This window comes from Lissotriton vulgaris, chromosome 10 (assembly GCF_964263255.1).
Source record: "Lissotriton vulgaris chromosome 10, aLisVul1.2, whole genome shotgun sequence".
NCBI classification, from domain to species: Eukaryota; Metazoa; Chordata; class Amphibia; order Caudata; family Salamandridae; genus Lissotriton; species Lissotriton vulgaris.
In genome coordinates, this window is record NC_141698.1 from 1,142,606,764 (window position 1) to 1,143,183,479 (window position 576,716).

General features: G+C 45.0%; 1 protein-coding gene across 2 annotated transcripts; it reads right to left on the reverse strand.

Moving 5' to 3' along the window:
- Positions 1 to 60,886: 60,886 nt before the first annotated feature.
- Positions 60,887 to 458,097, reverse strand: LOC147689483 (vomeronasal type-2 receptor 26-like). Of its 2 annotated transcripts, none has more exons than XM_086940114.1 (4): positions 275,149 to 275,322; positions 241,911 to 242,138; positions 149,120 to 149,243; positions 60,887 to 63,800 (listed from the first exon to the last, which is right to left on the reverse strand). In XM_086940114.1, exons 2-4 carry the CDS (start codon positions 242,124 to 242,126, stop codon positions 62,893 to 62,895), a joined length of 1,248 nt encoding a protein of 415 aa, XP_086796240.1. In that variant the 5' UTR covers positions 242,127 to 242,138; positions 275,149 to 275,322; the 3' UTR covers positions 60,887 to 62,892. The 2 variants fall into 2 exon arrangements, with proteins under 2 accessions (XP_086796240.1, XP_086796241.1); XM_086940115.1 differs by lacking the exon at positions 275,149 to 275,322 and adding an exon at positions 457,933 to 458,097 and having other exon boundaries at positions 62,842 to 63,800.
- Positions 458,098 to 576,716: the final 118,619 nt, after the last annotated feature.

Consider the following 576,716-nt stretch of genomic DNA (forward strand, 5'->3'; position numbering starts at 1 on the left):
AGTCAAGTCATAAAATTTATATAGCGCACTACATACCCAGAGGGTCTCAAGGCGCTTAGGGAGGGGAGGAGGATTACTTGTCAAATATCCACGTTTTAAGTTGCTTTCTGAATGCTAGGTGGTTCTGGGTAAGGCGAAGGTAAGTGGGAAGTGAGTTCCATGTTTTAGCCGCCAGGTATGAGAAGGATCGACCTCCCATGGTGGTCTTGTTGATGCGAGGTACAGTGGCGAGGGCTTGGCTGGAGGATCGTAGTTGGCGGGGGGGGTGTAGAAGGACAGTCGTGAGTTGAGGCATTCTGGTCCGATTTCGTAGAGTGCCTTGTGTGCGTGGGTCAGAAGTCGGAAAGTGATCCTCTTATTGACGGGTAGCCAGTGGAGGTTTTTCAGGTGACTAGAGATGTGTTCGTTACGCGAGATGTCTAATATGATCCTGGCTGAGGCGTTTTGGATTCGTTGGAGTTTTTTCTGGAGTTTAGCGGTAGTACCTGCGTAGAGGGTGTTTCCGTAGTCCAGACGGCTCGTGACCAGAGCGTGGGTGACTGTTTTTCTGGTTTCGGTGGGGATCCAGCGAAATGTTTTTTTGAGCATGCGAAGGATGTTGAAGCAGGATGATGAGACGGCGTTGACTTGTCTGGTCATTGAGAGTGAGGAGTCCAGGATGACGCCCAGGTTCCGTGCGTGGTCCGTCGGGATGGGTGCTTTTCCAAGGGCTTCCGGCCACCAAGAGTCGTCCCATGCAGATGGGGATGTACCTAAGATGAGGACTTCTGTTTTATCTGAGTTCAGTTTCAGACGGCTGTGTTTCATCCATTCGGCAACTTCTTTCATTCCTTCGTGTAGGTTAGTTTTGGCGGTGCTAGGGTCATTGGTGAGTGAAAGGATCAGTTGAGTGTCATCCGCGTAGGAGATGATGTTGAGGTTGTGTTGGCGGGCGATGGCCGCGAGGGGGCTCATGTATACGTTGAAGAGGGTGGGACTGAGTGAGGATCCTTGTGGTACGCCACAGATGACTTCAGTGGCCTCGGACTTGAATGGTGGAAGGCGGACTCTCTGGGTTCTTCCGGTGAGGAACAAGGTGATCCATTCTAGTGCTTTTCCTTGGATTCCGATGTTTTTGAGGCGTTGTAAAAGGGTGCTGTGGCAGACTGTGTCGAAGGCTGCAGAGAGGTCGAGGAGGATGAGGGCGACTGTGTCTCCATTGTCCAGTAGAGTTCGAATGTCGTCTGTTGCTGCGATGAGGGCGGTCTCAGTGCTGTGTTTTGCTCGGAAGCCGGACTGTGAGGAGTCGAGGGATTTGTTGGCTTCGAGGAAAGTGGCGAGCTGGTTGTTGACAGCTTTCTCGATGACTTTGGCCGGGAAAGGAAGGAGCGAGATGGGGCGGTAATTTTTGAGTTCGGTGGGGTCCGCTGTGGGTTTTTTCAGAAGGGCGGTGAGTTCAGCGTGTTTCCAGCTTTCCGGGAAGGTGGCGGAGTTGAAGGAGCAGTTGATGACGTCTCGGAGGTGTGGTGCTATGATGGAGTCTGCTTTGTTGAAGATGTGGTGAGGACATGGGTCTGTGGGGGATCCTGAGTGGATGGAGTTCATCAGGTGGATGGTGTCCTCAGTGGAGATTGGGTTCCAGTCGTTAAGGGTGTTCAAGGGGGGTGAATGTTCAGCATATGGTTGGGTGGGTTGGTCTCCGGGTTGGTTGTTGAAGCTGTTGTGGATGTCTGCAATTTTGTTGTGGAAGAATAAAGCCAGGGAGTCGCAGAGGGCTTGAGAGGGGGTGATGTCGTTGGAGTTGGCCGAGGGATTGGTAAATTCCTTGACGATGTTGAAAAGTTCCTTGCTGTTGTGGGCGTTGTTGTCTAGTCGATTCTTGAATGCTGTTTTTTTGGCCTTTCGGATTAGTTGGTGGTGTATGCGGGTGGCGTTTTTGAAGGCGTCCTTGGTGCTTGTGGTTGGGTCTTTTTTCCAGGCCTTTTCAAGGGAGCGGCAGAGTTTCTTGGACTTCTTAAGATCATCGTTGAACCATGAGGCGTTCTTGTTGCCAGGTTTGCTTTGACGTATGACATCCTGGCTGAGAAGTGTTAGTACTGTCTTATTTAAAGTATAGCAGCCCTGGTGAGAAGTGTTGGTACTCTGATTTAAAGTATGAAAATGCACCATTTGTCCACTCTTGTGGCTAGGACCCCCCGAAACCCTTGGTAAGTTGTTCCGGCTTGCCGCCAAGCTCGCAATCTGCAGTGCAGTATGACAATTATTTTACGCCCTACCTTTTTCAAATGTCACTAGCTGCCCCCGCACCAAGGAGGTGGCAGTCCCTAGGGCTATGAACAGCCCAAGGAGGGGCTCCCTTGCACCCTTTACTATATTTTCATGATGCCCCCGCCACCTGCAAGAGTCAGTTTCCTTTGTGACCAAGGGAGCTGCTAACATGCAGCTTCCTAGATCCCAAAGTAATGCCTGTTTCCCTGCTTGCTTCATGGCGGGCGGGGAAACAGTCACATTCTCTTCTTTCTGCAAGTGAGAGCATTTTGTGCTTTTGTTTGCTGAAAGCTAAGCTGAGTTTGCTATAACATGGCGGGAGCTCAGCTCCCGCCATGCCATAGCAAACTGTAATGTCCAGGGGTCGGGCACCCTGGGACATTGCTGGTGCAAGACCAGGGTGGTGATGGTTCCCGGGGGCAGAAGTCTGCAACAAACTCCCTTCATTGTTGTGTTTTTGTGCCCTGGGTAGATCACGGTCCCTCAAACTGATGGGTTGGCTGAAATGCCTCCTCCACATTTTTAGGTCTCGCATAGGCAGCGCATGGTGCCTCTATGAGGCATGAAGTAGTCAGTATTAGTGGTGAAACTCCGCCCATTGCTTTTGCCTTTGGGTAAATCTGGCATTGCTGTTTTTATGTAGCTCATTGATTGGCTGGTGATCCGAAACGTCACTTCCGCTTTGCTGCCGTTTTGCAGGAAGCAGCACTGACCAACTACAGTTTAGTTCCGAAGCCTGGGGTTATCTACTCATTTAGGGACTACTGCCTTGTTGGCTTTAACGTAATGTTCAATGATTGTGTGCGAATCACTTCATTTGCCGCTGCTAATTCATAGTCTCTGCTGCACCTTTATTTACCATGACTTTCTTGGGGTTCATCCCCTGTGCCCCCGTCCGCCTCCCTTCACTTCCCTTCTCGCTGCTAACTGCTTCTCGAGCACGCCTGGCTTCGTACTAGTTTCCCCCCTCTTGAGAAGAGGGGAGTATATTTAACCTCGGGCGATTTCCCTTTGTTTCACTTGCGATGACTGCATTCGTCCTCTAGTTTATCATGTTTTCAGAGTGATGATGTTGACAGTAACTATAGTCGTGTAAATCAGCTTTCCCTCGTGTCATTTCTCTCTTGTCAAAGCTGGATGATTGCATCTCTAATGGCACCGCGGAACAAGGCGTTCCCGGCTGTTCTGAACACGCACACTTAAAGATCCGGCGCGGCTGCACTCATCCAACACGACCAACTTCTATTTGTTGAAAATGCAGTGGTTGGCTTAATGCGCCAAGGTTGGAACTACATTTTAACAGTCCCCAGGATACTGCGTTTTTCTTAGACTGCATATGCATATATATTATCACTTGCAAGTTAACCGGCTGGTAAAAACGCGCACTTACGTTCTATTGTCTGGCCACTGACCACAGAACTTCCGTCAAATGTACGCTGTTTTTATTGATCACTTAACGAGCCACTCTACGTTTTTTTTCTCCCAAATTATCCTCCTTTTTATATGACGCTGAAAGTGAATTTGATTCCAGCCGGAAGATCCGGAACATGTTATTCAGATGGCTTTGGCAGCATGAAAATGTCTCGATATTTGTTTGTAACTATTGGAAATTCAATCTTGGCAGCCGGCGCTCCCGAGTATTATACAGTAAATAAAGTGCACTCAACACAGTGGCATCTCGAATGCGGAAGCGATGTATCAACCTGATAAACGTCACGGGAACGAAGTTAAAGAAAACTGAACTCGCAAAAGTGTTTGGTGGAATTTCAACATTAGTTCCCCTTTCTTGTTAGAAAAAAAGCAGCCCTGAGATATATGGGAGCACCAGGTACGTGAGAGCCTTTTTGTGTTCTGCCATTTGCTACTTATTCTTTTTACAGATTGTAGCCCAGAGCTGCGGTGGACCCGGAGGTCATGCTGCAAAATTGCGATATGATGATTTTGTTTTTTAGGGCATCTGTTGTCTCGAGGCATCTCTGACTTTAAATTCAGCTGGCAGCCTCTGGGAAACACAGCATTCAATTTGGGCTCAAAGACAACAAGCATTTACAATGCAACAGTTTCGCCTTTGGAAAAGTTAGAGCTATTGGCATTGTAAATGACAACATTTGTATTTATGTGTTGGTTTTAAAAACAGATAAATAAATGGCATTGTAATTTACATTGCCAATAGCTTAATCTCTCGCAAATGTGAGACCTATTGTACCCTACGGACGAGCTCAGCAGACAGCAATTACTACCACACAAACACACACACCCAGAGCCACACACACACACCCAGAGCCAGCCACACACACCCAGAGCCACACACACACACACACACACACCCAGAGCCACACACACACACCCAGAGCCAGCCACACACACTCAGAGCCAGCCATACACACACACCCAGAGCCACACACACACACACACACACACACACACACACCCAGAGCCACACACACACACACGCCCAGAGCCACACACACACACACCCAGAGCCACACACACACACACACCCAGAGCCACACACACACATACACACGCACCCAGAGCCACACACACACACACACACACACCCACTCTCCCCGTGCGTAACAAAACAAGCCCCCACAGCTTCGTGGCACTCTACACTCTCTCTCTTGTATCAACCGGTGGTGCACTTTGGCCCTAGAGCCTACTGTTCAGTGAACCAAATAACTACCTTCTGTGGGCACAGGCCCAGTAACACATTGTCCACTGAGGCAAACACGTCTCTAACCCCTGTATGGTGGTGGTGGCACGTTCGTCACTGTCCTGTACCGATGACCATCCCTCACCCCATGAGACAGTGCCCACTGTCCTGGTTCGTCAGTGCCCGCTGCCCCTGTGTATACTCTCCGGGTATATGTTGCTCCCTGTAGCGCTGTACACACACTCGCCTCCCTCTTCCTAATACTCCAGTTTACCCCTGTCCCGGTATGTCACTTTAGTGAACTCTCTGCCCGAACTCATCTGACAGCGGCTCCTTACTATGGTGATGGTGGGGGCGTCTGTGTGGCTGTGCCCCCTGCTACTTCCCGTCCGTGCAGCCGCGGCCGGTCTCGATCCCTTCCATCCGGCTCCCACCAGAGTCCTGAGAGACGAGGGTGACGTCAGTGGCATGAAGCTCCATAGAGGGCGAGGCTAGGAAGCCCGGGAGCGCCGCTGAGGGTGGGGCCTGCAGACATCTGAGCACCCAGGGGGCAGGGCCTCCTGGAAAAGCGTTCATCGGGCGGCCTGCTTAGAATCACCTATATCAGTTTCTCATACACCACAATGACACATCGGTCACAGATGTTAGCCTTTTCATTGCCCTCACAACCTGCTCATCAAAGTAAACCCTCCACATTGCCACTAGTGATAGCTCTTGAAACCCTTACCACAGAGCAGGCATCCCCCCAAGGTATATCGGTGTGTAGCAGGCCAGCTCCACCGAGGCCGGGAAGTACAGACTACACGACCACACAATGCTCGACCTCTTTAACGAATGCCAGAGGAAGTCCCAATCGTGAGCCAGATGTGCAGCGGTGCCACATGCTACGAAATGAGAATTACATCAGGCTTGTAAGGTACGGGGGCACAGCTGTGGAATGGCAATGACAAAGCAATTTATTACGTTGTCCTTGCATAGTGCAGACAATGCCCTCTTTATTCACATGCCCCCGCCAAAGGAATACAGCCAAAAAGAGTGCCCATAATCTTGCCAACGACACTCTGCCAAGAACCCTCTCCACTGCCAAGGCTGGCTGAGAAATCCTGCAGACTGTCTGGGCTGACAGAGGGAGGTGGCCTCCAATGTGAGGCAAAGGACACGGAACAGGAGCCTGCAGGAGAACAGCTTCCCAGCTTCCCTCCTAATGAGGGAATCCACAAGTCCTGCCACCCACTAAAGAGGGCGAAGCACCGCGCTCAAGACGGGGACAGCTGCAGCGCAAGGCTTCAAGGAACACAAGGATGTAGCGCAACGACCCAAGCTGACGACTTTGGAACTGGGGAACCAGGTGCAAGTCTCGGCGTTAGCTCACCATCCTGTGATTCAGGGCAAATCAATTAATCTCACCGTGCCTACAAAAATTATATTTACATGTCCTAATACAACTAATACTCATGAAAAGCGCACGGTCTTCCGGTCGAGTTCACGCTATATATAAAAAAGAAATGTAAACACGAGAGCCGCCATTTTTTAGCTGTCCCACACACTTCCGAACATGAACACCATAGCACGAATACCATAGCATGAGCACCGTAAGTGACATCACGCCCATCTGACCACTCATTAACTCACAGGGTTGGGGGACGGACAGCGGGATACAACCATGCGGGACCAGGACGATCTTAGCAATGAGGAAAAGCATCCATGTTAAAAAAAACAAAGTACACGCCCACAGTGGCCCACGTCTTCATGACGGCAAAAAGGGGCGGGATGAGAAAAATTCTCCGGAACGCCCACGAATCTGCTCGGAGAATAACGGACAGATCTCTCTTCCAATGCCTAGCCTCCATTTATGGAGCTAGCCAATGGAAGAGACTGGCGGGACAAAGCTCCGTACTGCTAAACAAAAGATTTCGCCTGCACGAACACTGCTGCGCAGTGGACGCCAGGCGAAACCAAAAAAAGGAAATAAAATGGGGTTTCCCTGTACTCTAAGCGACATTTTGAAATACCTGGGGCCTCATTTATGAGGCTGTGCGTCACTTTTATGCCGCTGGTGCGTAACTTTTTGTGACGCACCAGCAGCGTAAAAAATGTGCCTTGTTGCACCATATTTACAAAGTGACGCATCTAGGTAGATGCGTCACTTTGTAAACCCCTGCGCTACATTAGACCTGCGCCAGGTATAATGTTTGCAGGGGGCGTTCTGACGCAAGAAAAGGTCATATAAGTGACACAGTGAAATCTATAAGATTTCACTGCGCCACATCTAGGACGCAAATGCGTCAATTTCTTACGTCTGCCTCACAGCAGGCGTAAGACTGATGCAGGCCCTTTCACATGTGGATTGCCCCATGTGAAAGGACACATTGCTGGAGTTGCTTCACTTTTGTGACACACTCCAGCAATGCGTGACTTTTGCACCATACAGATACATCAGAAATACTGACGTATCTGTAACTCCTTGCGCAATGATGCATCATAATGTAAATATGATGCATCATTGGTGTCGCAAGGAGGGCACAATGAAAATTGACGCCTCGCTGTTTTCACGCAGCGATGCGTCACTTTTCATAAATGAGGCACCTGCTGTTTTTTAAACACTGCCTGCCCGGTAAATACATTTGGACAATAATAAAGCAAAAGTTTTCATGACAAAAAAGAAATCATTATTTCCAACATGTTTGAAACAGAAAAAATGCGTCAAGACTTTTTCATTTGGCAGATCATATTCTGTCCCAGTCATTTCTTCAGCTAGGGACGGTAATACTACTGCCTTGGCAAAGGTTTCACCTCATTAGTACAACTTTTATTTCCTGAATGAATGCTGCAATAAACATGTGAAAACTGGACCCAGTTCAACATTTGTTTTAAAGTGTGTGCCTAACTTACATTGCACCAAGTTAGAAGCATTTAACTTGCTCTGCCTACACTATAAAAATGCACTAGGTGGCAGTAGTGAACAACGCTAATGCTTTAAAACAACACACGTGCTCCACCTGCTTTTCTGCCTTAAAATAATAATGTGCGTGTGTTTACCAAGGAGAGAGGGAGGGGAAGGATTACTTGAGGCATTGAGTTTAGACGACTCTCTAGCCCTCCTGAGAAGCCATGCTCAATACTGGTCAGTATGAGAAGTAACCAGCGATTCTAGCTGGGCTTTAATGGAACAGCAGCAATACTTGTTCATCGTAGTGCTATACATCACTAGGTCTAATGAAGAACTGCAATTCACTAACGTGAAGGCAATTTATGCGACCTAGAGTCAGAGACCGCACAAAGCACCAGACCCCAGCAGAAGACCATCAGATGTAGACGGAACTCAGGCTTTCTTCTTATGAAACCCTATACTCAAAACTGTCTTCAATATGGTTTACAAATCGGGGGTAGTGCCCCTTTGAGGAGAATAGCAGTAAGTATCGCCATATTTGAAAATGGTCAACGATCGCATCGAGAACCTACCACTCAATTTTATTGCTGGACATATTAGGAACATTTATGGGAAACTGTAATTTAATCACATTGAGGGCTGGGCTGAAACTGAAAAGATTCACGCCAGTATGCAGGCAGGCTTCGGAGGAGCAATGGGCACAGTCAAATTCAAGTTCAGATGTATTTATGGTAGCTAATTAAAACCATTCATTTAAACACCATAATAAAAACAAGTCAGGTCCCGGGCTGGCAGCCAATCGCAGCGTGGCCCGGGGAATGACGTCACGTGGGTGTCCCGGGCCGGCAGATTCGGGGGTGTATTTTTCGTGCTCTCCCCTTCCCATTGGCTGGAAGGTAAAATTCCAGCCAATGGGAAGAGGAGAGGGCGGGACTTAAAAAAAGACACGGAAACGGCCCCGAATCGCGTTCCGACGGGGAAATAGTGATTGACAGCCAATCTCTTTCAATGGCTAGCCTCCATTTATAGAGCTAGCCAATGGAAGACAGAGGCGTGACAAAGCCCCATACTGTAGGACATAAGATTTCGCCTGGGCGGAGCACTGCTTTGCAGTGCTACGACCAGACGAAACCTAAAAAGCCCCTTGTCTCGCTGTCCTAATAAGATATGCAGTTTGTCTTTTTGCCTAGTATGTGCAGTGTTGTGCTCGCTCCCTCTTTCTGAGTGGGGGTGAAATGCACGCTCCCTGTGAAAACTCTTCGCCTAGTATTACCACATCTCTAGTTTGACATATGGTTAACAAGCAGTGTATAAGCTCTACTGTTTATGCTATAGAATAAGATACTAGCTATCTCCTTTCATCGGCACGGGCAAGTTCTTAAGCCGAATGCGCCCTTCATTTTCCGCAGGCTGGCTCGAGTATGGATCCAGACTTGGCTCGCATTTTTTCAGTCAGCATATGATGTGCAAACTCTGGAATGATAGTTTACTACACAGAAAAGAAAGGCAAGAGATCAAGTATCAGCAAAAAGCAGCATCTGTCGGACCACTGATCAGCTGTCTGACTGCCGGCATCCCAAGGGCTGCACTTAACGTCCTTCTCTGCACGGTGTAACTGTGACAGGGTGGCCCGGCGCCGCCACTGTCCTGGGCCTGGCACCCCCTGAGCATCAGCTGGAGCTGTGCAGAGCTGAGTCAGGGCAAGTCTCACACTGCTGGTAGGTTCAGAGGGTACTATGTGTACCTTGGGGATTGAGAGAGGCAGCTCCGGTGACAGAGGTTTGTGGAGTGGCGCTTAGTGGGGGTGAGCATGTCTGTGTGTGCATAGCTAGCCCGAGGCATTTGTGGGCTGCTCGGTTGCAGGGCTGCAAGGCACAGGGGACCGCGAGGAACTGCCGATGCTGCAGGTTGAGCCCAGTTTCAAGAGAGTCTATTTTCCTCATTAATTTCACCGCCAGCCAGGCTCTATTACTTCTGTCCCCGCTCCTCCAACCCTTCACATTGTCCATTTTCTCTATGTGGCATCGCTGCTCCTGGGTAACCTCAAGGGCAGGGCTTTCACTTCGCAGTGACCATTGCTTATTTTAACAAGCATTTGCAATGTAATAGGTCTTGCATTTAGGCGACTTGTAAATGACAATGCCTTTTATTTATGTTTTAAAAACAAAAATAAAAGGCACTGTCATTTGCAAAGTCAATAGCTCAAACTTGCGTAAATGCGAGGCCTATTGCATTGGGTATGCGGGAGGTCCCTGCTGGCCCCTCCACATTCCTAATGTTAAGTGCCTGTGGAGGCAGTGTTCCCCCTGCATTATTTGTGATTCAAGTCCTGGGGAGATGGCAGTCACTGGGGTTGCCGGTGTGACCTACGGCCTCCCCCACATTATTTATTTTACCTCTGCCAGTCCCCGGGGCTTTGAACAGCCTGAAGATGGGGTCCCCTGTGCCCCCTCCTATATTTTCATTATGCCCCGGGACCTGAAGCACAAGCCCGCACTTCATTTTTTATTTTGAATTTTGACAGAAGTCATGGATCCAGCGTGACTCCCACTGATTTTTTTTAAAATTCTTGTTTGGGCCTGAAGGTTTCTGTGGGCCACCCCCTCCTCGCCCCAAGAGGCCTAGATGGGCAGGGTGTTTCTACCCTGCCCCATTTTTTTATTGTTTTTCTCTTCTGACTCGGTTCTACTAACTCACAAGATGGCTGCCAACACTTCCTGGCTCAAAGGGTTGGCAGCCAATCAGATCTCAGCACAGGATCGTGAGGGGTCGCAGATCCACAGCATCCCTATATATACAATTGGGATTTTTTATTTTTTATTTCTCAGAAAGTACTGATCAGATTTACACCAAATCACAAAAAGGCACTTGAACCAACATCTAGTTTCCTGACAAATTTGCTGTAATTCCGTTCAGCAGTTTGGGTTGTAGCTGTGTGTACAGGTCCTATGGGAATTAACATGGGAAAACAGACTTTTAAGCACCCCCATATTCTCAGCCCCACACAACATTTTAAATATCAGCAGAAGTGAGCTTTGTATTTGTTTTGAAATGTTTGTTAAATTTTATCATATGGCGCCAAGGTTATTGGCAAAACAATATACTTTTTTTACTGTGGAAACTAGGTCCCAACTATACCTACATACCTATATATTCACAAGAAAGTTTGCCCTCAGACGAAGGTGCACTCCCAAACAGATTCCAGTCATTTACTTGGAATGCAGCAAAGCCAGCAACATGCAGAGAATTCTTATTTTCAGAGGCCTAACGTGTTTCACACTTCCCGAATCCTTGCTCACAGGCCAACAGCGTGACAGTTCAGGTGATTATTGCGGGCACCTGCTCACCAAGTTCCACCCTGAAGTGGGCCTCTTGAGTATCACAACAAGTGGAGGCCGGTATAAGTAGTCCTGAGTGACTTTATATGTTGTCACATTAGGAACAACAGGTGCAGCAGATTTCCAGCAAACCCAGTAATGATACTTTGAATTTGCCCACTGGAGGGGGATGAACTGTGTTTTAATTTCATGTTTGGCTTCAGCAAACCCACTTGGGATAACATTAAGTGCGGGACTACCGTGCAATGTATTGTAAATGACTGGCGTTATACAAGGATTACAGAGTGCCATGTATTATAAGGGTTTGTTTCTTTCATACTATTTCTTCTGGACGGGTTTCTTCCATGTGCTGTAATGTCAGTCTCCACTAGGGGCCAGTATTGCACTGAGAAATGTAAAACACAGGGTGGAAAATTACTCTAGTTGAAACAGTTGGTACAAATGTGTGTAATGTGCTCAGGTGCGTTGTCAGTGCAGTGTTACGTATTTAGGGCCTCATTTACAAGCCCATTGTGCCACCGGTGCATCACTGTTTTTAATGCACAAGTGGCGCAATCGGCTTGCTTATATTCATAACGACACGTGAAGTCACCCTACGTGACTATTCATGGCCCTGTAAATGTGGACCTCTTTCTCGTATTACTCTGTGTGAAAGTGGCCTTCCATGGGCATTCTATGGGTGTTGCTTTGGGTGTTACCATGCAACATCCATGGAACAAGACCCATTACTTAATTTACAATATTTTGTAAAGCTGGGGATTCGTCAGAATCCTACGCCTCTCCAAGGGAAGTGTAGGAACGGTGCAACAAGGAAATAATATTTGTGTTTCTCTTTGTTTCTTTCCTCTTTGCATGCGTGCAGAAAGAGGAAAATGCGGTCAATTATTGTTTTTGTGTAAAAAGATGTCCATTCCAGCACAAAACGATAATCCCTGCAACGCAGGCTCCCTTGCAAAAGGACACAAGGGTGCCTGCACTGGTGCATGGCAGCCAATTGTGCTCCAGCGCAGGGGAAAGCACACATATGCGTCATATTGCTGTTAATATGATGCATCAATGTACTTTGTAAATTGTGCAGCTGGGTGCAGCAAAATGGCTTGCAGTGCCGTGCTGCATCATTCTCTTTTAAATGAAGCTGTTACTGGTAAATTAACGTCGCTGGGTTCTCTGACTGCTTTCCATGTGGCGCTTTGAAACACCATAGGTGATTTAGTGTCCTTTGGAATACCCTTCAGCACAACAAGACCAGAGGCTGTGACCTTTACCAGAAATTATTAACTTTACCATTCAAGTGCACCCACTGAAGTTACAATCTGGAGTACACCAATGATAATCCGAACTAGCAAACATTACATAATTGGTGCGGTGTTTAGCTGGTGGTATTTTTAGAATTTTTCTTTAGCAGGTGTTATTTTTAATGGGTGATATTTTTCTAACAGTGTTTAGTATTTATTCAAGCAATAGAATATTGCATTCCAGAACTTCTTGCTACAAGCCTTCTGATGTTCAAAGACCACATGGTTCCCTTAGTGCTTGATACCAGACCACAAGTGCGTGACAGAAGGAAAGGTACCCCCTCTAACCGTTAGCCCCCCAACAGCAATCGCCTGTTACATGTCTAAACTTTGTCCTTCTGAGCCTTAACAACAAAAAGTAAAGACTCGACTGCCTCTTAGTGTGAGAATGTGCCCTTTTTCTTGCATGGTATCTGTGAGAAGGTGGCCTGGTATATGATGCTCACTAGTTCTAGTGATCACCTTGTACCATGCCAAGCAACCCTTATGATGATTGGTTGTAAGTCAACCTTATAGACCAGTTATCCTAGTGGTAATGTGGACAAAGCAGTCTTAGGCTAAACTCTGAAAGGCATGTGAAGCCAGCTGCTTTACCATACACAACCCCCTTGAATTTGGTATGCCCCCACTTTTTGCTGGATTGCTGATGTTCATTGACTAAGTGTGCCCCGGGCTCCTGCTAATCAGGTACCCAGGGCCTATATTCCTTCCCTAAAATTGCATTGAAGCCTAAACGCAATTGGGATCTCTGACCACATGTCAGCTCCTGGTAAATGGTACCAGAGGTACCAGGGCACTGTGACCAGAGAAGGCCTCTAAGGGCTGCTGCACTCATTGTGCCACTCTTAAAGGTACTGCAACCTGTCACACACACACACTGCCTTTGCAGGCTGCGTGTCTTGGTACAGAACAAAGTGAAGAGACGACATGGCATACCTCTCTGTGTGCCATGCCCACAAACTACTGCCCTGGCATAAATCAGTCACCCCTCTGGTGAGGGTACAGGTGCATGAGCCCTGTACCCCTACAGTGCCCAAGTCCATTCTTCAGCATTGTAAGTGCAGTGCTGCCATCAAGAGTATATGGTGCTGGGAGGTTGTCATTACGAACCACACAACACCATAATTGCTACACTGAAGACTGCGAAGTTTGGTATCAAACTTCTCTGCACATTAGACCCACAGTCAAAGAGGTGTGCCCACCTCTGCCAACTCTACCCCTCAGGTGGGGGAGGCAAGGTGAAGCACGACTCTGAGTCCCCGCCATCTAGCGGATGGGGAGACCTAGCCGACCAGGGACAGGCTCCAGCCCTCCCCTCTGGTAAAATGGGGGTGTAACCACCCCTGGGAAGGGACCCATTGGTCCCTGCCCTTTATCTATCTGTAACGCCCTTAAATCTAGTATGTAGGGGCACCCTGAACCTTGCTTCCTCAGATCCAGAAAAGACAAGAAGAAAAGTAGAAGAAGGACATAACAGCCCTGCAGCCAGCTAACAAGAGGAAGACTCCCACTGACTTGGCCTCAGCCCCACAGGCCTGTCTCTCCTCAAACCTGCTGTTGTGAAATTCCGGTGTGTCCTGCAGCCAGCAACCTCAAAAACGCTGGTGTACTTTTCTGCATTCACTTCCAAAGATTGCTTCTCCAGTGAACACCGAATTTGTTCAACTGCACCCTCTGGCAGCAGCCGGAGACCTTGAATGCAGCCCACTCTGCACTCACTGAATCTGTCTGGAGCTTGAGTGGAAAAACACCACAAGGAGGTCACCCCAGTGATCCTGACCCAAGATCCGGCCACCTGTGACCTGCCTCAAGCCTCCAGCCGACGCCTGCAGCCTAAATCCAGAAGGACCCACTGACCGCAACCCGGAGCTGGTAAGAAGATTCTGCCCCAAAAGGCATCCTGCATCCGATGCCCCACAGCCCTGTGTGCCCAAACCGACGGTGCCTAACCAACCCTTAACTTCCCAACTTACCTCTTTAAGTGGTGGTCGCACCCAGAAGTCCTTTGTCTCCCTGCCTGCAGTGCTTTTACAAATCAGAGGTTCTCCATGGAAAACAAGAGGGCGCCCAAAGTCGAAATAACACTTGGCACCTGGCCGCCTCAGTGCTGCTAAGGATGCACCTTTTGTGCTACTTTTTTTCCCCATTTGCCCTGACCTAAACTCTAGGAACTTTGCTCCCACAACCCAGTGGCCTGCTTGCCAGCAGCCACCAACTGGAGGCCCCCTATCTCCCATCGGATATCATTGGGCCTCAATACTCTGCACCCGGCCACCCTAGTGCAGCTGAGGGTGTAACAGTACTGAATCTAGGTATCCAGCACTGAGTTAGAAAAGTAACGTAAAAAGTAACTTACCTGTTGTTAGAAAGGGGTTACCAATTCTACGGGGGGTAGCATGGAGCAGAGCGGGCAGGCCAAACTCCTGAGGACATGTGTGAAGCATCCACACAATACCCACAGACGACACACCAGGCACAGCACAAAAAGAAGCACGACGCCAGTTTGGATGAAAAAGAGTAACTTTTGTATTATCTCCAACCTGCAAAAGTAAGACACAGTAATCACAATGGGGCACCAACGGGCGCCAGGACAATGTACACCAAGGGGATTATATACAGGGGTAATCAGAGAAAGAATAACAAGGTAAGTCCATGGGTTTCAGGGCTGAAATAATAAGAGCGTTAGCAATTGACAAGAACCATCAGCAATATCAATGGGAGGGAAGGAAACACTAGGCAGGAAAGCCCATTATGCATAAACTTGTTAGGCCAGCAACACTGTGCGCATAAACCTGGTGTCAACAACATTAGCAACAGGCCTGAATCACACTAGGTGCAACAGCTTAGGTATAGTAGTGCACTTACACCAGTACCGGACATCAGCCGTGAGCCCAGGTCCCCTTCTGGGTAGTATCCTTAGGCGATAGTATCCTTAGGCAAAAACAACAATTGATGGACAGAATGCAAAACAATGACATACATTCACCCCAGTACAGAGATCTGGGCCTAAATCCATCGTTTTTTTGCACTCCACACCACCCCAGTTCAGACATGGCCATATGCAAATCAACCTTGACCCTGTGCCTCATGGGAACAGTCCAGCCCGAACTGCCAAGCCATGTCTTTCCTGGACCGGAATCAAGCATCCTAGGACCGGTTTCTGGCTATCAGCCGTCTCCAGCCAGGATAGCTTGACTCCTGTGGTGTGGAGAGCATGGGACTCACATCTGAGCATACCCATCCCACTCGGGGTGACAAATGCAAAAACAACAATTGATGGACAGAATGCAGAACAATGTCATACATTCACCCCAGTACATAGATCTGGGCCTAAATCCATCATTTTTTTGCACTCCACACCACCCCAGTTCAGACATGGCAACATCTTGGGCATAGCAGTGCACTTACACTAGTACCGGGCATCAGCCGTGAGCCCAGGTCCCCTTCTGGGTAGGCTAACACAGGGGACAGTATCCTTAGGCCCAAAACATCAGGCATGAACGCATTAGGTGGGCACCTATCAGGCCACTACATTAGGCGCGAAACCAGGAGTGGGCATAGGCCTCCGCACACTGCACTAGGCATAAAACCCGTAACAGGAATTATATCTACAATGGGGGGGATCATGCCCTACACAAAGACATTCGCTAAGGTTCACCTGCTTTATTCCAGCTGAATTGCATGGGGCATCCACAACACTTAAGTAGGCCCAACAACAGTTCACCCTTCAGGCTATTGCCCAGTTCCGGGGCCTTGGTTCCTTTTAGGCCATCCTTGACTCAGCAAGGGCCAACGGGGCCCAACAACAATTTCCAGTAGGGGCAGGGGTGTCCTGTACAATAATTCAGGGCCTGGGAAAGCCCTATCAGCCAAACACAGTTCCCGGGGGCGGGCACCGACCCTGTGCCGCAACACCCCCCCAACTCTGCCACATGCCCCACTCACCAGGATTCCTGCGGAGGGGCTCCAGCTCCTCGGGGGTCTCCTTTGCAGTAGGGGGGGCAGGCACCGACAATGTGCCTCGAGGCACCCCCTCCGTGTACTCCAGTCATCCTCGGGCTCTGCTGTTCCCACGGGGATCCCTCGACTCCACGAGGGCCCCGCAATACTACCTCTTGGTTCTTGGTCCTCTTTGGGTGGCTCTTTACTTCAATTCTGGCCCCTCTCGGGAGGGGGGGCTGGTCAGGGGAGGCCCGCCCAGCTCTGGCGCTCTTGCCTGGGCCTCCCTGCTGTCCCCGAGTAGCTCCGGGTCTTCCGGGACTCTTGACGGCCCGCAGCCAATGGGGCAGCAGTTCTGTGCAGGTGCGGCAACACCGCCCAATCAGGATGCGCCTACGGCGGGCGCGGCAGCCAATCCGTGTGCGACGGGCTGGGGGCGCGGCCGGTGAAGTCACCGGTGCCCCAGTCACCTGACGGTGGATCGGAGATTCCAAGGCCCAGCGCGGCCTTCTATAATCCCGCGGCGGCCCTCCCCAGGCTCCGGGGGCCGCAGCGGAGGCCGCAGACAGCAGCAGCACTTTTCCTTGACCTCACGCCGGGCCGAGGCGGTGATTCTGGACCACGGTACTCGATGGCAGGTACCGGGCCGCGGCTGGGATGTCGGGCCACTCTCTTTTTATGGGCAATACGGGGTGGGCACCCGTTACAGCTGTAACCTGGGGGGTAGGCTCCCGCTTCTTCACTCTCTCCTCGGGCGACACCCCAGGCGGCGGCGGTGATCTTGGGCAGTGAACACGCGGGGTAGGCACCCACAGCCGTCTTAAGCCCACAGTTCTTCCTGGCCCCACAGTGCTCAGCAGACACAGCGTATGAGGGGGCAAAAGCGCTTCCAGGCAGCACAGCACTGCTTCACCAAGGCCAACTCTGCAACAGGGTGCTTAGCAGGTACAGCGTTTCAAGATTATAGCACTTAGCAGGCAGCACTCATCCAGGGCCAGGCAGCGCTTCGCAGGCACAGCTCGTCACAGCACAGCACTTTGGCACCCAGCGTTTCTTCTAGGCCCAGCGCTTCCAGGCACCCAGTGAAAGGGGGGCGGACAGTCCCAGCAGCAAGCCCCAGGGTAACACTCCTCACCTCCTGGGGGGTCCAAGGTGCTCCTTCCCTTCTAGGCACTTTCAAATATGGCGCTCGTGTAGCGCAAGGTCCCCGCAGCTTCAGGGACCTAGGCTGGCCCTCCTTTCTTCTCCAGGGGCCAGGGGACGGAGCAGTAGGCACTACTGGGCCAGGTCAACAGTCAGTGGGAGTTTCATCAAAACAGGGCGGTAGGCTGACACCATCCTCCACTGCAGCGTGGCCCTCCTCCTGAACAGCAGCCTGAACTCCTGAAGTGGGGCTTCCACTAGCCCTGGGGACAGTAGGGGGGTCCTAGATGGGTGCAGGGTTCAGCACACAGGCCCAGGTGGCGGTATCCCCTGGCAGCAGGTCCCCTCACGTTCCTGTCCCAGCTCTGTCTCAGAACATGGTGGTACATCCCTCTTATTTATAACCCCCTCACCCCACCTACCAGACAGTGCCAGAAGCTTCAGGATTTTCTTGCAAACTGGTTCAAACTGGCTCAGGGGGAGGAGTAGAGCACCCTGGGTGCCAGGCTTTCCCTCCAAAAGCAGGGATGGCTGGGTACCTAACATCTAGACCGCTAACCTACTGCAGTCAGGTGGCACAACACATAGCCATGGCATCCATTTTAAGTACGACTTTTCACCAGGGAACATTTTCTTGATGAGGGATTGATAACTGCTCACTATTGCATTGCGTTAACACATTAACATGGCGTCTCACACCACACATGGCCTATACAGTAACCTTTACCATGGGGGAGACATCCCCAAATTAGGGGGGCTAAAAGCGAAACATTTTGGGAAAAAGGGGTCAAGTCTGACTCCTGTAATTTACTGAAAAAGACTATTCATTTCAATGTATTGTATTTGCTAAGTGTTGCAACCTACTGCATCCCCTGTAAATCAAACAAAGTACAAGTTCTATTGCATTTTCAAACTGTTATATATTCAGCAACTTATTACTGTAAAGTATTTAATGCTTACCTCTGCCAGGCTTGGGATTCTAAAAATTAAACAACAGTATATATTTTTATACAAAAACAATTGGCCTAGAGTTCATTTCTTGAGTGCGTGAATTCATTTTCTGACTGAGTGTGCACATCAAATGCTTAACACTGTCCTCTGATACTGAATTACTTCTCGACCACTCTACCACAAATAGAGAGTAAGGTTCTAACGTTAACCTCTGCATACCTCTGGGGTCACCAGGACTCTATACACACTATACCTCATTTTGGTGTAGTATATATCGAGCCAGTTTCCTACATTGGTGGATCTGCGTTGGGATACACTACTTGCATTTGTTGGACTACTTGGTTACCACCTGATCACATAACAGAACTCCTTAATTGCCTTAGAATTCAGATTTTATCAAATTGGCATTTTCCCAAACTGCTAAAAGTCTTGTTGGGGCCTTGCTTAAGTCCCTTTAGAATTTTAGGAAAGAAAAAGTCTCTGTAGTCAAAAGTAGAGGGGTTAGAAATTTTTTTGTCAGAATGTCTCAAAATAAGAACCCAGCTATTAGTGAAGATAACCATAATGACATAGAGAACATGGTTGAGGAGTTGGAACCGACCCCATACCTTCACTTGTCTTTCAAGGAAGTACTAAAATGGACATCTTCACTTAGTGTGATTCCAGTGGTTACAGCGGTATTCATTTACTATTAAAATATAGTATTTATTTAGTATGCATGAAGACTATGTAGTATGCCCACAAGCTGAAATATGCAAATGAGGGAATACTGGTTCTACTCAACTAGCCTTCAAATACATGATGAAGACTTCAATTGGTTGATAAAAGAAGGCTGTAGTACTGTAGAAGAATAGTCTTTGAAGTTTAGTAGTATTCTGTTAGGGTTAATTTCCAGCTCTTTCAAGAGCAAAATGAAGGCTGGTCTCATTGATTGTGACCACAGTTTGAAGACTAGTGGTATTCTTTGTGAGCAATATCTGAATACTAACGGCAATGATTGTGAAGAGGGTGGGTCGGGGAGGTGGCAGGGGGTGCGCGGGGGTGCATGCAGAGAGGGTGGCAGGGGGTGGTGCATTGGGGTCGCGCATGGGCGGGTTGCGGTGGGGGGGTCGCATGGGGGTCGTGTGGGGGGATCATTTTGGGGTTTGCGCAGGGGGTTGCATGGGAGGCTCACGTGGGGAGGGGTTGTGCGGGGAGGGGTTGCATAGGGGTCACAAGGGGGGGCCATGCGGGGGGTCACACAGTGGGGGGTTGTGCAGTGGGGGGTCATGCAGGGGGCCATACAGGGGGTCATGGGGGTTGCCCAGGGGGGTCACACGGGGGGTAATGTGGGAGGGTCACGCGGGGGTCATGTGGGGGATGTTGCTCGTGGGGGTCACGCGCGGGGTTTATGCAGGGGGTTGCGTGGGGGGTGTTGCACGGAAGGGTCATGCATATGGGGTCGTGTGGGGGGGTCACATGGTGGGTCACATGGGGGGTCAAATGGGGGGTCACGTGGTGGGGGTCACGTGGGTGGGTCACGTGGGGGGTTCAAGTTCGGGGGTTGCGCAGGGGGTTGCGAGGGAGGGTCATGTGAGGAAGGGTTGTGCGGGAGGGGTTGCATTGGGGTCACAAGGGGGGGTCATGCGGGGGGGTCATGCGGGGGGGTCACACAGTGGGGGGTGTGCAGTGGGGGGTCACGCAGGGGACCATACAGGGGGTCATGGGGGTTGCCCAGGGGGGTTACGCGGGGGGTCATGTGGGGGGGGTCACACGGGGGGTCAAGTGGGAGATGTTGCTCTTGGGGGTCGCGTGCGGTGGTTAGCAGGGGGTCGCGTGGGGGTTGTTGCACAGAAGGGTCGTGCATGTGGGGTCGTGTGGGGGTCACATGGGGGGGTCACATGATGGGTCACATGGGGGGTCACGTGGGGTGGTCACGTGGTGGGGGTCACATGGGGGGTCAAGTTCGGGGGTTGCGCAGGGGGCTGCACAGGAGGGTCATGTGGGGAAGGGTTGTGCGGGAGGGGTTGCATAGGGGTCACGAGGGGGGGTCATGCAGGGGGTCACACAGTGGGGGTTTGTGCAGTGGGGGGTCATGCAGGGGGCCATACAGGGAATCATGGGGGTTGCCCAGGGGGGTCACGTGGGGGGTCATGTGGGGGGGTCATGCGGGGGTCATGTGGGGGATGTTGCACATGGGGGTCGCGTGCGGTGGTTACGCAGGGGGTCGCGTGTGGGGTTTCGCATGGAAGAGTAGTGCATGTGGGGTCGCGTGGTGGGTCACATGGGGTGTCACATGGGGGGCCACGTGGTGGGGGTCACGTGGGGGGTCAAGCGGGGGGATATGCAGGGGGTCACATGGGGGTGTTGCGGGGGTGGGCATGCAGGGGAGGGGGTCACACAGGGATGTGGAAACCAGAGCCGTCCTAGTTGAAGGGGTCAGCTGGCCATAGTCCATCCTTGCAGTCCATCAGGTTGCTCCACCTTCCAGCTGGGTGTCACTCTCATGTCTTCTTAATAATCCTAGGATGCCACATCCTCCCTTCACACCTTTCCCAACCCATCTGCACAGCATTTTGGAACAATCCAAAATGGTAACTTTGAGTTGTCTCTGTTAAGAGTAAGCATGGGCGTAAAATCCGTTCCGCTCGCGGAATTTGCGGATTTTCGGCAAATTCGCAATCCGCAAACTCTCGCGAATTTGCCGAAAATTCGCAAATTCGCACGCAGCGGATTTTTTTGCTTTGGTGATACAATATTGCGGCGTGCGGCGTTCACTTACCGTCATTCAGCGTTTGCAGAGTTGATTTTCTTCATATTTTGCGTGTGTTGCGCCATTTTGGATCTTGCTGCGGGATCCCGCGGGAGTTTGGCGACCGCGATTATGTCATTGCGGCTTGCCACCTTGCACAGCACGCATCGCGAGAGCTCGCAATTGCAAACACGTAGATGCGGCGGGCAGCAACAATCTTGCATTCGCGAAATTGCTAAATTTGCAATTCTGCACAAGAAATCCACCAGCAAGCAGCATAAACCTTCTGAAAATGATGATTTTTCTCAGAATAACTCCTCAGGTTGACATTTGCCTGCACTTTTTTTTGCAAGGAGTCCATTTTGGGGGGGGGGAGGAAGGAAGCGCCCCACAGTCTCCAACTTCCTTTTCCTGTCCAGCAGGCTCCTCCCAGTGCTTTCTTCATGTGCTGGTCACTTTCATTTGGATCTTGACCTGGAAGGATTACTTTTTGTGGATGCTGCTGGATATTTGAATTTGAGGCCTTTTTGACTTTCTTTGGATCACTTTTGGATTAGAAATTTAACAAGTAAGTTTGTTTGGGGCATTACAGTTGCTGCAACTACAATTTTGGAATTTTCGATTTTTGGGCTGTTGATGGGGCCTTTTGCCCAGGGGTACTCAGTGGTGGATGGACTGAGTCTTTCTGTGGGGTCTCTTTAATGTAAACATTATGGAGGGCATGGATGGCATGGGATTGTGCTGATTTTTGTGTGTTTTTTGATTTTTTTTGCTGCTGTTGGAACCTTTTGCCCAGGGGTAGTGAGTGGTGCATGGACTGAGTCTTTCTGTGGGGTCTCTTTAATGTAAACATCATGGAGGGCATGGATGGCATTGGATTGTGGTGATTTTTGTGTGTTTTTCGATTTTTTGGGGTGTTGATGGGGACTGGCCAAGTGGGTGGGGGCCATTTTGAGTGCTGGTACAGGCAAGCCCTGGCCATGTGCTGGGGGGCAAGGGGCCATTTTGAATGCAGGCAGTGTTCTCAGGCCTGCACCCATTTTGCCTAGCTTTCATCCATTATGCCCAGGGGTAGTGAGTGGTGCATGGGCCTAGTCTTTCTGTGGGGTGTCTTGAATTTAAATATCATTGAGGGCATGGATGGCATGGGATTGTGCTGATTTTTGTGTGTTTTTCGATTTTTTTGGCTGCTGTTGGGGCCTTTTGCCCAGGGGTAGTGAGTGGTGCATGGACTGAGTCTTTCTGTGGGGTCTTTTTAATGTAAACATCATGGAGGGCATGGATGGCATTGGATTGTGGTGATTTTTGTGTGTTTTTCGATTTTTTGTGGTGTTGATGGGGACTGGCCATGTGGGTGGGGGCCATTTTGAGTGCTGGTACAGGCAGGCCCTGGCCATGTGCTGGTGGACAAGGGGCCATTTTGAATGCAGGCAGTGTTCTCAGGCCTGCACCCATTTTGCCTTGCTTTCATCCATTATGCCCAGGGGTGGTGAGTGGTGCATGGACTGAGTCTTTCTCTGGGGTCTCTTTAATGTAAACATCATGGAGGGCATGGATGGCATTGGATTATGGTGATTTTTGTGTGTTTTTCGATTTTTTGGGGTGTTGATGAGGACTGGCCAAGTGGGTGGGGGCCATTTTGAGTGCTGGTACAGGCAGGCCCTGGCCATGTGCTGGGGGGCAAGGGGCCGTTTTGAATGCAGGCTGTGTTCTCAGGCCTGCAACCATTTTGCCTAGCTTTCATCCATTATGCCCAGGGGTAGTGAGTGGTGCATGGGCCTAGTCTTTCTATGGGGTGTCTTGAATTTAATCATCATTGAGGGCATGGATGGCATGGGATTGTGCTGATTTTTGTGTGTTTTTCGATTTTTTTGGCTGCATAACTGATGTTCCTCTGTCTTCCATTGCTTTTAGGTACACAAGAGAACCACCAGTGCCAGGAAGAAGTCCTGCAGCGGTGTGGGCAGCATAACGTCACGCGACGTCACGTGTGGCCACAGACAAGACAACTCTGCAACTCGTGCAACTGCGGCCTGCTGTTCTGACATCTGAAGAAGATGGCCCCAAAAAAAGTTCCCCGTACTCCTCTAGCAAGAAAGTTGTCAGTAAGGAGCAGAAGAAGCAAGTGGCGCCACTTACCAAGGAGACTGGTGTGCCGACCGCCACATTTTTGGGGAAAAAAATAAGTACGCCTGAAGCAGCAGCGGGGTCTGCTGGGGACCAAGCTGCCGTGAGCAGCACCCCTGCTCCATTGGGCTCAGCGCCACCACCACCACGCCAACTTAAGTCCAAGCCCTTGAGTGCTTTAGAGGCCGCCAGTATAGTTGTTCAATCACCATCGACCAGTGCTGTTGGCTCATCGCAAGAAAGTAGCAGCAATGTCCCTCAATCAACACAGGTTGTTGTAACTCATCTGACGAGTGTTCAACAACCACAGCCGCAACAACAACCACATGTGCAAGTACAAGCCCAAGTACATGTGGAAGGAGAGGCAGCGCAAGGAGATACGCAAGCTAGGGGAGCATGGAGCGGCACAAGTGCCCACAATAGTTGTTCCTCCCAAAGTAGGGGCACATCAGGAAATCGACATTCAAGCCGAGGTATCATTGAGGAAGCCACTCCTCCTGATCATTCATTGTCTTCCACATCCCTAGCAAGGAAAAGATCAAGGCTGGTGTCTACATCTTCTTCAAGCCCCCTTCCTTCTGATGATATGGATCAAAATTGGGAACCACCACTGCCGTCTGAGAGTGAGGCACACCATGATCTGACAAAGGTAGCTAAGCGTAAAAGGAAGGTCCCCGGAAGTCTCGTACTTATGGAGTGTGATGATGACGCTGAACAAGAAGTGGCGTATAATCCTGCTGATGAAGACTCTCACGACGATGACGCAGTCATCATAAATGTCACTGCAGCCCCAGCGGGCATGCAGCAAACATACATTTTGACCTTAGCCCGAGAAGCTGCTGAGCGTGATGTTGACGACGAGGCAATGGGACCACCACAGTTAACTAGTACACCACCACCTACCGCTTCCATATTTTCTCGCCAGAAGAGACCTCCATCCACCTCGACCTCCATTTCCTCAATTAGTGGTGCTGCAAGTGCACAACGTAGTAAAGTTCGGCAACACACATCCCCCACTTCATCTGGCATTAGCATGACCAGTATCGCCTCCTCCACCCCCCACAGACATTTGAAGTTCGCAGTTTGGGACTTCTTTAGTGTTTGCACAACAAGGGAAAACATAGCCATTTGTAGAATTTGTAAGCTTGGAGTTAGTCGTGGTAAGCTTGGTATCAACTATGGTACCGGAGGCCAGAGAGGTCATCCTGAGAACCAGCACACTGTCAAATGGCATGCGCACCTAAAGGAGATCAAGGAAGCCGGAATTGCAAGTCAACAAACTGTATCCGTTGATGTTTCATCTGATGATGAAGAGGAGGAAGAAGCGTCAAACACTTCACTTACACCCAGTACCCCTGTCAGCAGCACACCCCCTGTGAGCCACACTAAGAGTGTGGGAGAGAGTGAGACAACAATGCGAAAAAGTTCATCATCACCGAGCGTAACTGGGTCGAAGAAGTCATCATCATCATCATCCCGTAAAATCATGGTCCAGCCCACCATTAGAAGCATGTTGTTTTCAGATGCGCCATTTGAACGCAACCACCCAATGACGCGTCTGTATAACACTAAGCTGGCTAAAATGCTAGCTCTGGACCTTCTCCCTTTTTCTTTTGTGGAAGGGGTTGGTTTTCTTGAATTAGTGGCAGCGCTCTGCCCTAAATGGAAGGTTCCTAGCCGGTTCTATTTTGCCAGAGTTGCGGTTCCAGCACTACATCAAGATGTTCTGGAGGTGATTGGGGCAGCTTTGCAGAAGGGTGCTGTTCACACTATACATCTGACAACAGACATGTGGACCAGTGGCGCAGGCACTGATTACATGTGCATCACTGCACACTGGGTCTCTTTTTCAGGAGTTACAGCAAAGCTAAGGGCAGGTGTTGTATTCCGCCCTCGCCATTCCACAGAGTCTGCGCTGCTTGTGGCCACCGAGACCATCAGGCAAGGAGTTGATGAGGGTCAAACTATGGCACTCATCTTACTTGACCTTAGTACCACCTTTGACACTGTAGCACATTCCATCTTGCTACAGTGTCTCAATAAAGGAGGAATCAACGGGGGGGCACTTAGATGGCTTCAATTCTTTTTGATGGAAAGAGGCTTCCAGGTCAGACAGGGTGAATGCTACTCTAAGACATTCTATCTCGACCATGGGGTTCCCCAGGGCTCTGCCCTTAGCCCCACCCTGTTTAACCTTTATGCATCTCCTGTCGCCAATATCGTGGAGAGATACGATATCCAACTTGTATCTTATGCTGACGACACGCAGCAGGCCATCTCCCTATCGCGGGCGCCCGGCATTGCAGCCGTCAACTTCAGTGCTTGCATGCAGGAGCTTGCCTCCTGGATGTCTAACAACTGCCTGAAGTTGAATGGCGCCAAGACTGAGGTGCTCGTGGTGGGGAGGAGACCATCTGTGTGGTCCTCTGCATGGTGGCCAGACTGCTTGGGCCCTACACCTAGGCCAGCTCAACAGGCCAAAAATCTGGGGGTCTTGTTTGACTCCGAACTATCATTGATGCCCCAGATCAATCGGGTAGTGGGAATGTGTTTTGGAGTACTCAAAACCCTGCGCAAGGTTCTTGATATGCTCCCTGTTGGAGACAGACAGACCCTCGTACATGCCTTGGTAACATCTAGACTGGATTATGCTAATCTCCTGTACCTGGGTAGCACGGTGAGCAATATCAACCGTCTCCAGGTGCTGCAGAATGCAGCAGCCAGACTGGTGCTAAGGCTCCCGCGACGTACCTCCTCTAAAGCAGCCTTAAAATCTTTACACTGGCTACCGATCTGTGACAGGATCAAATACAAAGCCCTCTGTGTATGCCAACGTATCTTAGGAGGCAAAGCACCCGCCCCTTTAAACAGCCTTATTACCCCCTACAGACCTGAGCGGTTGCTTAGATCCTCCGACACTGGCTTGGTCACAGTCCCCCAAATCCGTAGAGCCGTATGGGTGGAAGATCGTTCCGTTTTCTTGTTGCCAAGAATTGGAACGCACTGCCGATTGAACTACGCCTGGAACCCTCTGAGCCTAAATTCCGCAGAGCCCTCAAAACACATCTGTTCCGCCTAGCACTGCCCTAGTTCCTTTCCCCCTATTTTTCCTCCCTTACAAAAGCAATTTTAGCGCAGGGACACGCCGGTGAGCGTAACTAAGCGCTTTATAAAATTCCAAAATAAATAAATAAATAAATAAGGTGTTGACCCGGACAACGTTTTTAAAGCTGCTCGGAAACATGCAACACTAGCCATGTTTGGCATGGAGACAAGTCATACAGGAGAAAACATTTTGCAGGAGTTTAACACAAAGGTCTTTCAATGGCTGTCCCCAAGAAAACGCAAGATTGGTTATGTTTCCACGGATAATGGCGCCAATGTAGTTAAGGCCATGGATATGGGTAACTATTTCAGAGTGCCGTGTTGGGTGCACTGTATAAACCTGGTTGTTAAAAAATTCTTGAGTGAAGAAAGTCCTGTGTGCGAGTTACTGACCACCTGCCGAAGAATGTTTACACATTTCAGCCATTCTTTTAAGGCCCGGAAGCATCTGAGGGTCCTGCTACATCAACGTCGACTGCCAGTGAAAGCACTCATCCAGGAGGTGGCAACACGTTGGAACTCAACCTTTTACATGCTTGAGCGTCTGTATGAGCAGTGTGCGGTAGTTGATCAGTATTTCTTTACACACGGTACAGCTATGAAGGACCTGAGGATACATGTGGAGCAATGGAAGCTAGTTAAAAGCCTGACAGACATGCTTCGTCCTTTTGAGGTCTTCACGCGTGAAGTCAGCAGGGCGGACTGTAATTTGGGAAAAGCTATCCCATTGTTGCGCATGCTAGAGCACCAACTGAAGGCGGTGTCTTCTACGTTTCAAAAAGATGAAGAAAAGCAAGAAGCTTTTGATTTGGCGGAGAAATTATTAGAGCGCCTACTTTGCGATGAACGTCTTCAAAAGATCCACACAGAACAGCATTACATTTGTGCTACTATTCTTGATCCACGCTACAAAAAGGCACTGGCAGGCAGAGCATTCTTTCCTTTTGGTGACGCAGAAGTTTCAAAGTACAAACGTTGGCTAGCTCTGTCAGACATGAGGTTTGAAAGAGAACGGCAGGAAATTGAAGGAAAAGGCAGTACATCAACATCAGCAGGCCATCCGGAGTCAAAAGAATCCACTTCTGCACATGTGGCTGTGGCAGAAGTGAATGATTTTCCCTCTCAGCCATTAAAGACACCAGCAACCGGATCATCTGCACCAGACACAACAGTAACATTGTGTGAAGAAGAGGATTGGCTAACTCAGCTTGGGTTTGCTTCTCAAAAGGTCCCAGCAAAAATTAAACAAAGTGGAGGAACCGTGGAGAACTTGAGTCGATGGTGCAGGACTATCTGAATGACTCAACAGTGGTCTATGTTCATGATGACCTATTAGCGTATTGGCATGGGAAAAAAGAATTGTGGCCAGAGATCTCCAAACTGGCTATAAATTACTTGTCTTGCCCACTCGCAAGCGTGTCTTCTGAATGTGTTTTCAGTGCTGCTGGTGGCATTGTAACTTGCAAAAGGACCCGCCTCTCGCCCAAAAATGTGGAGAGGTTCACAATGATCAAGATGAATCAGCACCTCATACCACCAGATTACAAAGTACGAGAATGCACGCCAGAAGAAGACGAGAAGGACACCAACTTAGATGAGGGAATTTCTTCTCTGTTAGGTGACCTACTCCCGCCTGAATTCGCAGAGTATGAGGACAAACTCTTCTTCCCTGACACCGAGCCCTGAAAATGAGCCAATGAATCAATAACTTCCTTTTTCATCCTTATTCACTTTTATTCCTGTGTGTCTGTCTTTCTTTGTTTTGCAAAGTCTATATAAAAAAAACTTTAATCACCTAATCACAAAAACAAGCCCATCAGCAGAACTGTCTTCACTTATTTGCTTATTGATTTGAAGGTGCCGCAGTCTGCATTCCTCAGGTTCACAAGTTCACAAGAACATGCTCCTCTATCCGCCTCCTCAAGACTCCTATTTCCCTCAAAGCAGATGGCTGGATTACGCCCAATGAAGAAAGACTCTGCACTTGTGGGGGTGTTCTACTTCTTTGCAGGTGAGTTGACGGCTCTGGGGCCATTGCTGGGAAGGTCTAATACCGGATAAAAGTGGTTTGGAGAAAATCAGAGTTGAAAAAGTTTTTGCCTTTTTGCTCACTATCATGTTTTTTGGGGCCTGTTTGGGTGGTTTCCTGGTGTTTGGGGGTGGGTTTTGGAGTCTGGGAGCACTGCTGGCACAGTCTAATGTTGATTGCATTTGTTTTCTAGGACATCCATGGTGAAAAAGTGGAGTTATGACCTAGCTGCACAGAGCGTTTGCACAGAAGGCCGAAAAAAGTATGACATTTTCCATTTTTGCTTTTTGCCTGTTTGGGGGTGTATTGCTTTTTTGCGGGTGGGTTGGCCAGTCTTGGGGCACTGCTGGGAAGGTCTAATACCAGATAAAAGTGGTTTGGCGAAAATCAGACTTGAAAATGTTTTTGCCTTTTTGCTTACTATCATGTTTTCGTGGGCCTGTTTGGGGGGCTTCCTGGTGTTTGTGGGTGGGTTTTGGGGTCTTGGAGCAACGCTGGGTATGGATACTTTTGATTGCAAGTGGTTTGAAGAAAATCCATGATGGCAAAGGGGAGTTAGGGCCTAGCTGCAGAGCGTGCGCGGAGTGATTTTGGAAATTGGCCTGAAAATTACTAAGTCCCCATTTTTGTAGTTTTGCTTTTTGGCTGTTTGGGGGTCTTCTACTTGTTTTCACCTGGGTTGACGGCTCTGGGGCCATTGCTGGGAAGGTCTAATACCGGATAAAAGTGGTTTAGACAAAATCCATGAGGAAAAGGTTTTTGCATTTTCTGACATTTGGCTCAATTTAGCGATTTTGGGGGCCTGTTTGGGGGCTTCCTGGTGTTTGCGGGTGGGTTTCGGGGTCTGGGAGCACTGCTGGGTATGTATACTTTTGATTGCAAGAAGTTTGAAGCAAATCTATGGTGGCAAAGTGGAGTTAGGGCCTAGCTGCAGAGCGTGCGCGGAGTGATTCTGGAAATTTGCCTGAAAATTTCTAAGTACCCATTTTTGAAGTTTTGCTTTTTGGCTGTTTGGGGGTCTTCTACTAGTTTCCTCCTGGGTTGACGGCTCTGGGGCCATTGCTGGGAAGGTCTAATACCGGATAAAAGTGGTTTGGACAAAATCGGAGGCAAATTTTTTTTTGCGTTTTTGCTGACTTGCTTGTCTTTGAGGTGCTGTTTGGGGGGGTTCTGGGTGTTTGTGGGTGGGTTTTGGGATCTGGGAGCACTGCTGGCACAGTCTAATTTTGATTGCTTCTGTTTCTCAGGAAATCCATGGTGGAAAAGGGGAGTTAGGGCCTAGCTGCACAGCGTGTTTGGACAGAATTTAAAGACGGCCGAAAAATATTGTAAGTATGAGATTTTCCATTTTAGCTTTTTGCCTGTTTGGGGGTGTTGTGCTTTTTTGCGGGTGGGTTGGCGGGTCTTGGGGCATTGCTGGGAAGGTCTAATACCGGATCAAAGTGGTTTGGCGAAAATCAGACTTGAAAAGTTTTTGCCTCTTTGCTCAATATCATTTTTTCGTGGGTCTGTTTGGGGGGCTTCCTGGTGTTTGTGGGTGGGTTTCGGGGTCTTGGAGCAACGCTGGGTATGGATACTTTTGATTGCAAGTGGTTTGAAGAAAATCCATGATGGCAAAGGGGAGTTAGGGCCTAGCTGCAGAGCGTGCGCGGAGTGATTTTGGAAATTGGCCTGAAAATTACTAAGTCTCCATTTTTGTAGTTTTGCTTTTTGGCTGTTTGGTGGTCTTCCACTTGTTTTCACCTGGGTTGACGGCTCTGGGGCCATTGCTGGGAAGGTCTAATACCGGATAAAATTGGTTTAGACAAAATCCATGAGGAAAAGGTTTTTGCATTTTCTGACATTTCGCTCAATTTAGCGTTTTTGGGGGCCTGTTTGGGGGCTTCCTGGTGTTTGTGGGTGGGTTTCGGGGTCTGGGAGCACTGCTGGGTATGTATACTTTTGATTGCAAGAGGTTTAAAGCAAATCTATGGTGGCAAAGTGGAGTTAGGGCCTAGCTGCAGAGCGCGCGCGGAGTGATTCTGGAAATTTGCCTGAAAATTTCTAAGTGCCCATTTTTGAAGTTTTGCTTTTTGGCTGTTTGGGGGTCTTCTACTAGTTTCCTCCTGGGTTGACGGCTCTGGGGTCATTGCTGGGAAGGTCTAATACCGGATAAAAGTGGTTTGGACAAAATCGGAGGCAAATTTTTGTTTGCATTTTTGCTGACTTGCTTGTCTTTGAGGTGCTGTTTGGGGGGTTCTGGGTGTTTGTGGGTGGGTTTTGGGGTCTGGGAGCACTGCTGGCACAGTCTAATTTTGATTGCTTCTGTTTCACAGGAAATCCATGGTGGAAAAGGGGAGTTAGGGCCTAGCTGCACAGCGTGTTTGGACAGAATTGAAAGACGGCCGAAAAATATTGTAAGTATGAGATTTTCCATTTTAGCTTTTTGCCTGTTTGGGGGTGTTGTGCTTTTTTGCGGGTGGGTTGGCGGGTCTTGGGGCATTGCTGGAAGGTCTAATACCGGATAAAAGTGGTTTGGAGAAAATCCATGCTGAAAAGCCTTTTGGCACTTTTTGTAACTTAGGGTTCGTTAGGGTTAGCACTAGCAGCAGTATTCCATGTGTTTGGGGGTGTTCTAGATTTTTGCAACTGGGTTCTGGGGTCTTAGAGCACTTGTGGGAATGTGTAATTTTGGTTGCACATGATTTGAAGAAAATCCATGGTGGGAAAGGGGGGATTTGTCCTAGTTAAAGAAAGCGTTTGCCACTATTCTTAACTTAGGGCTTGTTAGGGTTAGCAGTATTGTATTGCATGTGTTTGGGTGGGAGGCTGTTTGTGGGGGGTTTGCGAGTCTTGGAGCTTCTGGGTATGGATACTTTTGCTTGCTTGCAAATGGTTTGAATACAATCCATGGTGGGTAAGGGGGGATTTGGGCCTACTTTACTTTCAAAGTACGTTTTGTCACCATTTTTCTACTAGGCCTCGTTTTTTAGATCTGATTGGGGGTCTTCTACTTTTTTGTGACTTGGTTTAGTAAGGGTCTGGGAGCACTGCTGGGAAGGTCTAATTTTGTTCTAAAACACAGTTTACAGTACACCTTGCTAGAGGGGAAAGATTCGGTAAATTAATTCGCCCACACTTATTTTATCCTTCAAAAGGAGACTCAGACAGAGTACGCACTTTCAAAATATTGTACTGTCTATTAGGAAACTCAAAGTATGACTTTTTGCACTACACAGCGTACATACCTTATATTTATTTGTCAGCGGTGTTCTAATATCACTTCCTGTTTTTCCATCAATAATTACAGGCCGGGTTTCAGTCTGTGCAATGGGAAAAAAAGGATGAAGTCAGGCTTCACATTAGCGAGCCGCAATTCAGCATCCGCCAGGCAGGCAGTGGACAGGGTGTCTTCTGGTCACCAACATTGATGGACGGAGCATCAGCTGGAATGGAGGAGTCCCACTAATAAGAGGAATGGTTTGATGCATGCAACTTACCAAATTCAACAGGACAACTACAACAACATACAGATACAGTATCCGTTCTTTTCTAATTATCTTTTAAGTAATGTTATTGCTGTGAACTTTTATGAGTGTGACTCTGCATTTCTTTGATCTTCTAAATTCATCCCTACAGCCATTCTATAGGTTTTACTTCTGCTATTTTTTAAACATAATTTAATGTAAGAAGTGTTTCTCTGAGTGCAGAGATAGGCAAGTGAAAACGCATAATTATTACTGCAGCCCTGTACTGTCGCATTCTTTCATTCACGGTTGTCGAAAGTACTACTTACTTTTCAGTAACCATGCATGCAGTAGCGCATGCACTTCCTTTATGTCACTTAAAAGATGTATGGTTAGCTTTGTACCCAAAGATTTCTTTATCTTCAATTATTGTTTGTCCATGCTGTGCTTTTTTTTTCTTCTCTCAACAAAACTTTCCCAAAATCCCCCATTCCCATCCATTTTCCAAACCCTAACCCTCTTCCCCCGGGCTGTGTGGTTTTGATTGATGTGTGACTAAATGACAGCAATAATTCCACACACTTGATGGGGAGGATAAGGTCATAGCAACAGGCTGGTGAAGGAATCCGAGGATATATTCTATTCTTACTCAGCTTTACACTCAGTCACTATTGGCAAATGAAAGCAGATTTTCATGTGCGCCATCAACTTGATTGGTCATCAAGATAGAACATCCTCCTCCTAGTCGTGGCAAATTATTACGCTGCTGTGTCCTTCACCTTCGGTACTATTTCTTGTAGTAGTAGCCAATGTCAAAGAAATTCAATGCAAGTACTAGTTATACTTTCAATACTTTACCATTTGTTAGGCTACATTGTGGCACTGTTCTAGTGTACTGTCACCTGCTATATTCTCTATCGTACCATTCTAATGCTACGGTAAGGACAAACAAGGTTTAGTTTCTTTTTTTTCAGATGCTGCAACTGCCACTGTCTAACACCACAAGTACCACCGTAATGATGACATTTCATCCACCCAGGATTGCCAACCTTAATCGCCATTTCGCGTGCAGCCAGCCCTGTGCCTAGCCCTATTTCCAAACACAAATTACAGGTAAGATAAGCGTTTGGGAGGAGCTACTATAATTGAGTATTAGGAGAGACGAGAGACTGACGGTCCTAGGACTATTGAATTCACTTACTCTGTGAGAGGCACATTACAAAAAATTTGGGCCATTAGTACTTACACAACTTGAATCAAGATGCCACTTAAGTTTCTGGACTGTTAAACCCTCACCCACCAGCCTCAAAAGCAGTAAAAAACACGTATGCTAAGATAAAGTTTAAAGTATATTTATATATCCCTAACATAAATAATCTCCCGCAAGACCCAACCCACCCCCCTCCCGAACCCCAACGAATGTCCCTGAAAACTAAGTTGAAAAAAATAGAAAACCCAAATCCCAATTCCCACACCCCAGAAGTCTTTAAAAAAGGGGCAAGGGACAGTCTTCTCCTACTGCTGGCTGCTGTTGACTTTTTGGGCCAGGTCGGCATGCTCCTTGCGGAGGGTCTCGAGCAGGGTTTTGGTGTTGAGGAGCTCCTGCTCGAGGTAGGAAACCCTCAGGGAAAGGCGGTGCATCCTTTTTTTGGTACTACTGTGGGGGGCAGCTGATTTCTTTGCTGCTCGGCGGTGGCGGGTGGCTGCGTTACCCCGGCTCCGTACCGCTGGAGACCTGCTGCTCTGACTGGCTGACCCAGGGAGCGCGGAGGAGGATGCAGGTGTCGCCGTCGATGTTGTTGACATACTAGTCTGCGTGTCTTCCTCCTCCTGGGCCACCAGCCGCCGATATTCGGCGACAGTGGCCTCCAGCCTCCGTTGCCGGGCCCTTTTAGCCAGCTCCTTACGTGTTGGTTTGGAAGGAGCATCTATATGAAGAAAGAAAGACATAGTCTGTAACCAATGCTCTTTAAGATTAACACAAAATGATTCAGCAGAAAGTTTTGTCACAGTAGAACTAGCAACTTGCAAGCGCAGTACATAACTATTGTGGCCAGTATCTATCTAACCTCCCACTTCTTCATCCTTGCTCTAACATTAGTGGGAGTTTAAGGAATCAATTCTACGAGCAATATGGACTCACTCCATTAGATTCGACTATGACAGTACACCAGTCTTATTCTTATTCTTCTCTCTTGTTTAGCAAAATTGGTACGTTAACTTCTGCAAGCCGTCATAATGCCAGCGCAGTCAACTTGCACCCGAGAAAAACAGACGCCCGCCATGATGAGTGAGACAGACTTGCGTTACTGTACCAGTCCAGTACATGCAGGTGGTGATGCTCTTACTTTTCTATTATGGGTGGCACTGAGAATACTCTGTTACAAGGGCTACTGCTTAATTAATTTAACTTTCACCCTACAGTGCCAATGAATACTAGAAAAGGAAAATGAAGAAGATAAATAATCTGATTATCTATCACTGCACATGGTATGTATTTGCTTACATATGGGATGACTTTAGGTGCTTTGCTTTTTATTGAGTGAGCAGTGATACATCCACACATGAATGACCGAGTTCTACTAAACTTATTAACAGAGGTAGTGAGTGGCCATCGTAATAGCCGTATATATGCTGTGCTTGCAATGCAAACTACTGCTACTATTCATGGTAGTATTCGGACAAAATTACAACTTCTTTTCCTTGCCTTTCCTACACTGGGACGGACGTGCGGGTGCGGTGTTACATGCTCTTCAAAGTAACACTTAGTTCATCCAGTGACCGTCTACTCTCTCTAGATACACATATGCTATCTAAGAGTCAGATAGTACCATGATCCAGGCATCCATCCATTCAAACTAAATGTCAATCATTCTTCTTCATGTCTCTCATCTGAAAAAACCTTAAATTTTTCTCACATGGAGCACACTATGCAGTCTGCAATCTCAATAAGTAAGGAATATAAGAGCTTACCACTGCCCGCCACTACCGTGGCAACCCGCACAGCAGTTTGGTCCGGACTTGCACCGCCTCCTCCCCAGAGTTTTCCTCCTCCACCTCCGCGCTGGGCCCAGAACCAGATGTTCCACCTACAAAGTACATTAAAGAATGTTAGATGTCATAGACATACACCACTCACTAGTATTTTGTCTAGGAATGAAGAAATGTGAATACAGAAACCAATCTAATAATTTGTGACTGTCTACTCTAAAGTAAAAATGTCCCTTTTTCCAGGGAAGGGTGTTGTCTTGCCGCACTTTTTGGCACAACTGGTGAATGCTTGCTTTTTCACTCGCACCATTTTTCTCATAACAGACAGAAGCTTCACTTCAAAGAACAAATCATCATCATCACCACTAGGACAGAGGGACCAACGATTTAGCACCAAAAAGAAAAATTAAAGTTCAAACCAGGTGAGGGCTCGGCTCGCCCACAATAAATGTGTGAAATAATTCACTATAAGCACTTTTCCATTTTTAATCAACCGTACTTTATGTTTTATGACAAGCTTGATTTGAATAAATATTTTTACTTTTAATAAAGCTTTAAAACTTAAATAGACTCTGTGGATTTTAGTCAAGAGTGAATGAGCAAAAGGTTTTGCAATTTGCAAGCATGAGTCCGTGCCTCTGACACTTCTGGACTCTGACTCCGTACTCTTGTCCTGCGTTGGATAATCATCATTGGGGATCAATCATCGATGAATTCGGGAGCTAAATGACTCTGCCACACTATCTAGTTAGTAAGGAGATTGGGGGTTCTTCAAAGACTGATATCACTGAGGTATGTGGAAAGTCTACCTGCGCCTATTATAATTGATAAACAATGCACTATTTAGTGTCCATAGTTCTGTCTGTGCAGATTTGTCCCTGCAACAGTAGTAGTATGGATTGTCCTCCTATCTAAACCAAAAGTAAAGTACTCGTATCTTATTCTTTCTTGGTGGTCATTCACCTTTTTATTGTTGGTAATTGTCAAAGAAGCATAAACATTTAGAAGACTTGAAAAGACATTATGGACAATCCCAGAGGACTGCACTCAGTGCATAGAGCTATTGCTGACTAGAATGGGAGTTTCGTTTCACACCTTTTGCCAAATGTGCAATCTTAGTTAGCTACACAGACAGACTAATAAGAATAATCTAGTAATACCACAGGGAGTCATAGTCGATGCAGGATAAGAATTTAGATACAGTCTACAAGAGGATCAAAGACGATTTAGAAAAAATCGAATGAGGAACGCTAGGAAAAAATAGGTACTCTATATTAAAATTAAAACTTACCGGGGCCAGCAAAGGAGCCCTCACCTGACCGATCCTGGCCTTGTTCAGCAGCAGCAGCAGCCTCCTCCAATGTCCTCTTGCCCCTGGGTGGAGCTGATGTACAACATGAAAGAAAGAAAGACCAGAAAACATGGATGATATTTGTCAACCAAATCAAACATTTCAAAAGAACAATAACAAAATATTTTGGCGACATAGCAAATAGACAACTATTCCACTGGATATATTGACCTATCTCATGTGGTCTACTACGATATTAGTATTGCTTGATTTGCGGACCGTCGACTTGGAAAGTTATGTAACTCATTAAACAAACTACTAAAAAGGTTCACCTAGGACTGGCAGGCAGCAGTCCGCAGCACGCGAAGTGACAGACAAAGTCCATCGTGATTGCAGATCAGCGACAACACTAAAAAGTTTCCTACTACATTAACCAGTCATTAAAATACTCAAACTATCAATCCACCACCACTATTTCTTCTTATTGCCAGGTGTACAAAGGAAGGACTGGACTTGGGTCTGTAGGGGCATATTTAGAAGCCCCTTGCGGCTCTTTAGCTGCATTGTTGCGTGACTTTTGTGACGCAGCGGCAGAACAAAAGAGGCGCCATGGTGCGGCATATATTAACAACGTGACGCATATGGGAAATGCATCATGTTGTAAAGCCCTGCGCCATCAGGGGGGCGTTTCGGCGCAAGGGAGGGAGTTCCTGCGCAGGAACGCATCCTAAAAGTGGCTGAGGGAAATCTACACAATTTCAATCAGTCACTTTTAGGACAATGATGCGTGACTCAAACCCTGGGCCTGCTTGAAGCAGACGTACGGCTTGCCGCAGCATTGGGGAGATAGGTCATCCCAGAGCATTGCTGGAGCTGCGCCATCGTTGCGACGCAACTCCAGCAATGCGCCGCCTTTACGGCACAGATGCGTAACGCTTCGGTGACGTTTTGGGCCCATGGTGCGCCGCATTGTATATACGGCGCACCATGGGTGGTGGTGGCGTGGCGCACAATTACTGGCGCATCCCTGCTACTTTGCAGGGATGCGCCGGTAATTAAAAATCTGACCCTTAGTGTCTAGCATTACGCAGCTCTTTAAACTACACTCATACATAATTTCTCAGGCCAATGAAATGAACACAAAATCGAAAACAAATAAGCATAGTAGGAACGCTACTGAGAAGGAGAGCAGTGCACCTGAAATGCACAGAAGATTTTGAAATATAATTTACCTACAATGTAATCAGCAGCATTATTGCTCTTGGTAAAAAACAAAAATTTGCAATATAATAACACAGACTAGTGAAGAAATAGCTACTACTACTCACCAAGCCCGGGGATCTCGAGGCCGAGTGATGTGCCAGAGGGTGGCATGGGTGAACCAGAGGGTGGCAGTGGTGAAACAGAGGGTGCTGTGATGATGAACCAGACGTAGAAACAACATAGTCGCGACCGTTGCGAGCCGACAAGTAAGTTCGCAAACTGGTACAAAACCCTGCGAACTGACAGAAACCCTTGCGAACACAAAAAAAAGAAAAAATCTGCATATTCGTGAGAGTTAGTGGATTTTGCGGATTGCGAATTCGTGAATACGCAAATTTGCGTACCGCAAATTCGCAAAATTCGCCCATACTTAGTTCAGAGCTCCCCTGGGACCTTCCACCCAGGTTGACAGAGCTGCTTTACCCTTTCCATTAAAACCTTAAGGTGAGTCCCTCCTGTGTTCCAGAGGGTCGGGCTTCTTCCTTTGTTTTGGTGAGCCTGGGCCAAGCCCAGGTGTGGTGTGACAAGCTAATTATCAGATGCCGATTTCTTCCCCACACCTTTTCTTTCCTAAGCACTGGGCCAAGAAATATTAAAACCCCTTTTGTGTGTGCAGACCTTTCATACCATTGTTGTGGACCAGAGAAATTAACTTGGCCCAGTAGGGGAGACAAAGATTTAGAATGTGATAATGAGCTGACAGAGAAATATGACAAATCCTGAAGGGCCATAAGGTGTGTTTGTGGGTAATTGAGAACAGTAAAATCAAACTCAGGTGCATGTTCTTCCCAAGATTGAGACCCTGTAGACCTAAGTGTAGCAAAACTGTACTTGCAGAGGGCAGATTTGGACCATAAAGTGTACACAGTGAAAACACCACCACCTTCAGTAAGCACTACACACCAACACTACGGGTGCCACTCACACTATAAGACCTACCCCATGTGGATTCCAACCCTGAAGAGTCCCTTCTTCGACAGGCTCTCTATGCACCGGTACTGTTGCTGCATATAAGAGTAGTCTCACACGAGCAGCCTGCACAGTGTGCACCAGTGTGTACTCACCTGTTCCCATGTAACCAGACCAGAGCCTCTGACACTAATTGTACAGCTGTGGCCTTACCTTAAATGGGGGACGCCGCCTGTTAACACACTGCGACCCCAGAAGAATGTTCCATGGTGTCGTAGAAGCGGGCCTGCCGCGCAACCTATGTATCAGCTTCCTTATTTTGTATTCAAGAAATGTTCTTTACCAGCTTTTAGAACTCGTATGTATGTGACTTTAAATGCATGAACCATAGCTTATAATTCTTGATATGCCGCCCTGTTTAATTTTACCTTACATAGTCTGGGTCCAACTGAAAAAATTATTAAATGCGTATTATGAAGAAAAAAAGATCTTAGCGTGAGTATAGCCATGTGGAATGAAATTCCTGTCAGGTTTTTCGCCACTGCCAGAGCTGAGAGGTTATGACCCCGCATCTTTGGGAAAAGAAAGCAAATATTAAAGAATGGAGTACACAAGTATATTAAGAGGTAATAAGCTAAGCTCCACGTGTCCCTCAAGTAATGAAGAGCAGATGCAAGCTGAGAACATCACTGTGTGTTTTCTGAACACAGACAAAACGTAGAGTGAATGACCTGATATGAGTGTTGCTATTTTTAAATGAGCCCCTGCTAGAGATGGAGAAATATGGCCAGGCTTAACATAGTGCTGCAGGTGAGGGAGAAGAAAAGAACACAATGCAGCAATATTGAAGAGAGTAAGAAAGAGTTCTAGGAGATAAAGACAGAAACTATGAAGTTATGGAAAGAAAGGAAAGAGTGACAAGAAGAGGTAGTTGCTTAATTTAAAAAAAAGTACAAATATCGATGACATTTTGTGTAACACCAAGATTGAGAAGAGTTAGTAAAGATGTGGGAAAGGGATCCTCTATTTCATCGTACAAACATAACACATTTTAAAGTGTGTATCACTGATCCAAACAGGAAACTGTGTACAATCTGTAATTATATACACCGTTAGAATAAAGATACAGGGGCATATTAGCAAGGGCACTATCACCGCTTTAGCTGGAATTTTGCCCGCTATAGCGGATATAGTTTTATCCCCCTATTAGCAAGCTGTCACTAACAGCAGTTAGTGGCAGCTTTTAGGCGCTAGCAACCAGTTTGGGGCCCACTTTGCATGTCAGCGATATTTATCGCTAATGACATGCAAAGTGGGCGTACCCAACCTGTAAGGGACTGAAAGCAGTCGCTAACATGGCTATTGCCTATTAGCAAAGCAGGCTTAGCGATTAAAAATGTTGCGCTAAGCGCTATTATCACCAGAACCTAATGCCTGCTCAGACCATGACTTAACCTGTATATCCAATGGAAGGTGGATATTCAGGTTAAGTCCCCATTAGCGTTAATGCCTGAATATCGCTGGATTTCCAGAGATATTCATGCATTGAGCCGCTATCGCCGGATATTTTATCGCATTGGAGATTAACGTTGCTAATAGCATGTTGTGTCTGCGCTAATATCCGGCAATAGACAGCGATAAAAAAAATGCACCTAGCGCATTTAGCAATAAAAATCGCTATTTGTTGCTAATATGCACCAGAGATTTACAATGCATGGAATGCATAGCCTAAATTTGCCACACTACAGTCAAATATCATCAAGATCTGGGTCCACTGTTCGCGCAGCCTCTACCCGGAAAGTGATATTTTGTCCCACACCATCTTATGGTGACCTCTCAGGTGAGGTTCTTGCGGGACAAATACCTGGTTACTTTATAATTCCAGACCCCCTTCGGGTGTTCTTTCCCCTTACAGCAAGAACAGAAGTGTCTGACTGCCAAGATGTAACTAAACTGTATCAGATGTGTTTGATGGGCTTGGGTATTATATTTTAACTTTAGAAACATTAGAAGCAGGTTGAAACTGGAATTCAAGGCCTTTCAGCATGTCGTACAGCCCGTGCCCTGAGTATCGCCAAATATTCCATCTCTCAAACGACAGTCTGTCTGTAAAATACCTTCTTAATGGCACCACCATAGGGACGAAACTCAACGTATGCAAAGCATGTCATTAGTCAGAGTATTGTCTCTCTTTTTTTTTATTTTATTTTTTTTAATTTTTATTGAGCAGGTTCGAGAAATACACAAATAAACACATTATTGCATTATGAGTATTAGAAAGCAAAAACTTTGCAAAATTCATAAGGTAAAATAAATATATAAAAATTGTGACAGGTATATAGCAGTCAATAACAAAAAGTAAAGTAAGAGAAAGAAAAAATGCAATCGTTTTTCAGTTCTTTAAGACCTTGGAGTGTTATAAGAATAAAGGTTGGTCTATTAGTCCCTCTGTTGTTCGTACCAACTGGCTACAGGTGACCAAATCAGTTCCCCATATGATCGAGATTTTTTTCCTCTGGTTTTATAGATGGCCACTTCTTGTTTATGTATTACTATAAGTCTATTAAGCCATCCCTGAAATGCTGGGGCCTCAGAGTCCTTCCACCTTGCTGCTAGGATAATTCTGTAGATAGCAGTGCATATGTAAGTTGTATAAGTTTCTGAGTTGCTGAGATCTAAAGAGCTATCATAGCCTAGCAGAAACAAAGTTGATGATGTTCTAATTTCATGGCCGAAAATCTCAGTCCAATATTTTGTAATGCTTTTCTTAATTTGTTCTAATTTGGGGCAATCAAAAAACATATGTATCAAATTTGCAGGACCAAGTGCGCATCTGGGGCATTTATCATGATCGATCTTACCCCAAGTAAATAGTTTGGAAGGTGTGTAATATAAGTTACATATAGTTTTATAGATTTGTGCTTTTAAGTTGCTTGCTAATATAACTTTGGAAGATAATTGCAAAGCCATATCTATGTCGACATTAGGATTGTTTAATTTATTGGCCCAGCTAGTTTCTATTTTTTCTAGGTCATCAGGGTGATTACTCAAGAAGATCTCATATAAATCACTTATTCTGGTTGATTGTTTTTGTGTGAGGTCTATGAGTGGTATAGGTTTTAAATCTATATTTGAGATGTGTTGTCTTAATGATGTGTAAATTTGGATAAATTTTAAGTAATAAGTGGGGTGGATCTGATATTTAATATACAATTCATCAAATGTTGTTCTGCCATTTGGATTTAAAAAGTCGCCGATGGTGATAAGGCCTAAGTTCTCCCAGCGTTTAGTTATATTGTCATTAAGGTATTAGGGTATTACTGAGCTGTGCCATAAAGGTGTATATTTTGTGTATTTAGGGATTAGAAGTGTTTTAGTAATTCTAGTCCAAATTTTGAAGGCGTCTGTAATAATTTTAAATTTAATCTTTTTAAAATAGGAAGGCTCAATTTGTCTTAGTAATAGTCCTCTAGCTGTACTTCCTAGTGTTAATTCATAAATAGATGGTATATATTGTGATAGTCTGTTATGGTCATAACGATTGGGTGTAGTCAAGAATGTCATTTGTTGTAGAATGGCTGCCCACAGATAGTTAGTTAAGTTTGGTATCGCTAGACCACCTCTGGAAATTGGTAATACTAGCTTAGGTAGAGCTCTTCTTATCTTCCCGTAATTCCAGATAAACGATGATATTGCTTGGTTTATCGTTTTCATAGAAGCATTATTAATTAGAAGGGGGATTGTTCAAAACAAATATAGTATCTTTGGGAATATTGTCATTTTTACATAGTTACTTCTGCCAATTATAGATAGATGAAGGTTATTAACTCTGAGTAGATCTATTTTTATTTTTGTAATTAGAGGGTTGTAATTTACGGCCACATGCATCAATTTTGCCGTTTGCAAATCCTTAATTGCGAAAATTAAGGAATCGCAATTAAGAATTCGCAAACGGCAATGCATCAAAATTTCACAAATATTTTTGCGATTTCTTATTTTTCCTTAATTGCGATTCTCAATTTGCGAATCGCAATTAAGGAATCCCATTCCCATTGATTCCTATGGGCCAAGAGGCCCATAGGAATCAATGGGAAGGCATTCACAATTTGCGATTTTCAATTTGCGAATCGCAAATTGAAAATGCAATTTCAAGGGTGCAGGGGGGGGCCATAGAACCCCTCACTGCACCCCTGAAATTAAACTTAAGTGCCATTTACACACACACATGTCCCAAGGACATGTGTGTGTGTAAAATGCAACTTTCAAAAATGCAATTTAGTGCATGTTTGAAAGTTTTCGGTAAATTAGCATGAAGTCCAACTTCATGCTAATTTACCTCTTCCAAATTGCGAATTCGCAATTTTGAAATGATCATGCATTGCATTTAAGAAATCTCAAATTGCAATTTCTTAAATGCAATCACAATTTTAGAAATCGCAACATAATTGCAATTTCTAAAATTGCGAAAAAAGCAGAAAAGCTTAATGCATCCCAAATCAATGAATTGCATTCGCAAACGGCGGAATTTTGCGATTCTCACCGTTTGCGAATGCAATTCAGTTTGATGCATGTGGGCATATGTGTATTAATATCATCGGTATTAGACGAGATATTCACTCCTAGATATTTTGCATTTTTAACTCTGAATTGGCTTATAAATGGTGTATTATCAGTGCATATAACCATCGTTTTATCTTGGTTTAAAGAGTATCCCGAGTAGAACCCGAATGATTTAGTGGTTTCTTCTATTTCGATTAAGGCCTCAGTAGGGCTAGTTGTTAGAACCGCAACGTCATCGGCGTAGGCAAGGACTTTAGTGTTTTATATGCCGGTTTTTATTGGTGTTATCGCTGGCGATGTTAATAGTTTGATAATTAAATGGTTAATATAGAGTGCGAATAACAGTGGAGAGCACGGACACCCTTGTCGCGTGCCTCTCTGGAGTTTTATATTTTCAGATTCGCAACCACCAGTCAGAATTCTTGCTTTTGGGTCTACATAAAGGGCTTTTATTGATTTTATGAATCCCGGGCCGATGTTATTGATGGCTAATATTTCCCAAAGAAACTGCCAGGAGACCCGGTCAAAAGCCTTTTCGGCATCCAACAAGATCAGCGACATCTGACCCCTCTCTATGTTCATGATGTCAAAGAGAGATATTACTCTACGTGTGTGGTCAGTGGTGCTTTTGCCTGGTATAAACCCGTGTTGCCAGGGAGACACTAGTTGTTCAATGATCTTACCAAGACGGTTAGCAACAATTTTGGCATATGTTTTAGAGTCTGAGTTGATCAGTGAAATCGGCCTATATGATGTTGTTAATTCGGGGAGTTTATCCTTTTTCTTAAATACAGCTATATTTGTTTGTTTCCACGATTCAGGGGGTTTCCCATGCCATTGAATCCCTAAGAAAAGATCATGCAGAAATGGAATTATTACTTTACCCAATATTTTATATAGATCTAGGGGTATCTTGTCTGGTCCTGCTGCTTTCCCTGCAGCTAATTCTGCTATTGCCAGCTCTACTTCTATTCTGGTGATTTCTTTGTCTAATTCTTTCTTTGTATCTCCATCGATGGTTTGTACCATGTTAGTCTCTCTAAGCCAGTTGACTAAGAACTCTTTGGTTTCATCAATCGATTGTTTGTCTTCATTCTGATATAGTTTTTGATAATAATCCTGAAAACAAATAGCTATTTCTTCCTGGGTGGTATATTTCTGGCCGCCGTAGTCAATGCTTTGTATGAAGTTACGAGATTGAATTTGCCGGGTTCTTAGAGCAAGATGTCTCCCTACATTTTCCCCTGTCTCATATATCTTATTTCGATTAGCTTGGAGAGTTTCTGCTGCTTTTTGAGTTAAATCATTATTTATCTCTGCCTTAAGGGGCAAGATGGCGGCGTCAGGCTAGACGCCGGTAGCAACCTCTGATCAGAGCAGCGGAGCATGCAGCTAATCTAAACTAAACCGCTGCGAGGAAGAAGAAAAATGAGGAGAGAATTTTGCTGACAACCCATACAGAGTACTACGCCGTTATAAAGAGATGCCGAGACTAGAGCAAATTATACAGCCCGCCAACCTAAGGGTCGTACCTTCTGACTGTTTGATCCCTGCGGTTCCTGCAAGGGCGTCACTCTCACTCCTCGCCTCGGCAATTGGATATGCAGTCCTGAGGTTGGTGATCAGTAACCGCCCATCTGCAAGCGATCAACGCTCCCTGTGGTGGTTGAGCTCCGCAAACTCCGGAAACTCCGTGACCAGTACGGACCTTGAAACGCCAGCAACTCTCACCAACACACAGAGCCTGCAGTGCGCTATGGCTCCGAAAAACGCAGCCGCGGTAGCATCAGCGGCAGCCAAGACGAGAGCGGCGCGTCAGGCTTTGCGAGATCAGGAAACAGGCAGTAAACGCGGTGCTACATGCAGCGAGTTACACGATACTGCAGCCGAGGCAGCAGCTTCAGTGGCGGAGAAAACACCGGCCCGGAGAGGAGCCACTTCTAACAAAACTCCCGCAGCGCCCCACTCTGCCAAAGCTATAGCGCAGGCTGCCCCAACAGTGATTACTATGTTTCAACGTGCCGCTAACCAGAAACAAGTGGCTAAAGAGGCACAACAAAGTAACCAGAAGAAACAGTCAATCATCTCCACGGAAGAAAATATAATGCCAACGGTGGAAGGGGGTAAAGAAAATAACACTACTGCACCGAAGCTGACAGAGTTAACTGGAGGTCCGAAAGTGCCAGTACCGCCTGAAGGACAAGAGACTGAGGCGGACTATATTCCTGAGAGACCTGACTCCATTACCACGGAGGTAAGCCAGGCAATTCTTCTTTATTCTGCTTCCCCAGTTAGACCAGATATGCTTAATCAGGGGGTTAGCGGTATTTCTACTGAAACAATTGTGAATACAGACCCCCTAGAGATGCAAGCGGGAAGCCCTAACAATACTGACATTATTGACATTATTGACACTAATGAGCCTGCCAATGAGCCTCCTGGGTTACTTAACACTCCCACCGCGATAAGCGGTAATAGTAACAGTAATAATGATTACACAGCTGTGCTCTCGCAACTACAATAGGGTATAATAAACTTCGTACAAATGACAAAAGCAATCAAATAGACAGAAGCAGATTCTTGAGTGTTTTTCTTGTCATAGCATGATGATGATTTAATGTGTCCAGACTTGAAGAACAGTCACAGTTAGCCGACACGTGTTTCGTCGTGCTCCAGTGAGTCAACACGACTCTTCAGGGCTTTAGACTCAACTCGGATCAAGTGAGTTGAGATTAGTCTGGTACTCGTGGTAGCGTTCACTGCGTGTTCATATCCTTAGATAAGCTAGTTAACTGGAATGGTTCATCAGGTCAAGTAAGGAGCAAGAGATTAATCTTGCTTCTATGTTTCGCCCAGTAGGGTAGGTGAGGATTTCCAGAATTAAAGCTTAATACGGGTGCATATTAGGCTGTACCGGGAGGGGATCCACCTGCTAAAATGTTCATGGAAACGGGTGCATTTTCACATTCACGGTACTCAGTAGTGCGGTATCCCTCCTCTGTTGTTTCCCGGTCGCCGTGTTTCGAAAAGCCCTGAAGAGTCGTGTTGACTCACCGGAGCATGACGAAACACGTGCCGGCTAACTGTGACTGTTCTTCAAGTCTGGACACATTAAATCATCTTCTTGCTATGACAAGAAAAACACTCAAGAAGAATCTGCTTCTGTCTATTTGATTGCTTTTGTCATTTGTACGAAGTTTATTATACCCTATTGTAGTTGCGAGAGCACAGCTGTGTAATTGTTGTTAAGTCATTGACTTTTTTAGGCGGTTAAGGGCTTTTTTCCGTCTGCTCTTCACGCACTACCCATCGACTCACTTACACCACACACTGTAACGTAGAATTTGAGGCAGAGCGCCCCTAGTATCTGAAATCTCCAAAAAACCCCTGTACAGCTGGCTTCAACAGTAATAATGATGTCAACCATATCTCTGAACTAAACTTGGAACCGAGCACGGAGATGCCGATAAACTCCTCGCCTCAGAGTGAGATACTTAGTCTAAATGCAGACTTACATTTTGACTTACAAATGTGGGCTAATAAAACACAAGTTACCGCTGAAGAGAAAGAGGTCATAGAGACTATAGAAGGCTTAAGATCTCATACAGGAACATCAAAAGCCAGCTCAGCGATAAATTATCACCCCATAGACGCCAATGAGGCGCTGGAAGCGGATAAAGATATAACAGACTTTTACTCTTTTTCGGAGGATATTAGCTGGTCTGGGGATACTGATGAACTTGATGAAGTTGATGAAGTGGAGAATGACACAGACTCCAATTTAAGCTCAGAGTCAGATCTCAACCCCCAAAAAGAACAACGCGATAGGAGGAGAACCATACTCAAAAAGAAAAAAGCAGGACATCATGGAGCCAATGAATTGTCATGGGACTATACCCCAACTGTTTTGACCTTGAATCAGAATCATATCCCTATCGCAAAACCTCAAATATCATCCTTAGACCAGAATCCAAACAGAGAGCAACCTGATCCATCGGGAGCCACATTAACACAAGTAATGGAAACAGTTCTGCAAGCCATAGCATCTCACCGGGAGGAGACCTCAAAAGATAGTCGCAAAGCCCGAGCAGGGCTACAAAAGGTTCAAGGCGTAGTTCGCAAACTCTCTAAGACAATGGGTGCATTCACAGAAAGATTAAATGACATGGAGGATCGGATTGTAGTAAATGAAACAGAGGCTGCTGCCACAAATGAGCGAGTCGAAGCAAACGAAGCACAGGTTCAAGATATTAGATGGAAGCTAGAAGACTATGAAAATAGACTTCGTAGAAATAACCTACGAGTGCTTGGGGTGCCAGAAAAAATGGAGGGAGAGGACTGACGTTATTATACAACTCTTTCGCGATACCCTTCCCGAACTTAACACCTGGGACTGGAACTATGAGGTACAGCGAGCCCATAGGGTTCCTATGTCTATAAAACCTACAGCGCCCACAGGCAAATATCCACGTGCAATCCTAGTATATTTTGGGAACTTTTTGCTTCGACAAGCTATTTCAGCAAAAGTCACGCCAGATAAACATCGCAGCAAGGATTCTATATCCTATTTTGTACGCCCTGACTTCTGTCATTGGACAGTTGAAAGGAGATGGCGACTCAGGCAACTCATCAAGCCATTTCAAGAAAAGAAGGCGGTAGTATATCTGAACAATCCAGCCAAGCTGAAAGTAATTCATAAGGGTCAAACAAAATTTTTCACATCTGAGATCAAGGCTAAAGAATACCTAGAGAGTCTATGAAAGATTCTTGAACAAATACTTACGCTCTACTAGCCACCGACGGGAGAGATTACTGGTTACTGGTTTATTTTCGTAACTTAGTGTAATGGATCTAAATAGCTACTTGTGAATTGGTTAAGATTTGCTATTCTATTCTATATTATTGTTTCTCTTCTCTTATGTCTATCTCTACTACATTCATTTTTTCATTTTTCTTTTTTCGCTACATTTTTTCTTTTTTTTTTGCTATACACCTAAGACTGCATGCTTCACTAGTTCTGATTGGAATATGCTAATCCATCATTATAGACTCTTATGGAGTCTTATTGCCTTTTTTGGGAGGTCAGGGGGGGGAAGGGGGGAGGGGACTGAGGAGGGTGTTGGGTGGAAACCAGGGTGAGCAGGGCAGGGGAGGAAAAAAGCAATGTAAAATGAGTACGCTCGAGATTACTAAAGGAATGTTGATAGATAACACATTATCATGCAAGGCCTACAAATACTGTTTAAACTACAAAACAACTAAATGGGGAAGCTAAACTTAGGATGCTGGAACGTGGCAGGTCTTAATGACAGAGGAAAGAGGGCCCAATTCTCCCAATCAATGGTCCACAGCTCCTGGGATATCATTTGTATACAGGAAACTCACATTCCCATAGGAGAGATAAGTCAGTTAAAAATACCAGGCTTTAATTTATTGGTCACAACAACACAAACCACGAAAACCAGAGGAGTTACAATTTTCGCAAGAACAAGATTAGGCACCCCAGTACGTAAAAAAGCTGATATCCATGGAAGATGGGGCATTGTTCAGTTAGATATGGGCATTACTATCTGCTCCATCTATGGCCCTAATCTTGATGACCCTGCGCTATATATCGAACTAGAATTAGAATTAGCATCATAGTCAGCCACTTTAATTCTCTGCGGAGACTTTAATTTAACATTCAATCAATCTCAATCCCATCAGAGCCAATACAATTACTATGGCCGGAAACCAAGAGTATTCAGGGCAGTATTAAACTTAATTCAGAGTTACAATCTTCAGGATATATGGTCTTTAAAAAATAGTAGAGATCCAGGATACACCTACTTTTCTTATCCTCATAAAAAATACGCACGCATAGATTATATATTTGCAACCATGGATATTGCCCTGAATGCTCTTATTTTCAAAGCCCCTAAGGCAATCTCCGATTATAACTCCATCTATATTACATTTGAAGTTCCTGGATACAACCGAGTTTATCCACAATGGACATTTGATCGAAAACTACTGGCCAATCAGGAATATATAGCGAATATTACACAATGGACCAAAGAATTTTTTGACATAAATCAATATAATGCATCACGTACTAGTGTATGGGATAGTTTTAAGGCTGCGTTAAGGGGTGAGACTGCCACCTTTGTTGCTAGCCGTAAAAAAGAGCGAGAAAAGATACATACTCAACTAATAAATAGATTAGTATATTTAGAACATACACACGCCAACCAACTACATCACGGCGAACAGGCTGATGACACCCTGAGAAAGATCTTAATACTTAAGGCAGAGATAAATAATGATTTAACTCAGAGTATTGTCTCTCTATGTTAGGATTTCCATCACTTACCTGGGCCTGTTCTGAAATAAGCAGTTTAGGATGGAGGAACCTCTCAAACCCGACGGAGGAAAAGATTGCACTGAAAGTGGTCCATGGGTTGTCTTCACAATGCTCTGTGCATAGGCTTGTAATCTTGTTTGTGAATCGCCCTCACCCTCTTGTTACGCTTGCTTCGCAGACCTAGTAATGCGCAGGTCACAAGGTGGCATTTGATCATATGTCCCTACTGTTCTATTTTTGAAATAGTCCTTGCAGGGCTGTTTATGCAAAGGCCTTGCAGGGCTGTTTATGCAAAGGCCTCGCAGGGCTGTTTATGCAAAGGCATCGCACAGCTGTTTATGCAAAGGCCTCTCAGTGCTGGTAATGAAAAGGCCTCGCAGGGCTGTTTATGCAAAGGCCTCTCAGTGCTGTTTATGCAAAGGCCTCTCAGTGCTGTTTTGGCAAAGGCCTCGCAGGGTTGTTTATGCAAAGGCATCGCACGGCTGTTTATGCAAAGGCCTCGCAGGGCTGTTAATGCAAAGGCCTCGCAGGGATGTTTATGCAAAGGCCCCTCTGTGCTGTTTATGCAAAGGCTTTGCAGGGCTGTTTATGCAAAGGCCTCTCAGTGCTGTTTCCAAAGGCCTTGCAGGGCTGTTTATGCAAAGGCCTCGCAGGGCTGTTTATGCAAAGGCCTCACACGGCTGTTTGTGCAAAGGCCTCGCAGTGCTGTTTATGCAAAGGCCTCGCAGGGCTGTTTATGCAAAGGCCTTTCAGGGCTGTTTATGCAAAGGCCTCTCAGTGCTGTTTATGCAAAGGCCTCGCAGGGCTGTTTATGCAAAGGCCTCGCAGGGCTGTTTATGCAAACGCCTCTCAGTGCTGTTTATGCAAAGGCCTCGCAGGGTTGTTTATGCAAAGGCCTCTCAGTGCTGTTTATGCAAAGGCCTCGCAGGGCTGTTTATGCAAAGGCCTCTCAGTGCTGTTTATGCAAAGGCCTCGCTGGGCTGTTTATGCAAAGGCCTCGCAGGGCTGTTAATGCAAAGGCCTCGCAGGGATGTTTATGCAAAGGCCCCTCTGTGCTGTTTATGCAAAGGCCTCGCAGGGCTGTTTATGCAAAGGCCTCTCAGTGCTGTTTATGCAAAGGCCTCGCAGGGTTGTTTATGCAAAGGCCTCGCAGGGCTGTTTATGCAAAGGCCTCGCACGGCTGTTTATGCAAAGGCCTCGCAGTGCTGTTAATGCAAAGGCCTCGCAGGGATGTTTATGCAAAGGCCCCTCTGTGCTGTTTATGCAAAGGCCTCGCAGGGCTGTTTATGCAAAGGCCTCTCAGTACTGTTTATGCAAAGGCCTCGCAGGGCTGTTTATGCAAAGGCCTCGCAGGGCTGTTTATGCAATTGTCTCGCACGGCTGTTTATGCAAAGGCCTCGCAGTGCTGTTTATGCAAAGGCCTCGCAGGGCTGTTTATGCAAAGGCCTTGCAGGGCTGTTTATGCAAAGGCCTCTCAGTGCTGTTTATGCAAAGGCCTCGCAGGGCTGTTTATGCAAAGGCCTCGCAGGGCTGTTTATGCAAAGGCCTCTCAGTGCTGTTTATGCAAAGGCCTCGCAGGGCTGTTTATGCAAAGGCCTCTCAGTGCTGTTTATGCAAAGGCCTCGCAGGGCTGTTTATGCAAAGGCCTCTCAGTGCTGTTTATGCAAAGGCCTCGCTGGGCTGTTTATGCAAAGGCCTCTCAGTGCTGTTTATGCAAAGGCCTCGCAGGGCTGTTTATGCAAAGGCCTCTCAGTGTTGTTTATGCAAAGGCCTCGCTAGGTTGTTTATGCAAAGGCCTCGCAGGGCTGTTTATGCAAAGGCCTCGCAGGGCTGTTTATGCAAAGGCCTCGCAGGGCTGTTTATGCAAAGGCCTCGTAGGGATGTTTATGCAAAGGCCCCTCTGTGCTGTTTATGCAAAGGCCTCACAGGGCTGTTTACGCAAAGGCCTCTCAGTGCTGTTTATTCAAAGGCCTCGCAGGGCTGTTTATGCAAAGGCCTCGCAGTGCTGTTTATGCAAAGGATGATGGCCGAGGGAGGCCAGGGATGGCGTTTCCGTATGAGAACAGCATTTTTTCCCATTCCTTTGACTCGAAATAGGAAAGATCTTTCTCAACTAGCTCTGCTTCTTCTGTGATTTCCTTAGGCGCAGGTTCTCTGATTGTGCGGTGTTCCTGTTGGGCCGAATCTGTTTCGCCATCTCCAAGAGGAATGTCAACTACTTCCTCCTTTGTATCCATTACACTAACCTTTTTAGGATGGATTGTAAATTTATCATTTTGACTGCACGAGATGCTGAAGCTGACCTCGTGAGGGAGATGGTACCAAACCTTCACAGAAGTTACAGACAACTAAGGACTTGAAGCAGGGTGTGTTCTTACCTCAGTGTTGTTCAAAATATAAATTTCAGCCCTGCCACATTCTCTAAACACCTTAAAAGCTCACCCCTCCAAAACTTGCTGGTTCACCCTCTATGCACATCCTGCTCGCGGACGACTTGCTACTAATGAGTCCAACCCCAGTAGACTTACAGCGCCTTTTAAACATAATTTTCTCTTACACACAGCAGAAGAAATTAAAAGTGAGCATCTCAGCAGTTGCTCGAGTGTGCAGATCAAGACGGCTACCTCCCGCTGAGCTGCAGCGTAGGTGCCCGGTATTGATGATTTGGTGTGGAAGGTAATGACTGCAGGTTATATTCAGAAAAATAATTACCTGCTCTTTTACGTATAACATTTCCTGAAAAATGTTAAATTGATAAGGCACATAGAATTCATTCCCATCGTAATGCCAGACAAGATAAGCCTCGTCAAATGATTTTCAAAGTTTAGCATCATCACCATTTAGTTTTGAAATGAAAGACTGCCAGAGACATTACTTCTTTAAAGGGTGGATAACATTTTTATTCATCAAGATTTTGCTAAGGAAACTGTCACCATTCTCAGGGATTTCACTGATCTTCAACCGAGAAATTCTAGTTATAAATATGGTTTATTTGATCTGTCCACTATGCAAATATGGAAAGATAGGACTTCTACGTTTTTTCAGCAAACAGATGATCTTTGTTGCTTCTTGGATCAACCTTCACAGTCCTCCAGGAAAACAAATGAGATGGATACCTGACCTTAGTGATATTTGAATATCTGTTTTGCTAGCCTTTTGATTAGAGTATTTTATAAGGGCATGCAAAGTAAGGTTATTCTTGGCATGCGTGTGTGCAATTCAAGAGGACTATCTATGTTACTATGTTATCTAATGTTTATTTTTTTGTGTCAGTTTGTGTCCTTCTTTTCTTCTCTTTATTGATGTTAGAGCTAATTTATTGTTTCAGTCAATCTTACTCGTCAATCTTTTTATCTATCTTTGTTCTTTTTTCATAATGTCTAGCATTAACGGTATTAATATTGTTTCATTTAATGTTAATGGTTTACTGCACCCTGTTAAACATACTGAGGTTTTACATTATTTAGCTAGGCATAAAGCAGATATATTTTTACTTCAAGAGACTCACGTAGATGATACAGTTTTTTTCTTACATGAATAAAAAATGGTTGGGTTCTATTATTTAATCTCTGGCTCTCATTAGGAAAAATGCGGTTGTGATTCTTTTTGTAAAAAAATAACATGTTCAGATTTTGCATAAACGTTCTGTTTCATTACAGCCAATAGTAAAATTGACACTAAGGATTTACACCTAATTAATGTATATGGTGCTACAAATGATGATTCTGATTTTTGGTCCAGATTTACTTCAGAAGTTCTAAAATTGGGTAATGATCCTCTGATTATTGGAGGGGATTTTAATCTTATTTCTGAACCATTACTGGATATAATCTCCAAAAAACAAATTCCGTCCTCCAAAAACTTTTTTAAATCTCAAATCCTTCTTTAAAACAACTTAAATGGTAGATGTTTACTTTTTTTTCGAATCTACATAATTCTTATTCTTGACTTGAATATTTTTAAATTTTTTGTAGTCTAATATCCTTAATTTTTAATCCCACTGTTCAGAATATAGATATTTGTGACCATGTACTATTATCATGCATTTTATCCATCAACATGGTCAAGGTCGTTGGTGCATGAATACCAATATTGTTCTTATTGGCTAAAATAAGCCAAAGTCTGCAATTGATGAATATTTTTCATTCAACCCTGAAGGTTCTACATCTATCACTAATCAATAGGATGCATTTAAACATATTTCAGAGGAGAAACTACTTCCATTATGGCACATGAAAATGAATTATTTAATACTAAAATTAAAGACTTGGATAAACAAATTAGCCAAATATGAACGTCTATATATTACCTCTAACAACATCAAATATAAGGTACAATTGCAGAAATGTCTTTATGAATTGAACTCTGTTTTAAGCAATAGAAAAGGCATACAAATCTCTAATAACAAAGGTAAATTTTGCTTTAGTGCCTATAGATCTGATAGAGCTCTTGCAAACTATCACTGTATAAAAAAAAGAAATAAGGCTATTCACCTTCAAATGGTTCATTTTATTTATCTCACAATTACATAATTAAGGAATGTATGCAATATTATTCAGATGTATATAACAAACCATCTTCTAATAATATAGTGCATATTGATAGTTTTTGGAAAGTTTATGGTTTACCTAAGATTTCGCAAGCAAATGCAACTAAATTGGATCTTCCTATTACTTTAGATGAAATATTTTCAGCAATTACATTTCTGAAGACAAACAAATCTCCAGGTCCAGATGGTATTTCAGCTGAATTTTATAAGGAATTTCCACCTCAGCTTTCATCGCATCTGCGTTCTTTGTTTTCTTAGTTTAGTAATACCGGGTCTACTTTGAGGTTGTTCACGGATGCGATAATTAAAGTCTTCTCGAAACCGGATAAAGACCCTTCGCTGGTTACAAATTATTGCCCTATTTCTTTAATAAATCAAGATTGTAAACTCTATGCAAAAATGATTGTACTAGATTAGCTATTGTACTTCCTCATATTATACATGTGGAAAAGTATGGCTTTCTGAAAAATAGACATTCAACAAATAATGCTAAATTATTACCTTATGCAATTGATGCTAGATCATTATTGCCGTTTCCAGCAGGAGCTCTAGCATTAGATTCGGAAAAGGCTTTTGATAAAATTCCTTAGCATTACCTTTTTTGCACCTTGTCTGCTTTCCATATTGTTTGTTCGTATGATTTCAGCTCTCTACTCTAGTCCGTCTGCCAAACTTTTTATTAATGGTCGACTCTCCCAACCATTTTTCCTCTTTAGAAAAACTAGGAAATGTTTGGCGTTATCTCCCTAAAGTTTTCTTCTTGCAGTTGAACCCCTATTAACTGCTATTTTAAATTGTATAGAAAATGGTCCTTCTTGTGTTTCTCATGGTGGGGAATATTGGATGCAATTAAAATGATTGTAGCTTCTTAACTTTTTTATCTTTTTTCAATGCTAGCTATTCAACTCCCTCTTAAATGTTATAAGACCTTTAACACATGTTTCTCTAAATTAATTTGGAAGAACAAATCTCCTGGGTTAATTTAAAAAAATTAAATTGTCTAAAAAATGGTGGGTTTAGTTTACCAGATTTACTTGTGTATAATAAAGCTTTTATGTTAAAACAATGTTTTTTATGGTTACAGCATTTATAAACCTAATAATTAATCTTAATGGCTTTGTTACAAAAAAAGATTTCATTTGCAACCGTCAGATATTGTTAAATATGAATTGCTCTGTAACTCTATTCTTGAATTATTCCATACTGACTTTCCTTCAATAGTTTCTTCTGATTTAGAAGTCTATTTTCAAACAATTGCATCTTCAACCCACATGGTGTCATTGTTATATAAAAAAATTAAAGAATTCTGATTGGGGTAATGTCAATTTTCTTCCTGCCTTTTGGAATGAAGAATTAGATTTGTCTTTATCTTTGGGTATATGGAGGAAGATTTGGTTGAATTGAATCGGGATGGAAGCATGTAACTTTATAATTCCTTTATACTTTTTAATTGTCTATGGACCCTATTAAAATTATATAATAGAACACTTTTAAATTCTCCACTGTTTGTTTATTCCCTCCTTGATCGTCACCTTCCCAGTCGGTTTTTAGACAGACTTCCTTTCGTCTCTCCTGTCGTCTCTTCCCGCAACCTCTATCTATTTAAGTCTCTCCTCTCTCAATGTATTGAGACTGAACTATTTTGTCTGATGCCCGATGGAGCTACCTGGTTTAGCTATAGGGGAGATGGGCAGTGGATTCCCTCCCTGGTCGTCACCTACCCAGTCGGTCTTTAGACAGACTTCATTTCGTCTATCCCTGTTATCTCTTCCCTTATCCTCCCTTTCTCACCTCCCCTGTCCCCTCTACTACTTTTCTCTCTCCTTTCTTCCTCTCCTAATGTATTCCCTATTTTTTGATGTATTATGAAATTGTTGATCTCTTTCTGTTACATTGTTAATTCTCATGTGAAGCGCTCTGATACCTTCGGGTCTAGCCAGCGCTATATAAAACTCTTTAAATAAATAAATAAATAAAGGTTCGTTAAGACATATTTTATATGAGTGTCATAGTGTTAAGAAGTTCTGAGATGAAGTTTGGTAGATAATTACTCATATATTGCATGTTATAGATACTTTATCATATACAATAGGTATTTATAAACCCTTTTCTCTCTGCACTCAAATGTCTCTGCTGAACAATGAACTTTTTGATTTCCTCATTTCCACAGCTTTAAAGTAAACTACTACTAATTGGAAAGATACCTTATTAATATCAGTTCATAGGTGATGGGATTGGATAATTTTTACTAGAAGTGGTGCTAATTTGACATGATCTGGTATCTTTCATAATACTCTGAATTATTAAAATGTTCAATCAATCAGGGAGGAAATTATAAGTGCGCTACTCACCCGTGAGTACTGTGAAAATCTATTGATGATTATTTGAATTTGAATTGTTAGTAAGTGTTGGTATAGTATAACTTTCTAAGGTTTGGCTTAACACTTAACTTAGTAGCTATATTAAGCTGCAGATATAGAATTATAATGTTGTCCTTTTCATTTATTTCACAGTGATATGATTTTTGTGTTATAGGTACTTTTAAAAAATATTCCTGATGTTTATTTATAAATTATAATGTTTATCTACTTACATATTGTTTTATTGGATTAACATGTGTACTTTTTCGCAATTCTTTTGGGTATGTTTTCTGTTATCAAAAACTGAATAAAAAATATTTTGAACACAGAAATGATCCTCTATAAAGCTAAAGTAGTAAATTTCACGATGAAATGTCGACCTCCAGGGGCCTAGTACAAGGCGGATCTATCCTTGAGTTCTGACCTCCCTTCACTGGCTGCCGGTCAGACAGAGAATCAAATTCAAGGCTCTCTGTCTGACATTCAAGATCCTGAAATTCTCGTCACCTCCTGCCCTGACGGGTCTTGTTTCCCGTATGTCCCCAGGCGGTCTCTCAGGTCGGAATCTCTTCATCTAGCGAGTACGCCTAGGTTTAGACGGAGTAGGATAGGAGGTCGCTCATTTCGAGTTATGGCGGCTGGATTATGGAATTCTCTTCCTGTCCATATCCGTGCCCTTAACAGCCTGACTCTCTTCAGACGTGCGATAAAAACTCATTTGTTCTCCTCTCTTTTCAGCGGCGATTTGTTGTGTTGTGGTACTTGATCAGGCGCCAGTACCCCCCTTCGCTGGGACAGCTGTGCGCTGAATAAAAGGTATTAACATAACATAACACCTCACATTATAAATATCTTGGAGGGATTTGATTCTGGAGGGTCCTCCATCCCACAGAGGGAGAGCATGGAGCTAAAGTCTGCCTCTTTAACATCAGGATTTTGGCAGCTCACAAATCCTTGATTGATCCAATCCTTGGTCCTCTGCAGAAGGTGACGGTAGCCAAACTTCTGTACACCTTAGCCATATGGATTCAAAATTGTGGGAGGAAAAAATGTTTTTTTTTTTAGATCTACTAACAGTTAGGACCTGCCGCTCAGTTGGTAAATTGCCTAACCACATCTCACTCGCCCAGGTGTGCCTTGAATGTGGCCTCAAAAAGCCTTCTTGAAAATCTGTCACTTCTTCCACCATGCTGATAACAACACTGTGACATCTCGGGTGATACATGCAGGAAATACATTCAGGCAACTCAAAAGAGGTGCTCTAAACGCTATAATATAATCTCGCCTTGAAAAAATCATATGGAACTTGAAAAGCTTGTCTAAATAATTCAAGAGCAATATCAATTCTAACACCAATGCACTTTCCTTCCAGGACAACAAAGCACTCTGGCCATGAAGCAGCATAACTGACAAGTTATTAACTCCTACAAAGTTTTAAAACCTCAGTCTTACTACAGCCAAGGATACCCTTTTCATTTGAAGTTGTCGTTCATGCAGATGGTTTTTGGTGACCAGTCCTCCTGGGATCACATGCCTGTGTGGTCCAGGACAAAATATGGGGACAAATGCAGGCTGTGGGGGGAAGTACAGAGCTGATTGTTCACCTGTTAACTGTTTGCCCGGTGTTACCAGCCTACAGGAAAAAAAACAATAAAGAGGTTCTTTTAACCAAGTCGGAGGTAGACCTTGTAGACAAGCACTCACACAGGCCCTGAAAATACCACTTTGAACATAAGGGTTGTTAAGTTTGCATATTCGTCTCTGATGACGGCAAAGGACCAGTTGGTGAGTGTAAACAATTACAGGTAAAAGAGACACAGGTAATTAAGCAGCTATCCCATTGGAAACACTGTCCCTACTTATATAATATGAAAAACTGTTGTTCTGAAAGCATTTATCATTTTTAGCATATACATTTTGGTGTAATGGTTTTCATTAACTATGCACTTTACTGATACATCTAAATCTGGGTAGAGAGGGTTCCTTTGCCAGGGATGATTTCACTTGTTTATGATCCATTCAGTGCCAGAAGAGAAGGGGAGAGATAGAGAGGGAAAAAGAGACGGAGCAAGCTAGAGTAAAAGAGAGACATAGAGAGAGGGAGAAGGAAAGAGAGCTAGAGATAGGGAGAGAAAAAAGAGAGGGAGAGAGATGAAGAGAGACAGAAAAGAAAAATAGAGAGAGAGAATAAAAAGATATGTGAAGAGAGAGAATGAAAAGAGGGATGGAGACAGAGGAGGAGAGAAAGTGCTACTCTCTTTTTTTTGTGTGGCTCTTGACATGATCAGTGCCACTGTTTCAATTACCGCTGGTGGTCGCCAGGTGGGGAGTGTGCTGGTCCACCCATTGTAAGTCTGCTTTGATTACAAAACTCAGTGACTTCTCATGTATAGTGCGTGTAATCAGTGCTGTGAGAAGGCTCTGCAGGATATGTCGCTTACAGGTCTTGGTGGAGTGTGGCATGTGGACAGCATTGTGCAGTGCTTACCAGGTTGCTCTTTGGACAGACCATGGTGTCTGAGCTGCAGTATAGTCAGCAGGTGCTGTGACAGTGAAACACAAGAATACACAATACCTGGGCAATAGTTGTTACACTCTGTCATCAGTTTTGATGTTCACCCTAATGCCTTCAGGAAAGAGCAGAGGAGGCTGTGATTTCAATGTCCTCGTGGGTCTACAGCATCATCAAGCAGTAACTGTGCTTCCCTAAGGCTGGCCAACTCAGCACCTCACTACGGGGGTTATTACGATGGCAGAAGTACAACCACCACCGGGCCGGCAGTGGCGGTCCTTCTGCCATCACACAGGACTTTCTTACCACCCAATTAGGATGGCGGTGGGTACCGCAGCAGACTCAAAGTCCGTCCGCCACTTCACCGCCAAAGGCAATCGGTCCGATTGCCTGGCAGAAGGTGCAGGATGGCTAAAATGGTGACGGTGCCTAGCAGGCACCGTCCACCAAATTAGGATGTGTGTTCAAAAATGCCTTTCCATGATGGCGGTGCCAACGTGGAAAGGCTGGTGGGGATTGTGTTTGGGGGCCCATTGCTGGACCCCTCTGTGTGGGGGGAGGGTGGTTGTGCACTGACCCCCTGCATTTTCCTGCACAGAGGGGCAGGCACCGCAGGGAAATGCACTACGTGGCATTTTCTCACTGTGAACGGTGCTGCAGCCAGCAGCACTGTCAGCAATGTTCAGGGCCCAGGATGTTTCCCCGTAATGGGGGGCACATCGTAATTAACTTAGCGGTACCACTGCCTTACCGGCACCTGGTCCCCAGCATGCACTGATGGCCGGCGGGCTGATGTCTGCCCGCCATCCTAATGAGTCCCTAAGACAGGCTTAGATGAAGGAGCTTCTATTGGGTTTATGAAGCACCACAGATGGTACCTCCTCACGGACAGCAGGGTCTCATGCTTTTGTAACATCATTGAACCTCAACTTCGAGATACAACCCATGCCATCCGCCTGCAACAATATGCAGTTAAGGTGGTCTCTAATGGACCTCATGTTTGAGAAAGTATTGACACCATCTTATCAGATAATCTAGGACTCAGCACCTGTGCAGTATCGGAGATGGTGTTAACCTCAAGAACATATGAGTCTATGTCCCCAACAGATGACAGTGTGGCAGCAAATAAATCAGCATTGTTTATCTTACCTTATCTTAACCAGAATTTATACAGCGCACGTTCACCCGGGGGTTTCATGGCGCTCACCAATAGGTCTGGAAACTGAACCCAGGGAAGAGAAATGGAGTACTAGGCCAGCGTCTGAACAAGCAGCCAAGTTTTAAGCTGCTGCCTGAACTGAAGGAGAGTGGTAGAGGAGCGGATCTCCAAAGTGAGGGAGTTCCACAGTTTAGTGGCAAGCGTGGAAAACCTGCGACCTCCCTTCCGTTGGAATTTAAAACCGGGGACATTCAGAAGAATCTGATAAGCGGACCACAGGTTGCGAGGAGGAGTGTACTTGGGCAAAAGTTCCTGGATGAACCTAGGACTGCGTGCTGGAAGAGCTTTAAACGTCATGCAGGCAGTTTTAAAAAGTGTACGCTGTGTAATAGGAAGCCAGTGAAGTTGCTTCAGCAGCGGTCTGGCAGATTGCCAGCGTGGGAGGCGATAGATAAGTCTGGCTGCTTGATTTTGGGCCAACTGGAGGCGTTTACTGAGAGCCACAGGGAGGCCCAGGTAGATGGCATTAGCATAATCTAAGTGTGATAATACCAGTGCCATAACAACCTGGGTCAAAGCGGACTGTGTAAGCATTCGGCTGATCTTTTTTATTTTCCGAATAAAAAAGCAGGATGACACCACTGCGTTAACCTGAGGCTTTAGTGAGAGCTCGTCATCAATAAGTACCCTTAGACTTTTGACCAATTTGGACGGAGTAGGGGGCCGACCAAGTTTGGAGGGCCAATAATGTGGCCCCCAGAGAAGTTTGCTTTCCCTGAAGAGGACCAGCTCCGTCTTTTCAGGATTCAATTTAAGATGGTTACTGTCCATCCAGTGATATATAAAGAGCATCTTGGACTGACATTGGCAAACAGTTTCTGGGGAGTCATCAATGGTGAAAGAGAGTTGCAGATCATCTGCATAATTAAAAGTAGTGACTTTGAAATGTTTTAATGAGTGCAACAAAGGAAGCAAATAAATATTAAACAAAATATGATTGAATAAACCTGCTACAAGGCTTTGAACCCATGAAGGTTTATCTAATAATAAAGTGTGATACAGAAGCCACATTTAATAGTTACTCAAAATGCATGGTACATCAATACAGGCAATTAGCATGAGGCTGAGTCAAATGCAGCAAAGAGAAGGACACGAAGGCACATCTCAGAGTAAACTACTCTACGTCATAATCAGTGCAAATCATGTTCCACTTACACACTTACTATCTCAAACCGTAAAGTCCACTGCAGGAGTACAGACAGTAGGAGCTTTGAAATGAAGTAAATTCTTCCTTCGGCATTCTCAAAGAACAGCATATCAACATATGATGCACATTTTTTCACATGTGATGAGAGAAGAAATGAAAACACACATCATGGCTGCTGTACAATTCAAGATGGAGTTTAGGCCTAGTTTGCACCTAGTTCTGACAAGTACAGCAAAATACAGTTTTGCCAAGTGCAGTGTATTTCTTTTAGCGCAGAAATATATTGTTAGGCACACATTTACTTAAATCACAATTATCGCTCTCAACAGTAAAGATTTGATCACTAGAACAACAAGCTGATAACAATAAGGATCACATGTTCGAGTCAGTAAAACTTTGCTGTGTACAATACAAAGCTAATTGTGTGTAAATTACCAACTGTGACAATACACCCGTACAACATGACACCTATTTTCTTTTTATACGTTGGGCTCTGGTGGATTTTCTACCACAAAACTGAGTGCAGAATATTGGCCTGCAAAAATATCAAGTCAGAACTGCATCTGCAGCTGTAAAGTCAAGGTAAGTACATTGGTAAGTCAAGATATCAGTGCTGCACTGCACTGTGTGATGGAGTAAGGGCATGAATGTGGTACACTTAACAATATATGGTGTATTCCTGTCATTTCTCTGCACTGGCACACAATGTCCTGGCTAGCACCAGTGCAGGCGCCCTTGCCCCATGGTGCGAGGGTGCCTGTGTGTTGAGCAGGGACTCTCCCTGCACAAAAACAATCCCCTGAGGAATGTTCCTCTTTCTGTGTGTGCTGCCGAGTACAGCACACAATAAAGATGAAGCAACAGGGGATACACAGATATTTCTCCTTGTTTCGCCTCACCTGGGACGGCATGGCCGCTCTGATGTATTCCCAGGTCTACTAGTATTAGTAAATCTGGGAATGCTTCGGAATCCATGGGGGGATACTTGGGAACAACCACTCATCCACCCCTGGAATCCCTTTCCCAGGGCAGAGTAATGCAACACATTGATTTGAGTTGCATCACTTTGAATTCATTGTGTCACTCGGGCCACGTAAGGTGGCCGTGCATGGCTTGATGAATCCTACCTATAATTTACATGGCCCTTGCACCCACTTGAGTGGCCCAAGGGTGATTCAAAACCCATATAAATCGCCCTTAATATTTTTACCTCCACATCAATGTGCCTTGATGATATATATGTTATCAAGATACTTAGGGGCTGATTAGGATGGCAGGGACACTGCCACCATAGGTTGTCCGTGGCAGTTATCCTGCCATGCTATGCAGCTTTTACGCCCGCCATATGTTGATGGCTGGCGGGGTGCAGACGGGTGGAAATCCCGACTGCCATGCATCCGACAGGCTCCTTGAGCCCACAGATGCGGTGGAGGCCGCCCAATCCCTAAAATGGTTGCGTTGCACACCAGGCACCGCCGTAAGGTTTAGGATGGTCCCACCCTGCCAGCCTTTCCTATGGCAGTTCACAGCCTGTAACAAGCCCCCCTACACCCCAGAGCCTTTTCTTTTGGTGTGGGGGGCACCTATGGTGCCCCCAAATAGATCCCTGTACCAAGTGACAGGTACTGCATGGTGCCTGTCATGTAGCACTGGGATGCGTTGCACATGAGTCTGTCCGCCATCAAAATTAGGCCCATAGAAGTGAAGTTAAGAATAGTAAATCTAAATACACACTTATACATGCCTAACTTGACGATATAGTGCTATCCAATGTTCTGCACTTGATATTGTTGTAGAACAATAATTTGTCACTCAATATTGTGAGATACAACTATCCCAGTCCTGTAGGTCTCAGAGGGTTCCTTGTCTCCCCATTAGATATTCTTTGGTGTTATGCTCATGCCTAAGGAGGATGATGTAGACTTTGGGGATGAAGATACAGCCCAGTAGTCCAGCGCTAGAAGTCAGGATGGCAAAGATCTCCACGGCCACCATGTACCTGCCCTTGGTGCTCAGGTACGCTGGGATGAAGGAGACCCAGACGCTGCAGAACACCAGCATGCTGAAGGTGATAAACTGGGCCTCGTTGAAAGTAGCCGGTAACTTTCTAGCTATGGAGGCGACAACAAAACTTAGAAGAGCTAAGAATCCCATATAACCAACCGCAGCGTAGAAGGCAACAGCAGAACCCTCGTTGCACTGTAAGATCATCTTCCCAGTTTCTGATCTGGTGTCAATGTCTGGGAATGGGGCAGAGCTGAGGAGCCACACAACACAGATCACCACCTCCCCCAGTGAGCAGAAGAGCACCAAAAAGCTGGAAACGCGTGGGTCCACCCACTTCCTCAGCTTGCTGCCCGGCTTTGTGGCGTTGAAGGCGATGATCACTGTGATAGTTTTGGCTAAAACTGAAGAAACAGCTATAGTGAAAATGATCCCAAAGGCAGTTTGCCGGAGGAGGCAGGAAGTCTTTGAAGGACGTCCAATGAACAGAAGACAGCAGAGGAAGGACAGCAGGAGGGAGACGAGGAGGATGTAGCTGAGATCTCTGTTATTGGCTTTAACCAGAGGTGTGTTCCGGTATTTAATGAAGACTGCCAGCACTCCAGCAGTAAAGAGGGAGAAGAAAGTTGTAATGGAGGATAAGGCAACTCCCAGCTGATCCTCATAGGCCAGGAACTCTATCACCCGTGGAATACAAGCATCTCTCTTCTGATTGGACCACTGATCTTCAGGGCATGCTAAGCAGTTCACCATATCTGCAGGAAAAGAAAATTGTTCAGTATTACAGAAGATGCTTTCAAGTTGGGAGAGATGAGTGGAATGTGACACATTATAGTTATTCAGACCTGTCCTATGGCTAGATGTGTACCTGTGTGCCGGTGTACTGTCTGAGGAACATGCACACTGGGCTTCGGAAAGCCATTACTAAAAATGGATATTGACCCGGCATCTCCATTGAGGTGTCCATAAGGACAGACATTGGCACAACTGCCAGCTTGCAGGAGTCACCATACTGCGCTTGAATGCCATCACAAACCTAGGAGTAGAATCAACATATTCTTGAAGTGATTGGCTGTAGGGTGTGGATACACTCACCGTGTCTACATACATGTATGTATTAGTCTTCAATGAGTCATGCACATGGGCAACAGGAAGATGCTGCTTTTCACAGAGGCATGTCCTCAGCCAATAAAAGAACATCCTTAGAGAAGGGATCATCTAGCAGCACCTGTAACGTAAGGGTCTGGACCCTGCTTGGAAAAAGCATCCTTATTGTATTTACCCTGGTGCTGCTGGGTTGGAAATGCAGCCCCTATTGTTACAATATAGGAATTTCTCAATGTTTTCATCTAATCTCCTGATCTTACATAAGCCTCATTAACTTCAAGACCTCTCCTCTGCAGTATGGACACAATCTTAAAATGTCCCCTCTCTCTGTTCTTGCATCCCAATACCTCCATTTCAGCTCTTTGTTCTCTAATTAAGGTTTCCACTGTCAAAATTTGAACTATAAATAGATAAATATCATACTTTAAACAACAAAACAGTATTTAATACTTTAGTCGCAGCCTTTTTTTCACGGCAGTGTGGCAGTTGCGCGGAGTGGGTGGGGCCGCGTCGGTCGTTGGACATTCGCAGCACCGGCAAGGTAGTGCTCCCGACGGTGAATCACCCAGAGCAACACCCATTTCACACCCCTTTCATGCAGATACCTACATAAAAGGGTACCATATTTACAAAGTGGCGTTAAGCCACAAAAAGTGACTTAACGCCACTTTATAGATCTGATGCAGGGCAATGCACCACTGGAACATTGGTAAAAGTGACGTTCCAGTAGCGCAATCCCCTTGTAAATATTCCCCATGGTTGCTTTATCAAATCAAATTTGAATCAATCCTATTATGCATTTCCCAGAATAAAGAGTGTTGCTTTTTTGAAGAAACAAATCTTATTCTAGAAGATTTAGAACCAATTCCTTGGATAATGTTTGAATGCCATAGTGCAGAAGATTGTGATTTGACACATGTTGTGTGCTAGAGCCTGTCCCTTAGACACACAGGTGGGATACTCTGTTCTAACTGGTGCACATGAAAGCTTTTCTTCAGAAGGGGTTGTTTAAGGCATTTTAGGGATGTCTTCTGCTAATTATTGTATGGTTTACTTAAGTAGCATGGACAAAATCACATGTTTAAACTAAAGAGGAAGGGTGCCAAATTCACAAAGTTTAACTTAGATCTGACGTTCAAGTTTAGATCTAAAGTCTATCTCTAGACCTGACATCAACGTTTAGACCTCAACTCTACGTTTAGACCTGAAGTCTAACTCTACATCTGAATTCTAACTTAAGACCTTAAGTCTGAGGCACATGTTTAAAATATTTTTGCATAGGGCAGCGCCACAAGCCTTCTGGCTGTGCTGCTCTACAGCAAAAGATAAGGGGAGGAATGCACCGTATCTACAAGATATAGCACATTCCTGTCCTTTCTGTCAGCGCTGGCACACAAGCTGCAGCCTCGCGCCAATGCATGCACCCTTTCACAAGGGTGTAAGGGAGTCTGTGTTGTTGGCATGATAATTTTTGAGCAGGAAGGGGCATCAAAGGGGACATTGTTCTCATTCTGTGTATGCTTCGGAATGCAGCACACATGGAAAGAGGGAAAAATGAGTAATAAACACATTTCTCCTTGTTACGTCTGCTTTGGGAAGGCATCAGCTTTGACACTGACCCAGATTTACGCTATGTTGTAAATCTGAGGCCGTGTCAAAGCCCATGGGTGTTGCGTGGGAACACCCACAATAACACCCATGGAACGTCCCTTTCAGGCAGAGTAAGGCATTGCCTTAATGCATATTTACAAAGCCATGAAAAGCCACACAGGGTGAACCATATCTAAAAATCGTCACTAACCCACTCCACAGACTCCTGCTAACAAAATTCAGGCTGGACTTAATTCATTACTCACTTGGCAACTTCCCTATGTGGTCAAAACCTGAAGATGGACCACCCTGTGATTGTGATCAGTTTTCAATCCAGGATACCCTCCATTTTATATTTTTTTGTGGTCTGTATACTACTGAGAGGGCAAAATATTTACTCCCTGTTCTAAAGGCTGCTGGATTCATCCAAGTAAGGCCAGCTTTAATTTTCCTCCAATCACTGGCAGACACTCATACCATCTTTAGCGTTGCATGTTACTTAACAGCTGCCTTCAGATCAAGGAAGAAAAGAATATCTGGGAAAGCTTTATTTTAATTTAATTTTAAATCTGGTCTTATCTCCGATTTTAATTATTGTAATTATGAGGATAAATGAGATTAACAATTCATGTTATAAATTAGCAATCAAATCCTTTGCTGTTTTTTAGAATTTGTATTGTATTGCATCTTGTCCTTTTATGATTTTAACAAAAATCGAATAAAGTGTATTTTGGCTGACTGACACACAGGGTGGCTTTGCTTTGCCTTGCAGCTATAGGCCGGCACTCTGCGCCTCCATAGTATCACAAAACTGACGCTCAGTAAAAGTGCCACCGGGGAATTGTAAATATGTCCCTGAGTTTAGATCTGAAGTCCATCTTTAGACCTGAAGTTTAATGCAGCCGGGCCACATATGCGAAGAGGTCTTTGATTGCCATTTAATATGTTCCTTAAATGACTTTCCAGTTACATGTCTGCAACTTAGGAGCTCTCATCTTTGATCTGTAAACTGAATGCCTGTGCCCTGAGTGTGCACGGTAAAGCGCTGTGCTGCAGAAAGTGAGATCTGCCCCTGAGTGTGCACAGTATCATACTGTGCTGCAGACACTAACATCTGTGCAATCAGTGTACAATGCACTGTACTGTTCTATGTTTGAGTGTCTACAGTAGTGTAGAGTACCACTTAAACTGAGATCTGTGGCCTGAGTGAGTAAGATATTCTACTGTACAGAAGAAAAAGAGGTATGAGCCCTGAGTGTGCAAGGTACAGTACCGTAATGCAGAACATTAGGTCCTTGCCCTGAGTGTGTGTGGTAGAAAAGGGGTACCGCCCTGAATATCCTGGGGGCAAAGAATTTGTACAGGTCGTACTCGCCCTCCTTCTGCCTTCTTCAAGCATGATGCTCCCATTTACATTCAGAGTAGGGCACACAAGGGGTCTAATTCATGAACTGCACTTTGTAGTACATATTGCAGGTCAAAATCCTTCAGTTCAAAATCTCCACCACCAGCTGTTGAATATTTTACATGCATGTCTTTCCTACTAAGGGCCCAATTACGATGCAGGCTGAAACAGCTCAGACCGTCGGTTGGAGCCCTTCAGACCTCATCATAATCGACTGGTTGGATTCCTTTCCAAACGACCCATGTTGATAGGGTCAGTCAGAAGGGAATCTGAATAGGATTTCCGAATGGCCTCATATGGGCACAGAGAGCCCGTTTGCCATTAGGGAGCCTTCAGTAATTCCTCGGCCGGCTCTTTCCGACTGAGGGATTACAATGGCCGATTCCCACAGCCTTTCTGTGCCGGCCACCTACGACTGACCCAAGACCACCACACATTCAGAAAACACCTCAAGACCTGGCTCTTTGAGCAGTAGCGGCACTCCCCCCTCCCCAGCGCCTTGAGACCCACACGGGTGAGTAGCGCGCTCTACAAGTGTATTGATTGATTGATTGAGTAGTTTAGGGAGGAGCAGGGAGGGGATTAGGATGAGGTAAGGAGAAGTTTATTAATGAACATGCTAATACCAGCAACGACCCACAAATAAATAGGACCATTTTTATTCACAAGTTACATGTCTAAGGTTACTACTGCCCTAAAGGTGACAAAATAGTAGCAAATGGGGTCATGGCTCAGATGGCAGTCAGGAAGGAGGCATTTTGAGGAGCTCTGTTCATGGCCTGGCCCATCATCATAGATATACCAGCCCCCCTCCACAATGTGCCCCCAGAGTGGCTGGCATCTGTAAGCACAGTAGAGGGGACCGCTGAAACGGGCAAAAGCTTGATCCAACAGAGCCAGGAGAGAGGCGAAGACAAAAGGTGGTGACCAATGGACAAAGTGTGGGGGCCGGCTGGGTGCCTTTGCCACTTAACCCCTTCGATGCTCATGGCGAGCTGAGCTCGTCATGCAGTACACTGCTCGTGTGCTCATGACGAGCTGAGCTCGTCATGAACAATGGTAGTAAATGAGAGGCAGCACAGAGGGGGAATTGCTGCAGCACTGATGGTGTTAAAGATCCCTGATTTGCTCTAGCGGGACAGTGGAGGCTGTGGGGGCCCTGAGATTGGGGCTCTGACTGATCAAACAGCACAATGACATCCAGGTGGCTTGAGGGCCTGTGGGACCCCGGATTTGATGCAGACCACAGGAGGCCATAGAAGGGACCAACTGGAGCACAGTAGACTCTGGGAGGTCAGGGAAGCCCCCTGTATTGCGACCGGCTGAAGAATGACCTCTAGAGAGGTTGAATAGAAACAAGGACCATAAAGAGGCACCTCTGAGCACTGTGAAGAGGCCGGCTCAGGTGGTGTCTACATGGGGGTACTGAAGTACCTGGGACTGCAGAGCAGCCCCCATGAAGTACACTTGTCCCTCTTGGCTGTGAGCAGGAGGTGTGATGCAAAAGAGGGGAGACACGGGGTATAACAAGAGCTGTAGTTGAGAATGACGCAGTGACGTGCTGTGGAACTAAGAGGTAGGTGGAGGGTGCTTGTGCCTAGGTGAGGGGCTGTGAGTTGACGTCCTGCTGGGCGTGCACTGTAAACATTGCAGCTACATGGTTGGCCCCAATGGGGGTCAAGTTGGGAGGCCCTGATGGGGGCAGAAGAAGACGGTGTTTGACCAGACATCAGACCTCACACTGCAACCCACCCTGAATGATGGATGACCAAGGGGTGCCCCCGAGACCTAGGGAGGATGTCCCTCCAAAGCCAAGGAATTTGTGTCCCATGTCAAACCCTCCTAGACTCCCGTACAGTAGGGATGGATGTAGCACACCAGAGAATGGACTAAAGAATCACACAGGCACTATCCAGCAATTAAGAACACAAAACTAGCCCCAGAAAACAGGACGAACACATTAGACTTGGATCTTGGTCTCCTGAGGACAGACAACAAGAAACTGGTGGAGAGAGTGGATGGAACAGAGCAAATCATGGGAGATATGGGGCCCTGTTTAGGGGTAGCGATGCAGAATTCCAGCCCCTACTACAAACAGTTGCCCAACTTTAGGAAAATGTCGAAGACGCAGAAGGGCGTTCGAGACAGAACAATGTGAGAATAGTGGGAGTCATAGAGTTAAAGAAGGAGCCATGCATGTTTCTGGAGGACTGGCTCCCCAGGGAGGTTCTCAAAGGCAAAGCAGCCAAAATACTGATGATTAAACAAGCCAAACTATCTCAACCAATAGTGGCGTTGCCGCACAACTTCCATGACAGGGACCATATCCTGCATTTGGCACGGACACACAGACCCTGGCAAATGGATGATGCCAAAGTGAATATTTATCCCAACTATGCCAATGCCATCCGCAAACAAAGAAATAATTCTGTGTGGTAAAGCAACACATCCACACAACCTTAAATACACGTTTTCCACGCGACTGCGGACGCCTGGGAGTGGGGTTGCTACCCCCTCCTGGATCAAGGCAAACAATCTACTAATCAAAAGTTCAGGAGGCAAAAACTGAGGCAGAGTAGACCTTGGGGGTCAGCGTTGGCTCCAATAAGATCCTAGGCAGAGGCGGAATGAGTCAAGGTGGTTGCAGACATCCAGAGCTTCAGATTTTGGGGGTCAAGCAACAAAAAGGCGGCCTTGATGAATGACTCAGAAGGGAATTAAAGCGACTATGGGGACAAATGAATGCTCAGGAGAAACTGACAGGCCAGTAGTCACTCCAATGACGGCGGGCACAATAATTTGAAGTTACAGATGGCTCGTACAGGCCGATGAGAGACTGTTGAGTGGCCTACGACTTATTCCAGATGCTGGGCTGCCTAGATAAGAAGAGTGACTACAGCAAGGGTGACAGGAAGGGTGACTACAGCCTACCCAGCACCATTATAGTTCTGGAGTTAGATTCCTGAGTGAAGACTTGTATTCATAAATGCAATGTTGTTATTGTTGTTGGTGGGGCTACAGATACCCCGGGCATTGGGGGCACAGGACATTTTGAAACCACAATGTGAGGCGCTTGGGAGGGGGTCATTCAGGGGATGGTTAATGGTACACTGAGATACCTACAAAATGGAAGAATATGGGCCCAAGTGAGACACTCTCGACAACGGTCACATATCGCCTAACAGACAAGAGTCTTCTGCTTAAGGTGTTATCCTGTAACATAAGTTGGCTGGGATGCAAATAGAAGTGGGTGTAACGTGGAAATATTTGACACAACTGAATCCAAATATTCTCCTCCAAGAGATGCATCTCACAGGAAATGCTAGTTGAATACTTCACCATGGCAGGACACCCCACTAGTACATGACAGATACTCACCAAGATCAAGAGGGGTAGACATTCTGGTTCACTGATCGCTACCCCTCAGGGTATCAAACACACGGACAGATAAGTTGGGATGCCAAGCAACAGTGAGTGGTCAGTGGACTGGGCTCTCCTTCACACTGGCCACTTGGTTTTTCCTGCTGGTTTACAAACAATTGGACTAGACAAAATGTGAATGTGACTAGCGGAAGTGGTGGACTAGGTCCTGCTGATTGAGATGACCTACATTTAATACATCATGGAGAAATAGATAGAATGACAAAATCAGCCGATCTACCAAGACCAAGACACAACCCACTCCTAGAGATATTACTAAAGACCATGGGATTGGTACACCTGTGCTGAGAGGAACATCAAGAAACCCACCAAGACACATATAACTCCAATTAGACTCCTTCTACTATTCCCTTGCCATTAAACACCAAGTAGGATGATTTGGGCACTCAGAGATACACTCACAGGGCATACCTAACCATTCACCACTGACAGTACTTCAGCAGAAAAGCATGAAGAGATCAAGGGAGGAGTGGAAATTGGACCCCTGGGACCAGCAGCCTGGTAGAATAGGAAACTCATGATGGAGACTAGCCCCTAATACTTCCAGAAGAACTGGTGAACAGCTGCCTCGTAGGTCACCCTGTGAGAGACATACAAGACAGTTTCAAGAGAAATCCTGTTTGCACACATTATGGGCAACCACAAAGAGAGAGATAAAGAGGTGGCAGCTCAAGAGGCACAGATGGCTCAGGGGGAGGGTCATGAAGGGTCAGCTAGAGAAAGAGAATAATGAATTGAGGCACCCGCTCTATCAAGAGGAAGTGAAAAGTTAAAGGGCAAAGAAAGGCAAACTGTATGCGAAGGAAAGCAGACATTTGGGGGATTCTGGGTCCAGTGCAGAGATCCTCGGTTTTTATAGCATGAGCCTTTGTGACACATTTGGAGATGCTTTATTACCAGGCTAGAGGGAGTTGACCAAAGGGCCCTTGCTGACTTTGTGGGAGAGGTGCTAGCGCCTACGTTAAGGGGAGATTTGAGTGATTCCCTGGAGGCAGACATCTCTGGTGAAGAGTTAGCTGAGGAAATCAGCCAAATGAAAATCAGAAAGACTCTGGGGCCAAACAGATTTCCCCCAGCATTGTTCAGGTTTGCAAAAATGCATCTAAGACGCCGACTCCAATTGATGTACAACAGAGCCCGGGGAGTGGACTTTGCTTAGGGGCATCCATAGAGCAGCACGCATACACAAACAGTGAGGGGTTATGCCTTTTATGGGCACCAGGCACAGTCTCCACAGATTGGTGGGCTGCCTGGTGCATTGCAATCATATTGCTGAGCTGAGGCTCTTCCTTTCTTTAGACACCAGGAAGGCGTTTGACTCTGTCAGGGCTTGTCATGGGTGAGGGTATTATACAAAGATCCATTGGCCAGGGTGAAACTAAATGATGGCTTTTCCAGAGAGTTGGGCAGGGGCACCAGACAGGGATGCCTATTCTCCCTCCTGTTGTTTGAGATGGCGATCAAACCATGTCATGCTGGTTTAAAAAAGATGTGCTAATACACAGGTTAGAGAGGGACACTGATTGGGAGGAGTTCATATCCCTATATTCAGATAATATCCTGCTTTATATCTCTGACCCAGATCCATTGGTTCAGAGGGTTTTTGAAATCCTTGAAGTTTTTGACTTGTTTTCATGGCTCTTCAATAACTGTAATAAATCAATTGCATTTATATTGTTTGGGAAGCTGATGGACACAGACTGGTGGAAATCCCTTGCTGGGAAGCCCTGGGGGTCAAGCACCTGGACATATTCATAGCATGAGATTGCATTTAATTCCTAGCAGAAAACGCAGAGAAAAAAATATAAAACAGCAGCTGACCATAGAAGGACGCTGCCTCCCTGCCCATGGATAAAGGAGCACTTTACACAACTATATATACCTTCCAGAGTTCCCGAAGGTCCTATAGAACACTCTGTTCCCTGTGCCCAAGGGCTTTTTTTAGATCAGCAAATGTAGTCCTGAGAGGTTGGTTCCCAAGAATAGGCTGTATGACATGGGCATGCATGGCTAAACCACATGTGCCTCTACTATGAGGCCCCAACAACTAATGCATCTAAACAACACATTTATTCAGCCTGCATGCCTTTACCATGCATGCCTTTACCACACATGCCTTTACCACACATTTTTGTGGTAAAGTCTTGACCGGTAAAGGGATGTGTGGTAAATATCACACTCTTACCACCATTCCCTGAGCCCTAAACACTACCCAACCCCCGTAAGCCCAGAACACTACCCAAACCCCGTAAGCCCAGAACACTACCCTGCATGAGCCCTAAACACTATCCTGACCCCAGGTCCTAAACACTACCCTGACATCCCCCTGAGCCCTAAAAACTACACAAACCCCCAATCCCTAAACACTACCTTATCCTGGGACCTAAACACTGCCCTGACTCCCCATGAGTGCTAAAATGACCCCGAAACTCCTGAAACTAAACACTACCCTGCCCCAATGAGCTTAAGACACTATCCAGACCCCCAGCCAAAAAACTATCCACACCGCCTGAGCCCTAAAACTATCCTTATCCCATAAAAAACTACCCCAGCCCCCCAAACCCAGACCCAGCTCCACTTACCTCAACGCGCCCTCTCCCGATCCTTCCAGCTCCTGGGCCTGTCCATCCCAGCATCTAGACCTTGCACTGCTGTAACCACATTTATGCATTGTTAAGGCATATGCTTGGTTAAGGCATGGATGGGTGAGCTTGCGGGGAAACTGCATGCGTGGCTCAGCCTGCATTGTTAAGGCTGATTCCCCCAAGCATAGCATAGGCATCCCTTATGAGGAATGTGTTAGATGGGGGCATAGCCCTCCTGTGGAGGGCTTCTTCTTAGGTACGGAACTATGCTTGGGGCTATAGAACATCAGTATGTCGGGAATGAGTAACCATACCGCCTCAGTGTCTATAAGCTTGAGTCTGACTAGATATAGTGCCTCACTTGCCCTCCTAAGCTTACCAGAGGAACAAGCAAATTGGCTTCCCAGAACTCAGCACTCTCGACCCTCTCAGGGATCACAGTAACAGGACACATATTTTCACTCTCTCACTCACACTTGTCCGCAATAAGATAAACAAGAGACACAAAAGTAATTTAGAATATTTATTTAAACTATTGTGCTCTGAAATGCAGTACTCGGGCCACAATTATAAAACAAATGCAAAGTAAAAATACTGTTAGGATGGACAATAAACTTTATACCATGAAAAGCCCTGTCATGTTATATAACAGAGTAACCTAAACCCCTACCCTTTTACAGAAGATAAATGATTATAAATCAAAGATCTCTAGTACCAGACCCCGTACCATAGCATACACAGATGAACATTCTGGTTCACTGACAGAATATTGATGAAAATAAAATTGCAGAAAAAAGGTAAGTACATAAATATTGAGAACAATATATCATTTACAATAATATAGTTGCATTATATATCGATTTTTAAATATATATTTGATTTAAAATATATTTTACCAAATATGACAAATAAACTTACTGTTAAAAATACATAACAAACTAATATTTAAAATAATAATATAATGAAAGAAAATGTAAATAATATATTATCAAAAATATATGTATACATATTTAAATACACCATAAACGTAAAATATTTAATAAGAAAACCAATTTAATAAAAATAAAAAGTAAACAAGACTTTTGTTTTACAATTTATTTATACATAATTTACAAAGAACAAATATTAACATTTTAAAATATTATTATCATAATAAATCAAACACATAATTATATAAATCAAAACACTGAGGAACTGTTACCGACATAGCCGGCGCTGACTTCTTAACGAGCCATGGTGTTCCCCTCTGCTCAGCCAATCACTAAGGGCGTAGCGGAGAATTAGGCGGGGAACTTGTATTTGAATGCGTTCTAGCACGGGAGTGGGCACTCTGAAAACTGTGCTGCTACCTTGCGGATAACATTTTTTATTCTTTTGTTTAAAAAAAACGCTGTGTCGCACCTTAATGTACGTTTTAAAACTGTGAATTTGAATTGAATCTCGAAACTGAGAAACTGTTACCAACATAGCCGGCGCTGACTCCTTAACGAGCCACGGTGTTCCCCTCTGCTCAGCCAATCACTAAGGGCGGGGCGGAGAATTAGGCGGGGAACTTGTATTTGAATTTCCAATGGTGCGGGAGTGCAGCGGACGCGCGCAGCGGGCACGCCGGGGGCGCGCCAAAGGCAACCCCGTCTGCACCCGTCCGAGCCAGCACAGGACTAGGGGCTAGTCACTCTGCCCGATTCCTCAATTTTACCTCAGAGGAACTTTGAGGGCTTCACCGGGCGTCGCTCCCACTAGACCCTGCCACTAAAATCTACCTGGACAGGAATAGGATCTATCAGCCACGCAATAGCTTTCCAGAAATTTCAACCAGTATGGAGCAGAAAGTTGATGCCATCTCTTCTAAGTCTGTAGCGCTTCGCGTACACTATTTAAATGCATGCTCCCTAGTTAAACATCAGTTAGAGGTATTCATGCTATTGGTAACTGATCGACCTGATATTTTGATTTTAACTGAAACCTGGTGACCCCTGATTCTACACCTGATATCCTGGCTGCACTAACTAATGATTATTATATTCTCCATGCAGACCGTCCATCTGGTAAATCGGGTTGGGGAGTAGCTGCAATTATTAAGCATGGGCGAATTTTGCGAATCTCGGGTTCGCGAATTTTGCGGATTTGCGAACTCGCAATCCGCAAAATCCGCGAATTCTAGCGAATTTGCGGATTTGTTTTTTTTTTGTGTTCGCAAGGATTTCTGCCAGTTCGCGGGGGTTTCGTACCAGTTCGCAATTGCGAACTTACATTTCGGCTCGCAACGGTCGCGATTATGTTGTTTCTACGTCTGGTTCATCATCACAGGTTCCCAGCACCCTCTGTTTCACCACTGCAACCCTCTGTTACATCAATGCCACCCTCTGGTTCATCATCACTGTAGATTATGGGGGGGAAAAGCAAGCACACCAGCCCTGCTTCAACTGACATGAATTAATTTGGGGTTAGTTTATTAATGTGTCACTGTTTTAAAATTCCAGTCTGGCACCTGCTTCATTATCTGTAATTTGCTTTCTGTTGCAGTGCATTTTTTTCCCCAGGACCTTTGTGGCCTACTTGTAGCTATTCTATGAGCCTGCTGTGAGGGTCAGAGCAGGGTCATACAATTGTTGCAACTAGCAACTGAATTCTGGAGGGGCCCCAGTCAGGAAGCACTACAGGGAATTGTTACTAATGATGAGTTTGAACTCTTGCACCTGCCGAGTGCTTTCAGTTTTGCAAAACACGTTTTACTGCAATTTCGCGAGATTTGCGGGGAGCGAACACTAGCAAGATCAAATTTGGAAGCCGCAAATTCGTGCGAATATGCAATTTGGTTTTTTGCGGCGTGTTAGTTGGCAAGGTTTTGTGCATTTTTGCGAGCCGCTCGTAGCGCAAGGCGCGAAGTTACCCTCGCGGTCGTTCAAGGGCGCGGCCATCTTGTTTGCCTGACGTATTTCCGTTTCCGGGCGCAAAGTGTAATCTGGCAAAGTCTGCGGCTTGTCAGTACAGTTTCGCGCGTGTTCGCAAGGATAATCTCGCGCAAACTTACCCGCGCGGTCGTGAACGGGCGCGGCCATCTTGTTTCTCATTTATTGCTATGGTTCTGGGCATGGTCTTTGTATCCTCTCTAAATCTCTGCCATCCTTTGCTTGTTTGAAGTTTTTTTTGATCTATTTTACTTATTATCTATCCCTCTATTTTTCTAGCCCTCTATTTTTGTGTTTACTGCTACGTTTGGTTAATTTTAAACTACTTTTTTAAACTCTTTTCTTTTCTTCTCTTCCCTATTCTATTTTCTTTATTCCTTTCCGCCCAGACCATGGTGAAGGGAGCCGGGAAGCATCCCGAGAAGGGGAAGGGTCCCGCACCCCGTGTCCGGCTCCCGTTCGGGCGTTTGAGGGGGGAGGAGGTCGTACCCAGGGAGATCTTTACCCCGGAGGAGGTGGGCCAATTCATTTTTTATGTTCAGCGCCGCCTCCCCAGGACCATCATGGGAGGCGGCAAGATCAGTGCCGGGTACGGGGCCCGGGAGCACCGGAAGCGGTGGGAGAAGGTGTGCCAGGCCATTTACCACCACTCTCGGGTCTGGCGCACCTACAACCAGGCCACCCACCGCTGGACGGATGTCCTGACCCGTGAGCGAGATCTGCTCGACCTCCTTGGCCTTGAGATCCCCGGGCTTGGTGAGTAGTAGTAGCTATTTCTTTACTACTATGTTTTCTCCTGCTGTGTTATTATATTGCAAATTTTTGTTTTTTACCAAGAGCAATAATGCTGCTCATTACATTGTAGGTAAATTATATTTCAAAATCTTCTGTGCATTTCCGGTACACTGCTCTCCTTCTTCTCAGTAGTGTTGCTACTATGCTTATTTGTTTTAGATTTTGTGTTCATTTCATTGGCCTGTGAAATTATGTATGAGTGTAGTTTAAAGAACTGCGTAATGCTACACACTAAGGTTCAGATTTTTAATTACCGGCGCATCCCTGCAAAGTAGCAGGGATGCGCCAGTAATTGTGCGTCACGCCACCATCACCCATGGTGCGCCGTATTTACAATGCGGCGCACCATGGGCCTAAAACGTCACCAAAGCGTTACGCATCTGTGCCGTAAAGGCGGCGCATTGCTGGAGTTGCGCGCAACGATGGTGCAGCTCCATCAATGCTCTGGGGTGCCCTATCTCCCCAATGCTGCGTCAAGCCGTACGTCTGCTTCAAGCAGGGTTTGAGTCACGCATCATTGTCCTCAAAGTGACTGATTGAAATCTTGTAGATTTCCCTCAGCCACTTTTTGGATGCGTTCCTGCGCAGGAACACCCTCCCTTGCGCCGGAACGCCCCCTATTGGCGCAGGGCTTTACAAAGTGATGCATCTCACATATGCGTCACGTTGGTAATATACGCCGCACCATTGCGCCTCTTTTGTGCTGCCGCTGCGTCACAAAAGTCACGCAACAATGGAGCAAAAGAGCCGCAAGGGGCTTCTAAATCAGCCCCTACAGACTCAAGTCCAGTCCTTCCTTTGTACACATGGCGATAAGAAGAAATAGTGGTGGTGGATTGATAGTTTGAGTATTTTAATGACTGGTTAATGTAGTAGGAAACTTTAGTGTTGTCGCTGATCTTCAATCACGATGGACTTTGGCTGTCACTTCGCGTGCTGCGGACTGCTGCCTGCCAATCCTAGGGAAACCTTTTTAGTACTTTGTTTAGTGAGTTACATAAGGTAATTTCCAATTCGACGGTCCGCAAATCAAGCAATACTAAAGTAATAACGTAGTCGACCACATGAGATTGGTCAATAATATATCTCGTGGAGTAGTTGTCTATTTGCTATTTCGCAAAAATATTTTGTTAGTTCTTTTGAAATGTTTGATTTGGTTGACAAATATCATCCATGTTTTCTGTTTTTCTTTCTTTCATGTTGTACATCAGCTTCCCCCAGGGGCAAGAGGAGGACACAGAAGGAGGAGGAGGGTGCTGTTGACGATGCAGGCCAGGACCGGGCAGGCGAGGGCTCCTTTGCTGGCCCCAGTAAGTTTTAATTTTAATATAGAGTACTTATTTTTTCCTAGCGTTCCTCATTCGATTTTTTCTAAATCGTCTTTGATCTTCTTGTAGACAGGATCTAAATTCTTATCCTGCCTCGACTATGACTCCGTGTGGTATTACTAGATTATTCTTATTAGTCTGTCTGTGTAGCTAACTAAGATTGCACATTTGGCATTTCCATTGGACTCCCATTCTAGTCAGCAATAGCTCTATGCACTGAGTGCAGTCCTCTGGGATTGTCCATAATGTCTTTTCAAGTATTCTAAATGTTTATGCTTTGACAATTGCCAACAATAAAAAGGTGAATGACCACCAAGAAAGAATAAGATACTACTTTACTTTTGGTTTGGATAGGAGGACAATCCATTGTACTACTGTTGCAGGGACAAATCGGCACAAACAGAACTATGGACACTAAATAATGCATTGCTTAGCTTATCAATTATAATAGGTGCTGTTAGACTTTCCACATACCTCAGTGATAACAGACTTTGTAGTTGAACCCCCAATCTCCTTACTGACTAGATAGTGTGGCAGAGTCATTTAGCTCCCAAAGTCACCGATGGCAGAGGCACGGACTCATGCTTGCAAAAATTCCAAAACCTTTAGCTCATCCACTCTAGTCTGGAGGACCAAAAACCACAGAGTCTATTTAAGTTTAAAAGCTTTATTAAAAGTAAACACATTTATTAAAATCAAGTTTGTCATAAAAGTAAACGTTTAACTGAAAATGGAAAAGTGCTTAGTGCTGAGCGATTAATTGGACACATTTCTTGCTGTCGAGCCGAGCGCTCACCTGGTTTGAACTTGATCCTGCTCGTGTTCTTAGAAGTCAAGTTTCTGTCTGTTAGGAGAAAAAGTGGTGCGTGTTAAAAATAAAAAGCAAGCATTCATCAGTTGTGCCAAAAAGTGCAGCAAGACAACAGCCTTCCCTGGAAAATGGGACTTTTTTACTTTAGAGTAGACAGTCATAAATTATTACATTGTATACTGTTTTTTTCACATTTCTTTCTTCCTCCTAGACCAAATATTATATAGTAGTGAGTGGTGTATTCTAACATTATTAAATGTACTTTGTAGGTGGAACATCTGGAGACGGGGCCAGCGCGGAGGTGGTGGCGGCATTGGACGAGGAGGACAACTCTGGGGAGGAGGCGGTGCAAGTGCCGGACAAGGACATGCCTATGAGGGTTCACACGGTGGTGGCGGGCAGAGGTAAGCTATACATTCCTTACTCATTGAGATTGAAGACTGCAGAGTGTGCTTTCTGCACGGGTGTATTACAAATAAACCAGGTAGTAGCCTCCTCTAAATGTACTTCAACTTAGCTGTGAAGTTTTTGGCGAGAAGAATCCCAATCTGATCTGAGGTGAACTTGATGGATGGGATGAACGAAAAGCGAAAGAAGGGTGTAAGTAAGTGTGGAAGGACGAGAAATGTAATGATGACTGGCAAAGAAGAATGATATGTGTTTGCTTGGTCCCCGAGGTGGCTGGGAAGGAAAGAATATGGTATGGTGCATGGCTGGGTGAATGATGAAGCAAGGATGGGTGGAAGGAGAACAGCCTGGGTGGGTGAGACAGAAACTGTATGTGTGCATATACTTTGAAAGGATGGATGCCTGGATCATTCATGGTACTATCTGACTCTTAGATAGCATATGTGTATCAAGGGAGAGTAGACGGTCACTGTATGAACTAAGTGTTACTTTGAAGAGCATGTAGCACCGCACCCGCACGTCCGTTCCAGTGTAGGAAAGGCAAGGAAAAGAAGTGGTAATGTTGTCCAAATACTACCATGAATAGTAGCAGTAGTTTGTATTGCAACTGCAAGCACAGCACATATCCGGTTATTACGGTGGACACTCCCTACCTCTCTTAATAACTTTAGTTTAGTAGTAGTACGTCATTCATGTGTGGGGGTATCACTGTTCACTCAATAATAAGCAAAGCACCTAAAGTCATCCCATATGTCATCAAATACATCCCATGTGAAGTGATAGATAATCAGATAATTTAGCTTCTTCATTTTCCTTTTCTAATACTCATTTGCACTGTAGGGTGAAAGCTAAATTAATTAAGCAGTAGCCCTTTTAACAGAGTATTCTCAGTGCCACCCGTAAAACAAAAGTAAGAGCTTCACCACCTGCATGTACTGGACCGGTACAGTAACGCAAGTCTGTCTCACTCACCATGGTGTGCATCTGTGTTTCTCGGGTGCAAGTTCACTGCGCTGGCATTATGCCGGCTTGCATAAGATAACGTACTAATTTTCCTAAACAAGAGAGAAGAAGAAGAATAAGACTGGTGTACTGTCATAGTCGACTGTAATGGAAGTCCATAGTGCTCGTAGAATTTGTTCCTTAAACTCCCACTAATGTTAGAGCAAGGATGAAGAAGTGGGAGGTTAGATAGATACTGTCCTCAATAGTTATGTACTGTGCTTTCAATTTGCTACTTGTACTGTGACAACTTTCTGCTCAATCATTTTGTGTTAATCTTAAGGAGCATTGGTTACAGACTATGTCTTTCTTTCTTCATGTAGTTGCTCCTTCCAAATCCAAGACACCATCAAGGAGGAAGGAGCTGGCTCGAATGGCCCGGCAACGGAGGCTGGATGCCACTGTCGCGGAATATCGGCGGCTGGTGGCCCTGGAGGAGGAGGAGTTGCAGTCTGGTACAACAACAACGTCCACTGGGACAGCTGCATCCTCCTCCGTGCTGGCTGCCAGCCAGCACAGTGCTCCAGCGGTACGGAGCCGGGCTACCAAAGCCAAACACCACCGCCGAGCAGCAAAGAAAGCAGCTGCCCCTCACAGGATTTGCAAGGCACACCGGCGCCGCCTATCCCTCAGACTGTCCTACCTGGAGCAGGAGGTCAATCAATCAATAAATCATAGGCATTTATATAGCGCTCTACTTACCCGGAGGGTCTCAAGGCGCTGGGGGGGGGGGGTGCTGCTACTACCCGAACAGCCAGGTCTTGAGCTTCTTCCTGAAGGCGAGGTGGTCTTGGGTCAGGCGCAGGTCGGTCGGGAGGGAGTTCCAGGTCTTGGCGGCCTGGTATGAGAAGGACCTTCCTCCTGTTGTCTTTCTTCGGATGCGGGGGACGGCGGCGAGGGCGTGACTGGCTGATCGGAGGTGTCGTTTGGGAGCGTAGAAGTTGATGCGGTTGTTGAGGTAGCTCCGGCCTTGATCGTGTAGAGCTTTGTGTCGCGATTGCAAGCAGCGCTACTACTATTGCGCGCCACTAACCTGAGAACTTCTTGATCAGCAGGAACGATGCGATGAATGTCCTTCTGACTTATCTGAACACCGCACCCAGGGGTGTCTCTGAGAACACCTCCTGAATGGGTATTTGCGAGATGCCGGGAGGATAAGGCACAGGGGGGCACACGGATCAATGGAAGGGTCCTCAGGGTCTGATACGGCAGAATCCGTAGTAAAGGGACGTACTGCAGCGTGGAGAAATAAAGGACAGGTATAAGTCCCGGTTCCACAAAAAGTACACTTCCTTCCCCGACCCCAATCTCTGGCACTTACCAAGGAACACTTCAGATGTTCTATAAAGGAAAAAACAATGTGTTCCTCCTTCCTCTGCGATTGGCCGGATTGGCCGGATGGGAGAAAGTTATTCGTCACTTTCTCGTAAGGGCAGAATCCTCTTAGTCTCGGCTTTACCCCTGGGATCGCGGAAAAGTATATTTGCTTCCTCAATAACAGCTTGAGAAACAAAGGGATATGTCTTTGCACACTCTACCAAGCTACACACTCAAACACTTGGTATACTGGTATACTGAATGCGCATCAGGATGCTAACAGGATCTCGAACAAACAAATAAACAGAGAGTAGAAGAACGATCCCGTTCTCCTAGGGTTATACTTGCAGTTGGTCGGAAGTTACTTCACTCCATTGACCACGCTGGCTTTTGATCAGAAAAAGGCTTGAACTAGGCTGGCCGCGCAGGCTCTTGATCGGCGATGAATTCCTGAGGCTGAACACGCAGGCTCTTGATCGGCGATGATGTCCTCTAGCGCACTCCGGCGGGGATCACCATCCGCCACAAACAACACCAAGAAAACAATTGTCAAGCGCCGATCTGTTTCCAAGGAGGAGTTATATAGGCTCCGCCTTCTTTCCTTTTCTCCAGAGCCGTTTGGCCTTCTGGGACATGTAGTTTAAAGGGATCCTTCGTACTTGTTTCCCTTTCCTACTTTCCTTCGCTGCGGCTGTGTAGGCGATCATGACAGAACCCCCTCTCGAGGACTGCCGACTCGGCGGTCGACCCGGTTTCCCAGGGAACTGCTCATGAAACGCGGCTACCAAAGCAGGGCAATGCAAATGATCCGCGGGTTCCCATGTTCTGTCCTCCGGACCATACCCTTTCCAATCAACCAGATACTGAATCCGGCCATGCAAAATACGAGAGTCCAGGACTTGTTGCACTTCGTATTCCTCCTGGCCATCCACCTCCAGAGCAGGGGGCCGTACAGGCAATCGCATGGTCAAGGGGCAAGGCCTGAGGAGGGACACATGGAAAACCGGATGTACGGACCAGGAAAGTGGAAGAGACAACCTCATGGCCACTGAGTTCACCACTTCACTGATGCTGTAAGGCCCCACAAACTTAGGTTTAAGTTTATTTACTCCTTTCAAATGAATGTTCTTTGTGGAGAGCCACACCTTGTCCCCCCCCTGATATGTCGGCTCCTCAGACCTCCTGCGGTCCGCAAATAGTTTATGAGCTGCTTGCGCTTTCTCCAAACAATGTCTTGCATCTATAAGGATGGCCCTCAGATGGGCATGATGCTCTTGAATGGAAGGAACCAAGGATTCCGCAGGCCAGTCGAACGGAAGCATGTTTGGATGGAAACCATACAGGCAGAAGAAGGGGGAACACCCCAGGGTGGTATGAACTGCATTGTTATATGCGAACTCCACCAACCACAAAAGGGTGGTCCAATCCGAAGCATTTTGCAGGGTGAAACAGCGGAGGTACTGTTCAAGCGTTTGGTTCAGCCGTTCAGTTTTTCCGTCCGTCTGCGGATGATAGCTAGACGACAGTCGGGCATCGATTTGCAAGATGGCACAGAGAGCCTTCCAGAAATGTGACGTAAACTGTGTGCCACGATCAGTTATAATCACGCTGGGCAAACCGTGAGCACGTACTATGTGTTGCAGAAATACTTTGGCCAATTCCAAAGAGGTAGGTAAACCCTGCAAAGCAATGAAATGCCCCATTTTCGTGAGATGATCTACGACCACCAGAACCACGGTTTGCTGAGCGCAGGGAGGCATCTCCACTATAAAATCCATGGATAAGGTGTGCCAAGGTTTTGGAGGAATGGGCAACGGACGGAGGAGACCCACTGGTTTGGTGTGAACTGATTTCCCCTGGGCACAAATAGCACATGTTTGCACGTACTCCTTCACGTCGGCTCGAACCTCTTTCCACCAGAAGGAACGTTCTACATTAGCCGTGGTCTTGAATATCCCCATATGTCCGCTGAATGCTGAGTCATGCGCCCACTTCAGGGCTTGTAGTTGCAACTGTTTCTGGGGGACATATAACGCATGGTAATGGTATGCCAAATCATTCTCCACATGTCGATGGTCTGGGTCTTCCTGAATCCAAGAAGCGATATCTTGATCAGAGATGGCTACTTTCAAATCCTCCAGAAAGTCCGCAGATGTTACTAGAGCGAGGGATGCACTGTGGTTGTCAGCTTCTTGAAGGATATAAGGGGGTTCTCCTAGTTCAACCGCATCCTCGACCCCCAAACGGGATAAGGCATCCGCCTTACCGTTGCGTGACCCTGGCCTGTATTTAATGACAAAATCATAATCGGAAAAAAACAAAGTCCATCGGAGCTGCCTCGGAGTCAAGGCCTTCGCCGTTTTGAGGAACAACAAGTTGCGATGATCAGTGATGATTTCCACCGTGTGACAGGCACCGAGGAGATAATGTCGCCACTCCTCGCAGGCTCTTTTGATCGCCAAGAGCTCTTTATCAGTGATAGTGTAATTGATCTCACAGGGTGTGAGTTTTCTCGAATAGTAGGCCACAGGGTGCAGCTGTCCGGTTTTGGGATGTCTTTGTGATAAGATGCCTCCGAGGGCTGACTGAGAGGCATCGGTCTCCAGGATATATGGCAGCTGAGGATCCGGGTGCCGGAGAATGGGGGCTTGCGTGAATCTGCATTTGAGGAGTTGAAATGCCTGTTCTGCTTCGGTTCCCCATACAAACGGGACATTTTTTCGCAGGAGGGATGTGATGGGATGTATAGTTTTGGAAAAGTCTTGGATAAAGCGCCGGTAGTAATTGGCAAAGCCAAGAAAGCTCTGGACTGCCTTAACGTTGTGTGGAGTCTTCCAGTTAAGGATTACCTCAACTTTGCTGGTGTCCATCCGAAACCCTTGGGCGTCGATGATATATCCCAAGAAGGCGACCTCCTGCACATGGAAAAGACACTTCTCCAACTTGGCGTAAAACGAATTTTGTTGTAACTTTCGTAGTACGGTCTTTACATGGACAACATGTTCCGCCATTGATGTTGAGTAAATCAGGATGTCATCTATGTATACCACACAGTATGTTTCCAGACATCCTCGCAGAACTTCGTCCATGAAGAATTGGAAGGCCGCAGGGGCGTTGCAGAGACCAAAGGGCATTACCCGGTATTCAAATAAACCAAATTTGGTTCGGAATGCCGTCTTCCATTCATCCCCCTTTTGTACGCGAACGAGGTGGTATGCTCCCCGGAGATCGAGTTTCGTGAAGTACTTCGCACCCTTCAACTGGTCCATCAAAACTGGGATGAGGGGAAGTGGATAACGGTTTTTGATCGTCACTTTGTTGATCGCACGGTAGTCAATGCAGGGTCTCAACTCTTCACAGTCCTTCTTGGCAATGAAAAACATGGGTGAAGAGGCAGGGGATGTAGAGTGGCGGATAAACCCTGTAGCTAGGTTGTCATCTATATATGATTTCAGATACTGGGTTTCCTTCTCCGTTAAGGCATATACCCTACTGCACGGGATATCGGCCCCCGGAACGAGGTCAACACGACAGTCATAGACCCGATGAGGTGGTAATTGGGCGGCCTTTTGTTTGTCGAACAAGGCCTTATACTCCTGGTATTCGGCGGGCAGCACCGTAACGCAACAGAACCTTTCGAATGTACAGGCGTTCGCCAGATAGGAGGCCCATGAGGGTACAGAGAGGGATGGTAAAGGTTTGTGGGTTCTGCAATGTTCCTTGCAAAAAGGAGAGGTCATGTTGACCGTACGAGCTGACCAACTGACAAAAGGATCATGTAGCGTAAGCCACGGCATTCCCAAGATGAGTCGGAACTGCGGGGCGTCTATCAGGTCGAACTGGATGTGTTCCCGATGATCCTCACCAAACTCCATCAATAAAGAAAGGGTGTTGTAAACCACCGGGCCTGAAGAAAGGATGGTTCCGTCGACTGCCTTAACAGTCTCTGGGCGTAGCTTTTTCTCGCACGGGATGCCCATCCTTAACGCGAAATCCTGGTCGATATAATTACCAGTGGCCCCGGAGTCGAGAAGGGCATCAACTTGTAAGGAATCGTTGGTCGCTATCCAGAGAGTCACACTTATATTTATATGGGCCACTGCGGGATGAAGGGTATTGGCTAGAACAGGGGAGATCATAGGGAACTGGTATCTCGAGTCGGAGACCTCCTTCGGACTCGAGATCTTCAGTTTTCCGACGGTTCGACTTCCTTCTGTGTCGCCTGAACTCGAGGAGGAGTAGAGCGTCCGGGAACATAGTTTCTGGCTCTGCATTCTTTGATGAAATGTCCTACCTTCCCACAATATAGGCACAGTTTCAGGCGTCGTCTTTTGTCCTTTTCTTCTGTAGTAAGAGGGCCTCGAACCCCCCCGATTTGCATGGGTTCAGCGTCATCAGACACCTTAGGTTTGTCTTCTCATCCGGATCTAGATCGAATGGGGGGATAGTAGAAACGGTTCTCTCCCCTTGGTTTTTCCCCTCTTCTTTCCAGTAGACGATGATCTAACTGAACCGTCAGATCTATGAATTCAGATACCATGGTAGGTAGTTGCACCACCTGAGCAAGAACATCCTTCAGCTCTCCTCGTAACCCTTGATAAAAAAGGGAAATCCGTTTTTCCGCTGGCCAATCAGTTTCCACCAGCAAGCGATTGAAGGTAGTGATATAGGTTAATAAATCCTGTGATCCTTGTTTGAGAGTCATGATTTCCCGGTCAAGGGTGAGCATATGGGATTTACGATCGAAGAGTTTCCTCAACTCAATACAAAAATCAGAGAAATTATGCAATACCGGGTCGTCTCGCTCCAATAAGGGAATTGTCCAACTCGAGGCATTCCCACCCATGTAGGACATCATGAATGCCGTTTTCACTGCTTCTTCCTGAAAGACTACAGGTTTACACAGGAAATGAAGCCGGCATTGGTTCAAAAAAGTTTCGAACTTGCGAGGATCTCCGAAAAACCTCTCCAGGGGGGCTAACGGAATCCCTTGGTTCTGGATCACCTGCACCGTTGGTAGTGCTTCCGGGACTACCGCGGGAGTAGATAAGGGCAAAAAGTACCCCCCGGGTCGGGAAGAAGAAGGCGGTGGTAACGTGGCCGGTTTGAGTATGGGCCTGACTACTGGCTCCTTCTGTGCCAGGTCAGACATATCTTTGCGCAGTTGGGCCACTTCTTGATATAATGCTTGGTTCTCGGCACGAAAGGTAATGACCTCCTGACGTAGTTCCGAGAAGCTCTCCAACAGTGAAGCGAGAGTAGCGTCGGCGTCCATCGTCCGGGCTGAACCGTATTCTTGGGCTTGACAATCTGTCGCGATTGCAAGCAGCGCTACTACTATTGCGCGCCACTAACCTGAGAACTTCTTGATCAGCAGGAACGATGCGATGAATGTCCTTCTGACTTATCTGAACACCGCACCCAGGGGTGTCTCTGAGAACACCTCCTGAATGGGTATTTGCGAGAAGCCGGGAGGATAAGGCGCAGGGGGGCACACGGATCAATGGAAGGGTCCTCAGGGTCTGATACGGCAGAATCCGTAGTAAAGGGACGTACTGCAGCGTGGAGAAATAAAGGACAGGTATAAGTCCCGGTTCCACAAAAAGTACACTTCCTTCCCCGACCCCAATCTCTGGGACTTACCAAGGAACACTTCAGATGTTCTATAAAGGAAAAAACAATGTGTTCCTCCTTCCTCTGCGATTGGCCGGATTGGCCGGATGGGAGAAAGTTATTCGTCACTTTCTCGTAAGGGCAGAATCCTCTTAGTCTCGGCTTTACCCCTGGGATCGCGGAAAAGTATATTTGCTTCCTCAATAACAGCTTGAGAAACAAAGGGATATGTCTTTGCACACTCTACCAAGCTACACACTCAAACACTTGGTATACTGGTATACTGAATGCGCATCAGGATGCTAACAGGATCTCGAACAAACAAATAAACAGAGAGTAGAAGAACGATCCCGTTCTCCTAGGGTTATACTTGCAGTTGGTCGGAAGTTACTTCACTCCATTGACCACGCTGGCTTTTGATCGGAAAAAGGCTTGAACTAGGCTGGCCGCGCAGGCTCTTGATCGGCGATGAATTCCTGAGGCTGAACACGCAGGCTCTTGATCGGCGATGATGTCCTCTAGCGCACTCCGGCGGGGATCACCATCCGCCACAAACAACACCAAGAAAACAATTGTCAAGCGCCGATCTGTTTCCAAGGAGGAGTTATATAGGCTCCGCCTTCTTTCCTTTTCTCCAGAGCCGTTTGGCCTTCTGGGACATGTAGTTTAAAGGGATCCTTCGTACTTGTTTCCCTTTCCTACTTTCCTTCGCTGCGGCTGTGTAGGCGATCATGACACTTTGTGTGCGTGGGTAAGGAGACGGAAGGTGATTCTCTTGTTGAGCGGGAGCCAGTGCAGGTCTCTTAGGTGTCCGGAGATGTGGCTGTGTCGTGGGATGTCGAGGATGAGTCTGGCTGAGGCGTTCTGGATCCGTTGGAGTCTCTTCTGGAGCTTGGCGGTGGTTCCAGCGTAGAGGGCGTTGCCATAGTCCAGTCGGCTGGTGACGAGTGCCTGGGTGACAGTCTTCCTGGTCTCGGTGGGGATCTACTGGAAGATCTTCCGTAGCATGCGCAGGGTGTTGAAGCATGACGAGGAGACGGCGTTGACTTGCTTGGTCATGGAGAGGGAGGAGTCCAGGATGAAGCCAAGGTTGCGTGCGTGGTCTGTCGGTTTGGGTGCGGTGCCCAGGGCGGGGGGCCACCAGGAGTCGTCCCAGGCGGAGGGCGAGGATCCCAGGATGAGGACTTCCGTCTTGTCAGAGTTCAGCTTCAGGCGGCTGGTCGACATCCACTCGGCTACCTCTTTCATTCCTTCGTGAAGGTTGGCTCTGGCGGCGGCGGGGTCGTTGGTCAGGGAGAGGATCAGCTGGGTATCGTCGGCGTAGGAGATGATGTTGAGGTTGTGTTGGCGTGCGATGGCCGCGAGGGGGCTCATGTAGACGTTGAAGAGGGTTGGGCTCAGCGAGGATCCTTGAGGGACGCCGCAGATGACTTCGGTGGCCTCTGACTTGTACGGTGGTAGACGGACTCTCTGTGTTCTTCCGTCGAGGAAGGAGATGATCCATTCCAGTTTCTTTTCCTGGATTCCGACGTTACTGAGGCGCTGCACTAGGGTGCGGTGGCAGACGGTGTTGAAGGCCGCGGAGAGGTCTAGTAGGATGAGGGCCGCTGTTTCTCCGTTGTCCATCAGGGTTCGGATGTCATCGGTGGCAGCGATGAGGGCGGTCTCAGTGCTGTGGTTGGCTCGGAAGCCAGACTGTGAGGGGTCGAGGGATCCGTTTGTCTCGAGGAAGGCGGCCAGTTGCTTGTTGACGGTCTTCTCGATGACTTTGGCTGGGAACGGGAGCAGCGAGATGGGGCGGTAATTCTTGAGTTTGGTGGGGTCCGCTGTTGGTTTCTTGAGTAGAGCGCTGAGTTCGGCATGCTTCCAGCTCTCAGGGAAGGTGGCGGTGGTGAAGGAGGTGTTGATGATGTCCCGCAGGTGGGGTGCGATGACGGCGTCGGCTTTGTTGAAGACGTGGTGAGGGCAGGGGTCGGTCGGAGATCCGGAGTGGATGGAGTTCATCATGCGGACGGTTTCTTCGGTGCAGATCGGGGTCCAGGCGTTAAGGGTGGTGGTGGGGGGCGGTGGTTCGGTCGAGTTGGATGTGGCGTTCGTCGGTTGGGTGTTGAAGCTGTTGTGTATGTCCGCGATCTTGTTGTGGAAGTAGGAGGCGAGGGAGTTGCAGAGTTCTTGCAATGGGGTGATGTCGTTGTTTCCGGCGTTGGGGTTGGAGAGCTCTTTCACGATGTTGAAGAGTTCCTTGCTGTTGTGTGCGTTGTTATCCAGCCGGTCCTTGAATGCAGTTTTCTTGGTGTCGCGGATCAGTTGGTGGTGCTTCCGGGTGGCAAGCTTGAGGGTGGTCATGTTGTCTGGTGTTGGCTCCCGTCTCCAGGCTTTCGCGAGGGCTCGGCAGTTCTTCTTGGAGCTCTTGAGTTCGTCGGTGAACCATGGGGCTTTCTTGCTGCCGGGTCTGCTGGGCGGGGTCCTCAGTGGGGCGAGTTCGTCCGCGCAGTTGTTGATCCACTTCGTGAGGTTGTCGGCGGCCTGGCTGGGGTTCGCTGAGCTGGCGGAAGGGTGCTGGCTCAGGGAAGCGGCGAGCTGGTCGGCTGTGATCTTGCTCCAGCTTCTGCGGGCGACCTGTTGCTGGGGGTGGTGGGTCGTCGTTCTTTTGAAGGTGAAGTGGACGCAGCTGTGGTCCGTCCAGTGGAGTCCTGTGGCGTGGCTGAAGGCGAAGTCTTTGCTGGATGAGAAGACGGCGTTGAGTGTGTGTCCGGCGAGGTGGGTGGGGGTGGTCACCAGTTGCTTGAGTCCGAGGTTGGCGAGGTTGTCGAGCAGGGTGGTGGTGTTGCGGTCGTTGTTGTTCTCCAGGTGGAAGTTGAGGTCCCCCAGGAGGATGTAGTCAGTGAAGGGGAGGGCATGCGGGCTGACGAAGTCGGCGATGTCCTCGCTGAATTGTGTGCGTGGTCCCGGGGGTCGGTAGATCAGGGTGCCTCTGAGGGTGGTCTTCGGGTCGGTGTGGATCTGGAAGTGTAGGTGGTCGGCGGTAGTCAGGATGTGGTCGGTGTAGGTCGTGATGCGGATGATGTCCCTGTGGATGATGGCGATGCCTCCTCCTATCTGGTTGGCGGTGCGGTCCCTCCGGGTGATCTTGTAGTCCTCTGGGATGGCGATGGCGATGTCGGACGCTGAAGAGGCGTTCATCCAGGTCTCGGTGAGGAAGGCAACGTCAGGAGCAGAGGTCCTGAACTATAAGAACTTGGTGGAGGGCCTCCGCTTTGAACATGCCACCCTCCGCAAGGAGCTTGATGCCCTGGCTGATAAATCCAACAGCACCCTGCCATAGTGTCCCTTGCCCCTTTTTTAGAGACTTTTGGGGGGTGGGAATTGGGAGTTGGGTTTTTTGGGGACTTTTGAAGGACAATAGTTGGGGTTAGGGAGGGTCTTGCGGGAGATTATTTTGTTAGGGCTATAAAAATATACTTTTTGAAACTTTATCTGACCATACCTGTTTTTTACTGCTTTTGAGTCAGGTGGGTGGGGGCTTAACAGTAAGTTTGTTTTCCTGAATAGTCCTAGAACTTTGGTAGTACTACCGTCAATCTCTCGTATCTCCTAATACTCCGTTATACTACCTCCAACCAAACGCCTATCTTACCTGTAATTTCTGTTTGCAAGTAGTGCTAGGCCCAGGGCTGGCTCCATGGGAAACAGCGAATAAGGTTGGCAATCCTGGGCGGATAAAATTTCCTCATAGGGGTGGTACTAGTGGTGTGACACAGTGGCAGTTGCATGCCTATGAAAAAAAAGAAAATGAAATCTGGTTTGTCCTCCTGAGCAATACAACGGTACAATAGAGAATATAGCAGGTGACAGAAGTACACTAGAACAGTGCCACATTGTAGCCTAACAAATGGTAAAGTATAACTACTAATTCGGTTGAAGTTCTTTGACATTAGCCAAGGGTCTTTGTCAAGCAGAGTAAGAATATATCCTCGGATTTCTCCACCAGCCTGTTGCTATCACCGTATCCTCCCCAGCAAGTGTGTGGATTTATTGCTGTAATTTAGTCACACATCAATCAAAACCACACAGCCCGGGGGAAGAGGGTTAGGGTTTGAAAAATGGATGGGTACGGGGGTTTTTGGGAAAGGTTTTGAGAGACAAGAAAAAATAGCACAGCATGGACAAACAATTGTGAACATAAACAAATCTTTGGGTACAAACCTATCCATCAATCTTTGAAAGTGCATGCACTACTGCATGCATGTCAGTGAAAAGTAAGTAGTACTTTCGACAACTGTGGAAGAAAGAATGCGACAGTACAGGGCGTGTGTGGAATTATTGATAACTATATTCAACATAAGGTCTCTGTTGCCAGATACCTGAGAGCCTTGCTGGTCACTATAAATCCATTCACAACACTCAATGGGGTTGATCTGGAAGGTATAGTAGATAGAAACGGAGAAATTGCTCTTTTTGTAGGTGTCCCCTCGCTCACCAGGGTTGCCCCTTGGTGACATGCTTAATCATTGGGGCCATCCCAGTCCTCTACGGGCTGGGGCGTGCTGCGACTTGCAAATTACGTAGGAGCACTTACAAATGACTATGTGTGGTGCAGATGTGATAGTGGAGTGGACTAAGTGATGTGTTAAGGGATCAATTTAGAAGCAGAGAGAGATCCAAGAAATGCAGTCACAGTCTTAGAAAAACACAATGGATACTGTATATGTATGTTGTTGTAGTTGTCCTGTTGAAATTGGTAAGTAAGTTGCATGCAGGAAAAAATCCTCTTATTAGCGGCACTCCTCCATTGCAGCTGACGCTTCGTCCATCGATGTTGGTCACCAGAAGACACCCTGTAAAAAAAGCACAGCATGGACAAACAATTGAACATAAACAAATCTTTGGGTACAAACCTATCCATCAATCTTTGAAAGTGCATGCACTACTGCATGCATGATTGTCAGTGAAAAGTAAGTAGTACTTTCGAAAACTGTGGAAGAAAGAATGCGACAGTACGGGGCGTGTGTGGAATTATTGATAACTATATTCAACATAAGGTCTCAGTTGCCAGATACCTGAGAGCCTTGCTGGTCACTATAAATCCATTCACAACACTCAATGGGGTTGGTCTGGAAGGTATAGTAGATAGAAACGGAGAAATTGCTCTTTTTGTAGGTGTCCCCTCACTCACCAGGGTTGCCCCTTGGTGACATGCTTCATCATTGGGGCCATCCCAGTCCTCTATGGGCTGGGGCGTGCTGCGACTTGCAAATTACGTAGGAGCACTTACAAATGACTATGTGTGGTGCAGATGTGATAGTGGAGTGGACTAAGTGATGTGTTAAGGGATCAATTTAGAAGCAGAGAGAGATCCAAGAAATGCAGTCACAGTCATAGAAAAACACAAAGGATACTGTATCTGTATGTTGTTGTAGTTGTCCTGTTGAATTTGGTAAGTAAGTTGCATGCAGAAAAAAATTCCTCTCATTAGCGGCACTCCTCCATTGCAGCTGATGCTTCGTCCATCAATGTTGGTGACCAGAAGACACCCTGTCCACTGCCTGCCTGATGCTGAATTGTGGCTCGCTAATGTGAAGCCTGACTCCATCCTTTTTTCCCCATTGCACAGACTGAAACCCGGCCTGTAACTATTCAACGAAAAACAGGAAGTGATATAATATTACAACACCACTGATAAATAAATATAAGGTATGTAGGCTGAGGAGTGCAAAAAGTCACACTTTGATTTTCCTAGTAGACAGTACAATATTTTTGAAAGTGCGTACTCTGTCTGAGTCACCTTTTGAAGGATAAATAAGTATGGGCAAATTAATGTAGCGGATCTTTCCCCTCAAGCTAGGTGTACTGTAAACTGTGTTTTAGAACAAAATTAGATCTTCCCAGCAGTGCTCCCACCCACACCCTTACTAAAGCCAGTCGCAAAAATGTAGAAAACCCCCAATCAAATCTCAAAAAATGAGGCCTAGCAAAAAACTGGTGACAAAACGTACTTTGAAAGTAAAAGTAGGCCCAAGTACCCCCTTACCCACCATGGATTGCATTCAAACCACTTGCAAGCAACCAAGCAAAAGTATCCATAGCCAGCATCGCTCCAAGACTCGAAAACCCCCCACCCAAACACATGCAATAGAAATACTGCTAACTCTAACGAACCCTAAGTTAAGAATAGTGGTAAAGGCTTTCTTTAACTATGCCAAATCCCCCCTTTCCCACCATGGATTTTCTTCAAATGGCTTGCAACCAAAATTACACATTCTCACAAGTGCTCTAAGACCCCAGAACTCAGTTGCAAAAATCTAGAACACCCCGAAACACATGCAATCCTGCTGCTAGGGCTAACCCTAACGAACCCTAAGTTACAAAAAGTGCCAAAAGGCTTTTCCGCGAGGATTTTGTCCCAACCACTTCTACCCGGTATTAGACCTTCCCAGGAATGGCCCAAGACCCGCCAACCCACCCGCCAAAAAGCATAAAACCCCCAAACAGGCCAAAAGCAACATCTCCTACTTACAATATTTCTCTGCCTTCGGTCCAAACGCGCTGCGTAGCTAGGCCATAGGTCCGGTTTGCCACCACGGATTTCCTGAAAAGCAAATGCAATCAAGATTAGAGTGTCCCAGCAGTGCTCCCAGACCCCGAAACTCACCCACAAACAGACGCAACCCCCCCTAAGAGCACCTCAAAGGCAAGCAAGTCATCAAAAACACAAAAAAATTTCCACCTGGGATTTGGTCCAAACCACTTTTATCCGGTATTAGAGCTTCCCAGCAATGGCCCCAGCGCCGTCAACCCAGGAGAAAACGAGTAGAAGACCCCCAAACAGCCAAAGAGCAAAAGTACAAAAATGGGGACTTTGTCATTTTTTTCCAAATTTCCCAAATCACTCCGCGCGCGCTCTGCAGCTAGGCCCTAACTCCCCTCTGCCACCATGGATTTGCTTCAAACCTCTTGCAAAGTAAAGTATTCGTTGCCAGCAGTGCTCCCAGACCCCGAAACCCACCCACAAACACCAGGAATCCCCCCAAACAGGCCCCCGAAAACGCTACATTGAGCAAAATGTCAGAAATAGCAACAAAAAAATCGGCGTGGATTTTGTCCCAACCACTTCTACCCGGTATTAGACCTTCCCAGGAATGGCCCAAGACCCGCCAACCCACCCGCCAAAAAGCATATCACTCCCAAACAGGCCAAAAGCAACATCTACTTACAATATTTCTCGGCCTTCGGTCCAAACGCACTGCGAAGCTAGGCCATAAGTCCGGTTTGCCACCACGGATTTCCTGAAAATCAAATGCAATCAAGATTAGAGTGTCCCAGCAGTGCTCACGGACCCCGAAACTCACCCACAAACAGAAGGAACCCCCCTAAGAGCACCTCAAAGGCAAGCAAGTCATCAAAAACACAAAAAAAATTCCGCCTGGGATTTGGTCCAAACCACTTTTATCCGGTATTAGAGCTTCCCAGGAATGGCCCCAGCGCCGTCAACCCAGGAGAAAACGAGTGGAAGACCCCCAAACAGCCAAAGAGCAAAAGTACAAAAATGGGGACTTTGTCATTTTTTTCCAAATTTCCCAAATCACTCCGCGCACGCTCTGCAGCTAGGCCCTAACACCCCTCTGCCACCATGGATTTGCTTCAAACCTCTTGCAAAGTAAAGTATCCATAGCCATCAGTGCTCCCAGACCCCGAAACCCACCCACAAACACCAGGAAGCCCCCCAAACAGGCCCCCGAAAATGCTACATTGAGCAAAATGTCAGAAATAGCAAAACAAAATCGGCGTGGATTTTTTTCCCAACCACTTCTACCCGGTATTAGACCTTCCCAGGAATGGACCAAGACCCGCCAACCCACCCGCCAAAAAGCATAACACCCCCAAACAGGCCAAAAGCAACATCTCCTACTTACAATATTTCTCGGCCTTCGGTCCAAACGCGCTGCGTAGCTAGGCCATAAGTCCGGTTTGCCACCACGGATTTCCTGAAAAGCAAGTGCAATCAAGATTATAGTGTCCCAGCAGTGCTCACAGACCCCGAAACTCACCCACAAACAGACGGAACCCCCCCTAAGAGCACCTCAAAGGCAAGCAAGTCATCAAAAACACAAAAAAAATTCCGCCTGGGATTTGGTCCAAACCACTTTTATCCGGTATTAGAGCTTCCCAGCAATGGCCCCAGCGCCGTCAACTCACCTGCAAAGAGGTAGAACAACACCCCCACAAGTGCTGAGTCTTTCTTCATTGGGTGTAAACCAGCCCTCTGCTTTGATGGAAATAGGAGTCTGGAGGAGGACGATAGAGGAGCATGTTCTTCTGAACTTGTGAACCTGAGGAATGCAGACTGCGGCACCTTCAAATCAATTAGCAAACAAGTGAAGACAGTTCTGCTGATGGGCTTGTTTTTGTGATTATCTGATTAAAGTTTGAATTATATTAACTGTGCACAACAAAGAAAGACAGACACACAGGAATAAAAGTGAATAAGGACGAAAAAGAAAGTTAGTGACTCGTTGTCTCATTTTCAGGGCTCCATATCACGGTCCGTGAATAAGAATACGGCTTCGTCATCATACTCTGCGAATTCAGGCAGGGTGAAGTCAGTGTTACCTGACAGAGTAGAAATTCCCTCATCTATGTTGCTGTTCACCTCGTCTTCATCCGGCGCGCTTTCTCGTACTCTGAAATCTGGTGGTATGAGGTGCTGATTCATCTTGATCATTGTTAACCTCTCCACATTTTTGGGCGAGAGGCGGCTCCGTTTGGAAGTTACAATGCCACCAGTAGCACTGAAAACACGTTCAGAAGACACGCTTGCAAGTGGGCAAGACAAGTAGTTTAAAGCCAGGCTGGTGAGCTGTGGCCACAATTCTTTTTTCCCATGCCAATACGCCAATGGGTCAGCATTAACATAGACCTCTGTTGAGTCATTCAGATAGTCCTTGACCATCGAATCAAGGTTCTCCTCCAAGGTTCCTCCTCTTTGCTTAGCTGTTGCTGTGACCTTTTGAGAACCAAACCCAAGCCGAGCTAGCCAATCCTCTTCAGCCTCCAATGTTACTGTTGCGTCTGGTGGTGCAGATGATCCGGTTGCCGGTCTCTTTAACGGCTGAGAAGTCACTTGTGCCACAGCCACAGGTGCAGAAGAGGATTGTTGTGACTGGGGATGGCCTGCTGCTGCTGATGTACTGCGTTCTCCTTCAATTTTCTGCCGTCCTCTTTCAAACCTCTTGGCTGAGGAGGCTATCCACCGTTTGTAACGTGTAACATCTTCATCAGCAAAAGGAAAGAATGCTTGGCCTACCAGCGCCTTTTTGTAGCGGTAATCCAGAATAGTAGCACAAATGTAATGCTGGTCTGAGTGGATCATTTTAAGACGTTGATCACCTTGTAGGTGCTCTAATAATTTCTCAGCCAGAACAAAAGAGTCTTGGTTTTTTGGATCTTTCTCAAACACAGAACACACCTCCTTCAGTTGGTGCTCCAGCATGTACAACAAAATAGCTTTTCCCAAATTACAGTCCTCCTTGCTGACTGCACGCGTGAAGAACTCAAAAGGACGAAGCATGCGTGTCAGGCTTTTAACTATGTTCCATTGCGCCGCACCCATCCTCAGGTCCTCCTTCTGAGCTGTACCCTGTGTTAAGAAATAGTGATCGAGTACCGTATACTGCTCATACAGACGCTCAAGCATGTAGAAGGTTGAGTTCCAACGTGTTACCACCTCCTGGATGAGTGCTTTCACTGGCATTTGACGTTGATATAGCAGGCTCCTCAGCTGCTTCTGGGCCTTAAAAGAATGGCTGAAATGGTTGCACATTTTTCGGCAGGTGTCCAATACTCTATACGCTGCACTGTCTTTATTACCCAAGAATTTTTGGACAACCAGGTTTATACAGTGCGCCAAACACGGCACTCTGAAATAGTCACCCTGCTTCATGGCCTTAACTATATTGGCGCCATTGTCCGTGGAAACATAACCAACCTGGCATTTTTTGGGGGACAGCCAGTTAAGGACCTTTGTGTTAAAGACATCCAAAATGTTTTCTGCTGTGTGACGTTTCTCCAAACCAAACATGGCTAGTGTTGCATGTTTCCGAGCAGCTTTAAAAACAATGTCCGGGTCAACACCTGTGTTTAGCTTTGCTTTAGCCCCTGAAAAAGAGACCCAGTGTGCAGTGATGCACATGTAATCAGCGCCTGCACCACTGGTCCACATGTCTGTTGTCAGATGTATAGTGTGAACAGCACTCTTCTGCAAAGCTGCCCCAATCACCTCCAGAACATCTTCATGTAGTACTGGAACCGCAACTCGGGCAAAATAGAACCAGCTAGGAACCTTCCATTTAGGGCAGAGCGCTGCCACTAATTCTAGAAAACCAACCCCTTCTACAAAAGAAAAAGGGAGAAGGTCCAGAGCTAGCATTTTAGCCAGCTTAGTTTTATACAGATGCGTCAGTGGGTGGTTGCGTTCATATTGCGCTTCTGTAAACAACATCTTTTTAATGTTGCCCTGGACCAAGGATTTACGGGATGATGATATCTTCGACCCAGTTATGCTCGCTGATGAACTTTTTCGCATTGGTGTCTCACTCTCTCCCACACTCTTAGTGTGGCTCACATGGGGTGTGCTGCTGACAGGGGTACTGGGTGTAAGTGAAGTGTTTGAATCGTCTTCTTCCTCCTCGTCATCATCAGATGAAAAATCAACGTTTTCATTACGTGCTATTCGGGCTTCCTTGATCGCATCTAGGTGCGCAAACCATTTGACAGTGTGCGTTCTCCTAAGATGACCTCTCTGGCCTCCGGTACCATAGTTGGTACCAAACTTACCACAACTAACTCGAAGCTTACAAATGCTACAAATTGCTACGTTTTCCTTTTTTGGGCAAACACTAAAGAAGTCCCAAACTGGAGACTTGAAATGTCTTTGGGGGCCGGAGGAGGTGGCGATACTGGTGGTGGTGGTCCTGCTGCTAATGCCAGATGAAGTGGAGGATGTGGATTGCCGAACTTTAGTACGTTTTGCATTTTCACCACCACTAATTGAGGTCGAGGTGGATGGAGGTCACTTCTTGCGAGGAAGAAATATGGAAGCGGTAGGTGTTGGTGTACTAGTTAACTCAACTCCAATGATTGTTGTCTTTCCATTGCCTCCTCATCGACATCATCATCACGATCAGCAGCTTCTCGGGATAGGGTCAACATGTCTCTTTGCTGCATGCCCGCAGGGGCTGCAGTGACCTTTATGATGACTGCCTCGTCATCGTGAGAGGCTTCATCAGCAGGAGTATCCGTCACTTCTTGTTGAGCCTCATCACACTCCATAGCTATGAGTTTTTCGACGAACTTCCTTTTACGCTTAGGTATCTTTGTCAGATCATGGTGTGCCTTACTCTCAGACTGCCGTGATGATGGTTCCCAATCTTCATCCAGAATGGGATCATCAGAAGGAGGTGGGCTTGAAGAAGATGTAGACACCCCCCTTGATCTTTTCCTTGCTAGGGATGTGGAAGACAATGAATGATCATCAGGAGGAGTGGCTTCCTCAAATGATACCTCGGTTTGATTGTCAATTTCCTGATGTGCCCCTACTTCGGGAGGAACAACTATTGTGGGCACTTGTGACCCTCCATGCACCTCTGCTTGCGCATCTCCTTGCGCTGCTTCTCCTTCCACATGTACTTGGGCTTGTACTACTTGCACATGTTGTTGTTGCGGCTGTGGTTGTTCAACACTTGTCAGATGAGTTACAACAACCTGTGTTGATTCAGGGACATTGCTGCTACTTTCTTGCGATGAGCCAACATCACTGGTCGATGGTGATTGAAGAAGTACACTGACGGCCTCTGAAGCAGTCAAGGGCTTTGACTTAAGTTGGCGTGGTGGTCGAGGCACTGAGCCCAATGGAGCGGGGGTGCTGCTCCCAGCTTGGTCCCCAGCAGATCCCGCTGCTGCTGCAGGCGTACTTTTTTTTTTACTCCCCAAAAATGCGGCGGCCGGCACACCAGCCTCCTTGGTAACTTGCTTCTTCTGCTCCTTACTAGCAACTTTCTTGCTAGAGGAGCTACGGAGAACTTTTTTTGGGGCCATCTTCTTCAGAGCAGGTCAGAACAGCAGGCCGCAGTTGCACGAGTTGCAGAGTTGTCTGAGGCCAGACGTGACGTCGCGTGACGTTATACTGCACACACACACCGCTGCACGACTTCTTCCTGGCACTGGTGGTTCTCTTGAGTCTTGTGCACCTAAAAACAATGGAAGACAGAGGAACATCAGTTCAGTTATACACCCAAAAAAAATAAAAAAAAAACAGAAAAATCAGCACAATCCCATGCCCTCCATGATGCTTAAATTCAAGACACCCCACAGAAAGACTAGGCACATGCAACACTCACTAGTCACTACCCCTGGTGAAAAGGCCACTACAACAGGCCAAAAAACGAAAATCACAGAAAAATCAGCACAATCCCATGCCATGATGTTTAAATTCAAGACAACCCATTCAGAGTTAGCGAGCACTCAGGCAGGGTGTTATCTTACTGCTAAATACTTTGTGAGAGGACATTTCAAAACCGATTTGCTGAATAGTTTGTTAGAGGACATTCAAAACCGTTTTTAATAGAATTAATTGAATAGAAAATTTTAAAATTGCATGTGTGTTAAATAATTGTATTTGTGTTTTAAAAATCACTAAATTGCACTCAGCACACCCGTCGCCTACACGCAATCACCCCAGCACACACACGCTCGATACCTGCCGATTTAGGGCAAGGCACCGAGCAGCAGGGAATTAGTGGTGGCCATTTTGGGGTGGGACAGAGCGGTGAGAGCGCTCTAGTCTCGGCGATAAAAGGAGCCCCCAGGCAGTGTCTTGCGAGTCAGCGAGCACTCAGGCAGGGTGTTATCTTACTGCTAAATACTTTGTGAGAGGACATTTCAAAACCGATTTGCTGAATACTTTGTTAGAGGACATTCAAAACCGTTTTTAATAGAATTAATTGAATAGAAAATTTTAAAATTGCATGTGTGTTAAATAATTGTATATGTGTTTTAAAAATCACTAAATTGCACTCAGCACACCCGTCGCCTACACGCAATCACCCCAGCACACACACGCTCGATACCTGCCGATTTAGGGCAAGGCCCCGAGCAGCAGGGAATTAGTGGTGGTCATTTGGGGCGGGACAGAGCGGTGAGAGCGCTCTAGTCTCGGCGATAAAAGGAAACAGTCCCTCTCCGCGTTAGCGGACGCGTTTCAGCAGACGCGCCTCGTCTCCGCCGGAGTCCAGCCAGAGTCAGCCCGTCTGTGCCAGTCCGGGCCAGGCCGGGACATAGGGCACGATTCTCTGTCCCTTCTATTTTCAGGTATGCTAACAGGTGCCCAACTCAGGGCGTTACGCCCCAATAGCCATGATACCTGCATAACCCTGAACCCGCTACTAGCTGGTGTACAAACATGCCCTGAATGTTCCCTTTCTTTGACTAACTATCAGCCCTATTCTGACACCCCTCAAGGTACTGTTTTTAAATCTTACCAGCAGAGAGAGAGTTCTAATAATTTCACATTCTACTTGATAAACTGTCGTTCACTACCACAACACAAATTAGATATTTTTCACCTCTTGATTGAAAAAAAGCCCATCGCCATATTTTTAACTGAGACGTGGCTTCATGACGGATCAGGTCCAGATGTTGCAACCGCCCTCCCCCCGAGCTATGCTATTGCAAGGAGGGATCAGGTAGGCCAAACAGGAGGGGGCATAACCATTATTTACAGCAGAGATTATGTGTGCAACTTTGAACCTGCAGATATCCCTAACTGCGAAGCGGCATCTTTCAAAATTACCCTCAGTCCAAATTTCACCTTCTCTGGCTTACTGATCTACCGACCGCCAGTAAATAATCCCTCTTGGTCAGATAATTTGGCAAACTTTATCCTACCCCAACATCTGAAAGCTCAAAACTTCACTGTACTTGGAGATTTGAATCTTCATTTAGAAGATGACAAAAACAAGACCTGCAAAAACTTAATAGACGATTTCATGGTTTTAGATATGACGCTACATAATAGGGGTCCAACTCACAAAGCGGGACACGTGTTAGACCCTATTATATCAAATATGAAAGAACTCTCATGGCTTAACACTACTCCTGTTCTCTGGTCAGACCATTTCCTATTAAGTTTCGCTATTTCACTTAAACCTACCAAATGTCCAGTTACGACTCCTTCAGAATCTTTTAGGAGAAACTGGAAATCTCTAAACATGGAGGACCTCAACAATGCTTTGAAGAAAGATCACCCATGTTTAGATGGAGATATGGATAGCATTGCAGAGTCTACACAAACATGGTTAACTGGTGCAGTTGATACTTGCCTGCCCCTAGCCCGTTGCAAAGGAAAAGTACATCGCCCTCCCGCCCCATGGTTCACAGAAGCTCTTAAGAAGGAAAAATCCACATGCAAGACTCTAGAGAGGCAGTGGCGTAAAAATTATGAACTTCAACAAAAAGAAGCTTATCGAAAGGCCAGAAATAGCTATCATTCAGCATGCATGAAAGCCAAAGCATGCTAAGTCACCACTACTATTAACATGGCCGTAAATAAATCCCAGACTCTCTTCAATACTGTAAAAGAGTTGGCTGGTGAGAATTCTAGAGCGGAACCAACCCCTCTCAATACCCAGCAATGCCAGGACTTGGCTTCTTTTTTCACTGACAAGATTGAGAACATTGTCTCTAATATAAAAAAGTACAGCATGATCACATACAAGCAAGACAACACCTCCCAAGTCCCCAGAGGAAACTGTCATCTTGAAGCCTGGCCTCCCATTAAACTGGATACACTGAAGGAATTATTAAAATCGATCAAATCGGGTTCCCCACGTGACCCTATTCCTATCAGTATCATAAGTAATTTAGAGGACTCCGCTTTGACTTCCATAGCAGAGATACTGAACGCCTCCATAGAGCAAGCCACAGTTCCTGCTCTATGGAAACATGCTATGGTCAGTCCTCTACTTAAAAAGCCGGCCGCAGACCCTATGACATTGGCCAATTATCGTCCAATTTCATTACTGCCTGCCTTTTCAAAAATTTTAGAGAGGCATATCCATAAGGCACTTTCAACCCATGTGGAAAATAACGAGCTCCTTCATTCGTCCCAATCTGGATTTAGGAGTGGTTATTCCACCGAGACGGCCCTGCTCGGGGTCACAGAAAAGATCAGGGAGCTTATGGATGATGGCCAAACGGTAGCATTGGTCTTGTTGGATCTTAGTGCGGCCTTCGACACCATTTCTCACTCCATACTGCTTGGCAGGCTGGGGGAGAATGGTGTCGAAGGCAAAGCACTGGAGTGGATTAGATCTTACTTATCCCTCCGCACTTTCCAGATCTCCTCTTCGGAGGCATGCTCTGAGGTATTTTACTCTCCTCATGGTGTGCCACAGGGATCGATTCTGAGCCCTTTGTTTTATAATTTGTACCTACGACCACTGGCCAATCTTGCAGAAAACTTTGGTCTTAGTTTAATGACCTATGCAGATGATTCGCAAATCCTGTTTTCACTTTCCAAATCCGATTTGTCTGCTCCATCTGCATTAAAAATAGGCCTTCAGGAAATATTTAGTTGGATGTCAGCTAACCAACTTAAATTAAATGGGGAGAAAACAGAGGTCCTCCTCTTAGGGAATAGTAAAGATCTCTGGAGTGATCCCCATTGGCCATCGTCATTAGGTAAACTTCCACCTCCAGCCTCTCAGGTTAGAAACCTTGGGGTCATCATAGATGACAGTCTATCTATGACTCAGCAAGCAAACAAAGTGGCAGGTATATGTTTTACCATTCTTAAATGGTTACGCAAAATTGTCTGGATGTTGCCATCTACCACCCAGAAGACCGTAGTCAATGCCTTAGTGACATCTCGGCTTGATTACGGTAACATCTTGTACCTGGGCTCAAACAAAGCAGTAATAAAACGTCTGCAACTGGTGCACAACGCTGCGGCCAGACTGCTTTGCAGAATCCCTAGATCTGCTAGGATCACCAAACATCTTAGGGACCTGCATTGGCTCAGGGTTGAAAACCGAATTCGTTTCAAAACCCTGAACTACCTATTTAAAATCAAAGCTGGCACTGCTCCCAAATACCTACAGGACCTTGCTAAGCCCTACCTCCCAAATCGCAGTCTTCGTTCATGCACAGCTGCGAACTTTGTGGTACCGAGGTTCAAACGGGCCAGAATAGGTGGGAGATCCTTTTCCTACCTGGGCCCAACGCTGTGGAACACACTGCCCATTCATATACGCAAGGAGGAAAGCTATATGAATTTCAGAAAAAGCGTAAAAACTTGGTTGTTCGACAAATAAGTGCTTTGACTGTCCTCTTTCCAGCTGTATTTTTGTGTTTTGCTGGTCCGGCGCTGGGAAACCCTTTGTGGGTAGCTGTGCGCCTTATAAGTTTTATAAAATAAAATATAAATAACACACAGAAAGACTAGGCACATGCACCACTCACTACCCCTGGGCCCTGGGCATAATGGATGAAAGCTAGGCAAAATGGGTGCAGGCCTGAGAACACTCCCTGCATTCAAAATGGCCCCCTCCATCACAGCACATGGCCAAGGCCTGTAGCAGCACTCAAAATGGCCCCCACCCACATGGCCTGTCCATCCACAACAGGCCCAAAAACCGAAAATCACTGAAAAATCACCACAATCCCATGCCATGATGTTTATATTCAAGACAACCCACAGAAAGACTAGGCACATGCACCACTCACTACCCCTGGGCCCTGGGCATAATGGATGAAAGCTAGGCAAAATGGGTGCAGGCCTGAGAACACTCCATGCATTCAAAATGGCCCCCTCCATCACATCACATGGCCAGGGCCTGTAGCAGCACTCAAAATGGCCCCCAACCACATGGCCTGTCCATCCACAACAGGCCCAAAAAACGAAAAACACAGAATCAGCACAATCCCATGCCATGATGTTTAAATTCAAGACAACCCACAGAAAGACTAGGCACATGCACCACTCACTACCCCTGGGCCCTGGGCATAATGGATGAAAGCTAGGCAAAATGGGTGCAGGCCTGAGAACACTCCCTGCATTCAAAATGGCCCCCTCCATCACAGCACATGGCCAGGGCCTGTAGCAGCACTCAAAATGGCCCCCAACCACATAGCCTGTCCATCCACAACAGGCCCAAAAAACGAAAATCATCACAATCCCATGCCATGATCCAGCCCCTCCATGATGTTTAAATTCAAGACAACCCACAGAAAGACTAGGCACATGCACCACTCACTACCCCGGGTGAAAAGGCCACAACAGGCCCAAAAAACGAAAATCACAGAAAAATCAGCACAATCCCAAGCCACCCAGCCCCTCCATGATGTTTAAATTCAAAACACCCCACAGAAAGACTCAGTGCACCCACCACTGAGTACCCCTGGGCAAAAGGCCCCAAAACAGCCCCAAAAATCGAAAATTCCAAAATTGTACTTGCAGCAACTGTAATGCCCCAAACAAACTTACTTGTGAAATTTCTAATCCAAAAGTGATCCAAAGAAAGTCAAAAAAGCCTCAAATCCAAATATCCAGCAGCATCCACAAAAAGTAATCCTTCCCGCTCCAAATGAAAAGTGACCAGGAGATGGACAAAGCACTGGGAGGAGCCTGCTGGACAGGAACAGGAAGTTGAAGACTGTGGGGCACTTCCTTCCTCCCACCCCCCCCCTTCCCAAAATAGACTCCTCGCAAAAAAAGTGCAGGCAAATGTCAACCTAAGGAGTTATTCAGATAAAAATCAGCATTTCAAGAAGGTTTATGCTGCTTGCTGCTGGATTTCTTGTGCAGAATTGCAAATTTTATATTTTCGCGGGTGCGAGATAGTTGCTGCTCGCCGCATCTCAAAGCTCGCAATTGCGAAGTACCGCGATACGTGATCACGGCGTACTCGCGTCCCGCAGCAAGATCCAAAATGGCGCAGCACTCGCAAAATATCAAGAAACATAACTCGGCAAACGATGATAAACGCCACGCGCCGCAAAATTGTATCACCAAGAAAAAAAAAATCTGCTGCGTGCGAATTTGCGGATTTTGCCGGAAATTCGCAAATCCCGCAGATTGCGAATTTACCGAAAATCCGCAAAATCCGCGAGCGTAACGGATTTTCCGCCCATACTTAGCAATTATCCATCGCAACCTAACATTTACCGCAGTCTCTTCTTCGAACCTTGTGGCAGTGGATAATTTGGTCATTAAATTGGAATCAGATTCTACTTCACTGTTTTGTGTTGTAATCTATAGGCCTCCTCAGTATATGCCATTATTTCCCCTTACACTGAGTGAGCAGATAGCAAATTTAGCGACCAACTACACTAATATTATACTAATTGGTGATTTTAACTACTGGTTTAGCGACACACTCGGTGGCCCTCACTCACATGAACTTACAGAGTTACTAACTAACCTTAACCTTATACGCCACAAGAACGTTATTACCAATCTGGGAGCTGTGTTGGAGGAGGACTCACGGAGAAGCCTGCTCTTTAACCCTCGGGTTACCGCTGTTTGCCGCTGTTTGCCGCTGGAGCTTGCTGCACCCGCTTTGGGGGTGCCGCTGCGCGGTTTACAGCGAGGGGCGGTGCTGCTTGGGCGCTGTGAGTCTCAGGGAGCAGGCCTTCACTTTTCCAAGGGCGTGCACTAGCAGGGACTCGGAACACCAGGAGTCCCTAAGCTGCACAGGTGTGTACGGCCACGCCCCCAGCGAGACACGCCCCCACCCGGCCAAGACTTAAGGCGTGTGGCTGCTGCATTCCTTGGGACGCCACAAGAACATTATTACCAATCTGGGAGCTGTGTTGGAGGAGGACTCACGGAGAAGCCCGCTCTTTAACCCTCGGGTTACCGCTGTTTGCCGCTGGAGCTTGCCGCACATGCTTCGCGGGCGCCGCTGCGCGGATTACAGCGAGGGGCGGTGCTGCTTGGGCGCTGTGAGTCTCAGGGAGCAGGTCTTCACTTCTCCAAGGGCGTGCACTAGCAGGGACTCGGAACACCAGGAGTCCCTGCACTGCACAGGTGTCTACGGCGGCGCCCCCAGCGAGACACGCCCCCCGCCCGCAACGCTACCTATTTCACAGCTCGCCTAACGCTTAGCGGGACGCGAGCGGGACGCCGAGCGAAGCCCGGGCAAATGGCAGGCAGTCTGTGGCAGTCAGAGGCTGGGCTGGGCCACGTTCCTAACATCTTGCCTGTGGACCTGGTAGGTTGCGTGACTGTGTCAGAGGGAATATACCCCACTATGTCTACCCGCTCCGGGAAATTACTTAGGTGCGGGGGAGAGGGCGGAGTTTCTGGGAGTTCTACAATAGGAACCATGGACAGCTTCATAACCAGAGTAGCAGCGGTCATTGAGAAGGAGATTGTTATGACCGAACGTCGCCTCTCTGCGGTCTACCTACCAGCTAGACGCTCCCCTCTAGGTGCTGTGGCCCAGGCCCTGTCCTCTACTTCTGGACGGGTTCCATCTCCCCACCCCTTAGATGCTCTAGTGCAGCCTCGGTTGTCGGCAATAGGAGCGAGTAAAGATAGATTAGAGAATCTTGCTGACCTACTGCCAGTGGGGGATGGTATCGAGACGATGGGGGAAAAGATTTCTCATAGTCCACCGTGCCCCGCCTTGAGCCAGACCTCCCCAACATTAGATCAGGATCAGGCTCCCCCTGCGGAGCCGCTACCGACCAGCCAGTCTTTAGGCACTACAAACAGGCGAAAAGGAAAGGGTTATGAGCTCCCACAAAGGTAATCACACTACACTTCACAAGCGACCAAGAAAGCAGGGGCAAAGGGGCTTTGGGTCGAAAGTAGCAAACGGTCGAGCTCCGACGTATACTGGTAGGATAGGGGAGCCTCCTATTGTGGGAACAACTTCTGACATTTTGCTTGTACACCCTAAGGCCCATGAGAGGGTAGTTGCTCCCCTAGAACCTGACTTACCTAAAATAATCACGGACCTGATTAAAAGCCTAATGGCTCCGTTGATGGATCAACTTAAGGGTTTGGGGGCGAGAGTGGACAAATTCGAACAATCCACCCTTGATAATTTTTTCTCACTAAAGACTCTGATTAAACATCACTCTAGAGCAAGTGAGGATCCTGCGGGTTTTTTTTTTTTGTTCATCTCCTTTCTCTTTTAGCGCGGGGACACGCCGAGATGGCGTACCTATATCCATGCGCTCTACAAATGTCTTTAATATTATTATTATTATTATTATTTATTAACACGGGAAAAGGATTGCCAGTAGCTCCTGTCCCAGCGCAGGTTGTCCCAAATTCAACCCTTCTCCCTGAGGTGATACCTTCTAGGGACCTATCTTCAGTCCCCCTGGTCCCTCCTACCGCCAAGACAGGCCCTGCCCCGCATATTTCCCTTACAAAAACAAAGCCCCCTGGGGTCCTTAAAAACCAGCCTAAGAAACCACCTCAGGTTATTATTATTATTATTATTATTATTATTATTATTATTATTATTATTATTATTATTATTATTATTATTTATTAACACGGGAAAAGGATTGCCAGTAGCTCCTGTCCCAGCGCAGGTTGTCCCAAATTCAACCCTTCTCCCTGAGGTGATACCTTCTAGTGACCTATCTTCAGTCCCCCTGGTCCCTTCTACTGCCAAGACAGGCCCTGCCCCGCCTATTTCCCTTACAAAAACAAAGCCCCCTGGGGTCCTTAAAAAGCAGCCTAAGAAACCACCTCAGGTAATGACACCGGCAGGTGCGGGTTTGGCCAAGAGCAGCCAAGCTGCCCAGCCGAGTGTCAATGCCAAGGGGGTCGGGGCAGCCCCGCCAGCCAAGGTCGACAGGTGCAATCTGGCATCTAATGCCACTGTAGTTGCTCCCCCAAAGATCATCCCCCGGAGCCCCCCGGTAAATCTCCCCCCCGATTGTCATCCCTACGTTGTAGTGCTTGTCAACGTTCCACCACTGAGGTCTAATCAGATCGAGACCCACCAGACCCTAAAAAATAAGAGTCTCCACTGGTTAAAAACAAACAAACCACTTCCATCAGGTGTGGATGGATTAATCCTCAGTGTGCGTAGGGTAGGCTGAGTGGGACAGGGGAAAAAGTGATTGGAGGGAGACTGTATTATTATTAATTTCCAGGACAACAGAGTGGCAAAGATAATATGTGGCCAAAATCAAGAGGTGGCTGGTCCAGGTATTAGAGTAGTGGACTTGAGTTATTTTTATCCCAGGCCCGTTGCTAACCTTTTCAGGCCTGTTATTAGGGAGCCTTGTTTTGGTCTTAGCAGAAGTTTACGATATTCTATGGAGCCCCATCTTTATCCCCAAGCAGGATGGCCAGAGATGACCTGGGGCTCTTGGGGACACTGACTTGAGGGTAAGGGTGGGACTGGAGAGGGAGAGCCCCGAGAGTTTTCATTCGCTTCCATAGAGCAGCCCCCATCCCCATCCCCATCCCCTCTCCAAATCCATTCTGACACGGATGTTGGGGAGATGGCAGAGACCCAAGAATCTACTGGTGTATGTGGAATAAGGGTGGATTCACAAGAGGTGGCCCCCTGTCACGATCCTGTATCCGGCAGCGCCCCTGCTGTGATGGACCAAGTCTTTAAGGTCCTCAGCTGGAACGTAGCTGGAATCTCAAGGAAGTTGACATTGCCCGACTGGAATGCTTTGATGGATGACCATTCCATATGCATTTTCCAGGAGACATGGTGCACGGAGCCCACCCATAAGGCGGGTTATTCGTCCTACTTTATCCCAGCAGTATGCTCTGACTCGGGGAGGGGACGCCCCTCTGGTGGCCTCCTCATCTGGGTCGCTGCCACATTGAACTGTAGGATAGTGGAGCAGCGGACCGGTTGTCCGGACATTCTTAATATTACCCTGAAGGACCCAAGGGGTCGTGCTATTCTAAATATCTTCAATATTTATGCACGAGGTACTAAGGGGGGAAGGCAGTCCCCAACAATTGCACTCCTGGAGGGCCTCCTAAGATCAACCCCATACAAGGCTTGCATCCTGGTAGCCGGCGATATTAACTGTACATTCGAGCCCTTAGGCTCGGATGTCTTGCTGGACCAGGAAGAGGAGGATGCTAGGAGGGGGATTCCCGCCTTAGAAATAGCTCCCATCAAGAGATGGACAGAGGTGGCCCTGCAAATGTATACCCTCAGTATGGAATTTAACTTGAGGGCCCTTAATGGGAGGTCAATGTCGGACAAGGGGGGGGCCCACACTTACAATAGGCCCAACCACACATCAAGAATTGATTACATCCTGCTTGATGAGTGTTTGTGGAGGTGAGGGATATGGTTGTGGTCACCTCAGTAGAGAGTGATCACAACTTACTTTCCCTCGCTCTAGTCTCCTGGTGGTCAGGCGACAGGGGAGGCTCGGCTCCCTCCTTCACAGCAGATCTGGGCGAGTCGCAAGTTGCACTTTGTGGGAGGCGATTAAGGTGGACTGAACTCGCCCTCTCTGAGAAGGTTGTAGCAATAACCCATCTCCTAGCCCTAGCACAACTTAATCTGGGGACCACCACAGAAAGGATGGGGGCGGCCTGTGGGGTATTTAGCGACCTTACCGAGGCCTTAATAAATCTGTTTACTGCTCAACCAAGTAGAGTAGGGACCAAAGAAAGGCAACCAAAAGTTAAGGGATGGTACACCCACACATGTAGGGCGATGAAGACTAGACTGATAGAGGCAGTCAAGTCCAAATCGCAAAGCAAGACCAGGGAGGCGACAAAGGCCTACTCAAGGACCCTCCAAACTGCCAAGAAGGAATGGGAGGAAAAGTTTTGGGCGGACTTATTGGCTGCTAGGAAAAATAAGGATGCAAGAGGGTTCTGGAATCTGGTGGCCTCCCGTAACCGACCGGACGAGACCCTGAGGACTTGTAACATCCCTCCCCAGATCTGGTCAAAACACTTTGGGGCCCTATACGCTCCGGTTGAAGGTCCCCTTTCACCGGCTCGCTAGGGGACGTTACTCTTGATCTTTTTACGGCACGGGAGGTAGAGGAGGTGATCAAATGGGTGGCACCACGGAAAGCAGCAGTCCCGGATGGGCTTCCAGGAGACTTTTTGCGCGCATACCCAACTGATTGGGGCATTGTAATCGCTGCGCTTCTAAATGACATTTTGAAGGGTGGCTCAGTACCAGACTCATGGAGGGGGGCGGTGGTGGTTCCCATTTATAAAAAGGGTTGCAGAGATACCCCAGGGAATTACAGGCCAATTAGTCTGATCGACTCAATGCAAAAGGTGGCAGGAAAGGAAATATTGGGAAGGATTTTACACTGGGTGGACGAGAATAGAGTGCTATCTGACTTCCAGGCCGGTTTCCGTTCAGGAACGGGTACCATTGAGCAGGTCTTCACGTTAGCACTTTTAAACTGGAAGGTCGTAGAACTAGGCAAGGGCAGTCTTTACTTGGCCTTCATTGACCTGAAGACTGCCTTTGACCTAGTCCCTAGGGAGGAACTTTGGAGGGTACTTCAGGGTCTGGGGCTGAACCCCTATATTTTGTCCCTACTCATCAAACTCCACACCTCTAACTATGCCCAGGTCCGTTGGGGGAAAAATGGGGAAACAACGGACAGGATCCCGGTCTGCAGGGGTGTCAGACAGGGTTGTGTGCTAGCTCCCACACTATATTCACTCTACGTTAATGGTGTGGTTGAGCACCTTCAGCAAGAACCAGCGGACGCACCCTGTCTGGGGGGCGTACGGATCCCTACCCTGCTGTTTGCAGACGATACTCTGCTCATCTCAAAAACTCCCCAGGGGCTTCAGAAATTATTGACCCGCTTCCAGGACTTTTGTCTATCCAGAGGATTGGTAATCAACGTGGATAAAACTAAATATCTGATTCTACATCCTCCAAGGAAACTAGGTCGCCCGCCTGTTTTGAACACCGTTCCCTTGGAGAAAGTTTCCGAATTTGATTACCTAGGGTTGCGTATAACTGACAACATGAATTGGTCCTCCCATATTGACAAGATGGTCCTGAATCACAAAAAAGTAGGGGGTGCTCTGCTTAGGGAATTTCGAGCATCACCCAAATATTCTGTGAGACCTGCAATCGAGATCTACAAGGCCAGAGGCGTAACATCAGCATTGTATGGGGCAGAGCTGTGGGGACATGGCAATCTAGAGCCCCTATCCAAGGCTGAAAATAAGTTTTTGAAGGACCTCCTAGCCCTCCCCATGAGTACCCCGACAGTCCCGGTGCTCCTGGACGTTGGTTACAAGAGCATTAAAGACCAGGCTCGCCTCCGACCAGTGTTCCTTTGGTCCCGCATATGGAGGGTTCCGGAATTACAATCTTATGCCGACGGCTTGGCAGAGGTGATGAACATGGGAGGCTGGGCCAAGATTAAGTGGTTGAGGGACACCAAAAACCTGCTGGGGGAGCTGGGTTTGGGGGACTGCTGGACTACAAAATCTGCTCCACCAAAGGCTGACCTCAAAAAACTTTATTGGGACTGGGTCTTTGGCAAACTTATTGGGAACCCAAACCATTGTAACTCGACTGCAGCATTTCTAGAAAAAAAGGACGCGCCAGCTTATGAACCCTACTTGGACTTAATCACCTTACCAGTTGACAGGGCCCTATACATCAAGCTCAGGGTGGGCACCCTCCCGATCGGGGCCCTTGTGTCCAAATGGAAATCCGGCATTCATCTATCGCTTTTCTGTGCCCTTTGTCCATCTAGGCCTGAAACGGTAGCACCTATCTTTTTTGAGTGCCCGGATTATATTAATCCTAGGAGATACTGGCTCAAACCACTTTTTAGACGCCTGGGAACACGTAGGCATTTAGTTGCACTACGTATTTTATTGACTGATACCTCCCCTCCAATTGTGTGTGGTGTTGCCAAATTTTTAAAACGTTCCTGGTTGATTCGCTGCAAGAGACTGTCAATCTCAATTTAATAGATTTTTTAGTTAATTTATGTAGGGTAATTTCCTATTTTTACTCTCTTAGCATTTAAATGTTGACATGTCTATTTTCTGTCTTGTAATGCTGTTTTATATGTATGTTTGCTTCCAAGATATCTTCCATATCGAATAAAAGCTTTCAACCTTATTCAGCATTTGTCCTTGGCGACACATAATAAGGGTCATATACCACGAATCTTATTATCTCTGCCCCTATGATACTTCCATGTTTATGGTCCGACCACTATCCTATAACATTCTTGATTAACAGTACCTCCCAGTATTAAGTCTCCCCCGGTTGAGGGGGGCATGATAAGAAGCTGGGGGTAACCTCAATAGAGCGGAGTTCATGAACTCCTTAGCTGGCTCAATCCCAATGCCTACTCAGGATCTACATCTCCATGAAGCCTATATCGCATCATGGCTCCAAAATGTCAGCGATAAGTTTGTTCCATATAAGAAACTTAGATTCAATCGACGGGCTGATGCGCATAAATGGTTCTCCAATGAACTAAGAGAACAGAAGCTAGCACTTCGACAAAGAGAGCGAAAATGGAGACTAAAATACACTCCTGAAGATAAGCTCCTCTATATAGAGGCACATAAAAATTATCATAAAGCCATCAATGCGGCAAAGGTAGCTCACTTCTCTACTAGGATTCTGAACTCCAGTAATAAATTGAAGGAGATTTTCTCGATTGTGAATGAGCTATCAAATGCCGAAAGAGTTTCGCTCAAATCTACTCCTACTCAGGAGCTTTGTGACAATTTGAACAACTTTTTCTTTGAGAAAATATCCACAATTAAAGCCAGCATCCCATGCCCTTCTCCCAATGAACCTCTCCTGGCCACACCCACGAACAACTCACTGCTAGCACAGTTCCCTGCGATTAGCCCGAAGGCGTTCTCCTTCCTATTGTTGAAAGTAAAATATGGCTCACTGCGGGACGGCTGCCCGCCATATATCTTGAAAGAAATTTTTCCCACCTTCCCGCAGCCTGCTCTGTCTCTCCTGAATGCATCTACTGTCAAAGGGCTGTGTCCCTAAACCATTTAAAGATGCAATAGTGGGCCCTTTTGTTAAAAAACCTGGAGCAGATCCATCTAATCCCTCTAACTATCGTCCAATATATCCACTCCCCTACCTAGCTAAAATATTGGAGGCACATGTGGCTAAATTCCTATCCAATTTGATGGAACAATCTGGTTATTTGGACCCCCATCAGGCAGGATTTTGTCCTGCCAACTCCACGGAGTCAGTGATACTGGCAGTCCTGGACGATATACGTAGGAAAGCTGATTTAGAGACCCCTCAGGCTTTGGTACTCCTGGACTTATCGGCCGCGTTTGACACAGTTGACCACAGGATACTGGGGGACCGTGTCAGACAGGCTGGTATCCAGGGCCCTGCCCTAGATTGGATTGAATCCTTTTTAGAGGGCCGCACCCAAGCAGTACGCCTGGCTAATTTTAAAGCACCCAAGTTGACTACTGCGTGCGGGGTCCCACAGGGTTCCTCTTTATCCCCTCACCTGTTTAATCTGTACCTCCTACCCTTAATCAAGTCCTTAAAAGACAGGAATGTGACGACATTCAACTATGCGGATGATCTACAGCTCACATTCACCATAGACAACTCCCTCAATTCCATCACTAAGTTTCAGGAAACCATGTCATACATCCGTCATTGGATGGACTGCAATCACCTGAAACTTAACCCAGGCAAGACTGAGGTGCTACTGATAGGGGGAAGCCAGGTCTCCTGGGGTCCTCACTATTGGCCAGCAGAACTTGCCCCCCGCAAGCCCTCTACCTCTCTAAAAAGCCTCGGGGTGACCATAGACAGAGATTTATCTCTGAAGACCCAAATAGGGACAATGGTCTCAACCTGCTTCTTTCAATTGCGGAAGATCCAAAAGATCCGCCACCTGGTTACTCATGCAGCACTAATACAGGTGGTGATAGGTTTGGTACTGTCCCTCCTGGACTATGCCAACTCGATCTATTTAGGGTTACCACTCTGCCTGACAAAGCGACTCGAGGTGGTGCAGAATCAGGCAGCAAGATTGATCCACCAGCAGCCCAGGTGGCAATCTGCCAGACCTCTCTTAAAATAATTACATTGGCTCCCTCTGCCTCAACGGTCTGCTTTTAAGACAGGCTGTCTAATTTTTAAATCACTAAATAGCCACAGCCCCATATTCCTTAATAATTTGTTATCTAGGTATATCCCTACCCGGGACTTCGCTCCAAACATCTCCATCTGTTAGTCACTCCTAAATTCAACCTGAAACGACATGGAGGCTGTCTTTTTGCATACCTGGCCCCACAGCTGTGGAACTCGTTCCCCTTGGAGATGCAGTCTTGCACAGAACTATTGTGTTTTAGGAAACTTCTCAAAACATGGTTATTCAAACAAGCACACAACTAACACTTTTTCTTTTTGGCTGCGACCAGTTCAGAATAGCGCCATGAAACCTTGGTGAATGTGCGCTTTATACATTTTTTATAACATAAAATTACAAAATGAAGTACATTATTAAAAATAAATATATATGAACACAAATTTCCCACCTAAAACAACACAAAAATAAAAAAATACTTTAAATCACTCAAACATAGGATGTTCTACAATAAATATAACATTTATTAAAATATAATATTTGAAAATACTACCATTTACTATTCCCAAAACAATTAACACAACAAAAAATATTATAATTAACAACAAAAAATTACATTCCCGCTCCAGTCAGTGCAACAGTAGGGAAAGTGCTGGATAGGGAAGGGATAAAATGTACTATTCCCACTCCTGTCAGTGCAGCTGTAGGAAAAGTGTTTGATTAGGGAAGGGTAACATTTACTATTCAAACTCCAGGCAGCGCAACAGTAGGGAAAGTATTGGATTGCGGAGGGGTAAAATGTACTATCCCCACTCCAGTCAGTCTAACAGTAGGGAAAGTGTTGGATTACGGAGGGGTAACATTTATTATTCCCACTCCAGTCTGTAGAACAGTAGAGAAAGTATTGCATTGCAAGGGGTAACATTTACTATTCAAACTCCAGTCAGTGAAACAGTAGGGAAAGTGTTGGATTGCGGAGGGGTGAAAGTTCCTATTTCCACTCCAGTAATTGCAATGGAAGGGAAAGTGATGGATTGCAGAGTGGTAAAATGTCCTATCCCCACTCCAGTCAGTCTAACAGTAGGGAAAGTGTTGGATTATGGTGAGGTAAAATTGACTACTTCCACTCCCGTCGGTGCACCACTAAAAACAAGTAAAATATCTTGAGCAAAATAAAAAGTAAATACATTAAAAAACATGTTGAATAAAAAACACAAACCCAGCCCAATATTGTTTTTTAAAGTTGCACAATAAATATAATCATTTAGAAAAGAAATAATTATCAATTAATTATTAATTACTAAATAATAAATTACTTCCCACCCTTTATGCCAAAAATACCACATCCTGCACCTAAACAATTAATTGTACAATTAACATAATTAATTATCAATTAATGATTATTAATTAACAACCAATTATTAACGAATTAAAAAACATTTACTTCCCACCCTTTACCTCAATAATCCCACAACCAGCCCCTAAAAAACAAAAAATACACAATTAACATAATTAATTATCAATTAATTAGATATTAATTTACAACTAATTATTAATTTATTCAAAAAAATTACTTTGCTCCCTTAACCCCTATAAATGCCACACCTGCAAAAACATTTACATAAAAAACTATTAATACAACTAACAAATGTAAATATCAATTAAACACATAACATTAATTTAAAAAAAACATTACTTTATTATAACTAAATTACTTCTCACCCTATACCCTTATTCCCCTTTAAAGCCACAACCCAATACAGAACTAAAAAAGACAACATTTAATTACATTAAATTTCACAGCTACTAATCATGAAACTAATATAGTAAGAAACATAACCAATAGATAAACAAAAAAATGATGTCATATACATTTTAAAAATATATGCTATAAAACATGACTAATTAAAAAAAACAATCAGTCAGTCATTCATAAATACTTTTATTTGATTTCATTAAAAAATCATAAAGGGTGGGTGACCACCATGAGTAAAAATACATTTTAATTTTAAAAACTACAGAATTTGAAACATTAAGACAATGGCGTTAATGAGTATGCTGGAACTTATAAAATTAGTGAATGATTTCCTTTTTGTCCAGTTCTATTGCAGCCATTTTGAGAAATGTGATTGCTCTGCTGGACAATTGGATTGATAGCCCCCCGAGGCATTGGATGTCAGCAGTTCTGCATGTCCGTATTTGTTCCTTCCTGAAGGCTTCCCGGAGGACCGTTCTTCGGGTCACTACCAGGAAGGGCATATGCATAATAAGTGTAGGAGGGACTCGTCCCAACCTCCGCATAAGCGACAATCCCTGGGTTGCCAGAGGTATTTCCATTTTGGTGTCAGATCTTTTGATGGGAATGACCCCAGCCGCAATAACGTTAAGTAGTGTTTCTCTTCTGGGAGAAGTGATCACGTAAATATGATTGAGGTTTCAGCCGCTAATAGCCTTGAATCATGGTCCAGGCGTGTTTTTTTTGTGAGACTGCTGTTTTGTCCATTAGTAGGGAGGTACTTTTATTTGCGTTGTTCACTACGGTTTTGAAACTGGAGTAAGTGGGGAGGGTGAGCCACGCCTCCTCGACTTGCAATGCCGCGAGGGAGTCTTTCAGTACACTGAGCGTTGAGTTATTTTGCCTGAATTGAGTTTCAATTTCCTTCCAGCAGTAGTGTGCTAGGGTGTTGTCCTCTGCGTCCCTCATTCTCCAGTAGTATTTAACTAATGCTCCTTGTCTATCGGGGGTCTGGTTCCTCAGGCCATACTCTAGACAAATTTGGGATGGTGAAATGTGTCGAGGGATTGAGAACAGGACCTTAAAATGGGTTGATTGTGCTGAGTTTAGGGGGATGACATCTTTCATGTTTAGGATTTCCGAGCCGTATGAAATCGAGGGTAAGAATTGTCCTGAAATAGATTTAAGCAAATGGCCTGTGAAGCACCCTGTAAGTTTTTTCTTTAGGACTCTGAAAGCGAACTGCAGTTGTTCAGCTCTGGTACGGACTTGCCCCAGTTGTAATTTGAAGTTGACGTTGCGGTCTATTAGGAAACCTAGATATTTTAATGAGTCTACTGGGGACAGAGGTTGCCCATCCAAGTACCAGGTGAATTTGCGATGAGCCTTGATTTTAACACGTCTGGCAAAACACATTACTTTTGTTTTTTGATGGTTGATGGTTAATTGTGCATTGGTGGTATAAGCTCCTAATTTGGTGATGAGTCGCTGCAGACCTACAGGTGTTAGAGCGAGGAGCACTATATCGTCAGCGTATAGGAAACTGGGTGTAGGGACGTTACCCAGTTTTGGGGGGTCTGATGTAACTGACCATAGTTGGTTATCTAGGTCGGCGATATAGATGTTAAAGAGGCAGGGTGCCAGCACACACCCTTGTTTTAATCCGGTAAGGGTTTGAATCTTTTTGGTTATGCTGTTCCCGTCGCCTTTCCTGACCTGGACCCACGTCTGGGAGTACAAGTTGATTATGGCGTCCAGAAGTTTGGTTGGAACACCCCGGTTGTGTATTTCTACCCATAGCTTGGCACTTGGGTCTTTGTCAAAGGCTGCTTTCAGGTCTATGAAGCATGCATACAAAGGCCTGGACTTTTTGAGAGCTTGGTTGGCGAGCAGGGTGACCGCAGAGATGTTAGTGAGTGTGCCCATCCCTGCCCTGAATCCTGTTTGGGTGTAGGGGATAAGGTTACTGCTTCCCACTCAGTCTTTCAGGTCTGCCAGCAAGTTTGATGCATAAATTTTGGCCTCTACATAAATTAAGGCTATCAGACGATAGTTGGAGGGGTCAGAGCGGGCACCCGACTTGTATATGGGATTTAGAATACTGCCCCTCCAAGAGTCTGGGATGGAAGAAGAAGCTAAAATTGAAGAAAAAAGTGGCGTGAAGAGATCAGACCAAAATAGGGGATTATGCCGGAACAAAGCGTTTGGTAACCGGTTGAGTCCTGGGGCACCCTCAGGTCTCAGTTGTTTTACTATTTTTAGTACTTGCTCCTTCCGGATTTACGGAGAATATTAGAATGCTTCAGGGTTGGGGGTGATTCTAGTATGGCCAGCAACAATTGACTTCTCGCCGATTCTGATCCGTGAGTTGCCGGAAGAACCATTGACATATTGGTATATAGGTAATTAATGTGGGCACTCCAGGAGTCCTCCATGATGTCAGAGTTGTAATGCCGGTTCTTGCCATTTGCTAACTGGTTGATTAATGCCCAGAACTTCCTCAAGTCCCTTTGTTTGGTAGAATGGTGGAGTTTGGCCCAGAATCGTTCTTGGAACACTTTTTTTGCTGCCTTGATGGCTTTTTTTAGGTTTTTTCTGGCTTTGGTGATTAGTTGCAGGAGGTCCTGGGAGGGAGCGGAGCACTGAGGGCATAATCTCCTGAGGTATTTGTTCAGTTGTTGTTTTTGCATCCTGAGGTTTTTTGTGAACCAATCAGCCCCTTGGTGACTATTGACTTTTTTTCCTGTGGCCTGCTTGCCAAATTTTTGATTTAATTCTAGGATAAAGCGCTCCCATGCCTGAGTCTTTATGGGTTCTGTTTGAAGGCTTCCTAAGAGGTTGGTACAGGTTCCCATGATGTCGTTGATCGAATCTGATTTCCAAGCCAGACGTTTTAAATTAAAGCATTGCTTTTGGTGTGATAGTACTCTGGGTGGCACTGGGTTGTCTGTGTTAATTACTAACATGAATGTTTGTGGTTGGTGGTCGCTTTCAGTCGTATCCAATATTTGGAAGTTCGTGATAGAGGTGAAGAGCTCGTGATCCGTGAAAGTGTAGTCTATTGTTGAAGCAGATTTGTGAGCAATCCTGGTGTGTGCAGCTGGACAGTCTGTCGGGCTGCTCCCATTTAGCATACTCATTGAAAGCTCCGCCAGACTGGCCACACATCTCTTGCTGAGCGTAACTTGTTGTTTAGGTGCATGTATACACTCATAAGTGGCTTGCAGTAAGTTCATGTTAAAGTCCCCTGACAGGATGATGTTTGCATCCCGCGGGGCAAGTTTTAGGGTTGTCATTGTTGCTAATAAATGGTCCTTACATATCTTTTTCCAACTAAACACTGGATGTTAAGTATCTGCAGACAGGTTAGAAGTGGGTCTTCGAGTTTGACACATTGCAGCCAAGAAGACTCGAGGTCTATTATTGAAGCTTGCCATGGAATATCGATTGAGACAAATGTTGAAAGACCTCCTTTGTCTCTCCCTAGTTTTTCTGCCTTTTAGGCAGGGCTCTATAATTTCTTGTATCCAGTTATGGGGGTAGGGTTAATCAGTCAACAACAACAGGGGGAGAGAGAGAGAAAATAAATCGAAATGGATTCGTTCTCCCTAACCATATGTAAATAAACAAATAGAATCCACTCCTCGTGTTCTGGGTGTATCCTCCGCAATCAGGAGCACCCTCCTTGTTTTTAGGTCCCCTCACACACCAACAGGCCCCTTGGTGTCATGCTTCATCATCGGGGTCATCGTACCCCTCTACGGGGTACGGCGTGCTGCGACCTACGGGTACGTGGGAGCACTTGATAGACTATGTGTGGTGCGGGTGAGGGGTTGTTTTTATGTGAGTGTATGGTGGGGTTTAGAACTAAGTGAAGGTCAAAAAAGACCTGGCTCGTGGGGTGACTAAAAATTATTTACTAAGCCCCTGGGCTGGTGCTGTTAAAATCAAAAAGTCGGAGGTTGCCCCGCAGATAATGTGCGTTACCTCCTCTGTGTGTGCGTCGACATGTTTCGGTGTAAAGACACCTTCTTCAGGACGGGGTACACAAATCCCCACCTTACTCACGTTTCTCTAACTCGTATTGGAATTTCCAATAAAAAGTGAGAACTATAGTACAGGGTAAGACAATGTACCTAGCAAAAAACGTTGTTTGTTAGTCAACTGTTTGTAATGGATGAAAAGGCTTAATGAGTCCCAACGACAGGATCTGGTGTGCTATTTAGCACGATTTCAGCAAGGAAATTCCTCCCGATCAATCCCTTCGTGGTGCAGTGATAATGTAGGGTTAATCATCCAAGTTTCCTGGAAGAGAAGAATTTTATGCTTTAAAATAAATTCCATGAAGCCTGGATCTTCAAGTTTTGTGCTGAGCCCGAACACATTCCAGGAGCAGATGTTACAGCCTTGAAGTCGATTGGGAGCTGTGTAGGAGTTGATTCATGCCATCTCTTGAGATTTTATGGCTCTGATTCTGTCCCAGGGTACAAGGGGCTTAATGGATTCTGGGTTAGCAAAGGTGATAGTAATCTTCTTAGTCGTGCACTTGTTTCTTTTTTTGGGAAGTTTGATGGTCTGATCCTTTTGCCCCCTTTAACAGGCCCTCTGGGTGGTAGATTGGTTGGAGCAGGTTGGGGTAGCAGGGGGGTCGATCTTTTTTAACTTGATGCCCCACTTTGCGAATTGGTCCCTCTGCTGCCACATTTGTTCAATAAAGGAGGTGGCTGAGAACGAGGCTGTGGTGATTTCTTGTCCCATGAAGTATGTGTTCTGTTTAAGAGCAATACTGACAATGTCGCTGGCGGTTTTGTGACTCAGGGGGGCAGAGCTTTAAAGAGTTTAAGTAGGATACTTCTATTTAGAATGTCATGGGTTCCCCTTGATACATAATGGGGGATGAAGTCTAATTTGTTGGAATTTGGAAAGGAGTCCTGGTGCGACGCTGGATGTACTGCCAAAACGTTATCGGCCAAGGATGACTCTGTTATTCTCAAGGAAGTGGTCAAGGTTACATCTGCGTTGTTTTGGGTTGGATGTTTGTGGACAATTATCGGGGTTGCTTCGTTGTTTCCCGCATTAGGGTTATTGCCTGTGTCAGTGTGACAGATGTCTTCCCCTAGATTTTCGGTTACTGAAGATGCTATACGTGGACTTGGTGTACTTATGTCTGTCGTAGGTTTCTTTAGTTTAATTGGAGAGTTCTCTGGGTGTATTGCCTTGGTGGATTTAAGGTGTTTTTCTTTCAATGGTGGTTTAAATATACTGTAGAATTTCTCTGACAGCAGTAGTTCCCTTTTGATGTTATTTGGACGGTTTGCGTAGGTGAATTGCATGGATGGATGGTTCAATTGGTCGTTATATGGAGTTGTGTCTGGGGGAGTGAGGGCTGCATTGTGGTCACTCTGTTTCAGTCCCTGATCGGTTTGGACTGGGAATACGTTGGTTGCCTGTCTTGATTGCCTTTTGTTTCTTGTTTTTCTTAGGCGTTTTCTCTCATGCTTGGTTAGTGACTTGATTGGTGTGAGTGGCTCGGATAGTGGTTGCTCCCCATTTTCAGTTGGATGAAGGGCTGAGGTGTTTGAATTGGTGTCAGTAATTGCTGAACTAGGTGCTGTGAGGTCTGACTGTAATTGTTCTGCAATGGAAACACGCCACTTTGTGTCTGTTCTCCCACGTGGCGGGGTGGTTCGGGATCAGTCGTCCTTAGTGCATTGTTATCTTGCACTGTTTGCAGGGCGGTTTTTTCTGTGGTTTCCCTGCTTGTGACAAGTAGATCTGATTGGATGGTGGGGACCTCCGCTAGTTTGTCTATTATTTGGGTGCAATGGCAGTTACATGTTTGATATGTAGTTTCCTGGTCTCGCTGCACCCTCGAGACTATCTCGTTGAAACTTTGTGCAGATTCTGTTCTACCCCCTGAATGTGGATTGCTAAGATGTTTAAAAGGCCCACTTGGGTATCCAACTTGTCTGCGTGGCACGACATTGCTTTGGCAATTGTGCCCATTATTTGTAGCAAGAGCTGCCAGGCTGATGGAATTGAGTTACTGCCTGGTTCGGTTGGAGAAGCCTGGACGCCGTTTGTCCTTTGTATTGAGCGTACTGACCGAGGGGAGTGTAGAAAGGACGGAGTCCATTAAGTGATTCCATGGTTGGGGGTGATTGCTGAAAAGATTTAAGTCCTGCATTGCCGGGAGGGGAGATTGCGCCTCCTGTTGGATTACCTGACGGGGGGACTGAGAGTGATTCTGTTCTGCTTGAGCTTCATAAAAAAGTGGAGAAAAGGGAGGCTTGTTAATGGGGTTAGGGTTGGCGAATCCCAGGGACCAGATGTTCCCAGTTGAGTGCGAGATGTTTGTGGTCGTCTCCTCTGCAGGGGCCCCTTCATTGGTACTTTGGGGTCCATCTATACGTGGGAAAAATGAGACAGAAGAAAATGATGTCCAATGTTTAGGATAATCAACTAAAGTGGGGGGGTTGTGTATTTGTGCCTCGAAGACTTGGTTGTGCTGCTTATGTCTGAGTTCGAAAGGAATAAGGGCGTTGGACGATAGGAACTGAAGGCGTGGGATGCCAGTAAGTGCTTCTTGGGGGACTTCCAGACGTTTTGGTGACTGGGAACCTTTCCTACCACTCTCCAGGTTCAAATTTTTCCCACTAGGAGTGCGTGTTGTAACCTCACTCGCTGGGGGGATGCTGGTTTCGCCTCTTGTGTTGGGGGCGCCAGGGTTATTGCGGAGTCGGTTAGATGAGGTGGATTCTAATACAACTTTTAAAAAGTCAGTTATCAGTGCCTGTTTACTGTTGTTTGGTACTGAGTGGTGCCTCGGTGGGGCTATCGAGATGGTCTTGGTGCTGCCGCCCCGTTTTGCTACAGGAGTCTCCACTATAGGTTTTTTTAGTGTGGCAGATAACCAGTTGCTTGTGGTTGCTACAGTTGTTGCTTTTGCTTTAGTAAGCAGTGGCTGTTTATCTATTGAGGCTCCAAGTTCTGGCCCCTGATGTGTTTCATTTTTGACAGAAGGACAGGGGCCGGGGGAGGTCATACATTGGGGTTCTTTGGCTGCTGCCGCTTTAGCTCTCTTCTTGTTCTTTGGTAGAGGTGTGCTTCTTACTCTCCCTGACCGCATCCTCCGTTACACCACTACTTGGGGAGGGAGTGGGTATGGGTATGGGAGCAATTAGATAGGGGGAATTAGGAGGTGATGCAAGTTGCACAGGATGTGCGAAGCAACTGGGATCTATGTTCTGTGGCGCAGTGGCAACGTGGCCGGATGGCAGTTGGTTGCAGTGGCAGTGATGTCAGAGATGACAGATGGTGGCGGGGGGGGGTGAAGGGAAGCAGGTGGCTGGTCTTGTTGGCACTTCAGTCTGGGGCCTCCTCCTGCTCGCCTTTCTATGCACTTTGGAGAACCCACCAGTGACCCACCAGCACTCCTGCCCACTTGCATGTGTCTTAGCATGGCTGCTTGGCTCCCACTCCGCTTGCTGCTTGGCTGCCACTCCTCATGCTGCTTGGCTGCCACTCCTCGTGCTGCTTGGCTGCCACACTACTTGCTGCTTGGCTGTCACGCCACTTGTACCTCCACCTCCTGAGGCACCCCTGACCCGACCCCCACTCACCCCTACTCACCCCTGCGCGGCCCTCTTGTGGAGGGGGGAAGCGGCCGTTATCTGTTGTCTGTTGGCCGTGGAGGCAGGGGGCAGAGACAGAAGGAGCAGGGAGGCAGCAAATGGGGCTAATGAAGCTGATGAGGCGAGCCTGCGTAGGAGCGCTAAAACGCTCGAAGAATGATCAAGGAATCCTTGCTGGACCCCCCTGGTAGAAAGTCGAGGGGCCTGGGGGTCGTGAGGCTAAGAAGGTTGAAAAGTCGGAAAAAGCCGCGGCCGATGTCGGCGTCGTTCCCCACTGAGGGCTGCAAGCAAGCTCATAAAAACAATAATTTATGGATACAATATTAATGACTTTTACATTTTAAAAATGTATATTATTTACCTCAAATCCATATTCTTGATAACTTTATTCTGGCACTTGATATTTCCATTCCATGATTTTTTCACTCAATATTTTGGTGAGTCGAAATTTGTTCCTCAATATTCCATCTGATCGGTTTATATCTCAACTGATGCGATGCTCTTGCCTCAAAACTCTTGTTTCATGTATGTTTTTGGACTCCACTATCCAAGTGGAATGCACAGTGAGCAAAACTCTGCAAATTCTCCAGCCTTGCAGAATTTATCCCCCACCCTAGAAGTGAGGTCCGGAAGCAGAGAAGTTGGGAGACCAACATGGATTGGTGTATGGGCCATGACAAAATAATGGTGAACAAACTACTGCATTGTCCTAAGAAGTTTGACAACGTGTGGGGAGTCTGGAGATAAGGCATGGATGACATTCTCTGATGAGGAAGGTGGTCAGGTACGCAGGGCAAGTCTGAGCTGCATCTAAATTGTGTTGATAATACTCCGTACTGTTACTCTCGGGAGTGTCTGTTTCTCTTTAACATTGGTCTCTTTATGACTAACGTAGTGCTATTAGTGAGTGATACTGCATCAAGTGATGTAATAATAAAGCCTCAAGTTCATGCTGCATTTGTTGTGATAGGCTGTCTGCTTTCCACCCAGATGTATAAAGATAGATACTTTCAAAAGTACAAAAAACATAAACAACAGTAGCAAACGAACGCCAGCCAAGCCTTGAAGTGAGTTCTGCGCCACACAAAGCCACTCACACTTTTTGCAAAACACCCCCATAGAAAGTAATGGAGTCAAAGACGCAATACAACACCCTGTAGAAAAAGAAAATGTTAAAATAATTAAACTAGGTTTACTTTTAAATTATGTGCATATGTGTGTATGTGTTTTTGTGTGTGTGCCTTAAAAAGTATACACAATTAATAATTAGTTAGTTAAATACAATGTTTGATTAAGTTTAACAAATAGTAACTGAACATATAATTGCTAGGTTGTTTCTTTTTCTAATGTTATTTAATAATTATTATGTATTAATATTACATTTGGAAATGGTGAATAACCAAATGTTTGAAATTCACAAATGAGAAAATCCACACATTTAAATGTACTCTTACACTTTGTAGTAAATGTATTCAATTTGGCTTTTCACTATTTCCGAGTATAAATTTAGTACATAGGGCCTTGTTTTGATGTCGGGAAGAATTCCTTCCGCCCGACACTAACTCGGTCCTGGGACTGACAGACACACAGTCAGCGGTCCCACTCCCATAATTAGGACGCAACTGAACAATGTTCAGTCGCATTCCTACATTTTACTATAGGAGCATGCATTATTGCTGTAAACCAGGCCGTAATGCATGCTCCCAGAGGGAAATGGGAGGTGTGGTTCATCCTTGCACCCCTTGGCAGGCACCCAAAGGTGCCTACCAGGGGGTACAGGTTAGGAGCCTGCCAAGGGATGCAGGGAGCAACAGGGGGCACCTTGGGTGCCCTCTTCGGGCCCCCCAGAAGTCTGCACACTCAGGGGGCCCCGTTATGGGCCTACAAACATGCTTTCTGATATGGTTTCCATGTCGGATAGGCTGGAATGGAACCCTTGCTGAATACTGTGCATCGTACTCTCAAGGGCGGAATGGCCCACCCTTGGAATTACTGCCTGGCTTCATACTGGCCGTCGAAAGCCAGCCGGATTGACAAGCTGGTTTACTTTCTGACCATCTAGAACTAAAATCAAGCAACCCATTACGATGCAGCCCTGAAGGCTCCAAATGTCAGTCAGAGCCTTTACGAGCCTCAGTGTAATCGGCCCCATAGTGTAAACGTATGTATACCCACTCCAGGAAGCATGGAGGAAGAGCCTCAATATATAAGTGGAAAGTTACAGCTAATAACTTTTCACATATCGGCGGAATTCTTAGCCACTGGATGGATATCTCCCCATGGTAAAGTAGAGTGAAATAAAAAACTATATATTCAACATTAAAAAAAAACATCTAAAACATATTCCCATGGTAACTATTAATATAACTTAATATTAACTATGTATTTTCTCAGTAGAACAAAATAAAATGATACTACAGCAAAACTAGGTTAATTTTGAACTAAATATTTAATTAATTAAATATATATTACATTTAACAAAGATGTATTTTTTTAGATTTATTTTGAAAAAATCCAAACAAAGTAACATGTTTATATTTATTTATTATGTAGCAAAAAATTATATAGATTTTTTTTTTAAATCAGTTCACTTTTTAAATAACTAAGGTTACATTTAATATTACATTTAAACTGTTGTTAAACTATTTTATATCATAACAAAATGAATATTGCATCTTTGATATAGACATTTGTTTTTCCTGTAATATCTCGAAAACTACTGCATGAATTTACACCAAATAACAAAAAAGGCTTTTTCTGGAGCAAGTTTCCATAGGAAAAGTGTTTTTGATTTGTCTAAATCTCTGGGGCAGGTTGACAAATCTTCACGAAACGTTCCCAAAATATTGTTCCTCTAGGTCATATTGTGCATGGAAATGTATGGGGTGATCTGTCAAGCTGGGGCTAAGAAAAAGGGGGCAAAAAAGTGTGTTTCTCATGTTAATTCAAACAGGGATTTTGAACACGACTACAGCCAAAGCCACTGGACAGAATTACACCGAATTAGGCAGAAAGATAGCTCTTGGTCCAGAAAGAACACTTTTTGTTGTTTGGTGTAAATCCATTGAGTAGGCTTTGAGATACTAATGTAAAAATAAATTTGCATATCTGTAGGCACAAATCCTTTGGACCTATTTTGCAATGAATCACAAATTCACAGACCAACAGGAATGCTGTGATTGGCTGGCTGCAACCTCTGTAGAAAGTTGCGTCCACCATGTTATGTAACAGGACATGGTCCCCGGGAGCTAAAATTAAACAATAAGAGTGATAGAAGAGGTCAGGGTAGAAGTACCCTGACCCCATGGGCGGAGTACAGGGTGTTTGTCGGACCTCTTATGTGTACAACACATCGGAAAAAGGTTTGTATTGAGAATTATATATATATATATATATATATATATATATATATATATATATTCAATGAAAAAACCATTGGTTTTAGGCCATATATAGTTAGGGATTTGCATTTACAAAACCTTATTTTACTCGCATAAAACCATTGAAATTCCATATATAGTCATAAGCGCTAACTATATATCGCGCACCCGCAATCCACTGCTGATGATGTCACATATTACATCATTCATGACATGGTTAGTGACATCACTGATGACATCACTGATGACATCTCAAATGACATCACTGATGACATCACTGATGACAACATCCAGTGACTGTATGTTTCTGTAAAGTTAAAATATCTCTTACATATTGAAGAATGAGTGGATATATAAGTGTCTGGATGAAGGATTTAGTAGGTGCATGACTGACTGTATGAGTGAGTGATTAAATGTGTCTCACTGAGTGCATGGGTTAGTGACTAAACTGTCTTAATTTGTGCATCATTATGTCTGTTGTTCTGTAAACTGTTGCATGTGTTGATAAGTAGCTATATGAGTAACTATATGGGTTATTGATTGGTTGCCCAAGTATTTGTATGGGATACTGAGTGTGTGTGTGGGTGGCTGGGAGGTGTATGACTCTGTGCATAGATGTGTGAGCAGTTGATTCACTAGATGTATGGTTTCAAAAGTGCATGTGGAAACAGCTGTATGGGCGGTTGACTGTGTGCATGAGTGCATTGGTGAGTGAATTGATATCTCAGTGCTACATGTCAAAGTAAGTACATATGTAAAACACAGCACATGTGAGAGTTCACATATATAAATAACTGTGCATAAGAGCCAGTGAATGTGTGAGTGGCTGTATGGATCATTGTGAACTTGTATCAGGGATTGTATAATAGAGTAAATATGTGTTAGTATATGTTTGAATAAGTAAAGTTTGTATAACTGTATAGTTGAGGAAATGGAGGTGTGATTGATTCTTTGCATGACTGACTAGGTGTGTGAGTAACTCCATGGATGAGTGACAGTCTGTGAGTCTCTGTTTACACTGATTGTATCTAAGGTTATATTAGAGTCTGAAGAGGTTCATCGTATTATCACATGAATGATATCATCAGTGATGTTATCAGTCATGTCAAATGAGATGTTTTCAGTGATGTCATCAGTGATGTCATTTGAGATGTCATCAGTGATGTCATCAGTGATGTCACTAACCATGTCATGAATGATGTAATATGTGACATCATCAGCAGTGGATTGCGGGTGCGCGATATATAGTTAGCGCTTATAACTATATATGGAATTTCAATGGTTTTATGCGAGTAAAATAAGGTTTTGTAAATGCAAATCCCTAACTATATATGGCCTAAAACCAATGGTTTTTTCATTGAATTTTCAAGGTTTTGTAAATGCAAATTCCTAACTATATATCCACTATAACCTATGGTTTTTTCTGTGAATTTCATTGGTTTTTTAATAGCAAATATGAAAAGCTTTAAAATGTCAAGTACGTGATAGATAAAAACATTTTCGTATTTATGCACGCTGATGTGCTTTGAACGCTGCACCCCCCCCTCCCCTCTTTTGTCTTAGTAGTACTCTCTCTTTGCAGATAGTGAACGGTAGTTAACGCAAGCCTTTGCCCCCGTTGTAATCCGTCGTGCCTGCTTGTCTCTCCATTTGATTGATTGTTGTCCAAGCATTTACTGTTTTAGAATTGGTTCTCTTTGGATCATTCTCTATTTACAAACAAGCACAAAGTCGCAATACTCTGTTTAGTCTTTGCAGATAGTGAAAAATCGTGTAAATAAATAAAAGTAATCGAGCAAAATCAGTAGGCCACTAATTGGATCTCTTTTTGACCTCGCTAAAATAGAAATATTAGGAACAACCCTTCATGAGAAATACGAAAATAGTGAGATGAACTGAGCTCCACACCATGAGGGCTGCAAGACAGCTCGGCTCCATCACCCATCCCGCACAAAATAATGACAAACTCTATGCAAATATTAAAAATATAGACAACACACCAGCAAAGAAACAGGGTAAAACATTTTATTAAAAAACTATTTACATAACGTTGGTTTATAAGATGATGTCAGTAGTGGACCGATGTGTGAATAGATCGAAAGCAGCACAAGGCTCCAAGATCCGGATGGCAAGCTCCTGGATGTTGGGTGCCATAGTTCAGAGTTCTGAGTTTGAGCCTTTTTCAATGCCTGTGCTTTGTTGAATCAAAATGGCGGCTTGACACAAAGCTGACTCAAGCGTTGCTACTGATGCTAAGCAGACCAAAACTGGTTTTCAGTTTGTACATTTTTCTAGATTTTTCAATCCAAGTTTGGTTGACTTTGTAGAACGATGGCTTCAAATTTTCAACATACGGTGTGGTGGCGCTGACTGGGAGGAGGCGCTTCGCTCCTGCCCCCTCCCCAAGTAAGATTTTCATACGTGAAAGTACGTTAATGGTTTTGGTCCCTGAGTTGCTTCGATGTCACTGCCATTCTCAAATAGCATAAGTTCTGGATGTTGGGTGCCATAGTTAAGAGTTCTGAGCAGTGCTTGTAACACTGTCTGAAGCTTATTTCCACCTACTGCAGCTTCACTATTCTCAAAGTAAGTGAGTGTCGTTTGTGGACCTGACTGCATTAGAAAACAATGTGATATGTTACCTTCCTAAACAGCTTGACGGAGGCCCCTGAGGGGCGGTGTGATGGCCATGGACTCGGATAAGACGCTTGGCTCCGACACCCTCCCCAAGTCTTATAGCACTGGTGTAGCCTGAGATCGCCCCCGACATAGGCGGCCGGCTCCCGGGGTCCGGCGGAACTTTTTGCCTTTTGATGACTCTTCAATTCTGGACCTTGTCCCACAATCCGTTTCACCTGAAGACAAGCTGTAGTGGGGCGCCCCTTTACCGTTTTAGTTGCCATTCCGCCCGCTTTTGCTACACTGTACCTCTTCCGCCATTCAGCTGTTTACCGCCCGCTCTTGCGACTACAGCGTCTCGCTCACCATGTAGTTGAGTTGCTCCCGCTCTTGCGGTGCAGCGATAGGCGGCTGCCACATGGCTCTCAAAATGGCGGCCGGCTCTTCGGTTTTGGGCCTGGTCCACTAAAATGGCCCTGGGACACATTGGAACTCGGACGCTTCCCTGATAGGGCTTGGGTCCCATTCTCGAAAAGCGTCCCCTCAGCCGTGAAGATTCTACAAAAGTCTTGGGGGCCTCCGACTCCCGCAGGCTTCTGGTGGGGAGCGGCTGCCATGATTGCTCGTGGAATGGCCACGACGGAGCTACGAGATGGTAGTGGTCTCATGCTGACGCCAGCTTTAGTCTGAAACATCCAGAAACACTGTAGACTACCAATTCGATCAGTTCCGGTAGCGCCCCAACATGACCCGGAAGAGAAGAACTTGCCCTCCCCTCTTTGACTGATGGTTCTTGTTGCCTGTCCCCTCTGTTGTCATTTAACAGAACTTTTTGGACTGCTGAAAGGGGTTGTGTTCTGAACGCTGGTTGGTGGAGACATTTTGACTATATTCTTGACCTACGTTGTCGCGTAATGCGTTATATGACACGCCGCGTTAGCGCACCCGGAAGTGATCCGAGGCGCAGCGCGCAGCGCGTAACGTAAGCATAACAGGTCATGTGACTTGTTAATAAAACTTTTCATTGGTTCATTTTACTTTTGTTAATTTAATGATGAAAAGCTTGGTCATATGACCAAAAAATTACGCTTTTTATTGTTTTCGAATATTTTTTTTTCAAACATATGTTATAATATTCCAGGCTAATGTACTTTCCCGGAAAATTTACAACTGTCTTGCAAGTAAAATATATTCCTTTTTCGAGAAAAAGGGTGTTTCTTCCTTCCATGACGGAACCGTTGAGTAAAAGAGATTCGGCCTGCTGTCTTAGTCGCCGATACGCCTGATTATCAGATTCTTATCGATCACTTTATGTTGCAGACATGAAAAACACAACTGCCCTTGACCATTTATCTTTACTGCGTTCCTACATATTATACCTTTTATCCGTCATGTAATTGGACTGCTTTATTTCACTTGCCTTTTACTGATTCGAAAACAGTGACTAAAAGTAAAAACTTTACCAATGTAAATACTACTACCGTGTTTTGTTTTAAAAACCTTTATTGTGAAAATGTCAGTATACAAATACGGGCCTATAACCACGTGGGCCGGCCACGGAGCAAACTGAAATCGTATATGATGAGGAGACATTTACACTGTAGAGGAACGTAACGAGCGGGCCATTAGGTTGCAAGAACTAAGGTGTCTAACAGTTGCGGAATCGGTGGACATACATTTTGTAATTAAAATAGGACAGGGCCACTTACAATAACATTTTCTAGATATACATTTGCGGGCAAGGAGTTACGAGTCCCATTTATACCGGCGCCATTTTGGGCGAGGCCGGGCAGGTCCAAGATATAGTCAAAATGTCTCCACCAACCATCGGCCAGACCAGAACCCCTTTCGGCCCTTTATGCTACAAGATGGTGTCTTCCATTCAGAAAATATTGTTGGCAGCATTTTGAAAGGAAACAGAAACAGCCGTTCTCCTAGTGAGTTTCACATTGTTACATTTAGGAAGAATGTTGAAGAGTAGTATGTGGAAAATCTGAAGCCATTTTTCTACAAACTCTTAATCAGACTTGGATGGAAAAAAAAACATGAAGAATGTACAAACTGAAAACCAATTTTTGTCTGTATAGCATCAACAGTAACGCTTGAGTCAGCTTTGTGTCAAGCCGCCATTTTCATTCAATCAATAGCGTCCCCCTGCACACATTCAGGGACCTGGTCGTGTCTTCAGATGAAACGGATTGTAGGAAAAGAAGCAGAAAGGAAAAGGCAAAAAGTTCCGCCGGACCTCGGGAGCCGGCCGCCTATGTCATGTGCGACCTTTGGCCACACAAGGGCAATAGTGAAGCTGCAGCAGATGCAAATAAGCTTCAGACAATCTTACAAGCACTGCTCAGAAATCTCAACTGAGGCACTCAACATCCAGGACTTGCCATTCGAATCTTGGCGCCTTGTGCTGGTTCCGACCTATTCACACATCGGTCCTGGATCTCGGCGCGTTCGACTCACTGTACCGCAACAGTGACCGCAATTCAGCTGGACAAGCCGCCATTTTCATTCACTCAATAGCGTCCCCCTACACACATTCAGGGACCTGGTCGTGTCTTCAGATGAAACGGATTGTAGGAAAAGAAGCAGAAAGGAAAAGGAAAAAAGTTCCGCTGAACACCACCTTGGGCAATAGTGAAGCTGCAAAAGGTGCAAATAAGCTTCAGACAGTCTTCAACTTACTCTGATTCTTATAATAAACTTCAGATAGTCTTACAAGCACTGCTCAGAACTCTCAACTGAGGCACTCAACATCCAGGACTTGCCGTTCGGATCTTGGCGCCTTGTGCTGGTTCCGACCTATTCACACATCGGTCCACTACTGACATCACCTCATAAGCCAACGGGGCACCCCACGCCGACTTTCGGCGCAGCATTGTAGGATGGCCACACCAGTGCGGCAACTTGCTGGACACAACATCGGGGCCATCCAGATCTCGGCGCGTTCGACTCACTGTACCGCAACAGTGACCGCAACTCAGCTGGACACGCCGTCTTTCGGCGCAGCATTGTAGGATGGCCACACCAGTGCGGCAATTTGCTGGACACCACCTCGGTGCCATCCGGATCTCGGCGCGTTCGAGTCACTGTACCGCAACAGTGACCGCAATTCAGCTGGACACGCCGTCTTTCGGCGCAGCATTGTAGGATGGCCACACCAGTGCGGCAATTTGCTGGACACCACCTCGGTGCCATCCGGATCTCGGCGCGTTCGAGTCACTGTACCGCAACAGTGACCGCAACTCAGCTGGACACGCCGTCTTTCGGCGCAGCATTGTAGGATGGCCACACCAGTGCGGCAATTTGCTGGACACCACCTCGGTGCCATCCGGATCTCGGCCCGTTGTGCTGCCTTCGGCCTATTCGCACATCGGTCCGCTACTGACGCCGCCTCACGTGCCAACGGATTTTCTACGCTTTTTGTAGCCCTATGCCGCATAACAGGTCATGTGACTTGTTTATAAAACTTTTCATTGGTTCATTTTACTTTTGGTTTCCTAAAGATGGAAGGCTTGGTCATATGACCTAAAAATAACACTTTTCATTGGTTTAGAACATTTTTTTTTCCCAAACGATGAAAGCCCCACCTTGTTTCTGGATCATTCAGACTGAAACTGGCGTCAGCATGAGAGCACACCATCTCGTGGCTCCGTCGTGGTCATTCCGCGAGCAATCATGGCAGCCGCTCCCCACCGGAAGCCTGCGGGAGTCGGGGGCCCCCAAAACTTTTGTAGAATCTTCACGGCTGAGGGGACGCTTTTCGAGAATGGAGCCCAAGCCCTAGCAGGCAAGCGTCCGAGTTCCAAGGTGTCCCGGGCCATTTCAGTGGACCAGGCCCAAAACCGAGGAGCCGTCCGCCATTTTAAGAGCCATGTGGCAGCCGCCTATCGCTGCACTGCAAGAGTGGAAGCAACTCAACAACATGGTGAGCGAGACGCTGTAGCCGCAAAAGCGAGCGCAACTCAGCTAGATGGCCGCCACCTGGGGAGGCCCGTTCACGCCGCCTCCCCCACCCCCGGGCCGCCGCACGCCAATTTTCGGAGCAGCATTGTAGGATACCAAAACCAGTGCGGCAGTTTACTGGACATCACCTGGGTGCCTGTCGTACATGTTGTGTCAGCCATGTGACACTGGACACAGTCCCATCAACATCTCAACGCGTTCTGCTGCCTTGGGACTATTCGCACAACAGACCGCTACTGACGAGGCCTCCCCCCGCACCACCCGGGACGCCCCACGCTGTTTTTCTGTGCTGCATTGTAGGATCCCAAAACCAGTGCGGCACCCAGGCGACATCACCTGGGTGACGTCCAGAACTCTGCACGTTGTGCTGCCTTGGGACTATTCGCACAAAAGACAGCTTCTAACCATTGTTGCTTTTTGTGTTGAAAAATGTTTAAATGTTTTTAGTTTTTGTTCCGTTCGTTATAGTTAATAGTTAATAAAGTTTTATAATCTTACTTTGTTGGAGTGTTATCTATTTTTTTTAAAACGGGTGAATGGGGCCTTGAATCGGGTTATTGTCATGTGTGGGCTTTGGAAGTGTGCTGCTGCAGGATCGGACATTTCAAACTCAAATGCACGTTCTTTTTCTTACCTTTCCGAAGCATGGAGCGAAATAGCAGGCAAAGAAAGGGTGATGCACGTGTTGAACACTACCTGACCTGGCAAGTTGCTGGCAGTGCCCCCCCGCCCGCTCCTGAAAGAGGGCACACACACACCGCCGCCCCGAGTACTTCACAAATCTTTAAAAGACCATGCGCTTGTTCATGAGGCTTAAATGGTTTATCACCTCTTCTAGAACCCCTGCATCGACCCTCTGACGTTTCCTGGAAAAATTACCATGTAACACAATACCAAGCCCTGTCAGCTGAAACCCCCAAGGAATCGTGGGGCATATTATCAAGGGGGTTTATCTCCGCTTTTTTGGCTTTAAAAGCCAAGAAAGCGGAGATAAAAATATCTCCCTATTACCAAGCTGTCGCTAACACCAGTTAGTGACAGCTAAAAGGAGATAGCGACCATCTTGGGCCCCGCTTTGCATGTCAGTGATACTTATCACTAATGACATGCAAAGCGGGCGTGCCAAGATGTTAGCGACTGGAAACAGTCCCTAACATCGCTATCTCCTATTACCAACTTTTGGAGATATTCGCGCTAAGCGCGAATATCTCCAAAATCTAACACCTGCCCTGAGCAGTTCTTAGCCATGTTATCCAATGGGAGGTGGATAACATGGCTAAGAGCATTTGCTCGATAATACATGAATATCGCTGACTTTTCTGCGATAATAGCAAGGTTTATCTGCGATAAAAATCGCCGATGTGCGGCGATAATTTTTGTCTCTAAACAAATAAGAGACAAAAATTATCGCTAGTTGTTGGTAATATGCCCCCGAGTTTTTGCTTGCAGAAATCGGGAGGCGGGAGACTAGCACTGAAATCAGTAGTCACACGCCTGAATCGGGAGGGTTGGCATGTCTGAATTCTCTACAGCTGGGGCCATAAACTACATCCGCAGGGGTAGGTGATAGCCTAGGTCCGGCCTGGACAATCGGACACAGAGGAAGAGGAGTGTCAGAGGGTGCGGTAGTGAATAGGGTGAAAGAGAGGTGTCGGGAGGGCACAGGGTGTGATTCTCAGAGAAGAGCAGCGCAGATGGGGGGAAGTATATGGCCCATGCATGAGAGACAGAGCGGGGATGACCAGTGCGTGGGGGAGATGCTTGCGAGGGTGGGAAGCCATGCTGAGGATCGGCGGCGTGCAGAGAGTGGGCCTGGTCAAGGCATCTAAAATGGCTGCCGTGCACGACAAAATTGTGGCATTGGACAAAAAGGCAAGATGGCGCAGACAATGTTTTTCAATAAGGATTCATTTATAACAAAATATTTACTCGCAGTGACAAAATGGTGGTCAACACTTCCTGATTTCCATCGAATCGAACGTTAACAAACGTCACGCAGCAAAAAAAAAAAAAAAAAAAAAAAAGCTCACGCACAGAGCAGTTTTTAACCATGTTATCCAATGGAAGGTGGATAACACGGCTAAGAGCATTTGCTGGATAATACATGAATATCGCTGACTTTTCAACGATACTCATGCATTGTGGCCGATGTGCGGCGATAATTTTTATCTCTAAACAATTAAAACGAAGCACAAATTGGCGAATTCCCGTTTCGCTACCAGTTTGCGGCCCAGTTCGCGGCCCGTGAAGCGCTTCTACCGTGAAAAATCATTTTTTTTTTCTTTTCCCCACGGGACCCTTTAATAACCCCAACAACATTCCTAGGGGGTCAAGAGGGGGATACCTTGCCCCCTTTCATTAAATTCCCCTTTCGTTTTTCACCTCTTCTTCTCTCTCGATCCTACCGAGAGACAAGATGGCGGCCGCTCCGGACTGTTTAGAATGTTGACAGACACCGGAGAGCCAATCAGCTTTCTGCACGCAAAGTTCCGAAACGCGAAAAGTAAGCGGACCGGATCGCTGCCCGGAGCGCTGTTACAGATATATATCTTGATTTAAACGTTAATTTCTCAAAATCCACTGAAGCACATATATTGAGACCTAGCAAAGGCACATCGGGCTAACAGTCCCTACAATTTTGCCAAGTTTCGTGCAAATCCATTCAGCCGTTCGAGCTAAAAGTGAGTCCAACCGCCCTATGGAAAACTCAATGCAAAAAACGCGTTTTGGGACCCCCCTTTTTTCTCAGCCCCCCCTTGACGAAACCCCACCAAATTTTCCGGGGCTGCTCAGAAACAAAATGTGCCATTTTCCTGAAAATTTCAGCCGATTCCGTCCACAAACGCCAAAGTTATTAGACATAGAATTTTCAGAAATCCCATAGGGAATTAATCCTAACTATATATACCTACTGGCGATAGCCAGTAGGTAATATATATATATATATATATATATAGATATATATATATATATATCTATATATATATATATATATATATATTACCTACTGGCGGTCGCCAGTAGGTAGTTATAGTTAGGACCTAGTTTCCATAGGAAATCCTCAACATTCTATTTGGATTAACTTTGGCCCCGGTGGATGAATCTTTGCGAATTTCTCAAAGAAGATGGCTCGGTCCGCTGCGGTCCTTCCCTGAAAGTTTGGGGGGGATTCGTCAAGTGGGGGCTGAGATAAAAGGGGGGGTCCCAAAACGTGTTTTCTCCATGTTATTTTCCATAGGACGTTTAGACACGGCTACAGCTCGAACGGGTGAATGGATTTATAAGAAATTTGGCAAAACGGTAGAGTCCGGCACGCAGATTACGCTTTTTTTGGAATGGTGTAAATCCGTTCAGTAGTTGCTGAGAAAATTAAAGTTAAAGTCAATTATATATCTATATGCGCGCATGGGTGAGCGCACTCAAGTGGCTGCGCGTGAGCGGAATTTTTGTTTGCTGCGTGACGTATGTTAACGTTCGATTCGAAGGCAATCAGGAAGTGTTGACCGACATTTTGTCACTGCGAGTAAATATATTGTTTATTTCAAAGCATTGGAACATGGAAAGGGGAGAAGGTAGAGATTGTCTTGCCGCGTAGGTTTTATCAGGGTGTGCAGTAAGGCCCTTAAACGCGAAAATATATATTTTTTATTTAAAAAAAAGTTGCGGGGTGCGCGCACCCGGTCGAGCACACCTATTTACAAGAGTGTGAAAATGGAGATAAGTGCTTAGATATAAGGTGGCTCTGATAAGAGCCCTTGTGTTAATTGAGTTTTTTCTGCATTTATAAGTAAGTACCGATGCAGAGCCTGATGTTGCAGAGGAAGATTCTGTTTCCCTCATCCGTGAAATGAACACCATCTCTCCTATAGATGTCTTGCATGTGGTAACACAAGTTGTTGTGGTAAATAGAACCCATTTTATAATCTCTGAGGAAAGCAGAAACAGATTTATTTACATGTCTCCTTGCTTTCTCAATTTGTGCACAAAGTTGATTGGACCAATTCCATTTCTGTCTTTGGCATATATTGGAATATACCAAGGCAGTTCGAGGAAAAAGTGTCATCAATTGTCGAAAGGTGTCTTTTAGAAGCATTTCCAGACCTACCCCAGTCAATGTGCCTAGATCGTTCCCACCACAGTGTATAAGGTCTGGTTCTGGGAGATGCATAAATGTTTTCACCAATGGTATTAATTGGTGACATCTCAAACCTCTTTGGCCTATCCACGTTATCTGCACCTTGGGTAAATCAAGGTTGGAAATTCGTCTGTTTGCTGCATATTTTCCACTCCAGTTGGCAGATGCACTCGTACTCCGATGGGTTCTGGAAGTGGAATGGCAGTTAGAAGCTGAAAGTCAGGATAAAAAAATGGATGAGGCTTGGTGTGGTTGAAAAACTAAAAATGATTGGTTGATTCTAATACGTGAAGATTGAAGACTACGTTGCATGTTAATGTTTTGTAAAACTAAAAGTACTATTGGGTGTCAAAAAAATGACATGTAACAGAGCTGTGGATAGGAAGGTGTTTCTGGAGGGAAAACAGTGTTCTTAGTTTGCTGTAGAACATTGAGATATGAACTTTTGACCTGTGCCTTCAGCCAGGTGCAGAATGAGGTGTTACCATGGAAACAGCCAGAGAAGGCAGTGGGTGATGGGTGACTTTTATGTGACATTGAAAATATTGTGAGGAGAACCAACTGAAATGTAAATTTGAATACAAAATTTTGCGGGAGGAAATAGGTTTGGCTGAAGAGACATATATGAGTCTGTATTGACTGGATATCTGTGCCATTGAATAGAGATATTCTGTCTAGTCTTTGCAAGTAGTGAAAAGATAAGTAGTGCGGACCTTTGTCCCCCTTTTTGTAATCTGTCATGCCTATCTTCTCCCCACTGATTGGTAATTGGTTCTACCCGGACCATTTATTAGAGGTAGCTCGCCCGGCCCCACCGTTGGCTCGTTGCCAGATTACAAATATAAAACACTCCAACAAAGTAGTATGATTAAAACGCTTTAATAACTTATAGATATACACAACACTCCAACAAAGTAAACACACGTTAAAACACTCTTTTTAAACAACTATTTACATGGCAGCCTGCTGCAACATCCATCCCAAAGCATTCACAGTCCGCTTGACACTGTCCCTGTCCCTCCTTCCTCGGAGTAGCAACATTGGACTGCTTTGGGCTGTCTTTTAGTCGGCTTTGGGCTATAAAAAAGCCTACAAAATCCATCGGCCTGTGAGGCAGAATCAGTGGCGGACCGTTGTGCGAATAGGCCGGAGGCAACACGACGCGCCGAGATCCGGGCGGCACCGAGGTGGTGTCCAGCAAGTTGTTGCGCTGGTCTGGCCATCCTACAATGCTGCGCCAAAAGACAGCGTGGGGTGCCCTGGGGGGAGGCGACGCGAACGGGCCTCCCCCGCTTCCCCAGGTGGAGGCTCCTCAATTGCAGTAGGGCACCCCTTAGCGGTTCACTCGCCGGCCAGCTGAGAGGGCGCCCCTTATCGTTTCACTCGCCGACCAGCTGAGAGGGCGCCCCTTAGCGTTTCACTCTCCGACCAGCTGCAGTGGGGCGACCCTTAGCGTTTCACTCTCCGACCAGCTGCAGTGGGGCGCCCCTTAGCGTTTCACTCTCCGACCAGCTGCAGTGGGGCGACCCTTAGCGTTTCACTCGCCGACCAGCTGTAGCAGGACAACCATTAGCGTCTCACCTGCCGGACGGCTGCACCAAGATTGCCGTTTACGTCCCACTCGAGTGGGCCCCCGCAGTTGGTTGGTCGGGGGAGCCACTCCGGTGGCTGTGGTGGAGAACTGCTGCTGCTACAGGACTCTCAAAATGGCAGCCGGCTCTTCGGATTCGGGCCTGGTCCACTAAGATGGCTCTGGGCTACCTTGGAACTCGGAAGCTTGCCTTCTCGGGCATGGGCCCCACCCTTGAAGACGTCCTCTCAGCTTTGCAGATTCTACGGGAGTCGTTGGCCCTCGACTCCCGCGGACTTCCGGTGGGGGCAACCGCCACTATTGCTCGATCATTGCACATTGACTTGTCTTTTCCCCGGGCGGCAGCCGCCTTGCCCCCATTTGGTGCCGTGAGAGAGGCTGATTCAGAGCATCGGCAGAGTAGCACGCCTGCTGCCCCGCTCTCCAAAAGGACCGCTGCATCGCTGCGAGGTGGTGGTGCCCTCATGCTGACGCCAGCTTCTGTCTGAATTACCAGGAGACACTGCAGACTACCAACTCGAATCAGTTCCGGTGGAACCTCAGCGTGACCCGGTAGGGAAGACTTTGCTTTCCCCACCTTTGAATCACGGTTCATGCTGCCTGTTCTTACTGTTGGCGTTAATGAAATTTTTTAACTGCCAAAAAGGGTTCTGGTCCGACCGCTAGTCATTGGAGACATTCGGACTATACCCTGGAGCCGCCCAACCTCGCCCCATAATGGCGCCGATGAAGGCGGGACTCACAACTCCCTATGATGTTCCGGTTATTTGGCACTGATGTTAAGAGAGATCTATGCGGTCTTATTGCACATGGCGGGCGGTGGGGTAGGGGAGGGTACTGACTGGGCATGCGAACAACCTTATTGATGCTGGTCTTTTTATTATTGATCATTTTTATTGTTGCGTTAAAGTAGTGTTGCTCATGATACTCGACGCCTCTATTGCATCATATTCTTATACCACAGTGTAATCTCTCCTTACCTTGTGCGCTTCCAGTCTGCACCGTGGCCGGCCTATACGGTTGTAGGCCCGTATTTGTATACTGACATTTTCACAATAAAGGGTTTTCGAAGGAATTATGGAATCAGCGTCATAACAATCGTCTGGGTTGGTAAGGTTTTGAATAATGGCTGTTATTCCCAAACAATAGAAGACAGATAATGCAGACCCTTTGCTTGAATTTTGGATTGATTGAAATTTGTATCCGTCACGCCTGTGTTTTTCCAGAGGTGTTAGAAAATGGTTGACTGTAGCTTAAGGTATCTGCCGAATATAAGGTATTGTATTTTGTCCAATAATTTACGACTAACTGAGAAACAAATACACGAAGGGGGGAGGATATGGTACACAGAAAATGATGCGAAAGGGTTAGTCGAGATCTGTCGTGTCATACGTCCCTGCAGCTAGTCTGGTACGTGGTAAGTAGAACTTTTTCGTGTTTATGCGCACTGATATGCTTTGAATGCTGCGCCCCCCCCTTCTTTTCTCTTCAGTAGGCCGCGCCCTATAGGCGATGTCCATTTGTTCACAACTGGTGCCGAGAGTGCGCGCACCGGGTCGCGCACAAAAGTTAAAAAGGCTATTTCTATTTACAGACACATTTCAATACGTTGAAAATAAGGCAAGGTAGAGACTTTCAAATTCAGTACCGCTTTACAAGGAGTCTCTATAGAACCTGAACAGTCAAGAAAACGGTTTTGTTTCCGAAACAAATATTGCCAGAACTTTATTGACAAAAGTATAGGTTGCATTCACGATATAGTTCTGAATTAGCATTTAAAAAACCTATGAAATTCACTGAAAAAAACCATAGGTTTTACACACGTTATAGTTAGGAAGTAGCATTTAAAAAACCTATGAAATTCACTGAAAAAACCATAGGTTTGACACATGTTATAGTTAGCTGGACATTTCACTCATATAAAACCAATGAAATTCCCCGTTATAGTTACTTCAGCTAACTATAACTCGCGCGCCCGCAATGCACTGCTGATGATGTTACATATTACATCACTCATCACATGGTTAGTGACATCACTCTTGACATCACTGATAACATCTAATATCTCACATATGCTGCCTACAACATGTAGGAATAGTATGTCACTGATTCTTGCATGTATGCAATATGTAAAATCTCCTAATGTAACATATTAACACTTAGATACTGAGACACTCTTGGTAATAATAAAGAAACAATAACCTATATAGATGTAATGTATCAGTGATATAGCTACTCATCAACACATTCAGCCACTAAAATAGAAACTGATAGACTGACACAGATATGTATATATTTAAATATTACTCAGTAACCCATGTACTCATTAAGATATATTTAATCACTCAGTTATAGAATCTATTTTTCACCAAAAAACTAACCGTTTATACACTTATATACTACATTTTTGTTCAACCAACTTTCAGATCTACATATATAAAATATATGTAATTTTAAAACAAACTCATTTAATAGATGATGTCATGAGTGATGTGATGTGTAACATCATCAGCAGTGCATTGCGGGCGCGCGAGTTATAGTTAGCTGAAGTAACTATAACGGGGAATTTCATTGGTTTTATATGAGTGAAATGTCCAGCTAACTATAACATGTGTCAAACCTATGGTTTTTTCAGTGAATATATATATATATATATATATATATTCGTGATCAAGCTCCGCCTGCGGAGCGAAACGCGTCAGGGAGGGCACTAGCTCTTTTCACTTTGCTGAAATTAAATGGATTGCTGGCACAGAAGTGTGTGATGTGGCTTTTTGGTGTTTGCTAGATCAATTACAAGCACCTATTCTTGGAGTGAGGTCTACGCCTGCTGTAGCCGCTACTTCTGGCGGTCAGGAGTCTCTGTTCATATATATATATATATCTATATATATATATAAAATTAAAAGTACATTAATTTATTTTAACAGCATTTCTGTATAGTGTTATTATAAGGCAATGCCTCTATTACTTCTCTAGGAGTGTTGCAGTGCCAGTGGTTGGCTGTGCGTGGTGCTGGGATTACTCTAGATCTGGGATTAGCAATGGCCTTACTCTTTTGTGGGTTAATGATTGTCCCTCCCAAAACCCATCCTTGAGCCTCCCTTAACTCCCCCTTAACCCTCTCTAGTCCCCTCTCATTTTGTAGTAAGTATTCCCCATTTTCTAGTAATTGCTCCCTGCCCCTAATCCACATTTACAACAAAAGCATAGATGTATGTTTATGGAGATCTCCTCCAACGAGAGAGAGGTCTCGGCATTTAAATATTAGGAGAGACAGAGACGTAGGCCTCTGTATGTAGGGTGGTGAATAGTATTTTGTATTATGTGAGTAGTACTATTGTTTGTGCTACAACATGCAGCTTGTGAATTGGCCTGAATTGACCTGAGTATCAACATCTTTGTCTGATCTTTGATCTTTTCCTTGGCCCTTCTGTCTCTCTTAGTTCATCTCTCCTCTTTGCTTGATACCGTAGGCGTTTTCTTCTCCCCCTCTTATTCAAACATCTGTGACTTTACACTTCACCTCTGTCTCCTGCTCATGTGTATAGATAGTCTAATGGGGAGTTTTGTGGCATAGGCAGCTTCAGATGAGAGACAGAAGAGATAAATCATAGATGAAGAGAAAGACAGACAATGGAAAGAGGAGGAGAGCACAAAATAGAGAGATAGAGTAGCAGAATGAAAGGGAACCTAGGAGAATTGACAGAAGAAAGGGAAGACAACAGTGGATAGAGCAAACATAAGACCCAAATGGAGACAAAGCAGTGTAGGAAGAGAGAGAGTACAAGGAATGAAAAAGAGGGAAAGTGAAAACATGGTTAAGATGGATATAGACAGAGACAACTGGGGACAAGAGAAAGAGGGTAGGAGGGACAGAGTTTGATGGAGTAGAGAGACAGAGAGAGAGAGAAAGACCGACAGACTGACAAAGACAGACATCGAAGAAAAATGTGTTGCAAGGTGGGGACAGAACGAATAAAGAGAGCACACTGCACAGAGAAAACAGAAAGGAAGACAGTGCGCTGTGCTGCCAGGAGAAGAGGGTCTAGTGAGAGATCCATTATCCTGAAAACTGAAGGAAGGGGAGTGAAGGTCTTTCCGTGAGGGGTTGAAATAGGGCCGGCATCATCATTAGTGTTGCCTAGTGCAACAATCTTTGTTTGACATAGGTGAATGGGGACTCCCTGTGATACTTTAAGGTCTAGAGGAGGGAGTGACAGTCTATACCAAACAATGAGGGGAACCTCTATACTGACCTATATTTCTTTACATCTGAGCATTAAAGTCTCTACAAGGTTACACTTACGATGCTGCATAAGAACAAGAGATAATTCATTAAGACATGGAATGCATATTTGATTTCTTTCATTTATTTTATATCTTTTGCATAACAAATTATTTTTTTCTTCATTTTCTAGTGATCATTTTATCAAAGTTACAAAAGAGTGACATGGTAACATATGTATATATAATTAAAAAATGCATGGTTGGATCATGTCCAAACACAAACCCCTAAGCAATATGGATTTACCCCGTTATCTTATTTCTTCCTTTTTGTTTTGAGGGACAGCAGTTTTTAGTGCGCACTTCCTTTCCTTCTCCAGATTTTGATTTCTGATTTAAACTGAGGGTGTCTGATGCGTACGGCAAGAAATAAGATAACGGGGTCTAGCCATATTCTGAGGAGTCTATCGGAGGACACGATACATGTTGTTCACTTTTTTTCACTGTTTTGTGTTATTGTCAGTAATGTTAGAATAATGGGTATGAAAGTTTGAATTTGTATGAATGAAGGTATGATTGAAAGTTATTTTATATGTATTGCTTAGGGGTTTGTGTTTAGACATGATCCAACCATGCATTTTTTAATTATATATACATATGTTACCATGTCACTCTTTTGTAACTTTGATAAAATGATCACTAGAAAATGAAGAAAAAAATAATTTGTTATGCAAAAAATATAAAACAATCTTTGTTTGACCCCGCCATAACCTTATTCTTCATATATTCCCGCTCTGCCACCTGCCAATGGTGCTCCCACATCTCCTTAGCCACTACCTGGCATGTATTTATTGTATAGCTCTAATGATCCCAATGTAGACTGTCCTAGTGCTTCACATCATATACAGAGAACAAAAAAGTGTGTAAAGCAATGAATAGGACATGTCACTTAAAACGATAATGACTAAAATATGTAGGAGTCACGCGTCATCCACCATGGTAGGGTTGGAATGTAGTTCATTAGTAGGTGAAGGTAGGTACCTACCACTAGTAATAAGTCCACAATAACAATATAAGGTCCAATCAAGGTCTGGAGAAATAATCCCCTTGCTCAACCCTTATAAGAAGAAGTGTGGCTCAGTGGTTAGAGGCGGCAGACCTGGAAGCTGAGATCGGTCCTGGACCAGGGTTCAATTCCCCGCCTCGGCGGCTCTTGGGCTCAAAATATTCCACGGACTCGATAATTCTCGCTCTGGTGCCTACTCGACTCACGGGTTCACACTCTGCGACTCTGGGCAATAGCTTGCTTAATCTCCACAACGGCCCCTCGCGGCGGGATGCTTGGCTTTCACCTTGTGGATACCCTGCCGGGGGTAATCTCACAGGGGAATACCAGGACGGGTTCCCTAAGCAAGCGCTTAGATACCGACCTCGGTTGGTGATTTGCGCTATATAGATACATGTACATTTACATACATTTACATTTACATTTACATAAGCTGGTTATGAGCATGCAGGCCCTACGTTGGCGATAGGTTTGTAAAGCATTTAAAAACACCAATATGTTAAATAAGTAAGAGACAACACACAAGAAAAACCCACACCAATTTATAAAAATAGGGAAATTATGTTATGATTAAAATGACACCAAGACAACAAAAACCCAATGTGGGGAACCAGAGACATTGATTTTTAAAGAATAAGCTATTTCTAATGCCTAAAAGCTAAAAGCACCACTTTGGGACTTCTGGTTGTGATTAACCAGTGCAAAGTCAAAGTTTCTGGACTGACACTTAGCAGTAGGACCCTGTCAAGTTTTTACCTTCTGACTACGCCACTTTTTTTGAGCTTTCTCGCATGAGGTCAAGCAAGGAACCTTGTCAGGCCGGGTTTTGAGTTAATGACAGAAGTTTGGCTCACTGCGATGCCTAAGTCATCTCCTGGAAGTCTTGTCAGCAACAAAAAGCTCCAGAGATTCAGCAGGACAGTTGTGAATATCAGGGGGGATTGTAATTCAACGTCTCTGGCTTAACTCCCGTCGATGGGTGGGTCACCATCATGGTTATTTTTACCAAAAATTCTCTAACCTTCTCCAAACTTCTGGACATTTTTCCAGAATTAGCTTTTGGGTTACTGAAGTGTAGAAACACCAATCCAAGGTTCCAGAAGCTCTGAGTTGCTCCATGGGATGTTGTTACTATGTGTCCCACAATGAACCTGGACAAATCCTCTAAAGTCCAGCTGAAGGTTGTCAGCTGGTTTCTTCTTGCTCGAGATGATGCACGTGGAGCTCTTTTAACATGTTGCTTTCAGGGAATCCACTCCTTCTCTTTTTAAGGCAAGGCAAAGACCTTAAATCTATAGTTCCAAAAGTGTGCAGCAGGTGCAGTCATTCAGAGTGCAGTCCTCTTGGTGCAGACCAGGGTCCTCTTTTATGAAAAGTGACGCATCGCTGCGTGAAAACAGCGATGCGTCACTTTTCATTGCGCCCTCCTTGCGACACTAATGATGCGTCATATTTACAGTATGACGCATCATGTAGCAAGGAGTTACAGATACGTCAGTATTTCTGACGTATCTGTAAGCGCAAAAGTGACGCATTGCTGGAGTGTGTCACAAAAGCGAGGCAACTCCAGCAATGCGTCCTTTCACATGGTGCAAACCCCATGTGAAAGGGCCTGCATCAGTCTTACACCTGCTGTGAGGCAGGCGCAAGATTTTGACGCAATGGCGTCCTAGAAGTGACGCAGTGAAATCTCATAGATTTCACTGCGTCACTTCTATGACCCTTTCTTGCATCAATACGCCCCCCTTGCATACATTTTACCTGGTGCAGGTATAATGTGGCGAAGGGGTTTACAAAGTGATGCATCTAATTAGATGCGTCACATTGTAAATATGGGGCAACAAGGTGCATTTTTTATGCCACTAGTGCTCACAAAAAGTGACGCACCAGCGGTGTAAAAGTGATGCACAGCCTCATAAATGACGCCCAGACTTCCAGCGGGTCAGTCCTTCTTCTTGTAGTTTTAAGCAGGGATCTAAGTTGTTGGGCAGCTCTCCCATATGTATCCAGTGTCCATGGGTGATAAGCATCAGGGCACCCCTGCAGGGTGCCACCCTCAGGTATGATCACTTCCTCCAATGTGAGAGTTATTCTTAATCCAGAAACACTATTTCATAAAAATCCAAAATGGAGAAGTATCTCTGGAGGTTAATATCAGACTAAGTCAAACCACTGATACGGCTATGTTCCTTAACACTTCCATTCAAGCCCCTCTGCTAATTCAATTACTGGGGCTCCTGTCTGGCTTGGGGTGCAGAAAGTGAGGGTGAGCTTGTGCCCTGTCGTAACTGTCATTCACTCTTTAAAGACCAATTTAGCTACTCCACGCCCACCCTGCCTTTTGCTCGGCAGCTTGCAGATCTCCGACGACCCGATGCCCTTTGTCCCAGCTCAGGCCACTTCACACCTCATCAGAGCAATATGGACCAGCCTGTCAAAGGCTGGCCAATCAGGAGAGACTGCTGGAAGGATGGCGAATCAGGAGAGACTGCTGGAAGGCTGGCCAATCATGAGAGACTGCTGGAAGGCTGGCTTGTTAGTACATCATAACACATAGTTCTATAACTTAATGTTCTGTGATAGTTATAATAAATCTAACCATGGCAAGTTATTGGATTTATTCTAATGATCATTTTAATATTTGAAGTACATTATTAGCTGGCTTCTATCAATAGTTATCAATTATTAAAGTATTCCTATGTTAGCCTTTGGAGCCCATGTGCTACAATGGGAAACTATGCAGTTACTCTTACACCTGGGCATAGAAAACATCTCTTATATAATGTTCCTGTTTATATTTGCAAGACACCCTATCCCTGGGGCACCTAGGGGTGACACAGACTACTGGCCCTGGGTTTGGCTCTCATGGCCCCGGGCATGATCAGAGTGACTTACCACCAGTGTCAATCAAACAATGGGGCTGATCGGGGTCAAAAGGATGACTTTCTCAAGGGTAGGCATTACATTTTACAGTGCTTGCCATGGAGAAACGAAGGGGCACTAAGATATGATGCTGTTGCTCTCTCCTCCAGTGTTTGCATACTTTAGGCAACCTTGCACCAATGCACACACACTTGCACCATGGTGCAAGGGAGTTCAGGTGATTTCAAACTTAGGTTTTATCCTGGAAGGGTGCCCTTCGAGCACAAAATTATATATTTGACGTATGTGCAACCCTTTACCACTTTGTATGTGAGTTGTACTGTGCAGCACGTATGTAAAGTTTGAAAGGTTTGGAGAAAAGAAATGCTTCTTTAAACTTTATGTCTTTTTCATGGATGCATAATTTGTTTATGTCAATCGCTTTAAACCAACGTTAGTAGATGGAAACCAAAATCTATGGGTGAGTGCAGGGGAAGGTCAATCTGCCACCCATGGTAAGCCCCAAAACAATACTTTGCACCAGGTTTGCATCACTTTTCTGAAGCAAACCAGGCACAAAGTCTTTCTAAATCTGCACATAAATGTGACACATGATCGAGGATTCAAACTAATAAAATCGCATTGCACCCCAAAGGATGCCTTTTTAGCAATGTTGGAATAACAAAAGATTGGGAAGAAAAACAATAATGTTCTAAACCTCTGCCTTTCAATTTCATTGCAAGAGGTTGAGGCCAGTTCATAGCTCAATGGGTTATATCTGAAGGATTGTCACTTTTGAACTCCAAGTACAGAAGGATCTATGTGATAAAAGCGATAACCCAGTAAGCTATCTACAGATAATGCTAATCTGTGATCTGCATGTCACATTTTGTGCATTGCAGCAGAAACATTAACTCTCTATGCTACTATATCATGAGTCAAAACTGTGATAGACAAATCTAAGATCCTCCCTCAATTGCATTTACCACCACAGTTGTCATTCTATTTGTAATAACCCCTGAAAATGCTGCCCACACAAATATCTCTGCGGAATCCTCTTATCTCAGTTCAGTCTGCCATGCAAAGGGCACGTCCTTGACATTGGCACCTAGTGCCACTGTACCAGAGGCCGCACCTCAAAGCCATCATTAGGTTGGGAGAATGGAGAGGGAGAGAGAATAAAAAAATAAAGGTGTGGTTTAATTGATGACCATGGACTAATTCTAGCTTTGACAGATCCTTAAATTATATGATCATTCTGTCCAAATAACTTTATTCCCATGTGACTGACATGGTGAATATATGTAAAGTAAATATTTCAAATGAAGAGGGTTATTTTCCAAGGTAACTCACACTCATGAGCAAATTGAACATCTTTCTCATTTGGGCCTTTGAAAAGAATCATTGGTTGTCAAGCAGCGCTTTACCACTTACCGCTCTTGTTGGTAATCTCTCCTTCTGGGCAGAGGGCGCAGTCATAGCAACAGACAGGTTTCTCCTTTATAGGGACCTTCCTGTATCCAGGAGGACAACTCTCACTGCACACAGAGGTTGGGATCTGGAGAGGAAGAGATGGAGATGTGTGAGACATCAACAGGGAAAGAAGCAAAGGGGACATGCAATATTATCACACATCCTGCAGACTGCTAAAGAATTTGTATAGTTTGTCATGTGAGAGATCAGAGTAGAAAGAAATAAGGGGCTGATGTCATAGGTTCAGTGGGTTCAGTGGGAGCGATTGAGGGAGTGAAAGAGGTGGGAGTATGTACTTGCATCAGTGTGAGGGATCTAGGGAGTGAGAGATGTAGGGCACATGTGATAATATCAGTGTGAGGGATCCAGGGAGTGAGAGATGTAGGGCACATGTGATAACATCAGTGTGAGGGAACCAGTGAGGTAGAGATGTGGGGCACATGTGGTTGCATCAGTGTGACAGATCCAGGGAGGAGAAGATGCAGGGCAGATGTGATAATTTAAGTGAGTGGATTCCAGAGAAGACGAGATGCATGGCATCTGTGGTGGTATCAGTGCAAGGGTTTACGGGAGGAAGGGATGCAGGGCAGATGTGATACTACCAGTGTGAGTGTCCAGAGAAAAAGAGATGTGAGGAAGATGTGATAACTCAGTGTGAGGTATCCAATGGCCAGAAAGCCAGGGGAGGTGTGATAATGTTAGTGTGAGAGATCCAGAAAGGAAGAGGTGTGGGGCAGATGAGATAACAACAGTGAAACAGAGAGGACATAGTTAAGGGCACTTGATATAACAGAGTCAGGGTCTTCATGGGGAACAAACACAGAGTACATGCTATATTATTACAGAGCCAGGAGGTCTGAGGACAACAGGTTAAAAGACAATACTAAGATACCTAGCATCCGAAGGAGGAGGAACGGGGATGTCAATATACAGACCTTTTTGAATGTGTAGGTGTAGTTTACATATACAGACCCTTATGAAGTGTAAAAATACTTTGGAAATTAGAGTTTCTTAAGAGTGAACATTCTTGCTTGAAGGGGTTGACAAGATTTTTCTGATCCATAACCACCTGGTAAATGGTGGAGATACACATCTGTCAAGGGCAGGTGGAAATCCATTTGTAAAGTGTGAAGTGCAGGAAACAACCCCAACATTGGCGAAAATGCAAAGAAATTGTTTTTGCAATGGGAAAAATATTTTTGCATAGAGTAAATGAAAAAATGAGCAAGTACACTCCCACTTCCTCTGGATTTTTCTGATGAATGTATGTGCACAATTTCTCATTCAAAGATGGGATTTCTACATTGATATTAGCAATAGTGCGACAATCACTTTCTGGATTACTGTGAACGTATTTTTGAATTCCAAAAATAATTAAAATCTTAATCAAAAGTTGGAGGAACCTGTAGAAGTAGTTTTACAATTTAATTGGTAACATCCACCTAATAAGTCCTTGGATGAGGAAGAGATGAAGGGGATCTCCCAAAGGTCTGGAGCCATCCTCAGCCACAGTGCTTGTGTGCTGAGGAGAAATCCAGGCTGTCCTGGCACCCACCCATATGGAGAACACTGGGGGTTCCCCCACGCTACCCCATGACATGCCTCCAATGGGGGTGTCAGCGGTACTCAAATCCCCCTGCAGCATTCTGATGATGTCAGTGCGTGCATGGAGCACCAACATCATCAGATGGTGTCTGGGACATGCTGGAAGTGATTTTCTTTCAGTGCATTTTAGAGAGAGGTCTCCGTTTAGGTAAGTCCTTCTCGTGAGAGAGGAGTTTACTAGGCAGCCCTACATAGGGGGAAAGGAGAGAGTTTTTCCTTTCCTGCCATGTCTGTCTGTAGAGGATTTCAGCTCTATGGTTGCGGGTGGGGCTGCGATTGTGGAGCAAGAAATTGAATCTAACAGACCATGAGGGTTTATTTTTTGTTGTGGTAGTGGTCCCTTGGGCAAGAGCCACTCTCCTTATGGTCTAATGATATGACTATGTTTCAGCTCCCCCACAGGCTAGTTAGGCCTTTCTTTTTTGGCTAATTCCCCCCCCCCAGGGGAATCAAAACCGACTTGACACCAGGGATGTAATGTTTGCAATAATTGTCCATGGGGTCGCTTCCCTTTGGGGCTCTTTGTTTGTATTCCGTCCCTCCCCCCAGTAAGGGCAAATCAATCATTTTTAGGCCGTTCTTCAATCACGGTTGGCGGAAGCCCAGCATACATCATAGAATTTTGTTTAAAATGTGATCAACCCTTTTGGTTAGAAGCCCACTAGGGATAGTGTGTAGAAGGGTCACCCCTCTTGGGGGCCTTTGTTTCTTTTCATATTCTGCCCCCCTGGGGTGTATAAGTCATTTCTGGCCTATATGTCCTTTGTGAGGGTACAGAATCATATTAGAAAAAAGGATGTTGTTTTAATGGGAGTAACCCTTGGGAACCATATTTTTCTCACTGTCCCTTCCCTCTCCCCTGGCAGATTAGGCCTTTTTAGGATGATCTGTCCTCTGGGGTGATGGAAGCCCATTATATACCAGGGATTTTGTATTGTAATGTCCTCTTATGTTTGGATTGTGCTGTTCCCTTTGAGGGCATATTTCTTTTGGTTTTGGTCTTTTTTAGTGGATTGGGCCTCAGGGTGGGAAGTAATACTTGAGTCAACTTGGAAAAACGTTATGTATGTGATGGGTGATTGTCTTCTGGGGTAAATTTTGCTTTTATCTATTGGTGTATTTTTTTGCCTTTGTCTTGTGTCCTTTCAAGAAAATACCAGCACCTTTGATTGATAGTTTATAACTGTTTTGTGTTTACTTTTATTTTTTTTTATTGCAGAGCCAATCGTTTCCTTTGTCTTGGTGGTGAAATCTGTGTGTTTCTGCAGCTTTGGCAGATCTGTAGTTTGTGGAGTTGTGGTTGGTAAGTGACACATTTTGTAATCTTTCCATCTAATATGTCCCCTTGGCCTGTTTGTATAATTTGTTTTACTGCTGTACTAATGTTTGAATCTTTTGCTTTTTATATGATTCTCTTTCAAAACTGCATTGATTTGTGCATGTTCTATCTTGTGATATGTGTAATGTGTTTTGTTAGTTTTTTCCTTTCCATTGGGAGTTCAAATCAAATAAAAAATATCTTTATTCAAATCTTTTTAATCAATCCATCAAAGTTCATAGAATCAAAATCACTCATTAAAAAGGTTTTTCTTTCTTACATAATACTTTATATTACAGCTTTAAAGTTCATTCTATTAAATGTTAAAACACCATCAATAAAAAATCATCTTATTTTCTCATAATTCAAAATATTTTAAACCTAAGATCATCATTCAGTCATTGGGACTCCTTTGGTGCTTGCTGTGTCTGGAGTAGGTGCAGTTAATCCTCAGGCTTGGGTCTCTGGCAAGTGAGTGGCATATTTTTTGAGAACACAGGTCTTTGCGTGCTTTCAACTGATTGACTTTCCCTTCCAGAATACTATATGGCAGTAGTTTTACATTCTGTTTGATGAAGTCACACTTTGTCTATTTCTTATTTTACACAGTGTTGTTTATTGTTGACTTATTTGTTTGTGTTTCTTTTAATAGTAAGGTTAATGGCTAACCAGAGTTTGACCGCTCCGCAGGTTGCTGGTTTGCTTTTTTAATCTTCCTTTGACTATGGTTCTGAGACTTGCTCTGCATCTGAGGCAGAGAAGAAGTCCACATTTCTGGCAGTGAGTTTTTTGTGCGAGAGGAATCATCTGAAAATGACGTCCCTATCATTGTGAAGGAAGTGCTGCATTTAGAGGAGAACACCAATATGCCACTAGTGCAGCAGCATGAATCTGGGTTGCGGCCTGGGGCTGAAAGGTTTCCCATTGGAAGTGCTGAACTCTGGGTTGCCTCATACATCATGCAGCAGGTGTTGCCTATGTTTAGTGGTGTCACACGGGGAAGAGTCAATACTGAAACCTATTTGTCTATAAATGTCTTTGTTTATGGATGTTGTATTTTTGGATGACACTGCTGACCAGACTAATTTGAATGCTGAACAGTGTTTGAGGGACAACAGCGCCAGAATTAAGTCCCACTCTAGAGCTAACCAGTGGCCTTCCACAAATATGAATCAGTTGAAGAAGTTTTTTTTATGAGATTCACAAGTAAGCTGTCTTCATATTAGTCTTCTATTCCTTTGATGGCAACTGTACACTTCCTGCGCCCAAGAAACGTGCTAGGTATTTGCTTCAGCATTGGATGCTGCATTTTGTTGATAATGGTTCAGCATTGCCACAGGATCACCCTGATTGTGAGCAGCCCTTCAGAATGCTGCCTGTCCTTGATCACTTTGTAGAACATTTTCCGTGGCAAGAAATAGCTGTGGATGATTCTTTGGTCCTGTTCAAAGGCTGTTTAGTTTTTAGGAAGTAGATTCCTAGCAAGAGGGCACGTTATGGAATTAAGCTCTATATGTTCTCTGAGAGTAGGACTGGATATGTCTATAATTTCAGGTTGTACACTGGTAGGGATTCTTCCATTGAGCCCCTAGTTGTCCCCCCACTTTTTGAGGTAGAAAATTGTGTGGATGCTTGGCAATGAAAATCCTTTGTAGGTGGATAACTTCTACACTGGTGTGCAATTCCTCCAAAAATTGTTCAGAGTTGCATGTGTCACAATCTGCTTTCACTGTAGAGGTTAGCCTAAAGAACCTCTATGTAAAACAAAACTTTAAAGGGGACAGTGCAGTGTTTAGGCAGTGTAAAGCTACTACCTGTGACGTTTTCAGACAGCAGAGATGCCCACATGCTGACTATCATTCATCATCATCATCATCAATATACTTTATGTGGTTGAGTAAACCATAAAAGTATGATCCTAAGAACAGTTTAAAAGTTAAAAATGAATCTAAAAGATCCAGTCCATACAATTCTGATGTGCAACATCTGCAATACATTAGAAAGAATAGACTAAACATTAAAATAATTTTAGAAATAATAAGGAAGTTCAAGGGGCTGTCGGGAAGGAGTCACCGTTATATACAGTGTTTACAAAGACCTTATAAACATTAATGTACAATCCTTGAATGATCATAAAGATACTACTAACCCAGTGCTCTGACTCTGACTCCAGCTCCAGTGCAGGTATGTGTCGACAACACACACAAAAGATTCTTTGGTGTCAATGCACAGCACCCTAAGTGCAGTTGAGCACTGCCTAACCCTCAGTAATCTGCATATCAGAAGCGGTCAGACATTTTCTCGGTCTAGCATACCTGGGGCAGAAGAAAAATAAGTGGGATAGAGTCTCCTCTGCATCACAGCACACTGGGCTGATAGTGCTTTCTGCAATTTTTGATTTCCATCTTGAGAAAAACGTTTAGAGCGGTAAAGTGCCATTACATAATGCAAATGAGTCAAGCAGCATAAAGTGGGAAAAAATCTATGAAGCATTCCAACTCACAATGTGGTTTGAAATTTAAAAACGCAGTAGTTAGTGACCCACGAGTCCTATTTCTGAATTCCAGATCTCACATATGAGCCCAATAGGTGGGCCTCTAATAAAAAGAGGCGTGCAGCCCTCACAATCACACCAATATGCTGGTAATCCCAATTGGGTCAACATTAGGGCAGGGCGTAGTTTGCGAAGTAGCGCTTCACGAAGCTATGCGAAGTGCACTTCGCACTACGTGAGCTACGCGTAGCACTATGCGAACTGCGTAGTAGCATGTTTGCACTGTGCAAGATGCCGTTTTCAATGATTGCACAGTGCAGACAAGCATCTGGCACTGTGCAATCATTGAAAACGGCATCTTGCACAGCGCGAGCTGTAGTTTTCTGCCGCTCAAGGAGATTTTTACTCGAGCAGCAGCTTTCTCAACGCCGACTGGTAGTTTCTCATCGTGAGTGGTCGCGAGCATATGCGACCACTGTCACTGAGAAACCAGACCTCCCCGCGTTGAGAATCTTGCAAGGAGTATTATTTTCTATTCTCGCCAACTTGATGTTGCTGATCGTGAACGAGGAAAAAGTCTCGCTAGGATGTCATTTTTGCTTGCTCACAGTCGCCAACTTGACGTTGAGGACCGCGAGCAAGTAAAAAATGACCGCTGTGCTACGCTACGCTACGTGTGTTCATACTATGCTACGTGCAGTTCGCGCAGTGCGAAATTTTGCAAACTTCGTAAACTACGCAAGCGTAGCTTAGTGTTTTCCCAGGCCTAGTCAACATGCCCTTAACATAGCACAACCACATTTTTCTATGCCTATATCTACTTCAGCTATATTCCTAAATGCATCAAGGTATGTACTGAGAGATGGGATGTACTTGAGCCTACGCCAAAATGAAAGATGAAGTAGCTGTTGCCTAGAAGAAATGAAGTGGATACCCTTTTCCCATAGTAAGGGAAGTAGGGTTGTGCTTTTTGGGAAGAACAACGGGGATCTTAAGAAGTTATTCTCTGCTGTGCCTAGCCACCAGATATACACCATAACTCAGCCCGATTTGGGGCACTACCTTCCACCTTGGCAATGTAAACCTTTAAAGCTGGTGAAATAGGTCTAATCTTTAAGGCATAATATATCCTCAAGATGCCAGACGTATGGTGGCATATGTTTAAACTCCTTTTCCTAACTTGGAGGACTCATTGCATGGAATGGGTTAGAGTTACTTCAATCTAGTCAAAGGAGGAAACCCTGTCAAGACTATTTCCATCAAGGGGGATTGAAACCCTGAGCAACCTGTGGGGATTATTAAATATAAATTTAGTTTTTTTTTTGTATTATTAACCATCAACCTATGGTCATAACAAAAAGCAGCAAACCAATTAACCAGCATCTGCAAGCCAGCTGGCATTTTAAAGATCAGTAGAGTATCTTCTCCAAATAAAAGCAGAGGGTCTTTTATACCTGCAACCCTTGGTGTGTTCACATCCAGATAAGCTATCACATCGTTAAGGTATAAATAGGACAAGGTAGGGACAATACATGTTGGACAGGCCACGTGAATGGCTGTAACAAGACTGTCCCGCTACCCTTTTCCCAATCAAGAGACTAGAACCGAGGGGACCCCTGAGTCCAGACCTCCTTGTACCATTTCACCGTACTTAAAGAATTGCTTATAAAGAACGTTAAACCTTGTCTTGGTGTGGCGTACATCTGTGGGGGGGAAGTTATTTGTCTGTACGATCGCTGGGGGACGGCTCTCCCCGGAGACCTCTCCTCTTATCCTCGGCCGACCCTCCCGGTCCGTCTAACAATACACATCACTGCAAAACACCTTTGTAGACTCCAGTACATCCATGAACTTCCCCTTGTTCCCCCAGCGAACCTGGGCATAGGTATCCTGGTACAAACACACAAGGATACTCAGAAGATCAGGAGGGACCTTTTTCATCTTCAGTGTCTCCCATAGTTTTTGACGCAGGACCAAGTTTAATGCAGACTTCAAGTTCTCAAATACTAAATAAAGATGTGGCTTCTGCAGTATATTACCTTGTTAATAGAAGTCACATCTCTTCTAATAAAGGCTTGAAAGTTAGACAGGGCATTGCGTTTGTCAATCGAAAGGTCAATTATTTCTAAGATCCACCTGCACAAGACCTTTTGGGCCACATCAATAATGTTTATTGGCCTATAATTAAGTGGGGAGTCCCTAGAGCCCTTCTTGTGAACAGGGACAATTTCTGATGTTTTTTAACTATAAGGAATTCCAACACCTTCCAATATTGCATCAGATATTCTCCTAATGTAGTCAAAGGAAAACATGACTGGGATCCCATTGGGTCCGGCAGCTCCTCAGGTTCCAACAGATGGTCATAGAGGTCAGAGAAATGCTTGAACAAGGAGTCCAAATTAAGTGTGCTTGCTAAGTAGGACTTTCCACTCCCACCCCCATTAGCTTTCATCCCCCCAAAACATCTTATCATCCCTGGTCTTAGCTAACTCACGCTGTTGCCTGAGGGTACTTATACGTTTTTCACTTTTGTCTGATGTAATTTATGTTGCCACTTTCGATAGCAAGGTGTAGTGCATTTTTAGCCTAAATGTAACCCTTGTTGTTCCAGTTTTAAGTGGCACTGACCCCTGATATGGCTTCCGTTGAAAGTCAAGTCAAGTCAAAAGATTTGTATAGCGCGCTACATACCCAGAGGGTCTCAAGGCGCTTGACGAAGGGTGGGGAGTTACTTGTCGAAAATCCATGTTTTGAGTTGCTTTCTAAATGCTAGGTGGTTCTGGGTAAGGCGAAGGTGAGTGGGAAGTGAGTTCCACGTTTTAGCTGCTAGGTAGGAAAAGGATCTACCTCCCATGGTGGTTTTGTTGATGCGAGGTACAGTGGCAAGGGCTTGGTTGGAGGATCGTAGCTGGCGGGAGGGGGTGTAGAAGGATAGTCGTGTGTTGAGGCATTCGGGTCCGATTTCGTAGAGTGCTTTGTGAGCGTGGGTTAGGAGCCGGAAAGTGATTCTCTTATTGACGGGGAGCCAGTGGAGGTTTTTCAGGTGATCAGAGATGTGTTCTTTAATGGGGATGTCTAATATGAGCCTGGCTGAGGCGTTCTGGATGCGTTGTAGTTTTTTCTGGAGCTTTGCGGTGGTGCCGGCGTAGAGGGTGTTTCCGTAGTCCAGTCGGCTCGTGACCAGAGCGTGGGTGACTGTTTTTCTAGTTTCGGTAGGGATCCAGCGAAATGTTTTTTTGAGCATGCGAAGAATGTTGAAGCAAGATGAAGAGACGGCGTTGACTTGTCTGTTCATCGAGAGTGAGGAATCCAGGATGACGCCCAGGTTCCGTGCGTGGTCCGTCGGGATGGGTGCTTTTCCAAGAGCCTCTGGCCACCAAGAGTCGTCCCAGGCGGAGGGGGAGGAACCTAAGATGAGGACTTCAGTTTTGTCCGAGTTCAGTTTCAGACGGCTGTGCTTCATCCATTCGGCTACTTCTTTCATTCCTTCGTGTAGGTTGGTTTTGGCTGTGTTAGGGTCTCTGGTGAGTGATAGGATCAGTTGAGTGTCGTCGGCGTAGGAGATGATGTTGGGGTTATGTTGGCGTGCGATGGTCGCGAGGGGGCTCATGTAAACGTTGAAGAGGGTGGGACTGAGTGAGGACCCTTGAGGTACGCCGCAGATGACTTCAGTAGCCTCTGACTTGAATGGTGGAAGGCGGACTTTCTGTGTTCTTCCGGTGAGGAACGATGTGATCCATTCCATTGCTTTTCTTTGGATTCCGATGTTTCTGAGGCGTTGTAAAAGGGTGCTATGACAGACTGTGTCGAAGGCTGCGGAGAGGTCGAGGAGGATGAGGGCGACTGTGTCTCCATTGTCCAGTAGAGTCCGAATGTCGTCAGTTGCTGCGATGAGGGCGGTTTCGGTGCTGTGCTTGGCTCGGAAGCCGGATTGTGAGGAGTCGAGGGAATTGTTGGTTTCGAGGAAGGCGGCGAGCTGGTTGTTGACAGCTTTCACGATGACTTTGGCCGGGAATGGAAGGAGTGAGATAGGGCTATAGTTTTTGAGTTCGGTGGGGTCAGCTGTGGGTTTCTTCAGGAGGGCGCTGAGTTCGGCATGTTTCCAACTTTCCGGGAAGGTTGCGGAGTTGAGGGAGCAGTTGATGACGTCTCGGAGGTGCGGTGCAATAATGGAGTCTGCTTTGTTGAAGATGTAGTGAGGGCAAGGGTCTGTGGGGGATCCTGAGTGGATAGAGTTCATCAGACGGATGGTGTCCTCGGTGGAGATTGGCTTCCAGTCATTGAGGATGTTCAGGGGGGGAAGGGGTCCTGCAGGGGAGTGGGTGGGTTGGTCTCCGGGTTGGTTGTCGAAGCTGTTGTGGATGTCTGCAATTTTGTTGTAGAAGAATGAGGCTAGGGAGTCGCAGAGGGCTTGAGAGGGAGTGATGTCGTTGGAGTTGGCTGATGGGTTGGTAAATTCCTTGACGATGTTGAATAATTCCTTGCTGTTGTGGGCGTTGTTATCTAGACGGTCCTTGAAGGATGCTTTCTTAGCCTTTCGGATTAGTTGGTGGTGTATGCGGGTGGCGTTTTTGAAGGCGTCCTTGGTGCTGGTGGTTGGGTCTTTTTTCCAGGCCTTCTCGAGGGAGCGACAGAATTTCTTGGATTTCTTAAGGTCATCGTTGAACCAGGAGGCCTTCTTGCTGCCTAGTTTGATTTGTCGTTTTTTCAGTGGTGCTAGGATGTCGGCGCTGTTGGATAGCCATTGGGTGAGGTTGGTGGCTGCTTGGTTGGGGTTAGAGGATTGAGCGGGGGGCTTTTGCAGAAGCAATGAGGAGATCTGGTCGATGGTGATTTTGTTCCAGTTTCTTTGCAATGTGGGTCGGGGGTGGTTGTTGGATGTAGGCTTGTTGTAGGTGAAGTGAACGCAGCTGTGGTCAGTCCAAAGGAGAGCTGTGGTGTGGCTGAAGGAAACGTGCTTGCTGGAAATGAAGATGGGGTCGAGTGTGTGACCTGCGATGTGGGTGGGGGTAGTGACAAGTTGTTTAAGTACGAGGTTTGCGAGGTTGTCCAAAAGGGCGGCGGTGTTGCGGTCGTTGTTCTTTTCATTGGCCTGAACAATTGAAGAGATGATGCTGAGAGTGTCAGGCTGCGGCACACCTGCACCAGAGACACCGGGCCACGGCGTGCATGCTGAGAGCGCCAGGCTGCAGCACAACTGCCCCAGAGACACTGGGGCCACGGTGTGCATGCTGAGAGCGCCAGGCTGTGGCACACCTGCACCAGAGACACCAATGCCACGGTGTGCATGCTGAGAGCGCCAGGCTGTGGCACACCTGCACCAGAGACACCAGGCCATGGTGTGCTTGCTGAGAGCGCCAGACTGCGGCACAACTGCCCCAGAGACACTGGGGCCACGGTGTGCATGCTGAGAGCGCCAGGCTGTGGCACACCTGCACCAGAGACACCAGGGCCACGGTGTGCATGCTGAGAGCGTCAGGCTGCGGCACACCTGCACCAGAGACACCAAGGCCACGGTGTGCATGCTGAGAGCGCCAGGCTGCTGCACACCTGCACCAGAGACATCGGGGGCAAGGTGTGCATGCTGAGAGCGCCAGGCTGCGGCACACCTGCACCAGAGACATCGGGGGCAAGATGTGCATGCTGAGAGCGCCAGGCTGTGGCACACCTCCACCAGAGACACCGGGACCAAGGTGTGCATGCTGAGAGCACCAGGCTGTGGCACACCTGCCCAGAGACACCGGGGACATGGTGTGCATGCTGAGTGTGCCAGGCTGTGGCACGCCTGCCCAGAGACACCGGGGCCAAGGTGTGCATGCTGAGAGTGTCAGGCTGTGGCACACCTGCACCAGAGACACCGGGGCCATGGTGTGCATGCTGAGAGCGCCAGGCTGCGGCACACCTGCCCAGAGACACCGGGGCCATGGTGTGCAGGCTGAGAGCCCCAGGCTGCAGCACACCTGCACCAGAGACACCGGGCCACGGTGTGCATGCTGAGAGCGCCAGGCTGTGGCACACCTCCATCAGAGACACTTAGACCAAGGTGTGCATGCTGAGAGCGCCAAGCTCCAGCACACCAGCACAAGAGACATCAGGGCCACGGTGTGCATGCTGAGAGTGCCAGGCTGCGGCACACCTGCACCAGAGACATCGGGGGCAAGGTGTGCATGCTGAGAGCGCCAGGCTGCGGCACACCTGCACCAGAGACATCGGGGGCAAGGTGTGCATGCTGAGAGCGCCAGGCTGTGGCACACCTCCACCAGAGACACCGGGGCCATGGTGTGCAGGCTGAGAGCGCCAGGCTGCGGCACACCTGCCCAGAGACACCGGGGCCAAGGTGTGCATGCTGAGAGCGCCAGGCTGTGGCACACCTGCACCAGAGACACCAGGCCCACGGTGTGCATGCTGAGAGCGCCAAGCTGCGGCACACCTGCCCAGAGACACTTAGACCAAGGTGTGCATGCTGAGAGTGCCAGGCTGTGGCACACCTGCACCAGAGACACTTAGACCAAGGTGTGCATGCTGAGAGTGCCAGGCTGTGGCACACCTCCACCAGAGACACTGGGGCCAAGGTGTGCATGCTGAGAGTGACAGGCTGTGGCACACCTGCACCAGAGACACCGGGGCCATGGTGTGCATGCTGAGAGCGCCAGGCTGTGGCACACCTGCCCAGAGACACCGGGGCCATGGTGTGCATGCTGAGAGCGCCAGGCTGCGGCACACCTGCACCAGAGACATCGGGCCATGGTGTGCATGCTGAGAGCATCAGGCTGTGGCACACTTCCATCAGAGACACTTAGACCAAGGTGTGCATGCTGAGAGTGTCAGGCTGTGGCACACCTGCACCAGAGACACCGGGGCCATGGTGTGCATGCTGAGAGCGCCAGGCTGCGGCACACCTGCCCAGAGACACCGGGGCCATGGTGTGCAGGCTGAGAGCCCCAGGCTGCGGCACACCTGCACCAGAGACACCGGGCCACGGTGTGCATGCTGAGAGCGCCAGGCTGTGGCACACCTCCATCAGAGACACTTAGACCAAGGTGTGCAGGCTGAGAGTGCCAGGCTGTGGCACACCTGCACCAGAGACACTGGGGCCACAGTGCGCATGCTGAGATTGCCAGGCTGCGGCACAACTGCCCAGAGACATCGGGGTCAAGGTGTGCATACTGAGAGCGCCAAGCTCCAGCACACCAGCACAAGAGACATCAGGGCCACGGTGTGCATGCTGAGAGTGCTAGGCTGCGGCACACCTGCACCAGAGACATCGGGGGCAAGGTGTGCATGCTGAGAGCGCCAGGCTGTGGCACACCTCCACAAGAGACACCGGGGCCAAGGTGTGCATGCTGAGAGTGTCAGGCTGTGGCACACCTGCACCAGAGACACCAGGGCGATGGTGTGCATGCTGAGAGCACCAGGCTGCGGCACACCTGCCTAGAGACACCGGGGCCATGGTGTGCAGGCTGAGAGCGCCAGGCTGCGGCACACCTGCCCAGAGACACCGGGGCCAAGGTGTGCATGCTGAGAGCGCCAGGCTGTGGCACACCTGCACCAGAGACACCAGGCCCACGGTGTGCATGCTGAGAGCGCCAAGCTGCGGCACACCTGCCCAGAGACACTTAGACCAAGGTGTGCATGCTGAGAGTGCCAGGCTGTGGCACACCTGCACCAGAGACACTTAGACCAAGGTGTGCATGCTGAGAGTGCCAGGCTGTGGCACACCTCCACCAGAGACACTGGGGCCAAGGTGTGCATGCTGAGAGTGACAGGCTGTGGCACACCTGCACCAGAGACACCGGGGCCATGGTGTGCATGCTGAGAGCGCCAGGCTGTGGCACACCTGCCCAGAGACACCGGGGCCATAGTGTGCATGCTGAGAGCGCCAGGCTGCGGCACACCTGCACCAGAGACATCGGGCCATGGTGTGCATGCTGAGAGCATCAGGCTGTGGCACACTTAAATCAGAGACACTTAGACCAAGGTGTGCATGCTGAGAGTGTCAGGCTGTGGCACACCTGCACCAAAGACACCGGGGCCATGGTGTGCATGCTGAGAGCGCCAGGCTGTGGCACACCTGCACCAGAGACACCAGGCCCACGGTGTGCATGCTGAGAGCGCCAAGCTGCGGCACACCTGCCCAGAGACACTTAGACCAAGGTGTGCATGCTGAGAGTGCCAGGCTGTGGCACACCTGCACCAGAGACACTTAGACCAAGGTGTGCATGCTGAGAGTGCCAGGCTGTGGCACACCTCCACCAGAGACACTGGGGCCAAGGTGTGCATGCTGAGAGTGACAGGCTGTGGCACACCTGCACCAGAGACACCGGGGCCATGGTGTGCATGCTGAGAGCGCCAGGCTGTGGCACACCTGCCCAGAGACACCGGGGCCATGGTGTGCATGCTGAGAGCGCCAGGCTGCGGCACACCTGCACCAGAGACATCGGGCCATGGTGTGCATGCTGAGAGCATCAGGCTGTGGCACACTTCCATCAGAGACACTTAGACCAAGGTGTGCATGCTGAGAGTGCCAGGCTGTGGCACACCTGCACCAGAGACACTGGGGCCACAGTGTGCATGCTGAGAGCGCCAGCATGTGGCACACCTGCACCAGAGTTACCACGGCCACGGTGTGCATGCTGAGAGTGCCAGGCTGCGGCACACCTGCACCAGAGACATCGGGGGCAAGGTGTGCATGCTGAGAGCACCAGGCTATGGCACACCTCCACCAGAGACACCGGGGCCAAGGTGTGCATGCTGAGAGCACCAGGCTGTGGCACACCTCCACAAGAGACACCCGGGCCAAGGTGTGCATGCTGAGAGTGTCAGGCTGTGGCACACCTGCACCAGAGACACCGGGGCGATGGTGTGCATGCTGAGAGTGCCAGGCTGCGGCACACCTGCCTAGAGACACCAGGGCCATGGTGTGCAGGCTGAGAGCGCCAGGCTGCGGCACACCTGCCCAGAGACACCGGGGCCAAGGTGTGCATGCTGAGAGTGCCAGGCTGTGGCACACCTGCACCAGAGACACCAGGCCCACGGTGTGCATGCTGAGAGCGCCAAGCTGCGGCACACCTACCCAGAGACACTTAGACCAAGGTGTGCATGCTGAGAGTTCCAGGCTGTGGCACACCTGCACCAGAGACACTTAGACCAAGGTGTGCATGCTGAGAGTGCCAGGCTGTGGCACACCTCCACCAGAGACACTGGGGCCAAGGTGTGCATGCTGAGAGTGACAGGCTGTGGCACACCTGCACCAGAGACACCGGGGCCATGGTGTGCATGCTGAGAGCGCCAGGCTGTGGCACACTTGCCAAGAGACACCGGGGCCATGATGTGCAGGCTGAGAGCGCCAGGCTGCAGCACACCTGCACCATAGACATCGGGCCATGGTGTGCATGCTGAGAGCAACAGGCTGTGGCACACCTCCATCAGAGACACTTAGACCAAGGTGTGCATGCTGAGAGTGCCAGGCTGTGGCACACCTGCACCAGAGACACTGGGGCCACAGTGCGCATGCTGAGAGTGCCAGGCTGCGGCACAACTGCCCCAGAGACATCCGGATCAAGGTGTGCATGCTGAGAGCGCCAAGCTCCAGCACACCTGCACAAGAGACACCAGGGCCACGGTGTGCATGCTGAGAGCACCAGGCTGTGGCACACCTGCACCAGAGACACCAGGGCTACGGTGTGCATGCTGAGAGCGCCAGGCTGCGGCACACCTGCACCAGAGACATCGGGGGCAAGGTGTGCATGCTGAGAGCGCCAGGCTGTGGCACACCTCCACCAGAGACATCGGGGGCAAGGTGTGCATGCTGAGAGCGCCAGGCTGCGGCACACCTGCACCAGAGACATCGGGGGCAAGGTGTGCATGCTGAGAGCGCCAGGCTGTGGCACACCTCCACCAGAGACATCGGGGGCAAGGTGTGCATGCTGAGAGCGCCAGGCTGTGGCACACCTCCACCAGAGACACCGGGGCAAAGGTGTGCATGCTGAGAGCGTCAGGCTGTGGCACACCTGCACCAGAGACACCGGGGCCATGGTGTGCATGCTGAGAGCGCCAGGCTGCGGCACACCTGCCTAAAGCCACCGGGGCCATGGTGTGCAGGCTGAGAACGCCAGGCTGCGGCACACCTGCCCAGAGACACCGGGGCCAAGGTGTGCATGCTGAGAGCGCCAGGCTGTGGCACACCTGCACCAGAGACACCAGGGCCACGGTGTGCATGCTGAGAGCGCCAGGCTGCGGCACACCTGCCCAGAGAGACTGGGGCCAAAGTGTGCATGCTGAGAGTGCCAGGCTGCGGCACACCTGCACCAGAGACACCGGGCCATGGTGTGCATGCTGAGAGTGTCAGGCTGTGGCACACCTGCCCAGAGACACCGGGGCCAAGGTGTGCATGCTAAGAGCGCCAGGCTGCGGCACACCTGCCCAGAGACACTTAGACCAAGGTGTGCATGCTGAGAGTGCCAAGCTGTGGCGCACCTGCACCAGAGACACTTAGACCGAGGTGTGCATGCTGAGAGTGCCAGGCTGTGGCACACCTCCACCAGAGACACCGGGGCCATGGCGTGCATGCTGAGAGCGCCAGGCTGCGGCACACCTGCCCAGAGACATCGGGCCACGATGTGCATGCTGAGAGCACCAGGCTGTGGCACACCTCCATCAGAGACACTTAGACCAAGGTGTGCATGCTGAGAGTGCCAGGCTGTGGCACACCTGTACCAGCGACACTGGGGCCACAGTGCGCATGCTGAGAGTGCCAGGCTACGGCACAACTGCCCCAGAGACATCGGGGTCAAGGTGTGCATGCTGAGAGCGCCAAGCTCCAGCACGCCTGCACAAGAGACACCAGGGCCACGAGGTGCATGCTGACAGCACCAGGCTGTGGCACTCCTCCACCAGAGACACTGGGGCCAAGGTGTGCATGCTGAGAGTGTCAGGCTGTGGCACACCTGCACCAGAGACACCGGGGCCATGGTGTGCATGCTGAGAGCGCCAGGCTGCGGCACACCTGCCTAGAGACACCGGGGCCATGGTGTGCAGGCTGAGAGCGCCAGGCTGCGGCACACCTGCCCAGAGACACCGGGGCCAAGGTGTGCATGCTGAGAGCGCCAGGCTTTGGCACACCTGCACCAGAGACACCAGGGCCACGGTGTGCATGCTGAGAGTGCCAGGCTGCGGCACACCTGCCCAGAGACACTGGGGCCAAGGTGTGCATGCTGAGAGTGCCAGGCTGCGGCACACCTGCACCAGAGACACCGGGGCCATGGTGTGCATGCTGAGAGCGCCAGGCTGCGGCACACCTGCACCAGAGACACCGGGGCCATGGTGTGCATGCTGAGAGCGCCAGGCTATGGCACACCTGCACCAGAGACACTGGGGCCATGGTGTGCATGCAGAGAGCGCCAGGCTGTGGCACACCTCCACCAGAGACACTGGGGACAATGGGTGCATGCTGAGAGTGTCAGGCTGTGGCACACCTGCACCGGAGACACCAGGGCGATGGTGAGCATGCTGAGAGCGCCAGGCTGCGGCACACCTGCCTAGAGACACCGGGGCCATGGTGTGCAGGCTGAAAGTGCCAGGCTGCGGCACACCTGCCCAGAGACACCGGGGCCAAGGTGTGCATGCTGAGAGCGCCCGGCTGTGGCACACCTGCACCAGAGACACCAGGCCCACGGTGTGCATGCTGAGAGCGCCAGGCTGCAGCATACCTGCCCGGAGACACTTAGACCAAGGTGTGCATGCTGAGAGTGCCAGGCTGTGGCACACGTCCACCAGAGACACTGGGGCCAAGGTGTGCATGCTGAGAGTGACAGGCTGTGGCACACCTGCACCAGAGACACCGGGGCCATGGTGTGCATGCTGAGAGCGCCAGGCTGCGGCACACCTGCCCAGAGACACCGGGGCCATGGTGTGCAGGCTGAGAGCACCAGGCTGCGGCACACCTGCACCAGAGACACCGGGCCACGGTGTGCATGCTGAGAGCATCAGGCTGTGGCACACCTCCATCAGAGACACTTAGACCAAGGTGTGCATGCTGAGAGTGCCAAGCTGTGGCACACCTGCACCAGAGACACTGGGGCCACAGTGCGCATGCTGAGAGTGCCAGGCTGCGGCACAACTGCCCCAGAGACATCCGGGTCAATGTGTGCATGCTGAGAGCGCCAAGCCTCAGCACACCTGCACAAGAGACACCAGGGCCACGGTGTGCATGCTGAGAGCAACAGGCTGTGGCACACCTGCACCAGAGACACCAGGGCCACGGTGTGCATGCTGAGAGCGCCAGGCTGCGGCACACCTGCACCAGAGACATCGGGGGCAAGGTGTGCATGCTGAGAGCACCAGGCTGTGGCACACCTCCACCAGAGACATCGGGGGCAAGGTGTGCATGCTGAGAGCGCCAGGCTGTGGCACACCTCCACCAGAGACACCGGGGCCAAGGTGTGCATGCTGAGAGCGTCAGGCTGTGGCACACCTGCACCAGAGACACCGGGGCCATGGTGTGCATGCTGAGAGCGCCAAGCTGCGGCACACCTGCCTAGAGACACCGGGGCCATGGTGTGCAGGCTGAGAGCGCCAGGCTGTGGCACACCTTCCCAGAGACACCGGGGCCAAGGTGTGCATGCTGAGAGCGCCAGGCTGTGGCACACCTGCACCAGAGACACCAGGGCCACGGTGTGCATGCTAAGAGCGCCAGGCTGCGGCACACCTGCCCAGAGACACTGGGGCCAAGGTGTGCATGCTGAGAGTGCCAGGCTGCGGCACACCTTCACCAGAGACACCGGGGCCATGGTGTGCATGCTGAGAGTGTCAGGCTGTGGCACACCTGCACCAGAGATACCGGGGCGATGGTGTGCATGCTGAGAGCACCAGGCTGCGGCACTCCTGCCCAGAGACACTGGGGCCAAGGTGTGCATGCTGAGAGCGCCAGGCTGTGGCACACCTGCACCAGAGACACCAGGACCACGGTGTGCATGCTCAGAGCGCCAGGCTGCGGCACACCTGCCCAGAGACACCGGGGCCATGGTGTGAAGGCTGAGAGCGCCAGGCTGCGGCACACCTGCACCAGAGACACCGGGCCACGGTGTGCCTGCTGAGAGCGCCAGGCTGTGGCACACCTCCATCAGAGACACTTAGACCAAGGTGTGCATGCTGAGAGTGCCAAACTGTGGCACACCTGCACCAGAGACACTGGGGCCACAGTGCGCATGCTGAGAGTGCCAGGCTGCGGCACAACTGCCCCAGAGACATCGGGGTCAAGGTGTGCATGCTGAGAGCGCCAAGCTCCAGCACACCTGCACAAGAGACACCAGGGCCACGGTGTGCATGCTGAGAGCACCAGGCTGTGGCACACCTGCACCAGAGACACCAGGGCCACAGTGTGCATGCTGAGAGCGCCATGCTGCGGCACACCTGCACCAGAGACATCGGGGGCAAGGTGTGCATGCTGAGAGCGCCAGGCTGTGGCACACCTCCACCAGAGACATCGGGGGCAAGGTGTGCATGCTGAGAACGCCAGGCTGTGGCACACCTCCACCAGAGACACTTGGGCCAAGGTGTGCATGCTGAGAGTATCAGGCTGTGGCACACCTGCACCAGAGACACCGGGGCCATGGTGTGCATGCTGAGAGCGCCAGGCTGCGACACACCTGCCTAGAAACACCGGGGTCATGGTGTGCAGGCTGAGAGCGCCAGGCTGTGGCACACCTGCACCAGAGACACCAGGGCTACGGTGGGCATGCTGAGAGCGCCAGGCTGCGGCACACCTGCCCAGAGACACTTAGACCAAGGTGTGCATGCTGAGAGTGCCAGGCTGCGGCACACCTGCCCAGTGACACCGGGGCCAAGGTGTGCATGCTGAGAGTGCCAGGCTGTGGCACACCTGCCCAGAGACACCGGGGCCATGGTGTGCAGGCTGAGAGTGCCAGGCTGCAGCACACCTGCCCAGAGACACCGGGGCCAAGGTGTGCATGCTGAGAGTGCCAGGCTGCGGCACAACTGCCCCAGAGACACTGGGGCCAAGGTGTGCATCCTGAGAGTGTCAGGCTGTGGCACACCTCCACCAGAGACACCGGGGTCAAGGTGTGCATCCTGAGAGTGTCAGGCTGCGGCACACCTCCACCAGAGACACCTGGGTCAAGGTGTGCATCCTGAGAGTGTCAGGCTGCAGCACACCTGCCCAGAGACACTGAGGCCAAGGTGTGCATCCTGAGAGTATCAGGCTGTGGCACACCTCCACCAGAGACACCGGGGTCAAGGTGTGCATCCTGAGAGTGTCAGGCTGTGGCACACCTCCACCAGAGACACCGGGGTCAAGGTGTGCATCCTGAGAGTGTCAGGCTGTGGCACACCTCCAACAGAGACACTGGGGCCAAGGTGTGCATGCTGAGTGTTGATTCCTGGGGATGGAGTACTGCATTACCCTAATAGTTTTCACAATTATTACACACCCGATCGGTGTTGGTTTGTGTAGAGTTAAGGATATTATTACAACTCACAATAGGGACATGTTGCAATGACTGTTTTTAATTGCTGCCAGGTTCTGAGACTGGGATGACCCTGACTCACTGAAAGCCTTGCATTCCATTAGTAGGGTTACTGAGTTTTGGAAACCTTTAGTTTAAGCACTGTCAAGAGTTTAAAAAACTTTCCCGGGAGAAGGCGGCAGAGAAAGTTAGTGGCTACTTTAAGTAACGGCCCATCATGGAATGTACTGCCCATTCTCACAATGGATTTGGGGAAATGTGTAATATTTTTATTGATTTCACAGATTGTTCCTTTAGAATGTACTTATTTGTTTTATTGAGATTTCTTGTGATTGTGAGCTACTTCGTAGCACTAGTGGGTTGACAAAAGTTCGCCTGTGTTGTCTTTTTCCTGACAGATGGAAATGATTAGTTTCAGTACCTTTCAAAGCTAGTTCTCGTAAGCCTGGTGTGGTTCAGTTGACTGTTGCCCTCAATCTATCATTAGCCAAGAAAGTGTCATGGAGCACGTCAGACTACCTGTGAGAAAGACCAGTGCATTTTGGCTTCAAAAACACATCGGAGGCGAATCGCCTTTAGTAGCAAGGGATCAGACCTGGGCTTTAAGTGGGCCGGGTCCTGGAATGTTTTTTAAGCAGGTGTCAAAAACGGGTGCCTGTCGGGCTCTTCATTTGTACCCTCAGGGTGAAAAAAAACGTCACTTTGCATTAGTACAACTCCTCACTGCCTTTGATGTAAGTTAAAAGAGAATTGTTTTTTTGTTTTATACTGCAGCAAACATGGAGTGCTTTGCATGAGCATAAGTTACATTACACAAAACGCATTTTCTTTTTTGAATGACAGGATGTTGACTGAGCCATGGCGAGGATCGAACCTGCTTTCCCAGCAAGCAGGGCGGCTGCTCTAGTCTTCTGCCACAAGCCTGAGTAGCCGTTTCAATATTCTGTCACCAAACAGATAGTTGTTGCTTATTTATCTTATGCAGCCTCTGGACACTAGAAAAGAGAAGGGTCTAACCTCCAGCGAGCACCCACTTCACACATTCCGAAAGTGGCAAAGGCTTGTTAATGCTATAGAGGACACAAGGAAAGTCCGAGGAAAGCTAGGTGAAAACTCCCAGGCGGCGAGCCACCTCCCCCACCCTTCTAACTGCATCCCTATTAACCTCTGACATACACCAGTGACCACGTGCTTGGTGCCTTAAAAGGTCGCAGTTTATTAAAACGTAACATGTATCCATATTGCCAGTTTCATGCTCATGTTGCCACTTATATTGTCTTTGAATTTATAGTCCTTTTAGTCCATTATTGTTTATTGTCTGTCCTCAGGCAGGCCAATCTCTAGGGGGGGGCTACCACCAGCGCCATTGTTTCCGCCTTGTTAGGCTTCAACTTGCTACCGATTTGGTCGGTGTCCGTCAGGACCAGCCCGGGCTGAAAGTGCAGTCCTGCTTGCCTTTGACCACCTTCTTGGCCCCTTCCTGCTCCTCCGGATCCTTGCTGTGTTGCATCTCAAGGACCCTGTGTGAGCACTTCATCTATCGAGCCTGGTGCTGAGTTCTGACATTTCGCTCCTTCTGGTACCCCTGCTGTGAGGCATCCCAAGGGCCCAGCGTGAGCATCACATCTACTCCGCCTGTGGGTGATTGCCACAACTGGCTCCCTCAGTGCCCCTGCAGTGAGGCATCCCAAGGACCATGTGAGAGTCTTACATCTACCTCTAGCAATTTATCTCCTTTTTCTATCAGTCTAAGGTTTTCTCTGCTTCCCGTCTATTCCTGTGGCTATGACGCCCGCCTTTCAACTGGATTGGGTAGGTGGGATTCACGTTTACTTGTCTTCAGCGAGGGGGGAGTTGTGCATAGGGTGGCCTTTTGCCCCATTCTCAAACCCCCTTGCTGCTTACTATCGCACCCCGTGATTGGGGGGCCATCTACCGCCCAGGGGCAACCAATCCTGGTCGCCCCCTCTTCAGGGCTCTCTCTTTTGGGGGAGGGCTACCCACCCCCGGGTGGATTATGTCCCGGGCCTCCATTGGGTCCAGCTTTGCCTTCCCCAGCCCTGGCTTCGAATGGTTGTTTTTAGGGCAGATAGAGATGAAGCATCCTCAATGAGTGAACGTCACAAATCACTCCCATTGGTGTCACAGAGAAATACTGCTCTGGAGTCTTGGAAAATGATTTGCGATGCTTTGCATTTGTCTTCAAAAACGCCTGTGAGACCCCTGCCTTTTTAAAAAGGAACACTGTTGGAAAAATGCATCCCTTGACCCATTTTAGAAAAGAAAAATACTCGTAGGGACACCAGAGAGGACCTAACTCGCTTGTAGGGCTGGTGCTAAGAATACGTTTCCGGAGCTTTTCCTATGTCCGACTTCAATCCTCTGCATGTTCTCTTGTAGATGCTCACATGTCATCGGCCACACACTGAGTCAGGCCCACCTCTGCTCGTGTGGCCTCGTGCTCCACTGCCAAGGACACAGCCGGGGTTTAGCTTTATGCCTCTTTCCCTCTTAGCATTCACTGCACGCTTTGCTGTGAGGTCCCATGCAGCTCTTTCTCAGGACCATTCTCTGACTTGCTAAATCACTATATTTAGATCTGCCCCTAACCAGGGCCGGACTGGGAACCAAAACCGGCCCTGGCAAAGTGCTCGGCTGCCCCCCCCTCCCCACTGGGGGGTGGGGGGGGTTGGAGGTACCGCCGAGCGCTTTGCTAGGGCTGGTTTTCGGCCTATTTTGTTGCAGGGCCGATTTTGCAGCTATGCTGCAAAAACGGCCCTGTAACAAAATCGGCCCCCAGGGGCTCAAAACCGGCCCCCACCCTTGCGGCGCACCGTAGGATTGCCCGGTGCCCGCTATGGCCAGTCCGGGCCTGCCCCTAACAGTGCATGTACGACGCCAGTGTTTCCCAAACTGGGGTCCGCGGACCCCCAATGTCTGTGACACATTCCCAGGGGGTCCTCAGGCAGCAGCTTTAAAAGCACTGCAAAGTTCCATGATTAATTAGCAGTTTTCGAGCAACAATAAAAGTGTCAAGATAACTGTCGATTAATGTAGCTGCTGCAGAGAGATGAGAGTTTTGTCCTGTGGCAGCTTTGACATATCTAATGTAGCACAGAGGGTTAATGTGCCTACTGCAAAGAGCGTGTACCTTGCAGATTCTTTTGTTACTGTGCAGTTCATAAGTGACTATCATAGTCTTACACAGAGATCTATAAACTGTTATCAAAGAACTGCTTGCAACTGCATTAGACCAGTTAGTAACTTATGCCTTTTCCCAGTCTTTCATTATCTAGATGCTGCTAAAAAGGTTTATTTGGGTGGAAATACATTTTTATTGTTAAAGTCAATGCTAACCACTGTATTATGTTCTGAAATCTGAGTTTGTGCTTCTCCAGACCAAGCACTTTACAAATTCCTACCAGTATGAATAGCATGTGAATCCTACACCTTATAGTCCCCTTTGCCCTATGTAACATTTTCTTTACACTGATGTACACATATATTTCATTGTCTCTATATGTTTGTGATGTAAAGTGCTCTAAAATCCTACCATGGTATGAGAGATGCTATAAAACAAAAGAAATACATGTGACAGAGGGGCTGTGGAGGGATCAGAGATACTGTCGGAGGGTGATAATAAGGGAATCATTGAAGAACCTCAAAAAAGATTATCGTATCCTGGTGTACAGTAAGGTCATCATTTACTTTTCTTTAAAAGTGAATACAATTCAATATATAATAATAAACGTGTTGTGTAATGCACCAATATTTCCTACATTTTCTTGGGTGGACGGCCTCCCAAAACCCCCGTTGTAGTGGTCAGGCTCACTCACTGCACTTGGTGTGCACACTATGGGGCCTGGTCTGAAAACATTTTCAAGGGCTGCTTTGGGTTTGCAGTCTGGCCCTGGCAGGAGCAGGTCCCTCGTAGTGCGAAATAAAACCAACCATTTAAAAGTTATTTACGGAGATGCAGTACCAACCTTCCCATTAACATTTTTCGTTTTTTGTAGATTCTTTCAATAAAAAATACAAACGTTTTTAGTGATTTGAGTCTTTGTTTTGTACGCAAACAGTTTTGATAACTGTTTGACATTTAAATCATACAAATTGCTTGGGGGTCCCCGGCTTGAAGTGGTGACTGAACGATGGGTCCTCAAGAGTCAAAAGTTTGGGAACTTGCTGTTTATTACAATTACACTTGCTCTAGTAATTTCTGTCTCATCTGCTCTACCAGAAGATCCCACGGAGGCAACCTCCCATCTCACCTCGACAAGGGAGAGTCACAATCTCCTAATGTCAAGGAAGGTACCGTAAAACATGTATTCGCGTTTAAGGCAAGGTATAGCAAAACGGCCACCGGGTAATAATTCAGTTGCCTGATGTTAAAGTTAAATGATGTATTACATATTAATCAGCAAGAATGACACTCATACCTTTGTGCACAACTTGTGCAACAGCCGGCCCCAAGATGTAAAAGGTGTAACCTTCTCAAAGTAAATGATCTACATGTCTTTTTTACATGAGCAGGGCTAAAGGATTACTAGTGTGCTGTGGAAAACAGGGTAAGGGATATTTTAGGAGAAAATATAACCCTAAAAGGAACATTGGTTCTCTTAGGAGTGGACTTCGTAACTCAGCAGGCACTAAGATCTAAACAGAGGGGGTTGCAGTTTAATTTTATCCTTCTGGCTAGAAGGGAAATTTGGAAAGTTTGGTTAGATCCTCAACCCCCCAATGCAATACCTTGGCTGAACGTGGAGAAATTGACATGTAGATTTGATGTCGATAGGCATAAAAGTACTCCGGCTGAGGCGTGGGAGCCCTTTTTAAATTGTCTGAATTGAAAGGTATCCTTGGTAAACTAATTTGAATATCTAATTCGGAATTTAGTGCAATGATTACATCTAGCCATGGATTGGAGTGTTGAGTAGGCATGGCCGCTTCCCCCACGCTCTTCCAAGGAAGGACAGTTGGGTGCCTTGGAAGGTACGGTATGTATCTGCTTGGACCAAAGAAGGATCAAGGGTATTTTGTTGTGCAAACTGGCCCATACTGCAGTAACCATGGTGTAATGAGGACAAAAAAAAATAAAAAAAGTATGGAATGGAGAAGAGTACTGCAATTCAACGCCCAAACTGGCCATGGCGTCTTTGTAAGCTCGAGAGCTAAGCGCAGGAACCTGGTCAGAGTGTAGAGTGCCTATTGCATGTGTGCTGATAAAGACTCGCAAATCTTTTATAACAGTTTGAGCATCAGCCGAGCGCTGAGGCCACATCCAAAGGAACCTAGAACACGAATCCACTGGGATCATGATATATTTAGGGTTACCATCCCTTTGTAAGTGACTGCAGTGGTCCAGGTAAACGCAAGCTAATGGTTTATCTGAAATTAACAGGGGCATCTGCACAGGACGTTTCACAATAGAGATTTTCATCTTTTGACATATTTCACAGTTCAAAACATAGTTTCTGGTCTGTTCCCTAATGCCTGGCCACCAGTATCTCTCTTTTAATAATGATACTGTGGAGGAAACACCTGCATGAGCAGAGGCGAGCCCTTCATGTGCTGCTAGGATAAGTCCTAATCTATGTTCTATGATTGGAATGACCCTATCCCCCACGCCAGGGATTCGAGCAAATGGAACATTGTTTGTATCAGTTATATATAAGTATTTGAGTGGAAACCCTTTAGGTAACGCTGCACCGCTGACTTTGCTTGACGCATTGACAGCCAGTACTATTTCACTGTCTATTTTCCTTTATGAGCGAGTGATTACAGCTACGGAAGCCATTTGCAGCAGCCCCCTTCGCGGCTTCATCAGCCAATGAATTCCCTTCAACGTGAATGCCATCACGTTGATGACTCAGCATGTGTATCACGTGGGTGTTTTGTAGTCCTTCTCGTTAAGCATGGGCGAATTTTGCGGATCTCGCGTTCGCGAATTTTGCGGATTTGCGAACTCGCAATCCGCAAAATCCGCGAATTCCCGCGAATTTGCGGTTTTTTTTTTTGTGTTCGCCCGTGTTTCTGCCAGTTCGCGAGGGTTTTTACAATTTCGCAATTTGCGAACTTACCTGTCGGGTCGCAAGTTTTGCGAACTTGTTGTTTCTACGTGTCCAGCCTGTTTGGGACACTCTTCTTCATCACTGCCACTCTCTGTCACCACTGCCACTCTCTGACTACTCATGCCACCCTCTGGCCCACCCATGCCACCCTCTGTTTCATCACCACACCCTCTGGTTGTCCAGTGTACATTATTTTCGGCAAAGCAAAGCACACCTTCCCTGCCTCAAGTGACCTGAATTAATTTGGGGCTGATTAATGTGTCACAGAATATTTTTTTAGCTGGCACCTGCTTCCTTAGTGCGCCCTGATTAGTGATCTTTTGCACTTGCTAAGTGCTTTCATTGTTGCAAAATTAGTTACAACACCTGCCCTGCCCCAACTGACAATAATGAATTAGGGGCTGATTAATGGATTTTAACTTCCAGCCTGGCTCCTGCTTGTCTCCCTTAGCTGTAATTCAGGACCTTTGTGGCATATGTGTAACTATTCTGAGGTTCAGAGCAGGGTCACATAATAGTTGCAACTGGCAACTGAACTCTGGAGGGGCCCCTCAGGAAGCACTACAGGAAATGGCTACTAATGATGAGTGTAGCAAATGGGACCCCCGGCCGGCCAGGGCTTGCGCCACAGCCAGTCAGAGACCACCACTCCTATGTAAAGTCGACCCCTGCTCGCCCTCTAGGTAACGCGGCGCGGGCAGTCAGGCCTATCTCGGAGGACGTGTGAAGCATTTGCGCACGCACCCACCAACAGCAACATCCCAGGCCTCCCACAAAAGGAACTCCACGCAAAGTATATATAAAAATAGTCTTTGTATTAAGCAGGGCACATAGGAGCACACATTGTACAAGGTGCCAGGGGCACGGGCAGGGGTTACAGGGAAGGAGGTACAGAGCAGAGCCAAGGGACCACTGCCAGGAAGGTGCACATGATGGAGTTAGCATCTAGAACATAGAACAACTGGGAGCTACCTCGGACTAGGACTAGAACACATAATCACCCGGAGCTTAGCATTAGGATACGTCACGCCCCGGGGTCTCATAGGACTAGCAATAGAACTCACTCTAACCAGTATAGACATACATGAGGCAAGGTTATGCAGGGGGGAAGGAATGGCAAGGTACATCATACAACAGAGGCCCCCATCAGCAGGGCCACACATAATCATTCTCAGCAACACATTGATAATAGTCATTAGCGCCCCCTAGGCCAGATGGCCGTCCTGGGGCGAGGGCGCCTTAGAGTCTCGGTGTCCTGAGTGGGCTGCAAGGGGCCCAAGGCAAACCTAAACGTGGCGGCTGCCCACGAAGTGCTGGGCAACCGGGGATGATGGGGACATCATGTAGGAGCCTCGCAGGCTCGAGACAGCAAGGGACAATGGAGGGGGGAGCCCCTCGGGCTCAAGGAGGAAGGGGCCACGTGGGAGCCTCTCGGGGCTCTTAGGACAGGGTAGTGGCGGAGCCTCGCAGGCTCGTAGGGACTGGGGCCAACAGCGGAGCCTCTCGGGGCTCGAGGACAATGGTGGAGCCTCTCAGGGCTCGAGAACGATGGTGGAGCCTCTCAGGGCTCGAGACCTCTGGGCGGAGCCTCGCGGGGCTCAGGGACAATGGTGGAGCCTCTCAGGGCTCGAGACCTCTGGGCGGAGCCTCGCGGGGCTCAGGGACAAGATTGCGGGCAGGTGGGGTCCCCCCTCGGGGAACCCGGCATCACCGGGGGGCCCGCGGGTCTCCAGGCACATGTGGGCTCGCGCTGGAGGGGAGGGGCGAGCACCGACAATGTGCTCCGATGCCCCGCCTCCCCTCCGGCGCACTCACCGCTCATCTGCCAGTTGCGCCGGTCTCTCCCGCTCTCCGGGCCACCCTCTCGCTCCTGGGGGGCCCCGGGGGGGAAGCGGCAGTCTCCTTGGTGGGACGCAGGGGCGCGGAGTAGGCTCCCGCCGACCCCTGCCTTCTCGGCTCTCTCCGGTCGTCCTCTTTGGTCCCCGGGCCGCCGGCCAATCAGTGCGCGGCCCGGGGAAACGTCATCAGCCCAGCCCGGGCCGCCAGCCAATCAGAGCGCGGCCCGGAGGCGGGCCTCGCGAGGGGTCCCGGGCTGCGGCGGTGAATACCAGGGGGATTAACGGGGAGCCTCGGGGCTCGCTCGATAAATACAGCGAGGTGGGGGCAAGCGAGGTAGGCACTCGCTGGGGGCTCGGGCCCCTCACACGAACAGGGCCATTGCCGGGTGACACCGGCTGGTGGAGAATGGCGCTCCCAGCGCTAGGATCAGAACGGCAGTGCCTCGAGGCGCTAGGACAGACGGATGGCGCTAGCAGCCGGGAGGAAGCGCCTCAAGGAGCTAAGACAACAGGAAAAACGCTCCCCAAGCGCTAGAAGCAGGAATGAGCGCCCCCAGGGCGCTGGGATAGCAGGAAGACGCTCTCAAGCGCTGGGGCCATAGAAATCAGGGTCCATAGGCAGTCCAGGAGTTCAGGGGGAGCACATCAGCTCCTAGAAGGGAAAGGGGAACATCAGCCGTTCAGGAGCAGAGCAGGGCCCAGGGAGGCCAGCCAACCCTAAGCCCACGCAGCAGCACGACCCAGGTAGGGACCCAAGCAGGAAGAAGAAGAGAGAGAGAAGAGGGCCCACCCCCCTTTTATACAGGAGCTCCCTTTGTCTCCAAAAGGGGCAGGCAGGGCGAGAACCAGCCAGAACTGGTTATAAGGAATTTCATGCTACTGGCCAGGCCAGGGGCACTGGACGCACCCTAGGGGGTGGAGCCAGCCTGGTGGGAAAGGCCCAGCCGGCTTCAGCCAATCATACACCAGCACACCTACTGCACACAGGCACCAAAGTCTAGAAGTGGCACTTCCCTTCTAGTCACACACATGCTGCATACATCATCTTGTAGCATTCAACCTCACGAGCGCACACATACCAAACACGACCCGGCACGCCCCCACGCATCAGGAACTACCAGGGCCACATACATTCCCCATGCATTCCTATGGGAGGCAGGTCTCTCTCACCACACACACACTCAGAGGGGGAATCACCATTCCCCGGACACATCTACTAAGCACCAAACTTCAGGGGCGGACCTACCAGACAGGCCAAGTCCAACACATGCCCCTCCCAGCCCAAACGCAGGGCAGACCAATCACTACCGTGATGGACTTCCCTGCTGCAGGGCGATAGAATTTGGACGCGGCCCGCACCGCCGGACCGATAGACATACACAGACTAAAAATAATAAAAGTAAAAAATGAAGACATAGGCCCAACCAGGCTACCCACCTGGTACTCCTGAGTTGTCCATGACTAGGACCAGGCCCTAAGCCATCCAGATACCACTGGTCCCTGCTAATCCGAAGTGGGGGGTGGTAACCCCGGGCCCACAATAGCCCTTCTCCACTCCCTTTCTCAGGGTAGCCACGACTACCACTGTTCCTTCCACCTAGGGTCCGCACCCTCAGGCTTGCCAGAGGTCACGGGCAAGAATGCCCCACCCTACCTCTACTTCTGAGGTTCCGCGTTCTCCCAGGAGAAACACCCTCAGAACACACTTTCCTACCAGTCTTGGAACTTCCTCCCTCCACTGGTCTTCCACCTGGGAACTAAGCGTTCAGCTCTCCCCAAGGCAAGCCGCGGCCGCGCCAGCAGGTCTTCCTTGTCCGGGATACAACTTAACATACATTCAGCCAGGGCGACACCTGACGCCTAAAACACAACAGGGATACCACTTAAGATAAATTCAGCCAGGGCGACACCTGACGCCTAAAACGCAACAAGAGTAGTCTCAGTGTTCAGCTCTCCCCAAGGCAAGCCGCGGCCGCGCCAGCAGGTCTTCCTTGTCCGGGATACAACTTAACATACATTCAGCCAGGGCGACACCTGACGCCTAGAACACAACAGGGATACCACTTAAGATAAATTCAGCCAGGGCGCCACCTGACGCCTAAAACGCAACAAGAGGAGTCTCAGTGTTCAGCTCTCCCCAAGGCAAGCCGCGGCCGCGCCAGCAGGTCTTCCTTGTCCGGGATACAACTTAACATACATTCAGCCAGGGCGACACCTGACGCCTAGAACACAACAGGGATACCACTTAAGATAAATTCAGCCAGGGCGACACCTGACGCCTAAAACGCATCCAGCGGGATACGGAACACATGATGCGTCAACCACATTCAACGGGGTAAGGAAGGACAGGATTATCGTTGTTTCAGCAAGCTCCCCATCCCAGAGGACTTACACTCCATTACTCAGCGCACCTCAACATTCATCCACACACCGTCCCCTAGACCGGTAAGACAGTTTTACACATTCAGCGGGGTAAGGAAGGACAGGATTATCGGTGATTCAGCAAGCTCCCCATCCCAGAGAACTTACACTCCATTACTCCGTGCACCTCAACATTCATACATACACCGTCCCCTAGACTGGTCAGACAGTTTTCCACCGCCCCTGATTCCTCAACCCGACCCTCGGGGCACAGGTACCATTACTCTAGGGACAAGGACCCTTCACATTTGAACACAATTACACAACCACCACTGGATCCCACCCTCCTGGTGAATCCAGAAAACCAAATTACACTAGGGAGATGATTTACCCTCCCAAGCTAGGGGCACCTAACTCACAGTGCATACGCACACATTTTTCCACAGAACGGACATTTAAGTAACCTTAAAAAACTCTCCACAGAACGGGTATTTCTATTAATCATTAAACATTTCCACAGAACAGACATTTTCAGCAACCTGACCCGACCCATGTGGCACAGGTATCATTACTCCAGGGAAGGGACAGGGACCATGCACATTGAACACAATTACGCTGCCACCACTGGATCCCCCCCCTTCTGGTGAATCCAGAAAAACCCATTGCACTAGGGAGTTGATCTACCCTCCCGAGCTAGGGCCACCTAACCCATAGCGTACCAGAATACATTTTTCACAGAACAGACATTTAAGTAACCTCTTAAAAGCAATAATCTCCTTTCTTTGCGACCATTTACAATGCAGAGTTTTGTAGGGAGGCCAGTTATCGTTGTGGTACTGCGCAAACACAAGTCCGGATCCCACCGCTAGCCACCAGTGTAGGAAATGGGACCCCCGGCCGGCCAGGGCTTGCGCCACAGCCAGTCAGAGACCACCACTCCTATGTAAAGTTGACCCCTGCTCGCCCTCTAGGTAACGCGGCGCGGGCAGTCAGGCCTATCTCGGAGGACGTGTGAAGCATTTGCGCACGCACCCACCAACAGCAACATCCCAGGCCTCCCACAAAAGGAACTCCACGCAAAGTATATATAAAAATAGTCTTTGTATTAAGCAGGGCACATAGGAGCACACATTGTACAAGGTGCCAGGGGCACGGGCAGGGGTTACAGGGAAGGAGGTACAGAGCAGAGCCAAGGGACCACTGCCAGGAAGGTGCACATGATGGAGTTAGCATCTAGAACATAGAACAACTGGGAGCTACCTCGGACTAGGACTAGAACACATAATCACCCGGAGCTTAGCATTAGGATACGTCACGCCCCGGGGTCTCATAGGACTAGCAATAGAACTCACTCTAACCAGTATAGACATACATGAGGCAAGGTTATGCAGGGGGGAAGGAATGGCAAGGTACATCATACAACAGAGGCCCCCATCAGCAGGGCCACACATAATCATTCTCAGCAACACATTGATAATAGTCATTAGCGCCCCCTAGGCCAGATGGCCGTCCTGGGGCGAGGGCGCCTTAGAGTCTCGGTGTCCTGAGTGGGCTGCAAGGGGCCCAAGGCAAACCTAAACGTGGCGGCTGCCCACGAAGTGCTGGGCAACCGGGGATGATGGGGACATCATGTAGGAGCCTCGCAGGCTCGAGACAGCAAGGGACAATGGAGGGGGGAGCCCCTCGGGCTCAAGGAGGAAGGGGCCACGTGGGAGCCTCTCGGGGCTCTTAGGACAGGGTAGTGGCGGAGCCTCGCAGGCTCGTAGGGACTGGGGCCAACAGCGGAGCCTCTCGGGGCTCGAGGACAATGGTGGAGCCTCTCAGGGCTCGAGAACGATGGTGGAGCCTCTCAGGGCTCGAGACCTCTGGGCGGAGCCTCGCGGGGCTCAGGGACAATGGTGGAGCCTCTCAGGGCTCGAGACCTCTGGGCGGAGCCTCGCGGGGCTCAGGGACAAGATTGCGGGCAGGTGGGGTCCCCCCTCGGGGAACCCGGCATCACCGGGGGGCCCGCGGGTCTCCAGGCACATGTGGGCTCGCGCTGGAGGGGAGGGGCGAGCACCGACAATGTGCTCCGATGCCCCGCCTCCCCTCCGGCGCACTCACCGCTCATCTGCCAGTTGCGCCCGTCTCTCCCGCTCTCCGGGCCACCCTCTCGCTCCTGGGGGGCCCCGGGGGGGAAGCGGCAGTCTCCTTGGTGGGACGCAGGGGCGCGGAGTAGGCTCCCGCCGACCCCTGCCTTCTCGGCTCTCTCCGGTCGTCCTCTTTGGTCCCCGGGCCGCCGGCCAATCAGTGCGCGGCCCGGGGAAACGTCATCAGCCCAGCCCGGGCCGCCAGCCAATCAGAGCGCGGCCCGGAGGCGGGCCTCGCGAGGGGTCCCGGGCTGCGGCGGTGAATACCAGGGGGATTAACGGGGAGCCTCGGGGCTCGCTCGATAAATACAGCGAGGTGGGGGCAAGCGAGGTAGGCACTCGCTGGGGGCTCGGGCCCCTCACACGAACAGGGCCATTGCCGGGTGACACCGGCTGGTGGAGAATGGCGCTCCCAGCGCTAGGATCAGAACGGCAGTGCCTCGAGGCGCTAGGACAGACGGATGGCGCTAGCAGCCGGGAGGAAGCGCCTCAAGGAGCTAAGACAACAGGAAAAACGCTCCCCAAGCGCTAGAAGCAGGAATGAGCGCCCCCAGGGCGCTGGGATAGCAGGAAGACGCTCTCAAGCGCTGGGGCCATAGAAATCAGGGTCCATAGGCAGTCCAGGAGTTCAGGGGGAGCACATCAGCTCCTAGAAGGGAAAGGGGAACATCAGCCGTTCAGGAGCAGAGCAGGGCCCAGGGAGGCCAGCCAACCCTGAGCCCACGCAGCAGCACGACCCAGGTAGGGACCCAAGCAGGAAGAAGAAGAGAGAGAGAAGAGGGCCCACCCCCCTTTTATACAGGAGCTCCCTTTGTCTCCAAAAGGGGCAGGCAGGGCGAGAACCAGCCAGAACTGGTTATAAGGAATTTCATGCTACTGGCCAGGCCAGGGGCACTGGACGCACCCTAGGGGGTGGAGCCAGCCTGGTGGGAAAGGCCCAGCCGGCTTCAGCCAATCATACACCAGCACACCTACTGCACACAGGCACCAAAGTCTAGAAGTGGCACTTCCCTTCTAGTCACACACATGCTGCATACATCATCTTGTAGCATTCAACCTCACGAGCGCACACATACCAAACACGACCCGGCACGCCCCCACGCATCAGGAACTACCAGGGCCACATACATTCCCCATGCATTCCTATGGGAGGCAGGTCTCTCTCACCACACACACACTCAGAGGGGGAATCACCATTCCCCGGACACATCTACTAAGCACCAAACTTCAGGGGCGGACCTACCAGACAGGCCAAGTCCAACAATGAGCCTGAACTTTTGAACCTGGCAAGTAGTTTCAGTTTTGCTAAGATCGTATTTCTGCAATTTAGCACTTATTCGCGGGGCACGAAGTTGTACTGGGAAGCCGCGAACTCACGCGAACAGTGCGAGCAGTGCGAGCAAAATCCGCTGCTCGCGGATTTGCGGATTTTGCGGGAGATTTGCGAATCTCGCGGATTGCGGATTTCCCGAAAATCCGCAAAATCCGCGAGCGGAACGGATTTTCCGCCCATACCTACTTCTCGTAATTGAACTACTTGTTCCCAAAACATTTTATGCTTGATTGTGCCACCTTTTGCAACTTTGAAACCGTTTTGAAGCCAATTCTGTAAATATTCATTGTATGACTGAACACAATAAAAGGAATCGCACACTATTAGGGCCCGATTCCGATCCTGGATTTTTTTTTCCATACAAATAGGATTTGTATTTTTTTCCATATAAATTGTACAAGTCCCTTTCAACCCGTGTAGTACGATTCGTACGGGAAAAATACATACGATCGGCCCGATCCTTACAAATCGGATCGGGAAAAGCTGTACGACACGGACTTGTAAAAAAGACCATACAAATTGTAAAAAGGCTGTCCAACCCGTCAAGTACGATTCGTACCTGGTTGTCAGCATACGATTTGTATGGAAAATGGCCTGTATACAGGGAATGACTCGTACCGGGCAACAAAGCGAACCCCTATATGCCTTGTACCCTGGTATGACTTGTTCTGGGGGTACGACTCATACTGGGGTATGGGTCGTATAGGGGTATGAGGCTTACAGGGGTTCCCCAACATGCGAGGCGTGTGTATCGTGCGTACCCCAAAATCGCGTATGTACACACCGTACCCCAAAATCATCCGTGTACGCACCGTACCCCAGAATCGCATATGTACGCACCGTACCCCAAAATCGCCCTTGTACACACCATACCCCAAAATCGCCGGTGTACGCACCGTACCCCAAAATCGCCCGTGTACGCACCGTACCCCAAAATTGCCCGTGTATGCATCATACACCAAAATCGCCCGTGTACACACCGTACCACAAAATCGCCCGTGTACGCACCGTACCCCAAAATCGCCCGTGTATGCATTGTACCCCAAAATCGCCCATATACGCACCATACCCCAAAATCGCCCGTGTACGCACCGTACCCCAAAATCGCCCGTGTACGCACTGTACCCCAAAATCGCCCGTGTACACACCGTACCCGAAAATCGCCTGTGTACGCACCGTACCCCAACATCGCGCATTTACCCACCATACATACGCGATTTTGGGGTACGGTGCGTACATACACGATTTTGGGGTACGGTGCGTACACAGGCGATTTTGGGGTACAGTGCATACATACGTGATTGGGGTACGGTGCGTACACAGGCGATTTTGGGGTACGGTTCGTACACAGGCGATTTTGTTGTACGGTGCGTACATACGCAATTTTGGGGTACGGTGCGTACATATGCGATTTTGGGGTACGGTGCGTACACAGGCAATTTTGGGGTACGGTTCGTACATAGGCGATTTTGGGGTACGGTTCGTACACAGGCGATTTTGGGGTATGGTGCTTGTACGGTGCGTACACGACCCGTACCCCTTCATCGCGTATGTACACACCATACCCCACTTTCCGTGTCATCCGTACGCACTGTACATACGCACCGTACCCCTGTATTCATGGGGTGTACGACGCGAACATGGGGTGGTCTGTCTCGTACTGTTTTCGGGGCGTACAAGACTTTTCCAGCACTTTTTGGCTCTTGTAAAAAAAGAGCTGTACCGAGTGCCGTTTGTACGAATCGTACTTGCCGGGTTGTAAACTGCTGCCGGAAATACATGGGAACGTCGCGTACAGAGCAATCCGAATGGGAATCGCTTGTATATACGAGTTGTATGGTCTTTTTTACAATTTGTATGGAGTGCGTCTATTTGTACAGATCGTACTTCCTAGGTTGTAGGGGCCTCCTTACAAGTAGGAGTTGTATGGAGAAAACGCTCCATACCACGGTTTGTACAGTGTTTTTCCAGGATCGGAATCGGCCCCTATGTTTGGGAAATTCGTGATCCGTATTTTCAAGTGCCATGAGGAATGCTTATAGTTCAGCTTGCTGAGATGTACACTATCCTAGAGATTACGTTTTTGTGACCATAGGTCTGAATTTGATATTGCGCATATGACCTTTAATGATTGCGCATGCCGCACTATAAGCTTGTTTCCCCCAGTAGGTGATTGTGCAGATCCGTCAGTATGAATTATACATTCATACTGGTCAAGAGGCCGAATTTCTGTCGGCAGAGGACATTCTTTTTCGTATTGCAGTCAGAGAATTAACCTATTGTATCCATCTTGGATGTAAAGCTTTTGCATTCGTTATGCTCACTTTTGTTAACTGCCGCTAAGGCTGGTACAGGTGTCACAACCATAATGCATTTTCCCTGACGTAGGGCTCTCTCTTTTGCTACAGTGGTTTGAACTGCTGTCAGAATTTTTTCTGTAGAAGTGAATTTTCATTTCTGCTTGTGTGTACAAATGTGATTTGTAAGCAATAGGTACTTTTTCACCTTCATTAAAAGTTAAGTAGGTGAATCCGCATTGACCTTGAATAATTCGGATCACTAAGTTGCGTACATTTATGCATGTTTGCAAATGTTTTGTTGGTAACATGTCTGTTTGGAGTAATCGTAGAATTTCTGGGTGTTCTTGTGTCCAATTTGTGTTTGAGAAATCAGGTTTGATTAAATCGCAGAGAGGTTTAACCCTTGCTGCGTAGTTTAGAATGTAAATTCTTCCGACATTTAGGAAACCTAGAATTAACTGTAGATTTTTTCAGCGATTTTGGCTTTTGGAGCAGCACACACTTTTACCTTCACTTGATAACTCATATCCTAGAAAAAGGACGTTAAGATGGGCAAATCTTTATTTCTTAAGATTGAATTTGTACCTTTCAGAGGCGAAGCCCAGTATTATGGTGTTCACCCCATTCAATTGCCTATCCAGTTCATCATCTGTCAGATAGATATCATCGACATATGACAATGCCTTGTCATCATATGTTTGTAGTAACTCTTTTACTGTTGCTGAGAATAACCACTATTCTTGAATCCATGAGGGAGACAACAGAACTGGTGCCGGGTCCCCATTATTGAGAAAGAGGTCAAATACCTGCTTTCAATTGCAATGTATTGACAAAAGAAACCATTTGAAATGTCTAATGTGGTTTTATATTTTTTACGCACAATGTAATTCATTAACCCCTTGCATGCGCAGCGAATTTCCGTGCTGTGCGGGTGATTTAGAGAGTGGGCGGGTTCATGGCGGCCCCCAGCCGTCATTAGCACACACCCACCGTGATGCATGGCGGCCGGGGGCCGTCATCAGCATGGAAGGGGTTAAAGCTGTACTATGTACATTTTGCACTGCAAATATTTTGCAACAAGAGTTTAGATGTCTGTAATGCAAAACTAGATGATATGTATTATCTGGTTTAGAGACAGGAAATAAAGGATTGTTCATTGATGAGGTGCATGTCTCAATCATCCTTTATATTCAGGTTGATCTAAAATCTCCCTGACCTGTTTTTTAACTTCTTGCTTAATTGGATACTGACTTTGTGCAGTTGGTTGATTTTTTAACTGGATTTTGTGGTGAGGTGAATGCTCATCCCATCCTTCATGGTTCTTATATAATGCTGGAGTTTGGGCAACTGGCCATTTTCTGGCATACGTGTATTTTAAATGTACTGGTATATGATTAGAGAAGGCTGGCATAATGATGTCTTTGTGTTTCATAAGGGCAGGATGCACACCTATTGTATCCATTTTTAACTCGTATTTTATCCATCTTTAATCTTGCTTGCGTGCAATATACTCTAGTGCCGTGCCCACTTTAGCACTTAGGTACTATTATCAAAAGAGGTGGGACTGTTGCCAGTCCCCAGATATGCACAGCTATGTGCCACTTGGCTTAACATTTTTCGACCTTTTAATTTCCACTTTCTTAAAGTAATCCAAAACCTTGTTTCACAAGTACTCGAACATTTTCACAGGGGGACCACGAACTCAGTCTGTACGTTATTTTTCAAGTTTCTACTGTTAAATGGGGTCACTAGGACTTGCACCAAAAACAGGAATGAAACATGGGTTCAGTCAAGCAGTGTTTATTAACCCAATGCATTTCGGGCTGCCACGCCCTTCTTCGGGGGTCACTGTAAGTAATAATAACAACATGGCACGAATTATAAAACTGTTATCAACAATATACGCTTATTTACACACAACTAGGTACGACAACATAATCGTTTTGTGCAGTGTAAAGAAATATTCATATGCACCCCAAGTTGTCTCAGTTGTTCAATGAACCAATTCGATCAACATTATCTTCAAAACTCTACCGCGGTTGACACCCCTCCCAGTGCTTCCTCAACCTGTGCACCCTCGTCTATCCTCCAACATACACCCATCCCATTCTCCTGCAGCGTATTACTTCAGCATTCTTGAAACTGGGAGTTAGTGTTCGCTTAACAATTCTTTTGTCAGACTGTTCACCATCCTTTCTCAACAACAAGTAAATGCATTTACATTCCTACTGTAATATTTTCATGAACGGTGACAACCTTTCCAACTCCCTCTGAATATCAAACATTGTAGTGTCAAACATTTAAAACGACTGGCTGCATGTTAATGTTATCATTGTATAGCAAATTTCGATGTTCCCACATACCTGCTATTCTGTTGTTAAAAGCATATTCCTTTCATCAGCCAAACCTCTTGCACCCCACCTTCCCTCTGCCTTTTAAATATCTCATGTAGTCTCTACTTGGTTCAAAATCTGAAGGGAACTTCCGCCCTCCCCCCGTCATCAATTGCTTACAACTGCTGGTATTCCTTCCACAACTCAGTGCACCCGCAAAGAAGGAGGAAGAAAAATTCAAGAAAAACACGGTTCCACGAACGAAGAGCGACATCATGGTTCAGGACATAACAGCAGGTCAAACGGGCAATTGCAGAACTGTTTGGAAACATTAGGACGCCTACACGTTTTTGTTGAACTAGAGGAGACGACAAAATGCAGTTTCAGTTTGGTTTAAAACCGAACAGATGGATTATGGGGCACTGAGTTGTGGAAGGAATACCAGCAGTTGTAAGCAATTAATGACGGGGGGAGGGCGGAAGTTCCCTTCAGATTTTGAACCAATTAGAGACTACATGAGAGATTTAAAAGGCAGAGGGAAGGTGGGGTGCAAGAGGTTTGGCTGATGAAAGGAATATGCTTTTAACAACAGAATAGCAGGTATGTGGGAACATCGAAATTTGCTACACGATGATAACATTAACATGCAGCGAGTCGTTTTAAATGTTTGACACTACAATGTTTGATATTCAGAGGGAGTTGGAAAGGTTGTCACCGTTCATGAAAATATTACAGTAGGAATGTAAATGCATTTACTTGTTGTTGAGAAAGGATGGTGAACAGTCTGACAAAAGAATTGTTAAGCGAACACTAACTCCCAGTTTCAAGAATGCTGAAGTAATACGCTGCAGGAGAATGGGATGGGTGTATGTTGGAGGATAGACGAGGGTGCACAGGTTGAGGAAGCACTGGGAGGGGTGTCAACCGCGGTAGAGTTTTGAAGATAATGTTGATCGAATTGGTTCATTGAACAACTGAGACAACTTGGGGTGCATATGAATATTTCTTTACACTGCACAAAACAATTATGTTGTCGTACCTAGTTGTGTGTAAATAAGCGTATATTGTTGATAACAGTTTTATAATTCGTGCCCTGTTGTTATGATTACTTACAGTGACCCCCGAAGAAGGGCGTGGCAGCCCGAAATGCATTGGGTTAATAAACACTGCTTGACTGAACCCACGTTTCATTCCTGTTTTTGGTGCAAGTCCTAGTGACCCCATTTAACAGTAGAAACTTGAAAAATAACGTACAGACTGAGTTTGTGGTCCCCCTGTGAAAATGTTCGAGTACTTGTGAAACAAGGTTTTGGATTACTTTAAGAAAGTGGAAATTAAAAGGTCGAAAAATGTTAAGCCAAGTGGCACATAGCTGTGCATATCTGGGGACTGGCAACAGTCCCACCTCTTTTGATGTTAGTACCTAAGTGCTACAGTGGGCACGGCACTACAGTATATTGCACGCATGCAAGATTAAAGATGGATAAAATACGAGCTAAAAGTGGATACAATAGGTGTGCATCCTGCCCTTATGAAACACATCGTAACTAGAGCCCAAACACCAGGATTGCACCCGCAAAGAAGGAGGAAGAAAAATTCAAGAAAAACACGGGTCCACGAACGAAGAGCGACATCATGGTTCAGGACATAACAGCAGATCAAACGGGCAATTGCAGAACTGTTTGGAAACATTAGGACGCCTGCACGTTTTTGTTGAACTAGAGGAGACGACAAAATGCAGTTTCAGTTTGGTTTAAAACCGAACAGATGGATTATGGGGCACTGAGTTGTGGAAGGAATACCAGCAGTTGTAAGCAATTAATGACGGGGGGAGGGCAGAAGTTCCCTTCAGATTTTGAACCAATTAGAGACTACATGAGAGATTTAAAAGGCAGAGGGAAGGTGGGGTGCAAGAGGTTTGGCTGATGAAAGGAATATGCTTTTAACAACAGAATAGCAGGTATGTGGGAACATCGAAATTTGCTACACGATGATAACATTAACATGCAGCGAGTCGTTTTAAATGTTTGACACTACAATGTTTGATATTCAGAGGGAGTTGGAAAGGTTGTCACTGTTCATGAAAATATTACAGTAGGAATGTAAATGCATTTACTTGTTGTTGAGAAAGGATGGTGAACAGTCTGACAAAAGAATTGTTAAGCGAACACTAACTCCCAGTTTCAAGAATGCTGAAGTAATACGCTGCAGGAGAATGGGATGGGTGTGTGTTGGAGGATAGACGAGGGTGCACAGGTTGAGGAAGCACTGGGAGGGGTGTCAACCGCGGTAGAGTTTTGAAGATAATGTTGATCGAATTGGTTCATTGAACAACTGAGACAACTTGGGGTGCATATGATTATTTCTTTATACTGCACAAAACGATTATGTTGTCGTACCTAGTTGTGTGTAAATAAGCGTATATTGTTGATAACAGTTTTTAATTCGTGCCATGTTGTTATTATTACTTACAGTGACCCCCGAAGAAGGGCGTGGCAGCCCGAAATGCATTGGGTTAATAAACACTGCTTGACTGAACCCACGTTTCATTCCTGTTTTTGGTGCAAGTCCTAGTGACCCCATTTAACAGTAGAAACTTGAAAAATAACGTACAGACTGAGTTCGTGGTCCCCCTGTGAAAATGTTCGAGTACTTGTGAATCAAGGTTTTGGATTACTTTAAGAAAGTGGAAATTAAAAGGTCGAAAAATGTTAAGCCAAGTGGCACGTAGCTGTGCATATCTGGGGACTGGCAACAGTCCCACCTCTTTTGATGTTAGTACCTAAGTGCTAAAGTGGGCACGGCACTACAGTATATTGCACGCATGCAAGATTAAAGATGGATAAAATACGAGTTAAAAATGGATACAATAGGTGTGCATCCTGCCCTTATGAAACACATCGTAACTAGAGCCCAAACACCAGGATTGCACCCGCAAAGAAGGTGGAAGAAAAATTCAAGAAAAACACGGGTCCACGAACGAAGAGCGACATCATGGTTCAGGACATAACAGCAGATCAAACGGGCAATTGCAGAACTGTTTGGAAACATTAGGACGCCTACACATTTTTGTTGAACTAGAGGAGACGACAAAATGCGGTTTCAGTTTGGTTTAAAACCAAACAGATGGATTATGGGGCACTGAGTTGTGGAAGGAATACCAGCAGTTGTAAGCAATTAATGACGGGGGGAGGGCGGAAGTTCCCTTCAGATTGTGAACCAATAAGAGACTACATGAGAGATTTAAAAGGCAGAGGGAAGGTGGGGTGCAAGAGGTTTGGCTGATGAAAGGAATATGCTTTTAACAACAGAATAGCAGGTATGTGGGAACATCGAAATTTGCTACACAATGATAACATTAACATGCAGTGAGTCGTTTTAAATGTTTGACACTACAATGTTTGATATTCAGAGGGAGTTGGAAAGGTTGTCACCGTTCATGAAAATATTACAGTAGGAATGTAAATGCATTTACTTGTTGTTGAGAAAGGATGGTGAACAGTCTGACAAAAGAATTGTTAAGCGAACACTAACTCCCAGTTTCAAGAATGCTGAAGTAATACGCTGCAGGAGAATGGGATGGGTGTATGTTGGAGGATAGACGAGGGTGCACAGGTTGAGGAAGCACTGGCAGTGGTGTCAACCGCGGTAGAGTTTTGAAGATAATGTTGATCGAATTGGTTCATTGAACAACTGAGACAACTTGGGGTGCATATGATTATTTCTTTACACTGCACAAAACGATTATGTTGTCGTACCTAGTTGTGTGTAAATAAGCGTATATTGTTGATAACAGTTTTATAATTCGTGCCATGTTGTTATTATTACTTACAGTGACCCCCGAAGAAGGGCGTGGCAGCCCGAAATGCATTGGGTTAATAAACACTGCTTGACTGAACCCACGTTTCATTCCTGTTTTTGGTGCAAGTCCTAGTGACCCCATTTAACAGTAGAAACTTGAAAAATAACGTACAGACTGAGTTCGTGGTCCCCCTGTGAAAATGTTCGAGTACTTGTGAAACAAGGTTTTGGATTACTTTAAGAAAGTGGAAATTAAAAGGTCGAAAAATGTTAAGCCAAGTGGCACATAGCTGTGCATATCTGGGGACTGGCAACAGTCCCACCCCTTTTGATAATGATGTATTTGCCATGTGGGCACTCCCTGACAAATTCTGGTGGCCAGTCTTTTTCTGCTAGAAGTATGTCATAGCCCCTCGAAAGTCGCTCCCAAAAGAGTGCTTTCACTTTTCTTGGTATGTCTCCCTCCATCCGGAGTGTTATTTCATATAACCTTTGTGGAGCGCTAACCCTTGTGTCTGTGGTTTCAAATTCAATGTCTTCATTCAAGTCCACTGTCTCCAGAAGTCCCTTCAGCTTCTGGCGAGCTACTGATACTTCTGCTGCGCTGTCCAACATTGTCTGAGCCCATTCTTCTTTCCTGAGTTGTGTCCTCAAGATCCTCGGCATGTCTGATTTTTAGACCTGCTACCTTCTTTTTGGTGAAATTAGTTTTTTAGTTTTTCCGAACGTATTGAACATCTTTGGACTTCACACGTTCTTATTTGTTGTCTGACCTTCCTCTTCCTTTAAATGTCTGTGATGATATCTGAAAGGTGCAAGTGGAATGTGTAACAGTATCTTGATACCTGTCAGTTTTTTCAAATTATCCCTATTCCTGAGGTTGTACCTCCTTTCAGAGGGCTATTTTGGGGATACCTGCCTCGGGATTGAGAATATGTCTCTTTGGAAGATTCTTTGCTATTTTCCCAATTCTTTTTAGGGGATGTAGGAGTGTTTTTAGTAAAGACATTTTCAGGACTTGAGATTTAACTGGTTTCCCTCCCAAACTGTCTCCGCCTAATTCTTCACAGGATTTTTGAATTATTCTGGGTAGTTCTTGTAGTTTTACAGTTACATCGAATTCCCTTAATTTCTGGCGGATAGCCACTGCAGATGCTTCTCCTTTAATATTAGCTAATATTATTGTTGAAACCTGTTTGAAATCTTTCAGTAGTATTATACCTAAATTCAGAGCAGGCTCTGCCCCGTAATGGTTTTGAATTTTGTTTCAGGACATCAGGTATTACTGCCATAGACGGAACACCATGTGTTTTAGTATAAAAAGCAGCAAAGACTGTGCAACAAGTGGTGCAGTCTTCCAAATGTGGGGTTAACCCCATCAGTATACAGATAGTTAGAATTCTGTGTTTGTCATAGGGACTGGTATTCGGAAATACCGCTTCAATTTGAGTAATTTCTTTAGCTATCCAAAATGGAATTTGTTCACGGTTTGTGGAAAATGTACCTATGAGTGAGTGTAAAGTCTGTGGTGTGATTTGTAGTGTATTCCCCTGGTGAGAGGTTTGTTGTGGAATAACTATTAGAGGTTGTACTGTGAGCGTCCGCATGACTTATTGGACCAATTGTCTGTAGATTTTGATTAACTCTTTGAGTTGTGCAAGTAATTCTACATCTGTCATGTCTTTGATTTCAGGAAGAGTGTGCAACCTGCTAAAATCTGCCATGTTGCCCCTGGTCTACCTAGTGGACCGAGCCTGGTAATGTTATTTACATGTTTTAGGGTGCCTTTAAACCAGAGCTCATGCTTCTGGTATGTGAGTGGAATTTCAATATCCTCGAAAGGAATATATTCCTCTGGTGGATCATCTTCTTTGTAGAAGTGAAACACATGTGTTACTAGATTTGATTCTGGGAATACTATCCATGAATAGAATACCTCTGTCTGGTCATATTCACATGCCTCTATCACAAACACTGCCCTACCACCTCTTGATATTAGGCCATTTTTTATAAGTTTTAGAGTGATTGCTCTCCTTAAATTTGGAGGAATGATTATAGCATTCCCATCAGTTTCATTAAAACCTTTTAAGTTAAAAGCTGGTACGAAGTTTTTGCCTGTCGCTCCACCGGTCTTGGTGTTATCCTCGTTGGCCATTGTTTAATGAAAGTTACAGAGCAAGTTTCAAGGAACAAAGATAAGGTGCACAATATTTTGGAACATTGTATCCTTCAACGTTGAACAAACCCAATACTAATATATAGGATTTTCCGTCCTACTCAGCAATGATATTATCCCTTGCCCACTCCAGATGTCTTATGGAGTATTATGAGTAGGGGGACTCTGAGAAAAGCATGACTGAGTTACTTCAGTATCTAACGTTAAATTAGTGCCTTACTAAAATATTGGGCGCCATGTAGTGTAGTTCCTATATCCCTGATAGGCTCTGCGCATTGGAATAACATACACAATAGATTTGACATAGGACTGAGGTCAGTATGTTTCTATCAAGTATATTAAATGTAATTGTGTGTGTGTGCCAGCTAACTCAGAGGTCACTAGAAACTTCTTGAATAAACAAGAACGGATCAGTGTCTGACAACCGCATAAACATGACAACTTTGTTTCGCCTAGAACTGGAACAATATCTTCAGAGTCGTGGAAACAATAGATTACAGTTTCACTCAGTCAATCGTGCATGCTTCATTTCTACAGAGTTGCAAGGAAATAGTGAGACAGGGGTTTCAATAAAAGGGTTTATTGAACTTTCTCATGCAAGAGATATGAACTGCTACAATTGTAAGACAGAATGCGAAGTAGAATATGTACAGAGTTAGCAGTAATATAAAGTAATATTGTAATAGCATGGTTTTGTGGCTATTAGATATTCATAAAAATACATACATAAATACATACATAAATAACACAGGCCAAAATACTCAACTGGTGCTTCTGGAATAATCCTACCCCAGTGTACCTAACCTACGTCTAGTACGAGGGAAGAAGTAGGTGCTCTTTTTAGCTATAGTCTATTTTAATCTAAGTTCTAGTTTTGCCAAGAGTTGAAAAAAGTTTCTCTAAGTTCTAATCAGCTACATACCTTAGAATGAGAGAGGTTGGTATCTCTTTCCCGGGACTAACACCCCGCAAGGGCCGTCAGAAACACTGAAGCTGGATTCTCGGCGAGTAGGATGGCAGCTTCTGGTCAGTGCGTCAGTTGGGGACTTGACATCCTTCGGGACTTGCTGTGGCGAGCCGCGTCATGCAAGTAGGTAGTCGAACCGCACCGTGCCTTGCCATAGCAAGTGAAGGTATATTTATACCTTGAAGGTGTTTAAGAATGCCAGTATTGACCTACAAGTCTGACATATGAACGTCACAAATGAACCCCTAAGGAATAGATGTTCATGCATAATAAATGAGTCTTGGAGAAATCAATACTCAGGCAAGAGGAAGTCCTAAAGACTTAAAAGTGTGGTTTTCCAAGAACTCATTGTGACAAAGAGGATCGGATGTAGTTGACCATGCCTGTATTTGGGTTGCATGAGCAAGCCTAAATAAGGGCTGGATTTCTGTGCCTAAATAAGGGCAATGTGAATTGTTCCTATATAAGGGGATGATTCGGGAAATCTTTATACAGTATCTAAATCGACACACAACAGTCCCCGGGGCAGAGGCTGGCTCTCGTGATCGAGGACTGACTGCTACTCTCGCTGGTCTTGTTTTACTCACAGTTCTTTTGCCGAGTGCTGGCGGACCGACACATTAAGCACAGTGCTGGGCCCAGAACCACTGCTCCTCTGCACCAAAGACAAGAGATCACCCAGACAATTTTAATTAGTGCACACTCCTATCTGCAGCTGTCAGAAGCAGTACCTGAAATATCCAGATCTCCGTGGGAGCGAGCGGCTATCTTCAACGATGCTAATTTCCGAATTCCCAAACACCCCTACACCCGGATTGCTCCAAGCCCAGGAGTGGAAGGGAAAGGGGAAGTGGATAACAAACAACAAAGAGAGTCTTCCACACTGGTGTCTTCGTAACTACCTCTGGAAGGAGTGGCTGAGGAACACCTGTAACAGGGAGCAGAACATTACTAACGTTCTAATAAATCATGGGCGACACACTCTCTCACTCACGACTCTCCTCAATCATACCTGGTTATCGTGTGGAGTTAGCTTCTCTCTTACTAGTCCCAATAAGTCATATGAGGGTTGGAACTCTTGTTGCTTGTGTAGAGCGGTAGAAAGGATGATGCGAAGTGTAGAGGTGGTAGACAACAGTATTACCATATGCATATAATAGATACTCTCATTTACTTGACGAAATTTCGGGAACAGAGCGAAACACTCAAAGTCTTGTCACCAACTGGATCGAGATTGTACTGAACAGTTCGGAATTCTATTCACTGGAACGTTCTAAGCAGATGACTGGACAAACAGGCACTGGGCAACGATAGTACCAGCAAGTGGGGAGAATGAAATGTTCTTACCGCAATTCTGAGTAATGCGGGAGGTACTTGCCCACTGGAACGAAACCCAGATGAGGAGCGCTTGACAGAAGGAGTCCGCACAGCCAGACACAGGCCGCGGCGAGGAAAGGGCAAAAGCCCGGAATGCAGGAATCCACGGGAGCGGAACGTAAACACGCTCCAAGGGTTCCGGAACTAAGTCTCTGTGAAAGCTGACTGGAAAATGAGGGAAACTATGAAAGAACGCGGTGAATTGACAGGAGCCAAACTCAGGGCGTCTAACTGCTGGAAAGGGACAGTTGAAGTGCGCCACATAGAACGTGCGGAATTAGGAAATGGCGGACTGCTGAAAAAGGCTAGAACGCTAACCGCATCGAAATGGTGGCACAAGCCGGAGGCGTACTACACCTCCGACCGACAGTGGTCATGAGCTAATTTCTGCAGGGAACCCCAAAGTGGAAACAGCCTCCAAACAGGAAATCTTCCCCTAGCTGCTGGGACTGACAGAGGTCTCTTAATGGGGGTCGGCATAGTTCTGACAGTACCCCCCACCAAAGCCCCCTCCCTGGGTTTTTGGGGGTGAACCTTGTGGAATTCGCTGACCAATCTTGGGGCATGAACATTGCTGCTGGGCTCCCACGACCTTTCCTCGGGACCATAACCTTTCCAGTCCACGAGGTAAAAGATCTTCCCTTTCTTGAGTTTGGAGTCTAGGATTCTTTTCACCTCGAATTCTTCTGAACTCTGAACTTGAACTGGAGCTGGTGGTTGGACACGCCTGAAGTTTGGTGGGTTTCTTTTAATCAATGACACATGAAACGTTGGATGGATCTTCAATGACTTGGGAAGAGCCACCCTCACACTCACTGGATTAATCATTCGCACCACAGGGTAGGGACCTACAAATCTAGGTTGGAACTTTCGATTTCCTCTCAACCGCATGTGTCTAGTGGAAATCCACACCTTTTCTCCAGATTCATACATGGGACTCTCCTTTCTCTTCTTGTCTGCCTGTACCTTGTAAGCATCCTTGGCCTTCTGGAGATTGGAAGAGGCTACCTGATAGGATTTCTGTAACTCTTGTATCACCTCTCCTGCTGCTGGGACCTCCACGTCTACCCGACCCACTAGCATATTGGGATGCCGACCTGAGTTCAGGTAAAAGGGGGAAAATCCAGTAGACGAATGGACTGCATTGTTGTACGCGAACTCTGCCGTACTCAACAATGAGGGCCATTCTCCCTCCTGATCCATCAAATACAAACGGAGATATTGTTCCAAGTCCTGATTCACTCGCTCGGTCTGTCCATCCGTTTCTGGGTGGAAACTGGTGGACAAACGAGAGTCCACTCCTAGACCCTTGAGGAAAGCCTTCCAAAATCGAGAGACAAACTGAGGTCCTCGATCGGAAATAACCACCTTAGGAACCCCATGCAATTTTACAATGTGCTCCACAAACAGTGTAGCTAACTGAGAGGCTGTGGGGAGGGACCTCAAGGGGACAAAGTGGCTCATCTTGGTAAACATATCCACCACCACCCAAATGACTGAATAACCTTGGCTAGAAGGCAGGTCTACTATAAAGTCCATGGAGACTGAATGCCAGGGGGACGGGGCAATGGGCAACGGCATTAAAAGGCCCTGTGGGGACTGCCTCATACTCTGGCCTTTAACACAAGGTTCACAAGTGGCAATGTACTGCCTCACCTGAGCGTCCATGCCCGGCCAACTGAAGGTTCTCTTGATTAAGTCCAAGGTCTTCTTAGCTCCTCGGTGGCCTGCTAGCGGGTGGTCGTGAAAATGCTGAATGACTTCATTTTGCAATTTCTCACTGGGAACAAACATCTTTTCTTGCCAAATGGGTTTTTGATTCCTCACACTGCGATCTGGACCGCCTGATTCCCAACCAGAATATTCAGCCTTGGCAAACTCTTCCTTAATTCGGGTCTCCAAATCGTCTTCAATAGATATGGCCACTATCTTTTCCTCAGGAATGATAAATCCTTCCGTCTTGGTTTTGATTTCCTCTCCCATACTCAGACGTGAAAGGGCATCTGCCTTTCCATTGGAGGATCCGGGCTTGTATGTGAGGACAAAATCGTAATCTGCAAAGAAGAGCGACCAGCGCAATTGCCTGGGGGTGAGCGTGCGCGCTGACTTGAGGAACTGTAAATTTCGATGATCGGTGAAGACAGTGACCACATGTTTCGCTCCCAACAAATAGTGCCTCCAAACCTTGAATGCTTCTTTGACGGCCAAAAGCTCCTTATCAGCAATGGAGTAGTTTATCTCCGCCGGAGTAAGCTTGCGGGAATGGTATGCCACTGGATGAAGCTGACCAGTGTTCTTCTGGCGCTGTGACAGGATTCCTCCAATGGCCAAATTGGATGCGTCGGCCTCAATGAAAAAGGGCTCACTCAAATTAGGGTGTTGCAGTACTGGGGCTGTCACGAAAGCTTCTTTTAATTGCTGAAACGCCTCCTCTGATTCTCGTTCCCAGACGAATCGCACATTTTTCTTTAACAGCCTAGTAATTGGGCTCACCTTCTCTGAGAAATTCAAGATGAAGCGTCTATAAAAATTGGCGAATCCCAGGAAACTTTGGATCTCCTTTACAGATCTGGGCGCCGGCCATGACTTGATCGCCTGCAACTTAGAGTCATCCATGGATACTCCTTCCGGAGACAAAACAAAGCCCAAAAACTCCACTCGGGAAGAGTGAAAGACACATTTCTCCAGTTTGACAAACAGGTGGTTCTCCAGCAGGCGTTTCAAGATGGCTCGCACATGATGAACGTGTTCCTCTAAGCTGTTGGAATAAATAAGGATGTCATCGATGTAGACCACTGCGAAGCGGTCCAGACACTCACGAAGCACATCGTTTACGAAATGCTGGAACGCAGCGGGGGCGTTACAGAGCCCAAAGGGCATCACTTGGTATTCATACAAACCATACCTGGTTCGAAAGGCAGTTTTCCACTCCTCTCCTTCGGCCATGCGCACCAAATGATAGGCCCCCCGTAAATCCAATTTTGTGTACACACTGGCGTCCTTGACTTGATCCAGGAGTTCCGAAATGAGGGGCAGAGGATAACGGTTCTTCTTGGTGGCCAAGTTCAATGCCCGATAATCAATGCAAGTTCTCAAAGTCCCATCCTTCTTCGGAATGAAGAAGAGGGGCGAGGAAACTGGAGACTGAGAGGGGCGGATGAACCCATTGGCTAGATTTTGTTCGATATAGTCCTTCAAATGGAGATTCTCCGGTTCCGACAGTGCGTAGATTCTACTGCATGGTAATGACACCCCAGGTTCCAATTCGATCCGACAGTCATATTCTCGGTGAGGTGGCAACTTCTTAGCTTCCTTCTCATTGAACACCTCTTTTAGGTCCTGATATTCCTCGGGAATCTCTGGGGCCTCCAAAGCACACACCATTTGAACCTGATTGGCCAGGTTTTGAGACAACGTGGAACTTGGGCTCTCCGGAGTCAACTGGAAACAATGCTCAGAACAAAATTCGGAATTCATCTTTACAGAACGCCGTGACCAATCGATCTGCGGGTTATGCTCGGTGAGCCAGGGCAACCCCAGTATGAGTTGGAACTGAGGGGCATCTATGAGATTAAATCGAATGAAGCTTCGGTTCTCACCGGGTCCCACCACTGTCATCAATTCAGTATCATAAGCAATAGGTCCCGACGACAACTGTGTGCCATCCACTGCTCGCACCGGTTCCGGTCTGGGCTTCTTTTCGAACTGTATTCCCATAGTCTTGGCAAACTGGATGTCGCAGAAGTTCCCGGTAGCCCCCGAATCAACCATCACCGAAACTTCCTCCTTCTGAGCTTTTCCAAACTCAATCCTACACAGTAAATTCAGATGCGGGGCTGCGGATTGCAGGGTATTAGCTAAAAGTTGTGGCTTGGGAGTTGGCTCGTCACTCGCTCCCACCAGTGCAACTCCGTCTACTGGTGGAGCCGATCTTTTACCCACGAGCTTGCCTTTGATCTCTTCGGACATTCCTTGACAAAATGGCCTGATTGCCCACAATACATACACAATCGACCTTGTCGTCTCTTTTCTCGTTCCTCCTGTGTAAGAGGGCCTCGAATAGTTCCCACCTGCATCGGCTCTTCCTGATTTTGGCCTTCAGGGTTTTTTACGACCTCCGGTCGAGACCGATCAAATCGAGGCGGAAGAGTGCGGACATCCCTTCGACGTTCACTTCGCCTTTCTGCAAGCCTCTGATCAATCTGCAATACTAGATCTATGAGTTCTGACACATCTGTGGGTCGTTTGGGAATCTGCGCCAAACCGTCCTTCAACTCATCCTTGAGGCCTCGGTAGAAAATGGCCGCCCGCTTAGCCTCGGGCCAACTCGTTTCGACGATCAATTTATTGAATTGTGCCAAATAAGCCACCAAATCTCGATTCCCTTGCTTCAATTCTAATAGTTCATTGTCGGTGGTCTGTGAGACATTTCTTCGGTCGAAAATGCGCAAAAACTCAGCTTTGAATTCTTCGAATTTATACAACACTGGATCGTTGCTTGCCACCAAAGGCAAAGACCACGCTGCAGCATCTCCGCTCAGGTAGGACAGCACAAAAGCCACTTTAGACTGATCCTCTTTAAACAGAATGGGCTTACACAGGAAATGCAATGAACACTGGGTCAGGAAGATTTGGGCCTTGTGGGGATCTCCCTGAAATCTCTCGGGCGGGGCCAACGGAATGGTTGGGGACATTGCGTGCACCACCTGTGTGGTAAACTCCGTAGAAGAGGATGAGGAGGGAGCGGAACCAAAGGCAGATGATTTTATACTACCGAAGTTGGGGCGCGGGCTCTCTGCTAGTTCGTCTAATCTCTGACGTAAATAACTAGCCTCCTGGTTAGATTTCCTAACTTCCTCCCTCGTCTCACTCAACTGTTTCTGTAGTCCCTCTAACACAGAAGCCAAAGCTTTGACATCCAATCCTTCAGCCATCTCGCTTAGACGGAAGATAATTGAGGCACTTCAATCTGTCAGAAGCAGTACCTGAAATATCCAGATCTCCGTGGGAGCGAGCGGCTATCTTCAACGATGCTAATTTCCGAATTCCCAAACACCCCTACACCCGGATTGCTCCAAGCCCAGGAGTGGAAGGGAAAGGGGAAGTGGATAACAAACAACAAAGAGAGTCTTCCACACTGGTGTCTTCGTAACTACATCTGGAAGGAGTGGCTGAGGAACACCTGTAACAGGGAGCAGAACATTACTAACGTTCTAATAAATCATGGGCGACACACTCTCTCACTCACGACTCTCCTCAATCATACCTGGTTATCGTGTGGAGTTAGCTTCTCTCTTACTAGTCCCAATAAGTCATATGAGGGTTGGAACTCTTGTTGCTTGTGTAGAGCGGTAGAAAGGATGATGCGAAGTGTAGAGGTGGTAGACAACAGTATTACCATATGCATATAATAGATACTCTCATTTACTTGACGAAATTTCAGGAACAGAGCGAAACACTCAAAGTCTTGTCACCAACTGGATCGAGATTGTACTGAACAGTTCGGAATTCTATTCACTGGAACGTTCTAAGCAGATGACTGGACAAACAGGCACTGGGCAACGATAGTACCAGCAAGTGGGGAGAATGAAATGTTCTTACCACAATTCTGAGTAATGCGGGAGGTACTTGCCCACTGGAACGAAACCCAGATGAGGAGCGCTTGACAGAAGGAGTCCGCACAGCCAGACACAGGCCGCGGCGAGGAAGGGGCAAAAGCCCGGAATGCAGGAATCCACGGGAGCGGAACGTAAACACGCTCCAAGGGTTCCGGAACTAAGTCTCTGTGAAAGCTGACTGGAAAATGAGGGAAACTATGAAAGAACGCGGTGAATTGACAGGAGCCAAACTCAGGGCGTCTAACTGCTGGAAAGGGACAGTTGAAGTGCGCCACATAGAAAGTGCGGAATTAGGAAATGGCGGACTGCTGAAAAAGGCTAGAACGCTAACCGCATCGAAATGGTGGCACAAGCCGGAGGCGTACTACACCTCCGACCGACAGTGGTCATGAGCTAATTTCTGCAGGGAACCCCAAAGTGGAAACAGCCTCCAAACAGGAAATCTTCCCCTAGCTGCTGGGACTGACAGAGGTCTCTTAATGGGGGTCGGCATAGTTCTGACAGCAGCACACCCTCAGTGCTCAGGAACCATGATGGCACTCTACAGGTTCTTGTTCCTGGGTCTATGAAAGTGCTTCAAGATCATCATCTGTAACTGATTGTGGGACAGTTGAAAATATGTGAGTGTGGGTAGTCCAGAGATCTGGAGAAAATAATGCTCTCTAACACTGAAGCTCCTCCTAATGTAGGCACAGATAACTCGTGTTAGGGTACAGGATTGATGGCACCCATGTGCTTCCACCCCTAGCTTTAGATAATTTAAGTTCCAGAGCAGTTCCAGGTTCCTCTCTTGTTTACAATGTGTAGCCTAAATGTAAGGTTCTTGTTTCGTGTCACTTTTAAGCACTCCACACCTAGTAATGTAGAACTATCTCGACTGGGTTCCCATTAGTCCTTGGCCTCAGAGAGAACACAACGGGCTCAGTGCTGACATGAGGAGCAGATGCTCACAGCCTCGACAAAGCAGATGCAGCATTTCAACCAGGCTGAGGGCAGGAGCCCGATTGTGCTTGTAACAGTTTGAGTTACCTAGGCGCCCAAAGATCATTCAGCATCTTATATAAAGTTAATATTATGTATTGGAATCTTATGTAGCATGAGCTCGTCCCGAAGATATCAGAGCACTTTTCATGAGCACCAGTTGCGTTACACAAGGACACATTCATTTCTAGGCACACAGAGATTGCGTGATTTGCCAAGAATCACAGGATGTTGGGTGTCCCTGCCGAGACCCAAACCTGGTTCCCAGCTGCAATGTCGACCGCTCCTTGTTGTTAATGTCACCCATAACAATTGCACTAAAAGCAGTAGTACTAATAATAACAATAGTGCTGACAATTGTAAAAAATAATGTTATTGTTATCAATAGTGTGAGTATAGTAGTATTATGATATGCATACTGTGAGTGTGTTTCTTTGCCCCTGTTATCCCAGGTGAGGCCTCTTCTGCTGACAATGTAGAGTGGAGGCGGGTGTGTGACATCCTACCACGCGCTGTGTTTAAATGAGCAGATACTGTTTCTGTATTTGTAAAAGCTAATTTATGTCAAATAGGTGTATATATGCAAAAGAGATCGATAAATTGTGGGCACTAACAGCTGCACACCAGAATAGCTATTGACTAAGAGGTGAGCACAGCCCCCGCTTGGTAAAGCGGTATATCCTCCCTTAACTCACCACACATTTTTGTACAATCGTATTGGTATTACACACTTTTTGTGTACACCATTAATTAACACGCTATTTTGTTATATTTTGTTTCCACTCTTCTGTTGCGTAGGCTGTTGCTGGCGCAAACTGATGTATAGCACGGGTACTCAATACTCAATTGCATTTCTCACAGTGACTCAATTTGCAGCAGAAAGTACACATTTTACTTTTCTGTCCTGTTCTGCTCTAAATGCTCTGTTTCTGCCACATTAGGAGCCATAACTGTGTGAAGCTTTTGGAGGCGGCAAGTAGAAGTGAGAGTGGAACCTTGCATCTGTCAGCCTCGCACTCTGGCAGCTGGTGCACTAAAACCTTACTGCAGAGGCAGGGAGTGCCTGCCTCAATGTCACCTCCATTGTTCTGCTTGCCTGAGCCAGGGATGCACTTTAGGGTAAAGCAGAAGGCATTTAACACATTTATGTTTCCAAAATAAACAACTGAACAAAGAAAGTTCTGCTCGCTGCTTGAACAGCGTCATGCGATCACTGCAATAAATTCACTTATTTTACTTTTGGCACACACAAGTGTAGTTTTTCACATAATTGCGTGCGAGCTTTGGGTCAGCCGCCACCGGACTATGGTAACAAAGGGTGCAGCACTTTGTTTACTGATGTGGTGGGGAACTTACTTTTGCTTTTCCTTAGAATGACAGGGGGGGGGGAGTGGAAAAGTGAAGAGATGAGCAGGGAAGGAATAAGCCCAGGGAGGGCGGGGAACTGATGGAGCGGGAGGTTAAAACAAGGGTGCAGTGCACCGAATGTAAGCAAATCACATCATGCTTGCAAGAAGAGGAAACAATGAAGAAAATATTGCCTTCAAGACTAAATATCATGTACAGTGTAACAACCCAAGTAAAGGGGCCAGTAGCCATGTCAGGATACAAATGAAGAAAAGGCGGTACTAAGGAGGGACTAACAAACCGATTACTATACAGAAGCCTGCATTTATGAGGTACAAACACAGAAGCCAATGACAAATATGGGCCGAGAGTGGGCGGGGCTTCTCTTCCATACTTCACAACAGCAGATCGCCCGAGAAGCACATGCGCGCTGACTCAGGCTCGACCTAAAAAAGAAAGAGTAACTCAGCACCTGGAGATTATATTTACCAGAGATTTTAAACACTTTTAAGTCCCCACCATTTGAACATCTCGATGGAAATAAAATTGTTTTAAAACAGACTTTAAATCAATCTACTAAAATGTTAGCTTTTTTTTTTGGCCAGTAGGCAATTGCACATAAAAATCATGCCTGGTCGATTATTGATTCGTATCATAAAATCGAGTCCCAACACCGCCTAATCACTTATTTTAAACCAGCTGGGAGGGATAGACTTCTCATGTTAAAATTTGGTCGCTATACAACAAAGGATGGGGGCCAAGATGGATGACATCACAACACTGTAGACTATTTGGCTATGTCAATGAAACATTACTGCATATTGTATGTAAATGACCTAGATCGCGGCAAGAGATGCATACACTGTTAAAATCAGCTTATAAGAACATAGGATTAAGAATGTTCCATCAAGAAATGATAGCATGCCTTTTAGGGCATTACATTAACCTAACAGTGCCTTTTGTCAAGTTCATCATAATAGTTGAGAAGGAATTGATCCAGGATGATGCTTCATCCGTACTATAGGAGCAGGTAGGTTGTTTTAATCGGACTCAGTTCAATACTAAGATTAGGCACCGATGTACCTTGTACATTAAGTTACTGTTTAGTATTTCATATTTTGCTATGTGTGTGCTCTAAATATAGCTTGTTCAAAGGGACAGCGCAACAGCACTTTAATTACTGGGTTGGGTATGACAGCATTGATTGTTGGTATGGCAGGTATTATCTTATATAGAGACATTATCACTAATAAAGAATTTGAATTGATATAATTAAGATATGAACAGAATACTATTTTTATGAAGTTCCATGAGATTTCAGTGGTCCTGTATGGCATGTTATTTTAATATCTGTAATGTATCTGTTCGAAATGTTTGACTTCTCTCTTTTAAGAAATCTGCTGTTTTTAATCTCCATGATTGTATTGATTTTTACTAATTAAGCAATACATATTTAATACACATAAATAGCCTGGGGAATGTTGATGCTTCCCTTTGAGCAGGGAGGGCTAGGTGCCCTGCCTTGATTTTGTACTGTGCTTGCCCACTACTGGCTCTTTCCAATTGAGTACATGGCACATACAATGCATGAGCATGATCATGCAGCACCATACTCTCGTCATATGGTGCTATATTTGACCCCTGGACACACACTAGTGTAAATAGACACCATGGCATGCACAGTTTGGGCCTGGAACCACCTCCTTCAGCAAGCCCAACTAAGACCCCTTTGTGTTCCCTTGGTGCCACTCATTGCTCACCGCTCCTTACCAAACATGAGCAATGCTGGTACCCACTCAAGGTTGCATTCTCTGCAGCTAACTTCCATAGGAGATATATACCCAGTTTGTCAGACCACAGCAGGCCATCCTTGGCACCAATGTGACCTTGCTAGACTTATGTACATACAACCAGCTCAGGGCAGCAATGTGGTTGATACACAATGCTTTCCTCAAGCCTCCCCCACATTTCAAGTCGGAGATTAGTCTAAAGGCTAAAATGGATAAGCTAGGGGGACGCCTGGGCTCGCAGGCGCCTTTCTTCATAAATAACACTGCGGGGGTTAGGAGGCTCCATGGTAAGAAGGGTAGGCTGGCGCAGGGCTGAGCCTAACAATGGCAGTGTGCCATCAACAGCAATTCGCACTGACAGTGGGAAGTGTAAAGTCCGGGGCACCATGATGCGGAAGCTGGAGGCCAGGTAGCAGCACAGACAAGGGGTGTTAAGTACCTATGAGTAGGCCAGCCCCAGCTTTGGACCCTGCAACTTGAACAGGATACTGAGGTAGGTCGGGTGGTTACGTCTAGGGCCAGGATACCCCAGGCACAGCAACTACAGGGATCCCAAAGATGGGGTCTGTCCGTCCAGAGTGGGGAAGGAGAGGTACTCGATAGGCACACCCCACCGCCCTCAGTCATTATCTGACATGCGGGTAGCAACAATTGGGTTTTATTGGGCAAGGGGGTCCTGGTGGCAGGGATAATCGCAGTAGCTAGCAGGCTAGCAAAATATAAAACCCAGACTGCACCACAGGGGGTCTCAGTTGTTTCACAGGCTGCAGGAAAAGGGGGGGAGGGTGGACTCTGTTAGTGCGCAGAATCACTCGGGGAAGAATCACTCGGTAAAGAGGATCAACACCTGGATTGGGAAACTATTTCAAACAACCCAATTGCAGTATATTCCACAGGGGTGCATCAGAGAGTGACGATTTAGATTAGGATAGGGAACAAACTAGCAGGGGTAGAGGGTTTTGAATTAGGAGGATATGATCTTTCAGTGTAGGCGGTTGGGGGGGGCCAGATAGTCGGTCAACTATGCTGGCCTGTGGCGGTAAGGTCATAATCGGTGAGCAGCAATTTAAGGTCCTTGGGGGGGGCGGTTCCATTCACGAAAGGGGCCGCCCAGGGAGAGGGGCCACTGGTCTCTCCCAGAACTTCAGGGGCAGGATATCCATCGCTTACAAGGGTGCGGGGGAGGGAGTCTACGCTTTCCTCAGGCTGGTAGCCACCCCTCACATACACTATGACGTCATCAAGGTGCGCAAGTGTAAGGGCCCTCCTGTTATGGTTAAATGGATTTCAGGGAGCTCACGCGGGTAAACGGGCCCTGGTTGCGCATGCGCATCTCGGACATGAGAGCGTAGCTGTTAAAAGGATCTGACACTGGTTAGCGACCTTGCCGTACGACCAGAAATTATTAGAAATGCAAATTTAATATCAGGATGTTAGATTCGTATAGGAACCAAGCTGTATTAGATACTTGTTAAGGTTAGCCCATCATACCCTGTCAAAATGGATGTAAATCTAATATTCTGATGTTTGCATTTAATAATTCGCTAAATGTTAATATTTATTAAAATTTTTAATTTTGTTTCATATTTTAATAAATACGGCCGGGGGTCTCGAGCTCGAGACCCCCTGCCTTCCAAAGAATTCTGTTGTTGGTCTATAGAATGTGTAACTTTGGTCTGCACGCTAAGGCGGGGGGTGGCCGGCAGTCCCAGACCATGAGAAAAGGGGGGGCCAATCGGCCCCCACGCACACATGGCTGGGCCCGGCCCCCCCTCTCTCCGCCGATCCTGGTTGGCTTGCGTGTCACGCCCGTGCCCCGGAAGCAGTTTTGCGCTTCCGGGGCAGGGGGGCGGGACCGCGGCATAGAAGGGGTTAAGAGCCTGGGAGCGCGGGAAGCGTCCTCTTTGCGCCCGCGCTTCCCAGGCTCGCTCCTCGCCCCACTGAGGGGGCCATTAATTTTGCCCACCCTCCATCCCCTGGTAAAAGAATTCTGGTATGGACACTGGTAGGTATACGGTGTAATGCTATGCAATATCGTAAGCTTAAAGCTTTTCCTCCTTAGGCCTTTTTTCGCACGTTTACAGGTGATGTTAATATGTATATGTTTGCTGGATGTATATTGCGGTTGCATTAACTCCTTTTCTCCATAGGCCTTTTTTCCCTATTTAGTCTATTAAATGTCGCATTAATTATGTGGGTCTGACGGTAAGGTCATAATCGGTGAGCAGCAATTTAAGGTCCTTAGGGGGGGCGGTTCCATACACGAAAGGGGCCGCCCAGGGGGAGGGGCCACTGGTCTCTCCCAGAACTTCAGGGGCAGGATATCCATCGCTTACAAGGGTGCGGGGGAGGGAGTCTATGCTTTCCTCATGCTGGTAGCCACCCCTCACATACACTATGACGTCATCAAGGTGCACGAGTGTAAGGGCCCTCCTGTTATGATTAAATGGAGTTCAGGGAGCGCACGCGGGTAAACGGGCCCTGGTTGCGCATGCGCATCTCGGACGTGAGAGCGTAGCTGTTAAAAGGATCTGACACCGGTTAGCGACCTTGCCGTACGACCAGAAATTATTAGAAATGCAAATTTAATATCAGGTTGTTAGATTCGGTTAGGAACCACGCTGTATTAGATACTTGTTAAGGTTAGCCCATCATACCCTGTCAAAATGGATGTAAATCTAATGTTCTGATGTTTGCATTTAATAATTCTCTAAATGTTAATTTAATTAAAATTTTTAATTTTGTTTCATATTTTAATAAAAACGGCCGGGGGGTCTCGGGCTCGAGACCCCCTGCCGTCCAAAGAATTCTGTTGTTGGTCTATAGAATATGTAACTTTGGTCTGCATGCTAAGGCGGGGGGTGGCCGGCAGTCCCAGACCATGTAGTCTAAAGGCTTTATACAAGGATGCAGGTTACCACACCTGTATGTCAGCCCCAACCCAGCTCGGAATGGGAAGCAGATCTGGGGATCCCCCTCAAGGAAGAGCAAGGGAACATTTGCTGCCCTCAATCTCATGTCCTCTCCCCTAACTATCACCTGTGTCAAGATGCATTTTAATTCCCTGCAGCACCCATACTGAAATCCTGTAAGACTGCATAAGATGGGCCTGCTTGACGAGGAGCACTGTGTATATTGTTCTGTGCCCAGTGCTTGTTTCCTTCATCCTGAATGGATTTGACCTGGCATGCAGAGATTCTGGCAGATGGTTTTTGATGCTATTGTGGCAATCTTGGGATTTACTTTGGACCACTCGCCGAGGGCTGCATTAGTAAGCTATGTAAAGGACGGCCTGTACGCCTATGCTCCTGTTCCTTGTAAAGTGACAAGTTCCGAAGCACAGGTAAAAGCGGCCACTGCCGCTGGAGGTGACGTGGCTTCGAGATGATGCCTAATGTCAGGAACAGCTGCCTGCAAAATCTAGACCTAAAGATATTTGGTACCCTCTAGAGATATACCTGTGCAGGCACATAGAGAATGGAGGTGATGCAATTGTTACCTACCCAGAAGAGGGCGCTTTGTTGGAAATATACACCGTATACTGCAGTGTTGTAATCTTTTCTGTATTGTTTTTTAGAATTAATCCAATAAACATATTTATGGGGCTTGTGCGTAAGAAAACCTGCTGGGAGTCAAACTGTTCACCCCATAATGAATTCTACTAGGGGTACAGGCTGGAAAAATGTACAGTATTGCTGTTTCCCTTTGTGCTGGTTGAGCTGGTGCCCAACATCCGTGGTTAGGCAGATTGCAAAAAAACGAGTCCGATTTCAGTGAAAAAATGTGATATGTCCATGTTGTGTTTTAGGGCCCTTTGTGTCACATCTAACTAGCCCTAGCAAAACAAGTGAGGTACCATTTGTATCTGGATGTTTGGGTAAATGCTAGGTGGTAGGAAAGTAGTTGCTCCCAGCGGATTTCAGAACTTTCCATTACAGAAATATGAGGACAACTTGTTTTTAGTCGAAGTTTGATGTCTGCATGGGCTATGGGTAGGAAAACAAGGAGGGATCCACACAAATCACCCCTCTGTGGATTCTCCAAGGTCTCTAGTATTGCAAAATGTACAGGTTTACTAGGTTTCCTTAGGTGTAGGCTGAGCTAGGGCCTATGATCCGCAACAAGGCACATTTCACACAAAAAGGATCAGTTTTTAGTGGAAAAATGTGATGTGTTCTTGCTGCATTTTTGGGGCCTTTCCTGTTGCAGGTACTAGCTCTCCCCACATGTGGTACCAATTTGTATTGGGAGATATGTGGGAATGGTTGATGGTAGGAAATGAGTTGCTTCCTGATGATTACAGAACATTTCATCACAGAAGTTTTAGTCAAAGTTTGAGGTTTGCAAGGTAAGAGTGAGCAAGAAAACCTGGTGAGAGGTATGCAAGTCACCCGACACCGGATTTCCACAAAGGGTTTAGTTTTCAAAAATGTGCAGGTTGCCACTTTCAAAAATGGGTTTGTTTTCAGTGGCAATACGGGATGTGTCTATGTTATGTTTTGGCACCTTTCCTGTTGCGGCCACCAGCCCTATCCACACATGTGGGGCACCATTTTAATTGGGAGACATGGGGGTGTGGTAGGTGGTAGGACATTTGTTTCTGCCTACACATTCCATAACTTTCAATCACAGAAATGTCAGGAAAATGTTTTTTTTAGTTGAAGCTTGAGGTTTGCTGGGACTTCTGGTTAAGAAACTCTGGTGAGAGACATGCATATCACCCCACTGTAAATATTTCCAGATATCTACTTTTGAAAAATGCACAGATTTGCTAGGTTTACTTAGGTGCCTGCTAATGTTAGGTTCCAAAATTTACAGCTAGCCACATTGTAAAAAAAGGGTCAGGTTTCAGTGGAAATATGTGATGTGCCCATGTTGGTTTTGGGGTCTTTCTTATTGCAGAAACTGGGTCTACCCACACAAGTGTGGTAACATTTATGTTAGAAGACTTAGGGGAACATAGAATAGTAGAACAAGTGCTATTACAAATGGTGTGCCTTCCAAATGTAAGCCCTGTTACATTTACCAACACTCTGTTTGCCGCCACAGTGGGACCACAGCCCACAGCAGCACACGAGGCGCGCACGGGGCCAACGCGTCTTGCAAGTGCCAGAAGGCGTTTTTAAGGAGAACAGGGCTCCGGTGGAGCGGGAGCACTGTTACAGTTACCGACACTCTGCTTGCCACCACAGTGGGACCACAGCCCCCAGCAGCACACGCGACGCACATGCCGCCAACCCGTCTTTTAGGTGCCAGGAGGTGTTTTTGAGGAGAACAGAGCTCCCGCGTCGTGGAACACGCGTGGGCGGTGCGGGGAGGAGCCCGGGCCAAGGGCAGGCCCGTCTGTGCCCGTCCAGGACTGTTAGAGGCCAGGCTTGGCTACCCCCTGATGTCACCATTACTAATCAGCTGGTTCCTGCAGTGGTGAGTGGGGTATATTATCCATCTTATGTCCGGCGAGAACGACATCATGGACAAACGAAACCTAACTCCCGCAGAGCGTAATACCATGTCTATTGACACCATGCTGGAGAGGGTGATGAATATAGTCAGTACTGAGATTGAATTAACTGAGAGGCGCCTGTCGATGGGCTTAACAAAACCTCACTCTGCCACACAAAATGAGAACATTGATGTAAGTGATCCCCAACTAATGACACATAGTGAGGTTGATCATGGCCTACATGGCCCACATTTATTAATTGGAGAAAATAAACTGGGTGCTCAGAGGGCTGAAGAAACCGGCCACATGGGGGCAACAGCAGATCCTGTATCCGGTATTTGTCCAATTGACATCTTAGTCTCGGCCACTACAGACATATCCCGGAATTTAGAAGTATGTGGAGCAAAAAGGAAAACGAAGACAGTGAAACCAATTTGCTCCAAACGGAAACAACCTCCACACTTGAACTCCCAACGTACCATGCTAAATACTTGGATCCAGGGCCCGAAAGCCCCAGTGGACTTAACACCCTGCAGCGACCCAATTGACTCAGTTTCACTGGAAATTTTTTATAATTCTGTACATATTCAGACGGAATTTATACAGACTCATTTTTCTCATTTTACACTTGGGGACACTGCTATTGACATTATTATAGACACACTGTATGACTGAGTTAAAGGGCTTGTTGATAAAAACTTTGCAAACCTATGGAAGCGCTTAGATCGTTTGGAAACCCTAACTACTAGGGTAAAACTAGAGTCATCTTCAAAGCGCTATGCATCACCCATAGGGCTCTTCAGGGCAAAGGACCTCTGATCCTTAGGAGCCTGTTGTGCCCCTATAAATCATCTCGGGCTCTCCGGTCGGACCGGGGTAATCTTGCAAGGGTCCCCAGAGTTAGGAAGGCACGCACAGGGGGTCGCCGCTTTTCCTTAAATGCAGCAAAAAATTGGAACTCCCTCCCCAATTGGATTCGCGCCGAACCCTGTCATCTTAAGTTTCGAAAGGCACTTAAAACAATTCTCTTTCCTAGGGACTCCTAATTATTGGTTTTATCCGCAGTTTGCTTTTTGTTCTATTTTCTGTTAGCGCTGGGACGCTTTCGGGCAGCCATGCGCTTTATAAATCAAATTTCATTTCATTTCATTTCATTTCAAATCCCCCAGCAAGAAATCCAAACAGCCATCCCAACAGGGTAGCCTCCAGAAAAAATTAGTGTGCAACAACAATCATCCTTTACTTCCAAGCAGCCCCCTGTCTCTTGTGATACTAATAGTAAAACTAGAGATTTCATCCTTTTAAAATCTCGCATTGACTCTGTTAATACCAAAATATAATTCCCACTGTTTTATCAAATCCCACTACTGAAACCAGTGTTTATGCCATCTCCGCAGCTTGCACGAGCGCTGTTGGTATCAATAGCAGCGGGTATGCTTAGTCAAATAAGGATGTTTTAAGCCTACCCCCCAGCTTCTTATCCATATGCCCTGATCCTCGCAGGGTTGCCTCCTTTAGAGAAGAGCAAATCTGAGTCCTGGGAACAATTACGGTACAAAATTGTGGACTGGTTGCCTAAATACAAAGGGTACAGGAGGTCTGATATAAATGATATTTTATTGGTACGAAGGCTGGGTTGGGTTGGATCGGCGGAAAAAACTATCCGAGGCGATTGTATTGTTATCAATTTTCACTGAACAAGCCTTGTTAGATCAATATTGGCCACAAGGGAGATTAACTGCCCCCTACCTACAAACATCTGTGCACTACCCCTTGGCTTCTTCTATAGACCACCACCTGAACAGCAATTAATAATCAGCCACCCATGCCAGTCCGTAAATAGGTTATCTGCCATTTCCGATCTCGATACCCTTGATTGACCTTCACCTAAATCTCAATCAATTGAACCAGCCCCTCCGGCACCTACGGAGATCATCCCAGCTAATAACGACCCTGAGGCCGAAACGATTCTTGTGAACAACTGCCCTGACTCACTATTACAGGTGTTGAGCTGGAATGTGGCCGGATTGGCTTCTAAATTAAATATCGATGAATGGGTCAATATGGTAAACAAACACGACATCCTTATGTTTCAGGAGACTTGTGCAACTAAAGAGTAATATCTTGAGGATGTAAATGTTTTAATATTATCTCCCCCCATCCCAAGCAAGGCAGACCCTCGGGTGGTCTATCGATATGGGTCAGTATTGCATCGGGTGGCAGTGTAAAATCAATTCCTACCAAAAATGCTATTTTTCAAGCTTGATATATATTATATATATATATATATACATATATATATATAAAATAATGATTTTCTAACCACACCTAATGTGAATTTTGTTGACCTTTTTAACTTTATTTCGGATATGGATAACTTGTTGGGAAAGCAAAGACTGGTAGGGATATGTTTGGGGGCGATTTTAATGCAAAGATTGCAGGGGGAAATATTCTGACACCCATCCAGTATATCTCAGTCAATCTTTGCAAAAGGGGGTATGAATTAATAGATTATTTATTACATATCAGTCTTTCAAATGTTATGGACATTGCAGCCCTAAAAAATGAGGATAGTCTAATACCCACTTATAGAGGTCTTGGCCGAGCCTCAACTATAGACTATGTTTTTATATCAGCAATATTAGAAGACCATTTAGTTTCAGCAGAGGTTAAAGCATCTATCTTTGGGATCATAATCCAATCTTAGTCTCATTTAGGGCTGTCCTTAGACCTGACCCTAGAAAGGAGCTAGGGGTCGGGAACATAGAATCTTCCACAGACAACTTAAGAGTCAAATGGAAAGGCATGGATTGCACCAGGGTGTTCCAAAAGATGGTAAAAACATATCTATAACTTTGGGAGACTTGTCTCACATTGGATAATCCTAACCCAGAGGCAGTCTCTGCCTTTGTCCTGTTATGTGCAGGCCTTAAAAAACTGATTTTGAGACCTGTAGTTCCACTCAGTTCCGACCCTAGGTGGTTTAACAGCACATGATCTAGGGCAATTAGAGAACTAAGAGCTGCTCTTTCAGCCTCACACAGAGACCCTAACCTTATCAGATCACTATGGTATACTTATAAAAGAGTAGTGAAGCACAGGCAAGATGTGATTGTAAAAGAGCACTGGAGTAACTTGGCTCGTGCTGCAAATCTTAATAATACAAATGGTTTTTGGACAGCCGCCAAGTCACAGAGTGTTTGGCAATACACTAACCCCGTTAAGCTGTAATATATCGAGTGAATCATGGGTTGCCCATTTTTCAAAAATATATGCTGTTACACCTCAGTGTGAAGATACTTTTGTCAACTTCGCTGCCGCCCAAATCCAAATATCTTTATCGGAAGTAGAGGATGCAATTAACCAGAGTCTGGGCAATGAAGCCCCAGGCCCGGACGGGCTACCAATCGACCTTATAAAATCTAGGCCAGAGTTCTGGGCCCCTTTTCTACTCCATGTTTTTAATAACTTGACAACAACTAAAATCCCCAATACTTGGTCTACATCAGTAATTGTTCCCATTTTGAAAAAGGGAGATAGATCAAACCAAAGTTGTTATAGGCCAATCTGTGTAATTGACAATACACTCAAGATATTGGGGAGGGTCTTATTTAACAAAATCAGACCTTGGGCCGAGCAGGAAAATATATTAAATAAATGTCAGCTGGGTTTCTGAAGTCATCTTGGAACGGTGGAACAGTGTCTTAATCTTAATCTAACTATAGGAAAATATACCATCACTCGACACAGTCCCCTTTACCTAGCTTTTATGGATCTCACCTCTGCATTTGATTTTGTTTATAGATCTCGGCTCTGGCAATGCCTTTTAGACTATGGGTTGGACAAAGACATGGTGTATTTTTTAGCGTCTCTACATAGGCATTTAAGGGGTTGGGTGAGAATATGCACGGAAGGGGCAGTTTCAGGGGACATAGTGGTTGGTAGAGGCGTCAGACAAGGGTGTGTCCTTGCCCCACTTTTGTTCATTTTATATATTAATGAACTATATATTGCGCTGTCTGCCTTAACCACAGATGTTCCAATAATTTTTTTTTTGTTTTATTTTTTTTTAAAAGATCTTCATTGTCATTCACACAATATACACAGCTTTTGGAGGCTGCAACCCAAAGGCCGGCAGCATGGAATTTCAAAGCTTATGATCATGTTAACACAACCATAATACCGGCAACCTGCACGGTCAGGTGGCGAATAAGAAGTTATCTCATATATAGTCCTTGTTCGTGTGAAACATATACACTTCTTGAGCATCAGATTCTCAGAGGGTCGCTTAACATAATTAACAAACCCATAAACCCAACCTGCCTGCCAGACACCCAACCTGAGTTACTCTATTATCTTAATCATTTGCCTAATATTTCCAACTTGCATCTGTCACAATCCATAGCGCCCGCTACTTGTTAAACTTCAGTTCGTACAATCATCCAAAGGTACCCCCACGGTCCACAACTCATCAGCACACAACCACCACAGGCCCACCTCCTCCACTCATCTCCATACAAATCAATATACTTACAACTCTGAAGAACCCTGCCCCAGCCATACTGCGAATGGTTCCCAAATATCCGCAGGCCGAGACCTGCACGGCATAAGGTCCCAGTAATTAGTCAATTGGTCTCTGCAGTATACTGCCGACCGTATCCAGCTCGCCACGGTGGGAGGAGCTACCCTCTTCCAATGCAATGCTATCTGGCGCTTAGCCAGCAGCAGCAGTAGAGCAGTCAGCTTACGCGAACCACCCGGGATTTCCATAACAAAACCCAAAAGTGTCATTAGCGGGTTTGCACGTAATTCCAGTCCAACAATGCGCCCTATATGTCCTAACACTTCCCCCCAATATTGCTCCATCTGCCTACAACCCCAAGTCAAGTGAAAGAAATTCGCCTCTGTGTCCCCACACCTCCAACAGTACGTATTACCCTGAAGGCCCATCTGACAGAGCTGCTTGGGCGTGCAATATGTTCTGTGCAGGTAATTGAAGTGAATGAGCCTCAATCTATAATTAGGTGACAAGCACTTGAGCTGTGCACAGAAAAATGACCATTGTTTATCAGTGATTACTATGCCTGCTTCCCTTTCCCACTCAGATTTGGACGCACTTGCTATTATTGGTGAATGTTCCTGCGTGATACTATAAATACGGGTAATCAGTTTACGAGGGGAGCTATTAGATAGCAAGTCCTCTAGTTCCGGCAATGGGGAAGGAGCTTTCGGAAACTCTGGATAGCGAGCCCTACACGCAGCTCTCAATTTGGATGAATAATAGCATATCAGAAGCCGTAGGCACTTCTGGTGCACACATCTGCTGCAGTGTCAAAAATTCATCAGCTGGATATAAATCACCAGCCACCTTCAACCCACGCTTGCTCGCTCGTTCTGTCACTGCTTTGTCCTTTAGTGGTCCCAGCAAAATGGTTGCCTCCCAACGGCATCGACCGTGCATATAACTCCGCGATTCCAGTCCTTTTAGCTATTTTCGACCAGGCCCAACCAGTCGCTTCAACTGTGTTAATATCCGGGGTGGGAGCAGCAATGTCAAGCTCAATGGCCACATGTGGTTGGAATGGAATTGGGTGTTGCCAATAATGTAAATATTGTGCGTGTGCACTATACGCGTAGAGCTCAAAGTCAGGAGCAGCTAGTCCACCTTGACTAAAAGGAAGCGTCAGTACTTTCCACGATACCCTAGGTTGCCGTCCCACCCAAACTAGCTCCAAAATCACAGTCCGTAGCCGTTTAAAAAAATGACTGTTCAGGGGCATAGGGATGTTCCCAAATAAATAAAGCAATTTAGGTAAAATTACCATTTTACTAATAGCTATGCGTCCCGTTAAGGAAAGTGGCAAGTACCTCCATCTCTGTACCTTGACTTCTATCCATTCCATAACTCTACCATAGTTAGCTAGCCATATTTCTTGTACGGATCTGCTGAACCAGATACCTAAATATTTAACGCTGTCATCCGTCCATGCTATGGGGAACTCTGTGTCACACCTCGCAGTGCCATCCGTTAGCGGCATCATCACTGACCTGTATACCTGTGAGGCCTGTGCGGCCTCCATATCTGATAAATTCTCACATTATCGGGTCAACGTTTTTCTGCAGGTTTAATCATGTTTACTCCAGTTTAGGAGGGGCCTGAAGACCTGGCTTTTTAACTCTTAGTTTGTTTTTACTGCTCATCGTCTCTTCTGTTCCGTTCTGTTGCTTGTTTTTAGCTGTGTTGTGTTATTTCAATATGAGTTGAGGGTGGAAAGCGTCGGGACACTCCCTGTGAGTAGCTGCACGCTATATAAAAGCTCCATAACATAACATAACATAACATAACATATCGTCTGCATACATAGAGACGAGTAGGCCTCTGGAGGTGAAGCCAATGCTACGGTGAGTGTGATGCTGTCTTAGGCGGGCCGCCAGAGGCTCAGTAGCGATAGCGAAGAGAAGCGGCGACAGAGGCAACCCTGTCTTGTGCCTCTCGTTATGTCAATCCCAAAATCTGACCATTTACTTTCACCCCCGCCGTGGGGGCAGTATATAGGAGCCAAATTTGTTGTATAAATTTAGAGCTAAAACTTCCACTCAAGGGAATCGAATGCCTTAGTGGCATCCAACAGAGCAGCAACCACCTGCACACGTGGCTCCAGATAGTGGAGTAATCCAAATAGCACTCTCAGATTATGTGATGTTGCGCGACCTGGGACGAATCCCGATTGGTCCGATAGCGCTATCTGCGGTAGCATGGCCTTCAATCTTCTGCCAATAGTTTAGCGTATATTTTCGGATCTAGATTTATTAAGGAAAGGGGATGGTAGGACTCTGGACTAGATTAATCTTTATCAGGCTTTAGGAAAGTTATTATCGTGGCTTCTCTGAGTGTGGGCGGCAGTGTACCCGTTCCATGGCCTCCATGTATACCTGATACAATCTAGGAGCTACTATGTCTACATATTCTTTGTAAAATGCAGCTGCTAACCCGTCGGATCCCGGGGCTTTATCAGCCGGCATGCCGGCGATTACACCCTTCACATCATCTACTGTCATAGGAAGATCCATATACTGTCTCGCACCATTATTGAACCAAGCCAATGCGATGGTGTCCAAATACTCTGCGATATCTGTCTCCCTGGGGTTTGTGCGTGTTGTGTAAAATGACCTGTAATACTCAGTCATTGAGTGAAGTATGGCCCGTGGCGCTCTTACCACCTCTCCATCCAACCCTTGTAGTTCAGTAATGTACTCTGCCCCTCGTGGTGCACGCAATAATGATGCAAATGTTTTCCCTGCACGGTCTCCCTCCCCATATCTCCTAGCCTGTACGTACTTGTTAAGGTATGCCAATTCCCTTTCCGCTTCTGCTTGGAATGCTGTTAATTTCGCTCTAATCTCAGCCTGAGTTGAAGGAGATGGGTGTTCCCTGTTGTTCCTCTCCAGACTAGCAATGTCTCCCTCAAATCTGTCCAATGTGTCCCTTATTGACCTAAGCACACATGTTTTAAACGCCATGCAGCTACCTCGTGTCACCACTTTGAACTCTTCCCAAAGTGTTCCCGGCAATTCCACCGATCCCTCATTCAGCACAAAATAATCAGTTAATTTCTCTCGTAGTTCTTCCCTTAAAACTGGTCTAACAACGCTCTTGATCAATTATTACGGGAGAACATGGCGGCTAGCAGCAGCTAGTCGGGAGGCTACGAGACACGGATGGTATTTTCAGCATTTTCAAGCGTCTCCCTGCGTGATTCAGCGATGACTGTGTAGGAGCACAGCGCACGAGTTCCGGGCCGATGTAGTGGGGGAGTGAGAGATTCTCACCGGCTAATGGGGGGCTTTTGGACACAGAGTCAAGGTTCCAGCATCAGCTCTGCACCACCGCGAACGGTAGTCTTTTGTGCCGCTGTAACTAACCGCGTCACGTTGCGGGGTTCAGCAGGACTGCTGATACCTCACGCTCGCTGGGACTATTCTCCAAAAAACATGCGAGCCCCAGGAGGGGGAGAGGACCTGGCTGGAACGGGCAGAGACACCAGGGCGGATGCCGCCATTGCCGGTGAAGTTCCATCAACGCCAAATACGGATAAGGAGGTGAGGGGGCTCAAAGAAAGCAGGACTGAAGGGGCAGTTGCCCAGTGGTTTAGAGCTGCAGTAGAGGTGAGAAGGGGGTGCAGTGCAGCCTCCAGAATTTCGCATGCAGGCAGATGCCGGTTCAGGTTGATAATACCCCACCTAGAGGAGCAGCAGAAGTTGCATCTTGTGATTCAAGGGATGATTTACAAAGACTACAAGCCTTAAGATATAGTTTAAGAAGTAAGAAACGAGACGTGGTGATTTCTAAAATTGCTAACAATTCTATACCGGAAAAAAAAGGCATAACACTTCTGAAGAACAAAGTCCCGCTTTCGATAAATAAACCACCCCTCTTTTCTAAAACTAAGACAAAACCAAAGAGGAAGAAAGGTGATAATTCACCCCCCCAAACAGCCGTAAATAAAACAAAGCCGGCTCCCTCACTCAAACAATATTTTAAAGTGATACCTCCTATTCTAGAGTTAAAACCAGTATCTAGGGGGCACACTTTTACAAAGTTTTCCAAGAGGGTTTTTTGAGCCCGAACAGATACCAGCCCTTGGTGGATCCAGGGGACATAATAGATATGCAGAACTCAGGGTTAAATGACACGTTGGATAGTCCACAAGCTGGATTGGTAACATTAAGTAATGATGATTTATTTGCTAAAGAAAATAAAGACTCCCAGCAACAATTCGAGGATAAGATCCAGGCGGGCCCGGAGCCAAGATTAGGGAGTTTGGAAACAGATATATCAGATGAGGATGAGGATCACGACAACCCTAAGGATCAGTCAGTTTTGTTAATGGTGTAGGCTTTAAGCCATGAAATGAGGAATGGTTTCAAGGTCTCACAGAGAAATCAACAAGAACTTAAATCCTATAGTGAGAAATTAGAGGAAAACTTAGATGCATTGGCTGTCAGAACTACAACTCTAGAATGCACAGTTATAGACCTAAAAAATCTAGCTTTGCAACATACAAAGAAAATCGATGATATAAGACTGAGAGACCAGGCATATCAGGAAAAACTGGAATCCATTGAAAACGCTCAAAGAAGAAATAACCTTCGCTTACTGAAAGTACCAGAAGGGGCAGAAGGGGATAACATCGCTGAGTTCTTAGTTAAGCTAATCAAACAGGCCACAGAAATTAAAATCTCAGAGCAAGATCTAATGAAGGATATACAGAGAGTCCACAGGGACCCTTACAAACTGAAGCCAAATAAGACGAGGCAAAGAAAGATTCTGATTCACTTTTTAACATATTCCTTGAAAGATTAAATTCTGAATAGAGCCTTAAAGAGTAGTTCACATGTAGCGGAGGGGATTACCTTTCAAATTAGATCAGACGTCTCTTCAATCACGGCGTCCAGACACTGGGAGCTAGGGAAATTACTAGACCTGTTTAGGCAGCAGGGTCCAACAGCACAGCTACAGTTCCCGGCATCTTTAAAGGTTATGTTCCAAAACAAAATGAGGGTATTTAAAAGAGTCGAGGAAGCAGAAACATATTTACAATTAATATCAGAATCTGCTCAGGAGGAAGGGGTGGTTTAAAGTATAGTTGGTTTTTTAAGTTCCTATACTGCTGTTCTCCTACCTTCTTCTTATCGGAGTTCTTTCTGGGTTCTACATGTATAAGCCTTATAGGCAAAGGGCAGAACAAGGTAAAATTATTTTTAAAAAAAAATATATACAATTTGGAATAAAAAAAATGGGGGAAAAATATTATACAAAGGGAGACAATTCATTATGTAGATATAAATAAGCCGTCTGATGTTAGGAGGGGAGCCTCAAGGCCAGAGTAGGGCCAGGAAGAAGTAGGGGGGTTCTCCAGGGGAGCACTAGGGAGGGAAAAGGGGAGGGTCAGGTTGGGGGGTAGGGAGCATGTGGGAAAAAATTTAAATCCCAATTCGCCAATTTGTTTTAGATGATGATAATTTCCATCCACTAAAGAAGAAATGACACAGTCCAAGCTAACCCAGGATACGTATCTGAAGGTCTTAACCTGGAATTTAAATGGTCTGAGGGTAGCTCATAGACAGGAAAGAATACTTCAACACATGAAAGACGCACCAGAGCAGATTTTCATACTCAAGAAAATCATCTTACAGAGAAAGAACTGAGGGAAGTATGTAAGATGAAAAAATGGATTCAAGAGGTGGTCTGCACCTCTCAACAATGAACTATAAGAGGAGTAGCTATCCTGGGTAAAGCGAACCCAGCATTAGTAGTAGAGAAGTCTACAGTTAATAATAAGGGAAGGTGGGCCATAGCAGCAATTATATATCATTCCTATAAATTTACAATTGCGGGGTACTACGGCCCAAATATGGATGACCCTCTCCCGCTTATGGAAATGATGGAAGAATTGTTAGAATTCAAGGATCCCCTAATTTTAGCGGGAGACTTTAATGTGGTCTTAGATCCCCAAATGGATAAAACGTACAGGGACAGATCCACTTCTAAAATTCCGGAAGGCTTTGAAAACGCATCTGTTCATTTAATTTCTTTCCTTTCAGTATGACGGTACTTAGCGCTACGAGGCCTCCGGGTTGTTTGCGCTTTACAAAACCCGATTAATAATAATAATAATAATAATAATAATATACAACTCTAAAACGAGGAATTTTTTGCTGAACGCTATACATCAACTAGGATGGGTGGATATTTGGAGGAAAAAATGGGGAACAAAAAAGGAGTATACATTTCACAATAAGAAGTTAGGACATAAATCAAGGCTAAATCTTTTGCTGATTTCATAGGAGCTGGGGGGTAAGGTCAAGGAGGTTAAAAATGTAGGCGGGCACCTTTCAGATCATGCAGCAGTTTCCTAAGTTTTAAAGCTTTCGGGACTGCAGAGAATGAAGAGGTGGACTTTAGATCGAAGTATCCTGCTTGAAGAGGATGTGACAAAAAAATTGATAGAGGAGTCAGAGGGATTGTTTGAGCAAAATTTAGGAACTGCCCCAATCGAAGTCGTTTGGGATGCTTATAAGGCCTTTTTGAGGGGAGTGATTTTGGCTATCCAATCCACGAGGCAAAAAAGATTTAGTACTAAGGTGTCTGAAATTGAAGCTAGAAGAAGACCTAATAACTCAGAACCAACAGGGTGAACCAATCATTCTTCAACAATTAGCATTATGTAAATCTGAATTAGAAGAGGTGCTGGACGCTAGACTCAGGAAACGGTGGCAGGCTAGCTCTCTTGCCCACTTCGAGTATGGTGAAGCTAGTGGGAAGCTTTTGACATGGAAAGCTAAAAAGGATCAATCTAGGAATAGAATCAAAGGGATAATGTCTGATATAACGGGTGAGATTTCAGATAGCGAGTCTGATATAGAAGAAGCCTTTTTTAGTCACTTTAAACAAGTGTATAACGAAGACTTGTTTCCCCAGGATAGTTCAATTCAAGAATGGTTAGAACAATATGCAGTCCGGAAAATTGAGGAAGAAGCAGCAAAAAACTTAAATGAGAGGATAGACTTGAAGGAAGTGGTCTCCGCAGTTAATTCAGACAAGAGAGGCAAGGCACCAGGTCCTGATGGGCTGCCAGCAGAGCTATATAAAACTTTGGCTCCAGTTGTCGCCCCAATTCTCTGTAGGCTGTTTTCCTCTATCTTCGAGGAGGGGGGAATTTGCCCCCATCATTGAATGAAGCAACTGTAGTGCTAATTCTTAAACCATCCAAGTCGGAGGCGCTGTGTGATTCATATAGGCCAGTCTCTCTGCTGAATCTAGATAATAAATTCTTTGCTGGGATTTTAGCAGAGATTGAATGGTGTTGCCGATAAATTAGTGCATGGGGATCAGAAGGGATTCGTTAGAGTCCGATCTATTCAGAACTTGATCTTAGCACTAGTGGGAGCGATTGATATAGCATCGCTTTACAAAATGCCTATAGCTATTATTACGCTCGATGCCGTCAAGGCATTTGACCGCGTTAACTGGGTCTACTTAACTAGAGTACTAGAGAGATGCAATTAGGGAAAAAATGTCTGCAGAGCTATATCTGCTGTTTATCAACATCCCACAGCTAGAGTACTGGTTAATGGCAATCTTTCAACACCTATAACTATCAAAAGAGGGACTAGACAGGGATGCCGCCTTTCGCCCCTGCTTTTTAATTTATATATTGAGTCCCTGGAGGAACAAATCAGGCAAGATATAAACATTGTGCCCTTTAGATTCAGAAATTGGGAAAGAAAAGTCTCAATATACGCCGACGATATGTTAATATACACTTCAGATCCAGTTCAGGCAATTCCGTTAATATATAGAGCAGCTACCCAGTTTGGCCAGCTTTCCGGATATCAGATTAACCAGGCCAAAACAGAAATTTAGAAGTTCAGCTTCCTATTTTAAAACATGAGATAAGATACTTAGGGATCCAAATTACCCAGGATATTGCAAAATTTACAGACAGAAATTTAGATAAAGCAAGGAAAGAAATTACGGAGTCCTTAAAGGGCTGGTCTCTTCTTCCTCTTACATTGATTGGAAGGGTAAACATTATAAAAATTATGTTGCCTCCTAAATTTATTTTTTTGTTTCAAAATATCCCTTTATCCTTTAATGAAGCGAAGCTCCGAGCAATTCAAGCTAAATTTAATTCCTTTGTATGGTCCTCAAAGGGTAAAAGGATCTCATGGAGGAAACTGCGTAGGAAAAAAAATAAAGGCGGTTTGTGTGCCCCAGACCTGAAGCTATATGCGTGGACCTTACTACTCAAAGCAGGGATCTTGCTTTTTAATTCTCCAGATGGATCAGAAGCAGGTATAATGTTTAAAGAAATGCTGATAGGAATCCAAGGGGGTTTAATTGGGTTTCTATATAAATATGGCGACCCACGCTTCCTTAAAAAGGTTTGATTGAAGACGTTGAGCGATATGGCTTTTACTTGGGCTAGAGTAAGGACATCTCTAAAACTCGCATACCTTTCTGCCATGGCTCCTATTTGGGATTCCCCTGATTCCCCAGAGTGGACCAAGGATAGTCTCGCAAAGCCTTTGCTGGCTGCTGACATTAAGTATTGGTCTCAGTTAATGCCTGATGGGATGCTTGCATCATGGGAGGAGATCTCTAGCGTGACTGAAAACAATCTATCTAAGGTTAAATACTTTCAAATAAAGAGTTTGAGCCAGGCGTTAGAATCGCAAGTAGGAAGAACAAATGTTTTGGAGGAGTTGCTTCAAGGGAAGAACAGGAAGATAAGGACAGCAACCCTCTACTGGGCCATTTTGGAAGCAGACGACTGCGATTTCACACTGCCAGTTCAGCTATGGGGAGATCATATGCCGGACGTCGATTTGGAGAAGATATGGCAAGTATCCTTTGACATACTACACACTACAGTTTCTCCTGCCAATTTAAAACACAATCACTTTTTCTCTCTTCAACCAAGTGTTTTGGTCCCCTGCTAAGCTTGCTAAATTTACAAAAGGCAGTACTCCTTGATGCCCAAAATGTAAGTTGGAAAAGGCGAACGATCTGCATATGTTTTTACCTGTCCGGTCCTGTATATATTTTGGTGTGCGTTATTTGAAGGTATGGAAAGTATGGAAAGTATGTTGAAATTTAAGATACAGGTTAGTACTTTACTTATATTCTTTGGTATTACTTCGAATTATGAATCAATCTCTCGTGATGGCAATAAGCTGATCTTTTATTTAATTATTCTAGCTCGCAGAGAAATATGAAAATTATGGATAAAAGATACTGCACCAACTTATCTAGATTGGATCAAGGCAATTAAATACACTTTGAAATTAGATAGCATAAAGTGGAAGAGTAAAAAGCACTTTTGGACTCCATGTATTGCTTGGTTGGATAGGCTTTAAAAAAAATTAAGGTCCAATGATTATGCCTTTTTGCGGAATAATATACTCTAAGATCAGTTCCATGGTGGTTGGTTAGAAGAACTGAACTGCTTATTACTTCATCAGGGTATCTGCAAAAAGTGCTTCCAATAAGATCTTCGGAGTTCTTACAACATGTGTTGTAAGTGGATGTATGACGTTACAACGCATGCTTTTACCACGCATGCCTTTACAACGTGGTTTTTACATCGCAAACCTTTACAACGCATAGCGCTTAGAGGTGCTGGATAGTGAAAAGTTTCATTTTCTATTCCAACTCCAGTCCCCGTGGACACTAGGGAAGGTGTTGGATAGAAAATTAAACTTTTTCCCTATCCTAGAGCGCCCCCCAGCGCAATGCGTTGTAATGGTTTGCGTTGTAATGACCGCGTTGTAATGGTAGTGCGTTGTAAAAGTTTTGTTGTAAAGGTTGTTCACCGTTGTAAGTGGATGGTTACAGTTGAATGTACTTCGAGAACATCTTTTGGCGTATGAGGACAAAAAAGAGAAAAAAAACAACGCTCTTGATGGAAATCTCCAGCTAAAACGCTGCACATATTGCGGTGGTATTGACAACTATATACGCACAGGCGCATGATCGGAAAATGTCCGCGGTAGATGATCTGCATCTATCACCTGAGAGTGTATGTATTTGGACAGTAACCAGTAGTCAATCCTCGACCATGCGTTTCTATGTGCAGACACACACGTGCCCCACGTTCCACTGGGTGCAAAGCCCTCCAAGTGTCAACCAGGCACTCTTCAACCATTAAATCTCTCAATGTCGCTGCTGCTCTAGGGTGGTGTTCACAAGCCTCTCCCTGTCTGTCAGCAGTAGGAGACAGGACCACATTGAAGTCACCCCCCATAATATCGCCGCATGTCCACAGGACTGAATTTTTTGCCACACAGTTTGAAAAAAGGTAGGGCTATCTACATTTGGGACATACACATTAACAATCAGCACGGGGGCATCACACAGCGTACCCAACAACAATATATATCTACCGTCCTTGTCTATAATCGATAAGTGTGTTTTCTACTGCAAACCTCTACGTATTAAAATGGCCACCCTTCTAGCATAACTTGAAAATGGAGCTTCCACGATCTCTCCCCACCGATGGTGTTTGAGCATATTGGTATTAGCAGATGCTAAGTGAGTCTCCTGCAACAAGCAGATATCCACCCCTCGGCGCAGCAAATATGAGTGGATTAACCAGATGTTCCAATAATTAATGGTAATAAACTGCCGGCTCTGTTATATGCAGATGATGCTGTTTTAATGGTACACACACCCAATGCTCTGTGTATTTTAGTTAGGGGGTTTGTAGTTTTCATGAATAGACTGAATCTTTGCATGCATTTTAAGAAACCTTTTTTAATGTGCTGTGGTCCTAAAAAATGCTTCATTAATGCCATTACTTCGGGCCCAGATACCCTGTTACACACTCGCATTTTCCCGTACCTGGGTTTACAATTTTCAGATAATGGATCATGGGTACCTCATTTGGCATACGGCCGGACCAAATTTTTAAAAGCAGTTAATACAATAATAAGTCTCCCTCAACCGAAAAGAATTGAGTTAGTACTGTCCCTACTTAAAATTTATAGGACACAATGCGTACCAATCATGACTTATGGGGCTGAAATTTGGGGTTTTATTAACCTGAAAAGCGTCCAGGTTGAAGAAAATAGATTTTGCAGGAGAATTTTCGGGTTACCAATGTCATCACCTACTTTTACCTGCCATAACGAGTTAAAATTATTTTACTTAGAGGATTACATTAGGTCCCGCCCAGTCATATATTGGCTGAAGGTCTGGCAAAACCCGGGAGCCTCGCTAACACAGGGAAATCATAGTTGACTGCTTAAAATGTGACAAAGGAGGAGACATACCGTGGCTCGCAGAAGTGCAGGCAAGTATGACAAGAGTTAACTTTGGTCATATCTTTCATAATCTAGACCAATTAGATGGAATTGATAAAAGATTGTCCGCAAATCCTTATACAAACACTATGGGGACATAAGATATGCACAGGAACACAACAAAGTATCTGTGGCACAATATATATCAATGGCAGAAGAAGGTGGACCATCCACTCGTTTGCCAGCTAGGTATCTTTTAAAAGATATCACTGATTGGGAGCGAAGCCTTCTCTTTTGCCTTAGATCCGGCACAATAAAATACTTGCTGTGTTTTCCCTTAGGCTATCAACCCAACATTGAGGATTTGGTTTGCCCCAGTGGCAATCTAGGGAAGCAGTCTATGTTGCATTTTCTGTTCTTCTGCACTTTTTATTAAAAGTACAGCATGCTGCAACTGATCCCATTTATTAGGGCTAATGGAATAACGGATTTTAAGGTTTCATATAAAACTATTCTTCAGCTTAATGGTGAGGATTTAACATTTCGAGTTTGCACTTTTTTAAAAATGGCTATTCGCTCACGTTCTTCCATGAATTACTGAATGTTGGACTAGGACGCACTTTATGCACTTTTTGATTTCATATCCAAACAGGGAATTATGTGATATGAGCGATACCTGGACGTATAGAGCATCATGTATAGAATTTAATAGGTTTGTCCTCCTTGCTGCTATCTTTTCAGTCCTATTTGCACTTTTAACATTGGTAATTTCTAACACGTTGCTGCTATTTTCTTGTGATAATTATTACATTGTTTTATGCGGCTTTTAATGTGATATAATAATAATCTGTCCATCTCTGCTGCTATTTTCTGAAATATTTCCACTTTGCCACTTTAGTATATGGAGCTGCTATTGAACATGTGTGATAATTCTGCGATGGTTCACTGAATTGTTTTATAGTCGAGTTCTGTAAACTTAAGATGATGGATCAATGTAAATTCTTTTATGATTAATTATGTGAGAAATGTTTGTGCTTTTATGGATAGTGCATATCCGAATAAAGATCAATGAAACTGAAAACGGTAAGCCAGTGTGTAAGAAAGAAGAAGTTTTGAGAATTGCCTTCTAATTCACCTGTTATTATATAGTTTTTTTTTATACCTATTTCTAAATTTAAAAAATTACCATGTGAATTGCTCTATACTCATTAAACAGTGAAAACACATTGCAAGATGCAGCTAAGTTATTGGCTCTGGGTTCCTTGAGTTCTTGGAAAAGCCACAAACCCTAAATATCCCCACAAACGGAAGTCTCTAATAGTTGTAATGGCATATTGCTTTTGTAAATCAGCCATCATGAGGAGAAGTTACAATTAAAAATGTTGTCACAATTGAAAACATTTTCCTACCAATTTTCATTTTCTTTTATTTCAACTGTTAGCTACTTTGAGAAAAACATTGAGGCATCTACATGAAGGCTGTATGTCAGAACAACAAAGGCCATGACAACGAAGGTCCTTTATTTCAAACAGATATGCCTTTACTACACATACCTTTACCACCTAAAAAATTATATACATACATATATATATATATATATATATATATGTAAAACTACTCTGCTCCTTTTTGTTCCCTCCTCCATGGGCAAAACGGACGCAGACCTCGATCGTGGATGGCTCTGCCCCCCTGTGGTGTGTCTGGAGCCAGGGTTCACATGGACAAAGGAGTTTGCTGTGCCCCCAGAACTGGTTTGGACTGGGCTCAAAGCCCTGGGACAGAAGAGAACAGAGATTTACTGTATAAAAAGAGGGTCCCAGGCCCCAGACTTTTAGATGACTTCTAGGAATCAAGAGGAACCTTTGCCAAGGAAAAGTGCTGTAGAAGCTGAGGAGGAATACTGCCCCTGTGCTGTTTGCTGTCTGGGGTTGGCCTGCAGTGGCTAGTTGCTGCCAAGGAAAGAAAAAAAGGACTTTGCTGTGTCCCCTGCTTTAGGAAGATCTCCAAGGGTTTGAACCTCACTTTGACTCCTGTTCTGAAGTCTCAGTGACACAAATACTTCACCACCAGTTCTCCAGAAGTTCCTTGCTGGGATTTTGCTTCTGCTAAGAGGTGCCGGTTATTGTTTTGGACCTCTGCAGGCTGTTTGCCGCTGGAAGCGGGGAAAAGTAACACAACTTTGAGAAGCACAACGCACCTGTTTCCCATGCATCGCCGAAGAATTTGTTTCAGGGTTTCCCGCGGCTCGAGAAATCACTGCACTGTGCATCAAGTGCATTGATCTCCGAAGTCCGAGGTCACAGCACCGATTCTGACGCAAGGCCTGTTGTGCGGCTGCAAGAGCCCACGCATCACCACAGATCATTGCATCACATTGTGGCGCATTACTGGGGGATGCAGTAAGAAACTGATGCATCACCTCCCCACGCAGTAAGAAACTGTCACATCACCTCCTCTCCAGTAAGAAACTGACTCATCACCTCCTCTGGGCAGCAAAAGGAAACCGGCACATCACCTTCCCTGGAGCAAGGAACTGACGCATCACCTTACCTGAGTGTAAAGAACCGATGCATCACCTTCCCTGTGACCCTTTTTGATTGTGTGTGTGACACATTCAAGGTACTTTGCGTAAAACGTGTTACATCTGCAACTTGGTTTGAACTGAAATATTTCTACCTTTTGAAATTCATATTTTTAATACTGTATTGTGGATTTTTTATGTTTTGGTCTTGTTTGGTTTAGATAAAGATCACACATTTTTCTGAACTGTTGTGGTGTCCATTTGTAGTGTTTTCACTGTATTACGGTATATGTTCACAAATGCTTTACACACTGCCTCTGAGATAACCCTGTCTGCTCCGGCCATGCCACCAAGGGGGTGAGCAGTGGTTATTTTAGAAGTGTATCCCTCTTACTATGACTAGAAAAAAAGGGTCCCTACTTGGACAAATGTACCTACTTCTGCCAAATAGAGATGCCCATTTCTAACATTGGTGGTTAGCGGTGAATATGCGGTGAACATGGTTAAATTTAGCTGTTGAAAGTCTGGTTAATTGTTGCACCTGTTGAGCCTTGTCAAAATGGAAGTCAACTTTTGGCACCTGCACATCTACAAGATAAGCGAACTAGGGGGATACCTGTGAAGAGGCGATTCACAAGGCAGGATCTTGAGGCAGTCCTGCATAGCTATGAGGTACTATGCTGGGAAGCAACACTAGCAGATGACTCTGAGGAGGAATCTGAGGGGGAGGATCCTCAGCCAGAATACCAAGGGGGAGAGTGGCCCTGAGGAGGAAACATTTTGGGAAAAATTGGCTCATGAAGTGAGGAATCTGATTCGTGCTTGTGACCAGAGGCTGAGGCAGCTGGATCGGGAGCGCGAGGAGACAGATCAATCAATGAATCAACAGGGATTTATAAAGCACACAACTTACCTGTGAGGGTATCAAGGTGCTGGTGGGGAGGGGGCAGCTCAGGTTCAGTCAAAGAGCCAGGTCTTGAGGCTCCTGCTGAAGGCATGCCGGGTGGGGGAGCTTCTGATGTAGACTGGGAGCTCATTCCAGGTTTTGGCTGTGATGTAAGAGAAGGCTCTTCCACCTGCTCTGGTTCTGCGGATGTGGGGTGTCCCTGACTATAGATGAGAGGTGCAGGGAGAGGGGTTACCCCTTGCTAGAAGTCCTGGTCTGGGAATGTGGAGGCCACCCAGAAGAGTGTAGGTTGAGTGACAGAGACAGTCTTGCCAATCTTAGGAGAGTTATGTGGGGTACATGTGTGAGGCATTGGATGGTGAGGCAAAAGGTATCTTGGTTAACACCTGCATGGGGCTGTGTGATTCAAATAGCGGAGAGCATATTTTAAGTCCCTGTTTTCCAGAGCTTTGCCAACACCTGGTGGAGCGTGAGTTCTCTGATCCCTGGGAGCTCACACTGGAGGCAGACCTTTTGGTGTATTCTGTAGGGTCTCAAGAGGCATCTGGGGGTGCTCCTGAAGGAGGTGGCTCATGTTTGCCCCAACCAAGTGAGGTAGGGGAGGGTCGTGATGGCACAGATAGGTCCAAGAGTAGTGGGAGGGTGTGATGGGTCCCATGTCTTGTCTCAGAGGAGAAGGAGTTGGAGTGGGCTGTGTCCTGAGGTACCTGAAACCCAGAAAAAGTCTCAAGTCATGGTTGGTTTCATGAGGGTACACCAGGAGGGGGCCTAGTCTGTCCCGGGAGGCCATTCCCTGAGGGGATCCAAAGGTGTCAGTTGAGCAATGGATACTGCTGTAACTAGCATTCCACCAGCTCTGTTGACTGGCAGCCCCTCTGCATTTGGGGGTGTGCATGAGTCCAGAGAGAGGGAAGAGGGGGGATGCAGTCCCTAGTGGAAAGAACAGTGGTTAAGGGGTTGCCAGCTCTGAGGTCAGAGCCCCCCAGGACTAACCCTGGAGAGGCCACTTCTGGCCTGGGGAGTCTTCATGCTCTGTCAGGTGGACAAGAGGCAGAAGGGCCTACACCAGTCAGACTATTTCCCAGAGGAGTGTATTTCCCTTCGGGGGTGTTGGTGTTTTCCCCCATTATTCCTAGGTTGCCAGGCACAGGTCCAGCCTAAGAGTACAAACCCTGGGTTGGAGGGCCAGTTTCAGGGTATCCCCCCTGACTTGAAGGAAGAGGAGACTGCTAACAGTACCCCTACTGGTTTGTCTTCTTAGGGCACCGGTCTAGGTGGGAGGGGGCAAGTCCCCAGTATGGGTTCAGGGAGAGAACAACCTCACCCCTGACCTCTGCCCAGTCTAAGGGTACAGACCCTGGGCTGAGATCTGATCCAGGATAGAACCTCTGAACTGGTGGGCGAATTATACAGGACACCTGCCACAGGTGACCTGACAATTCTGCACGGGGGTTCCGCTCCAGGGGTCTGGACCAAGGTAACTATCTCTGCCAACTAGAGACCCCCATTTATAACAGATTCCAACCTATGGGCCTCAAACTGGTGGTCACAAAAAGTTGGTCGGTAAGGTTGACAGTGGCAGTGTCTGCAGACCCCGCTTTTGGTGCCAGGTAAAATACTTGCATATCCGAACACTCTGCTGGCTCTGTGGATGTGAATTGCAAAACTGATGTAACTTTAAAACGGATTTTAAATTGATTGCGAATTTAAAAATCTTTTATTGTATTATAATTGATCGCAAATTTTAATACACATACCCTCTGTGTTTCACGCTCAGGTTTCAGGTTTTATAGTCTTTATTTCGATTTAAAAAATCATAAAAGACACATTGTAACATATTTTTAAAATTCCCAACATTTTCAAATAATCTTAACAATGTACATTTGTAATAGTTATAATTTAAAAACGCCACAACATCAACTTAATACAATAACTAGACGAAGTAAAAAGAACTGGGCAAAGCAAAACAAAACAAGACCACATTTAAAAAGATTAAAATATTATTAAACTACATGAAATACAAAGACAGACCTGTGCTTCACGCTCACTCACGGAGCTGCTAGGGGCTTTAGGAACTCAGTGCTCTGTGTTGTAGCCTGCCCGCCCCGGTCCGGCTCGGTATCCAATATCGTTGAGCGGAGGGCGGGACAGGTACGAGCCTGAGAGACACACTTCCTGTTGTAGAGTCGAGCGGTTAGCGCTCTAGCCTTTCTGCAATAGGGGCTATTTAGCCACTCGTCGGTACTAGCGCGCAGCGGTTGTGCGCAGGGGGGCGCCTTCATACGAGCCGAAGACAAGCCAAAGACCTGCCCATCTGCGCCCGTCCGCGCCAGAACTGGCCAGGGGCCATGGAGGATCATACAATTCTACCTTATGTATCCTCCCCGGAAAAGCTAACATACTCCTCTAAGGTATTGCGGAGTCTAAATACTCACTATGCGTTAGGCGTAAGTTGCACCGCTCGGCCAGAGGTTGAAGGCCCTTTCTCTTGCCGCCTCTGTCACACTCAGTTTTCCACGCAAATGAGAAAGACACACCATAGAAGCTGTCCCAATCCTATAATCTCCACCTTATCGCAAGTCGCAGATGCCTTTCCATTGGGGAGGAAAAACATCTTATGTGACATTAGGTCCCTTTCGAAACATACCGCTGAGGTCTGGGAACTAATCTCTTCCAAACAACCTGAGGTATGTTATCTTACGGAAACGTGGCTCAAACCACACTGTACTCCAGCCATAACTCTAGCTACCCCCTGTAACTATAAAGTAGTTAGAGTAGACCGTCCTTTGAAAACTGGCGGCGGGATTGATATTGTATACAAAGAAGAGCTGGTAATCTCGGTCCTAGAGGAACTCAGCTCCCCCGACATTGAAATTCTAGTTTTCAAAATACAGACATCCCCTAAAGAAAACTATAGAGGCGCTCTAGTTTATCGGCCACCTGGTCCCTACAAGGATTTCACCAACATCCTGGTTGAATTACTCGCCCCACATATCAATAATGATAGTGAGTTCATATTAGTTGGAGATTTTAATGTACACAGTGAGAAATCAGATTGTAATGAGGCACAATCTCTACTAACAGACTTATCATCCTTAGGCTTAATATTAAGGAATAGCGGACCTACCCATCAGGCAGGTCATACCTTAGACCTGATATTCTCCAATGTCCCGCTTGTCTCCTGCCCGCCTGCAACTCAGGTGAGCTGGACTGACCATTTTATTGTGGAATTCACTACCCCCTTCCAAGCACCTACTCCTTCATGCCCCACCTCTTTACCTTGCATCCGTAGACAGTGGCATAAAGTTACCAACTCTACCTTTAGAGAAAATTTTAATCCCCCTATCCTCCTACCTTTGGATAACATTGAAACTGCTCTTAATAAATTCGAAGGAGAAACCAAGAAAGTCATAGATAACATTGCCCCACTAAAACATTTTAAATCTAGGCCAGCCAAAAAGCAAGAAATCTGGGGGCATATTACCAACAACTAGCGATAATTTTTGTCTCTAACTTGTTTAGAGACAAAAATTATCTCCGCACATCGGCGATTTTTATCGCAGATAAACTTTGCTATTAGCAAGGTTTATCGCAAATGCGATAAAAAACGGCCGCAATGCATGAATATCGCTGAAAAGTCAGCGATATTCATGCATTATCGAGCAAATGCTCTTAGCCATGTTATCCACCTCCCATTGGATAACATGGCTAAGAACTGCTCAGGGTAGGTGTTAGCTTTTGGAGATAGCGATGTTAGGGACTGTTTCCAGTAGCTAACATCTTGGCACGCCCACTTTGCATGTCATTAGTGATAAATATCACTGACATGCAAAGCGGGGCCCAAGATGGTCGCTATCTCCTATTAGCTGTCACTAACTGGTGTTAGCGACAGCTTGGTAATAGGGAGATAATTTTATCTCCGCTTTCTTGGCTTTTAAAGCCAAAAAAGCGGAGATAAACCCCCTTGATAATATGCCCCCTGGTTCTCTGACCATCTAAGAACACTTAAATTAGGTGCTAGGAAATTAGAAAAAAGATGGAGAACCTCCCATCTTTTAGAGGATAAGAATAAATACTGGGACGCATTATCCTTCTACCATAAAGCGATTCGTACTGCACAAAAAGCCCATATCGCATCACAAATACAAGAGGCAGGGAACTCCCCCAGGGTTCTTTTTCAAATTTTACAAATATTCGCTAAACCCACTGCATGCAAAGCCCCTGATATGTCCTCCCAACAGTTGTGTGATGACATTTCCTGCTTTTTCACTAATAACATTAATAAAATCTATGATAAAATAGTGTGCACAAACCAGGCTACACTTTCAGACTTAGAAACCCCCCCAAATCTCACAGAATCTATATGGGATGCTAACTCCCTAGACATCCTTCCCCCTATTTCGTTACAAGAAACATCTATCTTAATAAAACAGATTAAAAGCGGGAGTCCAGAGGACACTATCCCCGCCAGGTTAATGCCTGCATTGGACGAGCAACTATGCCCAACGATCACTGAATTGGTGAATCTTTCACTTATCTCAGGCATTGTCCCTAAGGAATGGAAGCGAGCCCTTGTCAGACCTATATGAAAAAACACCGCCTTACCCTGGTCTGACTTAACTAACTTAAGACCTATTTCCCTATTACCATTCTTAGGGAAAATTATAGAAAAGCATGTGAATCGCCACCTATCCGGACATATTGAACTTGCCAATGCTCTGGATGACTCCCAGTCAGGATTCCGCCCCAAATACAGTACAGAATCCACCCTCCTGTCTGTTACTGATGACCTCCACATGTACCAGGACAAGGGCCTCTCAGTCATCTTGGTTCTATTAGATCTATCGGCAGCGTTCAACACCGCGCCCCATACCATCTTGACTCAACGGTTGTCGAACGCTGGCATTAAGAACAAAGCCTTTGACTGGTGGAAGAGTTTCCTATCTGATCGCACCCAGAGAGTCACCATGGGTGTGTATCGTTCAGCGGAAACAGAGATTTCTAAGGGGGTGCCACAGGGCTCGTGTTTGAGCCCCACTCTTTTTAATATCTATGTGGCACCCCTGGCAGGAGTATTGCGTAGGTACGGCTTCATCCCCGTATCATACGCAGATGATACACAGCTCCTCTTTCCCTTTAAAACTCTTTCCGCTGAGGTCAGGAACTCATTCTCTTCAGGCATGAAAGAAGTGGCAACATGGATGTCTACTAACTATCTCCAATGTAATGTCAGCAAAACTGAGGTCATGTTGTTTGGGGAGGCTAAAATACTGTGGACTCCGGAATGGTGGCCATCAGAATTAGGAGCAGTCCCTGAACCTAAACAGGTAGTGAAAAATCTGGGAATTCGGTTTGATCACGACCTGTCATTAAAACAACATACAAGCTACATCTCAGGGATATGCTTCCATACCATCAGTCTGCTCCGCAAAGTCTTCCCACTTCTACCTGACTCTGTTAGGAAAACACTTGTTCAAGCACTGATCCTTAGTCGGATCGATTATTCTAACGGCTTGCTGCTCTCTGCGAACGAAGGAGTGTTGGCTAAGTTGAAAGTCATTCAGAACACGGCAGCCCGCCTTGTTCTGAATGCTCTCCAGAGAACTGCCTCCAAGCCCCTCCTTGAACAACTACATTGGCTCCCAATTCGACAAAGAGCAAAATTCAAAATATGCTGTCTGATCCATAAGTGTTTGAATGGACAGGGGCCGGTTTATCTTGAGCGTAAATTTGACCTTATGTTCCAGCACGATCCCTCAGATCAAGTAACGATCTCCTCCTCGTGGTCCCTCGCGTCAAAAAGGCCAGACACGGAGGTAGAGCCCTGTCCATCACTGGTCCCAAGCTGTGGAACAAACTTCCTCTGGCTCTAAGACAATGTAAAGAACATCTAACATTCTGTAAACTCTTAAAAACTGTTTTGTTTAAAAATGAAATTTAATTCCATCTCCATACCATGCCCGCTGTCTTTCCGGTTCCAAAAGCGCAGAGATACTCCAGTTGGAGTAGATTCAAGCGCTATATAAACCAATAAATAAAAATAAATAAATAAATAAACCACAAAGATGATTGTTAGACATCTTAGAGTGTTCCTGGGCCAATCCCTGTGTATGGAAGCTCAGGTCTTCAAAACTGGGGGACTTTGTTTTTAAATGAAACATTTGTAAAGAAGTGCCATCCCAATTCTTCCTTTGTCCAAGCCTTAGTGGCGAGTCACTTGGATTATGGTAATGCTTTACTCACTTCTAGGAATGAGTCCTAGTTGACAAAACTACAGGTGGTTCAAAACACAGCAGATCTCTTATCTGCAAAGCTCCTGCAAAGTCCTCATCTGCTTCTCTTTTACGGTCTTTCCATTGATTGCCAGTTCGTAAGGAGATTGTCTTTAAGATCTGTTGTATGACTCACAAAGCCCTAATAGGGAAGGGCTCACAATGCTTAACCTCGAGGCACACTCTGTAAAGTCTAACAAGTCACTTCATTCACGTGAAAAAAGGCTGCTTGTGATCCCTTTGGTTAAAAAGTCTCACTCAGGGGGCATGCTCTCCCTGTTCATTTATGTTTCTGTACGGATCATCTCAAATTTAGTAAATCACTTAAAACTGAACTGTTTTAGGGATAGTTTTTGAAGTGACAGCGGTATGGTGTCTGGAGGCTCCTTGTGCCGAGATAACCCCCTGGGGGTGATTTGTATGCAATATTAATTATTGTAACATAATATGTAAAATTTTATAAGGACACCATCAGGTCCAGGGCTTTCCCTACAAGGCTGTGTTTAATAGTAGAAACAACCTTGTCTAGATTGACTTCTGTCTCTGAAATGACTTTTTCAGTACATTAAATTGTTTGATTGGAGGTCCAGAGTAGTATTTGTTAAACGTGTCACCAAAGGATGTGGACAAGCATGAGTGTTAAGAGAAGAGAGCCTTCCAGTTAAAAACTTAAACAGAACCGAAATGTACACATGCCAGAATTTGGATCATTTTTCTACATCTCAAAGCCTGATTTTCTCCTACCCCAAGGTAAAATATATTGTTCTCTGATTGTCTGCCTTTTCTTCCTGTCCAGATGAATTGGTCCCAGTGTCTGTACCTGAGCCAGCCAAGTCAAACTGGCCATGTAACCGGAACAGCTTCCAAAGACAGAGAAAATTGATGCAACTGCCTAGCATAGTTTTTGTATGTGTCTGTACCTTGCTGCAAAAGAAAGCCATCAACAAGCAATTCTCAACCCACCTCGAGCATCACCACTTGCTAGACAATCCCCAATCAGGACTCAGTAAGAACCACAGCACCAAAACACCACTCATGGCAGCCACTGATGACATCCAGACCATCCTGGACTGAGGAAACACAGCTGTCCTCATTCTTGACCTCTACATGGCTTTGGGTACTGTCTCCCACAACACGCTCATCAGAACACTCCATAACATTGTCATCCACGGATCCACGCTTACCTGAATCTGCTCATTCCTCACAAGAACAACACAAAGGGACAGACTGCCTCTTTCTCCTCAGAAACCAAGCACCTGATCTGCAGACTCCCTCAGGGATCGTCCCTCAGCCCTATCCAGTTCAACATCTGCATGACACTGCTCACCAACATCATCCAATCACAAGACATCACGTCATCTCCTGTGCCAATGACACGCAACTCATCCTCTCCCTGATGGGCAATACAACTGCCACTAGAACCAACTTCACAAATGCATGACCATGGTAGCAGAATGGATGCAAACCATCTGTCTTAGGCTCAACTCTAACAAGACAGAGGTTCTGATCTTTGGAACCAGGACCTTTTCATGGGGTTATAACTTTTGCCCATTGGAGCTAGGAACAACATCTACCAACCATGCAAAAAACCTGGGGGTCTTCCTAGATGACACAATGATGGCACAGGTCAATGCAGTGAGTGCCTCTGGCTTTCACATCCTACATATACTATGAAAGACTTCAAGGTGATGCTCCAGAACACCAAAAGGACAGTTATGCAAGAACACTTTGATAGCTGGCTTTAGTAGCTGTCTAGACTACGACAACGCATTATACGTCGGAATCTCCAAATAACTTGTTCACAGATTTCAGATCATCCATAACACTACTATAATACTGAAATGTAACCTCTCACACCGCACCCACATCACTCTTTACCTCAAAGAGCTTCACTGGCTCCTCATGCACAAGCACATCTAATTCCAGCTTCTCATGCACACATACATTTTAAACAATACTGGACCAACTTACTTCAAAAGTCATATACACTTCCACCAGCCTGCCAAACAACTCTGCTTTACTTCACTCTTACTTGCACGCACCCCACATATCCGTAAAAGCAAAGCAGAAGGTCTCTCATTCTCTTACATCCCACAAAAAAATGGAACAGCCTCCCTCATCACATCAGAACCTCTTCCTTACTTCGAGTTCCGCAAGAGGATAAGACTTTGCTGTTTGAAGTCCTTCCTTGATTTCCTTAGGTAGTCGTAATCACAGTTCTCTCCACATACACTCAATCCTAGATTTACAGACCTCCACTCACCTATACGGTTTAAACAGAAGATTTCTTCCAAGCAGCCCTCTAGTAAGGCCTGTGCGTAATTGCAGCCCTGGCTCCACGAGGAGCAAAGCCTTATGATGAATCATGATACCCATCGGGTGTTTGAGGGCTCGGAATTCCATGTAGGAAGACCCTCTCCTTAATTGAATCATTCCCACCTACACTTTATATTTGACATTGTTTCTTCCTATAGGAACACATACCCCCTGTACCCCTTGTTTTGTATTTATTCATTCTTTGAATAAAACCACAGGGACTACATGCCTACATGTCTGCTCAAGAGCCTCATTACCCTCATGGGTGATTAGTGCACTATACAAATGAACATAATATAACGTAGCATACCATTGCATAACAAAACCTTACCATAACATGTCATAACATGCATCTCTATTCCAAAGTGCAGTAGTGATTGTTTGTATTTGGTATCACCTCACAGCTAGCCACCCTGTTTTATTTGGACAAAACTGCTGCCTGGCATCCAACCCAGATGCTGAGCTCAAATTTGTTTTTTAATAAGGATTTGCTGATTGGTCTTTGAGGCATGGAGCCACATTGTCTCAGTCCACTCAGATCTTGTGAGAAGTCAACCAGACTACTGCACCTCAGTATTTAATCTGTAAGACTTCTACCCTGATGTGAAGTGAGCAGTCCCATCAACACCTACTATTCTAGAGAATGCACAGAAAATAAAGCTGCTACTCCCAGTCACATAGGGCATAGGATCGTTGCTGGACCTTATCCTCGTACCCTCGGAGAGGAATCACGACTTTACATTACCTAAACGTAACCTTCTTAGGAAACAAGAAGAGTACGATTCTTATGCACTCTCGATTTCTAACCCCCCAAATCTCCGACTGCAAGAATTTGTTGTTTCCAAAACATTTGCGGATCTGGTTCCTTGGGTGAATCTCTGCAAAAGAACTGAGCAGACCCACCCTGGTCCGGACTCTCCCTGTACTCATCAAATTGTCTGATCTTTGGTATGAAACGAAAGATTGACAGCTAAAGATATAGCCCAGGAATTGTTTCTCAAATATTAGCTAAGCATTATAAATCATAGTTGAAGCTTAAAATTAAGTAATTAAGTTTATTTGGATGCAGTTACAAATGGCTAATTGAAAGAGTAATTTACAAGGACTAGAAGTTGGCACACATACGACCATTTTTAGCTGTTGCAAAAGGAGATTCGGCCCATTTGCCACCGTTAAAATGGCTTTTGCCATGTACCAACCCTCAGTAACCTATTTCTGACTTGGTAAATAGGGTTTGCTACTTGCTATTAGGAAGGAGCGTGCCAAGGGTGTCCTTTCTTAACAGCGGGTCACAGGGGTATGTGCACTTGTTTTGTGACCGCAACATTTTTCATTTTACTGCCTACTTCAAGTAGGTGGTTAGCCAGTTTCAAACAGTAAGGGGAGCCCTTCTCCTTAGTGAATGGTAGCACATTTTTTTTCTTAAGAGCAGGCAGTGGCCCCCTACTCTAAAATGAAAAGTACACTTTTTGTTTTTCTTTTTTAAGTACATCCTGTTTTCCTTAAAGGAAAATAGGCTGTCTTTGAATATAAAGAATATTGCTTTAATTAAAAAGCAACCACACTCATGGTGGTTGGCTGACCCTAGAAGTCCACCATCCCTGTGATCACAGGCCATGCCCAATGGGTCACACATTGCAACCTACCTCATGAAAATGAATGAGATAGGTCATTTGCAATCCCATTGCTAGATGTTTCTGATACACAGTACTTTTTAATGAGCAACTTGCAAATTGTGATTTGAGAGTCACAACATGAATTGGTTTTACTTGTGGCACTTAGTGTATTATTTTGTTAACAACAACCATTGTACATGGTTAGCAAACTTGATTATATTAGCAACGTCATCAGCATGTGGTCAACCCTACACACACGGCAACTGGTATTTAGACTGTGGTGGAAAATGTGCTTACCCATGAGGTCAGCAAAGGCTATACTCTCTGCTCCTCTGATAAAGTGCTGCCACTTGCTTTTAGAGACCCCGCATTCCTGGTGGGGACCTCTAAGCCTTCAGAGCATCCACTGCAGTGGTGTTTGCTTTGAAGGCATAAGAACTTGCAAGATATAAACTTTTGTGTTTTATATTATAGTTCATGAAAAACAGTAAAGTAAATGGTCCTGGAATTTGAGGAATTGTGTCCTTGAGTGTGGGCATCATTTGACAATTTCCGTGCCATGGGTCGCCAAGCCTGACACGGTAGCCCTGGGCTGGGAAACATTGTGACCTTCATTCTGCCCAATACAGCCCAGGCATTTGCTACTGTAAGCTGGCGGTCAAGTGGAAGACAAGCTATCAGGTTAAAGGTTTCTGCCACTTGAGAATATTTAGGCTCTACCGGTAGAAAACTCACATTGTTTGACCTCTTTCTATGAGCCTCATTTACCATAGATTGACACACTGCAGCACAGCAAGCCTTCCTGCTGCTCTGCCGTGCGTCAAAAGATAAGGTTAAGAATGCGCAATATCTACAAGATGTGGTGCATTCCTGTCCTTCTCCCCTGCACTGGTGCACAATGGGATGGCATGCATCAACCCAGGCACCCTCATAGATACTGCACATTCCTACCCTTTATTTTGATGCACAGTAGCGCAGCAGGGAGGCTTGCTGGGCCGCAGTGCATCAAAATATTATATAGTAAATGAGGCCCGTAGAAAGAGCAAAAATGAGGAGAAATTAAAGTATTACTACTCATTGCACCACATTAAGTCCTCCTTTTGAAAGGCGCATGTTTAGTGCTGCCTCAGATTTACAGATCCTTGTACATCTGGGGCAGAGTCAAAAAGCCCTGGGTGTTGCTGGGAACGCCCACAGCAGCACCCATTGCACGTCCATTTACTGCGGAAAAGCTGTTTTGGGGGGGCCAGAGTAGCAAGACACCGTTAAACCATGCAAAATGGCTCAACGCAGCCTTCTAAATATGGGCGGACACGGAGCTCCACTGGAGCATGAAAAAAGTGACATTCCAGTGGTGCTACGGGCTTGTAAATATGTCCCTGAGAGTTAAGTGGGGCAACTGAACCGTGATAGATTGTGGTTCACCTGCTGATACAAACTCAAAATGAGGCAACAATGACTTCTCTGTTGATTATTCTTATTATTGCACATCCATATGGTTCTCACCTTTTTTCCAAGTCTGTTCCCAATTCAGACAGGAGCCATTACCTGCTTAAAGTCGGGGTGCCAATGAATGGCTCTGTCATCAATGATGAGTTGTTCCTCTCCAGAAGGGCTTCGATGGAAGCTTCCCACTTTGATTCTTGTATAATTAGCCCTACCAAGGTAATGCCAGTTAAAAATGTGAAAGTGCGTGGGCGGGTCCCCAAGATCATCGAAGTAGATTTCATCACCAGAGGAAGTTTTAAAATGAAGATCCCTCATGTAATGATGTAACTGGAAGAAGAGAAATGGAAAGATGACACAGCAAATAAATAACCAAACATTGCAATAATATCTACAGCAGAATGAATAGGGTCCTGACTAAGCTGCTACTTTCATTGTTGCACTGGAGGTTGTGATTAAAGCCTTTTTGGTGAGTCACAGGTCATAAAGGTTCCACATCAATGCACTACATGGTAAGTGCATTGTCCAGTTTAGTTATGTGGACAGAGCATGCAGGGAAAGAGCTACTGCACTAGGTTTGAGGCAATGAATGTGCTATTGAAACAAGATGGACATCAGTGGTAGAGACCACACCGCCCCTGTTGAAGAGCGTTGGATGCTGGCACTGGGCCAACAGGTCAGATTGAAGTGAGAGGTGTCGCAGGAGTTGGTCATGACGGCAAGTCAAGTCAAGTCAAGTCAAAAGATTTATATAGAGCGCTACATACCCATAGGGTCTCAAGGCGCTTGGGGAGGGGTGGGGGATTATTTGTCGAATATCCAAGTTTTAAGTTGCTTTCTGAATGCTAGGTGGTTCTGAGTAAAGCGAAGGTGAGTAGGAAGAGAGTTCCAAGTTTTAGCTGCAAGGTAGGAGAAGGATCTGCCTCCCATGGTGGTTTTGTTGATGCGAGCTACAGTGGCACGAGCTCGGTTGGAGGAACGTAGCTGACGGGAGGGGGTGTAAAAGGACAGTCGTGTGTTGAGGCATTCAGGTCCAAGTTTGTAAAGTGCTTTATGTGCGTGGGTTAGGAGGTGGAAAGTAATCCTCTTATTTACGGGGAGCCAGTGGAGGTTTTTCAGGTGACCAGAGATGTGTTCTTTACGCGGGATGTCTAGTATGAGCCTGGCAGAAGCTTTCTGGATGCGTTGGAGTTTTTTCTGGAGTTTTGCGGTGGTACCGGCGTAGAGGGTGTTTCCGTAGTCCAGGCGGCTAGTGACCAGGGCGTGGGTGACCGTTTTACGAGTTTCGGTGGGGATCCAGCGAAATGTTTTTTTGAGCATGCGAAGAATGTTGAAACAAGATGATGAAACGGCGTTGACTTGTCTGGTCATCGAGAGTGAGGAGTCCAGGATGACGCCCAGGTTCCGTGCGTGGTCTGTCGGGATGGGTGCCTTTCCAAGGGCTTCTGGCCACCAAGAGTCGTCCCAGGCGGAGGGGGAGGTGCCTAAGATGAGGACTTCTGTTTTGTCGGAGTTCAGTTTCAGACGGCTGTGCTTCATCCACTCGGCCACTTCTTTCATTCCTTCGTGTAAGTTGGTTTTGGCAGTGTTAGGGTCTTTGGTGAGTGAGAGGATCAGTTGAGTGTCGTCAGCGTAGGAGATGATGTTGAGGTTGTGTTGGCGAGCGATGGTCGCGAGGGGGCTCATGTATACATTGAAGAGGGTGGGGCTGAGAGAAGATCCTTGTGGCACGCCACAAATGACTTCAGTGGCTTCTGACTTGAATGGTGGGAGGCGGACTCTCTGGGTTCTTCCGGTGAGGAACTAAGTGATCCATTCCAGTGCTTTTCCTTGGATTCCGACGTTTCTGAGGCGCTGTAGAAGGGTGCTATGACAGACTGTGTCGAAGGTAGCAGAGAGGTCGAGGAGGATGAGGGCGACTGTGTCTCCGTTGTCCAGTAGAGTTCGAATGTCGTCAGTTGCAGCGATGAGTGCGGTCTCAGTGCTGTGTTTGGCTCGGAAGCCGGACTGTGAGGAGTCAAGGGATTTGTTGGTTTCGAGGAAGGCGGCGAGTTGGTTGTTGACAGCTTTCTCGATGACTTTGGCCGGGAATGGAAGAAGCGAGATGGGGCGGTAGTTTTTGAGTTCGATGGGGTCAGCTGTGGGTTTTTTCAGAAGGGCGCTGAGTTCTGCGTGTTTCCAGCTTTCCGGGAAGTTGGCGGAGTTGAGGGAGCAGTTGATGACATCTCGGAGGTGTGGTGCTATGATGGAGTCTGCTTTGTTGAAGATGTGATGAGGGCATGGGTCAGTTGGGGATCCTGAGTGGATGGAGTTCATCAGGCGGATGGTGTCTTCGGTGGAGATTGGGATCCAGTCGTTGAGGGTGTTCAGGGGGGGTGAAGGTCCTGCAGAAGGTTGGGTGGGTTGGTCTCAGGGTCGGTTGTCGAAGCTGTTGTGGATGTCTGCGATTTTGTTGTGGAAGAAGGAAGCTAGGGAGTCGCATAGGGCTTGGGAAGGGGTGATGTCGTTGGAGTTGGCTGATGGGTTGGTGAATTCTTTGACGATGTTGAATAGTTCCTTGCTGTTGTGGGCGTTGTTGTCTAGTCGGTCTTTGAATGCGGCTTTCTTGGCAGATCAGATTAGTTGGTGGTGTATGCGGGTGGCGTTTTTGAAGGCGTCCCTGGTGCTGGTGTTTGGGTCTTTTTTCCAGGCCTTCTCGAGGGAGCGACAGAGTTTCTTCGATTTCTTAAGATCATCGTTGAACCAGGAGGCGTTTTTGCTGCCTGGTTTGCTTTGACGTTTTTTCAACGGGGCTAGGATGTCGGCGCTGTTGGATATCCATTGGGTGAGGTTAGTGGCTGCTTGGTCGGGGTTTGAGGAGTGGACAGGAGGGTTTTGAAGAAGCGATGAGGAGATCTGGTTGATGGTGATTTTGTTCCAGTTTCTTCGCATGGTGGGTTGAGGATGGTTGTAGATTGTGGACTTGTTGTATGTGAAGTGAACGCAGCTGTGGTCCGTCCAGTGAAGAGCTGTGGTGTGACTGAAGGAGACATGTTTGCTGGAAGTGAAGATAGGGTCTAGTGTGTGGCCAGCAATGTGGGTGGGGGTAGTGACCAGTTGTTTGAGACCGAGGTTGCTAAGATTGTCCAGAAGGGTGGTGGTGCTGCCGTCGTTGCTCTTTTCCAGGTGGAAATTGAGGTCTCCCAATAGGATGTAATCCTCGGAGGGGAGGGCGTGTGGGGTGATAAAGTCAGTGATGTCATCACTGAATTGCGCACGAGGTCCTGGACGCCGGTAGAGGAGGGTGCCTCTGAGAGTGGTTTTGGGGTCGATGTGGATCTGGAAGAGGAGGTGTTCGGCGTTGGCGAGGTAGGCATCAGAGCTGGTTGAGATGCGGATGGAGTTCTTATGGACGATAGCGATGCCTCCTCCTGTTTGCTCAAAGCGGTCCTTACGGATGATCTTGTATCCTTCCGGGTTGGCAATGGTGATGTCTGGGGCTGAGGAGGCATTCATCCATGTTTCTGTTAGGAAGGCGACGTCCGGTGAGATGGTGTCAAGTAGATTCCAGAGGTCGATGGCGTGTCTGTGGATCGAGCGGGTGTTGAGCAGGATGCATTTTAGGTGGTTGGTGTCAGGTCTCTGAGTGGTGTTGGTGGATGAGGAGCTGGATTTGGTGCCGTTGAACTTGCAGGAGTTGCAAGAGAAGGGTCCATGGGTGAGTCCAGGAGCGGCTTGGACGCAGTTGGGGGAGCGGCCGAGGTTAAGGGCTAGGAGGGTGGAGGCGTCGTAAGTAATGCGGGAGGGCTGGGCAATGCGAGGGCCAGGGGGGCTGGCGCTGGGCGCGGTCCAGGCGCGGACGGGCGTAGACAAGCCATGAAGGCAATAACTGGAGCTATTCAGTGGACATTGTCTATTAATTAATTTTCAGCAACATATTAGAATTTAATGGATTCTATATTTTTCTGAACATTTTTGTTCTAATGCTGATATATGATTATTCACCTGCATGAGGAGGCATGTTGGGTTGTTTATCAATCAAGGGATTCTCGTACATACTGGGCTCCCTGCTTCGAGCTTCAATATCATCACCGGTCAATCTCTGATAATTTTATCGTTTGAAAATACTACACCCATATGACAACAGTTCACAGAAAGAACAAAGAGTTGTAACCCTTTCGCTGCTCGACCTTTCCCCCCCCTGTCCCATGCCTTGTTTGGCAATTTGGGGTAGTTTGCGCTTAGGCCCCTGTAACTTTTTGACCACATAAGGTATCCACACCATATTTTTTGTCCTTTTCTTCCAACATCATGCAAATTCTAAAGGTACCCAGGGTTTGTGTATTTCCCTGGAAGGGACCCAGAAATTAGCCAAAATAAAAAATAAAATGTTATTGGGAAAAAAAGTGCTGCACATGAAAGCGTCTGTTTTTCCCTCTGCAAATGGTATCAACAAAGGGTTTGTGAGATTGAAATAACAATGTTTCCAGATTTCAGGGTCTGAGAGACGTTTGTCTGAACACCAAAAATGTTTACACAGTTTTAGCATTTTACTGGGCCATAGCCAATTTTTGCAATTTTTTTGCTTTCAACCTTCTTCCAGTTAATGGTAGAAACGGGTATGAAAGCAATAATGGATCCTGGATAGCTATACATTTTAGAAAATGTGTCAAAAATCCAGAATTCATAAAGGGGTCATTTGTGTAGATCCTTCAAAGTTTCTTTATAGAAACTAAAAGTTGAAAATAGGAAAAAATGAAAATGAGTAAGAAAAAAACAGCCATTTGTGCCAACGTTTTCACCTGTACCTTCTTCTAATTATGACAGATCTTTGAAACAAATATACCTTTACATCCACTAGACCTTCCTGCTTGTGGGGGTATATATGACTTGTAGGTTCACCGAGAACCCGACGAACCCAAAGCCAATAACTGAGCAGGGTCTTGCAATGGTTTATTTTGTGCCGGGTATATACCAATTCATTTGGGAAAATATATGCAGTGAAAAATTGGGATGAAAGACACATATGTATTTCTGAAATTGGAACAAAATACAGAGTTTATAAGCAGTAGCTATATGCACATTTCTGAAATTGTAAGTACCCATAGTAGCATGATAATAAATGACTTCTTTTTTGCACATTGTCTTTCATTTGAAAGGCAGTAATGCATCAAAAGTCAATAGGTAATAACAGTTGCTTTACAATTCTGTGTTACCCTAAGTCTCCTAATAAAAGTGGTACCTCACTTGTGTGGGTAGGACTAGTACCCCCGCGAACGGAATCAGCTCAAAACCCAACGTGGACACACTTCATTTTTACAGTGAAAACTGAGCCTTTTTTTTGCAAAGTGCCTAGCTGTAGATTTTGAACCCTAGCTCTGCTGGCACCTATACATTTTTGAAAATTAGACACCCAGGGGAATACAGGATGGGGTGACTTGTCTGGCTCTCACCAAGGTATGTTACCCAGAATTCCTTGCAAACCTCAAACTTTGTAAATAAAAAAAAACATTTCCGTCACATTGTGTTGAAACAACTAGCAGATTCTAAATACACATTTATTTAATCCTCTTTCGTTACATATTCATTTAATCTATGAATTCATATGACAAAAAGCACTGTCAAGTTTCCTGCAATCATTATCAAAACCTAACATAAGCCTACATTACACAAATTCTATGTTTTGTTCCTGTAGTGTTAGGTGAGGTGAATGCATGAGGACCTGAATGATGGGATGTTTGAGTAGTTAGATTACTAATATGTATATGTGTACAAAAACTTTGATAGAAAAACAGACATTTGAGGTGAGCAGATCTAGAGTGTCGCTGGTGTTGAGAGTGCTCTAATAGGTGCTGCTTTCCACCTAAACTTGAGAACTACCCAGAGTTCTCTCCTTTTTTGCATAATTTATGCGTCACTCTATGCCTGAAAGGGTTTTGTTTTGACTTAATACTGGGTGCTCCCTTGTGTCTGGACAAAGCTATACCTCTCTGAAGAGCTCTAATTAGAGCGAAACACTGTGTCAGGGGTTGCTTTTACTCATTTCAGGTTGGCTTGAGTTGGTATTTCACTAATTCAAAGCTGTAATATTGTGCCTGGAGTAATAAATGGCTTTTGTAATTTTACAGCTCAGCAAGGACAGCACTGTACTAGTCCTATGCTTAAAGACTTTGCTGTATAAATTGCAAAAGACTTTGTCATTTTCTATCTCGGCGTGGATAGCACTGTGCTAATCCTATGCTTAAAAACTTTGATAGAAAAACAGACATTTGAGGTGAGCAGATCTAGAGTGTCGCTGGTGTTGAGAGTGCTCTAATAGGGGCTGCTTTCCACCTAAACTTGAGAACTACCCAGAGTTCTCTCCTTCTTCTTTGCATAATTTATGCGTCACTCTATGCCTGAAAGGGTTTTGTTTTGACTTAATACTGGGTGCTCCCTTGTGTCTGGACAAAGCTATACCTCTCTGAAGAGCTCTAATTAGAGCGAAACACTGTGTCAGGGGTTGCTTTTACTCATTTCCGGTTGGCTTCAAGTCAAGTCAAGTCATAAAATTTATATAGCGCACTACATACCCAGAGGGTTTCAAGGCGCTTAGGGAGGGGAGGAGGATTATTTGTCAAATATCCACGTTTTAAGTTGCTTTCTGAACGCTAGGTGATTCTGGGTGAGGCGAAGGTAAGCGGGGAGTGAGTTCCATGTTTTGGCAGCCAGGTATGAGAAGGATCTGCCTCCCATGGTGTTTTTGTTGATGCGAGGGACAGTGGCGAATGCTTGGCTGGAAGAGCGAAGTTGGCGGGAGGGGGTGTAAAAGGACAGTCGAGAGTTGAGGTAATCTGGTCCGATGTCGTAGAGTGATTTGTGTGCGTGGGTAAGCAGTCGGAAAGTAATCCTCTTATTGACGGGTAGCCAGTGGAGGTCTTTAAGGTGGCCAGAGATGTGTTCGTTGCGTGGGATGTCTAATATGAGCCTGGCTGAGGCGTTTTGGATTCGTTGTAGTTTCTTCTGGAGTTTAGCGGTGGTACCTGCGTAGAGGGTGTTTCCGTAGTCCAGTCGGCTCGTGACTAGAGCGTGGGTGACTGTTTTCCTTGTTTCGGTGGGGATCCAGCGAAATGTTTTTCTGAGCATGCGAAGGATGTTGAAGCAGGAAGAGGATACAGCGCTGACTTGTCTGTTCATTGAGAGTGAAGAATCTAGGATGACGCCAAGGTTCCGTGCGTGGTCTGTCGGGATGGGTGCGTTTCCGAGGGCTTCCGGCCACCAGGAGTCGTCCCATGCAGAGGGGGATGTACCTAAGATGAGGACTTCTGTTTTGTCTGAGTTCAGTTTCAGACGGCTTTGTTTCATCCATTCGGCGACTTCTTTCATTCCTTCATGTAGGTTAGTTTTGGCAGTGCTGGGGTCCTTGGTGAGAGAAAGGATCAGTTGAGTGTCATCCGCGTAAGAGATGATGTTGAGGTTGTGTTGGCGGGCGATGGTCGCGAGGGGGCTCATGTATACGTTGAAGAGGGTGGGGCTGAGTGAGGATCCTTGTGGTACGCCGCAGATGATTTCAGAGGCCTCGGACTTGAATGGTGGGAGGCGGACTCTCTGGGTTTTTCCGGAGAGGAACGAGGTGATCCATTCCAGTGCCTTTCCTTGGATTCCGATGTTTCTGAGGCGCTGTAAAAGGGTGCTGTGGCAGACTGTGTCGAAGGCTGCAGAGAGGTCGAGGAGGATGAGGGCGACTGTGTCTCCATTGTCCAGTAGAGTTCGAATGTCGTCTGTTGCTGCGATGAGGGCGGTCTCAGTGCTGTGTTTGGCACGGAAGCCAGATTGTGAGGAGTCGAGGGATTTGTTGGCTTCGAGGAAGGCGGCGAGCTGGTTGTTGACAGCTTTCTCGATGACTTTGGCCGGGAATGGAAGAAGCGAGATGGGGCGGTAGTTTTTGAGTTCGGTGGGGTCTGCTGTTGGTTTTTTCAGAAGGGCGGTGAGTTCAGCGTGTTTCCAGTCTTCTGGGAAGGTGGCGGAGGTGAAGGAGCAGTTGATGACGTCTCGGAGGTGCGGAGCTATGACAGAGTCTGCTTTGTTGAAGATGTGGTGAGGGCATGGGTCTGTGGGGGATCCAGAGTGGATGGAATTCATCAGGCGGATGGTGTCCTCAGTGGAGATTGGGTTCCAGGCGTTAAGGGTGTTAACGGGGGGAAGATAGTCAGCTGATGGTAGGGTGGGTTGGCTTCCGGGTTGGTTGTCAAAGCTGTTGTGGATGTCAGCAATCTTGTTGTGGAAAAAAGAGGCTAGGGAGTCGCAGAGGGTTTGAGAGGGGGTGATGTCGTTGGAGTTGGCCGAGGGGTTGGAAAATTCCTTGACGATGTTGAAAAGTTCCTTGCTGTTGTGGGCGTTGTTGTCGAGTCGATTCTTGAATGCTGTTTTCTTGGCTTTTCAGATCAGTTGGTGGTGAGTACGGATGGCGTTTTTGAAGGCGTCCTTGTTGCTGGTGGATGAGTCTTTTTTCCAGGCCTTTTCAAGGGAGCGGCATAGTTTCTTGGATTTCTTGAGGTCCTCGTTTAACCATGAGGACTTCTTGATGCCAAGTTTGTGTTGGCGTTTTCTCAGTGGAGCTAAGGTGTCGGCGGTGTTGGATAACCAGAGGGTGAGGTTGGAGGCGGCTTCGTTGGCGTTAGAAGAGAGGGCTGGGGAGGTTTGAAGGAGAGATGTGGAGATCTGCTCCGTGGTGATTTTGTTCCAGTTTCTTTGTAGAGCTGGTTGGAGGTGGATGATGGGTTTCGGCTTGTTGTAGGTGAAGTGGACGCAGCTGTGGTCAGTCCAGATGAGCTCCGTAGTGTGGTTGAAAGAGACATGGTTGCTGGAGGTGAAGATGGGGTCGAGTGTGTGACCTGCGATGTGGGTGGGGGAAGTGACCAGTTGTTTAAGTCCGAGGTTGGCGAGGTTGTCCAAGAGGGTGGTGGTGTTGTGGTCGTTGCTCTTTTCGAGGTGGAAGTTGAGGTCTCCCAGAAGGATGTAGTCTTTGGAGGGGAGCGCGTGTGGGGTGATGAAGTCTGTGATGTCTTCACTGAATTTTGCGCGGGGTCCTGGTGGTCTGTAGAGGAGGGTGCCTCTGAGTGTGGTCTTGGGGTCGATGTGCATCTGGAAGTGAAGGTGTTCGGAGTTGGCGAGGTTGGCGTCAGAGCTGGTTGAGATGCGGATTGATTTCTTGTGGACGATAGCGATTCCTCCTCCTGTATGGTCGGTGCGGTCTTTGCGTGTAATTTTATAGTCATCAGGGATAGCGATGGCGATGTCAGGGGCGGAGGAGGCGTTCATCCATGTTTCCGTAAGGAATGCGACGTCTGGAGAGATGGTGTCTAGTAGGTTCCAAAGGTCAATGGCGTGCCTGTGGACCGAGCGGGTGTTGAGAAGGATGCATTCTAGGTGGTTAGGGTTGGGAATCTGTGGTGTGGTGTCTGAATTTGCAGGAGAGGCAGGAGAACGGTCCATGGGTGCGTCCAGGAGCGGCTTGGACGCAGTTGGGGGCGCGACCGGGGTTAAGGGCTAGGAGGGCGGCGGCATCGTAGGTAAAGCGGGGGGGCTGGGCAGTGCGAGGGGCAGGGGGTCTGGCGCTGGGCGCGGTCCAGGCGCGGACGGGCGTAGACGGGCTTACCTTTGGCGCACCTTGGGCGCGGGTTGGGCGCGGACGCTGCGCGTTGACGCTGCGCGCGGGATTAACTGTCATATATGGATGGTGGAGGGGGAGGGGCGAGGGCGTCTCAGCTGGGAGGCGGGGCGGGTCACGAAGGAGGACAACAACAACTAAAATGGCTGCGTAGGGGACAGCGGAGCGGAGCGCTTGGGGCGAAATGCGCTGGTGCAATGGAAATGCTTCCAAACACTGATAAATGTGCGCTACAAGATAAGCGTTACAAAGCGGCAATCAGGCGCCTCACAAATGAAATTTCTACGAAGCGGAAGCGAGCGCCCTACAAGTAAAATGTACACAAAGCAGCAAGAAGGCGCGATATCAGTTAAATTTTAGCAAAAGCGGCAGGCAGGGCACGCTGCAGGTCTTCAGTAACACACAACGATACACACAACGATACCGCAGATCGCCAGGGAGGCAAGGGAGCGACCACTCTGCTGGGGAGCGAAGCGAGTCACAGCGCGTGGAGAGCAAGGAGCGCTGTATTAACGTAGTGGGAGGGCGTCTCAGCTGGGAGGCGGGGCGGGTCACGAAGGAGGACAACAACAACTAAAATGGCTGCGTAGGGGACAGCGGAGCGGAGCGCTTGGGGCGAAATGCGCTGGTGCAATGGAAATGCTTCCAAACACTGATAAATGTGCGCTACAAGATAAGCGTTACAAAGCGGCAATCAGGCGCCTCACAAATGAAATTTCTACGAAGCGGAAGCGAGCGCCCTACAAGTAAAATGTACACAAAGCGGCAAGCAGGCGCGTTATTAAGTAAATTCAAACAAAGCGGCAAGCAGGCGCGATATCAGTTAAATTTTAGCAAAAGCGGCAGGCAGGGCACGCTGCAGGTCTTCAGTAACACACAACGATACACACAACGATACCGCAGATCGCCAGGGAGGCAAGGGAGCGACCACTCTGCTGGGGAGCGAAGCAAGTCACAGCGCGTGGAGAGCAAGGAGCGCTGTATTAACGTAGTGGGAGGGCGTCTCAGCTGGGAGGCGGGACGGGTCACGAAGGAGGACAACAACAACTAAAATGGCTGCGTAGGGGACAGCGGAGCGGAGCGCTTGGGGCGAAATGCGCTGGTGCAATGGAAATGCTTCCAAACACTGATAAATGTGCGCTACAAGATAAGCGTTACAAAGCGGCAATCAGGCGCCTCACAAATGAAATTTCTACGAAGCGGAAGCGAGCGCCCTACAAGTAAAATGTACACAAAGCGGCAAGCAGGCGCGTTATTAAGTAAATTCAAACAAAGCGGCAAGCAGGCGCGATATCAGTTAAATTTTAGCAAAAGGGGCAGGCAGGGCACGCTGCAGGTCTTCAGTAACACACAACGATACACACAACGATACCGCAGATCGCCAGGGAGGCAAGGGAGCGACCACTCTGCTGGGGAGCGAAGCGAGTCACAGCGCGTGGAGAGCAAGGAGCGCTGTATTAACGTAGTGGGAGGGCGTCTCAGCTGGGAGGCGGGGCGGGTCACGAAGGAGGACAACAACAACTAAAATGGCTGCGTAGGGGACAGCGGAGCGGAGCGCTTGGGGCGAAATGCGCTGGTGCAATGGAAATGCTTCCAAACACTGATAAATGTGCGCTACAAGATAAGCGTTACAAAGCGGCAATCAGGCGCCTCACAAATGAAATTTCTACGAAGCGGAAGCGAGCGCCCTACAAGTAAAATGTACACAAAGCGGCAAGCAGGCGCGTTATTAAGTAAATTCAAACAAAGCGGCAAGCAGGCGCGATATCAGTTAAATTTTAGCAAAAGCGGCAGGCAGGGCACGCTGCAGGTCTTCAGTAACACACAACGATACACACAACGATACCGCAGATCGCCAGGGAGGCAAGGGAGCGACCACTCTGCTGGGGAGCGAAGCGAGTCACAGCGCGTGGAGAGCAAGGAGCGCTGTATTAACGTAGTGGGAGGGCGTCTCAGCTGGGAGGCGGGGCGGGTCACGAAGGAGGACAACAACAACTAAAATGGCTGCGTAGGGGACAGCGGAGCGGAGCGCTTGGGGCGAAATGCGCTGGTGCAATGGAAATGCTTCCAAACACTGATAAATGTGCGCTACAAGATAAGCGTTACAAAGCGGCAATCAGGCGCCTCACAAATGAAATTTCTACGAAGCGGAAGCGAGCGCCCTACAAGTAAAATGTACACAAAGCGGCAAGCAGGCGCGTTATTAAGTAAATTCAAACAAAGCGGCAAGCAGGCGCGATATCAGTTAAATTTTAGCAAAAGCGGCAGGCAGGGCACGCTGCAGGTCTTCAGTAACACACAACGATACACACAACGATACCGCAGATCGCCAGGGAAGCAAGGGAGCGACCACTCTGCTGGGGAGCGAAGCTTGAGTTGGTATTTCACTAATTCAAAGCTGTAATATTGTGCCTGAAGTGATAAATGGCTTTTGTAATTTTACAGCTCGGCAAGGACAGCACTGTACTAGTCCTATGCTTAAAGACGTTGCTGTATAAATTGCAAAAGACTTTGTCATTTTCTATCTCGGCGTGGATAGCACTGTGCTAATCCTATGCTTAAAAACTTTGATAGAAAAACAGACATTTGAGGTGAGCAGATCTAGAGTGTCGCTGGTGTTGAGAGTGCTCTAATAGGGGCTGCTTTCCACCTAAACTTCAGAACTACCCAGAGTTCTCTCCTTCTTTTTTGCATGTGTACAAAGGTATGTATACAACAATGATTAAAACCTTGGTAATTATAATTGAAATATTTGTATGATATTCACCCTGCACTTGTGTTATTGTGAGCCCTTGATATCATACAAAATATAGTGGAAGTATGTCTTTTTAAAAACTATTTTGAGTTGCCTTTGATTCCTTCACATTCATCCAAGGTACCCTACCACATACAATAGAAAATGTCAGACTGGGTCACCTCAGTAATGAGGAGGTAACATGGCCAGCCCTAGCCAGCTATAGACCATATCCGCAAATAGGAGTTCTCACAGCAGCAGAAATTTGTACACTTTATACAGCTATAATTACACTATACAGACAACTAATACAATTTGTTATGCGAGACATAATATCAGCCCCAGCAAGGGCCGGTCAATCTGCACAACCACAATTGTAGATGCCCACAATTAGTCCAGTGACTGTTAATGCAGTTATAGGTAACGTTTCCCTTAGACCGGAGCAGATTCCGTTCTGGATGCACAAAAGAAATCAGCTTGAAGCAGTGTTTCCCCATACAGGACCCCAAGATAAACATAGAGGGCCATATTATCAAGAAAGGGCGATACAATATCGCCGCTTTTATCAGCAGGAAACTGACGCTAAAGCGGCGATAATGGGCTTGATAATATGCCCTTGTGAATTCGCATAGAAGCCCAAGTTAACAACAGAACCTGGGCTTCTATGGGAATTCACAAGGGCATAATATCAAGCCCATCATCGCCGCTTTAGCGGCAGTTTCCTGCCGATAAAAGCGGCTATAATGTATCACCCTTTCTTAATAATATGGCCCAGAATTCTCACAACATGCCTTCTTTTGGAGATGGTTCTCCCGGTACAAAACTGTGCCACGTGGGGCACAGTAATTGCGGCTATGTATACAACATCAATAGCTGTTGCCCATGCCCTGGATCAGGGAATGATACTGATCAGCAATTATGCTACAGTCTCTTTCGACAAATCTAAACAAACTAACCCACTCTAAATCAATATTTCATAATACAAAATCTGCTCTTCTGAAGTTTGACAGAATCCTAGAAAACAGCATACGGGGCTCATAATGGGAATCCTTATGGAACAACCGTAACATATTGTACAAGAGTAAACCTCTACACAATGCGACATGGATCAAAAAAGACACACTGTTCCCATACCAACTGTTTGTGGGGTCATATCCTATTCCATTCAGTGACCTGCAAAACAAATACGATCTTGAACCAATAGAATTTTACAACTTTCTAAACGTAAAAACAGCATTGTCCAAAACCAAACTCTCCCTGACACCACCCTCCCTCCCAACATACCTTGCCAGATTAAACAGACTGGGCCATCAGGTTTCCCTCCTCTATAGACTCAGTCGTCCCCAACAATCTAGCCTCACTGTCCCAATCACACAATTCTGGAATAATCTCTTGTCTAGGCCTATCACAGAAACAGATTGGACCAGTACATGGGTATCTTGCACAAGACACAAAATCAGCCCGACACTATCCCAGACAAAATACTGGCTCCTTCATAAGGCCTTCTGGACTCCGGCGCGAATATTTGCACACAACATCAGCCCAGACGCCTTTTGCTGGAATTGCAAACGTGCGGAATGTGATTTATCACACATTATCCTAGAATGCGACTGTGTAAGACCTTTTTGGGAGAAGATATTCGAGTTTCTCTCAAAACTATTCCACATTACACCAGCTAAAGAGCTCCTTTACTTAGTTTTCGGATTCACCCAGGACCCTTCCCTTGACGCAGACGATAAGGCGCTACTTGATCTCCTACTCACAGCGGCGGTTAAGACAGTCCTTAGTAACTGGAAAGATACCAGCAAAGCCAACTTCGCAGGGTGGCTGAATTGGATAATCAGCTTACATGGTGCCGATAATGTAGCACTCCAACAGACACCGTGGCGCCCTCCCACGAGAAAACTGTGGTCAACTCTTGACAACTATTTCACGACACATAAGCCACCTTAAACTGGTCCCACACCGTCCACGATCCATTAACACGTGTTTGCAGACTCCCATCATTGTATTATTTATCATGGTGTTTTTTGGTGAGTAAAATGATGTTTGAGTAAAATGACTGTGACTAAAATGTTGTTGAGTATAAGATATATGCTCTACTACCTTCGACAAGATATCAGCTATGTACTTTTGTATCGACATTTTCTTTTTGATGTAAAGTAGCGTACTGTAATATTCGCCCGTGAAATTCTGACTCTGATTATGCTACTTGATCTACTCATTGTATGTTTATGCTGAAACAACCAATAAAACTTCTTTGAAATGAAAAAATTATGCTACAGTCTCCCAAATTATTTCTAGTATCATTAAAGAGGAATCAGCAGCATTTGGTGGTATAGAAATGTCTCACCCAGATACCATTAGTAAATCAGGAGTAAGAACTGCCAAAAATTATTATTGCTCAAACATCTAGAGGTTGAGATCCTTTGAGAGCCAGGCCTAACAAACTACAAATTAAGTGTAATTCTGAAAAGGATAACCCCAAAACAGGTATCACAGTCTTTAAAAGAATGCTGGGATAATAAGAAAAATAAAGACAAGATTAAATTACAAGGTGGATCTTCTGAGATGAGCTACAATTTGCATAACCATGAAACAATAAAGCAGCTTTAAATGTATAAGGCCACTGATACACATCCTTCTCATTGCATTCAGGATTCATCCAAAAAATGCTCGGAGAGAGGAGGTCGATCAGAGCGCAGATTGGAGGAGTACGTGAAACAGATGAAGGAATCACAATGCTCTTCTGACTTCATAATAAAAAGGAAAGAACAATTTCCACAGTAAAAACCTCAATTTGAAAAGAAGAAGGTCACTGAGATAAAAGACATGACATACATATTGAGGACTCTGCATCCGAACAGAGTGGGCTCTGACTCTGCTAGACAGCACAGCAGAAGTCACAATAATTTGCTAAAATCATCTAGAGTGTCTGGCGGCAGTAACAACTTGTGACTATATTCAGGTACAAATACCAGACCAGAGGCTAAGGGGCTCATTACGATGGCGGAAGGACCACCACCGCCAGTCATGTGAATTTCCCCCGCCACATTACGATGGCGGGGATCTAGACTGCGACCATGGCAGACGAAAAGACCGTCCACCGCGGAAACCACCACAGGTAATCAGACCGAATGCCTGGCTGAGCGGTCTGCAGGCATAAAATGGTGGTGGTGCCTAGCAGTCACGTCCACCATATTATGATGCAGGTGTGAGCCAGCCTTTCCATGGCGGCGACACCGTCATGAAAAGGCTGGTGGAGATCCTGTTCGGCGGCCCGTTGCAGGCCCCCAATGGGGGGATGTATGTGCATTGGTACCCCTCTACATTTGAGTAGACTAAGTGGAAGGCACATTGTGGTGCCTGCCACGTAGTGCACTGTAATGCTCAACATGCATTTTCAACATTGCGGTGGGTGCTGCTGTCATTGGAGAGTGACACAGTGTACGCTGGGGAGGAATAGGTTGTTGCATTACTTTTCTCAGTGATTGCAATAGTAAGGCTAAGGCGATCCCTATTTTAATGGAGAAACTGTGCCTAATCGACATATGGAGAGATAGGTTCTGTACACAACATTTACACCCGCATTGAGTTTTAGTAAGTGTTCAAAACATTAGCTCGCAGAGTAATTAAATGTGATCATCTTCCGAGGACCTGCTATGACAACTCACCAATAATTTTAGATTTAGCACTTCCTCCTGGAAAATTTGAGCTATTAGCCTCGTGCTTCCCACCCTTATTGATCAAATTAACAATTCCTAGGCAACTTAGGGGTCCTGTAGGGATATCAGGTAAAAAACCACATTGATAAAAAAACACAAATATTGTGTGCAGTGAAGCAGTGTACAGGAAGGATAAAATAATGTAACAGGTTCATATAAATCTGATTTATTTAGAGTGTATTACAAAGAATATTTTTAATTAAAAAACATATACATAGTAAATCAATAAAACAGTTAATACATGGAATTTCAACATATATACTCCATCACATTAAAATCAATTTGCATGGATAAAATTATACATTTATAAAGCACAACAACCAAGTGGGTGAATGCAGAATCTCTACGCGCGTTTCGGCGTCACACACGCCTTCTTCGGGAGACCACTTGAGATTTCTAAGAAAAGGGATAATATATATGAACACATATATCTTACACCTGTACACTGCGATGATTCACATTTACTCAATGGAAAAGTCAGAGACTGGAATGGAGAAGCTGGTTCGTGCCAAAAGAGAAGAAAATCCAAATCACCAAACCCGAAAGTGCAAGGATGCAAAATGCATTTGACATGAACATGAAAGATTTGTCTATGATAGACCGAGGCTCTAGAATAGTGATGAGTGAAGGAAAAATGAAGTAATAGCTCTAGATAGAGGTGATGAACTGCAGAGTGATGTGCAGTACCGCAACCAGTGATGGTGACATGGTGGTGATGGGGCCCTTACCTAGAATTTCATAAAGACATATGCAGGGTGTTGGACTTGGCCTTTTCCCCCCAAAAATTTCGCTTTTGACCCCCTTGTCTAGGATGTCTCCCCCATGGGATTAAACCTGTATAGGCCATGAGTGGTGTGAGACACCTTGTTGAAAATGTAAAGACATGTAATAGTGTGAGCACTTGTGAATTTCCCCATTTTAGAACTGCACCTGACTGAAATGTATTGTATTTCAAATGGATGCCATGGCCATGGGTTTCGCCACTGGACTGCCATAGGTCAGCGGTCTAGATAATATTACCCAGGTCCCCCTAGCTTTTGGAGGGAAAGCCTGGCACCCAGGGTGCTCACCCCCTCCCCTTGAGCCAGTTTAGGCCAGCTTTGCCAACATTCTAGAAGGCTCTGGCACTGCCTGGGAGGAGGGTATAAGTAAGGGGGAAGTGCCACCAGAGAGTCAGTCAGCGCTGGGACAAGGAAGAGAGGGGACCTGCTGTGAGGTGCTACCGCCACACGGGCCTGTGAGCTGGGCCCTGCACCCCTAGAACCCCCCCTCTGCTGTCCCATGGGCCCCTGACAAGGGAGGGCCCCTATCCAGGTCACTGACTCTGTTTGACCGGGTACCACGCCAGCGCTGTGTGAAGAAGCGCCCAGGAGGTGAGGAGTGTGCCCCTGAGGAACTGCTGTGGGACTGTCTGCCCCTTTGAAGCACCATGGGGAAGATTGTGCCCCCAAAAGAAATGCTGCTGGCTGAGGTGCTGTGAGGCCCTGTGAAAGCGCTGGGCCCTGGGACTGTTGTGGCCCCTCAGTGCTGTAAAGCCTGCCTGTCAAGCGCTATAACTGCGAAGCGCTGAGGAAGTGCTAGATTCCTGCCCCCTCTGCGTGTTCTGAGGAAGAAGCTGAGGTTGTGGGCAGAGGGAGGAGCAGTGCGCTGTGAATAGCGCCATTCTCCTGAGGAGAATCACGCTGGAGGAGCCTACCCTCGTTTTGGCACGCTGTCCGCCATATAATTAATTAATTAAGAAGGGAGCCTACCCCTTATTGCCGCCGATATCACCGCCGCAGCCCGAGGAGTGTTGGCGCTGCCTTGCGCTGGTTGTAAATAGGAGAAATCACCGCCGCGGCCCGGCGCTGCCGAGGGGACCCCCACTGCTGTGGGCATCATCGCGGCGGCCCCCGGTACCAGGAGAGGGCCGCTGAAGTGAAGGAAGGGCCGCGCTCGGCCCTGAGGCCGCCGACTCCCGCATCACGTGACGGGGGCCAGGCCGCGTCATCGGCCCGCCCCCGCCAACGCCGCGCACGGATTGGCCTGCGCGGCCGTGACCCTTGAAGGGCGCGCACGGATTGGCTGTCGGCCGGGAAGGCCGGGAGAAGCCGAACCGAGGCCCCGGGTCCCCGTGAGGTAGGAGGGGGACCCGGGTGAAGCGCCGGAGCGGGCCCCCCGTGGTCGAGGGGGAGCCCCGAAGCAAGAGCGACCGGAGCGGGTGCCCACCCCGCCGGTTAGTACCACCGCGCTGGAGGGAGGAGCCGACGTGAAGCCCTGGGTCCCCGTGAAGGAGGGGGACCTTGGTGAAGGGTTGGTGCGGGGCCCCCGTGACTGAGGGGGAGCCCCGATTACTAACGACCGGAGCGGGAGACCACCCTGCCGGTCTGTGCCCCCAAGCGAGGGGCCGTTGAGGTAGGCGGGGCCGGGGCACACTGTCGGTGCCAGCCCCGCCTCCCGACCTGAGGCGGCCGGAGAAGGGAGCCCCGAGTGTGCTGCGGGAGCCGGATGAGGTGGGAGGAAAGCCAGGCAGGCTTCCCCCCACGAGTGCCTAGACACCGCGTGTCTCCCCGGAGGCCTTCTTGAGGCCGTGTTGAAACCCCGGGCCCCTGTGAAGAAAGGAGGCCCGGGTGTGGCGAGTGTGGCCGCTCAGAGGCCGTTTTGAACCCCCGGGGGCCCGTGAGGAGGAGGGGCCCGGGCGACGCCGCAGTAAGGGGGGGCCTCGAGGCACATTGCCGGTGCCTGCCCCCCTCTGCCTCAAGACTGCATAGGCCTGAATGAGGCCTTGCGGGCCCCTCTAAGCTGAAGAGAGTCCCTGTTTGGGTCCGGAAGCCTCGCAGAGGCTATCTTAAAGTCCCGGGCCCCCGTGAGGACGGAGGGGCCCGGCTGTTGTCGTGAGAGAGAAGGGGGCATCGAGGCACATTGTCGGTGCCTGCCCTTCTTCAGTGAAGCCCTGCACCTGCTGAGGACCCTAAGCGAGAGAGAGCCCAGGAGCAGCCGGTGAGTGGGGCCTGTCTTAAGTTGGTGAAGGGGGGGCAATGGGGTACATTGCCGGTGCCCGCCCCCTGGGACTGTGTTACACTGTCAGGCGCCCCGTATTGCGGAGGGCACCTGCGACTTGGGCTCCAGATTTGTTGAACTGCCCTAACTTTTCTGCAACTAACTGCCCTACCAGACAACTCAGGAGCAAGCCGGTTGCCCTTATTGCATATTCTGGGGGAGAGAGTCTTACCCCCCCTCATTGCAAATTTAGGTCCCTACTGTCTGTGTTGCCCTGAGATCCCCAGTTATTAAGGGAGCCTGAGGGAGGAAATGTCTAAGGGAGTCTAGAAGTAAAGAGGGTTGACTATTGGGTACACCCTGATGTTCGATACCCCTAGTTTGATGGTAGAGGGAGCCTAGTTGATTCCTTACAGGTGTTCCTGGTCTATGAGGAGGGCCCCTACCGGATATTAATGCTGGGCGATGTATGTTCTGCCTAATGTTGGTCAATAGGTTGGCCTGATGTGTTATTCCAGGCCTTGCTTATGTACCAGGTTAATGGGCCAGACGGGCTGATTTATTACAGGTGTTCCTGTTTATGATGTGCCGTGATGCCTTAATGTTTTTCCCTTACAGGGGTTGGGTTGGCGTCATTGTGCATGATGTATTTCTATGCTAATGTAGAATTTTCCAATTACAGCCTACCCTTAAGGATGAGAGTCTGAGTTGGCCCCACCATAGGGCCCCAGATCTAATGACATTTTGATCCCATCCTTTTTCTTCCTTACAGCATGGACTACTTCCCATGTAAATAATTCTCCCCATTATTCACTTGGCTCTGGCGCCATTTGGCGTCCTGTTGTGACACTACTGTTTTGCATTCTTTTGCCTTGCAGGTTGGAAACCCTACTAAACTAAGTATCTTTTTCCAACTCAAACTGGTGTCCTGCCTCTTTTGTGGTGTGCCTGGTGTGTTGACTGAGGGTACTGCGTGAGTGCTTCACATGTCCTCGAAGTTTGGCCTGCCCGCTTGGTTCCATGCTACCCCCTTGGAGATTTGGGTAACCCCCATTTCTTACACAGGGGAATTAATTGCAGATGTCAGGTCACTTAAAAACACGAATCTTCTGCCGACCTTGAATAGGTTGAAATAACAAGGATGTAGTCCAGTTTTGTTTACTCTCTTATATGCCGGCACAATATATTGCTAAGAGCCTCCAATGCCACGTTGTACAATCGCTCATCTAAATTGCGCAGTGCTCACGGGTCCCCTTGAAAGCTTAAATCTCTCACTTAAACCCCCCAGAGCTTTCGGCTCTCCCTGTCACATTTTCTTGTTTTATAATTTGAATTCTGAAAAACCCTACCCTTAATCCGCTAATTAAAACACACAACCAGCTTCTCCATTCCAGTCTCTGACTTTTCCATTGAGTAAATGTGAATCATCGCAGTGTACAGGTGTAAGATATATGTGTTCATATATATTATCCCTTTTCTTAGAAATCTCAAGTGGTCTCCCGAAGAAGGCGTGTGTAACGCCGAAACGCGCGTAGAGATTCTGCATTCACCCACTTGGTTGTTGTGCTTTATAAATGTATAATGTTATCCATGCAAATTGATTTTAATGTGATGGAGTAGATATGTTGAAATTCCATGTATTAACTGTTTTATTGATTGACTATGTATATGTTTTTTAATTAAAAATATTCTTTGTAATACACTCTAAATAAATCAGATTTATATGAACCTGTTACATTATTTTATCCTTCCTGTACACTGCTTCACTGCACACAATATTTGTGTTTTTTTATCAATGTGTTTTTTTACCTGATATCCCTACAGGACCCCTAAGTTGCCTAGGAATTGTTATTTTGATCAATATTGTGCCCTGACCTAGGAACTTGTTACTAGTCTCAGGTTGTCCCTTTCTTATTTGTTCGCTTCCCACCATTATCCTTATTAGACCCCGTTTTAAGACAGAACTTTATAATAACATAGGTACAGTCGACAAGTTTGCGACAGTTTGAGAGACATATAAAGTCTCTATCAGGGGGGTCAGCTTTGCAAAGCATGTATGGGTTCCCAGGTCTTTGAGAGGTAGTCTCATGAAACTGGAAGTAGAAGTAGAAAAGTAGAAATTGCACAGTTAGAGAGGGAACATTAAGGTTACAGTGATCCCCAAACCCTGCATGACATTGAGACAAAGCTTAAGGTGAATTATGACATGGTGGACAGTGAAATTAAACACTTGGGTAATACTCAACTGCTTGGATGCAGTGGAAAGGTGAAAGACCTGGAGCTACTCTGGCAGGGCTGATGCGGTCTAGTAGAGACGTTGGAACAATCACAGAAATTTTAGACAAATCTGGACAGTCCCTCTATGACAGTGAAAATATAGCAGATAGATTTTGCAGATACTATGCCGCTTTGTACAATTCATGAATTACTGCCAACTTTGAGGCTATACTTGATTACTTGGGCACATACTCATGTTATGACTCACCCCAGAACAAAGAGAGCACCTTATGACCCCCCGTGGAGCCTGCTGAGATCCTTGAGGTTTTAAAGAACATGAGAGCTGTGGATGCCCCAGGAATAGATGGCCTCACTGCCTTTTTTTACAAGACATATCAGGAATTGCTCCAACTCCAATTATTTACATTATACAAGAAGATGGGTGATGCTAATGGTATGCCGTCTTCAATGCGGGAAGCATTGATTTTCACTCTTTTTAACCATGTAAGCAATTTAATTCATATTCCTCCTATAAATCCCTGTTACTTTTAAATATTGACACCAAGATTTTTGCTAAAATCTTAGCAAATAGACTAGCTTCATTGGTCCCATTTATAGTCAGTCCCAAACAGGCTTCATGCCAGGCCATAGCATTAAGGTTAATCTTAGAACCCTCTTCTTTGTATTACAACGTGTTGACCCTGAGGTAAAGGCAGCGACCACTTTTTTTAGATGCTAAAAAGGCGTTCAACTTCTTGCAAAGATGGCATTAATCAGCAGTGTTAGCCAGCAGGTAGGCGGTAAAGGGGCCCCAAATGTCCCGCGGACGGGACGCGCTGGGCAGTTCCTCCGCATTACACGTGAGTTGATCTCAACAGTACGTTACATCTTGCAGCCAGTGTGCCAACTTAGGAGCTGGGCGGCCATCCCAGTGCAGCGAGACCCTGCGCTTCGCAAACTGTAGCGCCAGCGCCACACGTTTGCGGTTCACATTCTTAATAGGCAGTACATGCCCCAACAAACAAACTTTCAAACTAAATTTGACTACATCACCCACCATGGTTGACAATGTTGCCGTGAATTCACCCCAAAAGTCTTCTACATTGGCACAGGTCCAGGCTAGATGCTGAAAATCTGCATTTTCAGCCCCACATCTTTTACAGCAAGGAGAATCTAGCAAACCGAATTTATACAATTGTATTGGGGTATAGTATACTTGATGGACATATTCATAGTGAATATATTTAAGATTACCATTTGCAGCAAATCGACCCGTGAAACGGCAACTCATTTCCCACTCTTCTTCGATTAGAAGTTGTGGCAGGATAGCATTCCATTTTGCTAGTGCGTTTTCTGCAATGAATGCCACTTCAAGGTGTGAGACTGTATACAAGCATGAAACCAGCGTTGTAGTGTTTTGTGCAGTGTATAGAGATTGCAGAGCTTCTAGTATTGGTGGTTTCCCTGGGAAACTAGAGTACAAAGTTTTTAGTGCTGTCCGCAATCTACTATAAATAAATGTCAGCATAACGACATTTTCCCTATTCCCCACAAAGTCATTGAGTTGCAGAAACTTGACCATTTGGGTAAACGTCACTCATTGTGTGCCCCAGCAGCATGCATCATTTTAAGTGATCCAGTCTCGCCAGTCACCGATATATCCATATGATGGACTAGGGGCATCGCCGGTGAATATAGTGGTAGTTTCTTAGCCCAACGTCTCAATTCTTGCCATGCCTGATATGTAAACTTCACTGTGTCAATTTCGTACTTTCAAGAACCGTAGTGTTATTCACTACCATTGCCTTAAGAGGTATGGGATGAGTGGCACCCGCCTCTACTGCAACATGCGGTGCTTACGGTGGAGCCTTTTGCCAATAATAGGCATAGTGCGCCAGGGCACAAAGATAGTATAGCTGCATATCAGGTACAGCAAAACCTCCCATTTCATACTGTATTGTGATTGTCTCCCACTTTACCCTTGGCTTTTTGCCCCCTCATGCCAACGTAATTAACAGTGACCATAAAGTAGAAAAAAAGTTGCGGGAGGTGTATAGGTATATTCAAAAAAAAATATAAAAACCGTGGTAGCACTACCATTTAGAGGATCGCCATCTGTCTGCAAAAGTAAGTGGCAGTTTGATCCATCTAGCTACTTGGTCTTCGAGTCGCGTAACTGCAGTACCGTAATTGGTGCTAACAACAACTTGAGAGTCCCTGTGAGCCCAGATACCCAAGTGCTTGACTGGCTCAGTTGTCCATGCTATAGGACATTCCAACTCAAATGGCGGAGTACTTTCCATCGAGGGTAATACTATCAATTTGTTCCAATTTATGGCAAGGACAGAATACCATTCAAACATTACATATTCACGAATCAACCTGTCTAGATGCGCTGCCGATTCTCGCATGTATAGGACCATATCATCTGCATACATGGACACTGCTATGGCCGTTGTAAAAAACACAGTGCTGCATCGGCATGCTTTGCCGCAGAATATATAGGCCAGGGGCTCCATATATAATGCAAAAACTAAAGACGACATTTGACACCTCTGTCTCGTGCCATGCCTAATCGATATCGTGCCCAAAGTCTGGCCATTAACCAGTATTCGGGCCACTGGGCTAGTGTACAATATTGTAATACAATTAGTATAAAAATAGGGAACCCCCATATGGTGCAGTACTGCAAACATATAAGTCCAAGCGATGGAATCAAATGTCTTTGCAGCATCCAGCAGGACTGCCGCCACAGACATTTCAGGTTTCAGGAGGTTCAACACTGTGAATAGAGTCCTGATGCTGTGAGCAGTGGAGTGGGCCGGGATAAACCCTGACTGGTCAGGTAAAATCAAAACCGATATTTGTAGGTGTAGTTGAGTCGCTAGCACTTTCGTGAGGATCTTGACATCCGTGTTCATCAGTGATAAAGGTCTATTGGAGTCTCATTTGTCTGGGGCTTTTCCTGGTTTCAATAGTGTGATAATGAGAGAGTCGCACAGTGTATCCGGGAGACGCTGCTGTTCATGTGCCTCATCAAACATGGCCTACAGATGAGGCACCAAGATATCCACATATTCTTTATAGAACTCTGCCGGAAGCCCATCCGTGCCCATAGCTTTACCATTCGGCAGTGCTGCGATAGCATTCCTAATCTCACCCGCTGTGCATCAGGAAGTCATGTTGCTCCTTCGATAACCACACAAGGGCAATGTCATCTAAGTATTGAGCAATGTCTTCCTCATTCACAGTATGCCTAGCCTCATACATATCTCTATAGTGTTGTGTAAATGTCTCAAGTATCTCCAGCGTATCACAATAAATATTCTCACCTTCTGCAATTGACTGGATCAGGCAATGTTTGGTCCATTACTCTGTAATCCTGCTCGCCAATGCACGACCAGGACGGCCACCTTCCCCATTATATCGGGCTTGCCAAAGTCTGGACATATGTTTCACCTCTTGCACTGCTAACTCATTGTATTCAGTAATTTTTGAACGTATAGCGGAGAGCAGGACCGCTTCAGTCGTCTCTTCATACCGCTGTTCTAGTTGACCCAATTCCTTTTCTAGCCATGTCATTGAGCCACTGAGCATTTGAGCACCCCAGCCCGCAGGCCTATGCTCACGCCCCGTATAGTGACCTTGAAGGCCTCCCATAGAGTGCTGCAATTCTGCACTGATCCTACATTTTCAGCGAAGTAATTGTCTATAGCTTCACGCACTCCTCCATGAACACTTGATCTAGCAGCTCGGAGGGTTGCAGTCACCACTGAAATTGGGGTAGTGTGTAAGTGGGTATTGTCATAGTAAGTTGTACTGGGGAATGGTCTGATAAGGTACAAGGAAGGTAAACAGCCCCAGTGATCCACGTGCTAACATCCGCAGTAGTCAGCCAGTAGTCAATACAGGGCCACGAATTGTAAGCATATGAATGGCATGTACCCTCCTGCACGCCAGGGTGTCTCAGTCTCCAAATGTCTAAAAGGCCTAGATCTTTCATACCAGTGTGAATTGCCTCTGTGGCTCTTTTGTGGACGGGGTCTGAAGCAGTGCGGCGGTCCAGTGCAGGATTTGAAATCGCATTAAAATCCCCCCACATATAAGTGCAGTAGGTGGTAACTGATATATTTTGTTCCATAACCCTGCATAGAAATCAGGGTCATCCATATTCGGCCCATACACATTGACTATTGAAACTAGCTTACCAAACAGTTTGCCTTGAATGAGTACATAGCGGCCAGTGTCATCAATTTCCACATACGTACTAACAACAGGGAGAGGAGTTGGCCTAACGGCTAGGGCGTTCGACCTCGGACCTGGGGAACTCGGTTCGAGTCTCGGTAACAACGCTGCACATCCTGTGATTCTGGGCAAATCACCTAATCTCCCAGTACCTAACAAAAAAACTAATGGCTGTCCTCATGTAACGTAACTGGTGCTATGTAAAGCGCTCTGATACCCGATTCGGTTGCGGGTCAAGTTTGCGCTATATAAAACTCTGCAAAAAAAAGGAACATTCTTTTTTATTAGGACCAGAACCCCACACACATATGAGGAATAGGAGGAAGCAAAACGAGCACCCACCCACTTAGTGGCTATGGATGATGCTGCCGCCTTGGTGAGATGTGTTTCCTGCAGCAGTGCCACCTGTATGTTATGGCAGTCTAGGTACACCAACACTTGCCTTGTTTTCTTTGGATTATTGAGCCCTCTAACGTCCCATGTTATCCAGTGCAGTCTACCCTCTGCTTGGGTCATTCGCACTTGTCACAACAAAGTACTCAGCATATATAGTACGTGACCTGTATACTCCAATCACCCACCATCTTTGTATTCTGTTAGTCAAGAGTGGATCTCGGAACAATGCCCCAACGAAACATCCACCCACCACAGCATCCCAATCATATTGCAGAAACCAACATAACTGAACAGCAAACCTATACTCCCCCTCCCGGCCCACAGCAAGCAGCTAGTCCGTTTACTGTGGAGAACTGCAGTTAGTAACTGTGCGGGGAACACCCTCATTGAGTACACCAGTTGCCCAATGACCCCCTTGATGTGAAAAAGGGGGGTCAGGGCACACTCGACATTCTCTCTGTAATAGGTCCTACCAGCATGGGGCCTACATCAGGTTATCGTAGAGGTCTCCAGACAGGGAAAAATTAGGTTGCGTCACCCACCCCAGCAGTTAAGCAACAATATCAAGAACACATATAATCAATCATTACAAGACAGCTATCAATTCAGTCCTGCATGCGATACAGCTGTGTGTGAAAGTCAGATTGTAAAAGCCATTGATGGCGGGGACCACTTTAGACAAAGTATTGTTTACCATGGTGCCCACCGTATGGAAAAAATGACAGTAGCATGACATCTCAACCTCAGTCTCGAGTCAGTTGCCATCAAAACATCACATCAATCACAAAAGGGGGTGACATAATGCCTCCCTTCTCCATTACTATACCAGATCAGCCAAAACAGTCGCTCAGTTAATCAGACTTCTTTGTCCGCCTCATCCCCATCCACTCTTGCTGGTTCTTTGCGCTCAAGCTGCTTGATGAAGTGTAGAGCTTCCCTTGGAGTCGTGAATAATCTTGTTTTACCGCCATGTTGGATCCAGAGGCTCGCTGGGTAAAGCATGGCGTATTGTATCCCCAGAGCTTGCAACCGCTTTTTTTTACCGGTTGGAACTCACGCCTTGCCTTCTGTACTGATGTCGTGAAGTCTGGGAGGAGCTGAACCTCCACCCGTTAAAATTTGGTAGTGCCCATCTCCCTCGCCAGCCGAAGTGCTGTGATCCCGATCGTTATGCAGCCTGGTGATTATTGTTCGGGGGTTGGCCCCGGAACAGGTCGCAGCACCAAGGATCTATGCGCCCGCTCAACCACCAACATGATGGAGAAGTTCTCTGCGCCAAACAAAGTTTTGAGCATATCCTCAACATATATTTCCATCTTCATAACATTGGTGGACTCCAAGACCCCAAGAATGAGCAGATTATTACGCCGGGACCTGGCTTCCAAGTCCTCATTCTTCGCATTTACCACTGAGAGCAACTTCTCCATCTGTGCGCATCTGTGTCCCATCTCGGCGATGAGGTTGCACGGTGCGCCGTCGCCTTGCAAGCACGATTTCACTAGATATAGTTCCGGTCTCCCACCGCGCTCCACTCAGTGTCCACAGGCCAGTAGTGTGATGCAAGATCACCATCCCACTGATGTGAGTGGTTTAAGCTCCGCACCCCCGGATAGTAGCCCCCTGGTGCACCTCCTGGTAACTCACTGACCCACACTATTACAAGGGAGGCCACCAGAAGCGTCTATATAGGTGTTTTATATTGGTGCGCAAAGGAGATGAACATAAATGTCAAAAACTGTCACTGGCATGCCCTGCAGTCAAGCAAGTCAAAGCGAGTCCCTGCACTCACTGTGTGTAGTGTAAGAGGCAGGCAGATGTATAATGTGCGACATTGGGCGCAGGGAGCAAACGTTTATATTGGCCACGTTCGCCCGGTAGCAGACACCGCCATTTTCCGCTGTGCATAACAGAAAATGGCGTGTGTCGGGAGAGTAGCATCTCTTTGTAGGAACCCCCAGCAGGTGCGTGCCAGCCAGCCTTTGCAGCTTGTAGTGGCATCAGACAGTCTTGCCGGTAAGCCCGCTCTCACCCAAAGCAGCCGCCCGGGTAAACAGAGCGCAGAGACTCCGCGGTCACGCCGCTCCCACTGGCGGCCTCGGATCCCTCAGTGCCGGAGCCAGGGAGCACACTCCTGGCCAGCGCGGGCCACTCTGGACTCGCTCTCCTCACCGGCGACGATCCGCAGTGGGGCCGCTTCTTTCTCCGTACCTCACAGCGGGTTTCCAATCCGCCTTGATCTTGTCGCACCTTGCACGGCACTGCCTGCCGCACGAGCAGCATTTTCTGTAAGTAACGTGAGCTAGCGCTGATAGGCAGATTAGAGTGCGTATAGCTCACCAATTTTCACCACAGGGACATCTTTGTGCTGCCCACAGCTAGGGGAGACATAGCCGCTAGAAAGTACCAGCGGATGCCAGAGAAAGAGGCAGGCTAAATGTTAGATTATGGCCCTGACTAGTTGAGCTGCACTAATGTGCGGCCATCTTGCTTCGGGCTCTCTAGCCCCCTGAGGTGATATCACTTGTGTCTCATCAAAACGATTTATAAAAGAAGATAACAGGCAAGAGGACTTAATTTCCCATCATCCATCATCAAAGAAAGTGACAACACTGCATTTAGAAATCTGACCGAAGTGAGATCACTGGAGTTCCTATAATCTATCTGTACAGGAATTGATATCACTTTCTGTCTCCTCCTTTTCAGTCGACTCTTCAAGGCATCCCAGGACCTTGGGAAAGCAGCTCTCTACCTTTTAAACTTACAAGATAACATATAATCATCTACCTTAACCAGCACACCACACTCCTGTGGTATTTAGAATTGTTATGTGTCATGGTGGAATGTGTGCTGACGTAAGACACGGGCTAGTGTCTGAGTCTTTTCTGTAACCTCACACCTAACACCCACCCACCACCAGGCGTCACAGGTCATGTGACACTGGCCAATAAAAGGGGCTGAGCGCACGTGCTCATGGCCCATTACCCATCCCCAGCCACTGTGTCTGTGTCTCATTTACTTAGCTACAGAATGAGGGCCTAGCGCCCTCACCAAACCCTACAATGGCGACAAGGCGGAGCTGTGCCCAGCGTGCCACAGCTACATAAAAAAAAAATCGTGGGGGAAGAGGAGAGAGCAGCAGGGCGATGTTGCGCCCCCCCTCACTTGCAGGATCGGCGCCATCTCTGCCGTGAGGCCCGCGGGGCGTGTGCCTTGCCCCGGGCCTAGAGGTCCATGAAGAGGTGACCGGGAGCCCACCCCGCACCTCCCATGCCTGCCAGGAAAGCAGACGGGACAGAGCCCATCTGCACCTGCCGCAACTGTGCCCGCAGCAGCGTGACCCCCGTCGAGGCCTGTAGGCCGGAGGTTAGCCCGGGCGCTGAGGATTGCCTGGGGGGCCGCACAAGCTTGAAGCGACCCCCCCCTATGTTTGGACATTAAAGCGGAGCCCACCCGCATGGCCCTGCCGCCTGGCCAGGTGCGATGCGGCCGAAAATAAACATTAAGTAAAGCAGGGCCAGCGGAGCCCACCCGCGGCCTGCCTGCAGCGTCCTCGCCGCGCAGCGTATGTGAAGTGAGGCTGCGTCGGCGGGGTGTGTAATCTTCAAAGGAAGCAAAGCGGCCCTGGTAAATCGGAGGAAGTCGGGTGCTCACCCCGACCCTGTAGCGCCTACCGCTGATGACCCCAGCCCAGTGCCGGAGGCGCCGCTCTATCGGAGGGCGGGAAAAGAGCGGCCAGTGAAGAACCCCTGGACTGCCAGTGAACCGTCCCCACCCCGCGCAGCGAGAGTGTTGCAAACTGCTGCCACGGGTGGGTAAGGGGGGAGGAAAAGCAAAGGACAGTGCGGCCCGTGGCCGCAAGAACAAAAGGAAAAACACAGGCTCAATAAAGAAACTTACCGAGAGGTAGGAGCAGATGCTGCCGTCAGGCGAGAGTGCCTGGCAAGGTGTGTGTCATAGGCGACCGTCGGAACCAATGCCCGCCCACGGTCAAAGAGGCCAGGCCGCGCCAGCATGGTGAGAGATCCCCAGAGTAGGCAGTGTCACCGTGCCACCGACTGAAAAGTGAATCCATGCCACATAACATTCACTGAGACGGATATAGGTGTGTACAGTACACCACTGTGGGCATCAAGGTGCAAACAAGGAAGCACTCGCCAAGAGTCTTGCCCTCAACTCCTCTGCCCCGTTTCGGCAGGACAGGTTGCAGCACCACGGGACCCGCGGAGGTTCCAGAAACGAAGGAAAACGGCCAGGGGCTGACATAGCAAGCCCTGCAATGCCATCTAGTGGACCTTTTCAGTATGGCCGCAAACGAAAATGAACAAGCCTGCAACAAGCAAAACAAATCCCTGCAGCACATCTAAGACACAACCAAGGCATGCATGAAACCCCCCCCCCGCCCTAGGACAACGTGAGGCATACAGACATGCCAGAAGGGTGCCAGGGCACCACCCAGCGGTGAGGACAAAAGGGCACTACGCAGCAACGTCCCAAGAGCGCAGGACTAGCACAGAGGTAACTGTGGCTGCGGAAAGCAAGGTAGACTCCCAGCAGAGGACAACACAGCAGGGCAGGACTGGCGTACTGATGCCACACAATGGGAGAGATGCCACGACACCGACAAGTGAGTGCGCAGGAGTGCGCCAGGAGCGCAATGACTCTACACACGTACCAGGGCAGCACAGCACTGCGTTGCGCAGAGAGTGCGCAGGACAGCGCAAGGAGTGACGAAACTCCACGGACCAGGAGCAGGAGACTGAACAGAGGCGCAGACCACCTGACGCACAGGGGAAACAGAGAGACCAACGAAGGCGGAGCGGCACCTGATGGCCACAGGTTGTCGTTGCAACCGCAAGGAAGAGAACGCATCACCACCACTACGAGACTCCCCACCAGGCAAGTGCGACACAGTGAAGAAGCGCGACAACAGCCGACACTGCTCCAGGGTCCCCAGAAGAAAGCAAGCACACCCCGTGAAGTAACGGGAAGCGACTGAACACGAAGAAGCTCGGAGCGGTGACGTAACCCTCCGCACAGAAACGCAGCACAGGAAGAGCACGGACAAAAGCGTGCCAACCCTACAGCACCGGAACGGAGCAAACAGCGATCAAACAGAAGACAGAAAAGCGTGAGGACTCACACAGAAGACCACCCCGATGGTCACCCCACAAAGCCGACCCCTCAGATGGTCACACGAAGAACCCGGACGGTCACACACGTGACGCACCCCAGAAGCCAGCCAGCCAGATGGCCGCACCAAAAGCCGACCCCCTCAGACGGTCGCACGGAGAACCCGGACGGTCACGCACGTGACACACCCAAGAAGCCGGCCAGCCAGATGGCCGCACCAAAAGCCGACCCACCGGGGGTCGCGAAAGGAGGTGACCGAAGCAAGGGTCAACAAACCACAACACAGCAAGTATCCCACAAGAGAACAGAAGATAGCCTGCCAGCCTCGGCAGAGTGGACCGGCAAGAGGTCCAAGAAGTTCGAACATCAAGACACAGTCCACGATCAGCGACTAACGAACTTCAACAACCACAATTCAACATGTAACGTCTGAAGAGAGAGAGAAGATCGCAACGCCCGGTCCAGTCACAGATGAGAAGAGACAGTGTCCGTGAACCAGGACAAGACTGGATGGAAGCAGGCGGAGTGCACGCTGCCTGGAGAAGTCTGGCCAGAAAGAGGAAGACAGCAAGGTGACCAGACCGCGTTGCGAAAAGGAGAGGAGGTCTGAGTGGCACGATGCCACCAAAGAAGAAGAAAGGAGAAGAGGTCTGGTTGGCACGTCTGCCACCACCAAAGAGAAAAGGAGAAGAAGTCTAAGCAGCACAATGACAGGAAGACAAGAGGATAGAAGAGAATTAAGAGGAGTGTGGACCAAGACACTACGACAATCAAAAGGGGAAACACCGAGGAGAACGTGAGAGGTGCACAGCAGTCCACACGCACGACCAGGACACACGTAACATCACTGGAAGCAAGCATCCACGTGCGAACCCGACAGTCATCCAGGAATGACGGAAGCGAGCAAGCCGGTCTGTTGGCAACACCCACCTCTGGGATGGAACGGACTGCAGGGCCGTGGAAATCCAGGGGCAGAGGCCTCAGGGACACCGGTGGCAGCGGATCCCCAATGAGAGACGGACTGTTGAAGCTCGCGCTGAAGATCCTGGAAGACCGAAGGTCGCACAAGACGGAACGAGTGCCAACAACACCCTTTCAGGTGGAACTCGGACACGGAGAAGAGAACCCGTAGCGACGTCCTTCAACATGTTGAAGAGGCAAGGCGGCATGTCCACCAGTCCAGTGGAAGCCTGGCAGAAGGGCCTCAGGGTCGTCCGGTGAGAGGGGACACCCACGAGAGAGGGGTATCCGTGAGAGGGGTAACCTGCAACTAAAGATCCCGTCAAGGACAGACACCAGTTTAAACCGAGCACTTTGACCAGGACGGTCCCGCGAAAAGTAACACACTTGGGACTCAATGTACATTTATACTTCTGACGTTCACAGGATGTGGAACAGAGCGAGAGAGACTGTAAAGCCCACTTACCAGCTGCAAGTCTGCCAAGGCAAGAAGAGCCATCATTGCCAGCAATTGAAGTGACCGGCGGTAAAGAAGACTACGTGGGAGTCGTCGTGATTTGAGTTAAGGGTTTTGTGTGAACTCTATTTTCTTTCCCACAGGTTGGACTTTAGTTAGTGTAATTTTATTAACTAAGGTTGGGAGGGATGTACTGACGTAAGACACGGTCTAGTGTCTGAGTCTTTTCTGTAACCTCACACCTAACACCCACCCACCACCCGGCGTCACAGGTCATGTGACACTGGCCAATAAAGGGGCATGTGCTCTGGGCCCATTACCTATCCCCTAACATGGTGTCCGTGTCTGCTTACTCAGTGATTGCATGCCTGCATGATGAGGGCCTAGCGCCCCTCCCCAATCACCACGGAATGTAGAATGAGGTAATTCAGAGAGGCATTTGGAGTGGACATATCGGGAGGCGGTGGCATTTTATGCTTCCTCTTTCAAGTGGTTGTTAAGCTGTTTTTCAACCTTGAAGAAATCTTTATTTTGGAACCTGCTTATTTTCGTCTTTATTGCAACATTGAAATTGGCGACGATCGGGAGTATGAAGATTTCAAGGCTTTGAGACAGCATTCACATGTTTTCAGCTGTACTTATTCTGCCGGAAAATGTACAGACTTTGAACTTTGAAGGAATTCAAATTTCATCAAGAAACAGCTTCTGGTCATTTTTCACTAGCTATTTTATGCAACCTTACTACACCTAGCGCTTAAACTTATATTTTAGTGCTGACTGTTTATATCAAATTTGTGTGTATATGAAGTCTTCTAGTGACACTTTTTTGTGAGAACAACTGAAGATTTATTACAGCTTGAAATCGTTACCTGTGTGTTTCATTTCCCTGGTGACCGTTGCCGACCGCATTAATCGAGCTTTCAGGCTGTAGCGTTTGTCCTGCATTTCCTGAATTGCATCTCGAGCAGACCCTGTTCCAGATTCCAATATGCTGAGAGCACTTCCCATGGAGTTTCTTTATTCTCCGTGTTCGACTCTGATATGACATCTGCTTCATCCTGCTAAGCATTCTGGGAGTTGGCAGAGTTCAAGCTCAAGTTCACGCTACGTAAAGCGACGTGATCTACGTGCCTCCATTTTAATAACGATTTCAATTTAACTTTACTGACTGAAGTTCGTCGACAATTACTTCCTCATTATTTTTGCTTTAATTTTTTAGGAATTAGAAACCAGCCTTTTAATTACTTGTGCACTATACACTATTAGTGTATTCCCTATTCAAACTTTACCATTTTTACAGCTAGCACATCACGGTGATGCGCACACCTTTTCATCATCATCATCATCATTATTTTAGGAAACAGCTACAATTTTTATTAATTTTGCCATGTTGTTTTAATTATTATTTTCAGTGTGGAATTATTCTTTTGTAATGGCTAACATTGCTGCACCCCCCATTTTTTACAAGTAGCAGGTGAACCTATTATCGAATGAGATCTTTGGTTTCCTATGTTTTTAGCTTATGTTGATGTACTTGAAAAAGATGGTTGTTCCACCAAAAGAAAATTAGCATTACTTAGACATTGTTTGGGTGGTGCAGGCATAAAAGAATTTGACAATCTTCCTCCTATACATAGCTGCCAAGGTTTCAGATTGCCATGTGTGACATTTTCATAATTTCAGTGGTATTATGAATGACATTTCAATGACTATGAGTGACACTTTCTCGAGAACAAAATCAAGCAATGAAGACGATTGAAACATATAAATATTAGAAGTTAAACCGATGTGAGGAACAAGAAACTCTAATAAAAATCTTAAAACTGCTGCTATACAGGAGAAATGGAAGGACACTAACTAATATGGCACAGAGAGCTCTGCCCCCAAACAGGCCACTTGTTTCTGCTAGGAAGTCTCAGCTTCCGTGCTCGCAACAATACCAGAGTGCACATTAGTGTTATTAAAAATGTTAATTGAAAGTACCGAGAAACGCCAATAAGAACAGGGAACTCTGCAGCCAGCCAGCACTTGACTGTAGCGCCTGAAACACAACACTACACAACATTCGGAATGACATAATATTGCAGATGTAAAACAAAATAGATAACAAAAGATAATTCAAATTTTCTTTTACCTCTTCTATGTAGTTTGATAGAAGTGATGAAAACATTTCGTAATGGAAAAGGTCAGAAGTTCGTAATGTAAAAAAATAATCCTACTGATTATTTAGGTTTTACTTGTCTTTCATTTTAAAGTGTGTGCGCTATTATTTTATATGCAGTTTAAAGTGAACTGTGCCTATACCTTACACTTGGGCACTGTGAACACCGATGCGGACCAAACATGACAGCTAGAATGGGTCAGTGGTCGAAGTGGGAAAAAAAAAGTAGGGGAACTGTGGGTGGAGAATCAGGGGGCGGGAATAATCGAAGATTGAATCAGTGGGCGGAGTCAGGGGTGTGGCTAGAAATAGCAAAACATGCCAATTTTTTGTACATTTAGCATTTCACTGACCAGTTGCAGCTTATAACGTTATTTAATTCAAACAATGGATAAACATCTTTATTTGAGGTTTAATTCAGGAAAAAGCAAACACTCATACGGAATACAGGTTTATATAAAGCGTGCGAAATATAAGCAGGAACTACATGTTACTAATGCTTTTAATCTCATTGTTCAGAAATCCATGATTATTTTTTTGTCTCAAACATTGAGGTCATAAATACAGGGCTCCTCCTGTACACATGTGTTAAGCAGGGCTCAGAAGAGAAAGGGACTCTTCAGGAGAATCTAGACTCACGGAAACCCACAAAGGCTCCTTTATATTCATGTCAGCCAAGTAGCAGCTCAATCATAATATATCAAAAAGAATAACTAGTGGACAGAATGCAGAACAATATCATGCATTCACCCCAGTACAGAGATCTGGGCCTAAATCAATTGTTTCTTTGCTCGCCATTCCAGTCTGGCCCCAGCCATATGCAAATCAGTCTTGATCCTGCACCCAATGGGAACAGTCCAGCCCGAACTGCCAGGCCAGGTCCTCCCTGGACTGGAAACATGCATCCTAGGACCGGTTTTGGGCTTTCAGCCCTCATCAGCCAGGATAGCTTGACTCCAGTGGCATGGAGAGCACAGGACTCACGTCTGAGCATACCTGCTTATTTTCGTCTTTATTGCAACATTGAAATTGGCGACGATCGGGAGTATGAAGATTTCAAGGCTTTGAGACAGCATTCACATGTTTTCAGCTGTACTTATTCTGCCGGAAAATGTACAGACTTTGAACTTTGAAGGAATTCAAATTTCATCAAGAAACAGCTTCTGGTCATTTTTCACTAGCTATTTTATGCAACCTTACTAAACCTAGCGCTTAAAATTATATTTTAGCGCTGCCTGTTTATATGAAATTTGTGTGTATATGAAGTCTTCTAGTGACACTTTTTTGTGAGAACAACTGAAGATTTATTACAGCTTGAAATCGTTACCTGTGTGTTTCATTTCCCTGGTGACCGTTGCCGACCGCATTAATCGAGCTTTCAAGCTGTAGCGTTTGTCCTGCATTTCCTGAATTGCATCTCGAGCACACCCTGTTCCAGATTCCAATATGCTGAGAGCACTTCCCATGGAGTTTCTTTATTCTCCGTGTTCGACTCTGATATGACATCTGCTTCCTCCTGCTAAGCATTCTGGGAGTTGGCAGAGTTCAAGCTCAAGTTCACGCTACGTAAAGCGACGTGATCTACGTGCCTCCATTTTAATAACGATTTCAATTTAACTTTACTGACTGAAGTTCGTCGACAATTACTTCCTCATTATTTTTGCTTTAATTTTTTAGGAATTAGAAACCAGCCTTTTAATTACTTGTGCACTATACACTATTAGTGTATTCCCTATTCAAACTTTACCATTTTTACAGCTAGCACATCACGGTGATGCGCACACCTTTTCATCATCATCATCATTATTTTAGGAAACAGCTACAATTTTTATTAATTTTGCCATGTTGTTTTAATTATTATTTTCAGTGTGGAATTATTCTTTTGTAATGGCTAACATTGCTGCACCCCCCATTTTTTACAAGTAGCAGGTGAACCTATTATCGAATGAGATCTTTGGTTTCCTATGTTTTTAGCTTATGTTGATGTACTTGAAAAAGATGGTTGTTCCACCAAAAGAAAATTAGCATTACTTAGACATTGTTTGGGTGGTGCAGGCATAAAAGAATTTGACAATCTTCCTCCTATACATAGCTGCCAAGGTTTCAGATTGCCATGTGTGACATTTTCATAATTTCAGTGGTATTATGAGTGACATTTCAATGACTATGAGTGACACTTTCTCGAGAACAAAATCAAGCAATGAAGACGATTGAAACATATAAATATTAGAAGTTAAACCGATGTGAGGAACAAGAAACTCTAATAAAAATCTTAAAACTGCTGCTATACAGGAGAAATGGAAGGACACTAACTAATATGGCACAGAGAGCTCTGCCCCCAAACAGGCCACTTGTTTCTGCTAGGAAGTCTCAGCTTCCGTGCTCGCAACAATACCAGAGTGCACATTAGTGTTATTAAAAATGTTAATTGAAAGTACCGAGAAACGCCAATAAGAACAGGGAACTCTGCAGCCAGCCAGCACTTGACTGTAGCGCCTGAAACACAACACTACACAACATTCGGAATGACATAATATTGCAGATGTAAAACAAAATAGATAACAAAAGATAATTCAAATTTTCTTTTACCTCTTCTATGTAGTTTGATAGAAGTGATGAAAACATTTCGTAATGGAAAAGGTCAGAAGTTCGTAATGTAAAAAAATAATCCTACTGATTATTTAGGTTTTACTTGTCTTTCATTTTAAAGTGTGTGCGCTATTATTTTATATGCAGTTTAAAGTGAACTGTGCCTATACCTTACACTTGGGCACTGTGAACACCGATGCGGACCAAACATGACAGCTAGAATGGGTCAGTGGTCGAAGTGGGAAAAAAAAAGTAGGGGAACTGTGGGTGGAGAATCAGGGGGCGGGAATAATCGAAGATTGAATCAGTGGGCGGAGTCAGGGGTGTGGCTAGAAATAGCAAAACATGCCAATTTTTTGTACATTTAGCATTTCACTGACCAGTTGCAGCTTATAACGTTATTTAATTCAAACAATGGATAAACATCTTTATTTGAGGTTTAATTCAGGAAAAAGCAAACACTCATACGGAATACAGGTTTATATAAAGCGTGCGAAATATAAGCAGGAACTACATGTTACTAATGCTTTTAATCTCATTGTTCAGAAATCCATGATTATTTTTTTGTCTCAAACATTGAGGTCATAAATACAGGGCTCCTCCTGTACACATGTGTTAAGCAGGGCTCAGAAGAGAAAGGGACTCTTCAGTAGAATCTAGACTCACGGAAACCCACAAAGGTTCCTTTATATTCATGTCAGCCAAGTAGCAGCTCAATCATAATATATCAAAAAGAATAACTAGTGGACAGAATGCAGAACAATATCATGCATTCACCCCAGTACAGAGATCTGGGCCTAAATCAATTGTTTCTTTGCTCGCCATTCCAGTCTGGCCCCAGCCATATGCAAATCAGTCTTGATCCTGCACCCAATGGGAACAGTTCAGCCCGAACTGCCAGGCCAGGTCCTCCCTGGACTGGAAACATGCATCCTAGGACCGGTTTCGGGCTTTCAGCCCTCATCAGCCAGGATAGCTTGACTCCAGTGGCATGGAGAGCACAGGACTCACGTCTGAGCATACCTGTCCCACTCGGGGTGACAAATGCAAAAAGAACAATTGATGGATAGAATGCAGAAAAATGTCATACATTCCCACCAGTTAAGAGATCTGGGCTTAAATCCATTGTTTTTTGCCCACCATGCCATTCCAGTTTGGACCCAGCCATATGCAAATCAGTCTTGATCTTGCACCCAATGTGAACAGTCCAGCCCGAACTGCCAGGCCATATGTATTCAAGTGTCCTTTCATTCGGGAAGTGAACACAAAGCAGTACCCACTGAACTATGCACATAAAATATTGCTCTTTGATATGCATGGTACATATTCTTTGCAGCAGGCATATTACCCCTCTGCGCTGTCTTAGATGAGTAAAACAGCCACTAGACAAAACATGCTCCCATCTCTCTCCAGCAGGTACATTGATCACCAAAGTTATCTTGGCACATGTATTGTTGACCGAAACCTGCTGAATATACGAAGAACTTTGCAGTGTTTTTAAAACTCCGGCACTTGTACAAAACCGGTCCCCCCAAACTAAACTAGCCCCCTACCCTTCAAGTCGCCCTGGGAAATGCCTGCTCCTGCCCTTTCACTGCTCCTGTCCAGTTAGTACTCCTGCTCATGCTCGATCAACACTCCTGCTTCGTCAATTCCCTGGCCCCATCCCTTCTCCTGCCCCGTCACTTCTCCTGGCGCTTCACTTCTCCTGCCCGTCACTTCTCCTGCCCTGTTCACTGCTCCTGCCCCGTTCTCTGCACCTGTCCGTTCACCGCTCCTGCCCGGTTACCGCTCTTGCTCATGCCTAATGACCGCTCCTGCCCCATCACTTATCTGCTTTGCCACTTCTCCTGCCCCGTCACCTCACCTGCCACATCACCTCTCCTGTCCCATCACCTCTCCTGCCCTGTCACGTCACCTGCCCGTCACTTCTCCTGCCCGGTCACTTCTTTTACCCAGTCACTTCTCCTGCCTGGTCACTTCTCCTGCCTGGTCACCTCTCCTGCCCGTCATGTCACGTGTCCATCACATCACCTGCCGGTCACTAGTCCTGCCCGTCACTGTCTCCTGCCCGTCACTCTCTCCTGCCCGTCACTTCTCCTGCCCGTCACTTCTCCTGCCCGGTCACTTCTCCTGTCCCGTCACTTCTCCTGTCCCGTCACTTCTCCGATCCCGTCACTTCTCCTGTCCCGTCACTTCTCCTGTCCCGTCACCTCTCCTTTCCCGTCACTTCTCCTTTCCCCTCACCTCTCCTGCCCGTTCCTTCTCCTTCTCCGGTCACCTCTCCTGCCCTATTACTTCTTCTTTCCTGTTGCCTCTTCTGTCCCGTCACTGCTCTGCACAGTATCTACTGAAAGGTATATCAGGGATGCTTCCCCTTTGCTTTTCTATCATCCCGCCACTCCAGGCTGTTTCTGCAACAATTCTATGTTTTTGTGTAGTACAAGTAGATTTTCTTCTTATCAAAGTTCCCCAGAACCTCACGCTTTTGTGATTGTGTAACAGGTGCCAAAAGATGACAACCATTGGCAAGAGGTCTCTGCCCGGAGTCAAAGAGTGAACAGGAATTACAACCTGCTGCCACTCATTCCTGCTGTTGCAGAAATGGTGCTTTCCTGGACAGCCACGGAGGGCAAAAGGGGGCCCTGTAGATCTACCACCACAATTTTCAGGTTAACAAGTCTTGTAGTGACTAACAGAAGCAGATGCTCGCTTCGCTACTGGATCTTCTTGGGGGAGTTTGAAAGGGGACTTTAAACTCACAAAGGTGCCAGTAATTGTGGGAAAAACATACCTTGCTAAACAAGAGTGGAAGTAGTCACGTATTCTCCCATGGAAGACGTCTGGAATGCCAGAAACTGGTCCGAGGAAACTTGTTTTAGGCCCCGGGAAGGCATGGCTTGGCAGTTTGGGCTGGACTGTTCCCATGAGGCACAGGGTCAGACTGATTTGCATATGGCCATGTCTGAAATGGGGTGGCAGAGTGGGCTAAAGAACGGCGATGGATTAAACCCAGATCTGTTGACTGGGTGTGAGTGTTTGGTTGGTTCAGATGCTCCGTCCATCACCACCCCCTTTTGTACCACTTTAATTAGTGGACATCATATACAACTTCTCACACCACTGCTGTATTGCTAGCACATATGAAGACATAGTGCGCAAAAACAAAATGGTGGCCTATGGTAAACATACACACTGGCTAAACAAAAATAGCTATCACTGCATGGATAGCAATGAAGGAGATATACACAACAAAGAACACAGTTGCCGCACCCTGCCTCCCTAATTCTGAAAAGCCTCATGTAGCATTGCAGGAAAAGGATGGCAAGGATATTATTTATTTACCCAATGTGACCGGCACACATACATGCACCTGCTCTTTACCCACCACCATTAAATCAGCAAAGCCAAAAACGGAAGCTAAATTAGGTTTAAGAATACCTCAAACACAGTATCAACAATGTCACACATAAACTCACAAAAAAATGGTACACAAGCAAATGGGGAAGAAGAAGTTAGCTGAGAACAGAAGAAGATGCCTGCCTACACGGGCCAGAACTCTGAGAGCAACCCCAAACCTAGCCACCAACAGGTACATTTAGAGAAAAAAGAACATACATTTTGAATGTAATCTTTCTACAACCCACTAAATGATTACTGATAATATGAAACTATATTAAAAAATACACTCATGGTCTAGTGCAGTGCAGACCAGGCCCCTCCTGAGAATATACACACTATGCTGTTGTACTTCTAGGATGCTTGTTACTTGGTTGCAGCCAATAAACCTTGATCCCTGACATCACCTAGAAGACTCTGTGTTTCTGTGGACCAGAACAGGAAGAACTCAAGAGGTCTCTGGGTGTTCCCCCTGGCATCACCGGGTTCTTAAAAACCCGGCACCTCGGTTGGTGCCCAACTCGGGGCGGTATAAAGCGGTGTCGGTCCAAGCCAGATGTTCGTGAGGAGCTTTGTGTGAAAATTCCAGAGGACGGCCAGCCACTTCAGCGACCCCTGTATGTCGACGTGGTTCCGAAGGTCTTTGCATCGAGGTTCCCCGCGTCCCGACGGCTACGAAGGACTGCTGCCCTGACTATCGCCCTGTTTTGGTCCCATTGATGCTTGGTAGGGCAAAACAATAGACGAGTCTTCTAGTGACGTCATCGATCTTCAAAACTTCAGTTAAGTATAAGTGGAGCGTCTCCCAGTCCTTAGTTTGATTCTTAGTTTTTGGTATCCTCGAGATACGGTTTGTTTGGTACTTGCAAGCACCAAAACCGAAGGACTCGTGTATTCACAAGAAATATCGTAATCGATAATCCTTTGAAGTTTGAAGCTAGACTAGAGAGCGAAGATGCCTGGTTTTAGCAGACTTGGAAACTTGTTTTGTCTTGGTTGTAGTAAGGACTCCCGATTGGAGGACTCGTGTCCGGTCCCTCCGATTGGAACTCCAACGTATGAGCTCTATGTGAAGCATGGCGTAGGCCCTATCATGTACAATGAAGTATGGGTCAGATACACCAGAAAAGATGGTGTTTTAAAATGGCCCCAATACGGTAGCTTCGACACGGAAATCCTAGATAATCTAGAAGTGAAACTTTTCAAGAAGAAAGCCCGGCCGGCGATGTTTGACTCATTTCGCCTATGGCACAAGGAAGCCAAACAGAAAGAAATGAAATTAGCGAAGAAAAACAAAACAGGTATGTCAATGGTACAAGCTGCCGTTGCATACAGGGATAATGAGGAAGAGCAAGAGAGTGAACAAACACTTAGGAGTAAGAAGTTAGCGGTAGATAAATGCTACCCAGTATTGCCACGTAAAGGACAGGGATCAAAAGAGACACCTGAGAAGGATCCTTTAATGTCTCACCTACTAAGTTCTCCACCCCCCTACGTACAAAATGCTACTGCACCCCCGCAACGCTTTGTTATACCGCGCCCCACCGCACGAACACCAGTACTTCCACAAGCACCAGCTCCTCTTCAGCTGGTTTCTACTCCTCTGGCGCAGCCCTCTCAAGGGCCGCCGCCTTTGCTACATACTCCATCTGCTTTCTCCACGACTGCGCCTACTGCTCCAATTGCTTATCCTAATACTATTTCTGCTACTACCTCAACTTCTGCTTTACATCAGCCTGACTTTTCTGGCGCATCTGCCTTTCCGTCAGTTTCTCCTTCTGTTCGACAGAGAGTAGCACACACTGTCACTGGTCTTTTCTCACCTTTCTTTGGATCACCTAAGACGACCCCTAACACAGAACGTAGACAGTTGCGGAGTCGACTGCCTGACTATCACGAAAGAGAGGTGCTGAATGAGTTAGCACGTAAATGGGTTACTAATACAGTAAAATATGATGTTCAGTCGGTTATGGAAGTCTTCCGTCAGTGGGAAGCATCTACACAGAGATATGTTTTCGAAGAGATGTGTTTATACCTCTGTGAAGATCTGAAAGGAAATGATCCAGAGTACGACATGTCTGAATTATTCCGTATACGGTTCAAGTTTCAAGAAGGAATGATTGTGGGTGCCGATGTCGAAAAAGCAATTGAAATATTGTTGTCCTATAGGAGTAAGGGAAGCAGTTCTACATCACTGTCCGACCAATGCATGCCAGGTAGGAAAAAGGCACGACAGTATCCCATGAGAGAGGTTCCTCCAGTTTGGAGGGAAGGTGACGCAAACGCTAATACCGCCATTCCGCCGCATTTTCAGCGTGTATGGGTACATGTTCCGTGGAAGAGATCTGAAGTGTTGGCTCTTAAACAGACATTGCCTGATCCCCGTAAGAATCCTGCAGGTTATTATAAAGAGTTATCACAAACTGCCAGCTCATGTATAATGAATTTAGCAGATGTGGACATGTTGTTTGGAAATGTTGTTCCACAGCCTTTATGGGGAAAGATTCGTCATGCAGACCATGATCAAGAGTTAGGTGATACATGGGTTAATATTGCTGCTGCTGATTCTAGACAAGTTGGTGGTGCTAAACCTGAGCCTTTGGTAGCAGAACTTCCTGGTAGGATAATCGCATATATGAAGACTTTAATGCCCGAATTGCGTGTGAATTGGGACAAGTTGTCTGCATGCAAACAGAAGAAAGATGAGAATGCGTCTGACTTTTTCACGAGGTTTGAAGAGACTTTCGTCGATCATAGTGGTCAGGATATGGCTAGTGAGGGTGGCCAAAGATTGTTTGTTGACAAGTTTGTACATAATTTACTTCCTGAACTGTGTAATAAGTTAAAAGATTCAGAGAGTGCATGGGCTGTTTCCACATCAGCACAGATTCTAGCAACAGCCCAGTACTATGAGAATAGACACAAAGATGAGCTAGAGAAGGCAGACAAAAAGACTAAAGACTTGAAAACTAAAGTCCTTCTCCAGCAAGCTTATCCGCCTCGTACTGCTAGTCAGCACGATTATCAGCAACCTCAACAGTATTCGAGAAACTCGCAAAGAAACGAGTCTTCTCAACAGCGTTTACCGTATGGTCCCAATCAGTGTGCGTATTGCAAGGAAGAGGGTCATTTCAAGAACAATTGTCCAGCTTTATTGCGACGCCTGAATGGTGTTTCTGGTGCAAGAAGTAGAGGTGTTCAACAGGCTCCTAGAGGTAGGGGCCGTGGAAATTTCCCCCAAAATGCGCCTTCTTTTCCACCTCAGAATTCTATGAACAGCTTTGACCAACAGAATAATGCGTCTTCTAGGACAGCTCAGTACTATGCTGATGACTACTATGCAGAAGACGAGAATGAGGGTAATGATTGCTAGGACAGCCATGGACAAAGAGAGGGAGTTGTTTCAGTTCCAGTAGACCAGAGTGGACCCTATATTGAGGTGATTACATCAGGTGTGTCAGAGCCTTTTCTGCTGGATACTGGTGCTACAAAAAGTTCTATGATGCACTCAAAACTTCCTGGCGCACCTTTGTCTGGCAAAATGAATGTTTCTGTAGGTTTTTCTGGCGCCCTGGTTAGGAACCCGATTTCTAGTCCTATGTCTCTTTCTGTTGGGCCATGTGAATTAGAAGCACCCCTCATTCTTACAACAGGTTGTGATGGAAACTTGTTGGGATTGGATTTGTTAAAAAGACTATATGCGACCGTGTACTGTTCTCCCTCGGGAGTACAACTTACCCTAGGTAAGAAAGTGGTTTCACCAATGTATTTGTCAAGAGAGAAAATTCCAACAGAATTGTCTTCTCTTCCAGATATACTTTGGGCTACTGGCTCTAATGATGTGGGTCTTTTGGAGATAGCGCCATATGTCATAACATTGAAAGCCAATGTTAGGTTGCCACGTATTCCCCAATACAAGATCTTCAACGAAGGCGAAAAGGCGTTATTAGCAATCATTTACGATCTGATTGAGAAAGATGTCATTGAAGAGACAACAGGAAACGTTTGTAGTAGTCCTGTTCTGCCAGTTTTAAAGCGTACCGACCCTTCTCAGCCACCTGTCTATAGATTTGTGATTGATCTTAGAGAAGTGAATAAGATTGTTGTACCGCAGTTTCCAGTTGTTCCTGACATCACTGCCCTATTGACTATGGTTCCAGCTTCCGCGACTTGGTTTTCGGTGATTGACTTGAAGAATGCTTTCTTCAGCATCCCTATTGCTGAGGAGAGCAGAGATATTTTTGGCTTCAATTTAGGAGGCCGAAGCTTCCGCTTCAAACGCCCTCCTCAGGGCTACTGTGAAAGTCCATCTATATTCAGTCAGGCTCTGAAATCACAACTTGACACAATTGTTCTACCTGATAGTGCGACTCTTATTCAGTACGTAGACGATTTACTGGTCGCTGCAGATACTGAGGAGATTTGCAAGCAAGCCACTTTGTCATTGTTGCGTCATTTATGAGATATGAAGCACAAAGTCTCCCTTTCAAAATTACAATATTGTCGACAAGAAGTGACCTACTTAGGTCACATCTTATCGAAGGAGGGAAGGAAACTGACCCTAGAAAGAATACCGGTAATTGCAAGATTGGGTGTTCCAAAAACACAAAGAGAAGTGCGTGCTTTCTTGGGCATTACATCATATTGCAGACAATGGATACCAAATTTCTCCTTGTTGGCCAAACCTTTGGTGGCATTAACCTGCAAGGATACACCGAAACCCATTCCGTGGTCTGAAGATTGTCAGAAAAGCTTCTACGAATTGCGTGGTGCATTGTGTTCGGCTCCTGTGTTGGGTAACCCCGACTACAGTAAGCCTTTTACATTATATGTCCATGAGAGGGAAGGTTGCGCATTATCAGTCCTGACACAGTCCTTTGGGGACAAACAGCGTCCATGCGCGTTTTTTTCAGCAACTCTAGATCCCGTAGCTAAGGCATTGCCAAGTTACTTGAGGGCCACTGCGGCAGCAGCTGTCTGTATTGGACAGTCTGCTGGGTTAGTAATGAATAACACACTGATCGTTATGGTCCCACATGCAGTAGACATTTTGCAAAACAGAACAAGGACACAGCACTTAACTAGTGCTCGACTGTCAAGTTATGAGCTGACATTATTGGCGAGTCACATACACATAAAGAGGTGTGACACATTGAACCCAGCCACGTTATTGCCCATTCCAGTAGAGACAGATGAGGTCGAACAACACGATTGCTGTTTTAGGACAGAATAAGAGACAAAAGGGAGAGTAGACCTACAGGATACTCCTCTGCCTGAATGTAACGATGCTTTATGGGTTGATGGTTCATGTTTTAAGTTGCCGAATGGTGATACGACTGCAGCATATGCTGTGACAATGTTGCATACGATTGTTGAAACTGCACGTATCCCACACAATTCTGCGCAAGCAGCAGAACTGATTGCACTCACAAGAGCATGCGTGTTGGCGAAAGGAAAACGAGTGAATGTGTACACAGACAGCCAATACGCCTTTGGCGTGGCTCACAGTTTTGGACGATTGTGGCATGAACATGGGTTCCTGACGTCGCATGGTGCAAAGATTCAACATGGTCAGCTAGTGAATGAGCTTCTCGAGTCACTGACCTTGCCACTACAAGTCGCAATTGTGAAGTGCAGTGCACACAGAAAGGTGACGGATGATGTTGGTCGTGGGAATGCGTTTGCAGATGAAGTCGCAAAAGAGACTGCAAGGAAAGTGATGAGTCAAATGTATGTTACAGGTCCTACGAGATGGATTGGCAATGTTGGTATGTGTGAAGACACAATTGAGAGTGTGAAGTCTATCCAGTCCGATGCCACAGAGAAAGAGGTGAATGAATGGAGAGAAAGCAAGTGTAAATTGGATGCGAACGGTTGTTGGGTTGAATTGTCAGAGCATCAGAGATGGCTGTTACCCGATGCGTATGTGCTTGCAGTGGTGACAATGGCTCATATCAGTACGAAAGGGATCTGTAAGTTGTTGGCTTCAGTATGGCAGAATAGTGGCATCCCTAAATGTGCAGAAAATGTAGTTAAGAACTGTATGGTGTGTCTGAAGTACAATCCTGGTAGGGGAACCCCAACTCCAGCTGGTCATTTTGCGCCTCCAACGTACCCGTTTGAGGTTTTGCAGCTAGATTTCATCCACATGGAAAGGTGCAACAATCTGAAATACGTACTCGTTGTTGTTTGTGCCTTTTCCAGGTGAGTGGAGGCATATCCCCTTAAGGACAACACTGCCTTGTCCACAGCCAAAGCCCTTGTCGAGGAATTCTTCCCTAGGTTCGGAATGCCGAGAATGATCTGGAGTGATAATGGGAGTGAATTCGTGGGACGAGTGATGAAGAGAGTATGTGAGGGTCTAGGCATACATCAGAAATTTCACACTGCAAATCACCCCCAATCAGCTGGGTTAGTAGAGTGCTATAATGGTACTCTCAAATTGAAATTGGCCAAGATTCAAGCGAGCACATCTCTCAAATGGCCTGACGCCCTGCCCTTGGCACTCCTATCAACAAGAATGACTGTCCATTCTAGACTGGGACTTAGTCCGCACGAGATAGTGTTCGGCCGCCCGGCCAACATATGGGGAGTGCCAAGACCCAAAAAGTTTAGTGAGGTAGAACATCCTGTGCTGCTTGACTATTTACACGAATTGACGACTAAATTGCGTGTTTTACACCAACAGGTCCACAGTTCCTCCCCACCAGCGACTGATGATCCAGGCCACGCAATTGAACCTGGCACCTGGATCCTGGTGCGTAATTTCCAGCGAACCAAGAACGAGCAGCCCCGCTGGTCCGGACCCTTCCAAGTTTTGCTGGCTACCCGCTCTGCAGTACGTGTCCACGGCAAAAGGAACTGGGTGCATGGCGTCCATTGTAAGCGGGTCCCATTTCCCCTTCCATATGACCGGTGGGTCCAGGAGGGAATCGCCGACTCTGAGGCTGGGACTGTGCCTCGCTTCTTACCCTTCAGTGATGCACGTTTGAAAGGAACTACTTCAGAAAAGGAGAGCGATAACATCCTGCAAGGATCTGTGCCACCGTCAATGCAGTTGGACACTACTGAACCTGAACGCTTGTTTCTGGACCACACAGCTCCTGGTCGAGATCGTTATAACTTGAGGCCAAGACCTATGGCTAAGGACAAATAAAAAAAAAAATTCTTTTTGATTGTGCAGCTCTCTCATCCAGGAAACTTGCTCATTTTTGATTTTCGAACCGCCATCCGGTTCTGCTGCTAGGGCCGCGGTTGCCACAGTCTTTGGAGTGCCGCTGGAGACGGTTAGGTCGACAGTTCTGGTCAGTCTAAGGGAGTTGCCCTAAACTGACAGAAGCACTCCTTAGCAGAATCAACCTCCCACCGCGGGCAGCAACCTAGAGGATGGAGTTTCCCAAGATGGAGAGGTCTGCCAAATCAGCGAACTTTGAAAAGATAATATGCACTGTAATGGCAAGAAAACAATTTTTAATAATAAGCATTCTCATGTTGTGCAGTATAATGATGTTTTTGGTGGGCTATGCTTTATTCACCTTTCGAGTTTCATTTGTACACAGCACACAGCCCACACCTCCTCCTACTGTTTCCCCGCATTCCTTTCACCCTCTACCTGAACACGAGTCTGCCAGAAGATCAGAATTCGTAAATAACTCATTCGTCCAGCTCCTACACCAGCACCAGTCTGTAATGAACACAACAAATTGCTGGGTCTGTGGACTCATGCCACACACGACAGATAAGGGTATCCGGTATTCTGGCCTGCCATTTAGCTACTATGGTTCTCTGTGGGCTTTCCAAACTATGTTCCATGTTTGCCATAGAACCATATCCCCCGCGTCCCAAAGGAAGAAATTCGAGCAACAAGGCACTAGTGGCAGGAATCAGAAATATGAGCAGGGATATCGACACGTATCGAACAATTCCCAAAGATGAGTTTACAGCGTACAGTAGGTGGAACATAACTAAGTATGGAATTTCCTTGAGTGAGAGCCAGCGAGCAAAAAAATCCTCCCCAATCTGGATAGTACCCCATCAAGGTCACCTATGTCTGCAGGGAAATAGTAAAAACCCCAGAGCTCGGTTAGGGAAGAGTGTCTGTACTGAAACTTACGTTTTCTCGTGTCAGACCTCCCCTTCATTCCTAGCAGCTAAGGGTACCTACTTCGTTTGCCACGACAGAGCATATACATGGTTGCCCCCTGACTTTTCGGGCACATGTTTTATCTCGTTCCTACTGCCACCCACCTACACGGCCGAGGCAGATTACCATCGGACAAGGACAGTTAGGGGTGTCGCGAGTAAAGACGACACTGCTGAAAAGGAGTTTGGGGATTTCGCAAAAGGTTTTCTGCCGTTTTGGGGGCCTATGGTGAACAGCAGGAACATACGCCATTTGACGAGGGTAGTTGAATCCGCCGTGATTGAAACGGCTGGTGCCCTTAGTAACTTGACTGCGGAACTCCAGTCGGACCGCCTTATGACACTTCAGAACAGGGTTGCCCTAGATGTCATACTTGCTGATCGTGGTGGGGTATGTAGAGTGATCCAATCCAGTTGCTGCATTTTCATCCCTGACAATGCCCCGACAGTGTACCAGGCCATCTCAAAACTGCATAAGATCTCTGATTCCATTCACATGGATAAAAGGGACTGGTTCTTGCTGGGGTGGTTCTGGGAACTGATATCTGCCTGGGGATGGAAAGTTCTGATATTCATTGGAATGGTCTTAGCCATCTTGTTCCTGTTCTGCCTGTGTGTACAGTGCGCTCCTGCAATATGTGGCCTTTGTGCTACATTATGTGTAAGGAAGCCTGTGTCAAGGAACAAACTGAGTAACAGGATGATGCTACAGAAGCATCTCCATGATTTCATGAATACAGATTTGGACTCAGATTAGCGTGAGTTATTGCCTATATAAGGGCAAAAGGAGGGTCTGTGGTTCTGTAAATTATGGACCCTGCTATAATGTGGTACCGAAGCCCCACACTCGTGTCAGAAAATATCCTCGTACCATGACAAATTTGGTATCGGCAGACCGGTAATGATCAAGACATTATACCCATGCATTTGCGTTGTGATTGAGTGATGCAATCACGTTAAACTCGCACTCTCTTATTGAACCCTCGGGTTCCATTTTGCGAGCGGCATCCATCTTGTGATTGCCCTTACATAGTCAATTGATCAAGGCCGAAATCGAGCTGAAAAGACACGTAGACCATTTTGATAACTCCTCTGTGACCTGGGCGAGCTGACTCCACTGCCTCCAGCCAAACCTGCTCGGGCAGTCCCCATCCCAACGGCCGAGCGAGATTAGCATCAAGGTGCAACATGTCATAAACTGCTTACCGCATACAAACCACGCTCTATCATACACACACCTGTCCCTGTTTCTTCTTTTTGGCTAGTTTAACAAGGAGGAGGTGCCTGATTTTATTGGGGGTTCATCGATATCTGATGGGAGTTCTGGGCCTGGCTGAGTAATCCATCACAAACTGGACAAACGAAAATATGGGTTTGCCATCATGACTTTGCTTTTTCATTGTTGTGAAAATATGTATATGGTTGTACCGTAAAACAAAGAATTCTTGCCTGAAGCCGATATTTTCGTATAAAAGGAGAAGGCTGGTTCTGTAAAAACGAACAGTCTCCTGAGAATATACACACTATGCTGTTGTACTTCTAGGACGCTTGTTACTTGGTTGCAGCCAATAAACCTTGATCCCTGACATCACCTAGAAGACTCTGTGTTTCTGTGGACCAGAACAGGAAGAACTCAAGAGGTTTCTGGGTGTTCCCCCTGGCACCACGGGTTCCTAAAAACCCGGCCTCTCAGAGGGTATTCAGGACATAAAATTTACCTTGAAGGATTTTTTGGGGACAAACATTGAATTTGAAGGTAGAAAAATTAATGGTAAAGTATATGTGGCTACAAAAGGAGTATCTATTTTAGGTTGGCCACATCAACAAGAATTGGGCATAAAACTTCATCCTAATGCTTCTCCTCAAGTAAGTGTTATGTCCATTATTAATGAGATGTATGTTCCCTATGCGGGAAGGGTATGCTCATACGTGGGCCCCGTGCTCACTAAGGCACTGGAGTCAAGCTATCCTGGCTGAAGACGGCTGATAGACAGAAACCAGTCCTATGATGCTTGATTCCGGTCCAGGGAAGACATGGCTTGGCAGTTCGTGCTGGACTGTTCAGATGAGGAACAGGGTCAAGACTGATTTGCATACGCCCATGTCTGAAATGGGGTGGCTTGGTGAGCAAAATAACGATGGATTAAACCTATATTTGTGACTGTGGGTGAATGTTTTGCCATTGTGCATCTTTCCATCTATCATCTTGTGTGTTTCAAAGATCCTCTGCTACCTGCTGATGTGGTTGCATGGAAACATAATACAGGTACTGGAATGAGTGGGGTGGGATGCGCAGTGGAGTGCGTGCATTGGGTGTGAAGATCTGTGGGTAATTCTGTATATGTTTACCTTTATATGATAGTGTACTTCGCATCCTCAACGCTCACCTTTTATTACATCAGGGACATGCCTACCTGGCAACCACAGGTAAGGGTATCCATTGAACCAATAGACATGATCTTGTTTCTTTATTATTATTTTGCCCCATTCTCCCATTCCCTTCATTGTGACACAGGCCATCAGAAATGCAGTCCACATAACAGTGAGGGGCGTGGTGGAATAATTACAAATATCGCTCCTGCTGGGTTCAGGATAGCTCAGGGTACTGCATCTGACACAATCTCTGGTGTATTGTAGCACACCCGGGGCCATGACACCATTAGACTACAGATTAAGAAGTGTAAAGAAGCAAAAAAGACAAGAGACGCCCAGGCCGTTTTGAACCGTTCTGCCACTGTCATATTGCAACTGCTGCCTCGTTTTTGTGCCCTGCACCGCGCCCGAGGGAATCCTGCACCATCGGCACAAGTGGACCGCCCCAGCAGAACTACCACTCCCAGGGGGCATTGCTTTCGCGGCAGGTGCCGCGCATTAACATTGCTCTTGGCTACCTGGAAAAAAACTTTTGTCTTCAAGCGTGTGGTAAATATTACAGTCAATATTGCTGTCTGATTACATTTCCGGCTTCTCGTTTCATGAGAACTATTACCGCTGGTTCATTGACATTGATTGACTGGTGGGCGGTTCTAGGGTTTTATGAGACAGTGGTTAATTTACCCCAAACTATTAATCTTCGAATATTGTTTATCTTGCCAAATGTGATGTAAGTGGGGGTTTTCATTTTACTTCCCATTAGAAACGAATTGTTTAGGAATTTTAGAGGAATAAAATCTGTTTCTTTATTAGGATAGGGGCTGCCTTCTGGAATCGTTATGGGGAACAGAAAATTGCACAGTTCAAACAGTGGACAAATATCAAAGCAAGCTAAGGAATCCAGTGCATCCTTAATGAAATACTTGACAGGGGCAGTGGGCGCCCTAGAAAAGCACATTTCCAACGCAGAAGAGGCCTTGAACAAAGACTCATTTAGTACGATTGGCTCTAGTAAAGCCTACTCTCCCACCCATAGACTGCTTGAGGGGGTTTCAAAATCTAACGCAACAAAGGCATCTGTGGAACAACAGAATGGTTGTGTCCATAGAGGGGGGAACGAGATCTCATTAATTGATCTCGAAGCAGCGCCGTTACCTCCACAAAAAAGAGCGTGTGTATCTAAGAACTTGGACGCCCACATATCTTTACCACCACAGATTCACGTAGCTCCCGCTACCCCAAAAATTTCAAAATCCTATCTTAAGTCTAATTATGGAAAGAATTGCCGATCCACTAGTAAAGTCAAAGAACGTGCAAGTCTTATTAATCTTAAAAGTAAAAATAAAGGCCAAGCAGCTAACAACATGACAGGAATCATGAACTCATTATCTGATTTAACCATCTATATTAAAGAGTCCATTGGTACCCTGGTGAAAAGACTTGATATAATCAAGCAAGGCCTGGCATCAATCTCAGGGCACCTAAAGGACGTACAAGTAGAGCCAGAAAGGGGCGGAGGACTACACAAAAACTGTAGCAAGATAACAGTTGATTGTGCCTCTAGTCGTAGTGTACAGACCAGGGATAGGGAGAGATCTAGTTCTATTGCGGGTTATGGGCCGAAGAAGGTAAACTCTCCTAGTGTGCAACTAGCTAGGACCGTAAAAGAGAAGGGGGGTGGAAATGACCCGGATAGAGATCGATGTGATGATCCATTTAGTACCGATACTTGCCTTAGCCCAGAAATACGAATGACCCATAATCAAGTGTCCACATTAAACCATGCCAACTTGAACCTTCCACCGGCAGCGGTTCCCTATACTTTGGTTTTGGCAAATGTGCCATCGCCTACCAAGGGAGACAAAGAAAATTGGATGATGTTGAGGAATACATCACTATATTATCTAGGGGCCAAAATAGGTTTGACCCAAGAGATGTTTTATTCCTTTAAAATGGTGAGACGGGTTCAGTGCTCCACGTTGCGAGCAGCCAGAGGGAGGCGAGTAGGCGAGTTACAGCTGAACGCCCGTCCCAGCGTCCTGCTCACCACTATCCGGCAGTCTGCAGCCAGCAAAGAAGGTCTCAAGTCCGGCGGGAGTAAGTGGAAAGCCTGCAGGGGGCTGCAGGGGGGGCTGCCGTCGACGGAGCAAGGGAGAGCCTGGGCGGCTCGGCAGCTTGATGGCAAGCTCAGGAGTTCCGCAGTTCTGCAGTCCAGGAGGCTGTGAGCAGTAAGTGGGAATTAGCGGAAAACGGCAAAAGAAACAGCGAAAACGGTGTACTGCCATACACTTGCTATACCCCTTGCCACAAACACGCAGAGTGTGGTGAACCCGACGGAAAGCTCGTTTGTTGGCAGCCCAGTGCAGCGCGGCGAGTCAGGAGGAGTCAGCGGCCGTTCTGACAGCCTGATCGGGACGCACCAAATACCACTCTTGCACAGTGGCTTGGTCTCGGCTGAAAAGAGCTACAGGAGCCGCCTGTGACTCGGCAGGCGTGGCGTCCTGCGCCCTGCGCTGGTAACCCTGCTTTGGGAAAGCGCTTGGCAGAGCAGATCACAAACTCCGCCGAGCCGAGCCAAGTGCCGTTTTTCTGAGCAGAAGCGAGGAGCAAGGAGCATGCCGGTGTAGTGCTGACGCCGCCGACCCAAGGTGAGCGAGAAGGTGCGGGGGTATCCGTGAGCCATCTCCCCCCTCGCATCCAAACAGCGACTGCGGACAGCGGACCGGCGGTGGGCCCCGCATCCTGCTCAACTACAGGTGAGGGGAATCTCCCCCTGACCCCTGACCCCCTCCTCAACCTGTTTGCATCTGATCATCCTGCAGCCTGGGGAGCAGGGGCCGGAAAAACTTGCAAACACTGCCCCCTGTCCATCCGCCCACAGATCAGGCTGCACTACCTTAGGAGAGGAGCAACGGTGGGGTAGGAGCAGAAACAGGAAGCAGGAGCAAAAGAGAAAACCGGCAATACAAAGGCGAGAAAGGGCAGCATTAGGGGACAATTGTGCAAACGCGAGCGGTCGGCGGTATCAAAAACCATTAAGGATTTTATCGGGAAACATTTTAAAGGGAAAGAGTCAGTATGTAAGGAGACAAGTGTATTAGAGACCCCGCAAATCATCGAAGACTCGGCAGAATCTAGCGTGGAACCCCTGAACCAGTCAGACTTCAACATTGCTGAGATTCCATTGGAACCTCGACTGTCTTCCTCACCAAGGATGTGGCAGTCTCTATTCACCCAGGTCACAGGAGCAGAGGTGGTGAACGAGGATAAAATAGACAGAAGTAACCACTTGGGTGAAGAGAACTCTGCTGAGCGGGAAAATAGCTTCAATGGACTAAAGAGCCCAACTACTATTGGTCTAAATGCTACAAATGTGCCCTTATGCAATCTGGAGGTGACTGGATCTACCAGCTTATCCATGCTTGAGGTTATGTTAATGCTCCAAAAGACCTTGCAGGGCATTTTAGAAGTTTCAGTCCTAAATAACGACATTATAAAAAGACAAGGTGACCAATACAAGGTTATGATCGGTGAATTGGTACAGATCAAAAACTTGATGCCCGCCTTAGTAAGACCAGTAGAAGACCAGGAAGAGACTATAGTGGATAGTGGGGAGGTAGCGAGAAGGGAGAGTAGTCATTCAGAGAATGCACCCACAGAATATATATCCTATCGCCCAATGATAATAAAAAGGTATGGGGGAAAGAGTTATAGAAAGCAAAGAACAACAAAGCAAAGGAGGGGAAAAAAGGCCCCAGATAACTGCAACCCCGTAAAGCATCAGGAGTTAGGGAGGGGGGCCTCTCCAGTCCAGAAGATAAAGGATAAGAAACTAAGGCAAGGAATTAAGAAACTAAACTTTGCTGAAACAGGAGCAAGTAGCACTAGTTCAGATGATCCAAGCAGGAGGATAATAAGGAACAGATTGGGAAAGGGTGAAAAGGCTACCAGGAGGACCCAACCTGGGGCAAAGGAGAGTGTAGCAGTAGGTTGGGGGATGGACACGCCAGTAGATGGGGGACCTACAAACCTAAGCCAGATAAAGGGGGTTAGAGTTAGAGACAAAGAAGAAGTAAGCAGGCATAATAGGGGAGAGATGTCGGATGGATTATTACAACACCGACAGCCAGAACTCCCTACAGATAACTGGGTGTTCGTAGAGCCATTAGGACAGGAAAAGGGGGGGAAAAGAAAAAGGAAATTAAACCCTTTAAATCGTTCACAGCTCCTAACATCTTTTGCAATGTATCCCAGCCTAAGATATGTCAGTACTGCAGATTTAAAAGAAGTTGGGTTCATGGCGAATAGTAAGGGGGAGGAAATAACCAAGGTTCTACTCCACTCAGCCCTAATAAAAGATGCAATAGAAAAGGCAGAGTCTGAGATGCTTTGGGAAGGAATCAGAATAGTAAAAAGGGAAGAGGTGTTACTGAATAAGACAGGGAACTCTTACCTTAGGAACCATGCAGCACTAGATGAAAGACAAATAAAGATGATTAGCCTGGGGAGAGGCAAGAAAGATGCCCTTGAAGTTACGATAAAACCAAAAGATCAGAGGTGGGACGTGGAAGATGTCCTTGCTGGGAATAGATATAGAGATCTGGCCTACATGAATGGTGAGGAAGACAGCTATATGAGTAACATTGATTAGGAAGAAGGGTCGTTGCACAGCCTTGCCATTCTGTCCTGGAATGTAAATGGATACAACAGAATAAAGTCACAGGAAGATTTCAAAAACATCTTGAAGAAAATTGATATTGTATGCCTCCAGGAAACTTGGCTGTGCGACGAAACCCCTGTTACGGAAGGCTTCACTCACCACGTAAAACCAGCAAAAAAGAACCAATCAGGTAGACCCTCCGGTGGCCAGATGACGCTGATCTCAACAAGGATAGCCAAAGATTTGGAACCCCTCAAACTCAAGTGCAAATGGGCGTTGGGTAGTAGAGTGTGTACCGTAAACAATATGCTGGGGGGTGAAAACTTATGCATTATAAATGTGTACATTCAGAAAGGGAAATCAAACGAATATAAGACTGATCTAGAATGTTTAAAATCAGACCTGGAGTACCTATGTGATTGCTATCCAAGAGATGTGCTAATGATATTGGGGGACTTCAATCATAGATTAATTCCTACTAAAACGGACTCCTGGTTGAGGGATATGCTGGGAGTATATAAAATAGAGCTCGCACTTTTTCCCCGTTGTGAGATTTCAAATCAAGACGATGAGCTTGGGCAATTGCTGGGGGCCATAGGGATGGTCTGCGTAAATGGAAGGAAGGATGCAGACCGGCCCGCGAATCGTACCTTTAAGATAGGACAACAAATGTGCCCAATAGATTATGCATTCATTCAGGCGTGGAACTTCTATCTAATTAAACAATTTGAAATCCTTAGGCTTGAGGGTAGTGATCACTACCCTCTACAGGTAGAACTCCAGGTACGCAGTTCCCCTCATAGACAAAAAGTGCTTCCAGTAGAGGTGGAATACCCTAAAAGACTAACCACGAGAATTACCGATGAATATATAAAAAAACTGAGTGCACACCAGTTGTCCGTGAATTTAGATAGCCTAGCACCAGTGGTGGGCATAATATGGTATGAGGACACAATTAGGGATATGGAGGAATGCCTCAGGATAAAAATAAAACACGGTAATCGTAAAGTAGCAAATAATGTGAAACCATACCCCAGTAGCAGCTCTCATTGGTTCGATGATGAATGTCGGAAGGCCAAGGCCAGCATCAGAAAACAGGAGAGACACCTGTTGGACCTAGATTACCCAAGCCTACATATGGTAGCTTGGCACAGTAGTGGTCTACAGCTAACTCAAGGCGTTGGCTAAGTACTTACAAGTCTTACCCACAGTAACACAGTGATGAACCACTAAAATAAAGACACAACACCTCTGTTTGGAAAAATACCGTTACCTTTTATAAAAATAATATGGCTCTTTGGATTTGAAATCATACAGGTTATAACATCAATTGCTTTTAGGAATACACATTACACTTTTACTAGGGAAATTACTTTTCACTCTTCCAGCTGTGGAAAAAGGGCAGTAAACCACATTCAGTTAACAAGGGTACAGTAAGGTACAAGAGTAACTCGTTTGGTAATTGAAGGGAAACCCAATAGTTTCACCCTATGCAGGATTACTTACATTAGTACACCATATCAGCAATACCTCATCAATACAACTTGCCAATTCACTGGTTAGTTTACAACATTCAGGGCTATGCCCTTTATCCCTTTATCTGCACCTTAACTCTGTGCTAGCTTACACACACAGGGTGGCCTGCAAGAATACCACTGGTTTTACAGCTTCTCACAACAGTTGCTATTCAGGGTTATTGGCCTGCTTCACTAGTAACTTTCAAGACCCTAGTGTCACTACCCTGTAATCAAGTCTATAATTACTCTGGGGTATCAAGCTATCTCCCAGTTCAGATGAGCCCTGAGCTCCACAATGAACTATTATTTCTTCTATTCACAGCTTAGGATTTTCACTAGCAGTTCCCAGTTATTAGATTCTTTAGGAGCCCCTCTTCCCCACTCCTTACTTTAGCGTGGGGACGATGATGTCCCAGTCCCCACGCGTTACTGTTGCCTCTGGGCGCCTGCCGGCGTCTGTGCCTCTGTTCCGCCGAACCGGCGCTTCGTTGGGGGGTCTGGCGGTGAATCGACTGGGGGTCCCGCTCACCCTTCCCTGCTCGTGTCTACTTCACACACAAGCGGAAAGGCAAACCGGTGCAACACGCCTGAGCCTTCTTGTTCCCTCGCTCGCGCTGGCTCCTTCAGCCAGCGCTCGAGCGTGGGGGGGATCGGTGTTACTGACACGGCGCTCTAGGGAGCCTTCCGGCGCCTCCTCCGTCACGCCGACAGTCGCGCTGCTCCTCCGGTCATGCGCGGAAGCGCTCCACGCCGGCTCCGCCTCCTCAGCGACGCACTGCTCCGGGCCTGCTCACCTTGTTGCCCCTCCTTCCGGGGACCTTCACCGCTCACAGGGCATGCGCGGACCCGGCGCTGGAAGCGTCTCCTCAGGGACCGGCTCACTTCGCCTCACAAAGGCTGATTAAGGCAGCGCGGGTGCGAGGGACCAGTGTTCCCGCTTGGCGCCGCGCTGTCACCACACTTTTGGCCACTGATCCTCCCCTCACTTGACTCCAGGAAAAACGCTGCACAGAGCGGGGCGCTCTATCGTCAGGGTCCCAACAGGCTCTGCTGCCGCCTACCTCCTACTCCAAGCCTCAGGAGCCCCACAGAGTCCACACCTGGATGGAATCCACTCTTCTACTCAGCGCTGGTAGGTGGAAGTCTTATCCAGGGAAATTAAGTCTCCTAGTCAGGCGTTCCGCTAGGGATCAATGGGGGCAAGACTTAGAAGGGTCTCCCTCCTCAAGTAGCTCGATTTCTGTCTCAGCAGTTGTTGTCTTGAGAGAGGGATCGGTCAAAGGCTGAAGGGGGAACAATCCTCTGAAGTAACTGTCAGCCTCAGTGACAAACTAGCTGCTCTCAGTGTGTCCACCTCCTCTCACCACTGCCTCACTCCTCTACTCTGGGGTCAGCACAAAATGGCTGCTGGTCACTGGCCTTATATAGGGTGGCCTGAGACCTGCAGAAGTCTCTAGTTGATTCCAGAAAGTTCCCTAATGTTACCCTATGGACCTGTCCTCCAGTTGTGTCCGTTATGGCAGTTGGTGGACACCATTTTAGGTCTCTGGAGATCCCTAAGGTTTCAAGGGGGTGACTAGGCCTCACAAGTGATGAGGGAAAAATGGCGTCATCGCCAAGGAACGCCTAGCCTCCTGACAGCATTAAAAAAATCTCCTGATGGACACATGTAAAAATAAAAATAGAAACTCTGGGAGGCTAAGGGGGACGAAAATAAATCATGGTGGTTAGAGTCTTCCCAGAAGCAGACAGGTCTAACAACACCTAAGAGCAAATTATAGTGATGAAGCGGTAATAGAACTTAAGAAACTAAAAATAAAATATAAGGTCACTATTAGAGATAAAAAAAGGACATTTAAGGACAAATGTTGGGGGAATTTACTTGAGACAATTGAAGAAAAGAATGTGAGAGGCTTTTGGAAGTTAATTCAGGAATGCACGGGTAAAGCCTCAGGAACCCTACACTGCTCGGTGCCAGAGGTCAAGTGGGTGACATATCTGAAAGAAATCTATGGTACATGGCCAGACAGGGAGGGAACAACGACCAAGGATTGGCCTAGAATAAGGGAAGAAATTAAAGCACACTTCTCCCCAGATGCCATTAGAGGTATAATAAAAAGACTAAATCTAACACGTGCTGCTGGACCTGATAATCTACCTGCAATTATAATAAAAACGAATATAGATTGGTGGGCGGAGTTTTTCTCTAATATGTTTCAAGAGATCCTAAATTCAGGCAAGTTCCCAGATAATTGGAAAGGGGCAATTGTCAGGCCAATACATAAGAAAGGTGATGTAAACTCCCCCAAAAATTATCGGCTAATAAACTTATTGGATATAGGCGAAAAGGTGTTTTCAAAAGTAATTTTGGGTATACTAAAGGGCTGGGTGGACAACAAACAAATAGTACCGCCAGAACAAGGAGGATTCAAAGAAGGCCACTCAACTGTTGACCACTGTTTTGCCCTTTGGTCCATTGCACGGAAGTCGATCGATCAGGGGGGAAAATTATTCGCCTGTTTCATGGATTTCCGTGCAGCTTTCGACTTGGTGGACCGGGATCAGCTGTGGTCATCATTGGTTGGTTATGAAATACAGGGTGACCTGCTAGCACTAATCCAAGAACTGCATACAGAAAATTGGGCACAGATAATCCTGGATAAGGAGGGAGGATTGACGAAGAGAATCCCAATTGGAAACGGATTAAGGCAGGGTTGTGTACTTGCCCCCCTATTATTCTCCCTGTTCTTAGCAGACCTGCCTCAAAAGTTGAGAGAGGTTAGAGGGGCTAACCCAAAACTGGGAGGAAACCAGATATCATGCCTTCTCTATGCAGATGATTTGGTAATCATGGATCAGACGGAAATTGGGCTCCAAAGAAAATTAAATCGATTCAAAGAATACTGTACTACCATAAAACTAGTAGTAAATATGGAGAAAACAAAAATTGTCTGTTTTGGCAGGAAGAAAACAAAGTTCTCTTGGTACCTGGGCACAGTATTGCTCGAGAGGGTAGCGGACTATAGATATCTGGGAATGTGGTTCTCTGGTACCCTGAAATGGCATACTAATGTACAAGCACTAAAAATGAGGGCATCGGCGTCCGTGAAAGGTTTAAAAAGATTTAACAATACATACGGAGAAATGTCAGACAGACCGGCCCTGAAAGCCTATCAAGCAATGGTGCCCCCTCAATTCTTGTATGGAGCCGAAGTTATTTACTTAAGCTGTAAGACCTCCTGGGATAGAGAGGAGGGAAATATATTAAAAAGCCTATTTGGACTGCCCAAATCTTCCATGGTACAGGCGGCCAGACTTGAGTTGGGAATTACCTCATGGGCGATAACCGCCTGTATGGCCCTTGTACGATTCTGGCAGCGATTGGGAACTGATGAGCTCCTCAAAATCTCTCAGTGGGCCAAAGAGGAAATTACAAAGAGCGACCTACCCTGGGCAAAAGAGGCTAGAACATCAATAAGGAATGCATACAGGGTGCTCGATCTGAAGGTCTGCCCGCTACAAGATCATATAATAATAGGTAAGAGAGAACTAAGGCTCCAAGGCACCGAGATGTCCCGCACTTATGACCGGGAGTACCTCTCACAAAAAAGCTCGGTAGCCCACATGACATCTGCCTGGGAGCTTGACCAGCACATCCCATATGTAGACCGGCTACCAAGTCATAACTTAAGGCGAGAAGTCCTAAAAATGAGAATCGGAATAAACCCATGTTACGCGAATAATGGAGCCCGAAATCAAATGATAAGTTGTAACGGGTTCTGCACTTGCACTTTAGGCACTACCTGTAATATTATACACATTTTATTAGATTGTATGTGGTTTTTAGATTTGCGGAAGGAGATTTTATGTCCTATTTTTAAAAATTACAGGATTACAAATAGGATGCAAGCCGTAAAATTGTTGATGGAAATGGAGAACTTAGACATAGCCTGTGCCTTGGGGAAATATATGAAAAAAGTTAAGGCATTTCTCAGTTGCACAGAGTAAGATCTAATAATATAGGTCCCTGACATCAAATAATGTGAAACAAGTAGTGTTTAAAATAGTGCTGTATGATTAAGAAGTTGATGTATAGATGTGAATTAAGTGTTTTTTAAATTAATTGTGATAACATTTCGATTTTAAAAATGATAGTTATGTATATGTATAATAAGATGTAATATGTTTATCGATACCGCCGTGCTAGGTATTTTCTGTTGCTTTTACTTTTCCTGTTTAGTAAGATAAGATGCAAATTGTACTTTTATGGTTGTAACAAACCAAATAAAGTTTGTTTTGACTGACTGACAGTGGGTGGGCCCTAGTAGAAAGATTTTCAAAGGGGATTGTGTAGTTCTATACTTAGGCTCCCCTGCCCTAGTACAAGAAATTTTAATTTGAGTTGGTACAAATAGATCCACGACTGAGGGAATTAACGTGTTACCCCTGGGCTTCTTTTACCGGCCCACAATGCTTAACAGAACTACTGCCCTTCCTACTGGTACACACTGTAATTACCATTGGAGTTACAACTTCGATGTGTCAAATAAGTCTGGGTCCTTATACTTGTTGGAAGAGGTGGATTGACGCAGAGTCACAAATGTTAACCAGAAGATGGTGACTAGTGGGGTGCCTGAGATAGATCAGAGAGTACGTTATTTGGTACCCCAGGAGACACAACCCAAACCTGTGTCTAAGGCAGTGTGTGGGTGTTATCGTTTAGCAGATCTGCCTTCTTCAACTTATAAACATCTAAATTATCATACCTGCATAGGCTCACAAAAAGTGGGAGATCTCCCTGCAATAAGTGTCCAGGAAGCGGACCAATGTGCCCTCATGAGCAAGGAAGCATCTAGCGAAGTAGTAACAGCTGGAGCTACAGAAAGCAATTTGAGTGCTGTAACATTGTTGGAGAGGCGTTATAGCCGGGGGGGAGAATGGCTTGATATTAAGGTCTCAATCAATGTATGCCCAAGGGCAGGTAACAATAGCATTCTGGAACATCTTTGGGCTCCAATCCAAGGTCAATAACCCAGTCTGGAGGGATTTTATTGCAAACGTTGATGTCTTGTGCCTGCAGGAGACATGGTTGTTGGACGAATTACATATTGATGGTTTTAAAACGTTCCACGTTCCCGCGTTGCATTCAACGCACAGGAGACATAAAGGGGAGTTATGCATCTACATCTTGAATATGCTGAGGGCTCAGAAGATAAAAATTTAAGTTATCCACCTATTACCAAATTGTCACCATATACTTCTCCCCACAAGTCGAGTTAGCTGTCATCAATTTCTATAACAACATAGATAGGGGCAACTTCATTGACTTGTTGAAAAATGTCAATGGTGATATAAGTAATTTAAATTGCATTAAAAGGGAAGGATATCATCATAATTTGGGGAGGGGATTTTAACAACTGTGTTTGCACCCAGTATTCTTGTGGGTTTGGGGAAGTTGAGGAAGAAGATCATGGCTATGCAGCCCACTTTGTACACTCGATTAGGGGTGAATGTTTTAATGAAGTTATGGCTTCGCATTATCTTGGCTTTGCCAACACGTTGTGCTCCCCTCCCGTAGAGTTTGGCCCCAAGTTTACTGGTCGAGGCTTTAGCTCCACAATAGACTTTATTATTCTCCCAAATCAATTCACAAAGTGGGTTAATAAATTCAGTCTCCACCAAATGGGCTGGCTCAGCAATCATCTTCTGCTAAGCATTAACCCCCCATAATCCCTCATAATCCCCCATAGGAGTACTTCAGTAGTTGAGAGCTTGGCTTGGACACAAGGTAGTGTGTTGGATCGCGCAGAATGGTTATTCATTGTGCTGGGCTAAGAATGATCCCGAGGCATTGAATACAAAACTAATGTCACAGGCTATAATTTCCATTAATGAGTGCACCAAGACATACTCCCTGTTAAAGGCTGCGTTACACAAGACAGTGAGTGACTATAAGGAAATCAGAGGGTATAGGAAGGCCTATAATCTTGCTAGAAATAAGCATAAAAAAGAAATAAAAGTTCAGGCCTGGAACAACCTCTATGAAGCATCTCTATGTAGGGATTGCTCATATTTCTGGCAGGCTGTAAAGGCCCCTTTCTTTACAAATAACGAGGGAGCTAGGATTGAAGTGGCAATTAGTGAAAAATCCTGGGTTGATTATTTTTCTTTGGCCTATGGTAACGGGGGCAATAATACTTTAGTATCCAACGAACCAGTACTACTGGGCGAGTACATTCACATATCACCGATAAATATCCAATTTACACATGATGAAGTATTGGTGGCCATAAATGAGAGTAAATGTGGAAAAGCACCGGGCCCCAATGGGACTACGATCGACTTGTATAAATTCACCTCCGAGCTATGGTCCCCACTTTTAAATCGTGTTCTCGAAGCCAGTTGTGCAAAGGGTTTATTAAATCCTGGTCGGAGTCCATAATAATACCCATCTTTAAAAAGGGGGACTGGGAAAATCCCGCTTGTTACAGACCCATATCCCTTCTTGAAAAGACTGCAAGAGTGGGCTGAATATAATAATATCTTAAGCCCCGTTCAATATGGGTTTAGGGAGGGAAGGGGTACTGTTGAGCGTGGTTTTTTTAAATTTTTCAATCATACACGGGAAATGCACCCAGGCTAAGTCAGGAAAATTATTTGCGGTATTTGTAGATCTTACCACCGCCTTTGACTGTGTCGATCATAGTCGGCTATGGCAGATCTTAGAGGAGCTTAAGGTCAACCAGTCCCTGGTGTTGAGACAGCTATATGTGGGGGCATCAGCTAAGGTGAGGTATGGTTTAGAGGGGGAGTGCACCAGGTCTTTTCGCGTGGAGAAGGGAGTGAGACAAGGCTGTGTACTGGCACCTTTCCTCTTCTCATTATATACCAACGCTTTGGAGGAGGAACTGGTGGCCAGCGTGAGTGATTCTCCTTCATTTAACAACAATCAGATTGTCTCCCTTCTTTACGCGGATGGCGTGGTTTTAATGGCCAGAACCAGCTTGGCCTCCAGAGGGACCTCACTACTTACATTGACTTCATGGGCAATAGGGGACTGAGGCTCAATGTGAAGAAAACATTTGTTATGTCTTGTGGTAAGGGCAGGAATAACCGTTGCACACTTGTAGCTGGGACCGATAAAATTGAACCGACTAAAACGTTCTCCTACCTTGGCATTCTGCCGGAGGACACTTGTTCTTGGAGCCCCGCTGTTAAGAGTAGTTATTTAAAAGGTCAACGTCGGCCGTGATGACATTTTCAAAAAAGATGGGTAGAAGGCCGCCGGAGATCTTATTGAAAACCTACCAGGCCAAGTGTATAAGTATACCCACATATGGGGCAGGGGTCTGGGGGTTTTATGACGTCACACCAATTCTGGAGGTAGAAAATGCTTTTCTTCGATTTATACTAGCTGTTCCTCAGAGTGCATCTGTTTTTAATTGTAATAGTGAACTGGGGATCCATCATATCACTGACGTGAATAAAATGCAACCTATGCTACTTTGGCATAGAGCCTGGACTGCACCCAATCTTGGGTTTAAACAAGTTATTATTAGAGATTCTATGTGCCTGGATCAGGCTAGAAAAAGTCCTTGGTTAAATTACATTAGTAAATTATCTAACAATTTGGGGAGACCTGAGTTCTATGTTAACCCTGATTCCTTACATTCAATATCTAGAAAATAGCTTAAAGTTGTATGTCTGAACCACTTTGAGACAGTAAGAATGGGGTTGGAGTTTAACAAAAAAACTGTGATTCAGCATCAACTTACCCTGGTCTGGTCTGTAGCTCCATTCAACCCTATTTAGTACGGTGTTTAGGGGGTTACGATACATACATTTTGACGAGGTTTAGGTTTGATTGTTTTCATCGTCTGGTTTCATTCCCAACAGTCAACGACTGGCCCAGACAGCTTTGTCATTGTCCGTGCAACAATTTATCAAACCAAACGACCATGCATGTGACTCTTTTCTGTAAATTTTATGTAAATGAACGGGCCAGATGGATTATTCCCTTCTTCAGGAAGGGTACATGGCGGCAATGCCGTCCGGCCTTTTTATTTCTTCAATTATTGTGTAATGTGTATTGTGTTGGAATCATGTCTGTTTTTTTAAAAAGCATACTGAGAAAAAGAAAAAGTATAAATTAATAGCTTCCTGCTTAGTTTAATGTATTTTTAAGTGTATACATTTAATGAACTGAAATTTTGTATATTCTTGCTTTTATGAGTTTATCAATTTTTAACATCGAATAAAGCATTTTTCTGATTCTAATTCTGACAACCGGTCCTTTCCATCTATGCACTCAGGATGTAAAACACCGTCCCTTTTTCAAATTTGGAAAAGAGTTGATGAATGACCTCTTTAAAGAACCTTACATCACAATGCAATAACAGTCCACGAAGCTGCCACCTCTTCTATCAGTTATTGACTTCATTCTTGGTTATGACGTTGTACATTGCTCCACTGTCTTTTAGATAGGTTTGCAATAAAGAAATACCACATACGTACATACATACATTCATATATACATACATATATGAGTGTCTGTCAAAGGGAGTATGTTAGATAAAAAATATGACCTGTCTGACTGTTTTTGAGAAGCAGAACTAAGCGAGCTTGTTCAGAACTCTCCCATAGTGTACCACTATTGAACTTCAATCTGTGCGCTTTTCTTGGTGAAAGCAAAGTAATAGTTGCTGACAAGATTTATTAATCACTAACTCCTTAGCATGACTCACCAGTATCACAATAATATGTTGTCTGATATATTTTACTTTAATTAGAGGTTGTTGTGAAAGAATTACAACTACCATTTTTCAACTTCAATGTACTCTCTCTATTTGTCCTGCTCTCTCTTTCTCTTTTGATTAAGCCGTACTTTTAGATTTTGGTCTCACACTGGGGTACATGTTGGACATCTTCAGTAGCCATTCTTTAACCTGTTTCTGCTCTTCTCTGGGCTCATCTATAAAGTTGCTATGGAGGCCGTGTTAATCTGATGATATCACTATGAAATAATTCCCCCAGCCAGAACATTGACAACTTTGGCGGCCATTGGGTCCACTTGGGCTTAGTGTGAGTAGGGGCTGATGGCATGGAAGATACTGTAAGCACTTTTCTTTTTAAGACACTGCCCATGCAGGTTTGAAAGATCCCTTAATGGCCCTTGATAGAAGCAAACTCCTTTGAGTGTCATCACTGAACTCTACTCATTGTGCAAAACTGAGTTTGTTTTATCCAACTGAGGGGCTAATTTCAAGACATGTTGAGGGTATAAAATCAAGCAAGAAATTGAGTCAGTGAGTGTAAAGTGAATGAGTGAACAAATGATTGAGCATATAGGAGGGTGGGTGAGTCAGTGAGGTAGGCTGGGGGCTAATAATTGAGATGTCAGGTAAGTGAGTTACCAAGTTGATAAGTAAGTGTGTGATGTGGGGGTCATATAGAGTTTGAAAAAGCTAATGAACAGCCAAACATTTGGTGGTTGACCCATCTGCCAAACTCGCTGATCTGCGCCATTTCAAATTAATTAGGTTCTTAGATCCTTCTGGCTGAACTTCCTGAGATGGTATGAGTCACCTTACTCATCAAAATAAATCCTCTCAACAAAGCTAAAGCTTTTGTTTGCTCTCCGGGAGCTGTTTTCAGATCTCATTCAAGGAAGGCATGGGCAAGCCATCTGCCAGTAGGGCAATGCTAATTAACCTACTGAAGACTTAGGCAGGTTAAAGGTCACTTTTCCTAAATATTTATTTAAAAATCTACTTTACCACTAAATTGGATTGTTTTAATTACATATTGAAAATAGCTGTTTAAGCAGCTCTGTAGCTTTCCCCAATTCAAACTAGCATTATGCCTTTATTTTAGCTTTGGTATTTTCTTATAGGAAAGGGACAGCTCCTATAGTGAAAATAGGTTTTGGGGCTATTCACTGAAGGAAGATGCAAATAATAACCCCTTGCTTGTTCCACTTTTAAATACCAGATACTCTGCCTTGTGGGCTAAGTGGCCTAATTAGAAGTGACATTTCATTTACAAAAGTAAGGTTTCTACCAGTCAGATAGATGTTATTTTGACAAATTCACCTACATATTTAAATGGAGCAAATTAGTGTATGGAACAAACTGTGCTGCAGCCCGTGAGCAATATTTTACCTTTCCCATGCCATTGGTATATAGGGGAGCTGCATATGTCAAGTAGGATTTACACAATTCATCATGTTTTAAGAGCCATATCACATACACTGGACATAATTGCCTTAGTGTGCAGTGCTAAAAATCAGCAGCATCAGTTTAAAAGAAATGGGAGAAACCAGGCAGAAAGGACAATGTCTTGAATTATGTAAAAGCTTTAGAAGAGGGAGGGGAGGATTACCAACCATGAGTGCCAGCCTGGTTTCAAATCACATGGCAACACCAACACTGCTCATTTACACATTGAGCCAATGCCCTATAAACATCATTTGAAGATGACCTTTCCTTCTGATATTGTTAGGGTTGTATGTCTCAATTACTACTGCCTGACCCACGACTGCCTGAACCACGACCTCCTAAACCACGAAAGTCTTAACAACGATCTATTCTTTACAACTACTTTTTTTATTACGACTTCCTTATTAACGAAATTCCTTTTATTAGTCATTTTTTGTGGGGGGGAAACCCCCCACAACCCCGATAATCCCTTTATAACATTTTTAATTTTTTAAATAATTAATATTAGTATTCATTTAAAGAATTGACCTACATTTTACGCCAGCCAGGGTGCATACGAAACGATTCTAATGTTTACTTTTTTTTCTTAACCTATCGCGTGATACATTTTCTGATTGGGCAGAAATGAGTGACGTATCACTCCAACAAAGCCCAATCGTAGTGATCGTAAGGGAATGGTAGGCGGAAGACAGCGGAGAGAAGTGACGTGACCATCAAGTCGTGGTTCCGGCCGTCATGGTTCCGGTATTCGTTGTTGAGCAGTCGTCGTTGTTCTCTCCTCGTTGTTCAGGTGAGTCATTGCTCAAGCATCGTGGTTTAGGATGTTTCCCATTGTTAGACTTCTTAGCTGCCTGAAATATCGAATGGGATTCAGAAGCAATGTCCTTCATTGGTTTTCCTCCTATCTTTCCACCCAACACAGGGTTGTTCACATGGGTACCTCCATGTCTTAAAAGATCCCTATCACACATTGCGTACACAGTCTTCCATGCAGGCCAATGCTATATTCAAATTTTATGTGGGACTGCTCGGAACTGTTCTCACAGATGACATCAAGATTCCGAGTATGCTGATGAAATATAACTTGAAAGTCTCCTCTTCTTTAGACACACAAAGTCTCAAACGCTGCAGGCGCAGTATAAGTTGATTTGATCCCACTGAAGGGTTAATTTCTAGACATATTGTGGGTAACAAATCAAGTGAGCAAAGTGAGTCAGTGAGAAGAAAGTAAGTGAGTGATCAGATGGTTGAGAATATAAGAGAGTGAGTGAATCAGTGTGGAAGGGTAGAGGGCAGTAGTATGAGTGTCCTGGTGAGTGAGCTAACAAGTCAATAAGTATATTTGTGATCTAGAGGTGCCATTTAAAGTTTGGAGAAGCAAATAAACAGCCATTAGTTGCCAGTTCATCCATCTGCTGAATTTACTGGTTTAGTACCATGTATAGGGGTGAGCAAACATCTGAATTTCTACAAGTGGAGCTTCAGCTGGCTCCTCTAGACTTGTCATATATGTGTTTGAAACCTTCATTAGGTTGAGGCTATAAGCATTATATTTCCTTTCGTCTGGCCTCCATGGGAAGCATGATGGTCCCAGGTAGGAAATCCATCAACTAACCCAAAAGTGCAGGAAGAATTCTCACTCTTTATCAGGCTTGTTGACTGTTTATTTTACTCAAACTCCCACTTTTGGGTTGTTTATCTAATATAGACTGCCATGCTGAGCAGGATTTGAAACAAGATAGCACCTGCTTAACAATTCACTGATCCTACAGAGAAGCTGCTGATGGGCTCCCTCTACTGTAGGCATAGAGATACCAGCCAGGTAGGTGGGCAGGATTGACAAATCAGGCAAATGGTACTCCGCCAGGGATGTGGAGGCAACATTTATTCATCTATTTATTTATTTTGGATTTGTAATGCGCATGGCTTCATCAGCGATGAGGCATCCCAGCGCAAGCAGAGACCGAAGACAAGATCCTGAAGTGCAACAGAGTGATTAAACAGCAAAAGTAGGAAAGAGCCATGTCTTTAAGGCTTTTTGAAACGTAAGATGGTTCGGAGTAGCTCTAATAGTAGCCGGGAGCAAGTTCCAAAGTTTTGCCGCAAGACAGCCGAATGATTGCCCCCCGGCCGTCGCTCTCCAGATTCGAGGGGTGCAGACCAGCCCGAGTTCAGTAGATCTCAATAAACGCCCAGGCACATAGGGCTCCAGCAAATGAGATAGCCCTAATGGAGCCTGACGCATATAAATCTTATGTGATATGAACAGCGCCTTAAAATGAATGCTGTTTTCAACAGGCAACCAGTGGAGTTTAGGGAGCACATGCACCATTGAGCAGGATCTAGGCAGTGCAACCAGAATCCGAGCCGCCGCGTTCTGGACCCTCTGAAGGCGATTGATGCTGGCCTTATTAGCTCCCAAGAAGAGGGAATTACCATAGTCCAGTATGGACAGAATTGACACCTGGACAACCGCCTGGCGCACCTTGGAAGGAATGAAACAAAGCAAAGGTTTCAGGCCCCGCAGAAGCCTGCAGCAGACCCCAGTGGCGGCTTTCGATTGTTTGTCAAAGGTCAAGCCATTATCAAACCACACACCCAAGTTCTTCACAACCTCCTTAGGGAGTGGGGCAGATTTGAGGTGATCCGGCCAGCACTGCTCAGACCATAGCTCCTGGTCCTTCCTGAACAGCAGAATCTCCGATATACTGGCATTCAACTGTAAACAGTTTTCCGCCATCCAATCAGAGACTACCAGGAGATCCTCTTTGAACTTACCCAAATTGGTATTGCATTTCTTCGAGAAAGTGATCACCAAATGGGTGTCGTCGGCATACGACAACAAGGACAGTCCCCTGCCCTTTGCCACCTCCGCCAGGGGTATAACATAAACGTTGAACAAGAGTGGGCTTAATATTGAGCCCTGCGGCACCCTCTGATGCAGAGCAAACTCCTGTGAGTAAAAAGGTGGTACTAAAAACTGGAAGGACCTCCTCTCCAGAAAAGACCGGGTCCAGTCCAAGGCCACATCCCTGATCCCAATTTCCTGAAGGCATTTGAGTAGTATTGTAAGATCCTGGATGTTGATAAGAAAGCAGCTGAGACAGGTTTGAGTTGAGTAGGAGCTCAGGTTTATTGGAGAATAAGGAGACACATACAGATCTCATCCAAGCTGAAGGCAATAACTTCCCAGCTTGAAAACATACATTCTAGTAACTGTGGTAACCACATGGAATTTATGACATCATACATTGTGGATCAGAGAGTGAAAGATGCTAAGGATGCTACACATCTTCCCCCCATTAAAAAAAAACGAAAACTAGAGTAAAAGAAGAAAAAAAAAAGACATTAATTGTAAAACAACAAGTAAACAATAATTGTAAAACAATCGATAAACGACAATACTTTCATTAAGAAACATAGTCTTTCAAATGAGAAGGTTTCTTGACAGACCTGGAAGAGCGTCGAAATACCCTAGGAACCTCATGATTGGTGTCAAACCGGGAACCCTCAACATCCGCCCTAACATCAAGAGCAGGAGTTTGATGATTTCCAGATAAAACACAAATTCTATTTAAGTTCCAAATCTTGTGGTCAAGGGTTCTCACAGCATTTTTAAAGACTTTTATTACTTTTATTGGTTCAGAGTATTTGATTTTTTTTACCAGGAAGCTTAACAACTACCATGTCACCAACCTTCACAGGCGTCGCTTTAGCGGCATGTTTGGAATCGAAGTAGAGCTTTCTGTTGGAAGAGTTCAAAATCTCTTTCTCACGCCAATTAAGTCCATTATTTAAATCACTATCTTTAGAACAATTAGCAATTTCATCACTCAAATCCCTCACCCATGTTGGTTCTAACAAAGTACAAGGTGACCTTCCCCTAAAGAGAAGAAAGGGCGATTTACCTGTGGAGGAGCGAGGAGTGAATCTATAATTCTCCACTTTTTTAAGAACTTGTTCTTTCCAATTGAGACCTGCCCCTTTAGCCCAAGAGATGGTTTCTTTGAGTACTTTGTTGAATCTCTCCACCATTCCATTGGTTTCTGGGTGATAAAGGGCACATTTTTTATGATTTATCCCACACCTAAGTAAGAAAGACTCCATTTCCCTGGAAACCAATTGAACCCCATTATCGGTGAGAATGGATTGTGGAAAGCCTTCCCTTGCAAATAGGGTCTCTAAGAATCTTATAACACAGCTAGTCTCAATATTGGAAGTGAAGTGTATCTCAGGCCATCTAGAAAATAAATCCATTAAAACAAAAATGAAAATTTGCTGCCCATCAGTGCAAATAGGACCAAGGATATCAAATGAGACCTCTTTCCACGGCCCACCAGGGAGATCCCTAATTATCATAGGTTGCACTCTGACAACTTTGAATTTATCACTTAGATTACAAACCACACAATCTCTAATGACACGCTCAATGTGCAAATCCATGCCAGGCCACCAGTAGGATGAGCGAACTCTTTCCTTAGTTTTGGTCATACCAGAGTGTGACTCATGCACCAGGTCAATGATGTGCTTACGTAGTTCAGACGGAGGAACCAATCTAGTCCCACGAACCAAAAGATCATTACAAACTGCCAAGTCATCCTTCACCCCCCAGAATTTCGCACACTCAGCAGATCCCTGTTTCTTAGAATGCCAACCCTTCTCCAAGAGAGACATCACACCAGAGAGAACAGGATCAGATGATAATTTAGAGCGCCATTCAGATTCATCAATGACCTCAACAGATACAGGGCAAACCTGATATTTATCCTCTTCATAGTCATCTTCTAAAGGTACGTCCTGTGAAACATCAACCAGCCTTGACAAGGTGTCAGCAACACAATTCTGAACACCTGGTATATATTTTATTGTGAAATCAAATTCTTGAAGTGCAATAACCCATCTAGTTATTCTACTGGACACTAAATCAATTCCCTTTTGGCGAAAATCTCACACAAAGGCTTATGATCAGTTTTAACTATGAACTTGCTTCCCCACAAGAATTTCTTGAATTTTTTGACAGACCAAAACACAGCGAGAGCCTCCCGTTCAATAACAGAATAGCGAGTCTCAGGATCCTTAAGACCACGCAAGGCAAACATAATGGTCTCTAAGACTCCGTTATTCTCTTGTTGGAGGACAGCACCAAGTCCCTTGAGACTGGCATCAGTAGTAAGAATGGAAATCTTTTGAGGGTCAAAACTTCTAAGATTAGGAGCTTTTTCAAGCCCCTTTTTTAACGTCTGAAATTCAGACTCACAAGTATCATTCCAAATGAATTCAGAACCTTTTTTCAACAGACTCCTTAAACCTACACACTGACCAGCAAAACCTTTAACAAACTTGTTATAATATTCTATCATACCAAAGAATTTCATCAGTTCTTCTCTGGAAGAAGGAGGAGGCATCTTAACAATTGTATCTACCAAGGTGGCCTTAGGTGCAATACCATCTTTTGAAATTGTGTGACCTAAATAATGAATTGATGAGACACCAAAATGACACTTGTCAATCTTGATAGTAAGGTTGGCCCTTTCAAGTCTACTAAGCACATCAAACAGGATAGATTCATGTTCAACATCATTTTTACCAAATACGAGAATGTCATCTTGGTACACACACACTTTCTCACAACCTTTAAGCACCTTCTCCATGATGCGCTGAAAAAAAGACGCCGCTGAAACAAGGCCAAAGGGCATTCTGATGAATCTAAATGTCCCAAAGGGAGTAATAAAAGATGTAAGACTTCTTGAAGATTCCTCAAGCTCAATCTGGTGGTAAGCAGAGGCCAAATCCAAAGTGCTGAATATTTTTGCATTACCCACTTTAGTCAAAAGATCTGAGATGTTAGGGAGAGGATATCTATCACTGATCACACACTTATCTAACTGCCTCAAATCAATGCATAGACGCAAAGAACCATTGGGTTTGCGAGCAGCGACTACGGGCGCAATCCAATCAGTTCCTGTGACTTCCTCAATGATCCCTCCCAACTTTAATTTTTCCAATTCGCTTATCATCTCATCCCTGAGGGAAATGGGAACAGGTCTAGGCTTGCAAGCATAGGGTTGAGAACCAGGTCGTAGTGGAATTTCAAGTTTGAAATCTTTGAGACACCCTAGTTCATCTCTAACAGCCTGATTCATGAACGGGCTGTTTTGCGAGCCACTAATAGCAAATCATAGCGATTCGCTATTAAGGACTCGCAAAACGGTAATCATGTAGGAATCGCATAATAAAATGCGATTCCTACTGATTCTTTATTTGCGATTAGCAAATTGCTAATCGCAAATAAGGAATGACTCGCCATTCATTCCTATGGGCCAAAAGGCCCATAGGAATGAATGGGGAGTATTCCTTATTTGCGATTAGCAATTAGCTAATCGCAAATAAGATTGCGATTTGAAGGGTGCCAGGGGTGTCCACAGGACACCCTGTAGCACCCCTCAAATGACATTACACACAGTTGTTGCACACACACATGTCCAAAGGACATGTGTGTGTGTTACATGCATCTCAGAAAAATGCATTTAAATGCATTTTTCTGTGTTTTCGCAATTTACCGCGAGGTCTGACCTCGCGGTAAATTGCGGCAAGAAATTGCGAATTTGCAAATTTTAATTGGATGTTGAATTGCATTTAAGGAATCTCTAATAGAGATTCCTTAAATGTAATTCCTCGCACATTTGCGACATCGCAATTAGCGATTTTTGCATTTGGGGTGCTGAATCCCAAATGCAAAAATCGCTCTCGCAAAGGGCCGGATTCTCAGAATCCGGCCCCTTGCGAGCGCAATTTAGGGTCATGAATCGGGTGGTAAATACCTTAGGAAATTGCATTTTAATGCGTGACAACAGTTCAACATTGGAATCAACTTGGACCGAGCTAACAAGTTCTTTGAGTATTATGGGATTGGGAGAACTGGGATCAAGCATTATGTGGAGATCCCCTTGATGAAACCAACTGATGATACTGTCACCCTTCTGCGAAACATAGATCTTGCCAACAGTATAACGATCTTTGTACTCAATTCGTCCTGTAAAGCATCCCAACAGAGGAATGAGTTTACCTCCATATGCTAACAGGCGAATGTCAGCTCTAGACAATTGAGTCTTGTTGGACAACTTACCCAAATAAAAATTTCTAGAAATAATTGTTATTTTTGCACCAGAGTCAAAAAGAACATCTGTTGACTCACCTTCAATTTCAATAGTGTCAATAGGACAGTTTCTAAGATCAGCTGTGGTAGTGACTTGGACAATAACCTGCCCACACACAAAATCTTCCTCTAAACATTCATCATCAACAAATTTCACAGAAGCGGAAGGGGTTTTACTTTTGCACAAACTTGAAAAATGTCCCTTTTTCTTACATTTTGAACAAATGGCATTAAATGCTGGACATTTCGTGTCATTAGCGTAATGGCCAACTTTGTCACACCTGAAACACTTAGGTACAAAGGATTTCTTTTTAACTTTTGAAGGATTGAGTGACCCTGAAGATTTCTGTGAGTCAGCTACCGTATTTTTAACAACATGCACTGCAGGTTGTTTGTCTTTATTCAAGGTATCTACGCATTTTAGAGAATGTTCAACTCTTTTAGCAGGTTGTAGAACCTCATCTAAAGATGGTTCATCTTTTAACCACAATTCATCTCAAACTTTTTCAATGTTACATCCCACCATGAATTGGTCTCTAATTCTTTCGTCAATGGAAGTAGCAAATTTTCAAGAGGAAGCTAATTTCCTTAATTGTGTGAAATAACCCTCAACAGTTTCTCCTTCATTTTGTACTCTTTTAGCAAATTGGTATCTTTCTAAAATCGTACTAACCTTGGGCAAATAATGATTGTCTAATTTTTTCATGCAAATTTCAAACTCATTAAGACCTCTTTCTTCTTCAGGAGTAAGTTCTGCTAAATGGTCAAACACATCCTGACCTTCTGACCCAAGACAATGGAGTAGAAGAGATGTTTTGCGCTCAGCACTCAAACTAACACCACAAACTTTAGCATAACGCTCAAATACTTTTTTCCATTTTTGCCACTTAATAGGAGGGTCCCCAGGAGATGACAGAAAGAATGGGGCTGCAGTGACATTTTGCATGGTTGTTAATTAAAAGAGGAATTAACTCAACTAAAGCGTTAAGTAAATTCAAGGGTATGAGAAAATAGAAAGCATTAAATTATGATCAAAAGATCAAAAATTAAAATGAGTAAAACAGCCTAAAAAGACATTCACTTTTGTCTTACATATAGATTAATAATGAAATATACAGTTAAGTATAAATAACAAACTTGCGATGAGGTGTTGTCCAGGAGACTGTTCCACAAAGTGCTTCTGAGAAGGAGGTGTTCCGAAGAATGAGATGTTGACAAAATAATAAAAATTAGCAAAGAAATAAAATAAACGTTAAGCACTGTGAAGTAAAATTACACGGTATCAACACTACAAAGTGAATTAACTGCAAGCACGTATTTTAGCAGAGTGTATTGAAGTTGAGTTGTCAGGGGAACCGAAGAGACGCGATGAAGGATAAAATGGCTGCCAATGACATCAGACGTTACGTTACGCAGTGCCACCAGTCAGAGTTAGAGTTGCGTTGAGATGCGTAGCGGTGTGAGTCCCTCGGAAGACAGAGAAGCTGCGTGGCTTGAAACAATGGAAACCAGAAGTTGCACGTTCCAGTGAATCACGGGCTTCCAAGTGATGACAGGTGAGAGAAAGCCTACACGCGCAGACACTCACAGGCTGATATTTATCCTCTTCATAGTCATCTTCTAAAGGTACGTCCTGTGAAACATCAACCAGCCTTGACAAGGTGTCAGCAACACAATTCTGAACACCTGGTATATATTTTATTGTGAAATCAAATTCTTGAAGTGCAATAACCCATCTAGTTATTCTACTGGACACTAAATCAATTCCCTTTTGGCGAAAATCTCACACAAAGGCTTATGATCAGTTTTAACTATGAACTTGCTTCCCCACAAGAATTTCTTGAATTTTTTGACAGACCAAAACACAGCGAGAGCCTCCCGTTCAATAACAGAATAGCGAGTCTCAGGATCCTTAAGACCACGCAAGGCAAACATAATGGTCTCTAAGACTCCGTTATTCTCTTGTTGGAGGACAGCACCAAGTCCCTTGAGACTGGCATCAGTAGTAAGAATGGAAATCTTTTGAGGGTCAAAACTTCTAAGATTAGGAGCTTTTTCAAGCCCCTTTTTTAACGTCTGAAATTCAGACTCACAAGTATCATTCCAAATGAATTCAGAACCTTTTTTCAACAGACTCCTTAAACCTACACACTGACCAGCAAAACCTTTAACAAACTTGTTATAATATTCTATCATACCAAAGAATTTCATCAGTTCTTCTCTGGAAGAAGGAGGAGGCATCTTAACAATTGTATCTACCAAGGTGGCCTTAGGTGCAATACCATCTTTTGAAATTGTGTGACCTAAATAATGAATTGATGAGACACCAAAATGACACTTGTCAATCTTGATAGTAAGGTTGGCCCTTTCAAGTCTACTAAGCACATCAAACAGGATAGATTCATGTTCAACATCATTTTTACCAAATACGAGAATGTCATCTTGGTACACACACACTTTCTCACAACCTTTAAGCACCTTCTCCATGATGCGCTGAAAAAAAGACGCCGCTGAAACAAGGCCAAAGGGCATTCTGATGAATCTAAATGTCCCAAAGGGAGTAATAAAAGATGTAAGACTTCTTGAAGATTCCTCAAGCTCAATCTGGTGGTAAGCAGAGGCCAAATCCAAAGTGCTGAATATTTTTGCATTACCCACTTTAGTCAAAAGATCTGAGATGTTAGGGAGAGGATATCTATCACTGATCACACACTTATTTAACTGCCTCAAATCAATGCATAGACGCAAAGAACCATTGGGTTTGCGAGCAGCGACTACGGGTGCAATCCAATCAGTTCCTGTGACTTCCTCAATGATCCCTCCCAACTTTAATTTTTCCAATTCGCTTATCATCTCATCCCTGAGGGAAATGGGAACAGGTCTAGGCTTGCAAGCATAGGGTTGAGAACCAGGTCGTAGTGGAATTTCAAGTTTGAAATCTTTGAGACACCCTAGTTCATCTCTAACAGCCTGATTCATGAACGGGCCGTTTTGCGAGCCCCTAATAGCAAATCATAGCGATTCGCTATTAAGGACTCGCAAAACGGTAATCATGTAGGAATCGCATAATAAAATGCGATTCCTACTGATTCTTTATTTGCGATTAGCAAATTGCTAATCGCAAATAAGGAATGACTCGCCATTCATTCCTATGGGCCAAAAGGCCCATAGGAATGAATGGGGAGTATTCCTTATTTGCGATTAGCAATTAGCTAATCGCAAATAAGATTGCGATTTGAAGGGTGCCAGGGGTGTCCACAGGACACCCTGTAGCACCCCTCAAATGACATTACACACAGTTGTTGCACACACACATGTCCAAAGGACATGTGTGTGTGTTACATGCATCTCAGAAAAATGCATTTAAATGCATTTTTCTGTGTTTTCGCAATTTACCGCGAGGTCTGACCTCGCGGTAAATTGCGGCAAGAAATTGCGAATTTGCAAATTTTAATTGGATGTTGAATTGCATTTAAGGAATCTCTAATAGAGATTCCTTAAATGTAATTCCTCGCACATTTGCAACATCGCAATTAGCGATTTTTGCATTTGGGGTGCTGAATCCCAAATGCAAAAATCGCTCTCGCAAAGGGCCGGATTCTCAGAATCCGGCCCCTTGCGAGCGCAATTTAGGGTCATGAATCGGGTGGTAAATACCTTAGGAAATTGCATTTTAATGCGTGACAACAGTTCAACATTGGAATCAACTTGGACCGAGCTAACAAGTTCTTTGAGTATTATGGGATTGGGAGAACTGGGATCAAGCATTATGTGGAGATCCCCTTGATGAAACCAACTGATGATACTGTCACCCTTCTGCGAAACATAGATCTTGCCAACAGTATAACGATCTTTGTACTCAATTCGTCCTGTAAAGCATCCCAACAGAGGAATGAGTTTACCTCCATATGCTAACAGGCGAATGTCAGCTCTAGACAATTGAGTCTTGTTGGACAACTTACCCAAATAAAAATTTCTAGAAATAATTGTTATTTTTGCACCAGAGTCAAAAAGAACATCTGTTGACTCACCTTCAATTTCAATAGTGTCAATAGGACAGTTTCTAAGATCAGCTGTGGTAGTGACTTGGACAATAACCTGCCCACACACAAAATCTTCCTCTAAACATTCATCATCAACAAATTTCACAGAAGCGGAAGGGGTTTTACTTTTGCACAAACTTGAAAAATGTCCCTTTTTCTTACATTTTGAACAAATGGCATTAAATGCTGGACATTTCGTGTCATTAGCGTAATGGCCACCTTTGTCACACCTGAAACACTTAGGTACAAAGGATTTCTTTTTAACTTTTGAAGGATTGAGTGACCCTGAAGATTTCTGTGAGTCAGCTACCGTATTTTTAACAACATGCACTGCAGGTTGTTTGTCTTTATTCAAGGTATCTACGCATTTTAGAGAATGTTCAACTCTTTTAGCAGGTTGTAGAACCTCATCTAAAGATGGTTCATCTTTTAACCACAATTCATCTCAAACTTTTTCAATGTTACATCCCACCATGAATTGGTCTCTAATTCTTTCGTCAATGGAAGTAGCACATTTTCAAGAGGAAGCTAATTTCCTTAATTGTGTGAAATAACCCTCAACAGTTTCTCCTTCATTTTGTACTCTTTTAGCAAATTGGTATCTTTCTAAAATCGTACTAACCTTGGGCAAATAATGATTGTCTAATTTTTTCATGCAAATTTCAAACTCATTAAGACCTCTTTCTTCTTCAGGAGTAAGTTCTGCTAAATGGTCAAACACATCCTGACCTTCTGACCCAAGACAATGGAGTAGAAGAGATGTTTTGCGCTCAGCACTCAAACTAACACCACAAACTTTAGCATAACGCTCAAATACTTTTTTCCATTTTTGCCACTTAATAGGAGGGTCCCCAGGAGATGACAGAAAGAATGGGGCTGCAGTGACATTTTGCATGGTTGTTAATTAAAAGAGGAATTAACTCAACTAAAGCGTTAAGTAAATTCAAGGGTATGAGAAAATAGAAAGCATTAAATTATGATCAAAAGATCAAAAATTAAAATGAGTAAAACAGCCTAAAAAGACATTCACTTTTGTCTTACATATAGATTAATAATGAAATATACAGTTAAGTATAAATAACAAACTTGCGATGAGGTGTTGTCCAGGAGACTGTTCCACAAAGTGCTTCTGAGAAGGAGGTGTTCCGAAGAATGAGATGTTGACAAAATATTAAAAATTAGCAAAGAAATAAAATAAACGTTAAGCACTGTGAAGTAAAATTACACGGTATCAACACTACAAAGTGAATTAACTGCAAGCACGTATTTTAGCAGAGTGTATTGAAGTTGAGTTGTCAGGGGAACCGAAGAGACGCGATGAAGGATAAAATGGCTGCCAATGACATCAGACGTTACGTTACGCAGCGCCACCAGTCAGAGTTAGAGTTGCGTTGAGATGCGTAGCGGTGTGAGTCCCTCGGAAGACAGAGAAGCTGCGTGGCTTGAAACAATGGAAACCAGAAGTTGCACGTTCCAGTGAATCACGGGCTTCCAAGTGATGACAGGTGAGAGAAAGCCTACACGCGCAGACACTCACAGGCTTTGTTTATTTTTAAAACAGCTGTTATGAGTATTAGGTTTACTCGTTGTTGAAGCTCGAGACTTGTTTGTTTTTCAAATACAGGGCTCTTTAGAAAGTACAGTTTCACACGAATCAAGAAGTTTGTCACAATTAAATCTCTTTTTCCTCAAAGGTCGAAAGAAGTTATGAAAGCCCAGTTAACTTGAAGCATTAAATAAAAGTCAAGTTAAGACGGCAGTTCCAACGCAGTGAGAAGCAAGTAGAAATTTAAATAGTTGCTGCGAAGGTCAGAATGTCTTCTTCGAAATTAAGGTCAAATCATAAGTGGTTAAAAAAAAGAAATAAAAACAGCGGTTAGTGCAATTAAAGCACTATAAAAGGTACAGTGTAAAGGATTACAACCGCTGATTTGTTGATATGTGTCAAAAAGACACAAAGTTTAATTAAGAAGTTCTTAAATTAATAGTGAAAACAGCCGCTGGTGCAATCAAAGCACAATTAATGTTAACAGCCGCTGGTGCAATCAAAGGCACATAATAAAGAGAAATTGGTACCTTGAAATTGAAGAAAGGTATTTTGTTGAGAAAGTTGAGTCTCCTATTTCTCCAGCTGCCGACTACGCCAATGTAAGATCCTGGATGTTGATAAGAAAGCAGCTGAGACAGGTTTGAGTTGAGTAGGAGCTCAGGTTTATAGGAGAATAAGGAGACACATTCAGATCTCATCCAAGCTGAAGGCAATAACTTCCCAGCTTGAAAGCATACAGTCTAGTAACTGTGGTAACCACATGGAATTCATGACATCATACATTGTGGATCAGAGAGTGAAAGATGCTAAGGATGCTACAAGTATCTAATGGGAAACAGTATCAAATGCGGCACTTAAGTCCAGAAGGACAAACCTTAAGCTCCCTTTACCTCCCTTTAGGTGTCCATTGTAGTGAATAGATGGGTGAGTTTGGTTATTGCTATATAATCTATAGCACACGTTTAAATGGGCACTCCACCAGCGACATGATAGAAAGATAAGAGTCTAGGAAGCACTTCCAGAGCAGATTGGTGCTTTGTATCTCATATCATCCTCACATCAATATTGTGCTCTCAGATGTCAACACGTAAGGATCCATGCTTAGGAAAAAGTTTTTTCTCCTATGTTAAACAGCTCATTGACCAACCTCAGAACTGTACAAATCAATTTTCTTGAATGCCTGAACCTTCAGGACCAACATCACAAGAAAGACGCCTTGAACGCCGATCACTGGCAGAATCAAATATCTATTCAAAATTATAAATGTTATCATATTAGCTCCTAGAACAAAGGCCTGGGATACCTGCCAAGATCAGCATCTTACTCCTTCTTTCAACACATCTACACCTCACAACTTCACATTTCACCCAGCAACGAGTGCAGAAGCATATTAGGAGTCAAGAGCCTTGATCAATCAATCAATCAATCAATCAATCAATCAATCAATCAATCAATCAATCGGAGGGTCTTGTAGAGTGTGGCTTGTTACCCTGGGGTCTCAAGGTACTGGGGTTCTGTGAGCCTTGGTTAGAGTGTGGTGGCATTTGAAGAGCCAGGCCTTGAGCTGTTTCCTGAAGTCCTCCAACGTTGAGGAGGCGTGCAGGTGGAGTGGGAGATTGTTCCAGGACTTTGTGGTGAGGTAGGAGAAGGATTGGCAACCGCAGCATTTCCAACAGATGTGGGGTATATGAGTCAAGGTGAGAGAGGAGGATCAGAGTTCTATGGTCGATTCGTGGAATGTCAGGCAGTTGTTGATGTACATGGGTCCGGACTTGAAGTGGGCTCTATTGATGTGTGTGACAAGTTTGAAAAGGCATCTTCCAGAATGGGCAGCCTGGGGAGGGCGCTTAGGTGGGGGTGATGCTGTTTTTTCTGGGGAGATCGAGGACGAGTCTTGCTGACAAGTTCTAGCCTGTCTGGAGGTGGTTCAGGAGCTGTTTAGTGGTTCTGGCGTAGAGTGCATTGTCGTAGTCGAGTCGGCTGGTGATGAGGGCCTGGGTGACCTTCCTGGTTGAGACAGGGATCCCTCAGAGGGCGTGGAAACAAGCAGAGTGGATGGTGTTGATGTGCTGCCTCATGGTTAGCTGGGTGTCTAGGATGATTCTGAGGTTGGATGAGTGGTTGGAGGGGGTGGGTGTGGGGCAGAGTGTGGTAGACTGCCAAGTGTCACTCCACGGGATGGCTTGTTTCTGAAGATGACAACCTATGTCTTGTCTGAGTTGAGCTTGCACCAACGCCCTTGTCCTGTTCCAAAGAAGACTCTAAATTACCAACATTATTAAACATAATAAAAAGATTATAAACAATATTGACTTGAGGAATAGAATTTTATAGGCGTATTCTTAGCAACCAACGTTGCATTGTGCTAAATGTAGGGGGCAGAACTGTACCAAATGTACAAATATTTGGTGCTGTTCCTCTCTCCCCGTGTGGTACGACAATTTAGGATGCCTTGTGCCAATACACATGCTCTTGCACTAGTGAGGGTGTGTGCTTAATATTAAGCACAGTGCTTCTTGGAATGAGACTCTTCCTGTAAAAAACACTGTGCTTTTGCCAAGTTGAACACTTTTTGAAGTTTCTATTTGTACAGTTCATCGCACATGTGAAGTTGAAAGAGGTCTGAGAAAAGAAAAGTTTCCTTAAACTTTATTCCTTCTTCGAGCAGGCACACATTTTGGGTTAAAAGTTTTGTTTATTGTTCTCAAAAAATTATGATTTGCATCAAAATCCATGGATTGGTGGGCTGCCTCATACAAACAAAGTAGCACAAAGTAGCTCAAAGCACTAGAATTCATTACTTTAGGACTATTTTAAAACACAAATGCAGGTTTGTACTGTACAGTAATCCCAGATCAAGCCTTTGGAATTGTTTGCATCAAAGGCTTGATGAATAGCTGCAACCTGTCTTTAAATTATAAACCTACCTTTATTAGTTGGGACAGGGGCTGCTCAGAAGTGACATCATAGTGACAAACAACACTGTACAAAATGCCTAATTAGGAATGTGTTTACCTCTATGGGAATAACATCAAATGAGCACTGTGTGAGGCAAATTATACTTGATTGACATATATATTTGGAAACAGAAAAGTGACTCTCTTACCTGCCATGGTTGGAAGTCCTTCTCTAGACTTTCACTCTCTGAGGGGTGTCCTGAGTGGGCCTTGGATGAGATCATGTTGTGTAAGGCGTGAGCCACGGCGTAGACCGCAGTGTGAACACTGTAAGTAATGTAGAAATTGTAAGCATCGTACATAATGGGGTCCAAATCTCTCATTGTCTCGTTCCCTGTACAAGCAGGGTACCAGTTTTTATTGGCAAGAGTCGTATTCAGTAAATCAGGATTACAATGGAATGTTAGAATCCAAAGCCACATAACCATGGAATTGTCTAGGAAATGTAAAGGGTTCACACTGTACAAGAAATCTGTCAGTCCAGGAATCTGTCCCTTTGGAATGGAAAAATCCAGGGCACCACTGAAAATATTCATTCCAGGGTCATTTAAATAATCTTTCAGATGTGATGTGACTGCAGAAGTGACCCAAACTACAGGACGCAGACCTACCAAGTGATTTAGGAAGCCTCCTAACATGTAAGCTAAAGAACAGTGAACTATCACCACATTGGCAGAAGAAACACTGATTGTTTTAGAAATCTGTTCCTGCTCAATGTCCCAGGGCTTGCGGACTCTTAGTAAGAAGGCCACACAACCCCCACTGTTGCTGATCTCTCTCTCCAGCTCCTCACCAGCCCTCCTGCCACTCTCCTCATCTGAAATAAGGATTCCAACCCAGGTCCATCCAAAGTGCTGGAGCAGCCGGGCGATGGCGCTTGCCTCGTGGATCTCATTGGGGACAGTGCGGTAAAAGGATGGGAAGAGATGTCTGTCACTGAAGACTGGATCCATGGCACCATAGCTGACCTGAGGAAGACATAGACATGAGCTATTAGACATACTGCACCACCCTCCACTAAAGATCATCACCGGCTATTGGTGTGTGGCTTGTGGATCTGATTGGGGACAGAGCTGTAAAAGGATGAGAACTGATTCCTGTCATTGAAGATTGGATCCATGGCACCATTGCTGACCTGAGGAAGAGATAATATTAGATATTAGACATATTGCACCACCCTCCACTAAAGATCAACAGTAGCGGATGATGCATGGCTTGTGGATCCCATTGGGGACAGTGCAGTAAAAGGATGGGAACTGATGCCTATTATTGAAGACTGGATCCATGGCACCATAGCTGACCTGAGGAAGACATAGACATGAGCTATGAGACACTTTATATAGCGATGGGTGTTTCAAGATGTTTTTCACAGAAGTGCTGCAGTTTTTGCACCTACAACAAATCCCTTCAGTTCCAAAGTCCTTTCTCATTACAGTACTAGATGTCTTCTACCTCCTCACGTTGAAATGGACGCCCTGCAGAAACTAATCCACATCATGTTTCCTTTTAAAAATGTTGTTTGACTGTGCTTATGCTGTTTTTACTTATGTTAATGATACAGCCTTAAAAATCCCTACTAAGTGAATTGCTGGAAATCTTGCACTCTGCACAAAAAATCTGCACTTGGAAATTACGAGACAGAACAAGTCCACTTTTATTTAAAAATCTACTTAGAATGACCAGCTGCTGATAAACTGTTGCACTGTTGCTTGATCGTGCTTATTTGGCTGAAGCGAGGCATTTTCGAATCGGCAACAATTTTTACCCCTGCACGAAGCGCTCCCACTAGATACCATTGTGGTAGGTGTAGTTTATTTTGCACACCGTGAATCCTACCCTATGTATTGGAAGATGGGCTTTGGACACGTGTACAAGGCACCCAGAGGGCGTGCCGTTGGCAGGCCGAATGCAAAAACAACAGTTGATGGACAGAATTCAGAACAATGTCATGCATTCACCCCAGTACAGAGATCTGGGCCAAAATCCATTGTATTTTTCTCACCATGCCATTCCAGTTTGGACCAAGCCATATGCAAATCAGTCTTTACCCTGTGCCCCATGGGAACAGTCCAGCCCGAACTGCCAAGCTAGGTTTCCTTGGACTGGAAACAAGCATCCCAGGACCGGTTTCAGGCTTTCATCCATCATCAGCCAGGATAGCTTGATTCCAGTGGCATGGAGAGTGTGGGACTCATGTCTGAGCATACCCGTCCCACTCGGGGTGACACATGTAAAAACAACAGTTGATGGACAAAATGCAGAACAATGTCATACATTCACCCCAGTACAGAGATCTGGGTCTAAATCCATTGTTTTTTGCTCACCATGTCATTCCAATTTGAACCCAGCCATATGCAAATCAGTCTTGACCCTGTGCCCCATGAGAACAGTCAAGCCCGAACTGCCAAGCAGGCCAAAGGCATACCTCACACATTGGCACACGGACCGCACACACCGCCTGCCCCTGTGCTGGTTCTTCCTCACAACACGGAGCTCTCCATGACCTCAGCACTCAGGTAGAGTGGAGAAGATACACAAGGACTTCTTGCCCCCACTTCACTTGAAGAGAAAACATTGCGGACGGCTAGCAGCAGTTCACGAGTGATCCCGGAGGCGTGCAGCAAAGTTGATGCGATTAGGAAGGCAAGCGGAGGTGAAAGCGGTGAAAGTTGCTGGTGTAAGCGGTATTAACCGAGCAGGTCTAAATTTGGTATTTAGAGGGAATGTACATGGGTTTTGAGCATTCAAGAGAGCTATTGGAGTTTCCACTGAGGTAGGGAGCTCCTGGAGGCGAGTGTGGATCAGCAAGGTAGCAAGGCAGCAGGGCTCGAGGCAGAGTCTGGGAACACGACGGAGCAGCCGTGGTGGAGAGCAGCACTGGAGTTACGGAGGGGGCGTTGTGCTGCTGCCAGGGTCCTCTTTCGAGGTAGCGTTCGAGGAGCCAGTGGGCTTAGTGGGGCCAGCAAGCAGCATGCTTGTAGGAGTTGAGTGGAGCATTCATTGTGTGTTAAAAACGCTGAGGTGCAGTTTGCCCCTTTTCTTCAAACGGCCCAGGAGCAGGGGACTAATGGAAAGAGTGGATGTAGCGTTGGTGAGGTGGCCGGGATACTTACTGGTTCTTCAAGGTAGTCACTGAAAAGTGTGGCGAGAGGGGGTGCCGCGTATTTCCTGGAGTTGGCAGTTATTTCGCCCAGGTCTTGGAAAAAAGCAGGGGTGAAGAAGGTGGAGGAGGAGGTGAAGGTGGTGAAGCCCATGGGCCGATGGTGCAGTAAGGTGACCAAGGTACATACTAAACTGGCAAAAGGGGGTTCTTTATAGTGCAAGATTAAGGTGACACCGTCCCTTAGGACTTATTTTAAAGCATTTTAATCACATGTCAGCAGCAGTGTCAGACCTTCTCCAAAAACGGAAGTATAGTGATTATTCAGGAGGTGGAGCAGCCCTGAGGGGATAACAAATCCAGAAGACTGGTCTGCACATTTAAGCCCAAACTGAATTCAAGTGCTGTCTGTGGAGATGGGGGAGGTAGTGTGAGCCACAAGGGATGAAGTTAGTGTGAATGATCCAGAAGGTCATTTTACTACTCCAGCGGAGTCCATTTTGGAGGAAGGAGGGAAATCGCAGGTATCGGATGCTGGACAAAGCGAGTCAGTGCCCGGGAAGGACTATAGATTGGGGCAAGAGGCTTTAGGGGAAGAGGGAGCAGCCTCAGGGAGTTGAGATTCTTCTATAGGTACATTGCTCAAAACCCTTACCCTTGAGATGCGAGGAAGATTCAGGACTTCAGAGCTGAATCAGAAAGGTGTCAGGTCTGCATGTGAGGTGTTAGAGAAAAAAAGTGAAAAAAAGAAAAAAGAGTGGAAAAAGAGTGGAGGAGATACAGACCAACAGGAAAGAGATCGAAGGGCTCAGAGCTAGGGGGAGAGAACACAAGGAAAGAGTGGAAAGATGAGAAAACTTTCCAAGGAGTAACAATTTGAAGGTTTTAAAGGTTGCCGAGGGTAGAGAAGGAGAAGTTATTAAAATCCTTGTGGTTCAGTTGCTGAAAGGTGAGCTTCAGCTGAAAGAGACTTAAGAGGAAATTGCCAGAGATATTCAAAGGTTACATAGAGACCCTTTTAGGTTAAATACAAATCGAACTAAGCCTAGGAGAATTCTCGCTAACTTCCTGACTTATTCCTTGAAGGAAAAGATCCTAGCTAAAGCTCTGAAGAAGAAAGTGTTAGAGGAGGCAGGAGTAAAATCAGATCTGTCAGTAGTAACAGCTAATAGGCAGTGGGAGCTGGGGAAAAGAATTGAGCTGCTAAGGAAGCTAGGTGCTTGCAGTGATGTTAAATAATAAGATGCACTCCTTTCGGTTTGTTGAGGAGGTTGATAGCTTCATTGAACAGCTCGAGGCTGGGATTCGTTAAAACTTCACATTTCTGGAAGCAGTATGATGGGTCTCTTGCTTATGTGGTATATTTTATAGATAAAGATTTACTGCTTTGTGTATGTATCAAATTTATAGAGGGTGTATAGGTGTGCATGTAAGTGCGCTGCAAGCTGAAGGGTAACTCATCGGGCTTTTGCCATGGGAAGTTGGTTAGGGTTTTCCATGGGAGGGGGGGTGCGGTGTGGGCTGCACAGGGAGGGGGATTGAAATGCCTCATTTGTCTTGTTTTCATCAATAGTTTTTGGGCGCAGAGGATTTTTAGGAGATGACAGGGAATGGATTTAAGGAGTCAAAAATTCTGTCGTGGAATGTAAACGGTCTTCGGGTGAAGAGTAGGAGAGGTAAAATAATAAAGTCTCTGAAGGACTCTCCTGCACAAATCATTATTCTACAAGAGACACATTTGACAGAGGACGAGAGCAGGGCACTCTTTAAGGCGCAAAGGTGGGTTGCACATGCAATTTACAAGAGGCAGACAGCAATTACCAAAGGCTTTCCAGTACTAGTTAAGTATGGCTTGAATATTTTGATAGAAGTCAATGTTTCGAGTATTACAGGAAGGTGGCTAATAGTTAAGCTAGGAGTTCTTGGGCAGATCTTCAATCTGGTGGGTTAATATGGTCAAAATCAGGATGACACAGGTCCGTTGGATGAAACAGCAAATGAACATTTGAGTTTCTCTGGTCATATTATTATGGCAGGAGACTTTAATACAGTTTTGGACCATAAATTAGATAGGTCTTTGAACAGTAGAGCGGCTGTAAACCCCAAGATGTCAGATAGGGTGAGAGGCTTGATGACGCAGTGGGGTCTCTGCGATATATGGAGATGTAAAGTAGGCTCCCGAATGGGTTTCACATATCACAATAAAAAATACAAACACAGGTCAGGATAGACTATTTTTTGGTGGACCGAGCAGTGAAAGATTCTGTTTTGGAGGTTAAACATATTGAGGGTCACCTATCATATCATGCAGCTATCCTTCTTCGGATAAGGGTGGGAGAGGGGATTACTAGTTCAATATGGAGGCTGGATCACGGGATTTTGTCTGAAGATGAGATGATGGAAATTTGAAAGAGGAAACTCAGGAATGTTTTGAATGGAATCGAAGCTCAGCAAAGATTGGAATTGTATGGAATGCCTATAAGGCCTATCATGCCTACTTAAGGCAGACTAGGTGTTTTGGCAGCAGCGAAAAGGTGAATCTATCATCGGAAGGTGTTGGAGTTAGAAAAACAGATTTGGAGGCTGGAAGCAGTTTTGATTACTACAGGGAGCCATGAAAAGGAGATGGACAAAATATTAAATTTAAAAGTGAATCTATCAGGAGTTCTGAGAGATAGAGTCAAGGAGAAATGGGAGTCCAGCCAACTAGCACATTTTGAATATGGCGAGGGCTGTAGCAAGCTTCTAGCTTGGAAGGCAAAGAATGATCAGGTCAGAAGTTTGATTAAAGAAATCAGATGTGAAGATTCAGGTGTGCTTCTTAGTGATAGTAGCGAAATTGCTTCAGCATTCTATAGACATTTTGGTAGGGTATATAAGGAAGATCTGATAGTTAGAGAGGAGGAGGTGATGGAGGTGTTGAACAGGGAGAGCTCTGTTGAAGAGTTGGAGGTGGTGATTAGAGGGGGCAAAAAGGGAAAGGCTACAGGGCCAGATGGCGTTCCGGTGAAGGTTTATAGAACTTTGACCAGTGCCATAGTACCTGCTATGAGGCAGCTCTTTAATGTCATCTTCCATTCAGGCAATGCTATGCCAGACTCTTGGAAAGAGGCTCATATTGATTTTATTCCTAAGCCTGGAAAGTCATTACAAATGCTGACTCATACAGGCCCATTTCTCTTTTAAGTGCTGATTACAAGCTGTTTACAAACGTCATAACAGGGAGGTTACATGGGATTATGTTGAATATGGTTCTCGAAGATCAGAAGGGTTTTATTAGAGGAAGAGCATTAAAAGAGCTGACATTTTCTCTTATTGGCTCCATAGACATGGCTACGGCTTACAATCTTCCGCTGACAGTAATAGCATTAGATGCTGCGAAAGCATTTGATTGTGTTAACTGGGTATATCTGCAGACCCTGCTCAAACATCTTAATTTGTGGGAACATTTTATATACTGCTCCGGTGGCTAGAGTACTGGTTAACGGGATTCAGACACAACAGGTGCGGATTATGAGGGGTACAAGGCAAGTGCGCTCCCTGTCCCCATTTTTGTTTGATCTTTAAATTGAGCAACTGGTGAGGGCAATAAGGAGCTGTGAGGGCATACTGCCAGTTTTAAATTCTATGATTGGAGCAGGAAAATTGGGCTCTATTCTGATATTGCAATTTATACAACCAATTTACAAAGAAACATGAGTTGTCTTCTGAAAATAATGAAGAAGTTTGGCAAAATTTTGGGATATGATATTAATAGGCGGAAAACGGAAGTCATGGCATGGAATAGGGAGACAGAGGGCATAGAATGCAAAAAAATGAAAAGAGATACTTAGGAGTCAGGATAATCCAGAACAGCGCAGAACTCACTAACGCAAACTTTGATAGGCTTAAAAAGGAAATTCAATCAATCAATCACCAAATTTGTAAAGCGCGCTACTCACCCGTAAGGGTCTCAAGGCGCTGAGGGTGGGGGGTGCTACTGCTCAAACAGCCAGGTCTTGAGTTGTTTCCTGAAGGAGAGATGGTCCTGGGTCATCCGTAGGTGGGTGGGGAGGGAGTTCCATGTCTTGGCTGCCAGGTAGGAGAAGGATCTTCCTCTGACGGTAGATTTCCGAAATCGTGGGACGGAGGCGTGGGCGAGGCTGGTGGATCGGAGCTAGCGGGTGGGTGTGTAGAATGTGAGGCGGCTGTTGAGGTACTTCGGGCCCATGTCAAGGAGAGCCTTGTGTGCGTGGGTGAGGAGTCTGAACATGATCCTCTTGTTGACAGGGAGCTAGTGAAGGTCTTTCAGGTGGGCAGAGATTTGGCTGCGGCGAAGGATGTCCAGGATGAGTCGTGCTGAGACGTTCTGAATGCGCGGGAGTCTTTTCTGAAGTTTAGCTGTGGTTCCAGCGTAGAGGATGTTCCCGTAGTCCAGGCGGCTGGTCACGAGGGCCTGGGTGACCGTCTTTCTGGTTTCGGTGCGGATCCATCGGAATATCTTTCGGAGCATGCGCAGGGTGTTGAAACAGGATGATGAGACAGCGTTCACTTGCTTGGTCATCGTGAGGGAGGAGTCCAGGATGAAGCCCAGGTTCCGTGCGTTGTCCGTTGGCTTGGGTGCGCTGCCCAGGGCAGGGGGCCACCAGGAGTCGTCCCAGGCGGAGGGAGACGGTCCGAGGATGAGGACTTCCGTCTTGTCTGTTATGTTATGTTATGTTAAAAGGATTTCTACCGCGCGCGGTCACCAGTCGGTTTCATGGTGCTCATAGACAAAGCAGGGAGGATAGGCAGCGAGGATTATTCGTGAACTAGCTGGAAGAGATGAGGTTTAAGAAGTTTACAAAAGCAAGTGTAATCGGGGCAAAGTCGGATAGTAGAGGGGAGGGAGTTCCATGTTGAGGGGGCGAGAAAGGAGAAGCAGGAGCCACCATGCTTTTTCCGTTTGAACCTGGGGACGGTTAGAAGGTTGTGTGTAGAAGACCGAAGATTCCTCGGAGGAATGTGATGCTTGAGGCTGAGGGAAGTGAAGGCTGGGACAAAGGCAAGGAGTGACTTAAAAACAGTACAGCCCAGTTTAAAAATGCATTTAGAGGCTACTGGGAGCCAGTGCAGTCTCCTCAGCAGGGGCGAGACGTGTTGGTACATAGGCTGTTGAAAGACCAGTCTGGCCGCCTGGTTTTGCACCAGCTGAAGCCGATGAAGGTGGTAGGCAGGGATCCCCACATACAGGGAGTTGGCATAGTCAATACGGGAGGTGACAAGGGCCATGATGACAAGTGTGAGAGCCTCGGTAGTGAGAAACCTTCGGATTTTGCAAATCCTGCGCAGATGGTAGAAGCAGGCAGAAGTAACGGCGCTGATTTGAGGTCTCATGGATAAATCACTAGAGATGATAACGCCAAGGCTCTTCACGGTATTGACAGGACAGGGTGGGGGGCCAAGAGAGTGAGGCCAGAAACTGGAGCACCAGTTTTTGGAGGACCCTCCTGTCAGTACCAACTCCGTCTTGCTGGGATTGTGCTTCAGCTGGCTGAAATGCATTCACTCGGAGATTGCAAGCATAGTGGATTTGAAATTGGTACAGGAAGAAGGGGAGGAGTCGATGGGGAAGATTAACTGTAAGTCATCTGCGTAGTTGAAAGTGGTGTCGGGGGTGTGACAGAGAGAAGCTAAAAGGGGTTGCATGTAGAGATTAAATAAGACGGGCGAAAGAGCAGAACCTTGAGGGACACCACAGGAAAGTGAGGAGTAGGGGGCAGAGAAGGTGGAAAGATGAACCGATTGGGAACGCTGGTGCAGGAAGGAACTGATCCATGTTAAGGCAAAGCCCTGAATCCCCGCGTTTCTGACACGGTCGATCAAGATAGTGTGATCGACCGTGTCAAAAGCAGCCGACAGATCTAATAGAACAAGGGCTTGGGCCAGGTTCTTATCGGCACCTTGTCTCAGTTCAGTTTCAGACGGCTGCTCTTCATCCATTCTGCAACGTCTCTCATTCCTTCCTGGAGGTTGGCTTTGGCGGTGGCGGGGTCGTTGGTGAGGGAGAGGATCAGCTGGGTGTCGTCGGCGTAGGAGATGATGGTGAGGTTGTGTTGGCGGGTGATGGCTGCGAGAGGGTTCATGTAGATGTTGAAGAGGGTGGGGCTGAGTGAGGATCCTTGCGGGACGCCGCAGATGACTTCGGTGGCCGCGGATCGGAACGGGGGAGGCGGACTCTCTGGCGAGGAACGAGATGATCCCCTGCAGTGCCGCTCCTTGGATTCCGGTGTTGCTGAGGCGTTGTATCAGGGTGTGGTGGCATACGGTGTCACAGGCTGCTGAGAGGTCCAGGAGGATGAGGGTGGCCGTTTCCCCATTGTCGAGAAGGGACCTGATGTCGTCGGTGGCTGCGATGAGGGCGGTCTTGGTGCTGTGGGTGCTCGGTGGCCGGACTGTGAGGGGTCGAGGGAACCGTTGGTCTCGAGGAAGGCGGAGAGTTGTTTGTTGACGGTCTTCTCAATGATTTTGGCTGGAAAGGGGAGGAGCGAGATGGGGCAGAAGTTCTTGAGGTCCGTGGGGTCCGCAGTGGGTTTTTTCAGGAGGGCGCTCAGCTCGGCATGTTTCCAGCTCTCCGGGAAGGTGGCGGATGCGAAGGAGCTGTTGATGATGTTCCGGAGTTGGGGTGCGATAATGGAGTCGGCTTTGTTGAAGATGTGGTGTGGGCAGGGGTTGGTAGGGGAGCAGGAGTGGATGGTGTACATCATGCGGGTGGTGTCTTTGGTGCTGATAGGGGTCCAGGTGCAGAGGGTAGTGGTGGGGGGCGCTGGTTCGGTGGTTGGGTGCGTGGTCAGCGTGCCGAAGCTGTTGTGTAGGTCAGCGATCTTGCGGTGGAAGAACGAGGCGAGAGAGTCGCAGAGGTCTTGCCAGGGGGTGATGTCATTGTTGCAGGCGCTGGAGTTGGAGAGCTCTTTGGCGATGCTGAAAAGCTCCTTGCTGTTGTGGGTGTTGTTGTCCAGTCGTTCTTTAAATGCTGTCTTCTTGGTGGTGTGGATCAGCTGGTGGTGTTTGCGGGTGGCATTCTTGAGGGCGGCCATGCGTTCTGTTGTCTGGTCTTGGCGCCAAGCTTTCTCGAGGGTGCGGCAGGTTTTCTTTGAGTTTTTGAGGTTGTTGGTAAACCACAAGGCTTTCCTGCTGCCGGGTCTGCTGGGAGGGTTCTTCAGTGGTACGAGTTCGTCGGCGCAGTCGGTGAGCCACTGTGTGAGGTTGCGGGCTGCTTCGTCGGGGTCCGTCGTGATGGTGGGAGGGTTCTGGCTGAGGGAGGTGGTGAGCTGGTCGGCGGTGATCTTGCTCCAGCTTCTGCGGGTAACCTGTTGCAGGTGGTGGTGGGTCGTGTTTCCCCTGAAGTTGAAGTGGACGCAGCTGTGGTCTGTCCAGTGTAGTCCGGTGGAGTGGCTGAAGGAGATGTGCTTGCTGGAGGAGAAGATGGGGTCAAGCGTGTGGCCGGCGTAGTGGGTGGAGGTGTTCACCAGTTTCTTGAGTCCGAGGTTGGCGAGGTTGTCCCGCAGGGCGGCGGTGTTGCAGTCCTTGTTGTTCTCCAGGTGGAAGTTGAGGTCCCCTAAGAGGATGTAGTCCGTGGAGGTGAGGGTGTGTGGACTGACGTAGTCTGCGATGGCTTCGCTGAATTGTGCGCATGGTCCCGGGGGAAATTAGTGCAAGTCTACGAGGTTAGATGCAACTCCCTCTTACACTATTTGGGCGAGTAAATTTGATGAAGATGATGGTTCTTCCAAAGCTAACTTTTCTGTTTGAAACAATCCCTTTAACCTTTAAGAAAGAATGGTTGATAAAACTGCAAGGTGCAATTAGGTATTTAATCTGTGCATCAAAAGGTCCCCGACTAGCCTGGAAAAAGCTTAGAAGGAGGTTAGTAAAGGGGGGTTTATCTCTTCCAGATTTGTTATTTTACACATGGGCATTTCTTTTGAAAAATGGAAGGATTCTATTAGGTACCCCTACGAATACAGAGATAGGTAAGATGTTTAAGGAGATGTTGAGGAAAGAAAAAGGAGCAGAATGGAGTTTTATGTAGGCCTGGGCGGTAAATTCCAATCCTCTCACGGAATTTGACGAATTTTGGTAATTTCCCGTTCCGCGGAGAATGCAAAATTGCCCAAAATTCTGCGTTCCGCGACTTTGCGAAATTATTTGCTTGTTCGCGTTCTCAAAATGCGTGTTTGCAAGTTATTTCCCCCGAGCATGCAAACAGCGATTGCGAACAGGAAAAAAGCATTGTGAACAAGCAATTCCGCTTGTTTCCGGAATTTCTATGTGTTCGCAGAGATTTTTTACCATTTCGCAGAGATTTGTGTAACGCAATTGAGCAAATTCCACCCACCCCTAGTATTATGTTTAAGTATTCCGATCTAAAATATTTCAAGAAAGTTAGATACAAAGTGTTAGTGGGCATGGTGGAGACTTGGCATAGAATCAGAATGTCCTTAAATATTCTGTTTTTTAGTCAGTTGGCTCTGATTGGGGATGCACCAGGATCTCCGTCTTGGACTAAAGATTTATTGGCTAGACCCTTAAAGGAGGCGGGCATTTTATTGTGGAAGCAGGTATTTCCTGAGGGCCATTTAATTTTGTGGAGTTGGTGCAGAAAGGACCTGGGCCCGAGATTTTCAAGATTTATTACCTCCAGATTCAAAGTTGGTATCTGGCGTCAGGGGAAATGATAGGAGGACCGAATGAATTAGAGGAAAAACTTGTGTCCAGTGTCGAATGAAAAAAAGATATGAATTTCGAACTCCTTTCTTGTCCTGGTGTGGTTAAAGTTAGGGTACATAGAAAAACGTCAGTCCAATGATTACGTCTTTGTCTGCCTGGGCTGGTGATAATTTTCTTCCTGTGTATGCAGGAGGAAAAGGGAGTGGGTTTCGGTTGTTGGTGGAAGAAGGTCACCCAGTAAAATCCAATGGCGTCTAGTTTTCTGGGGGGTTTCTCCAGGTACTCTGTTTCATCCCTTTTTTCCAGCAAAATGAGGTTTGATAACCCAGGGCGGAATCCTTAGAAGAAGGGTGGAAACAAGGCAGAGGAGGACAAAAAAAAGAACTTCTTGCACTGAGACACGCTTTTTTTCTCATTTACAATGCCACGATCCAAGAGGGCAAATCACCAATTAGATAATATCCACAAAACCTACAATATGTATAAGTGAAGGGAGTCTTCCATTGTGGACACACTAATGCTAAATCCATCCGTAAAGACACCATAGAAGTTAAATTCCAACTGAAGGACACTGGAACAGATATTCTAATCATTATGGAAACATGGGCCTCATTGGGCATAAATCCAGAATTTGGGGAGGCTTGTCCCGAGCGATATGGGATACAGGTACCCAGAAAAGGAAGGTTAGGAAGTGGGATAGTGGCGATCTTCAGGCATACAATAAATGTAACACCACTCTCTCTGGCTCCCCTGCCAAACTGTGAATTAACAGCCCTTAATATTCAGCTGCCTGCCAATAATCATATCCTACTGATATCATGTTATCCTGATTCTAATTTTGATCACAACTTAGTGAACTTTCTCAGCCCACTACTTATAACACACTCCAATTTGACTTCAGAGTTCACAACAGGGATGAAAAAAAGCAGCTGAATTACTTACCTTTATGGAAGCAATAGGGCTTAATAAACACATCCAGGGTCCTACACATAGTCCGGGTCATACTTTTGGTGTATGCTAATACCAATATCATATCCAAAACAGAAATTACAACATTAGTTTTGGTGTCATTCTGTTTAAATACTTGTTTGATCTGGCACCTTGGGCATGGTTTCCCTTGACTTTTTTGCTTTCTGACCTCCTGTTTTGCCGACTTCATTCTTGCTGGCTTTAGTATTTTGGGCACTTTACAACTGTTGGCAAGTGCTAATTGCTTGTGCTGTTTTCCTAAAACAAGGTAACATTTTCTTATCCACAACTGGCAAATGCAATCTACTTATGCCACTGTGCCAGTTAAATGGAAACAGGCTTTTGTTACCCCGATCTTAAAAAAAACCATGTCGGACCCCCTCAAATTGGAGAATTATCGACCAATCTCCTTGCTCCCATGGGTTGCGAACGTGGCAGAGGCCCATGTTAATGGTATGCTGTTGGAACATCTACAGAGGGCTAAAATTCTGGATCCCTCCCAGAATGGCTTCCGTGCTGGCCACAGCACCGAGACAGCTTTACTCTCAATGACGGAACATCTGCGGTCTGTGCTTGATTCTGGTCAGACAGCGGCACTGGTGTTACTTGACCTCAGTGCCACGTTTGACACGGTTTCACACTCGATTCTGCTGCAACGTCTTGCACTGGCCGGTGTCTCTGGCACAGCACTGGACTGGTTTCGGTCATTTTTAGCCGATCGCAGATTTAGGGTTGCAATACCGCCCTTCGAGTCTAAATCATATCCGCTCGAGCAGGGAGTGCCTCAGGGGTCGGCACTGAGTCCCACATTGTTTCATCTGTATGTGCAGCCGCTGGCTGCGGTCTCCAAGCATTGGGACCTGAATATGGTCTCTTATGCTGACGATACGCAGCTGGCGGTGACACTGAGTGGGAGGTCTGACCTTGAGGCCCCCAGGTTTTGGGACGGTCTCTTAGCAGTAGCGGGTTGGATGACAGATAATTGTCTTCAGCTCAATGCTAAGAAGACAGAGGCCCTGATCGTGGGCAAACAGAGCAGCCTATGGGGCAAAGAGTGGTGGCCTCCAGAGTTAGGTGTTACTCCAACCTCAGTTTTGGAGGTTAAAAACTTGGGTGTCTGGCTAAACTCTGCCCTTAGTTTCTGCAGCCACACAAAAAAAGTGGCAGCTACTTGTTTCGGAATTTTGCGAGGGCTTAGGCCCATCCTGAAATTTTTTGATGCCCCTACCAGGCAGCTGATCATGCAGGCTACTATCTTATCACGGCTTGATTATGCCAGCTCGCTCCTGTTGGGGGCCAATCAGGCAGAAGTCGCTCGGTTGCAGCGTGTTCAAAACGCTGCTGCTAGAGCCTTGGTGGGTCTACCGAGGTTTTGTTCCATGAAAGAAACTATCCGGACACTACACTGGCTGCCCATGGCGCAACGGATTGATTTTAAGACCTTATGTTTGGCTTTTAAGATCCTTAAACTGTCCTTCCCTCAGATCCTTGAGAACCTTCTTATTTTCTATGTTCCGTCTCGTTCCTTGAGATCTTTGGGTCAAAACCTGGCTGTGGTCCCGCGGTTTAAGCTCTGCCGTGCCGGAGGACGCTCCTTCCGGGTTTTGGCTGCTAAGCTATGGAATTCTCTTCCATCCCAAATTCGTGCATTAGATGACCTGTTTGATTTCAGGAGGGCTATCAAAACCCATCTGTTTCCTTCTGCACTTTAGCATTCCGCACTTCTGCTACCTGACTCTTTGATGTCTCCTGTGTTATGTCTTTTGCCTGTCCAAAGCACCGGGACGCCCCTTTACTGGGGCAGCTGTGCGCTATAAAAGTACTTTTAACATAACATATCATAACATAACATAACATAACATAACATAACATTATAAGTCCAGGGTAAAGTGTACTAAATGTGCACTGGGTCTGAAAATTAAATGCTACTTGTGAGCCTGCAGCACCGATAGTACCAATCACTTCAGTAGTCCTTTAAGCATGTGTAAGGCCTGTTGTTGCAGAGCCTGGGTGTTCAGTTTAAACTGCCATGTTGACCTGGCAAGATAATCCACATTCTATGCCTAAACCTTTTTTTTTATACATATAAGTCTCCCCTAAGGATAGCCCTAAACAGCCACCTGAGCTGGGTGTAGTGTATTTAAAAAGTAAGATATATACTTTTAAGATTTAAATGTTCTGGCAGGCAAAAGTGATTATATTTTTGTTTTTCATTACTAAGGCCTATCCTTTCCTTACCATTGCGTTTACCTCATTACATCTTATACGTTTTATATGACCAATTTGAATCAATAGTCTCTTCTATTCATTGGCATTTTTCCCTACTCTTTCTGTTTTAAAATTTTTCAAATTTTACTGATTGGCATTTTTACCCCTAAAATACTGTCTCCAACTCAAGTTCCTATATCTGCACCTGCAACCATGGAGTGTGAGCTGGCCCAGTTGGACAGTTAGACTGCCCCCCAGCTCAAAACCGTCTGCAAGTGGTTTAGGGTTTCCTAGAGGGGCTTCACCAAGAAGGTGGAGCTATAAAAGTCAATGAGGGCAATGTGACCCCAGAGGAAGAGAATGTCGTGATAGAGGATCATGACAACGAGCTTAATTCACTAGCGAAGGGAAAAATCCATTACAATGCAGTCATTACAATGACCTACCTTTACAACACAACTGTTACAATGCAACTACCTTTACAATGTATGCTATAACAATGCATGCCATTACAACGCATGTCACTACAACACATGCCATTACAACGCATACCATTACAACAAATTATTAGGTAAGTAATGGAGATTTTAGTATTAGGGTGGTATTGGTTTTGTGGTACATGTGTCGTATTTTGACGGTGATCGGGTTAGCGTTAAGCTTTGCTACACGTATTTCCTTTAACTTGACTATGGTTGTCGGAAGCCATTTTGAATATGACGACGGCCATTTCATAGAATGCGTCACCTCGTGGCCAGCATGCCCTTTTGTGCTTCCTTTGTACCACTGAGAATTCGAGTTTGCCCAGCAACAGGATATTTTTAGTACTGGTCAAGCCCGCACATGCGCAGTTGAGCCCCTTCGGGCCGTTGGATAGTCATCGCTCAGGAATGTCCCTTTAAACTGACCAGTGATGCTGTAACCCCTCCAATGAGTTGGCTGTGTTCCAAAAATGACCATATATGTGCCTAAAGCTCTGTAAATGTGTTCCGCCTACATTTTATTACTGTAAAACTGTATAAAAGAGGACTCGCACCGATGTTCGGTGTGATACTTCTTGCATTACCGAAGGGTGCTGTAGGAATGTACCACCACCCCATGGGGTCTTAATAAACTTGTCTTTTGCATTTTCTAGTTTCACTGCCAACTATCTGTTACGGTGTAGAGGGTATACTGCGGAGTATGTAGGCCTGGAGAACCCAATACCACACATGGGCAGTTATTTTTACCACCACACTGTCCAACGCTTTCCCTACTGTTGCACTCACCGGAGTGGGAATAGTAATTTTTATCCCTACACTATCCTACACTTAGTAATTTCTACCCCAACACTATCCAATATTTACCCTACTGTTGCACTCACTTGAGTGGGAATAGTAATGTTGACCCCTACACTATCCAACACTTACCCTACTGTTGGCCTAAAAGAATTATGGGTTGTAATGGTATGTCTTGTAATTTAATGAGTTGTAATGGTAGTTTTAATGGTGTGCGTTGTAAAATCATTCAATGTAATGGTAGTTGCGATATAAAGACTACATTGTGAAAACATGCGTTGTAATTGGATGCGTTGTAACATCATATATTCACTAGCAAATCTGGATCTGCCTATGGGGCAGGGAGCCAATGGAGTGGAGGGTCCCACAGAGAAGGGAGTAGTGTATATATATATAAAGGCCTGACCCCTAGGGAGCTGGAAGACAGAGGGAGGAGATACATTTCAGATTGGAGTTAGCCAAGCTCAATTTTGAGGAAAAGAAAATGCAATTGACTATGGAGGAGGAAGAGAAAATGGAAAAGTTGGCCTTGGAGCAGCAAAAACTGGCCATGGAGGAGAAGCTTATTATAGAGTGTTTGGCTTATGAGAGGAGCCTAAAGGAACTGGACTTCAAAGCTAAGCAAGTAAATTCCAATTGTGCCCACAATACTGTAGTGTCTACTGAGAAAAGGGTCCGCTTCCCAACGATTGTGTGTCTGATTTTGTGATAGAAGGCAACATAGATGCATGGTTTGAGGACTATGAGATTACTCTGCAGATGCACAGGGCCCCTGGGGATAATTGGGGAGCTAGAGTGTAGAGGTCCTTTCCTAGCCAGGGGAGGGTCACCCTGCTGGCCCTCGAGGGGTGAGAGGATGAGGTTTCCCATCATGAAGGAGTCCCTAATCAGGAAGCTTGTCCTGGCCCCACAAAAAGTACAGACAGAAATTAAGGGATAGTTAGAAGCGTTCCCAACAGACCTAGGAGGATTGTGTGGATTGCTTTTTCAAAGCCCTTGATATTTGGGTGAAGGGCAGTGATGTGGAAGATAAACATAGGTTGTATAATTTGATTGCACAATCGCATCTGTTCAGTCATTGTTTCCCAGATCTGTGCGAACACCTTGTGGATAGTAAGCTCACTGACCCGACAGAGCTTGCTTAGGAGGCATAGTGATGGGTGAGAAACAGGGTCCATAAGAAGTTATCTGAGGAAATCACGGCAAGGGTGGGCACAGTTCTCACCAGAAGGAGAAGAAGGACAAAACAAGGAGTTCTCTAAATGGCCACAAACTAGTTATGTCTGTCAGGATTCTCATTCCCTTACTTAAAAGAAGAAGTGATTCCTCCATAGTAAGTCTGAGGGAAGGATTGCTTGAAGTGCTTTGAGTGTGAGCAGAAAGGGCAGTTCAAGCGAAATGTCAAGTGTCCCAAGCAGGCAAGCCCCCCAATGATGGGCAGTCACTGGAGTTGGCTAGTGAAGCGCTTGGTGAGGAGATGGTCCCTGATAGTCTGATGGACGTTGCAGAGGTTACACTAGTATCCCTGGGTAACAGAGAGATTGTGCAGAGAACCTACATGCCTGACAATACCAGAACGTACAGTGACTATGTCTCTTTACAACGCATGCAAATACATTGCATGCCTTTACAATGCAGTTGTTACAATGACTGCGTTGTTACCACATGTACCATTACATCGCAAGTCTTTGAAACGACTTGCGATGTAATGTACGCGTAGTAACAACTCGGTTGTTGTAACAACCGTGTTGTAAAGGTACTGCATTGTGGAGACAGCGTTGTAAATGCTGCTTCCTAGTACAGTCCGTGGGTAACCACAAATAGGCAGAGGGTGGACGCTCTATGAGACACAGGAGCCAGCATGACAACCATCAGGTGTCATCTGGTGTCTTCAAAGCAGGTGGTTCCTAATGTGTTCCAACAAGTGGTTTCAGCTGACACCCGTGAGAGCCAACATCCACAGGCTCTAGTTCTCTTTGAATGGGGGGCTCTCAGGTCTGCTTAAGATAGCTATAAGTCTGTCCAGACCTGTGGATTGTCTGCTGGGTAATGACCTGAGCAAAGACAGGGAGATGATGGACAGAGCGTTGAGACATTTTAGCCACTCAGCCTTAGTCACAGATCTGTGTTGAATCCATTATTGTTCTTTGGATTATTTTGATGCCCCAGTTGAGACCCAGTCATATGCAAATCAATCTTGACCCAGTACAGCCAAATCTGACAAGTCAGGTCTTCCCTGGATCGGAAACAAGAATCCTGGGACCAGGTTTGGGATAACACCCCTCATCAGCCAGGCTAGCTTGAATCCAGGGGCAAAGTGAGCAAGGGACGCATGTCTGAGCATACCCTGCCAAATTAGGGTGAACAAAAGCAAACACAAGGAGATGATGGATGGAGCACTGAAACTTTTTAGACACTCACCCCCAGTCATAGATATAGGTTGATTCCATCTTCATTCTTCACCTGAAGCGTACTGCCTGGAAGGAGGTCTAGCTTAGGTTCCATGTTGAACTGTTAGAGTTGCATGAGTGGGTGTGTCTGAACACACAGTCCATGGCAGCCCAAGAGGGTGGTCAAAGGACCTGAAGTCTGGAAGAATTGACCAGGCACCAGCCAAAAAGTAACAGATCAAGGGGCACAGGAAACCCACTGCTGAAATTCCCATGGCTCAGGTGGAGGCTGAACCTGAGGGGGAAGCCACAATACCTACAAGGGAGGAAGTGGCAGAACCGGTGAACCTGGTTGAGCTAACCCATTGGCAGCAGGAAGGAGGTCCCACCAGGGAAGAGTTTTGCAGGGCGCAGATTAAAGGCCCTTCTCCTGAGGGTCTGTGGCAGTAGGCTAATATCCAGGTAGCTGGTGACACCTCTGGCAAGCACTAGGCCTGGGAAGAGTTCATTGACTTCCCCTACGCGAAACTTCACAAAGTGACATAAAACTCTGCAACTTCTGCAAGTGATGGAGTGCAGTGTGCACTGCCGTTCACGCTGATCTTCTTGATGCTTGAGTAGTAATTTACCTGAGTGGCAGCGCGCCAATTTAAAGTTGGCGAGCACGGAAAAAACTAGACTGCACTACGTAGAGTGGAGTTTTCTGCACAGTGCGAGCTCCCCGGAGCGCTGAGTACAAAAAAACTCTGTAAACTCCGCAAATGGAGCTGAAGTCACCACCAAGGCCTTGCAATCACCTGATTTACTGGGAGAATGGTCTCCTGTAAAGTGAGACTAAAGTTTTAGAGGCTGGTGCAGCATGTGCGTTGGTGGCTTTGACGGGCTTGTCAACCACTTTTATTGGCCTCAATTGAGGAAGGCCTCAGATGCGAACTGAGAGTCTGCTCTACCTGCCAGGCAAGTGGCAAGACAGGGGGGAAGTACAAAGCCCCAACAACATTTTCATGTCATTATCATCCCTTTTGAGAGGGTGGGAATTGGCATCACTGCACTTGTGGACCCCAAGACTGCCATGGACAACAAATTCACTCTGGCTTGGTGAAGCATGTCACCTGGTACCCGGATGCTAAACCCCTGAGGATGGTGACTGCATCTGTCATGGCCGGTGCACTAATGGGGATCTTTAGCTGTGTGGGTTTCCCCAAGGAGGGGGTACCAACTTCATGTTGTACTACATGAAGGTCATGTGGAAGGAATGTTGGGTGACCTAAAAGTTACCCACTCCTTACCTCCCTCAAACCAAAGGGTTGGTTGAGATGTTAAACCAAACCCTGAATGGAATGATTATGGGTCTATCAGACACCATGAGGCATAAGTGGGACGTCCTCCTGCTGTGCCATTTGTTTGCATACAGGGAGGTACTGCAAAAAGGGGTTGGTTTTACTTCCTTTGTACTTCTGTATGGACATCCTGTGAAAGAGCCTCTTAAGAGTGATATCAGCTACCTGGTGGACCTCCAAACTCCTAGGACACCTTTGAGTATCATGCATGGTATTCGCTTCAAGTGCCACTCCGAGAGGTCTGAGGGTTAACATGCTCTTGGTAACTGATGATGGGGTGAAAGAAGAAAGTAGGTGGGTTAGTGTTGGTGGACCATGTTAGACTCTGCCCTACACTGGCCCTAGATAAACAGAGTGAGTGCCTCCAGTTGTTGGGGCAATTTGCCTCTCTCTTCTCACTTACCCCAGTGCTCACTGCATGGTGCGCCCATGATATTGACACTTGAGATAGCCCACGTATGAAAACATAAATCTACAGGTTGTCTGACAAAGTGAGGCCTAACATCAAGGAAGAGGCCTTCAAGATATCCATTAGGGGTTATTAAGCCCACAAAGAGCCCTTATCCAGTCCAGTGGTGCTGGTCAGAAAGGTTGCCCTTCCAGGTGTCACATATGAACTTCGTTTCTGTATGGACTAACAAAGGCTTAATGCAGCCACTAGGACTCATTTGCACTCCCTTCCCACAGAGCTGATGAGGTCATAGATAGGGGTGGACAGAATTGGGGGAATTTAGTAATTCCATGTCACTCTTGTAATGAAAAGCCTAATAATTAATTCCATTTTGAAACTCCTTGCAAAGCCACACTAAATACTGTACATATTCACAGAATTTCATCTTGTGCCTGTCTGAAGCAAATTCACAGGTCAGCAAGCAGTGCAATCCTTTATTTTGTCTACTCTAGGGAGCAGAGATTTAATTGGGTGGAGTGAGGGAGATGGAGTGGGCTGAGTAGGGTAGTCGGTAGGGAGGGAGTGAAGAAAAGTGGCTAAAACCTAACTTTTGTTTTCCAGAAGACTTTGAAGGGGGGCCCTGCCTCCTGCTGCATTTACAATCTCATCTGGTACTATGGGCCAATTAAAATGCAAATGCCTGGGACCCAGGGCAAGGAGTCTGAGTGTTAGTTAGTATAGGACTACAAATCACTCAGTGTATTACTCCATTACAATAAATAACTATTTTAGAGACTATAATGGTTCCTTTGTAAAGGCAAAATCCCTAGATAGTGGCAACAAGAAACGCATGTGCATGCCAGAATTTATTGGTTCACTCACCCTAGATTCATCGCTCCTGTGCCTTACAAGGATTCTCAGTAGTTAACAAGGGAAAGTCTCTTCCCATGACACCAGATAGAGCTCAGCCTATCCCAGCTGCAGCAAGTAATTCCTGGAGTCACACTGTATACCTTGGTTGCGGCCACTGATTAATGAGCCATCGCACCACAGGCACTCCTCTGGGCCCATCAGCAAGCTTCTTGTTTCGAGACGGCTTTTGTTTTCACAAGAAAAGACTTGACAATAGAAGTGTGACAGTTTGCTAAAAGCACAGCAACATACTCTTTGGTCAGGGTTTAGTTCTCCTATTGCATGAGTAAGTCTTGGAAGCAATGCGAAGCATAGCCCACAGGACTGGGACTGCAGCGATAAGTATCTGTACAAACAGTGGCAGGGGGTAGATACATGGCTGACTGGAGCTTTTGAGAGAACTGTAAGGCTCGCAGCTCTGGGGCCATGGGTTGGATTTGCTGGCTCATCTTCTTGCTGGTGATCACTGCTGGCTACTTCGTGGTGGAGCTGATATTTAAAGGGGCCTTGCATGACAGTGAGACAGGGAGTGTTTTCTCTGACCTCCTCCCTTGGTCTGGTTTTGCTCTCAAGGTCTGTTTTCCTATTTGAGTTTAATGCTTAAGTTCATCCCCTGAGGAAACAAGGCAAACGCTGCTTTTACTTAGGGTTGACTTGCCCCAGTACAGTCCTCCACAGCCTCTCCTCTGAGGCTTTATTCTCTTTTGCTACAGGGTCTCATTGCACCAGTTTAATAGTTTGCAGCACAGTGACCACTAGAGAGCACTTCCTCCTGCAGCAGGTACCAAGGGGTTTAAGCTAAGAGGCAATCTAGCCGAAATCTATTATACAGCTGATCAATTAGCTAGGGGTGGTCAGAACTCTATGGTATCCTCGGAGTCTTTATGGAACTCAGCGGAATTCTGTAGAGTAAAACTTTGTGAGTTCTACCCACCCCTACTCCTAGATCGACTTGGAGCTGCCAAGTTAATCGGCATGTTTGACCTAACGTCTGGGTGCTGACAGATTGCCTTGCCCAAGGGGCAAAAGAGAGGTCTGTGTTCTCCACACCAGAAGGTCTGACTCATGCTCTTCGGTTAAAGTACACCCCTGCCACTTTCCAGGGTTTGGTCAACCAGGTCCTGGCTGGGTTGGAGAACTTTAATGCTGTCTACTTAGACGCCATTGCGGTCTTCAGCTCCAGTTGGGAGGAGTACCTGTGTCACCTCAAATAAGTGCTTCAGGCTATGCAGAGGGCAGGCCTGATTATCAAATCAGTATGTGCCAGACAGGGCTGGGATATGTGGTCTACTTGGGTCACCATCTGTAAGGTGGCAAGGTGCAGCCCCTCTAGACCAAGATGGAGACAATTCCTGATAGGAAACCCCCAAGACCCAAACAGAGGTGAGAGTTGTTTTAAGCCTGCATAGGTATTACAGGAGATTCACATCATTGTTACCCCCTTTACAGAGCTGACTTTTAGGAAGCAGATCCATCAGGTGAACTGGACAGAGGCGTTCCAGAAAGTCTCTGACACCCTGAATGAGGCCATGTGCATGGCACCCATGCTCAAGGCTCCTGGCGTCTTATAGGAATTTTGTATTAAGACAAATGCCTCAGAGTAGGGTAGGTGTAGGGGCTGTGCTGTCACAAACAAAGTAAACAGGGCCTGGATCAACCTGTAGAAGAAGGCTACTTCCCATGGAACGGAGGTGGAGTGCAATTGAAAGGGAAGCCTTTGTTGTGATCTAGGCACTGGTGAAGCTAAAGCCATACCTGTTTGGCAGTCACTTCCAGGTTCAGACAGACCACGAGCCCCTCAGATGATTAATGCAGATGAGGAGCGGGAATCCTAAACTTTTGAGGTGGTCCATCCTCCTACAGGGAATGGACTTTACGGTGGAACGTCATCTTTGAATAGATCACTAAAATGCTAATTGTCTCTCCAGGTTCTCCTGCCTTAGTAAAGAGAACTCCCCAAGAGTTGGGTACCTCTCCCCATTTTCAGCTGAGGGGGAAATGTGTTAGCCTGGAATCCTTGGTCTAATTTCTGCTGGCTTTTTTGCTTTTTGATCTCCTGTTTTTCTGACTTCATTTTTGCAGGCTTTTGGATTGTGGGAACTTTACCACTGCTAAACAGTGCTAAAGTGCAGGTGCTCTATCTCTAAAACACCGAAACATTAGCTTATCCATAATTAGTATATTTAATTTACTTATAAACCCCTAATAAAGCGCACTACTTGTGCTAAGGCCTGTAAATTAAATTCTACACAATAATGATTGTACCACCCACTTTAGTAACTCTTTAAACATGTTTCAGGCCTGCCATTGCAGAGTCTGTGTGTAAAGTTTAAACTGCCATGTCGACATGGCAAGATTATCTACTTGCCAGGCCTACATTTTCCTTTCTGATATATATTAGTCATACCAAAAGTAGGCTGTAGACTGCCCCAACAGCAGGGTGTATTGTATTTAAAAAGTAGGATATGTACGTTTAACTTTTACATGCCCTGATGGTGAAAAAATATTACATACATTTTTCACTACTGCAGGGCCTATATTCCCCATAGATTAACATTGGGATTACATTATTACATTTTATAAGTGTAAATTCCATTCGGAACATGATGGATATTTAAAGTTTGGTGTCTCTAGACTCACATTTTGGAATCACAAACGTTTGTTTTTAAATTCTAAGTTCTATTCACCCACATGGTCATCCCCTATTGCGCTAAGATAATACATGAATCGCTAGCCCAAGGATCTTTTCCTGACTGTCTAAAAAAGGGTCAGGTCATCACTCTCTTAAAAAAAACTACTAAGAACCTCCCAGACCCAAACAACTTACGGCCAGTAACAACCATTTCCTTACAAGTCAAAGTACTAGAAAAATGTGTTCAACAACAACTGAGTCAACACATTACCCAATTTAAGCTACTAAATAACTGCTAATCAGGGTTCAGATAAGATCACAGTATGGAAACAGCGATTCTACACATATCAGATGACGCTCTGCTTGCCCTCGACCGAAACAAGACCTGTCTTCTGGTCCTTCTTGACCTATCATCTGCATGTGACACAGTGAACCATCCCAAATTATTAGACCGCCTGGAGAAGAGGATGGGCTTATCAGGGATAGTCCTGACATGGTTGTATTCCTTCCTAGAGAACAGATCACAAAGATTCCTGGTGAACAACAAGCTATCCCTACCATCTCCGATTCAAATTGGAGTTCCACAAGGATCAACTCTACCCCCTATGCTATCAAAGCTGTACACCGAACGATTAACAGTAGTATTACAACAGGCTAACATTTCCTTCCACATGTATTCAGACAACACTTATGTTACGCTGTTTATGAAGATTACATCACCAGAAGAGATCAACATAATGAACCAAACACTACAGAGAACCATTGAATGGCGAGCTGGCAATCATCTTAAGCTTATCTCACAGACAAAAGAATTCCTTCTGATCTCCCCTCCTATAGGTTTCGCCAGTATTTAGAAATGGACCAATATGATCACTGTGCTAAACGGTATCCGATTCTAGTGGATTCAACTAAGTCTCTAGGAATCATGCTGGATAAAGAATTAAACATTTGAACCCACATCAACATAATGGCAAAAAATGCCCATTTCCAAATTGAAGCCGTTCATCAATTCACATGATCCTGAAAAGGCAGTCCAGGCGCTGGTCATATAAAGAATTGAGTATGGATGTGTGCAACTCTATCAGGGCATCCTAAGATTTCAACAGCTCCCCTTAAAACTTGTCTCAATGCAGCAGGTATACTTATAACTAAATCAAAAAATGTGACCACATCACTCCACATTTGAAAGCGCTTAATTGGCTACCATACAAGGTACGAATACAGCTAAAGATTGCATGTATTACACGCAAGACAATACACCACATAACTTAACATTACCTAGCCCAGAAAATGACGCTGTCTGGAGGCAGTAGATCCTCTAGGAGATCAGAAGATGTTTTTTTTAAAGCAGCATTCTTCCATAAGAAGAGTATGTACGATAGAGCATTCACGGGAGCTGCACCAAGGATTTGGAATTTGCTCCCGCCGAATATTTGCGATTCCTTAAATGCTGACGCAAAATTAAGGAATCGCAAAATTTACGATTCCTTAAGTTTGCGATGCGATTTCAATGATACATCGCATTTTCTGGTTTTTTTGTCATAAACGCTGCTATTTTGCGAATCGCAGCACTTGCGACAAAAAAAACGTTTGATACATCTGCTCCTCAGTAATTTACCTATTCCTTAAATTACCGATTTGGTAAATTACTGAATCTTTAAATTAGGCCACTACATCTCAAATGCCTAATACCGTTCAGCAACAGCCAAAATTCGGTAATTTCGGCCGTTACCGACCTTTATTATGCTTCCTACATCTGGCCCAAGTCCTTTATGATGGGTACATTTCTCCCATATCAAACAACAGGTAATGTAAATGTACATGTATTTATATAGTGCAAATCACCGACCCGGTATCTGAGCGCTTGCTTAGGGAACCCGTCCTAGTATTCCCCTGTGAGATAGCCCCGGCAGGGTATCCACAAGGTGAAAGCCAGGCCTCCCACCGCGAGGGGCCGTTGTGGAGATTAAGCCAGCTATTGCCCAGAGTCGCAGAGTGTGAACCCGGGAGTCGAGTAGGCACCGGAGCGAGAATTATCGAGTCCATGGAATTTTTGAGCCCAAGACCCGCCGAGGCGGGGAATTGAACCCTGGTCCAGGGCCGATCTCAGCTTCCGGGTCTGCCGCCTCTAACCCCTGAGCCACACTTCTCCACGTCTAATATTTAGTCTTTTCTGAGAACTGCTGATACCCCGTCCTTCCTCTACATTCAGCTGTTTGAGTAGGCTACTGTAAGCAGGATTAAAATCCTGCTTTTCGCAGAACAAAGAAACTGGTATTTAGCCCTGTGCGATGTACTTATTACCGAATGCCATCGGTAATAATGAATCGGTAAATCATTACCGATTCCTTATTCACCGATCGGAGAACACCGAAACAAACAATACCGAATCGGTAAATAACTAATTGTAAAAATCCCAAAATGCGATGTAGCAAAAATCGGTAATGCCGAATTTGACCAAATTCGGTATTAATGATTCGGTATTTACCACTGATCCTGAGCAGGTGGTAATCAGGTGCAGTGCTTAAAAACAGTCCCACAATTCAACAGTGTGAACACAATGGCGGGCCTCTGCCTCATAGCAAGGCGGCTACATTTGAGAGCCATTAAAGAAATGGGGTAACCCAAAATTACTGGACCTAGGTATCAAATTGATATTAGAAAACAATGGTCCGAGACCTATAACTTAGTACAAAAGAAATTAATCAAACCTTGTTTGATTTTAGAGCATAAATAATTTGTCACTGCTCAAACCAACCAATGGAGAACATAAGAATTGGCAACAACAAAGAGGTCCAAAATTATATGCAATATTTTAATCTATTGTCATATATAGCATTAGTATTGCAATTTACAAATTTTATATATTTTTCGTATACATCTAGAATAGTAATTGTAATTGCCCCGTATATAGCGTGCAATAGAAAAGAGGTGTCAAAGGAAGTGCAAGTGGTAGGGTGAAAAGGAAAAAGAAATCACACAAAATTTATAAAAACAACAATTTCTACTATTCTGAAGGAATACTAGCCAATAAATGCTGGACCAGAGTACCTGACCACATTCAATTTGTCCAAAGGGACTTCTTATTCTTGTTATCAGACATAAGATGTAACAATTATCTGCACTATATCACAAAAGAAGGGGGGATATAGGTAGTGGTCCAGGTATTAGATAGAGTGTCGACGTTTCGACTCGTCTTGCGGCCTTGCGGTTAGTTGTGCCTGGGCCATGCGAGTCTTCATCAGGACATGTTAAACGGGGCAGCGCAGGGTTATCTTGGTGACCCTGTGGAAAGTATAAATGGACCGGAAGAATTTTGGGGTTGTTGCCTAATAGGTGAGGTGGGAACAGGGATATAAAAAAGCTTACCCTGTTAATGAAGCAGTAGTCTTTATCTACTTAAGTTGGGTTTGGTCCATGCGGTCCTCTGGCTCCTATTCTATGCACAGTTGCCAGAACCTGGTTTTAAGAAATATATAATGAAGGACCCATGTAATAAATATATATATATATGTGGTCCTGTAGACACAGTTATATCCAGGCAAAACATAAAGGTTACCTGCACAATGAATCTGATGGGTATATGTTCCCAGGTAAATTCCTTGTAACCACGAGGCTGTAACAATTCATAACATTACCTATTTAGCAAGGCTCAGTTAGGTGAGAGTAAAGGTATTTATCAATTATTAAATTAAACGGTCAGTTTGTAACAATTATTAAATGAAATGGGCTCACCAGTTGGTCAGAGTTCAGAAATCAATCTGGCGGTGGCTGTATACAACTCTGCTTGTATTTGAAATCCTCACACTGTGGGAAATGATAAATATGAAGCAATTGGTACAATGGCTTCCAAAGGAGTTATTATGTGCAACTATATAAAATTACAAAAATACACACAAGGCATGTTGATTACCTTGTTCCATGTTGTTCATCCTGTATATAGTATTCCCAAATCGGTATTTAAAAGTCACTGTAATGATACCATCGCAGTGTTTTTTCTCCCATTCATTTAGCTGTAAAGGCAAAAATCGGGAAAAGAAGGTTGTCTAAACATTTATCATGCGTCTGGTGGTGGTGCGCTAAGAGTAAAGGCAAAGCACGCTTACCGGTGTTGAAATCAAGGCTTCCCGATGCCACGCGTCTCCAGACGATTAGAGTGGCAACAGCTCACTCCCGAGTTAGCGTCTACCGAGGCGCCAAGGTCTCGGCCATGTTAGTCACCGGATTTCCCTCAACAGCAACAAAGGACTACAGCGGTCCCTCGACGTTTTTTTGGATTCAATCGATCATAGGCGCCCGAGAAAGACGCGCATAATTAAACAATAATCACGTATATTTTAGGCGTCACATGGGCCATTTAATCGCGATTTTAAATCATCAAGATGAATCCTTAATTTAGGGATTTAAAATAGGGAAGGCACGCATAATTGATTGAACAAGTGTGCTGTACATACAATATCGAGTTTTGGTCCTAGGAGCAGTTCACAAAGTAGCTAAATCAAAAAAGGTGTCGGCCATCTTGGATTGGGAGTATAATTCCAGGGGGATAACTCCATGGTTGTGTAAAATAAAAACATTTTTACAGTATATACATATTTACACATTGCATGATGCAGAAAACCACAATTAATTGAGCACATTTGCATATCCAAATTAACAGAAAAATCAACAGAAAAAATCTACCAAGAATTCTGCAAACAAGTATTAACAGTAGTAATCTTTGGACAGACATTAATGACAAGAGGTTAGAGAACTGCAATCTGTCTATTTATTTCCTCTAACTCATTTAAACCCATCCTGGCCGTGTCAAGGAGATATATCCAGTGGCATTCCCTTCTACTCAGAGTACTTTGGAAGTCACCTCCTCGTTGGTTTTTCTGTACCTTTTCAGCATTTATTGGCTGGTATTCCTTCAGAATAGTAGAAATTGTTGTTTTTATAAATTTTGTGTGATTTCTTTTTCCTTTTCACCCTACCACTTGCACTTCCTTTGACACCCCTTTTCTACTGCACGCTATATACGGGGCAATTACAATTACTATTCTAGATGTATATGAAAAATATATAAAATTTGTAAATTGCAATACTAATGCTATATATGACAATAGATTAAAATATTGCATATAATTTTGGACCTCTTTGTTGTTGCCAATTCTTATGTTCTCCATTGGTTGGTTTGAGCAGTGACAAATTATTTATGCTCTAAAATCAAGCAAGGTTTGATTCATTTCTTTTGTACTAAGTTATAGGTCTCGGACCATTGTTTTCTAATACATTTGAGAGCAGCAAGAGTGAGGATTTGGAGACGGGAATAGTGGGTGTACAGACTGCACATCACATTGTTCCAATTGACTGACCCAGAAATCCATGAGAGGTACAGGCTGCACCCACACACAATCCTTGACCTCATACGGGACTTGAATCCATATCTTGAGCATCAGACACCAAGGGCGCACGCAATACCCACCCATGTACAGGTTCTCTGTTGCCTGCACCTCCTGGCCTCAGGAATTTACCAGGGTGTGATAGCCCCAGTAGGTGGTGTGTCACAGAGCTACCTATCCAGATTTTTCAACACCTTCCTGGACGCCATGATGGACCGAATGCATCATTACATAACCTTCCCCAGTACACAGGCGGAGCTGCAGAAGACCAAGTTGTATTTTTACCAAATGGCGCAGTTCCCACACATCATTGGCTGCGTCGATGGGACCCACATACCAATCTGCCCACCTGCAGAAACAGAATACATTTATCGCAACCGCAAATCCACTCACTCCACAAATGTGCAGATGATATGTGATGCAAAATTCATCATAACTGACATTGTGGCACAATTCCCAGGGAGTACCCAGGACTCGTACATATTCAGGAACAGTGGTATCCATATTCCATACACGTCTAGCTGCTGGTGAATTCGGAGAAGGATACCTACTAGGTAAATCAATGTGACACACCCTGATGTATTCCTTGGCTCAGCCTATTGGTGACACAAATTAATGGCACGTTCATTTGCATCTAGGTGACAGCGCATAAGCCCTCCAGTCCTACCTACTCACACCATACTTCAACCCAACCACACCAAGGGAAAGGAGATACAATGTGACACATAAGAGCACACGCAATGTGGTGGAGCGCACCTTTAGACTGTTTAAAAGCAGATTCTGTTGCCTCCACAAAAGTGGAGGTGCACGTCAGTACTGCCCCATCAAATGCTGCAAAATAATTGCAACATGTGCAATGCTCCATAATCTAGCCACAAAAAAAGGAACAGCAGTGGAACTAACTGACTCTGAAGACGAGGGCAAGGACAATCCCTAGCTGCACAGCTGGTGTTGCAGTAGAACAGGATGGGAGACACAGACGGGCAGAGATAACGTCCAACTATTTCTGAGTTAGTAAAGAGACAGAGCCAGTAACAGTTTTTGTGCAATGGTGTTTAATCAGCACACCACTAGGATTGAAAGCAGTGTCTAGAAAGACATGGGTTACATCACCCATCTAATGATTGCCAAATAGCAGTAGGACCTATTTTCTGCGCCCACGCGCTGCATGTCCATGTTCCCTGGCCACACTGTCTGTATTGTCAGAATGTTCCTGGCAGCGCTGTGGCGTTCGCTGCACCTCCTGCTCTCGGCAAGAGAGGGCGTAATGCTACCACAGCTGGTAGCCTCCTCACTGTCCCCCCCCTTCCATTGTGGCCGCCTTCACATTCTGTAGCAGTTCCAATGCAGAGGTCATTGAAACCATGCCCCTGGTCACGTCCCTGCTACAATGCGCCATCTCCTACTGCATGGCTATAGACCTTCGACACATTAGGGAGGTAGCACTGGCCAGCCGGTTCACTGCCTTGGTATAGGCCTGGAGTCTCTGCCTCTCCCTGCGCCTACAATGACGGTCCTGCTCCAACTGGCTGCAGAGTTTGTCCACAGAGGTTGCAATTTCCCTCATTCCCTCAGACATGTTGTCGCCCATTGAACTAATGCCCTTTTCAATCCTGTACATGTGTTTGTTCATGTGGGCCGCCTCTCTGTTCAATGTTTGCATCTCCTTCCATTGCAGGCGCTGGACCTTGAGCATGTTGCCTTCCAGTCCAGCAAAGACACTTTCTTCATGTTCGGAGCCTTGAGGACTGGCTGGCCTTGCCCTGCGGCGTCTTGATGAAGTGTGGCCGCCCTCAGATGGAGTACCAGCCCTCACTATGTTGCCCTCCTCATGGACTGGAGACTGTTGGCCCCCTGTGCTCTCCTCCTCCGACTCCTCCATCTGCTGGAGGGTGGCCACGGCATGCCTCCTGCCTGACTGTGGTGGTGGTGGTGATTGTTGCAGTGGTGATTGAGTATGAGGAGATAGCAGCGTTCCCTGGTGCTGTGGTGATGTCTGTGAAGGAGTAGTTGGTGGTGGTGGTTGTTGTGCTGACCTTGTGTGCCCTGCAGGCCAACTCTCCTCATCATGTTGCCTCCCCTCTGGCCTGGCTGTCTTTGTTCTGCACCCCTGTGCCTGTAATGACAGAATGTAGATGTACTCACTTCTCTGGCTGCATTTGCATTGCATTAAACATCATGCCTAAAGATCACAGTGACTGTCCTGAGCTTGCCAATTAATTTCACCCGCTATTGTTTTTGCTAGGCTGACTGTCCTATACATCAGTTCCCTAGGACTACATCTCCCACAATGCATAGCAGGTAATGAGTAAGACATGAAGTGGAGTGGGAGCCCCTATGCCACTATGAGATTGGGGTTGGGGAGGGGGTAGCACAGCATGCTGGGCATGCATCTTACCTTATTTCCTTGCAGCTCTGGCAGAGCTGTCTGCATCTCCCACACCACTCACAATCTCTGGCTAGAGGGTGGACTCTACCATCAGTTCCAGTGGTGTTGGTGCAGGTGCTTTGTTCTTCCCTCCACCAGTTTTGCCAGCCTGCCTCTGCCTCTCAGCCATTCTTGCCTTCTCCGTCTTCCTGAGGTCGTACCACCTCTTCTTGATGTCCTTAATGGAACGCTGGGTGACACCGATTGCATTAATCTTGCTCTGTATCCCACTCAAGATCTGTCTCTTCTGAGTCTCGGGCACATGGAGGGACTGCTTCCCAAAAAGCTTGTCATGGTCCTGACTCACATCCTGAATTAGCACCTCCAGCTCCTTCTCGCTGAACTTCATCTACCTTTTCCTTTCAGTTGCCTCGTTATCTCCCTCCTGGCTTGCCATTTCAAAAGTTTTTTTTTTTTTTGTAGCTGTGAGGCTATGTAGCTCCTGGATCCTCAGCTCTCCTGCCTGCCTCACAGTCAGCTCCAGGTTCAGTGCAGCTGCCTGGGTGTGGCCATTTCCTGTTTGGGAGCTAATTGGATGACACAGGATTGGCTGATTCATCAAATTACGAATTTTTGAATTACCAAATCAGTGGAGAAGTGTGGCTCACTGGTTAGAGGAGGCAGACCTGTAAGCAGAGGTCAGCCTGGGACCAGGGTTCAATTCCCGTCTCGGCGGGGTCTTGAGTCCTAAAATGTCCATGGACTTGACAATTTTCGCTCTGGTGCCTACTCGATTCATGGGTTCACACTCTGCGACTCTGGGCAATAGCTTGCTTAATCTCCACAACGGCCCCTCGTGGCGGGATGCCTGGCTTTCACCTTGCGGATACCCTGCCGGGGTTATCTCACAGGGGAATACCAGGACGGGTTCCGTAAGCAAGCGCTTAGAAACTGCTTGGTGATTTGCGCTATATAAATTCCTGTACATTTACATATTTATCGAATCAGTAATGGATTCGATAATTCCGAATCGGTATTGCTGTTTTTTTCTTTTTTTTTTACCGATTGCTTCCGAATCGGTATTTTTTACCGAATTTTAGCTAATCAGTAAATTTTACAGATTTTTTACGTACATCTCATTTTCCGATTCCTTAATACCGAATCAGTAATATTCGGTATTAAGGAATCGGTATTCATAGTTTACCTACATATGGCCCTAAATAAATAAATAAACTCTGACACCACCAACTCAGTAAACTCTTGTGGCTCAATTATGCATTTACCTTAAATAAATGAAAAGACAAGATGCATTTGGCAAAGCAAGAACAAGTTGGTTTAAAAAAATGCAGTGGCCAGGAGAGGATTGACAGAGGTGCATCTGAAGACAGTCCTAAAGTACAGACGTTTTTGCCTCAGATGTATACATTTTGTGGGTGCAATAAACATTGGCATTCTTTGAAAAGCATCATAGTCATAAACAACAAGCACAACAATCTAATAAGGGGGACACAGGTGGGTCTCAACCTCGGGGTGGGTGACCAGATGTTTGGTGTAGTGAGTGAGCGATCACCCCGCATGGTGTACTTGTAATGTCCCGATTGGTTGAGTGTTCCTAACTACATGTGGCATTTAACTTTGTGATATTTTGGGAATACCCAACTTTGGCCAAACGTGTTTTATTGGAGCCAATCTCCTTGGTCCTATTTGTGGTGTGACCGCCTATCTGTGAGATCGATCAGGGTTTTCCCTGTGTACGTTTTTTTGTCTTTAGAGTATGTGTACCTCCAACAGTGATTGGTCAATCATAGGCTTTGGTTTGGGTCACAGGGCCTGTCTGACCATGTATCTCTGACTCATAGTTGACGGAGATGTCATCTTGGATATATCTGACTTGAATGATATGAAATCATGAGTGTGTGCATGTGTAACATGCCGGTCATTGATAACATATTTAGTGACATTCACACTATTATGCCTACAGTTATTACATCATCCATCAACATTACGTTCACTGATATTGACTGCATTCCATGTGCATAAGTTACTGTATACATTGACATGGTATTTACTAGTATTGACATCACTATACATGCATAGTTTACAGATTACACCCGTATTGCATTTATTGGTACTGCCGCTGCTATGCGTTCATGCGGGAAACAGCCTTTACAACATTTACACCGAAGTACAATTACTACGCTTTTCTTTAACCCACAATTCTTTACATTGCATTTAAGGTAAGTATAAAAGTTTGTGTGTTTGTGTATGTGTATAGTATATATATATATATATATATATACATATATATATATATATATATATTCAATGAAAAAACCATTGGTTATAGAACATATATAGTTAGGAATTTGCATTTACAAAACCTTATTTTACTCGCATAAAACCATTGAAATTCCATATATAGTTAGATGCGCTAACTATATATCGCGCACCCGCAATCCACTGCTGATGATGTCACATATTACATCATTCATGACATGGTTAGTGACATCACTGATGACATCACTGATGACATCTCAAATGACATCACTGATGACATCACTGATGACAACATCCAGTGACTGTTTGTTTCTGTAAAGTTAAAATGTGTCTTACATATTGAAGAATGAGTGGATGTATAAGTGTCTGGATGAAAGATTTAGTAGGTGCATGACTGACTGTATGAGTGAGTGATTAAATGTGTCTCACTGAGTGCATGGGTTAGTGACTAAACTGTTTTAATTTGTGCATCATTATATCTGTTGTTCTACAAACTGCTGCATATGTTGATCAGTAGCTATATGAGTAACTGTATGGGTTATTCATTGGTTGTCCAAGTATTTGTATGGGAAACTGAGTGTGTGTGTATGGGTGGCTGGGAGGTGTGTGACTCTGTACATAGATGTGTGAGTAGTTGATTCACTATATGTATGGGTTCAAAAGTGCATGTGGAAACAGCTGTATGGGCGGTTGACTGTGCATGAGTGTATTAGTGAGTGAATGGATATCTCAGTGCTACATGTCAAAGTAAGTACATATGTAAAACACAGTACATGTGAGAGTTGACATCTATAAATAACTGTGTATAAGAGCCAGTGAATGTGTGAGTGGCTGTATGGATCATTGTGAACATGTATCAGGGATTGTATAAGAGAGTAAAGTAAATATGTGTTAGTATATGTTTGAATAAGTAAGGTGTGTATAACTGTATAGTTGAGAAAATGGAGGTGTGATTGATTTTTTGCATAACTGACTAGGTGTGTGAGTAACTCCATGGATGAGTGACAGTCTGTGACTGTCTGTTTACACTGATTGTATCTAAGGTTATATTAGAGTCTGAAGAGGTTCATGGTATTATCACATGAATGATATCATCAGTGATGTGATCAGTCATGTCAAATGAGATGTTATCAGTGATTTTATCAGTGATGTCATTTGAGATGTCATCAGTGATGTCATCAGTGATGTCACTAACCATGTCATGAATGATGTAATATGTGACATCATCAGCAGTGGATTGCGGGTGCGCGATATATAGTTAGCGCATCTAACTATATATGGAATTTCAATGGTTTTATGCGAGTAAAATAAGGTTTTGTAAATGCAAATTCCTAACTATATATGTTCTATAACCAATGGTTTTTTCATTGAATTTTCAAGGTTTTGTAAATGCAAATTCCTAACTATATATGGACTATAACCTATGGTTTTTTCTGTGAATTTCAATGGTTTTTTAATAGCAAATATCAAAAGCTGTCAAATGTCAAGTACGTGATAGGTAAAAACGTTTTCGTGTTTATGCACGCTCATGTGCTTTGAACGCTCCCCCCCCCCCACTCCCCTCTTTTCTCTTAGTAGTACTCTCTCTTTGCAGATAGTGAAGGGTAGTTAACGCAGACCTTTACCCCCGTTGTAATCCGTCGTACCTGCTTGTCTCTCCATTTGATTGATTGTTATCCAAGCATTTACTGTTTTAGAATTGGTTCTCTTTGGATCATTCTCTATTTACAAACAAGCACAAAGTCGCAATACTCTGTTTAGTCTTTGCAGATAGTGAAAAATCGTGTAAAAAAATAAAAGTAATCGTGCAAAATCAGTAGACCACTAATTGGATCTCTTTTTGACCTCGCTAAAATACAAACATTAGGAACAACCCTTCATGAGAAATACGAAAATAGTGAAATGAACTGAGCTCCACACCATGAGGGCTGCAAGACAGCTCGGCTCCGTCACCCACCCCGCCCAAAATAACTACAAACCCTATGCAAATATTATAAATATAGACAACACACCAGCAAAGAAACAGGGTAAAACATTTTATTAAATAACTATTTACATAACTATTTTATACTTTTTGTTGCCCGATCCGGCTAGCTCAATCGATCGAGCATGAAACTCATGCACTGATAGCAAGCGTTGAGAGTTTGTAGAACGATGGCTTCAGATTTTCTACATACGGTGTAGTGGCGCGAACTGGGAGGGGGCGTTTGGATCCTGCCCCTTCCCCAAATAAGATTTTCATACGTGAGTGTTCGTTCATGCTTTTGGTCCCTGAGTTGCTTCGATGTCACTGCCTTACACAAATGGCATAAGTTCTGGATGTTGAGTGCCATACTTCAGAGTTCTAAGCAGCGCTTGTAACACTGTCTAAACCTTATTTGCACCTGCTGCAGCTTCACTATTCAAAGTAAGTGGGGTCCGTTTGTGGACCTGACTGCATTGGAAAACAGTGTGATACGGTGCCTCCCTAAACCGCTTGACGGAGGCCCCCGAGGGGCGGTGAGATGGCGCGGACTGGGAGGGGGCGCTTGGCTCCTGCCCCCTCCCCAAGTCGTGTTGCCCTGGTGTGGCCTGAGATCGCCCCCAACATAGGCGGCCGGCTCCCGGGGTCCGGCGGAAATTTTTGCCTTTTGATGACTCTTCCATTCTAGACCTTGTCCCACAATCCGTTTGACCTGAAGACACGCTGTAGTGGGGCGCCCCTTTACCGTTTTAGTTGCCATTCCGCCCGCTTTTGGTACTCTGTGCCTCTTCCGCCATTCAGCTGTTTACCGTCCGCTCTTGCGACTACAGCGTCTCGCTCACCATGTAGTTGAGTTGCTCCCGCTCTTAAGATTTAACAGAACTTTTTGGACTGCTGAAAGCGGTTGTATTCCGACCGCTGGTTGGTGAAGACATTTTGACTATATTCTGGACCTGCGTTGTTGCGTAATGCGTCATATGACGCGCCGCGTTAGCGCACCCGGAAGTGCTCCGGTGCGCAAGGTGCAGCTTCCCGGAAACGATCCAGAGCGCGCCGCGCAGCGCGTAACGTAAGCATAACAGGTCATGTGACTTGTTAATAAAACTTTTCATTGGTTCATTTTACTTTTGTTTTCCTAATGATGTAAGACTAGGTCATGTGACCTAAAAATAACACTTTTCATTGGATTAAAACATTTTTTTTCCCAAACGATGAAAGCCCCACCTTGTTTCTGGATGTTTCAGACTGAAGCTGGTGTCACCATGAGAGCACCACCATCTCGTAGCTCCGTCGTGGCCATTCCTCAAGCAATCATGGCAGCCGCTCCCCACCGGAAGCCTGCGGGAGTCGAGGGCCCCCAAGACTTTTGTACAATCTTCAAGGCTGAGGGGACGCTTTCGAGAATGGGACCCAAGCCCTGGCAGACAAGCGTCCGAGTTCCAAGGTGTCCCAGGGCCATTTTACTGGACCAGGCCCAAATCTGAAGAGCCGGCCGCCATTTTAAGAGTCCTGTGGCAGCCGCCTATCGCTGCACCGCAAGAGTGGGAGCAACTCAACTACATGGTGAGCGAGACGCTGTAGCCGTAAGAGCGGGCGGTAAACAGCTGAATGGCGGAAAAGGCACAGTGTAGCAAAAGCGGGCGGAATGGCGACTGAAACGATAAAGGGGCGCCCCACTACAGCAGACGAGCCTCCGCCATGTGCTTCAAAACTGCATACGTATCTCGTGATATCAAGGTTGGGCAACCAGTACACAACAAGCAGTTACGAGTCCCATTTACACCGGCGCCATTTTGGGCGCGGCCGGGCAGGTCCAGGATCTAGTCAAACATAACAAATGAGGCTGACGTCTCTGAAGCAGTTGACGCACAGCAGGACATAGCAAATAAACATGAAGTCTCTAAAGCTGTTAACTCACTGCAGGACAAAACAAGTGAACCTGAAACCTCTGGAATAATTGTCGCTCAAAAGAACAACACACAAAACTCTGTAGAGCCTGAAGAAAGAAAAACAGAAGGGCACTGTAGTTTCAGACACACTTAACACTAATGACTTAACAAGGATATCGTCTGTTTATGAAGCAGTTATCATGTTCACAGAATTGACAAAGAAGTGTGCAGACACCAATGCTATTAAGAAACACAAGGAAATCCCTAACGCATCAGCATTCTCGGAAGAGGTTGACACAGATAACATCTTAAGGAACAAAGAAAGACAAAATAAGGATGAGGAAGTTATCACTTTAGTTTTTTCATCAGCTAGCGACAGCAAGAAACATATTGTAATGGAGATTAGAGAGGTTACGGATGGATGAATAAATTATCCAAAGAAATGGCGACTCCCCCCCTTTACCAGATTAGCTAAATCTTTGCGTAATTTGGACGTTAAAGTTATATTATTGTTGTTGTTGTTGTTATGGTTATAGTTCTGGCTAATTTTAGCAAGAAACACATTGTAATGGAGATTAGAGAGGCTACGGATGGGTGGCCCAGGATATCACCACTGTTCCCCATGTCATAAAACCTTAGGATGTTCAATAACTGAAACAGCTAATATGGGTTTACTTACAGGGGACATCTTTTGTTCTGTTTTGTAAAGTAAAACTATTGTGAACGCAAGTATTATACATAGTAAGTGTTTAATATAGCATTTGTCAGTCATTGGTTAAGCAGCTAGGACCTGTTCACTCTTGACACCCCAGGTGCTGTGTATGTTGCACTATAGTGCTGCATCGGGAATACGGACAACCCTATTGATGTTGATTTTTCATTATTGATTATTGTAAAGAAATGGCGACTCCCCCCTTTAGCAGATTAGCTAAATGTTTGCGTAATTTGGGCATAAAAGTTATATTATTGTTGATGTTGTTGTTATCGTTATAGTTCTGGTTAATTTCCATTCAGAGTGTCCTACACAGCACCACTCTAGGTAAACACTACTTTATGTAAAACCTGGGACATAGCACTCCTTGAAACTATAGTTGGTCACCATGGGGTTTAAAGAAGGGATGGTTCTTCACCTGGATGCCTTCCACAACTCAGCACGTTGTGCTGCCTTGGGACTATTCGCACAAAAGACAGCTTCTGACCATTGTTGTTTTTTTTTATCAAAAAATGTTTAAATATATTTACAGTTTTTGTTGCGTTCGTTATATTTAAAAGTTAATAAAGTTTTATAATCCAACTTTCTTGGAGTACTATATTTTTTTTAAAAATCGGGTGAATGGGGCCTTGAATCGGGTTATTGTCATGTGTGGGCTTTGCAAGTGTACTGCTACAGGATCGGACATTTCAAACTCAAATGCACGTTCTTTTTCTTACCTTTCCGAAGCATGGAGCGCAATAGCAGGCAGAGAAAGGGTGATGCACGTGTTGAACACTGCCTGGCCTGGCAAGTTGCTGGCAGTGCCCCCCCGCCCGCTCCTGAAAGAGGGCACACACACACCGCCGCCCCGAGTACTTCACAAATCTTTAAAAGACCATGCGCTTGTTCATGAGGCTTAAATGGTTTATCACCCCTTCTAGAACCCCTGCATCGACCCTCTGACGTTTCCTGGAAGAATTAGCACGTAACACAATACCAAGCCCTGTCAGCTGAAACCCCCGAGGAATCGTGGGGCATATTATCAAGGGGGTTTATTTCTGCTTTTTTGGCTTTAAAAGCCAAAAAAAGGAGATAAAATTATCTCCCTATTACCAAGCTGTCGCTACACCAGTTAGTGACAGCTAAAAGGAGATAGCGACCATCTTGGGCCCCGCTTTGCATGTCAGTGATATTTATCACTAATGACTTGCAAAGTGGGCGTGCCAAGATGTTAGCGACTGGAAACAGTCCCTAACCATCGCTATCTCCTATTACCAACTTTTGGAGATATTCGCGCTAAGCGCGATTATCTCCAAAAGCTAACACCTGCCCTGAGCAGTTTTTAGCCATGTTATCCAATGGAAGGTGGATAACATGGCTAAGAGCATTTGCTGGATAATGCATGAATATCGCTGACTTTTCAGCGATATTCATGCATTGCGGCCGTTTTTTATCGCATTTGCGATAAACCTTGCTAATAGCAAGGTTTATCTGCGATAAAATTCGCCGATGTGCGGCAATAATTTTTGTCTCTAAACAAGTTAGAGATAAACATTATCGCTAGTTGTTGGTAATATGCCCCCGGGTTTTTCCTTGCAGGAATCGGGAGGCGGAAGACTAGCACTGAAATCAGTAGTCTCACGCCTGAATCGGGAGGATTGGTATGTCTGGATTCTCTACAGCTGGGGCCATAAACTACATCCGCAGGGCTAGGTGATAGCCTGGGTCCGGCCTGGACAATCGGACACAGAGGAAGAGGAGTGTCAGAGGGTGCGGTAGTGAATAGGGTGAAAGGGAGGTGTCGGGCGGGCACAGGGTGTGATTCTCAGGGAAGAGCAGCGCAGATGGGGGGAAGTATATGGCCCATGCATGAGAGAGAGAGCGGGGGTGACCAGTGCGTGGGGGAGATGCTTGCGAGGGTGGGGAACCGTGCTGAGAATCGACGGCGTGCAGAGAGAGGGTCTGGTCAAGGCATCTAAAATGGCTGCCGTGCACAACAAAATTGTGGCATTGGACAAAAAGGCAAAATGGCGCAGACAATGTTTATCAATAAGGATTCATTGGGCCCCGCTTTGCATGTCAGTGATATTTATCACTAATGACATGCAAAGTGGGCGTGCCAAGATGTTAGCGACTGGAAACAGTCCCTAACCATCGCTATCTCCTATTACCAACTTTTGGAGATATTCGCGCTAAGCGCGAATATCTCCAAAAGCTAACACCTGCCCTGAGCAGTTTTTAGCCAGGTTATCCAATGGAAGGTGGATAACATGGCTAAGAGCATTTGCTGGATAATGTATGAATATCGCTGACTTTTCAGCGATATTCATGCATTGCGGCCGTTTTTTATCGCATTTGCGATAAACCTTGCTAATAGCAAGGTTTATCTGCGATAAAATTCGCCGATGTGCGGCGATAATTTTTGTCTCTAAACAAGTTAGAGACAAAAATTATCGCTAGTTGTTGGTAATATGCCCCCGGGTTTTTCCTTGCAGGAATCGGGAGGCGGAAGACTAGCACTGAAATCAGTAGTCTCACGCCTGAATCGGGAGGATTGGTATGTCTGGATTCTCTACAGCTGGGGCCATAAACTACATCCGCAGGGCTAGGTGATAGCCTGGGTCCGGCCTGGACAATCGCACACAGAGGAAGAGGAGTGTCAGAGGGTGCGGTAGTGAATAGGGTGAAAGGGAGGTGTCGGGCGGGCACAGGGTGTGATTCTCAGGGAAGAGCAGTGCAGATGGGGGGAAGTATATGGCCCATGCATGAGAGAGAGAGTGGGGGTGACCAGTGCGTGGGGGAGATGCTTGCGAGGGTGGGGAGCCGTGCTGAGAATCGACGGCGTGCAGAGAGTGGGTCTGGTCAAGGCATCTAAAATGTCTGCCGTGCACGACAAAATTGTGGCATTGGACAAAAAGGCAAGATGGCGCAGACAATGTTTATCAATAAGGATTCATTTATAACAAAATATTTACTCGCAGTGACAAAATAGTGGTCAACACTTCCTGATTTCCATCGAATCGAACAATAACAGACGTCACGCAGCAAAAAAAAAAAAAAAGCTCACGCACAGCCGCTGGAAGACATGTATCAACATATATGAGCCTCCTCAGCCACCCTCAGAAAACATAAGGGGTCAGGATACGTCTCCCGCACCCCCTTATACCTAGTAATTTAATTAAAATGAAACACAAAATGGCGAATTCCCGTTTCGCTACCAGTTTGCGGCCCAGTTCGCGGCCCGTGAAGCGCTTCTACCGTGAAAAATATTTTTTATTTTATTTTCCCCACGGGACCCTTTAATAACCCCAACATCATTCCTAGGGGGTCAAGAGAGGTATACCTTGCCCCCTTTCATTAAATTCCCCCTTCGTTTTTCACCTCTTCTTCTCTCTCGATCCTACCGAGAGATAAGACGGCGGCCACTCCGGACTGTTTAGAATGTTGACAGACACCGGAGAGCCAATCAGCTTTCTGTGCGCAAAGTTCCGTTTCGCGAAAAGTAAGCGGACCGGAGCGCAGCCCGGAGCGCTGTTACAGATATATATCTTGTTTTGAATGTTAATTTCTCAAAATCCACTGGAGCACATATATTGAGACCTAGCAAAGGCACATCGGGCTAACAGTCCCTACAATTTTGCCAAGTTTCGTGCAAATCCATTCAGCCGTTCGAGCTAAAAGTGAGGCCAAAGGCCCTATGGAAATTAACATGGGAAAAACATGTTTTGGGACCCCCCTTTTTTCTCGGCCCCCCCTTGACGAAACCCCCCCAAATTTTCGGGGGCTGCTCAGAAACAAAATGTGCCATTTTCCTGAAAATTTCAGCCGATTCCGTCAACAAACGCCAAAGTTATTAGACATAGAATTTTCAAAAGTTCCATAGACAAATAATCCTAACTATATATACCTACTGGCGACCGCCAGTAGGTAATATCTATATATATATATATATATATATATATATATAAATATATATATATATATATATATATATATATAGATATTACCTACTAGGTATATATAGTTAGGATTTTTTCTCTATGGGATTTTTGAAAATTCTATGTCTAATAACTTTGGCGTTTGTGGACGGAATTGGCTGAAATTTTCAGGAAAATGGAACATTTTGTTTCTGACCAGCCCCTGACAATTTGGGGGGGTTTCATCAAGGGGGGGGGCGAGAAAAAAGGGGGGTCCCAAAGCGCGTTTTTCCCATGTTAATTTCCATAGGGCGGTTGGCCTCACTTTTAGCTCGAACGGCAGAATGGATTTGCACGAAACTTGGCAAAATTGTAGGGACTGTTAGCCCGATGTGCCTTTGCTAGGTCTCAATATATGTGCTCCAGTGGATTTTGAGTAATTTAGGTTCAAAAAAAGATATATATCTGGGCGGAGCCTAACCACACATCTGATCTGATTGGCTGTCAGCACTTCATCCAGGAAGTGTTGGCAGCCATCTTGGGACCAATATACATGATAGCACCTCATTAAAAAGCATTGTAGTTAATAGAGGGTTTTAGGACTTTAGTTACATTATAAATCATTTGTTGATGGTACCATACTCGTTTTAGGAATTGTGGTGGGTTCTAAGGTGATTTTACCATGTGAAAAAACCTTCTGCTGTGATATCATGAATATTGTTTGAAAGAAAACTAATATTTCATGATTTTCCCACAGTGGTTTGGAAGGGGATCTATAAGCTAAACTGAAAGCATATTTTCTGTAAATTCACATTATCTTTCTCAGTCATGTGAAAATGAAGTCTGACATTCTCAGTAAAACATGTACATCCAACAAGGACAGAGACTGTCAGTTGATTCCTTTGTGTTCTACTGCAGCCTCCTAGAGTGTTCTAAAGAACAACTAGAGCGCTAACAGTCCTACTTATTACAAAGGTATGGCACACCTGAAGCCATCTTGATTGGAATAAAGTGGTAACTCTTAAAACATTTAATTTAAAAAGAAACAACATGAGGGGGTATATTTTGCCATAGAAAGTATGATTAGTGCTGCAGAATGAAAAATTAGGGCACATTTTGAGTGACTTCTCAAATCCTTTTCTATTTCATTAAAACATTCTGACATGCAGTCTCCCAAAATGGCCACCAGAGACAAAAGAGCCCAAATGTAGCCCAAATATCACCCAGATGTAGCCCAAGTATAGCCCAACGACAGAATGTCCCAGAGTGTTCTAAAGAACAACTAGAGCGCTAACAGTCCTACTTATTACAAAGGTATGGCACACCTGAAGCCATCTTGATTGGAATAAAGTGGTAACTCTTAAAACATTTAATTTAAAAAGAAACAACATGAGGGGGTATATTTTGCCATATAAAGTATGATTAGTGCTGCAGAATGAAAAATTAGGGCACATTTTGAGTGACTTCTCAAATCCTTTTCTATTTCATTAAAACATTCTGACATGCAGTCTCCCAAAATGGCCACCAGAGACAAAAGAGCCCAAATGTAGCCCAAATATCACCCAGATGTAGCCCAAGTATAGCCCAATGACAGAATGTCCCAGAGTGTTCTAAAGAACAACTAGAGCGCTAACAGTCCTACTTATTACAAAGGTATAGCACACCTGGAGCCTATGTGATGGGAATAAAGTGGTAACTCTTAAAACATTTAATTTAAAAAGGAACAAAATGAGGGGGTATATTATGCAATAGAAGGTATTATTAGTGCTGCAGAAAGAAAAATTAGGGCACATTTTGAGTGACTTTTCAAATCCTCTTCTATTTCATTAAAAAATTCTGACATGCAGTCTCCCAAAATGGCCACCAGAGACAAAAGAGCCCAAATGTAGCCCAAATATCACCCAGATGTAGCCCAAGTATAGCCCAATGACAGAATGTCCCAGAGTGTTCTAAAGAACAACTAGAGCGCTAACAGTCCTACTTATTACAAAGGTATGGCACACCTGAAGCCATCTTGATTGGAATAAAGTGGTAACTCTTAAAACATTTAATTTGAAAAGGAACAAAATGAGGGGGTATATTTTGCCATATGAATTATGATTAGTGCTGCAGAAAGAAAAATTAGGGCACATTTTGAGTGACTTCTCAAACCCTCTTCAATTTCATTAAAAAATTCTGACATACAGTCTCCCAAGATGGCCACCAGAGACAAAAGAGCCTAAATGTAGCCCAAATATCACCCAGATGTACCCCAAGTATAGCCCAATGACAGAATCTCCCAGAGTGTTCTAAAGAACAACTAGAGCGCTAACAGTCTTACTTATGACAAAAGTATGGCACACCAGAAGCCATCTTGATTGGAATGAAGTGGTAAGTCTGAAAACACTCAATTTAAAAAGGAACACCATGAGGGGGTTAATTTTACCATAGAAAGTATGAATAGTGCTTCAGAAAGAAAAATTAGGGATCATTTTGAGTGACTTCTCAAATCCTCTTCTATTTCATTAAAAAAATTCTGACATGCAGACTGAAACATGCACTTTGAATACCAGCAGCAGACGTCCCTGGTGAGCAGTAGCTTTACTACAGTGATCTAATGTGCAACTAGAGTGCTAACATTCAGAATTTATGGCAAATGTGTGACACATCTGAATGCCTTCTTGATGGAACCAAAGTAAACAAGCATTGAAAATGCAATAGATTTCGCCCTCGTTTAAGTTAAAGCCATTCTGTTTGTAATGAGGTGGCTTTTTAGCTTTGCTTTTATTAGTGTTTTTTCAACTTTCATGTAAATAACATGCATCTGTATGCATATAAGTATATGTATGCATGCATTTATGTTTGTATTTATATAGATATACAGATGATATATGTTTATATATGTATGTATATATATATATTCACTGAAAAAATCATAGGTTATAGACCATATATAGTTAGGAATTAGCATTTACAAAACCTTGAAAATTCACTGAAAAAACCATAGGTTATAGACCATATATAGTTAGGAATTAGCATTTACAAAACCTTGAAAATTAACTGAAAAAACCATAGGTTATAGACCATATATAGTTAGGAATTCGCATTTACAAAACCTTATTTTACTCACACAAAACCATTGAAATTCCATATATAGTTAGTTGTACTAACTATATATCGCGCACCCGCAATCCACTGCTGATGATGTCACATATTACATCATTCATGACATGGTCAGTGACATCACTGATGACATCACTGATGACATCTCAAATGACATCACTGATGACATCACTGATGACAACATCCAGTGACTGTATGTTTCTGTAAAGTTAAAATATGTCTTACATATTGAAGAATGAGTGGATGTATAAGTGTCTGGATGAAGGATTTAGTAGGTGCATGACTGACTGTATGAGTGAGTGATTAAATGTGTCTCACTGAGTGCATGGGTTAGTGACTAAACTGTCTTAATTTGTGCATCATTATGTCTGTTGTTCTGTAAACTGTTGCATGTGTTGATAAGTAGCTATATGAGTAACTATATGGGTTATTGATTGGTTGCCCAAGTATTTGTATGGGAGACTGAGTGTGTGTGTGGGTGGCTGGGAGGTGTATGACTCTGTGCATAGATGTGTGAGCAGTTGATTCACTAGATGTATGGTTTCAAAATTGCATGTGGAAACAGCTGTATGGGCGGTTGACTGTGTGCATGAGTGTATTGGTGAGTGAATGGATATCTCAGTGCTACATGTCAAAGTAAGTACATATGTAAAACACAGTACATGTGAGAGTTGACATATATAAATAACTGTGCATAAGAGCCAGTGAATGTGTGAGTGGCTGTATGGATCATTGTGAACTTGTATCAGGGATTGTATAAGAGAGTAAATATGTGTTAGTATATGTTTGAATAAGTAAAGTTTGTATAACTGTATAGTTGAGGAAATGGAGGTGTGATTGATTCTTTGCATGACTGACTAGGTGTGTGAGTAACTCCATGGATGAGTGACAGTCTGTGAGTGTCTGTTTACACTGATTGTATCTAAGGTTATATTAGACTCTGAAGAGGTTCATCGTATTATACCATGAATGATATCATCAGTGATGTGATCAGTAATGTCAAATGAGATGTCATCAGTGATGTCATTTGAGATGTCATCAGTGATGTCATTTGAGATGTCATCAGTGATGTCACTGACCATGTCATGAATGATGTAATATGTGACATCATCAGCAGTGGATTGCGGGTGCGCGATATATAGTTAGTACAACTAACTATATATGGAATTTCAATGGTTTTGTGTGAGTAAAATAAGGTTTTGTAAATGCGAATTCCTAACTATATATGGTCTATAACTATTGGTTTTTTCAGTGAATATATATATAGATATATAAATATATATATATTACCTACTGGCGGTCGCCAGTAGGTATATATAGTTAGGATTTTTTCTCGATGGGACTTTTGAAACTTCTATGTCTAATAACTTTGGCGCTTGTGGACGGAATTGGCTGAAATTTTCAGGAAAATGGCACATTTCGTTTCTGAGCAGCCCCTGAAAATTTGGGGGGTTTCGTCAAGGGGGGGGCGAGAAAAATGGGGGGTCCCAAAACGCATTTTTAACATTTTGTTTTCCATAGGGCGGTTTGCCTCACTTTTAGCTCGAACGGCTGAATGGATTTGCACGAAACTTGGCAAAATTGTAGGGACTGTTAGCCCAATGTGCCTTTGCTAGGTCTCAATATATGTGCTCCAGTGGATTTTGAGAAATTAACGTTTTAAAAAACAGATATATCTGTGACAGCGTCCCGGGTAGCGCTCCGGTTCGCATACTTTTCGCGTAACGGAACTTTGCGAAGCGAAGCTGATTGGCTCTCCGGTGTCTGTCAACATTCTAAACAGTCCGGAGCGGCCGCCATCTTGTCTCTCGGTAGGATCGAGAGACAAGAGGAGGCCAAAATGAAGGGGCAAATGACCATAAGGGGGCATAGTAGATCCTCCCTGACCCCCTAGGTTTGATGTGGAGGCTTTAAAAGGGCCCCGTGGGGCAAAAAAAAACCAACAAAAAAACGTTTTTTTCGTGGGGTGCGCCCGGTACGCGCACCGGAAAGCGGTCCGGGGAGCGTACTATAAGGAAACAAGAATGATTGACTTTCAAAATATTGTATGTTTATTGATTGTTCGTTTTGTTGTTTTTTTTTTGTTTTTTTTTATTTACGTAGCAACATGTAGGTACCAATGCAGAGTCTAAAAATAAATAAACACCGTCTCCTTTGTAGATATCTTGCAAGTTGTTTTCGAAGTTTTTGTGGTATATGGAATTCATACCATAGTCTGTCTGGAAAGCCGAAACAATATGGAGGTAGGAGATGATAAAGAGATGTTAAATACACATTGGAGATAATATAGAGGAAGAAAGGAAGTAACTATGAGCAAACTTACTATGTAAGATAAAAAAGTTGCACAGTATATTTAAAGTCTGACGTTACATTATAATCAATTTGCTACTAGTTTACAAAATACATATAAAAAAGAATAATGTCTCAAACAATTTTTGAATTATTAAATATAAATTTATTTTTCTGATTCTTTTTCAAAATTAAAAAGAAATTCTAATAATTCATTGTCAGTTTTTTTTTCATTTTCAAGTAGGAAATCTACTGCTTCCACACATTGCAGAAGTTCAAAGTCCCGTGAATCATCATAGAATTCAGAGTCAATTTTTGTATCTGTTTTGCTTCCTGCAACAATTTCCAAGTTAGTTTTGTTCTCTCCTTCCATTTTTGTGCTGTAAAATGAATTTTAAAAAAATATATCAGTACAGATAGGGCACTGTTGGGTTTAATTACAGACAGGTAGTTTGGTTTTTTAAACAGTGATTGTATGGCATCAAACTGGAAGTAGAAATATGAAAAAATTTATGAAATGAACTCTAAGTCAATTCTTTATTATACAAGAGAAGTGTAACTCCATCCATAACTAAAACAGAGAAGTCTATTTTATTCTATAAGTATTACAGAGGGATAGTATATAACTATCTGAAAATGTTTTCCTAATTAGCTTACAGTACAGAACATACTTCAGTTTTTAAAATAACATCTTACCTTTCAAATAGAACTTCAAGTTATCAGTTGAAATGTACTTGATATGTACTTCAAGAAGTAGTAGTCAAAATGGCTGTGTTTCTCTCTCTTTCTTTATATATATTCAGGTACATAACCAATCAAATGTCATGATGTAAAAGTAGAAATTGAAAGTAACATTTTAATTTGTTTTTAATTCCAACACTTCAAATGTGTTTTGTGAAGTAATTTACCTCAGGGAATTTAGAGAGTTCTACATGCTAAATGGAATTCCAACCAAATTTGTGAAAATGGTAGGGATTGGTATGTAGTATAAGCTAATGTTTAATTGGTGAAAGTGTCTCCAGTGGTTTTTCTGTAAATTACTTTCCCACCTTTTTTGAGCGAGTGCTTGTCAGTGCGTGTCCCGGTACGCGAACCTGCAGCGTTACGGGAGTCCTCCATTTTGTGTTTCGGTAGAAATGAGATACAAGATGGAGGGTAAATAATGTTCAGAATGGGTATAAGGGGACACTTTAGACGTATACTGACCCCCTATGTTTTCTGAGGGTGGCTGAGGAGGCTCATATGTGTTGAAAAAAAAATTTGAATTTTTTGCGCTGTTAGCTGCCGGTACGCGAACCGGGTAGCAAACCGGGAAGCGAACATAAGTGAAAATTAGTGAAAAAAGGTACATTCGAAATTTTTAAAGAGTAAATATAGTTAAGGTAGCTCTGAAAAGAGGTTTTGGGTTCTGTGTAAGTTCTAGGTACTTATAAGTAGGTACCAATACACAGTCTTAAATTTTGTATGAAAACTCTGTTCCCCTCATCTGAGAAGTGCACGCCATCTCCTCTGTAGATATCTTGCATGTAATAACGCAAGTTATTGTTGTAGATCGAGCCCATTCCATGGTCTCTCATGTAAGCAGAAACTGACTTATTTACATGCTTTCTCGATTTCTCAATTTGGGGACAAAATTGATTGGACCACTTCCATTTCTGTCTTTGGCATATATTGGAATATACCAAGGCAGTTTGAGGAAAAAGTGTCATCAATTGCTCAAAGGTGTCCTTTAAGAGCATTTCCAGACCTACCCCAGTCAAAGTGCCCAAATCATTTCCTCCACAGTGCACTATTATGAGGTCAGGGTTTGGCAAATGCAAAAAGGTTTTCACCAATGGTATCAATTGGTGACATTTCAACCCTCTTCCGCCAATCCATTTTATTTCCACATTTTGTAAATTGAGGTTGTGTAAATTTATGTTATCAGCATACCTGTGAGCCCAGTGGATGTAGCTATGTCCAAGAATCCAGACTGAAAACATGGCTAGAGGAGTTTTTGCTGCAGTCAGTTGAAGTGTGGGAATGAAATGGCAGTTGAAATAGTGAAGTTTGTAATGAAAAAAAACTGTGGAGTTTGAGTGCAAATGATTCATTAGTAGTGATTGGTGTATTTCCATTGCTAAAAACAGAAAGTTAGGGTTCATGGATGTGTTCTTTGAAAGATGTAATTTGAATTGTTAATTAAAAATGATGTTATGAAAGATTGCAGTGGATTAGCAGGTGTAATGAGAGTTCAGAGTTCATTTGAAACATTGTTGTGTGAACTTGTAAACATGAGAGGTCTGGCAGGCGGTAGTTGCTATGGAAAAAGGGCAGAAAGGGCAGAGGGGGGAAGGGTGTTGATTTGAAAAAAGTGAGGGAAGAGTTTTGATTGGCTGACATGAGAGATATGTGTGATGAATATCAGCATTTCAGTGCCTTTGTTGGTTCCAGCCTCCGGAGTGCATACCTTTTATTCTGCTAAAGAAAAATTGGTGTGTTTCTGAGACTGTTTTGAAATTCAAAAAGCATTTGTAAAGGTGAGTTATCATTTCTATATTTTAGATAAAGACTAGTATGCTTTTTGGAGAAAATAAGAAAGCCAGCTGTGCATTTAAAATGATGTTTTGAGTCAAGTGTTTGCATTTGTTTTCCAAGAAGATTTTGCATTCCTTTACAAATTGTAATTGCAGATAATGTTAAGTATTAGTACTGACAAGGTGTGGTTGTACATAGGAGCTGTGCTGTGTTTTTAAATTATGATCAGAAAATCGTTTTTAAGGAAAAGGAATGCTTTTTAAATTTTAATCATGGATTGTTGCCAATGTAAGTCTGCAATGCTGTCCACATTATTTATACGAAGTTATGGCCAGTATGTCATTTTAATGTTCCAACGATGTAGGTCTGATGGAACTAAATTGACAACTTTAATTAATAATTTTGTGGCTTCGCAGTTGTCTATATCAGGAAGGACTTTTGTAACTACAGCAATCATATATCATGACGGTCCTTCAACTTCTTCAGGACATTACACAGCCTATTTAAAATCTGGAAACGGCTGGTCATTCTGCCATGATTCTGTTTTAACTTTCAAAAAAAGATTGCCTTTCCACCTTCAAAATTCTTACTTGGTGTTCTTACAACCAAAATTTTAGGGAAGGAATCTTGGGATTTGTTCAGAGGAATTTCCAGAGGTTCTAATGGCTCCTACTCTATATGGCCTTGTGGATAAGTGTAGTACAGAGCGAAAACTGGTTGTGTTTATAAGCTAATTCAAGCAGCAGATCAAAACAAGGAGTAGAGGAAATGTAAGTCTGCAATGCTGTCCACATTATTTATGGAACCTTATGGGTGAAATGTTTTCAGAAGTGAGAATTTAGGGTATGTAACTGGATTTTAATGATTCGAGGTGTTGCTGTAATTTAGTGTGCTGTTTTAAATTGCTTTGTATGTCTCATTTTTCTTAAATCGATGGAGTTTATCTTTCAGAAAGTGGCGGGCAGAAAATAGTAACAGCAGAACAAAGTATAAGCTGTTCATAGGACATCCTTTGACGTCATAGAAAGTAAGTTACGTTTGAGGAGTTCTGATTACTTATTAGTTATATTATTTGGGTTTTTTAAACACAATCATTTTGATTGTGTTTTTTTTTCCCCGCTGTTATATGATGAATACCTTCAACTCACTGTTTTCAGTGAAATTTGATATATTCTGAGAACAGCAAAAATAAACCATTAAATATGTATAATTAATTTTGTAGTTTGAATTGTGATTTATAATATGTATTCATCTTGTCTCATGCTCACTCTTTTTTTACTACCTTATATTAATTAAAAATTTTTTGTTCTTTCCTACACAAATTTAAAGTATAAAAATGACAATTGGCAACGTTAATGACTTTTATAAGGTAAGTGTTTAGTACTCTTTATGTTACATCTCTATCACATTTAACTTTTATTAGTTCCACTGCTTCGTTTCTTTAACCCTTAGTTTCCTGCCTTTGCTACTTCCTTCATTTCTTTTTTTTATTACTTATTTATACTACTCTTTTCACTTCTTTTCTCAGTTCCTCTTTCAACAGTAACTGTGTGTTACTCCCTCTATTTGTCTTTCTTTTCACATTACTCTCTGTTTACTTACTCGTCTTTTTTTTAAAAAAAAAAAAAATTTTAGTTTGCTTCCGGTTCACGTACTGGGGCGCGAACCGGGAAGCGAAGCAAAAGAAATAGAGGATGCTAGAGTGCTAAACATTCTAGCAATTTTTCTTAAAGGGAAGGTAGTTCTGAAAATAACTTTTTTTTATTATTTTTGTTGTTTTATATTTTTTTGTGTTTTTTGGAGGGGGGGGAAACAAAAATGATTCATTACAAAGGGCTCAACAGGAGCAACAAAAAAAAAATTCGTTTCTGGGACGTTTTGAACATTGATGATGTTCATATGCTCTATTGATTAGAGTAACACTCCTCTCTCCACATGAAATTAATTGGCCGCAACCTAAACATGTCATTTTCATTTGTCCAAAGTTCTTCTGAAGATTTGGGACCGTTTCCCTTGCCTCTGATTCTGTCATTGCCACTTCATTGGTGGATGTTCTGGCAGGTCGGGGGTTATCTATCAAATCTCGTATTTGGGCAGCACTGTAATTTATCGGGTGCCACCTCTCCATATGGCGATGCATGGTATGATTACCATAACTATATTTTTTTTCGGATCCTCTGGAGAGTATATCGTGGCACATGAGGCAGGTAACGTACCGGGCATTTACCTTTTTGGCATGTGGAGGAAATGAAAAAAATTGCCAAATAAAATTTACTTTTATATGGGACATCCTTGGCTGTTCTTTTAAAAAAACCCTTGTCCCTTGCTGCTGTTCCTCTTCTTCCTCCTCTTGTTGGAGGATGACCTGTGAAGGTGGTCCACTCTTCCTTGGAGGTGGTGGTGGTGCTGGGGGTCCACCAGCTGCAGCTAATACAGATGCCATGACTGAACAAGCAGAAACAGGTCTTTCTCTCATAAAAATGAAAGTCAGAGTGAGGAAAAAAGGTGGGACTTTCATAATTTGGGGGAAAAAAAATGTTCTAAACCAATGACAAGTGTTAATTTTACGTCATATGATCAAGCCTTCCATCATTAGGAAACTAAAAGTAAAATGAACCAATGAAAAGTTTTATAAACTAGTCACATGACCTGGTATGCTTACGTTACGCGCTCCGCGCCTCAGATTGTTTCCGGGGCTGTGCGTATCGCGCCTTAGTTCGCGTTCCAGAGCGCTTCCGGGTGCGCTAACGTGGCGCGTCATAAGGCGCATTACGCAGTAACGCGATACGTTGCGATTACACCACGCGTCACGATGTGGCTTTCTAACGCGGTACTTGCACTAACGGAACGTTTACCGGTTTGCGGACCAGCAGCGAAACAATAAAAAATAATTTAAAAAAAATTACATTACAAAAAATATAATACAAACAAAAAATATATATATTTTTGAATTAGAATAAAAATACATGTTACTGCTTTTGATATTTGCTATTAAAAAACATTGAAATTCACTGAAAAAACCATAGGTTATAGACCATATATAGTTAGGAATTAGCATTTACAAAACCTTGAAAATTCACTGAAAAAACCATAGGTTATAGACCATATATAGTTAGGGATTGGCATTTCCAAAACCTTATTTTACTCGCACAAAACCATTGAAATTCCCATATATAGTTAGTTGCACTAACTATATATCGCGCACCCGCAATCCACTACTGATGATGTCACATATTACATCATTCATGACATGGTCAGTGACATCACTGATGACATCACTGATGACATCATCCAGTGACTGTGTGTTTCTGTAAATTTTAAATATGTTTTACATATTGAAGAATGAGTGGAATATGGGAATTTCAATGGTTTTTTGCGAGTAAAATAAGGTTTTGTAAATGCTAATCCCTAACTATATATGGTCTATAACCTATGGTTTTTTCAGTGAATTTTCAAGGTTTTGTAAATGCTAATTCCTAACTATATATGGTCTATAACCTATGGTTTTTTCAGTGAATATATATATAGTTATAGTTAGGATTTTTTTCAATGCAAAATCTCAAAATTCTATTGTGAATAACTTTGGCATCGGTTGACGAATCTGCCTGAAAATTTCCTCAAATTTGCCTCGCGGAGCTCCGGTCCTTCCCGGAAAGATTGGGGGGGGATTCGTGAAGCGGGGGCCGAGATAAAAGGGGGGTCCCAAAACGTGTTTTCTCCATGTTAATTTCCATAGGGCGGTCGAACTCACTTTTAGCCCGAATGGCTGAATGGATTTGCACCAAACTTGGCAAAATTGTAGGGACTGGTAGCTCGATGTGCCTTTGCTATGTCTCAAGATATGTGCTCCAGTGGTTTTTGAGTAATTTAGGTTCAAAAAAATATATATATCTATGGCAGCGCCCCGGTACGCGCACAGAGGAGCGCACCGGGCGCGCTACGCGAGGTGCGGACGGAAAGCTGATTGGCTCTCTGCTGTCTGTAAACATTCCAAACAGTCCGGAGCGGCCACCATCTTGTGTCTCGGTAGGATCGAGACACAAGAGGTGGCCAAAAGAAAGGGGGAAAAGACCATAAGGGGGCAGAGTAGACCCCCCCTGACCAACCTAGGTTTGATCTGGGGGTTATAAAAGGGCCCCGCAGGGCAAAACATTTTTTTATTTTTTTTTTATTTGCGCGGGGGGAGCGCCCATTACGCGCACCGGGGAGCGCACCGGGGAGCGTTCTATGAGGAAAAAAGAATAAATTTAGCCTTTATTTAAAAATTGAAGGTAGTTCTAAAAAGAACTGTTTTTTTCTTCTTTTTGTTGTTTTATATGTTTTTTTGTGTTTTTTGAACATTTTGTACTTTTTTTGGCTTTTATGAACTATTTTATATTTTTTTTGTTATTTTTATGGGAAGAAATGAAAATGGCTCAACTGGAGCAAAAAAAATAAAAAAAATTAGGGTTTTTTGGGGCATTTGTGGTTGTCCCCAGCAAGGACGATGATCTTTATGCTCAGTTCACCATAGGAGATGGTCTTACCACAATGAATACATGTTATACGGAAATCCCCAAAACGTGGCTGAATGCCAGGGATCGTCTCCCTTGCCTCTGGTCCCGATGGAGGGGGTTGCTTTCTTTTGGAGGTGGTGCTTGAAGATTGGGGAAGGTTACTTGCCAGTTCCCTCATCTCTGCAGCAGAATAGTTCATCGGATGCCTGCGCTGCATGTGGCGAATCATGTTGTTGTTTCCAAAAGAGTATTTTTTATTAGGGTTCCCCCTTGAAAGTTCCATGCCACAGATTAGGCAAGTCACCTTGGCCGCATTGACTTTTTTCTTGTCCTCTGGGATCGAAAAAAACTCCCATACAATGTGTGGTTTGGACTGGTATGGGGTATTGTGTTCTGGCAGCCACCTTCTCCTCCCCTCCTCCTCTTCCTCCTCCTCCTCCTCCTCCTCCTCCTCTTGTTGACCACAATGTAATCTTGTGGTGGTCCTCTTGGTGGTTGTGGTGGTGATGCTCCAGCTGCTGCTGCCACTGTAGCCATTTCAAAGTACAAAATATACCTCAAAGATTGCAAAACAGGTCTTCCTAAGTCAAAGGACAAAGTCAGAATAAGGAAAAAAGGTGGGGTCTTTCATCATTTGGAAAAAAGAAAGCCCTAAACGAATGAGAAGTGTTATTTTCAGGTCACAAGACCAGGGATTTCATCATTATGAAACAAAAACTGTTCTGCACCAATTAAAAGTGTTATTTTCAGGTCACATGACCCGACGCGCTTACGCTACGCGACCCGGGGCGCGCCCCAGGTCGCATCGTGTAAGCTCGTCAGATGTTTACGTTGCACGATCGTATTCACTCGAGTGCTTCCGGGTGAGCTTACGCCATGCGTACCACGTGGACGCGGCTACGTGATACGTCACAATGATGTTTTCGTTCGCGGCAATAGCGCTAACGGGACGCTCTCCGGAGCGCGCCCTGGGGCACTTCAAAAGACTACGCTTTCCGGGGCGCTCACCGGGGCGCGCCCTGGGAGCGCTCCAGGGTAAAAAAAATAAAAAATAAAAATATACATTCAAAAATTTTTTCAATACAAATAAAATATAGGATTCATTCATTTTCAAAAATATTACATTTCATAGCTATAGACATTTGCTATTAACAACATTTTGAAAAAAACATAGGTTTGGGGCCATATATATAGTTAGGAATTAGCATTTAAAAAACCTATGAAATTCACTGAAAAAACCATAGGTTTCACACCAGTTATAGTTAGCTGGAAATTTTACTGACATAAAACCATTGAAATTCCAGGTTATAGTTAGTTGGACTCACTATAACTTGCGCGCTGCAATGCACTGCTGATGACGTCACATATTACATCACTCATGACATGGTCAGTGACATCACTCATGACATCACTGATGACACCATCCTTGTGAGAAAGTGACAGACATCCTTTCAGTGTAATGTAACCCTTGAAACACATATTCAAAAATAGAAACTAACATTTTCAAAACAATTGAGATACCCATACCAGTTACAACAACCAATTCAGTAATTCCACCATCTATATACACATCCACTCATTCACCAACAGTTCTATATAGTCAACAGTTCTATATAGTATACATATACTCACTCATCATATGTAGTGATACACCTATACATCCTGTTACACACCGACAGTCATCCAAAAGTTACTCACACATGCAAATAAACTATTGAACATTCATTTATTTGCATATACAGCTATACACACACTACCACCTTACTTCTAAGGAAACTTACACATACTTACTCTCTTAAACAATCACTTATAAAAACACATACCACCAGATCTCTATAAATCAGATCCAGGCTTTTGGGCACCCATTCTGGTAGCTGTATTTAATGCCGCTGCTATTCTGGGCTGCCCCATGTCCTGGGGAGTGTCAACAATTGTCCCTGTCTTCAAGAAAGGTGACAGGGGCAGCCCTCTTTGCTACCGCCCAATATCAATAATAGACTCTATGGTCAAGATTATAGGGAGAATCTTACTGCAGCGCTTAACAGCATGGGCAGCTGATAATAACATTCTGTCAATTTCCCAATATGGCTTCTGTGAAGGCCGATCCACAATAACACAGTGTCTTAACCTGCTTATCATATTGAGTAAATACACTGTTGTACAGAAGGGCACCGTCCACCTTGCCTTCATGGATCTGTCATCGGCCTTCGACTGGGTCAACAGGGGAAGGTTGTGGCAGACCATGAGGGAGAAAGGTGTTGACAAAGGGGTTGTGGATTTCCTGGTGGACCTGCACAGTGACACCAGAGCTAACGTTAGGTTTTCAACCACTGGGGAAACTACGGGTAATTTTAATATTAAAAAAGGTGTGCGGCAGGGTTGTATCCTGGCCCCTTTTCTTTTTAATTTTTATATTAATGACTTAGATGCCGCACTACAGGAGGTAAAATCAGACTGTCCAAGAGTAGGCAGGCGGGGTATTCCTGTCCTTTTATACGCAGATGATGTGGTTTTAATTTCGAGAACAGAAAAGGGTCTCCAGGCACTTTTGAATGCCTTTGACAATTTTATGTCTAATAGGGACCTTTTGGTCAACAATTCTAAATCCTACATAATGCATGTTGGCCGCCAGTCAAAAAAGAATTTCATTTTTAAACTTGATGATGTTCTGATTACCATCACTCATACATTCTCATATCTTGGTGTTTTATTTGACTCTAAGCTCAGCTGGGTCCCACATGTGGAAAAAAAGAAAGGGTAAATGACAAGGGTAAATGCCTCTATCTTTAATTTTGCTACTAAACTAGGTAAAAAGCCAAATTCTGCCATGATGAAACTATATAATGCTAAATCGATAGCCACCGCAGTTTATGGCAGTGAGATATGGGGCTATGTAAGTGGTGAACAGCTACAGGTTACTGAAAATATTTTTTTAAAACGTTTGCTCTGTGTCCCAGCCAGTACATCAAACCTGGCGGTACATGAAGAGCTGGGCAGTCAGTACCTATTTGATATTGTTGGGTTAAGACCACTGACATGTTGGGTAAAATTATGGCTAAATGAATATATTCCGCTAACCCACCTGATTGTGAAAGACCTTGTATCTCTGGAAAACTCAATGCGTGTGCCCTGGTTAAAATACCTGAGGTCTCATTTTCTGAAGCTTGGTTTTGTGAATTTATTTGAAAATCCGAGTGAGATATTAAAGGGTGATGTCGCAGCAATTAAGCGGGCGTATTATATGGATAGAATGGCCCGCAGAGAAGAGGTTGAGCTCATGAAACCTAATGTTAGGAAATATGTCATGCTAAAAACATCTTTTAATTAGACCCAATAGACCCAAGTCGGACAGTTTTAATACAATTGTAGCTCCCTGTGGCTGCGACGGGAAGTCTCCACAGGATATGCTGCATTTTATATTTTTATGTAATTTCTATGAATACCCCCGAAAACGTTATATTTCTCAAGAAATTAAATTGTAATCAAATAAGACCTGCTCTTATGTACTTACAGCTCTTGTACAGTAATAGTGTTCTTCAGGTGATAGAATTTTTAAAACTGACTGTGAAAATAAGAAAGTGCCTAGACAAATGAATATATATTCCTGTAAAATGATGTATTATCCATCCTGCTGTAAATTCTGTACTATTCGCACTTTAGCAATGATTTTGGCTACTTACTCATTAATGTTATCTATATGTTTTGTAATAATTGTGATTTTAATAATGAATTGTTTTATGAATTTTTGTGCTTTTATGGATTGAAATGTATCCGAAATAAAGTCTTATTGAATATTGAATATTAGAAACACATACTTATTTAAACAAGAACTCTTTCAATCTCTCACTCTCACATATACTCACTTATATACATCAATACTCACATATACTAGCTTAAAACATATGTAGTTACTGATAAAGACACTAGTCAGACAGTCATTCACTCATTAACACACACATATACACACTCATCCACCCATAAAGTCCTGCACATATGCTGTCTTCAAAACACATACAAACAGTGAGTCAGTCTTTGATGCATCTAAGTGCTAAGTAACACCGCCACCAAACCATACAGACACTCATACTGATACTAAAAATAACATCTAATAACCCATATACACACACATGTAGCTACTCACCAACCCATGCAGCCACTTATACACAAAGTGAAACACTGATACAAACATTTAAATATTTAAACAATACTCGCTAATATATGTATTCACTAAGATACACTTAATAAGCCAGTTAACCAATCAATTTAAAAAAAAAAACATCCATTAAGACACTTATTTAAACATTTATTCTTCCATCGACCTCTACATATACATATATAAAACATATTTATTTTTCAGAAAGACACACATTCAATGGATGGTGTCATCAGTGATGTCATGAGTGATGTCACTGACCATGTCATGAGTGATGTAATATGTGACGTCATCAGCAGTGTATTGCAGGCGCGCACGTTATAGTGAGTCCAACTAACTATAACGTGGAATTTCAATGGTTTTATGTCAGTAAAATTTCCAGCTAACTATAACTGGTGTGAAACCTATGTTTTTTCAGTGTATATATATATATTACCTACTGGCGGTCGCCAATGGGTAGTTATAGTTAGGACCAATTTTCCATAGGAAGAGCATTTTCTGTTTTGCTTATAACTTTGGTGTCGTTTGATGAATCTTTATGAAATTTTCCAAACACATTATTTGTGTTCATATCAGCTGCTATGTTGAAAGTTTGGGGGTGATTTGTCAAGGGGAGGCAAAGAAAAAAGGGTGTCCCAAAAATGTATTTTCTCCATGTTAATTTCCATGGGAAGCTTTAGACAAGGCTACAGGTCGAACGAGTGAATGGAATTATCCCAAATTTGGCATGGAGAAGGGTCTTGGTCTAGAAAGCACACTTTTGTTTATTTGGTGTAAATCCATTCAGTAGTTTTTGAGAAATATTGAAATTTACAGATATATATATTTGGGAATTCTGCCATCTGATTGGCTGAGGCGTTACACACACAAGCTTGCGGCTTATTGTTTGTGAGCGCTGCGTGCAATTGCAACTAGGAAGTGTTGGCCCCCATTTTGTGATTCAGTTGAAGCGAGTAAGAGGAAAAAAGGGCCAAAAAGTGGGAAAGAGGAGGGTAGGAGCACTGTAACATCTGTGGAGTGTTTGGGGGGTGCTATACATGACTAGTAACTACTATGATGACAGTGCTGTACACAGAGTGTTTGATGAATTTATAAGTGCTTAGGTATTAGTGGAGTGAATGGATAAGTAGATAGTAGTGGATGGATGATTGGAGAGGTGAGTCGGACTGACAGGAGGATTCCTAGGCTGCATAAGTACTACTTGGGTATTTAGTGCAGTGTACCAATAATATGTATGTGATTACAGGTGTTCATGCATTCTGCACAGAATATTGTAGGTGTACTTGTGTTAGAGGCTTTGCCACTCTATTAGTACATGACTAGTAAGTGGAATGATTACAGTGCTACAAATAGGGTGCCTGAAGAATTTATAAGTGGATAGATATTGGCAAAGTGATAGCATAAGTTGATAGTGGGGGATGGGTGATTAGAGAAGTGCATGGGACTGACAGGAGGATTCCTCGTCTGCATGAGTAGTATCTTAGTATTTACATGAGTGTTCCAATAGTATATAGCTGCTTAAAGATCTGGAAGCATAGTGCACAGAAAATTGTAGGTGTATTTCTGTTAGTGGCTAGGCCATTCCATAAGTACATCACTAGTAATTGGAACAGTGACAATGCTGTAAACAGAGTGCCTGATCAATTTATAAGTGCTTAGGTATTTGAGGAGTGATAGGATAAGAAAATAGTGCTAAATGGATGATACAGGAAGTGCATGAGACTAACAGCAGGAATCCTAGGCTGTATGGGTACCACTTCAGTGTTTAGTGAAGTGTACCTATAGTATGTATGTGGTTAGAGGTTTGTAGGCATTCTGCACTGAATATTGTAGGTGTACTTTTATTAGTGTCTATACCATTCTATAAGTACGTGATTAGTAACTGGTGCCTGATGAATTTATAAGTGGCTATATATTGGCAAAGTGATAGCATGAATAGATAGTGGTGGATGGGTGATTGCAGAAGTGCATAGGACTGAAAGGAGGATTCCTAGTCTGCATCTGTAGTATCTTAGTATTTACAAGAGGGTCACAATAGTATATAGCTGCTTAGAAATCTGGAAGAATAGTGCATAGAAAATTGTAGGTGTATTTCTGTTATTGGCTAAGGCATTCCATAAGTACATCAGTAATATTTGGAATAATGACAATACTGTAAACAGAGTGCCTGGTGAATGTATAAGTGCTTAGGTATTGGCGGAGTGATAGGATAAGAAGATATTGCTGGATGAATGATTGAGGCAGTGCATGAGACTGACAGGAGGAATCCAATAGTATGTTTGTGGTTAGACATTTGTAGGCATGGTGTGTGAGAAGTTGGCCTGGTATATGATGCTCACTAGTTCTAGTGATCACCTTGTACCATGCCAAGCAACCCTTATGATGATTGGTTGTGAGTCAACCTTATAGACCAGCTATCCTAGTGGTAGCGTGGACAAAGCAGTCTTAGGCTAAACTCTGAAAGGCATGTGAAGCAAGCTGTTTTACCATATACAACCCCCTTGAATACCAAATGAAAGGACACCACACAGATATATATTGAAAATATATATAGATTTATTAACTTGAAATATCCCCTGGACTCTTTATGAGCACAAAAGCACAAGCGTTAAACACAAGACAGTTTAAAATACACAAAAGTTGCACAATATGGATGAGCCCTAGGGGCCACCTAAACCATATACTAAGAAAGTGGTATAAGAGATACCAATCGAAAAGGAAATAGGCCTAGCGCCTTGGGAATCGCTGGAGCTGATTGGGACTAGCAGTGACTAAGTCGGGAAAGGCCCGCGGGACTCGGTGCAATGTTTAAAGTGCACGCACTCACCAATGCAAAGTCTATGGTGCATAAAAGTTACAAAGTTAGATAGTTCGGAACCTTCCGTGGGACCTAGAAAGCTGAAACTTAAGACAAAGGACCTAGAGGTGTGTACCAGTGTGTGAACACCGGCGTTGCTGGGTTACCTCACCCACAGGATGTGGGTGCACAGGGTCGAAGTAATGTAGGGTTTCGTCACGCAGGTCGATGGTGCTTGGAGCTGATACTGCTGCAGGCGGCTCGATGTGAAGAGTTCCGGTTGATACAAGGGTGGATCTGAAGATGTGAAGACCTGAAAGCAGAGGGGACAATGTTCAAAGTCACTAGCCAGTGACTACCGTGGAACCAGGATGGAACCAGGCGATGTCGGGTGCAAACAGGCGTCGAGGTGTAGCTTCTCTCTGCAGCCACGTGGACACCCGGGGTCAAGGATGTCCAGGAGTCGGTCACAAGCTGTCTCACGCAGGCTTCTCGCTGTTGGCCGTGTCGGCAACTTGATTGGAGCAAACAGACCTTGGCTAATGCAAGCCACGCAGGACTTGAAAAAGGCTTCTTACTCGGACCAGCAAGGTCGGAGCGGGTGCTCCCTTTTACAGGAGCGAGGGCAAGTCTGGAGCAACTAGACCCGCAGTGTAGTTTGTAGATTTAGTCCCCAAGATGGCCGCTGACCACGTGGCTAATGGCCGGGATGGCGCGTCGAGTGGAACAATGCAAAAGGGCCCCACGCAAATCGTAGAGATGCTGGGGGGCTGATCTTCGGTGCAAGGGCTGCTCGGTGGTGGGGGTTCTCAGTCCCCAAAGCACAACGTCGAGGTTGCCTCTGATGCTGCGCAGTCAGCTCTTCGGGTGTCTTCCAAGATGTCCGGTCCCACGTCTCTCGGTGCCTCCACGGGTCCCTTCTTTGCAGGGTTGTGGATCGGGCTGTGAGAAGTCTGGGAGTCTGGGTCTTGTCAGGCTCTGGGCTCGGGCTCTGGCGGGAGGCGGCGGCAAAGCAGATGTCGATTCGCTGGTTGGTACCTGTATTCACAGGGTGGCCACTCCTAGGCCACAGGGGAGATACTCTTCAGTCTTCTGAGCAGCAGAATGTCGAAGTCCAGTCGTCTTCTTAGTTGCAAGTTGATTTCAGGATGATCTGCTATGCAATGGCACTGCTCCCACTCTTATTCCCAATCTGAGGGGGTGGATCACCTACTAGGTCCCTCCTCTGGGTGGGACCAGGAAGGGGGGTGGTTACACCCCTTTTCCTTTGGCCAGCTCCTTGCCAGGCCTGGGTCTGGAAAGTCCCAGGAGCGGTTTGGACTGGCTTATGCACGAGGACACTTTGTGTGCCCCGGGCATGTCTCAATCTATTCAGCCCTGTCCTACCCAATACACAAAACCCTGTCTGGGGTGGTGCTCGCACCTCCCAAGGCAGGAAACCCTTTGTCCGAGCCCTCCTCGCTGGAAGGACTCCCAGCAGCAGGAGGTCAGACTTGTGTCTGTGGTGACAGCATCCATTTTGTGATGCTGAGGCTCTGGTTAACTTTAACCGGGGTTAAGGCTAGGTACATGTCGTGTCCCTCTAGAAGGGTGGAATGCTATCCCCGTCGACAGAACTGTCGAGGGGATAGTATTCCAAATCGTAGGACACCTTACTCGACATGTTTTGATAAAGCCAAACCAAAGTTAGCATATAACCGCAAGGATTATAATGCACTTAAGAGTATATGGTATGGCAATATCCCGTAACAGCTAAGGGAGTGGTTCCTGACAGCTGCAGACAGGCTCAGCTCATGCTAGAAAACCATCTCACATATTTCCAAGCACTCTACCTCCAGGATTGATGAGGCCTTCCATAGGAGTGGCTGATAGGAACCTATGTGTCCAGTTTAGGTTAGGTATAGGGATACTACACCTAAGCAAGAGGTGATTACACCAATTTGCCCCAGCTGAGTGATCAGCCAGTTGTGTCAAATATGGAGGCCAGGCCAGGGGTGGCATAATACATGCTGCAGCCCCTGGTAGGCCTTGGAAACACCTATGCCCTGGGTACCTAGGGTACACTGTTACAGGGGCCAATAAGGTGAACCAGTTCCAATTGTGTATGCACCTAAGGTACATGGAGTCCATTTTAAGGAGAGAGCAATTAGCCTGGGGCCCTGAATAGCAGGATCCCAGGCCAAATATGTCAAAAACCAGCTAAACACCAGGCAAAAAGTTTGGGGGTAACCATAGTCAGATGTCCACCTTCCTACATAACCCCCCCCCAAACGAAAGGAGATAAGGCTATCCTTGACCAGGTAAGCCTATATTGCCTAAGTGGCCATATAAGGAAGTGCCAGCTCTGGCTTGGTTACCCCCTGTCTCATGGTCCACTAAGCAATCCCTCACCCTAAGGGCATCTGAGGGTCTCCACCATAGGGAATCCCTACCTGTCGTGTGTCTTTGCAAAGTTAAAGGCTGGTGTTGGGATGGAGTACTGAAGTGAGATTCCTCTGTAGGACTCAGCTTCCTCCAATCACTCTCCACCATGTGTGCCTTTCTTTCTTTGACTGAGTTGCACTGTGCTCTCAGGGTCAACCTCTGGCTACCTAAAGCTGGAGGCTGGGTCCATTCTTGTTGGCTTACTGGAGGGACAGTTCAGGTTTGGGCCCTTGGGGTCCCAGGTTTGGCTGTGCCCAACAGAATCCATCTGTGGGAGGTCCCTGACTACTTTTAAGGGGGCTCCCTCAGGAGTTTTTAAAGTTTTCACCTCACTAGGGCTACTAGTTTCGGTGCCCCTAATCTGTTGATGGGGGTGCTTTATTTGACAGGGGGCCCTTTGGGGCTCACTGTCCTTCTTGTCCTCTGCAGCCCTGGGCTGACTAAGGCAAGGTAGAGAGGGTCAGGTTACCTGCTCCAGACTGGGTCCCACCTGAGAAGGGTCCACTGCCATCAGAGGCTCTGTCAGGCCAGGCCTAACAACCTCTGGGACAGTTCCTTCATCAGGGGTAAGATCAGTTCCCTGAGGAGGCTGATCCTTTCCTAAAGTCTGGTGGGAGGGAGATTTCTCTTCCTCCTCAATGCTCTCAGTTTGGGTGGAGTGATCCATCATTTCAGGCTTCACTACCCATGTATCAGTTTGAGTTCGGGCTGTGGCCATCACAGCCCCACCAACCTTTTCAGGAAGAGACTCAGTTTGGGTATGGGATGTTATCATAACAGCTCGGCTAATCTTTTCAGGAGGGAAGTTAGCTAAAGATGGGGCTGAGATTTGCTCAGCCCTACCAACCTTTTCAGGAAGGACATCATGGATTGGGGCTGTAGCCATTACAGTCCCACTAACCTTTCCATGGAGATTTACCATTTTAGAATGGGTTTGTTGTTCAACCTCAGCCCAGGCTGAGATTTCCAAATCATTACCCAGTAGGCAATCTACAGGCAAGTTTGCTGACACTGCCACTCTCTTTGGGCCAGTGACACCTCCCCAGCTAAGATTGACTACTGCCATGGGATGATTGGTTTCTATGCCATCAATGTTTGTCACCTGATATGTGGCATCAGGTAAAAGTTGCCTTGAGGGGACTAGACATTCAGCCACCATGGTGATGCTAGCCCCTGTGTCTCTGAAGGCCTCAACTTTCAAGCCATTGATGAGGGGCTCCTGTCTATACTTGCTCAAAGTGTTTGGGCAAGCAGTGAAATTGGCAAACCCCATGCCAGTCTCATAGAAAAGAGTATCTGAGTTAGGGGACCTGGATAGGCCAGAGTCCACCTGTCCTTCAAAAGTAAACCCACCCAAATTCTTGGGGGTGCTCCCACCACCTGGGGGACCACTGCTAACAGTGACAGGAGGTGTTGGAGCCTTACCTGGAGGTATATTCACTTTATTGCCATTTTTGGGACAACAGCTGTCTGTTTTGTAATGCCCAACCTGTTTACAGGTATGATAATAAGGATTTTTCTGGGTTGAAGAAGTGTCTTGGGACCCACCCACATTCTTGGAGTTTTGGGGCCCTGGGGAAGTCTTTTCCTTACTTTTATCCCCACCCTTCTCTTGAGGCTTGGTAGTCTCTTTCTTTTGGTCACCACCCTGGTTCTTAGGCCTGATCCTGGTTCTGACCCATTTGTCTGCCCACTTACCCAATTCTTGTGGAGAGGTTAGATCAGAGTGAACCAGGTGCTGATGTAGAAGCTGATTTTGACAATTACTTAAGATTTGCTCTCTCATAATTAAATTATACAATCCTGTATAGTCAGTAACCTTACTTCCCAGCAACCAGCCCTCCAGAGCCTTAGGGGCACATTCAACAAATTCAGACCAGTCCTGAGTCTGTGTCTTCTGGGTGTCTCTGAACATTAACCTGTACTGTTCAGTGGTTAAGCCTAACCCATCAATCAGAGCACTCTTCAGGACCAGGTAGTTTCTAGAATCCCCATCACTAACTGTGAGGAGTCTGTCTCGGCCTCTACCTTCAAAGGAGAGCCTCAAGATTGCTGCCCACTGCTCCTGAGGGATCTGATGTACCTTGCAGGCTCTCTCAAGTGCAGTCATCCATTTGTGGATATCATCCACAGGTTTGTAGGGGGGCACAATCTTACTCAGGTTTCTTGTATCAAAAGACCTGTCTTTATCCTTAGGGATAGTGCTGCCACCAGTGGATCCTAATCCAGTCTCTCTAGGCTGTATTGCTCTAGCAAGTTTCTCTTGGGCCAGAGCAACTTCTAATTCTTGTCTCCGGATCCTAAGTTCAGCCTCTCTCATTTTGGCCTCATGTTCCCTTCTCTGAGGGCTAGTCATCTCCCTTCTGGAGTGACCATGAGAACCTCTAGAAGCATGGGAGTTGTTAGAGTCACCTGAGTGAGTCCTCCTCCTCCCAGGCTTCTGGTTAAGTCCACCTGGGGGTCTGAATGGGTTGTTCCCAGATTCAGTCCCAAATAGGCTTAAGTTAGTCTGGTTCAATCTACTGACCAGCACCTGACTATTTCTGCCATCATCAGAATCACTGCTCCCGTCTTCTGTCTCCTCTTCTTCTTCCTCCTCCTCATCTACCTGAGGAGGTCCAGTGACTTGGTCATCCTCATCTAGCTGGATTACAGGGACAGGGGTCTCAGTACTATCATCTTCAGTTGGAGAGCCTCCTTCAGCATTCCCTGTGGGGTCTGCTTTAGAGGTCTTTAGAGCCTCAGACTGGTCTAAGAGCTCTCTAAGGTGGTCTGTAGTAGGGGATGGCCCTGTCTTCAGACCCCTTAAGACACAAAGCTGTCTTAATTCCTTAAAGGAAAATATAGCAAATCCGGATGGTGCCTTTGGAGGGTCACTCTCAGCAGGGACATTCCCAGTTGAACCTTCTGCCCCAGACATTGCTCTAGTGTGGGTGGATATGTTGCAATCTATCTACACTGGTGTTTACCTACTAAGCCTATCTAGTAGTTGTAGTCAGGGTGTGCTACTCCCTATCCTCTACAACAACTAAGTTCAGTAGAACGTAAGTATACTAGTCTTGTTTTATATGTACCTAAAAGGTACCTGTATGATCTTTCAAATGATAATCTCAAAGATTGTAATGGTAAAACAACAGCAAGCTCAAATCCCACCGCTGCCACCAATGTGAGAAGTTGGCCTGGTATATGATGCTCACTAGTTCAAGTGATCACCTTGTACCATGCCAAGCAACCCTTATGATGATTGGTTGTAAGTCAACCTTATAGACCAGCTATCCTAAAGGTAGCGTGGACAAAGCAGTCTTAGGCTAAACTCTGAAAGGCATGTGAAGCAAGCTGTTTTACCATATACAACCCCCTCGAATATCAAATGAAAGGGCACCACACAGATATATATTGAAAATATATATAGATTTATTAACTACAAATATCCCCTGGACTCTTTATGAGCACAGAAGCACAAGCGTTAAACACAAGACAGTTTAAAATACACAAAAGTTGCACAATATGGATGAGCCCTAGGGGCCACCTAAACCATATACTAAGAAAGTGGTATAAGAGATACCAATCGAAAAGGAAATAGGCCTAGGGCCTTGGGAATCGCTGGAGCTGATCGGGACTAGCAGTGACTAAGTCGGGAAAGGCCCGCGGGACTCGGGTGCAATGTTTAAAGTGCACGCACTCACCAATGCAAAGTCTACGGTGCGTAAAAGTTACAAAGTTAGATAGTTCGGAACCTTCCGAGGGACCTAGAAAGCTGAAACTTAAGACACAGGACCTAGAGGTGTGTACCAGTGTGGGAACACCGGCGTTGCTGAGTTACCTCACCCACAGGACGCGGTTGCACAGGGTCGAAGTAAAGTCGGGTTTCGTCACGCAGGTCGATGGTGCTTGGAGCTGATGATGCTGCAGGCGGCTCAATGTGAAGAGTTCCGGTGCATCCAAGGGTGTATCTAAAGATGTGAAGACCTGAAAGCAGAGGGGACAATGTTCAAAGTCACTAGCCAGTGACTACAGTGGAACCAGGCGATGTCGGGTGCAAACAGGCGTCGAGGTGTAGCTTCTCTCTGCAGCCACGTGGACACCCGGGGTCGAGGACGTCCAGGAGTCGGTCACGAGCTGTACCACGCAGGCTTCTCGCTGTTGGCGGTATCGGCAACTTGATTGGAGCAAACAGGCCTTGCAATCCACGCAGGAGTTGAAAAAGGCTTTTTACTCGGACCAGCAAGGTCAGAGCCGGTGCTCCCTTTTACAGGAGCGAGGGCAAGTCTGGTGCAACCAGATCCGCAGTGTAGTTTGTAGTTTTAGTCGCCAAGATGGCCGCTGACCACGTGGCTAGTGGCCGGGATGGCGCATCAAGTGGCACAATGCAAAAGGGCCCCACGCAGATCGTGGAGATGCTGGGGGGCTGATCTTCAGTGCAAGGGCTGCTCGGTGGTGGGGGTTCTCAGTCCCCAAAGCACAACGTTAAGGGTGCCTCTGATGCTGCGCAGTCAGCTCTTCTGGTGTCTTCCAAGATGTCCGGTCCCACGTCTCTCGGTGCCTCCATGGGTCCCTTCTTTGCAGGGACTGTGGATCGGGCTGGGAGAAGTGTGGGAGTCTGGCTCTTGTCAGGCTCTGGGCTCAGGCTTTGGCGGGAGGCAGCGGCAAAGCAGACGTTGATTCGCTGGTTGATACCTGTATTCACAGGGTGGCCACTCCTAGGCCACATTGGAGATACTCTTCAGTCTTCTGAGCAGCAGAATGTCGAAGTCCAGTCTTCTTCTTTGTTTCAAGTTGATTTCAGGATGATCTGCTGTGCAATGGCACTGCTCCCACTCTTATTCCCAATCTGAGGGGTAGATCACCTACTAGGTCCCTCCTCTGGGTGGGACCAGGAAGGGGGTCGGTTACACCCCCTTTCCTTTGGCCAGCTCCTCGCCAGGTCTGGAAAGTCCCAGGACCGGTTTCGACTGTCTTATGCACGAGGACACCTTGTGTGCCCCGGGCATGTCACAATCTATTCAGCCCTGTCCTACCCAATACACAAAATCCTGTCTGGGGTGGTGCTCGCACCTCCCAAGACAGGAAACCCTTTGTCCGACCCCTCCTCACTGGAAGGACTCCCAGCAGCAGGAGGACAGACGTGTGTCTGTGGTGGCAGCATCCATTTTGTGATGCTGAGGCTCTGGTTAACTTTAACCAGGGTTAAGGCTAGGTACATGTTGTGTCCCTCTAGAAGGGTGGAATGCTATCCCCGTTGACAGAACTGTCGAGGGGATAGTATTCCAAATCGTATGACACCTTACTCGACATGTTGTCCAAGCCAAACCAAAGTTAGCATATAACCACGAGGATTATAATGCACTTAAGAGTATATGGTATGGCAATATTCCGGAACAGCTAAGGGAGTGGTTCCCGACAGCTGCAGACAGGCTCAGCTCATGCTAGAACACCATCTCACATATTTCCAAGCACTCTGCCTCCAGGATTGATGAGGCCTTCCATAGGAGTGGCTGATAGGAACCTATGTGCCCAGTTTAGGTTAGGTATAGGGATACTACACCTAAGCAAGAGGTGATTACACCAACTTGCCCCAGCTGAGTGATCAGCCAGTTGTGTCAAATATGGAGGCCAGGCCAGGGGTGGCATAGTACATGCTGCAGCCCCTGGTAGGCCTTGGAAAGACCTATGCCCTGGGTACCTAGTGTACACTGTTACAGGGGCCAATAAGGTGAACCAGTTCCAATTGTGTATGCACCTAAGGTACATCGAGTCCATTTTAAGGAGAGAGCAATTAGCCTGGGGCCCTGAATAGCAGGATCCCAGGCCAACTATGTCAAAAACCAGCTAAACACCAGGCAAAAAGTTTGGGGGTAACCATAGTCAGATGTCCACCTTCCTACATGGTGCACAGAATATTGTAGGTGTATTTGTGTCAGTGGCTAGGCCATTCCATGAGAACATCACTAGTAATTGGAATGATGACAGTGCTGCAAACTGAGTGCATGGTTAATTTATAAGTGCTTAGGTATTGGCAGAGTAATACGATAAGTAGACTGTGGTGGATAAGTGATTGAAGAAGTGCATGGGAGTGACAGGAAGATTGATAGGCTGCATGGGTAGTAAGTGGGTATTTGCAAGAGTGTATGACTACTATATACCTTTTTGGAGATCTGCATGCATACTGCATAGAATGTTGTATGTATACTTCTCTTAGTGGCTAGGACATTCCATAAGTACATCTCTAGTAATTGGAAAGCTTACACTGATTCAAACAGACTGCATGGTGATTTTATAAGTGCTTAGGTATTGGCACAGTGATAGGATAAGTAGATAGTGCTGGATGGGTGATTGGAGAAGTGAATGGGACAGGCAGGAGGATTCCTTAGCCGCATGAGTACTACCTTACTAAGTAGGTGGTGAGAGGTGTATATAGTTAGTGCACAGCTGAATGTAGTAGTGCATGGCTAGTGTTTGGATTACTTAACCCTACCTTGACAGTAGTAGATATCAAAACATTCTAAACCTTTTTCTCAGTTGTTTTTTATAATTTACATCTTTTTTTAAATTTCGAACTTTAGAATTAGGATCTGTGAAAGAGAAGAAAAAATACAATTATAATTTATATTCTGATTTTATAAACATAACATAATTTTAGCATAATACAAATTATTCAGTTTGCCTTTATGCTGTTCTCAGAATATATATATTGAATATATTGAATTTCACTATAAATAGTGATTTCTATGTTACTCATCACATAACAGCAGGCAAAAAAAACAATCAATAAGATTGTTTAAAAAAAAATCTGTGTCAAACACATTGTCAAAATAGTCAACTATCTCTGCACATTGCTTAATTGGAGGCCACGCCCACTCCCACAGTATTAATACGCTGCTGACAGCGTTAAGCGACCAGAACCCTTGAAATCTCCTGAGGCGGAAGCCGGGAGACCGACGATCTTTTTAAAAAAAACTGTCACTTTTTTATTTGTTTGTGTCACAACGTAAAATTGTATTTTAAAAAGCGCACTCACCCGGCAAGCACCCCAGCAGCGGGCTAGAGTCACGCTCAAACAGCGACCCCTTCGCTGCAACGAGGATAGCCTGAAAATCACTTTTCGCCGCCATTCACGGCGAGGAAGCGAGGCCACGCCCACCTGAGGCCACGCCCACTCCCACAGTATAAATACGCTGCTGACAGCGTTAAGCGATCAGAACCCTTGAAATCTCCTGAGGCGGAAGCCGGGAGACCGACGATCTTTTTTAAAAAAACTGTCACTTTCTTATTTATTTGTGTCACAACGTAAAATTGTATTTTAAAAAGCGCACTCACCCGGCAAGCACCCCAGCAGCGGGCTAGAGTCACGCTCAAACAGCGACCCCTTCGCTGCAACGAGGATAGCCTGAAAATCACTTTTCGCCGCCATTCACGGCGAGGAAGTGAGGCCACGCCCACCTGAGGCCACGCTCACCCGCCCCTTTCTCTACCTATAAGGATGTGTAATCACCGGACGCCCAGCGGACGGGCGCAGCGGGCGCGCCGTCAGCGCGCCGAAGGCGCCCCAAAGGCAAGCCCGTCTGGGCCCGTCCGGACCCAGACGGCCCCAGGCCCCGTTACTCTGCCGGGTAGCCCTCAGGATCGAGTAACGTATACAGCGGATACATTACGCGCCTTACGACCTAAGAACATCCTTGCCTGCCACCACACGCTTACCGCAGGTAAGGCATTCTCGATCTGTCCACGATGCAATCCGACCCCCATCCTGAAATCGACCACACTTGCACTGAAGCTGGGACTTCTTAACTGCCGCTCCCTCCCCAAACATGCTACCGAAGTGAATCTCCTGATCCAGAATCAGGAGCTTGACCTACTGTTCATAACGGAAACATGGCTTTCAGACAACACCGACTCGGACGTTGTCGCGGCCCTCCCCACTGGGTATGTCTGTCAAGCTTTAAACAGACCTAGAGGGAGAGGAGGCGGGGTAGCTATAATTCACAGGGAACAATTCACCTGTCGGATGACCAACGCTGGTATTGAGGATTGCGAGAGCGGACAATTCTCCATCCAAATCTCCCCAGCTCTTACCCTGGCAGGGCTTTTGATCTACCGCCCCCAGGGGCCCCAGGTAATTTCATCAACGCTGTATTCGAATCTGTATCACAACTAGCTTCCTCCACCTCCAATTTCCTTATACTAGGTGACTTGAACGTCCACTTCCTGGACCCCACGGATCGAGCAGCCTCGGACATTAGACACGATTTAACATCTTTAAAGATTCGTCTAGTGAACAACGAGCCTACCCATGAGAAGGGCCACCTATTGGACCCTATCCTTACCAATATAGCAACAGTGACCACTAACTTACCTGTGACCCTACCATGGACGGATCACTTTTTGGTCCCTTTTTCCTGGGAAATCCCCACACCCACTCACTCAATCCCTAAAACCCAGGTTACCGACCGACAATGGCGCAAACTATCACCTGAGAAATGGGCTGCCTCTCTTGCAGAATCCATCCCCGAGCTCTCCTCTGACTCCAATACAGCTGACAAACAATTTAGCGATTGGATCACTTCGTCCCTTGATACGCTGCTCCCGAAAATTACCACCTTCAAACAACCTAAAAGAATACCCCCCGCTTTATGGTACACCCCACAGCTTAAAGCTCTGCGTCAAGAGTGTAAAAAAACCGAACGCTCTTGGAGACGCGACAAATCAGGAACCAATAAGAACATCTACTCTATTTCTCTTCTGACCTACAAAACCGCTATTCGTAAAACCAAAAGCGTGTTCTTTCAGGAGAGAATAGAAAAAGCGGGATGCTCCAGTAAGGAAGCATACGCCATCCTTAAAGAGCTCTCAAAGCCCCCAGAACAAGGACTAGGACCTCCCTCCGATCCTAAAGTCGACCAGGAGAAATGCCAACAACTGGCTAATTTCTTCCATGATAAAATCCGACTAATTCTGGAATCAATCCCCCCCTCTAGCCCGGAGGAAGAAATCACTTTCCCACATACCTCCACCTGTCTGTCCACGTGGGGCCAGGTCACGATAGACGAGGTGAGAAATACGTTCAACTCCATGAAGAGCGGCTCCCCTAGGGACCCTGCTCCTCTTCGGATCCTTAAGGAGGTAGCCCCCACCATCATCCCCCCCCTTACCCATCTGATTAATACTTCACTCCAACAAGGAGTTGTACCTTCGAGCTGGAAGAAGGCTGTGGTAAAAGCCCTACTGAAGAAACCTGTGCTCGATCCCGAGAACCTGGCAAACTACAGGCCCATTTCCTTACTCCCAGGAGTTAGCAAGATCGCAGAAAAGTTAGTCAACAGGAAACTCTCGCAGTTTCTAGAGGCCAATAACAAATTAAAAAGTTCCCAGACGGGCTTCCGACCAGGACAGGGCACGGACATCGCCCTCCTGGCTGCGGTAGAGGAGGCCAGAGCACTATTGGATGGGGGAGGATCAGTGGCAGTGATCCTCCTCGACCTTAGTGCGGCGTTCGATACCGTAGACCACCAATTCCTCATCGAAAGATTGGCTAGAGTTGGAGTGGAAGGTACAGCCTTATCTTGGCTTTCATCTTTCCTGGCCCAACGGTCTTACCAGATTTGGGAGAAGAACGCCCGCTCCTCCGAAATGCCCCTCCAATGTGGCGTGCCTCAGGGCTCTTCCCTGAGCCCTACATTATTTAATATCTATATGTCCACATTGGAGGAGGTCATCACCCCATTCGGAGTGAGCGTCGTCAGCTACGCTGACGACACACAATTAGTGGTGTCTCTGTCCCATCCCAAACAACAGAAAGCTGATCTCTTCAACTGCCTTACGCAGGTCCATCGTTGGATGAACAGATCAGCCCTAAAGCTAAATGGGACAAAAACCGAGGTCCTTATACTTGGCCCGAAAGGAACCTCACTCCCCCTGGACAGCTGGCCAGCTTGTCTGGGCCCTCCCCCTGACCCAAAAACAGAGGTGAAAAGTCTGGGTGTGTGGATCGATTCCGATCTCACATTCACTTCGCAAGCAAAGAAGGTGGCAGGGACCTGCTTTGGTCTCTTAAAATCTCTGAGGAAAGTCCTGCCCCTTCTCCCCCCTAAATCCCAAAAACTACTAATCCAAGGTCTCATAATATCGAGGCTGGATTATAGTAACGTGATTTATCTGGGCGCTCCCGAAGCGACCCTTACTAAACTGCAGAGAATTCAGAACACTGCCGCCCAGATCATCACAAACACCCCGGCCAGATCGTCCGCTAAACCCGCTCTCAAACTCCTTCATTGGCTCCCCATAAGGGAGAGAGTCAAATTTAAGGCCTTGTGTCTTGTCCACAAAACTCTGCATAACCAAGGCCCCCCAGTCCTTAGCAATTTCGTCACCCCCTACATAACTTCTAGATTCCTCCGTTCCAATGCAGAAAACCTTGTCAATACCCCAAGATTCAGGAAAACCCGATCAGGAGGAAGACGCTTCTCGGTACAAGCCGCCCGCCTTTGGAATTCACTCCCTCGTGACTTACGACTTGAACCACAATACCTGCGCTTCAGGAAGCTGCTAAAAACACATCTCTTTCCCTAACCTGTGCACCCCCCCCCCTGTTTTTGATCTTTCACCCTTCCTCTCTTCCGACCTCAGCTCCCGCTCCTCCCGCTCCTCAGATTTGGTGAATTAGGGTTCCTCAGCGCTGGGATACCTCCGGGTGACTATCGCGCTTTATAAAAATAAATAATAATAATAATAATAATAATAATAATAATAACATCCTCAATACCAAGGTTCGAATATCAGAAATAGAATGCAAGAAGGAACAAAACCTTTTTTCGCAAATGCTCCATAATTTTCTGTTGCAGACTTTCTAAAAAATAAAAATGTACCACTACATTAGCATAGCAGTTGATACCTGAACTATTTTCTAACTGATATCTGACAATCTCTTCAATAGTGTCCTTTTTCTTTTTGCTTGGAATCTCAACATTATCGTGATTTTTTTTCTTCTCTTTAACTTCACTATAGATATTCTCATATGTTCTTTTTCGACCTACTACACGCTTTTCATATACATGATATTCACCTAAATTGGGAGCATACAATCTTCTTAACTGATTATATTCTCTTACACAATGTGCATCTACACTAATCTTTCTCTCATCAAAATCAATCATATGCAATCCAGATAAAGTTCTGACTCGGGACAAAGCAACATATGTCATACCCTCTTTAAATACGGTACTTCCAATGTTTACCAAAGCAATGTCTATACTTAAACCTTGAGATTTATGAATAGTCACTGCATATGCCAAAGAAAGAGGAAAGTGTTTTCTATGAACATACACATCTTTAACAAGCAAAAAACGAACCGAACAACAACCGATTTATTTTACTTCTTCAATCTGATCAAATTTGATTTTCAAAAATTCAATTCCATTTCTATTTTGATAATTAATAATATCAACAACTTTACCCATTGCTCCATTTACTAAACCTTTCCCACATCCAAATTACCCCCTAAAATTACCCAACAGTTTATTCATAGATATAAATATTTTCTAAACCTGCAGTTTTAGATATATATTTTTCTAAAGAATCCAATTTTGTTTTTAATTTTTCCGTCAATATAATAGTGATTCCTTCATGCTCTATTTTATCAATGGCTTCCATTTTTATTATTTGTTAATTTTCCTGCTTTAAAAGTTCTTCATTGAATGTAGAACACTTGCACAGTGTTGGCATTAAGCACATTATAGATTTATTTTCTGCAATTCTTTTGGATATTTTTTCAGGACGTATATATTTTCATTTGTAAATCTGTATTTGTATAAGCGCGAACTACTCACCCTTACGGGTCTCACCGGTCTCAAGGCGCTGGGGCCGTCGTGCAAATTAAGTGAGCTATTGCCCAGAGTCACATGGTGCTGAGCTTAGCTGCCACCGAGCCGGGGATCGAACCATGAACCCTGTGCTCCGAAGTCAGCTGCCCTGGCCGCTGCACCACACCTCTCCACTTTGGAAACAAGTTTTTAAATAGTCTGCTTTCAAAACTTGTTTTCCATGTTCTGTCATATCTTTTTATAGTTATTTGTATTCAAAATAGGTCAAATGTTAACGTTTCCAACACTTCCCAAAGACTTTCTGGTGTCTTCATGTACAAGCGTTATAAATACTGGTTGTCCTTTTACGGGAGTGAGTTGCAGTAGATCTCCAAAAATGATCACCTGTTTTCCTCCAAATAAGACATCGTATTTTGGTTTTAGAATTTACTGAATTCTTAAATGCACAAAGGCAAGCATTACGTTTGAGACCATGATCACCTCATCAATAATCAGAAGTTTCATTTTCTTTAGCACTCTTGAAACTTCATAACAAGCTTCTCCAGATAGCTTGTGATATTCCAATTTGCTTTCATGCTCTACAGGTAGCATTAGTAAATGATGTAATGCAATTCCTTTAATGTTGTGTGCTACCTTCAAGTTGGAGCGGTAACAACACAAGACAAATGTGAGTTAGTTATTTTCTGTAGATAACTGGTCAAAACTTTAATTACAAAACGTTTTCCTGTATCAGCTTGACCACTGACATACATTTGGATAGGTTGAAATGATGTGCATATGCATTCTTTCTTTTCATGAAGAAAACCATGGTCGATATGTTGTCTCACTTGCTGATATATTTCTTTCTGTTCAACATTTAGTTATTCTTCCAAGTTTCTGAAGTCCATAGTATCTTTTTGAGCTTGATGCATTGCTGTCTCCACTTTCATGGTGATTGCTGCTTCATTTTCAAGAATTGGTTGTCCTAGTGGATCTTGACTCAGTGGAGCAGAACTTTGACTGTCTTGAGAACTGTCTCTATCAATCAATTTCTTCATTCAACATTTTGAGATAATTTGTAAAAACTGTGCATTCAATTTTATCTTTACATGCATTGAAAGAATCTTCATAGCACTGAAAATCTCCAAGTAATTCCAATGCTGTTCACCAAGGCGTAAAGAGTTGCAAAATTGCTAAATAGTAAATCTATCTTCTATCAGGAGTATCACAACTCAGTTTTCTGTGATTACTCTGATTTCCTTTGCTGTGTTTCACCAAACATCCATCTGAACCAATCACTGCATATTTTCCTTTATGCATGTTTTCTATAGTATTTATCTTAAACTGTAATATTACAGCACTTCATAGAGACATATGTTTTCAAGCTGACAACTTTTATTTGGATAGTATGTATCCAACATGTTTCTTTTGACAATATCTGTGCTTTCCGGTTTATTTACTGCTAAATATGTGATTTATTCTATAGATTGAAGTACTCAATTTTACGTTGCAGCAAGACCTAGACTTACCCAAATGATTCCTATAGACTTTAAGTATAAACTTGCAGATGACAAGCGATCCGAGCATTCGTATGCTCCAATCTCTCGAAGGGATAACATCTTCAAACTAAAACTGTACAAATTCTTACTAAGATTCTTTTCATGGTAAATTTCCTCCCACATTTATGTTGTATAGTTTCCTCTTGTATACTACAAATACTACTACAATCCCCAGTATACACTGGGGCTTTGGGACATCTCCCTAGAACTTCATCAGCTATCACTTCTTCTACATTTCTGGGAACCGTCTTCACTTCCTCAAATTGATAACCATTTTTAACCTCATAAGCTCGCACACTAGTATCAACTGCAAACACTCATTTATTGGTTTGAAAATAACTCTCTTCATTAAAAAAAGGCTCTGAACTTGAACTGTGTTTCCATTCACCCAAAAAAATCACAAAAGTTACTTCTGTTAATTAATCTCTTCTTCTTACTTTTGGCCTTCATAAAATGTATTGGCTTATCTAGTGATTGAATTCTGTTTAAAACAAAAATTAATAATTTCCTATTTAATTCAAAAGCCTTCTCAACAATAGTTTCAATCTGATTCTTCTTTTTATAAACTGCTGATCTTCTTTTATATTTCATCACATCTTTCAACACATTTAAGACAACTCCATTGTAGAATATTCTCTTTCTAATTTCTTCATACTGACTATCACTCCTTTTACCATTCATTGTTTCTTTAGAACGAGATTAACTATTATTTTTTCTTTTTTCTTTTTATTCAGTTTTTGTTGTTGAGGCTTTTCTTTCTACTTTCCACAATATGCACATTGTTTCTAGTTTTTGAAAGTTTTCTAATAAATTCTTTTGTTCTCTTACCACAAGACTTTTTCTTTTAATGATGATGAACAATATCTGTAAAAATATATATATATAATATTATTAAAACAAATCTATAAAATATACTATTCTGTCACTTAACAAACACATTCTACATAAAAAACATTTAAACACTTTTTTGAAATCACAATGAATTTACTGCAGTACACAGCTACTAATTGGATAATTGTTGGAATGAATAAGTATTGTACAAGAACATGGGCAGTGATTGGATGGTGAGAGTACTGGTAGTTGACAGCAGGGTGAGTTCATAAGTGCTTGAGTTTTTGCACAGTGATTAAATAAGGACATGGTTCTGTCAGAAATGATTGCAGGAATGGACAGAGAATCACAGTGTATTTTCTGCCTTGCATGGCTACTACCAGGATTTTTTCAGGACTTAACCCCTTCGATGCGGCCGCTTTTTTTCCCATGTGCGGCCGCCGGCCGAACACGGGCAGGCCATGACGAACCCCAGCCGTCATCAGCACACGAGCACCGTAGTGCATGACGGCTGGGCTTCGTCACCAGCATGGAAGGGGTTAATCAGTAGTCTACAGGGGGTCAAGGGACCGCATACATTGTGCACATTTGACTGTAGGACTGCTTGTCTCAATGCGTCAGTCATTGTGCAAGTGCAGACACCATGACTGGGTACCTACAGTGCTTGTAGTTGACAGCAGGGTGAGTTTATGAGTGCTTATGTTTCAACAGAGTTATTAGATAAGGGTATGGTTCTGTCAGGATGATAGCAGGAGTGGCCATAGAATGACATTGTGATTGCTGAGTAGCAGGGCTACTTCCAGGATTTTTGCAGGAGTGAATCAGTAGTCTGCAGTGGGTTAGGGGACCGCATACATTGTGCAAATTTGACTGTAGCACTGCTTATTTTAATGCCTGAGTAATTGTAAAAGTGCATGGACAGTGACTGGGTACCTAGAGTGCTGGTAGTTGACAGCAGGGTAAGTTTATAAGTGCTGATGTTTCAGCGCAGGGATTCTATAAGGACATGGTTCTGTCAGGATAATAGCAGGAGTGGACAGAGAGTGACAGTGAGATTGCTGACTTGCATGGATACTATCTGGAGTTTTGCAGGAGTGAATCAGTAGTCTGCAGGGGGTTAGGGGACCGCATACATTGTGCACATTTGACTGTACCACTGGTTGCCTCAATGCCTGAGTCATTGTGCAAGTACATGGACAGTGACTGGGTACCTAGAGTGCTGGTAGTTGTTCTGTCAGGATGATGGCAGGAGTGGACAGAGCGTGACAGTATGATTCCTGACTTGCATGGCTACTACCAGGATTTTTTCAGGAATAAATCAGTAGTCTTCAGGGGGTTAGGGAACCGTATAGATTGTTCACATTTCACTGTAGCACAGCGTGTCTTAAAGCCTGCCCCATTGCATAAGTGCATTGACTGGATAGGTAGAGTGCTGGTAGTTGACAGCAGGGTGAGTTTATAAGTGCTTATGTTTCAGCACGGCAATTAAATAAGCACATGGTTCTATCAGGATAATTGCAGGAGTGGACAGAGAGTGACAGTGTGATTGCTGACTTGCATGGCTACTATCTGGAGATTTGCAGGAGTGAATCAGTAGTCTGCAGGGGGTTAGGGGACTGCATACATTGTGCACATTTGACTGTAGCACTGCTTCTCTTATTGCCTGAGTCATTGTACACGTGCTTGGACAGTGACTGAATACTTACTGGGTATTTACAAAAGTGTATCAATGCTATGTAGCTGGTCAGAGGTCTGCAAGCATAGTGCACAGAATATCACAGCTGTACTAGTGTTACTGCCTACGCCATTCAATAAGTACATGACTAGTAACTATAATAATTACAGTGCTGTAAACAGAGTGCATGTCGAATTTATAAGTGCTAAGGTATTGGTGCAATGATAGGATAAGTAGATAGGGCTGTATAGGTAATTGGAGAATTGCATGGGACAGACAGAAAGATACCCAGTTTGCATAAGTACTAACTGGGTATTTACAAGAGTGTATCAATAGTATGAAGCTAGTTAGACATCTGCATGCATAGTGCACAGAATATCATACATGTATTACTATTACTAGCTAGGGCATTCTATAAGTACACAAGTAGTAACTGGAATAATTACAGAGCAGCAAACATAGTGCATAGAGAATGTATAAGTACTTAGGTATTAGTACACTGCATGAATAACTGTATGGTGCTCAATTGGTGATTGGAGGAGTGTCTCAGTACTAACAGGGCAATGCCTGCTCTGCAAGCAAACGTTTTATATGATTAAAGTACTGCATGAATCTATACTGCTACATTACATTTCTACAACTACTTTTAATATTACACCTAGCCAAATACAAAACAGAAACCATTCACATTTCTCCACTATATGTCTCACCATATCACTGAAAAACATAAATGAGTGTCTCTCTACCACAACACTATCTACACCACATAACTTCACAGAACAAACTTCAAATTGAAACCAAACACCAAAAATGATGTCGCATATTTTAACTATACCTCTTCAGAGACTTATAAAAAGTAGTCTCATCACTAATACCTTAACTCGACATATACATTTCCAATTTAAAATCAACACCTAAAATTATGCAGTATACTACTAATATACATATCCACACATTAAAACAATCAGTCATAATCAGAAATCCCTATTCCAAAACACACATAATACTATACAAGGTGCATATTAAAAACATTTAAATACATTACAAAAAACTGCAATAAATATTTCTCCATTAAAAAATATATGACTAACTTCAAATTTTATGAATTATATTTTATGTTTAAAAACAAAAGCACCACGTAGTACACCTCACAAATTGATAACTGATCTTTCAAATTGATTTGTAGATTATGAAGTATCTGAATCACACACCAGATTTTATTATGCACACAATGAATATAGTGCACAGCTCTTAGCAAAACCAAAAAATTGCAAAGTTTCCCTCTCATTCTGCACACATATACATGTAAATATCAAATCACATTGCTTCCCAGGTTAATACAAATTCTAAGACACATTTCTATTTGTTACACATACCATCCCTTGCCAACTGACCTCTAACTGAACCAAAATTGCTTCTGGAATTTTCTGGAGCCGCGCCTGGACTGTGCACCATAAGTGATGGAGCCACGGATCCAGATGAGACTTCAAAAGTATATTATAATAATTTTAGCATATTTATTCATAACACACTACTTCTAACCATACCAGTGACTTGGGAAATCTCACTGAAATATGTATAAGAAATACACATTTTAATGTCACACATAACTTCCAACCCTAACCCCATTCTGTTTAACACCTGTTACCATAGTAGCAGTTCATGGAACACTCAACTGAACTCACAGGTCACAAGTTTAGTGCACAATGTTGCAAATTCAAACAGCTAGTGTGCTTGACTGTCCAAAATATCAGCTTATCCTATCCAATGTACCTTTCAAACATTTTTTAGTAACCTATAAGAAACATGCTTCTTAAATACAGAAACATGCACCCTATTTTTTACTCTATAATGCTCTCAAACAGCCAATCATTTCTCTTCTTTTTTTAAAACTGCATCTTATCCACCATTTTAGAGACCTCTTATTCTTCCAACTGCCTACTTCACCTACAGACATCTTTTCAGTGCATCCCGAGTTCCCTTCAAGATGTGAGGAGGAGGAGCCAGTGGCCGAAAATGGCCACCTGGAGCTTATGCTCCATATTGACCCTGCACACTTTGCCACAGAGTCGCACTCCGTCGCATCCAACCCTCTCAAAATGTTAGGTTTCCATGATCGGAATACTTTGATCAGCAGCAGGGTTGAAATTAGTGGCTCTAACGGCCCCTGGAACCCGTTCGTCGGTTGCCGAGATACCCGGGGCCAGGCACACAGGATGCCTCGGTCGAGCTGCCTCTGCAGCTGTTTGAAGAGATGAGCTGGCTGATTATCCCAACGAGGTGTGAAGGCTTCGTACGAAGGGGAAAGCCATCTGAACATCTCAGCGACCTGCTGCCATGATTTGGATTTTGGAAGTCCTCGCACCAGTGAGAAACGCCAGCACCCACCAACACTGTGGGTCTCACTCTGCAAAAGAAAATGGCGGCCCGCTTGTCCGGGCATAGGGAGCAGACGAGCCTCCTGTGGGCTGAGATGGCACCCTGTGAGTCTGTGAGCCACAGGGCGTGAGTACTAGAGATAGTGGGGATGCCGGCTGGACGCAGCTGCTGAGACTTTCGTGGCCCCTCTGGTTCGAGCTCCCCTTCTGATCCATCGAGGATCCCCACAGAACAATCAGGTGAGAGGGAAAGGGAGGCCCGGCCCGCCAGTGAAAGTGTGTGGCAAACTTTGTTCCATATGGAGCAAACGGTCGGGCCCCTCCCCCATCAGCTTCATAGTGCTGGATGCCTGTGCCTCCTTCTAAGTCCCGGCCCCTGGAGATTCTACTTGTATGGTCTCAGGCGCCTAGACAAACCTCCAAAAAGCAGTGAGGCAACCTCCCACCAGCCCCTGCTCAAAGCACCATAAGTACTCTTCCTAAGGCCCTGACCCTAAAATGGCGGCTAATAGGCAGCAAGGATGAGTATCCTACTGAGACAGCCCAGGAGACACCTAAATAACGGTGACAATTACCCCTGAGGCCTATGAGAATGCAAAGGGGAAAGATAAAAATGGGGTACGGCCGAATGGAACACCAGTGGCAGAACCCATTGCCTGACCCCAAAATGTCCACCACAGTGGTCCTTTACCACGATGAGCTACTACTCTTGGTCAAAAATTGGACATCGCCCAGACCTCAAGCATGTCCCTCATCCGGTCACCCATCAGGGCACTGAACCTGTGATCTTGCTACCGACCTTTAAGACCTAGCATTTTGGCCAATGCCCGGTGGACCTACCTTGCTAGCTATAAAGGAGATGGGCTGTTGCCTTCCCCTCAGCCGTTACCTACCCAGCCATACTATGAGCAGACTGTCTTTCATCTCTGCGCCTTATCTCCCTCTTACCCTTCTTACTTACCACCTTGACCTTTCTACTCTCCACTTATTGTCTTCTAAGCTCTTTTAATGTTTCTAGCAACAAATGTAACTTGTAACTGATGTAACTTTGTATAAATGTGGAACCTCACGTAAAGCGCTCTGATACCTCCGGGTCTAGCCAGCGCCATATAAAACTCAAATAAATAAATAAATAATCGCTTAGAGTTTGGATTGTGGGACACAGTAATATTTTCTGGTGCAAAAAGTATGCTGAAAGCAGAGGTATTGGCAAAGACCTAGCTTTGCAAAATGTAGACATTAAACAGATCGGACACAGAGGATTAAAGTGGCACTAATGGATGTAATTGGTTAAATCCTTTTTGCACCTCCAACACCCTAACGTCATAATGTGCACTGTGGTGGGAATGACCAAGGCACACTTACTGGGGTAGGTCTTGAAATGCTAATGAAGGATGCCTTTGCAGAATTGAAGTTACTTTTCCCCCATACTGACTTTGTCTACTCTAACATATGCCAAAGACAAAAATGGAACTGGTCCAATCAATTTTGTCCACAGATAGAGAAAGCTTGGAAAAATGTCAAAAAAGCTGCTTCTGCTTATCTCAGAGATAATAGTATGGGGTCCATATAGAACAACTATCTGCGTTTTAATATGGATGGCATCTACAGGAGAGATGGTGTACATTTCACAGATGAGGGAAACAGAGTCTTTCTCAACAACTTCAGACTCTGCATCAGCACTTACATGTAGCTACCAAAGTCTCCCAATAAACACAAGGACTCTATTTAGAGCCACCCAAAGTTTCCAAACATACAACCTACATTTATAATAAAAATATCTTTCATTTTTTTGTTTTGGAGTCATGCACCCAGTGCGACTAGGAGTCGCGCACCCCTCGCGTTAAATCCAGGGGTCTGCACCGGGAGTCGTGCACCCCTCGTGTAAACACTAGGGGGCCACGCTGGTTTTTACACAAGGGGTGCACGACTCCCAGCATGGAAGAGAGAGCAGGTTTTCCTGCTCTCTCTTCCAAAATGCTAACCAGAGTTTGCTACGGTAGGGCGGGAAACGTGCTTCCACCCTACCGTAACAAACAGCAGTGTCCCAGGGGTTGGCACCCAAGGACACTGCAGGAGCTGGCCCTGGGGGGTGACGGTCCCCTGGGCCATGGAAGGCTCCAGGAGGGGTCCCCGTGACCGCCCTCACTACTTTTGAAAAGCCCTCGGGAGGTGGTGGTCCCCGGGGCTTAGGGGTCCAAAATGGACTGTGAAGGTAAAAATAATTTTTTTATATTTTAAAGGCCCATTTATATAATTGCTGTCGGGTGTACATATCACAGCAGAAAAATAACAGTGTCTTGCGGTGCTTTTTTTATCAAGTTTGCTAGTGGGATACTTCCCAGGAGCACTATTTACTTATAATGTGGTGTTTACTTTTCTGACGGGGATGTGTGGTTGCGCAGCAAAAAATTCAGTCTAGGGTTGAAAGTTTTTATTTACAATTACAAATAAACTTTCTTTGGAAACTGACGCTGTATATATCAAAGGGTTTACAAATAAAAATGGAATTTCTTAAAATATCAGTCAAGCGTGGCGACACACTTCTTTTTTCTGCTATAGTTTGTAAAAGTGTTGCCCCATGTTCTTGATAAAATTATGTTTATTTTACTTATAGAGCCACTTTTACCCAAGGGTGTCCTGGCGCTAAGTACTGAATCTGGTGGCAATGGCAGAATAAAGAGAGAAAAACCATGTTTTCAAAACCTTACGAAAGGAGGTCAGGTTTGAGGCATTTCTAAGATAGAAGGGGAGTTCATTCCGGTCTTTGGCAGCACAGTGAAGAAAACGTCTACCTCCCCAGTTCATTTTCTTGAAGGTGGAGCTTTGGACCAATTTAGAACCGGAGGAGTGCAGGGTTCTACTTGGAATGTACCATGCAAACCTAGTTTGCAGAAATTCAGGACCAATCCCATTACCAGCCTTAAAAACAACACTTACAGGCACGTGCATCATTGTTGGCTTTTGCAATTCCTTAATTGCGAATTTTAAGGAATCGCAATTAAGGAATCGCAAAACCCTGTGCATGAAGAAATCGCTAAAAAAATTGCGATTTCTTAATATTCCTTAATTGCGACTCGTAAATTCAAGTCGCAATTAAGGAATACCTCCCCATTCATTCCTATGGGCCTGCAGGCCCATAGGAATGGGCACCCTTGAAATTGATCTGTGCACATATGTTGCACACACACATGCCCTGTGTGTGTGTGTGTGTGCGCAACATGAAACTTTGAAAAATGCACAAACGTGCATTTTTCAAAGTTTTTGCAAATTACCATGAAGTTGAACTTCATGGTAATTTGCTACTCCTATTAGCGAAATCGCTAATTTTTTGACTTTGATGCATTGCATTTAAGGAATCTCAAATGGAGATTCCTTAAATGCAATCGCAATTTAAGGAATCTCAATTTAGAGATACCTTAAATTGCGATTTTTGCATTTGGGATGATGCATCCCAAATGCAAAAATACCGGTTGCCAGAATCTGCCCGTTTGCGACCGGTTTTGAGCTTGATGCATGTGGCTGATAGTGCCTTAAAGCGTGATTCAAGTGGTACTGGAAACCAGTACAGTTGCTTGAGTTCACCTTTGATTGAAACAAACCTAGGGGTTCCTGTCAGCAATCTTGCTGCCGCATTCTGGACCAATTGCAGCTTTTTCATATGTTGTTTCTGAACATTAAGATAAAGACGGTTGCAATAGTCAAGACGGGACATGATGAGAGCCGTGATAACCGTCCCTAGATTATCTGCGGTAAGAATTTTTTTTTAAAAATAATTCTAAGGACCATGATGCAGGCTGACGTAACCTGATTGACTAGGTCCCCTATAGAGAGTTTATTATCAACCAATACTCCCAAGTTTTTAGCCTTCCGCAATGGAATTGGGCATTCTCCCAAGTCCTCCAGCCACCAGTCAGGGGTCCAGATTCGGGGATTGTTTCCAAATTGCAGCACCTCAGTTTTAGCTGACTTGAGTTTTAAACAGTTGGACGACATCCAGGTAGAAATCGTGCTCATGCAATTATGTAACCTCGCCCCTGTCTCTCTTTCCGCACCCTTCATCAGCGACAGCACAATTTGTGTATCATCAGCGTAGGAGGTTAGCTGGGAACCGAAGGACTGGTTGACACTTGCCAGGGGTGCCACATAGATGTTAAAAAGCGTAGAGCTTAAAGCCGAGCCTTGTGGCACCCCACAGGGGAGAGAAACAGATTCTGAGATGTTACCATCAAGATCCACCATCTCGACTCTATCAGATAGGAAGGACTGTAACAATTTCCAGGCAATACCCATTACTCTAAAATCCGAGAACCTGTTCAACAGCACCTTGTGGTGAACCGTATCAAAGGCCGCGGATAGATCAAGGAGGATTAAGATGGCATTTCCTCCCCTATCCACGGCTTCTCTGATTTCCTCGGTTGATTTAATTAGCACCAGTTCCGTGCTGTGAAAAGCTGTGAACCCATATTGTGAAGGGTCCAAGGAGTTGTTAGCTGAGATGAAATTACTTAGTTGTGCATTCATCTCCTTCTCCAGAAATTTGGCCGGTAAGGGGAGCCTAGAAATGGGATGGTAGCTGTTCACGTCCTTAGGATCAAGGGATTGCTTCTTTAGTAGCGGAAGTACCAAGGCCGCCTTCCAAGTTTTGGGAAAGATCCCTGTTCGTAGGACTGAATTAATCAAGGCATCTTTTACTTTTAGATAAAGTACAATAGAAGTGCTACAAAAAACACTCCCGAAATACATTAAAAAACAGTTAAACACAAATGACTCCATATTAAATAGAAAGGTATGCATTATCATTTTTCAAATTTGTATTTTGTAGGCCTCAGGAACGTTCTGTCGTAGTGCTTAGAGGTAGCACACTGTTCGGCTAACAAATCACATACTCATTTAAGAATATATAGGATAGTACTATTATAATATACAGTACTGGTGCTGTATATTCTATAGGGAGAACGTGAATAGGAACCGCAACTGAGAAGTATAGAAATTAGAAAATAACATTCAGAAATGTACGGTTGACCAAATATTTAAATTAACAAAGTATGTATGAAAGCTATATTTTTTAAACTGCAATTTCGTAAAATATGCTCACTGAAAAAATCTATAGAACAGAAGATCCGTAACAAAATACTTTCGAGCGGTAATTATTTTCTGAGCTATTTTTCTCTGGGACGTCGAAAAGTTTGATCTTTGTGGCGACAGCTCATAAACTCCTCTGAGATCAATATACTGTGAAAATTAGAATATACACATTCACAGTATATGATCAAAAGGGGGAACAGACTAAAAACCAGAAGCTGGTGACGTTGCTTATATATTTTTACTGTTTGCGCTGACGGGTCATGAACTCCTCTGAGATCACAATGACTGTTAACATTACAATATACATATTGACAGTATGTGATCCCCAGGGGAAAACAGAGTAACAACTGGAAGGTGGTGACATTCATTGTAAATGTTTAGAGTTTGCGCCGACGGGTCACCAACACCTCTGAGGTCAAGTACAGTGTCAATGTTATAATATACAAAGTCACAGTATATGAACTCAAAGGAGCCAGAAAAGGAGCAATGTTTGCTATAATCTGTCTGTGTCTGTAAACTAGCTGATGGCGTTACAGAAAAAAAGGCAAAAACTTGCAATAACACTTTTTTCTACATATAAATGTTGAAACATTAACAAATGGCTATGTATTATGAACATCTACTATGCCATAATCAAACACCTTATAACTCCAGACTGGAATATGTTTACTTGACGCAAAACAAGAATCTGATGCTAGAAAAGGGAACCTGCATCACAGAATGGGCACGGAGAAATAACTTGTGAAAACGAAACTAATCGCACAACAGGTGTTGTTATATAGTTTTTGGTTATTAAGTAGTCTGTGGTAAGAAAATGTGACTCCGCCCATTTAAATGTCACGTTTTACAATTTACACATGCTCACGTTTTAACTGTTGAACTTGTGCCCATTTTGGGAAAAGTTACAAACTGTGAAGCTGTAAAGGTTTCGATTTCCATCGTAACACGTATAAGGTCCTTAATATCTACATACATTGGAGAGTTTAAAAAGTGTTACCCGTAAACTGTGTCTCTTGCATTCTCATGATTAAAAACATCTACATAGAAGAAATAATAAAAATATTGTTTGGAATAGAAGAAAAAAAATCGTGCTAATAATTGTCATCACTATCCTGTTAAATTAAAAAAAATCCAGCATTTGTAAAGCGTAAAAGTACACCCGGAAAGTTGTGCCGCCACTAGGGGCATTGGGAAGATTAAGCAATGTATTACCCACAGTGAGAATGTGGTGGGCTAAGATGCTGCTGGAGTCGGGAATCGAACTGTGAACGCTGTTGTTTGAAGTCAGGTATTATAGGTGCTGCCTCATACTTTTACCACACTTATATGTTAATTACTGCTAATTAAGTTGAAAACATTGTTAAGTTATAAGCAGGGCTCCTTGTTTTCCATTTTTACTGATTTTTACAGATAAATATAGACAGAAAAGTATTTATTTTCCTCTCTGTATTTGAATTAAATTGTGGATTAAAACGTAAATTCAGTTATTTTTTGAGCAATTCTAAATTCTGACAATGATGAATACCAGGCAAATAGGTTTTTCGTTCTAAAAGTAAAAGGGTTAAAACAATAAAATAATTTCAGTAAAGAGACTTAAAGAGCAATATATATTAAGTGTGAGTGTAAAATCCGTTTCGTTTGTGGAATTTGCGGATTTTTTGCAAATTTGCGGTCGGCGAATCGCGCAAATTTGTCCAGAAATCCGCAAATTCGCAGGCTGCAGATTTTTTTGCTTGGTCACGCTTGAAAAATACAATATCGCGTGTGCGGCGTTGACTTACCGTGATTCTGAGTCCGCCGAGTTGTTTTTCTCCCGGTTTGCGTGTGCTGCGCCATTTTGGATTTTGCTGCGTGATCGCGCAAGAGTTTTTCGAACGCAATTAAGTCATCGTGGCTCGCCATCTTGCGCAGCGGGAGTTTGACAAAGCGAGTACGTCATAAGGGCCCGCGATTACGCATTGCGGGAGTAAACAATGCCGAACACGTAGATGCGGCGCGCAGCTGACTTCCGGCAGGAGATTTCGAAAGCTCGCTTTCCCGAAATTGCAAAAATTACAATTCTGCACAAGAAATCCACTGCAGGAAGCATAAACCTTCTGAAAATGCTGATTTTGATCAGAATAACTCCTCAGATTGACATTTGGCTGCACTTTTTGGTGCAAGGAGTCCATTTTTGGGGGGGGTGGGAGGAAGGAAGTTCCCCAGAGTCTCCAACTTCCTATTCCTGTCCAGCAGGCTCCTCCTAGTGCTTTGTCCATGTTCTGGTCACTTTTGATTTGGATCTAAAGCTGGAAGGATTACTTTTTGTGGCTGCTGCTGGATATTTGTATTTGAGGACTTTTTGGACTTTGGATTTTGGATCACTTTTGGACTTGAGATTTTACAAGTAAGTTGGTGTTGTTTGTTTGGGGCATTGCAGTTGCTGAAACTACAGTTTTACATATTTTTTCACAACTTAAAAAAAATATATATTGTGGGTAGCCACAGTATCCAGTAGGCCCAGGGTTAGTCCTGGGTGCATGATACAACTGTTTCTGTGCCTTTTTTTTAAAACTTAATTCTCATTTATGTCATGGAATTTTAGCTCACTGTTATATGTTGATTTTTTTAAATTTATTTTGGGGTGCCTGTAAAGCCTCACTAGCCAGTAGGCCCAGGGGTAGTGAGTGGTGCATGGACCAAATCTTTCTGTGGGGTGTCTAGAATTTAAACATCATTGAGGGCATGGATGGCATTGGATTGTGGTGATTTTTGTGTGTTTTTCGACTTTTTAGGGTGTTGTTGGGGCCTGGCCATGTGGGTGGGGGCCATTTTGAGGCCTGGTACAGGCAGGGCCTGGCCATGTGGTGGGGGTCAAGGGGCCATTTTGAAGCCAGGCAGTGTGCTCAGGCCTGCACCCACTTTGCCCTGCTTTCAACCATTATGCCCAGGGGTACTCAGTGGTGCATGGACCAAGTCTTTCTGTGGGGTGTATTGAATTTAAACATCATTAAGGGAATGGATGGCATTGGATTATGGTGGTTTTTGTGTGTTTCTTGACTTTTTGGGGTGTTGTTGGGGCCTGGCCATGTGGGTGGGGGCCATTGTGAGGCCTGGTACAGGCAGGCCCTGGCCATGTGGTGGGGGTCAAGGGGCTTTTTTGAATCCAGGCAGTGTGCTCAGACCTGCAACCAGTTTGCCTTGCTTTCAACCATTATGCCCAGGGGTACTCAGTGGTGCATGGACCTAGTCTTTCTGTGGGGTGTCTTGAATTTAAACATCATTGAGGGCATGGATGGCATTGATTGAGGTGATTTTTGTGTGTTGTTCGACTTTTTGGGGTGTTGTTGGGGCCTGGCCATGTGGGTGGGGGCCATTTTGAGGCCTGGCACAAGCAGGGCCTTGCCATGTGGTGGGGGTCAAGGGTCCATTTTGAAGCCAGGCAGTGTGCTCAGGCCTGCACCCAGTTTGCCTTAATTTCAAACATTATGCCCAGGGATACTCAGTGGTGCATGGACCTAGTCTTTCTGTGGGGTGTCTTGAATTTATGCAATGAGATGATTGCCTGCGCACAACCTTCCTAATTGCTAAGTACTGCGTGTGTAAGACTGTTTTGACCAAGTATGTGTGCTGTTTGGTTGGAAGGCAGCCAGTGTAGTGTAGTTCCTATTTTCCCTATAGGCCCTGTGCATTGGAACAACATAAACAGCAGTGTAGACGTAGGAGTGCAGTCTTCTAGGTCTCTACTGACTATGTTAGACTTAATTGGGTTTGTACCAGCTAGCTCAGAGGTCACCGGAAACTTTCTTGACTGAATAGGAAGTGATCAGCTTATTTGGCTCAGACAAGAAGGGATTCAGTTTTCCAACAACCGCATTAACATGACAACTTTGCTCATCAGATAAGAGTCAATCTCTAGAGACGTGTGAAACAATAGACAGCTATTTCACTCAGTCAGTTGTGCAAGATTACTTTCACCAGTAAGCAGAGAATAGAGAGACGGGCGTTTTCAATAAAAAGGTATTATTTATTGAACAGTCTTCTTTCTTATGCAAGAGAAATGAATTGCCAAAATTGCAAGACTTGTTATTATAAAAGAGTGCGTACAGTAAGATTAGTATTACGAAATAATACTGTAAAAGCATTGATATGGTTTCTTAGCCATAAGATGATTAAAATGAATAAAATATATACATTCATATATACATTTGGCTAACGAGCTCAATTGGTGCTTCTAACTACGCCTACCCCAGTGTACCTGACCTAAGCCTAACACGTGGATGGGAGTAAGTAAGTAGCAAGTTAAGTTAAGTTGGTTTTGCCAATGTTTGCTTCAAGAATTCTCTCTAAGGGTTTAGTCAGCACCGTACCTTGGGAATAGAATGTTGGAGGTATGGTATCTCTTCTCAGGACTCGATATTCCAGTCACCTGCAAGGGTAGGCTGGAAACGCCGGAGCTGGATTTTCTCGGCAGGAGAAAAGACAGCGTCTTTCTCAGCGCGTCAAGGAGGAGGGGCAGCTCCCGTGGGCTTTCTGCATCTGCTGGGCTTTCAGCAGGGGGACAGCTGTTCTGCTCCTGTATTTACCACCACCGCTGTGTTTGCTTAAGGTAACGTTTGTATTATTTATACCTGAAAGGTGCCGAGTTTGACGTAAGTTTTGGACATAAGACGTCAATAAAGATGTCACTAAGAACTGGTCGTTCTTACAGTGCTCGTTAGGAGTTCTATTACAAAACAAGGCGAGCAGGGCTTTCCCAGGTTGCTGGAGGTTTGAAGTGTCAAAAGAACTCGGTGTGCTATCTAGGCATCTTAAGGAAGTGACTCCTGCTGTGTCATGGACTGTGACACCCACCCTCCCTCAAGCGCCTTGAGACCCTCTGGGTGAGTAGTGCGCTATACAAAATCCTGAACTTGAACTTGAACATGGACTGCAGAGGCGACTTGCTGAAATATGGTTTTGGATATTATGCCATTATAGGGATATGTATCAGTTATAGCCGTATAGGGGCATAAGGTCATGATATTGATCGGGGTCCTAGATAAAACACAACACCCACTCCACGAATTCATGTCCATCAAATTACTAAAAACTAAAGCAATAGAATGCGCTTGTATTCCTACCCACCCCAAAATACATTTTGTATTTAAAATGGTGTACATGAAATACATGAGAATATAGGTACTGTACGTTTATAAGCAGACTAATCATTCAAAATCTATGCAAATATATTCACTTTGAACGATTATGCGAGATAACACATGAAATGTCTCTAAATACAGAAGAGAAGGTCGAGACTATTTCATCACATGTAAATACAGTTGCTGTAAAATGTGCTAGAGGTCGAGGTAATATATTGTCTCTAGATGTACTAAAAATAGAAGCTCTGTTCTTTAAAAATAGTTCTACTTTAAGCAAAAGTATTTGTGCCAGAAAGAGGTAAATATTTTGAAAAAATGTCCGATTTCCAAAAATAATTTTTCTCAAGGAGAGCGGGGAAATAGAGTTCCAAACGCTTTTCACTAGCTTTTATTTATCAAAGCTGAAGGCCGAATTCAGAGTTCATGGGAACGCTGTGCGCCGGAATGTTTTCCAAAATTCATTGTTTCTGTTCAGGGGAGAACATCATATCAGACAGGCTCTCATAGAATAGGTCTACATATTCAGGTGACAGTTCGACCATGTTTGATAGTGCTGTAACCTGGCAGCTGTGAGAATGATTGCTATCATCGATGTCTGGACCAGCAATGCTCACAGAAGGTCGTACCTGGGCGATGCTGCTTTCACTGCCGCCACCTAGTCGTAGCGCAGGAGTTTCAACGAATGCCGTCATCATGATTGGTAACCGCTGGGGACAACACGATGCATGAGCCGTTACAGGACTTAGCAAAGTATTGATATCCATTGGTACAGCCGATGGTAGTGCAAGACAGGTGTCTAACAAGCATTCTTCTCCAGATAGCATACATCGAAGCATAGGTAAGATGCAGGTCTGCCATATAGGTCTGAATGAAAGAAACCAGGTCATGTTCAGATCTCTCAGCCGAGCCAGTCCAAGGACCTTAGTTATGCGGTCCTGTTTGCGCATTGCTAGGATCGTTTCTTCCATCCCTGCCGGAGTCATGTCTGTGTTTTGGCTTGCCATATCGGAGCAGAAGGGTCAAAAATAAGATGCCGGCTATGAGTCCCAAAAGTAGTGGTAGGCCGCCAAAGACCGAATGGACAAAATTTGGAATTATGCCCAGGATTGCTTTGAATGGTGTTAGCAGTCCCGAAAAAATCGTCTTAAATCCATTCGAGATACCTACGGGATCCGACATATTTATGATTTGTGTCAACATTTCCACGAAATGTACGGGGCAATATGTTGATAAAAGTTGATGTATCTCCGATGTTGTCCTTGCAACTAGGAGATCATACGTCTCTTTTGATGACGTGATGGGCACTGTTGTCTGCAAAAGCACAGACTTCATTCTGCTTAAAGTATCAATTCGTATAGAAGAGATTTTCAACGGAGGCCAAATAGGAGTCTCGGAGTCTCCAGGGCCGTTTGGAAACAATGCTTGCATACAGCAAGTGACCATGGAAGACACGTGAACGAGATATGCTTTCCCTGGCACTAAGCCACAAAAGCTGTGGTCCGTTATTAGAATGTAACTCCCATTAGCAAGTTGTCTAAAGAAAGGCTCTATCTGTTTTGCAGGTGTGTCGTGCTGGTGGCATGAAAGGTTGTTTGAAGTCCCTTCACAGGCCCCATGTAAATTAATACCCTGGCACAAAAGTATACCGCTTAGTGAATGTTTACAATTTTCACCACTAAGAAATACATTTTTGTCGTTGTCACTATAGCATGTGTGTGTATATGGTAATTTCCATGATGACTTAATGTACCCTTTACCCAACCTTTCATACTGGCCTGTCGGTTTATACTCAAGGGAATTTTCGAACCGGAAAGTTGTTATCGGAATTATGATAACCCCGTGTATTATCCATTCAATGACAGGACTTTCTGACATTGGCAATGATAATCTCTCAAGTATTTCAATGCTCAGAATTGTATAGTCTGCTCCTTTTTGTGACAAGCTGATTTGTTTATCAGTAAGGTTAAAAACAGAAAACAATGAAGTTGTGTTGATTAGACGCCATAGCACATAGCCCGAACGCAGATTTTGCATTGTCCAGCCTAGCTGTACAATAGAACGTAATTGGGACTGGCCATGTTGTAACATTAGCAGGTCCTGATCTATTATATCGATGGAAGATAATACAATACTGTCCAGTGAATATATTCTGGAGGACAGAGTCATTAACCCATTATCCACAACAGAAAGTGATTTTTCCAAATTAATACGATCAATTTCTCGTATTTTCTCTGCTGTTTCAATTTGCATTACTTTCCATGCCTCATTGTATGACGAATATACACTTGCCGCTATGAAACGTTGTTGACGCTGTTTGCGTGGTCCCATAATGAAATAACGCAAGTCAGCACCCTCTTTAAGTAAAGATAAGTGTTGCTTAATTTCTGCCAGTGTTGAAGTTTCTAGCCATTCGAGGCAGAGTTTCCCTACACTGTATGTTGTTACTATCCCTGGTTGTTGTCTCTGGGAGTATCTAGGGTCTGGTCTGGTCATTTTTAACCCCTGTGTTTTGTTCAGGAATCTATCTTGACAGTTATTAGTGTATGTTGGCTAGATTAACCACTTTTTCCAATCAGGATGTGTTCTGTTTTGATGTAAAATTTTGGATACGTCTATTTCAATATCTGTGGTTGTATTATCAGGTATTGGCTTTGGAATAGATGGTTTGTTAAGGTCCTTAATCTTAGCTAGGCCAAGACAGGTTGTCTGTTGAATTGTGTCATTCAAGAATATTATTTGTTCTGGGATCATGCAGGCTCAAAATAATGCTTCTAGGCCTTGTACCTGCCAATCTTTTGTACCCCAGATTGTTTTTGTTTCAATGTTATTTTTCCAGAAATCAAAACCAAATGTAATCATTTTTTCATAAAATGCTTCTGAAAATATCAATTTAGTATTTGTCAGCATGGTTTTTGTCCCTGTCTTATCCAACAGTTTATTATAAAATGTTTCAGCATTACTTGTGTTAAACCCTGAGAAGTACAGAAATTTCTCATAAAACATTTTTGAACTGCTTTTGGGCGGTGTTGCACAATGCTCCCATTGGTTATACTTATAAACATTTCTAGGTTGAGCAGATTTATGCAAGTATTTGGTCCGCCTAGTGTGAAAAACAGTACATTTGTTCATAATTAGATGAACCTTGTAAATAATCATGTTCTGTAAATTTTGCTGACAACACTAAATCAGACATCATATTGTTTATACTTTCAAAATCCCAATCATCTGAGAATGTACTTAGTTTTACAAAGTCACTTAATGAAACCTTGAACTGGTGAGGATATTTCAGGATCTCGACCGGGCCATATATTTCATAGTCAGTCTTGTCCCAAACTACCCCCCCGGGTATTGGAATGGCTGTGACATTCACTGATGATAGTTCTCTTTTCTCGATGTGAGATGACTTGTGTGGTTTTAGAATTAAGTTGATGTTCTGACTTGCTGTGTCCGTTGTACTGTATTTTCCCTGAATTAATTTTCCCAGAACAAAGTACCATGATGAGCCAAAGCAGCAGGAAAAATACACCTAGCCCAAACCAAAATTCTAACCATCGAGAAACAAGATAAGTTTCTTTAAGCTGATGAAAGAGTTCTGTTGCCTTTTCTTTAAAGGTCTTTGTTTCTGGCGTCACTTCAGGGTCACTTGGATCTTCAGAAAAGTTATCGAAATTGATGAAGTAGCCAGAGGCAGTTCTATCGATTGTAGGAATAGCATTTCCCCTTTGATTCTCATTAGCACATTCTGATGCCACATCGTTGTAGACTGGTGTTTCTTGGCGAACTGTTTCAATTTGAGTTTCAAGGGGCACGAGTTCCATGGCATTATTGCATAGTCCTTCTTTGTGCACTGCAGGTTTATCAAATGTGATTAGTCTTTCAGTTTGAACCTCTTGGATCGTTGCAAATTTGGGTATTCTGTAACTTCTTGGGAGTCCACTTGGCCTACTGTTGATTATAGGCCACATGCTTGTGGTTTTACCAGGTCGATTGATACAACTCGGTTCTCCTTTTTACCAGCAAGGGGCGGTAGTACTACTGATCTTGTTCCGTTGATACTTAAGACAGGTACTGCTTTTCTGTAAGAAGGCCCAAATTCCTTCTTCACCGCTATTTTTTCTCTGGCCAGATCCCCAATCTTTGGAATCTTGCTGGGACAGGTGGTGTGTCTTCAGTGGTTGTTGGCTGTTGCTTTAACTTTATGTTGCTCAGGGCTTTTCTTGTTTCATTTAAGTCCTGTAAAACAGCCAAACGAGCTTTGATGTCAAAGCCTTGCTTATCATCTTGTACCACTGAAGCCTGACTATCAAGGTCCTGAACATGCATTCTAGTTCCGAACAATAGTTCGTACGGGCTGAAACCGTTTAGAGAATTTCTTGGCAAATTATTAAGACTACGTTGGACACTTGTTAAATATTTGACCCACCCATCACCCGAACCTAATACCTTTGCTGTTATAGATTGCTTTATGTCCCAGTTTTTTCGTTCCACTACACTGTTCCCTTCGGGGTGAAATGGACAAGAGAACCGCAACCCAATTCCCATGCTGGTCATGGCCTCCTTATAAGCTCGAGAGCTAAAAGCAGGACCCTGGTCAGAATGGAACATGGCAATTGCGTATGTGCCGATAAAGACTCGCAGATCTTTTATAACAGTTTTGGCGTCAGCTGAGCACTGGGGCCACATTTTTTAAGTGGGTGTAATCTTAAATGATATAATAGGAAGCTTGATTTTATGTGAAGTTAGCTTTATGCCTACCATCGCATTATTCTGCTTGACTTATTGCTGTGATCTCTGTCACAGTCTGGGCAGTTCTTTACATATTTATAGTGGTGCAGGTTCATCCCCGGCCACCAGTACTCTGATTGTAACTCAGTCAGCGATTCCTTCACCTGTTTATGCCTTGGTCCTTCACCCATGTGTGCGTCTGCTATTAGTAACTTTCTCCGGTTCGTGTTTGGAATCACCCTATCCCCCACTCCAGGGATTCGAGCAAAAGGAACGGAGTTTGCATCAATTACGTATGCATAATTGAGTGGATAGTTCACGGGTAGTGCTGCACAGCTGCCTTTTGAGAATGTTTTTACTGCCAGCATGGTTTACCAGTCTATGTATTTTTCTGAACGCTTTTTTGTGGCTACGGAAGCCGGTTTAGTTGCTTCCGCTGTGGCTGTACTAGCCAATGAATTCCCTGCAACGTGAACACCATCACGTTGATGACTCAGAGTGTGTATCACGTGAGTCTTTTGTAGTTCCTTCTTTAAAAGAACTACTTGTTCCCAAAGCCTGTTATGCTTGATTGTGACACCTGTGTTGTCTTTGTAACCAGTTTGAACCCAGTTCTGCAACTCATTATTGTAAGAGTTGACGCAAAAATGCGAATCGCCCATGATTAGTGTCGGGAATTCATTTTCGGCATTTTCAAGCGCCAACTTTAAAGATCTGATTTCAGCTCGCTGAGCTGAACTTTTTCTCAGTGATTCAGTTTTTGTTATTTTCGGTCTGAATTTACAGCAGAGCCAGCGACCTTTAACAATCGCACAGGCTGCATCGTACGTTTTATCTTCTACGTTGTAATGCTGTATGAATCTATCTGTATATATTATATAGGTATACTGTTGGAGAGGCAGAATTTCGAATGGCAGAAGATATTCTTGTTCATATTTTAATTCATTCAGTTTTTTAAATTGCGGAGCAAAATAGTATTTCAAGTCTTCTGCTGCAAGTGAGCTTTCCCTCTGTATCCATTTCGGATCTAGTGATACTATAGGCAGGTTTATTGGGCTGAATAGTGCCTCGAAGGCTGATTCTGCTATGAGAACAGTGATTCTTTTGCCTTGTGTCAGTGCTCGTTCATTTGCTATAGCAGTTTGCACTGCTTTTACGATATTTTCTGTGAGACTGAATGTTTTTTCTTCTTTTGTATACAAATGTGATTTGTAAGCTATTGGTACCGTTTCTCCCTCATTAGAGGTCAGGTACGTGAATCTGCATCTTCCTGGGATGACTCGGATTACAAGGTTTCGTGTGTTGTCACATGTTTCTAATTTTGTTTTAGCTAACATGTCTGTTTGCAGTGATCTCAAAAATTCTGTGTGTTTTTGAGTCCAGTTGATTGGTTTAAAATCATGTTTTATTAATTCGTAGAGGGGTTTAACCCTCTCAGCATAGTTTAATATGTATGTTCTTCCGAAATTCAGGAAGCCTAGAATCGATTGTAAGTTTTTCAGTGTTTCTGGTGCTTGGGTATAGCGCACTTTTCTAAGAAATTTTCCGCTAGGCTTTTGCCTTCACTTGATAATTCGTAACCTAAAAATAGTACTGTTAGATGGGCAATTCGAGACTTTTTAAAGTTGAATTTGTAACCCTCTGCCACGAACTCAAGTATTATGGTGTTCACTCTTTTCAAGTGAATATCCAAGTCGTCGTCTGTAAGATAGATGTCATCGACATAAGATAATGCCTCATCATCATATATTTGTAGTAACTCTGTTACTCTGGCTGAAAATAATCCTGGGCTATTCTTGAACCCCTGTGGTAGCCTACAGAAATTTTTCTGTGACCCAATTATTGAGAAAGCGGTCAAGTACCTGCTTTCTGGTGCAATATTTTGACAAAAGAATCCATTAGAAATGTCTGAGGTTGTTTTGTATTTTTTGCGAACTATGTTATTCATCAGTGCCGCACTATGCAAGTTTTGTACCGCAAATGTTTTGCAACATGAGTTAAGGTGTCTGTAGTCCAATTATAGACAATATGAATTGTCTGGTTTGGAGACAGGAAACAAAGGATTGTTCATTTGAGAGGTGCATGTTTCAATCACCCCCTGGTATTCAAGTTGATCTACAATCTCCCTGGCCTGTTTTTTAGCTTCTTGCTTAATTGGATACTGCCTTTGTGCAGTAGGTTGACTTTTTAACTGGATTTTGTGAGGAGAGTCCCATCCTACATGATTCTTATATAATGCAGGTGCTTGAGCTACTGCCCATTTCCTTGCATAAATATATTTTGTGTGAATTGGAATGTTATTTGAGAAGGCAGGCATAATCATTTCTTCGCCATGAGGGCACTCCCTGACAAACTCCAGGGGCCAATCTTTCTCAGCTAACAGGATGTCATAGCCTTTTGAGAGGTTATCCCAAAATAGACCCCTTATTTTCCTAGTCTTATCTCCCTCTATACGCAATGTTATTTTGTATATTTTATGAGGTTTGCTAACTCTGGTGTCTGCAGTTTCAACCTGAATGTATTCATTTGTGTCCACTGTCTCCAGATGACTCATCAGGATCTTGAGAGCTATGCTGATTTCTGCTGCACTGTCTAGCATTGTCTGTGCCCACTCTCCGTTTTTCAGCTGTGTCCTCAGTATTCTCGGCATGTTCGATTACTCTAATACTGGCTACCTTCTTTTTTGGAAATTGTGATTTTTTACTTTGAGCAGGTTCCTTGTCTTTGGACTTGGTGTGATCTTCTGGGTCTGACCATCCTCTTCTTTCTGATTTCTGCGAAAAAGATCGAGATGGACGTGTATCAATACTTTGATATCTATCTGTTCTTTTCAAGTTATCCCTATTTCTAAGGTTGTATCTTTTTTCAGAGGGCTCCCTCTCGGGAGACTGCTGTTCTCGAGTCGGAGTTCTTTCCCTCCATCGTCGAGACCTTCCTCTGGGCTGAAAAGGTTTTTCTTTGGGAGTGGATTGCTTATACCCATCCCAGCTCTTCTTAGGAGTATTTTGATTATTTTTAATAAATATTTTTCCAGGATTTTCGAGTAGTTGGGGTTTTACTGGTTTTCCACCCAAACTATCTCTACCTAGTTCCTCATAGCATTTTTCTATGATTCTGGCAAGCTCAATTGGTTGATCTGTTATATCTGTTTCCTTCAATTTCTGGCGGATCGCCACAGATGCTGCTTCTCCCTTTATGGTGGCTAGTAATATAGCCGAGACCTGCTTGAAGTCTTTCAGTAATTTCATACCAAGAGTTAAAGCAGGTTCTGGACCGTATTCATTTTGAATCTGTTTTAGCACATCTGGTATTACCGCCATGGACAGAACACCATGTGTTTTTGTGTAAATGGAAGCAAAAACTGTACCCCAAGTGTGACAGTCCTCCACGTGTGGTGCGTCCCCCATTGGAAGGCAGATGGTCAGAATCCTGTGTTTCTCATTAGGGGTAGTATTCGGAAATACTGCCTCTATCTGAGTTATTTTCTGTGCTAACCAGAAAGGAATTTGTTCCCATTTTATCGGTGCCTTACCAAGACATGATTGTATGTTCTGTGGTGTAATTTTATTAGTGTTCCCCTGATGAGGGGTCAGCTGTGGAACATTAACAGCTGTTTGGACTGTTGCAGTCCGCATTACATATTGGACTAATTGTCTATGTATTTTAATCAGTAATTTTAGCTGTGCTAAAAGTTCTTCTTTTGACATATTTTCAATGTCTGGATGTGGTGTGTAGCTGGCTAGAACCGGCCACGTTGCTCCTGGTCTACCTAGTGGACCGAGCCTGGTAATATGATCGGTATGTTTTAGGGCGCCTTTAAACCAGAGCAGGTGCTCTTGGTATTTTAATGGGATTTCAATCTCCTCGAAAGGAGCGTATTCGTCCGGTGGTTTCTCTATTTTGTAATAGTGAAACTCTTGTGTCGCAGCGTTTGCCGCTGGAAATTTTATCCATGAATAGAATACCTCTGTCTGCCGATATTCATGTGCCTCTATCACGAAGACGACTGTGCCACCTTGTGTGGTCAGTCCGTTTTCTATAAGTTTTAACGTTATAGTTTTTCTTAAATTTACCGGGAAGTTAATTGCACCCGGTTCATTGACACCGGTGTCCCGTTGATTCGCATCTACTGCGGCTTCAGCGGTCCCGTTGTTCTCTACTGACATTTGTATAAATGAAAGTTTTTTGCAGAGCAGGTCTCCAAGGAGACAAAGATTAGGTGCACAATATTTTGGAACACTGTATCCTTCAACGTTGAATAAACCAGAAACTCTACATAGGAATCTCTTCCTACTAAGTTCAGGCAGATTTTAACCTTTCACCCACTCCAGACGTCTATTGGAGTATTTACGGGAAAAAGGGTCTGTGTGAAAAAGCACGACTGAGTTAGTCTAACATCTTGCTTTAGTTTTATCGCCTTACCAAATGTTGGGCGCCATGTAGTGTAGTTCCTATTTTCCCTATAGGTCCTGCGCATTGGAATAACATAAACAGCAGTGTAGACGTAGGAGTGCAGTCTTCTAGGTCTCTACTGACTATGTTAGACTTAATTGGATTTGTACTAGCTAGCACAGAGGTCACCGGAAACTTTCTTGACTGAATAGGAAGTGATCAGCTTCTTTGGCTCAGACAAGAACCGCATTAACATGACAACTTTGCTCCTCAGATAAGAGTCAATCTCTAGAGTTGTGTGAAACAATAGACAGCTATTTCACTCAGGCGGTTGTGCAAGATTACTTTCACCAGTATGCAGAGAATAGAGAGACAGGCGTTTTCAATAAAAAGGTATTATTTATCGAACAGTCTTCTTTCTTATGCAAGAGAAATGAATTGCCACAATTGCAAGACTTGTTATTCTAAAAGAGTGCGTACAGTAAGATTAGTATTACGAAATTATACTGTAAAAGCATTGATATGGTTTCTTAGCCATAAGATGATTAAAATGAATAAAATATATATATTCATATATACATTTGGCTAACGAGCTCAACTGGTGCTTCTGACTATGCCTACCCCAGTGTACCTGACCTAAGCCTAACACGTGGAAGGGAGTAAGTAAGTAGCAAGTTAAGTTAAGTTGGTTTTGCCAAGGTTTGCTTCAAGAATTCTCTCTAAGGGTTTACTCAGCACCGTACCTTGGGAATAGAATGTTGGAGGTATGGTATCTCTTCTCAGAACTCGATATTCCAGTCACCTGCAAGGGTAGGCTGGAAACGCCGGAGCTGGATTTTCTCGGCAGGAGAAAAGACAGCGTCTTTCTCAGTGCGTCAAGGAGGAGGGGCAGCTCCCGTGGGCTTTCTGCATCTGCTGGGCTTTCTGCAGGGGGACAGCTGTTCTGCTCCTGTATTTACCACCACCGCTGTGTTTGCTTAAGCAACGTTGGTATTATTTATACCTGAAAGGTGCTGAGTTTGACGTAAGTTTTGGGCATAAGACGTCAATAAAGATGTCACTAAGAACTGGTCATTCTTACAGTGCTCGTTAGGAGTTCTATTACAAATCAAAACAAGGTGAGCAGGGCTTTCCCAGGTTGTTGGAGGTTTGAAGTGTCGAAAGAACTCGGTGTGCTATCTAGGCATCTTAAGGAAGTGACTCCTGCTGTGTCATGGACTGACATGGACTGCAGAGGCGACTTGCTGAAATATGGTTTTGGATATTATGCCATTATAGGGATATGTATCGATTATAGCCGTATAGGGGCATAAGGTCATGATATTGATTGGGGTCCTAGATAAAACACAACACCAGCCTAATTGAATGAACAACTTCTGGTGGAAAAACCACTAGTATACCAAACACACTACGAATTATAAAGTATATCAATGAAAAGACATTTAACTGTGACTAGTATTGAATCACCAATAATCAATCAAGAATTGCACTTTTTGGGAAAATTTTAATTCTGTTTATGTGTTCATTTGCATTTTCAATAATCACATAAAACCATTTATAAACGCGATATGTGCTTGTACCAAAACAAATTCATTATAATGCTGCTGTTATACAGAGTTAAATAAACATGACTGTGAGTCAATTATATGCGCATTATAACATTGTCACAACTTAAAGAAGGCCCAATGCATTTCGGGAAACTCCCTTCTTCAGGGGGACTGTGGAAATAATAAACATGAAACACTTTATCAACACTATGTATGAATGGCTAAATTCATGTAAACATGATTTTGCTAAATACATCAAATTAATTAAATGCATGAAATTCACTGAGTGGCAATTCATAAAACATACTGAAAACATTGTAAAGTACATCGCAATGACTACCTGATGAACTTATTTCTAGGTCAAGTAGAACTAAAGTGTGAAAAAACGAAAAAAGAATGATACATTTGGAAAGACCACCACCATAGATGTATAGTATTTGAGTGAGTTCTTATTCCTAAAGCATGCTTAATTATAAATGATACACTACTGCCACCACTGTGGACATTAAGACCCCAAGACAACCTAAAACAACACTCCTTCTAAGCATAGTCGTACTCACTTCTGAATAAAGTTGTATAGAAATTGATAACTATGCATCCTTGTTAAATGTCTGAGACACTGCGTCTGTATTATTCAAAAATAAGATCAAATGCCATTGTCAGCCGTTAGTAAAAAATTTACCATTTGTTAAAAATTGTGAAGACCTAATGTCCCACTCGTTAACTTACAGCAATAGTCGTGGTCGTTAGTGAAACTCGCAGCTGGTTATGTAGAAACGCAGATCCGCACCTACGTGTTATTTTCTCACTCAAATGTCAACCTAAAATGTCAAGCAGCACTTTACCTAATGATTTGAGCATAAGTAGAAAAAACAACTTAATGGCGTTCGTGTGGGCAATAAATGTAATTAAAACTGAACTCACGAAAAAGACTAGTCGCATCCCTCTAAGGACAAATTCTGCGATCCTGCTCGAGATAATGTAAAAGCTAGTGGTTGTTCGTGATCTGTAATAAGTAAATGGAGCGCTGTGAGCATATAAGCGCATGCGCTATATATTAAACAAGACGTACTTCTCATGGCTGCAAACTGTGAATCTAAATAAGTGACTCACCGAAGAGTGAAAAAGTGACTCCACTTTAGACACGATATATGCTTGATTGGAGACGCGCTCTGAAAAGACGCTATGAGTATGTATATGCCATGACGCGAGATGCCTGCTTTAACTCCCCATTAATCAAGTCTAATTTTTGATGAATCATGTACTCACCGGATGGTAGAAACATACATCCTCGTCTACCCAAACGCCAGAAACGCGATAACGAGCTGCAGAGACCGCCCGTGTTAAATGGACGCGCGCGTCTTAAGTACTCATAGAGAGCGGACTGAACTTGTCTGCCATATTAGAGGAATGGAGGGATTTCGCTCAACGCTAGAAAGCGATGTAGCTAAGAAAGTTATATTGTCTGTGCGGAACGCTGTCACAAAAGGATGAAGGCAAAATGCTTAGAATTTAGATATTTTGTCATGGATTGGCTATACTGATGAATAATACTCGAACAGTATACCGGACTCTATACGCCCTCCCTATTGAGAATGTATCCAGCAGGGGGGTACCTAGACTAGTGCTAAAATCTAAGGGTATCTGCTGAATTCTGAGATCCAGATTGCCTAAAATGCCATCCTAAATAGCCAATCTGAGAAAATTTGAAAGAAACCAGTAAATTACTGAATACAGGGTCTAAAAAGTAATGTTCCTTTTATGTGAATGACCTACATACGAAATGATAATGAGTTAAAAGAAAGAAATCCAGTGTCATAAATGAGTTGTGAGAAAAAATAAAGTGAAAATTAAAGAAATTGACAAAAATTAATGGAAGACTGAAATATAAAGACATGGTTATGTTTTTCCCATTGGATAGGACAAGAGGGGGGGGAAGGAATGATGGCCAACTTTAACTAAACGATAAATAGTAAAGGGCACACTCTATTATTTTAAGTATTAATAAACGTATTTTAAAGAAAAGTTTGCCTTATTAATATAAAGGTAGAGTTGTTGTTAGACTCTATGATTGAAGAATTCAAAACTGATGATTGGAGGGTTCAAAACTGAAAAGGGTTCAAAACTGAAAAGTGACGAATGGATTATTGTCAAACAACTCCACAGATTAATATAAGTCATAATGATAGATGAATTCTTATTAACCTAATACATGCAGAAATGAATATAATAAATGCAGAACTTACAGTGTAAAAAAAAAAAGTGTATTGATTCTGAATAAATCCATATGGAATGTTTTGGTCATGAGCTCCTGTATAGTTAGGTCGATAGTGTTCACTTTAGGTAACAAGTTTTCTGCAAATATCTACAAGAGAAGGTGAACCATATTAACCTCATTGTCGAATAATTTTATTCCTATTATTTCTACCCTATACACTATATATTATAGTTAATAAAAGAAGGGGGGAAAAATAAATTATATGAAGGTGATTATCTTCATTATAAGACTATAAGGCTTACACACCCTCCCCTTGGACAGAAGTTTTATTAGATAAAAGAAGATCTCTGGGCATTGTAAGCAGACCCCATACCTTAGTGCCTAGATGGTATTTCTATATGCATACCCATGATATCAAAGGGCCAGTTTCCAGCAGCCGCAGCTGTGTTTAGCATGTTTTGTCTAAGTGCTAAGGAATTACAAGAACAGAATAACAAAGGGGCATTGTTGATCGACCTTGCACTCCGTTTTCAGACTAAACTCCAGGAACAGGCAGAGAATGCAGAAAGGAGACAGTTCTCATGTGAAAGGCAGAAACAGAGTCTTGCAAAATAAGGTCATGTAGTAACATGCATCATGGCAGCAGAGCTCATGCTAACTTAGCAATGTCGACAATGACCCTAATGGCCATATGCTACATCCTAATCAGCCCAAACCAAAAGGGAGAAGCGTAGAGGTACTGATAGAATAACCCTCCAAAGTAAGCTTTTTTAACCACAGAGATTCTATCAAAAAAGTGAAAAAGTGATATTTTTTATAATTTTAACCATTTGTAACAGGGTGCTAGGCTCTCTCTTACACATGGAAAGATGGGAGCACAATGTGCTTGTTAAAATATCCCTCACACTCTAAAAAACCAGCTAGAGTCATGCTTCATCATTGGGGTCTTCCTGCCCCTATAACGGGACGGGGCGTGCTACGACCAAACGAGATACGCGGGAGCACTAAGATGTGACAGAGGCTATGTGTGGGTGCATAGGTGTCAGTGAAGGTGTAGGGACCTAACACTAGTGGGTGTGCAAAAAGTGAAAAAAAATGGAAAAAGTTAAAAGTTCCCTGGCTTGGTAGAAAAAAACAATTTTATTAGCTTCTCCAGCTGGGAACATTAAGAAGGGGTTGTGTGGTAGAGCATTAGCTACTACCTTGTCGACATGTTTCGTAAGCAGTCCCCTACTGCTTACTAATCAGGACCAAAAAACGATCCCTACTGTTATTACTCAGTTCTAACAAGTAGTGCCTACTGTCCTAAAAACAATCAACAAAAATAAGTTGGCTGTTTTGGCTTCAGGGCATGAGTTGGCCCAGGTGAAGCAGAAAAAATCGACCTATTGTGGTCTCTGTAAAGGAAAAGGAAGAGAAAAACCGACATAAATGCATGAAATAGGCATTGTTATCTGAATGGAAAATACATACAGACAGATTACTCCATATTGTTGGAGGGGAACCGCATTTCCAATTTCTAAAGGCGGTTGGACTACTACATAAACTTCAACATGTAGTCGTGTGTCTCACGACATCAACTATCCTTCATGGGAGACACCAATGGTACCGTTTTGTCGGGACCGTAATCATAGCATCACACACACACAACATTCGTGACTCAATGCACTTACAACAGACTAGCAAAAGACAGCGGAGGGGGACCTCCTTTGTAACGTTATTGAGTTGGTAACGGTGACATACTTATCTTAATAGTTATCAATGCCCCATGAGTTTGCAGGCGAAGGGTATTTCTGCGCAGTTTACTATAAAAGACAAAGTCTCGTTTAGGGTGGCTTTTAAAAACAGCGAGTTATTTGTGCTTTTATCTGCCCCTGCGACCCGTTTATTAAAGACTCGAGGTCGGAGTCTACTACTTACATTTCTGCCAGAATAAGAAATCATTATTCTTACCCCCGTGCTCCTCCGAGGATAGCCGGGCTCGAGTGACTAGGTGTTTATAAACGCCTGTGCACTTCCGCGTTTGTTGCACGCTGGGTGCCGCCCATTCCGCAATGCTAGTGCGTTAACCAACCAAGATGGCCGCCTGTTTTTGGCGCGGCGGGAGGGCGAAATGGGAAGTCTTCTCACAGTGTCAACTCTCCTGACATTTAGAAGAAGCAACAAGTATTTACGCAATTATTTAACCAAGGGTTCCGCATACATTGATATTTGTGCGGTACATTTACAGAGTCTATGGGAAGGAATTTCACTGTTAGTAAAAAACTCATGGTGGCAATGACTGTTTCTAGGCGGGTAGAATCGGATGCTGGGCTAGATATTATTCGTGGTGGTAATGACTGTTAAGGGGAGATGGAGTCAGATGCTGGACTAGATACCTATAGTTGGCTCCAGGGTATATCATCATTCAGACCGTGTTCGTGTGATCGGATACGGAAAACCCAACGCTGTTCTTTTTCCAGCAAAAATCTTTCATTGCTTACCAGTTCTATTACCGTCCATCTGATTTCCTCTGGTTTGTGATTCATTTCAAGGAAATGGTTGGTCAGTTTTGTGCTGGTTTTCCTGCATTTGATCGTGCTCTTATGTTCGCCTATCCTCACCTTAACTGCCCTGCTAGTCATGCCTACATATTCCAGTTGGCATGGGCAGGTGATCAGATATACAACATTAGCACTGTTGCAGTTGCTGAAAGCTCTCTGTTCCCAGACTGTGCCGTTGTTGAAAGTTATTTCTTTGCTTTTTTTGGTTAGTCCACAAACCCTGCATCCACCACACGGATAGTGCCCTTGAACAAAGTTAGGGTCTCTTTGTATATTGTTATTGGATTTCGGTCTTGTGTGCACCAAGACATCCCTCAGGCTCTTTGCTCTTTTGTGTGCAAACATAGGTTTTGATATTTGTAACCCACCGCTGTTCAAAATTCTCCAATTTTTGTTGATGATCTTGGTCACTAGGTTGGAGCTAGTGTTGTATGTTGTCACACAGACCAGACGTTTCTCTTCCTCATTGGCTGTTTTTTCTTCCAACAGACTTTCACGACAGTTGTTTCTTGCTTGTGTGTAGGCCTGGTTGATAACACGGTCAGGGTACATTTGTGCTTTTAGTTTCTTTTTGAGGTCACTTGACTGAGTTTTGAAGGTCTCAATCTCTGTGCAGTTCCTGCGTAGGTGCAAGAACTGCCCATATGGCAGATTGTCCCGCAGGTGTTTTGGGTGGAAGCTGTTGTACATAAGAAGGCAATTCTTGGAAGTGTTCTTGAAATGGGTCGTAGACACCAGTCTCCCATCTTTGGGAAAAATATTCAGATCCAGGAAAACCAGGTTACTCCTGGACACTGTACTGGTAAACCTTAGGAATTCGTCCTGCAGATTGAGCCAGGTTAGGAACTGTTCAGAGCCCTTTTCATCTCCATCCCAGATGATAAGGATATCATCGATGTATCGTTTCCATAGTTTTATCTTGGGTCTGAATGGGTTGTTGGGGTTCAGTATTTTCATTACCTCTAGATGGTGTACGTACAGTCCAGCTATACTAGGGGCAAATGTACTTCCCATGCTGGTCCCGTGTTTTTGTATGTACAGGGTGCCTTCGTACTCAAAGAAGTTCTCCTTCAAGGCCAGTGCGCAACAGTTCATTACCACATTACGAGGTGTTTGGTATTCCCAAAAGTCCTCAAACAAAACATCCTCAATGATGTCCAGGGTGGCTTGATGGGGCAGGCTAGTGTATAGGCTCTCGACATCACAGCTGATTAACAGCTGGGATTCAGGGTCAAACCGTATCTCTTCCAGAAGGTTTAACACTTCCTTTGTGTCCTTAAGATACGTAGAGGTTTTTTGGACCATTGGTCTCAGGAATGCGTCTGCGAACCTAGAGACTGGGTCTAAAACAGACCCAATACCCGAGACGATCGGTCTCCCAGGAGGGTTCTGGAGGTTTTTGTGGATCTTTGGTAAGGTATAAAGGTAGGGGGTTCTTGGATTTTTTTGGTTCAGAAAATCCCCCTCCTTTTTAGTGATCCAGTCGTGTGACAATGCCTCCTCTACCATGGTACCAATCTTTGTTTGTATGCTGGTTGTGGGATTGTTGTGAAGAACTCCATAATTTCTTTCATCTTGTAGCAGCCTTCTGCACTCTTTATCATAGTCTTCTACGTTCTGTATGACCGTAGCACCACCCTTATCCGCAGGTTTTATTATTAGTCTTTTGTTATTGCTTAGGTCGCGTAAAGCCTGTCTCTCTTCACTTGTAGTGTTCTGAAATACGCGCTTCTCATTTGGTTTTATGTTCTCCAAATCCATCATCACTGCCTTTTCAAAGGCAAGTAGTTCAACCGGGAGAGTATTATCCATGGGTGTAAAATTGGATTTGGGTCTCAGATTTGTATCCCCATGGTCTGATGTGTCCTCTTTGTCTTTAAAGAAGACTTGCAGTTTCAGGCGTCGTATGAATTCCTGGACCTCTTGACAAAGATGGAATTTGTCCATATTGGCTGTGGGCACATATCCCAGGCCTTTTTCTAGAACTCTTCATTGTGGAGGGGTGAGTTCAGTGTCTGAAAGATTGACAATCAAGCTCATTTCTTGCTCGTTGTTGCGCCCGTCATGCTCCTTGTTGAGACTCGAGGAGTTTCTTCTTCCTCGGTGTTCCAGTGGACTGTGGACCCTCTCCGGTTCCTTCCTTTCGGTCGTCCTTGGCGCGCCCCTAAAAAAGGAGCCGAGGGATCAAAGTATCCATAGTCTTGCTGTTGATAACCCCAAGTGGGGTATGGTCCTTGTGGGTGCTGGAAGGGGGGTGGTCCATATTGTTGTTGCTGATGGTACATCATGGGAGGGTTAAAGTTGTTCCATCCTCTCGAACCCCTGAAATTGGGTCTACGGAAATTCCTCCTGTTTCCTCGTGATATCGGGCTTCTATTCCTGCTAGAGCTTGAGCTGTTTGAACCTGAGTCCGATGTCTCATCATCTGTCACATTGTCATTAGTTGTTTTATAATCGTCCCTGATATAGGGATAGATCCTCTCCTTTGTCCATCGGCTGTTGTCTTTCTTTAATTGGTCATATTTGCTGTCTTTTAGAGTGGTTTCAAAATCATTCAAGGTTTTGTTCATTTCATCTAAGTATTTCTTAATGTCAGCCGGAGATTCGTAGCTTTTGATGCGTACTTCTATAATCTGTATCTCCACTTTTAGCTCACTGGCCAATCTACTCGCTGTTTTTATAATCAGGACTATCCAGTCCCTAGTGCCTCGCCATGAAATCTTAGACCAATCTATCTTGAAGGTTTTGTCATGTAGAAAAATGAACGGTTCATTACGGACAACAAGGCCAGATGGTGCGGTATTTACCTTTAGGTACTCAGACATTAGTAGTCCATGGAGGGCTGTCTTTATTTGGGTCTTCCTTAGCTCCTCCAACTCATCCCAATCATTGTTTTTATTTGAAGGGCCTGTGGTGTTCAGACCGTCAAAGGTTCCAAGGGATGCCATCAGATTGGAGATTTCATCTTCCGTGAAGGCTAGGCCTAAATCGGCCATTGTAGTACGAGGTGGGGTCTGAAGAAAAGTGGGTCCCCTTTGTCTGTCGAGAGTTAGTTGTGTAGTGCAGAATCACTCCTGAAGTGGTGATGATCCAGAGACAGTGTTCAATTGTCCAATAGCTCCTGCAGCTGTGCGCTGCCAGTAAGTCCAAACCAAAAGGGAGAAGCGTAGAGGTACTGATAGAATCACCCCTCAAAGTAAGCTTTTTTAACCACAGAGATTCTATCAAAAAAGTGAAAAAGTGATATTTTTATAATTTTAACCATTTGTAACAGGGTGCTAGGCTCTCTCTTACACATGGAAAGATGGGAGCACAATGTGCTTGTTAAAATACCCCTCACACTCTAAAAAACCAGCTAGAGTCATGCTTCATCATAGGGGTCTTCCCGCCCCTATAACGGGACGGGGCGTGCTACGACCAAACGAGATACGCGGGAGCACTAAGATGTGACAGAGGCTATGTGTGGGTGCATAGGTGTCAGTGAAGGTGTAGGGACCTAACACTAGTTGGTGTGCAAAAAGTGAAAAAAATGGAAAAAGTTAAAAGTCCCCTGGCTTGGTAGAAAAAAACAATTTTATTAACTTCTCCAGCTGGAAACATTAAGAAGGGGTTGTGTGGTAGAGCATTAGCTACTACCTTGTGGACATGTTTCGTTAGCAGTCCCCTACTGCTTACTCATCAGGACCAAAAAACGATCCCTACTGTTATTACTCAGTTCTAACAAGTAGTGCCTACTGTCCTAAAAACAATCAACAAAAATAAGTTGGCTGTTTTGGCTTCAGGGCATGAGTTGGCCCAGGTAAAGCAGAAAAAATCGACCTATTGTGGTCTCTGTAAAGGAAAAGGAAGAGAAAAACCGACATAAATGCATGAAATAGGCATTGTTATCTGAATGGAAAATACATACAGACAGATTACTCCATATTGTTGGAGGGGAACCGCATTTCCAATTTCTAAAGGCGGTTGGACTACTACATAAACTTCAACATGTAGTCGTGTGTCTCACGACATCAACTATCCTTCATGGGAGACACCAATGGTACCGTTTTGTCGGGACCGTAATCATAGCATCACACACACACAACATTCATGACTCAATGCACTTACAACAGACTAGCAAAAGACAGGGGAGGGGGACCTCCTTTGTAACGTTATTGAGTTGGTAACGGTGACATACTTATCTTAATAGTTATCAATGCCCCATGAGTTTGCAGGCGAAGGGTATTTCTGCGCAGTTTACTATAAAAGACAAAGTCTCGTTTAGGGTGGCTTTTAAAAACAGCGAGTTATTTGTGCTTTTATCTGCCCCTGCGACCCGTTTATTAAAGACTCGAGGTCGGAGTCTACTACTTACATTTATGCCAGAATAAGAAATCATTATTCCTACCCCCGTGCTCCTCCGAGGATAGCCGGGCTCGAGTGACTAGGTGTTTATAAACGCCTGTGCACTTCCGCGTTTGTTGCACGCTGGGTGCCGCCCATTCCACAATGCTAGTGCGTTAACCAACCAAGATGGCCGCCTGTTTTTGGCGCGGCAGGAGGGCGAAAAGGGAAGTCTTCTCACAGTGTCAACTCTCCTGACATTTAGAAGAAGCAACAAGTATTTACGGAATTATTTAACCAAGGGTTCCGCATACATTGATATTTGTGCGGTACATTTACAGAGTCTAGGGGAAGGAATTTCACTGTTAGTAAAAAACTCATGGTGGCAATGACTGTTTCTAGGCGGGTAGAATCGGATGCTGGGCTAGATATTATTTGTGGTGGTAATGACTGTTAAGGGGAGATGGAGTCAGATGCTGGACTAGATACCTATAGTTGGCTCCAGGGTATATCATCATTCAGACCGTGTTCGTGTGATTGGATACGGAAAACCCAACGCTGTTCTTTTTCCAGCAAAAATCTTTCATTGCTTACCAGTTCTATTACCGTCCATCTGATTTCCTCTGGTTTGTGATTCATTTCAAGGAAATGGTTGGTCAGTTTTGTGCTGGTTTTCCTGCATTTGATCATGCTCTTATGTTCGCCTATCCTCACCTTAACTGCCCTGCTAGTCATGCCTACATATTCCAGTTGGCATGGGCAGGTGATCAGATATACAACATTAGCACTGTTGCAGTTGCTGAAAGCTCTCTGTTCCCAGACTGTGCCGTTGTTGAAAGTTATTTCTTTGCTTTTTTTGGTTAGTCCACAAACCCTGCATCCACCACACGGATAGTGCCCTTGAACAAAGTTAGGGTCTCTTTGTATATTGTTATTGGATTTCGGTCTTGTGTGCACCAAGACATCCCTCAGGCTCTTTGCTCTTTTGTGTGCAAACATAGGTTTTGATATTTGTAACCCACCGCTGTTCAAAATTCTCCAATTTTTGTTGATGATCTTGGTCACTAGGTTGGAGCTAGTGTTGTATGTTGTCACACAGATCGGACGTTTCTCTTCCTCATTGGCTGTTTTTTCTTCCAACAGACTTTCACGACAGTTGTTTCTTGCTCGTGTGTAGGCCTGGTTGATAACACGGTCAGGGTACATTCGTGCTTTTAGTTTCTTTTTGAGGTCACTTGACTGAGTTTTGAAGGTCTCAATCTCTGTGCAGTTCCTGCGTAGGCGCACGAACTGCCCATATGGCAGATTGTCCCGCAGGTGTTTTGGGTGGAAGCTGTTGTACATAAGAAGGCAATTCTTGGAAGTGTTCTTGAAATGGGTCGTAGACACCAGTCTCCCATCTTTGGGAAAAATATTCAGATCCAGGAAAACCAGGTTACTCCTGGACACTGTACTGGTAAACCTTAGGAATTCGTCCTGCAGATTGAGCCAGGTTAGGAACTGTTCAGAGCCCTTTTCATCTCCATCCCAGATGATAAGGATATCATCGATGTATCGTTTCCATAGTTTTATCTTGGGTCTGAATGGGTTGTTGGGGTTCAGTATTTTCGTTACCTCTAGATGGTGTACGTACAGTCCAGCTATACTAGGGGCAAATGTACTTCCCATGCTGGTCCCGTGTTTTTGTATGTACAGGGTGCCTTCGTACTCAAAGAAGTTCTCCTTCAAGGCCAGTGCGCAACAGTTCATTACCACATTACGAGGTGTTTGGTATTCCCAAAAGTCCTCAAACAAAACATCCTCAATGATGTCCAGGGTGGCTTGATGGGGCAGGCTAGTGTATAGGCTCTCGACATCACAGCTGATTAACAGCTGGGTTTCAGGATCAAACCGTATCTCTTCCAGAAGGTTTAACACTTCCTTTGTGTCCTTAAGATACGTAGAGGTTTTTTGGACCATTGGTCTCAGGAATGCGTCTGCGAACCTAGAGACTGGTTCTAAAACAGACCCAATACCCGAGACGATCGGTCTCCCAGGAGGGTTCTGGAGGTTTTTGTGGATCTTTGGTAAGGTAGGGGGTTCTTGGATTTTTTTGGTTCAGAAAATCCCCCTCCTTTTTAGTGATCCAGTCGTGTGACAATGCCTCCTCTACCATGGTACCAATCTTTGTTTGTATGCTGGTTGTGGGATCGTTGTGAAGAACTCCATAATTTCTTTTCATCTTGTATCAGCCTTCTGCACTCTTTATCATAGTCTTCTACGTTCTGTATGACCGTAGCACCAACCTTATCCACAGTTTTTATTATTAGTCTTTTGTTATTGCTTAGGTCGCGTAAAGCCTGTCTCTCTTCACTTGTAGTGTTCTGAAATACGCGCTTCTCATTTGGTTTTATGTTCTCCAAATCCATCATCACTGCCTTTTCAAAGGCAAGTAGCTCAACCGGGAGAGTATTATCCATGGGTGTAAAATTGGATTTGGGTCTCAGATTTGTATCCCCATGGTCTGATGTGTCCTCTTTGTCTTTAAAGAAGACTTGCAGTTTCAGGCGTCGTATGAATTCCTGGACCTCTTGACAAAGATGGAATTTGTCCATATTGGCTGTGGGCACATATCCCAGGCCTTTTTCTAGAACTCTTCTTTGTGGAGGGGTGAGTTCAGTGTCTGAAAGATAGACAATCAAGCTCATTTCTTGCTCGTTGTTGCGCCCGTCATGCTCCTTGTTGAGACTCGAGGAGTTTCTTCTTCCTCGGTGTTCCAGTGGACTGTGGACCCTCTCCGGTTCCTTCCTTTCGGTCGTCCTTGGCGCGCCCCTAAAAAAGGAGCCGAGGGATCAAAGTATCCATAGTCTTGCTGTTGATAACCCCAAGTGGGGTATTGTCCTTGTGGGTGCTGGAAGGGGGGTGGTCCATATTGTTGTTGCTGATGGTACATCATGGGAGGGTTAAAGTTGTTCCATCCTCTCGAACCCCTGAAATTGGGTCTACGGAAATTCCTCCTGTTTCCTCGTGATCTCGGGCTTCTATTCCTGCTAGAGCTTGAGCTGTTTGAACCTGAGTCCGATGTCTCATCATCTGTCACATTGTCATTAGTTGTTTTATAATCGTCCCTGATATAGGGATAGATCCTCTCCTTTGTCCATCGGCTGTTGTCTTTCTTTAATTTGTCATATTTGCTGTCTTTTAGAGTGGTTTCAAAATCATTCAAGGTTTTGTTCATTTCATCTAAGTATTTCTTAATGTCAGCCGGAGATTCGTAGCTTTTGATGCGTACTTCTATAATCTGTATCTCCACTTTTAGCTCACTGGCCAATCTACTCGCTGTTTTTATAATCAGGACTATCCAGTTCCTAGTGCATCGCCATGAAATCTTAGACCAATCTATCTTGAAGGTTTTGTCATGTAGAAAAATGAACGGTTCATTACGGACAACAAGGCCAGATGGTGCGGTATTTACCTTTAGGTACTCAGACATTAGTAGTCCATGGAGGGCTGTCTTTATTTGGGTCTTTCTTAGCTCCTCCAACTCATCCCAATCATTGTTTTTATTTGAAGGGCCTGTGGTGTTCAGACCGTCAAAGGTTCCAAGGGATGCCATCAGATTGGAGATTTCATCTTCCGTGAAGGCTAGGCCTAAATCGGCCATTGTAGTACGAGGTGGGGTCTGAAGAAAAGTGGGTCCCCTTTGTCTGTCGAGCGTTAGTTGTGTAGTGCAGAATCACTCCTGAAGTGGTGATGATCCAGAGACAGTGTTCAATTGTCCAATAGCTCCTGCAGCTGTGCGCTGCCAGTAAGTCCAAACCAAAAGGGAGAAGCGTAGAGGTACTGATAGAATCACCCTCCAAAGTAAGCTTTTTTAACCACAGAGATTCTATCAAAAAAGTGAAAAAGTGATATTTTTTATAATTTTAACCATTTGTAACAGGGTGCTAGGCTCTCTCTTACACATGGAAAGATGGGAGCACAATGTGCTTGTTAAAATACCCCTCACACTCTAAAAAACCAGCTAGAGTCATGCTTCATCATAGGGGTCTTCCCGCCCCTATAACGGGACGGGGCGTGCTACGACCAAACGAGATACGCGGGAGCAATAAGATGTGACAGAGGCTATGTGTGGGTGCATAGGTGTCAGTGAAGGTGTAGGGACCTAACACTAGTGGGTGTGCAAAAAGTGAGAAAAATGGAAAAAGTTAAAAGTTCCCTGGCTTGGTAGAAAAAAACCATTTTATTAGCTTCTCCAGCTGGGAACATTAAGAAGGGGTTGTGTGGTAGAGCATTAGCTACTACCTTGTCGACATGTTTCGTAAGCAGTCCCCTACTGCTTACTCATCAGGACCAAAAAACGATCCCTACTGTTATTACTCAGTTCTAACAAGTAGTGCCTACTGTCCTAAAAACAATCAACAAAAATAAGTTGGCTGTTTTGGCTTCAGGGCATGAGTTGGCCCAGGTGAAGCAGAAAAAATCGACCTATTGTGGTCTCTGTAAAGGAAAAGGAAGAGAAAAACCGACATAAATGCATGAAATAGGCATTGTTATCTGAATGCCGCTGGCCGCGCGACGCGAAGGGGAGATAACGCGAGACAGCGTCCTAGTGGCACATGCCTCGCGAGCAGAACGTCATCAGCGCGCCGGACAGGGTGCCGCCCCCTTTAGGAGGTGGCCAATGCAGGGTGAGCGTGTAAGGGGGGAGGCGGGCCTTTATCTAGGTCAACGTGGCTTTGTCCGCGACACAGTTGACACTGTGAGAAGACTTCCCATTTCGCCCTCCCGCCGTGCCAAAAACAGGCGGCCATCTTGGTTGGTTAACACACTAGCATTGTGGAATGGGCGGCACCCAGCGTGCAACAAACGCGGAAGTGCACAAGCGTTTATAAACACCTAGTCACTCGAGCCCGGCTATCCTCGAAGGAGCACGGGGGTAGGAATAATGATTTCTTATTCTGGCAGAAATGTAAGTAGTAGACTCCGACCTCGAGTCTTTAATAAACGGGTCGCAGGGGCAGATAAAAGCACAAATAACTCGCTGTTTTTAAAAGCCACCCTAAACGAGACTTTGTCTTTTATAGTAAACTGCGCAGAAATACCCTTCGCCTGCAAACTCATGGGGCATTGATAACTATTAAGATAAGTATGTCACCGTTACCAACTCAATAACGTTACAAAGGAGGTCCCCCTCCCCTGTCTTTTGCTAGTCTGTTGTAAGTGCATTGAGTCACGAATGTTGTGTGTGTGTGATGCTATGATTACGGTCCCGACAAAACGGTACCATTGGTGTCTCCCATGAAGGATAGTTGATGTCGTGAGACACACGACTACATGTTGAAGTTTATGTAGTAGTCCAACCGCCTTTAGAAATTGGAAATGCGGTTCCCCTCCAACAATATGGAGTAATCTGTCTGTATGTATTTTCCATTCAGATAACAATGCCTATTTCATGCATTTATGTCGGTTTTTCTCTTCCTTTTCCTTTACAGAGACCACAATAGGTCGATTTTTTCTGCTTCACCTGGGCCAACTCATGCCCTGAAGCCAAAACAGCCAACTTATTTTTGTTGATTGTTTTTAGGACAGTAGGCACTACTTGTTAGAACTGAGTAATAACAGTAGGGATCGTTTTTTGGTCCTGATGAGTAAGCAGTAGGGGACTGCTTACGAAACATGTCGACAAGGTAGTAGCTAATGCTCTACCACACAACCCCTTCTTAATGTTCCCAGCTGGAGAAGCTAATAAAATTGTTTTTTTCTACCAAGCCAGGGAACTTTTAACTTTTTCCATTTTTTTCACTTTTTGCACACCCACTAGTGTTAGGTCCCTACACCTTCACTGACACCTATGCACCCACACATAGCCTCTGTCACATCTTAGTGCTCCTGCGTATCTCGTTTGGTCGTAGCACGCCCCGTCCCGTTATAGGGGCGGGAAGACCCCTATGATGAAGCATGACTCTAGCTGGTTTTTTAGAGTGTGAGGGGTATTTTAACAAGCACATTGTGCTCCCATCTTTCCATGTGTAAGAGAGAGCCTAGCACCCTGTTACAAATGGTTAAAATTATAAAAAATATCACTTTTTCACTTTTTTGATAGAATCTCTGTGGTTAAAAAAACATCCTAATCAGCCCCTTAGTCTGATCCGCTGTACCCCCCTACAGAGCCATGAGACCCTCACAGTTGAGTAGCTGTGCTTTACAAACCCTGATACCAATACAAGTGTCCTTAGTCTGATTACTTCTCCTACTCATTTTATGTTTACATGGTAGAATATCAGTTTTAAGAGAGTGCTAGATGGGAGATGGAGTAGTGAGCAGATAAGCTCTTCGATTATGGTGAGAGCATCTAGATTAGCATATCCCCAAAGTTCTGTCCCATACAGCAATGCTGATTGGGCCTTTAGTTTGTAGAGTGCAAGAGCCTTGAGTAGGGCTCTCGATGTTGTTCCCTGGAACTTCCTGTATATTGCTGAGGCCTGGAGTCACAACTCTTTTTTCTCTTTGTGTGTGCAGACCACAACAAATCTAGATACTTGTTCCATGTTTTAAATTCCCAAAGAGATAGCTTGCTTAAATGTTTTGTGTGGTCTAACAGTCATAAATCTGGTTCTTGAGATATTGATCTTGAGACCCTTAGCTAGACAAAAAGTGTTACAATTAGTCAAGAGCTGCTGGTGGCCCATCGGGTCTGGGTGAATGGCAAATCAGAGTGCAGTTTAGGTGCATCTGTATTCCCTAGGGGGAGAGCTATCACTAGCTTGTTAACCCGTTGCATGCTCATGACGAGCTCAGCTCATCATGAGGCACGGTGCTCCTGTGCTCATGACGAGCTGAGCTCGTCATGACCGTTAGAACGCTCACACGCGGGGATAATTCCCCTGTTGTGCTGAGCGTTCTATTGAAACAGGTGTGGTCATGACGATCTCAGCTCGTCATGAGCACACGAGCACTGTGCCTCATGACGGAGCACCGGGGTGCTGCACGTGCTCCTCCTTCCCCCAGCACATCAGGGGAATATGCCCCGCACGAAAGGGGTTAATATATAGAGTAAAACAAGGGTAGGAGCCAGTACGCATCCTTGTCTCACTCCCCTGGCAATTGGAATTGTGTCAGTTAATTGCCCTCTTGTTCCTCAATGGACGTGCGCAAAGTTGCTCCGGTGGAGCCTGATTATCTGGGTAAAGAGGGCATCCGGGACCCCTAGATCCTTTAAAGATGCAAAGAGCAGCCCCATGGGAGCCAGGTCAAAGGCTGCTCTGAGGACAACAAATGCAATATATATGTGTCCCTCTCTGTGTCTCGTATATTTCCATAATATGATCGGCAGCCTTATGACTTGGTCGATAGTGCTAACTTTTGGTCCAAGCCCTGCTTGGGATGGGGAAAAAACCTCTAGTTCCTGAATCCAATCATTATGTTTACTTAATAATTCTTAACAATTGTCAAGCATAGACTTTCTGCAGGGTATCCAGTAGGCTAACTGGTGAGTAGTTTGCTGAGTTTCCCCGCTACCCCTTTTTAAAGATGAGTATGATTTCTGCCCGTTTCCAAGTGGGAGGGATAGGGGCTCCTGCTGCTACTGCATTAGTCAACCAATTGACATAGTGATCTCAAACTGCCAAGTCGTGATGGAACAAATTGTAAGGGATTTTATCTGGACCTGGGTCTTGCCCAGTTTATTTGAGAGAATGTCTAACCTAGTCTCCTCAGGCCAAAAAATATGTATCTGAATTAATGTGATTCATAAATAGAGTGGGTTGTGCCTGTGTGTCCATCAGGGGTGGCTCATATAAACGGGAGAAATGAGCCACTCAGGCCCCTGGGTTCAGGTGGCAGTCTATCTCCTGTGTTGCAGTCCTACTCCACTTTGTGATAATTTTCCAAAAAAGGGTTTTATACCTCATTTTGGCAGCCATCACAAGGTCCCCCCAGCATGCTTCCTCCCAGGCTGACCGGGCCTCCGTTATTGCCTTATGAAGGGATCTTAGAACACTGACCTTTAGCTTTCTTTAGAGGGGGCCTGGTCAGGATTGATTTCAAGGCTAGTGGCAGTTTAATATGTGCATCTGTGGTGGGAGCACATAGCGAGGCTACGGCGGTGTCTTCACGGTACTCCTCTACAAAGGCTTTACATATATCTCCGAGGTTTCACATGCTATTTAGTACAGCAGGCAATTTAGCGGATCTGCAGTTATTCACCAGTGTTGGGGTTGTAGTTAAAGAAGCAACTATAGGATGCGATTGAGTGCCATAACACCATATTTTGAGACATAAGGGGTAATGATCACTTTCCTCCCTGGAATCTACATGGAAATTATCCAGCATGTCCCAATTAGAAGCCCTGATCATGATGTAATCTATATTTGAATGATACTGGCCCTTCCTATATGTCTGAGCTCCCTATAATCGGATGTAGACCTGCCATTTCAGGCTTTCAACCAGCGTAAAGCTTACAACCTGCAATGCTGGGACTGAACTGGGAATGAGCTGCTTTGTATTGAGGGATGGAATGCCCCAACTCTCAACTTCCTATTCCAAAATATTTTCATAGCTATATGTGGGTTCAAAATTTATATTGAGTTCACCCCTAACATTATTTGGTCACTTGGAACTATTAAGCACACAGACTTTTGTAAGATGGTCAGGGTTACAAATAACCCTGACCTGAAGTTTAGCCATGCGGAGCCTTTAGCATGGACAGACCATTCAGCAGTCCTTTTTAAAATTCAACCGTCTGAGTCAGTCAGAGCAAGGAAGGAAAGGAAACCTGCCAAGCTCTATATGCCATGGAGGGAATTGGATGGGAAAGCATTGGAGGAACGTCTGGCAGCCTCCACCTTTACCCCTTCGATTGATGTAAACGAAGCTACGGAGAGATACACCAACTGGATAAAAGATGCATGCACATCTCTAATTAAGCCCAAACTATCTCGTCCAACACGCACAATACCATCTGCCCCTTGGTTCACCTTGGAATTAAGAGATTACAAAGTATCTTGCAAAAAACTCGAACGCCAATGGCGTACTGAATATTCACAGGCAGATAAACAAAAACTCAAATCAAGCCAAAAGATATACAAAGAAATGATCAAAAAAGCAAAAATTGAATATTTCTCTGCTAGAATTGAGGGAGCTAAAAACTCCTCCAAAGAACTTTTCCAGACGGTGACCACTTTGTCCAGTCCAAATTCTGTCACTGTCCCTCCCAGTCTGGAGCTTTGCGAGACCCTTGCCAAGTACTTTTTTAATAAAGTGGAGCAAATCTTCGCAGCCCTTGAACCTCATGTGGGGCTCACTCTTACCGAGGGAGCACATACGACTACGCCAACAAATCCACATAGTTTGGAATTCAGGGAATTTGGGCCAGTTACAACAGAAGTAGTAAAGAAACTACTTCTGAGAACCAAATCTGGCTCCCCCCGGGATCCCTGCCCAGTCTCAGTGGCTCATCTGGCAGCCGCCCCTATATCTGTCTTGCTAGCAGATGTGTTCAATAAAATGTTCAAAGAGGGAGCATATCCACTATGTTGGAAACAAGTTTCAATAGCTCCTCTGCTGAAAAAATCTAATCTAGACATTTATGACCCTAGTAGCTATCGGCCTATATCCAGACTCCCTCTACCGGCCAAGCTTATTGAAAGGATCATGAACGTTCAGCTCTGTGACTTCCTCCGATCCTCTGGGGGCTTGGACCCTGCTCAACATGGGTTTAGGGAAGGTCACAGCACCGAGTCCGCCCTCATTAAATCCACTGAGGAAATCAGGAAGGTGATGGATGCTGGAGGAAGGGCAGTCCTGGTGCTCCTGGACCTATCCGCAGCCTTTGATACGGTCCACCATGACATTCTATTGGACCGTCTTGAGGGCTGCGGAATCCAAGGAGTCGCATTGACCATGCTGAAATCCTTCCTAGCAGACAGGATACAAGTGGTGGCCATGGGAGATTTTGAATCGAGCCCTTTTACCCTTCCAGGAGGGGTTCCTCAGGGCTCCTCCCTGAGCCCTACCCTATTTAATGTTTATGTTACCTCCCTCGCCCCGGTGATTCGTTCTTTTGGCTTCGAATTAACATCGTATGCAGATGATACTCAAATTGTGGTATCTCTGCTCCCGGGGCGAGAGGAAGGAATTGCGGCCAGATTCCAGGATTGCATGATGGCAGTAAGTTCATGGATGGCTAAGAACTGCCTTAAATTGAATTCCTCTAAAACTGAGGTTCTTCTCTTTGGAAATGTGACCAATCTCTGGACCCCTGACTGGTGGCCTCACGAAATGGGAGCCCTACCCATTCCAGCCACTACAGTAAAAAACCTGGGGGTAATTATTGACTCCCAACTCTCCTTTAAAGCACAGGCTAATGCCTTATCATCCTCCATTCACTGGATAATAAAAACTATTAGGAAAATTCTTCCTTTCCTCTCCAGTGATAGCAGGAAAACGGTGGTGACAGCACTTGTGCTGTCTCGCCTTGACTACTGCAATAGCATGTATCTGGAGGCCCAGCAGGGAGTTCTGAACAAATTGCAAACGCTACAAAATGCTGCTGCCCGACTGATTACCGGTCTACCTAAGTTTGCATCGGTAGCTCAGGAATTAAAAAATCTACACTGGCTTCCAATACGGAAACGTATAATGTTTAAGGCTCTTTGTATGGTATTCAAGGCAGTAAATGGAATAGGTCCATCCTTCCTTCAAGAACACCTCCAACTGTACAAACCAGGGCGACAACTAAGATCTGCTAATAAAAGCCTGGTCATGACTAACCGTATTAGGAAAGCCCGTTGGGGAGGCCGTAGCTTCTTCCACGGAGCATCTAACATCTGGAATGAATTGCCTCTCGCCCTAAAACAAAGCAATGATCTCCTGACCTTCAGGAAAAATATCAAAACATGGCTTTTTAACCTCCAGTAACTTTCTTTGCCTCTTGGAGATAATGTATCGTTTCAGCGCCAGGACACCGCCCGGTAACAGCGCGCTCAACAAATGGTAAAAATAAATAAATAAATAAATAAATAAATCAGTGATTCCATGCTTCTGCTTGCAGGACTGGAATACACATTGAATATGTATAAGCAACTCCCCTTGGGAAGAGTCATTTTTAAACCCAGAACAACTGGGGAGACTATGTCCAAGTTCAAAATATGGTGGTTTAGGTGTATTGTTTTACAAATCGATAACCACTCAGATGCCCTTCCATGGGTAGAGGGAAGGGCATTAGCATGATAGGTGGTATGACCTTGTTTGTGGTAAGAGTCTGTGGCCCAGGTTTCTTGGAACATGCAGATTTCAAAGTCTTCTACCAAAGTCTTCTAGGTATTGTATCCATTCTGGGTCTATCCGATTGGGCTTAATGCCTGCAACATTCCAAGAGATGATACTCAATGGGCCAGCTGACAAAATCGATAAATACGTTGGCCAATGATTGGAACACACTCTTATGAGAGACCTAATATTACAGGTTATATATGCATTATTTTAATTGGAGACATTTCCTGTGATATGGGTTATCAGCCATGGATATTGGAAGGCACTAACTATTAAACTTGATTGCAGTACTTCATATCGTTTGCACCCTGATGAAGTCAGTCGTGTACCTAACATAGAGGAAACACGTTGGCTATATTTTCATGTTGGATGTATTGGACAGCTCTGAATATTTTAAAGTGGAGAACACATCTTCATCAACCTTTTGTGGAGACTTGTGATTTGGACATAGGAGCTCTGGATAAGTCTGAGAGTACTGTTGAACTTAGCTCAAGTCTGATGAAATTACTCAAATGCAATAACAGTTGTTCTGGCTGGAAGGACTGTAGCTCTATTGCTCACTAGAACAACCTGTGGCAAAGTGCAGGTCATTAGGTTCCTCCTCTACAAATCTTTGCTGTAGAACAAGATTTGATGCCCTCCTATACCTTTACTGTACCTGTAACAATAGGGAAGGAAAGACCTACCCTCTAAAATAAGCTTGATGGGTTCCCCTCGGAGAATAGCCCAATCATGCTTCTCCATGGAAAATTAATGCTGGAACATCTGGAAATCATGCCTGGGGCAACTGGCCCACCAGTCTCTTCCTACTCCGTTCCCAGAAAAGTCTTATATACATACAGAAACAAAGCAGGATTGATTGGCTTTTCTAATTTATGACTGTAACTCCCTTTTTACTGAAGTAAGTCTACTACGAGGGGTGTGAGGTTAGTCGGGAAGGAGCATTACATGAAGGCAATACCCTGTATGTTTGTGCAAACAAATAGAGTTGCACATTTATGGGAACTCATCTCAAACCCATTCCAACCTTGAAATGTTTTTCATATTCAATGATTGACCTTTCTTAAAGGCAGAAGTTAATATATTTCCAGAGTGATGGTGTATGGGAAAAAATCATTTAAAAAATGTTGTTTCATCCACAGTTGATGGTATTTAGATATGAGTAATTGTAGAATATGCACCCTTATTAATGTGGAAATGCCCCTGTATTGGAAAAATTGTGATTTCTTACACATTTTTCTGATATCCTTCTGGCATTCAGTGGCTGTCAGTAATTAGTTTTGGGTGTCCATCATGAAAAAGTGCGGTGGATTTGTGAAACTCAAACATCTTCACCCTGCCTGTGCACATTTCAAACTTTCTTTGAATTGGGACACAGGTTATAGAGGTAGAATAAGTGGCAGCTACTAACAGCAGATGTGAATGTGTCCCAATACTAGTCCTCTCAGAGAGAACTGCATGTCTTTCTGCCTTAATTATTGTTATTGTTTAAGAACCAACATCTGCTCTACTCCCAGAGTACACCACCACAGCCATAGTCATTGGTGGGTCAGACAAGGGAGGTGGTCTCATTGGTCTCCATTTTGAGTTACCTGCAGTCCAACCTGTGACTCACCTGGGAGGCCCTGAAGTTGCAGGGATTTTGTCCTGGAACAGAATTATGCTTGGGAGCATAGAAGATCAGTATGTAAGGACTGAGACACCATATGACCTCAATACCTATGTGCCCGAGTCTGACAAGCAATAGTGCCTCACATGCTTTCCTAACCTTACCAGAAAACAAATGAATTGGTACCCCCAGGGCACAACCCTCTCAACCCTCTCAGGGATTGCTGTAACAGGACTAGCAGTGGGCAAAGAATTCCGCTCTGCCAGCAGAGTTGTGGAGTTTTGCCCATTTTGCATTGTGTGGGAAGTTCCACAAATCTCTGTGCTGTGACGTGAAGAGGAGGTTTTTCTCTTGTGTGGTTCACCAGCAGTAACTTGCCGAGTGTTCAAGAGAAACAAATTATTCTATACTTCCTTCGCCGAGATTTCGCCGAGATTTCTCAATGTGGATTTTATAGCATCCCATCTCCCCTACTGAGTTCATTCACAACTGGACACCATTTGATGACTCTTCCTTCCTGTCCTGCTTAAAAGCATCAGGTCAGGTTCCCCGCGGGACCCAGTCTCTATGAAGATACTGAGACAACTTGACCTTGAACCACGGAGATTCCTAATGAGGTTACTTAACATCTCTCTCACTGAATCTCGGGTGGAACAGGATTGGAAACATGCCATGGTCGTTCCCCTGCTTAAAAAATCTGGTGCTGACATCACAAATCTTGCCAACTTTAGGCCTATATCCCTGCTGCCAGCCTGTTCTAAAATATTAGAGCGCCATGTTAACACTCAGCTTAATGAGTTTGTTGAAAACGTGGGATATCTTCATCCATCCCAATCAGGCTTTCGATAGCGGTGAGACCTTTGCGCTTATTCTTCTTGACTTAAGCGCTGCTTTCGATACCGTGTCCCATTCCATCCTATTGGAATCTCTCTGCTCCCTTGGTGTTGTTGGACCAGCGCTTGCCTGGGTGGCCTCATTTCTTAATGAGCGCACCTTTCAGGTTTTCTCAAACAAAGCTGAATCTGCGATTCACTCATCTGCTTACGGCGTCCCTCAAGGGTCTATATTGAGCCCTCTGTTGTTCAATATTTATATCAGACCACTTGCTTCTATCGTAGAGGACGCCAGTTTGTCTATATACTCATACGCAGACGACACGCAGATTGTGTTTTCTCTGTCTAGCAGCAGGGCACAGGACACTTCTGCCCTTAAAACTGGCCTCTCTCGTGTTGCAGCTTGGATGCAAATGCATCTGCTAAAACTCAACGGAGACAAGACCGAGGTGATCATACTAGGCAAACATAAAGATCTGTGGGGCTCTAGACACTAGACCAGTGATATGGGTCCGCTGCCTACCCCCGTGCCTGTTGCCCGTAACCTCGGTGTCCTGATCGACGATCAACTCTCGATGAGGCAGCAGGCAACTAAGGTCGCTGCAATCTGTTTTAATACTCTACGCTGGTTGCAGAAGATCATATGGATGTTGCCTGAGTCCACTCGAAGAACTGTCGTACAGGCCCTTGTGATGTCCCGCATCGACTACGGCAATGTGCTTTATCTAGGAGCAGATAAAGCCACAATCAATAAACTCCAGGTTGTACAGAACTCAGCTGCTTGCTTGCTGCGCAATGTTCCACGGAGAACGTCCGCAATGCAAGCTCTGCGTGACCTTCATTGGTTAAAAATTTCTGATCGTGTGGTCTTCAAAACCTTGTGCTTCCTATTTAAGATATGTCAGGGCTCTGCTTCAATCTACCTGCACAACCTTGCCCAGCCATATCAACCTGGCCGCTTTCTTAGGTCATCTAACAATGGCAATCTTGTGATTCCTAGAATCCGACTGGCAAAAATGGGAGGCCGCTCATTTGCATATCGAGGACCCAAGATGTGGAATGCTCTCCCGTTGGCGTTAAAAACAGAAACGAATCTTCTTGTTTTCCGTAAAAAACTGAAGACTCTTCTATTCTAAGTCCTTTGGTTTTTTTTTTCCTTCCATCTCTGCAGTTGCTTGTTTTTCTTCTCCAGTCTGTCCCTGGCGTCGGGAAACCCATTGCGGGTAGCTGTGCACAATATAAGTTCAATAAAATAAAAAAAAATAAAAAAATAGCAGGTTGCGACATTGAGAAATCTGCCACTCAAGTTGAGGAAGGTGCTGCTCGAGTTAGTGGCCTACTCAAGCAGCAAAAAGCATCACCAGACTCAGGCATGATGTGAAGTGCCATTTGCGCTGATTTTACAGTGTAGGACAAACTCCGGGTGCTTAAAATCAGGGTGAGCAGCTCGACCTAACATGCTCTGCCACTTGTGGAACTCCGCGGAGTTTGGTGGACATTTTCTGTCATTTTATGGAGTTCCACGAAGTAAAACTCTGGGAATTCCACCCAGGCTTAAACAAGACACATCATTTTGCTGTCTCCCTTGTACTTGTCCACAGTTAGATAATAATGAGACACGAGGAAAACTTAGAATATTTATTCAAAGTACTGTGCAAGGAAAAGCAGTTTACGTGCCACAATTGGGAAGCAAATGAACAGTGAAAACACTGTCAGCATGGTTAATAATCCATATACGATGAAAAGCCCTGTCATTTTATATGACACAGTAACCTAACCTCCTTCCACTGCTCCTAAATCTTTGTGATTTTATGCAAGATCTCTGTGCTTATCGGCTGATCCCATATCTTAGCATACACAAATGGTCGCTCTAAATCTCTGCAGATGCAGTGCTCTTGACTCAGAGCTCTCATTACATGTCTGTTTGTATCTCATGTACTCATCTATATGATAGGATATGTATACACATAAACAACAGCTGCATTCTTGTGCTATGTCTAGGTGCTAGTGTGAGAGTGAATGACAAGGGACATTGTTGTATGACATTGTAGGTGGTGCTCATACTAAATCCCAGGAAAATAACAGACTGTGTAAAAACATGCAGGTTTTGTGTGAACACAATGTGGCACAAAGGTAAGCAGATTTATATAGTAACACGCATAAAGGAAAATAAAGTCTACAACAGGCACAGTTAGGACAACATTCGGGCAACTGTTCTGGGCCATGCATGAAATACATGATGCTGCTGCCTTTAACTTCATTGACATTCTTGCATTCTTCACCAGGGGTTATGATGGAATAGCTCCTTCTTATTTGCACAGAGGCACTGCTCTTGAGCAGTCAGCCAAGTCTCACTGTTAGGGAGGCTTGTAGGTAAACTTGAAGGTACAACAATGGCCAGTGTTACATCAGAATGGCCGCCTCTCATGCCAGATCACTCCCTTCATGCAGGGATCTCCTTACATCCAGCTCGGGCATTTTAACCTGTATCATACATGCCACTTGCACCCCATGCTTACTTAACAATGACCTCTTTAAATGTAAGGTTGACAGTGGGATATTACTGGACAGGAGGCTGCAGCTTAAAAGCCCTCCATCTCCCCAAGAAACTGCACGTTTAAGCCACACACCTTAATGAGTATAATCTGATATGTTTTGTTTCAATTCAACTGCAATGATTGCATAAGCAAACTGTTACCATCATGTATTGCTGTGAAGAGCTCTAATACCCTCAGGTAATTTAGTACTATAACAAAATCAAAATTAATAAATAGATAATTAATATATAAACCTCCCTACTATAGAGGCATCCTTCCCCCTTCCTCTCTTATAATCCATGCTGTTCCTACAAGAACCATCTCCTGGAAACTCATGGGATCTACTGAGAGCTGAGGAGGTGGACGAACAGCACTCCCTCTGTTCCGACTCACATGTGTCCAGACCCACTTAAAGTCTTTAAACAGACTTCATTGTCAGTGAACTGTCCCTCCCTCCCTTACAGCTCCACCATCAAGTGAGGCCTTTCCTCGAGCCCCTGCACACTCGAGTGTTCGTGTTTGAGGCCCTCCTCCACCCACAGGTTTTACTGGCACCTTATCCCTAGTGGTGCAGTGGACCTCTCACTCTGCTCTTTTTGTCTGTTTTCACTCGTTTTTCGCTGATTTCAATGTCTCCCTTTTAACTCTCCTTCTGTGTCCTTCTGCTGTTTTCACAAATTGTTCACTGATTTCAATCTCCCCCTTTCAATCCCCCTCTGTATCTTTCCTCCATTTTCACTGATTTCAATCTCCCCCTTTCACTCCCCCTCTGTGTCTTTCCTCTGTTTTCACTCATTTTTCTCAGATTTAATCTCCCCCTCTCACTCTCCTTCTGTCTTTCCTCCACTTTTCTTGAACTTTTCACTGCCTTATTTCTACTCTTTTCTCTCTTTTTTCCTTTTTCTGCCTGTTTTTCCATGCCACTGCTGCCCCCGTGGAACCTCCCCCCAGCACGACCAACATGACCGTCCCAATCCAGCTCTTTTCCCCGGTCCAGCCTCCCAGCTGTCCAACCCTCCCCAACCCCTACTGAATGGCGGCTGCTGCATGGGCATGCAGCTGGCGCTAAAGGCGCACCAAAGGCAAGCCCGTCTGTGCCCGTCCGTGACCAGCGCCAGGAACCCTGGACCTCCATATCGCCAACACTATGACCCAGCAGCACTCCATGTTCTCAACCCAGGACGCAATAACAACTGCAAGCTAACATCACTAGCCAACACCCACGGACCCTTCTGCTGTCACCGCTGCCAGCACGCTTACAGCACCGCCAAGACCACGGACCCGGCGCAACCCGCCCTCAAGAACACAAAGGAACCAAAGACCCTGCAATGCATCCTCCTCAACATCTGATCCCTCCACAAACACACCACCGGAGTATGGGACCTCTTCAACAGCATCACCTTGAACATAGCGTTCTTCACCGAAACATGGACCAACACCACCTTGGAACCAGACATCGCCATTCCTAAAGGATTCAAGATCTCCAGGAAGGAACGCCCCACCCGCCCGGGAGGAGGAATCACCATCATCCACAAATCCACCCTTCACCTGAGCACACTCCCCAACAAGCCCACGATCTGATGGAACACTGTCTCTTCAAGATACTGGCCAGCCCTACCACCACCGTCCAAGGAACCCTCATCTACCGACTCCCTGGACCCCGATGACTTTTCACCAACTCCATCATGGACATCATCTTTCCACATGCCATCGCGTCCACCAACTAATTCCTACTGGAAGACCTCAACTTCCACCTCGACAACCAACTGGGGCCAGCACCACACCCCTCCTGGACAACCTCCACAAGACTGGACTCCGCCAGATTGTGACCTAACCCATGCAGTCAGCAGGAGAAATCCTCGACCCCCTCTTCACAACAGGAAACTCCATCACCTTCAGCCACACCACTGAACTCCCATGGACTGACCATTGATGTGTTCACTTCACCTTCAGAACACCCACAATCCACAGACACCTGCACCTGCTCCCACAAAGAAAATGAACCAGAATCACTAACAACCAGATAACCTCATCTCTCGGCAACTCAACCCCAACCATCAAGGAAAAAGACGACCCCAACACCGCAGCCCAAACCCTGTACAAAAGGATATCCGACAGCGCCAACACCATAGCCCCCTGAAAAAAAAACAACAACACCCACGCCAAGAAAGCCAGATAGTTTACCACCAAACTTCGAAAGTCCACACGCACTTGCCGCCGCCTCAAAAAGGCCTGAGGGAACACCAAATCCACAGAAGCTGACCAAAACTTCAGAGCCTACACCAACACCCACCACCAACTCATCAGAAAAATGAGGAAAAAAGCGATTGAAGACAGAATCTCCACTCACGCAAACAACAGCAAAGAACTCTTCAACATCATTAACGAGTTCGCCCAACCCTCCGGCGGGTCCACTGACATCCCTCTCTCACAAGACCTCTGCGACAAACTCATCACCTTTCTCCACCACAAAATCAAGAGCATTTATGACAACTTCGACAAAGACAACCAACCCACTAAACCCTCACCTACCACCCTGACACCCTCAGGCCAGCAATCTACAACTAGACTGCCCTCACCAGCGAAGACACACTGAAGACGATGAAATCAATCTACTTTGGGACCCCCACGGACCCCTGCCCCCACCACATTTTACACAGAGCCGCCAACACCATCGCACCCATGCTTTGACACACCATCTACCACTCCTTGGCAACCGCCTCGTTCCCTGATGACTGGATATACGCAGAGGTCAAACCCCTCCTGAAGAAATCCTGAGTAGACGACACCATCCTCCAAAACTTCAGACCCTTCTTCCTGCTTCCATTCCCAGTGAAAGTCATCAAGAAAGCCACCAACAGCCAACTCGCCACATTCATCGAAGAGCACAACATCCTCGACTTCTCCCAATCTGGCTCTAGAAAAAAACACAGTCCTCCTCGCCACAACAGACGACATTTGCACCCTACTAGACAAAGGAGAAACAGCAGCCCTCATCCTCCTCGACATCTCAGCGGCGTTCAACACAGTCTCTCACTGCACCTAATACGCAGGGATCCAAGACAAGGCCCTCAACTGGATCTGCTCCTTTCTCCCCGGCAGAATGCAGTGGGGCAGACTCCCCTGTTTCCTCTCGGACCCTACACCAACCACTTGTGGAATCCCCAATGAGTCCTCCCTCAGCCCTACACTCTTCAACGTCTACATGACTCCGCTCACCCCATCGTCAGAACCTACGGACCCAACATTGTGTCATACGCAGACGATACCCAACTCATCCCCTCCCTGTCCAACAAACCCAATACTGCCAATTTTCGAGAAGGCATGGAAGCAGTCACCAAATGGATGAATAACAGCTGCCTACAACTAAACATCAATAAAACAGAAGTATTCACCATGGGCCCAAACCTGGATGCCTGGAACGACACCTGGTGGCCTCCCACTCTCGGAAGCCCATCCACCCCCATGGACCATGCATGCAACCTGGGAATCATCCTGGAATCCAAGCTCAAAATGGACCGCATGATCCACTCTGTCTCGTCCTCCTGCTTCCACACCCTCCTCCTCCTATGTAAGACCTTCAAATGGATCCCCCGTGAACACAAAAAGACAGTCACTCATGCCCTCATGCCCTGTTCACCAGCAGACTCAACTGCGGCAACACACTCTACGCCGGAACAAACAAAAACCTCACTCACATGCTACAGAACATCCAGAACACTGCCGCAAGACTGGTCCCCGACCTGTCAAGACACTGCCACAACTCCCAGGACCTGCGCACACTTTACTGGATCCCCATTAAAGCTAAAGTCACCTTCAAGATGCTCATGCACGCCCACAAGGCACTCCACACCTGACCATCAAACCTGAACAGCTGACTCAAATTCCACTAACCCCAGAGGACCTTACCATCATCCCAAATCTCGTACGCCGTGGTCCCCTGCACCAGAAAGACTAGATCGGGAGGCCGCTCCTGCTGCTTCCTCGTGGCCAGAGCCTGGAACGACCTTCCGCTCCACCTCAGGCACACAACATCGCTCCCCATCTTTGCAAGAAATCTCAAAACCTGGATCATTGACAGCACCCCCTTGATGGACTGGAATCTGCTAAACCCAGCCCCCCAGCGCCTTGAGACCCTTAGGGGTGAGTAGTCATGCTTAATAAATGCCTGATTGATTGATTGGAGATTGAACCTGATACATTGTACCTAAAGGGAAACATAAATGCATTTGTAATGGTTTCAGAATAAAAAATGTCCAAGGCGTGTCATATAAGTAAGCTTCTTCTTACCTGCAGGTGTCTGTAGAGCCCAGTGATGGTTGCCATCGCAACGGATGTGGTTGATAATATGTCACCAATGACAGCAGCCAGGACCCCTCTCGAACGACATCTGTAGTTAGGGACTGGGACCGAATCTTCTCTTCCTGATAATAACTCCATTATGCTTAGGGTCGCTGGGGCTACGTTGAGAAATGAATTAAATACGTCAAAGCCTAGGGTGATGTTGGGTAAAAGGTCAGGGTTCTTGTTAATCTCCTCAATGGCATAAACAAAGGCGAAGAAATGTCGAAAGTAACGGAGGGTAAGGCTGCAAGGAAAATACATTACTTGAGTTACTTATTATGCAGGTGGCTTTTGAAGACAATGTTCTCTATTTTATAGAGGTGCCATTTTTGATATAACAATCAACCTCACTCTTCAGCATCCCTTTTATCCCCTTGTGATTAGGACTCGGTAAACACCCTTCGGGGTTCCACAAGGATCTACCCCCATCTCTTTTAAATTCTATCTGGAACCTCTTGTGGATTTCTTCACCTCAAAGTCTCCCTTCTCATCAATATGCAGCAGATATGCAGATTTACATAAGACTTAAAAAAACAACTTCATTGACCGGATCAAAGATTACCACTCAAAAATATAAAGCTTCGGGTCCTGACAGTATCTGAAACTGGATTAAAACACAACTGACCTTTTGATTTCATTAGCTGGGACCCTGAAACAACACAACTAAATAGTGGAGGTTTCTCATCAAGGGCAGTAGAGCTCTGTCCCTTTTAGTTTTGACTTCATCGCCAAAAAGCAAAGTTGTTGTTACATGTGTTAAAATTCCATGCATCATTTTTTCTTGCACAGGCCATTGACGCTGCACACCGCCATTTAAGTAATTGTATTTTTTCTCTTGTAAGTGTTGTTAATTCAGTTATTTTGTACAGGAACAACTTTATGCTTTGATATTTGAGCTAAGTGATGAAAACTGACTTAAACAGAAGAACAGGTCACTATATTAAGTGGTTAATTAATTTATCCTTTCATCAATGATCCAAAGGAACTGAAGCATAGATCATGAGAATGATAGTATGAGTAAGTGAAGCAAAGTATTTACACTCCTAGAGTAAAGATGTGGTATATTAGTAAGTGTGGTGAATATATGGTTCTCGGCGGCATTGCTTTATTTTTAATAGTGTTGGATTCCAGCCCCCTATCTCTGAAGTGGACTGAACCCAGTTTTGCACTGCACACTGTCAGTATGCTTCTCAGCGCGAGTCAATGACGCTGAGCAAAACTACTGTCCTAGGAAGACCCAAAGTCATCAGCTCAGCAAACACATAGCCTAAAGGACCAGGTTGCACCACCTATTGATATAGGGATAAAATCAGTCACAGGTGTTTTGACTGAAGGCTTTTAGTGCTGGGGCTTCACGTCGATCATGGAATGGACATATGGTCATCCCACCCTTTCCCAACTTGTCATAGGGGGTGGGTTTGCCCAACTTGTCCCATGGGGTGGGGTCCTACCTGGTGATGAAGTGGGAAAGGGAGGCTTAGAAGCTGCAGGTAGACGAGAACCTGAGAAATCAAGCCAGTGCTGTTTGTCATCAGGGCTTTGAAGACCCTGTGCATATCAGGGTATCTGCTTTAAGCGCTGTACTTTGTGGGGGACACTATTAACTGTGAAGCATCATACATGTATAATACTGCACAGCGATTGCCTGTCTAGCAGCCAGGAGCAGGCATGTAGAACTTGTGGTGGTGTGGAACAGGTGCGTGGAATCTCAAAACATTGCCCTGCAGCCCTCAAACTTGTGAACTATGAGGTGAGAGGTTTATGCTTTATGGGTGCGCCTGTCCTTGAAAATGTGTAGATCACCAATTGGGTGTGTTTTGGTTTTGACTTCTTTGTGCATTTCTATGCAGTTTTCTAGTGAGTGCAAGAACTCGACCTGAAGGCAGGAGTAACGTTCTTTGTCTAAACTCAATCAATGAATCAATCAGGGGTTGATAAAGCGCGCTACTGACCCAGAAGGGTGTCACGGCGCTGGGGAAGGGAACGGTAGGGCTGATCCGGTCAGTCGAGAAGCCAGGTCTTGAGAGCCCATCTGAAGGTGTGCAGGGTTGGCGAGTGTCTGATTTCTACTGGGAGAGTGTTCCATGGCGTGGCTGTGGTGTAGGAGAAAGCTCTCCCTCCGACTCTGCTTCGGTGGATGCGGGTGACCTCTGCCAGGGCGAGGTCAGCTGAACAGAGGTTCCTTTTAGGTGCGTGGAAGCTTATTCAGTTGTTGAAGTATTTGGGTCCGATGTTGTTCAGGGATTTGTAGGCATGCGTGAGTAGTTTGTAGGTGACCCTCTTCTCAATGGGGAGCCAGTGGAGTTCTTGCAGGTGTGGAGTCATGTGTTCGTGGCACGGTATCCCTAGTATGAGCCTTGCGGCCACGTTTTGGAGGATTTGGAGTTTGTGTAGTAGTGATTTGTTGATTCAGGCATAGAGGGAGTTGTGGTAGTCGAGCCTACTGGTGATGAGTGCATGGGTGACAGTCTTTCTGCAGTCAGGGGGGATCCATTTGAAGGTCCTACATAGAATCCTGAGGCAGTTGAAACTGGTGGAGGAGATAGCGTTGATTTGGCAGTTCTTGGAGAGGGAAGAGTAGAGGATTATGCTGAGGTTACGAGCGTGGTCCGTCGAGGTGGGTGGGGAACCGAGGGCGGGAGGCCACCAGGAGTCGTTCCAGGCAGAAAGGGTCCAAAGATGAGAACCTCTGTCTTTTCGAAGTTGAGTATGAGGCAACTGTCCTTCATCCAGGTGGCTATGTTTCTCATTCCTTCTTGGAAACTGAGTCTGGTGTCTTTCTGGGTTGCGGGTGAGGGAGAGGATGAGCTGGGTGTCGTCAGCGTAGGACACAATGCTAAGTCCATGCTTTCTGACGATGGCGGCGATGGGGGCTATGTAGATATTGAATAGGGTCGGACTCAGAGAAGATCTTTGGGGGATTCCGGAGATGATGTCGGTGGGTTCGGAGATGAAGAGGGGAGCCTGACCCTCTGTGTTCTGTTGGGGAGGAACGATTGGATCCAGTTGAGGGCATCTTCATGAATTCCCGCGTTGTGGAGCCTGGTGGTTAGTGTGCGGTGTGGGACAGTGTTGAGGCTGCGGAGAGGTCCAGGAGGATGAGGTCTGCAGTGTGGCCCTGATCGAGCAGCATACAGATGTTGTTGGTGGCGGCGATCAGGACTCCCTCAGTGCTATGGTTGCTGCAGAAACCGGATTGGGTGGGGTCCAGTATGCAGTTAGCTTCGATGAAGGTTGTCAGCTGGGTGCTCACGAGCCTTTCTGTAACTTTGGCAGCGCTTTCATATGCATACGATAATAGTTTTTTCTGCAGCTGGTAGCGTGAACTCACATATTTTTCTGTCAGAAGTGCTTTTTGTCATAATACACCAGAAAGTCATCCACATCACATAAAAATAAACTTTTTTTTAAATTTTACAATTTGATTAAAAAAAATAATACATGTCAAAGCAAATTCTTATCATTATTCTGCTGAATAACACAAATAATTGGTTGAGTACTTTAGAGAAGCATCATGTGGTATTAGCAACAAGTTCCTAGGGTACTTGAATGCTGTTTTGGCAAGCTCAATTTAAAGTTGATTTCTCATTGCAGTATCTTTTCATGATAAGGGCTATATGAGATTAAGAACACAATACATCACATAAAACTCAGGTCTCTAAAAACATTTATAGGAGTGCATTCAATAATTCTATTGATTGCAGAGAAAAATGTATTATAATTGTGTCCATCCATTCATGATCATAGCCTCCTACCCAATACAATATTACTAGATGGTTACTAGATTGTTATGGTGGTCACAGACTAACAAGTCAAAGAAGCCATAGAAATATAAAAGGGACACACATTTAGGAAGGAGAAACCCTCCTATCGAACAGCGTTTTTTTACATTCCCCTAAAAGACGTTTTTGCCTGAAAGGCGTAATGCCCTATAAAAAGGGCCTGGTGTCTGCTCATAAAATATCCAAGAAACAAGAGGGAGTGAACAGGGAAGAAAAGTTAGAATCGTCGTCCTCCAAAAAATTTAAAACAACCTAAAATATTCTACCTTTTACTACTAACGTTAATATAGCCTTCCAAATCGGAAACTCTTATATATAGATGTATGGTTGGAATGAGTGTAACCCAATGAATTGACCAGGGAAACACTATGGGCCCTATTAGGAAGGGGCGGTCGGAAAACAACCCCGACTGCCATGGTAGCGGAAATGAACTGTCCCCTGGCAACGCAGCAAAATTCTGATTAGGATCAACCACCACAAAATTCTGACCGCGCGGAAAGAGGTCACGAAAGACCACCGGGTAGCGGGTGGAGCTGGTAAAAATCCGATCGTGGCGGTTGGATTCGCAGCGGATACCCACAAACCCGCTGCAAGGCCAGCGAAGTGACAGCAAGGAAAATTAGGATTCCATTGAGGTGACAGCAGGGCGATCTGCTGTTTCAGACCTCTGCAATCGCAAACAGTGATAAATGGGAGAGCCGGCAGGAGGGCAGATGCATACCCACCGCCACGGACGCTTTGTGACAAATATAGCAGTCGACACCAAAAACATACATCATGGCCACCAAGTGCACACATCAAACTAGCTCAGCCCCCAAAAACACCTAACACCCCAAGGACACACCCTGATGACAACTAACAAAATACAAATCCCAGTACAACCCACACAACACACCTGACAGCAATACTCCATTATAACACACCCAAATAGCTGAGTATAAAACCAGCCCCTTCCCTGACCAGAATCCTTTGCAATACTCCAGCACTGAAGGAACTAAACTGTGTAGCACCTTGGATAGGCAAATCACCACCCACCTCACCAGCACAACAATACATACATACCCCAACTACACCACCCTCACACCTGCACCTCAAACTATTTGCACATCACACACCATGGCACAAAATAAAATGCCAAAATTCACAGAGAGTGAGTTGTCAATCATGGTAGATGAGATAATCAGAGTACAACCACAAGTGTTTGGTACCCTAGTCCAATAAACACCATTATCCACCAGAGCTCAAATGTGGGAAAGGATAGTTGACAAGGTCAGTGCAGTAGGGACCACCCCGCGCTCCAAAGAGAATAACAACAAGAACCGTAAGCTGGCTCAGAAGACTGGTGGTGGCCCTCCCATTCCACCAAGAACATTCACTGCATGGGAGGAGAAGCATCTTGCCATACTGCATCCAGAGAGGCTCACAGGAATACCCGGGGGAGTGCCTGGTGGTACGTACAAACAAATGTCTACCATCACACAGCCGTATACTCTCTTGCACATCTACAAAGCCACACCTCCTAGGCCCAATCCCATTCAACCGTACTGCCACACCCAACATAGGTCTCACAGATGTAACATTCACCCTAAAGCTTTCCAGCCACATTCCCAGCATTGTATGTGTACAGGCAGTCACCGCTACATTTCCCAACAGGCCCCCTGTCCCACCCCTGAGCAGGATGGAGCACTCACCCCCAAGCATGTGGTAGCCATTGTATCTCACCAAACAAACTTACAGATAGGTAGCCATCTTCCCAGGAAGGGATGTGTGGTGGTGGGAGCCAAGCACCACAACTCCCAACAGGCCTCCCTGCCCACCCCTGAGCAGGATGAACCACTCTCCCACACCCAGAAACATGTGGCAGCCAGTATATTGCCCTCATCAAACTTCCAGGTAGGTAGTCATCTTAACATGGAGGGGATTCTGTGGGTGGGAGGTCAGCACTACAGCTCCCAACAATCTCCCTTGTCCCACCCCTGAGCAGGATGGAGCACTCCCTCCCACCCACAACCATGTGGCAGACATTACATGTTCCTCATCAAACTTACAGGTAGGTAGCCATCTTAACAGAGATGGGTACTTGCCGTGGGAAAGACACACCTGTCTCTCCCACGGCCGTGCCTGGACTGCCCATTGTTATCCCCCTAACTGTGTAGCTGACCATGGCAGTGTACAGTCTCACCCATTCCCTGTGCAGCCTGTCATGCACACATGTGACTTCTCTGCACTTTAGACTGGCCACTGACCTTGCTCTTTATTACTGTGTTTGCCCGTTACCTGTACAGGATCTCCTGTGCCTACCCTGCACTTTGGACTGGCCACTGGCTTTGCTGTTTATTACTGTGTTTGCCCATTCCCTGTGCAGATTCTCATGCACATATGTGCCTACTCTGCACTTTGGACTGGCCACTGGCCTTGCTCTTGTCTACTTTTGATGCCTATCTGTGTAATATGTAATAAAGACAGTTAATCCTGTTGTCTGCTTTGTCAGTGTCCTTGCTAAATAAAGGATTTTAAGTTTGGGTATGATTTAATGTGACACATGCTCCGTACCCCACTTTAACATTGCCAATGGATGATTTCACTTTTTCAGGGTTTTGCAGAGGTGACAAGCACTTAAGTTTTTCTTTACTCTGAGGCTTGGGGGTGCAATAATGCTTGTTTGTGATGAAATCTATGGTGATGTTAGCTAAATTGTACACATGGTATCTTTGAATGCACTGCCAGCACAGAGTTGGATTCTATCCACAGGATTGCAGGCAGGCCGGCCAGGGTCCATCATGTCTGTATTTGTATTTTTGTATTTGTATTTGTTTATATAGCGCTAGAATCACCCCCGAAGAAGTATCTCTGCACTTTAGCAGGGCTGTGAGGAAAAGCTATGAATTCAAGAAAGTAAAAAAAAGATCAGGCACGGCAGAAAAGAAATGTCTTGAGCATTTTCTTGAACTGCAGGTGTTCGGAGCATTGTCTTAGGTGAAGTGGGAGTTCATTCCATAAGAGAGGGCCGCAATAGGAGAGAGCTTTTTCACCTCATCTGGCCTTTCTTATTCGCGGTACCACCAGAAGGTGTTTAGCACCTGACCATAGGGATCTAGGAGGTATGTAAGGCACAAATTTCTCAGCGAGATACGAGGGACCCAGATTAATCAGCGCCTTATGGATGATACAGCATATTTTAAACTGAATGTGTTGGCGAATTGGGATCCAGTGCAATTCTGTAAGAAGGGGCAGTGAGGTGGTACGGGTGGAGCATTGAGGACCAACCAGGCTGCCATAGTCTGCACAACCTGCAGTCTGCTGAGGAGATCAGCAGACCGTTACAATATTTCCAGGCGACTCAATACCATCACCTGGACTATGGTTTTCCGAGCGGAGTCCGGGAGGAGGGGGAAGACTCGCCGAAGCATGCCAATACCATGAAAGCAAGAACCTGCAGTTTGGCTAACATGTTCTTACAGATTGAGATCATGGTCAAGGTGGATCCCCAGATTTTTAACCATGAGTTTGGGCAGAGCGAGAGGTCCCAGATCTGTTGGCCACCAATTCGGGGTCCATAGGAGGGGTTTTTCTACATTGCACTGGAGGAAGTTACTCCGCATCCGCATCCAGCGTGATATGGCCCTCATTCCATTAGAGAAAGCCAGTTGTACTGAAGATGAGAATTTATTGAAGGGAAAGAGGAGCTGTGTATCATTGACGTAGGATATGGGGATGAAACCATACATCCTCATAAGGTTGGCCAAGGAAGCAACATAGATGTTAAAAAGAGTAGGGCTCAAGCATGAGCCCTGAGGTAGTCCCTTGGGCATACCCACGGGCACCAACTGATAAGGGCCTAGGTTGACAGTTTGGAAATGATCCGACAGGAAACTCTTCATCCGTGACAAAGCTGAGCCTCTTAATCCAACTTCCTCCAGTCGGGTCCCTGGGGTCAGAAGTGGCCCGGGAGGGGGGTCACATCCCCCCCTCCCAAATGATATATTAATTAAAAAAAATTAAAAAGAGAAAGGTCGGCCCCTGGGGGACAGAGGAGGGGGGCCACGCATCCCCCTCCAAAACGTATGAAAAAAAGAAAAAAAAGTGGCCATGCCCCAGGGGATGGGGTTCCCGGGGCGATTATGGCCTAGGGAGTGGTGCCACGCAGCTCCATTTCCAAATTTCTTATTAACAAAAAAAAGGGGGTCAAGCCCTGGGGGAGGGAGTCCCAAGGGCCGGTAAAAAGGAAAGGAAAGGGGGCCACACAGCCCCCCTTCTTAAAAATAGTTTTTTAAAAAGAAGACCAGAATCGCGCCGGAGGCCATGCCCCCTCTTTGCACCACTCTGCAAATGCACCCCCTGGTGCGTTTGCAGATGGGGAACCAATTCCCCTTGAATACTGGAGACACTGGTGGGCCTCTGGTGGGCCAACTAGCCCACCAGGAACCTCCAGTATGCGCCAGGGGGCTGCAGTACAACTAAGTATATAGGAGCAATTTCAACGGTTTTGTATGAGTGAAATGTCCAGCTAACTCTAACACCCCTAAAACTTATAGTTTTTTGAGTGAATTTTAAAGGTTTGTTAAATGCTAATTCCTAACTATGTAAGGCCTGAAACCTAAGGTTTTTTCAGTGATATATATATATATATATATATATATATATATATATATATATATATATATATATATATATATATATATATATATATATATATATATATATTCACTGAAAAAACCATAGGTTTCACACCAGTTATAGTTAGCTGGAAATTTTACTGATATAAAACCATTGAAATTCCCACGTTATAGTTAGTCGGACTCACTATAACTTGCGCGTGCAATGCACTGCTGATGACATCACATATTACATCACTCATGACATGGTGAGTGACATCACTCATGACATCACTGATGACACCATCCAGTGAATATGTGTCTTTCTGAAAAATAAATATTAGTGAGTTATGTTTAAATATTTAAATACATATATTAGTGTTTCACCTTGTGTATAAGTGGCTACATGTGTTGATAAGTAGCTACATGCGTATCTATATGGGTTATTTGATATTTTTATTAGTATCAGTTTGAGTGTCTATATGGTTTGGTGGGGGTATTACTTAGCACATAGATGCATGAGTGACTGACTCTTTGTTTGTATGTGTTTTGAAGACAGCATATGTACAGGACTGTATGGGTGGATGAGTGTCTATATGTGTTTGTTAGTGAGTGAATGACTGTCTCACTAGTGTCTTTATCAGTAACTACATATGTTTTAATCTAGTATATATGAATATTGATGTATATAAGTGAGTATATGTGAGAGTAAGAGATTGTAAGAGTTCCTGTTTAAATAAGTATGGAAAGGGGCGACCATTCGGTCCCCCCGAACGTATGGCGGAGTACCACGAGCCCCCCGGGAAGCCATTTTGGGCGGGAGGCGAGCCTCGGCTGGTATGCCCGAAGCGGCGTAGTCGGGGCGCGCTTTTTCCCGCCCTGAAGTGGGCTGGCCTAGACACTGACGCGGCCAGCCATGCCCTAGGGGCAGGCAGGGGCGGGTTTACGCCCGCCCTGAAGACGGATAAAAGGAGCAACAAGCCAAGAACGCATCCTCTTGTTCCTGTGCTCGGAAGCTGCACCTCTCGCTACACGTGAGCTCGAGACGGAACGAAGAGCCAATTTTGAGTGTGGTAATCTTTCTTGTTTGTCTTACAGATACTCTGTTGGAGAATGCCTAAGAAAGTTGGAAAGCGAATGACTACCGACCAGATGCTGCGTGTCCTTATGAAAGAGGTGACCGACCTAAAAAAGCGAATGGCGGATAAAGACGGGGAAGATGGACCGAAACGTCCTTCGGCTGGAGCAGCTCCGGGAGGAAAAGATAAGAGGCCCAGAAGGGGGCCAGCTGGGGGAAGCATCCCGGTTCCATGTACCCCGCTCGAGGAGCCAACTCCGGTGCCGGCAGAGGGGAATCGGATTCCCGTAGTCGTCACCCCCGTGTCCGGGGAGGATATGCCGCCTGAGCTGGCAGCACAATTAGCAGCGTGGTTGGGTAAAGATAGCGAGGGCACCACGGCTGACGACGCACGGGTGTTGATGAGGCAACTGCGTGAAACAAGGGAGGCGGCGAAGGCAACATCGCCCGTTATCACGCCGGCTGCGGCTGTAGAAAAACCACCTGGGACGGGCTCAGCGGCAGATACAGCTTCCGGTTCAGGTAAGCGGCCATTGCCGATTGCGAGGGATGAGTCTGCACCTTCACGAAGGGAAAAGTTGGGTCAACATGTCCCTCTGGCTATTAAGGAGAAGATATGGGCAGAGGAGTATGTAAACATCTTCTCGTTGCTTACCGATCATTATGAGATGGAGCATGTTAAGACCCAAAAGGACCTCATGCATCCGAGTGTTTGGCGCGCTAAGATGGCCGCCTTTAAGGTAAATGAAAACATTGGCAACTGGGGCAAGGCGTGGGGGATTTTTACGTCCATCCTGGGCGAACGTAGGCCCGAGTTGCTGTCCGAATTGCCGATTTATCAGTCACGGATCATGGGGTATTCTGTGTCATATGGGGGCAATCAGTGGTTCTGTTACGATAATATTTTTAGAAAAGCGAAAGAACATGATAAAAACTTAACTTGGGATTGTTACGATTCTGTGTCATGGTCAAAAATGGAGGATACTGGTATGTTGAATTTGCCATTGGTAGGGAGTAGTGTGGGGGAATCCTCCCGCCAATATGCTGGGACGCCCTTTCGATCAGGTACGAGTAACGACTACCACTCGAGGCCGAACGCCACCACAGGTAAAAGGGGGATTTGTTGGAACTTTAACAGGGGTAAGTGTACGAGACCCCATGGGTCCTGCAAATTTAGGCACGAATGTGGTGGGTGTGGGCAAACATCCCATCCTGAGTCCATGTGCAGAGCCAAAACGGGTGAAAACGGGGGTAGAGGAGGCGCCAAACAGGTCTGAAATGGTCCGAGGGGCGCCTTTACCTACTCCAATTGATACCATGGCAATGATTCCTTGGCTCAGCGAATACCCGGATCACGCTTCCGCTGGGGTGTTGCGGAACGGTTTTTCGTATGGTTTCCGCATCCCAGTGGGGGAGTTTCAGGGTGTAGCGAAATGTAAAAACCAGATATCAGTCTTGCAACATACGACCGTGGTACAGGAGAAGATTGGGAAAGAGGTGGCTCGTGGTCGAGTCGCCGGTCCGTTTAACGTGCCACCGGTTGCTAACTTTGTTTGTTCCCCTTTAGGGGTGGTCCCCAAGAAGGACCCGGGTGAGTTTCGGCTGATACATAATTTGTCAGCCCCACGTGGTCTTTCCGTAAACGATGCGATAGACCCGGAAGTGTGTTCAGTGCGGTACGCATCCTTCGATGAGGCCGTAGCCATTTTGAATCGCCTAGGGCCCGGTGCGCTGATGGCGAAGTCTGATATCGAGTAGGCGTTCCGGTTGCTCCCGGTACATCCAGACGATCAGCGTCTTCTTGGTTTCATGTTTCAGGGTCACTATTACATGGATAGATGTATGCCAATGGGGTGCTCTATATCTTGTGCCTACTTTGAGCAGTTCAGTTGTTTCCTGCAATGGGCCTTCACGAGGAAGACGGGGTTTCAACATGTTATGCATTATCTCGATGACTTTTTGTTTCTGGGGGCAGCCGGGGATCCGGAATGTGGTCAGGCTTTGAATGACTTTTGTGTTTTGATGAATCATTTTGGTGTGCCATTGGCACCAGGTAAGACTGTGGGTCCTTCGACTTGCCTCGAGTTTCTGGGGATTGAGCTCGACTCGGAGGAAGGTTGTTTTCGTTTACCAGGAGACAAAGTGCTAAGGTTCAGGGCATCCCTGAAAACGTGTATTAGTCAGTCTAAAGTTAAGTTACATCAGTTACAACAATTGGTGGGACAGTTGAATTTTGCACTAAGAGTAATACCGATGGCCCGCCCCTTTTCCCGCTCGATCGCTCAGGCCATGGTCGGCCTGAAGGAGGGTCATCACCGCACGAGGCTCTCGGCAGAGGTTCGCCAGGACATGCGCATTTGGTTGGCATTTCTGGCGGATTTCAATGGTCGAATTGTCTGGAACAAACCAGCGGTGTCCTCCGAGGAGCTGGGACTGTGGACAGATTCGGCAGGGAGTATTGGTTTTGGTGCCATATTCGGCACACAATGGTCGGCTCAAAAATGGCCGTCATGGTGGCATGAGGGCGGGCTGACAAGTAACATTGCTTTTCTTGAACTTTTTCCCATTCTGGTGGCCCTGAAAACTTGGCCCGAGGGGTTTAGAGATCACTCTGTGGTGTTCTGGTCTGATAACATGACCGTGGTTGAGTGTATCAATAGCCAGTCAGCACGATGCAAATGGATTTTGAGACTGCTCAAAGAAATTGTGTTATTATGTATGCAATTGAATGTGCTATTTAGGGCAAGACATGTGCCGGGGGTGATGAACCAAGCGGCTGATGCCCTTTCTCGTTTTCGTATGCAGGCCTTCTGGGGTTTTCTGCCCACAGCGGACCCGGTGGCGGCACCCTTTCCCGAAGCTCTCTGGTCTCTCGGTGCCCCGAACTACGAAACCTCGTGGGAGAGAGTTTAGCACCCAGGACGAGGAAGGCATATGAAGGGGCGTTCCGTTCCTATTGGGCCTTTTTGGGGGCTGCTAGGGGGGAGCTTTGGGGCCAGGAGGAGTTGGTAGTAAAATTTCTGCTGTCTTTACGTCAGGCAGGCAAGTCAGTGGCCACGGCCCAGAGGCATCGGGCCGCCATTTCCTTTGTGGCAAGGGCTCATGGGATCCAGGACCCAACAGCGTCTTTCGTTGTGCAAAAAGCGTTACGTGGGTGGCAACGCCTTGAGGGTCGCAGAGTAGATGAAAGGCGCCCGATAGGTCTGGATAGGTTGGCCCTGTTATTATCCGTACTTCCTGCAACATGTTCATCCCGGTATGAAACGGTGTTATTCCGAGCCGCTTTTGCGCTGGCATTCCATGGGGCTATGCGGGTGAGCGAACTAGTGGCGAAGAACAAGCAGGATGCGATGGGGGGACTCTGCCGAGAGCACGTTCAGTTCAGAGGGGAGACAATGACTGTCTCGTTTGTCAGGTCCAAGACCGATCAGGGTGCGATGGGGGACTGCATAATCATACAAAGGATTCCCGGGTCCTCCATGTGCCCGGTGAGTTGCGTGGAGGAATATTTAGCGCAAAGGGTGGCATCATGGGGGGGGACCTTGTTGAGACACGCTGACGCCACCCCACTGACGAGGTTTCAGTTTCAGCGGGTGCTTGCGATGTCGATTTCCGCCGCGGGCTTGAACCCCGGCGAGTTTGGGACCCATTCCTTTCGGATAGGGGCTGCTACAGAGGTTACAGCCAGGGGTCTGAATGTCGAACAAGTTAAACGTGTGGGGCGTTGGTCCTCGAACTGGTATAAAAGGTATGTGCGGTTGCACATGTTGTGAAGCTGTAATGATATACTCACGCTTCTTGTTTTTGTTTGGTTTTCAGTTGCGCAAGCCTGCGAGGCGGGGCGGACTGTGCAGTCGACCCAACACCGGGCCAGCGGTCAGACATCACCGGCTGTGAAAAAGGAGGTGTGGGTCGTGGGCCACTCATACGTGAGGCGTGCCGCGGACGTATTCAAAGCAGGTGACATGATTCACGTGGCTGGGGAATACGGGTACAGTGTGTCCTTCTACGGAAAGGGTGGGCTCTGTATTGACCAGTTTCAATCATTTTTTGAGGGTTTGTTAGGGCGGACGAGGTCACCGCCGGCTATAGTCATAGTACATCTTGGGGGCAACGATTTGGTGACCACTGGTAGACGACTTCTTCTTGAGGCGATGCTTTCCACGGTAAGTTGGTTAGCGAGAAGAGTTCCAGGGTGCACAATCGCATGGTCCCATATGATCCCACGAGAAGTGTGGCGGGGGGCTCTTTCAGTTTCTGCTCTGAATCATTCAGTAAGGAAAATTAATAATAAAGTGAGTAGATTGTTCCGTTCAAGTACACTGCATTCTATTTCGCATGGTTGTATTAAAGGGGACAGTATGTATTTGGGTGATGGGGTTCATTTGTCCCGGGTGGGGAATGAGTTACTCATAGGAGACCTGATAGCTTGGCTGAGGACGTTGTGACATGACCTTTAGGTAGGAGTGTGTGGGGGGTCCGGATAGCCGGTCAACTATCCGGCCTGTGGCGGTAAGGTCATGATCGGTGAGCACTAATTGGTAGATCCCTATGAGTGGGCGTCACCCATTACGGATGGGAGCGCACGAGGGAGGTGGCCATCGGCCCCTCAACGGGTAGGCGGTCCCTTCTAAGGATGGGCCGCCGAAAGGAAAGGAAAGGCGGTCAAGGCCCCTTCCTGGGTAGGAGGGGCTACAGCCCCCTCCTGGGGAATTTCCCGGGGCCAGGATATCTGCGACGGCAGATGTGGTAAGTTGTGTGGGGTTTGGGAGGGGGTCTACGCTACCTTCTAGATACCTCACACGAGTCCTCGGACGACCTTTAAGTGGCGTCGAGTTTATTGGGGCCCCCGTCAAGTCAAGGGAAATTGGTAGTTGCACTTGAGGTACACCTCTGTGCGGTCGCCCCTCACAAGTGAGGGGGATATTTCTGGTTTAGGGATCTTGACACCGGTTACGACCTTGCCGTTGGCCCTTAAACGTTAGGATGTACAATTTCAAATTTTAAAGTTAATGTTTTGTAGGATGTTAGTTCGGCTAGGAGAACCTTTGTATTAGAGAATATGTTAAGGTTAGCCAAACATCGCAATGTGGTAATGAAATTGTACATAATATGAAACTGTTATTTTAATGTTTTAATTTTGTTTCATATTTTAATAAATACGGCCGGGAGGGTCACTCCCTCCCGTCTTCCAAAAGTTCAGAACTGTTTCCGGTTTCCCATCCTTGGGGAGTGTGTTGAGAGGGGGTGGCGGGTATGTCAGCCATATGTGTTTCTATAAGTGATTGTTTAAGAGAATAAATATGTGTAATTTTCAATAGAAGTAAGGTGGAAGTGTGTGTATAACTCTATATTCAAATAAATGGTTGTTCAATAGTTTATTTGCACGTGTGAATATGTGTGTGAGTAACTTTTGGATGAATGTCGGTGTGTAACAGGATGTATAGGTGTATCTCTTCATATGATGAGTGAGTATATGTATGAGTGACTATATAGAACTGTTGGTGAATGAGTGGATGTGTATATAGATAGTGGAAGTACAGAATTGCTTGTTGTAACTGATATAGGTATGTCCATTTTTTAAAAATTTCAGTTTCTATTTTTGAATATGTGTCTCAAGGGTTACTTTACACTGAGAGGAGGTCTGTCACTGTGTCACAAGGATGGTGTCATCAGTGATGTCATGAGTGATGTCACTCACCATGTCATGAGTGATGTAATATGTGATGTCATCAGCAGTGCATTGCACGCGCAAGTTATAGTGAGTCCGACTAACTATAACGTGGGAATTTCAATGGTTTTATATCAGTAAAATTTCCAGCTAACTATAACTGGTGTGAAACCTATGGTTTTTTCAGTGAATTTAATAGGTTTTTTAAATGCTAATTCCTAACTATAACCGGTGTGAAACCTATGGTTTTTTCAGTGAATTTCATAGGTTTTTTAAATGCTAATTCCTAACTATAACTGGTGTGAAACCTATGGTTTTTTCAGTGAATTTCATAGGTTTTGTTAATGCTAATTCCTAACTATAAGTTTCACTTTATAAATAAGACTGTTAGCACTCTAGTTGTTCTTTTTAACACTCTGGTACATTCTGTCATTGGGCTACAGTTGGGCTACATCTAGTTGAAATTTGGGCTACATTTACAATTTTTGGTCTCTGGTGGCCATCTTTGGGCTACATTGGGCTACTTTGGGCTACATTTGGGCTACATTTTGGCTCTAACATATATTAAGCCCAATGTAGCACAATACATATTTTTCTAAAGTTAATTTTTTTACAAACCACTTCAGAATAGGGCTACCTGTCCCTACAATTATCCCATTTTTATTTTTTTTATTTTTTGGGGGAGCGCTCCCGGAGCGCGCCCCGGAGTGCGCCCCGAAAAGCGTATTTCTGAAAAGCGCCCCCGGGCGCGCTCCGGGGAGCGTCCCATGAGCGCCAATATCGCAAACGAAAACATGATCGTGACGTATCGCGTAGCCGCGACCGCGTGATACGCACGGCGTAAGCGCACCCGGAAGTACTCGAGCGAATACGATCGCACAACATAAACTTCCGACGCGCTTACGCTGCGCGCCCCCGGGCGCGCCCCGGGCGCGTAGCGTAAGCGCGTCGGGTCATGTGAGCAGAAAATAACACTTTTCATTGGTTCATAACAGTTTTAGTTTCATAATGATGAAGCCCCTGGTCTTGTGACCTGAAAATAACACTTCTCATTGGTTCAGGACAGTTTTTTTTTCTAAATGATGAAAGACCCCACCTTTTTTCCTTATTCTGACTTTGTCCTTTGACTGAGGAAGACCTGTTTGTTGCTCTCTCTACTTTTTTGCTCCAAATAATGGCTTCAGTAGTAGCATCAGCTGGTGCATCTGCCCCACCACCACCACCACAACCACCAAGAGGACCAGCTCCAAATTATATTGGTGGTCAAGAACAGGAGGAGGAGGAAGAGGAAGAGGAGGAGGGGAGAAGAAGATGGCTGCCAGAAGAAAATACACCTTACAAACCCAAACCACACATTGTATGGCAGTTTTTTTCAATCCCAGAGGGGAAAAAAAAGGTGAATGCGCCCAAGGTGACTTGCCTCATCTGCAATGATGAACTTTCACGGGGCAACCCAAACAAAAAATATTCTTTTGGTAACTATACCATGATTCGGCACATGACCAGAAAGCACCCAAACAACTACTCTCGTGCAGAGTTCAGGGAACTGGCCAGTAACCTCCCCCAGTCATCAAGGACCCCCTCCCAAAGAAACCAACCCACCTCATCAGAACCAGAAACATCCGAGGTGATGCCTTGCATTCAGCCGAGATTTGCTGATTTTAAAATCACTTGTTCTGCATGTGGCAAGCTTATCGCCTATGGCGAAAAAAGCGTTAAGCTCATCGTCCTTGCAGGTGATAATCACAAGTGCCCCAAAAAGAAGTATTTTTTTGGGTTTTTTGTTTTTTTGCTCCAGTTGAGCCAGTTTCAATTCCCTTTTTTTGTTTCTCCCCCTAAAAAAATACAAAAAAAATATAAAACTGTTTTGAAAAGCCAAAAAAAGTTCAAAAAGTTCAAAAAACACAAAAAAAATATAAAACAACAAAAAGAAGAAAAAAAAAAGTTCTTTTTAGAACTACCTCCAATTTCTAAATAAAAACTTCATTTTTTTTAAAACGCTGTCATCTTTTTCCCTCATTTTACGCTCCCCGGTGCGCTACCTGGTGCGCGTACCGGGCGCTTCCCCCGCGCAAAACGAAAAAAAAAAAATTATTTTAAATGCCCCGCGGGGCCCTTTTATAGCCCCCACATCAAACCTAGGGGGTCAAAGGGGTCAATCCCTGACGCCTTATGGTCAGTTCCCTCTTTGTTTTAGCCACCTCTTATGTCTCGATTTTACCGAGACACAAGATGGCGGCCGCTCTGGACTGTTTCGAATGTTTACAGACACCCGAGAGCCAATCAGCTTTCCATGCGCACCTCGCGTCACGCGCCCGGAGCGCTCCCTGGTGCGCGCACCGGTGCGCTGCTATAGATATATATATTTTTTGGAACCTAAATTACTCAAAATCCACTGCAGCACATATCTTGAGACATAGCAAAGGCACATCAGGCTACCAATCCCTACAAATTTGCCAAATTTGGTGGAAATCCATTCAGCCATTCGGGTTAAAAGTGAAATCGACCGCCCTATGGAAATTAACATGGGGAAAACGCGTTTTGGGACCCCCCTTTTATCTCGGCCCCCGCTTGACGTATCCCCCCCAAACTTTCAAGGAAGGACCGGAGCTCGACGAGGCCATTTTCAGGAAATGTTCAGGCATATTCGTCAACCGGTGCCAAAGTTATTCCAAATAGAATTTTGAGATTTAACATTGAAAAAAATCCTAACTATAACTACCTACTGGCGACCGCCAGTAGGTTATATATATATATATATATATATATATATATATATATATATATATATATATATATATATATATATTCACTGAAAAAACCATAGGTTTCACACCAGTTATAGTTAGGAATTAGCATTTAAAAAACCTATTAAATTCACGGACAAAACCAGTTATAGTTAGCTGGAAATTTTACTGACATAAAACCATTGAAATTCCCACGTTATAGTTAGTTGGACTCACTATAACTTGCGCGCCTGTAATGCACTGCTGATGACGTCACATATTACATCACTCATGACATGGTCAGTGACATCACTCATGACATCACTGATGACACCATCCAGTGAATGTGTGTCTTTCTGAAAAATAAATTTGTTTTATATATGTATTTGTAAAGGTCGATGGAAGAATAAATGTTTAAATAAGTGTGTAAATGGATGTTTTTTAAAAAAAAAATTGGTTGGGTAACTGGCTTATTACGTGTATCTTAGTGAATACATATATTAGCGAGTATTGTTTAAATATTTAAATGTTTGTATCAGTGTTTCTCTTTGTGTATAAGTGGCTGCAGGGGTTGGTGACTGACTCACTGTTTGTATGTGTTTTGAAGACAGCATATGTGCAGGACTGTATGGGTGGATGAGTGTGTATATGTGTGTGTTAGTGAGTGAATGACTGTCTCACTAGTGTCTTCATTAGTAACGACATATGTTTTAATCTAGTATATGTGAGTATTGATGTATATAAGTGAGTATAGTATATATAGTGAGAGATTGTAGGAGTTCCTGTTTAAATAAGTATGTGTTTCTATAAGTGATTGTTTAAGAGAGTAAGTATGGGTAAGTTTCCTTAGAAGTAAGGTGGTAGTGTGTGTATAAATGTATATGCAAATAAATGGATGTTCAATAGTTTATTTGCATGTGTGAGTATGTGTGTGAGTAACTTTTGGATGACTGCTGATGTGTAACAGGATGTATAGGTGTATCACTACATATGATGAGTGAGTATATATATGAGTGACTATATAGAACTGTTGGTGAATGAGTGGATGTGTATATAGATGGTGGAATTACTGAATTGGTTGTTGTTACTGGTTTGGGTATCTCCATTTTTTTGAAAATGTTTGTTTCTATTTTTGAATATGTGTTTCAAGCGTTACATTACACTGAAATTAGGTCTGTCACTCTGTCACAAGGATGGTGTCATCAGTGATGTCATGAGTGATGTCACTGACCATGTCATGAGTGATGTAATATGTGACGTCATCAGCAGTGCATTACAGGCGCGCAAGTTATAGTGAGTCCAACTAACTATAACGTGGGAATTTCAATGGTTTTATGTCAGTAAAATTTCCAGCTAACTATAACTGGTTTTGTCCGTGAATTTAATAGGTTTTTTAAATGCTAATTCCTAACTATAACTGGTGTGAAACCTATGGTTTTTTCAGTGAATTTCAAAGGTTTTTTAAATGCTAATTCCTAACTATAACTGGTGTGAAACCTATGGTTTTTTCAGTGAATTTCAAAGGTTTTTTTAATGCTAATTCCTAACTATATAAGACCTGAAAGCCCACCAGGAATCTCCAGTATGCGCCAGGGGACTGCATTGCAGAGAGGTGTAATGAAGCCACAACCCTTTTTACACTTCTCTGCAACGCAGCCCCCGTGCATGTTTGAAGAGGGGGAACTAATTCCCCTTGCATACTGGGGGCCCCTGGGGGCCAATTAGCCCACCTGGAACCTCCAGTATGCGCCAGGGGCTGCATTGCAGAGGTGTAATGAGACTATGCCCCTTGTTACACCTCTCTGCAACGCAGCCCACTGCCGCGTTTGCAGAGGGGGAACTAATTCCCCTTGCATACTGGGGGTCCCTGGGGTCAACTGGTCCACCAGGAGCCTCCAGTATGCGCGAGGGAGCTGCATTGCAGAGAAGTGTAATGAGGCCACACCCTTGTTACACCTCTCTGCAATGCTGGCCACTGGCGCGTTTGTAGAGGGGGGACTAATTCCCCTTGCATACTGGGGGTCCCTAGATCATATCTGCCCAAACACCGATATTCCGAACGATTGTAAATTACTTTTCTTGAGAAACATTTGGATTTGGATTATCATGTCCTATACTTTGGAATTTTTGAAAGACTGACTTTGAGGATGCTATAAATTACTCAAGTCTGCCGGAATTGTGTGGGTAAAATTGATACCTAGTCACTTTGAATAAGAATATACTTATGTCTCGTCTAACATTTGGAAGAAATATCTAGTTATATGACAACTGGATACCGACATAACTTGAAGGAAATAAGAACGCCCTGAAGAAGTTCTGTTGTACAGAACGAAACCTTTCGGCTGGCTGTGGTACATAAACTTAAGGAAAATAAAAGCATTTGAATATACACCAAGATTCAGCGCTTCAATAAGTACTCTAAGTGATATGATTTGATTGGACTCATTGTGAAAGTGGTGCTGTGCCAAACTTTGGAATATTCTCCACTACTCTCTACTACTTACTCTCTCCTACTCTCTACTACTCACTCTCTACTGCTCTCTACTACTCACTCTACTACTTACTCTCTACTACTCTCTACTACTCACTCTCTACTACTCACTCTCTTCTACTCTCTACTACTCACTCTACTATTCACTCTACTACTCTCTACTACTCACTCTCTGCTACTCTCTCTACTGCTCTCTACTACTCTCTACTACTCACTCTCTACTCTCTATTACTCACTCTCTACTCTCTACCTCTCTACCTCTCTCTTCTTCTCTCTCTACTAATCTCTACCTCTCTACCGCTACCTCTCTACCTCTCTACCTCTACACCTCTACCTCTCTACCTCTCTCTACACGCACACATATACACATGTATGCATATATATATATGCATATGCATTTATATATATATGTATGTGTATGTATAAAAAAAAACAACAAAACATTTTTTTTTTTAAACAGCTACTTTTAAAACTGTCATTCTTTTTCCCCATGGTACGCTTCCCGGTACGCTTACCGGTGCGCGTACCGGTGCGCGTACCGGGCGCTCACCCCGCGAAAACAAAATTTTTTTTTAATTTTTTTTTTGCTCCGCGGGGCCCTTTTATGGCCCCCACATCAAACCTAGGGGGTCAAGGGGGGTCTACTCTGCCCCCTTATGGTCATTTCCCTCTTTGTTTTGGCCACCTCTCGTGTCTCGATCCTACCGAGACACAAGATGGCGGCCGCTCCGGACTGTTTAGAATGTTTACAGACATCCCAGAGCCAATCAGCTTTCTGCGCGCAAGCCGCGGTAAGCGCCCGGTGCGCGTACCGGTGCGCGTACCGGAGCGCGGCTATAGATATATATATTTTTTTGAACCTTAATTACTCAAAATCCACTGGAGCACATATCTTGAGACATAGCAAAGGCACATCGGGCTACCAGTCCCTACAATTTTGCCAAGTTTGGTGGAAATCCATTCAGCCGTTCGGGCTAAAAGTGAAATCGACCGCCCTATGGAAATTAACATGGGGAAAACGCGTTTTGGGACCCCCCTTTTATCTCGGCCCCCGCTTGACGAATCCCCCCCAAACTTTCAGGGAAGGACCGGAACGCCGCGAGGCCATTTTGAGGCAGATTCGTCAACCGGCGCCAAAGTTATTCCAAATAGAATTTTCAGATTTAACATTGAAAAAAATCCTAACTATAACTACCTACTGGCGACCGCCAGTAGGTAATATATATATATATATATATATATATATTCACAGAAAAAACCATAGGTTATAGACCATATATAGTTAGGAATTTGCATTTACAAAACCTTGAAAATTCACTGAAAAAACCATAGGTTATAGACCATATATAGTTAGGGATTAGCATTTAAAAAACCTTATTTTATTTACACAAATTCCATATATAGTTAGTTGCGCTAACTATATATCGCGGACCCGCAATCCACTGCTAATGATGTCACATATTACATCATTTATGACATGGTCAGTGACATCACTGATGACATCACTGATGACATCTCAAATGACATCACTGATGACATCACTGATGACAACACCCAGTGACTGTATGTTTCTGTAAAGATAAAATATGTCTTACATATTGAAGAATGAGTGGATGTATAAGTGTCTGGATGAAGGATTTAGTAGGTGCATGACTGACTGTATGAGAGAATGATTAAATGTGTCTCACTGAGTGCATGGGTTAGTGATTAAAGTGTCTTAATTTGGCAATCATTATTTATGTTCTTCTGTAAACTGCTGCATGTTTAAATCAGTAGCTATATCAGTAACTATATGGGTTATTGAATGGTTGCCCAAGTATTTGTATGGGAGACTGAGTATGTGTGTGGGTGGATGGGAGGTGTATAACTCTGTGCATAGATGTGTGAGCAGTTGATTCCCTAGGTGTATGGGTTCAAAAGTGCATGTAGAAACAGCTGACTGTGTGCATGAGTATATTGGTGAGTGAATGGATATCTCAGTTCTACATGTCAAAGTAAGTACATATGTAAAACACACTCCATGTGAGAGTTGACATATATAAATAACTGAACATAAGAGCCAGTGAATGTGAGAGTGGCTGCATGAATCATTGTGAACTTGTATCAAGGATTGTATAAGAGAGTAAATATGTGTTAGTATATGTTTGAATAAGTAAGGTGTGTATAACTGTATAGTTGAGGAAATGGAGGTGTGATTGATTCTTTGCATGACTGACTAGGTGTGTGAGTAACTCCATGGATGTGTGACAGTCTGTGAGTGCCTGTTTACACTGAGTGTATCTAAGGTTATATTAGAGTCTGAAGATGTATTATCACATAAATTATATCATCAGTGATGAAATCAGTAATGTCAAATGAGATGTCAGTGATGTCATCAGTGATGTGATTTTAGATGTCATCAGTGATGTCATCAGTGATGTCACTGACCATGTCATGAATGATGTAATATGTGACATCATTAGCAGTGGATTGCAGGTCCGCGATATATAGTTAGTGCAACTAACTATATATGGAATTTCAATGGTTTTGTGCAAATAAAATAAGGTTTTTTAAATGCTAATCCCTAACTATATATGGTCTATAACCTATGGTTTTTTCAGTGAATTTTCAAGGTTTCGTAAATGCAAATTCCTAACTATATATGGTCTATAACCTATGGTTTTTTCTGTGAATTTCATTGGTTTTTTAAAAGCTAATATCTATAGCTGTAAAATATATTCTTTATTAAGTGACGTATCACGTAGCCCGTGAGACGCCTCATGATGCATCGCATAACTGTGACGTATCGTCTCTGCAGCGCAAACCAAACCCAAAACGTAAGCGCGCCAGAACACGCTTAAAGATATATATATATTTTTTTAACCTTAATTAGACAAAATCCACACGTGCACATATCACAAACGTTCAAAAAACACAATATGTCGGACTCCCGTTACGCTGCCGGTTAGCTGCCCGGTTAACGTACCAGGAAGCACCTTTACCGCGAAAAATCGCATATTTTTTTTTTTTTGCCCCCCAGGGAACTTTAATAGCCCCCTCATCAATCCTTGGGGGTTCAGGAGGGGTCTGCCTTACCCCTTTCATTCATTTACACCTTTTTTTTTTCCACCTCTTGTCTCTCGATCCCACAGAGAGACAAGATGGCGGCAGCTCCAGACTGTTTACAATGATAACAGCCAATCAGCTTCTCCTCAGACTCCCGTTACACTGCCGGTTAGCTTCCCGGTTAGCTGCCCGGTTAGCTGCCCGGTTCGCGTACCAAGACGCGTCTCTACGGCGAAAAAATCTGATTTTTTTTTTTTGGCCCCGCGTGGCTTTATAATATCCCCCTCATCAATCCTAGGGGGTCAGAAGGGGTCTACCTTGCCCTCTTTCCTTCATTTCCCCCTTTGTTTTGGCCTCCTCTTGTCTCTCGATCCTACCGAGAGACAAGATGGCGGCCGCTCCGGACTGTTTACAATGTTGACAGCCAATCAGCTACTCCTCAGACTCCCATTACACTGCCGGTTAGCTTCCTGGTTAGCTGCCCGGTTAGCTGCCCGGTTCGCGTACCAAGACGCGTCTCTACGGCGAAAAAATCTGATTTTTTTTTTTTTTTTTTGGGCCCGGCGTGGCTCTATAATATCCCCCTCATCAATCCTAGGGGGTCAGAAGGGGTCTACCTTGCCCCCTTTCCTTCATTTCCCCCTTTGTTTTGGCCTCCTCTTGTCTCTCGATCCTACCGAGAGACAAGATGGCGGCCGCTCCGGACTGTTTAGAATGTTGACAGACACCGGAGAGCCAATCAGCTTCGCTTCGCAAAGTTCCGATACGCGAAAAGTTCGCGAACCGGAGCGCTGCCCGGAGCGCTGTTACAGATATATATCTTGTTTTAAACGTTAATTTCTCAAAATTCACTGAAGCACATATATTGAGACCTAGCAAAGGCACATCGGGCTAACAGTCCCTACAATTTTGCCAAGTTTCGTGGAAATTCATTCAGCCGTTCGGCTAAAAGTGAGGCCAACTGCCCTATGGAAATTAACATGGGAAAAATGCGTTTTGGGACCCCCCTTTTTTCTCGGCCCCCCCTTGACGAACCCCCTCCAAATTTCCAGGAGCTGCTCAGAAACAAAATGTGCCATTTTCCTGAAAATTTCAGCCAATTCCGTCCACAAACGCCAAAGTTATTAGGCATAGAATTTTCAAAAGTTCCATAGAGAAAAAATCCTAACTATATATACCTACTGGCTATCGCCAGTAGGTAATATATATATATATATATATATATATATATATATATATATATATTACCTACTGGCGGTCGCCAGTAGGTAGTTATAGTTAGGATAATTTTCAATGTTAAATCTCAACATTCTATTTTGAATAACTTTGGCGCCGGTTGACGAATCTGCCTGAAATTTTCAGGAAAATGGTCTCATGGCGGTCCGGTCCTTCCCTGAAAGTTTGGGGGGGATTCGTCAAGCGGGGGCCGAGATAAAAGGGGGGTCCCAAAACGCGTTTTCCCCATGTTAATTTCCATAGGGCGGTCGATTTCACTTTTAGCCCGAACGGCTGAATGGATTTCCACCAAACTTGGCAAAATTGTAGGGACTGGTAGCCCGATGTGCCTTTGCTATGTCTCAAGATATGTGCTCCAGTGGATTTTGAGTAATTAAGGTTCAAAAAAATATATATATCTATAGCAGCGCACCGGTACGCGCACGGGTGCGCGTACCGTGCGCGCCACGCGACTTGCGCGAGGAAAGCTGATTGGCTCTCGGGTGTCTGTAAACATTCTAAACAGTCCGGAGCGGCCGCCATCTTGTGTCTCGGTAAAATCGAGACACAAGAGGTGGCCAAAACAAAGAGGGAAATGAACATAAGGGGGCAGAGTAGACCCCCCCTGACCCCCTAGGTTTGATGTGGGGGCCATAAAAGGGCCCCGCAAGGCAAAAAAAAAAAATTTTTTTTTTTTGATTTTCGCGGGGGGAGCGCCCGGTACGCGCACGGGTGCGCGTACCGGGGAGCGTACCATGGGAAAAAAGAATGACAGTTTTAAAAGTAGCTGTTTAGAAAAAAAAATGTTTAGTTGTTTTTTTTATACATACACATACATATATAAATGCATATGCACATATATATATGCATATATGTCTATATGTGTGCGTGTAGAGAGAGGTAGAGAGGTAGAGGTGTAGAGGTAGAGAGGTAGAGAGGTAGCGGTAGAGAGGTAGAGATTAGTAGAGAGAGAAGAAGAGAGAGGTAGAGAGGTAGAGAGTAGAGAGTGAGTAATAGAGAGTAGAGAGTGAGTAGTAGAGAGTAGTAGAGAGCAGTAGAGAGAGTAGCAGAGTGAGTAGTAGAGAGTAGTAGAGTGAATAGTAGAGTGAGTAGTAGAGAGTAGTAGAGAGTGAGTAGTAGAGAGTAGTAGAGAGTAAGTAGTAGAGTGAGTAGTAGAGAGCAGTAGAGAGTGAGTAGTAGAGAGTAGGAGAGAGTAAGTAGTAGAGAGTAGTGGAGAATATTCCAAAGTTTGGCACAGCACCACTTTCACAATGAGTCCAATCAAATCATATCACTTAGAGTACTTATTGAAGCGCTGAATCTTGGTGTATATTCAAATGCTTTTATTTTCCTTAAGTTTATGTACCACAGCCAGCCGAAACGTTTCGTTCTGTACAACAGAACTTCTTCAGGGCGTTCTTATTTCCTTCAAGTTATGTCGGTATCCCGTTGTCATATAACTAGATATTTCTTCCAAATGTTAGACGAGACATAAGTATATTCTTATTAAAAGTGACTAGGTATCAATTTTACCCACACAATTCGGGCAGACTTGAGTAATTTATAGCATCCTCAAAGTCAGTCTTTCAAAAATTCCAAAGTATAGGACATGATAATCCAAATCCAAATGTTTCTCAAGAAAAGTCATTTACAATCGTTCGGAATATCGGTGTTTGGGCAGATATGATCCAGGGACCCCCAGTATGCAAGGGGAATTAGTCCCCCCTCTACAAACATGCACGGGGGCTGCGTTGCAGAGAGGTGTAAAAAGGGTTGTGGCTTCATTACACCTCTCTGCAATGCAGTCCCCTGGCGCATACTGGAGATTCCTGGTGGGCTTTCAGGTCTTATATAGTTAGGAATTAGCATTAAAAAAACCTTTGAAATTCACTGAAAAAACCAAAGGTTTCACACCAGTTATAGTTAGGAATTAGCATTTAAAAAACCTTTGAAATTCACTGAAAAAACCATAGGTTTCACACCAGTTATAGTTAGGAATTAGCATTTAAAAAACCTATTAAATTCACTGACAAAACCAGTTATAGTTAGCTGGAAATTTTACTGACATAAAACCATTGAAATTCCCACGTTATAGTTAGTTGGACTCACTATAACTTGCGCGCCTGCAATGCACTGCTGATGACGTCACATATTACATCACTCATGACATGGTCAGTGACATCACTCATGACATCACTGATGACACCATCCAGTGAATGTGTGTCTTTCTGAAAAATAAATTTGTTTTATATATGTATTTGTAAAGGTCGATGGAAGAATAAATTTTTAAATAAGTGTGTAAATGGATGTTTTTTTTAAAAAAAAATGGTTGGTTAACTGGCTTATTAAGTGTATCTTAGTGAATACATATATTAGCGAGTATTGTTTAAATATTTAAATGTTTGTATCAGTGTTTCTCTTTGTGTATAAGTGGCTGCAGGGGTTGGTGACTGACTCACTGTTTGTATGTGTTTTGAAGACAGAATATGTGCAGGACTGTATGGGTGGACGAGTGTGTATATGTGTGTGTTAGTGAGTGAATGACTGTCTCACTAGTGTCTTCATTACTAACGACATATGTTTTAATCTAGTATATGTGAGTATTGATGTATATAAGTGAGTATAGTATATATAGTGAGAGATTGTAGGAGTTCCTGTTTAAATAAGTATGTGTTTCTATAAGTGATTGTTTAAGAGAGTAAGTATGTGTAAGTTTCCTTAGAAGTAAGGTGGTAGTGTGTGTATAAATGTATATGCAAATAAATGGATGTTCAATAGTTTATGTGCATGTGTGAGTATGTGTGTGAGTAACTTTTGGATGACTGCTGATGTGTAACAGGATGTATAGGTGTATCACTACATATGATGAGTGAGTATATATATGAGTGACTATATAGAACTGTTGGTGAATGAGTGGATGAGTATATAGATGGTGGAATTACTGAATTGGTTGTTGTTACTGGTTTGGGTATCTCCATTTTTTTGAAAATGTTTGTTTCTATTTTTGAATATTTGTTTCAAGCGTTACATTACACTGAAATTAGGTCTGTCACTCTGTCACAAGGATGGTGTCATCAGTGATGTCATGAGTGATGTCACTGACCATGTCATGAGTGATGTAATATGTGACGTCATCAGCAGTGCATTGCAGGCGCGCAAGTTATAGTGAGTCCAACTAACTATAACGTGGGAATTTCAATGGTTTTATGTCAGTAAAATTTCCAGCTAACTATAACTGGTTTTGTCAGTGAATTTAATAGGTTTTTTAAATGCTAATTCCTAACTATAACTGGTGTGAAACCTATGGTTTTTTCAGTGAATATATATATATATATATATATATATATATATATATATATATATATATATATAAAAACACGAACAGGTTGCCCTCTGTGGAAAAGCACACCCCCGGGAAGTTCACCTCCTTCGTAAGTGCAGAAGATGAGCCAGCCTCTCCCTCCAGACACACGCCAAACATGTTTCGGACGGTAAAAGTCCTTGATCACTGGCAACAAATGACACACAGCAGCAAGTGGTGTGATACAAGCCTCATTTATTTGATAAGTTCCCGCCCCAGGGGGCGTTGAGGTCTCGCTCGATAGGCATATGCCAAATTGCATGCTGGTTAACACAGTCCCGCTGAACAATAAATCCATGTAGGTGCTGCTGTCTGCCACCCGTATAGTTAATGTTCACCCCAGTGGGTTGGTTGAAGTTAAAAACTGGCTCCTCTACCAGTACCGACTTCACTCACAGTTGGGCACCACCCGGTCCTGCCGAGTTACTGTGTCAGATAACCCAGGATCCGCTGTGTCTGCCGCGGGGCCTTTCTGTGACCGGACTGGCCGCAAAACATAAACACGAACAGGTTGCCCTCTGTGGAAAAGCACACCCCCGGGAAGTTCACCTCCTTCGTGAGTGCAGAAGATGAGCCAGCCTCTCCCTCCAGACACACGCCAAACATGTTTCGGACGGTAAACGTCCTTGATCACTGGCAACAAATGACACACAGCAGCAAGTGGTGGGATACAAGCCTCATTTATTTGATAAGTTCCCGCCCGAGTGGGCATTGAGGTCTCGCGCGATAGGCATATGCCAAATTGCATGCTGGTTAACACAGTCCCGCTGAACAATAAATCCATGTAGGTGCTGCTGTCTGCCACCCGTATAGTTATATATATATTCACTGAAAAAAAACATAGGTTTCACCCAAGTTATAGTTAGCTGGACATTTCTCTCATACAAAACCATTGAAATTTCCCCGTTATAGTTAGTTCAGCTAACTATAACTCGCGCGCCCGAAATGCACTGCTGATGACGTCACATATTACATCACTCATCACATGGTCAGTGACATCACTGATGACATCACTGATGACATCATCCACTGAATTTGTATCTTTCTGAAAGATAAACATTTTTATATATGTATATCTAAAGGTCGATGGAAGAATAAATCGGTAAATAAGTGTCTAAATGGATGTTTTTTTTTGTAAATTTCATTGTATAGCTGACTTATTAAGTGTATCTTAGTGAATTCATGTATTAGCAAGTAATGTTTAAATATGTAAATATCTGTATCAGTGTCTCACTTTGTATATAAGTGGCTGCATGGGTTGGTGAGTAGCTACACAAGTGTCTATATGGGTCATTAGTTGGTTTTTTGAGTATCAGAATGAGTATCTGTATGGTTTGGTGGTGGGTATTACTTAGGTCACATGATTGACTGACTCACTGTTTGTATGTGTTTTTGAAGACAGCATGTGTGCAGGACTGTACGGGTGGATGAATGTGTGCATGGGTGTGCTAGTGAGTGAATGAATGCCTCAATAGTGTCTTTATGAGTAAGTACATATGTTTTAAACTAGTATATGTGAGTATTGATGTATATAAGTAAGGAGATATGACAGTGACAGATTGAAAAAGTTCCTGTATAAATAAGTATGTGTTTCTATAACTGATTGTTTAAGAGAGTAAGTATGTATACGTTTCTGTAAAAGTAACTGTATATGCAAACAAATGGATGTTTAATAGTTTATTTGCATGTGTGAGTATGTGTGTGAGTAACTGTATAGATGAGTATCGGTGTGTAACACTATGTGTAGGTGTATGAGTACATATGATGAGTGAGTAGATGTTTAAGTGACTATATAGAACTGTTGGTGGATGAGTGGATATGTATGTAGATGTTGGAATTGTAGTAACTGGTATTGGTATCTCAATTATTTAGAAAATGTTAGTATCTATTTTTGAATGTGTGTATCAAAGGTTATTAGGGTGAGAGGAGGTCTGCAACTCTTTCACAAGGATTATGTCATCAGTGATGTCATTTGAGATGTTATCAATGATGTCATCAGTGATGTCATTTGAGATGTCATCAGTGATGTCATCAGTGATGTCACTGACCATGTGATGAGTAATGTAATATGTGACGTCATCAGCAGTGCATTGCGAGTTATAGTTAGCTGAACTAACTATAACAGAGGAATTTTAATGGTTTTGTATGAGAGAAATGTCCAGCTAACTATAACATAGGTGAAACCTATGTTTTTTTCAGTGAATTTCTAAGGTTTTTTAAATGAAAATTCCTAACTATAACGTGGCTGAAACCTATGGCTTTTTCAGTGAATTTCTAAGGTTTTTTAAATGCTAATTCCTAACTAGAACGTGCCTGAAACCTATGTTTTTTTTCAGTGAATATATATAGGCACTGGAAAAATAAACACCCACTTCCTTTACAAACAAATGGAAAGTTTGCATCTCTGAAGCCTCTCTAATCTTTCACCTTAGTCATCTTCCGCTCAACCAACACAACAACCACAAATACATACACCTACTTGCTACCATTCTTGCCTGAGCTTATCAATTATTCTTCTTTAATTCAAATTCAAAGTGCAGGCCCTTTATTCAACCTTCTTGGTAACTACTACCCGTGAATAGCAGTGAGTAATTTGCAGACTTCTTTCCTTTCTTGCGTCTTTTCTACCACACACTGCGGCAGGTTTACAAGCCCCTTGCACCACTTTTGCATCATTTTTCCCACGACCTTGTAAATCTGCCCAACTGTGTGTACTTTATGCACTAGCTTTCTTCCTTAGATACTAGTTTCTCTTGCTCCCACTACGGAATCCAACACCATATCTGTGTAACGACCTGGAAATCCAAAGATCCACTTCACTGACAATGCAGTGGGTAGTTTGCGTCTCTCCAACCCTTCTTATTTTCCACGTTTTTCATCTTCCACTCAATCTACACATCATCCACACATACACACATATAATTGGTGCATTCCTTAGCTGTCGTTATCAACTATTCTTTTATTTTATATTCATATTCAAAGTGCAAGCCCTTTATCAAGCCTTTTTGTTGTAACTACTGTTCCAGGAATTCTGGTCATACACAGAACTGTGCATAAATACTTAGGACCTCAGTGAATTACGGTGTACCAAAACCCACCTTACTACACAAACCCCCTACCAGACTAGCAATCAGTGACTCATTGGTTCTTCGCACTAGAGCAAAAACACCAATGACTAGTCAACCCAGAACATGCAACTTAGATTACATGAAGTAAAGTGGACAACAAGAACACTCTTTCAATATGGCTGAGATACCCGCCACCCCCTCTCAACACAATCCCCAAGGATGGGAAACCGGAAACAGTTCTGAAGTTTTTGGAAGACGGGAGGGAGTGACCCTCCCGGCCGTATTTATTAAAATATGAAACAAAATTAAAACATTAAATCAACAGTTTCATATTATGTACAATTTCATTACCACATTGCGATGTTTGGCTAACCTTAACATATTCTCTAATACAAAGGTTCTCCTAGCCGAACTAACATCCTACAAAACATTTACTTGAAATTTTGAAATTGTACATCCTAACGTTTAAGGGCCAACGGCAAGGTCGTAACCGGTGTCAAGATCCCTAACCCAGAAATATCCCCCTCACTTGTGAGGGGTGACCGCACAGAGGCGTACCTCAAGTGCAACTACCAATTTCCCTTGACTTGACGGGGGCCCCAAAAAACTCGATGCCACTTAAAGGTCGTACAAGGACTCGTGTGAGGTATCTAGAAGGTAGCGTAGACCCCCCCCCAAACCCCACACAACTTACCACATCTGCCGTCGCAGACGTCCTGGCCCCGGGAAATTCCCCAGGAGGGGGCTGTAACCCCTCCTACCCAGGAAGGGGCCTTGACCGCCTTTCCTTTCCTTTCGGCGACCCATCCTTAGAAGGGACCGCCTCCCCGTTGAGGGGCCAATGGCCACCTCCCCCAAGCGCTCCCATCCGTAATGGGTGACGCCCACTCATAGGGATCTTCCAATTAGTGCTCACCGATCATGACCTTACCGCCCGACCAAAATAAATACGACAATGCTAACTAAATTACTAAATAACTAAATTATGAAAAAGACAGTAGAAAGACAACTTTATTAACAGCATGCTTTACTGATGAACACTAAAGCAGAATTACTTTATTTCGCAAAACATAACACAAATTTAACATTCCTTATTGCATACTCAAAATCATCACGATAATAACCACAACCTGTAAACGAAAATCAGAGTTATCCATCAAACTTTATTCAAAACAACTTGCTGTCCTCAGGGGCTGGTGGGTGGGTCAAAATTGGCTCTTCGTTCCGTCTCGAGCTCACGTGCAGCGAGGAGGTGCAGCTTCAGAGCACAGGAACAAGAGGATGCTTTCTTGGCTTGCTGTTCCTTTTATCCGTCTTCAGGGCGGGCGTAAACCCGCCCCTGCCAGCCCCAAGGGCGTGGCCGGCCGCGTCAGTGTCTAGGCCAACCCACTCTAGGGCGGGAAAAGGCGCGCCCCGGCTACGCCGCTTCGGGCATACCAGCCGAGACTCGCCTCCCGCCCAAGATGGCTTCCCGGGGGGATCGTGGTACTCCGCCATACGTTCGGGGGGACCGAATGGTCGCCCCTTTCCATATGGCTGAGATACCCGCCACCCCCTCTCAACACAATCCCCAAGGATGGGAAACCGGAAACAGTTCTGAAGTTTTTGGAAGACGGGAGGGAGTGACCCTCCCGGCCGTATTTATTAAAATATGAAACAAAATTAAAACATTAAATCAACAGTTTCATATTATGTACAATTTCATTACCACATTGCGATGTTTGGCTAACCATAACATATTCTCTAATACAAAGGTTCTCCTAGCCGAACTAACATCCTACAAAACATTTACTTGAAATTTTGAAATTGTACATCCTAACGTTTAAGGGCCAACGGCAAGGTCGTAACCGGTGTCAAGATCCCTAACCCAGAAATATCCCGCTCACTTGTGAGGGGTGACCGCACAGAGGCGTACCTCAAGTGCAACTACCAATTTCCCTTGACTTGACGGGGGCCCCAAAAAACTCGATGCCACTTAAAGGTCGTACGAGGACTCGTGTGAGGTATCTAGAAGGTAGCGTAGACCCCCCCCCAAACCCCACACAACTTACCACATCTGCCGTCGCAGACGTCCTGGCCCCGGGAAATTCCCCAGGAGGGGGCTGTAACCCCTCCTACCCAGGAAGGGGCCTTGACCGCCTTTCCTTTCCTTTCGGCGACCCATCCTTAGAAGGGACCGCCTCCCCGTTGAGGGGCCAATGGCCACCTCCCCCGAGCGCTCCCATCCGTAATGGGTGACGCCCACTCATAGGGATCTTCCAATTAGTGCTCACCGATCATGACCTTACCGCCACAGGCCGGATAGTTGACCGGCTATCCGGACCCCCCACGACACTCCTACCTAAAGGTCATGTTTTAACGTCTTCAGCCAAGCTATGAAGTCTCCTATGAGTAACTCATTCCCCACCCGAGACAAATGAACACCATCCCACAAATACATACCGTCATCATTAATACAACCATGCGAAATAGAATGCAGTGTATTGGAACGGAACAACCTACTCACTTTGTTATTAATTTTTCTTACAGAATGATTCAAAGCAGAAACAGAAAAGGCCCCCCGCCACACTTTTCGTGGGATCATATGGGACCACGCAATTGTGCACCCTGGAACTCTCCTCGCTAACCAACTTACCGTGGAAAGCATCGCCTCAAGAAGAAGTCGTCTACCAGTGGTGACCAAATCATTGCCCCCAAGATGTACTATGACTACAGACGGCGGTGACCTCGTCCGCCCTAGCAAACCCTCGAAAAAAGATTGAAACTGGTCAATACAGAGACCGCCTCTTCCGTTGAAGGACACACTGTACCCGTATTCCCCAGCCACGTGAATCATGTCACCTGCCTTGAATACGTCCGCGGCACGCCTCACGTATGAGTGGCCCACGACCCACACCTCCTTTTTCACAGCCGGTGATGTCTGACCGCTGGCCCGGTGTTGGGTCGGCTGCATAGTCCGCCCCGCCTCGTAGGCTTGCGCAACTGAAAACCAAACAAAAACAAGAAGCGTGAGTACATCATTACAGCTTCACAACATGTGCAACCGCACATACCTTTTATAACAACTGGAGGACCAACGCCCCACACGTTTAACTTGTTCAACACTCAGACCCCTGGCTGTAGCCTCTGTAGCAGCCCCTATCCGAAAGGAATGGGTCCCAAAGTCGCCCGGGTTCAGGCCCGCAGCGGTAATCGACATCGCAAGCACCCGCTGAAACTGAAACCTTGTCAGTGGGGTGGCGTCAGCGTGTCTCAACAAGGTCCCCCCCCATGATGCCACCCTTCGTGCTAAATAATCCTCTAAACACTTCACCGGGCACATGGAGGACCCGGGAATCCTGTGTATGATTATGCAATCACCCATCCCACTTTGATCGGTCTTGGACCTGACAAACGAGACAGTCAATGTCTCCCCTCTGATCTGAACGTGCTCTTCGCACAGTCCTCCCGTCACATCCTGCTTGTTCCTCGCCACTAGTTCGCTTACCCGCATAGCCCCATGAAGTGCCAGCGTAAAAGCGGCTCGGAATAACACTGTCTCAAACTGAGATGAACATGTTGCAGGGAGTCTGGATAATAACAGGGCCAACCTATCCAAACCTATCGGGCGCCTCTCATCTACTCTGCGACCCTCAAGGCGTTGCCACCCCCGTAGCGCTTTTTGTACAACGAAAGACGCTGTCGGGTCCTGGATCCCATGAGCCCTAGCAACAAAGGAAATGGCAGCCCGATGCCTCTGGGCCGTAGCCACCGATTTCCCTGCCAGATGTAAAGACATCAGAAATTTCACTACCCATTCCTCCTGGCCCCAAAGCTCCCCTCTAACAGTCCCCAAAAAGGCCAAATAGGAACGGAACGCCCCTTCATATGCCTTCCTCGTCCTGGGTGCTAAACTCTCTCCCACGAGGTTATGAAGTTCGGGGCACCGAGAGACCAGAGAGCTTCGGGAAAGGGTGCCGGCTCCGGGTCCGCTGTGGGCAGAAAACCCCAGAAGGCCTGTATACGAAAACGAGAAAGGGCATCAGCCGCCTGGTTCATCACCCCCGGGACATGTCTTGCTTTAAATAGCACATTCAATTGCATACACAGTAATACGATTTCCTTGAGTAGTCTCAAAATCCATTTGCATCGTGCTGCCTGGCTATTGATACACTCAACCACGGTCATATTATCAGACCAGAATACCACAGAGTGATCTCTGAACCCTTCGGGCCACGTTCTCAGGGCCACCAGAATGGGGAAAAGTTCCAGGAAAGCAATGTTACTTGTCAGTCCACTGTCATGCCACCATGCCGGCCATTTTTGAGCAGACCATCGAGTGCCGAAAATGGCACCAAAACCTACGCTCCCTGCCGAATCTGTCCACAGCCCTAGCTCCTCAGAGGACACGGCCGGTTTGTTCCAGACAACTCGACCATTGAAATCCGCCAGAAATGCCAACCAAATGCGCATGTCCTGGCGAACCTCAGCCGAGAGCCTTGTGCGATGATGACCCTCCTTCAGGCCGACCATGGCTTGAGCGATCGAGCGGGAAAAGGGGCGGGCCATTGGTATAACTCTTAGGGCAAAATTCAACTGTCCCACCAACTGCTGTAATTGATGCAGCTTAACCTTAGACTCACTGATACACATTTGCAGGGATGCCCTGAACCTTAACACTTTGTCACCCGGTAAACGAAAACAACCTTCCCCGGAGTCTAACTCGATCCCCAGAAACTCGAGGCAAGTCGAGGGACCCACAGTCTTACCTGGTGCCAATGGCACGCCAAACTGATTCATTAAGACACAAAATGCAGCCAAAGCCTGCCCACATTCCTGATCCCCGGCTGCCCCCAGGAATAAAAAGTCATCGAGATAATGCATCACATGTTGAAAACCCGTCTTCTTTGTGAAGACCCATTGTAGGAAACTACTGAATTTTTCGAAATAGGCACAAGATATAGAGCACCCCATCGGCATACACCTATCCATGTAATAATGACCCTGAAACATGAAACCCAGGAGACGCTGATCGTCTGGATGTACCGGGAGCAACCGGAACGCTGACTCGATATCAGATTTTGCCATCAGCGCACCGGGCCCCAGGCGATTCAAAATGGCTACGGCCTCATCGAAGGATGCGTACCGCACCGAACACACTTCCGGGTCTATCGCTTCGTTTACGGAAAGACCACGTGGGGCTGATAAATTATGTATCAGCCGAAACTCGCCCGGGTCCTTCTTGGGTACCACCCCTAAAGGGGAACAAACAAAGTTAGCAACTGGCGGTACACTAAACGGACCAGCGACTCGACCTCGAGTAACCTCCTTCCGGATCTTTTCCTGTACTACGGTCGTATGCTGTAAGACCGATATCTGGTTTTTACATTTTGCTACACCCTGAAAGTCCCCCACTGGGATGCGGAAACCATATGAAAACCCGTTCCGCAACACCCCAGCGGAAGTACGATCCGGGTATTCGCTGAGCCAGGGAATCATTGCCAGGGTATCAATCGGGGTAGGTAAAGGCGCCCCTCGGACTATATTAGACCTGTTTGGCGCCTCCTCTACCCCCGTTATCACCCGTTTTGGCTCTGCACGTGGACTCAGGATGGGATGATTGCCCACACCCACTACATTCGTGTCTAAATTTGCACGACCCCTGGGGCCTAGTACATTTACCCCTGTTAAAGTTCCAACACACCCCCCTTTTACCTGCGTTGCCGGCAGGCCTCGAGTGATTGTCGGTACTCGTACCTGATCGAAAGGGCGTCCCCGCATATTGGCGGGAGGATTCGCCAACATTACTCCCTATTAATGGCAATTTCAACATACCAGTATCCTCCATTTTGGACCAGGACACAGAATCATAACAATCCCAAGTTAAGCTTTTATCATGTTCTTTTGCTTTTCTGAAAATATTATCATAGCAGAACCAATGATTGCCCTCGTGTGATACGGAGTACCCCATGATCCGTGACTGATAAATCGGCAATTCGGGTAGCAATTCGGGCCTACGTTCACCCAAGATGGATGTAAAAACCCCCCACGCTTTGCCCCAATTGCCAATGTTTTCATTTACCTTAAAGGCGGCCATCTTTGCGCGCCAAACACTCGGCTGCATGAGGTCCTTCTGGCCCTTAACATGCTCCATCTCATAATGATCAGTAAGCAACGAGAAGATGTTTATATACTCTCCTGCCCAAATCTTCTCTTTAATAGCTAGAGGGACATGCTGACCTAACTTTTCCCTTCGAGAGGGTGCCGACTCATCCCTCGCAATCGGCAATGGCCGCTTACCTGAACCGGACGCTGTCCCTGCGACTGAACCTGTCCCCTGTGGTTTCTCCACTGGCGCAGCCGGCGTGGATGCTCTCGCTGCTTCCCGTGTTTCACGCAGTTGCTTCATCAACACCTGCGCGTCGACAGCCGTGGCGCCCTCGCTACCTTTACCCAACCACGCTGCTAATTGTGCTGCCAGCTCGGGCGGCATATCTTCCCCGGACACGGGGGTGACCACAACGGGAATCGGATTCCCCTCCTCCGGCACGGGAGTGGGTGCTTCGAGCGGGGTACTGGGATCCGGGATGCCTCCCCCAGCTGCTCCCCTCCTGGGCCTCTTGCCTTTTCCTCCCGGAGCTTCTCCTGCCAAAGGACGTTTCGGCCCCCCTTCCTCATCCTTGTCCGCCATTCGCCTCTTTAGGTCGGTCACCTCCTTCATGAGAACGCGCAGCATCTGGTCGGTAGTCATTCGCTTTCCCGCCTTCTTCGGCATTCTCCAACAGAGTATCTGGAAAACAAACAAGAACGATTATAACGCTCAAAATTGGCTCTTCGTTCCGTCTCGAGCTCACGTGCAGCGAGGAGGTGCAGCTTCAGAGCACAGGAACAAGAGGATGCTTTCTTGGCTTGCTGTTCCTTTTATCCGTCTTCAGGGCGGGCGTAAACCCACCCCTGCCAGCCCCAAGGGCGTGGCCGGCCGCGTCAGTGTCTAGGCCAACCCACTCTAGGGCGGGAAAAGGCGCGCCCCGGCTACGCCGCTTCGGGCATACCAGCCGAGACTCGCCTCCCGCCCAAGATGGCTTCCCGGGGGGATCGTGGTACTCCACCATACGTTCGGGGGGACCGAATGGTCGCCCCTTTCCATATAGTCTTACACCAGTCCAAAACAAGATGTAAATAAAGACACGTGCAACTTTGAAATGTTTATTTCTAACTCCATATTCTCATGCACAGTACTTTAGAAAATACAACCAAACATATTATCAGAAACAAGATTGTCAGCATTGTTACTATTCTATGAAATACAAACGGAAAAAGCATCCTATAAGGCTAAAGGTAAACAAATTTCAAATATACCTACATTTCGCCCTCCCTACCTAGCAGATTAGTTTATAACTACAGAAAGTCTCATAGGATTACATGGGCAGGCCCATACCTCTGGTACTTACATTCATTCCTCCACAAACTGTCAAGACACAAATGTTCTCCAACTGTGTGTAACTTTGCCTCCACAATGCATTATGAAACGCGCAAGTATCAGAGGTGGCCACAGGTGCATATGTATTATGGCTCGAACGTGCTAGGATCATTCTGAATAACAGACACTGTATTCAAGATAACCTTGATGTTCCATGCTCTCACTATAAAAACAAAAGTAGCGAGGCAGTTTACAAATCTAGCATACCAAATTATTCTCATATAAATCAAAATACTCAGCCTTCTCTAAACAATATCACAAGTACGTGTCGTGTGTAAAGCAGAGCAGGAAAGCACAAATAGCGTGTAAGCTTCTAATAAACCCATGCTAACTTAACAGGGTGTGAGTGCAAGGCTCAGCCCCACGGCACCCTTTCTTGATCAAAGCACGTGATATAAACGTGGGCGAATTAGGAACGCAGAGTCCAAGCCTAAAAAGCAGAGTCAAGTTCACATTTCCAAAAAAGTAATTCGCTCTGTGATAGAAAGCAGTAGCTAAATAATAAAGAATACGTAGAAAAATCAAAGAGTCTTAATCCAACAGCATGTAAGCACAGTATATAGCAATAGCCTCCAACAGGAAGTCATTGTTCTCATCTGAAAACATTTCAGACATCCAATTCAATAGTGGGAAAAAACATACATGTTCCTCAACGACCGGAGCCTCTATCACCATCGGAGGAAAACTCGGGTCATCTTCAATGTAACTGCGTGCCAAGAACTCAAGCGCCGCTGCAAAAACATTCCAATGTCCCATTATTCCATGTGTCGCTGCTAAGGCCATAATCCCGCCGCCAGAGAAGAGCATGTCATGAACCACTGGGGGGCTCATCAGCTGGTCATAATCCGCGTTGGGAGACTGCAGAGACACAAATCCAGGGCCCAGTCAAAATCGCAGCTCAGGCAATGGAAGACAGGCTGAACGAATGTGAAAAAGGAGAATCAAAACGATAATCCATAAGCTGCACTCAATTTAGCCAGAGGCAGCGCTCCGTAATAACTAAGCATTCGGTTGCGAACCATCAACAGCCGGGACATATTGTCGTCTGCTGCAGGATGTGCATCCATATTTATGTAAACAAATTAATAAAAGCACACCGGCAACTATTGCGATTATTATGTGCATTCTACCAAAGATGCTGAAAAAAATGTAATGAAAAAATCCCAAAAAGACACCAAATATACTTTCTACGGAAGTCACAAGGCCACTGCTTCTAACTTTAAAAAAGTAAGGTAACCCGTAGTCAAGGACACATTAAAGATACTCTAAATTAACTCCCCAAAATTCAAAAGCACGTCTGTATTTAATAAAGCATGCTCTTCTGTGCGGCTGTTTGCTACATGAAAGACAAATGTTTCTGTACCAGATATCAGAGCGACCTCTTTTTGAGATAATAGCGCTCTTATATGACTCATTTGGTTGACTCTGCTTTCAAGGTCAAAATCAACAGCCAGATGAAACATATAGCTTCCCATGCAGAGGAGTGAACACAACTTTTTTTTTAATCAAACCACATGCTCAGTTACCGTAATCATGTAAGCGATGCCTGCTAACATTGCACAACAATCTCCATTATTTCAAAGTAAATAACTCCCGTTTCCAGTAAACTGAACGTTGTTATGATAGCAGGTGTCGGACTGCCTTTCAAAACTCAGTCCAAATTAGGCGCATCTTGTATACAAGAGCCATGCAATTGTAGTGATCTGGTACTATTGTGCAATCCTCACCATTCACATAGACTTCTTTTCTCTCCCTCACACACCTATATGTAAATGGTAATAACCAAGCTGCATGGAGATAAGCGCTCTCTAAACATCCATATCTGCCTATATCATAGTATATCATGCAAACCTCAAACTTAACCAGGTTAAAAAATAACGTTATGATACTGTGGATAAGCCACACACCTGAATTGGATCTCCAATGAGTGACCACTTCTAACCATTTTCATAGCGCCCCCTGTGCTCTGATTTGACAGTGAGAGAGTGATTGTACCATAGTTTGTACTGCTAATCGTTCTCAGCATACGCTAGGAATACCCTTTGACGTTACGCGTCGCATCAAAGCTTCCGTGTGACGTCATGTACGGCGCCCCGTACAAAATAGTGACAAATGTTTTTAATTGTTTAAACACATATATTCATGTATTTAATGAACATACTAACAGAAGACTTAATGTAAGATAATTATGGAATACTTTTTGTTTACTTTTAAAAATCCTTTATTACTTCTATATTGTATGAGTGCAGCTGCATGCCCCTCCGCCTGGTACCCTAGACTCCACCACACCCAGACCCGGTTCCTAAGCATTCCTGATCATCACCACAAAACCCTTAGCACGCATATCGCTTTTCCACACATGCTTTTACAACTAGTATGCATTTACCACGCATGATAAACGCATAATCTATATAATGTTTTTTTTGTTGATGAACATGTGTTGTAATGGCTGTGGCTTACATCCTTCAAATTAGTTTTTAGGTATACGTGTGACCAAGTCTGATAAGATCAGAGGTCAAGCACAAACACTGTGGTATCTGTGAGAAAATATGCGCAGGGTAAAATGAAAATAAAAGGTATACTAAAAATAATGGAGGAAAACTACTAAAATGGCGGTTGGAAGGAGTATGTAATCAACGTTTTACGCCTCGACACTACATTTCAAATAAATATACATACAATATGTTTATTAATATATTACAAAAGTATAGCACCGGATGAAACAGATGACCCGGGAAAAGAAAGCGGCACATTTAATACCTAAAATCAGGAGAGGTTTGCTTGGCGAACTTGAAGAAAAAGAAAAAAAAGTGCACTTGCCAACAAGGCTGCGCATGCGTAGAGAGTACAACTGATGCAGGAAAAAAAAATGGAAAGTTTTACATACTGTCATTGAAACATAGCTCTAAAAATTGCCCCGGGAAGTTGCCCCCGAGACCTAATGAATAAAACTGACTTCAAGTTTATTTTCCCTTTTCCACCACGTACGAGTACCATACGCGTACGTCATCACTGATGACATCTCAAGTGACATCACTGATGACATCTCATTTGACATCACTGATGACATCATCCAGTGAATGTGTGTTTCTGTAAAGTTTAAAGATGTTTTACATATTGAAGAATGAGTGGATGTATAAGTGTCTGGATGAAGGATTTAGTAGGTGTGTGACTGACTGTATGAGTGAGTGATTAAATGTGTCTTACTAAATGCATGGGTTAGTGACTAAACTGTCTGTATGTGTGCATCAGTATGTCTGTTGTTGTGTAAGCTGCTGCATGTTTTGATCAGTAGCTATATGAGTGGTTATATGGGTTATTGATTGGTTGCCCAAGTATTTGAATGGGAGACTGAGTGTGTGTGTGGGTGGCTGGGAGTTGTGTGACTATGTGCATAGATGTGTGAGCAGTTGATTCACTAGGTGTATGAGTTCAAGAGTGCATGTGGAAACAGCTATATGGGCGGTTGACTGTGTGCATGGGTGTGTTGGTGAGTGAATGGATATCTCAGTGCTACATGTCCAAGTAAGTATATATGTAAAACACAGTGCATGTGATACTTGGCATATATAAATGACTATGCATGAGAGCCAGTGAATGTGCGAGTGGCTGTATGGATCATTGTGTACTTGTATCAGTGATTGTATAAGAGAGTAAGTATGTGTTAGTATATGTTTGAATAAGTAAGGTGTTGTGTGTTTGACTGTATAGTTGAGGAAATGGAAGTGTGATTGATTCTTTGCATGACTGACTAGGTGTGTGAGTAACTCCATGGATGAGTGGCAGTGTGTGAGTGTCTGTATAGGTGTATGAGTGCATATGATAGTGTTGTATTGATGAGTGACTGTATGTATGAGTGATTCAATGGGTGAATGAATGAATGTGTGTGTAGACCTAGGAATCAGTGAGTGCGTATGTAGTAACTGGTATTGGTGTGTCAATGGTTTCAAGAATGGTAATCTGTATTTAACACTGGGTGTATCAAAGGTTATATTAGAGTGTGAGGAGGTGCATCATATTATCACATGAATGATATCATCAGTGATGTGATCAGTGATGTCAAATGAGATGTCATCAGTGATGTCTTTTGAGATGATGTAATATGTGACATCATCAGCAGTGGATTGCGGGTGCACGAAATATAGTTAGTACAACTAACTATATAGGAGCAATTTCAATGGTTTTTTAAATGCTAATTCCTAACTATATAAGGCCTGAAACCTATGTTTTTTTTTCAGTGAATATATATATATATATATCTATATATATAGATATATATATATATATTCACTGAAAAAACCATAGGTTTCACCCATGTTATAGTTAGCTGGACATTTCTCCCATACAAAACCATTGAAAATTCCCCCGTCATAGTTAGTTCAGCTAACTATAACTCAAGCGCCCGCAATGCACTGCTGATGACGTCACTTATTACATCACTCATGACATGGTCAGTGACATCAATCATGACATCACTGAAGACATCTCAAATAACATCACTGATGACATCATCCTTGTGAAAGAGTGGCACACCTCCTCTCAGCGTAATATAACCTTTTATACACACATTCAAAAATAGAATCTAAAATTTTCAAAAAAATCGAGATACCAATACCAGTTACAACAACCAATTCAGTAATTCCACCATCTACATACACATATGCACTCATTCACCAACAGTTCTATATAGTCACTCATACATGTACTCATTTATCATATGTACTCATACACCTATACATCCTGTTGCACACCGACCCTCATCCATAGAGTTACTCACACATGCAAATAAACTATCAAACATCCATTCATTGCCTATACAGCTATACACACACCACTACACTTACTTTTACAGAAACGAACACATACTTACTCTCTTAAACAATCACTTATAGAAACACATACTTATTTATACAGGAACTCTTCCAATCTCTCACTCTCACACATATATACAGTCACTGAAAAAAACATAGGTTATAGACCATATATAGTTAGGAATTAGCATTTACAAAACCTTGAAAATTCACTGAATAAACCATAGGTTATAGACCATATATAGTTAGGAATTAGCTTAATTCAATAACTTTTATTCGATTACCACTTGAATAATCATAAAAAGTACATAGTTAAAAAACAGAGCAAAACATTTCATCATATACATAAATTTAAGAAAAACAAAATTTAAAAAGTACATGAGAGAGAACTTATTGCTTATTACTGTTCAGTTTGTGAGTTTTTGGCGTATTGTAATAGAGGCTTTCAAAAAAGTCGCTATAAATTTGGCTACGTGCGGCGAGTCCAGGGATTGCAGAAACAGGAGTGCAGAGTAACACTGTCTATGACCACTGGATCGAAGGAGTGGGAGAATACAAGATTTGCAAGGAGAATTGTAATATTTACAGAAAAAAATAATATGAATTGTTGTTTGTGAAGATATTCCATCGCATGGACAGTTCATGAGCGTACAGGACCAGTTGTGAATTTCAGGAAAAGAGACTAAGCGAAAAAAGGTATTGAAACGAAATCTTGTTAATAATTTTTTTTCCTGATTTGACAGAAAATAGGACAAGTAGGGTTGCATACCTTTGAGAGGTTGTATTAAGCAAATCTGGGTATTCGAAGTTTTTATAATCTCTGTCTGATTTCGCAACTCTCTCAGGTGAGCCAAGCACATTGTTTTTAGCTGTTTCCTGGAGATGTCTTCAATACTAGGGGGGTCATCAAAATAGGACTTGTGGCCTAGGTCATTAAAAAAGTTCCGTACGTAAACCAACCATGAGATCTTATGCCAGTTTGTTAAGGCTAAGCAGTCTGTGATCAGTGATCGTGTTAAGTGGCACTCAGGTTTGGACCATATACGTTGCCATAATAAAATAGGTTGGGAACGGATAGTGTCTGCTATGTATTCCATGCCAAGCTCGCTATGGGAGGCAAAGTTCGGGGCGCTTTGCGGGAGGGCCAGCACATATTTGACGAAGCCATTCTCTGTTATTTGTAAGTGGTCAATATGGCCATGCCCCCACACACCTGCTCCATAGGTAGCCACACTGTGGCACTTAGCGTAGTAAACTTTCAGGAGTTCTGGTGGAGCAGGTTTCCCCAGTTTCCTCGAGAAAGAGATCAGGGCCGATGTTGCACGCCGAAAAAGGAGATTTCTGGTGGCCGTAGCTTGGCGCCAGTTTAGAGCATCATCCACAAGAATTCCCAGATAGGGGTAGACAGAGGTTTTTTCCAACTTTGTGTTATCCACTAGTATTCGTTTTGGGTTTTTAACCCTAGGGCCAATATGCATAGTAAAAGTCTTTTTTATGTTAATTTTCAGGCCAAGTGAGTCCATAAAGCTGCTATATTTATTGATTTGCTTTTGAAGTTGATTTAGTGTGCGGGCCAGGATGACTGAATCATCTGCATATAGCAGTGTCGGTATTGGTCGGTGGTTTATCTGGGGTAGATCCTGGCTCCCTTCCAGCATAGCCTGCTCTAGTCCATTGGTGTAGATATTGAACAGGAAGGGAGCCAGTACACAACCTTGTCTTACTCCTTTTGTTATTGGAAATGAGCGGGACAGCTCACCGTTAGTACCGAATCTGACTCGCCCGGAAGCGTTGGAATAGAGTTCACGGAGGAAGGCTATTAAAGGAGGATCCACTCCGAGATCGCTGAGTATTTTCCAGAGTTTTTCGTGTTGGACACAGTCAAATGCTGCACTGAGGTCGACATAGACGAGAAGATGTTACCTCCTTTGGCACCAACATATTTCCCGGTCAGGAGGGCAAGGTTCAAGGCCTGTTCCACGGTCCCAAGCCCCTTCTGGAAACCATATTACAGGTCGGTCATGATGTTATTTTCCTGAGCCCAAGATTGTAAGTGGTTCAGGAGCACTCGACCTGCAATTTTTCCCATGGAATCCAGAAGGGAGATTGGCCTATAGCAGGCTGGGTTGTTGCGGTCGCCTTTTTTAAAGATGGGCAGCAGAGTTGACGTAGACCAAGACCGAAAAAGCCCATCCGATGTTACTGCTGCCAAAACCTGAGTAATTATCGGTGACCAGAGTTCTATGTTGTGGAGAAAAATGTCCATTGGAACTCCATCAGGACCCGGAGCCTTGCCTGGTTTGGATGCCTTAATTGCTTTAACAACTTCACTATGATGGAAATTAATATTTATTGGGTAGATGTTATTCTTCGATATATAGGATTCCCTTGGTTCTGTTCCTATTTCTGTGGCGTTTTGTGAGGATGGACCGAAGATTTTAGAGAAATGCATAACCCAGTCATCCTCCGTAACTGCTACATCGAGATGTTGACCTTTTGCATTGTCGGCCAAAAAAGGGGATCTTATAACTTGCCAGAATAGGGCGCTATCCTTTCTTTGGGAGCTGTCATGGAGTTGTGCCCATGGCTCTTTCTTGATTTCTTTTTTGCGTTCCCGTCTGGCTAGGTTATAGAGTTTTCTTAAGTTGGAAATTTCCACTTGGCTTCTTGTGGGTCTGTGTAAGGCTTCTTTTAAACTTGAGAGGGCTTTTCGGCAAGCTACGTCGAACCATCTCGTGGTAGAGGGCTTAATGTTCTTTAATTTAACAAAGAGTTCATTACCAATTGCTTCCAAGATGTTTTTGAAGCTATTGGCGATTGACCGAGGTGTAGCATCTGGAGATAAGCATTCAAGTATCCAAGGCTTAGACTTTTCGATGATCTTCTCTGTTACTTCGACTGGGTCAATCTTGGCCCATTTGACTGTGTAGCCATTCAGTTTGTTCATGGTTAGTGAGTTTTGATTTAAAAGACTTATTTTTACAGAGTGTACTTTGGTCATTTTTGGAGTGATTCTTACACTAATTGGATAATGATCGCTCGTAACATTTGTCCCAGTTTCAAAGTTGTTTAGTTGTCTCTTAAGTGTTTGGGAGGACAATATATAGTCTATGGTAGTTAGAAAGCCTCTTCCATGAAAAGTGGGGGAAAAATCCTTCTGTGGGTCTACTAACTCGTTTGCATAGTCCAAATCTAAGGAAACTAGAATCTCGTTTAACTTATTTCCACAGGTCGAATGAGCAAATTGGGGCATAGGGGTACCATGTTCGTTTTGCAATCCACAGTTTCCATTCTTGTGGCTGGGACAAAGTGGGAGATTGAAATTGCCGCCCCATAGTAGGTATACTGTATTGGAGTTAGAATCATTTTGCAGGGATATTAAAAAAGAGGCAATCTCTACTAGGATTGTCAAACAGTCCATTGTAGTTGAGTTATTGTAGTAGTTAGTAAGAATATAAGTGGAATCATTTGTAAAATGTATTTTCATGATTTGATAGGTCGGTAACTCTTTTAGCATTTTAATAGATAAAAAAGGGAAAGTATTAGCGACATAAATCACAAGACCCCCCTTAGGCCTGCCCAAAGCTCCCTGCACTGCTGGGGTAAAAAAGGTTTTGTATCCCGTTAAATGATTTGCAGTAGTAGACCATGTTTCCTGGAAACATAGTACTTGATGTTTCCTTACTGTTTCAGACCATGATTCTAGCATTAATTTGGAAAACAGTCCTGCGACGTTCCAGTACATTATGGAAAGGTTCAATTTGTTGGAATCAGGGGGTACATGTAAGACAGGAGGTTCACTAGGAAATCTCTCTATTAGGGTCGAAGGAGAGTTGGTAGTATCTCTCGAATCATTTAACTGGTGAGGATTTAGATCTATGGTGTCCATAAGGATAACCAAAACTTTGGTCATCACTTCATTAGGAATGGCAGGGCGGGTATCTACAGTAGTCCCAAGCTGGAAATTAATATTAATGGGCGAAGTTTGTTGTAAATGACTTCCGGGTTTAGATGGGCATGACTGAGGTCTAGGGTTCGGTGGAGAAAGCATGATATGGGCATTCTTGCTCTTAAGTTTTTGGGGCCTTAACGGTCAATCCACCATCTCTAAACAGTCATAGCGGTTTCTTGTTGGAATACCCTGCCAGCCCTCCAGTGGATGATAGGGTCTACCTTGCCAAGGCTGTTTATGCCATTCTCTAGTTCTATTTCTATTTCCATGGCCATAACTATATCCCACCTGTTTCCATTGGTCTTCTTGGGGGTGCTGCCAGTTCGGGATGGAAATATATTGTTGTGTGTTCAATGGTGGATAGAAGAAGGAAAGGTGTTGGACATCTATTCCACCTTTTTTCTCCCATGAGGGCCATGAACAGATATGGTCCACGGTAGATGGATCCCTGCAGGTTACTATAATGCAGTCTCCGTGGATCGACTTGGGTTCTTCCCCTATCCATATTACTCTGCGGACTGTAGAGATCCCTCCAGAGTGGTATGGTTCTAATGGTCTGTTTATACTTAGCCACTGCATGACCTTGTTCTTAAGTGACCAAGCAGTTTCAGTCATACCTTCTGTTAGTTCAGGTACGCCTGTAAGAATAATTGTATACGGGGTTGCCTCTGGTGGGAGGTGCACTGGGCGCCTAAATCTTGATGTCTTTTTGAGTGTCAGCTGAGGTTGTGTAACTATTGGTTTAGGGGATGTAGGTATCGGTTTATTTGTAAGATGGTTTATGGTTGAGTTAACTACTGGTTTCCCGGTTTTTCCTGTTTTTACCGGGCCTGTAGTAGGCGTGTGTTGGGGCAACTCCATAGTGGTTTTAGTCTTTTGTACACTAGGCGTTGAAACTTGCTGTTTTTGTGTTGGAAGACTACGTTTTGGTTTTTGAGAGGGTGGGATAGTCGGGACAGATTGTTTGGTTACTACAGCTGATTGTTGTTGATGAGATGCTTTTGGGGGATGAGTAACGTTTTCTGTCCCTTGCTTAGGTAAGTGTCGATTGTTTGTGCTGGGATGTGTTCGTGATAAAATTGCTAATTGAGCTTCCAGGTTTCTTATACTAATTTGTATGGGTTTGAACTGCTGTGAAAGAAGGTCTTTAATTAAGGTTAATAATTGCGATGTAGTTTTGCATGTTTTGCAGGGGTTATCTGTGTCCTCAATAAGAATAGGAGGTGGTAAGAAATTGTTTTCTGCTGAGGTAATTGTCATTGATTGTGCGGGTTGTGTTAGCTGTTTGGATCGTTCCCTCCCAGGTTCCCTGTCAAATCCCGTGGAATAAACAGAAGCTACTCTATTTTCAGATGGGTTGGGGTTACCTTGTTTGGGGATAGCTCCTTCCCTTGCACCTCGAAGGTGCTTATCTATAGTTGATTCTAGTCTTTCGAGTGTTTGGCAGGCTTCTAGGTCTGGGGTAGCCTCTAGGTCATCAGATAGTAGTGATTCGGACTCTGATTGAGTTACTGATAAGTCAACTGAACATGGCACTGTATTAATATCAGCAATAGTCACAGGTAAGGCGAGGGAACAGGTAGGTAAGGTTTGCTGGATGGGGGAAGCTGCAGATGCTAGAAGGCCCAGAGACGATCGTTTAGCTTTCATGAGGTCCAGAGACACTCTGCGCTCCAGAAGAGAGATGCTATGATCAATTACCTCGGTGGTCCGTGAGATAAATTGATCTATTGGCCCGGTGATTTGGGCTACAGTCAGAGCATTTTTGGTTTTACTTCTGGTTCTACCAGGCATGGTGGACATAAAAGAGATCCTGTGTGCAAGAAGGTGGACGAACTGGCGATAAGTGCCAAGGGGAATGGCCCGGTCCGGTCTCTACCGGGCACTAACGGGCAACAACGGGCCCGCCCTTGGCCCGGGCTTTGCCTCGGGCTACGACCCGCGCGCGTCCCACGTTACGCGTTACTGGGCTTGCTTAAATTCGATTTAGAAAAGGGGAGGCGTGGCACTGGGAGGGGGCGCGGCTCATGCGGGAAGAGGACCCAGCTGTTGATGGTGAATGCTGGTCCTCGCAGTCCCGGGGGCCGCGCCTCTCACCTCCTCTGCGGCCACGAAGTTGGTCCTTTCCTCACTCTGGATTCAAGGGCAATAGAGAGTCTTGAAAGCTACTCCTGTAGCGAAGGGTGATACTTGCAGGACAGAAAACCTCTAAGCGAGCGGCACCAGCGAAGCGGGGCCGCGAGAGGTAATAAGCGATCAGCTGGAGGCGTGGCACCGGGAGGGGGCGCGGCTCACACGGGAAGAAAACCATTGAAATTCCATATATAGTTAGTTGCACTTCACTCCACAATCCACTGCTGGTCATGTCACATATTACATCATTCATGACATGGTCAGAGACATCACTGATGACATCACTGATGACATCTCATATGACATCACTGATGACATCACTGATGACAACATCCAGTGACTGTATGTTTCTGTAAAGTTAAAATATGTCTTACATATTAAAGAATGAGTGGATGTATAAGTGTCTGGATGAAGGATTTAGTAGGTGCATGACTGACTGTATGAGTGAGTGATTAAATGTGTCTCACTGAGTGCATGGGTTAGTGACTAAACGGTCTTAATTTGTGCATCATTATGTCTGTTGTTCTGTAAACTGCTGCATGTGTTGATCAGTAGCTATATGAGTAACTATATGGGTTATTGATTGGTTGCCCAAGTATTTGTATGGGAGACTAAGTGTGTGTGTGGGTGGCTGGGAGGTGTATGACTCTGTGCATAGATGTGTGAGCAGTTGATTCACTAGATGTATGGGTTCAAAAGTGCATGTGGAAACAGCTGTATGGGCGGTTGACTGTGTGCATGAGTGTATTGGTGAGTGAATGGATATCTCAGTGCTACATGTCAAAGTAAGTACATATGTAAAACACAGTACATGTGAGAGTTGACATATATAAATAACTGTGCATAAGAGCCAGTGAATGTGTGAGTGGCTGTATGGATCATTGTAAACTTGTATCAGGGATTGTATAAGAGAGTAAATATGTGATAGTATATGTTTGAATAAATAAGGTGTGTATAACTGTATAGTTGAGGAAATGGAGGTGTGATTGATTATTTGCATGACTGACTAGGTGTGTGAGTAATTCCATGGATGAGTGACAGTCTGTGAGTGTCTGTTTACACTGAGTGTATCTAAGGTTATATTAGAGTCTGAAGAGGTTCATCGTATTATCACATGAATGATGTCATCAGTGATGTGATAAGTAATGTCTAATGTGATGTCATCAGTGATGTCATTTGAGATGTCATCAGTGATGTCATCAGTGATGTCATTTGAGATGTCATCAGTGATGTCATCAGTGATGTCACTGACCATGTCATGAATGATGTAATATGTGACATGATCAGCAGTGGATTGCGGGTGCGCGATATATAGTTAGTGCAATTAACTATATATGGAATTTCAATGGTTTTGTGCGAGTAAAATAAGGTTTTGTAAATGCTAATTCCTAACTATATATAGTCTATAACCTATGGTTTTTTCAGTGAATTTTCAAGGTTTTGTAAATGCTAATTCCTAACTATATATGGTCTATAACCTACCGTTGTTTCAGTGAATTTCAATTGTTTTTTAATAGCAAATATCAAAAGCTTTAAAATGTCAAGTACGTGGTAGGTAAAAACATTTTCGTGTTTATGCACGCTGATGTGCTTTGAACGCTGCCCCCCCTTCCCCTCTTTTCTGTTAGGAGTATTCTCTGTTTGCAGATAGTGAAGGGTAGGTAACGCAGGCCTTTGCCCCCGTTGTAATCCGTCGTGCCTGCTTCCCTCTCCATTTGATTGATTGTTATCCAAGCATTTACTGTTTTGGAATTGGTTCTCTTTGGTTCATTCTCTATTTACAAACAAGCACAAAGTCGCAATACTCTGTTTAGTCTTTGCAGATAGTGAAAAATCGTTAGAAAAAACAAAAGGAATCAAGCAAAATCAGTAGGCCACTAATGGGATTTCCATTAGACCTCGCTAAAATAGAAACATTAGGAACAGTCCCTCATGATAAATATGAAACTAGTGAGAGGAACTGAGCTCGACGCCATGATGGCTGCAAGACAGCTCAGCTCCGCCGCCCACCCCGCCCAAAATAACGACAAACCCTATGCAAATATTATAAATATATACAAGACACCAGCAAAGTAACAGGGTAAAACGTTTTATTAAATACCTATTTACATGGCAGCCTGCTGCAACATCGATCCAAATGCATGCCGCTGTTCCCGGGATTTCTCCCCGACTACTCTGCGGCCTACGAGATGGAGAGGCCGGGGCGTTGACTAGGCGGGGCCTCCAGCCGCAACCACAGCACCAACGATCGCTGCTGACGGAGGGGAGCCTTGTCGGTGAGAACAACTGATCTGAAGAACAGCTGCCTGTGGTACCTCCCTAAGCCGCTTGACGGAGGCCCCTGAGGGGCGGTGTGGTTGTGCGGACTCAGAGGGGGTGCTTGGCTCCTGCCCCGTCCCCAAGTCTCGCTCGGCCAGCTGAGTTTCACCCACTCTTGCGGCCAACAACATGGAGAGGCCGGGGCGCTATGGATCAGTATGGGCAAATATACACTTGGGGATTCACAAGCAACAACAAGCCTTTGTATTTGGGGCTCAAAATCAAAAACAGAAACAAAATCAAAAACAGTGACAGAGAACAGAAGCGAACTAAGCACTCAGGGGCTACGTTTAAACGTAACATCATCTCCCCAGAGGTACATCACCTTACACAGACATGCACTCTGATCTCCTTCAATAGTAAGATTTTCATAGGTGAGTGTAGGTTCATGGTTTTCCATCCACAGACTAAAAGCCTGGAGTTGGAGTGAAAAAACCATAACTAGGTAAGAAGGAAGGCAGAGGCTGTAGGAAGGACTCTGGATATAGTATGTTGCTTGGTCCCTGAGATGCTTCAATGTCACTGCCTTGCACAAATGGCATAAGTCCTGGATGTTGGGTCCCGGAGTCAGGCGGAACTTTTTGCCTTTTGGTGTCTCTTCTATTCTGCACCTTGTCCCACAATCCGTTTCACCTGAAGACACATCCTGCGGTGCCCTGGCAATGTGGCCTGGACCCTGAATGTGTGTAGGGGGATGGTATTCCTCGCTCGGCCAGCAGAGTTGCGCCCACTCTTGCGACCTACGACATGGAGAAGCCAGGGCGTTGACTAGGCGGGGCCTCCGGCCGCAACCACAGCGCCAACGATCGCTGCCAACGGAGGGGAACCTTGCCGGTGAGAGCCACTGATCTGAAGAACCTCTGCCTGCGGTGCCTCCCTGAACCACTTGATGGTGGCCCCCGAGGGGCGGTGTGGTGGCGTGGACTAGGAGGGGGCGCTTAACTCCTGCCCCCTCCCCAAGTCTTGTTGCCCTGGTGTGGCCTGAGATCGCCCCCGACATAGGCGGCCTGCTCCCGGGGTCCGGCGGAACTTTTTGCCTTTTGGTGACTCTTCCATTCTGCACCTTGTCCCACAATCCGTTTGACCTGAAGACACGTCCTGCGGTGCCCTCGCAATGCGGACTGGTCCCTGAATGTGTGCAGGGGGACGGTATTGATTGGATCAAGATGGCGGCTTCACACAAAGCTGACTCAAGTGTTGCTGCTGATGCTATGCAGACAAAAACTGGTTTTCAGTTCATACATTCTTCAGGATTTTTCCATCCAAGGCTGGTTCAGAGTTTGTAGAACGATGGCTTCAGATTTTCAACATACTACTCTTCAACATTCTTCATAAATGTAACAATGTGAGACTCACTAGGAGAACGGCCGTTTATCTTTCCTCTCAAAATGCTGCCAACAATATTTTCTGAATGGAAGACACCATCTTGTAGCATGAAGGGCTGCGTCAAGGGTGATATTGCCCAGAATGTCTAGTTTTCTAGTGCTCGTAATGACGAAGTCAGAACTGCCGAAAGGGATTCTGGTCCTGCCGCTACTTATTGGAGTCATTGAACTATACTCTGAACCTGCCTGGCCTCGACCAAAATGGCGCCAGTATGGGAGCGAATTGCAACTCCTTATGACGTTCTAGTTACTTAGCCTTGACGTTATGGGGGATGTATGCTGTCTTTGTGCACATGGCGGGCGGGGAAGGGTACTGACTGGGAATACGGACAACCCTATTGATGTCGATTTTTCATTATTGTCTATTGTATTAATAAAGCTTTGAAGTAATGTTACCCATGATACTCGCCCATGGTGTGCGTATAGACGATTTTATTGTAACTGATCCTGTTATACTTTCAATTAAAAAATCAACCTTCACTGATCCTGCAACCGTTTGTCACGTTTAGTTTTTTCAATTAAATGGCTCGCTTGTTATATACTCCTATACCCCTGGCTTTTGAAAGACACCATCTTGTAGAATAAAGGGCTGCGTCAAGGGTGGTATTGCCCAGAATGTCTTGTTTTCTAGTGCTCATAATGACGAAGCCAGAACTGCCGAAAGGGATTCTGGTCCTGCCGCTACTTATTGGAGACAATGAACTATACTCTGGACCTGCCTGGCCTCGACCAAAATGGCGCCAGTATGGGAGCGACTTGCAACTCCTAATGACGTTCTAGTTACTTAGCCTTGATGTTATGGGGGATGTATGCGGTCTTTGTGCACATGGCGGGCGGGGAAGGGTACTGACTGGGAATATGGACAACCCTATTGATGTCGATTTTTCATTATTGATTATTGTATTAATAAAGCTTCGAAATAATGTTACCCATGATACTCGCCCATGGTGTGCATACGGACGATTTTATTGTAACTGATGCTATTATACTTTCAATTATAAAATCAACCTTCACTGATCCTGCAACCGTTTGTCACGTTTAGTTTTTTCAATTAAATGGCTCGCTTGTTACATACTCCTATACTGCTGGCTTTTGACCCTTTCCTACGCACGATCTGTACTACCGCCCTCGGGCGATCTATGTAATGAACAGACTACCATTGCCGAAACACAAGGGAATGCATCTCAGAGAGATAAGTCAAGTACGTGGTAGATAAAAACATTTTCGTGTTTATGCATGCTGATGTGCTTTGAACGCTGCCGCCCCCCCTCCCCCCTCTCCTCATCATTTAGATTACCACCACCCATTGCACAAAAGCATACCGGGCGCTCCCCACGGAAAAAAAATGATTTTTTTTTTTGCCCCGCGGGGCCCTTTTAAAGCCTCCGCATCAAACCTAGGGGGTCAGGGAGGATCTACTATGCCCTCTTATGGTCATTTCCTCCTTCGTTTTGGCCTCCTCTTGTCTCTCGATCCTACCGAGAGACAAGATGGCGGTCGCTCCAGACTGTTTAGAATGTTGACAGACACCGGAGAGCCAATCAGCTTCACTTCGCGAAGTTCCGTTACGCGTCAAGTACGCGAACCGGAGCGCTACCCGGAGCGCTGTCACAGATATATCTGTTTTTTCAAACGTTAATTTCTCAAAATCCACTGGAGCACATATATTGAGACCTAGCAAAGGCACATCGGGCTAACAGTCCCTACAATTTTGCCAAGTTTCGTGCAAATCCATTCAGCCGTTCGAGCTAAAAGTGAGGCCAACCGCCCTATGGAAATTAACATGGGAAAAACGCGTTGTGAGACCCGGCTTTTTTCTTGTCCCCCCCTTGACGAACCCCCCCAAATTTTCAGGGGCTGCTTAAAAACAAAATGTGCCATTTTCCTGAAAATTTCAGCCAATTCCGTCCACAAACGCCAAAGTTATTAGACATAGAATTTTCAAAAATCCCATAGAGAAAAAATCCTAACTATATATACCTACTGGCGACCGCCAGTAGGTAATATATATATATAAAGTTATTAGACATAGAATTTTCAAAAATCCCATAGAGAAAAAATCCTAACTATATATACCTACTGGCGACCGCCAGTAAGTAATATATTACCTACTGGCGGTCGCCAGTAGGTATATATAGTTAGGATTTTTTCTCTATGGGATTTTTGAAAATTCTATGTCTAATAACTTTGGCGTTTGTGGACGGAATTGGCTGAAATTTTCAGGAAAATGGAACATTTTGTTTCTGAGCAGCCCCTGACAATTTGGGGGGGTTTCATCAAGTGGGGGCCGAGAAAAAAGGGGGGTCCCAAAACGCGTTTTTCCCATGTTAATTTCCATAGGGCCGTTGGCCTCACTTTTAGCTCGAACGGCTGAATGGATTTGCACGAAACTTGGCAAAATTGTAGGGACTCTTAGCCCGATGTGCCTTTGCTAGGTCTGAATATATGTGCTCCAGTGGATTTTGAGTAATTTAGGTTCAAAAAAAGATATATATCTGGGCGGAGCCTAACCACACATCTGATCTGATTGGCTGTCAGCACTTCATCCAAGAAGTGTTGGCAGCCATCTTGGGACCAATATACATGATAGCACCTCATTAAAAAGCATTGTAGTTAATAGAGGGTTTTAGGACTTTAGTTACATTATAAATCATTTGTTGATGGTACCATACTCGTTTTAGGAATTGTGGTGGGTTCTAAGGTGATTTTACCATGTGAAAAAACCTTCTGCTGTGATATCATGAATATTGTTTGAAAGAAAACTAATATCTCATGATTTTCCCACAGTGGTTTGGAAGGGGATCTATAAGCTAAACTGAAAGCATATTTTTTGTAAATTCACATTATCTTTCTCAGTCATGTGAAAATGAAGTCTGACATTCTCAGTAAAACATAAACATCCAACAAGGACAGAGACTGTCAGTTGATTCCTTTGTGTTCTACTGCAGCCTCCTAGAGTGTTCTAAAGAACAACTAGAGCGCTAACAGTCCTACTTATTACAAAGGTATGGCACACCTAAAGCCATCTTGATTGGAATAAAGTGGTAACTCTTAAAACATTTAATTTAAAAAGAAACAACATGAGGGGGTATATTTTGCCATAGAAAGTATGATTAGTGCTGCAGAATGAAAAATTAGGGCACATTTTGAGTGACTTCTCAAATCCTTTTCTATTTCATTAAAACATTCTGACATGCAGTCTCCCAAAATGGCCACCAGAGACAAAAGAGCCCAAATGTAGCCCAAATATCACCCAGATGTAGCCCAAGTATAGCCCAATGACAGAATGTCCCAGAGGGTTCTAAAGAACAACTAGAGCGCTAACAGTCCTACTTATTACAAAGGTATGGCACACCTGAAGCCATCTTGATTGGAATAAAGTGGTAACTCTTAAAACATTTAATTTAAAAAGAAACAACATGAGGGGGTATATTTTGCCATAGAAAGTATGATTAGTGCTGCAGAATGAAAAATTGGGGCACATTTTGAGTGACTTCTCAAATCCTTTTCTATTTCATTAAAACATTCTGACATGCAGTCTCCCAAAATGGCCACCAGAGACAAAAGAGCCCAAATGTAGCCCAAATATCACCCAGATGTAGCCCAAGTATAGCCCAATGACAGAATGTCCCAGAGTGTTCTAAAGAACAACTAGAGCGCTAACAGTCCTACTTATTACAAAGGTATGGCACACCTGAAGCCATCTTGATTGGAATAAAGTGGTAACTCTTAAAACATTTAATTTAAAAAGAAACAACATGAGGGGGTATATTTTGCCATAGAAAGTATGATTAGTGCTGCAGAATGAAAAATTAGGGCACATTTTGAGTGACTTCTCAAATCCTTTTCTATTTCATTAAAACATTATGACATGCAGTCTCCCAAAATGGCCACCAGAGACAAAAGAGCCCAAATGTAGCCAAAATATCACCCAGATGTAGCCCAAGTATAGCCCAATGACAGAATGTCCCAGAGTGTTCTAAAGAACAACTAGAGCGCTAACAGTCCTACTTATTACAAAGGTATAGCACACCTGGAGCCATCGTGATGGGAATAAAGTGGTAACTCTTAAAACATTTAATTTAAAAAGGTACAAAATGAGGGGGTATATTATGCAATTGAAGGTATTATTAGTGCTGCAGAAAGAAAAATTAGGGCACATTTTGAGTGACTTTTCGAATCCTCTTCTATTTATTTAAAAAATTCTGACATGCAGTCTCCCAAAATGGCCACCAGAGACAAAAGAGCCCTCATGTAGCCCAAATATCACCCAGATGTAGCCCAAGTATAGCCCAATGACAGAATGTCCCAGAGTGTTCTAAAGAACAACTAGAGCGCTAACAGTCCTACTTATTACAAAGGTATGGCACACCTGAAGCCATCTTGATTGGAATAAAGTGGTAACTCTTAAAACATTTAATTTAAAAAGGAACAAAATGAGGGGGTATATTTTGCCATATGAATTATGATTAGTGCTGCAGAAAGAGAAATTAGGGCACATTTTGAGTGACTTCTCAAACCCTCTTCAATTTCATTAAAAAATTCTGACATACAGTCTCCCAAGATGGCCACCAGAGACAAAAGAGCCTAAATGTAGCCCAAATATCACCCAGATGTACCCCAAGTATAGCCCAATGACAGAATGTCCCAGAGTGTTCTGAAGAATAACTAGAGCGCTAACAGTCTTACTTATGACAAAAGTATGGCACACCAGAAGCCATCTTAATTGGAATGAAGTGGTAAGTCTGAAAACACTCAATTTAAAAAGGAACAACATGAGGGGGTTAATTTTGCCATAGAAAGTATGATTAGTGCTTCAGAAAGAAAAATTAGGGATCATTTTGAGTGACTTCTCAAATCCTCTTCTATTTCATTAAAAAAATTCTGACATGCAGACTGAAACATGCACTTTGAATACCAGCAGCAGACGTCCCTGGTGAGCAGTAGCTTTACTACAGTGATCTAATGTGCAACTAGAGTGCTAACATTCAGAATTTATGGCAAATGTGTGACACATCTGAATGCCTTCTTGATGGAACCAAAGTAAACAAGCATTGAAAATGCAATAGATCTCGCCCTCGTTTAAGTTAAAGCCATTCTGTTTGTAATGAGGTGGCTTTTTAGCTTTGCTTTTATTAGTGTTTTTTCAACTTTCATGTAAATAACATGCATCTGTATGCACATAAGTATATGTATGCATGCATTTATGTTTGTATTTATATAGATATACAGATGATATATGTTTATATATGTATGTATATATATATATATTCACTGAAAAAACCATAGGCTATAGACCATATATAGTTAGGAATTAGCATTTACAAAACCTTGAAAATTCACTGAAAAAACCATAGGTTATAGACCATATATAGTTAGGAATTCGCATTTACAAAACCTTATTTTACTCACACAAAACCATTGAAATTCCATATATAGTTAGTTGCACTAACTACATATCGCGCACCCGCAATCCACTGCTGATGATGTCACATATTACATCATTCATGACATGGTCAGTGACATCACTGATGACGTCACTGATGACATCTCAAATGACATCACTGATGACATCTCAAATGACATCACTGATGACATCACTGATGACATCTCATTTGACATTACTGATCACATCACTGATGATATCATTCATGTGATAATACGATGAACCTCTTCAGACTCTAATATAACCTTAGATGCAATCAGTGTAAACAGACACTCACAGACTGTCACTCATCCATGGAGTTACTCACACACCTAGTCAGTCATGCAAAGAATCAATCACACCTCCATTTTCTCAACTATACAGTTATACAAACTTTACTTATTCAAACATATACTAACACATATTTAATCTCTTATACAATCCCTGATACAAGTTCACAATGATCCATACAGCCACTCACACATTCACTGGCTCTTATGCACAGTTATTTATATATGTCAACTCTCATATGTACTGTGTTTTACATATGTACTTACTTTGACATGTAGCACTGAGATATCCATTCACTCACCAATACACTCATGCACACAGTCAACCGCCCATACAGCTGTTTCCACATGCACTTTTGAAACCATACATCTAGTGAATCAACTGCTCACACATCTATGCACAGAGTCATACACCTCCCAGCCACCCACACACACACTCAGTCTCCCATACAAATACTTGGGCAACCAATCAATAACCCATATAGTTACTCATATAGCTACTTATCAACACATGCAACAGTTTACAGAACAACAGACATAATGATGCACAAATTAAGACAGTTTAGTCACTAACCCATGCACTCAGTGAGACACATTTAATCACTCACTCATACAGTCAGTCATGCACCTACTAAATCCATCATCCAGACACTTATACATCCACTCATTCTTCAATATGTAAGACATATTTTAACTTTACAGAAACATACAGTCACTGGATGTTGTCATCAGTGATGTCAACAGTGATGTCATTTGAGATGTCATCAGTGATGTCATCAGTGATGTCACTGACCATGTCATGAATGATGTAATATGTGACATCATCAGCAGTGGATTGCGGGTGCGCGATATATAGTTAGTGCAACTAGCTATATATGGAATTTCAATGGTTTTGTGTGAGTAAAATAAGGTTTTGTAAATGCGAATTCCTAACTATATATGGTCTATAACCTATGGTTTTTTCAGTGAATATATATATACATATATATATATATATTACCTACTGGCGGTCGCCAGTAGGTATATATAGTTAGGATTTTTTCTCTATGGGACTTTTGAAAATTCTATGTCTAATAACGTTGGCGTTTGTGGACGGAATTGGCTGAAATTTTCAGGAAAATGGCACATTTTGTTTCGGAGCAGCCCCTTAAAATTTGGGGGGTGTTCGTCAAGGGGGGGCGAGAAAAAAGGGGGGTCCCAAAACGCGTTTTTAACATTGAGTTTTCCATAGGGCGGTTGGCCTCACTTTTAGCTCGAATGGCTGAATGGATTTGCACGAAACTTGGCAAAATTGTAGGGACTGTTAGCCTGATGTGCCTTTGTTAGGTTTCAATATATGTGCTCCAGTGGATTTTGAGAAATTAATGTTCAAAAAAATATATATATCTGTGACAGCGCTCCGGGTAGCGCTCCGGTTCGCATACTTGACGTGTAACAGAACTTCGCGAAGCGAAGCTGATTGGCTCTCCGGTGTCTGTCAACATTCTAAACAGTCCGGAGCGGCCACCATCTTGTCTCTCGGTAGGATCGAGAGACAAGAGGAGGCCAAAACAAAGGGGGAAATGACCATAAGGGGGCATAGTAGATCCTCCCTGACCCCCTAGGTTTGAAGAGGAGGTTTTAAAAGGGCCCCGCGGGGCAAAAAAACATTTTTATTTTTATTTTTTTGCGTGGGAAGCTCCCGGTTCGCGCACCGGAAAGCGGTCCGAGGAGCGTACTATGAGGAAAAAAGAATGATTGACTTTTAACTTATTGTATGTTTATTGATTGTTCGTTTTTTTTATTTTTTATTTATTTATTTTGGTTGTACTTCATGAATTACATATAACAATGAATAATGTCTCAAACAATTTTTAATTATTAAATAAAAATTTATTGGTCAGAATTTTCATAGTTCAATAAAACTTCCAGCATTACTTCATCTGGAATCTCCTCAAACATGCATGTTTCTATGTCTTGTAAGCATTCAATAAATTGTTCATCAAAAGACTGATCCATAAAATCTTCATCTAAAAATTCTTCATTTAAAATCTCTTCAGATGTAATGTCGAAGGAAACATTGATATTTTCGTGCTCCCCTTCCATTTTTTTGGTGTAAATTGCATAAAAAAATAATTATATTAGAAGAGTTAGGGCACTGTTGGGTTTAAGTTCAGACAGGTAGTTCTGTTTTTTTAACAGTGAAGTTAAAGTAAGTAAATTCATAATTATAGCAGAGAAGTGTAAGTCAATCAATAAATATAACAGAGGAGCCTATCTGTAGCTATAACTATAGCAGGGGGACAGTAAATAATTATCAAAAAACGTTTTTACAAATTAATTTAAAGTGCCCCTTACAAATTATCAATTTACTTTACAGGGAGGTGAAAATGTTCTTGAAATGTAGTTCAGGAAGTAGTAGTGAAAATGGCTGTGTTTCCCTCTCTTTCTTTATATATATTCAGGTACATAACCAATCAAATGTCAGGTTAAAAAAATTGAAAATGAAAGTAACATTTTCATTGGTTGTCAATTCCAACACTTCAGATGTGTTTTGTGAAGTAATTTACCTCAGGGTATTTAGAGAGGTCTACAGGCTAAATGGCTAAATGTAATTCTAAACAAATTTATGAAAATGGTAGGGATTGGTATGTAGTAGGAGCTAATCTATATTTGGTGAAAGTGTTTCCAGTTGTTTTTCTGTAAATTACTTTCCCACCTTTTTTAATGGAGCGCTTCCCGGGGAGCGTACCGGTTTGCGAACTAGCAGCGTTACGGGAGTCCACCATTTTGTGTTTCAGTCGAATTAAGATACAAGATGGAGGGCAAATAATGTTGAGAATGGGTAGAAGGGGGCACGGTAGACGTATCTTGACCCCCTAGGTTTTCTGAGGGTGGCTGAGGAGGCCCATATGTGCGGGAAAAAAACATTTTTTTTACAAATTTTGCGCGGTTAGCTTCTGGTTCGCGTACCGGGTAGCGCTCCGGGGAGCGTAGTTTGTGGAAAGGGGCGACCTTTCGGTCCCCCCGAACGTATGGCGGAGTACCACGATCCCCCCGGGAAGCCATCTTGGGCGGGAGGCGAGTCTCGGCTGGTATGCCCGAAGCGGCGTAGCCGGGGCGCGCCTTTTTCCCGCCCTAGAGTGGGTTGGCCTAGACACTGACGCGGCTGGCCACGCCCTTGGGGCTGGCAGGGGCGGGTTTATGCCCGCCCTGAAGACGGATAAAAGGAGCAACAAGCCGAGAAAGCATCCTCTTGTTCCTGTGCTCTGAAGCTGCACCTCCTCGCTGCACGTGAGCTCGAGACGGAACGAAGAGCCAATTTTGAGCGTTATAATCGTTCTTGTTTGTTTTTCAGATACTCTGTTGGAGAATGCCAAAGAAGGCGGGAAAGCGTATGACTACCGACCAGATGCTGCGCGTTCTCATGAAGGAGGTGACCGACCTGAAGAGGCGAATGGCGGACAAGGATGAGGAAGGGGGGCCGTAAAACGTCCTTTGGCAGGAGAAGCCCCGGGAGGAAAAGGCAAGAGGCCCAGGAGGGGAGCAGCTGGGGGAGGCACCCCGGATCCCAGTACCCCGCTTGAAGCACCCACTCCCGTGACGGAAGAAGGGAATCCGATTCCCGTTGTGGTCACCCCCGTGTCCGGGGAAGATATGCCGCCCGAGCTGGCAGCACAGTTAGCAGCGTGGTTGGGTAAAGGTAGCGAGGGCGCCACAGCTGTCGACGCGCAGGTGTTGATGAAGCAACTGCGTGAAACACGGGAAGCAGCGAGGGCATCCACGCCGGCTGCGCCAGTGGAGAATCCACAGGGGATCGGTTCAGTCGCTGGGACAGCGTCCGGTTCAGGTAAGCGGCCATTGCCGATTGCGAGGGATGAGTCGGCACCCTCTCGAAGGGAAAAGTTAGGTCAGCATGTCCCTCTAGCTATTAAAGAGAAGATTTGGGCAGGAGAGTATGTAAACATCTTCTCGTTGCTTACTGATCATTATGAGATGGAGCATGTTAAGGGCCAGAAGGACCTCATGCAGCCGAGTGTTTGGCGCGCAAAGATGGCCGCCTTTAAGGTAAATGAAAACATTGGCAATTGGGGCAAAGCGTGGGGGGTTTTTACATCCATCTTGGGTGAACGTCGGCCCGAATTGCTACACGAATTGCCGATTTATCAGTCAAGGATCATGGGGTACTCCGTATCACACGAGGGCAATCATTGGTTCTGCTATGATAATATTTTTAGAAAAGCAAAAGAACATGATAAAAGCTTAACTTGGGATTGTTATGATTCTGTGTCCTGGTCCAAAATGGAGGATACTGGTATGTTGAAATTGCCATTGATAGGGAGTACTGTTGGCGAGTCCTCCCGCCAATATGCGGGGATGCCCTTTCGATCAGGTGCGAGTACCGACAATCACTCGAGGCCTGCCGGCAACGCAGGTAAACGGGGGGTGTGTTGGAACTTTAACAGGGGTAAATGTACTAGGCCCCAGGGGTCCTGCAAATTTAGACACGAATGTAGCGGGTGTGGGCAATCATCCCATCCTGAGTCCACGTGCAGAGCCAAAACGGGTGATAACGGGGGTAGAGGAGGCGCCAAACAGGTCTAATATTGTCCGAGGGGCGCCTTTACCTACCCCGATTGATACCCTGGCAATGATTCCCTGGCTCAGCGAATACCCGGATCGTACTTCCGCTGGGGTGTTGCGGAACGGGTTTTCATATGGTTTCCGCATCCCAGTGGGGGACTTTCAGGGTGTAGCAAAATGTAAAAACCAGATTTCGGTCTTACAGCATACGACCGTAGTACAGGAAAAGATCAGGAAGGAGATTACTCGAGGTCGAGTCGCTGGTCCGTTTAGTGTACCGCCAGTGGCTAACTTTGTTTGTTCCCCTTTAGGGGTGGTACCCAAGAAGGACCCGGGCGAGTTTCGGCTGATACATAATTTATCAGCCCCACGTGGTCTTTCCGTAAACGAAGCGATAGACCCGGAAGTGTGTTCGGTGCGGTACGCATCCTTCGATGAGGCCGTAGCCATTTTGAATCGCCTGGGGCCCGGTGCGCTGATGGCAAAATCTGATATCGAGTCAGCGTTCCGGTTGCTCCCGGTACATCCAGACGATCAGCGTCTCCTGGGTTTCATGTTTCAGGGTCATTATTACATGGATAGGTGTATGCCGATGGGGTGCTCTATATCTTGTGCTTATTTCGAAAAATTCAGTAGTTTCCTACAATGGGTCTTCACAAAGAAGACGGATTTTCACCATGTGATGCATTATCTCGATGACTTTTTGTTCCTGGGGGCAGCCGGGGATCCGGAATGTGGGCAGGCTTTGGCTGCATTTTGTGTCTTACTGAATCAGTTTGGCGTGCCATTGGCACCAGGTAAGACTGTGGGTCCCTCGACTTGCCTCGAGTTTCTGGGGATCGAGTTAGACTCCGGGGAAGGTTGTTTTCGTTTACCGGGTGACAAAGTGTTAAAGTTCAGGGCATCCCTGCAAATATGTATCAGTGAGTCTAAGGTTAAGCTGCATCAATTACAGCAATTGGTGGGACAGTTGAATTTTGCCCTAAGAGTTATACCAATGGCCCGCCCCTTTTCCCGCTCGATCGCTCAAGCCATGGTCGGCCTAAAGGAGGGTCATCATCGCACAAGGCTCTCGGCTGAGGTTCGCCAGGACATGCGCATTTGGTTGGCATTTCTGGCGGATTTCAATGGTCGAGTTGTCTGGAACAAACCGGCTGTCTCCTCTGAGGAGCTAGGGCTGTGGACAGATTCGGCAGGGAGCGTAGGTTTTGGTGCCATTTCCGGCACTCGATGGTCTGCGCAAAAATGGCCGGCATGGTGGCATGACAGTGGACTGACAAGTAACATTGCTTTCCTGGAACTTTTCCTCATTCTGGTGGCCCTGAGAACGTGGCCCGAAGGGTTCAGAGATCACTCTGTGGTATTCTGGTCTGATAATATGACCGTGGTTGAGTGTATCAATAGCCAGGCAGCACGATGCAAATGGATTTTGAGACTACTCAAGGAAATCGTATTACTGTGTATGCAATTGAATGTGCTATTTAAAGCAAGACATGTCCCGGGGGTGATGAACCAGGCGGCTGATGCCCTTTCTCGTTTTCGTATACAGGCCTTCTGGGGTTTTCTGCCCACAGCGGACCCGGAGCCGGCACCCTTTCCCGAAGCTCTCTGGTCTCTCGGTGCCCCGAACTTCGTAACCTCGTGGGAGAGAGTTTAGCACCCAGGACGAGGAAGGCATATGAAGGGGCGTTTCGTTCCTATTTGGCCTTTTTGGGGACTGTTAGAGGGGAGCTCTGGGGCCAGGAGGAATGGGTAGTGAACTTTCTGATGTCTTTACATCTGGCGGGGAAATCGGTGGCTACGGCCCAGAGGCATCGGGCTGCCATTTCCTATGTTGCTAGGGCTCATGGGATCCAGGACCCGACAGCGTCTTTCGTTGTACAAAAAGCGCTACGGGGGTGGCAACGCCTTGAGGGTCGCAGAGTAGATGAGAGGCGCCCGATAGGTTTGGATAGGTTGGCCCTGTTATTATCCAGACTCCCTGCAACATGTTCATCTCAGTTTGAGACAGTGTTATTCCGAGCCGCTTTTTCGCTGGCATTTCATGGGGCTATGCGGGTAAGCGAACTAGTGGCGAGGAACAAGCAGGATGTGATGGGAGGACTGTGCGAAGAGCACATTCAGATCAGAGGGGAGACATTGACTGTCTCGTTTGTCAGGTCCAAGACCGATCAAAGTGGGATGGGTGATTGCATAATCATACACAGGATTCCCGGGTCCTCCATGTGCCCGGTGAAGTGTTTAGAGGATTATTTAGCACGAAGGGTGGCATCATGGGGGGGGACCTTGTTGAGACACGCTGACGCCACCCCACTGACAAGGTTTCAGTTTCAGCGGGTGCTTGCGATGTCGATTACCGCTGCGGGCCTGAACCCGGGCGACTTTGGGACCCATTCCTTTCGGATAGGGGCTGCTACAGAGGCTACAGCCAGGGGTCTGAGTGTTGAACAAGTTAAACGTGTGGGGCGTTGGTCCTCCAGTTGTTATAAAAGGTATGTGCGGTTGCACATGTTGTGAAGCTGTAATGATGTACTCACGCTTCTTGTTTTTGTTTGGTTTTCAGTTGCGCAAGCCTACGAGGCGGGGCGGACTATGCAGCCGACCCAACACCGGGCCAGCGGTCAGACATCACCGGCTGTGAAAAAGGAGGTGTGGGTCGTGGGCCACTCATACGTGAGGCGTGCCGCGGACGTATTCAAGGCAGGTGACATGATTCACGTGGCTGGGGAATACGGGTACAGTGTGTCCTTCTACGGAAGAGGCGGTCTCTGTATTGACCAGTTTCAATCTTTTTTCGAGGGTTTGCTAGGGCGGACGAGGTCACCGCCGGCTGTAGTCATAGTACATCTTGGGGGCAATGATTTGGTCACCACTGGTAGACGACTTCTTCTTGAGGCAATGCTTTCCACTGTAAGTTGGTTAGCAAGGAGAGTTCCAGGGTGCACAATTGCGTGGTCCCATATGATCCCACGAAAAGTGTGGCGGGGGGCCTTTTCTGTTTCTGCTTTGAATCATTCTGTAAGAAAAATTAATAACAAAATGAGTAGGTTGTTCCGTTCCAATACACTGCATTCTATTTCGCATGGTTGTATTAAGGATGACGGTATGTATTTGAGGGATGGTGTTCATTTGTCTCGGGTGGGGAATGAGTTACTCATAGGAGACTTCATAGCTTGGCTGAAGATGTTAAAACATGACCTTTAGGTAGGAGTGTTGTGGGGGGTCCGGATAGCCGGTCAACTATCCGGCCTGTGGCGGTAAGGTCATGATCGGTGAGCACTAATTGGAAGAACCCTATGAGTGGGCGTCACCCATTACGGATGGGAGCGCTCGGGGGAGGTGGCCATTGGCCCCTCAACGGGGAGGCGGTCCCTTCTAAGGATGGGTCGCCGAAAGGAAAGGAAAGGCGGTCAAGGCCCCTTCCTGGGTAGGAGGGGTTACAGCTCCCTCCTGGGGAATTTCCCGGGGCCAGGACGTCTGCGACGGCAGATGTGGTAAGTTGTGTGGGGTTTGGGGGGGGTCTACGCTACCTTCTAGATACCTCACACGAGTCCTCGTACGACCTTTAAGTGGCATCGAGTTTTTGGGGCCCCCGTCAAGTCAAGGGAAATTGGTAGTTGCACTTGAGGTACGCCTCTGTGCGGTCGCCCATCACAAGTGAGGGGGATATTTCTGGGTTAGGGATCTTGACACCGGTTACGACCTTGCCGTTGGCCCTTAAACGTTAGGATGTACAATTTCAAAATTTCAAGTAAATGTTTTGTAGGATGTTAGTTCGGCTAGGAGAACCTTTGTATTAGAGAATATGTTAAGGTTAGCCAAACATCGCAATGTGGTAATGAAATTGTACATGATATGAAACTGTTGATTTAATGTTTTAATTTTGTTTCATATTTTAATAAATACGGCCGGGAGGGTCACTCCCTCCCGTCTTCCAAAAACTTCAGAACTGTTTCCGGTTTCCCATCCTTGGGGATCTGTGTTGAGAGGGGGTGGCGGGTATCTCAGCCATATGGAAAGGGGCGACCTTTCGGTCCCCCCGAACGTATGGCGGAGTACCACGATCCCCCCGGGAAGCCATCTTGGGCGGGAGGCGAGTCTCGGCTGGTATGCCCGAAGCGGCGTAGCCGGGGCGCGCCTTTTTCCCGCCCTAGAGTGGGTTGGCCTACACACTGACGCGGCTGGCCACACCCTTGGGGCTGGCAGGGGCGGGTTTACGCCCGCCCTGAAGACGGATAAAAGGAGCAACAAGCCGAGAAAGCATCCTCTTGTTCCTGTGCTCTGAAGCTGCACCTCCTCGCTGCACGTGAGCTCGAGACGGAACGAAGAGCCAATTTTGACCCACCCACCAGCCTCTGAGGACAGCAAGTTGTTTTGAATAAAGTTTGATGGATAAACTCTGAGTTTCGTTTTCAGGTTGCGGTTATTATCGTGATGTTTTCGAGTATGCAATAAAGAATGGTAAATTTGTGTTATGTTTTGCGTAATAAAGTAATTTTGCTTTGGTGTTCATCAGTACAGCATGCTTTTAATAAAGTTGTGTTTCTACTGTCTTTTCATAATTTAGTTATTTAGTAATTTAGTTAGCATTGTCGTATTTATTTTGGTCGGGCGGTAAGGTCATGATCGGTGAGCACTAATTGGAAGATCCCTATGAGTGGGCGTCACCCATTACGGATGGGAGCGCTCGGGGGAGGTGGCCATTGGCCCCTCAACGGGGAGGCGGTCCCTTCTAAGGATGGGTCGCCGAAAGGAAAGGAAAGGCGGTCAAGGCCCCTTCCTGGGTAGGAGGGGTTACAGCCCCCTCCTGGGGAATTTCCCGGGGCCAGGACGTCTGCGACGGCAGATGTGGTAAGTTGTGTGGGGTTTGGGGGGGGGTCTACGCTACCTTCTAGATACCTCACACGAGTCCTCGTACGACCTTTAAGTGGCATCGAGTTTTTGGGGCCCCCGTCAAGTCAAGGGAAATTGGTAGTTGCACTTGAGGTACGCCTCTGTGCGGTCGCCCATCACAAGTGAGGGGGATATTTCTGGGTTAGGGATCTTGACACCGGTTACAACCTTGCCGTTGGCCCTTAAACGTTAGGATGTACAATTTCAAAATTTCAAGTAAATGTTTTGTAGGATGTTAGTTCGGCTAGGAGAACCTTTGTATTAGAGAATATGTTAAGGTTAGCCAAACATCGCAATGTGGTAATGAAATTGTACATGATATGAAACTGTTGATTTAATGTTTTAATTTTGTTTCATATTTTAATAAATACGGCCGGGAGGGTCACTCCCTCCCGTCTTCCAAAAACTTCAGAACTGTTTCCGGTTTCCCATCCTTGGGGATCTGTGTTGAGAGGGGGTGGCGGGTATCTCAGCCATATTGAAAATTACTGAAAAAAGTTAGAGTAAAATAATAATTGTGAGTGATCAGATGTAGGGTAGCTCTGAGAAGAGCTTTTGGGTTTATGGTACATTTAGGTACTTATAAGTAGGTACCAATGCACAGTCTTAAATTCAAAATGAAAATTCTGTTGCCTTCATCTGAGAAGTGAACTCCATCTCCTCTGTAGATATCTTGCATGCAGTAACGCAAGTTATTGTTGTACATGGAGCCCATTCCATGGTCTCTCATGTAAGCTGAAACAGATTTGTTTACATGCTTCCTCGACTTCTCAATTTGTGGACAAAATTGGTTCGACCACCTCCATTTCTGTCTTTGGCATATATTTGAATATACCAAGGCAGTTTCAGGAAAAAGTGCCATTAATTGCTCAAAGGTGTCCTTTAAAAACATTTCCAGACCTACCCCAGTCAAAGTGCCCAAATTGTTACCTCCACAGTGCACAATTAACAGGTCAGGTTTTGGCAAATGCATAAAGGTTTTCACCAATGGTATCAATTGGTGACATTTTAATCCTCATTGGCCAAACCAGTTAATTTCCACATCTTGTAAATTGAGGTTAGGTAAATTTCTGGTCTCAGCATACCTTTGAGCCCAGTAGATGTAACTATGTCCAACAATCCAGACAGTAAGCATGGTGGGAGAAGGTTGTGCTGCAGTCAGATGAAGTGTGGTAATGAAATGGCAGATGAAACAGTAGGAGTTTGTAAAGAAAAAAAACTGTGGAGTTTCAGTGCTAATGATTCACTAGCAGTGATTGGTGGATTTCCATTTCTGAAAACAGAAAGTTAGGGTGCATGGATGTGTTCTTTGAAAGATGTAATTTGAATGGTCAAGGAAAAAACATTTAATGAAAGATTGCACTGGATACGCAGGTGCACTGAGAGTTCAGAGTTCAATTGAAACATTGTTGTGTGAACTTGCAAACATCAGAGGTCTTTCAGGAGGTGGTTGCTATGCAAAAAAGGCAGAGAGGGCAGAGGGGGGAAGGGTTTTGATTTGAAAAAAGTGAGGGAAGAGTTTTTATTGGCTAACATGAGAGATATGTGTAATGAATATCTGTACTTCTGTGCTTTCTATAGCTGCAGCCTCTGGAGTGCATACTCTTTGTTCTGCTGAAGACAATTTGGTGTATTTCTGAGACTGTTTTGAAACTCATAAAGAATGTGCTAAGGTGAGAAAAGATTTATTTAATTTAGATAGAGTATAGTATGCTTTAAGGACAAAATTATGAAGAAAGCTGTGTTTTTAAAATGTTGCTTTGTTTAAAGTGTTTTACAAATAGATTTTGTTTCTTTGAGAAATTGTAATTGAAAATAATGTGAAGTATTAGCACTGTCAGGGTGTTTTTGTACATAGGAGCTGTGCAGTGTTTTCAAATTATTACTTGAAAATCGTTTTTGAGGAAAAGGAATGCTTTTAAAATTTATCACAAGGAAAAAAATGTGTCTGCTTCTTTATAAGGCATTTGAGTGTCTCTGATGTTATTTTCCCATTTTAATTAAAGAGCTTTTTCCGTGGGCAAATTCCTTGTAAATATGCTCCCACCTGTGCTTGGCAAATTTAGATTTTGATTCTCTGAGTTACATAGCCATGTTAAAAGTGTCCCAAAAAATGGTGCAAGGGCAATCAAAAACCCCTTTCATGTGTTTTAAGGACATTTTAAGTCATTTCATCTTGAATGTAGGTATACAATTGATTTATAGGTTGTGTTTAAAAACGTTTTTTTTTTAATCAATTACATTTCTGGATATGTACTGCTAGAGCTTCATAGGTTGTTTAGGGCATATTTATAAGGCATTTAAGTATCTCTGATGTTATTTTTCCCATTTTAATTTAAGACCTTTACCCGTGGTGCACGTTCCTTGTAAATATGCTCCCACCTGTGCTTGGTAAATTTAGATTTTGATTATTTGACTTATATAGCCATGTTAAAAGTGATCCAAAAATGGTGCAAAGGCTTTAAAAAACACTTTCATGTGTCTTGGGGCATTTTAAGTCACTGAGGAAACAAAGGTGATGTGATTGTGCAATGAGGAAAAGAAACTGCACATTTTTTAATTAGATCATCTGTGTTTCCTAAGTTTATGAATAACATTGTGCAGATGAAGTTTAGGTCAGTCCACGGACACAAAAGAGGTCTGGCCTTTGTTCAAGAGTCAAGTGGACATGATTTACTTCATTGGTAGGCCTTCACATGTATTATCTCCTCTGTACTCTGGAGCGGCGGTGCAAAAGATTTGCTATGTGGCGACATATTTTCAACTTGATGCATCTAGACAGATGTGTCATGCTGTAAAGTCCTGTGCCACATGAAACCTGCGTCAGGTTTCATATAGGTGTTTTGATGCAGGGTGGGCATTCATTTGCATGAAAGCCCTGTAAAAGTAACACAGTGAAATTTAGAAGATTTCACTGAGTCAGCTTTATAGCATTCCTGAATCAAATCCTTATGGCTGTTTGAAACAGGCATAAGGAGTGAAGCACCATGCAATGTGTGGCTTCCTCTTGTGCATTGCAGTAGACATGTTGTGTTTAAGACGTGACTTGTGCAATGTGTTGCTTTTGCTGCATTGATGTGTGACGCATCTGTGCTGTTTTTATTCAATGGTGTTCCACAATGTAAATGTGTCACACCATGAGTAGCAGAGCAGTGGTGCACGTTAACTGGTGCATCCCTGGGGATGTGCCAGTTAACATAAATCTGTCCCTATACATTTAAATTTGTTAAAATAACAAGCAGGGTGTTAAGTTTTTGATGACTGTTATTGATTTACTGTTTGGTAATAGTGATTAATAAATTTTTTAATTATATTTTAGCACAGATTCAACTGCAGATTATTTCAAAATTTGAAAATGCCAACTAAGAATCGAATTAGAAAGGCTACAAGACGTCAAAGACAGCAGGTCCATCAATTACTGCAGCAGTCCTCTACAAAAAAAACTTGTCAAGTCACCAAGAAAGCACCGGGTAAGACCACGAAAACATTCATAAGAAAAATTTGTAGTAAAAAAAGTATTTTTACAGAAAATGTTTCAGTCCAGAAAAAGAGAAGCAATTTAAACCGAAAGGAAGGGCCAATCAAAAATGTTACTGCTACAGCAAGAGATAACTCTGTGCATGATAGCAGAAGGAAAGAACAGTTTAGGGACATTCGTAAACGAATGTTCCGCAACAGGATAATTGGCAATTTGTTAAAAAATATTAACAAAGGTCAACAGAAAGTGGTTTTTTATAAGAGAAAAAAAAAGTTGACAAAGTTATTGATCAGGCATTTGAAATTAAACGAAAGTTATTTATTTTGATAATCAACAGAATTAGGAAGGTAAATAAGGTAATTTATGATTTCAAAACAAATAGTAGATGGAAGAGAATAATTAATCGTAGTAATTTTTGTGATGTTTTCTCTGGAGACTGGATGCATAGTTCAAGTTCTGAGGCATTTTTTAATGAGGAGAGTTATTTCCAGGATAATGATTTGGTGCATGCAGTTGACACCAGTGGTCGAGCATATGAGGTAAAAGATGGTTGTCCGGTTGAAAAAGAAAAACTTGTTTCTGCAGATGCAGAAGAGGTGTTAAGTGATGAGGTTTTAGGGAGACGTCCTAAGGGACCAGTGTACACCTGGAAGTGTAGTTCTATTTGCAGTGTGCGACAGGATTCCATCAATTTGTTTTGTGATTTTGTACGGACATTTAATAAGAAAAGTTTGAAGCAGAAAATGAAGTTGTTGCAAGAATTAGATCCTTGCAGAGTGAGAGAAGTGCCAGGTTTGCATGGCCATTCACTGGCTTGTCTTTCCAGGAGAGTATGCCAGAGTGTTTTTTATCATTTTAGGATGCTAGCAGTGCATCATAATAAAGTGAGGAAATTAGTTAGAATGTTGTATTATGCTAAGAGTCCAGCAATTATGCTTAAACAATTATGTGCTGCTCTTTTCCATGGTTCTAAAATAGATGTGAAGAATATTTGTGAAGACATTGCGTTTTGTTACTTTGGAAGTAAAGAGGAGAATGTTCAAATTGACCCAGAAGAAGAGGGTAATGTTGAAGATAATGTACAGGTTTCCAGTACAGATAATTTTCAGAAGGAAATTGCCACGTTTCAGGTGAAATCAAGTGAGAGGCCTAATTTCACTTGTGTGTGTTGTCGACGCACTTATTATAAGAATCAGACTAAGTTAGTGGATTTATATGCAAAAAGTGAAAGGGAAAATAATAGTGAATGGAAGGATTTTGCAACATACTTGATGGTAGAAAATTGTTTTGATTTGTGATCGGATCAACGTGTGTGTACTTATTGTTGAAACAAATTAAACCAAAACCAGATGCCTGCTAGGGCGGTTCATAATAATCTGGAATTGGTTGAGATTCCTTCTGAATTGAAGGATTTAAATACTGATGAATCTATTTTGATTCAAAGTATCCATCCCTTTCAGGCTATTGTAAGAATGGAACCAAAGACAGGGAAGTTGCCTCCATCAGATTTACAGAGAGGATTAAAGGGAAGAGTTGTTTATTTGCCTCTAGATTTGAACAAAAACATTAACACAATTGGAGTAGAGAAAGTGGCAGTGGAACCTCTAGTTATCATAGTTAATGTTGTTCCGACAAAGAGTAAGAAAATATGGCAAGATTTAGTGGATGTTAGGAAAGTCAAAAAGGCAACATTGTATTTAAAAAAAAATAATAAGTACTATAAGAATGTATATGTTGCAGAAGAGGAAGTAAGTTAGGAAGAGGATAGCGATTTGTGTCCTGGTCAAATTGAAAAAGTAGAAGCCTCTAAAAAGGAAGAAATTTATGAACATTATAGTGTTCATCCTTTGCATTCCAAAGAAGTTATGGGAAATGCTATTGAGTTGTTCCAAATGAAACAAGCCAAAGGGAGTCCCATTAGTGTTTGGGAGGAAAGTTTGGAAGCTTGGTGTTTCCCACAGCTATTTCCAACAGGTCAAGGAGGAAGATATGATGAGCGACATCATCAAATTCCTGCTTCTGAATATCGGACTTTACGATTGTATGCGGAAGATGCTAGGTTTCGACAATGCATTCCCTATTTGTTTCATCTCCTCTTTGAAAGCGATCTGTCAGGACTGTCATATGCAGTGAACCACATCTTGAAAAGTGGTATACAGATGCGAAACATCTATGCAAGGGACTTTATGGATAAAGTCAATTTCCAAGACAGTATTTTGGATTCTCATCTCATTAATCTCATGGCATGTCAGCCTGGTACTAATGAGTACTGGTACCATCGTCATGGTGATTTGAAATGTATGCTGAGGAACTTAGGAACTCCCACATGGTTCCTCACTCTCAGCTGTGCCGAGTATAGCTGGGAAGACTTACTTGAATATCTACGAGAGGCAAATGGAAACATTGAAATTATTGAATTCAAGACACCTGGAGAACTGTGCTCTTTGGATCCAGTGAATGTATGCAGGTACTTCAATCATAGATTTGAAGCTATGATGTCTTTCATCATGAATAAGAAGAATCCACCTCTTGGAGAGGTGTTGGATTTCTTCTGGAGAAAGGAGTACCAAGCAAGAGGTGCTCCTCATATACATATGCTGCTGTGGATCAAGGATGCACCTACATTTGGAACAGATCCAGATGACTTAGTGATGAGTTTCATAGAACAGTATTCTATGTGTACTGTTCCAAATGCAAAGGAGAAGAAAAGCCTAAGAGAACAAGTTCTACGTTTCCAAAGCCATCGTTGTGGAAAGTACTGTCGACGTAAATTCAGAAACAAGGACAAGTTCTATACCAAATGTCGTTTCAACTTTCCACGACCGGTGATTTCTAAAGAAAGAGTAAACAGTTTGATGTCTTCACTGCGACATAATGTGACAAGGAAATCACCCAAAAACACATACAATTTGAAAAGAAACGAAGAGTCCAAGTACATCAACGACGACAACCCAGTGATTTTGTCCATGTGGAATGCTAACATGGATATACAGTTTGTGGCTGACAACTGTATGGCTGTGGCTCGGTATGTGACGTCTTACATCACCAAAAAAGAAAAGACAGAATTGAAGGATATGTGGGAGGATATTTCCCATGAAAAGAGCCTCAGTAAGAAGTTGTACAGTTTCAGTTTGAAGATGTTGTCGCATCGAGAAATCGGAGCTTACGAATGTTCTGACCAGTTGTCTTCAGCAAGTCTCTATGCCAAATCCAGGAGTATCGTTTGGGCGAGTCTTGGTCTTGCTGCACCGCAAAATCGAGTTCTAAAACCTGTCCGGGAAATTGAGTATTTGGCAGAAAAGGAGCCAAACAGTACCGACATTTTGAAGACCAACATGTTGGATACATATTATCCAAATCGAAGCAGTCACCTCGAGAATGTTTGTCTATATGAGGTTCTACAAAATTACATATTCAAGAGGAACATCAAAGAAGATATTGAGAAAGGAGTGTATGCTGTAATTGGAAGTGAGGGATGTCTGGTCAAGCAAAGAAAATGCAACTTGGTAAACCATCGAAAATTGAGTGGCGAATCTCCTGAAAAAAAAGAGCTTTTCTATTTAGCACTCTTGCAACTTTTCAAGCCTTGGCGTGCAGAAGAAGAACTGCTTGGAGATTTTCTTTGTTACGAAGACTCTTTCAATGCCGCCAAGGAAACCATAGAATGTTCTGCTTTTCCCAAATATCTAGAAATGTTGACTTTGAAAATCGAGCAGGAAGCAACAATTGCAGCCGAGATTGCTAGAGACAGTTCTCAGGACAGTCAGAGTACTGTTTCATTGAGTCAGGATCCACTAGGAGGACCTGTTATTGAAAATGAAGCCGCCACTGCCATGAATGAAGTAGAAAGAGCCATGGCACATGCTCAGGAGGATGCGGTTAACTTACAAGACTTGGAAAGACAACTCAACGTTGAGCAGAGGAAAATATATGACGAAGTTACCAAGCAAATTGAGCATGGATTAAATCATGAGAATAAAGAGTGCTCATGTACGTCGTTGAAGCCTGTCCAATTGTACGTGAGTGGAGAAGCGTTAACTGGAAAAAGTTTCCTCATGAAAGCAATTTCTTGTTATTTGCAGGAAAGGACTGAGTCATCGCTGTCTTGTGTTGTCACCGCTCAAACTGGACTGGCAGCACATAACATTAAAGGTATTACTTTGCATCGTCTACTGATGTTGCCAGTGGAGCATGACAACAAATTACAATACCACAAGTTATCTGGAGATGCTTGTTGTGAAGTTTCAAGAGTCTTGAAGAAGATGAAACTTCTTATCATTGACGAAGTAAGCATGGTTTCAAATCTCATGCTTGCCTTTGTGCATTTGAGAATGCAAGAAGTTCTTAAAACAGAGTATGATGTGTTATTTGGTGGCAAACACATCGTTGTTTTCGGAGATCTTCTGCAGCTAACACCAGTGAAAGGACAACCTGTGTTCAAAATACTCACGCATGAAGATACCAGGAGGTGTCTAGGGAGCATTGGCAATGTCAATATATGGTTAAACTTCAATTATGCTGAACTGCATGAAAATATGCGTCAGGCGAAGGATGAAGATTACAAGAATATTTTACAAGATGTTAGAATTGGAAAAGTGACCGAGCATGCGAAAGAAGCTTTACATGCACAATTACTGTCAAATTTATATCCAGAACAAGACATTGTGCCTGAGAATATTTTTAAGAAAATTACTGAGAAGAAATCTGGAATATGTTTGATGCCAACTCTTGCAGAATGTGCCATCTTCAACAACAAAATGTTGAATTTAGAAAAACAAGAGATTGTGAAACTTGAAGCTATTGACAAAATAGAGCATATGGGAGCAACAATTATTTTGTCTGAGAATTTGAAATCTAAATTGGATTAATTAGAAAAGACTATTTCTAAAACAGCGGGTTTTGAAAAGACTTTGAATGTGTGCTTAAAGTGCCGAATCATGTTGAGAAGGAATTTACATGTTGAACGAGGTCTGGTAAATGGATCAATGGGTAATGTTGTTGATTTGGAGAAATACAGAAATAGAGATGGAATTGAATTTTTAAAAATTAAATTTGATGGCATTGAGGAAGTACAGCTAATTGGTTGTTCTTCTGCTAGATTTTTGCTTGTAAAAGACTTATATGTGCGCCGTAAGCAGTTTCCTGTTTGCTTGGCATATGCGGTGACAATCCATAAATCGCAAGGTTTAAGTGTAGATAGTGCTTTAGTGAATATTGGCAGTTCTGTGTTCAAGGAGGGTATGGCTTATGTGGCTTTGTCACGAGTTAGAACTTTATCGGGATTGTACTTGATTGACTGTGATGTCACAAACATTTGTACGGATCTATATTGTGTTAAGGAATACAATAGGTTAAGAAGAGAGTATGCACCACATTTGCCTCAATATCCTTTGTTTGAGAAACGTGTGGTAGGCCGGAAATGAAGAAATGTGACCAATAGTAGGGAGGTTATAGCAAAAAGACGAAAAGTTGATGAACCTGAAATTATAAGCAGAAAGAAAATGGATTCTGTTGAAGATGTTGTTGGTTTTAAATTTGAAAATAGTTCTGGTGTCAACTGCTATGCTAATATAGTGGTTAATGTTCTCTTTTCACTAGAGACTTTCAAAGAACAGATTGTGATCAATTCGGAACAAAGTTTATGCTGTTTGTTGAATTATGTGTTAGAGAAATGTAGTGCTGATAAAACGAGAGTAGAAAGTGTGTCTGAAATTTGTTTTCTGTTAGACGAATGTTCAGGTCAAACAGAATTCTCTGAAAATATTCAGCAGGATTGTCAGGAGTTTTTAATGTATATTCTTGATGTATTGCAAGATGAGGGTGTAGATGTAGATTATCTATTTGGCCTTTCTTATCAATGGCAGCATGACGGCGAGAATTGTAGGCTATCAAGTACTACTAGTGTAGACTCAGAAAGATTTATATATTTAACTTTGCCAGACAGTAAATCAGTGTCCTTTCATAAGCTAGTAAAAGCAGCTGATCACAACATGGAGAGTAGCCAATGTAAATCTGAAATGATGTCAACATTATTTTTACGAAGATATGGCCTGTATGTCATTTTAATGTTCCAACGATGTAGGACTGATGGAACAAAATTGACAACTTTAATAAAAAATGTTGTTGCTTCACAGTTGTCAATATCAGGAAGGACTTTCGTAACTGCAGCAATTATATTTCATGACATACAACAAGATCAGGACATTACACAACTTATTTAAATTCCAGAAACGGCTGGTCATTCTGCAACGATTCTGCTTTAACTTTCAAAAAGAAATTGCCTTTTGACCTTAAAAATTCTTACCTGGTGTTTTTAAAACCAAAATTTTAGGGACAGAATCTCGGGATTTGTTTTGAGCAATTTCTAGAGGTTCATGGAGTAGAGGGAATGTAAGTCTGCAATGCTGTCTAGATCATTTATACAAGCTTTGGATCATAATGTCATTTTAAAAATTCAAAAATATAAACCTGATGCAAGTAACTCTGCTTCATAGTAAGCAGTATCAGTGTCATAGGAAATGTAGAACATGAGTGAGCAACAAGGGTAAGATATTAATAATCCAGGATTGTGAAAGTAATCTTAAACGTTTTCTTTCTGAAAGTTGCGAAAATAGAAAATGACGGGATTTGCTTACAAGAATTCCAAGAGTTGTAAATCGCTCTAACATGATTTGGCCATGTGGAAACGTGTGGTAGAGAGCGAGAAGTCTTTTATCGTATGTAACATATTTTTCAAAACGATGGAGGTTTTCTTTCAGAAAGTGTCGGGCTGAAAACAGCACAACAGAGTGTAAGCTGTTCATAGGACATCCTTCGACATCATGGAAAGTAAGTTAATTTTAGGGAGTTTTGAATTCTGATTTCTTATGTTGTATGGGTTTTTTAAACACAATCATTTTGATTGTGTTTTTTTTCCCCCGCTGTTACATGATGAATACCTTCAAATCACTGATTTTAGTGATATTTGATACATTCTGAGAACAGCAAAAATAAACCATTTAACATGTATAATAAATTCTCTACTTTTTGTACTTATGATATACATTTAGAAATGTGAGGTAGACATGGAGAAACTGAGGCTTCTGTAAGTGTCAAAGTTAATGCATACAGTGCTGCACTTCTGGGTACTGTTTTATTTTGAAAACTTAGTAGGCCTCACCTCAAACAAACCTCTGGAAAGGACACATCTTATTTGCATCCTGAAACAATCATTTAAAATGTTAGAGACAAATTTATGATGGCTTTACATCTCTTTTGCGCTGCCATTGCATCACTGTTGTGAGACATCAGCAGTGCAAAAGATGCACCATGTTCCAAAATAGGCCTCACTTCATCAGCATCAAGATACTGTTAGTTTAAAATATATATCTTTAGGACTGTGTAGGGGGCCTAGAGAAGCAGAGGCTTCTGTAAATGTCAAAGTTGTTGAAAAACTGTTTGTCCTTCAACCTTTTCCCTTGTCTTTTCTAATTTTTAAATTCATATTTTAATATTTTTCAAATGTTTGTTCTCTCTTTCACAGATTGAAAGTATGAAAAAAAAGTGAATAATTATAAGGTAAATGTTTTCTACTCTTTTCGTTACATTTCTATCACATTCACCTACTATAGGGCTTCAGACTATAGAGCTTTAAACAAAGTTTAACTAAATGTGGAAATTTGGAGCTGTGCCTGTGGCTTTTAGGTCAATGCGCAAGTGCATTGACCTAAAATGCGTGTGCACATTACCAAATCGCCGTCTGTTCCCTCAGCCGCACTCCTCCCACACCTTTGAAGTGAAGATTAGCTTCACTTCAAAGGCCCCAGCTGCTTTACACCCTCATTCTGCTCTCCCCGCTCCGTCCCCTCCCCTGTCCGCCGTGTGCTTTTCTCGCCCCCCCCCCTCCCCACACTAACGCCACTCACACACGCAACGCCACTCACACACGCAATGCCACTCACACACGCAACGCCACTCACACACGCAACGCCACTCACACAAGCAACGCCACTCAGACACGCAACGCCACTCACACACGCAACTCATCCACGCAACGCCACTAATCCACGCAGCGCCACTCATCCACGCAACGCCAATCATCCACGCAATGCCAATCATCCACACAATGCCACTCATCCACGCAACACCACTCATCCATTTGCAAAACCAAAAGGACAAACTCTTCTATTGTGTGACCTATTGCATTTTCAATGCTTGATTCTTTCACTTCCTTATCTATTTTGTTTTTCACAATTATATCCTCTTCCACCTTTTCTTTGGTAAATAAATCTATTAAACAGCATCTCTGGTTTAGTCCCTATAGCTGTCTTTCTTTTAACATTACTCTCTGCTTACTTCCCTTGTACTTACTCCTTTATTTTTTTTTTTAAAAAAATTGGGGTTAGCTCCCGGTTCGCGTACCAGCGAGCGAACCGGAAAGCGAACTAAAAAAAAAACAGCTTGCCAGAGTGTTACACTTTCTAGCAATTTTTGTATAAAGGGGAGGTAGTTCTGAAAAGAACTTTTTTTAAATGTTTTTGTTGTTTTATATTTTTTTTTCTTTTTTGAACATTATTTATTTTTTTTTGTATTTTTTGAACAATTTTATTTTTTTTTGTTTTTTTTGAAAGGGAAATAACAAAAAACAAGTATTGAAAAGGTCTCAACAGGAGCAAAAAAAAAATTTATTTCTTGTGGCGTTTAGGGCATTGGTGTTTTTCAAATGCTAAATTAACTAATTTAACACTCATATTTGCACATGAAAATAATGCGCCACAATATAAGCAAACAATTTTCATATGTACAAAATTTTTTTGAATGTTTGGCACTGTATCTCGTTCTTCTGCAACCGAAAGAGATATTTCTCCTGATGTCCTGGGCACAGAAGTTTGAGGGTTATCTTGCAGGTCACGCATCTCTGCCCTGCTATAATTCAGAGGATGCCACCTCTGCATATGACGATGCATAGTGTGGTTCCCATAACTATATTTCTTTTCAGTGCCTCTGGATAATTCGTACTTGCAAATTAGGCACGTCGCATAACGTGCATTTACTTTTTTCTTTACTGCTGGAAGTGAAAAAAACTGCCAAATAAAACTGTTTTTTTTTTTAGATACCCGAGGCAACTCTTTTATAAATTGTGTTGCCTCTTCTTCTTCTTCTTCATCCTCTTCCTCCTCTGGGTTTGCCAGGAACTGTGGAGGTGGTCCTCTCTTTGCAGGAGGTGGTGGTGGTGGTGGTGGTGGGGATCCAGCAGCTGAAGCAACTAGTGAAGCCATTTTCCAAAATAGGTCTTCCTTTCTCAAAGTTGAAAGTCAGAGTGAGAAAAAGGGTGGGGGCTTTCATCATTTGGGAAAAAAAATACTTGTAAACCAATGAAAAGTCTTATTTTTAGGTCACATGACCTAGTCTTACATCATTAGGAAACCAAAAGTGAAATGAACCAATGAAAAGTTTTATGAACAAGTCACATGACCTGCTCCGCTTACGTTACGCGCTGCGCGCCGCGCTCCGCGCTCCGGTTCGCTTCTGGAAAGCTGCGTTTCGCGCCTCGTTCGCGGTCCGGAGCACTTGCGGGTGCACTAACGCGGCACGTCATAAGACGCATTATGCGGCAACGTGATATGTCGTGCTTCCGCGACGCGTCACGATGTTGATTTCTAACGCGGCAGTTACGCAAACGGAACGTTTACCGGTTAGCGGATGGGGCCACGGCATCAAATTGAGCTAACGGAAAGCTTCCCGGTTCGCGAACCGGGAGCGAACAAAAAAAATATATTTAAAAAAAATTAATCATAAACATATAAAATATATTTTTGGATTTAAAGAAAAATACATTTTACAGCTACAGATATTAGCTTTTAAAAAACCAATGAAATTCACTGAAAAAAACATAGGTTATAGACCATATATAGTTAGGAATTAGCATTTACAAAACCTTGAAAATTCACTGAAAAAACCATAGGTTATAGACCATATATAGTTAGGAATTAGCATTTACAAAACCTTATTTTACTCACACAAAACCATTGAAATTTCATATACAGTTAGTTGCACTAACTATATATCGCGCACCCGCAATCCACTGCTGATCATGTCACATATTACATCATTCATGACATGGTCAGTGACATCACTGATGATATCACTGATGACATCTCAAATGACATCACTGATGACATCTCAAATGACATCACTGATGACATCACTGATGACATCTCAAATGACAACACTGATGACATCACTGATGACATCTCATTTGACATTACTGATCACATCACTGATGACATCATTCATGTGATAATACGATGAACCTCTTCAGACTCTAATATAACCTTAGATATACTCAGTGAGGCACACTTACACTACCTCTATGACTTTTCCAATTTTTTCATTCTCTTGATGTCAGTTACTAACAAAGCAATTTTAAACAACAGAGTAAATCATATCAACTCTTTGAATCATTATAGACCAGTTATGTATCTCTATGACTACTTTACATTTTCATTTATTATGATCACTCTAATTCACAAAGCAATTTAAAACAGCAGACTAAAATTTATCAACTGCTCCAATCTTCGTAGGCCACTTTCCTTCCCTAAAATTTTGGTTGTAAAAACACTAGGTAAGAATTTTTTAAGTCAAACGGTAAACGTTTTTTGAAAGTTAAAACAGAATCATTGCAGAATGACCAGCCGTTTTCAGATTTTAAATAAGCTGTGTAATGTCCTGAAGTTGTTGAAGGACCGTCATGATATATAATTGCTGCAGTTACAAAAGTCCTTCCTGATATTGACAACTGCGAAGCCACAACATTTTTAATTAAAGTTCTCAATTTAGTTCCATCAGACCTACATCGTTGGAACATTAGAATGACATACTGGCCATAACTTCATATAAATAATGTGGACAGCATTGCAGACTTACATTGGCTACACTCCATGTTTTGATCGGCTGCTTTTACTAGCTTATTAAAGGAGTTAAATATATAAATCTTTCTGAGTCTACACTAGTAGTACTTGATAGCCTACAGTTCTCGCAGTCATGCTGCCATTGATAAGAAAGGCCAAACAGATAATCTACATCTACACCTTCATCTTGCAAAACATCAAGCATATACATTAAAAACTCCTGACAATCCTGCTGAATATTTTGAGAGAATTGCGTTTGAACTGAACATTTGTCTAAGAGATTTTGAATTTCAGATACACTTTCTATTTTTCTTCTATCAGTGCTACATTTCTCTAACACAGAATTTAACAAACAGCAAAATCTTTGATCCGAATTCACCACAATCTGTTCTTTTAATATTTCTAGAGAAAAGACAACATTAACCACTACATTAGCATAGAAGTTGACACCAAAACTATTTTCAAATTGAAAACCAACAACATCTTGAACAGCATCCATTTTCTTTCTGCTTACAATTTCGGGTTCATCGACTTTTCGTGTTTTTGCTACAACCTCCCTACTATTGGTCACATTTCTTCGTTTCCGGCCTACCACACGTTTCTCAAACAAAGGATATTGAGGCAAATGTGGCGCATACTCTCTTCTTAACCTATTGTATTCCTTAACACAATCTAGATCTCCACAAATATTTGTCTAATCACACTCAATCAAGTACAATCCAGATAAAGTTCTGACTCGTGATAATGCCACATAAGCCATACCCTCCTTGAACACAGAACTGCCAATATTCACCAAAGCACTGTCTACACTTAAACCTTGCGATTTATGGATTGTCACCGCATATGCCAAGCAAACATGAAACTGCTTACGGCGAACATATAAGTCTTTAACAAGCAAAAACCTAGCAGAGCAACGACCAATTTGCTGTACATCCTCAATGCCATCAAATTTAATTTTTATAAATTCAATTCCATCTCTATTTCTGTATTTCTCAAAATCAACAACATTACCCATTGATCCTTTAACCAGACCTCTTTCAACATTTAAATTCCTTCTCAAAATGATACGGCAATTTAAGCACACATTCAGAGTCTTTTCAAAACCCGCAGTTTTAGATATAGTCTTCTCTAATGAATCCAATTTAGATTTTAAATTTGCAGACAAAATAATTGTTGCTCCCATATGCTCAATTCTGTCAATAGCTTCCAGTTTCACTATGTCTTGGTTTTCTAAAATCAACATTTTGTTGTTGAAGGTGGAACATTCTTGCAGAGTTGGCATCAAACATATCCCAGATTTCTTCTCAGTAATTTTCTGAAAAATATTCTCTGGCAGAACGTCTTCATCTGGATACAAATTTGACAATAATCGTGCATGTAAAGCTTCCTTCCCATGCTCAGTCACTTTTCCAATTCTAACATCTTGTAGAATATTCTTATAATCTTCATCCTTCGCCTGACGCATATTTTCACGCAGTTCAGCATAATTGAAGTTTAACCATATATTGACGTTGCCAATGCTCCCTTTGCACTTCCTGGTATATTCATGTGTAAGTAGTTTAAACACTGGTTGTCCTTTCACTGGTGTCAGCTGCAGAAGATCACCAAAAACAATGATGTGTTTGCCACCAAATAACACATCATACTCTGTTTTAAGAACTTCTTGCATTCTCAAATGCACAAAGGCAAGCATGACATTGGAAACCATGCTTACTTCGTCAATGATAAGAAGTTTCATCTTCTTTAGGACTCTTGAAACTTCACAACAAGCATCTCCAGATAACTTGTGGTATTGTAATTTGTTATCATGCTCCACTGGCAGCATCAGTAGACAATGCAAAGTAATTCCTTTAATGTTATGTGCTGCCAGACCAGTTGGAGCGGTGACAACACAAGACAGCGATGACTCAGTCCTTTTCTGCAAATAACATGAAATTGCTTTCATGAGGAAACTTTTTCCAGTTCCTGCTTCTCCACTCACGTACAGTCGGACAGGCTTCAACGATGTACATGAGCACTCTTTCTTCTCATGACTTAATCCATGATCAATTTGGTTGGTAACTTCGTCATATGTTTTCCTCTGCTCAATGTTGAGTTGTCTTTCCAAATCTTCTAAGTTAACCGCATCTTCCTGAGCATGTGCCATGGCTCTTTCCACTTCAATCATTTCAGTGGCAGCTTCATTTTCGATAACTGGTCCTCCTAGTGGATCCTGACTCAATGAAGTGGAACTCTGACTGTCCTGAGAACTGTCTCTAGCAATCTCGGCTGCAATTGTTGCTTCCTGCTCGATTTCTGCATTCAACATTTCTAGATATTTTGGAAAAGCAGGACATTCTATGGACTACGTGGCTGCATTGAAAGAATCTTCATAACAGAGGAAATCTCCAAGCAGTTCCTCTTCTGCACGCCGAGGCTTGAAAAGGTGCAAAAGAGCTAAATAGAAAAACTCTTTTCTTTCAGGAGATTCGCAATTCAATTTTCGATGATTAACCAATTGGCATTTTCTTTGCTTGACCAGACATCCCTCACTTCCAATTACAGCATACACTCCTTTATCAATATCTTCTTTGATGTTCCTCTTGAATATGTAATTTTGTAGAACCTCATACAGACAAACATTCTCGAGATGACTGCTTCTATTTGGATAATATGTATCCAACATGTTGATCTTCAAAATATCTGTACTGTTTGTCTCCTTCTCCGCCAAATACTCAATTTCCCGTACAGGTTTCAGAACTCGATTACGTGTTACAGCAAGACCAAGTCTCACCCAAATTATACTCCTAGATTTGGCATAGAGACTTGCTGAAGATAACCGATCAGAACATTCATATGCTCCGATTTCTCGATGCGACAACATCTTTAGACTGAAACTGTACAACTTCTTACTGAGGCTCTTTTCATGTGAAATGTCATCCCAAATATCCTTCAGTTCTGTCTTTTCGTTTTTTGTGATATAAGACACAAATATTCTTCACATCTACTTCAGAACCATGCAAATGGAAAGGGGCGACCACTCGGTCCCCCCGAACGTATGGTTGGGTGCCTCGATCCCTCCGGGAAACCATTTTGGGCGGGGGGCATGGCCCGGCTGGTATGCCCGAAGCGGCGTAGCCGGGGCGCGCCTTCTCCCGCCCAAGAGGGGTTGTCCTAGACACCTCCACAGAAGACCACGCCCCGTAGGCGTACAGGGGGAGGGTACACGCCCTCCCGCAGAAGAATAAAGGAGCGGGAACCCGAAGAAGCGTCCTCTTGTTCCTCGGCTCGGAAGGCTGCACACACTCGTTGCTCGTGAGCCCTCGACGGAACAAGCAGCAATTTTGAGAACTTGTAATCTTGTTTTTTCTCTTTCAGTTATTGGGAGTTCGAAGAGTCCAGGACCTCGTAGATCGACCAAAGGCGGAATACTGAAACCATGGCCGGCAAGAAAGCAGGAAAGGGTTCCGAGATGGATAAGGTGTTACGCCCACCGGATGGCTTGCATGGATCGAAAACTCGGACAAGTTCAATCGATCGGTAGAGGTTTGGCGGAGGTAAAGAAGCAATTGGCCGCATTGAGCGCCCCGGGTCATCCAATAAAGGTAATAGGCCCGGCCTTGCCGGGAGTCGTCCCCGAGGGTAGAGGGAAAAGGGTTAAGCAGAGGGCGGTTTTAGGGGAGGTCCCGGTTCCCGAGGTACCCCCAGTTGCCCCCATCGTGCCAACAGACAACCCGGCACAAAACCCAGATTTAGGCCAGCCGATCCCGGTCGTGATCACTCCTGCCGAGGATGATGATATGCCTCCAGAATTGGCCATCCAGTTGGCTGCATGGCTCAAGAAAAAGGCAGGGGGCACAGTGGCCCCGGGAGATCCGGCCGAAGAGGCCAGAATACTAATCAAGCAGTTGCGGCAGTCGAGAGATGTCGCAAAGGCGAGTGTTCCTCTTGTTCCCCCACAGGTGGCACTGGTAGAACCAGCAGTTGGTCAGGAGAAAACGGCGGGAACAGCGGCCGATCCGGGTAAGCTCGTATTGCCAATGGCGGGGGAGGGCTCGATACCCTCGAGGCGGGAAAAGGTTGCACAGCACATTCCTATGGCCACGAAAGAGTTAATATGGGGAGACAAGTATGTCAACATGTTTTCATTATTAACTGACCATCGCGAGATGGAATATGCTAAAACGCAGAAGGATTTGTGGCACCCGAGCGTCTGGCGCGCCAAGATGGCGGAGTTTAGGGTGGATGAGACAGTGACGAACTGGGTGAAGGCCTTCTCTATATTTACTGCAGTTATGGGAGAATGTAAACCTGAGGTTATGACTGAGTTGACTTGCTATCAGAATCGCATTATGGATTTTTATTCAATGTATGAGGGAGAGGAATGGAAAGGCTATGACATGAAATTTCGAAAAGCGAAAAATTATGATGCTTCGTTGACTTGGGATTGTCTGGACTCGGTGTCATGGCACAAGCAGCTCCTGCCAGGGGCGGCAGGTACGTCCTCGCCAGGCGGGAGCGGGTCAGGAGTGGTCCGCCAAAAGCCTGTGGTGAACTTTCGAGCGAGCACCGGTGGGGATTACCAGCCTAAGACCGGCGGGAATGGCGGCAAACGGGGGGTCTGTTGGGGCTTCAATCGAGGCAACTGTAACAGACCGCAGGGAACATGTAGGTTTAAGCATGTGTGTGCCGGCTGTGGGAATTCCTCACACCCGGAAAGTTCATGTAGATCAAAAAATAGCGGGACGGGAGGAAAAGGAGGGTCTAAGCAGGAGTGAGGTAGACCGCTGTGACCGATTGCCTACCCCCGTTGATCTCATGGCTATGACTCCTTGGTTAAACAAATACCCTGATCATGTATCCGCTGGGGTGTTGAGGATGGGATTCTTACATGGCTTCCAAATCCCGGCGGGGGATTTTCGGGGGGACTCCTTTTGTAAAAACCAGTTATCGGTACAGCACAACCCAGGCGTGGCAAAGAAGAAAATAGCGAAAGAAGTCAGTTTAGGGCGAGTGGCAGGGCCTTTTCATCGCCCGCCGGTGGCGGAGTTTATCTGTTCCCCGTTGGGGGTTGTCCCGAAGAAAGACCAAGGGGAGTTTAGACTCATACATAACCTTTCTGCTCCAAGGGGTTCCTCGGTCAACGATGCCATTGACCCAGAAGTTTGTTCAGTACGGTATGCATCGTTCAATGATGCCGTGGCCATGTTAAACCACATAGGCCCTGGGGCGCTGATGGCGAAATCAGATATCAAATCGGCATTCCGGTTGCTTCCGGTGCACCCACAGGATCAGCGCTTGTTAGGTTTTGCATTTCAAGGAAGTTATTACATGGATAAATGCATGCCTATGGGTTGCTCCATTTCTTGTGCCTATTTTGAAATGTTCAGCTGTTTTTTAGAATGGGCATTCACCGAGGCTACAGGGCATAGACATGTTATGCACTATCTGGATGACTTCCTGTTCTTGGGGGCAGCCGGCGATACGAACTGTGCGCAGGCGCTGTACGATTTCTGTATCCTCATGAGGGAGTTTGGAGTCCCATTGGCACCAGGTAAGACGGTGGGACCATCTACTTCACTGGCGTTTCTGGGGATTGAACTCGATTCTGTGGAGGGGTGTTTCCGTTCACCGATGGAAAAGGTGGCCAAGTTTAGGGCTTCCTTGACGCAATGCCTAGGCAAGGAGAAAGTGACCCTCCACCCGTTACAACAGACAGTGGGTCAGCTTAATTTTGCTTTGAGGGTGATGCCTATGGCCCGCCCCTTCTCGCGCTCTATCGCACAAGCTATGGTTGGTCTCAAAGAGGGTCACCACCGTACGAGACTGTCGGCAGAGGTTCACCAGGATATGCGCATTTGGTTGGCATTTCTGGCGGACTTCAACGGTCGAGTCGTGTGGAACTCCCCGCCGCGTCTTCAGATGAACTAGGTCTATGGACTGACTCAGCGGGGAGCATGGGATTTGGGGCCATCTTAGGTAATCGATGGTCGGCGCAAAAATGGCCGACGTGGTGGCACTCCAACGGTCTCACAGGTAACATTGGGTTCTTGGAGTTATTCCCCATTTGGGTGGCCCTGATGGCATGGCCTGACCACTTCAGGAACCGCTCAGTCGTGTTTTGGTTTGATAATATGACTGTTGTCGATTGCATTAACCAACAGGCAGCGCGCTGCAAATGGATCTTGAGATTGTTGAAAGAGATTGTGCTGCTTTGCATGAGATTGAATGTACAGTTCAGGGCGAAACATGTGCCAGGCGTACTGAATCATGCGGCTGATGCACTCTATCATTCACATATGCAGGCATTCAGGGGGTATCTACCCACAGCTGACCTAGAGGCAGCACCATTTCCCGAAGCACTATGGCTAATCGGTGCCCCGGATTACAGGACCTCGTGGCAGCGAGCTTAGCCCCCAGGACAAGGAAGGCATACGAAGGAGCGTTTCGTTCCTATTGCACTTTTTTAAGTCCTACAGGGAGTCAGAACTGGGGTCAGGAGGAATCCTTCCTGGGGTTCCTGGTAGCACTGCACAGGGAGGGCCGATCAGCGGCGACGGCCAGTAGGTATAGAGCGGCCATTTCATTCATAGCCCAGGTACAAGGCATAAAAGACCCGACGGGTTCCTTTTTAGTTAAGAAAGCCCTTCGCAGCTGGCAGCGCCTCGAGGGTCGCAAGTAAGATACGAGGCGCCCGATTGGCCTGGACAGACTGTCTCTGCTTTTAGCAAAGCTGGATGAGACGTGTTCCTCCCATTTCGAAGCGGTTCTGTCCGGGCAGCTTTCGCCTTGGCATTCCATGGGGCTATGCGGGTGAGCGAACTTGTCGCAAGGAACAAGAAAGATATGGAGGGAGGCTTGTGCAGGGATCACGTCCAGATAAGGGGTGATTCGATGGTGATCTCGATAGCCAGGTCCAAGACTGACCAGGGAGCTATGGGAAATAGTGTTATCGTGCAGCGCGCGCGAGGGTCCCCCATTTGCCCGTTGAAATGAGTAGAAGACTATTTGGCGCTACGGGCGGCTGCATGGGGGGGGAGTCTGCTTCGGCACTAGGATGGCACCCCACTGATGAGGTTTCAGTTTCAGAGGGTGTTTGCACTGTCAATCGCTGCCACGTCCATGGACCCGTGCGATTTTGGGACCCACTCCTTTAGGATAGGGGCTGCTACTGAGGCTACAGCCAGGGGTCAGAGTGCAGAGGAAGTGAAACAGTTGGGCCGTTGGTCCTCGAATTGCTTCAAAAGGTATGTGCGATTGCACATGTTGTAATGATCAATTGACATGCACTCACGCTTCTTGTCTTTTGTTTGTTTTGCAGTTTCGCGAGCCTGTAACGCAGGGCGGAATTTGAAGTCGACCCAACATCGGGAGACCAGCGGTCGAGGATCACCGACTGGAGAGAGGATGGTATGGGTCGTGGGCCACTCATACGTTAGGCACGCCGGGGACGTATTCAAGGCAGGTGACGCGATTCACGCACCTGGGGAATACGGGTACAGAGTGGCCTTCCATGGGAAGGGCGGGCTCTGTTTTGACCAATTTGAATCATTCTTTGAGGGTCTTTTAGGGCGGACAAGGTCACTGCCATCTGTAGTCATTGTACACCTGGGGGGCAACGACTTGGTGACACTAGGTATACGAGTGTTACTTGAACACATTTTGTCGGCTGTTAGCTGGTTGGCTAAAAGAGTCCCGGGGTGTACGATTGCCTGGTCCCACATGATTCCAAGAAAGGTATGGCGGGGGGGCCTTTCGGTGTCAGCACTTAACCATTCAGTGAAACGAGTCAATAATAAAATTGGAAGATTGTTCCGCTCTGCGCAGTTGCATAGCATTCCTCATGGGTGTATTCGGGGTGATCAAATGTATCTGAACGATGGGGTTCACCTGTCCAGGGAGGGGAATGACTTACTCATAGGAGACTTCATAGCATGGCTAAGGGGTTTGAGGAAGCATGACCTTTAGGAGTAGTAGGGGGGAATGGATAGTCGGTCAACTATCCGGTCTGTGGCGGTAAGGTCATGATCGGTGAGCAGTAATTTCAAGGTCCCTAGAGGGGGGTGCCACCCACAATGGATGGGAGCACCCGGGGGGAGGCGGCCATTGGCCCCTTCCACGGGGAGGCGGCACCCACTAAGGATGGGTCGCCTATGGGGAGATGGCCATAGGCCCCTCCCAGGGGGGAGGCGGTTAGATGCTCCTCCTACTAATTTCCCGGGGGCCGGATATCCGCGACGGCGGATAGAGAGTGTGGGGATGGGGGGGAGTCCACGCTGTCCTTCCTACAGATACCTCACACGGGAACTCGGACGACCTTTCGAGTAGAAAGGGGGCCCCACCACGACAAGGGAAGTTACAGTTGGCAATGAGGGTAGAGTCCTCTGCGCATGCGCCGCTCACACCGTGAGGGCGAGAGTCTGGTAGTAGGGATCTGACACCGGTTAAGACCTTGCCGTTGGCCCTTAATGCTAGGATGTACAATTTTATTTAGAATGTATGCGTTTTCAGGATGTTAGACTCGGCTAGGAACCTTTGTATTAGAGATATGTTAAGGTTAGCCAAAGTACATGTCTTCATCAAAAATGTAATAAATGAAAATTGTACATAATGCATAATGATGAAACTTTTATTTAATGTTTTAAATTTTGTTTCATATTTTAATAAATACGGCCGGGAGGGTGACTCCCTCCCGCCTTCCAAAAGTTCAACTGGTGTCCGACTTCCCATCCTTGGGGATAGGTGTTGGGAGGGGGTGGCGGGCATCCCGGCCATAAGAGCAGTGCTTAATTGTTTAAGCATAATTGCTGGACTCTTAGCATAATACAACATTCTAACTAATTTCCTCACTTTATTATGATGCACTGCTAGCATCCAGAAAGATGAAAAACACTCTGGCATACTCTCCTGGAAAGACAAGCCAGTGAATGACCATGCAAACCTGTCACTTCTCTCACTCTGCAAGGATCTAATTCTTGCAAAAACTTCATTTTCTGTTTTAAACTTTCCTTATTAAATGTCCGTACAAAATCACAAAGCAAATTGATGGAATCCTGTTGCACACTGCAAATACTACTACACTTCCAGGTGTACACTGGTCCCTTAGGACGTCTTCCTAAAACTTCATTACCTAACACCTCTTCTGCCTCTGTTGACACAAGTTTTTGTTTTTCAACCGGACAACCGTCTTTCACCTCATAAGCTCGACCACTGGTGTCAACAGCATGCACCAAATCATTGTCCTGGAAATAACTCTCCTCATTAAAAAAATACCTCACAACTTGAACTATGCATCCATTCTCCTGAAATAAATTCACAAAAATTACTACGATTAACTGTTCTCTTCCATCTACTATTTGATTTGAAATCATACATTGTCTTGTTTCGTTTCCTAATTCTATTGATTATCAAAATAAATACTTTCGCTTAATTTCAAAAGCCTGATCAATAATTTTCTCTACATTTTTCATTCTCTTATAAAAAGCCACTTTCTGTTGACCTTTCTTAATATTTTTTAACAAATTGCCAATTATCCTGTTGCAGAACATTCGTCTACAAATGTCTCTAAACAGATTTTTCCTTCTACTACCATGCACAGAGTTATCTCCTGCTCTAGCAGTAACATTTTTGAGGGGCCTTTCCTTCCCGCTTAAATTGGCTCTCTTTTTCTGAAGTAAAACATGTTCTGTAGTGATACTTTTTCGTCTGCAAATGTTTCCTAAAAAAGATTTTGTTCTCCTACCCGGAGTTTTATTGGTGACTTGACAAGTTTTTATTGTAGAGGACTGCTGCAAAGGTTTACCAAGGTGGGGTGTAAGTCGCTTTGCTTCTTTTCTTCTCCTTTGCCTTGAGGGCAAGTTTGAATTTTTCAAAAGATCTTGAGTTGAATCTGTGGTAATTTAAAAAAAAAAATGTTATTAAATACTATTACCAAACAGTAAATCAATAACAGTAAGCAAACAATTAACACACTAGATGTCAATTCTACGGTAATTTAGCAGCATAGACAGAATATGTACTGCTAGAGTTTCATAGCCAGTATGGGACATATTTACAAAGCCTTTGAGCCATGTTAAGTCAAAAAACACATTTTTAAAACAAATCAAGTAAGTAAATTATTCTCCCAGATTCATGGGGAAGTGACTTAAAATGTCCTAACACACATGAGGGCGTATTTACAAGGCCCTTGCACCACTTTTGCGTCACTTTTAACATGGGGAAAATAACGTTAAAGTGGCTCAAAGTCCTTCTAAATATGCCCCATGCTAGGTATGAAACTCTAGCAGTAAATATCAAGAAACCTAAATAACTTCAAGAAACATTTTTAAACACATCAAATAAGCAAAATATTCTCCCAGATTCATGGGGAAGGGACTTAAAATGCCCTTACACACATGAAGGCGTATTTACAAGGCCCTTGCACCACCTTTGTGTCACTTTTAACATGGGGAAAATGACGTGAAAGTGGCTCAAAGGCCTTCTAAATATGCCCCATGCTAGCTATGAAACTCTAGCAGTACATATCAAGAAACCTAAATGACTTGAAGAAACATTTTTAAACACATCAAGTAAGCAAATTATTCACCCAGATTCATGGGGAAGTGACTTAAAATGCCCTAACACACATGGGGACGTATTTACAAGGCCCTTGCACCACGTTTGCGACACTATTAACATGGGGAAAATAACGTTAAAGTGGCTCAAAGTCCTTGTAAATGCGCCCCATGCTGGCTATGAAACTCTAGCAGTACATATCAAGAAACCTAAATGACTTTAAGAAACGTTTTTAAACACATGAAGTAAGCAATTTATTCTCCCTGATTCATGGGGCAAGTGACTTAAAATGCCCTAACACACATGGGCACGTATTTAAAAGGCCCTTGCACCACTTTTGCGACACTATTAACATGGGGAAAATAACGTGAAAGTGGCTCAAAGTCCTTCTAAATATGCCCCATGCTGACTATAAAACTCTAGCAGTACATAGCAAAAAAACCTAAATGACTTCAAGAAACGTTTTTAAACACATCAAATAAACAAATTATTCTCCCTGGTTCATGGGGCAAGTGACTTAAACTGGCCTAACACACATGGGGGCGTATTTACAAGGCCCTTGCACCACTTTTGCGACACTATTAACATGGGGAAAATAACGTGAAAGTGGCTCAAAGTCCTTCTAAATATGCCCCATGCTGACTATGAAACTCTAGCAGTACATATCAAGAAACCTAAATGACTTGAAGAAACGTTTTTAAACACATCAAGTAAGAAAATTATTCTCCCCCATTCATAGGGAAGTGACTTAAAATGCCCTAACACACATGAGGGCGTATTTACAAGGCCCTTGCACCACTTTTGCATCACTTTTAACATGGGGAAAATAACGTGAAAGGGGCTCAAAGGCCTTGTAAATATGCCCCACGCTGGTTATGAAACTCTAGCAGTCCATATCAAGAAACCTAAATGACTTCAAGAAACGCTTTTATACACATCAAGTAAACAAATTATTCTCCCTGAATCATGGGGCAAGTGAAATATTTGTTTAAAGAAGCAGACACCATTTTTTCCTTCTCTTAAATTTAAAAAGCATTGCTTTTCCTTAAAAACGATTTTTAAGTCATAATTTGAAAACACAGCACAGCTCCTATGTACAAGCACACCCTGTCAGTACTAATACTTCACATTATCTCCAATTACAATTTCTCAAAGAAACAACATCTTTTTGTAAAACATTTGACACAAAGCAACATTTTAAATACACAACGTTCTTCCTAATTTTCTCCCTAAAGCATACTAGTCTCTACCTAAATTAAATGAATCTTTTCTCACCTTAGCAAATGCTTTTTGAATTTCATAACAGTCTCAGACACACACCAATTTTTCTTTAGCAGAGCAAAGGGTATGCACTCCAGAGGCTGCAACCAACAATGGCACAGAAATGCTGTAATTATTCACACATATCTCGTATGTCACCCAATCAAAACTCTTCCCTCACTTTTTTCAAACAACACCCTTCCCCCCTCTGCCCTTTCTGCCTTTTTTCCATAGCAACTACCTCCTGAAAGACCTCTCATGTTTACAAGTTCACACAACAATGTTTCAAATGAAATCTGAACTCTCAGTACACCTGCTTATCCAGTGCAATGTTTCTTAAAATGATTTTTTCTTAACCATTCGAATTACATCTTTCAAAGAACACATCCATGCACCCTAACTTTCTGTTTTCAGCAATCAAAATCCACCAATTACTGCTACTGAATCATTAGCACTGAAACTCCACAGTGTTTTTCATTACAAACTCCTACTGTTTCATCTGCCATTTCATTCCCACACTTCATCTGACTGCAGCAGAACCTCCTCTCACCATGTTTTCTGTCTGGATTCTTGGACATAGCTACATCCACTGGGCTCACAGGTATGCTGATAACAGAAATTTACACAACCTAAAATTACAAAATGTGGAAATCAAATGGATTGGCGGAAGAGGGTTGAAATGTCACCAATTGATACCATTGATGAAAACCTTTTTGCATTTGCCAAACCCTGTCCTCATAATAGTGCACTGTGGAGGAAATGATTTGGGCACTTTGACTGGGGTAGGTCTGGAAATGCTTTTAAAGGACACCTTTGAGCAATTGATGGCACTTTTTCCTCAAACTGCCTTGGTATATTCCAATATATGTCAAAGACAGAAATGGAGGTTGTCCAATCAATTTTGTCCACAAATTGAGAAAGCGAGGAAGCATGTAAATAAGTCTGTTTCAGCTTACATGAGAGACCATGGAATGGGCTCCATCTACAACAATAACTTGCGCTACTACATGCAAGATATCTACAGAGAAGATGGTGTGCACTTCACAGATGAGGGGAACAGAGTTTTCATCCAGAATTGTGTGTATTGGTACATACTTATAAGTACCTAATTCTTCCACACACCCAAAAGCTCTTTTCAGAGCTACCCTAACTATGATTACTCTATATAAATTTTAAATGTAACTTTTTTTTTACTAATTTTCACGATTTACGCTTTCCGGTGTGCTACCCGGTTCGCGCACCGGGCGCTAACCGCGCGAAAATTAGATTTTCTTTTTCTTTTTTGGACATATATGGGCCTCCTCATCCACCCTCACAAAACCTAGGGGGTCAGGATATGTCTCCCTTGCCCCCTTTTACACAATCCCTGCATTGTTTATCATCCATCTTGTGTCCAAATTAGACCTTAACGCAAGATGGCGGACTCCCGTTACGCTACCGGTAAGCTACCCGGTTCGCGTACCGGGTAGCGCTTCCACGGCGAAAAATCAATTTTTTTTTTTTTTTTTTGCCCGCCGGGCCCTTTAATAGATCCCACATCAATCCTAGGGGGTCAAAAGGGGTCTACCTTGCACCCTTTCATTCATTTCCCCCTTCGTTTATTTCCACCTCTTGTCTCTCGATCCTACCGAGGGACAAGATGGCGGCCGCTCCGAACTGTTTAGAATGTTCACAGTCACCGGGGAGCCAATCCGCTTCTCCACGCGAAGTTCCGTTACGTGTCTGGTAGGCGAACCGGGGCGCTAACCGGGACGCTGTCACAGATATATATATTTTTTTGAACGTTAATTTCTCAAAATCCAATGGAGCACATATCTTGAGACCTAGCAAAGGCACATCGGGCTACCAGTCCCTACAATTTTGCCAAGTTTCATAGAAATCCATTCAGCCGTTCGAGCTAAAAGTGAGTCCAACCGCCCTATGGAAATTGACATAGGGAAAACACGTTTTGGGACCCCCCTTTTTACTCTGCCCCCACTTCACGAAACCCCCCCCAAACTTTCAGGGGACGCTCAGAAACAAAATGTGCCATTTTCCAGAAAATTTCAGCCAATTCCGTTCTTCAACGCCAAAGTTATTCAACATAGAATTTTCAGAAATCCCTATTCAAAAAAATCCTAACTATATATACCTACTGGCGACCGCCAGTAGGTAATATATATATATATATATATATATATATATATATTCAATGAAAAAACCATTGGTTTTAGGCCATATATAGTTAGGGATTTGCATTTAGAAAACCTTATTTTACTCGCATAAAACCATTGAAATTCCATATATAGTTATAAGCGCTAACTATATATCGCGCACCCGCAATCCACTGCTGATGATGTCACATATTACATCATTCATGACATGGTTAGTGACATCACTGATGACATCACTGATGACATCTCAAATGACATCACTGTTGACATCACTGATGACAACATCCAGTGACTGTATGTTTCTGTAAAGTTAAAATATGTCTTACATATTGAAGAATGAGTGGATGTATAAGTGTCTGGATGAAGGATTTACTAGGTGCATGACTGACTGATTGAGTGAGTGATTAAATGTGTCTCACTGAGTGCATGGGTTAGTGACTAAACTGTTTTAATTTGTGCATCATTATATCTGTTGTTCTACAAACTGCTGCATATGTTGTTCAGTAGCTATATGAGTAACTGTATGGGTTATTGATTGGTTGTCCAAGTATTTGTATGGGAAACTGAGTGTGTGTGTATGGGTGGCTGGGAGGTGTGTGACTCTGTACATAGATGTGTGAGTAGTTGATTCACTATATGTATAGATTCACAACTACATGTGGAAACAGCTGTATGGGCGGTTGACTGTGCATGAGTGTATTAGTGAGTGAATGGATATCTCAGTGCTACATGTCAAATTAAGTACATATGTAAAACACAGTACATGTGAGAGTTGACATCTATAAATAACTGTGCATAAGAGCTAGTGAATGTGTGAGTGGCTGTATGGATCATTGTGAACATGTATCAGAGATTGTATAAGAGAGTAAAGTAAATATGTGTTAGTATATGTTTGAATAAGTAAGGTGTGTATAACTGTATAGTTCAGAAAATGGAGGTGTGATTGATTTTTGGCATAACTGACTAGGTGTGTGAGTAACTCCATGGATGAGTGACTGTCTGTTTACACTGATTGTATCTAAGGTTATATTAGAGTCTGAAGAGGTTCATGGTATTATCACATGAATGATATCATCAGTGATGTGATCAGTCATGTCAAATGAGATGTTATCAGTGATGTCATCAGTGATGTCATTTGAGATGTCATCAGTGATGTCATCAGTGATGTCACTAACCATGTCATGAATGATGTAATATGTGACATCATCAGCAGTGGATTGCGGGTGCGCGATATATAGTTAGCGCTTATAACTATATATGGAATTTCAATGGTTTTATGCGAGTAAAATAAGGTTTTCTAAATGCAAATCCCTAACTATATATGGCCTAAAACCAATGGTTTTTTCATTGAATTTTCAAGGTTTTGTAAATGCAAATTCCTAACTATATATGGAGTATAAACTATGGTTTTTTCTGTGAATTTCAATGGTTTTTTAATAGCAAGTATCAAAAGCTGTCAAATGTCAAGTACGTGATAGGTAAAAACGTTTTCGTGTTTATGCACGCTGATGTGCTTTGAACGCTCCCCCCCCCCCACTCCCCTCTTTTCTCTTAGTAGTACTCTCTCTTTGCAGATAGTGAACGGTAGTTAACTCAGACCTTTACCCCTGTTGTAATCCGTCGTACCTGCTTGTCTCTCCATTTGATTGATTATTATCCAAGCATTTACTGTTTTACAATTGGTTCTCTTTGGATCATTCTCTATTTACAAACAAGTACAAAGTCGCAATACTCTGTTTAGTCTTTGCAGATATTGAAAAATCGTGTAAAAAAATAAAAGTAATCGAGCAAAATCAGTAGACCACTAATTCGATCTCTTTTTGACCTCGGTAAAATACAAACATTAGGAATAACCCTTCATGAGAAATACGAAAATAGTGAAATGAACTGAGCTCCACACCATGAGGGCTGCAAAACAGCTCGACTCCGCCACCCACACCGCCCAAAATAACGGCAAACCCTATGCAAATATTATAAATATACACAACACACCACCAAAGAAACAGAGTAAAACATTTTATTAAATAACTATTTACATAACTATTTTATACTTTTTATTGCCCGATCCGGCTAGCTCAATCGATCGAGCATGAAACTCATGCACTGATAACAAGCGTTGAGAGTTTGTAGAATGATGGCTTCAGATTTTCCACATACGGTATAGTGGCGCGAACTGGCAGGGGGCGTTTGGATTCTACCCCTTCTCCAAATAAGATTTTCATACGTGAATGTTCGTTCATGCTTTTTGTCCCTGAGTTGCTTCCATGTCACTGCCTTACATAAATGGCATAAGTCCTGGTTGTTGAGTGCCATACTTCAGAGTTCTAAGCAGCTCTTGTAACACTGTTTAAACCTTATTTGCACCTGCTGCAGCTTCACTATTCAAAGTAAGTGGGGTCCATTTGTGGACCTGACTGCATTGGAAAACAATGTGATACGGTGCCTCCCTAAACCGCTTGACGGAGGCCCCCGAGGGGCGGTGAGATGGCGCGGACTGAGAGGGGGCGCTTGGCTCCTGCCCCCTCCCCAAGTCGTGTTGCCCTGGTGAGGCCTGAGATCGCCCCCGGCATAGGCGGCCGGCTCCCGGGGTCCAGCGGAATTTTTTCCCTTTTGAAGAATCTTTCATTCTGGACCTTGTCCCACAATCCGTTTCACCTGAAGACACGCTGTCATAGGGCGCCCCTTTACCGTTTTAGTTGCCATTCCGCCCGCTTTTGGTACTCTGTGCCTCTTCCGCCATTCAGCTGTTTACCGCTCGCTCTTGCGACTACAACGTCTCGCTCACCATGTAGTTGAGTTGCTCCCGCTCTTAAGATTTTACCGAACTTTTAGGACTGCTGAAAGCGGTTGTATTCCGACCGCTGGTTGGTGGAGACATTTTGACTATATTCTGCACCTGCATTGTCGCGTAATGCGTCATATGACGCGACGCGTTAGCGCACCCGGAAGTGCTCCGGTGCGCAAGGCGCAGCTTCCCGGAAACGATCCAGAGCGCGCCGCGCAGCGCGTAACGTAAGCATAACAGGTCATGTGACTTGTTAATAAAACTTTTCATTGGTTCATTTTACTTTTCTTTTCCTAATTATGTAAGACTAGGTCATGTGACCTAAAAATAACACTTTTCATTGGATTAAAACATTTTTTTTCCCCAAACGATGAAAGCCCCACCTTGTTTCTGGATGTTTCAGACTGAAGCTGGCGTCACCATGAGAGCACCACCATCTCGTAGCTCCGTCGTGGCCATTCCGCAAGCAATCATGGCAGACGCTCCCCACCGGAAGCCTGCGGGAGTCGAGGGCCCCCAAGACTTTTGTACAATCTTCAAGGCTGAGGGGACGCTTTCGAGAATGGAACCCAAGCCCTGGCAGACAAGCGTCCGAGTTCCAAGGTGTCCCAGGGCCATTTTACTGGACCAGGCCCAAATCCGAAGAGCCGGCCGCCATTTTAAGAGTCCTGTGGCAGCCGCCTATCGCTGCACCGCAAGAGTGGGAACAACTCAACTACATGGTGAGCGAGACGCTGTAGCCGTAAGAGCGGGCGCTAAACAGCTGAATGGCGGAAAAGGCACAGTGTAGCAAAAGCGGGCGGAATGGCGACTGAAACGATAAAGGGGCGCCCCACTACAGCAGACAAGCCTCCGCCATGTGCTTCAAAACTGCATATGTATCTCGTGATATCAAGGTTGGGCAACCAGTACAGAACAAGCAGTTACGAGTCCCATTTACACCGGCGCCATTTTGGGCGCGGACGGGCAGGTCCAGGATCTACTGAAACATAAAAAATGAGGCTGACGTCTCTGAAGCAGTTGACGAACAGCAGGACATAGTAAATAAACATGAACTCTCTAAAGCTGTTAACTCACTGTAGGACAAAACAAGTGAACCTGAAACCTCTGGAATAATTGTCGCTCAAAAGAACAACACACAAAACTCTGTAGAGCCTGAAGAAAAAAAAACAGAAGGGCACTGTAGTTTCAGACACACTTAACACTAATGACTAAACAAAGATATCGTCTGTTTATAAAGCAGTTATCATCTTGACAGAATTGACAAAGAAGTGTACAGACACCAATGCATCAGCATTCTCGGAGATAACATCTTAAGGAACAAAGAAAGACCTGTTCACTCTTGACACCCCAGGTGCTGTGTATATTGCACTATAGTGCTGCATCGAGAAAACGGGCAACCCTATTGATGTGGATTTTTCATTATTGATTATTGTAAAGAAATGGCGACTCCCCCCTTTAGCAGATTAGCTAAATGTTTGCGTAATTTAGGCATAAAAGTTATATTATTGTTGTTGTTGTTGTTATCGTTATAGTTCTGGTTAATTTCAAAAAATGGTTAAATATATTTACAGTTTTTGTTGCGTTCGTTATATTTAAATGTTAATAAAATTTTAAAATGTAAATGTCTTGGAGTACTATATTTTTTTTTTAAAATCGGGTGAATGGGGCCTTGAATCGGGTTATTGTCATGTGTGGGCTTTGCAAGTGTACTGCTACAAGATCGGACATTTCAAACTCAAATGCACGTTCTTTTTCTTACCTTTCCGAAGCATGGAGCGCAATAGCAGGCAGAGAAAGGGTGATGCACGTGTTGAACACTGCCTGGCCTGCAAATTGCTGGCAGTGCCCCCCCGCCCGCTCCTGAAAGAGGGCACACACACACCGCCGCCCCGAGTACTTCACAAATCTTTAAAAGACCATGCGCTTGTTCAATGGGAAGTGGATAACATGGCTAAGAGCATTTGCTGGATAATGCATGAATATCGCTGACTTTTCAACGATATTCATGCATTGCGGCCGTTTTTTATCGCATTTGCGATAAACCTTGCTAATAGCAAGGTTTATGTGCGATAAAATTCGCCGAAGTGCGGCGATAATTTTTGTCTCTAAACAAGTTAGAGACAAAAATTACCGCTAGTTTTTGGTAATATGCCCCCGGGTTTTTCCTTGCAGGAAACGGGAAGCGAAAGACTACCACTGAAATAAGTAGTCTCACGCCTGAATCGGGAGGGTTGGCATGTCTGGATACTCTACAGCTGGGGCCATAAACTACATCCGCAGGGCTAGGTGATAGCCTAGGTCCGGCCTGGACAATCGGACACAGAGGAAGAGGAGTGTCAGAGGGTGCGGTAGTGAATAGGGTGAAAGGGAGGTGTCGAGCGGGCACAGGGTGTGATTCTCAGAGAAGAGCAGCGCAGATGGGGGAAGTATATGTCCCATGCATGAGAGAGAGAGCGGGGGTGACCATTGCGTGGGGGAGATGCGTGCGAGGGTGGGGAGCCATGCTGAGAATCGGCGGCGTGCAGAGAGTGGCCCTGGTCAAGGCATCTAAAATGGCTGCCGTGCACGACAAAATTGTGGCATTGGACAAAAACGCAAGATGGCGCAGACAATGTTTATCAATAAGGATTCATTTATAACAAAATATTTACTCGCAGTGACAAAATGGTGTTCAACACTTCCTGATTTCCATCGAATCGAACGATAACAAACGTCACGCACAGAGCAGTTTTTAGCCATGTTATCCAATGGAAGGTGGATAACATGGCTAAGAGCATTTGCTGGATAATGCATGAATATCGCTGACTTTTCAACGATATTCAGCGGGGCTAGGTGATAGCCTAGGTCCGGCCTGGACAATCGGACACAGAGGAAGAGGAGTGTCAGAGGGTGCGGTAGTGAATATGTTGTAATTGGCCCGGCCGCGTTAGCGATTAGCTGAACCTACACGTTGTCCTCCTTAACTTGGCTATATATGAAAACGCCATTTTGAATGTTGCAGCGGCCATCTTAGATCATGAGCGGCCTCGTGGCCGACGTGCCCTTTAGTCCGTTGTCCGTTCCGCTGACCACTCCTATCTGCCCAGCAACAGGCTATTTTTAGTACTGGTCAAGTCGCACATGCGCAGTTCCCACTGACCCGTAAACCTTCTGGAATGTGCACCAAACTGACCAGCGGAGTTGTGCCCCCTCCAATGAGCTGGCAGTATTCCAAAACATGACCATATATGTCCTTAAATGTGTCCTAACTTGTGCCGCCTATCTTTTATTGCCCCAAAACTGTATATAAACGGGGTCACACCGGTGTTCGGTGTGATACCTCTTGCATTACCGAAGGGTGCTGTTCGAGTGTACCACCACCCCATGGGGTCTTAATAAACGTGTTATTTGCCTTTTACAGCTTCCGTGCCAACAGTTCTTGAGTGTGAGTGGGTTATCTTTGGAGCGTGTAGGCCTTGAGAACCCTGAATTTCTTCAATTGGCGACCACGAAGGGACTCATCGGCGACTCGGATGCCCGAAGGAGAGGTCGTAACGAAGGCTTGGAAACCCGCCATGGGCGCGCGCTGCCACGAGTGACTCGAGTCTTGGCTGCCACGGTGTTTTTCCTTTCCTTCCGATCTGACCTTCCAGGTGGCGCCGGTCTCCGACTGAGTTCCGAAGTGTCTGCATCGCTGAGAAAGTGCCGTTTGGCTGATTTGGCTTACAAGACCTTGGCAGTTGGAATCTGGACATTTGGGAACTTGGGTAAGCTTTGTGATTGGTAAGGCAGTCTTTGGACGCTTACTGAGGTTCGGTAAGGTAGTCTTCGGACGCTTACTGAAAATCTGTGCTTTGTGACCGGTAAGGTAGTCCCCGGACGCTTGCCGAAGTCCTATGATCTTTGATTTGAGTTAGCTAACATTGTGAATTTGTGATCTTTGAACTTATATGTGTAGTGCACTTCACATAGGCAGGCATGTAGAGATGTTTCTCTAACTTTGTTTTTTTTCCTTTGAGCGGCACAATCGTGTGGAGAACTGTAAGTGCCATTTTGTCTGGTGTCACGCTTTCGTGATACTTTTTGAACATGCCTGTTTTCAGCACACTCCGAGGAATGTGTTGTCTTGGTGAGGGTACCTCAATTAGGTTAGCGGAATCACAGCCGGCTCCCCCAGAGGGAACCCCAAATAGGGACATGTACGTAAAATTCGGCCTTCCCCCTATTATGTACAGTAAATTATGGCATAAATACACCAAGGCCGATTCTGAATTGCAATGGCCTCTACACGGGTCGTATGATTTGAGTAAAATACAATTTGTAGAGCAATGTATGTTTCAACGTAGGTCTAGACAAAACATGTTTGACTGTGTGCGAATGTGGGAGAAAGCGGCGCGTGAGCGAATGAAGCGTGAGGTTGCCTTGGCGGACAAAGAGCAGCGCAAGGCTGCTCGGGATAAGGCTTTACAGCTTGAGGAAAAGGAGGCTCAGGAGAAGAAAGAAAGGGAGGAACGGGAACGTAACTTGCAAACGACTGGTCAATTTCCTATTCGTCGACCACTCTATCCTGTCCTTAATAATGAAATTGATGATTTTTCTTTGTTAGATCGGTCACCGCCTCCGTACGTTCCGCCGACGGCTCCGGCTGCAGATCCCGAGGGTGATGGACAGGATTCGTTGAGCAAGAAGGGGGTATCGGCTCTCAGGTTTACTGCGGAGAGGTCCGCTCATTTACGTAGTTGGGCTCGTAAAGTGAATAAGCATTGTGTTACTCAGGAGCAGTTGTTAACAGAAAAGAAAGGGTGGTCGGATCTTGAATTAATGTATTTTCTGTCCAGTCTGGCGGATGAAGTTGTAAATGCATATCGTGATCTTTCTGATACGTTAGAGCCTAAAGTGTTGTCGGTGCATCGTGAGAATTTAGCTAAAGGTGATTTTGATCTTTCAGATGTTGACGACCTGTTCAAGCAATTGATCAAGCTGCGGGATGAGACAACCCAATTGCGGGAGGAACGGAAACGGAGGCAAAAGGAGTCCGAATCGGAGAATAATGGGCGGGCTAAGGAGTGTTCTCTCCGTGGTTCAGATAAGAGTTCTGCGTTGCATGTTATGCCTATGCGTGAAGCCGCGCCTTTGTATGTTCCTCAAAAGGGGGAAGGTACGGATGATGATAAATTGTCAAAGGATGCGAAAGGGTATTTTGTGTATAATTGGGTATATACGCCATGGAATAGAGCAGATGTCATGGCATTGAAAAATTCGTTACCTGATCTTCGGAAGAATCCGGCGGCATTTTATGAGGGAGTAGAGGGGGCTATATCGTCTTGTGTGATGACTCTGGTGGATATAGACTTGTTTTTTGGGCTAATATTACCACCCAATATGTGGAGGCAGATTCGTAAAAATAATGATGAAACGGTACTGGGGGGGACGTGGAAGGAAATAAATGCCGCAGATTTAGACAGAGAACCAGCCTGTAAGCCTTGCCAGTTGATTCTAGATCTGCCGGCAGCTATCTTGAATAAATTAAAAACGCTTGTTCCCTCCAAAAAGATTGATTGGACTATGCTAACATCGTGCAAGCAGAAACCCGATGAAACGGTTTCAGATTTCTTTACACGCTTCGAGGAAGCTTTTCATGATTACAGTGGTCAATCTTTAACAGATGATACGGGTCGGCATTTGTTTGTAGATAAGTATGTAGCTAATCTCCTTCCGGAGATTGCAAAGCGATTGAAGTCGAGTGAAAGTTCCTGGGCCACGGTGACCCCTGCGTCTTTGTTAACTATGGCTCAGTTTTATGAGCGGCAGGAAGTGGAGGCTAAAGAAAGTGTAGAGAAAAAGGCGAAAGAATTGAAAACGAAGTTGATGTTGGCGCAAGTTCGGGGAACACAGGGTAGAGGGAATGATAGAGGTAGACGAGGTGGAGGAAACGCATCGTATGGTCGTACGGATATTGCGGAGGATCAGTGTGCTTATTGTAAGGAGTTTGGGCATTGGGCTGAAGATTGTCCGGTACTTCGTGAACAGCGTAGTCAGCGTGGTCGAGGAAGCGGAAGGTCGAGAGGAGGTTATACTGGAGCGAGGGGTAGCGGAGGTGATCGTAGACAGGTCGAGGAGAGGGGCCGTGGCCAGGACGAACGAAATACATTTGAGAGACGGAATCAATATCAGATTTTGGAAGGAGCGAATGTGGAGCACCAGGATTACGTGCATGCATAGGATTGCGTAGGATGGGGTAAGGAATCAGTTGAAGTGCCGGTAGATCAGCAAGGTCCATATGTAACAGCGGGTATTTTGGGTTCTACTGATCAATTTCTAGTCGACACAGGAGCTACTCGTAGCGCTCTGTCGAAAAACTTGGTTCCGAGGGCTCCCCTGTCTGGCGAAATGATTACGTGTGTAGGGTTTGATGGCACACCCTCCCCCAGCCCATTGTCCAAGCCCCTTGCACTATGCATTGACAAATATTTTAGCTTTGGTCAATTTTTGTTATCACCCCATACCCCAGACAATATCCTGGGGATTGATTTGCTTAAATATTTTCGAGCAACAATACGCTGCGCTCCAGAGGGAGTGCGGGTTATTCTGAACGACAATTACCCTGACCCTGATGATTGCCCTGACCCTGACAGATTTTATGCCATTTTAGACATCCCTGTTCTGGCTTCCCTGCCGCACACGTTGTGGGCGACCTCAGATACGGATGTGGGAGAGATGCACATTCCACCAATACACATTACTGTTAAGGAGGGGGCTCCTCTACCACGAGTGCCACAGTATAAGATTTCGAGAGAGGGTGAAATTGCACTGACTCACATTGTTCAGGATTTGATTTCTGCGGGGGTGGTGGAGGAGGTCCCTTATAATGTTTGTAACAGCCCTATTCTACCGATTCTTAAGAGAGACACTGATGGCAAGATCTATCGATTTATTATTGATTTGCGAGAGATTAACAAAATTGTCATTCCCCAATATCCGGTGGTGTCTGATATTACGACCTTGCTCACCTTAGTTCCACCGACAGCCACCACCTTTAGCGTTATTGATTTAAAGAATGCGTTCTTTTCCATCCCTGTTCATCCTGATAGCAGATATCTGTTTGGTTTTACGCTCAATAATAAATCGTATAGATTTTGCCGTGTTCCCCAAGGATATACTGAAAGTCCTAGCATCTATAGCCAGGCTTTGAAAAGGCAGCTAGATTTGTTTAAATTGCAGTCCGGCGTAGCGCTCATCCAGTATGTGGATGACCTTCTGCTTGCCGCTGACTCCTATGCACAATGCGAACAGAGTACACTTGCGTTGCTTTCCTTTTTGGCGCAAAACAATCACAAGGTTTCGAAGAAGAAGCTCCAATACTGTAGACCCCAGGTGACGTACCTCGGTCATCTGTTGTCTAAGGAGGGGCGTGCATTAACATCTGATCGAATTCAAGCAATCTTAGACACACCAGTCCCCCGCACCCAGAGAGATGTACGTGCCTTTATAGGGTTGACGTCCTTTTGTAGGCAATGGATCATGGGTTTTTCACATATCATAAAACCTTTGTTAGCATTGCTGTCCAAAGCCACACCAATGCCTCTTGAGTGGACAGATGAATGTCAGAAAGCTTTTTAGCAGTTGAGGCAGGCCCTTTGTTCCGCACCCGTGTTAGGTACACCAGACTATACGAAACTTTTCACATTGTACGTGCATGAGAATGATGGGTGTGCGTTGTCAGTGTTAGTGCAATTACACGGGGATAAGCAGAGACCATGTGCATACTTCTCTGCAATTTTGGATCCTGTAGCACGAGGGTTGCCAGGGTGCTTTCGAGCGGTAGCAGCAACTGCAGTAGCCATACGACAGAGTGAGGGAATAGTGTTATCACACAAATTGTTGGTATTAGTTCCTCACGCAGTAGACGCCCTGTTAAACCAAACTAAGACCCAATATCTCACGAGTGCACGGCTAACAGGATACGAGCTGACACTCTTGGCGCCACATATTACATTGAAAAGATGCGCTACTTTGAACCCTGCCACTTTATTGCCTTATCCGGCCGAGGAGGGTCAGGAAGAAAAACATCACGACTGTGTTTTCCTGACCGAGGAACAGACGAAGGGTCGTGTTGACTTACAGGATGTGCCACTTCCAGATGTGGATGGGGAACTGTGGGTTGATGGATCGTGCCTAAGGCTGCCAGATGGCACGACTTCCGCAGCATATGCGATCACGACACTTAAGACAGTGGTAGAAACAGCTAGGATACCACAAAAATCAGCTCAGGCAGCAGAGCTGATAGCTTTAACAAGAGCCTGTGAATTGAGTGCCGGATTATGTGTGAACATATACACGGACAGCCGGTATGCTTTTGGAGTGGCCCATGATTTCGGGCTTCTTTGGAGAGAACGTGGGTTTCTGACATCGCACGGAGAGCACATTATGCACGGAGAGCTAGTGCGTGATCTCCTAAATGCGTTGCTTGGCCCTAAGAAAGTAGCGATAGTAAAGTGCAGTGCCCATAAAAAGATTACGGATAGAGTGGGTCAAGGAAATGCCTTTGCAGACAGTATAGCAAGGCAAACGGCTATGTCCCGAACTAGCTCCCCCATGTACGTGGTACAATCACAGGCTGAGCGATGGAATGATGCTAGAGCAGAGATACGGGATATCCAAAAATCAGCCACAGAATCTGAAGTTGCGGCTTGGGCAGCAGATGGGGTACTAGATGACGAGGGTTGTTGGAGAAGCAAAGACATGGAGAAGTGGAAATTGCCTGCGGCTTACTTATAGGCGATGGTCCAGATGACGCATGGACTGGCTCATGTCGGAGCTCTTGCAATAATTCGGCTTTTAACACGAGTTTGGGAACATCCCGAGATTGCTAATACTGCAACGAGAGTAGTGCAGACCTGCCTGGTGTGTTTGCAACACAATCCAGGAAAGGGGACCCATACTCCGAAAGGAGGTTTCGTTCCACCTTCAGCACCATTTGAAGTGCTTCAAATGGATTACATCCAGCTTGAGCGATGCAACCACCTGAAGTACGTCTTAGTGGTGGTGTGTGCTTTTAGCAAAAGGGTTGAGGCCTACCCCACGAAAGACAATACAGCTTTGACAACAGCTAAGGTGTTGCTTAAGGAATTCTTTCCTCGCTTTGGAGTTTGTAAATTTTTGTGGAGCGATAATGGGCCCCATTTCGTTGGAAAGATTGTGGAATATGTACTGAAGGGGTTAGGGATTCAGCAAAAATTCCACGCTGTATTCCACCCTCAGTCAGCAGGTTTGGTCGAGCGGTACAATGCCACGTTGAAGCTTAAGCTGGCCAAAATTGTGGCGTCTACATCATTGAAGTGGCCAGATGCGTTGCCGCTGGCACTACTATCTCTTAGATCAGTACCCCACTCACGAACCGGCCTTACGCCCTATGAGGTGGTGTTTGGCCGCCCTATGAACATTTGGGGGGTGCCCAAGCCGCGATTAATACATGATGTGCCTTGTGTTATGATGAATGATTATTTGGCACGATTAACAAATGATTTGCTCTCTATTCATCAACAGGTTCGAGAAGCGCTCCCTGACAACTCTACTGGAGAAGGCCATGATCTTCGTCCTGGTGATCACGTGATGGTCCGCTCGTTTGAGAGAGCAAGCAGTTTGGAGCCCAGGTGGAAGGGTCCTGAGCAGGTCCTCCTGGCGACCCGCACCACAGTACGAGTAACAAACAGGAAGCGGTGGGTGCATTCGACACATTGTCGCCGTGTCTCTCCGGATCTGGTGACTCCTGCTGTGTTGACTGATTACAAGGAGATTTTGGAGAAAGAAAAGAGCCCAGCTGTGACGTCGGCCGAAGTGGAGGGAGCCTTCCCGGACCAAACTGCGATTGGGAGAGAGCGCTACAACCTACGCCCACGATAAGAAGATTTTTGTGTTCTTTTTTAAATGACTGGTTGGTTACCGCTCCAGGTTTGTGAAACGGAAACCGGGAATTCCAAAGGGGGGGGATCAGTTCTGCCAGAGTAGCGACACCCGTCTTGGCCCGGAGAAGAAAACAACGGCTACCTCGGAGTTCAGCACCGCATTTTTCTTTTTGTTAGGTATACACGTACGTGTATCTGGGACAATTTGTGAACAATTTGTGCCACTTGTGACTTTGCACTAACTTTCTTGAACTATGGCATTAACGGCATCTCGTGATAGGAAAATATTGGGTGCCTTTCTCTTTGTCTTGACTATTGTGGTGATAGCTGTTATAGCCTGGGTAGTCGAACTTGTGGTGCCTGTACGTGAACATTTGCTGCCGACTACCCCGGCACCGTCTGAACATTTTCATTTTACATTGCCATTCCATGAAGAGCGCCATCGCCAAACATATTTGAATAACAGCTTCATTCAGATTCTTCACCACACGCATAATATGACCAATACTTCTAATTGTTGGGTGTGTGGAATGTTGCCTGGGCACCAGAAAAGAGGGGGCACCCCACTTATTCCACTTCCGTTTTCACACAATGGGTCATGCAACGCCTGGTACACCCTCCTTTTTACTCTGAGATGGCCAACTAAAGGAGGGGTGCTTTTTCGTTTGAATAAAATATGTTTCCATGACAAAGATGGGTTTCCCCGGGCTGAGGGCACACGTTTTGAATGGGAAGAGTACAGGCCTGACAATGTATCTGCCCCACGTGTATATAGCAATCAGCGAAACGTGAATGTATCTAGTGCTCATGTCATAAATGTTATTGCTACCAAAGCCGATTTATGTATTAGAAACAAGGGCACGATTGCAGTGGGGAAGAGTGAATGTAACATTACTCTCACGTTTGATAGCCCGAATGGCATTTCATTTGTTGCATCCCGAAACACATACTTTATCTGTGGAACAAAGGGGTACCATCAGCTCCCAGTGGGGTGGTTGGGCACGTGCTATGTATCGTTTGTGCTACCTCCTGTATTCATTGCCCCTCCAATGTACCACAACGATTACACGTTATATCACGATTTCGTTTTGAACAGGGTTAAACGAACTGTTGCTCTAGAGGACATTGATCAAACGGACACTGCATTACAACAATATGTGGATTTTAATCTGGGACTATTCTCCTTTGTGGGGGCTGCATTGAACAGCCAGAAAATCAGACGACTGACACGCGTTGTCGAGGCTGTTGCGAATGACACTGCCGTTGCTCTGGGAAATATTACCGAGGAACTACAGATTTCCAGAATTGTCACCCTCCAAAACAGAATGGTGTTGGACGTTGTTTTGGCTGATCGGGGGGGGCATGTAGGATTATCGGAAGCAGCTGTTGCGTATATGTCCCGGACAATTCTCCATCTGTGTATGATGCTATTTCCAAGCTTCATAAAATAGCTGCTGAAATCCACCCGGACAATGGAACTTGGACACTTTCAGGATGGTTCTGGTCTACGATTGCAACTTGGGGCTGGAAACTGTTGACAATTCTCTGTATACTTGTGGGAGCAATGTTTTCCATATGTTTATGTATTCAATGTGGTCCAGCTTTATGTTCAATGTGTTTATCAGCTTGTATACCATCAAGACGAGCTCTTGCCCATGACAAAATGATGCTTCACAAGGAGGTAACACAAATAATGTTAATAGACATCGAGGACGAACATTCTGACTATGTTCACTATGAGGTAGATTCAGCTAACCGCTAAAAGGGTCGTCTGTTGTAATTGGCCCGGGCGCGTTAGCGATTAGCTGAACCTACACGTTGTCCTCCTTAACTTGGCTATATATGAAAACGCCATTTTGAATGTTGCAGCGGCCATCTTAGATCATGAGCGGCCTCGTGGCCGACGTGCCCTTTAGTCCGTTGTCCGTTCCGCTGACCACTCCTATCTGCCCAGCAACAGGCTATTTTTAGTACTGGTCAAGTCGCACATGCGCAGTTCCCACTGACCCGTAAACCTTCTGCAAGGCACCTCTCCCGCTTCAAAGCCTTATAGCTTACTATGAGCCTACACGCAGCCTTCGGTCCTCACAGACCGGGCTGCTAAAAGTACCTAGAATTTTTAAAGCTCGCATGGGAGGTAGATCCTTCAGATACCTTGCCCCCAAATGTTGGAATAATCTGCCGCTGGAACTTCGGCTTGAATCTTCCGAAATCCAGTTTAGGAAAAAACTTAAAACTTATCTGTTTCAGTAGGTAGCTTGGTTGGGAGGAGGGGGGACAGTTACTCCACTTGCCATAGCGCGGGGACACGCCAGTGGCGTAACCAGGCGCTTAATAAATCTCCAATAATAATAATAATAATGTGCACCAAACTGACCAGCGGAGTTGTGCCCCCTCCAATGAGCTGGCAGTATTCCAAAACATGACCATATATGTCCTTAAATCTGTCCTAACTTGTGCCGCCTATCTTTTATTGCCCCAAAACTGTATATAAACGGGGTCACACCGGTGTTCGGTGTGATACCTCTTGCATTACCGAAGGGTGCTGTTCGAGTGTACCACCACCCCATGGGGTCTTAATAAACTTGTTATTTGCCTTTTACAGCTTCCGTGCCAACAGTTCTTGAGTGTGAGTGGGTTATCTTTGGAGCGTGTAGGCCTTGAGAACCCTGAATTACTTCAAATAGGGTGAAAGGGAGGTGTCGAGCGGGCACAGGGTGTGATTCTCAGAGAAGAGCAGCGCAGATGGGGGAAGTATATGTCCCATGCATGAGAGAGAGAGCGGGGGTGACCATTGCGTGGGGGAGATGCGTGCGAGGGTGGGGAGCCATGCTGAGAATCGGCGGCGTGCAGAGAGTGGCCCTGGTCAAGGCATCTAAAATGGCTGCTGTGCACGACAAAATTGTGGCATTGGACAAAAACGCAAGATGGCGCAGACAATGTTTATCAATAAGGATTCATTTATAACAAAATATTTACTCGCAGTGACAAAATGGTGTTCAACACTTCCTGATTTCCATCGAATCGAACGTTAACAAACGTCACGCACAGAGCAGTTTTTAGCCATGTTATCCAATGGAAGGTGGATAACATGGCTAAGAGCATTTGCTGGATAATGCATGAATATCGCTGACTTTTCAACGATATTCATGCATTGTGGCCGATGTGCGGCGATAATTTTTGTCTCAAAACAATTAAAATGAAGCACAAAATGGCGAATTCCCGTTTCCCTACCAGTTTGCGGCCCAGTTCGCGGCCCGAGAAACGCTTCTACCGTGAAAAATAATTTTTTTTTTCTTTTCCCCACGGGACCCTTTAATAACCCCAACAACATTCCTAGGGGGTCAAGAGGGGGATACCTTGCCCCCTTTCATTAAATTCCCCTTTCGTTTTTCACCTCTTCTTCTCTCTCGATCCTACCGAGAGACAAGATGGCGGCCGCTCCGGACTGTTTAGAATGTTGACAGACACCGGAGAGCCAATCAGCTTTCTGCACGCAAAGTTCCGAAACGCGAAAAGTAAGCGGACCGGATCGCTGCCCGGAGCGCTGTTACAGATATATATCTTGATTTAAACGTTAATTTCTCAAAATCCACTGAAGCACATATATTGAGACCTAGCAAAGGCACATCGGGCTAACAGTCCCTACAATTTTGCCAAGTTTCGTGCAAATCCATTCAGCCGTTCGAGCTAAAAGTGAGTCCAACCGCCCTATGGAAAACTCAATGCAAAAAACGCGTTTGGGACCCCCCTTTTTTCTCAGCCCCCCCTTGACGAAACCCCACCAAATTTCAGGGGCAGAAACAAAATGTGCCATTTTCCTGAAAATTTCAGCCGATTCCGTCCACAAACGCCAAAGTTATTAGACATAGAATTTTCAGAAATCCCATAGGGAATTAATCCTAACTATATATACCTACTGGCGATAGCCAGTAGGTAATATATATATATATATATATTCACTGAAAAAACCATAGGTTATAGACCATATATAGTTAGGGATTTGCATTTACAAAACCTTATTTTACTCGCATAAAACCATTGAAATTCCATATATAGTTAGTTGCGCTAACTATATATCGCGCACCCGCAATCCACTGCTGATGATGTCACATATTACATCATTCATGACATGGTCAGTGACATCACTGATGACATCACTGATGACATCTCAAATGACGTCACTGATGACATCACTGATGACATCTCAAATGACATCACTGATGACATCTCATTTGATATTACTGATCACATCACTGATGATATCATTCATGTGATAATACGATGAACCTCTTCAGATTCTAATATAATCTTAGATACAATCAGTGTAAACAGACACTCACAGACTGTCACTCATACATGGAGTTACTCACACACCTAGTCAGTCATGCAAAGAATCAATCACACCTCCATTTCCTCAACTATACAGTTATACAAACTTTACTTATTCAAACATATACTAACACATATTTACTCTCTTATACAATCCCTGATACAAGTTCACAATGATCCATACAGCCACTCACACATTCACTGGCTCTTATGCACAGTTATTTATATATGTCAACTCTCACATGTACTGTGTTTTACATATGTACTTACTTTGACATGTAGCACTGAGATATCCATTCACTCACCAATACACTCATGCACACAGTCAACCGCCCATACAGCTGTTTCCACATGCACTTTTGAACCCATACATCTAGTGAATCAACTGCTCACACATCTATGCACAGAGTCATACACCTCCCAGCCACCCACACACACACTCAGTCTCCCATACAAATACTTGGGCAACCAATGAATATCCCATATAGTTACTCATATAGCTACTTATCAACACATGCAGCAGTTTACAGAACAACAGACATAATAATGCACAAATTAAGACAGTTTAGTCACTAACCCATGCACTCAGTGAGACACATTTAATCACTCACTCATACAGTCAGTCATGCACCTACTAAATCCTTCATCCAGACACTTACACATCCACTCATTCTTCAATATGTAAGACATATTTACACTTTACAGAAACATACAGTCACTGGATGTTGTCATCAGTGATGTCATCAGTGATGTCACTGACCATGTCATGAATGATGTAATATGTGACATCATCAGCAGTGGATTGCGGGTGCGCGATATATAGTTAGCGCAACTAACTATATATGGAATTTCAATGGTTTTATGCGAGTAAAATAAGGTTTTGTAAATGCAAATCCCTAACTATATATGGTCTATAACCTATGGTTTTTTCAGTGAATTTCAATGGTTTTTTAAATGCAAATTCCTAACTATATATGGTCTATAACTTATGGTTTTTTCTGTGAATTTCATTGGTTTTTTAAAAGCTAACATCTGTAGCTGTAAAATGTATTCTTCTTTAAATTCCAAAATATATTTAGATGTTTATTGATAATTTTTTTTTAAATATTTTTTTTCTTCGCTTTCGGTTCGCGAACCGGGAAGCTTTCCGTTAGCTCATCTTGATGCCGCGATCTAGTCCGCGAACCGGTCAACGTTACGTTAGCGGAACTGTGACGCGTCGCGGAAGCGCGACGTATCACGTTATCGCGTAATGCGTCTAATGACGCGCCGCGTTAGCGCTCCCGGAAGTGCTCCGGACCGCGAACCGGAAGCGATCCGGGACGCGGCGCGCGCCGCGTAACGTAAGCGGAACAGGTCATGTGACTTGTTTATCAAACTTTTCATTGGTTCATTTCACTTTTGGTTTCCAAATGATGTATGACTAGGTCATGTGACCTAAAAATAACACTTTTCATTGGCTCAGAACTTTTGCTTTCCCCAAATCATGTAAACCCCTCCTTATTTCCTCACTCTGACTTTCATCTTGGTGAGAGAAAGACCATTTACCTAGAATTGAACAATGGCTTCTGTACTTGCTGCAGCTGGTGGACCCCCACCACCACCTCAACCTCCTCATAAGAAGAGAGGACCACCTAGTCAATTTATCTCTAACAGAGAGGAGGAAGAGGAGGAAGAAGAAGAAGAAGAGGACAGAGAGGAACGACAATTTATCCAAGAGTTGCCCCGGGTTTCAAAGAGAAAAACAAGTTTCATCTGGCAGTTTTTCTCCATCCCTCCTGGATCAAAGAAGGTGAATGCTAAATATGCCACCTGCCTCATCTGTGATTACAGATTGTCGAGAGGCACAGAGAAGAAATACAGTATGGGGAACTATACGATGCATCGACACATGAGCAGGTGGCATCCCTTAAACTACAGCCGGGCTGAGTTAAGGGATCTACAAGACAATCCCCCGACAACTCCTGTGGCCAGATCTACCTCCACAATGTCATTGTCGGGAAGAGAGGCACAAGAAACTGTGCCAAACATTCAACCCAATTTTCAACATATGAAATTAACTTGTATATACTGTGGTGCTATGCTGTCGTATGGCAACATGAGCGTCAACCTGATGAATATGGCGTTCGAAAATCATAAATGCCCTAATGCACCCAAGAAGTAATTTTTTTTTTGCTCCTGTTGAGCCGTTTTCAATGCCTGTTTTTTGTTGTTTCCCCTCCATAAAAAACACAAAAAAAACATAAAACAGTTCTAAAAATACAAAAAAATCAAAAAATGTTAAAAAAAATAAATAAATAAATAAAACAACAAAAACAAAAAAAACCAGTTCTTTTCAGAACTACCTCCCCTTTCAAACAAAATTGCTAGAATGTTTATCACTCTGGCAAGCTCTATTTCTTTTGGTTCGCTTCAAGTTCGCTGACCGGTTCGCGAACTGGAAGCGAACCAAAAAAAATATTTTTATAAAAAAAAGAAGAGTTAGTATAAGGGAAGTAAACAGAGAATAATGTAAAAAGAAAGACAGCTATAGAGAGTAAATGAGAGATAGTGTCAGTGACATCATCAGCAGTGCATTGCGGGTAAAAAGAGTAGAAAATATTTACCTTATAATTCTTGTTACCTTTTTAAAATATTTTTTCATACTTTCAATCTGTAAAACAAAGAACAAACATTTCCAAAAATATTAAAACATGTATTTAAAAATTAAAAAAGACAAGGGAAAAGGTTCAAAAACAAACAGTTTTTCAACAACTTTGACATTTACAGAAGTCTCTGCTTCTCTACGTCCCCTACACAATCCTAAAGATATATATTTTAAAGAACTGTATCTTGATGTTGATGAACTGAGGCCTATTTTGGAACATGGTGTTTTTCTTGCACTGCTAATGTCTCACAATAGTGATGCAATAGCAGCGCAAAAAAGATGTAAAGCCATCATAAAATTGTGTCTAACATTTTAAATGATTGTTTTAGGATGCAAATAAGATGTGTGCTTTCAAGAGCTTTCTTTGAGGTGAGGCCTCTTTTCTTTTTTTAAAAAAAACACTACCCAGAAGTACAGCACTGTAAGCATTAAAATTGATATTTACAGAACTCAGCTTACCCATATGTACCTCACATTTCTAAATGTATATCATAAGGACAAAAAGCATAACATTAATTATACATGTTAAATGGTTTATTTTTGCTGTTCTCAGAATGTATCAAATTTCACTTAAATCAGTGACTTGAAGGTATTCATCATGTAACAGCGGGGAAAAAAAAACACAATCAAAATGACTGTGTTTAAAAAACCCATACAACCTAAGAAATCTGATTTCAAAACTCCTTAAAATTAACTTACTTTCAATGACGTCGAACGATCTCCTATAAACAGCATCCACTCTGTTCTGCTATAAATATTTTCAGCCCGCCACTTTCTGAAAGAAAACCTCCATCGATACGTAAAATATGTTACATAGAAAAAAAACTTCTCTCATTATATCACATGTTTCCACTAGGCCAAATCATGTTGCCGCGATTCGCAAGTCTTGTAATTCTTCCAATCAAATCCCGACATTTTCTATTTTCGCAACTTTCAAAAATAAAATATTTGAGATTATTTTCACAATCCTGGACTACTAATATCTTACTCTTCTTTGTCACTCATGTTCTCCTTTTCCTATGACACTGATACTGCTTACTATGAAGCAGACTTACTTGCATCAGGTTTATATAGTTGGATTTTTAATCTAGACAGCATTGCAGACTTACATTCCCTCTACTTAAAATTTTGGTATTAAAAACACCAGGTAAGAATTTTTAAGGTCAAACGGCAATTTTTTTTTGAAAGTTACAACGGAATCATTACAGAATGACCAGCCGTTTCCAGACTTTAAGTAAGCTGTATAATGTCCTGATGTTGTTGATGGACCATCATGATAGATAATTGCTACAGTAACAAAAGTCCTCCCTGATATTGACAGCTGTGAAGCCACAAATTTTTTTATTAAAGTTGACAATTTTGATCCATCAGGCCTACAACGTTGGATCATTAAAATGACATACTGGCTATATCTACGTATAAATAATGTTGACATCATATCACATTTACATTGGCTACACTCCATGTTGTGATCCGCTGCATTTACTAGCTTATTAAAGGACACTGATTTACTGTCTGGCAAAGTTAAATATATAAATCTTTCTGAGTCTACACTAGTAGTACTTGATACCATACAGTTCTCGCAGTCATGCTGCCATTGATAAGAAAGCCCAAACAGGTGATCTACATCTACACCCTCATCTTGCAATACATCAAGCATATACATTAAAAACTCCTGACAATCTTGCTGATTATTTTCAGAGAAGTCTGTTTGACCTGAACATTCATCTAACAGATAACGAACTTCAGACACACTTTCTACTTTTGTTCGATCAGTGCTACATTTCTCTAACACAGAATTCAACAAGCAGCATAAACTTTGTTCTGAATTGAACACAATCTGCTCTTTTAAACTCTCTAGTGAAAAGAGAACATTAACCACTACATTTGCATAGCAGTTGACACCAGAACTGTTTTCAAATTGAAAACCAACAACATCTTCAACAGAATCCACTTTCTTTCTGCTAACAACTTTCGGTTCATTGACTTTTAGTCTTTTTGCAACAACCTCCCTACTATTACTGATATTTCTACGTTTCTGGCCTACCACACGTTTCTCAAACAAAGGATATTGAGGCAAATGTGGCGCATACTCTCTTCTTAACCTATTGTATTCCTTAACACAATCTAGATCCGCACAAATGTTTGTGACATCAGAGTCAATCAAATACAATCCCGATAAAGTTCTAACTCGTGACAATGCCACATATGCCATACCCTCCTTGAACACAGAACTGCCAATATTCACCAATGCACAGTCTACACTTAAACCTTGCGATTTATGGATTGTCACCGCATATGCCAAGCAAACAGGAAACTGTTTACGGCGAACATATAAGTCTTTAACAAGCAAAAACCTAGCAGAACAACAACCAATTTGCTGTACTTCCTCAATGCCATCAAATTTAATTCTTAAAAATTCTATTCCATCTCTATTTTTGTATTTCTCAAAATCAACAACATTACCCATTGATCCATTTACCAGACCTCTTTCTACATGTAAA

Bases quoted from the DNA above. Each gene is read 5' to 3' on its own strand.
- LOC147689483 (XM_086940115.1), bottom strand. From the start codon at position 458,082: ATGGAGTTATTATCAGGAAGAGAAGATTCGGTCCCAGTCCCTAACTAC. The intron at 242,139-457,932 runs GTAAGAAGAAGC...CTCTTCTTCCAG, and splicing joins GGCTCTACAGACACCTGCAG to TTACATCATTACATGAGGGA. The intron at 149,244-241,910 runs GTAATGGCTCCT...CTTCCTCTCCAG, and splicing joins GGCACCCCGACTTTAAGCAG to ATCCCAACCTCTGTGTGCAG.